This window comes from Bubalus bubalis, chromosome 3 (genome assembly GCF_019923935.1).
Source record: "Bubalus bubalis isolate 160015118507 breed Murrah chromosome 3, NDDB_SH_1, whole genome shotgun sequence".
NCBI lineage: Eukaryota > Metazoa > Chordata > Mammalia > Artiodactyla > Bovidae > Bubalus > Bubalus bubalis.
The window spans coordinates 144,009,792-144,574,863 of NC_059159.1; the positions used below are offsets into that span (position 1 = coordinate 144,009,792).

Below are 565,072 nucleotides of genomic sequence, written 5' to 3' on the forward strand. Positions count from 1 at the left end.
AAAGTCCTATTTTAGATAGACTGCATTAGGAAAGAAGCTCACATACACTGTTGTTGCTAAGTCACTTCAGTCGTGTCCGACTCTGTGCAACCCCAAAGACGGCAGCCCACCAGGCTCCCCCATCCCTGGGGTTCTCCAGGCAAGAACACTGGAGTGGGTTGCCATTTCCTTCTCCAATGCATGAAAGTGAAAAGTGAAAAGGAAGTCGGTCAGTCGTGTCCGACTCTTCGCGACCTCATGGACTGCAGCCCACCAGGCTCCTCCGTCTGTGGGATTTTCCAGGCAAGAGTACTGGAGTGGGGTCCCATTGCCTTCTCCAATACACTAACCTGAGTAGTAATAACACTTCAGTTTTCCTCGGTGTTTACTGTGATCACACACTGCTCAGTCCTGCCTATGCATGTACAATGGGCCCCTGCAACAACTTTTCAAGGTGGGTATTAGGATTATTACTCCAATTTCACAGGTGGGTAAACTGAAAATGTGGTAAGTTTCAGAGTCATGTAGCGGGTAAAGGAGGTATGAACCTGGAGGGCTGATGCTGAAGCCTCTTTGTTCCACCACCACCCATTGCACCCCACATCTACCACCACCACACACACAGTGCCATCTGATGAGCAAAGGGAGTCTGGTCGGTTGTGAAATAAACATGAATAACAATTTTAGGAAACACCATGTGTCAACTACTGTTCTACCTATTAACTCATTTAACACTGGCAATGACCTTGTGAGAGGGGTACAATTATTATCCTCATTTTACAGATGAGAAAACAGAGACAGAGAAGTTAGCCGTTTGCCCGGAGGCCATGTAGCTAATAAGTGGCAAATTTGGGATAGAAACCAGACAGGCTGGCTCCAGAGACCTTGCTCTTAACAACCCTGCTCGGCAATCTCCCAGGAACCCTGGGACGAAGATAGATGTTCAGACAGGATCCAAAGCTGTGGGAGCATGAAGAATTGGAGGTTCTCAGGGACCATCCCCAAGGCCCACCAGAAAGCCCATCAGCTCCTCTCAAGCTCCCCTAAAGACGCATAACCTCTAGGTAAAAACAATACTCTTACAAGGCAAAATCAGGCTTCATGAGATGCAGTCCAGAGGACCACCCCTGTTTCTTCTAAAAAAACATTCTGGGACTCTCAGAAGGCTCTGTTCTCAAGGGTCCTGCTATTGCCTGGATCAATGCAATCACTGTTTCCTCCAACTTCCCCCATGAGCATCATCTTCTTCTAGTATACGTAGCTTCCCTCTCCCTTCTAGCATCTGTTTATCACACCCCAAACTTTCCTTATAACCCTCACTTAGCAGGACCCCTGGTGGCCTCCTTTACCTGTCAACTTGATTCTGTCTGATGACTCTCTGTTTACTTCTCCACTTCAAGCACAGCTACCAATCATTTTATTCCTTTAGCTTTTTCTGACTCACTTTTTTTTGGAAGGAAGGCACTGATAAGTCTCGTTCATCTTTTCAAATAAGATGGCACAGGTTGCTGGCCAACCTATAAACTTACTGTCCTTGGCCCAGGTATGAGGACTTTGAGCTTTGGGGAGACAGATGGGGACAAGAGGGTAGTGGGCAGGGCAAAGACACATGGGGAAAGAAATGGCCACCTAAGGCTGCCTCTTCATCAAGGACCGAGGGCAAGGTGGTCCCTTTTGAAAAAGCTACAAATATGGAAGCCACAGTGATGGATGTGGTGGGTAAAATACCGTAGACTTAACAGTTTCTCTGTTGCACATATAACCGATTTACTCCAGATCCAAGAAATCTTACTCTATAACTAGAGGCAGAGGGTGTTCCTACTGGTTAATATCTGAAAAACTAACGATTCAGTCAGGTCCCAGCAGAAAACAGATGGCAAAGGCAGGCAGGATAAGTAGAGAGAGTTCAGTGAAAGAACTATTTACAAAGTAGTGAGTGGGCAGCGTATAGAGAAGCCAACAAAAGATGGTGATGCACTGGGGGGCCATGACCATCTCTAGCCCTAAAGGGCAGGGTAGGGAGTGGTCACTGGAGCCCAGAGACAGCTGTACCATCACTGTGTCTGTGTCTGCAGGAGATGGCCACCCAACAGCCCCATGGCTTTGGGGAAAGGAATACAGTCTCTGCTCACCTGTGACTCAGAAGGAAAGGAGCCAGGAAACTCAACACCCACCACCCTCCTCCGCCTGCTCTTTGATCTACTGCCAGGGCCTCGCTCCGGCTGCACCACGCTGGAGCCAGAGGGCAGAGAGGCCCACATGAAGATTCTGTGGTGTCTCCCAGGGCACACAGAGCATGTGGAGAAGGTGGAAGGGGTGCAGGAGGGGCGGGAGAAGACACTCAGCACAGTGATCTCCTTGTCCTAAGGCCCTTGTTGTCCTGAGGTAACCGCACTGACGTGGTGCCTAAGAAAGTAGTGTATTCCTTGCTTGTTACATTTCACATATTTTCAAGGAAATCAGACTGTTAGCATACCACATCCTGGAGCTTCAAGTATGTTTTCCTGGGATCTCATGAGAATTTCCACTTCAGTGGAGAGTAGTTGAATATTCCCATAACACCAAAAAGGAACAGATGTGGGAGAGAGAGGGACACAACAGACCTCCAAGGACTCATCGTTCAGCTGAAGCCATGTGGTAGGGCTGGCAGTGAGGCCCGTGAGCTAGGGACAGGCGGGCATGTCCACACCTCAGGGGATGGCAGGATATGACCACCATGGCAAATGTCAGGCGACCAGAACATAAGGTGCAATCTAGGAGAGAGAAATGGGAGACAGAAAATGCTCAAAGGGATTTATTCTGAATTTATTAAGGTTAAACTTCTGCCATGTGGTAGAATAACCCTTAATGTAAAAAAAAAAAAATTTCACACTTGCCCCTGGGAGCGGCATATTCTCTCCCCACAGCAAATACTATGGTTGCTGTTTTGAGTGGAGAATAGCGTTTAAGCCGAGAACGACAGCACAACTCCCATATCTGCGTTTTCCTTAGGATAGAACTGTTCCCAGAGGAGGAGTTTGTCCTGAGTTAAAAGGTGTTAATTGATGTAAGTGTTCAAGTCTATAAAAAGTCGATGATAGAATAAGATATGGCACTCAGTGAAAGTCGCTTCATTATTTCATCTTTGAAGGCCCAAATGAAGGCATGTTTAGATAAAAAATACCTCCCAGGGAGTTAAAAATGTACTGGCCTCAAGTATATCTCTTTCCCATCACTCATGCACGTTCACACAAAGAGGAAACCACTAAGGGAGGCTTGATGTTTAGTTGTTCTAGAAGTTGGTGGGAGGCAGGAAGGTTGAAGGTCCTGGCATGCGCCTCTAATTTATTTCCTTCTACTTTCCCAAGAGTGGGAGAAAAAATATTTGTGAACTTCATATTATTAAAAAGTTAGTGCTGTCTGCTTAGCCCTTACCTATAAGCCTTTCACTTCTCTAGGCCAAGAATGAGCTTCGATCTCCAGATTAATTCACTTAGTAGACTCTGATTTTGTGTGGTTCCCCAAAAGGTAAGCATGAGTACTTTTTTTTTTTTTTTTTTGCAAAAAGCCTCTTTGAACATTCTGCTGTGTCTTTTACGTCTTCTTCCTGCAGCATTAGCCATTCCACACATGATTGCCCAAGGGCAAAGTCACATTTTGAAATAGCCTTTCTACTTCTCAAGCACACACTTGCATGCTCACTCTTTCCCTTTTAATCTCTTTGTCTCTTCCCAACACACAATTAATACTTAACAGGTGATGGCTGGTGTTTCCCTAACAAAATTGAGGACTCCAAGCCTTCATCCCCTACTTAAGATGAATGGTGATAGCACACATGACAATCCTCCTGGGTAAGAACCTCACTTTGGGCATCTGAGCATTCCTCTCCTAAAGAAATTACGATACTCTCCTTTCTTCCCTGTAGCTCAAATGGTCAAGAGTCTGCCTGTAATGCAGGAGACCTGGGTTCGATCCCTGGGTCGGACAGATCCTCTGGAGAAGGGAATGGCAATCCACTCCAGTATTCTTGCCTGGTGAATGCCATGGACAGAAAAGCCTGGAGGGCTATAGTTTGTGGGGTTGCAAAGAATCAGACACAACTGAACTACTTAACACTTCATTTCCCTTCCTTTCTTCAGCTATCCTTGGACAGTGATTTTCATACTGCAGGTCCTAAAATCAATGCAATGGCTCATGACTAGCATTAAACAAACAAAAAACAGTGAAATAGAATTTAAAATATCAAAATATGCTGCATACATTAAAACAAATATGAGAGTGTTGTTTAGTCATGCCTACTTGTATACACTTGTGTTGGGTTACAATGTTAAAATACATTTCTTATTATGGATCACCTTAAAGTTCTGAAGTCATTGAACTCAGGTTATTGAGAGGCAAATTCTTCAATTCACGGCCACATTTTTGAAGGCTTGGCCTTGTGGTTTGGTTGACCAGGTGCTCTGTTAGACTTGAAGGTCCTTGCCTATCCATGTTTCCAATTTCTTAAAAACATTTCCATTCCTAATTCAGTGCTCCCAAGTGCTGCTCTCCTCCCACCAGGTAATCCTTCTTCCAAGTGACATTCCAGGGCTCAGAAAGGGATTACCTAGAGAGCCATTCTAGAGAGCCTAGCCATTACCTAGAGAGCCTAGACTTTGGATTCTGCTATCTAGGAAACTGTTCAGGGGTGAACCTGGGACTGATCTCATAGAAAGACTTCTGTTCTTTCCTTTCCCTCTGGCACACCCTTTCATACCTCCAGTTCTAGACCCACCAAGCCATGGCTAGGAGATCTTGGAAATGGCAGCTGTGAGGGGATTATTACTGCAGTCCCAGGGCAGAGAACTCTCCAGAGGATTTTTGTAATCTCTTCCTTTCTGTCTACTGACTTTTTGAAAAGTGCATGACATCCCATCATTTCAAGCCCAAGAAATAATTTAAACTTAAAAGTATCAGTGATTCAACAAAATTCCACCAAATAATCAAACATTCTCTCAACATTTCTTGAGCAACAGTTTTCTGTGTCAGACACTCCAGCAGGAGGCAGGCACTAGGCTGGATATACCATAGGAAAGAAAACACTTACAACCTCAGAACCTCAACTCTACGGCAAAAGATAGCTATCCTAAGAAATCATTATGATACTTGTTTTCATAGACATGGGAATAAAATACTGTCATTTCTCAGAGCAAGGAAGTGTCACTTGATCTGGGGAAAGAGGGGAAAGGTTTTACAAAGGAGGAGATGGTTGAACTGAGTCTTGAGGACCTGGGGGCATGGAGCTGGCTTCAGAGGGGACTGCGTGCATGCATGCTCAGTCACTCAGTTGTGTCTAACTGTTTGCATCGCCATGAACTGTAGCCCACCAGGTTCCTCTGCTGATGGGATTTCCCAGGCAAGAACACTGGAGTGGGTTGCCATTTCCTTCTCCAGGGGATCTTCCCGACCCAGGGACCGAACCCGCATCTTCTTCAGCTCCTGCATTGGCCAGATTCTTTACCACTTAACCACCTGGGAAGCCCTAGGGCTGGGTTGTAAAGAGCTTCACATGCCATATTTAAGAGGATGTATTATCCCAAGGGCAACAGGGAGCCAATAATAGTTTTAAAGCATATGATTCATATGATTTAACTTATAAACAAAAGTGTTTAATCCAACTCTGTTTGAAATAACAAACATTAGAAAAAATCAATTGTTTGTAATTAGAGGGTGTGTTCAGTAAATCATTGACTATCTATACAATAAAATAACATATGCCTCCTGTCCCACAAAAAATATGATGATGCTTTTGATATTCATTAGCATAAAAAGAGTGCTTGTTGCAATTTTATTGAACTTTTTTAACATTTACTACTGTAATACTTTCTCTTAAACTCTGATTTTAAATTGACTTTGAATATTTTTAAAGATTGCCTAATAAAAGTCCTGTGCAAAATAAGAGTCTAAAATAAATGGAATAATAGGGAATCACCAGATTCAAATATTCTAAGTCCATACGAAGGGTCATTCTTTGAGTCTTATATTGATGGTAATAAAAAGATACAACTTTTCCTTCCTGTCCCAAATTTCAGCCCTAGGTGATTTCCCTGAGATTTGTGTCTGTATTGCCATCCCATTGTCATTCCTTTGCTTTTCAGTGTTCAGTATTCTGCCCCTTGCTCGCAGAAACCCTGCTTCCCACCCCTAGATGCTTACAGGAGGCTGATGCAGCTGACAGCCAGGCATCTCTGTCACCAGAGCAACTCCTGCCTATTCAGACGAACACGGTAACAAGGAAGGAAGAGTTCCTCTTCTCTTACCTGGCAAACCAGCTATTCTTTTCCAGCCATGAGTTTCATCATTTTTCTAGGGGTTAGATTCTATTATATGCTAGATTATTTATCATTCACGATGAACATATTCTCTTCACAGGTTGGACTAGAGAAACTGAAATAATGATGAGAATTTCTGTTTTATTCCAAGTGGTAAGAACCAGTACAAAGATAGAACAGAATATAAACCTCAGAATGAGATTCTAGAATATTTAAGAATTTGATACACCCTAGGAAAAATAATATGTAAATAATGTATCTACAAATGAAGTACCCTCCCAAAGGTTATGCAAATATATATCCCAGGCTGTACATTTAATAAATCTTGCAGAATGATACAAATTTTACTATAGATTTTCTTAAAGAGCTTCATCTTTCAAAAACTTCCCAAAGATCTTCTCTAGAAGTATTTCCCCTTCCCAAAGTTCAAAGCTCATAGTAGCTACCAAATATCTCTCCTCTCTGTCAGCCACACAGATTCCTCATTGCGTCTATGCTCTCTCCTTCAGCGTCTCTCTTCCCTTCTACCCTGTACCATAATGGACCACATCAGTGGTCACTAGGACTTCTGACCTGCCCCCCATCCTAGACCTAGAATTTCTACACTTTCTTATCATCCCTTGCTCCCCATGGACAAAACACATTGCAATTCTTTGGAAATGGAGACTTTTTCTCACATCAGTGAAAAATTCATGGGCATTTGGGGAAATAAAATTCTCTACCTTGTTGACAAATCAGTAAAGATGGGGATTATTCCGTAATTGATGGCTGACACTGCTGAAGCTGAAGTGCCAATACTTTGGCCACCTGATGCAAAGAGCTGACTCATTGGAAAAGACTCTGATGCTGGGAAAGATTGAAGGCAGGAGGAGAAGGGGATGACAGAGAATGAGATGGTTGGATGGTATCACCGACTCAATGGACATGAGTTTGAGCATACTCTGGGAGATGATGAAGGACAGGGAAGCCTGGTGCACTGCAGTCCATGGGGGTCACAAAGAGTCAGACACAACTGAGCCACTGAACAGCAACAACTACTACTAGCTAACTATGTGGAAAACTGTTAAATTTTCTACCTCACACCAAAATACATTCCAGATGGTTTGAAAAGGTAAATTTGTAAAATAAAAACCTAAATGAACTAGAAAAATACAGGTGGATGTTCAACTGGTCCCATACAAATAGTAACACTAAAGACGTTGGCTACCACTTCATAAAAATACAAAATTCTGCATGTCATAAAATGCTACAGAAATGTTTAGAAATGAAAAGCTAAAAGAATATTTGCAACAGTTATGACGGATCAGTGTTTCTTCTTGCTAACTTCTAAAAAAAAAAAAAAAAAAAAAAACCCTTTACAAGTTAACATGAAGAAACAAGCATGTCACCAGCAAATTGACAAAAAATGGTAAGCAGACTTAGACAATTCACAAATATCTGGAAAGCCAATAAATACTGAAAAAAAAAAGATGCCCAGCCTTCATGAAGCTAACATCCCTTTGAAGGGATGGTCTTGCTCTGGGAGAAGGGGTGGACCAAGGAGGTCAGGAAAACTGGCTTGTGGCCAGTGGGTGATAGCAAAATCTGTCCTGCTGACACTGGGTGCCGACTTGGACCTGACATGTGAGGACAGGATTTGAGAGGTGTATCCTTGCAGGATTTTTTCTTGTGAGGCTTTGGAAGTTGAGTATGTGGTAGAACAATCACCTCAACCATTACAACTGCTGTAAAACGCCTCTGCTTGCTCGCTCCAAGCAGCTCCTCCAAACTTCTCTGACTCAAGCCTTCAGGAGCTGCCTCGTCAGCACAGGCATCTCCTCCCCGCTCTATCCCACAGCTTCTGTGGGACAAAGTCTACTGTGGCCTCGTGTCTCAGCTCTCTAGTCCTCAGACAAGCACTGGCACAGGACTCCTGGCCTGCCTCACTGCCAGCAGCTGCCCACCTTTGCAGCCTCTCGGTTCTGCTGGAGCCCCTTTAATTGTGCCTGAGTAACAGCAGTCCACCCCTCCTCCCCACAAAAATCACCAGTCTTGATAGAAACAAGGCAGTGGGATACCCATTAGGGCTCTGACCAGTATTAGCTCCCTGGACATGCCTTGTGGGCCAGCTGTGCCCATCCAGTGCCCTTCCCTGCACTCCGCCTTTTCCCACACAACCTCCTACATGTGAAGTGAGGGGACATGGAGAATGGTGCTGGTCTTGGATCTCCAGCCACTCCCAGGATGCTCCAGCTTTCAAGGTGAGTGGGTGACATTAGTTGAACCTCAAACACTACAGAGATTTCCCCCACATTATCTCGTCTCAATTAATAAGGAACTGAAATTGGCATCATATGTGGCATTCAGAGCCATTTGGTTCTTGTAAAGGAAAAGCTCTACTGTTTTCCTTTATGCTATGCATAATACTCTGAAGAATTCTATATTCCAAATGTGTGTGGTTTTACCCTACACCAAGCAATTCTTCAATATTAGCTGGGTGTCCTACCATTTAATTCCATTCTGACACACTCTATCTGGAGAGAACATCAGATTACACAGGTTAAGGGCTCAGTCCCACCAGCCAGACCTCGTCCCCTTCAGATACTAATCCCAAGGCTAGGCAGTCATCTGTGCTTCTGACTGACTGGCTATAAAGGTCAGAGGTTCCCATGACCCTCTTCTTGGGTTTCATTAATTTGCTAGAGCAGCTCACAGAACTCAGGAAAATATTAACTAGATTATTGGTATATTATAGGCAGCTAGTGAAGAGAAACTAAAAAGCCTCTTGATGAAAGTGAAAGTGGAGAGTGAAAAAGTTGGCTTAAAGCTCAACATTCAGAAAACGAAGATCATGACGTCCGGTCCCATCACTTCATGGGAAATAGATGGGGAAACAGTGGAAACAGTGTCAGACTTTATTTTTGGGGGCTCCAAAATCACTGCAGATGGTGACTCCAGCCATGAAATTAAAAGACGCTTACTCCTTGGAAGAAAAGTTATGATCAACCTAGATAGCATATTCAAAAGCAGAGACATTACTTTGCCAACAAAGGTTCATCTAGTCAAGGCTACGGTTTTTCCTGTGGTCATGTATGGATGTAAGAGTTGGACTGTGAAGAAGGCTGAGCACTGAGGATTGATGCTTTTGAACTGTGATATTGGAGAAGACTCTTGAGAGTCCCTTGGACTGCAAGGAGATCCAACCAGTCCACTCTGAAGGAGATCAGCTCTGGGATTTCTTTGGAAGGAATGATGCTAAAGCTGAAACTCCATTACTTTGGCCACGTCATGCGAAGAGTTGACTCATTGGAAAAGACCCTGATGCTGGGAGGGATTGGGGGCAAGAGGAGAAGGGGACGACAGAGGATGAGATGGCTGGATGGCATCACTTACTCGATGGACATGAGTCTGAGTGAACTCCGGGAGTTGGTGATGGACAGGGAGGCCTGGCGTGCTGCGATTCATGGGGTCGCAGAGTCGGACACGACTGAGCGACTGATCTGATCTAATCTGATAGGCAGCTATAACTCAGGAACAGTCAGATGCAAGAGGTGCATAAAGATGTGGGAAAGGATACAAAACTTCCTTGCCCTCTCTGGGATACCACTCTCCAGAATTTCTATGCGTTCACCAACCCAGCAGTTCTTTGAATTTGGGGTTTTTTTAATGGAGGCATGATTGATTAAAGCATTGGTTACTGGTGGTTGAATTTAACCTCTAGCCCCTCCCGCCACCCTGGAGGTAGAAATCCTCTAATGATTGTTGCTTCCCCTGGCAGCCAGACCCCATCCTTAGGTTACCCAGGCCCTTTGCAGAAGTCACCTCATCAACAAACTTGGATGTGGTTGAGAGGGGTCTATGAGTAACTGGACACCCCTTTCACCATTACTAGTTTGAAGCAACTTCAGGAACTGAGGACAGAAGTTCAAATATTGAAGCAAAAGATGCTCCAATTGCTCGATCTCTTAGGAAATTTGAAGAGTTTGAGGAACTGTGAGCCAGGAAGGGGACAAAGATCAAATATATATTTCTTAGTATAAATCACAGTATCACAGTTCTGTGAATGAACTTCTGTGTGTGTGTGTGTGCGAGTTTGTGTGTGTGTGTTTCCTAACAACTAATATGATGCTGAAGTTCACATTTATTTGTTCAAACCTTCTATGTAGACTGTTTTTTTCCCTTATAGCTAACTATAGATGGATTTGAGCAGTTTCTAGAATGATAAGGAAGTGTGAATTCATGGAATATGTTCAGTCTTTCAGACATCTACAAATTAAAGTCAAATGTCAGACTTGCTACCCATGAAAGTTGCTTCTACATCAACAGGTATTTTTTGCCAGCTAAATCCTCTTATAGTAATTCAGCTCTATCCACTAGGCTGCATTTTAATCCTTATATTGCTATTAGCACAAATGGTAGTCATTCTAGCTTTGGGTCCATATCCTAGAAGATTCTTGCCATTGTCCACAGCAAATGAAGTGATGCTTTCCCCTTTCATTAGCCATGAAAAGAAAATACATGTTGTTTCTAATAAAACAGATGTTGAAGCTATATAAATTGAAAATGCTTGTAGCAATTTAGGATAAAACCGTTTTAGCTCTAGTTACAAAATGATCTTGAATTGAATCTATAAAGGCCAAATATGGCAACAATTCCTTTGGGTTTTTTCCTTTGAAAATTCCTTCTGGTTTTTCTCAAAAATCTCCTTGGCTGTAGGTTGAAACTGGCCCTTGGATGAACCAAACCTTCCCAAAGGCTAGAGGTACCCCAAGAGGTGCTCATTTCGGGCTTTTACGTTACTGACTATGAGGTTTGACCTGATGCTCTTGGTGTCTCACTGGTAACTCACATTCCCTTCGCACTGTTTCTCCACTGCACCCATGGTACCTGTGGCTCTGCCTGTGAGCTTTCTCAGCTGCAAGAAAGTGCTCTTTGTGTACTGCAACCCATGTGATGTCTCGTAGCTGCTGCTGCTAAGTTGCTTCAGTTGTGTCCGACTCTGTGCGACCCCATAGACGGCAGCCCATCAGGCGCCCCCGTCCCTGGGATTCTCCAGGCAAGAACACTGGAGTGGGTTGCCATTTCCTTCTCCGATGCATGAAAGTGAAAAGTGAAAGTGAAGTCACTCAGTCGTGTCCAACTCTAAGCGACCCCATGGACTGCAGCCCACCAGGCTCCTCCGTCCATGGGATTTTCCAGGCAAGAGTTCTGGAGTGGGGTGCCATTGCCTTCTCTGGTGATGTCTCTTAGGTTAACCTAAATTTCTTGGTCTATCAAATATACAGGTGACTTTCAGTTCCATGTGAGTGTGCAGGAAGATTTCATAATTATAGCTAGTTTTAGATCCTTGCAACTAACAGAGCTGAATTAGGTAAACATGAAGGAAACAGCCATTGTCACCACCAAGGCAGGACTCTGACATGACCTCCTGAACTCTTGCCTCTTCCCCTACAAAAATCTCTGCTCCCTACCTCCCCTCCCCGAGCTTCCCCATCTCAGTAAAGAGCAATTTACTCAATGCTCATAGCACAAGCTTAGTCATCTCCCAAGACTCTTTCTTTCCTTCACACGCTCTGTGGGATTTATCAATGAGTCCTGCAGCCTCCACCATCAAAATACATCAGCAGTCCAACCACTTCTCATCACTGTCTCTGCTGAACTCTGGTTGAAGTCACCATCATCTCTACCTGGATCATTGCAAGAGCCTCCTACTGGCCTCCCTACTTGCCCCCTCAGCCCTCTGTGGTCTAAGCCAGGCACTGGCAAACTTTCTTCTGTAAAGAGCCAGATAACAGATATTTTAGGATTTACCAGTCATACAGTTCCAATCACAATTACAGGACCAGATTTGGCCCACAGGTTGGTTGACCTGCTGTAATCTAATCATGTAACTACATCCTTCCTCAGTAACTAGCCTTCTTTGTCCTTCTCACCTCCCTGAGCTCAAAAACAGAAGCCTGTCCCTGTCACTGGCACAAAGCCATCAGACTCTACTCCTTCCCCATCACCCTTCCTTGCCTCTTCCCCACCTGTCACTTCTCTCCACCCATGCGGACACCCTCTCAGTTCTCAGGCACCCTGAGAATGCTCCGACCTCAGAGTTGAGCACTTTCAGGTTGGCCTCTGAATTCCCTTTCCCAAAGATCTCATGCATCCCCACCTCCACTCCCTTGAGCCTCTGCCCAGGTGTCACCCCTGCCCCGTCCCAGCCACTGTATTTAAACAAGCACATGCATGCTAAGTCGCTTCAGTCGTGACCAACTCTTTGCAACCCCATGGACTGTAACGCACAAGGCTCCTCTGTCCACGGGATTCTCCAGGTAAGAATACCAGAGTGGGTTGCCATGCCTTCCTCCAGAGGATCTCCCCGACCTAGGGATCAAACCTGTGTTTCTGGTGTCTCCTGCTTTGCAAGAAGATTCTTTACCCACTGAGCCATCAGGAAAGCCCCTTAAACAAGCACACCAACTCCTATTCCAGGTGGCATCCTTGTCCCCTTTCTTGTTATGCTTGTCCCCCACGGCACTTGTCACCTCTTGACCTACTGTGTATTTTTCGTGTTTCTTAATTGTCTGATTTCCTGCACCACTCCCCCCAAAACTAGAATAGAAGTTCTATGAGGCTAGAGATTTTATGCCCCTCCCCCAACTTCAGAAAAGTATCTGATATGGAGACACTTCATATGGTAAATGAGTGAATAAGTGAATGAATGAGTGAACTGATCCCCATCTTCTGTTATCCTTTGATTGGAAATGAGTACATGCACTGTTGAATGTCTCAGTAGGAACAGCATAGAAATGTTCAATTCGGCCAGTTAATTCCAGTAACTGGAATTAACCCCAGTTAACTCCACTGGGGTTCAGAATCATCCGAGACCTGAAGGAGCACACTGGCCATTCCCCGTGATCTGTTCTTCCAGGTGTGAACTTAGTCATGGCAATCAAGAGAAATAAACCTCGTCTCACCATCAGTGGTGTCTTTGACTCTAGGAGCAGGCCTAGTTATTGAATAATCTCCTCTGCACACGAATATCATTTTCTACAGTAATAATCATTCATAATCCAGGTTTTCTTAATTTATCCTTTTGTTCTAAAACAATTATTTTTTAAAAAATCGATTTCAGTTTCAAGGTATGATTCATATTCAGTAAACTATTTCCTGTATGAAGTAAAATCTACAGTTAATGAAGACATTACTCCTCACAGTTTGCGCAAGGAATTTTAACTCTGAAACACAAAAACTTCAAGGGATCCCCTGGAGTAACATAGTTAAAGTACAAGTCGGTCTCTTCATCTTTATAATCACAGGGCTACCACTGTTTGCTCCACGTCTGCTCCTTATATACAGGAATATGGAATAATGTGGGGGCCACAAACATGGGGTCCTCTGGACAGGATCCTGCCCAAAGGAACATGAAGGAAAGCTGAAGGCTGAGCCCACATGTGTTGGAGGTCTGCTGTGTAACTGGGAGTGCTCCAAAGCGACCTCATGTACAATATAATGTTATCAAAGGATAAGTGCTAAAAATGTGCTGATTTGAAGCTTTCATCTATATTATTAAAGTTCAATGGAATTCACAGCAATTGCTTAGAAAGACCTTCAAGTTCCTCCCTCTCCCCACTATCCCAGGAGGAGTATTTTATCACTGGTGATGTTTGGAATGCTAGCACATGGTGAAAATAAAAAGCGGACCAGATCTGTGGTGGGTTTCCTGGTTGTTTTTAACTTCTCTCAAACAATCTATCCCATTGTATGCTGGACTGGACCACTCCCACCATCCCACCCGTGATATGCTACCACTTATCATTTCTCCCCATTTGGATAAAAAATCTCTAATCCTCGGTAGTCACAAGCAGCTGCCAAATGCACACAGCGTGTTCCTTCATGCCTCAGCTTCAAACTGCAGAACCGATTCATTTAGTAAGTTAGAACTGAAAAGGACTGCGAGAGTCTACTTAAAACCTCTCATTTTATAATAAAAGAAATGTATTTAGGTGATCTTTAAAAATTTTTTCCAAATGGCTTCAGCTATTTTGTTTCTCAATGAAACCTTTCAAGTGGGCAGCATAAGCATTATTGCCTACTTGGAAGAGGGACATTTGGGACCCCAGAAGTTAAATGACAAGACCAAGGTTACACAATCTAGTAAATCACAAAGCTTGGTCTTAAACCCTCAAGGGCTTGTAAGGCCTATATTTGCTTATCATAATTATGTTGAATTCAAGGCCACTTATTTACACAATGAGGATTAAAAATATTACTTTTAGGGAACTCAGAGCTACAGTTTCAAAATCTACAGTGCATCTGAGGAAATTGCAGATTTTTGCAGTGAGCAGCTAGGTTTGATTCATCTTTGTCTTTCTGGGGCACTGGGTACGTGTTTGTTTCACGGAGGAATGAAATGTTAGGAAAACCTCAATATCCAGTGCTAACCAGTCCACACTGAACCGTAGTGGGGTTGGTGGTCGTGATAGAATGACTCCAAGACCATGTCAACAAAAAGAAGTTTAAAGACCTTTTAAAGAAGAAAAACCTGAAAATAGCCTCTAAAGATAACCATAATAGTAATAATTGCCATTTTTGAGTACCTCCCACAGACAGGCAATTTCTCTACCACACTGTGGAAAACCCTGCCAAGTTCTGATCAACCTGTACAAACGTGTTCCATCTACAACTGAGGTTTTGTGTGCACAGCTACGATAATGTCCAGAGGTCAGGATGCTAAGCAAAAGGGTTGGTCAGTTAAGGGGAGCATGGGGGACACTGACCATGTGCGTTACAGGATGAGGTGCAGGGTGAAGCTGTGCCAAGGAAAGCACTGTGTTTACTGACACCCATCGAGAGGATGAGTGTATAAGACAATGCTATCAAGGCTAGTGAGCAGCTCTGCTCGGATGCCAACACGATAGGGTGGGCGGCCAAGGGAAGAATATATTAATAATGAAAAGTTATTTTTCCAGCTTTCCAAATTATGTCCTTTTTAAAAATGCTGCCAACCTGTTAATCCTTTTGGATGTGCCAAAAATATTACGGTCTTCCCAGATGTGCTGCAAATAAAGACAGGTTGAAAATGATCATGCTGGGTATTTCGCACACACAATTTGTAACTCTCACAATGATTCTACAGATAAGAACTCTCATGGGGTTTAAGAGCTCACCCTAGTTCACGATGTGGGTGGGTGGGAATTGTATTCAGTTTAGGTAAGTTTGCAAAACCCCTGTGCTTCCCTCCTTGCCTGCTCCCTCACACCTGACGGCCTTTCGTCTTGGGAAGAAGAAAGTGGGAGCATTCTGAATGGCAAAACTTGAACCGGGGTGGAGCTTCAGGGAAGCAGATCTACAGGCAAACCTAAGGAAAGAATGTCCGGACAAGCAGAGCTGCCCGCGAGTGACCTGGGCGGCCAAGGATGGTTGCAAGATCCTGAGTGGGAGGTTCCAAGCAGAGGCTCGGAATCCGGCTTGGTCAGGATCTCCCCGAAAAGGGTATGCAGAGAATCTGTCAGCCTGCCTTGGGATGGACAGCCCAGACCTTACACAGAGATGGGCCAGGCCACTACCAAGGTCGGGCCACAAGCCACATGCTGCTCACACGTGGGCTAAGTCAGCTGTCCCTAAGGAGAATTCCAGGCACACAGTATGGGGGCCCAATGAATATCAGGCCAATGACATGGACCGCAAGGTGGGGACTCTTTATTGGCCTACCTGGTGACGCAAGTCATGAAACAGAAAAGCGAGGCAGGGAATGTTGGACAATGAAGACAAGGCTAGAGACAGCCATGGGAACTGCAGGGGGAGGGGTGTAGAGTCAGAGAGACCACAGGTCGCCTTGGGCTGAGATATCACAGCCTCACCAGCCTGTCAGCTGCGGAAGGCTGCAGCAGCGTTTCAGCACTTGGCAATAGGAACAGAAGCATCCACATCAAAAAGGCTGGGTTGAAAACTGGCTCTACAGTGGAACCCCCAGCAAGTCCTTTAAGCTCTCAGTTTCCTTGTGCATGGAAAGTGTTCTGCCTCCTTCAGGACAATCAAGAGGGAATGTGTGCAACATGCTTAACACAGCATCTGCCTCCTACTGCTGAGTCGCTTCAGTCGTGTCCGACTCTGTGTGACCCCGTAGACGGCAGCCTACCAGGCTCCCCCGTCCTTGGGATTCTCCAGGCAAGAAGACTGGAGTGGAATCACTAAATGGTAGCTGTTACTATTTTCATTATTGCTGTTTTGAGTTTAGGACTTTCAAAAGCCTATTCTAAAAATCCCATTATCCAAATACTTTCCAACTCGTCAACTCATTTTTGGAATCAGGGAATGAGAAAGGATTTTTAGTCAGAGAACATTCTGGAAAGTTCTTTGGGAAACAGTCTTTCTTGTTCAGGCTGAGATCCTCCATTTGTGAAAACTGGCATGATAAAATATTTTAACACAGTTTTTCTGTCCCAAAGAAAAATCCTCAAAAATGTTAGTGATTATCTTCACTATTTTAACTAATCACATCATTATCATAGCTCCTTTTTGAATTTTGGAGTGTGAAGTTAGTTTTGTTTTGTTTTTCAAATGTATTATCAAGAATTGCCTGGTTTCTGGCTTACTCACTGATTGCCATTTTTCCTGATGAGAAAATCTAATCAAAATTTGGTAGCTTTATTAATAAATATTTCTGAGGGTCTATTTGACACTGCATTAGTATTGTTAAAGCTCTCCTGTGCTATTATGGTAGTTCATGCTTGGCTCTTCAGTCTTTTTACATTTATTATAAACTTGAACACAGTGGGTCTTCACTGGGAATGGTTTTGCTCCCAAGCCATGTCTGGAGGCAGTTCTGTTTGTTACAACTGAAGTTGGGATTGTTACTGGCATCTCATGGGTAAAGGTCAGGAATGCTGTTAAATATCCTAAAAGACACAGGATAGCCCCCCACAACAGAAATATCCAGCTCCAAATGTCAATTGTGCTGAGGCTGAGAAACCGGGTGTGACATCTATCTTTCCTACCTTCTGTGCTTGAGAAATACCAAGAGGATAAGGGGCACAGGACTCCATAGTCCATTGCATGAGGCACTGTCTTTGAGAAAAATTGTGTGGACTTGCAAAGCATTTTTTTTTTTTTAAGCAAGGCACTAAGAGCATGTCCTCCTGCTGGCTGGGTGTCCCTCTTGGTTTCTGTGCCCTGGGCATGGTGTGAGCATCGCCTCAGCCGAGCCACGTTTTCAGAGCAAATCAAACCTCCTAAGGAATTCACGGAACATGAGCACTCTGGACTGTTTGCCCAAGACTAAAAGAGGGAAGGGATTGTGTTTGGGGGGCTGATGATGCTGAACTTTCAACCCTCCTTAGCAATGTTTGCTGGCCAAAAAGCAAAGCCAGCTGTATTTGGACAGCACTTTACACAAACAGACAACACAGACTGTTATCTCCTAAATTGGAGGCTTTCTACAATGTCTTCTCGTGTGGGCACTGGACTCCGGCAGGAAGACCACCCACAGGCAAGCACACAGCACCTCCCAGGGAGGCCCTCTAATCACCCACCGTTCTGGCCACCTGTTCTGGGCTGTGTTATCAGATGTGAAGGAGCCAGCTAATAACCCTTTATAAGCTATAAATGGAAGTGGCCATGGTAGGGAGTTGATAAACATTTGGGGGGCAAATTATTTGTATAGCTGACTTTCATTTGCACCCCTCTCAACTTCTTGAAAGGACATGTTTCAAGTTACAGGATGTCCAAATAGCTGTTTGCAAGGAGGGTGCCTGTTGCCGAGCAGTGTCTGTGGTCTCATTCCAGGCTGCAGTTAATGACAACAGCTCTGGATATTTTCAGCCTTCCTAGGCACCAGATCTTTTTCCTTAATCCTGTTTGGGGGCGAAAAGGAAATCCCAAAGCTAGAACTCCCTAAGGTATCTCATGTGCTTTGAAATCTCAAATCTCAGTTTGGGGTTGAAAAGGGTGGACAGAGTTGTTTAAGAAGTGAGCTTTTATACGCTTCATTAGTTTGGGTTAGGTTTTATTTTGTTTCTACTAAAAGAACGTGAGGATGGGAATGCTATGTATAAATGGACATCTGACTGTCTGAGGCAATTATAGCTCCTGGATTGCGTAGGTTGGGCTAAGCACAAAAGAAGTGTTTCGCTGATGCAGTTCAATCACAGCTGAGCCATGCTTTGGGTTGATGCCTTGGTGGCTATCGGATTAAAGACTGAAGGGGGAGTTTTGGAAATGAAAATGGCATGAAGAACAGGGAAGAAGGGCCCTGGACGTTTAAATAAAAAAGTGACACCTGTTTTTTCACCCGAGGAATGGGAGAGTGGGCAGAGCTTGCTGCCCAAGCCCAGTTTCTGCTTTTGTCTTCCCAGGGAAGCCAGTCGTGCACAGACCAGAGTGTGCATATGAGCAGCTTCCAGAGGCTCTGAGCCACTTGTGCAGGGCCTGGGGATAACTCATGCTGTGCTTATTTCATAAAGGGTGCCAGGTGGGTGCCTGAAGAGCTAGGTTCCAGACCCCTCAGCTCTTGGGGGGCTGGGGACCTCACCTTCTCCACATCCCTGTCTTTATCTGCCACAGATAATGTGTATGGCTGAAGGTGCTGCTGGAAGCTACAGAAGTCAGACTAAAAACTATCATCTGGAATCCATAATTCTATCATCATGGAATCCATAATTGGGTTGGAGAGAAGACCTCTCACCGATGAGATTGTCAACAGTCCAAGACCGTAGAGAACTGGCAGCAGTGTCTGAGGGAAAAGGAGAGCAGGGAGAATCTAAGGAGGAGGTCTGGCCATCCACTGGCCTCCACGGTGGTCAGGTTTGGGCGAGGACCCAGGGAGGGAATGCCAAGGTCAGAGGCAGGCACTGTACTATCCTTCAATCGGCCCCAAAGGAACAGAAAGGAGCCTCGCAGGTTGGCATTAGAGAAGCAGATCAGGGCCACGTTGTGAAGGCAGAGGTGAGTTTTCCTGGGAACACCGGCACAGCAAGGGCTGGAAAGCAGCGATCTGAGGTGCATGGGTCGGGTGAAAAGGTGAAATGCTGAGAGGGAGAGAGCGCCAGCCCAGTATCAGGGCTGGGTGGCTCACCGGCCGCCGGAATAGAAAGGGCCCACGAGACTCAAGGGGAGAATCAGCAAGACCCTGCTGGGGGTGAGTCCCTGCCTGAGTCATGAAGAGGGTGAAATACCTTCCACAGAAACTAGCATGTCCTGAAGACTGAAAGAGAGCTTTGTTTCCTACATTTTGAATCTGGGGGCAAAGCATCCAAGCAGAAACACCCCACGGGTAGTTGGAAATACAGAACTGGGGTTGGAAAGGGTGCCTTGGCTTCTTTAGATCCTAACTTGATTTTTTTCATCACTCCAAGGTGAGCAGTGCCATCCCAGGACAGTAGACGTTATGTTGAGCAACAACTATGTACTAAATTATTAGCTGAAGACATGCTCTCGTCAGCTCACAGCCCTACCAAAGTGGGATTATGACTCTTGCAATAGTCAGAAACTGAGTTCAGAGAAGTTAAGATATTTATCCAAGATCACATAGCTTGCAAGTGGCTGGACTGGGATTCAGACTCAGGTCTGGCTGATGGCAATGGCCACACTCTCTCCCATTCTCACTCATGACTCCCTTGACTTCTTAACGTAGGAATTCTTTCAGGTGAAACTTCTGTGTCTCTACAACTAATGCAATACCATGAGCGCAATGGTTAGTTTTTTTATATGTGTTAAATATTTATCCTTCTTTCTGTTACCACATTCCTTACACATAAATATCAGATTTTTATTAGTCTGCTATTTTGAAAAAATAAAACAAAAACAAGAACAAATAATCCTGTCCTCTTCCTGTTAAAAGCATCCAGTTTAGAGACAGCAAATCAATTATAGTTATTTGCTGAGTTAGAAATTATATTTCCTTTTTTGCAAAGTGATGGAAATTTCTGAAAGGCAAAGGAAACAATATAAGTGTATTCCTTATCTTTATTACAGAGAATTTTGTCTAGAAGATTTTGTTAATAGAATTCTTTGACAAATTTTTTGTAATTTTCTAAAAGTAAAACTTACATGCATCTCTTCCATGTAGCTCTCAGGCCAAATTCATCCATATCCATGCTAAAATATCATTTTATATTTAGGGAAGGAAAGTACATAGATTGTGCAAGGTCTCCCAGTAACTAGAAGTAAAAATTTAAGATTAGTATTTACCACTTCTACTCTTAAAGTCACGCCAGAGTCAGGCTACCTCCCATATAGTTTCAAGGGAAAATGAAATCAGAAACCTAGCTATGGTGATTTTTACTGCGTTGAAGTTTTTGCCAAATTTGAGTTCTTAAAGGAATTTCTCTCCAGGGTGTTTTGGCAGAGACCTTGCATTTTTTTTTTTTTTTTTCAACTTTCACCTGGAGCATTTAGCTGGGATCCTCTTCTGCACAGTTTGCCCCAACTCTTTCTGCCTTCTTCTTTAATTTAAATCAGAGTAAACAGTGTATGAGAGTATGCTACAATATATCTTTGCTGCTGACTACAAGTTACTTCTTCCATAACCCACTGACAGGCAGGAAATGGACAGTCTTCATTAATTTCCTGGAGAATTACCATTTTCTGTCAAGTAGCATTGCTATTTTACTCAAGGGATTTCTGCACATTAGGGAGATACCCTAGGCAAAGTGGCCCATGGGTGGCTTGGTGAAACCATTGTTTCTGTATTAATGATCGTATAATTCCATGAACCCAATCATAAAAATCAGTATGTCCACAAAGATCTAAAGCAAATTAAGTTAAACCATAGAGATATGGAAAGACATTACTTTTTTATTTAGTTTTTTATTTAATTTTTAAATCAAAATCATTGTACTTTTAATATGGTTGTTACAGACAAGGCTTTATACCTTTGTGGGCCAGGAAGAAAAAACGGACAAGAAAAAAACAAGAAAAAATGTTGGTTTGGATAATACAAATTTTGCAACCCAGGGAGAAAGTTGCAGGGCTTCATTTTATTTTTCAGCCTGTATATTAATATTAAGCTACAGGAGCCCGTTGCAGAAGCAATATTCACTTTTCCTTAGACAAAGAAAAATTAATAATTGATTTTGATGCTGAAATCTGCTTTGCAATCCTCAATCCAGGAATGGTAGCAAAACCAAAAAACTGAGCATGTGCAGGCCAACATCCCCACACTGCCCTCTGGTGGTAACCCACCTCTTGGCATCTTTGCATTGATACTAGGGGTCAGGCAGCTGGGAGCCTTGTGGACAGCTGAGGTTTGACTGCCTCGAAGGAGAGCATTGCACATAGTTTTATCCTTTTATATGCACCTCACCTTTATCACATGTCCTGGTTTTCAGTCATCTCCTGCTCACATCCCCAGTGGCCTGATAGCTACTTGGGGACAGGACCCTGTCATCTGCATCTTGTACACCTGCTTAATAGAACCCAGTGCCTGTTGGATGCATGTCAGATGTGTGAAGAAAGGGATGCCTCAGTAAACTAGAATGTCACTGAATGATTGTCCCCACCTCCCCCCTATAAGGGGATTGTGTGGTTCTTAGGTTGTATGTATCATGTGCCCACAGAACTGAGCTTAAGTGAGTGTACCTGATTAGTGGGGACATGGCATGTGGGCACCTGCATCTTGGGCCCCACTTTAGATTCAGCTTCAGCCTCTGGTCTGGCTATGTAGCTGACAACTCTTTCCATCACTGATACAGCTGATGTGACTGAGCCATCAGGGCTCAGACACAATATTTGGGAAAGTGAAAACACCAATTTTTGCTTCTCATTTCAAATCCAGGGATGCTAAATTGCAAAAGTGGAAAACACATAACAACTGTTAGCAACAGTTTGGACCTCCATAGCCTATTCACAGTGTTGCCAACCTCTTAGAAATAATACTTCCTGATGAAATAACTTAGTCCATTTTTTTTCTTTCAGAGTTCTTCTTGCCCAAGGGCAAGTCATTTCAAAGGACCTCATCTCTGAAATTAGAGCATTGATTACCTAGAATTTTCCAGCTCAGATATTTCTTGACCTTAAATCTAGTCTTGTGTAAATTATTTGTATTTTATTTGAATTCATTTAAATTTGAAAAGTAATAACTTAGACATGTTCATCCCCTTGTAGAGAGCCCCCTACTCTGTACTGCTGGTCTCTTTTCCCCAGCAGAGTCTCTAACCAGTCCATTTTTGACACTTGCCTTCACTCAAGATGGCCTTTGCAAAGATGGGCTTCTGCTTTTTAGACCTTTCAAAGGAAGCTCATGTGTATAACAATGTTCATAGCAGCATTGTTCATAGTCACCCAAAGCTGGAACCAACCTGGATGTTATTAATAACTGTAGTATGGTCCTATTCTGGAGTACTACACGGCCATGAAAATGAGTGGGCCACACAGAAGCAGGTGAATGTGGTGTGATGACATGCCTGCTCAAACACCCAGGACTGGGGGATTAAACAAAACATATGACAACAAGAAAACGGGGCAAATACTTTACATTTTAGATTTTCATTTTTTCTTGAATGGGAAATTTCATGGAAGCACACATGAGAGGAATCTGAACTGATATCTCAGAGCAGAGCTTTTCACAGTATGATTGCAAAGCCCGTCAGGATCATCCAAGGAGCTTGTGAAAACCAAAGCTGCCTGGGTCCATATTGGCTCCCCTGCATCAGAATCTTCAGGTGGGAGAGGAAAATCATAATAGAGCCCCCAGATGATGCTTATGCATTATAAACTATGAAAACTTGTTCTACAGCTTGGTTAAATCTCAAGGAGGATGGTTCTTTGTTAACCGCCTAGGTTTCTTATTGTGTCAGACATCATCGATGTCCCCTGATGGTCCAAGGCAAGGACCAAACCCTGTAACATTCAAAACTGAGGGGGACACATGCCTCCCCCATTTTCATGGGCTGTTTGAGAATCAGATTTATGGAGACCAGTTGGCCAAAGAGAGAATGCCAAGCAGCTGAAGACCCCTGAGCAGATTTTAGCCAAGATTTTTTTGGGTCAGAGAGAGGCCAAGAATGCCACTCTTAAAGAAAAAGCCAGTAAGCCAGGGAATGTGGCTGCATATTTGTGAAGAGCTTAATACGTGCTGAGCAAAAGACAAATAACAATAATCAAGCTAAGCTGTAGTGCTTTTTTCCCCTCCCTTTAAAGACATTGAAGCTCAACCCAAAAGCTGACCTCCAAGTTCCTATTTTATTATTCTAAGCCATATCGTTAGCTACAGGAAATAATCCTGTTGGTTGGAGGAAATACTTAAGAAGCAGTTTTCATTAGCCTTTGCCAAGTATACAGTGTGGATCAGAAACTGAATGTAAAGTACATTTTATGTTCACCTGGTATTAACATGTGAGATAGTTGATTCATCCTTTTGGAAATGGAGACATCTTCTGGATCAAGGTAATAAAATGAGTGACTAGATCTATGGCCAATGACAAGAGCGGGAAGGGGTTGAGGCATAAACTGGGTAACTTTAGATAAAGAGGAAATAGCTTTATTTTCCCTACCATCCCTATGGTTTTGGTGTCGACCCATTCTGTTTTCGTCACTATGAAAAGAAATTCATTTCAGAGTATCTCCCAGAATGTGATTAACTGATGAATTGAGTTGTCCTTGGTTTCTGTTCATTGCTTTACATAGCAGTTGAGAGTGTGGACTTTGGAGTCCACTGACCAGGATCAAATCCCAGTTCTGCTGCTTATTAGTGGGATGATCTGGATTGGGTAAACCGACTGTGCTGGTTTGCCGGCGACCAAGAGGTTCGCTGGGATAATGGCACAGTCGGTGCTGAAACCAGGCAGGTCCCAAGCAAACTGGGACAAGATAGCCCTCCTACACCTGGAGCAAGTTATGTCACTTCTCTATGTTTCAGTTTCCTCATCTGAGAAGTGGGGTGCTAGCCTAGCAGCCTACCCTGGGGAGTGGGGTTGGGAGAGTCCAGGAGGCAATCAGCATTGGGATCTGAGCCTGGTGCCCAGCAAGCACCAGTGTGTTTGGTCTCTTACACACTAAACACAGTCTGCTCACCCCTCCTGGCACAGAGAGGGGTGTGATGACGGATCTAGACCAGGACATCACTTAGGGATATTGTGAACCTTCCTTTGCTGTGTGGTTGGCTGAGATGCTCACAAAACAGGTGTTTGGTATGTTCCATGAAACAACAGTCATGACATGTGGGTGGTATGTTCCATGAAACAACAGTCATGACATGTGGGGCCGGAATATCCTCTACACTTCTCTGGGTGGTTGTGAGTCCACTGTCAGTAGGGTTGTGTGACCACACGCTCACCTATGAGCCATGGAAGCAGAAGGCCATGGCTCATTTCAGGAAGCTGGTAAGATGGTCACTGCCTCTGGGTGTGGACTGAGATGGGAGGAGAAAAGGGGTGGGGCTGGAGAGAGGGGAGGTCAGGGCAGACTTGGGACCTTGAGGGGTCAGAGATCTTAAAGACCACCTGAATGCAGAAGTCACATCAGAGAAGGAAAGATGATCAGGTCTGTTCTCTGATTTCTTCAAAAGTTCATGGGAAAAAAGAAAAGAATGGCAGGAAGGGCAATCAATAAGGAAAAGTAGGTTGTGGCAACACATACCTGCATGGGCCAGTTTGCAGTAAATAGTCTCTTCATTCATTCAACACATTCAACAAGTCAACACATATTTACTGAACACCTACTATGTGCCAGGTGCGGTGTGCCACCTGCACTGGAAGTGTACCTCCTTGAACACAAGAGGCAGCAGCCTTCTATTCTAGTGGGGCCACCTCTTCAGTCAACATATGGTTACTGTTGTTGTTCAGCCACTGTCATGTCCTACTCTGCAGCCTCACAAAGTGCATCATGCCAGGCTTCTCTGTCCTTCACTATCTCCTGGAGCTTGCTCAAACTTATGTCCATTGAATCGATGATGCCATCCAACCATCTCGTGCGGTTACTGAGGCTTCCAGGCACCTGCCTTGTGATATTCACAGACTAATAAACAAATACATACATAGGAAAACATCAGGATGATGAGAGAAAATAATAATAGCTAATATTAAACAGAGAATTAACCCCCCGGGAGGTCAACAGAGCTGAGACTGAGAAGCTCTGCTCTAGACAGCCTGAGCAGAGCATGATGTCAGGCAGGGATCACTGAAGGCCTCTGTGATCTGTCTTTGAGCTGAATCCATGATCAGAAGGCACTGGCCATGCACACACCTGGGAATGGCACATGTAAAGGCCCTGAGAAGGACAGGCCCAGGCTGTACAACAAAGCCAATGTGGTGGGAATGAGGTGGTGAGAAGATGAGGGCAGAGCAGGTAGCAAGTCCAGCTGAAGTAAGGAGGCTGGAATTTACACTAGACACAGCCAGAAGCCACTGGAAGACTGAAAATCATGAGATTACATGAGCCTTTTTAATCTTCTTTTTGCTTATCTGTGTTTTAAGACTGTTACGGGTTGACATGTGACCCCTCCCCTCAAATTCACACGTTGGCGTCCAAACCCCAGGACCACAGAATGTGCCTATATTTGGAGATGAGGTCTTTTGAGAGGTGATTAAGTTAAAATGAGGTCATAGGGTGGGCCCCAATCCAGTATGACTGCTGTCCTTATAAGAAGAGGAATTTTGGACACAGACATTCATGTAGAGGGAAGACCTTGAGAGGACACAGGATGAGACAGTCACCCCCAAGCCAAGGAAGGTGGCCTCAGAAGAACCCAGTCCTGCTGACACCTTGATCTCGGACTTCTAGCCTCCAGACCCGTGTGAAACAAATTCCTGTTGCTTAAGCCGCCCAGTCTGTGGTACTCTGCTATGGCAGCCCTGGTAAACTAACGCAGTGACTGTGCTCCAACAAGAGAAAAACGTGTACACAAACACATAATTAAAGAATAGCTGAAGGAGACATTATCAACATGTTTGAGATTCCAAGTAGAAATAAAAGATTTTTTCAAAAAGCAGCTATAAGGAAAAGAGGAGAAATAATTTTAGAGAAACATGGGTACCTCAAAAAGAATCAAAGTAGGAGGTGTCAGCAGCATTCTGCCCAAAAAGGCCAGATGCCTTCATCTTGTGGTAGAGGCTGCACAGCCTCCGGACACCCAGCCTTCAAGGGATTCAGTCTGGTGAGAATCACACAGGCTGTTGGGAATGCATCATGCCCGCCACCTGCCTCCCTCTGATGAGTTTTGTAACACTGCTTTGCAAAAGTCAGTTGCAGAGTCAGTTTACAAAAAGCATTGCTGGCATCATAGTGGGAAAAGGAAGTAAAGGAGGGAGGAAGGGAGGAGAAAGGGAAGGAAGGAGGGAGAGGGGAGGGAGGAGGGAGGAAGGGAGAGAGGGAGGAGGGAGGGAGGGAGAGAAGCAGGGAGGAGGGAAGGAGAGAAGCAGGGAGGAGGGAGGGAGAGAGGGAGGGAGGAGAGAGGGAGAGAAGCAGGGAGGAGGGAGAGAGGGAGAGAAGCAGGGAGGAGGGAGGGAGGGAGGCAAGTGTTTAACAGAGTTTCAAAATGGGCACGATGGTTCAATGCCAAAACTGAAAAAGAGAGTTTTAAAGAGAATACATGGTAAAATATGTCAAATACACAAAGGAGGAGGGGCGAAGGAGGTGTATATTAGCACATCTTACTTTTCACCTGGATGCATTCGGAATCGCATTAGTTTGTAGACCATGGACATGACACCATGCACTGTCTCTGTGTGTTCCCATTATGAATGGACCCCAGACCTGTCAACTGTGGAATTGCCTTATTCGGATCTCAGAAGGAAAACACAGTTGTATCTTCTTTGCAATGTAGTTTAATTTGCATAGACAAGGCTGGAGCAGGGCTGTTTGAATATTCTTTATTTAGAATCTCCGTTATCACCATTTATCTGAGAGCTTGTGAGAAGCTGTCCTCTCAGCAAATGCCCCAGAGCAGTAAACACTGGCCCACTCCAGGGCCTTACTTCTCAGTTTGACATATGCTTCCTATTCCACATCCCCTGTGTGGAAACATCCCTTCCCCAAGTCTCAGTGGGTTTGGTGGGTGTTGGGTCTGCCTGGGGTCAGGAGGTTCGAAATGGAGTTGAAAATGGATGAATAAGAACATGAATGAGAACATGGAACAACGGACTGGTTCAAAATCAGGAAAAGAGTACGTCGAGGCTGTATATTGTCACCCTGCTCATTTAACTTCTATGCAGAGTACATCATGTGAAGTGCTAGGCTGGATGAAGTACTAGCTGGAATCAAGTTTGCCAGGAGAAATATTAATAACCACAGATATGCAGATGATACCAGCCTTATGGCTGAAAGCAAAGAGGAACTAAAGAGCTTCTTGATTAAGGTGGAAAAGGAGAGGGAAAAAGCTGGCTTAAAACTCAACATTCAAAAACTAAGATCATGGCATCCGCTCCCATCATTTCATGGCAAATAGATGGGGAAACAATGGAAACACTGACAGACTTTATTTTCTTGGGCTCCAAAATCACCACAGACTGTGACTGCAGCCATGAAATTAAAAGATGTTTGCTCCTTGGAAGAAGAGCTATAACCAACCTAGACAGCATATTAAAAAGCAGAGACATTCCTTTGCCAACAAAGGTCCATCTAGTCAAAGCTATGATTTTTCCAGTAGTCTTGTATGGATGTGAGAGTTGGACTATAAAGAAAGCTGAGTACCAAAGAATTGATGCTTTTGAACTGTGATGTTTGAGAAGACTCTTGAGAGTCCCTTGGACTGCAAGGAGATCCAACCAGTCCATCCTAAAGGAAATCAGTCCTGAATATTCATTGGAAGGACTGATGATGAAGCTGAAACTCCAGTACTTTGGCCACCTGATGCGAAGAGCTGACTCACTGGAAGACCCTGATGCTGGGAAAGATTGAAGGCAGGAGGAGAAGGGGACGACAGAGGATGAGATGGTTGTATGGCATCACCAGCTCAATGGGCATGAGTTTGAGTAAGCTCCAGGAGTTGGTGATGGACAGGGAAGCCTGCCATGGGGTAGTCCATGGGGTAGCAAAGAGTTGGACACGACTGAGTGACTGAACTGAACTGAACTGAAATTCATATTGCTGCATCTACGGCAAGATTTTGAATGATAAATTCTCTGTGATTCCATAGAAGATGTACACTTTGGGCAGTGATGTTCCTTTTATCCCACTGAGAGGACTCACCAAAATGCCAGTTGTGTTTTCAACTGTGCCACTTTATAATCTCTAAAACCCAAAGTCCAAGGGTCCTGTTTGCCTCAGTCTGCCCAGTGTCTTTAAGATAGTGACACTTTTTTTTGTGACCTGGGTTTTGTGACCAAGTGACCAATTCTTTGTTTCTCAGTCAGATATATAAAGGTGAGGGATGAGGTGGTTGCTTTAGCACAAAGTATGAGCAGTGAAAACGTCTATTTACCTCAATAAGTATTGCTAGCATAAAATACAGTACCTTTCTACTCTGCCCCAGCAGGCCATGGCAGCCAAAGCCCCATGCAGGCCTCTGTGAACGACAGTAAAGGGCAAAGCGCCGCAGAAAGCTGCATTGGCGGTTCTTTGCTCTGGGGAGCTGCGTGGTGTGTGGTCCAGAAGCTCTCCAATTACCCAGCCCCACTCCCATTCCGACAAGTCCCCAGGGGGCACATGCTTTGTAAAGCTTCCTGGGGAATCCCCTACGACCGCACCCCCCCACCCCCACTTGAGGCTGAGAATCAAAGCTCTGAATTGCTTTCCTGGTGAGAAGTCTCATCTCCCAGGACCTCGTCAGATGAAGCACTGAATGAACTTAATCTACAAATGCTTTATCTACAAAAAGAAAATATTTTCATGATTATCTAAGTCAGTAATATGTTTATTACAGATTAAAAAACACCAGCAGGTATAAAGAAGAAAAAAAACCTGTGTATATCCTTGCTGTATCATCACCTGGGTTCTTGTCAGCAATGCCCCACTCCAGACCTCCTGAGTCAGACTCGGCATTCTTACCAGATTCCCCTCCCCCAGTGGGTTCTGTGCTTATTCAAGTTTGAGAAGCCCAGAGCTTGCTAATCCCGGAACAATATTTGAATGTATTTCCTTGTAGTTCTATACATTTATTAAAGTTGGGGTAAATATTAGATTACCAGTATTGGAATTGCCAGCTTTTAAAAGGTTATTTTGAATTTATTTTAATATTATTCAGAGGTTCAGTTTGTGTCCTGATTTTCTCCTTTAATTGCCTACACTATCCACCATCACTTCTACTTGTTTTTGAGGCTTTCTTAAAACCCAGTTTCTTCATTCTAGGGTGAAGAATAGAATGAGTGGCACATGAAGGGTTAATGTCTACCCACTGCTCTAATAGCCACCTAAAAACCCCAGGCCCCCGCCTGCCAAGCCCAGATTTTGCAATGTTTGCCATGCGCTTGCTTCATGTTGAAAGATGAACAGAATGGAGATTTCTTTTTGTCTGCGCGTATTTATGTGTGTGTGTGGTGCATGTGTATGTGTGTTTCTCTGTGCAGTCTCCGTGTGTGGCCTCCTCTGGGTGAAAGCGCAGTGTTCCCACTGTTGCTTATCCTGAAGGCTTTCCAAACCTCCCTCTGTGCAGACAGCCAGGGGAAAACACCTCTGAAGAGAGAAAGAGCAGTGAGCAGCCTGGATTTCTCAGTCTGTTCCTGCTCAAGGAAGGCAGGTGAGGGACACCCCCCCCCACCCCCCACCCCTTCTTAAAGGCCTCTTTTAAACCTGTTTCCTTTCGGAAACATAGTTTTGGAAGGTGTCTGTCTGCCCCATCCTCTGCTTCTCCAACAGCCCTAGGCGAACAGAAGAGGTGGCTGCTGCTGCTTGCATGGAGGGTCGATGGGCTGAGCAATCCTGGGGCATCTGCAGCCCAGAAGGCAGTGGGGGGTTGAGAGGGGAGCCGGGTGGGGGTGGTGCTTTGCAGTGGCCGAAAGGCAGCGACAGACCCCCTCAGTCACAAGGAAGGCAAGGGGAGAAGCGAAGCACTGTCCACCCTGGTCTTTCTGTTCTGTCTTGCCCCTTTCCTTTCTCTGTAACAGGACTCTGATTTTACGAGGGCTGTTTGGCGGGCTTAGGCTGTCACGTTTCCATGTTTCCCAGTGGGTGCAGAAAGCAGGTCAGCCATGCTGAGCCACTGCTCTGAGAACAGCCCCACACCTCTCACCACCGCTGTCTCCCCATGGGGCTAACCTCCTCCCACTCCCCTTCCCCCAGGTCCCTGTGAGCCGCTGGGCTCTCTCTGTTCCCAGCAGACTTGCTTGTCACCACAAGCATCTCAGTCATCCTGAGCATTGGCCCCGCTTGACTTCTCCAGCAGGCCCAGGCCACAAAGCCTTTTGTTTACAGACTTGTCATCCTCCCCACATTCCCACCAGCCCGTGGTCCAGGGAAAACACCCAGTACAAAAACACCCTGTTTGCATCTGGTAAATTTTCCACTAAAAAGTTCAGCACCCAGGTGAATGGGTTCTGGATCTGACCTTCTAAACACTGAGAAATAAAAGAGGGTGTTTTATGTGCATTTGGCACTCGCGGAAGGCAGCACCCTGTGGCACCCAGCTCATGCCCCCACTGGCGTCACCACGCGCAGCCCGCCTACTCCGCTGGTTTTCCTTACCTTGATCTCAGTCACCTACCTTGTTGTCTGAGGAGAAGGGCGAGCTGTAGATTGCTCAGAGCTCAAGATGGTTTTTCAGATGACTTGGGCCAACTCCTGAAACTACCTAAAAAATGTACACAGGTTGGCCACCTAAGGAAAAGCCATTGATGGCATTTACCCCAACCTCAGCTGAATTCAAACCACTAAACGCTTGTGTTTTCTACAACTTTCCTAGTTTAACAGGACTGGATGGATGCCTCTGAAAAAATAACATTTCAAAATAATATTTTAAAACCGAGCATTATTTGTTTTTCCCTCTGTAAAGGCTAGTCTATCGTCATTTCTGCATGGTGTGTTTCAGGAGAGGGGTGGCCGATGAATGGAAGGGATGTGACATGGTAATTAGGAAGAGCATGAGACACGAAGGAAGCAAAAATCCTGTGTTCAGATGTATTCAGCCACCTACCAGCGCAGTCCCGATCTTTCTGGGTCTCAATTTCCTCTTCTGGAGAATAGGAAGAAGAATAGTTTCAGTTACCTTAAAAAATGATGTGATGAATGATATGATGGCCCAGATGGTAAAGAATCTGCCTGCAGTTCAGGAGACCCGGCTTCAATCCCTGGGTCAGGAAGATCCCCTGGAGAATGGAATGGCTACTCACTCTAGTATTCTTGCCTGGAGAATTCCATGGACAGAGGAGCCTGGTGGGTTCCAATCCATGGGTCACAAAGAGTCAGATATGACCAAGCAACTAACACTTTCACTTTTTCAACTTACAGAATGATTTTATGAATCATCTGAGCTAATGCTTATAAAAGCATTTATTCACCATTAAGTGCTACACAAATGTGAGCTATTGTGCTTGAAAAAAATAACTTGAAAGGGACTCCCCTGGTGGTCCAGTGGTTAAGAATTCTCCTTACAATGCAAGGGTTGCAGGTTTGATCCCTGGTCAGGGAACTTAGATCCCACATGCCATAGAGCAGCTAACCCCATTACTGCAACTACTGAAGCCCGCACACTCTGGAGACCACATGCACAGCTAGAGAGTCAATCTGCTGCAACGAAAGATCCCACACGACACAATGAAGATCCTGCTTGCCACACTAAGACCTGATACAACCAAATAAATAATAAGTATTTTTTAAAAAATAAATAACTTGAAAGAAGTATTAAGAGTTTCTGGAAGCCTAGATATCCAGAATTGTGGGTCATTCTCTGATGGCAAATGGTGGTCTGCCCCATGATCTGTGCCATGTGCCCCTGTAGCTTTCTCAAGGGTTCAGGTTTTGGGGGGACTTCTGCTTGCTGCAGATATGAACAATAAAAGCTCCAGGAACTCCTTCTACACTTACATGTTTCTTTGTCTTAAACCATCATCTTTAGCTCAATGGTTAAGGATGCATGTGGCATTTGGGCAAGACTGAGGTAGCTTCTTTGAGTTTGGCTCTGCCACTTAATTTGTCTAAGGCAAGTTATTTAGCTTCTCTGAGCCCAGTTTCCTCATGTAAAATGGGAATAACAATAACAACAATAATAATGCTATTATTATTATAATACATGGCTTACAGAGTTCTTGTGAGATTAAAAGTGCATCAAATTGCCAACTAGTACATTATCTAGCACATTGATTAAATGAATGTGTGATGATGATGGTGATTATTTTAAAGAATCTGAAGGAGAAAGCTTCCATTAACTGGTTCTTTTGCTTTGAGTGGTAGAACTTTCTATTGGTCATGAACTCATTCGACAAACATTTGCTGAAAACTTTCTATGAGACCAAGCATAACTTTTGGTTCAGTTTAATGAAGAGCTACCAGCCTGACCAAATACTACCAGTACTCTAGCACTGAGAACTCCAAATACAGTGCACAAAAGGGGAAGCTAAGTTTTGGTGGAGGGTCCTGGAGGAGGGCCTCTTGCGAGCAGAGTTTTGGCATTTGGGGTAGGTTGCAAACATGGTACAAATGACCAGGAACAGTGCTGCATTAGGATAAGGATAGATAGCAATAGCAAATAGATGCAAATATAGTGCCTAAACCGAGATAGAAGCTTATTTCTCTCTTACTCAAGGACTGGGTAGGCAATCCAGAACTGCAGGGGTGACCTGATGGCTTCAGGGAGCCAGGCTCCCTCCCTCTTGTTATTCTGCCTTCTCCTAGGGTGTTAATCTGGTCCATTTGGCTCCCTGACATGATGATGGCTTTGCATTCCAGCTAGCAGGAGGAAGAAAAGGGAAGGCAAAGCCACTGCCTTTAAGAACATGACCTGGACATTACACATATCCCTAGCATAACTTAGTCAGGTGATCACAAATAGCAAGGGAGACTGGGAAATGTAGTCCTAATGCTAGGTCGCCATGTGACCAGCTAATATGTGGGGGTTCTATTACTACAAGAAGGAGAGGATAGCAATACAGTAAACTACAAAGCAGATGAACATTTTTGCCAAATAAGGGAGAGTAGGTCATAAGAAGGCAGAAGCAATGGCTGCCGGCAGGGGTGGGAGGGTGGGGGCGGTGGGCAACTGAACCACTGACCACTGAGGATCCTGTGGACTGTGTGGTTGTAAAGAAGGCAGCGTGGGAGAAGGTGGAGCGTTAGTGCAGGCAGCTGCCATATGATGGGCACACTGACCACGTGGAATTCCAGAAGAAAGGATGATTTGAGACTTGCCCATCATCACTTAAATGCCTTTTCTGGGACAGCCTGATTCTGTTTGGGATTTTTCTCTGCTACTTGAGTTATTTGCTTGTTCATTATGGAGTCACTTCACGACTTTTCACTCAAGTTTCTACTTTCTTATATGAGCTCTATCCACTAATCACTGCTGCCTACGGTAGTGGTTGTATATAATGGCACCAACAAGGAAAGAGGTAGGATTAGACTAAGGACTTTCTGAAGTGGTTCAGATGCTCTCTTACCTGGGATGAGAAGGATGGATGTGATCCCTTTCATGATCTTCTCCAAATTTGTGATCCTGAGAGGTTCACTTGAGCTGCTGAAGACTCAGTCTAAGAAGTCAGACAGATTTGAACTTGTATTGAACAACGTAGGAAAGGCATATCAGTGTATATGATTTTAATTTTAAAGTCCTTGTCTCCATCCTCATTTTTCACAGCACAATAGCACCGAGCTAAAAGTGATCCTTATAAACATATACTTCTTGTGGCTTGGATTTTTGTGCCAAAGATACCTATGACTGTGCTGCCATTCTTTCAAGCTGAATGCATGTGAACACATGTTCTTACATTTTCATCTGTTTCTCTGTGGAGAAGTCATGTACTGAACCAAATAGCACATTCAGAGCATCATCTCATGACTGTAAAAGCTTCTGTCTACAAGCCACCAAACAGGCATCCGTGGTGGGTATTTTGTGCTCTCAGCTTAGAAACGTGGTTCCTCAACTCAGACATGGATGGTATGCCCAGGGTACCCAGAGGGTTGCTAGAGCCTCTGAGACTTGGAGAAAGAGAAACATGCTAAATGCATCTCTGCAAACTTCACTTGTATCTGCCAAGAAGCAATATAGCTTGTGGTATTCTAGGAGAATGTGGGCCTGTCATATTGATCCACAGGCACTGACTTTTCAAAAAATCGCCAGGAGCAATGGATGTGAAATCACCTGGGTTCTGGTCTTGTCACTCTGAAAACTCTGGTAGTTCATTGTGGCTCCAAGTGCCAGACCCTTGTCTGTTTGGTGAGGATAAAGGGCTGGATATGATAGACCTGTAAACACATAAGTACGATATGCTGTGTGAATTGTAGATTGAAGTCTATAGGGCTCTAATCAAATTAGGGCACCAAAGGCAGGATTTGGTGCCCAAGAGCAAAGCTGTCTACATTCTGACATTTCAGGATACAAAAGAAAAAAGGCAGGCTCCTCTCACTCAAAAGTGAGCCTGTCTATCAAAGCATGTACATGGCACTTGAAATTGATGTTGACAATGGAAACATAACAAATAATAGAGATTGAGATGAGAGAGGGACAAGAAAGAAGTGGAAAGACTTGGAGGTAGGTGGGCTGATGACTTCATCTTACAAAGCAGGGAGACAAGAGATTTCATCTTTAATTGATGGAAAAAAGAAATAATTGTATTTAAAAATACAAATAATAAAAAAAAACAAAATAACAATGTACCTTTATTGACTGGAAGAAGGAAGAAGTGGAAGAGGGCCTCAAGTGAGGTGAAGTCAATAGACAGAGTCTAAATGGATAAATAGAGAAAGAAAAATAGAAAGATTATTCATAATTGTAGAAGTTACCACTTAAGAGCGTACCTCTGGGGAGCTCAGCTGGGGCTGAGGAAGCATTAGGATGTATCACTTGCTTTTCATTATAAGCCTTTCTGTCTTGTTTGATTTTTAAGTCTTGTCTTGTTTATTAGAATTAGGTTTAGTTTCAAGTGACAGAGTGTTAATGACAACAAGGTTTATGCTAATGTGGCTCTGCTCCATGGAGTCTTCAGGACCATAGACTTCATCCAGCTCATGGCTCCACAATGCCATCCCCAGAGGCAGTCCTTAGACTCATGGTCCCGGCAGTGAAATGTAAGTAATGATGAATGGGAGGGCATGCTGGGTGTAGAGACTACCTCTTAGAGGTCCTGGAAACTGTCACATGACAGTTTGTATTATATTTTATTGATCAGAACTTAGCCACATAGTTGCTCCTAGCTGCAAAGGAAATTAGGAAACATAATCTTTGTGTTAAATTTTCATATACATATTTTAAATTTCTATTACAATGAGAAAAGGGAATATGTTAATACACTGTGGGACATTTAGCTGACACATCTGCACTTACCTTGATATAAGTAACAACAAAAGTCATGAGCATTTAACCAAAAAAGCTATATTTCCATTTTAAAATTCTGGAAATAAAAATATAAATAAAAATAGAATGGATTGATGGAAAGAGAGAGGAATGGGTAGATAGATTGATGTGTGATAAAGCGAATACAGCAGAATGATCATTCTAAAATCTAGGTAGTAGGTGTGTTCACCATATACATTTCAATTTCTCTATATATTTGAAATCTTTTATAACAAAATGTTGGGGAAAGTAGGGTTAGGCAATAAAAAAGACCAATTTTTTTTTAAACTATTTTTGAAATTCACAGTATGTCTGACCTGAGAATTTCATTTCTCCCATCCCTCCACTCAATTCCACAAGTTTTATACAGAACTCCTCTAATTCTTTATATTGTAACTTATTGCCCCTTACCCCCAACCCCTTTCTTCCCCCATCTGTCATTTCCTTACTTTCTGTTTTTCTCTAGGTCTGTGGCTTTGTCTTAATATTGGCTTCTGGTGTCTCGGGTTTGAATTGCCTGCTTGGGCCTCTTGCCATAGGCTCTGGTCTGATCTGATTATAAATAAGAGATAGTCCTGGTCCCTCATGGACCAGCTCACTAGACTTACTACTGGGGTGGGCTCCCCAAGCACTTCCCTACCCTGGGGAATTGAACCCAGTATTTTGTTCAATGACTTGAAAAAATATCCTCCCCCTAAGTCTGTCTCCCACTTTTTCTTCTTTTTTTATTTTGTGCCAATTTGCATATAGCAGTTATATTATATTTTAGAGAATGATGAAAGAAGACAGTTTAATTTCTAAGATATATACTTTCTAGAACAATCAGCATAAGTGAGAACATGAGATTAAATCTCATGTAGTCACAGTTGAGGTTGTGGTCACTCATTCATTCATTCAATAAATATTAAAGGCCTACTGTGAGCCAGACACCATATGGCTCTGGTCAGTGATTCATCCTAAACACCAGTCATTTGGGAGGCAACTTAGCTTCCAAATGAAAGCAGTAATAGGGCCTTGCTGTTACACCATCCTTGAGGTTGCACCACAGCTGACCTTTTAGAAGAGGCTGCCCGATCAGGAGCCATTTTGGTAATTCAGTAACGAGGCACCTTGGACGGGGGCCAGGAGGGCCTGGGCTGGAAGCCCTCTCCCCTGTGTGATTTACACTGAGAGCGGCTTACCATTACCACCTGCCCCGACCCACCACACAAGCCCCACACGATTTGACCTTGCAGGTGTGTTTCATGCTTGGCAAAATCTGAAGCAAGTAAGTAAACTGCACAGACTTTCTCTCAGTGTGTCTTTCTTCTCAGATGGACGCATAAATAGCTCATTTATTTATTCCATGTCAACAATCGTCTATTGCTTCTTCCTACTCTCTGTTATATGATGCGGATAACATGTCACTGCCCAGATGGGCTTTTCATTCTGTTGAGACTCACTTGCCCTGCTAATGTTTCCTTTATATTTGGCCTTTGAATGCATCAGTTATGAATATATTTAGTGTGAGGCCTTTGTGCAATGTTCTCTGCCAACTTCTTCATTTCTGTAGAATTTGGCAAGGAGTGAAGAAGATAGATAATAAGGAATGAAAGGGTCAAACAAAGCCAATTGTTCAGCTGCAAAACAAAACGTCCTGCAATCTCCTTAGCTAATTCAACCCATTGGGAACAAAACATCTTAACTTGTTCATGTTGTTTTGACTTTCTGGATTACAGTGGGTAAAAGTGGTGAGTGCCCTCCGGCAAGCTTACTCCACATTTCTGCCCTCTGTCCAGCCTAAGTGGCAAAGTCTTCTTTCTGCCTAAAAATTTTATAATCAGGAAAACTTAATGTGAATCAGGATGGATCCATTCCCCTGATGTCTCTTTGTAGTAAAAAAAAAAAAAAGGACAGAATTAATCATCATCATCATCATAATCGTGGGTTTCCTTTGTGGCTAAGACAATAAAGAATCTGCCTACAATGCAGGAGACCCAGGTTCGATCCCTGGGTCAGGAAGATCCCTGGAAAAGGGAATGGCTACCCCCTCCAATATTCTTGCCTGGAGAACTCCATGGACAGAGGAGTCTGAGGCTACAGTCCACGGGGTCTCAAAGAGTCAGACCCAACTGAGTGACTAACACACACGATAATAATTGCAGTTAATCTTCCCCCGGTTCCTTGAGAACTCATCTGTTTGGGAGGGCCAAGGGGATAACCCCTCCCTCATCCACCCAGAGTAAGAGAGCTGGGTTGTGGCCCTTCTGTTAATGCCTTTGGTACCAACCAGTGAGACATATGAGAAGGAGCCCCTTTAAATGCATGCAGGTGGCTTCTTGCCTCGGGTAACAAGTCTCATTGTCCTTTTGTGTCCTCACATTCAGTAAGTCTCTCGCAAAGCAATAAGTGACACTGTAGAAAAGGCAGGAGGACAAATAGGGATCCCTAAACAAAGAAGGTAGTCTGGGAGGAGGAAAAAAAGAAGAAAGAAAGAAAATCCCTTAAAACATCGTAAAAGCAGCCAAGTCTAAGCATGATCATATGAAAGAGCCGTTCTTTCTCTTTTATTTCACCAGGTCGAGTTGAATTTACTTTTGGGCTTTTTTTAAAAAAGAGATTCTGTGGCACAGATGGAGCTCCTCCAGAAACCAAGACAATGGGCACTTCCAATGACCCACTGAAAGGGATAATCCAATTCAAACAGACTTTTCAGACAATATTTGCGTAATACAGGCTATATAATAAAAGCAAGAAGAGTAGTAGTCAAACAATGCTTTGGGTGGAAAAGCACCTTTCTTCAAGGAGCTCACGGTGATTTATGTGTTGTTAATTCAGAGGCAAGCACCTTGTTCAGCTGACCAAACAAGCAGCAATGACTGCCCTTCTGTGCAGGTGGGGAACCAAGGACCCAAGTGATGCCCTCAAGCACTTTGTCCTGAATGTGCAGGAGTGTTAAAGGCCAGGCTGATCTTGCTCAGTCTTCACACAAGCTGAGAGGGCCACAGCGTCACTGTCCAGCTGCTGGCCAGTGCCCCATGGAGGCCACCACTCCTGGCAGGAGCAGATTAGTGTTAGACTCCATTGCCCCTAATCATCCTCCATTTCTCAACTCCATATGCATGTATGCATGCTCAGTCACTTCAGTCATATCCAGCTCTTTGTGACCCTGTGGAGTGTAGCCCTCCAGGCTCCTCTGTCCATAGGATTCTCCAGGCAAGAATACTTGAGTGGGTTGCCATGCTGTCCTCCAGGGGAGCTTCCTGACCCTGGAATTGAACCCACGTCTCCTGTGTTTTCTGCATTGCAAGTGGATTCTTTATCCACTAAGTCACCTGGGAAGCCCTTCTCAACTCCACAGTTGCCACCAAATCTAGCTTTGTGACTTTACCTTGTTAACTAATCTCCTGAAACCCTGGTTTTTAAATTATTAAACTGGAGCAATAAGGCACACTTCTCAAGATGATTATAAGAACTTGAAAAAAAATATGTAAAGCACATAGCACTGTGTCTCCCATATAGGAGATGCAAGGAAATGTTGATTTTATATATTTTTAATATTTTATTACTAGGTAGAATTGGTGCTCTGCTGCTTTGCAAATATCACACAAACTTCCCTTTGAGAGAAGTTTTAACAATTACCTTTAATGTAAGTTTAAGCTGATTTTACCTAATAAGGGAAAAATGTGATTATACCTTACTCCCTTAACACACGTACATTTGTACTAAGTCACTTCAGTTGTGTCCGACTCTTTGGGAGCCTATGGACTCCAGACTTCTAGGTTCCTCTGTCCATGGGATTCTCCAGGCAAGAATACTGGAGTGGGTTGCCACAATCCTCCAGGGGATCTTCCTGACCCAGGGATTGAACCCGCATCTCCTGCAACTCTTGCATTGCAGGCATATTCTTTACTGCTGAGCCACTAGGGAAGCCCCACACACATGTATACACAGACATCATATCTCTCCAAGGAGAGCTTGGTTATACTTTTTTCAATTTGTACTAAGTCCAACCATTAAAAAAAAAAAAAGAAGATGTTCTATATAGCAATGCACAAATTTTAGCAGTCATGTGGTTTACAACTTCATGAAGGAAGCTGGCAAGCACGGGTTCACTTTTGAATAGAAAAGGTTTCAGCCTGAATCTCTCCCAACAACTGGCAGATCATCTTTATAGGAAGCCAGTAGACTTTAAGATTAGTATAGGCTCTGGAGTCAGGCAGACTTGGGCATTAGCTCCCCCAATTCGGTGTTCTCACCTGTAAAATCAGGGCTGATAGCAATACCTGGCTCACAGCTCAGTGTAAGAATGGAACTAATGCAGGAGAAATGCTTAACACTGTTTCTGGGCACTACTTGGTAAATGAAAGGAAGCTGTAATAGTTCACAACCATTGTGCAAAAGGTGAGAAAATTTTGCAAATTCAATACAGCTGAAATTTTCCTCTAAGCCTGATATTATAGAGCTTTTAGCCACTACTCTTGAATGTACACCATGATCAGGCTTCTTGAGGAAAGGAAACTTAAACAGCTAATTAGAGAGAAAAGAGAGACACATGGAACATACATGGTAATCACGGGTGGATGGAACTGTTAGAACATTTTAAAACAGCTGCTGGAATTTAGGTTTCAGGGCTTCACCTTACTTTTTTTTCTTTTTAACTTTAAAGAGTTTTGTGGGGACTGAAAACATTTCAGGATAAATGTCTACATGCAAGGCTTTTGGCAGAGACAGAAAAATTGTCATTGTGAATCCAGGTTTGACTTGGACAGGGAGCGACTTAAAAAAACATCAGGAAGACAGAAATTTATGAAAATTGTATTTACTCAAGGCTGAGGACAAGGTTTCTGTCTAGTCTAAAAGTGATGTCATGCAAATTAAGAAAGGAAATGCTGAGGGGATACATTGGACAGTGTTTCCCAAAGTGTGTTCCATAGAACCCAAGTCTTGAGATGATTGGTGACAAAGAAGTTCTGTGGTCAGAGAAGTTTGGAAAACTGCATATTCACTCTTCCTCAGGAGATAAACTTTGCATATTTACATATAAAAGCTTTCAGAAGTCCCCATCTATGGGGTCGCACAGAGTCGGACACGACTGAAGCGACTTAGCAGCAGCAGCAGCAGCAGAGTAAGGAAATCGCTCATGGTGGACCCCATAAGTAGCGTCCAAATAGCTAATCCTCCTTTTTTTCTTTTTTGTCATCAGAACTGTGATTTTGTTCAAAAGATAATGGCCCAACCCCAGGGAATGAATCATCAATATTTATATGACAACTACAGGATCTGTGATCTTCTTTGCCAAGTATGCACATGTAACTCAGTTCTTCTGATCAATGAAACCTCCTTTGGTGACTCTTGAAATTAAAAAAAAATACAGGGAGAATGTGCTTTCTTTTTGACATTTCCTTGCTTTCTGCTTGTGCGTGAGGTTGTGTGCCAGAAAAGGACTCCTGGAGCCATGACCACCATCCCGTGACCATGAGACGCGGGCCCTTAGAATACAGACAGGAGATGCCAATCTAGTGCCTGTTACTGAAGAGCAACCAAGCTTAACCCAGATCTGCCCACCAACATACTTGCTAATGTCAACAACTGTCCTCATGGTTTGAGCCTCTCCTGGTTGGGAATGGAATGCAGCTTACAGAAGCCACCTTTTCCTTTTGTTTACTCCAGCATTTCCCAATGTGTGGCAGACTTCATTAGTAGCTTCTAAATAGCCCTTCCTCTTTTTTTCCATGAAGGTGCTCTGTTTATCCCAAGAGGAAGCATAACTGTGCAGCCATTTGACCACAGGGTCTGGTTTGTAGAACAGCTCTCTCCACCACTCACCAGCAGTTCATACTCCATGGAGCACACTCCGGGAAATGCTGGCAGGAAGGGAGCAGGAGAGAGAAGCAGACAGCGGGTCCCAGACCCCACTCGCCTACTAATTCAGCCCTTTGTGTATCAGCTATACCATCTGGTCTCCATCACCTCTCCCCTCCGCCTGCAGCTCTGAGCACTTAGCATGCCTGAGCTCAGGCCCCGGGCATCGCACCACACACTGGAGGCCGGGCAGTTGCCACCCACCTACCTTGCCATTCATTCCCAAGGTTGTAACTGTGTGTGCTCCTTACATAAGATGACAGCGGCACTGAAAATCCACTTAGGGGATCAACTGATTCTTTTACTTTATATTTTCAAGTGTTCCTTCCCTTGTCCTCCCCATTGCCCTTCGGTGAGAGCCAGGGGCCCTGGCCAGGGCCTTTGGAACGGTGCTGGGCTCACCACGCTGGGGCTGCGCGTAGGGCTGGGGAGGCGTAATGTGACCCGAGCCTTAGAGCTGCGGGGGTCTCCGGTTCAGCCCGCTCCCAGGTCGGTAGTTACCCGGCCTGTGTGAAAATCCCACAGCAGAACTCGATAGCACACCCGGTTTTAGGTTTCCCTGGCTGCCTCACGGCCAAGCGGGCTCAGCTGCCAGGCTGGGCTCCCGGGGGCGGGTGAGGTGGGGGTGCCTCTCCTCCAGGGCGGCTCCGGGGAAAGCTGACAGTCACTGCTGGCTGAGGCTGCGGGCTTAGGAAGCCGGCGTGGTGTATCAGCTGTGCCTTCAGCCGGCTCCAGAGGTTGAAGTTCTGTTGCCCGTTTTCCTACAAACACAGCCTCTTCACCCCACGGCAACCCCTGCTTCCGATCCAGAAAGCAGCAACAGCGAAATGATCAGGCGTTCTCTGCCCTGTCTTTATGTGCAGAGCGGGGAGAAGAGGGAAGCAAAGCACCGTGAAAAGAAATTCGTTCCCCTTATTTTTTCTGTTATCCTAAAAACCCGAGGATTTTAGGGTTTTACTGCCCTGCTTCTTAGAGATGTGGAAACTGAGAATCCAAAAGACTGAGAAGCCTGTCCGAGGACACAGGTGAGAAGCGACAGAGCTGGGGTTCTGACTCAGGCCTGCCTGTTTGTGGTAGCTGCTCTAAACCCTCTGGCATTGCCTCTCTTCAGGACAGGCCTCTTTCGTAGGGAAAATCCCCCAGAGCTTGTACTAGGTTCGTGTGCAGCTTTCAGAGTTATGGAAGGACCAAGAGGTTTATAAAGATGTTCATGTTTAATTTGCTCAGCTGCTCCACAGTTTGGTTTGCAGAAGTTCTGCAGCTTTCATCAGAGGAGGTAAGGGGAGGGAGTGGGGTGGAAGAGACCAATTGTCTTGGAATGCCCACAGTGTAGACAGTTAGGGCCCCTGGGCTGGTCCAATCTGCCACCCTTGGACTACCTGGACTATCTAGAGGCAGATTACAGCTGCAAGGTGGCTTTCCATGCTGTGCCACAGCGCCTGGGGAACAAATGACATCATTGGCTGAGGCCATCCGTTTGGCACTTTCTGAGGAATGCTGGGATAATTTTAAAAGATGGCCAGGAGGAGGCAAGGGTGAGAGAGGACTCCCCTTTTGGAATCCTGTGTTGACAGCCATCTCTGACATCTAAGATGGGAACTGGCTTCTGCAGAAATTGTATTTTTAATATTAAAGGAAGAATCGGCAAGCTTGTGTGGGCCTAAATGAATTTCCAATGGATCAGCAGAAAAATCAACAAAAGGTTGTGTTTCTTGTTCTAATCCCTTCACTTATTCCCCCAAATGGTTGTCAGATGTTCAACCACACTGAAAGTCAAGGAAAGCCCACACCAGAGGCTAAACTTTTGGCTGCAGTGAGGTGTTTTAAAAACAGCGGTGTTACCTATGGTTCTGGAACCAGTTGAAAAGCCCCGAAGAAGAGCTTACCCTGTGTGCTTTCAGATGACTAGGGATAAGGCCAGAGGAAGGTGAAAGAAAAGGTCTGCTCATGGCTGGAATACAAAGAGTCAGTATGAAATCCCAGGTTCTTTAAGCAAAGCTTTTAGTCCAGAGACTTTTCTCTCTGCGTTGGAGAAGCGCTGGTGTCCTTCGGAAGGACTTTTGGAGTCTTTCCTCCAGAAGAAACCTTCTGATAAGAAACGGATGTAAGACTCTCGATTGCTGATGCTCATCAAATTTCTGTTTGTAAATAGTCGCCCATCCCAGATCAATTGGTAGTGGTTTTATGGAGCACTGTGTTGAGAAGGCTTCTGAGGCCTTGTCTGGGCTCAGGAGGAGGAAGTGGGATGATCAGTCAGTGATGCCTACCATGGGTCCCCATAGCAGAGAGAGGCAGCACCCAGGCCAGACTTGGGACTTCTCATTTGAGCAGTCTCTTCCGAGGTAAGTGGGTAATTTAGTCTTTCATATTTCGTCTTCCCACCTTGCTCTTCCACAGGAGGTACTGAGTGTGTGGGAATGGAGGTAGCAGTGGCTGTGACCTTGTGGCTGAGGGGAGGAGTCTCAGGTCAGGAGCTGCCCTGCGATTCTGGTGCTGCCACTTGCATCAGGCTGTGTCGTCCGGCCCTCGAGCTCCTCAAGCTGCCATCCTGGAGTTCTGCGGGCTCACCTATAGCTTGTTCTCCTGCCTGGGTTGAAACCCCATGGGCCCGCTTGACTGGGTCTCTTCTTGACTTTTGCTGGTGATCCAGACTCTTCTGAACTTCAGCCTCGTCTTCCATCTGGCTTCTGGCTAGGATGCCTGGCTTGCAGTCTCTGAGGCAGTGTTACTGCATCAGTTAAGATTATAGAGCTTCAAGTAACAACACAGAACTGTAATTCATACTGCTTGGAGCAATAAGAAAATGCATAATCTTACATCATGAGAGCAGAGGTAGGCTGGACTTCTGGTACATGGGACTCACAAAGTGAGTTATTTTCCCTTTCTCTGCTCCTCATCTAGAAGCTGTTCCACACCCTCAGACCCTGTCACATAGCTCTCAGTGGCAGTTGGTATGGCTTACTTTCTCACTAATGGCCACAGACAACCATAACCTCTTCCCATGCAAAGATGATAAGTTCCAGGTTTTCATTCTGGTGGGCTCTTCCTGTGGCTTTACTTCCCTAGGGCAATGCAAAGTGGTCTTCCCTACACTGTGGAAGAGACTGTATACTCTCAGCCCACCAGGTGTGGCCCCTGCTTTTGGAGCTATAAATTCATTGGTTTATTATTCCTCTAATATTATCACTTCTCATCTGCAAACTGAGGGTGATAATGGCATCTAACTCATGAGATTGCTATGAGGATATGATGAGATAATTTATATAAAGCTGCTTAGTATAGCTCCTGGCATATGGAAATGTTCAATAAATGTTAGCTTTTTCTTTTAACTCTTTTGTTAATTTTTCCTTTTGGCAAAAAATAAATATCAGCATTCTGAAATAAGTTTTAGAAAGATGATGTTCCAAAGTAGAATCAATTTGTCCCATTTTAAAATAATAATGTATCAGTAAGTGTATTGATATTTCATGAGAATATTTCATGATTCTAATCTTTGAAGAGCATGTACAACAGGTTCACAAGTTTGCTAGGTTCTTGATTCTTCCTTGAGCCAGTTTCAATGAAGAAAATCCACTGGAGCCACAGACGCCAAGGTTGATTTACAACTAAAGGTATGAGGGTGTCACCAAAGGGAACGATAATGTCCACCACACAGAACTCTGTTGCCATCCTGCTGGCTTTTTTGTTCATACTCTCTATTTCCTCCACAAAAACTTGTGTCTCTTATGTGTGGACCCACCTACCACTCAACCGTGACTTACCATCTCTAACTCCATTGTGTTGGCTTCTTATAATAAAAATGGGGTAACCAGCTGTCCCCACGTTGCTGGGTCTTTCCTGGATTTAGTACTGAAAATCCCATGTCTTAGACCTCCTCAATCTCAGATAAACCCGGTGGGTTTGTAGCACTATAGGTAAACCCCCTCCATCTGCTAGCCTGAGAAGCAGCTTCTAGGAATCCTAGAAAATTAAAGTTTCTCCATCTCATCTTAAAAAGAAGTTTGGAGGGGTTCTGAAAACTATGAAAAATTACTAAAGGATTTTGAAGGAGCTAAAACATATAATGAAAACTGCATTTTAGAGAGATCTCTGCAAGTCAAAACCACAATGAGATATCCTTTTAGATCCACTAGGATGGATGGCCATAATCAAAAAGACAGAGAATAACAAATGTTGACAAGGATGTGGAGAAATTGAAATTCTTATTTACCCCTGGGCTGCTATAGAAAATAGTCTGGAAGTTCCTCAAAAAGTCAAGCAGAGATCCATACAATCCAGCAATTCCACTCCTAAGTACTTATCCCAACGAATTGAAAACAGGTGTTCAAACAAAAACTTTTGTATCAACATTTTTAACAGCACTATTCATAATAGCCAAAAGGTAGAAACAACCCTAGTGTCCATTGACTGATGAATATTTATGGCAAAATGTGGTACAACCATACGATAAAATATTGTTGTTGTTCAGTCACCCAGTCATGTCCGAGTCTTTGTGACCCCATGGACTGCAGCATATCAGTGAAATATTATTCAGAGGTAAAAATAAGTAAATCTACTTTATGTTGTACTGACCAGGCTACAATCTGGGTGAACCTTGAAAACATGCTAAATGAAAGAAGCTAGTCACAAAGGACTGCATGTTATATGGTTCCATTTATATTAAATATAAGCAAACTTATGAGCTTCCCAGGTGGTTCAGTGGGTAAAGAATCCACCTGCAGTGCAGGAGATGCAGGTGACACAGGTTCAATCCCTGGGTTGGGAAGATCCCCTGGCGGATGGCATGGCTATCCACTCCAGTATTCTTGCCTGGACAGAGGCAAGGACCTGGACAGAGGAGGCTGGTGGGCTACCGTCCATAGGGTCACAGTGTCTGACGTGACTGAAGCGACTGAGAATGCATGCATGCAAACAAATTTATAGACATAGGAAGTATGTTAGTGGTTACCTTGGGCTTCGGGAGATGCAAGCATTTGTGGGGGAGTGATCCTAAAGGAGATCAGTCCTGGATGTTCATTGGAGGGACTGATGTTGAAGCTGAAACTCCAATACTTTGGCCACCTGATGCGAAGAGCTGACTCATGTGAAAAGACCCTGATGCTGGGAAAGATTGAGGGCAGGAGGAAAAGGGGACAACAGAGGATGAGATGGCTGGATGGCATCACCAACTCAATGGACATGGGTTTGGGTGGGCTCCAGGAGTGGATGATGGACAGGGAGGCCTGGCGTGCTGTGATTCATGGGGTCGCAAAGAGTCAGACACGACTGAGCGACTGAACTGACTGACTGACTGAACTGATGACTAAGGGGTGCAGGGTATCTTTGGTATAATGAAGATGTTCTAAAATCTATTGTGATGATAGTTGCACTCAAAGCCATTGAATGGTTCACTTTATTTAAGAGAATTTTATGGTTTGTGAATTATATCTCAGTAAACGAAGATCATGGCATCTGGTCCCATTACTTCATGGGAAATAGATGGGGAAACAGTGAAAACAGTGTCAGACTTTATTTTTTTGGGCTCCAAAATCACTGCAGATGATGATTGCAGCCATGAAATTAAAAGACGCTTACTCCTTGGAAGGAAAGTTATGACCAACCTAGATAGCATATTCAAAAGCAGAGACATTACTTTGCCAGCAAAGATCCGTCTAGTCAAGGCTATGGTTTTTCCAGTGGTCATGTATGGATGTGAGAGTTGGACTATGAAGAAGGCTGAGCGCCGAAGCATTGATGCTTTTGAACTGTGGTGTTGGAGAAGACTCTTGAGAGTCCCTTGGACTGCAAGGAGATCCATCCAGTCCATTCTGAAGGAGATCAGTCCTGGGATTTCTTTGGAAGGAATGATGCTAAAGCTGAAACTCCAGTACTTTGGCCACCTCATGCAAAGAGTTGACTCATTGGAAAAGACTCTGATGCTGGGAGGGATTGGGGGCAAGAGGAGAAGGGGACGACAGAGGATGAGATGGCTGGATGGCATCACTGACTCGATGGACCTGAGTCTGAGTGAACTCCGGGAGTTGGTGATGGACAGGGAGGCCTGGCGTGCTGCGATTCATGGGGTCGCAAAGAGTCGGACACGACTGAGCAACTGATCTGATCTAATCTGATCTGATCCTAAAAGAGATCAGTCCTGGGTGTTCATTGGAGGGACTAATGTTGAAGCTGGAACTCCAATACTTTGGCCACCCTATGCGAAGAGCTGAATCATTGGAAAAGACCCTGATACTGGGAAAGATTGAGGGCAGGAGGAGAAGGGGATGACAGAGGATGAGATGGTTGGATGGCATCACCAACTCAATGGACATGAGTTTGAGTGGACTCTGGGAGTGCGTGATGGACAGGGAGACCTGGCGTGATGTGATTCATGGGGTCACAAAGAGTCAGACACGACTGAGCAACTGAACTGACTGACTGACTGAACTGATGACTAAGGAGTGCAGAGTATCTTTTGGTATAATGAAAATGTTCTAAAATTTATTGTGATGATAGTTGCACTCAAAGCCATTGAATGATTTACTTTATTTAAGAGAATTTTATGGTTTGTGAATTATATCTCAGTAAAGGTGTAAAGAGAAATACCTCTGACAATGTGTGCAGAATGAATTTCGTGGAAATAGGGTTGAAAGCAAGAAATACAATTAGAGGCCTCTAGTAAAAATCCAGGTAAAATGTCATAAAGATGAATCACAATAGTGGCCAGGCATTGAGAGACAAGAGCTAGTTTTGTGAGCTAATGAGAGCCCCGTTCTACAGAACTTAAGATTCAGGTCAGTTCCGTTCAGTCGCTCAGTTGTGTCCGACTCTTTGCGACCTCATGAACTGTAGCACGCCAGGCCTCCCTGTCCATCACCAACTCCTGGAGTCCACCCAAACCCATGTCCATCAAGTAGGTGATGCCATCCAACCATCTCATCCTCTGTCGTCCCCTCTCCTCCTGCCCTCAATCTTTCCCAACATCAGGGTCTTTTCAAATAATTCAGCTCTTCACATCAGGTGGCCAAAGTATTGGAATTTCAGCTTCAACATCAGTCCTTCCAATGAACACCCAGGACTGATCTCCTTTCGGAGGGACTGGTTGGATCTCCTTGCAGTCCAAGGGACTCTCAAGAGTCTTCTCCAACACCACAGGTCAAAAGCATCAATTCTTCGGCACTCAGCTTTCTTTATAGTCCAACTCTCACATCCATACATGACCACTGGAAAAACCATAGCCTTGACTAAACGGACCTTTGTTGGCAAAGTAATGTCTCTGCTTTTTTACATGCTATCTAGGTTGGTCATAACTTTCCTTCCAAGGAGTAAGTGTCCTTTAATTTCATGGTTGAAATCACCATCTTCAGTGATTTTGGAGCCCTAAAAAATAAAGTCAGCCACTGTTTCCTTGTTTCTCCATCTATTTCCCATGAAGTGATGGGACCAGATGCCATGATCTTAGTTTTCTGAATGTTGAGCTTTAAGCCAACTTTTTCACTCTCCTCTTTCACTTTCATCAAGAGGCTCTTTAGTTCTTCTTCACTTTCTGCCATAAGGGTGGTGTCATCTGCATATCTGAGGTTATTGATATTTCTCCTGGCGATATTGATTCCAGCTTGTGCTTCATCCAGTCCAGCATTGCTCATGATCACAATCACGATGGTGTGATCACTCACCTAGAGCCAGATATCCTGGAATGTGAAGTCAAGTGTGCCTTAGGAAGCATCACTATGAACAAAGCTAGTAGAGGTGATGAAATTCCAGTTGAGCTATTTCAAATCCTGAAAGATGACACTGTGAAAGTGTTGCACTCAATATGCCTGCAAATTTGAAAAACTCAGCAGTGGCCACAGGACTGGAAAAGGTCAGTTTTCATTCTAATCCCAAAGAAAGGCAATGCCAAAGAATGCTTAAACTACTGCACAATTGTACTCATCTCACACGCTAGTAAAGTAATGCTCAAAATTCTCCAAGCCAGGCTTCAGCAATATGTGAACCGTGAACTTCCAGATATTCAAGCTGGTTTTCGAAAAGGCAGAGGAACCAGAGATCAAATTGCCAACATCCACTGGATCATGGAAAAAGCAAGAGAGTTCCAGAAAAACATTTATTTCTGTTTTATTGACCATGCCAAAGCCTTTGACTGTGTGGATCACAATAAACTGTGGAAAATTCTGAAAGAGATGGGAATACCTGACCATCTGACCTGCTTCTTGAGAAACCTGTATGCAGTCAGGAAACAACAGTTAGAACTGGACATGGAACAACAGACTGGTTCCAAATAGGAGAAGGAGTACATCAAGGCTGTATATTGTCACCCTGCTTATTTAACTTATATGCAGAGTACATCATGAGAAACACTGGACTGGAAGAAACACAAGCTGGATTCAAGATTGCCGGGAGAAATATAAGTAACCTCAGATATGCAGATGACACCACCCTTAGGCAGAAAGTGAAGAAGAACTGAAGAATTTAAGATCGGTTGGCATCTAAAACTGGGGAGATGAAGGGAATTTCATCATTGAGCCTCTCATGATGCCATTCCCCAAGATGAGGCAATTCAGGAAGGGACGTCTTAGAAGGTAAAAATGTTGAGTCCTATTTGGACTGGTCCATCGGAACGTGGTTGATTTCAGGAGTCCTTGAGTCATTCAACTGACATACCATCTGTGCCACTGTTTATAGAAATCTAGAAAAGGGAAGGCATTGTAGGCTGGATAAACTTGGGATGGATGGTATTATCTAGAGCTATAATGTCCATGATATAGCTGCTAATAATAAGAGACTATTAAGTTTAATAAGCTAAAATTAAAGTTTCAAGGACTTCCCTTGTGGCTCAGATGGTAAAGTATTTGCCTACAATGTGGGAGACACAGGTTCAATCCCTGGGTCAGGAAGATCTCCTGGAGAAGGAAATGGCAACCCACTCCAGTATTCTTGCCTGGAAAATCCCATGAACGGAAGAGCCTGGTCGGCTACAGTCCATGGGGTCGCAAAGAGTCAGACATGACAGAGCGACTTCACTTCAGTTTCAAATTCAGACAATCGGTTGCACTTTCCACATTTCAAGTATAGCCAGAGACTATCATTTTGGACAGCACACATACAGAACATTTCCATCATTGCAGAAATTCCTTTGGGGCAGTGCTCATCAAGGGAATATTGTTCAGTGAAAAGAGAACTTTATTAGTAAGAAGATCATCCAAGGTCTTGGGAAGAGTGGAATAGTGGGGCCAGACTCCAAAACTGACAAGGAGTTAGGAACTAGAGCTGATGAGCGTGGACAGTCTTTTAAACAAAGTTTGCTGTGTAAATAAATGTGAGAGTAACATCGTATCTGAGACATACTAAGCATGTAATAAATGGCTGAATCTGAAGAGCCCCTGACAAGGTGGCTTGTGTTTCAGTGTTTCCTGTGGGCTTGGAGACCTTGTTGAATACCACCTGAGAGTGGTCATTTGGCAGGATAGCCATAAGTAGCCATGCAGGCCCACACCTTACTTGTTTCTCTAATGTTGCTTGGGCACTGGGAGAGTCTAATTCATGAAACCTTCATGTGTGGGTCTGGTTGACCAGAAGATTTTTTGCCCCCCATCTTGGGCAGCAATAAAATGAAAGGAATTCAGCTGATTTTTTGACTTGAAATGGAAAGGAATACCTCACTGCTGGGAAGATGAAAAGTTATTATTTCTTCTTATTTTCCCCTTACATTAAAGAAATAATTTTAGTGTTTTATTTCACATTACAAAAGAAATACCTTTTATGCAAAATAAATCAGGACACTCATATAAGCAAAAAACAAAGAAATTAAAATTATCCATGATATGTATTTGTGGATTTTAGCTCCAGAAAAGAAATCCTGACAATAAATATCATTATTTCCTGACATAACAAGAAGTCCAGGATAGGGTAGGTTTCAGGGCTGGTTTACTCATTGACCCATTGATGTCATTAAAAATCCAGATTCCTTGGGAATTTCCCAGGTGGTCCAGAGGCTAACACTTCACTCTCCCAATGCAGGGGGCCCGGATTTGATCCCTGGGCAAGGAACTAGATCCCACATGCCACAGCTAAGGGTTCGCAAGCCACAAGTAATACCCGGTGCAGCCAAATAAATAATAATAAACCATTTTAAAGGACATACCTTAAAAAAAATCCAGATTCCTTCATTATGTTGTTTGCATGAAACTAACAATATGTTCGATGTTAATTTCACCTCATTTTTTAAAAAAAGGAATCCAGATTCTTTTTCTCTCTATGATCTGCCATCTTCAGTGTGGATTAATCATCAATCTTACGGCAAGATGATGGCAACAGGAGCTCAGGGTATCACATTCAGACATAACTACATGGAAAGAGAGAGTCTTCCTCATCTCTTTTAAAAATGAGAAAACTTCTTGTAAAGTTTCTTACTGGGCTCCTCCACAAACCCTGTTTGCCAGAACTGAGGGACAATCTCACTCCTTAATCACTGCTTACAAGGGGCACAGCATTCCTTTCTGAGCCTTTGAAGCTGTGTGGGTGGTTAGTTGTCCCTGAGACACATAAATAAATGGAACTTGGGGAGATATTTTTTTAAAGCAGCAAGCTATTCCGAAGAAAATTAGGGGAAATGGATAATGGGGAGGCAATCAGCATTATCCATTGTTAGTAATCTGTAGATTTAACCTTCAGTAACATTTTGCTAAATATTATGTATGTGCATGCTAACACTGTATTCTGTGATAATGTGTTTTTCCCTCCTCAACAATACATCATGAATATCCTTCCATGACATAAATAATTCTCTATAGCATCATTTTAATGGCCATAGATATTTCATTTTTTAAGGATATGGCATAAAGTATTTACCAAAGATAAATTTAAAATAAATATTCCTGAGTCTGATGCAGAAATTTAAATTCCTATCTACTGTAGGCTACAATGGTATTAAGAAGCTAAGGTCTTGCTTTTCTGAAGGTAAGTAATAAATCAGGAGCCCCACAGTGGCAGTGCTAGTGGTGAAGAAGCCGTGGGTTAGATTTCTGGGTCAGGAAGGAGGAGGGCACAGCAGCCCGCTCCAGTATTCTTGCCTGGAGAATCCCATGGGCCGAGGAGCCTCATGGACTACACAGTCCATAGGGTCACAAAGAGTCAGACAGGACCGAAGCAACTGAGCATGCACACACAATAAATCAGGAAGGAAGTTTATGTTGACATTTAGTTTAATAAATTATGTTTTAAATTAAAACATGACTATTTCTTAGCTCCCTAACAAAAACTCCTAGAATAACCTTCCTCACACCTCAAATGAGTCCTTGATGTGTGGTTTGCCAGATTTCTTTAATAATGTGGTAAAGATAACAGTAAAATATTTGTCATTTCTGATAGCTTTAGGCCCTCATCTGTAAGTAAGCTGGAAGACTAAGACACTTACTTTACATTTCTTATGGATATTAATAATATTTCAGTTGCAAGACAAAGTAGCTCATCTTTCTTAGAAGAATTTGCTTTTAGAGAAATTACTTCTCCCATATGGATTACCTGAAAAACAGCAAGAAAAGCCATGCTGTCACAGGTTAAATAAAATTAGGGGTAAAGCACTGCTTTTTCAGACTAATAATATATTTTCTTCTATTTAAAAATATTTTAGAAAAAGAACATAGAGCCTCAATTTTGTCCACTTAATGAGTCTACAAAGATCTCAGTGGGAAGATGCAAGGTAAATCAGGTAGTCTGCTAGTTTTTTACATTTCACATTATGATGAATTTATACTGTTTCCTTTAAGGCTTGCATTTAGTGAGACATCCCATTCCTAAAAGTCTTGCCAACTACTTCCTGCTTTTGAACTTGATTAGGTGAGGATACCAACATACCTCCTGGTGGTGCTTTTTTCTCTATCCCAGACTTTTATTTGAGCTACATTTTCTACCCACAGACTGTTTCATATGCAGAAATTCCCTGCTAGTTTAGCTTATTGCTTGTTAAGGAGATGGCCAACCCTTGATCATTCAGAAACTTAAAATCCAGCCAGTGTTTCTTTCAAACTTTGTTCATGTTTGGTTAGCAATTCCAGCTCAGGAACAGCAAGGCATATTTTGTACAGTAGAAAAGGAAAGGACCAACCATCCAAAATATCAATTATATCTTTAGTCTATAATATTATAAACACCAGAAAAAATAATGCAGTCAGCATTACTTAATTTCAGTACTTATATAGCTTTTGTAGCTCACCAGAAAAATGAAATGTTATGCAAATTTACCTCTCTCATCTTTATTCCCCTTCCCCAGTAAAAACACTGAAAATTGTTAAAAGTCTTCTGGTGACTTGTCATATTTGGCCCCAGTTTCATTGGTTTTGGCAACTGTATTAGTGACTCACAGGAGAATACTTTTGGTCTCTTTACTAACAGATGCCTGTGCTAAAAGCAATGACAACAATGTCACGTGGCCCTAAAATTGCAGGACTTTGCCGCTGGTGGTCCAGTAAAAACAGAATTATATGAAAAGAGAGTCAGAAGATAAGACCTAAAATGTACATTGTTATAAATGTTTAGTCAGAAAAAGAGCATATCTTTTGTCATTTATTTAAATGACCTGTTGAAATGGGAATCTGCATGAGGTACCATAGGAACCACTAACATTTTGAACCCAGTGTGTTTGTAATCATATTTCACTTGAACCAGTGTTCTCATTTCTTGTTCAGGGAAGCGTCTCTATCACCAGAAAATTCAGGTGACATCCTATTCATGTTTTGCTTCTCTAAAAAATTCCTTTTTGAACACTGATGTGTTATATTTGTGGGTCCTTAAAATTATTATCATTTCCCCATGTATCATCTTATTTGATGGTCATTATATGAGAGGTACTGTCTTTGAAACACAACAATATTTAGGCAACAAGTATGCCTTGTTTGAATGCCTGTTTGTCTACCACAAACTCTGCCAAGTACTGGAGAAAGAACTCTGAACAAGTTCCTAGCCTCAATGAACTCACCAGTCCAAAGTCAGAAGAAGCAAAAAAAAATCACTTGTGCTTATTAAGAGCTAGCAGAAGTCCCATATGCTATGCTAGTGTTGCAGAGACAAGATTCCTTGCTGTGAGGGATTCCCAGACTCCTCTCTATTCCAGACCCAAAGAGAACTGTGGTCTTGTTCAGCTTTGCCTCCTTCCCATACTATAGGGAGATTCTGTATTTGACAACCCTGATTATGGATTTTGTGCTTCAGAATCCAAGAGGATAAAAAAAAAAAAAGAATCCAAGAGGATAGATAGAGATAGGACTTCTCTGGCAGTCCAGTGGTTAAGATTGCCTGTGCTTCCACTGCAGAGGGCACAGGTTTGATCCCTTAAAAAAAAAGAAGATGCCAATGTAGGCTGAGTGAGGGGCTCGGCTGAAAATCATTAGAGAGAGAGAGAGAGAGAGAGAGAATGGACAGAGAGAAAAGGTGTGAGGAAAAAGAGGGCAATTATTTTTTATAAGATTACTTCTTGGGCTTTACCATTATTAAAAAATCCTCATGGTGAGGAAAGAAGAAAAGACATTTAAGAAGGAAGTTGAAAGACTAAGTCATTACATATAAAATCAGATAAATGAGTTGCAGAGGGCCACTTAGCTCCAATCAAAAAACATGGCCATAACCAATTTCCTTTGATCTAGGATCCAGGCCCATGCCTCCAATCCCAGAAACCAGAAAGGAGTCTTTTTCTCTTCATCCAAGCTCTTGCTCATCTGTGACCCAGACAGGCAGTCACAGTAAACAATGATGCATTTCCCAGAGTTTGGAACACCACCAGATGTAGGCATCAGCATAACGTCAATAAATCCTCCAAACTGATATACAGATTCTGCACAACCTTTATCAGAATCCCAGTTGGCTTTTTTGTAGAAATTGACAAACTGAACTTAAAAAGCATCTGGAAATAAAAATTCCTGTGGGAATAAATTCTATTTATGTGAAATATTCAGAATAGGAAAATCTATATAGAAAGTCGTTTAGTGGTTAGCCAGGGCTAATGACAAGATTGGCAGGTGATAGTTGAAAGATAAGGAGTTGATGAAAATGTTCTGAAGACCACTGTGGTGATGGGTGCACAGCTCTGAAAGTATACTAAAATCCATTGAATTGTGCACGTTACATGGGTGAGATGTGTTCTACATAAATTATATTTCAATAAAGCTATTACAAAAAGCTACATACTTTTAATGTTTTTCTTAGATGACTATTCAATTCAGCCAAGTTTTTAATGACTTTGAAAAAAAAAAAGGCAATGACTAACATCCTCCAGAAAGATTGTATTCAACGTGTATTCAACTCACATCCTCAACAGCAGCGTATGAAGACACCCTCCCCCTTGACTGCTATTCAGCTGGCAAGCACCAGAGGAACACACACTATTTTATGGCTGGCATCAGTTCTGAGAGGTTAGTGTCTTGTACTATACTGGTTGTTAAGATATTTGGAATATGTTTCCTAGAAGCTCCCTATACGCTGGTTTACCTTGGGAATCATAAAATTTTCGCATTTTTGCAAGATTGATAAATTGAAAATAATTTGATTGAATTTCTTTAATTCTGAGTGGGGTTTGAGTATGATTTCATTTTTAAGCATTAATGTTTTCTTTTTATCAAGGTAGTCTGCACAGTGAATATTTAATGAAACCATAAGAATTTAAAATGAAAAGCATCAGTCCCTAGCACTATCTCAGTCCTGTTCCCCAAGACAACCAAGTTACTCTTGTAACATTTTCTGATTTTAGTTGTGTGATTCTCAGAATCTTTAAATCTACTCAATACCTAGTAAATAATATACGTAAATCCTTATTTCTTGAAAGTGAAAGTGAAATCACTCGGTTGTGTCCGAGTCTTTGCAACCCCATGGACAGTAGCCTACCAGGCTCCGCCTTCCATGGGATTTTCCAGGCAAGAATACTGGAATGAGCTGTCATTTCCTACTCCAGGGGATCTTCCCGATCCAGGGATCAAACCCAGGTCTCCTGCATAGATGTGTCCCTTAAAAAAACCATTTTTTAACTTTCTGTCACTGTATTGTACTCATGAGTACATGGGTACTCAAAGATATTTGTTAAGGGTTAGTTTATAAAATGGAAGAGCATGTCTAAGGAAAGAAGTTCAACTCGGCTTCATAGGTATTTCCATCTACTTCTGCACTTTCCCATTTGTTTCATTTAAATATGATAGATCATCTTCTATCTTTCATATAGTCATGTCATTCTTTTTATCTTTATCAGTTGCTTTTGTAACTTTCAATAATATACTTACAATATGAGCCTAAGATTCTTACTAAAATAAGAATCTTAGGCGCATGGTCTTATGCTCTTCTGTCCTTTTTCCCTTTCCACTTGCCATGTTCTATCATCTATACTCAACAACTTCCACATTGTCAAGACTCATGTTATTTATCATTTATATTCTGCTCTGAAATGGTACATGCATCTGAGCTGTGTCAATACTTTAATTCTAAAAGCTAAAACTCAATAAAATCCTTATATTATTATGACCGTTTAAAAACTTCACTGTAGATCCAAGTAATGGTCTAAGTTTATATCTCCCTTTATTGTTCCTTCTGGAGCTTCTAATTGCTTATTTATTCTGGCATTGTTGGTTTTATTGCAACTTTATATTTTTTTCCCATTCTCCAAAGAATACTAGGAAATGTATGAAACTTCCTTTTCCAAGATGCCTCCTTCTTGGACAGTTAGCTCCCTAACAGTGACTGTTTTCTAGGTTGCTGCATTAGCTGCATTCTGGAACTTCCCTTTGTCATTCTCCTGGTTTCAGTTCACTGTGTCTCAGATCCTGATATCACTCATCTCTAAATATAACTGCCTGAGAAAGGCCTTAGGAGAGAGAAACTACTTGGTCTGAAAATATTTTTGTTACATTTAATTTATAATTAGACTGAGCACAGAATTTCCAGATAATAGTATTAGAATATTTTTGTTGTGAGTGGCAGAAAACTTGGTGTACAAAGAGACGTGTAGGGGGTTTCTGGTGAAACTAACCAAAAAGTCTAGAGCTGAATTGTCTTCAGGTATGGTTCAATCCAGAGGTTCATAGAGTTTTACCGGCTTTGGCTCTGCTTTTTTTTTAAGTGATTCTCCCCTTTCCCCCACCCACTGCATTGTGATCAGGAAATATGATCTGCATTTTAAAAAATAATTTTTGACATTAATTGATATATACATGCTCAATTTATATCAAAGAAGTCTTATTATTTTCCCAGATTCTATAAATACATTTATATTATATTTCAAAAGCCCGGCTTGTTTTTGTTTTCCTTAGCATTTTTCTGATCTATCTTTCTCCCTTTATTTGCTCTATTCCCACAGCCCCCTATTGGGCTCCAGTAGTTGTGATGGAGACCATTTTAAACTCAAAGCATTACTTGGACTATGTGTGGTATAGAATCTCTATTAACCTACACCTAGGAGTCTGGTGCATGGGTACTCAAAGATATTTGTTAAAAGGGTTAGTTTATAAAACGGAAGAGCATGTCTAAGGAAAGAAGTTCAACTCTGCTTCATAGGTATTTCCATCTACTTCTGCACTTTCCCATTTGTTTCATTAAAAAAAATTCTCTTTAGCTATTTGAAATCAGTATCTAGTTTTTAGTGGGGAATATCTCAGGGACAGAAGAAATACATCACTGACCATGTTTTTGCCTACTGTTTTTACCCACCCAAATTCTCCCTATTCATTTTCTAAGAGTGCAGAAAACCTGTGGAAAAAAGATTCTTATTCACAACTAAAGTAAAGGAACTCACAGAGTGTCCGTTTTCTCAGACTCCCAGAATCCTAACGACAGTCACCTGGAGCAGCCCATCTGTGCTCACAAACAGGGTGGCGTTGCTCAGGAGTCAGCCTGAGGCCTGTCTCCTACAGACACTTCCAGGTACAGAGTGAGGGGATGCAAAGGGATGGCAGAGGTTCAGGGGCGCCAGGTCTGCTCCCCTTAGAAACATCGTCAAAGGGCCTGACCCCATGGAAATTTGTCTGCTTGATTTATGGAGCAAGTCTAGCCTCACCCAGAAAAATTTCTCTTTCCCCCAAAATGAACCTTCTGTATTCAGACTTTTTTTTTTTTTCTTTTTAAAGACACAACTCTTCCCAACTCCAGTGAGTTAGGCATAATTTGAATTTGTCATATGGTGCTGATATACAGAAGGTTTTGTCTGGCTGTTAATACTGACAAAAGGAATTGAGGTTTTCCCAGTAGAATGAACATTCTGTATTTAATGAAAGCAAGATTCTAAAAATTGGCTTCTACAACATGTAGGTCTTATAAAATTGTACATGGCTCAGGGACCATTTAAATGATATACAGGCGTGAGCTATTTTATCCAAAGACATCTTCTTAGTGATTCCAGTTGAGATCCAGGGCTAAGGACTTCACATAAATCTCATCTGAGACAGACCCCAGGTAGATTTTCCCTTCAGTCAGCACTCCTGTGTTCTGTGTGGCTCATTTCATTTTTTGACAGAGTAATAATCACAAAGTTGTGATCAGGTATCAATTTTTAAATGGTCATATTTCTTAATGAACTCACTCCACAGTCTGCTGGGTGGGAGATGCTACTCACTCGATAGCTTATTCTGTTTTATTCTGGAATGAGAAAAACATTATTTTGGATCTCATTCTAGGCATATCTTCAAGAAAAGCACCTCCACACTTGAATTTGAAACAAATCAAAGCATCTGGGCCAGTACACTGAGTGTCACTGATGTTTTCGGGTTTTATTCTTTCTAACCGAAGCAAAATTAGAAAGCTTTCCTTCCTCTAAATTGTAGGCAACATAAAAGATTAGAATAGACTGAAAAAGAAAACTTAGTTTCTAAAAAATTCTACTTCTAGGAATTTAATTAGCTATTACACACACACACACATATACACATATATGCTGCCAAGTCACTTAAGTCGTGTCCAACTCTGTGCGACCCCATAGACGGCAACCCACCAGGCTCCCCTGTGCCTGGGATTCTCCAGGCAAGAACACTGGAGTGGGTTGTCATTTCCTTCTCCAATGCATGAAAGTGAAAAGTCAAAGTGAAGTCGCTCAGTCGTGTCCGACCCTTAGCATGGACTGCAGCCTACCAGGCTCTTCCGTCCATGGGATTTTCCAGGCAAGAGTACTGGAGTGGGGTGCCATTGCCTTCTCCGACATATATATATGTATATTTTAAAAGTCTAGCTATGAAAAGATCTTCAGTCAGCTTTTTCTTTAATTAAAAAACACCCTGGAAACTACTTAAATCCAAGTAATAAAGGGCTACATACATGCTAAGTTGCTTAAGTCGTGTCTGACTCTTTGCAATCTCATGGACTGTAGCCTGCCAGGCTCCTCTGTCTATGGGATTCTCCGGGCAAGTATCCTGGAGTGGGTTGCCATGCCTTCCTCCAGGGGACCTTCCCGACCCAGGGATCAAACCTGCATCTCTTATGTCTCCTGCATTGGCAGGTGGATTCTTTACCACTAGCGCTAACTGGGAAGCCCAATAAAGGGCTACTGAAAAATATTGTAGAATATATTGCATATATATAGCCTCTGACAGAACCGGATTCTTTGCAGTTGTTAAAAGAAATGAAACTGACCTATTTGCGTTAACAGAGGACGTTCTTCAAGACATCTCACGTGAAAACAAGGCAGGTGAAGTACTATGGGTATTAATTGTGTGATCCTTTCTGTGAAAAAAATTTATATATGTGCATGTGTGTGTGTGCATGTTTTGTGCAATGCATGCTTTGATATATGAGCAAAATGTTTTCTGAAAGAACTGTAGGAAACTACCAATAACAGGGTAAGAATGATCAAACAAAGAAGGAGAATATTACTTTTCATGTTACAACTTTCTGTAATACTTGAATTATGTACCTGAATTAATTTTTTAAAAACATGTTATCAGAGGTTATCTATGGGTAGGTTTATAGAACATTAGTAATATCTTCTTTATAGTTTATACATTAAAGAAAATCAGCAAACATTATTTTAAAAACCTAACAACAACAAGTAAGACGGTTAAATTTCAAAGTTTAATTGTTTCTTTAATACAACTTATAAATTCAAGCCTTTCCAATCTAACAGAAATGATGCTTGTGCAAGAAAACTTTTGCTCTGGTATGTGAAATAGGCTTGAGAAGAGAAAGTTGTTTTAAAGTGTAATAATCTTAAATCAGGGTTTTCAAAAAATACATTTTTTTTTGCAAAAATATCAATGCATAATGATTTCAAGAAAAATACATGAAATGAATCAACTGCAGACAAAATGCATTTCTGAGTGCTTTTCTTTAGTTGCACACATGTTGGTCAGAAAAAAAAAAGTTAAATTTAAAGATTTTTCTCAAACATACCATAGTTTGGCACAGTCCTTAAGAAATACCATCAAATGAGGACACTGAAACAGACACTGCATGTTTTCGTTTCATGAAGCAGTTAAGTCATTGTGCATTTCTTTCCCTCTACCTGATAGTTTCAATTCTGTGTTTAAAATTTCTTGAATCCAGCCCTGATCATTCACTTAAGACACAGTAACACTGTTCCCCAGTATCCGTACAGAGCAGCAGAGAGAACACAAAGCATTCACACTCCCCTCAGACTCGCTGATTAATTGATTGATTAAAAAGTGACACGGAAGTTGATTCTGGTATATATCACTCCCATAAAATTAATGATCACCTCAAGAGTGGTTTTAGTCCACATTCAACAGGACCTGGGCAGTGATTTTCATTCTATTTCATGTTTTTCTCTGATTAAAAATAGACTTATCTCTTCCTCTAAGTTGAATTTTAAAGTCCAGTTGCTGTGATTGTTCGGTAAGAAAGGTGTGAATCATATTTGCATCTGTGACTTATGAAGAATTTTAATTTCTGATGGTAAATGAAAAGGGGAAAGCGAGATGTGCTTTGGCTAGACACAGAGCTTCCAGGAAGCCTAGAGGTCTGTACCTTTGCTCAGAGTTCTACAGAGTCCTAGGAGATTTAAAAGCATTCTCTTCTCACTAAGCAATGCCTCAGAGGGTGCCAAGTCTCACCATATTTTTTCAGATTGCTTAATATGAGTAGTCAAATTTAGGACAAAAGTCTCTGTTATTTCCAGGGAGAATATTTTAACAATGTTTTGTAGGAGTTGACTTGCTACAAATGCATTTCATTAAATATGAAATGGGCTTCCCTTGTGGCTCAACTGGTAAAGAATCTGCTTGCAATGTGGGAGACCTGGATTCAATCCATGTTGGGAAGATCCCCTGGAGAAGGGAAAGGCTACCCACTCCAGGGTTCTGGCCTGGAGAATTCCATGGACTGTACAGTCCATGGGGTCACAAAGAGATGAAACACCAAATAATTCCTGATGAAATACCTGCTCAGGTCATAGTTGGGAGTCTCAGGATAGACCCTAAGTCCACTGCTAGTCACATCACTGAATGTTTTCTTCATTGCATCAGAGTGGCAACTCATTAAACTTCATGTATTTTTCAGAAAAAAGTTTTTCTCATTCTGGTTCTTAGTGGTCTCCCAAACCACTTCAGTATTCTTGCCTTGAGAACCCCATGAACAGTATGAAAAGGTAAAATGATAGGATACTGAAAGAGGAACTCCCCAGGTCAGTAGGTGCCCAATATACTACTGGAGATCAGTGGAGAAATAACTCCAGAAAGAATGAAAGGATGGAGCCAAAGAAAAAACAATACCCAGTTGTGGATGTGACTGGTGATAGGAGCAAGGTCCGATGCTGTAAAGAGCAATATTGCATAGGAACCTGTATGTTAGGTCCATGAATCAAACCAAATTAGAAGTGGTCAAATAGGAGATGGCAAGAGTGAACGTCAAGATTCTAGGAATCAGTGAACTAAAATGGACTGGAATGGGTGAATTTAACTCAGATGACCATTATATCTACTACTGTGGGCAGGAATCCCTTAGAAGAAATGAAGTAGCCATCATGGTCAACAAAAGAGTCTGAAATGCAGTACTTGGATGCAATCTCAAAAACAACAGGATGATCTCTGTTCATTTCCAAGGCAAACCATTCAATATCATAGTAATCCAAGTCTATGCCCCAACCAGTAACGCTGAAGAAGCTGAAGTTGAACGGTTCTATGAAGACCTACAAGACCTTTTAGAAGTAACACCCAAAAAAGATGTCCTTTTCATTATAGGGGACTGGAATGCAAAAGTAGGAAGTCAAGAAACACCTGGAGTAACAGGCAAATTTGGCCTTGGATTACAAAATGAAGCAGGGCAAAGGCTAATAGAATTTTGCCAAGAGAATGCACTGGTCATAACAAACACCCTCTTCCAACAACACAAGAGAAGGCTCTACACATGGATATCACCAGATGGTCAACACCGAAATCAGATTGATTATATTCTTTGCAGCCAAAGATGGAGAAGCTCTATACAGTCAGCAAAAACAAGACTGGGAGCTGACTGTGGCTCAGATCATGAGCTCATTATTGCCAAATTCAGACTTAAATTGAAGAAAGTAGGGAAAACCACTAGACCATTCAGGTATGACCTAAATCAAATCCCTCATGATTATACAGTGGAAGTGAGAAATAGATTTAAGGGACTAGATCTGATAGATAGAGTGCCTGATGAACTGTGGTCTGAGGTTCGTGCCATTGTACAGGAAACAGGGATCAAGACCATCCCCATGGAAAAGAAATGCAAAAAAGCAAAATGGCTGTCTGGAGAGGCCTTACAAATAGCTGTGAAAAGCCTCAGAGAAGTGAAAAGCAAAGGAAAAAAGGAAAGATAAAAGCATCTGAATGCAGAGTTCTAAAGAATAGCAAGAAGAGATAAGAAAGCCTTCCTCAGCCATCAGTGCAAAGAAATAGAGGAAAACAACAGAATGGGAAAGACTAGAGATCTCTTCAAGAAAATTAGAGATACCAAGGGAACATTTCATGCAAAGATGGGCTCGATAAAGGACAGAAATGGTATGAACCTAACAGAAGCAGAAGAGATTAAGAGGTGGCAAGAATACACAGAAGAACTGTATAAAAAAGATCTTCACGACCAAGATAATAATGATGGTATGATCACTCACCTAGAGCCAGACATCCTGGAATGTGAAGTCAAGTGAGCCTTAGGAAGCATCACTATGAACAAAGCTAGTGGAGGTGATGGCATTGCAGTTGAGCTATTTCCAATCCTGAAAGATGATGCCGTGAAAGTGCTGCACTCAATATGCCAGCAAATTTAGAAAACTCAGCAGTGGCCACAGGACTGGAAAAGGTCAGTTTTCATTCCAATCCCAAAGAAAGGCAATGCCAAAAAATGCTCAAACTACCGCACAATTGCACTCATCTCACACGCTAGTAAAGTAATGCTCAAAATTCTCCAAGCCAGGCTTCAGCAATACATGAACCATAAACTTCCAGATGTTCAAGCTGGTTTTAGAAAAGGCAGAGGAACCAGAGGTCAAATTGCCAACATCTGCTGGATCATGGAAAAAGCAAGAGAGCTCCAGAAAAACATCTATTTCTGCTTTATTGACCTATGCCAAAGCCTTAGGACTGTGTGAATCATAATAAACTGTGGAAAATTCTGAAAGAGATGGGAATACCAGACCACCTGACCTGCCTCTTGAGAAACCTATATGCAGGTCGGGAAGCAACGGTTAGAACTGCACATGGAACAACAGACTGGTTCCCAATAGGAAAAGGAGTACGTCAAGACTGTATATTGTCACCCTGCTTATTTAATTTCTGTGCAGTGTACATCATGAGAAACGCTGGGCTGGAAGAAGCACAAGCTGGAATCAAGATTGCCGGGAGAAATATCAATAACCTCAGAGATGCAGATGACACCACCACCCTTATGGCAGAAAGTGAAGAGGAACTAAAAAGCCTGTTGATGAAAGTGAAAGAGGAGAGTGAAAAAGTTGGCTTAAAGCTCAACATTCAGAAAACGAAGATCATGGCCTCTGGTCCCACCACTTCATGGGAAATAGATGGGGAAACAGTGGAAACAGTGTCAGACTTTATTTTGGGGGGCTCCAAAATCGCTGCAGATGGTGACTGCAGCCATGAAATTAAAAGACGCTTATTCCTTGGAAGGAAAGTTATGACCAACCTAGATAGCATATTGAAAAGCAGAGACATTACTTTGCCAACAAAGGTCCATCTAGTCAAGGCTATGGTTTTTCCAGTGGTCATGTATGGATGTGAGAGTTGGACTGTGAAGAAAGCTGAGCACCGAAGAATTGATGCTTTTGAACTGTGGTGTTGGAGAAGACTCTTGAGAGTCCCTTGGACTGCAAGGAGATCCAACCAGTCCATCCTAAAGGAGATCAGTCCTGGGTGTTCATTGGAAGGACTGATGCTGAAGCTGAAACTCCAATGCTTTGGCCACCTTATGCGAAAAGTTGACTCATTGGAAAAGACCCTGATGCTGGGAGGGATTGGGGGCAGGAGGAGAAGGGGATGACAGAGGATGAGATGGCTGGATGGCATCACCGACTCGATGGACGTGACTTTTAATGAATTCCAGCAGTTGGTGATGGACAGGGAGGCCTGGTGTGCTGCGATTCATGGGTTTGCAAAGAGTCGGACACGACTGAGCGACTGAACTGAACTGAACTGAACTGTAACCTTGCTTCTGACCTTGATCCTCTCCTCAATGACACTCAATTTTAAATCTAGTTCAGTCACATTTGAAGTACTGTTCTAGGCCTTAACCCTGTGTTGCCTATCTTGGTTGTGATAAACTTAACATTACTTCATTTTGACCCAACCCCTGCCCCAGTCCTATTTCCATCTGCCACAAGATGTTGTGAATCTGCATCCAAAGTGGGAGTTTGCTTGGACCATTTGTGTCTCTTTAAAGGTCTTGAAAGTAAGTATGTTTATTATCTTTGACTTTGAAGACACCAGGCTTGCTTACCTCCCATGACATTTTGTCCCTGTATATCCTTGTATGTGAACAGTTTTGCAGCAGCTAAACTCCATCTCTCAAGTACCTTGGCAGCAGGGCAGTGAGTAATGGTTTTCAGAGAAAAATCTCTTTCTGAACTCATTTTGCTTCCCATCTCCTGGCCCCCGAACGACTGTTACTAACAACAATCAGACATCATTTCTTCTCCTGCAAATGATCTTGTTTTTAGATGAACATCTTCAATAGAACAAGTTGACAGATAATTTGCCCTCATCTTTCAATTATCTCCATTGTTTGTTATCACCAAGTATAGTGTTAGTTGCTTGGACATGTCTGACTCTTTGCAGTCCCATGGACTGTAGCCCGCCAGGCTCCACTATTCATGCAATTCTCCAGGCAAGAATACTGGAGTGGGTTGTTGGGGTTGTGGTTGTTCAGTTGCTCAGTAGTGTCTGACTCTTTGCAGCCCCACTGACTGCAGCATGCCAGGCTTCCCTGTCCTTCACCATCTCCCAGAGCTTGCTCAAACTCATGTTCATTGAGTTGGTGTTGCCATCCAACCATCTCTCTGTCATCCTCTTCTCCTGCCTTCAGTATTTCCCAGCATCAAGATCTTTTCGAATGAATCGGCTCTTTGCATCAAATAGCCAAAGTATTGGAGCTTCAGCTTCAGCATCAACCCTTCCAATGAATATTCAGGATTGATTTCCTTTAAGTTTGACTGGTTTGATCTCCTTGCAGTCCAAGGGACTCTCAAGAGTCTTCTCCAACACCGCAGTTAAAAAGCATCAATTCCTCAGTACTCAGCTGTCTTTATTGTCCAACTCTCGCATCTATACATCACTACTGGAAAAACCATAGCTTTGGCTATATTGACCTTTGTCAGCAAAGTGATGTCTCTGCTTTTTAATACACTGGAGTGGGTAGCCATTCCCTTCACAAGGAATCTTCCTGACCCAGGTATTGGACCTGGGTCTCCTGCATTGCAGACAGATTCTTTACTGTGTAAACCACCATGCTGCTGCTGCTGCTGCTAAGTAGCTTCAGTCGTGTCCGACTCTATGCAACCCCATAGATGGCAGCCCACCAGGCTCCCCCTTCCCTGGGATTCTCCAGGTGAGAACACTGGAGTGGGTTACCATTTCCTTTTCCAATGCATAAAAGTGAAAGTGAAGTTGCTCAGTCGTGTCCAACTCTTCGTGACCCCATAGACTGCAGCCCACCAGGCTCCTCCGTCCATGGGATTTTCCAGGCAAGAGTACTGGAGTGGGGTGCCATTGCCTTCAGACTCTCATTTCCTCATGTCTTTGAAGGTGTGTCTCTATCTTTTAGCCTTCTTTCAGAAGAAGCTTTTTCTACCTTCTTGCTTCAGCTAGTTTTTGACCTAGATTCCTCTACTCTCCCAAAAGCCAATACCCCAACCCCATCCCAAATCCTCAGGAAAGGAGCACAAGTAGGTTTCTGCCTCCAAACAGCATAATATGGAGAGAAGCGGTCCACTGATCTCCACTCTTCTACCCACCTACCCTCCAACACATGCCCCCACAGCTGTATGGCAGACCACATCCTAGCAGAGCCTGGCATGGATTCTAGAGGGAAAGGAGCTGGGCTCAGGGTCAAGATGAAACCTGAAGATACTATTTCTCTGAGCATAACGGGCCCTTTATGGTGGATGCATTTGCACAGTCTGGGGATAGTCTCTTTGTCCAGGAGCAGACCTGAATTTAGAGGAGAAGTCTAGAATGGAGCAAGTAACACTTCTCTGCTATTCCAGTTACCAATTTGCATTCCCAATGTAAGTAAGCAGAAATTGCTTGCTAATCACTTAGAGACCAGGAATTGCAGACCTGATGCATGCAAATCAACCACAGTATTATTTTCTAGCACAGTTTCTTTAAAAAAATCATTTGAATTTAAATGCCTTCTCCAGTTTACCTTAGCCTGGAGATAACACTTGCTGATCCTCAAGTGTTTTGAGTTTACACTTGCTTGGACTTCAGTTTAGTTCAGTTCAGTCACTCAGTTGTCTCCGACTCTTTGCGACCCCATGAACTGCACCATGCCAGGCTTCCCTGTCCATCACCACCTCCTGGAGCTTGCTCAAACTCATGTCCATCAAGTTGGTGATACCATCCAACCATCTTACCTTCTGTTGTCTGTCCCCTTCTCCTCCTGCCCCCAATCCCTCCCAGCATCAGGGTCTTTTCCAATGAGTCAGTTCTTCACATCAGGTGGCCAAAGTATTAGAGTTTCAGCTTCAGCATCAGTCCTTCCAATGAATATTCAGGGTTGATTTCCTTTAGGATTGACTGATTTGATCTCCTTGCAGTCCAAGAGACTCTCAAGAGTCTTCTCCAACACCACAGTTCAAAAGTATCAATTCTTAGGTGCTTAGCTTTCTTCATAGTCCAACACTCACATCCATTCATCACTACTAGAAAAATCATAGACGGACCTTTGTTGGCAAAGGAATGTCTCTGCTTCTTAATATGCTGTCTAGGTTGGTCATAGCTTTTCTTTCAAGGAGCAAGCATCTTTTAATTTCATGGCTGCAGTCACCATCTGCAGTGATTTTGGAGCCCAAGAAAATAAAGTCTATTACTATTTCCATTGTTTCCCCATCTTTTGCCATGAAGTGATGGAACTGGATGCCCTGATCTTTGTTTTTTGAATGTTGAGTTTTAAGCCAACTTTTTCACTCTCCTCTTTCACTTTCATCAAGAGGCTCTTTGGTTTTTCTTTGCTTTTTGCCATTAGGGTGGTATCATCTGCAGATCTGAGGTTATTGATATAACCCATGGACTTAACAAGCATATTAATTGAGGAACTTTTGAGTTCTCAGCTCTGCATTAGGCATTACAGAGATGCCTTAGACAGACGAGGCAAAGGCCACAAACTTCTTCATAGTAAAATTTCCTTGGACTTAGACTCTCAAAAGGGGCTTCCCTGGGGCTTGGATGGTAAAGAATCTGCCTGCAATGCAGAAGACCTAGGTTTGATCCCTGGGTTAGGAATATTCCCTGTGATGGGAATGACTATTCACTCCAGTGAGTAACCATATTCCTGCCTGGAAAGTTCCATGGACAGAGGAACCTGGTGGGCTATAGTCCACGGAGTCACAAAGAGTCAGACACAAATGGAGACTAACACTTTCACTTTTCACTTTAGGATCTCAAGAAGACAAAGCAGGAAATATATTAGTGACAAAGTTAAGGGAATTTGAACCAAGGGGTCAATGTTGGCCAACAGAGCTGGGGAGGCATCTTCATATATGAGGAAAGGATTGTTGAAGGGTAAGGAGGGATTGTGAATAGAGAAAGGCAATCAAAGATTCATGAGCCAAGATATAAATCTGTGGGCAGGTCCTTGGGGGTTTAAGATGAGGAGAGCCTTGTCTGAGTAGCAGGGTTTGTATGAAGGAGTTTCAGGAGTTGCAGATTCTTTTCACATCGATGGTGGTTCTTGTCTCCTTTTAATACTCTCGTATTCAGTATTTAGATGATGTGATTTTTTCTAACTGCACTGCCAAGCATCCCTCCTCCAGACCACATCAACCAAAGCAAGACTTTAGATTTACTTTTCTGTGGTATTCTCCCATTATAATCCTCTGGCTTTTCACACCCAGGAGGCCTTTCCACAGCCATGCTATCAGGCACATGAAAGACTTTACTGTAGAGCCTGAGCCATATATGAGTCTGCCCAAGGCCAAATCTAACAGAAGAGACAATGTGAATGCCAAATGAATATCTGGAATAGTCAATTCAGGTTTACATCATATACCATACACTGAATTTCTAAGGCAGGATAACTTATTTTTATGCTCAATCATTGCACTAATGTGTTGTTAATCACATTTATCTCAGGTATGATTATTTAACAGTTAATTGTTGGAACATTTAACCAGCAATACGAAGAGGCATCATTCACTTTCTTAGCCTTTAGGCTAATTTGGCTGTTCACAGTTATGAGGTTCCTTTGAAAAATACTGGTAGCTTCTAGTAGTTATAGGTCTATGTCCTCTCCCTTATCCAACTCACCACCAGGATGCTTTTGAACTGTGGTGTTGAAGAAGACTCTTGAGAGTCACTTGGACTGCAAGGAGATCAAACAAGTCTATCCTAAAGGAAATCAACCCTGAATATTCATTGGAGGGACTGATGCTGAGGCTGAAGTCCAATACTTTGGCCACTTGGTGCAAAGCATCGACTCATTAGAAAAGACCCTGATGCTGGAAGAGATTGAAGGCAGGAGGAGAAGGGGACAACAGAGGATGAGATGGTTGAATGGCATCACTGACTCAATGAACATGAGTTGGAACAAGCTCCAGGAGATGGTGAGGGATAGGGAGGCCTGGTGTGGTGCAGTCAATGGGGGTCACAAAGAGTCAGACATGACTGAATGACTGAACAACAACAACAACAACAGGTGAGAAAAGGCCAGGGCACAATTTTTGAAAGAATGACAAGCCCAAGGACACAACATAAATGGATTAGAATGAAATGGGTCAAAGATGGCAGACAAGTCAACTTAACTAGACCTCGATCCTCAATCCGAAAGCAAAATGACATACCCAGAGGCACCATGATAGTTTTAAGGCCAACTGTTAAAAGATCAAAAAGTGGGTGATGGCCCAATTCTTGGAAATCTCCACCCTCTCCCCAAAATTGTTGGAATAATCCTCCCACTCATTAACCTATGAAATTACCCAGTCCATAAAATGGCTACCCTGGTAACTCAGATGATAAAGAATCTGCCTGCAATGCAGGAGACCTGGGTTCAATCCCTGGGTGGGGAAGATGCCCTGGAGAAGGAAATGCAACCCACTCCAGTATTCTTGCCTGGAGGATTCTAAGGGCAGAAGAGCCTGGTGGGCTACATACAGCCCATAGGGTCACAAAGAGTCAGGCAAGACTCACACAAAAGCTAACCATGCCACCTTTCTAGGCTGCACTCATCCTCTGTGATGGCCCGCACTCTGTGGAGTGTATTTCTCTCTGAATAAATCCACTTCTTACCTACCACTTTGTCTCTCACTGAATTCTTTCTGTAATGAGACATCAAAAACCTGAGCTTCATTACACCTGAAACCAGGTCTGTGATCTCAGTCGGAAGACTGTGGGTTTTGGCTGGGTTCAAATCCCAGGCATGTGGGTTCAAGTCCCAATTTGAGGAAAATAGTTTCAAAAGCACATCTAAGATCAAATTCTGCCACATCAGTTCAGTTCAGTCACCCAGTCATGTCCGACTTTTTTCGACCCCATGCACTGCACCACGCCAGGCCTCCCTGTCCATTACCAACTCCCAGAGTTTACTCAAACTCATGTCCTTTGAGTTGGTGATGACATCCAACCATCTCATCCTCTGTCGTCCCCTTCTCCCACCTTCAATCTTTCCCAGCATCAGAGTCTTTTCAAATGAGTCAGCTCTTCACATCCGGTGGCCAAAGTATTGGAGTTTCAGCTTCAACATCAGTCCTTCCAATGAACATTCAGGACTGATTTCCTTTAGGATGGACTGGTTGGATCTCCTTGCAGTCCAAGGGACTCTGAAGAGTCTTCTCCAACACCACAGTTCAAAAGCATCAATTCTATGGCTCTCAGCTTTCTTTATAGTCCAACTCTCACATCCATACATGACTACTGGAAAAACCATAGCCTTAACTAGACAGACCTTTGTTGGCAAAGTAATGTCTCTGCTTTTTAACATGCTGTCTAGATTGGTCATAACTTTTCTTCCAAAGAGTAAGCGTCTTTTAATTTCATGGCTGCAGTCACCATCTGCAGTGATTTTGGAGCCCCCCAAAATAAAGTCTGACACTGTTTCCAATGTTTCCCCATCTATCTGCCATTAAGTGATGGGACCAGATGCCATGATCTTAGTTTTCTGAATGTTGAGCTTTAAGCCAACTTTTTCACTCTCCTGTTTCACTTTCATCAAGAGGCTCTTTAGTTCCTCTTCACTTTCTGCCTTTAAAGGTGGTGTCATCTGTTAGCATCTGTATATCTGAGGTTATTGATTTTTCTCCCATTGATAGTGTCTTATACTGATAATGTTTCCTGTGGAGGTACGGGTTGGCAGTGGTCTGCCACAGGGACAGGGGCTCTGGGTGTGGGTATGGCATAAGTCCTCTTGTAGGAGGTCGCCATTAACCCCACTATAGAGCTGCCAGAACTTACACAGGACTGGGAAGTAGACTCTTGGAGGGCAACATGCCTTAACACTACTCATTTCTCCAGTGAAAATTTACTTCTAACACTCCCCATGATAAATAATAAACTCTCTGAGGCAGATGGAGATATGATTTGAAGCCCTTGCCTTGGGCTCTTATGAAGCCTAAATTCTTGATAAGAGTTCTTTATATGTTAATCAACAACTGTTGACAAATCACCCTAAGGCATAGATGAAAGTTAAGAATAAACATAGATATCATCTGGTTTGCCTGTATTCTAGGTACTCCCTCCCTTTAATCCCTAACAGCTGTCCTAAAGCAACCTCCAGGAAAAATATAACCTAAGTCAAATAGCATGCTTGCTATCTATTTATGTGCAGCCTTCATGCACATCCTCTAGCACTTCCCAACCACTCTGTCATCCTAATGAGACTGATACTGTTGAATTTCTACTATAAAGAAATACAAAAACACCACTGCTGGAATCCAAATCCAAATGATTGATTTCACAGGGATCCAGAGACAAGCTACTTGGATCCATATGTAGCAGATGTGTTGATACATTGTTCAGATCCCCCTTTGGCAATAAAAGACTTGTTCCCTGAGTTGCTGGGAGTTCTGCTGGAAGCAGGCCTTTCAGCAACACCTCCACTCCCACCCCACTTCCCTGGGAATCGCCTAGGCTGAAGACAGCTCCTTCATCCAAGATTACTTCCCAAGGTTACAAGTTCCTGGGGCAATTTGTATCTGAAGACTGATCAATAATAGGTCGTGAAGGGCTGGCCCCCTTGCCTCAGATGCTTTTGATGATGAGTCCCAGATCCAGAACTCCCAACTTGTCTGCCTACCCAATCCTGCTTCCCCCTCTTTGCCCACAGTAATCCCAAGACCACTCCCCAATAAACCTCCTACACACTAATCTTCATTTCAGAGTCTTGCTCTTTTGAAACAATTTACTCTTAAATCATAGGTTTGCAAGGTGCCCATGCATCTTTGCGGCATGTGTAGCATATGAAAGGAGCTGTAAGCATCCTGAAGTGGAAGGACCTAAAGTATAATATTAAACAGGCCTAAAATCCTTGGGCTCCACACCATCTGCATGGTCTATTCTGGGTGGGGAGAGGGGGCTCCATTCTGACTCAGGACCTCAGTTTCTAGCTTTCAATGACTAATTCAATTGTTCAAAAGATGATCTTTAAGCACTATCTTTAATTTATATTTGTAAAAAGTTACGCGTGTGCCTGGCTGAAAGAATCAAAAGTTCTACAAAGCTTTTTTGACAGAGGTGCTGGTAGAGCTGGATCATGGAAAAAGGAAGAGAGTTCCAGAAAAACATCTATTTCTGCTTTATTGACTATGCCAAAGCCTTTGACTGTGTGGATCACAATCAACTGTGGAAAATTCTGAAAGAGATGGGAATACCAGAGCACCTGACCTGCCTCTTGAGAAACCTGTATGCAGGTCGGAAGCAACAGTTAGAACTGGGCATGGAACAACAGACAGGTTCCAAATAGGAAAAGGAGTATGTCAAGGCTGTATATTGTCACCCTGCGTATTTAACTTCTATGCAGAGTACATCATGAGAAACGCTGGGCTGGAAGAAGCACAAGCTGGAATCAAGATTGCCGGGAGAAATATCAATAACCTCAGATATGCAGATGACACCACCCTTATGGCAGAAAGTGAAGAGGAACTCAAAAGCCTCTTGATGAAAGTGAAAGAGGAGAGTGAAAAAGTTGGCTTAAAGCTCAACATTCAGAAAACGAAGATCATGTCATCTGGTCCCATCACTTCATGGGAAATAGATGGGGAAATAGTGGAAACAGTGTCAGACTTTATTTTTGGGGGCTCCAAAATCACTGCAGATGGTGACTGCGGCCATGAAACTAAAAGACGCTTACTCCTTGGAAGAAAAGTTATGACCAACCTAGATAGCATATTCAAAAGCAGGGACATTACTTTGCCAACAAAGGTCCATCTAGTCAAGGCTATGGTTTTTCCTGGGGTCAAATATGGATGTGAGAGTTGGACTGTGAAGAAAGCTGAGTGCTGAAGAATTGATGCTTTTGAACTGTGGTGTTGGAGAAGACTCTTGAGAGTCCTTTGGACTGCAAGGAGATCCAAACAGTCCATTCTAAAGGAGATCAGTCCTGGGTGTTCATTGGAAGGGCTGATGCTGAAGCTGAAACTCCAGTACTTTGGCCACCTCATGCAAAGAGTTGACTCATTGGAAAAGACCCTGATGCTGGGAGGGATTGGGGGCAGGAGGAGAAGGGGACGACAGAGGATGAGATGGTTGGATGGCATCACCAACTCGATGGACATGAGTTTGGGCGAACTCTGGGAGTTGGTGATGGACAGGGAGGCCTGGCGTGCTGCAATTCATGGGGTCGCAAAGAGTCGAACACAACTGAGTGACTGAACTGAACTGAACTGAACTGGTAGAGCACTGACATCAGTTCTCACCTTCTTTAATGATAGGACTTCTAAGTTTTTGCTGAGCACATGACAACAGCCTTCCCTGCAGCTTGGTCAGGCTATGTGCCCACCATCTGGTCAATAGCTGTGTGCTATTTCTGGGCCTGTTCCTGCCAGGGTATGTACATGAATTCCCTTGAAATATTCCCCCTTCCCACTGGCTGGGATGACAAAAACTCGAATGGCTGCCTTTCTCCCAGAGATGAAAGCTAGACTTTGAGGGTTATAAAGCCAACCTTCCAACCCACATTGTTTCTCTCTGGATCATATCAAAAAAGGCACAAATACCTATCTTATTTAATTAAGCCTCTGTATTTTGAGGTCTTCTTGTTAAAGCAACCTATCCTGCATGTTCATCCAAATAGGTATTTTTTTAAAGGACAATCTTGCCCATCCGCTTTTCTTTTTTCCAGAAGCAACTACAACATGTTTAACATACTTCTATCTGATATTTCATCCCTGGGCATTATTAATTGAGTTTCCAGTCTGGAAGATGAATATTCTACTCTTTTTCTCCTTCCCCCCACCCTCACAATACCAAGTGCACACTTGATATCCACTCTTCCATCTTCCAAGGATATAATGGTTATGTTGTCATTTTGGATAGATAAGATATTTCAGCTCAGTTCATTTCGGTCACTCAGTCATGTCCGACTCTTTGTGACCCCATGGACTGCAGCACTCCAGGCTTCCCTGTCCATCACCAACTCCCAGAGCTTGCTCAAACTCGTGTCCATCGAGTCAATGATGCCATCAAACTATCTCATCCTCTGTTGTCCCCTCCTCCTCCTGCCTTCAGTCTTTCCCAACATTAGGGTCTTTTCAAGTGAGTCAGTTCTTCGCATTAGGTTGCCAAAGTGTTGGAGTTTCAGCTTTGGCATCAGTCCTTCCAATGAATATTCAGGTCTGATTTCCTTTAGGATTGACTGGTTTGATCTCCTTGCAGTCCAAACGCAAATGGTATATAAAACTGACCTCTGCAATGCACTATGCATGCTTTATCCTTTCTTTGGTAACATTTTGTTTTTCCCTGGAGATGATATTTAATTTTTTAAAATTTTCTTAGCTTCCTATTGACTTTTCATTAATTCAAACCTAAACACTGTTGCATGATCTCCTCTAAATACATTCAAAAGTAATTGGGATGCAATCAGTTTCATTTATTTGAAGAAATATTCCTGGAGCTTTCTGACTGGCTCCATCTGGACTTATTGTTTGCTAAGTCTGATGTGTGTGTTTGACCTGCCATCTTTAATTGTACTTTGGGGCCGGTTTTGTAACTTTGGATTGCTAAGCAAGTCTTAATCCCCTGCAAGGGCTGCTAGCTATGTGACACAGCAAGTTTCCTTAGGAGAAGGCCCCCCATGTAAGTATTCTTGTTGGAAGCTTTGTCCTGAGAACATTTACCAATTTTCTGCACAACGAAGAGATTGCAAGTCTCTCAGCTGGATCAATGTCTTCTTTCTTGGAGTTCAGATCTGAAACTCTTCCTGCATTAGGCAGAAAAAAATGAATGCCAATTAACAGCTTCCTACCAAAAAAAAAAAACAAAACCCTTCAACTCAAGATACCACTCTTTAATCATTTTAAACCATTCTGCACATGGATATTGGCCAACCTTAAATTTGACAGAATTCTCAAATATTTGGGGTATAGTATTAATACATAATCTTTTGGTCTTTGTCCAAGTTCAAGTTTAGGTATAACTCTTACTGAGAATGCCTGGAATCTGAACAGCCAAGTTTAGAGCTTAAACAACTTCCCCTTCCTCAATGTCTGTTTAACTGCCAACGGGGCCAGATACCCCCATGCCATACCTACCCACCCCCTACAACTCTCAGGGAATTCTAGGAAGACAGCTCACTTTGGTATATTTTATTACAAGATTAAACCATGCAGGAAGGCTGGGAGAAAAGTTAAAGGGCAGACACGGTCAACAATTGTCAGGTTCATTCTTATTTCAGTTATCTTTCCCAAACTCCAGTATGATTTTGGATGTTTTAATAACCAGTGTGATCTGATAAAAGCTTATCAACTGAGAGCAGCCATAGAGAAGGGAATGAAGTGACTATTTCCCACTAGTGTCTGAAGTGAAGCTAAACCACTCAAATGTATGCGCACGCCTACACAAACACACACTAACAATAAAAATACGAATACACAAAAAAGCAGTACACAGACTCAATGCCTGAAAATTTTCATCTGGCTATTAATAAAAATTTTGGAAAAGTTTGGGAGGAAATTATTTTGAGTTGAATTTCAGGTGAATTTAAGAAGGCCTTTCTAACTGGATATATCTTTGAAATGAGAGCTTCTAGATTTGCAATCATCACTACACATTTTGAACATCTTCTGTAGGATCAAAGCCAAGGGCTGGCTGCCACGTACACAGATGACTAATGACAAAGCAATGTGAAACGCATTAAATAGCCAACAAAAAGATAAGGAGGGGACGTAGAGAGGTGGGGACTTTATTCATACCTCCAAGAAAGGACAGAGTGTATACCAATAAGAAGGAGGATGCAAGCCATCTGTGTAACGGGGAGAGTATGAATATGGAGTACAGAGCTAGAGATGGGCCTGCCATGTATCTGGCATGTTCAGAGAGCAACAAATGGCTTAGAACACAGGATTCAGGTATGGAATAATAAAAGACAACTGCGAATGGGGTATGTATATTCATTCTAAACTGTGTGTTTGAGGTGAAATGCCAACTGAAGGCATTTGAACATCTTGAAGGCATTAGGAAACCACAGAAGTTCCTGTTGTTATTTAGGGGTGTGGGTTTGGTTAGGGGAGGGGAGAAAATGTGATATATACATGCACTGCTTTGGGATAATTCATCTGACCATGAAGTATGACTGATCAGAATGGAGAAGAAATGAGGCTTGGGAGCTAGGGGCTGCGGCAGACTCAGGGTGAGGAAATGAGAGCCTGGCCTAAGGCTACCAGTTATTAAGCACCTTGCAATCTATGTCACAGGCTTTGTGAGCTCCACGCCTTATCTCAGGTAAGCTTCACGACACCCTGTGGAGTAGGGAAGTAACTGAGATCAGGAAACTGACTAAGAGGTTCAAGGTCACACAACAAGCAAATGACTCAGGTGGGATTTGAATTAATATTTTTTCTGATGTCCATGTTCTTTCTACTATGACACATCAGCCTCCTGTTTTTAATAATGGCTCATCATAGCAGTGATAAGAGGACATGCAGGGGACCCTACTTAGGACTAGGTTATCCTTGCAACCTCAGTATCTTTATGTTGTACCATGATTTTGTGAGTCACTCAATATCCTCTTCTTTCCAATTGAAATTTGCGGAGGAAAAAACCATTCCATGCTGCAGCGTCTCCCCAAAGGCCCAGTCCTGTGATCGCCCTGACATGGAAAGTGAGTAGCGAAACATGTTTCAGGTTTGTGGGAAATTGCGAAGGACAAGACAGAAATCATAAAGGCACAATTGAATTACTTTGTGCCGTGGCCCCTGGGATAACAGCTGTTTTCCAGGTCTACAGTGGTTCTCATTAGGAAATTAAAAACTCAAAACTCCGCATCCGCAGCCTTGCACAGCTCCGGCCGCGTGGTGACAGGAAGCTCTGTGTTTGCACAGGTGGGGGATCCAGCAGCCTCACAAAGTGGGTGGCTGGAATCCCTGCCCTGACCACAGGTGGGCTATTGGACGAAAGGCAAACCCAGGAAGAGGCTCAAGTGTTCTGGTGCTGTCAGCCCCCCTCCACGGAGGGATGAGGGCCCCCGCAGTCCTCGCCACCTCGACAGGTCATTTTAGGGCCATAAACAACTACTGGTTGAGAGCTCTGTCCACTCAACCTAGTGCAGAAGGATCTGGTCTGGCGTAAGGTCAAGTCTCCAAACATTACTTACAATTTAATACCTTTGTGCACCACTAAGAAAAACCCAAACAAGTTGTGCTTTTGACAACACATATAGGAATGTCATACATTTCAAAAAAGAAATGTGTTTAACAACAAAGGGAGGATACAACACAAGACTTAGGGCAATGAGTAGCTACTGAAGGTTTGGGGTTTGGGAAGGCAAGGGGCCAGGAAGGGCAGGACCACCTGGACGCCTAGGGTGTTGTCAGTGTTCTAGTTTCTGAGTCAGGTGGTGAGTTCATGGGAATTGGATAAAATTATTAAAACCAAAGAATCCACATGAAAACCACAGAGGATCATGTGTAGACCAATGATGAGAGTACATCAAGAACCTAAGATTATAATTAATACATTTCTGTTCCCCTGAGGTCCAAAATGGACAAGAAAACAAAAGATGAGATGTTGCCAGAACTCTGCCAAAGTACCCCTATTCTAAAATACCTAGGCTTTGAACATTCTTACCTTTGAACATCTTACCTTGCTGGAGGCTTCAGTGTACAGCCTGATAACCTGGCACCTGCCATCTGCTGCCTTCTCGGTACACAGGACCACTGGTAGCTCACATCTAGAGAAAGCATAGGTGTTGACTAAAAACTGGGAAGTGAGCAATGGTAGAAAACTTCATTGAAAATGAACAAGGAGAATGACAGTAATACCAGACTACGTTGGAAATTTTCATGTCAACAATCATTCCTTCAATTAAAAGACATTTAATATCAAAGAGAAAGTCAGAAAACATGTAACTAGTCTTATAGTCTCAAGAAATTAATTCCTCCTCAGGAGCCAGAAAAAATTAAGTATACCTCTTACAGCTCCTCCCTTGCCCTCCTCTCTTCATTTTTTAGCCGCTAACCTGAGACATTCATTCCACCCAGAAAGAGCACAAAATGTTAATGAGTTGGGCTAGCTGATATCAAAGGCACCTATGGGCTCTGAGGTCCATGCTGCTGTGTGAGTTGTGGCCAGGCCATGGACCAGCAGTCAGGTCCCAAGGCAGTTGCATTTCCCCCAGCTGAGATTGTCCAGTTCAGGGTGAATTGGGGGATTATCTTGATTTCAGACTTATCTTATTTCTCTCTCTGAAGTCAGAAAATTAATTTCAACTTTGCATACCTTGAATGTTTCAAGCATAGAACTAGAGTCACTGAAAATCAGAGAAAGGGAAAAGAAAGAGGGAGAAAGGCAGATGAAGATGAATGGGAATATGTGGCAGTCTGAGAAAAGCCAGGGGACCACAATTAAAGCAAAGCAGCGCATCCCTAAATGTTTTGTCTAAACTCTTCTTACAACCAAGTTCATAGGATTAAGATGTGCTGGTGAGGTAGGCAACTTTCATTGTATTACTGAGGAACGTGTTAACTCAACAGAAATGAACTGAGATATAGCTGTGTGCCAGGAAGTGTGTTAGGTCCCAGAGATAAATTACCAACCCAGGTAATGTCCCATCCCTGGGAAGAACTTCTACAGGGACAAGAACCAATTGCACTCAAGTAAATCTACAGCATAACACTGGGCAGAGGTGCAGACTCTGAAGGAATGCTTTGGAGTCTGGGGAGAGGTGACAGTGAAGACGTGATGATCAGAGAAGGCTTCTCTGCTGGGGAGACTCGAGAGAAGGAGCAGCCAAGTAAACCTCTCACAAGTGAGCTTTCTCAGAAGAAGGAAGGAGCAGCCACTGGCCAATTCCTGAGGCAGGAGTGGCTGTGTGTCAGGCCAGTTTGAAGACAGGAGGAGGCTTGTATGGCTGGAGTCAGAGCCTGCCACATGATATCAGGGCCCAGTGCAAAATGAAAATGCAAGACCTTTGGTTCAAAACTTATTAAAACCTTCAAAACAGCATCAGTAGAGCACTGAACCAAGTGCAAGGCCCTTCTAAGCTCAGGATCTGGACAAGAGCAGGCCTGATTGGCTCTAAGGTAGGAAATGAGATCTGAGAAATATTTATGACTGATCATGCTTGGCCTTGTAAGATGTTTCAAGGAGCTTAGATTTTACTCCACGTGCAATAGGAATGCATTATGGGTTCTAAGTAAGTAAGTATGTGGCCTGACATGGTGCTAAAAAGAGCTCTGACTCCTGTGCAGATGAGCCTGGGAAAACCAGGAATGACAATAGGGAGGCCAGCGAGGTTGCTAAAGAATTGTAACAATGACAATGAAGAAATAACTCAGTGTGGTCTTCTTTCATCATAGTTGGATACAATATTGGCCTCACCACCCCTCACGTTTGAAATACTCTGTGTTCTTCAGCTCTGAGAATGAGTGAACCTGCTCTGGATGCTGGAGCAGATGTGGGTAACAAGCTTGGGTAAAGAACCTGGGCAGAAGGAGAAGCCAGGCTGAAAGTGTACTTTAAAAGCAAGGACATCAGACCAGTCAATCCTAAAGGAAATCAACCCTGAATATTCATTGGAAGGACCAATGCTGAAGTTGAAACTCCAATACTATGGCCATCTGAGGCAAAGAGCCGAGAAAGAGCCAACTCATTGGCAAAGACCCTGATGCTGGGAAAGATTGAGGGCAAAAGAAGAGGGAGACAGAGGATGAGATGGTTGGATGGCATCACAGACTCAATGGACATGAGTTTGGGCAAACTCTGGGAGACAGTGAAGGACAGGGAAGCCTGGCGTGCTGCAGTTCATGGGGTCAAAAAGAGTCAGACACGACTTTGCAACCGACAAACAATAACCTTCTCAGTTCACCTCTCCCTCAACTAATTCGACACCAGGCAGGGATAGGAAGTAGAAAGAATAGAGCATACTTCAGAAAGATTCTGTCCTGTGGGTCTCTGATCTGGAATTCCATTTCATTTTATTTGGGGGAGAATGGATACATGTATATGATGGCTGAGTCCCTTCGCTGTTCACCTGAAGCTACCTCAATATTGTTAATTGGCTGTACCCCAATATGAAATAAAATGTTTAAAGTTAGAGGGAAGAAAAAGGAAAAGGAAATTCCTGAGAGCTGAAAGTCTTTCAGTGGCTCCTACAGGAGTCACAAGAGGGGAGATTTGAAATTCTAACCAAACCCGGGACACGGGTGGGCGCTTAGGCATGGTTGAGTAGTAGAGTGGGTGAGCTCTGCAAGGTGCAACTTCTGTGAGCATGTCACCATGTCCTTCCTCAGCCACTGAAGGGCGACCAGGAGCTTCTACTTTCTGGATAATGGCTTCAAGAACAGATTTTGATGGAATTATGGGAGGGAGATTGAGGATGCTCCTGCCTGAGAAAGGAGGTAAATGTAGTTAAGAAAAAAGGAGGCTTAAAACCAGCCAATCGTTCATGAACACCTATGCACTCTAATGTGGATTTGTGTGTTGTGGCAACCTTAAGATTGATCATGATCTAAGTTTGAAAAGTAAAGAAAGAAAAAAGAGCCTAAGGTCACCCATTTAGAAATGAAGGAATCAGGACTCAAAGCCAAGCTTATATTTTTTCCATCTTGCCAAAACCATAACAGTGGCGATTTTAAAAAATGACAACATATCCTTGGACCCTCCTCTCATTGTCCCCTCCCGTTGAATCTGTGTGGGCTCATGAGTGCTTTAAACCATGAGTGTGGCAGAAGTGATGCTGTGTAGTTTCCAAGAAGGTCAGAAAAGGCCAGACAGCTTCCATCTGGTTCTCTTGGAACCCTTGTTCTTGGAATGTTCCCTCTTGTATTCTATCAGCCACACTATGAGAAGCCCAAGGCACACAGAGAGACCACATATAGGTGCTCTGGTTAAAATCCCCACTGAGCCCAGCTTGGAGCAGCCCAGCTCAGGAGCCAGACATGTGAGTGAAGAAGCCATGTTGGGAGTGAATCCTTCAGGCTCAGCTATCCAACCTTTTCAGGTGAGGCCACACACACCACAGAGTAGAGACAAGCCAGTTCTACTGTGCCCTTTCCAAATTCTTGACCCACAGTCTGATAGTTGCTGTTCTATGTCACTAAACTTGGGAGAGTTAGTTATGCAGCAATAGGCGATGAGACTAATAATTTTGACTTGGACTGACTTATGGTGTGAATGGGTCTGAGAGCAAATGTGTCATAGAAACAAACAATATGTGCCATGGTTTTGCATTATCTTGACTGTAGAGACAAGTTGATACTTGATTGCTATAACCTTGGTCTGGTATGTAGTCTCTTAAATGTCATATATTCTCTTACATCCAGTAATTTAAATGACAGGTGTCTGTCTGAAACAAGATGTTCTTGGGCCAACAATTGATATATCTTTCACATAAATTTTAAATCAAGCCTTTTTGGCTTATGTAAGATCATTAAAGTCTCCTTTTAAATCAATAAGTCCATGCTCTGTAGGCTGCAAAGTCATTACATGGCAAATGACATTTCTAAGTCAATGGCTGCTGGAAGCAATTTTAAATCAAAGCATTTGAATAGCTTCACTTTTTTTTTCAGAAGTAATATGTTTTAGGTTATATTTCATATACAAGAAGGTTTGGTCAAATTTATGTTTTTTCAGATAGCCAAACCATATCCAGATTACACTTGAACCTTTCTTTGAGAGCTCTGTGTAGTATTCAATTGCTTATGACAAGCATGATACCCTGTAAAATATATGGCTTTCCTCTGAAAACCCCCTTCAGCTAAAAATACATTGTATGAAAAATAAATGTTTGTATCATCTAAATTTAACTCTCTGTAGCACTTTGTAAACTTTCATGACCATAGAGAATGAGCTCTTAAACCTGATTTCAGGGTGTCTAAAACAAGATTTGGGACTTCCCTGGTGGCTCAGACGGTAAAGCGTCTGTCTACAATGCGGGAGACCCGGGTTCGATCCCTGGGTCGGGAAGATCCCCTGGAGAAGGAAATGGCAATCTACTCCAGTAGTATTGCCTGGAAAATCCCATGGACAGAGGAGCTTGGTAGGCTACAGTCCATGGGGCCGCAAAGAGTCGGACATGACTGAGCAACTTCACTAAAACAAGATTTGAGTGTGAAGACATGGGGGCCCTGCCCTCTGGCCAGAGAGCCAGGCGACCCATTCAGACCCTCCTTTCCAGGTTTTCAGTGCAACGATGTGGGACACAGCAGCTTTGATTTCTTGGGTGGGATGTTGGCAGAGTGGGGAAATGATAATTCTTGAGGAACAACTTTTGAGGGGGGAAACTGAGGCTTTTTGAATAAAGCAAGGGAAAGTATCTGGGCAGAACCAGGAGAAAGGAGAATATATAGCTGATATATTTGTTTGGCAGAAGCTAAGAATGAGAACAGGAGAAAAGGTAAGAGTGAGAGCAAGCAGTGGGTGTGAAGTGACACCGAGAACTCTGAACACCCCTGTCACCAACACGACCGTCTTCATAAAGCCTGTCGGCGGAGGCTGCATGCTTCTCCCGGCAGCCATTCTGGCTCAAGGGACCTGTTCAGGCACAAATCTGTGTTCATGTGCTGTGCTGTACCCATGAATGCTGTACCCAAGTGGACACTTGTGTGTCCACAGTCAGATAGTCAGAAACCCACATGAGAGACTTGGGTTACAACAGTGATAAATCTTCTGGAAGATTAAATGACTCTGATAGCTTCCATGCTGCCATCTGGACTGTGGTCATTTTGAAGGCTGACTCTTCACTTGTTTTAATTGATGTGGCCAGCACTGCTTGTGTTGTTAGACTGAAAATAAAACTAGGGAAACCCACCTTACCACCACAAAGGTTATGGCCTTAATACAGCTACAGGTCTGCTTGTGAGCTTGTCAGGAATGACTCATCAAGACACTTGAGCCAAAGGCTCCAGTAAATCTAAACATTTGATAATTCTTGTTTTTGTTTAACTGAATGAAGTAAGGCCAAATAGTCAAACCAACTGCTATGCAAAAGGCAGGCAATTTTTATAAAAACAGAAGGATTGTCCTCAAGATTCCAAGAATGTCTATGTAATCATGCTATTTCTAAGCCCATTGGAGGTTTATCTTCCAATGACAAATACATACACAGCTTCAAATTAAGTTCAACTTTGTTGAAAATGTCTTGAAAATTGTTACTGCATTTTACACATTTCATATTCCCCACTTAGTAGACACTCATGTAAAGTCAGATTCTCCAGAAACTACTCTCTAGGATGAAGATTTATGTGTGAGGGATTTACTAAGGAAGTACTGAGTCATGAGACCACTCAAGAGTAATGGAAGCAGAGCAGTAAGTGCAAAGAGCTAGGGTAGGGGTGGGTACCTGGAGAAAGAGAACCAGGCTTGTTTGACAAAAGGGAAGCTATTTCTAGCCTAAGGCATTTTGTGATCTAAGTTCAGTTCAGTTCAGTGACTCAGTCACGTCTGACTCTATGCGACCCCATGAACCGCAGCATGCCAGGCCTCCCTGTCCATCACCAACACTCAGAGTTGACCCAAACTCATGTCCACTGAGTTGGTGAGGCCATCCACCCATCAAAACCTCTGTCGTCCCCTTCTTCTCCTGCCCTCAATCTTTCCCCACATCAGGGTCTTTTCCAATGAGTCAGCTCTTCGCATCAGGTGGCCAAAGTATTGAAGTTTCAGCTTCAACATCAGTCCTTCCAATGAACACCCAGGACTGATCTCCTTTAGGATGGACTGGTTGGATCTCCTTGCAGTCCAAGGGACTCTCAAGAGTCTTCTCCAACACCACAGTTCAAAAGCATCAATTCTTTTGCGCTCAGCTTTCTTTATAGTCCAACTCTCACATCCATACATGACCACTGGAAAAACCATAGCCTTGACTAGACAGACCTTTGTTGGCAAAGTAATGTCTCTGCTTTTCAATATGCTTTCTAGGTTGGTCATAACTTTCCTCCCAAGGAGTAATCGGCTTTTAATTTCATGGCTGCAGGCACCATCTGCAGTGATTTTGGAGCCCAGAAAAATAAAGTCAGCCATTGTTTCCACTGTTTCCTCATCTATTTGCCATAAAGTGACGGGACCAGATGACATGATCTTCGTTTTCTGAATGTTGAGCTTTAAGCCAACTTTTTCACTCTCCTCTTTTACTTTCATCAAGAGGCTTTTTAGTTCCTCTTCACTTTCTGCCATAAGGGTGGTGTCATCTGCATATCTGAGGTTATTGATATTTCTCCCAGCAGTCTTGATTCCAGCTTGTGCTTCTTCCAGCCCAGCGTTTCTCATGATGTACTCTGCATAGAAGTCAAATAAGCACAGTGACAATATACAGCTTTGACATACTCCTTTTCCTGTTTGGAACCAGTCTGTTGTTTCATGTCCAGTTCTAACTGTTGCTTCCTGACCTGCATTCAAGTTTCACAAGTGGTAGGTCAGGTGGTCTGGTATTCCCATCTTTTTCAGGATTTTCCACAGTTTATTGTGATCCACACAGTCAAAGGCTTTGGCATAGTCAATAAAGCAGAAATAGATATTTTTCTGGAACTCTCTTGCTTTTTTGATGATCCAGCATATGTTGGCAATTTGATCCCTGGTTCCTCTGCCTTTTCTAAAACCAGCTTGAACATCTGGAAGTTCACGGTTCATGTATTGCTGAAGCCTAGCTTGGAGAATTTTGAGCATTACTTTACTAGTGTGTGAGATGAGTGCAATTGTGGGGTAGTTTGAGCATTCTTTGGCATTGCCTTTCTTTGGGATTGGAATGAAAACTGACCTTTTCCAGTGCTGTGGCTACAGCTGAGTTTCCAAATTTGTTTACATTTTGAGTGCAGCACTTTCACAGCATCATCTTTTAGGATTTGAAATAGGTCAACTGGAATTCCATCACCTCCACTAGCTTTGTTCGTAGTGATGCTTCCTAAGGCTCACTTGACTTCACATTCCAGGATGTTTGGCTCTAGGTGAGTGATCACACCATTGTGATTATCTGGGTCATTTTTGTACAGTTCTTCTGTGTATTCTTGCCACCTCTTATTATCTTCTACTTCTATTAGGTCCATATAATTTCTGAACTTTATTGAGCCCATCTTTGCATGAAATGTTCCCTTGGCATTTCTAATTTTCTTGAAGAGATGTCTAGTCTTTCCCATTCTATTGTCTTCCTCTGTTCTTTGCATTGATCGCTGAAGAAGTCTTTATTGTCTCTCCTTGCTGTTCTTTGGAACTCTGCATTCTAATGGGTATATCTTTCCTTTTCTCCTTTGCTTTTCGCTTCTCTTCTTCTCACAGCTATTTGTAAGGCCTCCTCAGACAGCCATTTTGCTTTTTTGCATTTCTTTTTCTTGGGGATGGTCTTGATCCCTGTCTCCTGTACAATGTCATGAACCTCCATCCATAGTTCATCAGGCACTCTGTCTATCAGATCTAGTCCCTTAAATCTATTTCTCACTTCCACTGTATAATCATTAGGGATTTGATTTAGGTCATACCTGAATGGTCTAGTGGTTTCCCCCACTTTCTTCAATTTAAGTCTGAATTTGGCAATGAGTTCATGATCTGAGCCACAGTCAGCTCCTGGTCTTGTTTTTACTGACTGTATAGAACTTCTCTATCTTTGGCTGCAAAGAATATAATCAATTTGATTTTGGTGTTGACCATCTGGTGATGTCCATGTGTAGAGCCTTCTCTTGTGTTGTTGTGTTGATCTAAGCCTGACCACAATACTAGTCCAAGCACAGGTTTCAGTAATAAATGATTTAAGGAAACAAAAGAATACAGAAACAAATAACTGTTATCAGGCAAGAGAAGTAAGAATAGCAAAGATAATGTATCAGTTGTAAAGATTCCTGGTTTTGTTTCAATTTTAAAGTTAGCGTGAAGTACTTAGATCAGCTGGAACCTAAGGGAGGATGATGTTGACCTTTTCTGATCCCTGAGACTTCAGTCAACTAAAGCTTAAACGCTGGACCACCCAAGTCCCTTCATGAATATGCGCGTAACCCTTAACTTAAATTTTCTCCATTTTGCTGTTCAAGGAGACACTGCTTTGGGAAAGATCCCTGGAGTTCTTACCTGCTGCCAGTAAATAAATCCTCCTCCCTATCTTTGGCTTGGTTGTGTTGTGGCTCGACACCCACTAAAAGGCGAATCCAGTTTTTTGGGTAACATGAGGGAGGAAGCCAAACAAAGATGCTATCTCAGGCTGAGTCCTGGGATGGTGGCAACAGCCTGATCTTGCAAGGGTACTCAGGAGTGTATGTTACATCTCAGAGTTTGTCCCACCTGGCAGCAAAGGAGCTGAGCTTTCCCTATTCTCTAAGCACCCAGCCCCTGGGAAATAAGAACAATAAAAATTCACTAGTATAAATATCATGTAGGTGGGACTAAAGATTTAGAAAAGGATTTCTGAGCTCATTCTTCACCAGATGCTATATAAATGTTCAAATGCGGTAAAGTGTGAGTGAGTTTCTCAGCTCCAATTAGGAGTCAGTGATTCCAAATGCCCAAGGCCTTCCATTTTGCTCTTCTCTCGGCAATCTTTTAGTTAAGGAGCTCTGTACAAGACCAGACTGAGAAGGTTGGACATGTCCTAATTATCTGAGAAAATGATGCGTTTTATTTTATTTGCACTTATTTTTGTTACTTTCCATCACGACAATTCTCTCCTCTATGGTACAAGGAAATCAGAAAGAATAAGTTGGATCCCATCTATATTGATGGTTTCCCTAATGGCTCAGTGGTAAAGAATCCACCTGCCAATGCAGAGGACAAGAGTTTGATCCCTGGAGAAGGAAAACAGCAACCCAGTCCAATTTCCATTTATTCATCTATCTGTTCAACAAATACTATTGTGTGCCTTCTCTGGCCCAGGCACAGAAGCTTTGGAGATACAAAGCAAAAAAAGGTATAGTCTGTAAATGAGTTGACAATCTTGAAACAAAGGCTGGGAAAGATGGAAGGAGACTTGAGACTGAAAAGATAGGCAGGAGCTATATTGAAGAGCTTCCTGAAAACTATGCTAAGTATAATGAATTTTCATTGCTTATGTTTTCTGGAGCAGTATGCTTTTAAAAATATTATCAATTTCCCAGTTTTTTCCTCATTCTCGAAACTGAGACCTCAAGATGCAAACACATTCAGACACCTTCCCCTCCAGCTCCAAATCAAAATTTCCATGTAAACCATCCCTCAAGGGTATGGATTTTACAGCGTGTAGATGCTTATTTTTTTTTTAATCTATATTGTCTGCTTTTTTTTGGCCTTTTCCTTAGTTTTTGCTTCTGGGAACATGACTCTCACATAAAACATATTATTTTTTTAAATTGAAACTGAGCAGGACCTTGTGGGCCTACTGTGTCCCCTGTTCTTTGTTTATAGGGAACAGACTCCAGACTCCATGACCTTTCCAGAGTTGAAAAGGACAGATTTGAACAGTTGCTAACCAAGGAAAGGAGGGGATAGGGAGACAAGGGAGGAGAAGCCAAGAAATGATACTGCACCCTTGTGGAAAATTCTGAAAGAGATGGGAATACCAGACCACCTGACCTGCCTCTTAAGAAACCTGTATTCAGGTCAGGAAGCAACAGTTAGAACTGGACATGGAACAACAGACTGGTTCCAAATCAGGAAAGGAGTATTCAAGGCTGTATATTGTCACCCTGCTTATTTAACTTCTATGCAGAGTACATCATGAGAACACTGGGCTGGATGAAGCACAAGCTGGAATCAAGATTGCCGGGAGAAATATCAATAACCTCATATATGCAGATGACACCACCCTTATGGCAGAAAGTGAAGAAGAACTAAAGAGCCTGTTGATGAAAGTGAAAGAGAAGAGTGAAAAAGTTGGGTTAAAACTCAGCATTCAGAAAACAAAGATCATATCTTCTGGTCCCATCACTACATGGCAAATATGGGAAACAGTGGAAACAGTGACAGACTTTATTTTTTTGGACTCCAAAATCACTGCAGATGGTGACTATGGCCATGAAATTAAAAGACTCCTTGGAAGAAAAGCTATGAACATCCTAGATAGCATATTAAAAAGCAGAGACATTCCTTTGCCAACAAAGTTCCATCTAGTCAAAGCTATGGTTTTTCCAGTGGTCATGTCTGGATGTGAGAGTTGGACTATAAAGAAAGCTGAGCACCGAAGAGTTGATGCTTTTGAACTGTGGTGTTGGAGAAGACTCCCTTAACAGAGTATAGAGTCCCTTGGGCAGCAAGGAGATCCAACCAGTCCATCCTAAAAGAAATCATTGGAAGGACTGATGCTGAAGCTGAAACTCCAATACTTTGGCCTCCCGATTGGAAGAACTGACTCATTTGAAAAGACCCTGATGCTGGGAAAGATTAAAGGCAGGAGGAGAAGGGGACAACAGAGGATGAAATAGTTGATGGCATCACTAACTCAATGAGCATGAGTTTGAGTAAACCCCGGGCATTGGGGATGGACAGGGAGGCCTGGCATGCTACAGTCCATGGGGTCACAAAAGAGTCGGATAGGACTGAGTGACTGAACTGAACTGAACCTTGGGGCAGGGTTCTGGCTCTGCCTCAAGGGATGCCCAATAATATCTTTGAGCTCTTTACAGAATTAAAACCACCAACAAATGGAGTTGGCATTTTTTATTCCAGAAAAGATTACCTGAGGCCTGATTAAATGATTTCAGTCCCTGATACACCCTGATCTTATCAGCAACCCCACCTTTGAACTGCTGTTATAAAAGTGCTCACCAAATCCTCCCTAGCTGCCACGCAGTTTTTGAGGGTAAGGAGCCCACTGTTTCTCCCTTTGCCTGGCAAAGTAATAAAACTATTCTTTCCTATTTCACTCAAAAACTTTGTCTCTGGGATTTGATTCGGTACTAGTGCCCAGAAGCCAGGTTTTCAAAATCAGCAATATTTTAGGAATCTTCCCTCTTTCCTAGCTTCAATTATTGCATGTTAATTTTTATTATTGGCAGAGGAATTCTTAAACTTCTTAATTGACTACTACCAGGGTGTTTATTTTTGATATTACAAAATAAGTATTTTGTAATCCCCAAAGTGCAATCCCCCAAAAGAGAGATACAAGCTGTAACAATGATATATTAATTCAGAGTCTCTACTTAGGTTCAGCATTGTAGAGTTTATTTTAATTTATTGAAATATTTTTTCTTTATAATTTTATGTTTTACATATATATATATCTTCTTTTTCAGATTATTTTCTCTTGTAGGTTATTACAAAATATTAAGTGTAGTTCCCTGTGCAATTCAGTAGATCTTTGTTGGTTATCTATTTTATATATAGTAGAGTATATATAATAATCCTGAAATGTAGGTTCTTTCAGGCTGCTTATCATTTTACATTTCTAACTGACTGATTTCATAAATAATAATTCCTTTGTAAAGTGATTCTTTGCTGCATATATATATATATTCTTTAACAGATTTGTTTCCACTATATGTAATTATTATAAGATATTGAATATATTCCCTATGCTATACAGTAGGTCTTTGTGTTTTTTCTATCTTATATATGTGTATATGTTAATCCCATACTCCCATTTTATCCCTTATTTCCTTTTTTTTTTTTTTTGATGGCTTTTAATTTTCTGGTTCAGACTAACATCCATCAGATCTCTTGGTGAGGCCAGAACTATGGAAAAAGCCAGTGGCATAGCTCAGCCATGTGCTTTTTACTTTCAAAATTACCCCGCCAGGCTCACACTGCTCCACCTGCCACGGTTGCCTCATCCTCAGTTCAGTTCAGTTCAGTCACTCAGTCGTGTCCGACTCTTTGTGACCCCATGAATCACAGCACGTCAGGCCTCACTGTCCATCACCAACTCCCGGAGTTTACTCATACTCATGTCCATTGAGTCGGTGATGCCATCCAGCCATCTCATCCTCTGTTGTCCCCTTCTCCTCCTGCCCCAAACCCCTCCCAGCATCAGGGTCTTTTCCGATGAGTCAGCTCTTCACATGAGGTGGCCAAAGTATTGGAGTTTCAGCTTTAGCATCATTCTTTCCAATGAACACCCAGGACCAATCTCCTAAGGACTGGTTGGATCTCCTTTCAGTCCAAGGGACTCTCAAGAGTCTTCTCCAACACCGCAGTTCAAAAGCATCAATTCTTCAGCACTCAGCTTTCTTCACAGTCCAACTCTCACATCCATGCATGACCACTGGAAAAACCATAGCCTTGACTAGACCGACCTTTGTTGGCAACGTCATATCTCTGCTTTTTAATATATCTAGGTTGGTCAGTTTAAGTCTGAATTTGGCAATAAGGAGTTCATGATCTGAGCCACAGTCAGCTCCTGGTATTATTTTTGCTGACTGTATAGAGCTTCTCCATCTTTGGCTGCAAAGAATATAATCAATCTGATTTCGGTGTTGACCATCTGGTGATGTCCATGTGTAGAGTCTTCTCTTGTGTTGTTGGAAGAGGGTGTTTGTTATGACCAGTGCATTTTCTTGGCAAAACTCTATTAGTCTTTGCCCTGCTTCATTCCGTTTTCCAAGGCCAAATTTGCCTGTTACTCCAGGTGTTTCTTGACTTCCTCCTTTTGCATTCCAGTCCCCTATAATGAAAAGGACATCTTTTTGGGTGTTAGTTCTAAAAGGTCTTGTAGGTCTTCATAGAACCGTTCAACTTCAGCTTCTTCAGCGTTACTGGTTGGGGCATAGATTTGGATTACTGTGATATTGAATGGTTTGCCTTGGAAACGAACAGAGATCATTCTGTTGTTTTTGAGATTGCATCCAAGTACTGCATTTCAGACTCTTTTGTTGACCATGATGGCCACTCCATTTCTTCTGAGGGATTCCTGCCCGCAGTAGTAGATATAATGGTCATCTGAGTTAAATTCACCCATTCCAGTCCATTTTAGTTCCCTGATTCCTAGAATGTCAACGTTCACTCTTGCCATCTCTTGTTTGACCACTTCCAATTTGCCTTGATTCATGGACATAACATTCCAGGTTCCTATGCAATATTGCTCTTTATAGCATCGGACCTTGCTTCTATCACCAGTCACATCCACATCTGGGTATTGTTTTAGCTTTGGCTCCATCCCTTCATTCTTTCTGGAGTTATTTCTCCACTGATCTCCAGTAGCATATTGGGCACCTACCAACCTGGGGAGTCCACTTTCAGTATCCTATCATTTTGCCTTTTCATACTGCTCATGGGGTTCTCAAGGCAAGAAAGTAGGGAAAACCACTAGACCATTCAGGTATGACCTAAATCAAATCCCTCATGATTATACAGTGGAAGTGAGAAATAGATTTAAGGGACTAGATCTGATAGATAGAGTGCCTGATGAACTGTGGATGGAGGTTTGTGACATTGTACGGGAGACAGGGATCAAGACCATCCCCATGGAAAAGAAATGCAAAAAAAGCAAAATGGCTGTCTGGGGAGGCCTTACAAATAGCTGTGAAAAGAAGAGAAGTGAAAAGCAAAGGAGAAAAGGAAAAATATAAGCATCTGAATGCAGAGTTCCAAAGAATAGCAAGAAGAGATAAGAAAGCCTTCCTCAGCGATCAATGCGAAGAAATAGAGAAAAACAACAGAATGGGAAAGACTAGAGATCTCTTCAAGAAAATTAGGGATACCAAGGAAACATTTCATGCAAAGATGGGCTCGATAAAGGACAGAGATGGTACGGACCTAACAGAAGCAGAAGATATTAAGAAGAGGTGGCAAGAATACACAGAAGAACTATACAAAAAAATCTTCACAACCAATTAATCACGATGGTGTGATCACTCACCTAGAGCCAGATATCCTGGAATGTTAAATCAAGTGGGCCTTAGAAAGGCAATGACAAAGAATGCTCAAACTACTGCACAATTGCACTCATCTCACATGCTAGTAAAGTAATGCTCAAAATTCTCCAAGCCAGGCTTCAGCAACACATTAACCGTAAACTTTCCGATGTTCAAGCTGGTTTTAGAAAAGGCAGAGGAACCAGAGACCAAATTGCCAACATCTGCTGGATCATGGAAAAAGCAAGAGAGTTCCAGAAAAACATCTATTTCTGCTTTATTGACTATGCCAAAGCCTTTGACTGTGTATCACAATAAAGTGTGGAAAATTCTTCAAGAGATGTGAATATTAGACCACCTGACCTGCCTCTTGAGAAACCTGTATGCAGGTCAGGAAGCAACAGTTAGAACTGGACATGAAACAACAGACTGGTTCCAAATAGGAAAAGGAGTACATCAAGGCTGTATATTGTCACCCTGCTTATTTAACTTCTATGCAGAGTACGCTGGGCTGGAAGAAGCACAAGCTGGAATCAAGATTGCCGGGAGAAATATCAATCACCTCAGATATGCAGATGACACCACCCTTATGGCAGAAAGTGAAGAGGAACTAAAAAGCCTCTTGATGAAAGTGAAAGAAGAGAGTGAAAAAGTTGGCTTAAAGCTCAACATTCAGAAAATGAAGATCATAGCATCCGGTCCCATCACTTCATGGCAAATAGATGGAGAAACAGTGGAAACATTTTCAGACTTTTCTGGGGCTCCCAATTCACTGCAGATGTTGATTGCAGCAATGAAATTGAAATATGCTTACTCCTTGGAAGGAAAGTTATGACCAACCTAGATAGCATATTCAAATACAGAGACATTACTTTGCCAACAAAGGTCCGTCTAGTCAAGGCTATGGTTTTTCCTGTGGTCAGGTATGGATGTGAGAGTTGGACTGTGAAGAAGGCTGAGTGCCAAAGAATTGATGCTTTTGAACTGTGGTGTTGGAGAAGACTCTTGAGAGTCCCTTGGACTGCAAGGAGGTCCGACCAGTCCATTGTAAAGGAGATTGGTCCTGGGATTTCTTTGGAAGGAATGATGCTAAAGCTGAAACTCCACTACTTTGGCCACTTCATGCGAAGAGTTGACTCATTGGAAAAGACTCTGATGCTGGGAGGGATTAGGGGCAGGAGGAGAAGGGAACAACAGAGGATGAGATGGCTGGATGGCATCACCGACTCAATGGACATGAGTTTGAGTGAACTCCGGGAGTTGGTGATGGACAGGGAGGCCTGGCATGCTGCAATTCATGGGATCACAAAGAGTCAGATATGACTGAGCGACTGAACTGAACTGAGCTGATCTAGGTTGGTCATAACTTTCCTTCCAAGGAGTAAGCGCCTTTTAATTTCATGGCTGCAATCACCATCTGCAGTGATTTGGGAGCCCCCAAAAATAAACTCTGACACTGTTTCCACTGTTTCCCCATGTATTTGCCATGAAGTGATGGGACCAGATGCCATGATCTTCGTTTTCTGAATGCTGAACTTTAGGCCAACTTTTTCACTCTCTTCTTTCACTTTCATCAAGAGGCTTTTTAGTTCCTCTTCACTTTCTGCCATAAGGGTGGTGTCATCTGCATATCTGAGGTTATTGATATTTTTCCCAGCAATCTTGATTCCAGTTTGCGCTTCTTCCTCCCCAGCATTTCTCATGATATACTCTGCATATAAGTTACTGTAAATGCTCACCTGAGCTCCTCATAGGAGCTCTTCAGACTCCTCACTCATCTTCCTGCTTCTACTTCTGCCAGAATGATTATATTAGAAAAAAATATTAGATTAAATTACTGTTTTGCTCCATACCCTCCACTGAGTTTCTTCTGCACATAAAATTCAAGTATAAAAAACCCCAAATCCTTATCAGTAGCTTCCATAGTTGCTCGTTCTCTGGCTCCACTTGCCCCTCTGGGCTAACCTCCTGTCATCATTGGTCAATCAAGACCAGAATCATGGATGAGGTCAGCTCTGGGTGCAGGCAAGAAGGAGATGTATTGGCCACCGAAAAATACAAAACCATAGTAAATCCCACTTAGTCTGCTTTTTATTACCAACCTGAATCAGCAATTCCAAACTATGTCAGTGATAAAAATACTTTCTTGAAAAAAAGCATTTGTTGGTCTAAATTCTGAACAACTGCCAAAAATCTGTAGAGTTTTAATAATATATAGGTAAGTTAAATGAGCACATTTTTATTCTTTATCTTTTAATAAACATTGTATTTAACATGGAAGTTAAGTCAGAGTTCTCCCAGGTACTGCAGGCAAATTTTCTTTTTTAATTGCTAGGTATTCTACAACATAAGAGTGAATACAAATGATTGTTATGGATTGCTACACAATTATTATGGAAAATAATTTTGTCATGTAGGGGAGCATGGAGAAGGCAATGGCACCCCACTCCAGTACTCTTGCCCGGAAAATCCCATGGATGGAGGAGCCTGATAGGCTGCAGTCCATGGGGTCGCTAAGAGTCGGACACGACTGAGCAACTTCCCTTTCACTTTTCACTTTCATGCATTGGAGAAGGCAATGGCAACCCACTCCAGTGTTCTTGCCTGGAGAATCCCAAGGACGGGGGAGCCTGGTGGGCTTCAGTCAATGGGGTCACACAGAGTCGGACATGACTGAAGCAACTTAGCAGCAGCAGCAGCAGCAGGGGAGCAAGTGTTAAAAATGCCTCCTGACCTTGGTTCAGTTCACTGGACATCTCAAGCCTAATTGTGACTCTGAGCCTTTACTCTAGCACAGTGATTCTTAAACAAGTTTTGCCCCACAGGAAACATTCAACAAAGTTTGGAGACGTTTTGATTGTCACAGGTGGGGGTAGAGTGAGGGAGCTGCTAATGATATTTAGTAGGTAGCACCCAGAAATGCTGCTAAGTAGCATCCAGCAATGCACAGGACCTTTGCCCAAAAGAAAGAATTATCTGATCCAAAATGTCAACCCACCTGTTCTCTGCTCCTAGAATGCTCTTCCATCAGTGCTTTTCATGGCTAGTTCCTTGACATTCAGTTCTCAGAATAAAAGTTACTTCCTTGTATAGGCTTTTTCTGACTGTATCAGTGTACCCCACCTAGTCATTTGCCATTATATCATCTTATTTTATTTTCTTCATTACACTTTTTGCCACCTGAGATTAACTTTTTCACTTAAGTGTTCACTGGTTCCTCTTGTACGAATGGAAGCACAATGAAAGCAGGGATCTTGTTCACCTTTATGCCCCCAGTGCTAAGAGAAATGACTGACACTTAACAGGAGCTCATAACTATGTGTACAATGAATGAATGGATAAGGATAAGGCACCGGGTACTTCCTAAATTCCTACACTAGTGTGAAATAGTTCATTACTGGTTTTCCCTATTCATTAGGGGCTTGTTACTTTGCTTTATCTATTGGCCATTCACATACCTGGAGATCAGAATCATACTTTTTTTCTTAATTTTGGCCAATTGGCTTTTGGGATCCCTGACTAGGGACTGAACTGGACCATGGCAGTGAAAGCACTGAATCCTTACTGGGAAGGATTCACCAGGGACCTCCCAAGAACTGCACTTCTGATTGTCCCAGTTGAGGATGGAAAATATTCCTTTTTACATATAGATCACAATTTTTTTTTAATATCAATATTCCAATTAGTTCTTTCTTGACCACATTCAACTTTTCCCCCACTCCTTTTGGGCATATAGTTTCAAATCTGAGCAAGAACAATACATTTTAAACATCATTAATCTCTCAGGCATAATCTCATGATTATGCCTATGGTTATGTTTGCTTTTTAAATGATGCTTATATGTTATTAAAGCAGGTTACATTGTTTCTCACTGTGATAAACTTATTTCGGTGGTTGGAGAGGAAGAACTACACACAATCATTTCCTTTTAAACATTTTAAAGAATGTCAATATACTTGCAGCAGGTGGATACAAGATGCCTTACTAGCCCTGGACTATATAGGTACAGAGAAGTCAGACAAGCCCCTGGGGGGATCTTCCAGGAATTGACAAGTTTGTTACAGGGAAAATAACAGGTACATCAGTCAGCTATATAAGTAATCCATTCTTCAGGTGTGGAATAGATGAAATGCTCCTGAAGTCTGACTGTTAGATTGGTAAATCAGAGAAGACTCCATGGAGGAGACGGCACTGAGTTGGGCCTTAAAGGCTGGAATGGATTTGGATGTGGGGGGATGGAGGGAGGGGGGAAGGAGCAAAGTAACCTGAGGGAATTTCATGAGCAGCGGCATGAAAAGATGCTGCACATGGTATAAAACAAAGTAGTAAGTATTTTGGTTTGACCAGAGTAGAGAGAAGGAAAGGGAATAGCAGAAAACAAAGTTAAAATTGTGATGGGATCAGGTTCTGGACACACCTGAACTTACTACTAAGGCGTGGGGCCTCATTGGATTGTAGGTGGGAAACCATTGGGGGCTTTGAAACATGAACATGAGATGAGTAGCTTCAGGAAGTGCAGTCTTGAGACATTGCTTAAGAAGAATCAGAGCAGGCAGGCTGAAAGCCATAACAATAGTCTGATGGGAGGCTGTAAGGACCAGAGCCAGAGATGAGGCCGTGAGGACCAGAGCCAGAGATGAGGCCGTGAGGACCAGAGCCAGAGATGAGGCCGTGAGGACCAGAGCCAGAGATGAGGCCGTGAGGACCAGAGCCAGAGATGCCTGGTAGTGCCAGGGTTGAGGGGAAAGTGGGGAGAGATCACACCATCATTTGTCACTTCCCAAATGTTGATAGTTTTCTATAATTGCCCTTCAACATTTACTTGAAAATTCCCTATAAGAGGGATGTGGATGAAGCAATGTGGCTGTAGATGAAGCTATGTGGATGAAGACTAAAGGAGGTGTGATGGTGCCAGAGCCAGAGTTCTTTAGGTAAAGCCTATGCCATTTTAGAAGGCAAATTACTGGCCATCTCTTTCCTTGTGAGATAACACTCGAGTGGGCCTCCCCCACACACCCCACCTTCTGGCCACATGTCACACTCTCCTTGAGGAGCTCTGGGAAGTACACTTGTACATCCTGTGCATTTCCAAGTGTATTTCAGTGTCCCTATCATTGGCACTTTGCCCAACTGTTCAGGAGCCCCACCCTTTGATCTGGATCTGGAATGGGTAGATGAAATCCTGCAGAATAGTCTGCTTCCACGCCTAACATATACTTGCCCTTCTTGGACGTTATTTAAAGTTAGTCAGTTAAGGTCAAATCATGCAGAAACTGCAGTACAATAGAAACAGAAAAGAAGAACATGGATTTGACATGGTAAGGTTTATATCCATATTTCTTCTACTTGATGCTGGAGATGTGGCTCTTGAGCAACTTACTTTTCAGTAAAAGAATTAATATCTGATAGGAAGAATGTGTTTGGTTTGGTAGGCTGCAGAGATCTCTCTCTGAATCACCCTAGTGGATCCATTCCTTGATGGCAAAAAGCAAAATCTTGCTCACATCAGTTATAACCACCCTGCCTAAGGGTAAAGTACGGTGATTATACCAGTCACTTTGCAGAATGCTCCACTCAAAGGCCACTGGCATCAGCATTGCCTACTCTCCTGCTCAGCCTCACTGTGGCTATGTCTTCCTGCTACCAATGCCCAGAGCGGCAGCTATGCCACTGAAGCCACTACAGACACAGCACTAATGACACAGAGACCTTCTGCACTGGGTGGCTGATTCATGTCTCCTATCAACACCCTGCTGTGGCCAACATCGAGAAATTCATTTCCTACTGCAGCTAAAACTGATGCTACCATCTTCAGTGTCTGCAGAAGCCAGCAACGGGCATCTCTTCCTTGCTACCAGTGCCATCTCTTGATGCTGCCATGCCACTGGGACTAAAGCTGCTGATACTCACAGAGGCTTTAGTTGAACAGCTTTTTGTTTTCATGTCCTTTTTTGCTATTGCATCTGATTTTTATAACTCAAGCCTGAGCCCATGGGAACTGATTGGAGGAAAACCCAGGAAACAGACACTATAGTGTACTTGCGATTGTCGCTGTTGCTAACCCCAGGTTTGCTCAGCTCCATCTGCTCCCTAGTCTCAGATCCTTGCTGGAGGGAGAGCCCCAAGCATCCTCACTTCTTCTTTTATACCAGCAACCAGCTACATGGCAAAATTTAAATTTCCACAAGAGGTGGAAAGATGGAATACCTGGGAATAAATTTGACCAAGGAAGTAAAAGACCTGTACACTATAAAACTATAAGACCTTGATGAAAGAAATTGAAGACAACACAAATAAATGAAAAGATATTTGGTAATCACAGATTGGAAGAATCAATATTGTTAAAAATATTCAGACTACTCACAGCAATCTACAGATTCAATACAATTCCTATCAAAGTGGAATGTTTCACAGAAATACAACGAACAATCTTAAAATTTGTGTGGAACCACAAAAGAACTCAAACAGCCAATGGAATCTTGACAAACAAACAAACAAAACAAAAAAAAACAAAACAAAAACCAAAGCTGAAGGCACCATGCCTCCTGATTTCAAACTATGCTACAAAGCTGTAGGAATCAAAACAGTATGGTATTGGCATAGAAATAGACACTTAAATCAGTGGTACAGCATAGAAAGCCCAGAAATAAACCTATGCATATACAGTCAATTAATTTATGGCAAAGTAGGCAAGAATATACAATGAGGAAAGGATAGTCTTCAATAAATGGTGCTGGGAGAACTGCACAGCCAAATGTAAAAATATGAAACTGGGCCACTATTTTACACCATACACAAAAATTAACTCAAAGTGGATTAAAGGCTTGAAAGTAAGATCTGAAACCATAAAATTCCTAGAACCCATAAGCAGTAAGTTCCTTTGCAGTGATTTTTTGGCAATAATTTTTTGGATTTGACACCAAAAGCAAAGGCAACAAAAGCAAAAATAAGCAAATAAGGGTTATATCAAAGTAAAAAGCTTCTGCACAGCAAAGGAAACCATCAACAAAATGAAAAGGCAACCTACCAGAAAAGATTTGCAGGTTGTATATCTAATAAGGGGTTAATATCTAAAACATATAAAGAACTCAATAGCAAAAAAAGAACTAATCTGATTAAAAAATGGGCAGAGAGTCTGAATAAACATTTTTCCAAAGAAGATAGACAGGTGGCCCATAGGTAGATGAAAAGATGCATAATTTCACTAATCGAAACTACAATGAAATGTATCACCTCCCTCCAGTTAGAATGGCTATTATCAAAAAGACAAGAAATAACAGATGTTGGTGAGGATGTGGAGAAAAGGTAACCCTTGTGCACTGTTGGTAGAATGTAAATTGGTGCAGTAACTATGGAAAACAATATGGAGCTCCTTCAGAAAATTAAAAATAGAACTATCACATGATTCAGCAATTACACTGGTGAGTATCCAAAGAAAACAAAAACTCTAACTTGAAAAGATATATACAACTCTGTGCTCATTGCCACATTATTTACAATAACCAAGATATAAAAACAACCCAAGTGTCCACTGATAGATGAATGGATAAAGAAAGTGTAATACATAAACACACACATGTACAAACACGCACACAATGGAATATTATTCAGCCATAAAAAAGAAGGAAATCTTGCCAACATGGATGGACCTTGAAAGCAGGATCCTAAGAGAAATAAGTCAGACAGAGAAGGACAAATGCCTTATGACCTCACTTATATGTGGAATGTAAAAAACAAATAAAAACCAAAAAATAGAACAGCCTTCAAAGATACAGGGAACATATTGATGATTGCCAGAGGCAGGAGTTTGGGAAGCAGGCAAAACTGAAACATATTTCTAGTTTTAAAATAAATAAATCATAGGGATGCAATGTATAGCATGGTGACTATAGTCAATAATACTGTATTGCATATTTGAAGGTTGATAGGAGAGTAGATCTTAGATGTTATCATCACATGAAAAAAGTTGTTAACTATGTATGGTGACAGATGTTAAGTAGACTTATTTGATCATTCCACAATATATACAGATATTGAATCATTATGGTATATGCCTGAAACTAATATAGTGTTATGTATCAATTGTACCTCAATAAAAAATTGATTTAATTTTACAAAGAGGTAGAAGGAAAGGAGCCAGCAGATAAATTCCTTACCATAAATAAAACCTTTCTCTTCCCTTCTCTACCTCTATCAACAGACTTTTTAAAAGGCACAGAGGTTCCGATCTGGAAGAAATCTATATATCTTACTGTGCAGATGTAGTCATTTCAGTAAGGTTTCACTTTTTATATAGTTCTAGTTTTCCTCATCTTTTTTTTCTTCCTCCTGCTGCCTGGAACTGTACCTTCAATAAAGCTCTATTTGAGGATAACCCAGATAAAACCCTTTCTCTCTGACCTGGATCCAATGTCCTTTTTTTCCTTTCTGAGGCTAAGTGCTTTCTTAAAAGTTCATTGAGTCTTCAGAGGAATAGACACCTCCACACTCTATCAGGCCACTAGATTTGGCTGAGTTCTCATATGAACCCAGCTTAGGCTGTGGGTGGGAATCATATAAATTGGAGCCTACTCAGGAAAACAATGGCTTCCCTGGTGGCTCAGGAGTAAAGAATCCGCCTGCAATGCAGGAGATGCAGGTTCCATCCCTGCATCGGGAAGATCCCTTGGAGGAGGGCATGGCAACCCACTCCAGTACTCTTGCCTGGAGAATCTCAAGGACAAAGTAGCCTGGCAGGCTGCAGTCCACACCACAGAGTTGCTAAGAGTCTGACACAACTGAAGCAACTTAGCAAGCAGGAAAACAATAACCACGCCAAGGGGTTCAATCAGAGTTTTATAGAAAACAAGGAGCTCAACAGAGAGAATAAAATGCTGGTTACAAAGGTATTTGGAGAATTGAAAGGATACAGAAGACACAGAGGAAAAGTCAGACATTAGCAACACTGCTGCTGCTGCTGTTAAGTCGCTCCAGTCGTGTCCGACTCTGTGCGACCCCATTGACTGAAGCCCACCAGGCTCCCCCGTCCCTGGGACTCTCCAGGCAAGAACACTGGAGTGGGTTGCCATTTCCTTCTCCAATGCATGAAAGTGAAAAGTGAAAGTGAAGTCGTTCAGTCATGTCCGACTCTTAGCGACCCCATGGACTAGTAAGCTGTTATTGCCCCCAACGAAGGAAGGACATAGGAAGGAGGTGGTGTTACCAGACTTTCAACAGAGGGGGATACACCGCTAGAAGCAGAGCCCAGTATATGGAACCAGGTGGGGGCACAGAGGAAATGCAGCCCAAGCAGAGAGGAAGGAGGAGCAGTATTCTGTTATTTTCCTTCTTCCTGCCCTCCTATCTCCAACCAATGTCTCTCACTGCCCAAATTCAAAAGGCAACTCTTTGGTAAGGGAGCTTTTGGGAAAGGAAGCTTATGGGGATCAGCTTTCAGTGAAAGAAAATAAAGTTGGGAAAGAGTGAGGAATGGAATTGAAAGAAATTAGGCAAATGAACAGCACAGGATCCAGTGTTCCATAAATTAGGGTGTCCCTTTATGACCAGGACTCTCAGAAATATTATTTAATCTAAAGTACCTTGTTCATCATGAGATTTCAATGAGTATTGCCTAATGCTATAGGTGAGTAAGGATTTTTTTTAATTGAATTTTATGATTGGGGTGATGGAGAGAGGCATCTATGTTTCCCTAGGTATATTATTGCCCATTCTGAGCATCAGTTTGTGGTAGTCACTTGGATGTGTCCGACTCTTTATGACCCCATGGACTATAGTCTACCAGGCTCCCTTGTCCATAGAATTCTCCAGGCAAGGATACTGGAGTGGGTTGCCATCTCCTTCTCCAGGGGATCTTCCTGACCCAGGGATTGAACGTAGGTCTCCTGCATTGCAGGCAGATTCTTTACCACCTGGGCCATCAGGGAAGCCTTGGTGTGTCAGTTTAACACATGGTATATTAAAATGGAAGGTGGGACAGCAATATTGACATAGATATCACACTGAAAAAATAATTTTCTATTTCCCATGTCAAGTATAAACTTCTGTGAATGAGAAAAAAATGCTTGTTAATTATATCTATTTAGGATTAAATATGCAATTTATTAATATTAAAATATCAAAATGGACCAATCCTTGTAAGGAATTATTATTATACTAATTATAAATATTATTAAGAGGGGTTAATCTACGTAAAAAATTAATATAAAACAAAAAGTCAAATATAAGCTTGACTTTTAATCAGACACAAATTAAGATTTTACTTTTCACATCTAAAGCTTGTTCTTATTTAATTCTGATTCAAGACCAAATATCACTCTTGTATATTTGTGCTTAATCACTCAGTCACTCAGACTCTTTGTGACCCCATGGACTGTAGCCCACCAGGCTCCTTTGTCCATGGGGATTCTCCAGGCAAGAATACTGGAATGGGTTGCCATGCCCTCCTCCAGGGGATCTTCCCAACCCAGGGATCAAACCCAGGTCTCCCGCCTTGCAGGCAGATTCTTTACTATCTGAACCATCAGGGAAGCCCATGAATACTGGAGCGGGCAGCCTATCCCTTCTCTAGAGGATCTTTCCGACCCAGGAATCAAACCAGGGTCTCCTGCGTTGCAGGCAGATTCTTCTTCCGTAAAATTAACTCTGTCTGTTGTGCCAACTAATGTTTTCTTAGGTTGCCTACACATCCAAACACCTTGAATATTTTTGCTAATTATAAGATAAAACATAATTTATAACAGAATTATGTAGATTTTTTTATTGGGTAGGTTTAACTGGATAACTGTAAAGTATTCAATCAACTCTATGCTAGGTTGACACAAGAGATGCCTTGGCTTAGGCAGAAGAATTCCTACTAGCAGCCAATATAAAAAAGGGAAATACATGTTTTATGGTCTTCATTGTCTAACAAAGGAAGAGAAGCAATCTCCTAGAGCTATATCTCTAAATCAAATTTGTCACAAAGATACAGATACAAAGGATATTTGAGCAACATCACAGATATCTTTAAAAGAATTAAAGAGTCAGAAACAAATGAATGTGCTTAATTTTCCACCACCCTGCTGTCAGCAATACCAACTGAGGCCAAGGAACAACACAGAACATTTCTATGAGATTATGTGGTCTTGAAAGAGAAATTTTTAAAATTCTCACTTGGTAAACAGATAGGGCTTTGAAGGGGCTTCCCTGATAGCTCAGGTGGTAAAGAATCTGCTTGCATTGCAGGAGACCCCTGTTCAATTTCTGGGTAGTGAAGTTACCCTGGAGAAGGCATAGGTACCACTCCAGTATTCTTGGACTTCTCTGTGGCTCAGACATAAAGAATCTGCCTGCAATGTGGGAGACCTGGTTTCGATCCCTGGGTTGGGAAGACCCCCAAAAGGAGGGCCTGGAAACCCACTCCAGTATTTTTATCTGGAGAATTCCATTGAAAGAGGAACCTGGCAGCCTGCAGTCCAGCCCTATGGAGCCTGGCAGGCTGGGGTCTAGCTTCAGACCCCAGAGGAGCCTGGCAGGCTGTAATTCATAGGGAGAATTTTTAAAATTCTCACTTGGAAAGATAGAACTTTGAAGACATAGAGAAGTGAGAAGTTAGCATGTGTCATAGAAATTGTTTCTTCAAACAGAAATGGTCTCAGGCAGATCTAGGCAGGGGCTGCTGAGCTGCCAGTTCTTGTTCCTTCTCAATGCCAAATTGTGTGAGAGTGAGGAGTTAGTGTGGTTGCCTGGGTAAAGATTCCTACATCTTTGTTGCTGTTCAGTCACTAAGTCCCATCTGACTCTTTGAGATCTCATGGACTGCAGCACCCTAGGCTTCCCTGTCCATCACTATCTCCTGGAGTTTGTCAAACTCATGGCCATTGAATCTGTGATGCCATCCAATTATCTCATCCTCTGTCATCCCCTTCTCCTCCTGCTCTCAATTTTTCCCAGCATCAGGGTATTTTCCAATGAGTCGACTCTTCACATCAGGTGGCCAAAGTATTGGAACTTGAGCTTCAGCATCAGTCCTTCCAATGAATATTCAGGACTGATCTCCTTTAGGATTGACTGGTTTGATCTCCTTGCAGTCCAAGGGACTCTCAAGAGTATTCTCCAACACCACAGTTCAAAAGTATCAATTCTTCAGTGCTCAGCCTTTTTATGGTCCAACTCTCATATGCACACATGTCTACTGGAAAAACCATATCTTTGACTAGATGGACCTTAGTTGGCAAAGTGATCTTTGCTTTTTAATACACTAGGATGTCATAGTTTTTCTTCCAAGGAGCAAGTATCTTTTAATTTCATGGCTGTAGTCACCGTCCACAGTGATTTTGGAGCCCAAGAAAGTAAAATTTGTCACTCTTTCCACTTTTTTTCCCCATCTATTTGCCATGAAGTGATGGGACCGAATGTCATAATCTTAGTTTTTGAATGTTGAGTTTTAAGCCAGCTTCTTCACTCTCCTGTTTCACCTTCATCAGGAGGCTCTTGAGTTCCTCTTCACTTTCTGCCATTACAGTGGTATCATCTGTATATCTGAAGATGTTGATATTTCTCCCAGCAATTTTGATTCCACCTTATGATTCATCCAGCCCCAAATTTCTCATAATGTACTCTGCATAGAAGCTAAATAAGCAGGGCTACAACATACAGTCTTGCTGTACTCCTGTCCCAATTTTGAACCAGTCAGTTGTTTCTTGTAAGGTTCTAACTGTTGCTTCTTGACCTGCATATGGTTTCTCAGAACATAGGTGAGGTGGTCTGGTATTCCCATCTCCTTATGACTTTCCTGGTAGCTCAGCTGGTAAAGAATCTGCCTGAAATGCTGGAGACCCCAGCTCAGTTCTTGGGTCAGGAATATCTGCTGGAGAAGGGATAGGCTACCCACTCCTGTATTCTCGGGCTTCACTGGTGGTTCAGACAGTAAAGAATCTGCCTGCAATGTGGGAGACCTGGGTTTGATCCCTGGGTTGGGATCCTCTGGAGAAGGGACTGGCTACCCACTCCAGTATTCCTGCTTGGAGAATTCCATGGACAGAGGACCCTGGCAGGCTACAGTCTATGGGATGGTAAAGAGTAGAACACAACTGAGTGACTTTCACTCACTAAGAATTTTCCAGTTTGTTGTGATCCACACAGTCAAAGGCTTTAGCATAGTCAATGAAGCAGAAGTAGATGTTTTCTGGAATTCTCTTGGTTTTTCTATGAGTCAACTGATATTGGCAAATTTTGATCTCTGATTCCTCTGCTTTTTCTAAATCCAAGTTGTACATCTGGAAGTTCTTGGTTCATGTACTGTTGAAGACTAGCTTGAAAATTTTTGAGCACTACTTTGCTAGCATGTGAAATGAGTGCAATTGTACAGTAGTTTGAACATTCTTTGGCATCTAGGGCTTCTCTGGTGGCTCAGATAGTAAATAATCTCCCTATAATGTGGGAGACCCAGGTTCAATTCCTAGGTTGGGAAGATCCCCTGGAGAAGGGAATGGCAATCTACTCCACCATTCTTGCCTGGAAAATCCCATGGTCATAGGAGACTGGTGAACTATAGTACATAGGGTCACAAAGAGTCAGGCACAACTGAGCGATTAACACTTTGACTTTCCAATACCTTACAGGTTGTATGTGTGGACTGTCACACTGATTAATTGTTTGAAAATTTAAACAACTTGACTTACCATTTTTTTTTCCGCCTAGAGGGCCATTCAGCTTCCAGCCATTAATGGACTTGCAAACATTCATTTATTCATTCCTTCACCCACTCAAACAATTGATATTGTTGATCAAATACTACATGGTAGACATTGAGAAAAGAATGAACTTGAGCAGACCAAGTGAAGGGAAATCTGGCAGAACTGGAGTCAAAGTGTTAGCCAGGGGTCATTCGATGCCAGTCCTGTGAGTGATAGCAAGAATTTAATTGGGATTTTATCTCCTAAGAATGATGCAATATACTGTTATTTTCCTTCTTTCTGCCCTCTTATCTCTAACCAGTGTCTCTCATTGCCCAAATCATAAAGGAAACTCTTTGGTAGGAAGCTTTTGGGAAAGGAAGCTTATGGGGATCAGCTTTCGGTGAAAGAAAATAAAGTTGGGAAAGAGTGAGGGAAGGAACTGAAATAAATTAGGCAAATGAGCAGCACAGGATCCAGTGTTCCATAAATGAGGGCATCCCTTTATGACCAGGACCCTCAGAAATATTATTTAATCTAAAGTACCTTGTTCTTCATGAGGTTTCAATCAGTTCAGTCACTCAGTCGTGTCCAACTCTTTGCAACCCCATGGACTGCAGCACGCAAGGCCTCCCTGTCCATCACTATCTCCATTGAGTCGGTGATGCCATCCAACCATCTCATCCTCTGTCGTCCCCTTCTCCTCCTGTTTTCAATCTTTCCCAGCATCAGGGTCTTTTCAAATGAGTCAACTCTTCGCATCAGGTGGCCAAAGTATTGGAGTTTCAGCTTCAACATCAGTCCTTCCAATGAATATTCAGGACTGATTTCCTTTAGAAAGGACTGGTTGGATCTCCTTGCAGTCCAAGGGACTCTCAAGGGTCTTCTTCATCACCATAGTTCAAAAGCATCAATTATTCGGCACTCAGCTTTCTTTATAGTCCAACTCTCACATCCATACCTGACCACTGGAAAAACCATAGCCTTGACTAGATGGACCTTTGTTGGCAAAGGAATGTCTCTGCTTTTTAATATGCTGTCTAGGTTGGTCATAACTTTTCTCCCAAGGAGTAAGTGTCTTTGAATTTCATGGCTGCAATGATTTTGGAGCCCCTCAAAATAAAGTCAGCCACTGTTTTCACTGTTTCCCCATCTATTTGCCATGAAGTGATAGGACCAGATGCCATGATCTTTGTTTTCTGAATGTTGAGCTTTAAGCCAACTTTTTCACTCTCCTGTTTCACTTTCATCAAGAGGCTCTTTAGTTCTTCTTCACTTTCTGCTAAAAGGGTGGTGCCATCCGCATATCTGAGGTTATTGATATTTCTCCCAGCAATCTGAATTCCAGCTCGTGCTTCATCCAGCCCAGCATTTCTCATATACTCTTCACATAAGTTACATAAGCACGGTGAGGTTTCAATGAGTAGTGCTTAATGTTATAGGCAATGTTATCCCAACCTAGGGATCGAACCCAGGTCTCCCGCATTGCAGGCAGATTCCTTACTAGCTGAGCCACTTGGGAAGCCCAAGAATATTGGAGTGGGTAGCCTATCCCCTTTCCCGTGTATCCTCCTGAACCAGGAATCGAACCAGGTCTTCTGCATTGCAGGCGGATTCTTTACCAGCTGAGCTACAAGGGAAGTCCCATATTTGGAGATAGTGTCTTTAAAAAGAGATTGTTGTTGTTCAGTCCTGAAGTCGTGTCTGACACTTTGCGACCCTATGGGCTACAGCACAGCAAGCTTCCCCATCCTTCACTATCTCCTGGAGTTTGCTAAAATTCATGTCCTTAAAAAAGGTAAAGCAAGATAAAACAAGGTCATTAGGGTGGGATGTAATCCAATACAACTGATGTCTTTAACTGGAGAAGAAGGTTATCTACAAGCCAAGGGGAGGGCCTCAGGAAAAATGAATCCCTCTGGCCCCTTGATCTCTGACTTGTAGCCTCCAGAACTGAGGATATTAATTTCTGTTCAAGCCATCCAGTCTATTGTACTTTGTTATTCTAGCTCTAGCTTTAGCAAACTAATGCACTCACCTTGGGCATTAAAACAAAATCTGTATTTTTTGCTATCTGATCTTTTTAAGGATAATAATAGCCTGTTGGAATTGAATTCTTCCCCCTCAAAAACAAACAAACAAAAATTAGCTTGCTCACTGGAATTCTTTACACTTCTGTCTGAATGTTAAAGGCTCTACTATTATAACAATAATTTCTCCCTACTTCTAATATTGAGCAATTTCCACAATAACACTTATCCACCAAATTCAATGTTTCTTATCCTAACTACTGGGTTGTATTATTAAAAACTATGGCATTGGCATGTTGTATCATTATATAGATTTAAGCATAATAGAATGGGGAACTAGGGCAGTGTCCTATTTTATATCACTTAGAATTGAAATCTGATTTTTATTATTTTGTTTTGCATGCTTCTATTTGTGGTTTTACACAGGCTTTGACAGAATATTTGTATTCTGGAATCTTCTGAGATCATATGGCTTAGTCTGTGGGATCAGATTAATAAATACTAAAAAACATTTCAACTATCTTCTCAGTAAGAAAAAGCTGAGTATAGAGAAGGTCTACAGGAAACTTGTCACGAAATGAAGTCCACTAGTCCACTCAAGCCTCATACAAAGTATTGGATGCAAACACATACAGCTTTGCGTGTGGAGATGCTGAATTGTGTGTGATTGAGGAAGACAGAGAAAATATGATTGAGTCCATCTTGAAGGAGTGATACCTGCTCCTTCATTATAGTAAGTAGTTATTAAAGATCAAGATCAATAGAAGAATTTAAATAGTTCCAGAAGTATAAAGATCTTTACTGCCATTTTCCAAATTATTACTAATAATATTCATACTGAGGTTGTATTGAGAGGAGTTACCCAACTCTAACCATGAAAACTGAGTCTCACATGAGATCCCTATCATGCAACACGGTGTCCCCAAGTCTTCATTCATTGGTGGCCTATGTGACTGTCTCCTGCTGAGATTCAATTTACTTACATTTTTTAAAAGCTAGTTTATTTTCAAAATTAAGTGGACTTCTGTTTGTTTTTGAGAGTTTTAAGATGTGGACTTTCTCACTTAGCCAGACTTTGTTCCAGCCATGTCTATTAAATCAGTGAGGAGTTGGCCAGGCATGGGGTAGTCCAGTTTATTTTAAACTGTCTATTAAACTGCTCATTAACATGGCTATCAAGTAAGCTGCTCCCACAAATAGCCAAACTGAGGTCCATGAATTCTTTGCTCCAGCAAGTAAGTTTTATGAACTTGATGACACCCTCACAAAGTTTCATTAAACTTTGTATTTACTCTACATATATGATATATGATTAGCTCGGCTTAGGAGTCTAAAGCTCAAAGAGATTTTAAGAAGTAATTGATGGTCTTGCAGCCCAGTTTATTGACTAATTATAAGTAATCCCTAAATCTGATCCATTGATGAGAGGTGACGGCAAGTCTCCTTGCCCTTCTCTGTCAATGAACAATATAACTGTGATTACATGTGAATTTGAACAAATGTTTTCTTCTTTGACCCCTCCTTTTCTGATTCCTAACTCAGTTTTTCCATTTAGCTTATTTATTGGTAGAACATTAGCAGAATCATCATCCAAATTAGTTAGGTTTAGAAGATTGTTTATCCAGAATGCCTCCAATCTGGAATATTCAGCATGATGTTTCTAGTTTCAGTATCTTCACTCCAAGAAGACACAACAATGAATAATAGTCATTAACTTCAAATTGTCATTGAAAGATATGTTACAGATAATTTTATAAAAATCTGCTAACTTGCAATTGCTATCCAGGCAGGAGGTAAGATTAAAATGTATTCTTTGAAGTCTGCTATCATTTCAACTTTTTTTCTTTTAGGCTTACTGGAGGAGTGAGGTAAGAAAAATGCATGTCTCCAGTAGTAATAAGCAAAGAGTAACATTTTTTTGTTTGTTTGGGAAGAACCAACAGTTTTATTTATCAAGAAAATCCAAGGCCTGAGGAATCACAGTTGAGACATGCATTTTTCTTACCTCACTCCAGAAAAATGGTTGGCTGGGAAACTCCAGTCAGTTGGCTAGTTTTACTCAAAATTGTAAAGTTTGTGGATTTTGTCTTTTATGTTCCCTCATTTCCCTGCCCCCTCAAAATGCAAAAGAATACCACGTCTACAATTGACTACAAATGCTTGTGCAGAGTCAGGTACTATCAACTGCTCTAACCAAGAACCCATAACCTAAGATGGAAAGGCACATTAGTCAGAAGCTATTCATGGACCAACACCTGGGGATTTTCTAAGTAGCATATTGAATGTTGAAAACAGGTTTTTATTGTTGAAAATAGGGCCTGTTGACTATATGGTAAATGCTATACATGAACTCTAAATGTTGAAGTTAAAGGTATTTAAGATGCATGAATACAAGAAGTTTTTAATTTTTTAAAACTCCTCCCCACCAACCTTGAATGTAAGGCATATGAGAATCTAATGAGTAGCCTGTCTTTTGTCATAATGTCTAAACTTGATCCCTAAGCAGTCTTGTGTCCAGTCGTTAATTAAGGTATTGATGAACAAACTAATAAGGGTAACAAAATCTTGCTTCTGGGACATTGTTCCATTTTCTTTCTAGTGAGCCTTCCTTGCAATGTAGTGGTCAGAGCACTAAGAGGGTAAGAAGCTGGGACTTTTTGGAGCCTGTAAAACAGATGATAAGAAGTGTTTGGGGTCTGCCTACCTGAGAATTTGTGTTTGATAAATGTCTGTAAGGTAGCAGAATTTGATGAGACTTGCTTCTATAATAACCTGCTAGTAAGGTCATGATTAAGCCACTAATCCTTATCCACATGTTCCTCAGCTGCTGTTACCTAAGACCAAAGGGAACTGAACAGTGGTGTGTGGCCAAATGGGCTTTGGGTCCTTCTAGAGTACACACCTACACCAGGTCCATGGTCTGTTTCTTCTTTTCCTAGTGCCCTTCCTTTTATCCTCTCTCCACGTATCTTTTTCAAACGTACAGACCTTCCAAGGATCCTATGCCTTCAGGATGTCTTCTCCTCTCCTCCACCTTCTTGCCTCACTCACACACCCAAGTGTGAACTGTTACCTTACTGTTAAGCCTCAGTTGCGCTTATGGTCTCCATGGGATTCTATATTAAGCCCTCCACATGAAGTTAAAACTATAGAATTTCAGGCATCAGAAAGAATAAGAAAGGTATTTTAGGATTCAGTTCATTTCAGTTAGTTCAGTCGCTCAGTCGTGTTCGACTCTTTGCGACCCCATGAATCACAGCACGCCAGGCCTCCCTGTCCATCATCAACTCATCAACTCTCGGAGTTCACTCAGACTCATGTCCATTGAGTCAATGATGCCATCCAGCCATCTCATCTTCTGTCATCCCCTTCTCCTCCTGCCCCCAATCCCTCCCAGCATCAGAGTTTTTTCCAATGAGTCAACTCCTTGCATGAGGTGGCCAGAGTACTGGAGTTTCAGCTTTAGCACCATTCCTTCCAAAGAAATCCCAGGGCTGATCTCCTTCAGAATGGACTGGTTGGATCTCCTTGCAATCCAAGGGACTCTCAAGAGTCTTCTCTAACATCACATTTCAAAAGCATCAATTCTTCCGCCCTCAGCTTTCTTCACAGTTCAACTCTCACATCCATACATGACCACTGGAAAAACCATAGCCTTGACTAGATGGACCTATGTTGGCAAAGTAATGTCCCTGCTTTTCAATATGCTATCTAGGTTGGTCATAACTTTTCTTCCAAGGAGTAAGCGTCTTTTAATTTCATGGCTGAAGTCACCATCTGCAGTGATTTTGGAGCCCCCCAAAATAAAGTCTGACACTGTTTCCACTGTTTCCCCATCTATTTCCCATGAAGTGATGGGACCAGATACCATGATCTTCATTTTCTGAATGTTGAGCTTTAAGCCAACTTTTTCACTCTCCTCTTTCACTTTCATCAAGAGGCTTTTTAGTTCCTCTTCACTTTCTGCCATAAGGGTGGTGTCATCTGCATATCTGAGGTTATTGATATTTCTCCCGGCAATCTTGATTCCAGCTTGTGCTTCTTCCAGCCCAGCGTTTCTCATGATGTATTCTGCAAGAAGTTAAATAAGCAGGGTGACAATATACAGCCTTGACGTACTCTTTTCCCTATTTGGAACCAGTCTGTTGTTCCATGTCCAGTTCTAACTGTTGCTTCCTGACCTGCATACAGGTTTCTCAAGAGGCAGGTCAGGTGGTCTGGTATTCCCATCTCTTTCAGAATTTTCCACAGTTTATTGTGATCCACACAGTCAAAGGCTTTGGCATAGTCAATAAAGCAGAAATAGATGTTTTTCTGGAACTCTCTTGCTTTTTCCATGATCCAGCAGATGTTGGCAATTTGGTCTCTGGTTCCTCTGCCTTTTCTAAAACCAGCTTGAACAACTGGAAGTTCACAGTTCACATATTGCTGAAGCCTGGCTTGGAGAATTTTGAGCATTACTTTACTAGCGTGTGAGATGAGTGCAATTGTGCAGTAGTTTGAGCATTCTTTGGCATTGCCTTTCTTTGGGATTGGAATGAAAACTGACCTTTTCCAGTCCTGTGGCCACTGCTGAGTTTTCCAAATTTGCTGGCATATTGAGTGCAGCACTTTCACAGCATCATCTTTCAGGATTTGAAAGAACTTAACTGGAATTCCATCACTTCCACTAGCTTTGTTTGTAGTGATGCTTTCTAAGGCCCACTTGACTTCACATTCCAGGATGTCTGGCTCTAGGTCAGTGATCATACCATCATGATTATCTGGGTCATGAAGATCTTTTTTGTACAGTTCTTCTGTGTCTTCTTGCCACCTCTTCTTAATATCTTCTGCTTCTCTTAGGTCCATACCATTTCTGCCCTTTATCAAGCCCATCTTTGCATGAAATGTTCCCTTGGTATCTCTAATTTTCTTGAAGAGATCTCTAGTCTTTCCCATTCTGTTGTTTTCCTCTATTTCTTTGTATTGATTGCTGAGGAAGGCTTTCTTATCTCTTGTTATTCTTTGGAACTCTGCATTCAGATGCTTATATCTTTCCTTTTTTCCTTTGCTTTTCACTTCTCTGCTTTTCACAGCTATTTGTAAGGCCTCCCCAGACAGCCATTTTGCTTTTTTGCATTGCTTTCTCCTGGGGATGGTCTTGATCCCTGTCTCCTGTACAATGTTATGAACCTCAGTCCATAGTTCATCAGGCACTCTATCTATCAGATCTAGGCCCTTAAATCTATTTCTCACTTCCACTGTATAATCATAAGGGATTCGATTTAGGTCATACCTGAATGGTCTAGTGGTTTTCCCTACTTTCTTCAATTTAAGTCCGAATTTGGCAATAAGGAATTCATGATCTGAGCCACAGTCAGCTCCCAGTCTTGTTTTTGCTGACTGTACAGAGCTTCTCCATCTTTGGCTGCAAAGAATATAATCAATCTGATTTCGGTGTTGACCATCTGGTGATGTCCATGTGTAGAGTCTTCTCTTGTGTTGTTGGAAGAGGGTGTTTGTTATGACCAGTGCATTTTTGGGCAAAACTCTATTAGTCTTTGCCCTGCTTCATTCCGTATTCCAAAGCCAAATTTGCCTGTTACTCCAGGTGTTTCTTGACTTCCTCCTTTTGCATTCCAGTCCCCTATAATGAAAAGGACATCTTTTTTGGGTGTTAGTTCTAAAAGGTCTTGTAGGTCTTCATAGAACCGTTCAACTTCAGCTTCTTCAGCATTACTGGTTGGGGCATAGACTTGGATTACTGTAATATTGAATGGTTTGCCTTGGAAATGAACTGAGATCATTCTGTTGTTTTTGAGATTGCATCCAAGTACTGCATTTCAGACTCTTTTGTTGACCATGATGGCTACTCCATTTCTTCTAAGGGATTCCTGCCCGCAGTAGTAGATATAATGGTCATCTGAGTTAAATTCACCCATTCCAGTCCATTTTAGTTTGCTGATTCCTAGAGTGTTGACGTTCACTCTTGCCATCTCTTGTTTGACCACTTCCAGTTTGCCTTGATTCATGGGCCTGGCATTCCAGGTTCTTATGCAATATTGCTCTTTACAGCTTTGGACCTTGCTTCTATCACCAGTCACATCCACAACTGGGTATTGTTTTTGCTTTGGCTCCATCTGTTCATTCTTTCTGGAGTTATTTCTCCACTGATCTCCAGTAGCATATTGGGCACCTACTGACCTGGGGAGTTCCTCTTTCAGTATCCTATCATTTTGCCTTTTCATACTGTTCATGGGGTTCTCAAGGCAATCCTATTTTAGGGTTAGTTGCCTCCAAATGACTTTAATACTAAAGGCCATTCCCTGGCAGTGTTACCCAATTAACAGGAAGGCAAACAGAGACAGGGACACTGGGCAAATCTGGGGACAGAGTGCCATTTGTTTTATGATTTCTCCATCCTGCACTGCCTTGTCCTCACCCAGCATTCCAGGCTCTGAACTCTTTCTGACCTTCTACTGTAAAACCTCCTTTTACTGTCCATTTCCTAAGCATTCGGTAATATGACAAATCATCATTGCAAGGATATCAGTGAAATTTTTGAATTCATGTATTATGATTCATCACCAGGACTTTTCACATTCCAAACCCACAGAGGGAACCAGTAGAGGAAATATTTGTAACCAGAATAGTCCAGAGAAGGTAATTTAAGTAGAGGTTTTTGCCTATGCCCCAAATTGCATACAATTGTTCCTGTCAACTTCAACTTCATAGACTGCTGGTCACAAGCAGTGACATTCTATTTATGAAAAAAAATTAACTAGACTTTCTGCTAACAGAATTTTTTTTTATTCCTCTTGTTTTCTAGATTGATGGGTTATATTATTCATTATTATTTTATGATGATAATAATACAGAGAGTGAAAGTCTTGCTTTTTATCAAGTACTTTCTATAAAAGAATATAATTATATATACAGTATATGTCATATATATTTATTTACATTAGAATATTTCCATTAAGTCAATGTGAGATGAGATGATAGATGTAATTTTATTTTATAGTCAAAGAAATTGTAGCAGATGCTGTTGTGCCCCATCCATAGAGGGTCTTATCACTTAGGTGCTGGCCTGCCACCTTCCTGCTACCCAGAGCTGTATCTCTTTGCTAAAATTAGGCAAGGCTACTCTTCCCCACTCACTGGAGACAGAAATATAAAGGGGAATCACCACCCCCACCCCACATCTTTTACAATGAATGATTGCAATTGGTGTATAAATACCCCAGCTCCCTCTGCCCTCAGCAGTGTTACACATATGCAGTGTGTTACATCTTTGCAGTATGCCCTGTTATATTTCCCACAGCTTTTCCATAGAATTAAGTTCCAGTTTAATTTTAGGAGCAACAGACTTAATAATGTGTCTTTACCCCGTTTTGCTACTTCACTCTGCTACTGTATTTCTTCTACCCATGTTGTGCTGGTAAACTGGTGCTCAAAGCACAAAGAAAAAACAAAAACAAAACAAAAACAGCCTTGATATGTAACACCTGCTGATTTCCTGGTGTGAGTACTGCCAAAAGGCCTGACTTCTCTCCATTCATTGCTTTGCTGCATCAGTTTCACTAGCCCTGTCTGTTTTCATGTTTGCTCATGGAATTAGCAAGATTAATTTTGCCTAGAAAGAATAAGAACCATAACATAGTCATTGTATTCTTCAGTAGAACAGAAATAAGTTAATCAGTCTTGAGCTTTTCCTTTGAAAAAAAAGTTGCTGAAACATGTTTAGAACCTCATAACTTCTGAGCACATTGCCTTAAAGTCACCTCTAACCCTAATAAAGAAGTAGATCTACTCAAAAGCAGATACTGAGTCTACTTATGTAAGTTGAGAGAATAAATTGTAAACTAGGCTATCAAACTGTTTAGGTCTGGGGAGAGATATGGATCATTTAGTTTACTCAAAAAGCCTTTTATCAAAGGTCTGCTTTGTATTGGGAACTGGATGTGCTAAGAGTAATCCAGTGGAATATGGAGAAGTTAACATCACTGTTGTTTTTTTAACCTTGGTCAATGTTTTGCTTGTATCTCTCTCATAATATCTTTATTACCATGTCTTACATTTATTGATTTGTATATTCCTCTTACCCCCTTCATTAGATTTTAAACACTTTCAAGACAGACACTTGGTCTCATTTATATACCATTTATGTGTCTCATAGATACTTGAGAAAAAGTGTTAAACTAAATTGAGACGTGAACACCTTTTAAAACTGAATTGAGAGGTGAATGCCTTTTTTTTCAGTCCTGTGCTTAAGCTAGCAACAGAATTTAGGATTCCTGGCTTTATATTCTCAGCTGCTTTGCTCTCTATTTACGACATGTAACATAATTTGTGACATAAATGTCTTTTGTGTCCAAAGAGTTTAATTAATGGGACCCCTTGAATGATTGATATGGCAACATTTATAAATGCCTATTTGGATAATATTTTTAAGTGTTAGATTTTATTCTGACTCAGCATATTGATTCTTTCACTGACTTCTATAAATGTGGCCCAAATTTGTGGGTGGCAAAAATGCAGCCTGTGGACCACATGTGTTCTCTAGGGTATATTCAAAACACGAAGAGTTCTTGAATTCCAGATGAAACCCAGGCTTCCAGTACAAATTGCTTAAGAGAACCCATGTCTAAGAGATTCTGAGCCAGTGATGGGGCTGGTCCCAGAAAAATATATGACCCACCCTTACCCTCCTCACAGTGTTTAAAGCCTACGACTTACTTCCCAAGCTTCAGCCTGCTTTTAATTGAATACTTGGAAATCCACAAGAAATCTTTTGCACACACTTTGCTGTTTGCCACTCCAACTTGATTCTGTCAGCTTTTGCCCTTGTGCCTTCTTCACTTGCTATTCTTTGGAACTCTGCATTCAGATGCTTATATCTTTCCTTTTCTCCTTTGCTTTTCACTTCTCTGCTTTGCACAGCTATTTGTAAGGCCTCCCCAGACAGCCATTTTGCTTTTTTGCATTTCTTTTCCATGGAGATGGTCTTGATCCCTGTCTCCTGTACAATGTCACAAACCTCATTCCATAGCTCATCAGGCACTCTATCTATCAGATCTAGGCCCTTAAATCTATTTCTCACTTCCACTGTATAATCATAAGGGATTCGATTTAGGTCATACCTGAATGGTCTAGTGGTTTTCCCTACTTTCTTCAATTTAAGTCCGAATTTGGCAATAAGGAGTTCATGATCTGAGCCACGGTCAGCTCCCAGTCTTGTTTTTGCTGACTGTACAGAGCTTCTCCATCTTTGGCTGCAAAGAATATAATCAATCTGATTTCGGTGTTGACCATCTGGTGATGTCCATGTGTAGAGTCTTCTCTTGTGTTGTTGGAAGAGGGTGTTTGTTATGACCAGTGCATTTTCTTGGCAAAACTCTATTAGTCTTTGCCCTGCTTCATTCCGTATTCCAAAGCCAAATTTGCCTGTTACTCCAGGTGTTTCTTGACTTCCTCCTTTTGCATTCCAGTCCCCTATAATGAAAAGGACATCTTTTTTGGGTGTTAGTTCTAAAAGGTCTTGTAGGTCTTCATAGAACCGTTCAACTTCAGCTTCTTCAGCATTACTGGTTGGGGCATAGACTTGGATTACTGTGATATTGAATGGTTTGCCTTGGAAATGAACTGAGATCATTCTGTCATTTTTGAGATTGCATCCAAGTACTGCATTTCGGACTCTTTTGTTGACCATGATGGCTACTCCATTTCTTCTAAGGGATTCCTGCCCGCAGTAGTAGATATAATGGTCATCTGAGTTAAATTCACCCATTCCAGTCCATTTTAGTTCGCTGATTCCTAGAATGTCGACATTCACTCTTGCCATCTCTTGTTTGACCACTTCCAATTTGCCTTGATTCATGGACCTGACATTCCAGGTTCCTATGCAATATTGCTCTTTATAGCATCGGACCTTGCTTCTATCACCAGTCACATCCACAACTGGGTATTGTTTTTGCTTTGGCTCCATCCCTTCATTCTTCCTGGAGTTATTAGAGATAAGAAAGCCTTCTTCAGTGATCAATGCAAAGAAATAAAAGAAAACAACAGAATGGGAAAGACTAGAGATCTCTTCAAGAAAATTAGAGATACCAAGGACGTTTCATGCAAAGATGGGCTCAATAAAGGACAGAAATGGTATGGACCTAACAGAAGCAGAAGATATTAAGAAGAGGTGGCAAGAATACACAGAAGAATTGTACAAAAAAGATCTTCACAACCCAGATAATCACGATGGTGTGATCACTGACCTAGAGCCAGACATCCTGGATTGTGAAGTCAAGCGGGCCTTAGAAAGCATCACTATGAACAAAGCTAGTGGAAGTGATGGAATTCCAGTTGAGCTCTTTCAAATCCTGAAAGATGATGCTGTGAAAGTGCTGCACTCAATATTCCAGCAAATTTGGAAAACTCAGCAGTGGCCACAGGACTGGAAAAGGTCAGTTTTCATTCCAATCCCAAAGAAAGGCAATGCCAAAGAATGCTCAAACTACCGCACAATTGCACTCATCTCACACACTAGTAAAGTAATGCTCAAAATTCTCCAAGCCAGGCTTCAGCAATATGTGAACTGTGAACTTCCAGTTGTTCAAGCTGGTTTTAGAAAAGGCAGAGGAACCAGAGACCAAATTGCCAACATCCTCTGGATCATCAAAAAAGCAAGAGAGTTCCAGAAAAACATCTATTTCTGCTTTATTGGCTATGCCAAAGCCTTTGACTGTGTGGATCACAGTAAACTGTGGAAAATTCTGAAAGAGATGGGAATACCAGACCACTTGACCTGCCTCTTGAGAAACCTGTATGCAGGTCAGAAAGCAACAGTTAGAACTGGACATGGAACAACAGACTAGTTCCAAATAGGGAAAGGAGTACGTCACCCTATATATCATCACCCTGCTTATTTAACTTCTATGTAGAGTACATCATGAAAAATGCTGGAGTGGAAGAAGCACAAGCTGGAATCAAGATTGCCAGGAGAAATGTCAATAACCTCAGATATGCAGATGACACCACCCTCATGGCAGAAAGTGAAGAGGAACTAAAATACCTCTTGATGAAAGTGAAAGTGGAGAGTGAAAACATTGGCTTAAAGCTCAACATTCAGAAAACGAAGATCATGGCATCTGGTCCCATCACTTCATGGGAAATAGACGGGGAAACAATGGAAACAGTGTCAGACTTTATTTTTTTGGGCTCCAAAATCATTGCAGATGGTGACTGCAGTCATGAAATTAAAAGACGCTTACTCCTTGGAAGGAAAGTTATGACCAACATAGATAACATATTCAAAAGCAGAAACATTACTTTGCCAACAAAGGTCCGGCTAGTCAAGGCTATGGTTTTTCCAGTGGTCATGTATGGATGTGAGAGTTGGACTGTGAAGAAGGCTGAGCGCCGAAGAATTGATGCTTTTGAACTGTGGTGTTGGAGAAGACTCTTGAGAGTCCCTTGGACTGCAAGGAGATCCAACCATCCATTCTAAAGGAGATCAGCCCTGGGATTTCTTTGGAAGGAATGATGCTAAAGCTGAAACTCCAGTACTTTGGCCACCTCATGTGAAGAGTTGACTCATTGGAAAGGACTCTGATGCTGGGAGGGATTGGGGGCAGGAGGAGAAGGGGACGACAGAGGATGAGATGGCTGGATGGCATCACTGACTCGATGGACGTGAGTATGGGTGAACTCCGGGAGTTGGTGATGGACAGGGAGGCCTCGCGTGCTGCGATTCATGGGGTCGCAAAGAGTCGGACACGACTGAGCGACTGACCTGAACTGAACTTCTTCACTTTATTCTAGTCCTCTCCTCTTTTCCTCCATCTCCTTACCCCACACTTCTCCCCACCCCATTCCCCAAAAAGAAAACTTGACATCCTGGCTAGGCCACATTGACTTAACTTTTGCTGAGGCCTTATACGAAAGAAATAGAATTCTGTGATATGAATGAATCTCAAGTGTGAGAGTGAGATTGTACTCTAAACAAGGACAAGATTAAAACCAGTCAACCCTGTGGATGATGACTGCGGGGCTTGTGCTGTCAGTGGTCCTCCTGTACCTAAGCTGTGCATTATCACTCTATTCCAGATCACTGTTCCACTGAGGTTGGCTATGACTCAAGAATCCTTCTTAACACTGAGTTTCCAGTATCTACCAGCTTCAACTTTTTTTATTGTGTAATAAGTGTAATTGTTTTATAATGTTGTGTTAGTTCACGCTGTACAACAGTGTGAATCAGCTATAGCGAAAGTGAAGTGAAGTCGCTCAGTCGTGGCCGACTCTTTGAGACCCCATGGACTGTAGCCTACCAGGCTCCTCCCCCCATGGGATTCTCCAGGCAAGAGTACTGGAGTGGGGTGGCATTTCCTTCTCCAGGGGATCTTCCCGACCCAGGGATCGAACCCGGGTCTCCTGCATTCCAGGCAGACGCTTTAACCTCTGAGCCACCAGGGAAGCCCAATCAGCTATATGTATACATACATCCCCTCACTCTTGAGTCTTCCTCCCACCCTCCCCATCCCACCATTCTAGGGCATCACAGAGCACCAAGCTAAGCTCCCAGCTATCCAGCAGCTTCCCACTATCTATTTCACACATGGTGGTATATGTATGTCATTGCTACTTTTTTAATTTGTCCCACCTCTCCTCCCCTCCTCGTGCCCACAAGTCCATTCTCTACCTCTGTCTCTAGTTCTGCCCTGTAAATAGGTTCACTAGTACCATTTTTCTAGATTCCATATATATATGTTAATATTCGTAATTTGTTTTTCTCTTTCTGACTTATTTCACTCTGTATGATAGATTCTAGGTTCATCCACATCACTACAAATGGCCCAGTTTCATTTCTTTCTATGGTTAGTGCTGCAGTGAACATTGGGGTACATATGTCTTTTTTTTTTTTTTTTTTACTTTACAATATTGTATTGGTTTTGCCATATGTCTTTTTGAATTGTGGTTTTCTCAGGGTATATGCCCAGTAGTGGGATTGCTGGGTCATATGGTAGTTTTATTTTTAGTTTTTTAAGGAACCTCCCAATGTTCTCCACAGTGGTTGGATTAAAAAAAAAAAAAAGTTGAGTGAGAATTATGCAACTTTTAAAAAATCTTCTTTTGAACTTCTCTTTTTGCATGGGAAAAACTAGTCTTTAAAGGAGAGGTTTCTTTAAGTGTAGTTTCTAGGCCAGCAGCAAGAGCATCACTGGGGAACTTGTTAGAAATGTAAATTCTCTGGTTTCAATCCAGATCTATAGAGTCAGAGATTCTGGGGATAGGACCCAGGAATCTGTGGGGTATTTGTGTGTGTGTGACAAAATATACCTGAGATAATACACGTTTTAAACCATTTGTATGGTGTTCAGTTAAATAGTGTTAAGCACATTAATATGGTTTTGTAACCATCACCAATATCTATTTCGAGAACTTCTTCAATCATTAAAAAAAAAAAACCTCTAGACTCATTAAATACCAACTCGCCATTTCCTCCACCCTACTCCCCAGTCTTGCTATACCACTTTCTCTCTCTATGAATTTGCCTACCTCACAATAGTATTTGTCTTTTCTGTGTCTGGCTTATTTCACTTTGTTGTTCAGTCACTAAGTCCTTACTGACTCTTTGTGACCACCAGGGACTACAGCTCACTAGGCTTCCCTGTCCTTCAGTAACTCCTGGAGTTTGCTCAAACTCAAATGCATTGAGTTAGTGACGTCATCCAACCATCTAATCCTCTGTTGCTCCCTTCTCCTCCTGTTCTCAATCTCTCCCAGCATCAGTGTCTTTTCCAGTGAGTCAGCTCTTGGCATCAGGTGGCCAAAGTATTGGAGTTTCAGCTTCAGCATCAGTCCTTCCAATGAATATTCAGAGTTGATTTGCTTTAGGGTTGACTGGTTTGACCTCCTTACTGTCCAAGGACTCTCAAGAGTCTTCTCCAGCACCACAATTCAAAACCATCAATTCTTTAGTGGTCAGTCTTCTTTATGGTCCAACTCTCACACCTGTACATGACTACTGGAAAAGCAGACCTTTGTTGGCAAAGTCATATCTCAGCTTTTTAATATGCTCCCTAGGCTTGTCATAGCTTTTCTTCCAAGGAGAAAGTGTTTTTTTTTTTTTTAATTTCATGGCTGCAGTAACTGTCTGCAGTGATTTTGGAGGCCAAGAAAATAAAATTTGTCACTGTTTCCACTCTTTCTCCATCTATTTGCCTTGAAGTGATGGGACCAGATGCCAGGATACTAGTGTTTTGAATATTGAATTTTAAACCAGCTCTTTCACTCCTCTTTCACCCTCATCAAAAGGTTCTTTAGTTTCTCCTCATTTTCTACCTTTACAGTGGTATCATCTGCATATCTGAGTTTGTTGATATTTCTCCCAGAAATCTTGATTCTAGCTGGTAATTCATCCAGCCCAGTATTTCTAATGATGTACTCTGCATAGAAGTTAAATAAGCAGGATGACAACATACAGCCTTATAGTACTCCTTTCCCAATTTTGAACCAGTTCGTTGTTCCATGTCTGGTTCTAACTGTTGCTTCTTGGCCTGCATACAGGTTTCTCAGGAGGTAAGTAAGGTGGTCTGTTATTCCCATCTCTTTAAGAATTTTCCATAGTTTGTTGTGATCCACACAGTCAAAGGCTTTAGTGTAGTCAATGAAGCACAAGTTGATATTTTTCTAGAATCCTCTTGCTTTTACTATGATCCAGCAAATGTTGGCAATTTGATCTCTGGTTCTTCTGCCTTTTCTAAATCCAGCTTGTACATGTGGAAGTTCTTGGTTCATGTATTGTTGAAGCCTAGCTTGGAGGATTTTGAGAATGACCTTGCTAGCATGTGAAATGAGTGCAATTGTGCAGTAGTTTGAAACTTCTTTGGCATTGCCCTTCTTTGGGATTGGAATAAAACCTGACCTTTTCCAGTACTGTGGCCATGGAGAGTGAAGTGAAAGTTGCTCAGTTGTATCCAACTCTTTGCGACCCCATGAACTATGCATTCCATGGAGATTCCCCAGGCAAGAATACTGGAGTGGGTTGCCATGTCCTCCTCCAGGGGATCTTCCCAACCCAGGGATCAAACCCAGGTCTCCCACATTGCACACAGATTCTTTATCAGTTGAGCCATAAGGGAAGCCATGGGCATGGATAAGTTGTCCAGATTTGCTGGCATATTGAGTGTGTAGTTTAACAGCATCATCTTTTAGGATTTGAAATAACTCAGCTAGAATTCCATCACCTCAACTAGCTTTGTTTATAGTGATGCTTCCTAAGGCCCACTTAACTTTGCACTCCAGGATGTCTGGCTCTAGGTGAGTGATTATACTATCATGGTTATCCAGGTCACTAAGACCTTTTTTGTATAGTTCTTCTGTGTATTCTTGCCACCTCTTCTTAATATCTTCTGTTTCTGTTAGGTGCTTAACGTTTCTGTCTTTTATTGTGCCCATTTCACATGAAATGTTCCCTTGGTATCTCTAATTTTCTTGATGGGATCTCTAGTCTTTCCCATTCCATTGTTTTCCTCTGTTTCTTTGCATTGTTCATGTAGGAAGGCTTTCTTATCTCTCCTTGATATTGTTTGAAACTCTGCAATCAGATGGGTATACCTTTCCTTTTCTCCTTTGCCTTTTACTTCTCTTCATTTCTCAGCTATTTGTAAGGCCTCCTCAGACAACCATTTTGCCTTTTTGCATTTCTTTTTTCTTGGGGATGGTTTTGATCTCTGCCTCCTGTACAATGTCACTAACCTCCATCCATAGTTCTTCAGGCACTCTATCAGATCTAATCCCTTTAATTTACTTGTCACTACCACTCACAATAAACTGTGGAAAATTCTGAAAGAGATGGGAATACCAGACCACCTGACCTGCCTCTTGAGAAACCTATATGCAGGTCAGGAAGCAACAGTTAGAACTGGACATGGAACAACAGACTGGTTCCAAATAGGGAAAGGAGTACATCAAGGCTGTATATTGTCACCCTGCTTATTTAACTTCTATGCAGAGTACATCATGAGAAATGCTGGGCTGGAAGAAGCACAAGCTGGAATCAAGATTGCCAGGAGAAATATCAATAACCTCAGATATGCAGATGACACCACCCTTATGGCAGAAAGTGAAGAGGAACTAAAAAGCCTCTTGATGAAAGTGAAAGAGGAGAGTGAAAACATTGGCTTAAAGCTCAACATTCAGAAAACGAAGATCAGGGCATCTGGTCCCATCACTTCATGGGAAATAGATGGGAAACAGTGGAAACAGTGTCAGACTTTATTTTTCTGGGCTCCAAAATCACTGCAGATGGTGATTGCAGCCACAAAATTAAAAGACGCTTACTCCCTGGAAGGAAAGTTATGACCAACCTAGATAGCATATTCAAAAGCAGAGACATTCCTTTGCCAACAAAGGTCCGTCTAGTCAAGGCTATGGTTTTTCCTGGGGTCATGTATGGATGTGAGAGTTGGACTGTGAAGAAAGCTGAGCGCCGAATTGATGCTTTTGAACTGTGGTGTTGGAGAAGACTCCTGAGAGTCCCTTGGACTGCAAGGAGATCCAACTGGTCCATTCTAAAGGAGATCAGTCCTGGGTGTTCATTGGAAGGACTGACGCTAAAGCTGAAACTCCAGTACTTTGGCCACCTGATGCGAAGAGTTGACTCATTGGAAAAGACTCTGAAGCTGGGAGGGATTGGGGGCAGGAGGAGAAGGGAATGACAGAGGATGAGATGGCTGGATGGCATCACCGACTCAATGGACATGAGTTTGAGTGAACTCTGGAAGTTGGTGATGGACAGGAAGACCTGGTGTGCTGCGATTCATGGTGTCGCAAAGAGTTGGACATGACTGAGCGAGTGAACTGAACTGAACTGAACTGAACCACTCTAAAATCATAAAGAATTTGATTTAGGTTATACCTGAATGGCCTAGTGGTTTGCCTTGGAAATAAACCAAGATCATTCAGTTGTTTTTGAGATTGCACCCAAGTACTTCATTTTAGACCCTTTTGTTGACTATGAAAGTTACAAACTCTAAGGAATTCTTGCCCTCAGTAGTAGATATAATGGTCATCTGAATTAAATTCACCCATTCCCGTTCATTTCAGTTCATTAATTCCTAAAATGGTGATGTTCACTCTTGCCATCTCCTGCTTGACCATGTCCAAGTTACCTTGATTCATGGGCCTAGCATTCCAGGTTCCTATGCAATAGTGTTCTTTACAGCATTGGACTTTACTTTCACCACCAGACACATACACAACTAGGGGATGTTTCTCCTTTGGCCCAGTCTCTTCATTCTTTCTGGAGCTATTTCTCTGCTGTTCCCCAGTAGCATATAGGACACCTACTGACCTGGGGGTGCTCATCTTCCAGTATAATATCTTTTTGCCTTTTTTACTGTTCATGGAATTCTCGAAGTAAGAATACTGGAGTGGTTTGCCATTTCCTTTTCCAGTGGACCACGTTTTGTTAAAATGCTCCATCATAATGTTTTAAAAGTTCATCTATGTTGGTTGGACCATGTATCTAAACTTCATTCTTTTTACAGCTGAATAATATTCCATTATATGTATAGAAAACCTTTTGTTTAGCTATTTATCTACTGATGGATATTTGGGTGGTTTTAATCTTTTGGCTATTGTGGATAATGCTGCTGTGAACATTAGTGTATGGTATATGGGTCTCTGCTTTCAATTCTTGTGAGTATATACTGAGAAGTGGAATTGCAGGATCATATGGTAATTCTATATCTCTTTGAAGAACTGCCAGATTGTTTTCTACAGTGGTTGCACCATTTTACATTTTCACCAGCAATGTACACAGGTTCTAATTTATCCACATCCTTATTAATACTTGCTATTTAATAATTTTTTAAAAAATTAGTAGCCATCCTAGTGGGTGTGAATCAGTATTTCACTGTGATTTTGATAAGCATTTCCCTAGTAACCAGTAACATAAGCTTCTTTTAATGTGCATATTGGTCCTTTGTATATCTCCTTTGGAGAAATATCTATTTAAATCCTTTGCTCATTTTTTGAATTGGGGTGTTAATTTTTTGCTGTTGAATTTTAAGAGTTCTCTATATATTCTTTGTTAAAAAATGTTTACTCCCCCCACTCTCCTCTATATTCTTGATAGTAATCTTTTATCAGACATATGATAATCTTTTATCAGTAATATTTTATCAGATACATTTTCTACCATTCTGCAAGTTATCTTTTTACTCTCTTGAACCATCATTCAATGCACAAACATGTTAAATTTTCATGAAGCTCAATTGTCTACTTTTTCTTTTGTTTCTTGTGCTTTTGGTGTCATGTCCAAGAAATCATCGCCAAATCCAATGTTGTGAAATTTTCCACTTAGTTTTTTTAAGAGCTTCATAGTTCTGGTTCCAAATAGGGAAAGGAGTATATCAAGGCTGTATATTGTCACCCTGCTTATTTAACTTATATGCAGAGTATCATGAGCAATGCTGGACTGGATGAAGCACAAGCTGGAATCAAGATTGCCAGGAGAAATATCAATAACCTCAGATACGTAGATGACACCACCCTTATGGCAGAAAGCAAAGAAGAACTAAAGAGCCTCTTGATGAAAATGAAAGAGGAGAGTGAAAAAGTTGGCTTAAAGCTCAACATTCAGAAAACTAAGGTCATGGCATCTGGTCCCATCACCTAATGGCAAATAGATGGGGAAACAATGGAAACAGTGTCAGACTTTATTTTTGGGGGCTCCAAAATCACTGCAGATGGTGACTGAAATTAAAAGATGCTTGCTCCTTGGAAGCAAAGCTATGACCAACCTAGACAGCATATTAAAAAGCAGAGACCTTCCTTTGCCAACAAAGGTCCATCTGGTCAAAGCTATGATTTTTCCAGTAGTCATGTATGGATATGAGAGTTGGACCATAAAGAAAACTAAGCACTGAAGAAGTGATGCTTTTGAACTGTGGTGTTGGAGAAGACTCTTGAGAGTCCCTTGGACCTCAAGGAGTTCCAACCAGTCAATCCTAAAGGAGATCAGTCCTGAATATTCATTGGAAGGACTGACGCTGAAGCTGAAACTCCAATACTTTAGCCACCTGATGCGAAGAACTGACTTTTGGAAAAGACCCAGATGCTGGGAAAGATTGAAGGCAGGAGGAGGAGATAACAGAGAATGAGATAGTTTGATGGCATCACCAACTTGATGGACATGAATTTGAGCAAGCTCTGGGAGATGATGATGGACAGGGAAGCCTAGCATGCTGCAGTCCACAGGGTCGCAAAGAGTTGGACACAACTGAGTGACTGAACTGAGCTGAACTCTAAAGCAAAGTCTTTCTAATTGTGCTTTATCCATTATCTTACACTTAACCAACCTGAGATTGGAACAGTCATAAACTAGTCTTCCCAATACACAGAAAGCACTTTATCTCTAATTTCACTGCAATAATCTTAATAGGAATCCTAGACAATGAGAGAGCTAATGTTACCAACTTAAATCCATACTTGTTATGATCGGGAAGTGATCCATTGATTTTCTCTCATTGCTCTATTACAATTAATCATAAGGAAAAAATCCATGACATTTAGTTAATTGGGCTCTAGAAATACAGCTTTCTAGTAGACACTCAAAAAAGACATACAGTCTTTAGAAGATTTTTACCAAACTTGATCTTAAACTTGTTTATGTTCAGCAATATGCAGCTCAACTTTAGTGTAGTGAGTTAACAAGACTAAAATTTTAAAAATCTTTGCACAATTTTGTACTTAAGCCTGGTTTAAACCATGCTAACTTGGTAGTTAGCTTTCATGTATTAGTGAAAAAAGAATCTAACATGTCATAAATAAATCTTAAAAGACTACTTGTATATAGTAAAGCTAAATCAGCCACATGTAAGTATGGCAATGATAGGTATGTCCAAGCTTTGTAGCAATACATAGAAGTTTATCTTTAACTCAGCCCTGGAAGAGGAGTTACATCAAATATTTCAAAATTCAGTGACATAGACTGATTTCTACTTATTATTTAGATAGCCAGGCTTATTTAACTGACAAATTGGACTTAATACCATAGTTACCTATATCTTTCAAAGGCTGGTCATCATCCAACCCTGAAATAAATGTTAGCTGATTAAAGTAGTAATGATTAAAACATTTAAACCACATGCTTTAGATGTAAAAAATAAGGTTGATATGTGTAAAGGGGAGATTTATTAGAGGATTTGTGAAATATGGCCCAAACAAACTAATTCATCAGTTTAGGCAAAGGTCTGCCTATGAATTCAAGAATATTTTCAAAAAGAAAAACATCTGTTGCAATTTAAGTTTCTGTTTATAAGTGAATATTATGGATTATTTTCTGAAAAAGGATACAGCTATTTACATAAATGTTTGAAAGTTAACTTGAAATTACTCTTGTGTCTTTGAGGGGGATTTGTACTATTACTGAACTTACCATCCCTTCCTGGTGGTAGAAGGGAATTTGAACCTCATGGAACTGAAAGATATTACAACAAATTATGATGCCAACTTTCCAGGAAGAAATCACTGTCTAGGCCTTCGCCTATTTGTGTTGGGTTTAATAAAAGATGCATTCACTGGGAAATTTAAAGGTATTTCCAAAGATATACATATATCTCATCACTTATACATACAATGTATAACATTACACATTTACTCAGAACCTGACTTTCAAATTAGAAGAAACTTCACTGTATTGTGAGCTATGTAAGGCAAGAGCTATGTAATTTAAAGAAAGCAAGAGTAGCTATATTAATTTCAGGCAGAACAGATATTAAAGCAAAGAAAATAATCAGGAATTAAGAAGAGCTTTCCATAATGGTGGTGGTTTAGTCATTAAGTCATGTCTGACTCTTGCGACCCCATGGACTGTAGCCTGCCAGGCTCCTCTGTCCATGGGATTCTCCAGTCAAGAATACTAGAGTGAGTTGCCATTTCCTTCTCCAGGGGATCTTCCCAAACCAGGAATCAAACCCAGGTCTCCTGAATTGCAGGCAGATTCTTTACCAATTGTACTACAAGGGAAGCACTCCATAATGATAAAGGGTCAACTCTTCAAGAAGTTACAACAATCCTTCACATGTATGTACTTAACAATAGAGCTGCAAATACATGGATGCAAAAGCTGGTAGAAATACAAGAAGAAATCAGTGAGTCCTTTATTATATATTTAGAGATTCAACATTACTCTAACAAAAAGCAACAGACCTAGCAGGCAGGAAATTAAAAAGGACATAGCTTAAGTCAGTACGACCACTCATCAAACATAACTAACATCTATAAACTACCACATCCAACAACAATAAATGTTCCAGCTCACAAGGTACATTCACCAAAACAGACCAAAACAGATATTATAGCACATAAACAGACACTTTAACAAGTTTAAAGAAGAGAAATCATATAATGTCTGCTCTCAGACCACAATAGAATTAAACTCGAAATCAATAATAGAAAGGTAGATGGAAAATCCCCAAATAATTGGAAATTTAACAACACATTACTACATAAAACACAGGTCAAAGAAGAACTCTCAGGAGAAATTTAAAAATAATTGTAACTAAATGAAAATACAACTTATCAAATTTTGTGGGATTCACAAAAGCAGTGTTTAGAAGGAAGTTTATAGCATTGAATACATATGTTAGAAAAGATCTAAAGTCAATAATTTAAACTTCCATCATAAGAAACTAGAAAAGGAAGAGCAAATTAAATCCAAATTAGCAGAAGAAAATAAATAAAAATTAGAGCACAAATGAATAAAATTTAAGTAGGAAATCAATAGAGAAAATCAATGAAACCAGAATCTGGTATTTTTGAAAATATTAGTGAATTTAATAAGCTTCTACTTGAGCTAACTAAGAAAAAAGACAGAAATACAAAGTACTAATATCAGAAATGAAAAGAGGACAGCACTACTGATTCCATGGAAATTTAAAGAATAATAAATATTATAAACAACTCAATGCTCACAAACTTGATAACCTAAATGATATGAACTATTTCCTTGGAAAATGCAATCTGTCAAAATGTACAGAGGAGAAATAGACTATCTAAATATGTCTATGCTTATTAAATAAGTTTAGTTAATAATAACCTTTCAAGTTGGAAGCACCAGGCCCAGATGGACTCACTGGTAAATTCTACTAAAGATTTAAGAGAAAAAAAAATATCAATTTTCTACAATCTTTTCCAGAATGTAGAAGCAGAGGAATTACTCCCAAACTTATTTTATGAGGTTAGTATTGCACTAACACCAAAAGCAGATAAAAAGGCATTACCAGAAAAGGAAACTACAGACTAACATCCCTTATAAACCTAGATGCAAATATCCTCAACAAATTATTAGCAAATCAAATACAACAATAAATGAAAAGAATTATATACCACAATTAAGTGGGATTTATCCCAGGTATTCAAGTTCCAACATTCAAAAAGTGATTAATGTAATCCATCACATCAACAGAGTAAAGAAGAAAAATCACATAATCATATCATTAAATACAGAAAAACATTTAACAAAATCCAATACCCATTCATGATTAAAAAAAAAAAACAACTCAGAAAACTATAGGAATAGAGGGGAACTTCCTCAACTTGATAAAGATTATCTAAAAAAAGTCTATAGGCAACATCATGCTGCTGCTGCTAAGTTGCTTCAGTCATGTCCGACTCTGTGTGACCCCATAGACGGCAGCCCACCAGCCTCCCCCGTCCCTGGGATTCTCCAGGCAAGAACACTGGAGTGGGTTGCCATTTCCTTCTCCAATGCATGAAAGTGAAAGTGAAAGTGAAGTCGCTCAGTCGTGTCCGACTCCTAGCGACCCCATGGACTGCAGCCTACCAGGCTCCTCTGTCCATGGGATTCTCCAGGCAAGAGTACTGAAGTGGGGTGCCATTGCCTTCTCCAGGCAACATCATACTTAGCAGCAAAAAACTAAAAACTCCTGCTGAGATTAGTTCCTTTCACCACTCCTTTTCAACATTGTTCTGGAAGTACCAGCTGATACAATGAGAAAGAAAAGGAATATAAAGTATTGTGATTGGGAAGGAAGAAATCAAATTGTCTTTATTTACAGATGACAAGATCATTTATATAGAAAATATGAGGGAATGGATAAAAATACTCCAGCAACTAATAAGTAATTATAGCAAGGTTGCAGGATAGTTACAAGGATAATATAAAGTCAACCACTTTTCTATACACCAGCAATAAACAAATAGAATTTGAAATTAAAAACATAATATCATTTAAATTAGAACTCTTAAGAAGAAATGTGTTCATGAGTCATGAGCTCAGTTATGTCAAACTCTTTGTGACACTATGGACTGTAGCCCTCCAGGCTCCTTTGTCCATGGGGATTCTCCAGGCAAGAATACTGGGGTAGGTTGCCATTTCCTCCTCCAGAGGATCTTCCTGACCCAGGGATCAAACCATATCTCTGGTGTCTCCTGCGCTGGCAGGCAGAGTCTTTAGCACTGAGCAACCTGGGAAGCCCCTTAAGAAAAAATACTTAAGCATAAATCTAATGTACTGCGTGTGCTTAGTTGTTCAGTCATGTCTGACTCTTTGCAATCCCTTGGACTGTAGTCCACCAGGCTCTTCTGTCCATGGAGATTCTCCAGGCAAGAATACTGGAATGGGTTGCCATGCCCTCCTCCAGGGGATCTTCCCAACCCAGGGATTGAATCCAGTTCTCCCACATTGCAGGCAGATTCTTTATTGTCTGAGCCACCAGGGAGACCATACAGATGTCCAAATATATATGAGGAGAGCTACAAAACTCTAGTGAAAGAAATCAATGAATTAAATAAATGGAGAGATCCTCCATGTTTATGGATAGGAAGATTCAATATCATTAAGATGTCAACTCTTTCCAATTCAATCAATAGATTCAGTACCAAAGTTTTAGAAAATTATTTTGTGGATATCTACAAAGGGATTTAAAAGCTTTTATTAGAGGCAAAGCACCCAGAATAGCCAACACAATATTGAAGATGAAGAAATTTACAGGACTGACCCTACATGACTTTAAAATTTACTAAAAGCTATAGACTCATTGGAAAAGACTTGATGCTGGGAAAGATTGAAGGTAGGAGGAGAAGTGGGTGTCAGGATGAGATGGTGGTATGGCATCACTGACTCAATGGACATGAGTTTGAGCAAACTCTGGGATATACTGAAAGACAGAGAAGACTGGCGTGCTGCAGTCCATGGGGTCGCAAAGAATTGGACACGACTTAGTGACTGAACAACAATAGTAATCACGTGTGGTTTTGGTGAAAAGACAAATATAACAGACAAATAGATTAATAGAACAGAACAGAAACCCCCGAGATAGTCCCACACAAATATAATCAGCTGATCTTTGACAAAGGAGCAAAGTCAATGCAATGGAGAAAATATAGTCTTTTTAATCAGTGGTACTAGAACATGTACCACATGAAAATAAATGTATCAGGACACAGACTTTACACCATTTACAAAAATTAGCTCAAACTGAATCATAGCACTAAATTTAAAATGCAAAAATATAAAATTCCTAAAAGATAAAGCAGTAGAAAACCTAGGTGAACTTGAGTTCTGCAATGACCTCCCATAAACAACACCAAAGTCACAATCCATCAGAGAAAGAATTGATAAGATGGATTTCATAAAAATTAGAAACTTCTGTTCTGCAAAAGTCACTCTTAAGAGAAGGAGGAGATAAGCATAGATTTTGAAAAAGTATTTGCAAAGGAAGCATCTGATAACATTTGGATAACATCTGTTATTCAAAATATACAAAGAACTCTCAAAACGTAACAGTGAAAAAACAAGCAACTAGGTTAAAAAATGGGCCCAAGATCTGAATAGCCAGTTTACCAAAGAAGATATGTGTGTGTGTGTTCAGTCTTTTAGTCGTGTCTGACTCTTTTTGGCCCAACAGACTGTAACTCACCACGCTCCTCTGTCCATGGAATTTTTCAGGCAAGAATACTGGAGTGGGTTGCCTTTTCCTACTCCAGGTGATCTTTCCAACCCAGGGACTGAACCCACATCTCCTGCATTGACAGGTGGATTCTCTACCACTAGCATCACCGGAGAAGCCAAAGATATACAGATGACAAATAAGCATATGAAAAGGTAGTCCACACCATAAGCCATTAGGAAAATGCAAAATAAGACAACAATGATATACCACTACACATCTATTAGAATGACCCATATTCCTAACACTGACAGAACCAAATGTTGGTGAGGATGTAAGGCAATAGGAACTCTCATTCATTGCTGGTAGGAATGGTACAGTTATTTTGGAAGATAATTGGTAAACTCTTACAAAACTAAATATACTCTTAGCAAATAATCCAGCTATTGTACTCAGTATGTACCCAAAGAAGTTGAAAATCTATCTCCACACAAAAACCTGCACAAGGATGTTTATAGCAACTCTGCCCATAATTCCCCAAAATCAGCAGTAACCAAGATGTCTTTCAGTAGGTCAATGGATAAATAAACTGTGGTACTTCCAGACAATGGGATATTATTCAGTGCTAAAAAGAAAACAGCCACCAAGCCATGAAAAAATATGGAGGAAATAAATGCAAAGGTTATATACTGTATAATTCCAATCATATGACATTCTGGAAAAGGCAAAAGTAAGAAGATAATAGAATCATCAGTGGTTGCTAGGTATTAGGGAGGAAGGAGAGGAATAAGCAGACATAAAGGATTTTCAGGACAGTGGAACTATTCTGTATGCCATTGCAATGGTAGATGCATGCCGTTATACACACATTAAAATCCATAGAATGTACAACACCGAGAGTAAACCTTAGTGTAAACTATGGACTTGGGGTGATAATGATGTGTCAGTATAGGTTCATGGATTGTAACAAATGTACAACCCCAGGCGAAGATGTTGATAGTGGAAAGGCTATGCATATTGCCAGGTAGGGGGGATGTAGACAGGAGGTATTTGGGAATTCTCTATACCTTCTGCTCGATTTTACTGTGAATCTAAAGCTGCTATGAAAAATAAAGTGTAATAAAACAAAACAAATAACACACATATGCACATCAAAAAACATATGTTATAACATTCAAAGCAGCAGAATAGAAACATAAGTGGTGGCAACTGCCCACAATGCAATACTATGTGACAATGAAAAAGAACAAACCTTAGCTGCATGCAACAGAATCTATGAGTCTCACATAAAAGACGTAAGAGAGGTGCCTGAATGGGCGGAGCCATGGAGAAAGACTGGCCAAAGAGGCCTTCTGATCGCCAGCTCCAAGAGGCTCAAAAAAAATTCTGATAGGGCCATAACTCCTGCTGTGGAGCCAGCCTGTGTCCCTGAACACTCGGCACTGCCAGGATATCCGCAAGTCAAGCAGCTGTGCCACCTTCACGCTCAACTCTCACTGGGGCAGAGCTGCAACAGGCAAAAAAAAAAGTCTGTTTATGTGCGCAGGGTCACTTCGGCCCTGTCCAACTCTTTGCAACCCTGTGGACTGTGGCCCGCCAGGCTTCTCTGTCAGAGAGGGGGTTCTCCAGGCAAGAATACTGGAGTGTATTGGCCAATACTGGTTGCCATACCCGTCTAGAGCACTATATTTCCTACTACCCTAGCCGCCAACCCCACTGAGTACCTGGTGCTGCCAGAACCCCAGTGACGCAAGCAGCTGCACCGCTTCCACACCTGGCCCTCACAGGGGCAAACCCAAGCCCTCCAGGACAGCCTCAGGAGCTAAACCCCAGTGGATGACCCACATGTAGAGGTGGAAATAAAACCACAATTGAAACCCAGGGGCGGTGTGCCTAAGGAGAAAGACCCCAAAACTCCCCACCACCTGTACAAGCTGCAGATTAAATTTACACGAGCAACTAAGCAGACTCTGTGTCTATGGAATATATAAAAGGCCATTGAGAGCTCCCACAAAAGAAAACGCACTAGCACCAATAGGTTGTGGGCATTGGAGACAAGAACACACAGGAGTAGGACCAGATTAGAATCTGAGCAGCCCCCACAGCAGGTCCAGAGATCAGTACAGCATTGGAAGGCATCCTAGGGAGGTAAGGTGGACTGTGATTCCCAGTGTGGGAAAGGACTCTGACAGCAATGACTCAAGAAAAACAATTATTATTCTTATTTTTTTGACTTGTTCTGTAGATTCTTTTGGATTTTTTTCTTTTTTTCCCTTCCCCACCCCCCTCTTGTAGTTGTTGATTTTATAGGCACTAAGAAATCCAATTAAGCTTTTGAGCTTTTTTTTAATCCTTTATCCTCACATTTTTTATTGTTGTCATAAACCTCTGCCTCTACGTTGGGCTATTGCAGTTCTGTGGAGTTTTCCTCTTTTTTATATACTTTTTTTCATTAAAATTTTTTTTAACCTGTTATTATTTTTTCTATATTTATTCCTTTGTTTGCTTTTCCTATTCTTTTCCCCTTGCAGTTAATCTTTAACATATATAAATCTTCTTTATCTACCTCCATTTAACTTTGCATATCTATTCTTTCTTTCTTTTCTTTCTCTTCTTTCCTCTCAACATATTTGTTAGTTTTGTTTTCATTACTTTATTCCCCAATTGGAACCTTGCTCTAGTATTGTTTTCCAGTTTGTGCTTTAATTAGTTTTTTTTCTGGTAGATATAAATTTGGTTTCCTTTGTTCGCTGGGTTAATCTATTGTACTTAATTTTTGTTGGACTGTTTTGATTTTGCTTATGGGTGTATAAGTGTATGTATATATTCAGTCACACTTTCTATTGTTGTTATAAACTTCGGCCTCTACATTGGGCTTTTGCAGTTCTGTGGAGTTTTCCTTTTTTCCCCCTTTCTTCTTTCTTCTTTAATTTTTTTCTCTTTTCCCTTTTTTATAATTTTTAATTTTTTTTAACCTATTATCTTTTTTCTACATTATTCCTTTGTTTGCCCTTCCTACTGTTCTTTTCCCCTTGCAGTTAATCTTTAATGCATATAAATCTTCTTCATCTACCTCTATTTAACTTTGCATATCTATTCTTTCTTTCTTTTCTTTTTTTCCTTTCCTCTCAACATATTTGTAGGTTTTGTTTTCAGTGCTTTATTCCCCACTTGGTATCTTGCTTTAGTTTTGTTTTCTAGTTTGTGCTTCAGTTCAGTCCAGTTCAGTCGCTCAGTTGTGTCCAACTCCTTGTGACCCCATGAATTGCAGCACGCGAGGCCTTCCTGTCCATCACCAACTCCCGGAGTTCATTAAAACTCACGTCCTTCGAGTCGGTGATGCCATCCAGCAATCTCATCCTCTGTTGTCCCCTTCTCCTTCTGCCCCCAACCCCTCTCAGCATCAGAGTCTTTTCCAATGAGTCAACTCTTCGCATGAGGTGGCCAAAGTATTGGAGTTTCAGCTTTAGCATCATTCCCTCCAAAGAACACCCAGGACTGATCTCCTTTAGAATGGACTGGTTGGATCTCCTTGCAATCCAAGGGACTCTCAAGAGTCTTCTCCAACACCACAGTTCAAAAGCGTCAATTCTTAAGCACTCAGCTTTCTTCACAGTCAACTCTCACATCCATACATGACTACTGGAAAAACCATAGCCTTGACTAGACGGACCTTTCTTGGCAAAGTAATATCTCTGCTTTTCAATATGCTATATAGGTTGGTCATAACTTTCCTTCCAAGGACTAAGCGTCTTTTAATTTCATGGCTGCAATCACCATCTGCAGTGATTTTGGAGCCCCCCAAAATAAAGTCTGACACTGTTTCCACTGTTTCCCCATCTATTTCCCATGAAGTGATGAGACCAGATGCCATGATCTTCGTTTTCTGAATGTTGAGCTTTAAGCCAACTTTTTCACTCTCCTCTGTCACTTTCATCAAGAGGCTTTTTAGTTCCTCTTCACTTTCTGCCATGAGGGTGGTGTCATCTGCATATATGAGGTTATTGATATTTCTCCCGGCAATCTTGATTATAGCTTGTGCTTCTTCCAGCCCAGCGTTTATCATGATGTACTCTGCATAGAAGTTAAATAAGCAGGGTGACAATATACAGCCTTGACGTACTCCTTTTCCTATTTGGAACCAGTCTGTTGTTCCATGTCCAGTTTTAACTGTTGCTTCCTGACCTGTATACAGGTTTCTCAAGAGACAGGTCAGGTGGTCTGGTATTCCCATCTCTTTCAGAATTTTCCACAGTTTATTGTGATCCACACAGTCAAAGGCTTTGGCATAGTCAATAAAGCAGAAACAGATGTTTTTCTGGAACTCTCTTGCTTTTTTGATGATCCAGCAGATGTTTGCAATTTGATCTCTAGTTCCTCTGCCTTTTCTAAAACCAGCTTGAACATCAGGAAGTTCACGGTTCACGTATTGCTGAAGCCTGGCTTGGAGAATTTTGAGCATTACTTTACTAGTGTGTGAGATGAGTGCAATTGCTCAGTAGTTTGAGGATTCTTTGGCATTTGCCTTTCTTTGGGATTGGAATGAAAACTGACCTTTTTCAATCCTGTGGCCACTGCTGAGTTTTCCAAATTTGCTGGCATATTGAGTGGAACACTTTCACAGCATCATCTTTCAGGATTTGAAATGGCTTAACTGGAATTCCATCACCTCCACTAGCTTTGTTCATAGTGATGCTTCCTAAGGCCTACTTGACTTCGCATTCCAGGATGTCTGGCTCTAGGTGAGGGATCACACCCATTGTGATTATCTTGGTCGTGAAGATCTTTTTTATACAGTTCTTCTGTGTATTCTTGCCACCTCTTAATCTCTTCTGCTTCTGTTAGGTTCACACCATTTCTGTCCTTTATCGAGCCCATCTTTGCATGAAATGCTCCCTTGGTATCTCTAATTTTCTTGAAGAGATCTCTAGTCTTCCCCATTCTGTTGTTTTCCTCTATTTCTTTGCATTGATTGCTGAGGAAGGCTTTCTTATCTCTCCTTGCTATTCTTTGGAACTCTGCATTCAGATGTTTATATCTTTCCTTTTCTCCTTTGCTTTTTGCTTCTCTTCTTTTCACAGCTATTTGTAAGGCCTCCCCAGACAGCCATTTTGCTTTCTTGCATTTCTTTTCTATGGGGATGGTCTTGATCCCTGTTTCCTGTACAATGTCACAAACCTCTGTCCATAGTTCATCAGGCACTCTATCAGTTCTAGTCCCTTAAATCTATTTCTCACTTCCACTGTATAATCATAAGGTATTTGATTTAGGTCATACCTGAATAGTCTAGTGGTTTTCCCTACCTTCTTCAAAAAATTTGAACTTAAATTAAAAAATCTTTGAACTTATGTTAACTTTGCTTAAGTTAGTTTTGTTCTTAACTGGTAAATATAATTTTTTATTTCTTTTGTTCACCAGATCAATCTACTGGACTTTATTTTTGTTGGACTGTTTCCACTTTGCTCACAGGTGTATATGTGTATGTTCCATTTTGCCTGATTTTGTAACTGTCATTTGCCTAGGGTTCATCTTTCGTTTCTCATTTTTGGATATTTGTTTACTCTCTCTTAATGGCATAACAAACCACTTTTGGAATCTTTGCCCCTGACCAGAGATCAAACCCTGTGCCTTTGGAGTGGGAGCAGTGACTCCAAGACCCTAGACTACCAGAGAACTAACCCTAGGGAATATCATATAGTAAGAACTCACACAAAGGAAACCACTTGAATACAAGACCCGGCATCACCCAACCACCAGTAGCATGCTGTGCAGGATGCCTCATCTAAACAACAAACAAAACAAAAATACAATCATTAGCAGACAGGAGTACCACCTCACTCAGCCTTGCACATCAGAGGAAAAACAAACAAACAAAAACTCAGCACAAATTTCACCCTATATGAAGCTCACACAAACCACTAAACCAAACTTACGAGGGCAGAAACCAAAAGGAAGAAAGAATTCAACCTTCTTCAAGGAAAGAATTCAACTTTCCTTGAAGCCTGGGAAAAAGAGACCTCAAACACAATAACTCAAAAAAAAAAAAAAAAAAAAAAGAAAGAAAGAAAGAAAAAGGCAGAGAAATACTGCACAAATAAAGGAACAAACTATAAAGTGAGAAGTCCAAATAAATAAAGAGGAAATAGGAAAAATACCTGAAAAAGATTTCAGAATAATGATAGTAAAGATGATCAAAAATCTTGAAAACAAAATGGAGAAAATGCAAGAATCAATTAACAAAGACCTAGAAGAATTGAAGAATAAGCATACAGAGATAAACAACACAGTTACTGAAATTAAAAATACTCTAGAAGGAATCAATAGCAGAATACCTGAAGCAAAAGAACAAATCAGTGAGCTTGAAGATAAAATGGTGGAAATAACTTCTGAAGAGCAGAATAAAGTAAAAAGAATGAAAAGAGCTGAGGACAGTCTCAGAGACCTTTGGGATAATATCAGATGAACCAACATTTGAATTATAGGGGTCCCAGAAGAAGAAGAGAAAAAGAAAGGGTATGAGAAAATTTTTGAAGAGATTATAGTTGAAAATTTCCCCAACATGGAAAAGGAAATAGCCAATCAAGTTCAAGAGGCACAAAGAGTCCCATACAGGATAAATAAAAGGAGAAACATGCCAAGACACACACTAATCAAACTAACAAAGACTAAACACAAAGAAAGAACATTAAAAGCAGCAAGGGAGAAGCAACAAATAACATACAAGGGAAACCCCATATGCTTAACAGTTGATCTTTCAGCAGAAACTCTGCAGGTCAGAAAGGAATGTCAGGATATATTTAAAGAACTGAAAGGGAAAAATCTACAACCAAGATTACTGTACTGAGAAAGGATCTCATTCAAAATTGATGGTGAAATAAAAAGCTTTTCAGACAAGCAAAAGTTAAGAGAATTCAGTACCACTAAACCAGTTTTACAACAAATGTAAAATGGACTTATGTAGTCAAGAAATACAAGAGAAGAAAAAAGATCTACAAAATCAACCCCAAACAATTAGGAAATGGCAATAGGAACATCTATATCAATAATTACTTTAAATATAAATGGATTAAATGCTTCAACAAAAAGATACAGACTGGCTGAATGGATACAAAAACAAGACCCATATACATGCTGTCTACAAGAAACCGACTTCAGACCTCAAGACACATATAGACTGGAAGTCAGAGGATGGAAAAATATATTCCATGAAAACGAGAAGCAAAAGAAAGCTGGAGTAGCAATCCTCATATCAGACAAAATAGACCTTAAAATAAAAAAAATCACAAGAGATAAGGAAGGACACTACATAATGATCAAAGGATCAATCCAAGAGGAAGACATAACAATTGTAAATATCTCTGCACCCAACATAGGAACACCTCAATACATAAGACAAACACTAACAGACATAAAAGGAGAAATTGACAGTAACACAATAATAGTAGGAGAATTTAACACCCCATTCACACCAAAGGACAGACCATCAAAACAGAAAATTAATAAGGAAACACAAGTCTTAAATGATACATTAGATAAGATGGATCTCATTGATATCTTCAGGACATTTCATCCAAATGCAGAAGAATACACCTTCTTCCCAAGTGCACATGGAACATTCTCCAGGATAGACCACATCTTAGGTCACAAATCAAACCTCAGTAAATTTTTAAAAATTGAAATTGTACCAAGCATCTTCTCCAACCACAACACTATGAGACTAGATATCAATTACAAGGGAAAAAAAACTGTAAGAAACACAAACACATGGAGATTTAAACAACACGTTTCTAAATAACCAACAGGTTACTGAAAAAATCAAAAGGGAAATCGAAAGATTTCTAGAAACAAATGACAATGAAAACATGGCAACTCAAAACCTATGGGATGCAGCAAAAGCAGTTCTAAGAGGGAAGTTTACAGCAACACAATCCTATCTTAAGAAACAAGAAAAACATCAAATAGACAACCTAACTTTACACCTAAAGCAACTGGAAAAGAAGAAGAGAAAACTCCCAAGATTAGTAGAAGGAAAGAAATTATAAAGATCCAATCAGAAATAAATGAAAGAAACAATAGTAAAGATTAATAAAACTAAAAGCTGGTTCTTTGAGAAGATAAACAAAATTAACAAACCCTTAGCCAGACTCATCAAGAAAAAAAGAGAGAAAAATCAAATCAGCAAAATTAGTAATGAAAAAGGAGAGGTTACAACAGACAATGCAGAAATACAAAGGACCTTTAGAGACTATTGTGGACAACTACATGGCAATAAAATAGACAACCTGGAAGAAACGGATAGATCCTTTGAAAAGTTCAGTCTTCCAAGATTGAACCAGGAAGAAATAGAAATAATGAACAACCCAACTACAAGCACTGAAATTGAAGCTGTGATCAAAAATCTCCCCCAAAAACAAAAGCCCAGGACCCGATGGCTTCACAGGAGAATTCTATCAAACATTTAGAGAAGAGCTAATGCCTAGCTTTCCCTGGTGGCTCAGACGGTAAAGCATCTGCCTGCAATGCGGGAGACTGGGTTCAATCCCTGGGTTGGGAAGATCCCCTTGAGAAGGAAGTGGCAACCCACTCCAGTACTCTTGCCTGGAAAATTCCATGGACTGAGGAGCCTGGTAGGCTACAGCTCATGGGGTCACAAAGAGTTGGACATGACTGAGTGACTTCACTTTCCTGACTTTCATGAATGCCTAGCCTTATAAAACTCTTTCAAAAAACTGCAGAGGAAAAAACACTTCCAAATTCATTCTACGAGGCCACCATCACCCTGATACCAAAACCAGACAAAGACAACACAAAAAAAGAAAACTACAGGCCAATATCACTGATGAACATAGATGCAAAAATCCTCAACAAAATTTTAGAAAACAGAATTCAGCAACACATCAAAAAGCTCATACACCATGATCAATTTGGGTTTATTCCAGGGATGCAAGGATTCTTCAATATATGGAAATCAATCAATGTGATACACCAAAGTAACAAATTGAAAGATAAAAACCATATGATCATCAACAGATGCAGAAAAAGCCTTAACAAAATTCAACACCTATTTATGATTAAAACTCTTCAAAAATGGGCATAGAAGGAACCTACCTCAACATACTAAAGGTCATATATGGTAAGCTTATAGCAAACATTATTCTCAATGGTGAAAAACTGAAAGCATTCCCCCTAAGATCAGGAACAAGACAAGGGTGTCCACTTTCACCATTATTATTCAACATAGTTCTGGAAGTCCTAGCTACAGCAATCAGAGAAGAAAAAGAAATAAAAGGAATCCAGATTGGAAAAAAAGAAGTAAAGCTCTCACTGTTTGCAGGTGACATGATACTGTACATAGAAAACCCTAAAGATAGTATCATACAATTACTAGAGCTAATCAGTGAATTTAGCAAAGTTGCAGGATACAAAATCAATACACAGAAATCACTTGCATTTCTATATACTAACAATGAAAAATCAGAAAGAGCAATTAAGGAATCAATCCCATTCACCATTGCAATAAAAATAATTAATATCTAGGAATAAACTTACCTAAAGTGATGAAAGAACTATACAGAGAAAATTATAAGACACTAATGAAAGAAATCAAAGATGACATAAGCAGATGAGAGATATTCCAGTTCCTGGGTAGGAAGAATCAATATTGTGAAATGAGTATGCTACCAAATGCAAAGATTTAATGCAATCCCTATCAAATTACCAATGGCACTTTTCACAGAACTAGAACAAAAAATTTCACAATTCATATGGAAACACAAAAGACTCCAAATAGCCAAAGCAGTCTTGAGAAAGAATGGAGCTGGAGGAATCAAGCTTCTTGACTTCAGGCTATACTACAAAGCTACAGTCATCAAGACAGTATGGTATAGGCACAAAAACAGAAATATAGACAAATGGAACAAGATAGAAAGCCCAGAAACAAAACCATGCACCTATGGGTATCTTATTTTTGACAAAGGAGGCAAGAATATACAATGAGGCAAAGACAGCCCCTTCAGTAAATGTTGCTGGGAAAACTGGACAGCTACGTGTAAAAGAATGAAATTAGAACATTTCCTAACATCATACACAAAGATAAACTCAAAATGGATTAAAGACCTAAATGTAAGACCAGAAAGTATAAAACTCTTAAAGGAAAACATAAGCAGAACACTCAATGGCACAAGTCAAAGCAAGATCCTCTATGACCCACCTCCTAGAGTAACGGAAAAAAAAAACAAAAGTAAACAAGTGGTACCTGATTAAACTTAAAAGCTTTTACACAGCAAAGGAAACAATAAGCAAGGTGAAAAGACAACCCTCAGAGTGGGAGAAATTAATAGCAAATGAAACAACTGACAAAGGATTAATTTCCAAAATATAAAAGCAGCTCATACAACTCAATACTCAACTCATATGAACTCAAAAACAAACAACCCTTTCAAAAAGTGGGAAAAAGACCTAAACAGACATTTCTCCAAAGAAGACATATGGATGGCTAACAAACACATGAAAAGATGCTCAATATTGCTCATTATTAGAGAAATGCAAATCAAAACTACAATAAGATATCACCTCACACCAGTCAGAATGGCCCTCATCAAAAAGTCTGCAATCAAAAAATGCTGGAAAGGGTGTGGAGAAAAGGAAACACTCTTGCATGGCTGGTGGGAATGTAAATTGATACAGCCACTATGGAAGATGGTATGGAGATACCTTAAAAACCTAGGAATAAAATCACCATATTACCCAGCAATCCCACTCCTAGGCATGTACGCTGAGGAAACCAAATTGAAAGAGACACATGTATCCCATTGTTCATTGCAGCACAATTTACAATACCTAGAACACGGAAGCAACCTAGGTTTCCATCAACAGATGAATGGATAAAGAAGTTGTGGTATATATACAAAATGGAATATTACTCAGTCATAAAAAGAACACATGAGTCAGTTCTAATGAGGTGGATGAATCTAGAACCTATTATACAGAGTACAGTGAGTCAGGAAGAGAAAGATAAATACCATATTCTAACACATATATATGGAATCTAGAAAAATGGTGCTGAATAATTTATTTACAGGGCAAGAATGGAGAAACAGACAGAGAATAGACTTATGGACATGGGGAGAGGGGAGGAGAGGGCGAGATGTATTGAAAGAGTAACATGGAAACTTACATTACCATATGTAAAACAGATAGCCAATGGGAATTTGCTGTATGGCTCAGGAAACTCAAAACAGGGGCTCTGTATCAATGTGGAGGGGTGGGATGGGGAGGGAGATGGGAGGGAGGTTCAAAAGGGAGGGGATATATGTATACCTATGGCTGGTTCATGTTGAGGTTTGACAGAAAACAGCAAAATTCTATAAAGCAATTATCCTTCAATAAAAAATAAATTTTAAAAAGACACAAGAGAATATATATTTTATTATTCCATTTATATCAAGTTTAAGAACATGATAGAAATCAATATCATAATTACCTTTGGTTGTGGGGAGGTTTGAAATAAGAGGAAGCATGAGAAAATCGTCTCTGGAGTGCTGAAAATATTCTGTATTTTGATCTGGGCAGTATTTCCACAGATTTATTGATACATAAAATTTATTGGACTGTACACTTAATATTTGAAGAAGGGAATGGCTACCCACTCAAGCACTCTTTCCTGGAGAATACCATGGACAGAGGAGCCTGGTGGGCTATAGTCCATGGGGTCACAAAGAGTCAAACACGACTGAGTGACTAACACACACATATACATACTTAAGATTTGTGCACTTTGATGTACAGCATGGATTCTTTCCCTCAGATTGTCCTTCAGCCTGGTTCTCATATTCTTTTGGCCTGAGTCCAGGATGAAGAATATATGGAGCTCATGAGCTGAAACCCTATAGGACACTGAGAGACCAAGGTGCAAGCTGATTTGCTAATAACAGAAGGTAGCACTGCCAGCAGTGATGGAGAGGGCCTTCTGTGTAGACAGCAGTGTCCTCACCTTCAGGCTTTTACAGCTGTGGTTCCTACATGGGCAGCAGGAGCAGCACCATTAGTTAAAGCCGCTGTGACAGTGGAGGGATCACAGCTGTTTTTGATATACACAAGCACTGAAGATTTCCCTACAGAGGTGGAGGAGAAAGATGAAGGCTACTTTGCGGGGGGCCAAGAAAACCAGTTCATGGAGCCCACTGCTTCTGAAGACTGCTGTCCACAAGAAGGTCAATGTGTTTATGCCCTTTTCAACTAGACTTTTGAACCATTTGAGATAAAAAAAAACTGGAACCAGACAGATAGAATGCAAATGTTAGCCTCATTATTGATAGATCAATGGGAGAAGAAGGTATAGAAACATGAGAAGAATTAGATTCCCAATACTTAACCTCAGAATTAGAGGCAGTGCTAGAAAACCACAGCCCCCTGCTCCATTGTAAAGGCAAAGACTTTATCACTTACTTCATGATCAAGAGCAGCCTAAAACATGTGCCTTCTGCAGGCAAGCATACACCAGTAATAAAGAAAGAGGAAGGAGCTAAGCTATAAGTTCATTATCTGAAGCTCCCTTCTCAGATAAGGTACTCCCTTTGAGAGGAGGACAGAGTGAGGCAGCACTGTGCCACACAAATGGTTGTGCTCTACCTGGAAACCTCAGGAGTGGGAGATGAGTGCCTTCCAACTGGAGGAATATGAGCAGATAGAGGGTTGTCATTATCACTATGGTCTGTTTTTAGTCAGATGATTGTATGGTCTTGGAATTATGCTGCAAAAAAAAAAAAGACAACAGGCACACCCTGAATGTAGGACATGCTGCAATGACATGTGGTGGTCATCACATTATGTCAGGGTCCTGAGAGGGTATGAGGAGACAACAGGAAAAAAAAGGTTTGTTTTTTTTTTTTGTCTATTTATGAGAAGAAAATAAAACAGCAGCCTTGTATTTGGATCAGAATGTAATTTTCACAATTCTAGGCGAATCTTGCCCCAAGGTGACTGACTGTAAAGAGTAGTCCTTCTTCCTTTGAGGCAGGTCTGTGTAGAAAGAGAAGATACATACTCAGGGAATCAAACATCTGGACAGCTAGATCCCCCATGAAAAGTCAAACCCAGCCTGTCTCTTGTCTAAAATGGGAGAAGAGTGCTATTCAGATCTTCTGGGGTAGGGCTCCAGTTATGAAGCAGGAAAAAATCTCAATGTGCTCACAAAGGTGCATGCTTTCATAGAGAAAATAAAGGCTTAGGTCATTTCAAGCTGCAATAGAGTGAACTAAATTGCTGTCAAGTTTTAAAGAAAGGATTGCCATAATCATGTGAACAATGTGTGAAAAGTACCAAGTTTTAATGTTAAAGTACCAAGCTTTAATGTTAGTCACTCAGTCATGTCCAACTCTTTGCGACCCCATGGACTGTAGCCCGCTAGGCTCCTCTGTTCATGGAATTCTCCAAGCAAGAATACTGGAGTGGGCTGCAATTCCCTTCTCCAGGGGATCTTCCCAACCCAGGTATCAAACTCGGGTCTCCTGCATTGCAGGCAGATTCTTTACCGTCTGAGCCACCAGGGAAGCACACACCAAACTTTAGGTATTTTACAAATATTGTACTTGAGACATCTTATCTTAGGTTATTGGGTGATATTTTCTTAATGTTTTAGAAATAATTAACATTTTTGAGAATGATTCATATTTTTATCTATAACAGTTCATTTAAATGTGTGATTTTAACAGCTGTTGCATTAACAGCTTTATCCATTAGTTCTTTATCCAATTAATTCTAGGAAAATATATCTTTAATTTTATAATGATCATCAACAACCACATCACAAAATTGAATTCACTTGAAAGATATGCCTTACTATTTTAAAATCAAAATTCATGTAGTCTATTAGCAACCATGTGATGAAATACAAATGGAGGGTCTCACACCCTCTGTGGGATAGATTATCAAGCCACTTAGTACACACTTGAGAGCACACAGATATTCCAGTGACGGAATCATAAAGAAAGTGACCAGAAGGGATACCAGTGAGGGAGGGACAAGGTCTATAGGAGCAAACACAAGGAAGAAGGAAAGATTGTTACAAACTGCCCCTATTTAACAATTTTGCAAAAGACTTGGATCTAAATGTCTAGCAAATTGAGATGATAATTTATAAAAGCATAATTATACACTTAATGTAATTCTTAAAGTTTTACTTTAATCTTTGGTGTAACTTCTTCTATTCTCTGGATTGTTGCCATGATAAGGATTAGCAAAGAGACATTCTTCATAGAAACAAGAAGAGACGATTCCCTTTTATACTGGCACTGGCTTTTTTTTCCCTGATTTATTCATTCATGGGCTCTTCAGCTGTCCTTAGTCTATGGGAAAGGATGTTTTCCTGTTTGTCACTGAATGCCTATTTTTCCCTTCCTTGCACTACTGATTAAGAGAAGGAAACTTTTACTTCTCAAAAGTCCATTTTAGATGTTCCTTGTATGACTCAACTGACATGTTCACTGGTGACAAGCAACCTCACTATGACTAACCAACTTCTACTTTTGATATCTTTCAATAGAAGAAATGAGTAGGAGTTTCCTTTCAGGTGGCCTTAACCTCAACAACAAACAACTAATCAAATCTATAAAGGAAAACTTTCTCTTCGTGAGATCAGAAAGTTTTATTAATGCAAATTGCTTACTGCTGCCAAGTTCTACCTTTCAAAATGATGGTAGAAGACAACTTTATGTTGCTCTAGGGATTTTTAAAAGAATTTTTTACCTGGCACCTAAGAGTAAAACTTTCTTTTCAGAAAAATGTAAGAACGCTCTTCCTAAGAAGCTGTCATCTGTATGTAGCTGACTGAAATACGGGATTTTGCACACGAGGTGAAAATCTACATTCAGCCGAAGGTAATTTGAAAGCTAATATTTAATATTAGGTTGCCATAAGCTCCAGATCCTATCTGCCTAACCATCCTGAAGAACCTTGTATATTATCCATGGTGGACTTTGGAGCAGACTTGGATCATCATGGCATTTGAGAAGGGGTTAAAAGTTATGGGAGCTCTAGAATAAGATGAAGTTTCAGTTCTGGGTTTGAAAATATGTTGGAGGGCCCATAATTTAGTGCTTATTGATGTTTCCAGGGCTTGTTGGAAATCATAAGATATCATGACAGATTTTCAACACATGTATTAAAGTGAAGGGGAAAAGAGAGGGGAAGAGAAAGGTATCCTGGATGGTAGAATAAAAGATAACTAGAAAAAAAAATTGAATATTAATTGCAGAATGATAGCAAGGATAATTAAAACTCTTTAACATTAATTATTTAATTTTAGCTTTTTCATGTTAATTTAGGTCATAGAATATGACATAACTGATGCATAAACCTTATGATTATCTTTACACTTTTGTCAAAAGACCCTGAATTAGTAAGAAATATAACCTTGATCACATTACTTACTATTGTACAAACAAATGTCAATGCCAGATACCAAAGGAGTAATTTTTATCACCATAGCACAAAACTAACAGATATTTCTTCAGCTCAATATTTCATTTTTATGTTTAACAGATAAATCAATTTGCTACAAAGTTTGTTTCTCCAGCTTGGACTGTAAAAACACAGCATTTTCTGGGAAGCTTTGCAATTAATACAGTATTATAGAGATGCCAAGACACAACTTCAGTGAGGTCCATACTTATACAGGTAAATTCATGTGCTATGTTAGTTAAATTGTAAACTATTTACTTAGTCATTTTGCTTACAAAAATTGTTAGATTTTATATTAAGTCAGAATTTCATCAATCTCTTAATTAAAACCTTGGCAAAGATGGATGTCTATGGTACTGGAAATAATTAAAAATATACTGATATCTATGAGTTTCAAGTTGTATAATGCTTGTAGCCATTAGCATCCATATTTATCCAGAGAACATGCATAATGTTTAGAAATACAGATAATTGGTATTGTGACTTCAACTGCCTATATCTTAAGGATGATTACCATTATTTTCTTGGCACTTATTTAGTAATGGGTTAATGGCATTCTTTGTAAACAGTGCTGGTTCATTTTTGAGCTCAGCTCTGTATCTTTAATAGAGAATTCCTTTAGATTGTTTTCTCAGAATTCTAACAGTTCTGTCTTTTATAAATGTTTAAATAATTTTTGTTTTTCCAACTTTTTACTATGAATGTTTTTCAAGCATATAGAAAATCTGGAAGAAAAACACAACAAACACTCGTATCACTCATACATGTACCATCTAGATTCAGCTATTGTTAACTATTTTGCTTTATAAGCTTGTGTGTGTGTGTGTTTGCTGAATCCATTTCAATGTTAAGTGGAGATTTCACGATCAAAAAAATGTTAGTCACTCATTCATGTTCGACTCTTTGTGACCTCACAGACTATAGCCCACCAGGTTCCTCTGTCCATGGGATTCTTCAGGCAAGAATACTGAAGTGGGTAGCCATTCTCATCTCCAGGAGATGTTCCAAATCCTGGGATCAAACCTGGGTCTCGTACATTGCAGGCAGATTCTTTACTGACTGAGCCACCAGGGAAGCTCTATAGACTTCATGATATTCTTCCCTAAATATTTCAGTTGTATCCTCTAAAAACAGGACATTCCACTACAGGATCATATCATTAACGCATCCAAGAAAATGAATTCTATATTATTTAATACCCAGATCACATGCAAATTTCTTCATTTGTTCTCCAAATATATTTTTATGTGATATTTTGTACAGCTGGGGTTTTGTATATCTCCTTAGTGTCTTTTAATTAAACAGTGCTCTCCCCAGTACTCTCTATCCTGCATCACACACACATGCATTTTCTTTTCTATGGCACTGAACTTTTAAACAAAGTTCTATCTAGTCAAAGCTATGGTTTTTCCAGCAGTCATGTATGGATGTGAGAGTTGGACTATAAAGAAAGCTGAGCACTGAAGAATTGATGCTTTTGAACTGTGGTGTTGGAGAAGACTCTTGAGAGTCTCTTGGACTGCAAAGAGATCCAACCAGTCCATCCTAAAGGAAATCAGTCCTGAATGTTCATTGGAAGGACTGATGCTGAAGCTGAAACTCCAATACTTTGGCCAGCTGATGTGAAGAACTGAGTCATATGAAAAGACCCTGATGCTGGGAAAGATTGAGGGTGGGAGGAGAAGGGGATGACAGAGGATGAGATAGTTGGATGGCATTACCGCCATGATGGGCACAAGTTTGAGTAGGCTCCGGGAGTTGGTGATGGACAGGGAAGCCTGGCATGCTGCAGTCTTTGCTCTATGGGGTCACAAAGAGTCAGACACAACTGAGCGACTGAACTGAACAGCTTTTGTGTGGGTGTAATTCTTTTTACATATAATATCATCTGCAAACAGATAATTTTACTTTTCTTTCCAAGTTGAATGTCTTTTATTTCTTTTTCTTGCCTAATTACTCTGACTAGAGCTTCTAATAGTATTTTGAACAGAAGTGGTAAAAGTTGGCATCCTTGCCTTGATCCTAATTAATCTTTGAGGAAAAGTGTTCAGTTTTGGAAAAAAGTGTTCAGTATATGAAAAAAAAGTTTTCCATATATGTTCATTATGTTGAAGTAATTTTCCTTCTATTTTAGTTTGTTGAGTGTTTTATCATGAAAGGATATCAAATAACTTTCTGCATTGAGTCGATCATGTGGGTTTTTATCCTTCATTTTATTCATGTGGCATATTACATTAATCAAATTTTGTATGTTGAATCATCTTTGCATTCTAAGAATACATTCTGTTTATCATGGTGTAAATTCTTTTAAATGCTGCTACATTCTGTTTGCTAGTATTTTGTTGATTTTTGTATCAGTGTTCATAGGGATTTGGCATATAATTTTTTCTCATAATGTCTTTACCTGGCTTTGGTATTAAGGTATGCTGGCCTCAAATAAATTCAAATAAACTAGGAAGTGTTCTTTCCTCTTCAACTTTTAATACAAGTTAGAAGTATTGGTATTGGTTCCTCTTTAACTGTTTGACAGAATTCAAAAATGAAACACGTGGGTCCAGGTTTTCTCTGTTGGCAGATTTTTGATTACTGATTCAATCTCATTACTGGTTATAGGTCTACTTAGATTTTCTATTCCTCTGGGATTTAGTTTTGGTTAGTTTTACGTTTCTAGGAAATTTGTCCATTTCATCTGTGTTACCCAATTTTTTGGCATACAATTGTTCATCATATTCTCATAATCTTTTTGATTTCTGTAAAAAATATAGTAGTGTCCCTACTTTTCTTATTTTAGTAATTTTGAGTCTTCTCTCTTTTTTCTTAGTTCATCTAGCTAATGGTCTGTCAGTTTTGTTACTCTTTTCTAAAAATTCATGTTTTAAAATTGATTTTCTCTATTGTTTTTCTATTTTGTATTTCATTTGTCTCTGCTCTTATTTTTATTATTTCCTTCTGCTAGCTTTTGGTTTAGGTTTTTCTTTCTCTAGTTCCTTATGAGTTTCCCTGGTGGCTCAAATGGTAAAGAGTCCGCCTGCAATGCAGACTTGGGTTCGATCCCTGGGTTGGGAAGATCCCCAGGAGAAGGGAATGGCAACCTAATCCAGTATTCTTGCCTAGAGAATCCCCATGGACAGAGGACCCTTGCAGGTTACAGCCCCTGGGGCTGCAAGGAGTCGGACATGACTGGGTGATTCACTTTCACTGTAATTTCTCTAATTCCTTAAATTGTAAAGTTGTTGATTTGGGAGCTTTTTTCTTTTTAAATTTCCTGCTTAGCACTGCTTCTGCTTTATCCCATAAATTTTGGTACATCATGTTTTTGTTTTCATTAGTCTCTAAGTATTTTCTAATTTACCTTGTTTTTCTTCTTTGAGCTATAGTTGCTTAAAATTGTATTGTTTAATTTCCACAATTGTATGAATTTTCCAGTTTTACTTTTGTTTTTATTTTCTAATTTCATCCCATTGTAGTCAGAGAAGATACTTTTTACTTTATATGTTTTGTATACTTTTAAATCTGTAAGGCTTGATTTCTGGTCTAAAATGTGGTCTATCCTGGAAAATGTCTCATCTGCACTTGAGAAGAATATGTGTGCTATTGTTGGGTAAACTGTTCTGTAAATGTCAGACACGACTTAGCAACTGAACAACAAGATGTTCTGTATATCTATTAGATCTAGTTGGTTTATTGTATTAAACTTTCTATTTCTTTACTTACCTTCAGTTTCGTTCTATCTATTATTGGAGTATTGAAGTCTCCAACTATTGTTATGGAATTGCTTTTCCCTTCAATTCTGTCAGCTTTTGCTTTGGATTTTGCTAGTGTGTCATTAGGTGCGAAAAGGGCTTCCCTGGTGGCTCAGCTGGTAAAGAATCTTGCCTGCAATGCAGGAGACCCTGGTTTGATTCCTGGGTTGGGAAGATCTCCTAGAGAAGGGGTAGGCTACCCACTCCAGTATTCTTGGGCTTCCCTGGTGGCTCAGCTAGGAAGGAATCCTGCAATGTGGGAGACCCAGGTTCAATCCCTGGATTGGGAAGATCCCCTCAGTTCAGTTCAGCTCAGTTCAGTCGCTCAGTCATGTCCGACTCTTTGCGACCCCATGAATTGCAGCACACCAGGCCTCCCTGTCCATCACCAACTCCCGGAGTTCACCCAAACTCATGTGCATAGAGTCGGTGATGCCATCCAGCCATCTCATCCTCTGTCGTCCCCTTCTCCACCTGCCCCCAATCCCTCCCAGCATCATTTTCCAATGAGTCAACTCTTCGCATGAGGTGGCCAAAGTATTGGAGTTTCAGCCTCAGCATCAGTCCTTCCAATGAACACTCAGGACTGGTCTCCTTTAGGATGGACTGGTTGGATCTCCTTGCAGTCCAAGGGACTCTCAAGAGTCTTCTCCAACACCGCAGTTCAAAAGCATCAATTCTTCGGTGCTCAGCTTTCTTCACTGGAAGTGCATAAATGTTTATAATTGTTATATATCTTCTTCCTGTGCATGCATGCATGCATACTGAGTCACTTTAGTCATGTCCAACTCTTTGCAACACTATGGGTTATAGCCTGCCAGGCTCCTCTGTCCATGGGATTCTCCAGGTAAGGCTACTGGAGTGGGTTGCCATTCCCTTCTTTGGGGATCTTCCTCTTATATAATGTCCTTCCTTATCACTTATAACTTACTTGATTTAAACTGTACCTTGCCTGATACTAGCATAGCTTCTCCCAATCTCTTTTGTTTACTCTTTGCATGAAATGTCTTTTTCCATTCTTTCCTTTTTAACTGTTTGTGTCTTTGGATTTCATATGAGTCTCTTGTGGACAGCATGTAGTTGGTTCATGTGGTTTTCTCCGTTCTGTCATTCTCTTTCTCCAATTTTGATTGGAGAGTTTTAACCCATTTACATTTAAAGCAATTACTGACAAGAAAGGACTTCTTTTATTGTGCTATTTGTTTTCTATATGCGCTATAGCTATTTTGTCCTTCATTTCCTGCATTACTATCTTCTTTTGTGTTTTAATGATTTTTTTCTAGTGAAATGTTTAATTTCTTTCTCATTTTTTTGGTGTATATTCTACAGCTATTTTCTTTGTGGTTACCATGGTAATTACATTTAACATCCTAATGTTATAAACATTTAATTTGAATTTAGATGAGCTTAATTTCATAATATAAAAAAACTCTGCTCCTTTGTCCCCACCAATTTCAGTTTCTGATGTTAGAAAATTACATGTGCATCCACTGTATGACCACCAACATGGAAAACTAATAATAATAATTAGTCTCGTAAATTAGGCTGAAAACAACATTCGGACTTACAAAGCAAAGTTACAGTAAGGGGAAAAAGTAGGGATAATTACTTCTTTTCTATGACTTATGCTTCTGTCTTCCTCTCCTACTTATTAGGTTGCTCTTGACTTTTGCAGAAGTGTTTGGGTAAAGGGAAAGATTAAGAAACAAGAACGGACATTTTAAGTAGTACTTCCATGAGTCTGCATAGACCTTCCTTGGATGTCTCCCATATGGTGCTTTTCTGTGTTCTTCAGAGTCACTATTTTACCCCTGTGTATCCAGTTGTTCCAGGATCCCTTTTGGGGTCACCTTGAAATCTCTACTGGCTTTCTGTCACCTAAGGCCCACATCTTGAAGAGATGTGCATCCTTTTGTCACAATAACTCTGGGAGTGAGGTGGCCCCAAATACATTAACATTTCTTACTTGACTTGAGGGCAATTCGCCAGCCACGGTAGTTGCCCTTCAGATTCTTAAGGTTCGAGCCAAATAGTCCATCGTGTTCCACAAATTCCAAGGAAAGCATATTAAACATTCCATGTGATTCCTCTGAATCTCCTTTTGCTTGTCTTGAGGTATGGAACTTAGCTCTGCAATAGTTCTATCAAAAACATTTTCTTCTCTTTCTCTAACCTCCCATCCCTATCCTCCAATCCCTTCCATCCAACACTTTCATATACTCAATGGAGATGAGAAATTAGGATCATAAAATCTGTTGATGGTTTCCTTTGGGTATCTTACATGGAAGACTATCTTACATTAAATTTGAAGTTTGTCATTTTAGGGCCTCAGTTGAAAATATCTTGTAACTTTTTTCCTTTAACTGTTGTTGTTTAGTCACTAGGTCATGTCTGACTCTTTGCAACCCCATGGACTATAGCCTGCCAGGCTTCTCTGTCCGTTGGATTTCTCAGGCAAGAATACTGGATTGGGGTGCCATTTCCTTTTCCAGAAGATATATCCAACCCAGGGATTGAACCCAGGTCTCCTGCATTGGCAGGTGGATTCTTGACTGCTGAACCATCAGGGAAACCCGTAGTCTCTTTGGTACAACTATGCCTTTTATCATTTCTCTGGCTAATTTCTTTGTCCTTACCGCTTTTCACATTAAAGTTTATATTGTCTGATGTTAATATTCTGAGTTATTCTATTTTTTTTTCCTTTGTGTGTGTGTGCTTAGTTGTGTCCAACTCTTTGCAACCCCATGGATTGTAGCCCATTAGGCTGCTCTGTCCATGGAATTTTTCAAGCCAAGAATATTGGAGTGGGTTGCCACTTCCTACTTCAGGGGATCTACCCAACCCAGGGATTAACCTGCCTCTCTTGCATCTCCTACATTGGCAGGTGGATTATTTACTGCTGAGCCACCAGGGAAGCCATGTATTATCTGATATTAATATTCTGAGCTTCTCTGATAGTTTTTCCCCCTTTACTATTTTCCTATTTTATGACTTAGATGGTAAAGAATACCAGAGACCTGGGTTTGATCTGGGTTTGACCCAGGTTTTTATATATTCAAATTACATTATTATCATTACTATGGTTTTACACAGTAAATGGTTGTTTGCTAATTTTGTTAGGCTAATCATTCTTCTAATATTTCAGATGTTTTATGAGTTCAAAATCCTTAAAAAGTTTTTGTAGTGAGAGTCCACTGGTTCTATGCTTTTGTCTGAAAATATTCTTATTTTGCTCTCATTACAGTGTAGCAGACTATAAAATTCTAGGTTGAAAGTTATTTTCTTTGTACTATTCCATTGTCTTCTGGCTTCTTACTCTTCTCTTTACTACAGAGAAGTCTATTGCTATCAGTTAAATTGTCATTCTTTTCTATATAGGTAATCTGTCTTTTCTAATGGTTGCTTTCAAGATTCTTTGTTACTATCTTCTGTAATTTTACTTCAGTGTGTCTAACTTTTTGCATATATATCTTTATATTGCACTCAATTCATTGTGCTTCCTGAATCTGAGGATTTTAGCTATCATTTCTTTGAAAATTTTTGTTCTTCAATCTCACCTTTCAATACTTCTGAAAATCCAATTCTAACCTCCATTTTTCTTAAGCTTTCTTTTATACTTTACATCTACTTGACATTTTGTCCTCCATTTGGGTCATTTCTTTAGATCTTACAGTTCATGAATTTTCTATTATGGCTTTTTTCTTCTTTCTGGATATGGCCACTCTGCTTTTTAAAATTTTTATTTCAAAATATTTTTGAAGTATATTTGATTTAAAATGTTTCAGGTGTATAGTAAAGTGATTCAGGTCAAATTCTTTCCTATTATAGACTATTAAAAGATACTGAATATAGTTCCCTGTGCTATATTATGGTGTGTTTAATCTGATATTTAACTTAGTAGTAAGTTTTTAATGTCAATAAGTAAAATTTTCACTTCCAGAAGTTCTAGTCCTCTAAAAAAATCTACTTGCTGTTTTTGACAGTATCTTTTTTCTTTCTCATGTTTTCAGTTTCATTTTTTTAAATATCAGTAAAATTTTTAATCTATACACACATATATTTTTTTTGCAATACTTCTAATAACTGAAATTACTAAGGGTCTATCTTTGTTGTATGTTTCCCTACTGAATTTTGCCCATGGAAGTTCATTTCTGTGTTTTTCAGTTTGGGGATTATGAACTGTTTTATAGGACTTAATCTCTGAGAATTTTCAGATTTAAAATGTTTTCTTTGAGAGAGGATATGCTATTTTCCTTCTACCAATCTGGATGTAATGAACCTGGCACTACATTATGCTATTACTGCATCTTGGGGTTTCCTAGATCATGCAGATTATGTGAATTCAAATCATAATCCATTTGGGGGATGATTATGGTTTCAAAATGTCAGGGGACACACACACACACCTGTCTGGAGTCTGTGCCAAAAAACAATGACTTCTTCATCCTCCCTGTTTTTTGCTCTCCAGTTCTCTTCTACTCTACCATTTCCTTGAGGATGTTACCTTTCAAGGTTTCAGATTTCAAATGAGAGTTTCAGTTCCATTTGGGGGCCTTGGCTTCTGTTGCCACAAGACCATTAAAACTCAGACTTTTTGGTAACTGAGATGGGTGAATGCCTCCATGACAACAGTGGCATAAGTGCCAGCTTAACAAGCTAGTTTTCACCTCCCTCCTTATTTTTGGCCTATAAGTATTTTACATATTTTTTGCAAGGTCAGCTATGCATTTTGAGTATTTTTTATAAAGTTATTTCAACCGGAAGTTCCTCGTGTTTTGTTGCAGATTTGTTAGGCTTACTATGTGACATGTAATATAATATATTATATGAAATTGCATCACAGGATTTAATTTTTCAAATCTAAAAATATCTTCTGTGAAAATTTTTATATACTTATTATACTGGAATAAATATCAAGAAACATATTCTCATCCTGATTTTGTTATTTCTATTTGTGACCTGGAACAAATATTCTAACTATTTTGTCTTTAAATTAGAGTGTAGGATCATGGAATCCATAAGATTTCTTCAAGTTCTATGAGTCCATGAAGTAAAAACAGCATTGGTAAGGTTCAAGAAGTTATACTCATCACCTTCCTAACACTAACCCTCCATTCACTATGTATCCTTCATTATACCTGACTTAAAAATCAAACTGTCCTTCTGCTGACCCAAGTTTTTTGTTTTGCCTTTTAATGATAGCATATAAAAAAAAAAGACCTATCACATAAAATTTAACTTCTTCACCCATTTTAAAGTGTACAATTCGTGTTAAGTATAATCATACAGTTGCATAATACTGATTTGTAAACTTAAACGTTTAGGTTACTTACTGGCAAGTTCCAATGCTGTAAAGCAAGGTCTGATGCGGTAAGAGCAATATTGCATAGAAACTGGGAATGTTAGGTCCATGAATCAAGGCAAATTGGAAGTGATCAAATAGGAGATGAAAAGAGTAAACGTCGACATTTTAGGAATCAGTGAACTAAAATGGACTGCAATGGGTGAATTTAACTCAGATGATGATTATATCAACTACTGTGGGCAAAAATCCCTTAGGAGAAATGCAGTAGCCATCCCAGTCAATAAGAGTCCGAAATACAGTACTTGGAAGCACTCTCAAAAACGACAGAATGATCTCTGCTCGTTTCCAAGGCAAACCATTCAATATCACAGTAATCCAAGTCTATGCCCTGACCAGTAACGCTGAAGAAGCTGAAGTTGAACGGTTCTATGAAGACTTACAAGACCTTCTAGAATTAATACCCAAAAAAGATGTCCTTTTCGTTATAGGGGACTGGAATGCAAAGTAGAAGTCAAGAAACACCTGGAGTAACAGGCAAATTTGGCCTTGGAGTACAGAATGAAGCAGGGCAAAGGCTAATAGAGTTTTGCCAAGAGAATGCACTGGTCATAGCAAACACCTTCTTCCAACAATACAAGAGAAGACTCTACACAAGGACATCACCAGATGGTCAATACTGAAATCAGACTAATTATATTCTTTGCAGCCAAAGATGAACAAGCTCTATACAGTCAGCAAAAACAAGACCGGGAGCTGACTGTGGCCCAGATCATGAACTCCTTATTTCCAAATTCAGACTTAAATTGAAGAAAGTAGGGAAAATCACTAAACCATTCAGGTACGACCTAAATCAAATCCCTAATGATTATACAGTAGAAATGAGAAACAGATTTAAGGGACTAGATCTGATAGAATGCCTGATGAACTATGGATGGAGGTTCATGACATTGTACAGGAGGCAGTGATCAAGATAATCCCCAAGAAAAAGAAATGCAAAAAAACAAAATGGCTATCTGAGGAGGCCTTACAAATAGCTGTGAAAAGAAGAGAAGCCAAAAGCAAAGGGAAAAAGGAAAGATATATCCATCTGAATGCAGAGTTCCAAAGAATAGCAAGCAGAGATAAGAAAGTCTTCCTCGGTGATCACTGCAAAGAAATAGAGGAAAACAATAGAATGGCAAAGACTAGAGATATCTTCAAGAAATTAGAGATACCAAGGGAATTTACATGTAAAGATGGGCTCAATAAAGGACAGAAATGGTATGGACCTAACAGAAGCAGAAGATATTAAGAAGAGGTGGCAAGAATACACAGAAGAACTGTACAAAACAGGGCTTCATGACCCAGATAATCACGATGGTGTGATCACTCACCTAGAGCCAGACATCCTGGAATGTGAACTCAAGTGGGCCTTAGGAAGCACCACTACGAACAAAGCTAGTGGAGGTGATGGAATTCCAGTTGAGCTATTCCAAATCCTGAAAGATGATGCTGTGAAAGTGCTGCACTCAATATGCCAGCAAATTTGGAAAACTCAGCAGTGGCCACAGGACTGGAAAAGGTCAGTTTTCATTCCAATCCCAAAGAAAGGCAATGCCAAAGAATGCTCAAACTACCGCACAATTGCACTCATCTCACACGCTAGAAAAGTAACGCTCAAAATTCTCCAAGCCAGGCTTCAACAATACGTGAACCGTGAACTGAACTGAACTGAAAATCAACTAACTAAAACCCCTGAGACTCAATTTCTTGCATTGTCTTATATTTTCATACTGCTATGGTGAATGTGTGTCCCCTCAAAATTCAAATGTTGAAATTCTAATGCCCAGTGTGAGGTCTTTGGGAGATGAGTAGGTCATGAGATGGAGTCCTCATTAATAGGATACAGTTCAGTTCAGTTCAGTTGCTCAGTCATGTCCGACTCTGCGACCCCATGAATCACAGCACACCAGGCCTCCCTGTCCATCACCAACTCCCGGAGTTCACTCAGACTCATCCATCGAGTTGGTGATGCCATTCAGCCATCTCATCCTCTGTCGTCCCCTTCTCCTCCTGCCCCCAATCCCTCCCAGCATCAGAGTCTTTTCCAATGAGTCAACTCTTCGCATGAGGTGGCCAAAGTATCAGAGTTTCAGCTTCAGCATCAGTCCTTCCAATGAACACCCAGGACTGATCTCCTTTAGAATGGACCGGTTGGATCTCCTTGCAGTCCAAGGGACTCTCAAGAGTCTTCTCCAACATCACAGTTCAAAAGCATCAATTCTTCGATGCTCAGCTTTCTTCACAGTCCAACTCTCACATCCATACATGACCACTGGAAAAACCATAGCCCTGACTAGATGGACCTTTGTTGGCAAAGTAATGTCTCTGCTTTTGAATATGCTACCTAGGTTGGTCATAACTTTCCTTCCAAGGAGTAAGTGTCTTTTAATTTCATCACCATCTGCAGTTATTTTGGGGCCCCAAAAAATAAAGTCTGATACTGTTTCCACTGTTTCCCCATCTGTTTCCCATGATGTGATGGGACCGGTTGCCATGATCTTCGTTTTCTGAATGTTGAGCTTTAGGCCAACTTTTTCACTCTCCACTTTCACTTTCATCAAGAGGCTTTTTAGTTCCTCTTCACTTTCTGCCATAAAGGTGGTGTCATCTGCATTAATAGGATTAGTGCTCTTGAAAAAGAGATACCACAGAGCTCTGTAGTCCATTCCACCATGTGAGGACACAGGAAGAAGGGGCCAGCTATGAGTGAAAGGGGGCCTTCACCAGAATAGAACCATGCCGACACCTTGATCTTGGGCTTCCCAGCCTCCAGAACTGTGAGAAATAAATGTCTGCTGTTTATAAGCTATCTAGTCTGTAGAATTTTGTCATAGCAACCAAAATGGACTAAAACATATACCTATTTTTTTCTTGAGCCTTTTTGCTAGATTAACTCACAATTTAGAGGTCACAATTTTGACTCCTTCAGTGGGAACATAAAGAAAGACTACTTTTTTGTAAAACATTAAAAGGTTTAATCATCTTTCTCAGGGGTCTCTTTGATAGTCAAGTAATATTCTTTTGAAATGTCTATGCTACCATCATCTGTGTTTTTTCTCTTTTTGTAGTTTTTACATGCTTAATTTTTTTTTATTTATTTATTTTTTTATTTTATTTTTTTTTAATTTTATTTTATTTTTAAACATTACATAACTGTATTAGTTTTGCCAAATATCAAAATGAATCCGCCACAGGTATACATGTGTTCCCCATCCTGAACCCTCCTCCCTCCTCCCTCCCCATTCCATCCCTCTGGGTCGTCCCAGTACATGCTTAATTTTGCTAGATACTACTTTGCCAACAGTTTTTACATGTGATGTAGTTATCCAATATCATTTATATTGACTTCAGGAATTCCTGAATGTTTTGCAAGTCTTTTAACTTCACTTTGGAGTGTACTATTACAGTGTTGGATGTTTACAATATTACCACCTAGACAAAGACATCACTGTAATGGGCTGAGACAAACACTAATTAAATGGGGAAAGGAATGTTTGAGGATGTCTAATTTTGTGAGGCATCTAATTCACTAAAACATATTTTTATGTCCTGATTATTTCTACTCCACCATGTATCATAACAATGGTGGTGAGATTAAATAAGAACTATTCAGAAACTGAGGTTCCCTCTGCTTCCATTGGTGAGCGACAGGGAGGCCTGGCATACTACAGTCCATGGGGTCGCAAAGAGCTGGACATGACTGAGCAACTGAACAACAAAAACAACTGCTTTTGTTAGTCACAAGAGTATTCCATCAACCAGATGATCCCTTTCATTTAAATCAATATTTATTTCTAAAATTTTTGTTAAATCAGTGGACCTCTGGAAAAATACGACATTACATAACTAGTCATTTCAGTGGAGGGAAAAATCAAATGTCTTCTCTAATAGGTGTAGGACAAAAAAATAAACTAGATTGTCCAATTGCTATTGACTTTAGGGACAAAATTTACAGAATTTAAGTAAAACAGATATATTTCATCAAGTCCAAGATTTTTTTTCTATATTTTAAAATTTCTAATATCAAGATGCATGTAATGAAAGTATGTTTTGTTCAGCCGCACCTAGAAAATGTGTCTTACAATCCGTGCTCTTTAAGTTAGAACCTAGTCTAAAATTCTAAGTAATGATGCATTATCAACTATTGGCCAAAATATTAAACTGAAGCAATTGCTATGCAGAATGCAACTTTCAAGTGGACAAATTCCATTGATAACAACAGTATATTGCAATACTATTCCTTACTAAATTCTTACTATGAGTAGGTATTGTTTTAGGTGTTGTATTTATTTTATTTAATTCTTACAATAATCCTTTTTAATGTGAACGTGAAGTCGCTCAGTCATGTCCGACTCTTTGCAACCCCATGGACTGTAGCCTACCAGGCTCCTCTGTCCATGGGATTTTCCAGGCAATAGTACTGGAGTGGATTGCCATTTCTTTCTCCAAGGGATCTTCCCAACCCAGGAATCGAACCTGGGTCTCCCGCACTGTAGACAGACGCTTTACCGTCTGAGCCACCAGGGAAGTCCAATCTTTTTTAGGTGGATCACTATTATGAGTCTGTCATGGGTGAGGCCTTGGAAGCAGTGAGGATAAATGTCTAATCTCTGAACCATATCTGAGGCCCAACATGTAACACATAGTTAATGGATGAATTAGATGTTTCTCTTCAATACAAAATTTCTACCTGCTGATAAACAGAAACAAGTGCTATTCTAGATGAAGCATTTTATGAAAACATGCTGATTTTTAGTATCTGTCAAAAAATATATATCTATTTGCAGAGGAAACAGCCATAGTTTTCCTCATTAAGACGCTGGGGTAGGCAGAATAATGATCTCCAAAGATGTTCATATCTTAATCCTTAGAATCCATGAATATTTTATATGGCAGAGGAATCTTACTGATGTGCTTGAGGGTATAGATCTTGATAAGGGAGAGTATCCTGGATTACTGGAGGACCCAATTTTATCAATGTGAGCCCTTAAAACCAAATAATCTTTCCCAGCTGCACTTAGAGGGAGACGTGACTATGGATCATCCCCTGGAGAAGGACATGGCAACCCACTCCAATATTCTTGCTTTGAGAATCCCATGGACAAAGGAGGGCGGGGACGATGGTCTCCTGCTAGGCCGTCACCTTTCTTACCGGTCCTTAAAAGACCCTCAGCAGGTCCACGCCCACGGCCACCTTTCAGCCTCTCTCTGCAGCCACAACAGCCGCACAAGGTAGGCAAGCGATACCAAACCGCGCGCTACTTGCAACTATCGCGGATCTTTGTGTTGCACGCTTTCTAGAGGAAAGACGGCCGGAAGATCGCTCCGCCCATGTAAACCAAGATTTTGTTATCGTGAGATCCCGAGGACCGTAACGGAGCCAGTTCTCGCGGGATTTTCCGAGTTCGGTGTGGAAGCTACGCTGGGCTGCAGAGGGAGGCCCAACAGTGAGAGGCAGGAGGGTAAAGGGTCGAATAGGCAGCCTGTTGTCCACCCTCGCCGGCGGAGCTCCAGGCTAGTAGGTGAGCGCTGCCTTGCCAGCTACCATAGCGTCCTCCGGCTCTGCCGCTGTCGCAGAGGCCACCGTCCCTTCTCCCTGGACCCCATCAGGCTCCACCTTTGCTCCCTCCGTGCCGTGACGTCGAGCTCCAGGGGAGGGCGATGTACGGAGGGTGGCGGAAGGTGGAGTTTGCCACCCTCCGCCTGCCTACCTCCTCCTGGCGGTCCTCTGCCGCCTGTGGGGTGTTAAATGCAACCTGGCTGCCAAGCCCTTCCCCCTGGCCAGATGGATCAGTCTACCCCGAAGCCCCACGCGGAAACCAACAGCAAAGGTATAAGCTCCGAGCTCGCCTCCCTGCCCAGACACCTGTCTTGACTGTGTAGGATTGGGCCTGTTCATGCCAGTTCCCTTGGGGTCGGGGTTTTACCCTGTGACCTCTGTGAGTGACAGCTGGAGATAGTGTACCCCCTCTAGAGCGGGGACTAGTTCTTTGTGATTCAGTGTTGAGAAACTCGGAAGTCAGACTGCCCTTGGATCTAGTGCTGGCCCTGACAGTCATTTGCTGAGCAACTTTGGGTAGTTTGCTCGTCTGTAAAATTGAAATCATTATTGATTGAGTTCTTTTGACTATTAATTGAGATGGTGTCATGCAAAGCACTTAACGTGACCCAGTGTCTGGCTCATAGTAAACATTAAGTAAATGTTGGGTATTTTTATTCTCTGTTGTAGGCCTCAGTCCTTAGTGAATGGTAGGTTCATTATTAAGTAGGTGAATATAGATTGAGATTAGTCCAGTTTATTACACAAAGAGCTTTATATGTGATGTATTGAGTCAGGGTCACCTTTAATGGGTCACTAAGGGTGGTTTAGGGAGAACATGGTTATCTGCCACAAGTCATCTGGGATGTCTTGGGAGAACATGGTTATCTGCCACAAGTCATCTGGGATGTCCTCTTGCCCCCCACATTAATAGTTTTCATTATTAATAGTGATAAAGCAAAAACTTACAGATATTGAATGCTTGTTCTGTGCCTAGAAATATGCTGATTGTTTACATGTTTTATTTTGAGGAAGATATTGATCTGATTAAATAGATGAGGGATATAGAACCAAACTTCAGAGACTTTTAAGTAACACACTTCAGCTCTGAAGACTAGAAATTGATGACACTATCACTCAGGGACCACAAATACAAATACCTTTAGAAACCTGGCAGGTAAAATAAGTAGATGAAGCTGCTGAGTGGAGATTATAGTAACTGGGATGTTCATATCTCATTTAAAAGGGGGCAGGGCACTCATACTTCAGCCCCCTGATGTGAAGAACTGAATCATTGGAAAAGACCCTGATGCTGGGAAAGGTGGAGGGCAGGAGGAAAAGGGGATGACAGAGATGGTTGGATGGCATCACTGACTTGATGGACATAAGTTTGAGCAATCTCCAGGAGTTAGTGATGGACAGAGAAGCCTGGCATGCTGCAGTCCATGGAGTCACAGAGAGTCGGACACAATTGAACTGAACTGAGGGCTACTCAGTTCCAAGGAATTGTTCATTCATGTGTGTACTGGTACAGCATGGTAGCTACAAGTTCAAATAGCTTGATTCACATCCAGGCTCTGACACTTTCTAGCTGTGTGACTGTGGTTAATCTTTATCTGTTTCACCATTTATAAAAGGGAACTAATAATAGTATTTACATGAAGTAGTGAACAGGTTGTTGTAAGGCTTAAATGAACTACTATGTATAAATTGCATGTGTGGCACACATAAACCTCAAAATGTTAGCTCTATATAAATATTTGTTAATCTGACAAGTATTTGAGTTTCAAACATTGTCCTCAGTGTCCAGAATTTGGCAGTGAACACAAATTGTCTCTACCCCGGGGAACTGAAGGAGATAACCAATAACAGATATTTCAATTTTTTTTCTGAAAATGAAATCAAGCAGGGTAAATGAAGAGAGAGTGGCAGGGAGTGCTATGTTAGATTGAGTGATCAGAGAAGATACCTCTGAGGAGATGCCATTTGAGCAGAAGCCTGAATGAAGTGAGAGAATCAGTCATGTTGGGATTTAGGGAGAGGGTTGGTGGGAGGAACAGAAATCTCAGGGACCGAAGATGGGAGTATGCTTGTCATGGTTGAAGAACATCTAGAAGGCAAGTTTGGGATGAAATCAGGAGAAAGGGAGGAAATGAAGTTAAAGTGGACACAGGGACCAGATTGTAAGGAGCCTTACCCCCCATTCAGTCCAAAAGGAAATCGTCCTAATTTAAACTATTTGTTCTGGACTTTGAATGCTGAGAGATACTGCCCTAGATCAAACTTAACTGAATCTCCTTAGTTCTACAAGTTACCCAAACTCAGAAACCAAATATTAATAGATTTCTATAGATTGTGTGTGAAGCCCATGAGGTTTTTGCACCTGCTATATGTACCCCCCAACTGACATTCTTTGCTTAGATTTTCTTCCTTTTTAAACTGTTTCTTTAGTCCCTCTTTCTTACAGCACTCTTAAAGCAACAATTTCACATGTGTGAACTTTTTAGTATTTGTCTCTCTCACTAGATATCAAGGTTCTATGAGATTCGGAATGTGTTTTTGCTAATATATTCAGCATGTTTATTGAGTGCCTACTGTGTGCTGGCCCTGGGGATAAAATTTTGAACAATACAGACCTTTTCTTGGAAAAGATGCTATTCTCTAGTGAGAGAGGCAGATTTTTAAAAAGTAAACATGATAATTAAACATTGTGATATGTGCTATACAGGCAGTAAAATACTCAGGTACAGAATAGTGGGATACTTTAAATAAGATGATCAGAAACAAAATCTATGAGGTGATGACATAACAATAAGTGAGAGAAGACCTGCCTAGTATGCTTGAGTCAAGGGGAATATTGATAGATTTTAAGTTGGAGAGGTAAGTAGGGGAAAATGATACAGGGTCACGTAGACCATAGTAAGAAGCTTGGAGTTTATTCTTTCTGCAGTGGATAGTTATTAAAAGATTTTAAATTAAAGATTTACTAATAAATATTTTTAAGTAGCTGATATTGCAGCTATGTGGAAAATGGACTGTATTGGGGAGATAATGTCAGTGGAGAGAATGGGTAGAGAATGGAGTCCAAAGCAGTAATTTAGGAGAAAGCCAGACGTTGGCACATTACAGTCAGAACCAAATTCAGCCCAACATTTATTTTATAGGTAAAGTTGTATTGGAGCATAGCCAGATCCATTTGATTATGTGTCTGTAGCTACTTTTGTGTTACAAAGGCAAGCAACAGTATAACCTGCAAAATCTAAAATAATAAATAGCTAAAATCTGACTCTACAGAAAAAGTTTGCCCATAGTTATTTTGAAGAGTTGGTGGCATGGAGGAAAGGGATAGCTTTTTTTTTTTTTTTTAAGTAGGACCACCAGGACATTCTGATGGATTGAATGTAGGGAGTAATATCAGAAGAGGAATAAGGCTGACTAAAGGTTTTCTACATTGAAAAGTTGGCTGGACAGTGATTCTTTTTAATGAAATTGGGAAAAACTAGTTTCAAACAGAGTCGGACACGACTGAGTGACTTCACTTTGACTTTTCACTTTCATGCATTGGAGGAGGAAATGGCAACCCACTCCAGTGTTCTTGCCTGGAGAATCCCATGGACAGAGGAGCCTGGTGGGCTGCTGTCTATGGGGTCGCACACGACTGAAGCGACTTAGCAGCAGTTTCAAGCAAGGTTTAATGACTATCATTTTTGACATTTTTCTTCTTCATTTTTATACTCATAGTGTGGTACAGTATCTGGTGAATAGCTGGTATTAAATCATATACATTGATAATAAATAAGTTAATGAATTAAACCTCTAAAAAATTACAAGGCATATGCTGGATAGGCAGACAAATCATATGAAACAAGTAATGTGTTAAGACTTACCTTAAGGTTTAACATAGGTTTTAAGGTTCAGATAGTACTGTTATGAAAATAGGGCCCATTGACTTATCTCTGTATAGTGAATCAGAGTGTTATTTTCACATTAGAACATTTTTAGAAGAGTGTAATAATTCTCAGACAGTTTGAAAGCAAAATTAGAGTGGGAGAATAAATTTTTTTTTTGCTGTGCTTCTGATTGTTATATAAAAACAACTTTATCAAAGTTAGAATAATGGTTTTACTTTTGAGGAACAACTGATGAGGAATAGCATAATGAGCTATTCTTACTGAAGAGAATATAGACATACTAGTTATGATCATGAATGTTATAAAAGCCTAATTCAGAATCATTAGAAAGACCCTGGGGAACTACCAATGATCATATGATCTCTGCGAGAAAATTGTGAAAAAAATAATTCCTAGTATTCTTACAATTGTAGCCATGCAATTCCTCTGGAGTTCTTGTTATATGACATTCCATTAGGAAAATTATTTTTACTTAATTTCCTCTATCTGGCACATTTTAATTGTACCAATATTATACTCTGTAGAGGCTTCCCTCCCTACTCCATAGTACTGTATTTTCTGAATACAAAATAAAATAGCTGTACAGTTAAGTACAGAATGAATTCATACATAGAGAGAAGTCAGACTTTTCAAAGGATAATGAAATGATAGCAGAAAGAGATCGTAGAATTCATCTCATTTTTAAGAACCTCAGCTTTTCAAAACCTTGATGGAAAAAGCTATGACAGAGCTGGTACATGTCACTCTGCTGTTGAACTGGAGATTCCCTTGATTAGTTGTATACAAATTCAGGGAACGTTTTAGAAACAGCAGTATTGACAGTGAGAAGAAATAGCTTTGTTCAGAAAAAGAAGATGGAATAACTAAAAAAGCAGACAGAAGAGTCACAAAAATACAGCTGTTCAGAGGATTTTAGCTTACCTATTACCAAGTCCTATTCACAGTTATTCTGCCATATTATGAATGTTATACATAATGTTCATGAGTCATCATGAATATTTAACTAAGTGGTTCTTAATCCTGGCTGTGCATCAGAATCACCTTTTGAATTGAGCAATAACAACCAACCACAATAATAAAACCAAATGCCCATGACCCATATCCACCTAATCAGAATAAATATATTAAGCATGTATGGGGAGATTATGACACATAGTCAGGGTGAGAAAAACTGGAAATATATACCCTTTATTATGATAATATACTTTAGGAAAATACCTATAATTTGTCTTGTTTCAGATTTTGGGAAGGGTATTTATGTGAGGAGTATTTTTTTCTCATAGAAGTGGATAAATGAGGTGTTACTTTGAAAGTTAGATTTGGAAAGTTTATTTTCTCCTTTATTATTATAGATATATGGCATCCAGGAGAACGATGTCTTGCCCCTTCTCCAGATAATGAAAAACTTTGTGAAGCAAGCATAAAATCTATCACAGTGGATGAAAATGGAAAGTCATTTGCAGTCATCTTATATTCAGATTTTCAAGAAAGGAGAGTACCTCTTAAGAGACTTCAAGAAGTGAAATCTGTTAAAGATTGCTCCAGGAATTTTATATTTGATGATGAAGATTTGGAAAAACCTTATTTCCCAGACCGAAAATTTCCATCGTCAGCTGTTCCTTTTCAATTATCTGAAAATGGAGACTCTATTCCTTATACTATCAATAGGTATTTAAGAGACTACCAAAGGGAGGGAGCCCAGTTTCTCTATGGACACTTCATCCAAGGAAGAGGGTGTATTCTTGGTGATGACATGGGACTTGGAAAAACTGTACAGGTATTTACTTACTTTATAATTAAAATGTAATAAAGTCATACATATTATGTCATGTATTACATACATGAATGGATACCATCTGCAAATTTCTGTTTGTATCCCAGAACTTATTATAGTTATTTTGTGTGTGTGTGTCGCACACAGTACTTAAGTTTAGTCAATTTTTTAACCTCAGTACTTATTTAGTACTATGAAATATGTTATTTACAGTAATGTTTTAGTATAATTTGACTTGTTTTTACCTTTGATAATGTTAATACTAAGATAATAGTTATATTTAGATTAATTTAACTTTCTTAATGATACCTTATGGAAGGAAAGTATTCTGACATTTGTTAAGCTACACAGCATTGTTAAATTTTCTATAGGCCTTTTGTCATATTGTTTGGAGTTTATCATAGCAGAAGTTTCTTAGTCTAGGATCTCTGGGCCACTAGGAATTCAGTTGGTGGACTTTAGAGAGGCCTCTTGTTTCTCTAAAATGTGTGCCAGAATTAGCACATGTATATACTTTTCTTCAGATAGGCTTATGTTAGGTATCTATTGCTGTATAAAAAATTATTCCAAGATATAGCAGCTTGAAACAATACACATTTATCATGTTACAGTTCTGTGGATCAGGAATCTGGGTACCATTTAGCTGGGTCTTCTGGCTGAGTTTCTCTTAAGGCTGCAGTTATTTCAAAGTTAGACTAGGGAGGATTCACTTCCTATCTCGTGTGGTTGTTGCAGGGTTCAGTTCCTTGTGTGTTGTTAGACTGAGGCCACTGTTTCTGCATGAGCTATTAGCAAAGCCCTCCCTTGGTTGCTTGCCACCTGGGCCATAGTGGGCATGAAATATAGTTGTGGATACCAAGAGGTGGGAATTTTTGGGAGCCTTGTCAGAAGCTGTATACCACAAAGGTTTGTAATTCAGAAGGATTAGAGTTCTGAATCTAGACTTTATACTAAACAATCACTCTGCATTTTCAGGAGTGTTTGTCTAGTGTGTGATTAAGTCTTTTTGTGTTTCCTTCTTTACAACTGAATTTAAGCTATTGTTTTTTCATGACAGTTCCATTGTTAGTGGAGTTCAGAGGTAAGTGAAAAATTAAATTCACTTTTATTTTCAAATCAACAGTTGAAAATAGCCAAATAATGGCTATGTTTTAAGTTCTGGTGTAAAAAGTTAGGGTAAAATTAAGTCCCTCAGTAATCATAGTGTATTACTTTTAGCCATACTCTATTTTCCTTTAGTCTCAGGCAATGCACATAGTTTGAGACTTGCACTTTGAAGGTGTTAAGTAATTGCTTGTGGAATAAATGAATTTACTTTCTCAGGAGAATAGGTTCAAAGAATAAAGAAAAGAGCCTTTGGGAAACTACCAGCTGTGACCGAGATAGGCACGTGACTACTAGAGGAAAATAAATAATAAAGCCCTCTGTGACTGTCTTTACATATACTTTTACTGTTTTTTCCATGATAGAATGTTCTTTCCAACATGATTTTGACTAGTCAATGCCTGATCATCTTCAATATCAGAAACATGAGGTGCCACATCTGCTATGTGAAGATGGTATTATGCCTTCGAGCAGCAAAGGAAAGATAACATTTTTCAAACTGTAAAAATTGTCTTTGAATCTTTGATTTTATATTCATTGATATCATAAAAAATGTCATTACTATACATTTTTAAAATATAGGTATAGGAAACCTCAACCCTGCGACAAATGGTGGGATTGCTGATAATTACAGCTTTCTTTGGTTATGATAAATACCATTTTTTGCATAATATGATCTTTAGTTGATTCAAAAGCTATACAAAAATTTGAAACTTCTTTAGATCATAAGTCATGTTGTTCCTTCAGGAATATAGTAATGAAGAAAATAATCATATTTTCTTTATTTTCATTCATGGAGAAAATGCCATAATACCCAATGTGAAAGGTTAATTAACCTCCAGAGCCACAAAGCTTTTAAAGCAGAAACAAGTGTCCTAGCATTTTGAAGGTAAATTGCTTTTCTCATTTCAGCATGTATTAATAGTCCAGATTTTAGGAATAGAACTTTGTAAGGATAAATGGGCTAGGTTCCCTTTCAAAATAACACATTGTTGTTTCTGTTGTTATTTAAACCAAGCAAAAATCATTGTACTTTGTTTGATTCCAAAATACTCTCTTACCTTTTTATCTCCCAGGAAGATGAAAAATAAGGAATGTAGGTTTTTTAAAAAAATTACATAAGAAATAGACAATTTTTGCTATGCCTTCTGTTGGTCTGAGAGAATGTTGCCTTATTGGCCCATCTCTGATTTATGCTGTGTATCATGAGTGTGTGTGAGAAAAAATAGACTATAAAAACGTTTGCCTGACAGAGTTTCAGAGGAATGTCTGTAAAAACAAAGCTTTTCCAGAGTGATGCATCATTTCTGAAATGCAGTTTTTGCCCTTTTTCTATTTTGTAGGTGGCTGATTAGTTTTTTGTTCTTTTCATCTTTAACCATAACTTTAGAACTACTGTATTCCACATTAAAGCAGATTCTCTTTTTTTTTTTTCAGATTAGTTTTGTAAACTAGCATTGTAAATATGTTGTTCACTTCTGTGACTTAAGGTTTTGATAGACCTCTACTGTGCTAGTATGAGTGATAGAGAGGGCTGCTAAGCTGCTAAGTCGCTTCAGTCGTGTCCGACTCTGTGCAACCCCATAGATGGCAGCCCACCAGGCTCCGCTGTCCCTGGGATTCTCCAGGCAAGAACACTGGAGTGGGTTGCCATTTCCTTCTCCAATAGAGAGGGCTAGATCTACACAAAATTATGTATTCCCTTTGCTCTCTTGGAGTTGTGATCAAATGACAAAGTTTCCCAGTTTCCTATTCCCAGTCCCAAATGACTGGTTTCCCAGTTCCCCTTTCTTCTCTTGGGCTTGTCAACAAAGATGAGGGTCGAAGTAATTAGTGCTCTTTACACTGCTGGTTGGAGAAGGCAACGGCAACCCTCTCCAGTACTCTTGCCTGGAAAACCCCATGGATGGAGAAGCCTGGTGGGCTATAGTCCATGGGGTCGCTGAGGGTCGGACACGACTGAGCGACTTCACTTTCACTTTTCACTTTCATGCATTGGAGAAGGAAATGGCAACCCACTCCAGTGTTCTTGCCTGGAGAATCCCAGGGACGGGGGAGCCTGGTGGGCTGCCGTCTGTGGGGTCGCACAGAGTCGGACACGACTGAAGCGACTTAGCAGCAGCAACAGCAGCACACTGCTGGTACATAAACTCCACCTGTGCTGTTCTTCCCATTCTCCCTATGTCTATCTGCTTTTTGGATGTCAACACATTGCTGCTACATTACCTTAAAATAATGAGGTAAAAGTTTGTCAGTGATTTTACGTTAACTCCTCTAGTTAGTGTGTATTCTCAAATAAATTCAAATTTATTTTCATTTCAGGTCACTTTTGGGGGGTAGGTAACTAATCTGTTAGGAAGGAGTGTGGATTATTTAAAAGGAATGCAAAGGTTTTTCTTTAAAATTTTTAATGTATTTAGTGAATGAAGTATGGGAATTCCCTGTGGTTAGAATTCCATGCTTTCACTGCCAAGGGCCTGGGCTCAGTCTCTGGTCAGGGAACTAAGATCCCATAAGTAGCATGGCATGGCCAATAAATAAATTAAAGGGATGTAAAGATTTTTTTTAAAATCACTAATCTATTTAGTGAATTAAGTAAAGCTAATCCATAATTAGAGCTTACAAATTTAATCACTTTTATGGAACTTCTTCTAAAGATGAGATTCTTCAATAAAATAGGCATTTTATATATCTTTGTTTCATGGAATTTGACAAGTTAGAGCTAATATTTTATATCATGTTAGATGAGCAGATTGAGTTACGAATTATCATGGTTAGAAATATATAGGAATACCTCAGAGATATTGTGGGTTCATTTCCAGATCACTGTAGTAAAGTGACAGCATAATAAGGCAAGTCACAAGAATTTTTTGGTTTCCTAGTATACATGAAAGTTATATTTACACTGTGTTATATGACCAACCTAGATAGCATATTCAAAAGCAGAGACATTACTTTGCCAACAAAGGTCCATCCAGTCAAGGCTATGGTTTTTCCTGTGGTCATGTATGGATGTGAGAGTTGGACTATAAAGAAAGCTGAGTGCCGAAGAATTGATGCTTTTGAACTGTGGTGTTGGAGAAGACTCTTGAGAGTCACTTGGACTGAAAGGAGACCCAACCAGTCCATCCTAAAGGAGATCAGTCCAGGGTGTTCACTGGAAGGACTGATGCTGAAGCTGAAACTCCAATACTTTGGCCACCTGATGTGAAGAGCTGACTTATTTGAAAAGACCCTGATGTTGGGAAAGATTGAGGGCAGGAGGAGAGGGGACGACAAAGGATGAGATGGTTGGATGGCATCACCGACTTGATGGACAAGAGTTTGAGTGAACTCCGGGAGTTGGTGATAGACAGGGAGGCCTGGCGTGCTGCAATTCATGGGGTCACAAAGAGTCAGACATGACTGAGCGACTGAACTGAACTGATAGCCTACTAAGCATGCAATAAATAGCACTGTGTCTAAAAAAATGATGTATATACCTTAATTTAAAAAATACTCTGCCACTGCTTTTGTTGTTGTTCAGTTGCTAAGCTGTGGCCTGCTAAGCCTTCTCCTCCTGTCCTGAATCTTTCCCAGCATCAGGGTCTTTCCCAGTGAATCACCTCTTTGCATCAGGTGGCCACACTGTTGGAGCTTCAGCCTCAATCCTTCCAGTGAATATTCAGGACTGATTTCCTATAAGATCAACTGATTTGATCTCTTTGCAATCTAATGGACTCTTGAGAGTCTTCTCCAGCATCACAGTTCAAAAGCATCAGTTCTTAGGTGCTCAGCCTACTTTATGGTCCAACTCTCACATTCATACGTGACTACTGGAAAAGCCATAGCTTTGACTATATAGACCTTTGTCAGCAAAGTAATGTCTCTGTGTTTTAATATGCTAAGTTTGTCATAGCTTTCATTCCAAGGAGCAAGCATCTTTTAATTTCATGGCTGCAGTCACTGTCCACAGTGATTTTGGAGCTCAGGAAAAGAAAATCTGTCACTGTTTCCACTTCTTCCCCATCTGTTTGCCATGAAGAGATGGGACCTGATACCATGATCTTTGTTTTCTGAATGTTGAGTTTAAGCCAGCTTTTTCACTCTCCTCTTTCATCCTCATCAACAGGCTCTTTAGTTCTTCTTCACTTTCTGCCTTTAGAGTGGTATCATCTGTATGTCTGAGGTTGATATTTCTCCTAGCAGTCATGATTCCAGCTTGTGATTCATCCAGCCCAGCATCCTTTTAATATTTTAAATCTTTTGCTGTCATTTCAACAATCTTCACAGTACCTTCCCCCAAATTAGATTCCATCTCAAGAAATCACTTTCTTTACATAAGTAATATGAAGCACCTCCTCATCCTTTGTGGTTTTCTCATGATATTGTAGCAATTCAGTTACGTCATCAGGCTCTAACTCTAGTTCTTTTGGTATTTGCACCACATCTGTAGTGACTTCCTCCACTGAAGTCTTGAACCATACAAGAATCATCCATGAGGATTGTAATCAACTTCTAAATTCTTGTTAATGTTGCTATTTTGACCTCTTTCCATGAATCATGAATGTCCTTAATGGCATTCAGAATAATAAGACCTTTCCAGAAGGTTTTCAATTTACTTTGCCCAGGTCCGTGAGAGGACTCACTATCTATGGCAGCTATAACCTCATGTAGTATATTTCTTAAATAGACTTGAAAATTGAAATGATTTCTGATCTGTGGGCTTGAGAATAGATTTTGTGTTAGCAGATATAAAAGCAACACTGATTTTATTGTACATCTCCACTAGAACTTATGGGTTAACAAGTACATTGTCGATAAGCACTAATATTTTGAAAGGAAACTTTTTTTTTCTGAGTGGTAGATCTCAACAGTGGGCTTAAAGTACTTAGTCAGCTATGTTGTGAACAGATGTGCTGTCATCCAGGCTTTGTTATTTTATCACTAGAGCATAGGTAGAATAGATTTGGGCTTCCCAGGTGGCACTAGTGGTAAAAAACCCACCTACCAATGCAGGAGACTTAAGAGACACAGGTTCAATCCCTGGGTTGGGAAGATCCCCTGGAGGAGGACATGGCAACCCACTCCAGTATTCTTCCCTGAAGAATTCCATGGACAGAGGAGCCTGGCAGGCTACAGTCCATAGAGTTGCAAAGAGTCAGAGATGACTGAGGTGACTTAGCACACATGCGCGCAGAATAGATTTATCATCATTCTTAAGGACCCCAGAGTTTTCAGAATGGTAAATGAGCATTGGCTTCAACTTTAAGTTACCAGCTGCATTAGCCCCTAAGAGGCTCAGCCATTCCTTTGAAGTTTTGAAGCCTGGCATTGACTTCTCCTCTCTAGCTATGAAAGTCTTAGATGGCATCTTCTAATATACAGCTATTTTGCCTATATTAAAAATCTGTCATTTAATATAGCCACCATCATTAATTAGTTAGCTAGATCTAGGTATTTTGCTGTAGTTTGTGCATTAGCACTTGCTGCTTCTACCTTGCAGTTTTACGTTATGGAGATGGCTTACTCTGAAGCATCCTCCCTTCTCTCAGCCTTCATAGAATTGAAGAGAGCCTTGCTCTAGATTAGGCTTTGGCTTTAAGGGAGTATTGTGGCTTGTTTGATCTTCTATTCAGGTCAATCAAACTTTCTTCTGAATATCAGCTGTAAGGCTGTTTCATTTTCTTGTCATTCATGTGTTCACTGGACTAGCACTTTTCATTACCTTCAAGAACTTTTCCTTTGCATTCACAACTTGGCTGTTTGGTGGGTTTCTTGTTGTTGGTGGCTTTTGACATGCATTCCTCACTGAGCTTAATCATTTTTGTATTTTGATTTAAAGTGAGAGATGAGTGACTCTCCCTGTCACTTGAACCCTTAGAGATAATTATAGGGTATTAACAGGCCTAATTTCAATATTATGTCTTGGAAATGACCAGGCAAAAACTGTTAAAGCTTGGCTGAGAAGTTCTGATTCATCTGCTGTCTTCACCAGACATTGCACCTTCAGATTTCCATTTATTTTAGACTATACAAAATTTTCTTAATTGAAAAAAAATTCAGTTCTCTGTAAGACTAAAAAAGACACCTGCAATAGTTCATTGCTTCAAAAGGTAAAAAGTTTTGGGAAGATGAATTAAGTTGCCTGAAAAATGGCAGAAGGTAGTGGAACAAAATGGTGAATTCATTTTTCAACAAAGTTCTTGGTGAAAATGAAAAAATATGTCTTTTCTTTTTACTTAAAAACTGAAGGAACTTTTGGACAACCTAATATATATATATATAACAGAAACACAGTCTGAGTCATGGAAAATAAACTTATAGTAACCAAAGGGAAATGAGAACAAGGAGGGACAAAATAGCAATATGGGATTAACAGATACAAACTACTATACATAAAATGGGTTTCTCAGGTGGCACTCATAGTAAAGTACCTGCCTGTCAATGTAGGAGACATAAGACACAGGGGTTCGATCACTGGATCAGGAAGATCCTCTGGAGGAGGGCATGCTAACCGATTCGCGTATTCTTGCCTAGAGAATCTCATAGACAGAGGAGCCTGGCAGACTATAGTCCACCGGGTTGCAAAGAGTCGGACATGACTGAAGCGACTTGCATGCATGCAAACATACATACATAAAGCAACAAGGATTTACTGTTTAGCACAGAGAAGTCAAGAAATACCTGGAGTAACAGGCAAATTTGGCCTTGGAGTACAGAATGCAGCAGGGCAAAGGCTAACAGAGTTTTGCCAAGAGAACGCAGGGGTCATAGCAAATACCCTCTTCCAATGACACAAGAGAAGACTCTACACATGGACATCACCAGATGGTCAATACTGAAATCAAATTAATTATATTCTTTGCAGCCAAAGATGGAGAAGCTCTGTACAGTCAGCAAAAACAAGACCGGGAACTGACTGTGGTTCAGATCGTGAACTCCTTATTGCCAAATTCAGCTTTAATTGAAGAAAGTAGGGAAAACCACTAGACCATTCAGTTATGACCTAAATCAAATTGCTTGCAATTATACAGTGGAAGTGAGAAATAGATTTAAGGGACTAGATCTGATAGACAGAGTACCTGATGAACTATGGAATGAGGTTTGTGACATTATACAGGAGACAGGGATCAAGACCATCGCCATGGAAAAGATGCAAAAAAGCAAAATGGCTGTCTGGGGAGGCCTTACAAATAGCTGTGAAAAGAAGAAAAGCGAAAAGCAAAGGAAAAAAGGAAAGATATAAGCATCTGAATGCAGAGTTCCAAAGAATAGCCAGGAGAGATAAGAACGCCTTCCTCAGCAATCAATGCAAAGAAATAGAGGAAAACAACAGAATGGGGAAGACTAGAGATCTCTTCAAGAAAACTAGAGATACCAAGGGAACATTTCATGCAAAGATGGGCTTGATAAAGGACAGAGATGGTATGGACCTAACAGAAGCAGAAGATATTAAGAAGAGGTGGCAAGAATACACAGAAGAGCTGTACAAAAAAGATCTTCACAACCAAGATAATCACGATGGTATGATCACTTACCTAGAGCCAGATATCCTGGAATGTGAAGTCAAGTGGTCCTTAGGAAGCATCACTATGAACAAAGCTAGTGGAGGTGATGGAATTCCAGTTGAGCTATTCCAAATCTTGAAAGATGATGCTGTGAAAGTGCTGCACTCAATATGTCAGCAAATTTGGAAAACTCAGCAGTGGCCTCAGGACTGGAAAAGGTCAATTTTCATTCCAATCCCAAAGAAAGGCAATGCCAAAGAATGCTCAAACTACCGCACAATTGCACTCATCTCACACACTAGAAAGGAACGCTCAAAATTCTCCAAGCCAGGCTTCAGCAATACGTGAGCCATGAACTTCCAGATGTTCAAGCTGGTTTGATAAAAGGCAGAGGAACCAGAGATCAAATTGCCAATATCTGCTGGATCATCAATAAAGCAAGAGAGTTCTAGAAAAACATCTATTTCTGCTTTATTGACTATGCCAAAGCCTTTGACTGTGTGGATCCCAATAAACTGTGGAAAATTCTGAAAGAGATAGGAATACCAGAGCACCTGACCTGTCTCTTGAGAAACTTATATGCAGGTCAGGAAGCAACAGTTAGAACTGGACATGGAACAACAGACTGGTTCCAAATAGGAAAAGGAGTATGTTAAGGCTGTATATTGTCACCCTGCTTATTTAACTTCTATGCAGAGTACATCATGAGAAATGCTGGGCTGGAAGAAGCACAATCTGGAATCAAGATTGTCGGGAGAAATATCAATAACCTCACATATGCAGATGACACCACCCTTACATCAGAAAGTGAAGAGGAACTAAAATCCTGTTGATGAAAGTGAAAGGGGAGAGTGAAAAAGTTGGCTTAAAGCTCAACATTCAGAAAACTAAGATCTTGGCATCTGGTCCCATCACTTCATGGGAAATAGATGGGGAAACAGTGGAAACAGTGTCAGACCTATTTTTGGGGGCTCCAAAATCACTGTAGTTGGTGACTGCAGCCATGAAATTAAAAGACGCTTAGTCCTTGGAAGGAAAGTTATGACCAACCTAGATAGCATATTGAAAAGCAGAGACCTTACTTTGCCAAGTAAGGTCTTGGCAAAGTACTTGCCATAGTCAAGGCTATGGTTTTTCCAGTGGTCATGTATGGATGTGAGAGTTGGACCGTGAAGAAAGCTGAGCGCCGAAGAATTGATGCTTTTGCACTGTGGTGTTGGAGAAGACTCTTGAGAGTCCCTTGGACTGCAAGGAGATCCAACTAGTCCATTCTAAAGGAGATCAGCCCTGGGGATTTCTTTGGAAGGAGTGATGCTAAAGCTGAAACTCCAGTACTTTGGCCACCTCATGCGAAGAGTTGACTCATTGGAAAAGACCCTGATGCTGGGAGGGATTGGGAGCTGGAGGAGAAGGGGATGACAGGATGAGATGGCTGGATGGCATCACCAACTAGATGGACATGAGTTTGAGTGAACTCCGGGAGTTGGTGATAGACAGGGAGGCCTGGTGTGCTGCGATTCATGGGTCACAAAGAGTCAGACACAACTGAGCGACTGAACTGAACTGAATAGTTATTTGAGTATGTAAAATTTCTGTTTCTTGTTTCATTGTTGGTAAGTTCTGGTTTTCCATTTCACCTAAAATTTCACAGGTATTAACATAACATTGTTTATTTTGTACTATACATATTTTTTTGTGTGTTTGCCTGTTCTCTTAGTGTCTCTTTTTCCTTTTATCAATTTTCTAGGGAGTTATCACTTTAAAAAATCTTTTCATAGTATGATCATTTGGCTTTGTCAGTCCTTTTTATTTTATGCTTTTTCATGTTTTATAATTCTATTTTTGTATATTTAAGTTTTCTTAAAATTTAAATAAAATTTTCATTGAAATAAATTCTGTTATTTTTATAAATTTTTCAGATCTATGGTTAGGTATTTTATTAACAGCTCCTCTTATGTCCTAATGTTTTCCGTATGCATTTAAGTCCATAAGGCATGTATTTAAGTGTATTTCATAAGTTTAATATGTGATTATTATACACTGTTATTCATCTTAAATATTTTCTAATTTCCGTTGTGAATTCTAGTTTAAAATATATTCCTTACTTTTCAAATATTTGGGTATTTTCTGTTTATATTTTTTAATTTCTTATACTGTGACCAAAGAACATAATCTGTATGATTTTTGTCTATTGGACGGATTAAGATTTGTTCTATGACTTTCCATATCAATTTTGGTAAATATTTTATGTGTACTTTAAGTATAAAGTATGTTTTGCTATAGTTTACCATCGTCTTTCAGATTTATATTAGGTCAAGTTTGTTTATCATTTTACTAATACATTCTATATCTTTACTGATTATTTTATCTTATTAAGTTATTTCAAAATATACCACTGGGCTTATAAATTTGTCTACTTATTTTGTTTCAGTAGATTTTTTTCTTTAATAATTTACACTTCTTATAACTTGCAAGTGAAATAATTTTTATCACTATCGTGTCCCTCTGTAATTTAGTAATGCTTGGTGGCTCAGAGGTTAAAGCATCTGCCTGGAATGCGGGAGACCTGGGTTCAATCCCTGGGTTCGATCCCTGGGTCGGGAAGATCCCCTGGAGAAGGAAATGGCACCCCACTCCAGTACTCTTGCCTGGAGAATCCCATGGAGGGAGGAGCCTGGTAGGCTACAGTCGATGGGGTCGCAAAGAGTTGGACACGACTGAGTGACTTCACTTATCTGATATTAATATAACTATATTAACTTTCTTTGGTTTTTGTTTGCATGATCTATCTTTTTTCATTTTTTCACTTACTATTTTCTCTATGGCTTAGGTTTTTTGTGTGTAAAGCACACATGTTTTATGTTTCTGAAAATCTTTTGTCTTTTAATTAAACTATTTAGTCTATTTCCATGTAATTCACTTTCTAATATATTTAGATTTATTTATTATAAAATTTTTATTTGATATTGGAGTACAGTTGATTTACGATGTGTTAGTTTCAGATGTACAGAAAAGTGGTTCAATTATACATTTACATATATCCATCTAAATATAGTTAGATTTAAACCTACTGTTTTACTATATGCTTTTTAATTATTGCATGTCATCTATTCATTTTCGTCCTCTTTTTGTATAGATTGTTCATATTATTCTATTATTCTTCCCACAGTAGATTAGTAGTTACACACTGTTGTATTTTTCTCTAGTGATTACCTTAGGTATTGTAATATGCATCCTTGAGTTACCTATATTTATTGGATACAGAAAAATAGACAAACTTAATAACCAAATATTATTCCCTTAAGGAGTTTGTTTTCTACAAGGAAAAAGGAATGTACATAGTTTATTGTAATAGCCAATAATGAGATAGATTCCATGAATAGAAATACATAAGAAAATATCTCAGCTAATGAGACTGAGAAAGAATTCGTAGAGTGCACAACATTGTAAGTCAACTGTACTTCAGCAAAATGTATCTATTTAAAGAATTATCGTGGAAGAGATGGCACTGTGAGGACTTTTGTTTTACTGCATTCAGTGGTAACTTTTATATTATATGTTTATTAATGCAAATAAAGAAAACCAATATTAGTGGTTCATATTGTTTTTCTTCCTAGCAAATCTATTTGCACACACTCATATTTTCCCTAATTGAGTAGCTATTCATGTGAGTCATAAAATTTCGTCCATCACAATACACAGTGATTAAAACTGTTGGATTTTTTCCTCCCTAGGTTATTTCATTCTTAGCTGCAGTTTTGGGTAAAAAGGGAACTCGTGAAGATATTGAAAATAACATGCCAGAGTTTTTACTGAGAAATATGAAAAAGGATCCCCCTTCTACAGCAAAAAAGGTAAGATATCTAGAAATGTAAACTTTATGAAGCTGGTATTGCAAAGGTGTATAGAAACCTTGAAACATTAACACATTATAGTATAAATTTAAAACGAATTTATAGACACTAAATGTTTGTTTTATAAACCTAATTTCTGAAGGATTACCAGTTTCATCCTTAAATTAGATTTGATTTACTCTCAAAATAGTAAAATATAATTTGTTTGAATTTTGGGGAAGCTTTCAATCTTTTGCTTGTCAAGATTTTCAGTTAATTTGATTAATTTGTTAAATTTCTATGAATGTGTATGTGAAGTTAATTGAAGTCCATTGTATTGTTTTATTTATTTGAGAATGAAAAACAGACAGTTGTAGATATTTCTATCAAAGTTATGTCCTGATGAAGTTGCTTAGCAAAATAACCACCTCCTGAAAATATGAAACAAATCTTCCTTGAACAAGGGCCATTGAAGTTGGAGTCAGAAAAGCTAAGATCTAGGCTTGTCTGTCCGTGACCATGTGACTGTTAATGCTATTCATAACCATTCTTAAGCTTTCTCCTTTGTAAATATACATTTATGAATATCTTATACATAATTCTTATAAAAAAATAAAAGATTTCTTTAAAAAAAAATGAAATCCACAAAAAAGGTGTATTGTAGGTATGTGTGCGGTTTCCTGGGTGGCTCAGTGGTAAAGAATCCACCTGCCAGTGCAGGAGACAGGGGAGATGCGGGTTCAATCCTTGGATCAGGAAGATCCCCTGGAGTAGGAAATGGCAACCTGCTCCAGTATTTTTGCCTGGAAAACTCTATGGACAGAGGAGCTCAATGGGCTATAGTCCACAGAGTCGCAAAGAGTTGAACATGACTGTGCAACTGAGCTTGTGAGCGTGCATGCGCACGCACACACACACAAACGCAGAGGTATGTGTCTGACTTTTGTCCTCAGCATCCAGGAAACTGGATAAAAATAAAGTTGAAGTGATTTCATGAAATCCTTATCATATTATGGTAATAAACTACTTTCTACAAGTTGTAAAACCATATCTTTTATATAATTCTCATACATAGAATTTCTGAGAAGGTCTTGTCTATAGACTCTTGTCTATAATTTGGGGCATTTCAGTGTAAAATTTTGAGAAGCATTGGCCTAAGGTATTATTAGTAATAATTATAGTTACTTTAAATTTCCTATTATTTTCAGTAGTATAAACACATTCTTAGTGTCAAATTTAATTTGACCCTAATGAAACATTATAATTCTTAATGTGTTTTAAGTTTTCAAGAGTTCAAGTACTGTTTTTCACTTCGTCTTCATATTGATTTGAGTATGTTGAACCATCCTTGTATCCCTGGAATAAATCGCACTTGATGGTGTATGATCCTTTTAATGTATTGTTGAATTTAGTTTGCTAATACTTCATTGAAGATTTTTTGCATTTACGTTCATTGGGCATATTAGCCTGTTTTCCTTTCTTGTGGTATCCTTACCTGGTTTTGGTATCAGGATAATGCTGGCTTTGTGAATGAGTTTGGAAGCATCATCTCCTTTTTGTTGTTGTTGTTGGAAGAATTTGCAAAGAACTGGTTTTATTTGGTAGAATTTACCAGCGAAGGTGTTTGGTCCTAGATTTTTGTTGTTTGGAGGTATTGGTTACTGATTGAATCTTCATACCAGTAATTCTTCTGTTCAGATTTTCTGTTTCTTCATGATTCAGTCTTGGTAGGTTGTATGTTTATAGGAATTTATTTCTACCTACCATTTATTCTGGCTTATCTGATTTGTTGGTATATGATTATGCAGAGTAATTTTTATTATTCTTTATTTCTGCGTTATTATTTGTAATGTGCCCTTCATTCTAATTATATTTATTTGAATCTTCTCTCTTTTTCTTAGTCTAAAGGTGTCAGTTTTGTGTATCTTTAAAAAAAAAAAAGCAGCCCTTAGTTTTATTCATCTTTTCTATTGTCTATTCTCTATTTCATTTATACTTTCTGATTTTTTGTTATTTCTTCCCCTTTACTAACTTTGAGCTTAATTTGTTCTTTTTCTAAATTCTTGAGGTGTAAATTTTAGTTGTTTATATGATATCTTTGTGTGTGTATGTGTAGGCACTTATCACTGTATACTTCCCTCTCATAACTCCTTTGGCTGTGTCCCATATGTTTTGGTATGTTCTATTTCAGTTTTCATTTGTCTTAGGTATTTTTAAATTCATTTTTTATTTCTTCTTCAACCCACTGGTTGTTGAGGAGCATTTTATTTAATCTCCACTTATTTGTGAATTTTTTAGTTTTCCCCTTTGATTAATTTTATACCATTGAGGTCAGATAAGATGTTTGATATGATTTTAGTCTTCTAAAGTTTATTAAGATTTGTCTTGTGTTCTAACATTTTGTCTGTCCTGGAGAATGTTCCATATGTGCTTGAGAAGAATATGTATTCTGCTATTATTAGATGCATCTTGTGTGTGTCACTGGGTCAGTCTGATCCAAGCATAGTTTAAGTTCAGTGCTCCTCTCTGAGTGATCCATAGTTGAAGGTGAAGTGTTGAAGTCGCTTATTGCTGACCTTTTTTTTCTCTTCAGGGCTGTTAATAATTTGCTTTATATGTTTAGATATTCTGATATTGGGTGTATAAATATAGTTGTTCAGTTCAGTCACTCAGTCGTGTCCGACTGTTTGCAACCCCATGAATCGCAGCACGCCAGGCCTCCCTGTCCATCACCAACTCCCGGAGTTCACTCAAACTCACGTCCATCGAGTCAGTGATGCCATCCAGCCATCTCATCCTCTGCCGTCCCTTTTTCTCCTGCCCCCAATCCCTCCCTGCATCAGAGTCTTTTCCAGTGAGTCAACTCTTCACATAAGGTGGCCAAAGCACTGGAGTTTCAGCTTTAGCATCATTCCTTCCAAAGAACACCCAGGGCTGATCTCCTTTAGAATGGACTGGTTGGATCTCCTTGTAGTCCAAGGGACTCTCAAGAATCTTCTCCAACACCACAGTTCAAAAGCATCAATTTTTCGGCGCTCAGCTTTCTTCACAGTCCAACTCTCACATCCATACATGACCTCTGGAAAAACCATAGCCTTGACTAGATGGACCTTTGTTGGCAAAGTAATGTCTCTGCTTTTTAATATGCTATCTAGGTTGGTCATAAGTTTTATTCCAAGGAGTTAAGCGTCTTTTAATTTCATGGCTGCAGTCACCATCTGCAGTGATTTGGAGCACAAAAAAATAGGTCTGACACTGTTTCCACTGTTTCCCCATCTATTTGCCATGAAGTGATGGGACCAGATGCCATGATCTTCGTTTTCTGAATGTTGAGCTTTAAGCTATCTTTTTCACTTTCATCAAGAGGCTTTTTAGTTCCTCTTTACTTTCTACCATACGGGTGGTGTCATCTGCATATCTGAGGTTGTTGATATTTATCCCTGCAGTCTTGATTCCAGCTGGTGCTTCTTCCAGCCCAGCATTTCTCATGATGTACTCTGCATATAAGTTAAATAAGCAGGGTGACAGTATACAGCCCTGATGTAATCCTTTTCCTTTTTGGAACCAGTCTGTTGTTCCATGTCTGGTTCTAACTGTTGTTTCCTGACCTGCATAGAGGTTTCTCAAGAGGCAGGTCAGGTGGTCTGGTATGCCCATCTCTTGAAGAATTTTCCACAGTTTATTGTGATCCACACAGTCAAAGGCTTTGGCATAGTCAATAAAGCAGAAATAGATGTTTTTCTGGAACTCTCTTGCTTTTTTGATGATCCAGCGGATGTTGGCAATTTGATCTCTGGTTCCTCTGCCTTTTCTAAAACCAACTTGAACATCTGGAAGTTCACAGTTCACGTATTGCTGAAGCCTGGCTTGGAGAATTTTGAGCATTACTTTACTAGCGTGTGAGATGAGTGCAATTGTGTGGTAGTTTGAGCATTCTTTGGCATTGCCTTTCTTTGGGATTGAAATGAAAACTGACCTTTTCCAGTCCTGGGGCCACTGCTGAGTTTTCCAAATTTGCTGGCATATTGAGCACAGCACTTTCATAGCATCATCTTTCATTACAGAGCTTGGGTTAAAGCCTATTTTGTATGACATAAAAGAGCTATGCCTGCTTTTTTTTGGTTCCCATTTGCATGGAATATCATTTTCCATTCACTCATCTTCAGTCTATATGTGTCTTTAAAGCTGAAGTGAATCTCTTGTAGGTAGTATATATTTGGTCTTTTTTTTTTTTTCTTAATCTAATCAACCACACTCTTTTAGTTGAATAATTTAATCTATTTACATTTAACATGCCATTACTTTGCATGACCCAGTCCTTCCAACTGCCTGTTCTTTGTTGAGCTTGTATTATTGTTTTATCTTGTTGGTTGTTGTTGTATTTAGGTTTCTTCTAGGAAAATACACTTTATGGGGTTTTTTGGGGGGTAGGGAAGAGTTTTCTTTTACATAGGTAAAGGATGAATTCCTCAGGTCCTCAAATATGTCTTCAAAAATGTTATGAAGGGTATTTTCTAGTGCCCTTCCAAGCATTTTACCACTATTAGATATATATTTTTATATTCTTTTGTTTTAATGACATCAATAAATGAATTTAGTTGGTCATTAGAACTGGAATTCTATAAAGAAGGGTTTTGATGAGATTACCAGTGATATCCTACAATATCCCTCCGAAGCCTGTGTGAACTTGATTGATTTAAAACTGTGCATTTTTAAAAGATAGTCTATGAAATAGCTGGAAGAGAAATAAATTTCCTTGTATTTATTATGCTCATGCCAAAATTGCAGTGGAATCCTGAAAAATTAATGTTAGAACCACTTTAAAATATCCTTTTAATGAATCTAAATGTTATCAGTTAAGGAGTGATGATGAGTTTGAGTTATGTGTGTGTGTTACATGATACATCTTACATATATTTTTAACATTTTCAGGGGTGAATAAATCATCTAAGAATGTGTAAAATAAAGGTTTTGTGCCAAGAATAAATTCCTAGAGGAAAAGATACAAACTTTGCATTTCAAATACTAATTCTTGGAATGATTATTTAGATTTGGGCTGTTAAGATTGAAACTCAGTCTTTATGAAGATGAATCAAATATTACTATCTTGTTTGGCAAAACTTTAATAATACCACAATCTTGTATGATAGAACTTTAGTCATTCTATATACAATTCATTATCAGATTAAGGCAGAGAAAGATGATTTTTCTAGCAATCATAATACCAGAATCAGCTGCAATTTCATTGGTAATTAGACAAAAAAGTTTCCAGTATTTTGCTTACAATACACTATTTTTTTAGTCTATTGTCTTGCAAATGATGCTAATTGTTTGATTTTCTGCTGTTGCAGTCTTCATATACTTTGGATATTAACCCCTTGTTATATATGTGATCTGCAAATATTTTCTTCCATTCAGTAGGTTTCATTTTCATTTTGTTGATTTCCTTTGCTGGGCAGCTTTTTAGTTTGATGTAGTCCTGCTTTTTTGTTCTTGCTTTTGGTGTTAATTCAAAAAAATCATTGTCAAGATGTTAAAGAGCTTACAGCCTGTGTTTTCCTCAGAAGTTCTATGGTTTCAGGTCTTAGTTTCAAATCTTCAATCCATTTTGAGTTCATTTTTGTGTGTGGTATAAGATAGTAGCCCAGTTTCATTCTTTTGCATGTGGTATCCAGTTTTTTCAGCAGCATTTATTGATTTCTTAACTATTTATTCATCCATGAGCATGGATTTTCTTTCCACTTATCTATGACATTAAAAATTTTTTAATCAAGATCTCTTCGTTTTCAATGTACAAGTCTTTTATTTCTTTGTTTAAATTTTTCCTAGTTTTATTCTTTTTGATACAATTATAAATGGGATTGTTTGATTAATTTCTCTTTCTAATAGTTTGTTGTTAGTATATAAAAATACAACAAGTTTTTTGTATTAGATTGAATATCCTGTAACTTTGCTCAGTTTTTCTATCAGTTTTTTCAGTTTTCTGGTGGAGTGGTTAGGGTTTTTACATATTTCTATGTTTGGGAAATAGCGACAATTTACTTCCTTTCTAGTTTGGATTTTTTCCCCCTCTTGCTAGGACTTTCAGTGCTATGGGAATAAAAGCTGTGAAGTGGGCATCCCTGTTTCTTTGCCTTGTCTTACATGCCAAATTTTCAATTCTCACCATTCAGTATGATCTTGCCTGTGTGCTGGTTATTGCTGTTGCTAAGTCACTTCAGTCGTGTCCAACTCTGCTTGACCCCATAGACGGCAGCCCACCAGGCTTCCCCATCCCTGGGATTCTCCAGGCAAGAATACTGGAGTGGGTTGCCATTTCCTTCTCCAATGCATGAAAGTGAAAAGTGAAAGTGAAGTCGCTCAGTCATGTCCGACCCTCAGCGACCCCATGGACTGCAGCCTTCCAGGCTCCATCCATGGGATTTTCCAGGCAAGAGTACTGGAGTGGGCTGCCATTGCCTTCTCCGAGTGCTGGTTATATATAGCCTTTACTGATGCATGTTCCCTTTATACCAAATTTGTTGAGTTTTTATCATAAACAGATGTTGAATTTCTTGAAATGCTTTTTCTGCTCCATTGAGATGACTATATGATTTTTATTCTTCATTTTGTCACTATGGTGTATCATGTGATTGATATGCATATGTTGAATCATCCTTGTATCCCTGGGATAAATCTCACTTGTCCAAAGTGTAAGGTCATTTTAATGTACTGTTGGATTCAGTTTGCTAATATCTCACTGAGGATTTTTGTATTTATGTTCATCAGGGAGATAGCCTATAATTTTCCTTTCTTGTGGTATCCTGATCTGATTTTGGTATCAGACCTCATAAAGTAAGTTTGAAAGCATGTCAGGCTCTTGCATTTTTTTGAAGAGTTTGACAAGAATTAGCGTTAATTCTTCATTGAAAGTTTGGTAGATTTTACCAGTGAAGCTGTCTGTTCCTGAACTTTTATTTGGAGGTTTTTGGTTACTGATTCAATTTCCTTACTTGGAGCTGTTGTGTTCATGTTTTCTATTTCTTAGAAATAAAAAAATAGAAAACTGAATCACTAAGACTGTGATTCAGTCTTAGTAGGTTGTATGTTTCTAAGAGTGATACATGATAAATTTCATCTAGTTGTCCAGTTTGTTGGTATAAAATGATTCATAGTAGTCTCTTATGATCCTTTTTATATCTGTGGTATCTGCTTTATTAAGAAGAGGTGGCAAGAATACACAGAAGAACTATACAAAAAACATCTTCACAACCCAAATAGTTACAATGGTGTGATCACTCACGTAAAGCCAGACATCCTGGAATGTGAAGTCAGGTGTGCCTTAGGAAGCATCACTATGAACAAAGCTAAGTGGAAGTGATGGAATTCCAGTTGAGCTATTGCAAATCCTAAAAGATGATGCTGTGAAAGTGCTGCACTCAATATGTCAGCAAATTTGGAAAACTCAGCAGTGGCCATAGGACTGGAAAAGGTCAGTTTTCATTCCAATCCCAAAGAATGCTCAAACTACCACACAGTTGCACTCATCTCACACACTAGTAAAGTAATGCTCAAAATTCTCCAAGCCAGGCTTCAGCAATACGTGAACCGTGAACTTCCAGATGTTCAAGCTGGGTTCAGAAAAGGCAGAGGAACCAAAGATCAAATTGCCAACATTCACTGGATCATGGAAAAAGCAAGAGAGTTCCAGAAAAACATTTATTCTGCTTTATTGACTATGCCAAAGCCTTTGACTGTTGGATCACAATAAACTGTGGACAATTCTGAAAGAGATGGGAATACCAGACCACCTGACCTGCCTCTTGAGAAACCTTTATGCAAGTCGGGAAGCAACAGTTAGAACCGGACATGGAACAACAGACTGGTTCTAAATAGGAAAAGGAGTACGTCAAGGCTATATATTGTCACCCTGTTTATTTAACTTATATGCAGAGTACATCATGAGAAACGCTGGGTTGGAGGAAGCACAAACTGGAATCAAGATTTCCAGGAGAAATATCAATAACCTCATATATGCAGATGACACCACCCTTATGGCAGAAAGTAAAGAACTAAAGAGCCTCTTGATGGAAGTGAAAGAGGAGAGTGAAGAAGTTGGCTTAAAGCTCAACATTCAGAAAACGAACATCATGGCATCCGGTCCCATCACTTCATGGCAAATAGATGGGGAAACAGTGGAAATAGTGGCTGACTTTATTTTGGGGGGCTCCAAAATCACTGCAGATGGTGACTGCAGCCATGAAATTAAAAGACGCTTACTCTTTGGAAGAAAAGTTATGACCAACCTAGATAGCATATTAAAAAGCAGAGACATTCCTTTGTCAACAAAGTTCCGTCTAGTCAAGGCTATGGTTTTTCCTGTGGTCATGTATGGATGTGAGAGTTGGACTGTGAAGAAAGCTGAGCGCCGAAGAATTGATGCTTTTGAACTGTGGTGTTGGAGAAGACTCTTGAGAGTCCCTTGGACTGCAAGGAGATCCAACCAGTCCATTCTAAAGGAGATCAGCCCTGGGTGTTCTTCGGAAGGAATGATGCTAAAGCTGAAACTCCAGTACTTTGGCCACCTCATGCGAAGAGTTGACTCATTGGAAAAGACTCTGATGCTGGGAGGGATTGGGGGCAGGAGAAAAAGGGGACGACAGAGGGTGAGATGGCTGGATGGCATCACCAACTCAATGGGCGTGAGTTTGAGTGAACTCCGGGAGTTGGTGATGGACAGGGAGGCCTGGTGTGCTGCGATTCATGGAGTCGCAAAGAGTCAGACACGACTGAGCAACTAAACTGAACTAAACTGAATGTCCATAAGGAATGTCTTAATTTATAAACATCTATTGGAATCTTAAAGCTGGTTCTAGAAATCTTTATATTCATTGACACCTTTGGTGAATGACCCCTCAAGTGGAAAACTGCTCAAAGTGCTCAGATAGTGTTTGGGTAATATTGAAAAGAGGGTAGGAGCAGGAGCTTTTTACTTGTAGCCCCAATATTTTATTGAAGGAGAAAAATGGAGTTCATAGAGTGAATTCCAAGTAGAAGACAAGACTATTTGAGAATTAATTTTCTGTTCTTTTCTTTTTTCTGTTTCTAAAAGAAAGTCACAGACTTGATATCTTACATCTGATAAATGAAGCCAGCTGAAATGCTTCATAGAAGAGAGTGTAGGATTTAGAGTAATGTTGTATTATTTTATTTTTTGTTAAACTGAAAATTTTCAGTGTATTTAATTAGTTCATCTTTATCAGTAAGTGAGTGAGTGAAGTCGCTCAGTCATGTCTGACTCTCTGCGACCCCGTGGACTGTAGCCCACCAGGCTCCTCCGTCCATGGGATTCTCCAAGCAAGAATACTGGAGTGCGTTGCCATTTCCTTCTCCAGGGGAATCTTCCCAACCCAGGGATCGAACCCAGGTCTCCCGCATTCCAGGCAGACGCTTTACCCTCTGAGCCACCAGGGAAGCCCTGGTGGCTTTATCTTTATCAGTAGGACCGAGTATAAAATTTTAGAAAAGAAACTTACTTAAACCCTGTTAAAGATAATAGCTCAGGAACAGTGGTAACAGTAAGAGATAAAAACATTAGAAATTAAAATGGTTGATGATAGCAGGATTTTGGATTGGTATAGAAAAGGTCAATGAAACCCCAAACATTTATTTGAAGACTAAACAGATATATGTTGTTAATCTCAATGGGTTAGGACTTACATGAGTTAAGAGAGAACAGGAAGAGAGTAAGTAAAGACAGTAAGTACTGAAAACTCCTGAGGATCTTTGCTTTATAAGTAATGGGTGATAGTTTGAGAGAGAGATAGGTTTAATAGCTTGAGAGAAATGTAGGAAGAATTGTTTTTTAATTTGTTTTATTGAGAATGATAAATTTGATTTATTTATTGAGAAATATTAGAACATGTTTGTTTGTGTTTATATGTGTTGTGTTAAAAAGCAAAATATAATCATGAGGGGCAGATTGGGGACAGTTTCTTCAGCGTTGACCTCAGGTTGCCAGGAAGTAATGGGAGCCACTATGTAGGTTCAGAGTTTGTCTTTCAATAACATGGACAGTACACCCGTGGTAATAGATGGGAGGGCAGAATGTATGGAAGTAAATATAGATAGGTTATTGATCCTAACCTACCTAAGGTAAGAGAAGAGGAGGTTTTCTTCTAATTGCTTTAATTTTCCATCAACTGATAGTATCTGAAAGAGGGGGGAAAGAAATGGACTAGGAAAGTGAAATGGAAAGAGAGCTCTGGAAGACCAAACATTTCAAGAAAAAAAACCTGGCCTGCTTTGCATATTTCTATTTACCAGTGTGGCCCTTGAAGTTAATATTGGGATAATGATTATACTCTTTTCTGTTTCAGAGAACTGTTTTTTTCTTATTCCTCAACTCCTTTTGAGGGGAAAATAAAAAAATAGCTGTTACTTTGGACAGGGCTGAGTTTTTTTCTTAAGAATAGCAATAAAGTAATGTTTGATGGTCTTCTAAGTTAGATATATTCAGTTGCTCAGTTGTATTTGTACTTATTAACTACAGTGGCAAAAAACAAAAAATAGGATAGTTGATATTCTGTTTTAACTTTGGGGTTCTTTTTCATTTAAAAAATTATATCATACATTTTTCTTCTTCTTCTTATAGATGTTCTTAATAGTTGCTCCTCTTTCTGTCCTCTACAACTGGAAGGATGAGCTGGACACCTGGGGATATTTCAGAGTCACTATTTTACATGGTAACAAAAAGGATAGTGAACTGATTCGTGTGAAACAGAGGAAATGTGAAATTGCTCTAACAACTTATGAAACACTGCGCTTATGTCTGGATGAACTTAACAGGTAATCAGAATAATGGGAGTGATTGTATTAGTATTCTGCTTACGGTTGTATCGATCCCTTTGTATTGTGGGGCTTCTCAGGCAGCTCAGTGGTAAAGAATCTGTGGAGATGAGACACAGGTTTGACCCGTGGGTTGGGAAGAAACCCTGGAGGAAGAAATGGCAACCCACCCAGTATTCTTGCCAGGATAATCCCAAGGACAGAGGAGCCTGGTGGGCTATAGTCTATGGGGTCACAAAGAGTCGGACATGACTGAGCAACTGAACACTTTATATTGTAATTTTTTTTAAGCTCTAAATATTGTTTAGCATTATTTAATTTGATTTCAAAGTTATTGAAATAGACAGTTTATAGTAATTAACTCATTTTCTAAGAAGGAAAACCTGAGTCAGGGTTTCTACAGTTCCTTATTTTATTTCCTCTATTACCTCTCCAAGCAGTGCCTGTTAATGAATAAGACTTGTCCTAAATCTTATGTACAGTGTTTTGTGTGTTTGACGCCTTTAGACTAAAATAGTGAGTTTCATGAATGATTTTACTTATGGGAGTCTGTTGTTAATGTAGAGTGGCAAAAAATACATATACATATTGAGAACCACTATTCCAAGACTACAGGTACCCAAAAGAAATGAACTACATTTTAAGATTTTAGTGGGGAATCTAGATACAGTCAATTATGAAGTCATGTGTGTGCTATGATATGGAATAGAGAATGTTATGGGAGCACATGAGGAGCCTGACTGCTGCAGAGTGAGGAGAGTAGTCAGAGAGCTTCCCAGAGAAGATGACCTATGAGCTTACTGAGGACTGAAAGATGAGTAGGAGTAGGGAAGAGTAGGAGAATCAAGCAAGAGGGAACAAACAACATTTGCAGGGGCCTCCTGACAACAAAGATCACAGCACTTTTTAGTAAATGAAAGCAGTTCTAATGCTTTGTGCATGTAATGACTATACCTAGAATGTAAAAGGGAAGTGGCCAGGAGACACTGGTGTGGTAAGGAAGGAATAGATCATAAGACTATTTAAAGCTTCTTAGAGGATTTTGATCTTTATCCTTAGAACAATAGAGTCTCTCTGAAGTGTTTTCAGGGGATTACTATTAGGATAAAAAATTATCAGATTTGCATTTTACAAGTCATCATGTTGCTGTTTGTGCAGAGTAGAGCCAAGTTGAATGGTGAAAGTCCAATTAGGAGGCTTGCTATGTCCAAATTGATGTGTTCCAGTCCCAACCCCAAGGACCTTGGAATGTAACTAAAGGTAATTAAGTTAAAATGAAACATTAAGGTGGGGACTGAGGCCAGTCTGACTGATTGCCCTTGGAAGAAGAGAAGGAGATGCCAGGAGCTCCTATACACAGAGGAAACGATTCAGGAAGATATAGCAAGAGGGCAGTAGTCTGTAAGCATAGGAGTGAAAAGAATGTCAGACTCTTTGTGACCCCCATGGACTATATAGTCCATGGAATTCTCCAGGCTAGAATATTGGAGTGGGTAGTTGTTGCCTTCTTCAGGGGATCTTCCCAACCCAGGGATTGAACCCAGGTCTCCTGGATTGAAGGCAGATTCTTTACCAGCTGAGCCACCAGGGAAGCCCAAGCATAGGAGAGAGACCTCAATGGAAACCAAACCTGCCAACAGTTTGATTTTGGAATTCAAGCCCCCAGAAATGTTGTGTCTGGCATCTTTTGCTCATCATCATGTTTTTGAGAATCTCCTGTGTTATTGAATGTATCAGTGATCATTCTGTTTAATGCTGAATTGTATTGCATTTTATAAATATATCACACTTTGTTACATATTCATTTGAGGATAGTTATTTGGGTTTTCTGGTTTTGGTTATTAAAAGTAAACATTTAAGTAATATTTATGTGTAAGACTTCTTTGACATACATTGTAATTTCTCTTGGATAAATTCCTGTGAATGGAATTTCTGGATTATATGATAAGTATAAGTTTAAATCTGAAGAAACTGAGAAATCATTTTTCCAGAGTGGGTGTACTATTTTACTCCAACTAGCAACCTATTAGAGTTCATTTGCTTCGTATACTCACCAATATTTGGTATAATCTGTCTTTTTGTTTTTAGTGTGTATAGTGGTATCCCATTACAATGTAATTTGTCTTTATCTGATCTATGTACACTTGAAAAAAGTGTTTGTTCTATAATTGTTGGGTATAGTGTTCTATAAATATCAGTAAAGTCAGTTTGGTCAGGTGTTGTTCAGGCATTCTCTGTCTTTACTGATTTTCTTCCCAGTTGGTTTACAGTTTCTGAGAGAGGAATATTGAAATCTTCAATTACAATTATAGATTTGTTTATTTCTCTTTTTATTTCAGTCAGTCTTCAATTCATATATTTTGAAACTCTGTACTTAGGTACACACATATCGATGATTAGTATTTTTTCCTTATGAATTGACCCTTTTATCATTAAAAATGCTCCTTTTATGTCTGTAATCGTGTAATTTTCTCTGATGTTAATATAGACAAAACAGTCTTATCCTAACTGTATGTTTATCATTTTCCAGCTTTTAATTTTTATCTGTTCTTTAAGGTGAGTCTCTTGTGGTTAGCATATTATCAGGTCTTGCATTTTTATTTATTTGGATATCTGTGCCTTTTTATTTGGAGTGTTTAGTTCATTTATACTTAATGTGGTGATTTAGAGCAACCATTTTTGTAAGCTCTAGACTTTTATTTTACTCCATTTACGAACTCATAAGTTTGCCTGTTAGTATATCCTATATGCAGTCAGAAGACAGGAACAATCTGAGGCATGAAGTTAAGTAACTTGCACAAGCCTGCAGCAAGTAAGTCAGGGTGAACAAGAGGTTTAAACCTTGACTTTGAATTTAGTATGTAAGAGATACTCTACAGTTAGATAAATGTAATAAGTTTATTTATCTTAGCACCAGTCATATTTTAATTTTTGTATGACTGTCTACCCCTTTAGACTGTGAGGTCTTTGATACAGGATAATTTCTATGTTTCAGTGCTTATTATACTTCCAGGCATATAATTGTGTTAGATAGTTATTTTCTGTGTATGTTACAAATATTAAGTAAGAATTCCAAAGTAGAGTTATGTAAATATAAATCAAATTTCTGTGTAAAATAAGAAAATTAAAGTGTTTCAGTTTTTGTGGTATTCAGCTTTCCTTTGTTTGAATAGTTTTATTTGACAAATATTCAAAATAATTTATATTCAATCTGAGTAAATACTAAGTAATTTTTGTGAGACTGTTCTAAATGATAGACCAGGATTTATCATAGACAATATACAGAGTAGATAAACACTGTAGGAGTGCAGCTGTATCTCTTTTTGTTATTACTGTTAATGTTTTACTTTATTTTTATCAAAGTTATATACGCATATTATTTCAAGAGCCAAATATGCACACAGTTCATTCCTGTCTGCCACAACCATTGCATTTTCTTCAGAGCCAGTCACCTTCAGTTCTTTTACTTATCTTTTTAGTGTTTACTTTCATATCTCAAAGATCACATTCATGCTGCAACTTAAAACTTATTTCAGTTTTCAGCATCACTTGTTAATTTACTATAATGAAAAATGATGATTTTGTTGTATTTTTCCCTTCTATTGTTTGCTTTACAGTGTCCTGGCTGGGATAGTTTGTGTGATAGGGAATAGTGTATAGGAGATCCAACAACTTCTTAAACAGACTGTTGAACATTTTGTGGTTGTTCAGTCACTAAGTCATGTCCTACTCTTTGCAACCCCGTGCACTAGAGTGTTCCAGGCTTCCCTGTCCTTCAGTGTCTTCCAGAGTTTGCTGAAATTCACGTCCTGGGAATCAGTGATCCTGTCTGACCATCTCATCCTCTGCTGCCCCTTTTCCTTTTGCCATCAGTCTTTTCCAGCATCAGGGTCTTTTCCAGTGAGTCAGCTCTTCCCATCAGGTGGCCAAAATATTGGAGCTTCAGCATCATTCCTTCAAATGAATATTCAGAATTAATTTCCTTTAGTATTGACTGGTTTGATTTCCTTGCTATCCAAGGGAATCTCAAGAGTCTTCTCCAGCACCTCGATTTGAAAGCATCAATTCTTCAGTGCTCAGCCTTCGTTATGGTCCAGCTCTGACATAGGTACATGACTAATGGAAAAACCATAGCTTTGAATATGGACCTTTGCTGGCAAAGTGATGTCTCTGGTTGTAAATATACTGTCTAGGTGTGTCATAGCTTTCCTCCCAAGAAGCAAGTGTCTTTTAATTCATGGCTGTAGTCACCGTCCACAGTGATTTTGGAGCCCAAGAAAATAAAATCTGTCACCTTTTCCTCATCTGTTTGCCATGAAGTGATGGGGCCAGAAGCCATGATTTTAGTTTATTGAATGTTTAGTTTCAACCCAGCTTTTTCACTTTCCTCTTTCACCCTCATCAAAAGGCTTTTTGCTTCCTCACCACTTTCTGCCATTAGAATGGTTTCATTTGCATATCTAAGGTTATTAATATTTCTCCTAGCAATCTTGATTCCATCTTGTGATTCATCCAGCCCAGCATTTTGCGTGATGTACTCTGCATAGAAGTTAAATAAGTGATACCATACAGCCTTGTCATACTCTTTTCCCAATTTTGAGCCATTCTGTTGTTCTGTCTCCAGTTCCAACGGTTGATTATTGACCTGCATAAAGGTTTCTCTGGACACAGGTAAGGTCTGGTTTTCTCATCTCTTTAAGAATTTTCCACAATTTGTTGAGATCCACACAGCAAGGTCTTTAGCATAGTCAATGAAGCAGAAGTAGATGTTTTTCTGGAATTCTCTTCCTTTCTTTTTGATCCAACAAATGTTAGCAATTTGATCTCTGGTTCCTCTGACTTTTCTAAACCCATCTTATTCATCTGAAAGTTCTCGGTTCATGTACTGCTGATGCCTCACCTGAAGGATTTTGAGCACTACCTTGATAGCATGTGAAATGAGTGCAATTGTATAATAGTTTGAATATTCTTTGGCATTGCCCTTCTTTGGGATTGGAATGAAAACTGACGTTTTCCAGTCTGGTAGCCATTGCTGAGTTTTCTAAATTTGCTGACAGACTGAGTGCAGCACTTTAAAAGCATCATCTTTTAGGATTTGAAATACTTCAGCTGAAATTCTATCACTTCCTCTAGCTTTGTTTGTAGTAAGCTTCCTAAGGCCTACTTGACTTCACACTCTAGGATGTCTGGCTCTAAGTGAGTGAACGCACCAATGTGGTTATACCAGTCTTTAAGACCTTTTTTGTATAGTTCTTGCCACGTCTTCTTAATCTCTTTTACTTTTGTTAGTTCCTTACCGTTTCTTTACTTTATCTTGCTCATCCTTGCATGAAATGTTCCCTTAGTATATCATTTACTTGGCAAGATCTCTAGTCTTTTACATTCTATTCTTTTCCTCTCTTTCTCTGCATTGTTCACTTAAGAAGGCTTTCTTATCTCTGCTTGCTGTTCTCTGGAACTCTGCATTCAGTTGGGTATATATTTCCCTTTCTCCTTTGCCTTTCACTTCTCTTCTTTTTTCAGCTATTTGTAAAGCTTGCTCAGACAACCACTTTGCCTTTTTGCATTTTTTTTTCTTGTTGTGATTTTGGTCACTGCCTCCCATACAATGTTATGAACCTCTGTCCATAGTTCTTCAGGTACTCTACCAGATCTAATCCCTGAATGTTTTTATCACCTCTACTGTATAATCATAAGGGATTTGATTAAGGTCATACCTGAATGCCTAGTGGTTTTCCCTACTTTCTTCAATTTAAGCCTGATTTTGCAATATGGCAATGGCACCCCACTCCAGTACTCTTGCCTGGAAAATCCCATGGACGGAGGAGCCTGGTAGGCTGCAGTCCATGGGGTCGCAAAGAGTCGGACACGACTGAGTGACTTCCCTTTCACTTTTCACTTTCATGCATTGGAGAAGGAAATGGCAACCCACTCCACTGTTCTTGCCTGGAGAATCCCAGGGACGGGGGAGCCTGGTGGGTTGCCGTCTATGGGGTCGCACAGAGTCAGACATGACTGAAGTGACTTACCTTACCTTTGCAATATGGAGCTGATGATATTGATATTGATGATATTGAGCCATAGTCAGTTCCCAGTCTTGTTTTTGCTGACTGTATAGAGCTTCTCCATCTTTGGCTGCAAAGACTATAATCGATCTGATTTCAGTATTGACCATCTGGTGATGTCCATGTGTAGAGCTGTCTCTTGTGTTGTTGGAAGAGGGTGTTTGCTATGACCAGCGTGTTCTTTTGGCAAAACGCTATTAATCTTTGTCCTGCTTCATTTTGTACTCAAGGCCAAACTTGCCTTTTACTCCAGGTATCTCTTGACTTCCTGCTTTTTTTCATTCCAATCCCCTAAGATGAAAAAGACATCATTTTTTTGCTGTTAGTTCTAGAAGGTCTTTTAGGTCTTCACAGAACCATTTGGCATTAGTGATTAGGGCATAGACTTGGATTACTATGATGTTGAAATGGTTTTCCTTGGAAACAGCCAAGATCTGTCGTTTTTGTGATTGCACCCAAGTGTTGCATTTCAGACTTTTGTTGACTATGAGGGTTACTCCATTTCTTCTAAGGGATTCTTAACCACAGTAGCAGATATAATGATAACCTGAATTGGAATCAAGATTGCCGGGAGAAATATAAATAACCTCAGATATGCAGATGACACCACCCTTATGGCAGAAAGTGAAGAAGAACTAAAGAGCCTCTTGATGAAAGTGAAAGAGGAGAGTGAAAAAGTTGGCTTAAAACTCAACATTCAGAAAACTAAGATCATGGCATCCTGTCCCCTCATTTCATGGCAAATAGATGGGGAAACAGTGGCTGACTTTATTTTTTTGGGCTCCAAAATCACTGTAGATGGTGACTGCAGCCATGAAATTAAAAGACGCTTACTCCTTGGAAGGAAAGTTATGACCAAGATAGCATATTAAAAAGGAAAGTTATGACCTAGATAGCATATTAAAAAGCAGAGACATTACTTTGTCAACAAAGGTCTATCTAGTCAAGGCTATGGTTTTTCCAGTGGTCATGTATGGGTGTGAGAGTTGGACTGTGAAGAAAGCTGAGCGCCGAAGAATTGATGCTTTTGAACTGTGGTGTTGGAGAAGACTCTGAGAGTCCCTTGAACTGCAAGGAGGTCCAACCAGTACATCCTAAAGGAGATCAGTCCTGGGTGTTCACTGGAAGGACTGATGTTGAAGCTGAAACTCCAGTACTTTGGCCACCTGACGCTAAGAGCTGACTTGTTTGAAAAGACCCTGATGCTGGGAGGGATTGAGGGCAGGAGGAGAAGGGGACAACAGAGGATGAGTTGGTTGGATGGTATCACCGACTCAACGGACATGGGTTTGGGTAAACTCCGGGAGTTGGTGACGGACAGGGAGGCCTGGCGTGCTGCGGTTCATGGGGTTGCAAAGAGTCAGATACGACTGAGCGACTGAACTGAACTGAACTGAATTAGATTTGCCCATTCCCGTCCATTTTAGTTCACTGATTCCTAAGATGTCGATGTTCAGTTTTGCCATCTCCTGCTTGAGCACATCCAATTTACCTGATTCATGGACCTAACATTCCAGGTTCCTATGCAATATTGTTCTTTACAACATCGGACTTTACTTTCAGCACCAGACACAACCGCAACTGAGCATCATTTCTACTTTGGCCCAGCCTCTTCATTCTCTGGAGCTGTTAGTAATTGCCCTCTTCCCTAGTAGCATATTGGACACCTTCTGACCTGGGGGGCTCATCTTCCAGCATCATATCTTTTTGCCTTTCATACTGTTCATGGGTTTCTTGCAACAAGAATACTGGAGGGGTTTGACATTCCCTCCTCCAGTGAACCACATTTTGTCAGTGTTGAACATTTACCTAATCCAGTTTCCATAGGCATCTGGTCGTTTAAGAATTCAATAACATTAATTAAAAACTCAATAACATTAATTAGATTGTTTCTTGGCTTTCTCTGCTACTGGCACGGGATACTCCTTCCTCTGTTTCGTAAGTTGTTTTGTTCATCTTCTTCCCTGCCTTTAAAATCTTGTGATTGTTTTTCCTCCTTTCCTTTGTTCTTAATCTCTTGTTCTTTATTCAACTTCACATTAAGAAAATGATCAAACCTATAGAAAAATTGAAGTAATAGTACATGAATATCTATATACTCAATCCCTATATTCACTGGTTTTATGTGTGCTTTTTTTTTGGCAAGATATAAGTTAATGTGTGTGTTGACTATTAAACCCGTTTAGTCTCTTCTAATGTAGAACATTCCCTCAACTGTAATTTTTTAATGTAAGACATTTTGAGGAGACCAGGTCAGTTGTCTCTTAGGGTGTCTCACAAATTTATCTGATTACTTTTTCAAAGAGTTGTGTATTCCTCTACCATATGTATTTTGGTAAGCTGATTTTGATCTAAAGGCTTAATTAGATTCAGATCTGACATTTTTGACTAGAATGCTTCATAAATGATACTGTGGACTTCATATTATGTTACATCAGGAAATGTTAATGTCATGTTGTTCTACTATTAAGGTTGCAAAGTTTGTCCCATAGGCTAAGGAGATGGTCATCAGATCTCTTCATTTTAAAGATATGTTTCTCCCTTTACAGGGAGAAGTAAATTGTGGGGTTATACTTTTCTGCTAGCTAAATATTCTGGTCCTTCAGTCCTTTTGCTTAGTGGTATTAACATTCGGAAATTATTGTTGTCTGAATCAGTTATTTTATTGTGTTTTCAAAATAATGTTTTCCTAAATTTATCATTTCTTTTACACTTATTAACAGCATTCTCCTACAATTAGGAATTAACCACAGTTTCAACTGACATAGCAAGGTGAATGCTTGATTCTTTTGCTGCTATTTCCAATTTTCAAACTAATACATTGGTACGGTGGTCATCCACAAAGTTTCTCTCCCATTCCCCAACCCCCTTTTTTTGACTATCAGTGTGGACTCAGATTATTGAGGTGCAATTTATATGCCATAGAATGTACCCATTTTAAGTATAGAATGGTTTCTAGTAAATTTATAAAGCTGTGCAGTTATCACCCAACCCAGTTTAAGAACATTTTCATCACCTCAAACAGCTTTTTGTTTTCAGTCAGTCTTTCATCCCATCTCCAGTTCTAGGCAACCACTAATCTGCTTTCTGTCTCTATAGAATTGCCTTTTCTGGAGATTTCATGTAAATTTCATACAGTATGTAGTCTTTTGTATCAGCCTTCTTTTGCTTAACATTTTTGAGGTTCCTCCTATAACATGTTTCAGTAGTTTATTCCTTTTTATTGTTGAACAGTACTGTTGTATATACCTCATTTTGTTTATCTAATGGATGGACCTTTAGATTGTTTTCAGTTTGGGGCTATTATGAATAATGCTGCTGTGAACATTCATGTACAAATCTTTGAGTAAATGTAAATTTTTTATTTCTAGGGGAAAGATATCTAGGAATGAATTGCTGAGTGGTGTAAGGAGTTTTAACATTTTAAGAAACAGCCAGTGTTTTAGAAAAATGTCTGTACTTTGCCAAAGCAGTGTGGCTAGTTTTCCTTGCAAACAATTAATTTTGTCAGTCTTTCCTGATTGCCAGTCAAATAGGTTTGTGGTGGTATCTCTCTCTCTCTCTCTTTTTTTTTTTTTTCTAATTATGAACTTTTTATGTGCTTATTGGCCTTTATATATCTTCTTTGGTGAAGTGTCTATTAAAATATTTTATCATCTTTTAAATTGGATTGTTTTAACTTCTGTTGAGTTGTAGTAGCTCTTTATATAATTTTGTGTGCAAATTCTTTTATCAGATTATGATTTGCAAATATTTTCTCAGTAGCATGTCTGTATCATGTCTTTTCATTTTCTTAATGATGTCTGGAAGAGCAAGTTTTTTTTTAACTTTGATGCAGTTCAGGTTATCAAGTTTTTTTTTATTGACTATGCTTTTGGTGTCACTGATCTAAGAAATTTTTCTTTAACCCAAAGTCACAAGAGTTTTTCCTGAATTTTATAACTTTTAAAATTTAGCTCTTTTTTTAGGTCTACAATGTATTTTGAGTTAATTTTTATATATGGCATGAGATAAGAGTCTAAAGTGAATTTTTGATACAACCCTTGGATTTTTATATATTCAATGTTTTACACTACCCTATAGTCATTATTTCTAATGATGCTTTAATTTTCTAATTAGGTTTGGTCCTTTGTTCTTTGGACATGTCCCCATTTGTCTTTGAAAGCATCTGTGCTTTCTCAATCTCCAGTATTTCCCTTGCTGCATACCTGAAACCAACTATTTCTCCTTGGGATCCTGCTTCCTTTTAGTGGATTGACCACTGTGGTTGTTCATTGCTATTGGGGTAATAATCAATCCTGAACCTTTTTAGCAGGCAGAGCTATGTAGTGCAACTTTGTAGAAATCATGAGATTATATTGATATTTTTCATTCATAATTAGCATTATAAGTTTTGCTTATTTTATATTTATTTTTCTTTTTTATTACTTTTAAAAGATTCCTTTTGTGATTTTAGTCATGGTTAAATGAGTTATTTCTTTTAATTGTCCCTAAACAGAATCTCTGCCCTTTTGTCTCCCTACACATTTTACTTTCATGGGTTGTCCAAACTTGCGATCATTTAAACAACTAAGTGAAAATTCTGTGGAATCATCAGAGAGTAGAGAAGAAAAACTCCAAAACTTTGGTAGAGAAAACTGGCTAAAATTATATAGACTAAGAAAGGGACGTTTTTTCAACCTTTTTTCCTTTTTGTCTCACTTTGTAGTTTGGAATGGTCAGCTATCATTGTAGATGAAGCTCATAGAATCAAGAATCCAAAGGCTAGAGTAACAGAAATTATGAAAGCTTTAAAATGTAATGTCCGAATTGGCCTCACTGGAACCATTCTTCAGAACAACATGAAAGAATTGTGGTGTGTTATGGACTGGTGAGTTTGGAAAATTATTTTCTACTTTCTTAACCTTTTTTTCGTAATTATTTGTTTCTGAAAAAAATTAGTTGTCTGTTTACAGAGGTGTTTTATCCCAAACATAGTATGCAGAGTAAAGAGTCCCAGGAAAACCCAGCTTTACATATTACTCCTGGTCCCTGAAATAAATATCTGAAGTAATTTACCAGTCCTATCATCTTCTTATAGTTGTTCACTGAAATTGTCATAAAGAACATTCTGCTTTCTTGCCTTTTGTTACTGTTATCCTTAATAAACACGTGACTTAGTGTATTTCTTAAGAGCAAAAAGAAGTCTGTTTCTTATTAGTTTAATAAAGCCTTAACATTTTTCTTATTGCCTTTATAAAGGGCTGTGCCAGGACTATTAGGTAGCAGGATCCACTTCAAGAAGCAGTTTTCTGACCCAGTAGAACATGGTCAGAGACACACAGCAACAAAAAGGGAACTAGCTACTGGCCGAAAGGCCATGCAGAGGCTCGCAAGAAAGATGTCTGGGTGGTTTCTCAGACGAACCAAGACTCTAATCAAGGATCAATTGCCTAAGAAGGAAGATCGGGTGAGAACTGCTTTTGTGTGTATTAGGAATTCCTTATCATGTTTTATTTATTCTGAAAATACTTCTTTTGAAGAGGAAATCTATCTCCTGTGGTGTTTTATGAATACAGTTTTTTAGCATTTTACTCAGTGTGAAAAAAATTGTTACGTGCAGAATTTCATAAAATATTAATTGAGCCTGAGAAATCTTCCTCACTAACTTAACTAGCATTTTATCTAACAGATCTATTATTAGTATACATTAAACTCATTTCTCTTATTTTAGAACACGAAGGCCTTGATACAATTCTTCCTCAACGAAGAAAGAACTTCTTGCCCTAATGTGTTTTCTGTTCATATTTTGCCCATCTTATACTGTCTGCCGTCTGTAATCCAGCATGTAGTGTGCTGTGCTTAGTCACTGTCGTGTCTGACTCTTTGCCACCCCATGGACTGTAGCCCGTCAGGCTCTTCTGTCCATGGGGACTCTCTAGCCAAGAATACTGGAGTGGGTTGCCATGCCTTCCTCCAGAGGATCTTCCCAACCCAGGGATCAAAGCCAGGTCTCCTGCATTGTAAGAGGATTCTTTACCATCTGAGCCACCAGGGAAGCCCAAGAATACTGGAGAGGGTAGCTTATCTCTTCTCCAGGGAGTCTTCCTGACCCAGGAATCAAACCGGGTCAGTGCAGTCTCCTGCATTGCAGGCAGATTCTTTACCAGCTAAGCTACCCAGGAAGCCCATAACCCAGTATGAAAAGTGAAGGTGAAAGTCGCTCAGTCATGTCTGACTCTTTGTGACCCCATGGACCATACAGTCCATGGAATTCTCCAGGCCAGAATACTGGAGTGGGTAGCCTTTCCTTCTCCAGGTGATCTTCCCAACCCAGGGATTTAACTCAGGTCTCCTGCATTGCAGGCAGGTTCTTTACCAGCTCAGTCACAAGGGAAGCCCATAACCCAGTATATTCTTTGGTATTTTAATTCTCACTACAGAACAAAGTAGTTAAAAGCTTCTTTTTAATAGTTACATTTCCTGTAGAATGCAATGTATATTTGCACAACTAATTTTAAGAGTTTGCATGAACATTACAATTAAATTCTGTTAATTGTGTAAGAAAATTTGAAGACTTGACTTTAAGAGGATCTTTTTTATTTTTTTTCAAATGTTAAACCTTTTATTTTGTATGGGAATATAGCTGATTTGAGCATCTTTTCATGTGTTTATTAGCCATGTATATGTCTTCTTTGGCAAAATATCTATTCAGGTCTTGTGCCCAGTTTTTGATTGGATTGTTTGTTTTTCTGGTATTGAGCTACATGAACTGATTGATATTTTGGAGATTAATTCTTTGTCAGTTGTTTCATTTACTATTATTTTCTCCCATTTTAGGGTTGTCTTTTCACATTGTTTATAGTTTCCTTTGCTGTGCAAAAGCTTTTAAGTTTAATTAGGTCCCGTTTGTTTATTTTTATTTCCTTTACTCTAGGATGTGGTTCACAGAGGGTCTCACTATGATTAATGTCAAGGACTGTAGTGTTTGTGTTTTCCTCTAAGAGATCTACAGTTTCTGGCCTTACATTTAACTCTTAAATCCATTTTGAGTTTATTTTTGTATATAATTTAGGAGGTGTTCTAGTTTCATTCTTTTTCATGTAACTGTCCAGTTTTCCCAGCACCACTCATAGAAGAGACTGTCTTTTCTCCACTGTATATTCCTACCTCCTTTGTCAAAGATAAGGTACCCATAGGTGTGTGGTTTTATCTCTGGGCTTTCTGTATTGTTCCATTGGTCTCTATTTCTATTTTTGTGCCAGAACCATACTGTCTTGATGACTGTAGCTTTATAATATAGTCTCAAGTCAGGAAGGTTGATTCTTCCAGCTCCACTGTTCTTTCTTAAGATAGCTTTGGCTGTTCGAGGTCTTTTGTGTTTCCATACACATTGTGAAAATTATTGTTTTGACAGTATTTTTGTCCTTTGCATTTCTTCATTGTCTGTTGTAACCTCCTTTTTCATTTCTAGTTTTCTTGATTTGATTCTTCTCCTTTTTATTTTTTTTTGGTAGGACTTCCCTGTAGCTCAAAGGGTAAAAAATCTGCCTGCAATGCAGGAGACCAGGGTTTGATCCCTGAGTCAGGAAGATCCTCTGGAGAAGGGAATAGCAATCCACTCCAGTATTCTTGCCTGGAGAATCCCGGAGACGCCTGGTGGGCTACAGTCCGTGGGGTTGCAAAGAGTCGGACATGACTGAGCGACTAACATTTCACTTCACTTCCCTTTTTTTCCTTGATGAGTCTGACTAATGAATTATCAATTATATTTTCTCAAAGAACCAGCATTTAGTTTTATTGATCTTTGATATTATCTCCTTCATTTCATTTATTTCTACTTCAGTCTTTATGATTTCTTTCCTTCTACTAACTTCAGGGGCTTTTTTTTCCGCTCGTCTTTTTCTAGTTGCTTTAGGTGTAGAGTTAGGTTGTTTATTTGATGTTTCTCCTGTTTCTTGAAGTAGGATTGTATTGCTGTAAACTTGCCTCTTATGGTGCTGCTTTTCCTACATCCCAGATTTTGAATTGTCCTGTTTTCATTGTTGTTTGCTTCTAGGTATTTTTTGATTTCCTCTTTAATTTCTTCAGTGACCTCTTAGTTACTCAGAAGCATATTGTTTATCCTCCATGTGTTTGTAGTTTATTTTATAGCTTTTTTCCTGTAGTTGTTATCTAATCTTACAGTGTTGTAGTCAGCAAAGATGCTTGAAATGACCTCCCCTTTTTAAAATTTACCAAGGCTTGATTTATGACCTAAGGTGTGGTCTATTCTGGGGAATGTTCTATGTGCATTTGAGAAATAAGTGAAATCTACTGTTTTTAAATGAAATCCCCTGTACATATCTATTAGGTCCAACTGTTTGAATGTATCGCCTAAAGCTTGTTTCTCCTTATTAATTTTTTGTTTGCATGATCTGTCCCTTGGTGTCAATGGGGTGTTAAAGTACCCCACTATTATTGTGTTTCTGTCCATTTTCCCTTTAATAGTTGTTAGAATTTGCCTCGTGTATTGAGGTGCTCCAATGTTGGGTGCATATATATTTATGATTCTTGTATCTTCTTATAATTGATTCCTCAGTCACTATATAGTGTCCTTCATTGTCTCTTATAATGGTCTTTAACATCTGTTTTGCCTCATGTAAGTATTGGTACTCCCATTTTCTTTTCATTTCCATTTGCGTGGGATATCTTTTTCCAGCCCCTCACTTTCATTCTGTAGGTGTTGTATATCTGAGGTGGTTCTCTTTTAGACAGCATATGTAGGGGTCTTGTTTATGTATCGGTTGAACCAATCTTTTGGTTGGAGCATTTAATCCATTTACATTTAAGGTAATTATTGATATGTATGATCCTATTACCATTTACTTAATTGTTTTGGGTTTGTTTTTTAGGCCTTTTCTTTCACTTATGTTTCTTGTCTAGAAAAGTACCTTTAGTATTTGTTATAAAGCTGGTTTGGTGTTGCTGAATTCTCTTAACTTTGCTTGTCTGTGAAGCTTTTGATGTCTCCTCTGAATCTGAATGAAATCCTTGCTGGCTAGAGTAATCTTGGTTGTACCTTTTTCATCACTTTAAGTATTCTGCCACTCCCTTCTAGCCTGCAGTTTCTCTTGAAAAATCAGCTGTTAGCCTTATAAGGATCCCCTTGTATGTTATTTGTTGGTTTTCTTTTGCTGCTTTTAATATTTGTTCCTTGTGTTTAATTTTTGTTAGTTTGATTAATATGTGTCTTGGCATCTTTCTCCTTGGGTTTATCCTATATGGAACTCTCTGGGCTTCCTGGACTTGGGTGGCTATTTCCTTTTCCATGTCTGGGAAATTTTTGACTATAATCTCCTCAAATATTTTCTCATACCCTTACCTTTTTTCTTCTTCTGGGAGCCCTATAATTTGGATGTTGGTGCACTTAGTGTTGTCCCAGAGGCCTCTGAGGCTCTCCTCATTCCTTTTTAGTCTTTACTCTGCTCTGCTTCGATTATTTCTACCATTCTGTCTTTCAGCTCACATATACACTCTTCTGCCTCAGTTATTCTGCTGTTGGTTCCCTCTAGTTTAATTTTAATCTCAGTTATTGTGTTGTTCATTGTTGAGTGTCTATTCTTTATTCCTTCTAGGTTCTTGTTAAACATTTCTTGTATCTTCTCAGTCACCCCCTCCATTATATTTATCTGTGCCTCCATCTTATTTCCAAGATGTGGATCATCATTACAGTCATTATTCTGCATTCATTTTCAGGTAGACTGAATATTTCCTCTTTATTTGTTTGGTCTTGCGAGTTTTTACCATGTTCCTTCAACTGCTGCATGTTTATCTGTCTTTTCGTTTCACTTAATTTACTGTGTTTGGGGTCTCCTTTCTGCAGACTGGAAGGTCATAGTTTCTCATAATTGTGGAGTCTGCCCCCATGGGTGAGGTTGGACCAGTGATTGTGAAGGCTTCCTAGTTTGGGGGACTTGGGCCTCTGTTCTGGTTGATGGAGCTGGGTCTTGTTTCTCTGAAGGGCAGCGCCATATCCAGTAGTGTGCTGGGGTGTCTGTTGGCTTGGTATGGCTTTGGGCAGCATGTCTGCTAGTGGACAGAATTGAGTTCCTATTTTGCTAAAGTTTTGACCTGAGATGTGCGGCTCTGACGCTTGCTGGCCTTTGTGGGGGGCTTGGTCTTAGCATTGAGATAGAGGCCTTTGGGAGTGCTCTTGTTGATTAATGTTCCATGGGTTTGTGAGTTCTCTGGTGATCCAGAGTCCTGGACTCAGGTCTCCCACCTAGGGAGTTCAGGTCCAACTCCTTACTATAGCATCAGGACTTCACAGGTCACGCAGCACAGAAAACAAAACCCCAAGAATAATGATGAAAGCAACACTCAACAGGCCAGAGCACCCAAAGAAACTCACATACTTACAAAAGAGAAAGAAGAGAGAAAAAAGAGAAGAGAAGAAACAGAAAGGATAAAAACAGGAGTTAAAAAAGAGAGTAGTCAAACCAATAGGTAAACTTATAAATGAAAATGAATGCTAAAAACTAGACTAGCAAAAACACAAAATCAAAAACATGGGAAAATACAATATAACTAAAGAATACTGTAAAAGTAGGAAAATAAAATGAATGTATTTAAAAATAAGATGTTTCAAAAATAGGAAAAAGTATATTATAAAAAAGAAAAATTAAAAGAGTAATGAAGAAAATACTTTGGCCACCTGATGTGAAGAACTGACTCCTTGGAAGTCAGGAGGAAGCATCCTCCTGATGCTGGGAAAGACTGAAGGCAGGAGGAGAAGGGGACGACAGAGGATGAGATGGTTGGATGGCATCACCAACTGGATGGACTTGAGTTTGAGCAAGCTCTGGGAGTTGGTGATGGACAGGGAAGCCTGGTGTGCTGCAGTCCATGGCGTCGCAAAGTCAGATACAACTGAGCAACTGAACTGAACTGAATGAAGAAAATCAACATTAGAACAATATGGAAAAGAAAACAAAAATAGAATGATATTAAGAAGAATGTCCTCATAATTTCTCCATTGACTTCTCCACACAGTGTGCTCTAGTCAATCTGCCTTCTCAGAAAGTCCTCCAATATTTCTAGGAAAATCTCTGGATCTGTTATTGGCAGTATGAGGTTGGCTCAGATTCAGATCTTCCCTTACTCCAGTTTATACTTGCTCCCCAAAGCCACAATTGCCCCTAGAGTTCACAGTCTCAGGCTTATTGTGGGCATTTAATCCATTGCATCTGCAGCTGCAGGAGTGATTTCCCCTTTTCTCCTTTGCTCGCAGAGCTCCTGGTGTTCCACTTTGATTCTGGCCCTGTCTCTGCTTGCAGGCTGCCCTCTGGTGTCTGTTCCCTGCCCAGACAGGAGGGGGCGAAAGTAGCAGCTTATTGGGGCTCAGTTGCTCGGTTGGGCTGGGGAGAGGGCGGGTAGGGAAGACACAGTTGGGGTGTGTGGGGAGTGCCCGCTGTGACTGAGACCTGCAGGAAATCCCAGAAGTCTGAGGTGAATAGTGTGCTTCCCCAACACAGGGGGTTGGCCCTGCATTTGTGGGTCGCTCAGTAGAACCAAGCTGCTAGGGCTCCCAGGAAGGTATGGTCAGTGACCCATGCTCACTCACAGCATGGTGGCAGCTGTGACCTCTGGAGTCGAAACCATAGTGGCCTCCTGTCTTCTGCCTTTGCCATTCACACCTGCTTTTCTTCTTCTGTGGTCACAGACTGCAGCTGGCTTATCCCACCTATGGCACTTGTGAAGATGGGGTCCTGCATTCTACGTGTGCAGAGTTAGAGCATTCCCACGGCAATAGTCTCTTGCCTCTCTGGTGGGCCCAGGCTTTTCTCTGTACTCCCTCAGTTGTGTTTTACTAGTTCCCCTCAGAATACCTTCATGACAGCCAATGCCAGTCCTTTCCCTGGGGTCTGACCCCGGAAGCCTGAGCGCTGAGCCTGCACTCACTGCTGTGGGCATGTAAGCCACTTCTTGCCTGAGGAGTGCTGTTTGGTTACAGTCTCTGTGGGGAATTCTCTCCATTTTGCCTTCCCAGCACCTGTTGCTGTGTTCCCCTCTGAGGTTCCAAAGCTCCTCCTAGACTCTGCCTGCGAGAAGGTTTCTCTTCCGCCTTCACAACTCCCTCCCCTATGGCACAGGTCCTGGTCCTGAAATCCTTTGTCTCTTTTTTTATCCTTATCTTCTGCCCTGGGGATTGACTTGCCTTTTTGGAAATCCCCAGGGTCTTCTGCCAACATCCAGAATGTGTTCTGTAAGAGTTGTTCCACATGCATATGAATTTTTGATGTATTTGTGGAGGGGAAGGTAATCTCCCTGTCTTATTCCTCCATCATCTTAAAAGTCCCTGCCTCTGAGAATAAATGTTAAATGTTCTCACCATACACACAAAAAGTAGTTATGTGATGTGATGAATGTGTTAACTAGCCATATTGCTGTGCTTATAATTTTACAATAAAATCACATATCAAATGATAATGTTGTACACTGTAAACTTATATGTTAATTATATCTTAATAAACTTGGGGTAAAATAATAATTCAGAATTTCCCCCTGTACCTTAATCTTTGACCCTATCTTCAATATTCTCTTTTTATTCTTATATCCACAATTTGTCTTCTTTTTGCAGTAATGTTCTGTTGTAATGATACACACATATAAATATTTTAAAATAGATGGCTTTCCCTCTTATTCACATGCCTCAAAGTCCTACTATGTATATATTCAGTTTTATGATCCTGGTTACATACAGCTGTATCTTGAAGAACTTTACCAATTTCCAGACTACCAGAAATATAAGGCAATTACTTACTGGCATTATTTTCTTGTGTTTTCTTCTTTTCTTGAATTTGGGCACAAGGTGGCAATTTTACAAGTTTTGCCTTCATGTGTATTTGTTTAATTCTTATATTTACTAATTTTGGGAATTTATAGCAAAAATACTTTATCCTATCTTCAATAATAAGGAAGTTTTAAATTTTTTTCCCAAATTTTCAAGTAATTCACTAAGTATTATCTGTGTCATTGTTCTAAAAATCTTTCCTTTTCTAGTTTTTTTATTTGATCTAAACTTTAATCACTTATTTGCATGATGGGCTAATAATGTGGAACGCTGAAAAGACCCACAATAATATGTTGAGAAATTTATAAGGAAATCACATACTTAGCTTTTTCATATTTTGAGTTTTTAAAATTAAAGAACAAACTGTGAGATTTATTAGAAAAGTATAATTTGTATAGTTTAGGTAAGGTTATAGCATAGAATTAGGAGAAATTTTCTTGTGTTTTTCTATTATGCAGTGATGTGCATGCATATGTGCTAAGTTGCCTCAGTAGTGTCTAACTCTTTGTGAATCTATGGACCATAGCCCCCCAGGCTCCTCAGTCTATGGGATTCTCCAGGCAAAAATACTGGAGTAGGTTGCCATGCCCTTCAGGGGATCTTCCCAACTCCAGGATCGAATCCACGTCTCCTGCATTGGCAGGCAGGTTCTTTACCACGAGTGCCACCTGGGAAGCCCATATAATGGTTACATGGGCTAATCACGTAAGAAAAATTACAGTTTATGAGCAATTTCCACTCTTATTGTCTGTGAAACCTGATGTGCATTGTAATTATCATTGCTATAAAAATACTAATAACTACCTTCTATTTTATCTTGACAGATGGTATATTGTTCTCTGACAGATTTTCAAAAAGCTGTCTATCAAACAGTATTAGAAACCGAAGATGTGTCTTTGATACTTCAATCTTCTGAGCCTTGTACCTGCAGCAGTGGCCGGAAAAGGAGGAATTGTTGTTATAAGGTAAGTATTTCAGTATGGTATGTTTTCCTGGTAGTTCAGATGATAGAGAATCCTCCTGCAATGCAGGAGACCTGGGTTCACTCTCTGTGTTGGGAAGATCCCCTGGAGGAGAGCATGGCAATGCCTCTAGTATTCTTACTGGAGAATCCCCATGGACAGAGGAGCCTGATGGGCTACAATCCACGGGGTTGCAGAGTCGGACACAACTGAGTGACTAAGCACATTACATGATATCTTTACTGTCTTGTTTTTGATTACAAAGTACTCAATTCTAGTATCAGAGTAAGTAGCAGGTAATATAACTTTTCCTCATGTGGTTTTTTATCTGTAGAAGCTGTGTCACCACGTATACTTCCTGGAATGAGGACTTTCTCTACTCTTTTATTAAAAACATCATTGTGTTATGGTTCACCAAAAGTACAATTCCACATTAGTGATTCATGGATATTTTGTGTATCATTTGACCATTATTTTCTCATAATGTATTGTGCTGATAACCGGATAATATTGTGCTGATAGTAACCGGGTAATAAATATTATTGTAAGTGATATATTTTTGGTGTAATTAGTTACATAGCCATGTTAGTCCCTTGCTTATTTTTATTTTCTGTACTTTTATGGTTACAGACCAATTCACAGGGCGAAACAGTGAAAACCTTGTATTTCAGTTACCTTGCAGTCCTTCAGAAGGTAGCTAACCATGTGGCATTACTGCAGACTGCTAGCACCTCTAGACAACAGGTTTGGGTTGGCTTTTTAAATTTCTTTGTGATACTATTTAGTATATTTGGTATAAAATTTCTTAGCCAAATATCCTTAAGTTATCTTTGTATGAAATTTAAGAGGTAACTGACTTGCTTGTTTTTTCATTTAGATGTCAGAGACGTTTATGCATTTAAATTTTTAATCAAAGTGAGAAAAGTTAACCTTAAATCTTTTGTATGCCTCTGATATGTTCATATTATTTTCATTTTCCTAATAACTTTTGATATATTACCAACTAAAGATATTTGATGAGTCCTTTGTAATTCCACTAATAATGTATCTAATTATGTTTATCTAATCTATTATATTAAAATGAGGCTTTATAATAATCTGTGTATTAAATATTTAGTAAAAATCAGTAATTTCAAAATTTAGACACACATGGAATCATTGGCTTTAGTCATGTCAGTTGTGTCTAAAGCACAATGTAAATAAAAAGATCTTTTTAAAAGCTTTTTGTATACTTTTCATATTTTGCTTTTGTGTGATAGGCTTGAGGCTGTTAAAATGTAATTTTAAAAGACTACTCTTTGAGAAGTATTCAGTTACTTATTTTGAAAATCTTAAAAAAGTAACAGTAAAATTAGTAACCATATCACTATCTCAGAACTCCTCAAAGCCTTACATGTTTAACATATCACTTTAAGGTATTTTGAATTAAAGAAGGCAAAACTTTCAACCTAATACATTCCTTCTAAATATATTTTTTATAAATATTTTCAAATTATACAGGTTTAAAAGTGCTGAGATTTCTTTTCTTCTTCCTTTTCCCCTTAAGGAAACACTTATCAAAAGGATATGTGATCAGGTATTTTCCAGATTCCCAGATTTTGTGCAAAAAAGCAAAGATGCAGCCTTTGAAACACTTTCTGACCCAAAATACAGTGGAAAAATGAAGGTAAGTTGTTGTTCTTTCAGTTTGCATACATGCAAGGATGATGTATTTTAAAGTTTAAATATTTATGCAAGGAGATCCAACCAGTCCATCCTAAAGGAGATCAGTCCTGGGTGTTCATTGAAAGGACTGATGTTGAAGCTGAAACTCCAATACTTGGGCCACCTGATGCGAAGAGCTGACTCATTTGAAAAGACCCTGATGCTGGGAAAGATTGAGGGCAGGAGGAGAAGGGCATGACAGGATGAAATGGTTGGATGGCATCACCGACTCGATGGACGTGGGTTTGGGTGGACTCTGGAAATTGGTGAGGGACAAGGAGGCCTGGCGTGCTGCGGTTCATGGGGTCACAAAGAGTCGGACATGAATGAGTGACTGAACTGAACTGAGCTGAAATAAAATGGGTTGTCTTTATTATATAGTTCAGAAAAATATGCTTAGTACATAAAATTTCTTTTCTTTCCTTTGTGGTTTTCTTTTCCACAGTGTTTGGAGCTGTCATTGCCAGATGTGTAAGTGCCTGTTTTAAAAATAACAGTATTACTACTATTACACAGGCTTTGGATTATTTGCTTCCTCTCTAATGGGGGCAAGTTATTGGCATTTTGGCGTCAAAATCAAATCTGGAATTCAGGACTTACTGTAATAGAGAAACAGAGGGGATAAAATGAGAAGAGGTATATATCTGACTGATTATTGTAGAAAATAAATATCAGAGTTTTTAGAACCTAGGTGTAATTAAACACATTTTATTACATATACTTAAAGAAAATTTGAATACTTACTAGAAGAAATTTGTTATTGTTCAGTCTCTAAGTTATGTCCTACTCTTTGCAACAGCATGGACCTGTAGCAGTCCATGCTCCTCTGCCATCCATTATCTCCTGGAGTTGGCTCGAATTCATGTCCATTGAGTTGGTGATGCTATCCAACTATCTCATTCTCTGTCACCTTCTCATTTTGCCTTCAGTCTTTGCCAGCATCAGGGTCTTTTCCAATGACTCGGCTCTTCGCATCAGATGGCCAAAGCTTCAGCTTCAGCATCATTCCTTCCAATGAACATTCATGATCAATTTCCTTTAGGATTGACTGATTGGATCTCCTTGCAGTCCAAGGGACTCTCAAAAGTCTTCTTTCTCTAGCACTACGATTCAGAAACATCAATTCTTCAGCACTCAGCCTCTTTATGGTCCAACTCTCACAACTGTACATGACTACTGGAAAAACCATAGCTTTGTAGGCACAGTGATGTCTCTGCTTTCTAGCATGCAATCTAGGCTTGTCATAGCTTTACTTTCAAGGAGCAAGTGCCTTCTGATTTCATGGCTGCAGTCACTGCAGTGATTTTGCAGCCCAAGAAAAGAAAATCTATCACTACTTTCACTTTTTACCTTTCATTTTGCCATGAAGTGATGGGACTGGATGCCATGATCTTGTGTATGTGTGTGTGAGTTGTTCAGTCGTGTCCAACTCTTTACGACCCCATGGGGTGTATGTAGCCCGCCAGTCTCTTTTGTCCATGGGATTCTCCAGACATAGGACTGTAGACTACCAGGCTCCTCCATCCATGGGATTTCCCAGGCAAGAATACTGGAGTGGGTTGCCATTTCCTTCCCCAGGGGATCTTCCCAACCCAGGGATCGAACTCAGGTCTCCCACATTGCAGGCAGATGCTGTACCCTCTGAGCCAACCAGGGAAGCCCCAACTAAGCCATGATCTTAGTTTTTATTAATGTTGAGTTTCAAGCCAGCTTTTTCACTCTCCTCTTCACTCTCATCAAGAGGCTCTTTGGTTCCTCTTCACTTTACGCCATTAGAATGGTACAATATGTATATCTGAGGTTGTTGATATTTCTCCCGGCAATCTTGATTCCAGCTTGGGCTTCATCTAGCCCAGCATTTCGCATGATATACTCTGCACAGAAGTTAAATAAGCAGTGTAACAATATACAGCCTTGTCTTACACCTTTCTCAATACTGAATCAGTCGATTGTTCCATGTCTTGTTCTGCCTATTACATCTTGAACCACATACAGGTTTCTCAGGAGGCAGATAAGGTGGTATGGTACTCCCATCTCCTTAAGAATTTTCTATAGTTTCTACTGATCCACTGAGTCAAAGGCCTTAGCCTAGTCAATGAGGCAGAAGTAGATGTTTTTCTGGAACTCCCTTGCTTTTTCCATGATCCAACAACTGTTGGCAATTTGATTTCTACTTCCTCTGCCTCTTTGAAACCCAGCTTGTACATGTGGTTTATGTAGTGCTGAAGCCTAGCTTGTAGGAATTTGAGCATCACCTTGCTAGTACGTGAAATGAGCACAATTGTATGGTAGTTTGAACATTTTTTGGCACTGTCCTTCTTTGGGATTAGAATGAAAGCTGACCTTTTCCAGTCTTGTGCCACTGCTGAGTATTCCAAATTTGCTGACATATTGAGTACAGCACTTTAACAGCATTGTCTTTTAGGATTATAAATAACTCAGCTGCAGTTCTGTTACCTCCACTAGCTTTATTCCTAGTAATTAGTAATGCGTCCTAAGGCTCACTTGACTTAACACTCCAGGGTGTCTGGCTCTAGGTAAGTGTCTGCACCATTGTGGTTATCTGGGTCATTAAGACCTTTTTTTGTACAGTCCTTCTGTGTACACCTTTTCTTAATCTCTTCGGCTTCTGTTAGGTCCATACCATTTCTGTCCTTCATTGTGCCCATCCTTCATGAAATGTTCCCTTGATATCTCTAGTTTTCTTGATATTAGATGGATATCTAGGCCCAAGTCCTAAAAGAAATACTGTTCTGTAATTTAGTTTCTGAACATACTGTAAGTATAAAAAAGTGTTTTTGGAAATTAAATTAATCCATTTAAATGCATCTCATAATCTAAAATGCTTCCTTTTTATTAATCCAGATGAGATGAACTAAGTCCTTGAGCAATTTAATTTACCTCATTTTTAATAATATGATGATGAATTTCATGTAATATCTAATACTTTAAACTTGGAAAAAATGAAGGGAATTATCAAAGATTACTCAGATTATATTGTATAAAATAATTTTTAAAAAAATTCTTAAGTGATGTTTATGTATATAAAGTATACTTTTTATTGAAACTGGTTCACTGGTGTTCTTGTGGTTCTCTTCCAGGTTCTTCAGCAGCTTTTAAATCATTGCAGGAAAAACAAAGATAAAGTTCTTCTTTTCTCCTTTTCCACCAAGGTGAGTTTTGTCTGAAGCATATTTTTGATTGACTCAGTCTAGTTCCTGAGGCTTAAAAGTCTATAAAGAGATCTCTGTATCTTAAAGAGGTAAAAAAAGCATCCAGCCACATTTACTACTTATGTATCTTCTGTCAATTCAGTTCAGTTCAGTTTACTCACTCAGTCGTGTCCAACTCTTTCTGACCCCATGGACTGCAGCATGCCAGGCTGCACCATCACCAACTCCTGGAGCTTACTCAAGCTCCTGTCCATTGAGTTGGTGATGCCATCCAACCATCTCATCCTCTGTCATCCCCTTCTCCTCCCACCTTCAAACATTCCCAGCATCAGAGTCTCTTCAAATGAGTAAGTTCTTTGCATCAGGTGGCCAGAATATTGGAGTTTCAGCTTCAGCATCAGTCCTTCCAGTGAATACTCAGGACTGATTTCCTTTAGGATGGACTGGTTGGATCTCCTTGCTGTCCAAGAGACTCTCAACAATCTTCTCCAACATCACAGTTCAAAAGAATCAGTTCTTTGGCGCTCAGCTTTCTTTATAGTCCAACTCTCACATCCATACATGACTACTGGAAAAACCATAGCTTAGACTAGATGGACCTTTGTTGGCCAAGTAATGTCTCTGCTTTTAAATATGCTGTCTAGGTTGCTTATAACTTATCTTGCAAGGAGCAAGCCTCTTTTAATTTCATGACTGTGGTCACCATCTGCAGTGATTTTGGAGTCCAAAAAATAAAGTCTGTCACTGTTTCCCCATCTATTTCCCATGAAGCGATAGGACCAGATGCCATGATCTTTGTTTTCTGAATGTTGAGCTTTAAGCTAACTTTTTCACTCTCCTCTTTCACTTTCATCAAGGGGCTCTTTAGTTCTTCTTCACTTTTTGCCATAAGGGTGGTGTCATCTGCATATCTAAGGTTATTGATATTTCTCCCAGCAGTCTTGATTCCAGCTTTTGCTTCGTCCAGTCCAGCATTTCTCTTGATGTACTCTGCATATAAGTTAAATAAGCAGGGTGACAATATACAGCCTTGATGTCCTCCTTTTCCTTATTTGGAACCAGTCTGTGGTTCCATGTCCATTTCTGACTGTTGCCTCTTGACCTGCATACTGATTTCTCAGGAGGCAGGTCAGGTGGTCTGGTGTTTCCATCTCTTTAAGAAATTTCTACAGTTTGTTGTGATCCACACAGGCAAAGGCTTTGACATAGTCAGTAAAGCAGAAATAGATGTTTTTCTGGAGTTCTCTTGCTTTTTCGATGATCCAGCGGATGTTGGCAATTTGATCTCTGGTTCCTCTGCCTTTTCTAAATCCATCTTGAACATCTGGAAGTTCACAGTTCACATATTGCTGAAGCCTGGCTTGGAGAATTTTGTGTATTATTTTGTCAGCATGTGAGATGAGTGCAATTGCGCAGTAGTTTGAGCATTCTTTGGCATTGCCTTTCTTTGGGATTGGAATGAAAACTGACTGTTTTCAGTCCTGTGGCCACTGCTGAGTTTTCCAAATTTGCTGGCATATTGAGTGCAGCACTTTCACAGCATCATCTTTTAGGATTTGAAATAGCTCAACTGGAATTCCATCATCTCCACTAGCTTTGTTCGTAGTGATGCTTCTTAAGACCCACTTGACTTCACATTCCAGGATGTCTGGCTCTATGTGACTGATCATACTATCGTGATTATCTGGGTCATGAAGAACTTTTGTATAGTTCTTCTGTATATTCTTACCACCTCTTCCTAGTATCTTCTGCTTCTTAATAATTTCTGTAGGAAATGGTAATGAGGTAAACAACTTTTAAAACAAATATTTAAATCTCCATTGCCTTCTCCGATATCAGAATTACTTACTATGAAATAGCAAACATAAAGATAGATTTCTAATTCTCTACTTAGATGTTTTTGTTAATAATTAATGTTTTCTTTAAGATATTTTAGAATGTGGACTACAGCAAAAATAATGAATATAATTAGATAAATGAGTTGGCCAATACTTTTCTTTTTATTCCTTTTTTTTTATTTGGTTTAGAAAGCTAAAGATTGGGTTTTTTCCCTTGAAAGATTGATTTTTCTTTTTTTAACACAAAGGTTGCCAAATGTTAAAGTCAGTTTCAGTATAATAGTAGGAAGATGTATGAGTCAGAAATTAGAAAAATATTTGTTGCCCTTGTAATTATAAGAAAGAAATTGTGAACAGAGATATTAATACTTAGTAAAGCTCATCTGTATAATGGTATGACACTTGTTAAACCATGAGTTTATCTTTGCATGTCTCTGTATCTTTCCTCTAGTTGCTTGATGTGCTGCAGCAATACTGTATGGCATCTGGACTGGATTACCGACGACTTGATGGAAGTACAAAATCAGAGGAAAGAATCAAGATTGTGAAAGAATTCAACAGTACTCAAGATGTAAACATTTGCCTTGTCTCTACAATGTAAGAAAATAAAATTTTATAGCTTGATTTCTATCTAATTGCTCTTAAGATTTAAGATAATCCTTAACCTATTACTGGATTTTCAGTGATTATGCTTCTATTGCTGTGTTTCATTTAGCTTTAAGGAGAAGCAACAGAAATGCTATTAATTTTGACTGGGATAACAATATTGAGTTTTATCTAAACTTCTCTGTCAGTTCCATTATTTTCATCCTCTTTATATGTCTGGCTTTATTTTTTTAAATATCCGAAAAGTGGATGCTTCTTCATTGAAATATTCTGTAGTTTTTTGACTTGTGTGTTGTGGTTACAGCAGTCAGACTTAATTGAATAATCAAGTTATTAATTGAATAGTTGAGAGTCACATGTGTCAGTGATTTTCAAACTGTGGTCAAGGAACCCTTGAGAACCCATAAAGAAGGCTTAATGGACCAGGAGTTTCCCTCCTCTGTCTCTACCTGGTCTCAAGGAGAGCAGCTGAACATTTATAGGTTTTATAAAGCTAAATCAATTCTAACACCTGTTTATGAATCTCAGTGAACTTTTTAAGATATACACGTACTTTAGAGAAAAATTTAAGTTGATATAAACACCTGAGAGGATTAGTCTCTTTTGGCAGGGGTGACAAATCTGTAACTTTTTAACATCTAATATAATAAGTATTTTATAGATACACTCCCACTGTCTTTCAAAAAGAATTTCAAAGGATGTTTGTTTATTTATTTATTTATTCAAGATTGTAGTATAGTTGACTTACAATGTCATGTAAGTTTCAGGTATACAGCAGAAAGATTCAATAACCTATATTATTTTTCAGGTTCTTTTCCCTTTTATGTTACTGCAAAATACTGAGTCTAGTTCTCTATGCTATACAGTAGGTTCTTGTTGGTTATCTGTCTTCTTTATAGTAGTGTATATATGTTAATCCCATCCTCCTAACATATCCCTCCCCTCCCTTGATCTGTGAGTCTTTTTCTGTTTTAAATATGAGTTCATTTGTATCTTTTTTTAAATTCCACGTATAAGCGATATCATATGATATTTATCTTTATCTGGCTTACTTTACTTAGTAAGATAACCTCAAAGTCCATTCATGTTGCTGCATTGTATATATATGAATTTATCCATTCATCTGTGGATGGACATTTAAGTTACTTCCATGTCTTGGCTCTTATAGATAGTCCTGCAGTGAACACTGGGATGGATGTACCTTTTCCAATAATAGTTTTCTCCAGATATATGCCCAGGAGTGGAATTGTAGGATCATATGGTAGTTATACTGTTTTTCATCGTGGTTATACCAGTTTACATTCCCACCAACAGTGTAGGAGGGTTCCCTTTTCTCTCTCCAGCATTTATTATTTGTAGACTTTTTGATGAGGGCCATTCTGAATGGAGTAAAGTGGTATATACCTCATTGTAGTTTTGATTTGCATTTATCTAATAATTAGTGATTTTACACATTTTTTTACGTGCCTGTTGGCCATCTGTATGTCTTCTTTGAAGAAATGTCTGTTTAGGTCTTCTGCCCATTTTTTTGATTGAATTGTTTGTTGTTGTTCTTGATATTGAGCTTTATGAGCTGTTTGTATACTTTTGAAATTAATCTCAAGGGACTTTTAAAAAAACATAAAATACAAAGAGGGAAAAAGTAAGTAAAAAAATAAAATTGCTTTGGAAATTCCCTGGAGGTCCTGTAATTAGGACTTAGTGCTTTTACTGCGGTGGGATATGTTCAGTCCCCAGTAAAGGAACTAAGATAGCACAAGTTATACAGCATGGCCAAAAAACAGAAAAATTACAGTGAGAAATCAAATATATGTGATGAGTGAGCTACTTAACTGCTGAGGACTAAAATTATTCTTGAATTCTTACAGCTAAGGCCTGAGAAGCTCTAGATTTCCATTTACCTGTGAATGAATTCAAGAGGAATTTCACACACGAGTCCTTAAATACTCAGTATTAAATGACATAGAACACTGTCTTCAGCTAAGTTTTATCAAACACATATAAGCATTTTTAGTTTTTAAATAATGTTTTAAAGGTAATAAATACCTTCAACAACAATTCAAATAGTACAGAATTTATCATGACAACCAATTATCTTTCATTCCTGTTCTGCTCACCTGTAGTCTAATTTGATAAGCTCTGCCATAAAGTTCCTAATTATCACTTCAGCTATATTGCAAATTGCTATTTAATCTGTCCATTGAATTTTTAATTTTAAAATCTATTTTTTGTGTTTAGAAGTCCTGTCAGCTGATTTTTCAGCAAAACTTTATAGGACAGGAGGGAGTAACATTTTTTATATTTAAAGTACTGAAATGAAAAAAAAAATTATGGCCAAGAATACTTTACCAGCAAGGCTATCATTCAGAATTGAAGGAGAGAAGAAGTTTGCCACACAAGCAGAAGCTAAAAGTTCATCATCACAAAATGGATCCTATAACAAATGTGAAAGGATCTTCTTCAAGTGAAAGGAAAAGGCCATAACCAGAAATAACAAAATATATGAAAGAAAAAAACTCACTAATAAAGGCAATATATAGTAAAGGCAGCAGTTCAAACCCTTATAAAGGAGTAGAATGAAGATTAAAAGACAGAAGTTGCAGAACTATCTTCAATATTTAAAATGAAAAAGAATCTGAAAAACAATATAACTGAATAACTTTACTATACTTCAGAAACTAACACACCATTCTGAATCAAATATGCTTCGATTTTTTTAAAAAGGAAAAGTTGTAAAAATAACTACAACTACATTAAGTAGTTAGGTGATACAAAAAATAGAAAGATATAAAACATGGTATTCAAAACATAAAACATGGGGTGGGGGAGTAAAAATGTAGTGCTTAAAAGCATTCGAACTTAAGCAACTGTCATTTTAAAACAGATTTATATAATATGTGTGTGTGTGTGTGTGTGTGTATATAATTGTGTATATAAATATATATGTAAGTATACATATATGTATGTGTGTATATATTGAGCTGGACCATAAATAAGGCAGAATGCCAAAGAATTGATGCCTTTGAATTATGGTATAGGAGAAGACTCTTGGAAGTCCCATGGACAGCAAAGAGATCAAACCAGTCAATCTTAAGGGAAATCAACCCTGAATACTCATTAGAAAGACTGATGCTGAAGCTGAAGCTCCAGTATTTTGGTCATCTCATGCAAACAGCTGACTCAGATTGGAAAAGTCCCTGATGCTGGGAAAGATTGAGGGCAAAAGGAGAAGAGGGCATCTGAGGATGAGATGGCTGGATAGCATCACCAATGCAATGGATACGAACTTGGGCAAATTTTGAGAGATGATATGGGACAGAGAGGTGGTGTGCTGTAGTCTGTGGGGTCTCAAAGATTCAGATAAGACTGGGTGACTGAAAAACAAAAACAGCATGTGTGTGTGTGTGTGTATATATATGTATGTGTGTATGTATATATACACACACATGTCAATATATATGAACCTCATGGTAATCATAAACCAAAAATTTGCAATAGATACAGAAAAATAAAAGGGAAAGGAACCCAAACATAATACTAAAGAAAGTTATCATACCACAAGGGAAGAGACTAAAAGAAGAGCAAAAAAATATTACAAAAGCAAGCAAACAGTTAACAAAATGTCAGTGTCGGTAAGTATATGCCTATAGTAGTATTAAACAATCTTCGAACTATCTGACAGTTGCACTCATCTCCCATGCTATGCTAGTAAGGCCCTAATTAAACTCTTTCATGGTAGGCTTCAGCATTACATGAGCCAAGAACTTCCAGATGTTCAAGCTGGGCTTAGAAAAGGCAGAAGAGCCAGAGATCAGGTTGCCAACATTCGCTGGATCATAGAGAAAGCAAGGGAATATCAGAAAAATATCTACCTCTGTTTCATTGACTGTGCTAAAGCCTTTGACTATGTGGATCATAACAAACTGTGAAAAGTTCTTAAAGAGGTGGGAGTACCAGACCATCTTACCTCTCTCTTGAGAAACCCGTATGTGGGTCAGGAAGCAACAGTTAGAACCCTGTATGGAACAATTGGTTCAGGATTGAGAAAGGAATACCACAGGGCTGTCCGCTCTCACGCTGTTTATTTAAACTATAAACTGAGCACACCATGAGAAATACCAGAGTGGATGAGTTAAGCTAGAATCAAGATACGCAGGAGACATCAACAACCTCAGATATACAGATGATATCTCACTAATGGCAGAAAATGAAGAGGAACTAAAGAGCCTCTTGAGGAGAGTGAAGGTGGAGAGTGAAAAATCTGGCTTAAAACTAAATATTAAAAAAGCTAAGATCATGGTATCTGGCTCCATTACTTCATGGCAAATAGAAGGGAAAAGGTGGAAGCAGTGACAGATTTCCTCTTCTTGGGCTCTAAAATCACTGCAGATGGTGACGCAGCCATGAAATCAGAAGACGATTGCTTCTTTTCAGGAAAGCTATGACAAACCTAGACAGTGTGTTGAAAAGCAGAGACATTACTCAGCCGACAAAGGTCCCTATAGTCAAGTCTATGGTCTTCCCAGTGGTCACATACACTTGTAAGAACTGGACCAAAAAGGCAGAATGCCAAAGAATTGATGGCTTTGAACTGTGGTGCTGGAGAAGACTCCTGCCATTGGACAACAAAGAGATCAAACCAGTCAATCATAAAGGAAATCAACCCCGAATACTCATTGGAAGGGCTGATGCTGAAGTTGATGCTGCAGTATTTTGGTCACCTGATGCTAATAGCTCGCTCATTGGAAAAGTCCCTGATGCTGGGAAAGATTGAGGGCAGAAGGAGAAGAGGGTGTCAGAGGATAAGATGGCTGCATGGCATCAACAATGCAATGGACAGAAACTTGGGCAAACTTCGGGAGATAGTGAGGGACAGGGAAGCCTGGCATGCTGCAATCCATGGGTTCACAAAGAGTCAGACACAGCTGGGCAACTGAACAGCAGCATATACCTATCAATAAAATCAGAGATAAAAGAGAAGTTACAACCAATATCACAGAAATACAAACACTCATAAGAAACTGCTGTAGACAATTATGTGCCAACAGATTGGACAACCTGGAAAAAAATGTGTAAATTCCTAGAAACATACAGTCTTCAAAGACTGAATCAGGAAGAAATAAAATATCTGAACTGACTGATTGCTATAATGAAATTGAATCAGTAGTCAAAAAACTCTTAACAAACAAAAGTCCAGAATCAGATGGCTTCACAGAGGAATTCTATCAAGTATTTAAAGAACCGGTTGGGATTTTCCTGGATGTCCAGTGGTTAGGACTTCATGCTTCCACCACAGGGGGCCCAGGTTTGATCTCTGGTTGGGGAACTAAGATCCCATAAGTGGCTTGGCCAAACAAAGAACAGATAATCCCTAGTCTTGTCCAACTATTCCAAAAATATTGAAGCAAAAGAAACACTTTCAAACTCATTTTACAAGGCCAGCATTAACCCTGATACCAAAACCAGACAAAGGTATCACACAAAAAAGAAAATCACAAGGCAGTGATACCCGATGAGATCTAAAAATCTTCAACAAATATTAACACATGAAATTCAATAATAGTTGAAAGGATTAAACACCGTGATGAAGTAAGATTTATCCCAGGGATGCAAGTAGGAGTCAATACCCACAAATCAATCAGTGTGATAGATCACATTAACACATTGAAGAAGAAAAATCGTATGATCAACTCAATAGATGCAGAAAAAGATTTTGACAAAATTCAATGTCTGTTTATCATAAAAACCTTCAATAAAGTGGTTATAGAGGGAACATAACATAATAAAGGCCATATATGAAAAACCAACAGCCAATAATATACTCAGTGGTAAAAAGCTTAAAACTTTTCCTCTAAGGTCAGGAACAAAACAAGGACACCCACTCTTACCAGTTGTATTCAACATGGTACAGTGATTCCTGGCCACAGTAATCAGGTAAGAAAAATAAATAAAAGGCATCCAAATAGGAAGAGAAGAAGCAAAACTGTCACTATTTGCAGATATCATGATTCTATATATAGAAAACCCTGAAGAGGCTACCGGAAAACTATAAGAACTAATAAATGAATTCAGTAAAGTTGCAGGATGCTTCCCTGGTGGCTCAGAGATAAAGAATCTGCCTGCCAAGCGGGAGATGCAGGTTGGATCCCTGGGTTGAGAAAATCCCCTGATGGAAGAAATGGCAACCCACTCCAGTATTCTTGCCTGGAAAATCCCATGCACAGAGGAGCCCGGTGAGCTTATAGTCCATGGGGTTGCAAAGAGTTGGACGTGACTTAGAAACTAAACAACAACAACAAGGTTGCAGGAGACAGTATTATCACACAGAAGTCTGCTGCATTTCTATACACAAATAATGTGCTACCAGAGAAATTAAGTAAACAATTTCTTTTACAACTACATCAGAAGGAATAAAATAGTTGCTGCTGCTGCTGCTAAGTCGCTTCAGTCGTGTCTGACTCTGTGCGACCCCATAGACGGCAGCCCACCAGGCTCCTCCGTCCCTGGGATTCTCCAGGCAAGAACACTGGAGTGGGTTGCCATTTCCGTCTCCAATGCATGAAAGTGAAAAGTGAAAGTGAAGTTGCTCAGTCATGTCCAACTCTTAGCGACCCCATGGACTGCAACCCACCAGGTTCCTCTGTCCATGGGATTTTCTAGGCAAGAGTACTGGAGTGGGGTGCCATTGCCTTCTCCGGAATAAAATGGTTAGGAATAATTTAACCAAGGAGGTAAATGACATATTCACTGAAAACTATAACACAAATATAAAAGAAATTGAACACTAATAAATGGAAAGATACACCATGGTAATGAAAGAATTAACATTGTTAAAATGTCCATATAGCCCAAAGTAATCTTCATATTTAGTACAATCACTATCAAAATACCCATTGCATTTTTCACAGAACAGATAGTCCCAAAATTTGTGTGGAACCACAGAAGACCCCAGATAGCCAAAGAGAGCTTGAGAATGTACAAGGCTAGAGTTGTCTTGCTTCCTGATTTCAAAATCAAATTTGTGTGGTATACAAAGCTATAATAGTCAAAACAGTATGGCACTGGTACAAAACCAGACACATGGATCAGTGGAATAGAATATAGAGCCCATAAATAAACCCACATTTATATGCTCAACTAATCTATCATAAAGCAGCCAAGAATATTCAGATCAGATCAGATCAGTCACTCAGTCATGTCTGACTCTTTGTGACCCCATGAATTGCAGCACACCAGGCCTCCCTATCCATCACCAACTCCTGGAGTTCACTGAGACTCACGTCCATCGAGTCAGTGATGCCATCCAGCCATCTCATCCTCTGTCGTCCCTTTCTCCTCTTGCCCCCAATCCCTCCCAGCATCAGAGTCTTTTCCAGTGAGTCAACTCTTCGCATGAGGTGGCCAAAGTACTGGAGTTTCAGCTTCAGCATCATTCCTTCCAAAGATTTCCCAGGGCTGATCTCCTTCAGAATGGACTGGTTGGATCTCCTTGCAGTCCAAGGGATTCTCAAGAGCCTTCTCCAACACCACAGTTCAAAAGCATCAATTCTTCGGTGCTCAGCCTTCTTCACAGTCCAACTGTCACATCCACACATGACCACTGGAAAAACCATAGCCTTGGCTAGACGGACCTTTGTTGGAAAGTAATGTCTCTGCTTTTGAATATGCTATCTAGGTTGGTCATAACTTTCCTTCCAAGGAGTAAGTGTCTTTTAATTTCATGGCTGTAGTCACCATCTGTAGTGATTTTGGAGCCCAGAAAAATAAGGTCTGACACTGTTTCCATTGTTTCCCCATCTATTTCCCATGAAGTGATGGGACCGGATGCCATGATCTTCATTTTGTTGAGCTTTAAGCGAACTTTTTCACTCTCCACTTTCACTTTCATCAAGAGGCTTTTGAGTTCCTCTTCACTTTCTGCCATAAGGGTGGTGTCATCTGCATATCTGAGGTTATTGATGTTCCTCCTGGCAATCTTGATTCCAGCTTGTGTTTCTTCCAGTCCAGCGTTTCTCATGATGTACTCTGCATATAAGTTAAATAAACAGGGTGACAATATACAGCCTTGACAAACTCCCTTTCCTATTTGGAACCAGTCTGTTGTTCCATGTCCAGTTCTAACTGTTGCTTCCTGACCTGCATACAGATTTCTCAAGAGGCAGGTCAGGTGGTCTGGTATTACCAACTCTTTCAGAATTTTCCACAGTTTATTGTGATCCACACAGTCAAAGGATTTGGCATAGTCAATAAAGCAGAAATAGATGTTTTTCTGTAACTCTCTTGCTTTTTCCATGATCCAGCGGATGTTGGCAATTTGGTCTCTGGTTCCTCTGCCTTTTCTAAAACCAGCTTGAACATCAGGAAGTTCAGGGTTCACATATTGCTGAAGCCTGGCTTGGAGAATTTTGAGTATTACTTTACTAGCATGTGAGATGAGTGCCATTGTGCGGTAGTTTGAGCATTCTTTGGCATTGCCTTTCTTTGGGATTGGAATGAAAACTGACCTTTTCCAGTCCTGTGGCCACTGCTGAGTTTTCCAAATTTGCTGGCATATTGAGTGCAGCACTTTCACAGCATCATCTTTCAGGATTGGGAATAGCTCAACTGGAATTCCTTCACCTCCACTAGCTTTGTTCGTAGTGATGCTTTCTAAGGCCCACTTGACTTCACATTCCAGGATGTCTGGCTCTAGGTGAGTGATCACACCATTGTGATTATCTGGGTCGTGAAGATCTTTTTTGTGCATTTCTTCTGTGTATTCTTGCCATCTCTTCTTAATATCTTCTGCTTCTGTTAGGTCCATACCATTTCTGTCCTTTATCAAGCCCATCTTTGCATGAAATGTTCCTTTGGTATCTCTAATTTTCTTGAAGAGATCTCTAGTCTTTCCCATTCTGTTGTTTTCCTTTATTTCTTTGCACTGATCGCTGAAGAAGGCTTTCTTATCTCTTCTTGCTCTTCTTTGGAACTCTGCATTCAGATGTTTATATCTTTCCTTTTCTCCTTTGCTTTTCGCTTCTCTTCTTTTCACAGCTATTTGTAAGGCCTCCCCAGACAGCCATTTTGCTTTTTTGCATTTCTTTTCCATGGCGATGGTCTTGATCCCTGTTTCCTGTACAATGTCACGAACCTCAGTCCATAGTTCATCAGGCACTCTACCTATCAGATCTAGGCCCTTAAATCCATTTCTCACTTCCACTGTATAATCATAAGGGATTTGATTTAGGTCATACCTGAATGGTCTAGTGGTTTTCCCCACTTTCTTCAATTTAAGTCTGAATTTGGCAATAAGGAGTTCATGGTCTGAGCCACAGTCAGCTCCTGGTCTTGTTTTTGCTGACTGTATAGAGCTTCTGCATCTTTGGCTGCAAAGAATATAATCAATCTGATTTTGGTGTTGACCATCTGGTGATGTCCATGACCATGTCTTCTCTTGTGTTGTTGGAAGAGGGTGTTTGCTATGACCATTGCATTTTCTTGGCAAAACTCTATCAGTCTTTGCCCTGCTTCATTCTGCATTCCAAGGCCAAATTTGCCTGTTACTCCAGATTTTTCTTGACTTCCTACTTTTGCATTCCAGTCCCCTATAATGAAAAGGACATCTTTTTTGGGTGTTAGTTCTAAAAGGTCTTGTAGGTCTTCATAGAACCGTTCAACTTCAGCTTCTTCAGCGTTACTGGTTGGGGCATAGACTTGGATTACTGTGATATTGAATGGTTTGCCTTGGAAACGACCAGAGATCATTCTGTCGTTTTTGAGATTGCATCCAAGTACTGCATTTCGGACTCTTTTGTTGACCATGATGGCCACTCCATTTCTTCTGAGGGATTCCTGCCCGCAGTAGTAGATATAATGGTCATCTGAGTTAAATTCACCCATTCCAGTCCATTTCAGTTCGCTGATTCCTAGAATGTCGACATTCACTCTTGCCATCTCTTGTTTGACCACTTCCAATTTGCCTTGATTTATGGACCTGACATTCCAGGTTCCTACGCAATATTGCTCTTTACAGCATCGGACCTTGCTTCTATCACCAGTCACATCCACAACTGGGTATTGTTTTTGCTTTGGCTCCATCTGTTCATTCTTTCTGGAGTTATTTCTCCACTGATCTCCAGTAGCATACTGGGCACCTACTGACCTGGGGAGTTTCTCTTTCAGTATCCTATCATTTTGCCTTTTCATACTGTTCATGGAGTTCTCAAGGCAAGAATACTGAAGTGGTTTGCCATTCCCTCCTCCAGTGGACCACATTCTGTCAGATCTCTCCACCATGACCCGCCCATCTTGGGTTGCCCCACGGGCATGTCTTAGTTTCATTGAGTTAGACAAAGCTGTGGTCCTAGTGTGATTAGACTGACTAGTTTTCTGTGAGTATGATTTCAGTGTGTTTGCCCTCTGATGCCCTCTTGCAACACCTACCGTCTTACTTGGGTTTCTCTTACCTTGGGCGTGGGGTATCTCTTCACGGCTGCTCCAGCAAAGCACAGCCATTGCTCCTTACCTTGGACAAGGGGTATCTCCTCACCGCTGCCCTTCCTGACCTTCAACGTGGGATAGCTCCTCTAGGCCCTCCTGCGCACGCATAGCCATGGCTCCTTGGACGTGGGGTTGGTCCTCCCGGCCACCACCCCTGGCCTTGGGCGTGGGGCCGTGGGGTAGCTCCTCCTGCCCACTGCCCCTGGCCTCAGACGCGGGGCAACTCCTCTAGTCGCCACCCCTGACCTAGGACGCTGGAAAACGTCTTTTCAATAAGTGATGTTAGCAAAATCAGACAGATAGATGTAAGAGAGTGAAAGTAGACTCTTTTCTAATGCCAGATACAAAAATAAATGCAAAGTGGATTAAACATTTAATGTTAGAACTAAAACCATAAAACTCCTAGAAGAAAATATAAGCAGTGAGCTCTTTGGCATTGATCTTTGTAATGTTTTTTGAATCTTTCTGGGCAAGGACAGTAAGAACAAAAATAAACATGTAACTAGGTCAAACTAAAGAGCTTTGGCACAGTGGAGGAAACTATCAACAAAAGACAAAGGCAGCCTACTGAATGGGAGAAGATACTGTAAATGATATGTCCAATAAGGGGTTAATATCCAAAATATATATAAGGAAATCATAAAACTCAATATAAAAAAGCCAAATAACCTTAAGAAATCAGCAGAGGTCCCAAATAGATATATTTCCAAAGAAGACATACAGATGGCCAACAGGCCCATGATGAGGTGCTCAACATGACTGATCATCAGGGAAATGCAGATCAAACCAGAAAGATAGCACCTCACACTTGTCAGGGTAACTTTTACCAAAAGAACAAAACACAGATAACAGGTGTTGTTGAGGATATGGGGAAAAGGCAACCATTGTGCACTGTTGGTGGGAATCTAAGCTAATACAGTCACTATGAAAACCAGTATGGAGGTTCCTCAAAAAATTAAAAGTACATCTGTCATACAATCTAGCAATTTCACTTTTGGTCATTTATCTGAAGAAAATGAAAAACACTAATTTGAATAGATACATGTATGTTCACTGCAGCAGTATATATGATAACTATGACACAGAAGCAACCTAAGTGTCTATTGGTAAATGGATAATGATTATACACATACATAGATATATGTACTTTATGTATATATACATATATATGTATACAACGGAATATTACTTAGCCATAAAAAGGATGAAATCTTGCCCTTTGTGACATGGGTGAATCTACAGTGTATAAGTGAAATAAATCTAAGTGAGAAAGACAAGTACTATATGATTTCACTTACATATAGTATCTAAAAAATAAAAGGACAAACATAGCAAAACAGACTCAGATACAGAGAACAGGCTAGTGGTTGCCCAAAGGGAAGGAGTAGGGAGAAGGGGTTAAAAGGTACAGGGGATTGAGAGGGTCAAAATAAAGAAGTCATGTGGATACAGTGTACAGCATAGGAATATACTCAAATTTTTAAAAAGGTCTTCCTTATATTTTTCAAATCTAGCTGATCATTTATATATATTTTTTGTTTTTTATGGTTTCTAGCTTTTATTTGTTTAGTAGTTTTAGTCATTTTTAAAATATCTATTTGGAATGGCATTTTTACTCTATTTAACTTCTATTTTGGGTGGATGCTAATCCTTCTATTTGTTCTTCCCTCTGGCTCTTGCTCGTGGTAGATGGTTTCTTCACACATTTTGTAATTTTTTATTTTGAGCTTATCTTCATTTGGGCTTTTTTTCCCCTCTGTTAATCCTTAGGAGACTGGTTGTAGGAGTTCTCCATTACTGTGGTTTTACTTTGACTTCTCTGTTAGGTGTCCCACCCAGGGCACAAGAAGTTTTGGATTCTTGTTTTCCTGTGACTGAATTCAAAGAATGATTTATTACCTAAATCCTTACATTTGTTACGTAAAGAACTTTACAAAATATAGTAAATACATTCATCAGCTGTATTTTTCAAAAGAGATATACTCAGTTTTTGTTTTGTTTTTCTCATTTTGCAAAAATTTATATTTAATTTCCAGGTGTTGAAACAAAAGACTTTCAAACTGGCTCAGTTCATTATTTTTGCCAGAATCCTAATTCTTCATTATCTTTTAGTTTATCAACAGCTTGGACTTTGTGTTATGTTAAAGGGAAATTTAGTTTTCTTTTACTCCCCCCTCCCCATTTTTCCGGAGAAGGCAATGGCACCCCACTCCAATACTCTTGCCTGGAAAATCCCATGAACAGAGGAGCCTGGTAGGCTGCAGTCCATGGGATCACCAAGAGTCGGACACAACTGAGCAACTTAACTTTCACTTTTCACTTTCTTGCATTGGAGAAGGAAATGGCAACCCACTCCAGTGTTCTTGCCTGGAGAATCCCAGGGATGGGGGAGCCTGGTGGGCTGCCGTCTGTGGGGTCGCACAGAGTCGGACACGACTGAAGTGACTTAGCAGCAGCCCAATTTTCCATGTAGTCTTTACTCTTTTTATTTTTTGTCTATTAATTAATTTTTAGCCTTAAATAATATACTTTAATCTTTGATTTTTAGTCCAGCAACTTTCTACAGTACCTTCTAAGTACTTGTAATGTGTGGTATTAACATTAGCACACATCCACTGTTTTCTTCTACTTTTGTCATCTGTCTATATTATCTGTCAGCTATTTTAACAAATAACTTTGTATGCCAGAATATATAGAAAATAAATTTTATGTATTTTTGAATATCATAAAATGTCTTTTATGTGATCTCTCATGTAATTGCTTTGGCCAACTGTAGAGAATTTCTTTTCAGATCTCTGTAGGTATTCAGTTCAGTTCAGTTCAGTTGCTCAGTCATGTCCAACTCTTTGTGACTCCATGAACCAAAGCATGCCAGGCCTCCCTGTCCATCACCAACTCCCAGAGTTCACCCAAACTCATGTCCATTGAGTCGGTGATGCCATCTAACCATCTCATCCTCTGTCGTCCCCTTCTCCTCCTGCCTTGAATCTTTCCCAGCATGAGGGTCTTTTCAAATGAGTCAGCTCTTCACATCAGATGGTCAAAATATTGGAGTTTCAGCTTCAATATCAGTCCTTCCAATGAATATTCAGGACTGATTTCCTTTAGGATGGACTGGTTGGATCTCCTTGCAGTCCAAGGGACTCTCAAGAGTCTTCTCTAACACCACAGTTCAAAAGCATCAATTCTTAAGCGCTCAGCTTTCTTCACAGTCCAACTCTCACATCCATACATGACTACTGGAAAAACCATAGCCTTGACTAGACGGACCTTTGTTGACGAAGTAATGTCTCTGCTCTTTAATATGCTGTCTAGGTTGGTCATAACTTTCCTTCCAAGGAGTAAGCGTCTTTTAATTTCATGGCTGCAATCACCATCTGCAGTGATTTTGGAGCCCCAAAAAATAAAGTCCGACACTGTTTCCACAGTTTCCCCATCTATTTCCCATGAAGTGATGGGATCGGATGCCATGATCTTCGTTTTCTGAATGTTGAGCTTTAAGCCAACTTTTTCACTCTCTTCTTTCACTTTCATCAAGAGCTCTTTGGTTCCTCAACATTGTTTTCTGGTATTTCTTATTTCTGAAATTTTGTCTAATGCCAATCAACCAGTTGTAATCTGAAATTTCACAGTGGTATCTGAGTCTTTTACAAATAAATTTAAAATTAAATTAATTAATTATTTTTGCTTGTGCTGGGTCTTTTGGTTGCTGCATGGGCCTTCTCTAGTTGCAGCATGAGAAGCTACTCTTCATTGTGGTACATGGGCTTCTCATTACAGTGGCTTCTTTTGTTGTGGAGCACAAACTCTAGGCACATGGGCTTCAGTAGTTTCAGCACACAGGCTCCATAGTTGCAGTGTTGCAGACTCCAGGGTGCACAGGCTTCAGAGTTGTGGAGTGTGGCTCAGTAGTTGTGATGCATGGGCTTAGTTGCTCTGCAGCACGTGAAATCTTCCCAGACGAGGGATTGAACCCATGTCCCCTGGATTGACAGGCAGATTCTTACCTACTGTACCACCAGGGAAGTCCGATATTTGAGTCTTGATGTGAGTTTTTGTTCATTTATTTTGCTGGGTGTAATCTGAAGGCTTGTATTTCTGAACTCTGGATAATTCTCTTTGATTATTTCTTTGACAATGGCTTCTCTTCAGTTTTTTCTAGTGTCTCTTCTGGTCACTAGGTTATCTGATTTTAGTGTTCCTACAGTGATTCTTTTTTGGGGGAGGACAGAGTTGCACTGCGTAGCTTGCAGAATCTTAGTTCCCCAACCAGGGATAAACACAGGCCCTTAGCAGTGAAAGCTTGGAGTCCTAACCACTGGACCACCAGGGCATTCCCCTAGAATGATTCTTTAAACCTGTGAACTTTGATCTCTTACTTTGTATTTTTATCTTTCTTGGCTCTATTTCTGAAAAAAAAATGGCATTTTCCAATCTTATTATTTTATTTTAAATAACTAATTTTTTGTCTTTTAAATTATGTATTTATTTTTTTGAACTCTCATTCTGTGAATCTTTATTCTGGAATGTCAATACCTTAAAGCTTAGCTTTACATAATCATCTCATTCAGTTCATCAGAGGAGAGTTTTCTGGCATTTTTCTTGGGTTGGAATTTTTATTGGAATCACTGAATTTATAAACAACTTTGTTGAAAAATGACATTTTAACGCTTTTGAACCTTCCTATCTATGAGCATGGTATTGGTTAAATATATTTGGGCTTCTCGGTAAGTGAATAGTTTATTTGACCTTTTAAAATAAATATTTATTTGGCTGTGCCAGGTCTTTGTTGTGGCATGCAGTATCTTCGATCTTCATTATGGCATGCAGGATTTTTATAATAGTTAATACGTAACAATAAAATTTAATTCATTGATGGCATTTTTTGTGTAACATTAAGATACGGTTAAATATAATTTTTATATATTTTTGATACAAAATAGAATGTGAAAGACCTAAGGAATGAATAGCCTGCATGTTGATTATTTGTCTTAATACCATTTCTCAGGTTGAAAAGAGCTGTATTCTTTTTGTATTTTATTGCCTAAGGAGTAAACTTTTGCGCTTAGCCATATGAGAGGAGTGACAGGTGTGAAAAGTTTGCAGTTCTGAATTGTATTATCATCAAATAGAGAATCATCTCGTCTCTAGAGATAGAGTTTCGAGGTTATTTTTTTCTTTAAAAGAAATATTGCCTCTGAATTAACTTGGACAGTCTTCAAAGTATCTTTGAAGATTGTTACCTCAACTAGTGGTGACCTTCCTGTGGCTTATTTAGGACATCGGAGGTAAATTCATGTCACAACTTACTGAACAGTTGACTAGACTTATTTTTGGTGTTAAGTGTTAGAAAATATTTCTTACTCTCCAATTTTATTTTAACCATAACTAGTTGATTTTTCACACAATAGTCTAATTATGTAATCTTACGAACCTTGATTTTTCAAAAATTTCCCCATCACGATAGTAGACAGGTAAACTTCTAACTTTTCTTCTAGTTGTTTGTTATGTAAATCACCTACTCCCCTAATTTACTTATTTTTAGAATTTTTTCCAAACCTTACTGTTTATCTCACCTCATTCCTTTCTTTGAGTTTAAGTCTCCGTGATACCTTTTTGCTATTGCCTCTAATAAGTTATTTTCCAAAGGAGCTAATTCAATTTCTATTGAATATTTAACCTTAAGTCAGGATACCTGGGTTTAAATCCAGACACTAGCCACTTCAATGACTTTTAAGCAAGTAAATTAATATTCCTGATTCTCAATTTCCTCACCTGGAAAAATGAGAATAATAGCTCATAGAACTGTGTTGAGGATGAAAGTATAGGATATATGAAAATTTCTAGCACCATTCCTGGCATATAGTAGATGCTGTATAAATATTAATTTCTTTCTATTTTGATAGAAACTGCATAAGAGAAGACTGTTAACATTTTCTCTCCCTGGATGAATAGTATCTAGTATAAAGATTCTGAAAAGGGAAAAACAGCAAGAGAAAACCTCAGTGAAAGGCTTTGAAAGTTGAGATTAGAAAAGTGTAGAATATACAGAAAACTCATTTTATTCTTGGATTTTAAGTTTTACTTTTTAAAAATACAAAATTTATGATCATTATATAATAATTGCTAAATGTAGGGTATTTAGACACAGAAAGTTCAAAATATGAGAGGATAACAGTTATTATTTGGTAAAATCTAAAAAGCTGTGTAGGCAGCTGAAATCTTTAAATCAGTAGACAAACGTTTTATTATTCAGTTTTGCTATATATTTAGAAAAAAAACTTTATAAATAACTTCATTCCAAAATGAATTATTTGTCTTCTGATATGTTTTGGCTGGTAGAAAAATGAATTTGTCATATCCATTAAACAATTTCTTATTTTTAAAACTGTCAAAATATGCATATATCTTTCGTGGCTTTTTTTCACTGTATATTTTAACCAGAGGTCAAATTAAATGAAGACAGAACTTTGACTCTCCAAAGAATTGACAAGTTTTAAATAGAGGAGTGGCATACTTAGTTTTCTCTGCGTGTGTGCTCAGTAGCTCAGTCATGTCCAGCTCTTTGTGACCCCACGGACTGTAGCCCACTAGGCTCCTCTGTCCATGGGATTTTTCCAGGCAAGAATACTAGAGTGGGTTGTCATTTCTTCCTCCAGGGGATCTTCTTGATCCAGGGATCAAACCTGCATTTCCAGTGTCTCCTGGAAAGCCCCTAGTTTTCTATATTCTGTACTTAAAATTATTTTATGTAATGTGGGAATGGATCTGAGGTCAAAGGTAAGGGAAGACTGGAGGCCACTGAAGTAATACATACAGGTATGATATCAAGGTTTGAAATAGGGGAAGGGAAAATAGAAATGAAGAAGGGACTCATGATAAAAAAAAAACTTTTTTGAGGTAAATTTGATAGGACTGGATATTGGTTGGCTTTTTTAGTTGTTTTATCTTGCTTCTAAGTCTGTTGGTGACAAATTCTATTAATTTTCCTTAGTCTGACAATATCATGATTTCCCTTTTATTCCTGAAGGGTATTTTTACTGTATATAGAATTTTGTGTTGAAAATTCTTTTAGCACTTGAAAAATGTACTGCTTCCTCCTGACCACCTTGGTTTCTAATGAGAAATCTACTGTTATTTGAATTTATGTTCCCTTAAAAGTAATATGTTGATACAATTTCTCTCTGACTGCTTTTAAGAGTTTGTCTTCTGTTTGCGGAAGTTTAATAACTGCAGATATCCAGATGACACCACCCTTATGGCAGAAAGTGAAGAGGAACTAAAGAGCCTCTTGATGAAAGTGAAAGAGGAGAGTGAAAAAGTTGGCTTAAAGCTCAACATTCAGAAAACGAAGATCATGGCATCTGGTCCCATTACTTCATGTGAAATAGATGGGGAAACTGTGGAAACAGTGTCAGACCTATTTTTTGGGGCTCCAAAATCACTGCAGATGGTGATTGTAGCCATGAAATTAAAACATGCTTACTCCTTGGAAGGAAAGTTATGACCAGCCTAGATAGCATATTCAAAAGCAGAGACATTACTTTGCCAACAAAGGTCCATCTAGTCAAGGCTATGGTTTTTCCAGTGGTCATGTATGGATGTGAGAGTTGGACTGTGAAGAAAGCTGAGCACCGAAGAATTGATGCTTTTGAACTGTGGTGTTGGAGAAGACTCTTGAGAGTCCCTTGGACTGCAAGGAAATCCAACCAGTCCATCCTAAAGGAGATCAGTCCTGGGTGTTCTTTGGAAGGACTGATGCTAAAGCTGAAACTCCAATACTCTGGCCACTTCATGTGAAGAGTTAATTCATTGGAAAAGACCTTATGCTGGGAGGGATTGAGGGCAGGAGGAGAAGGGGACGACAGAGGATGAGATGGCTGGATGGCATCACTGACTCAATGGACATGAGTCTGAGTGAACTCCGGGAGTTGGTGATGGACAGGGAGGCCTGGCGTGCTGCGATTCATGGGGTCGCAAAGAGTCGGACACAACTGAGCGACTGAACTGAACTGAATTACACTATATCTAAACATAGTTTTCTTTGGGTTTATCATTTTGGAGTTCATGCAGTTTTTGCATTCTATAGGTTTATCTTTTCCCCCAAATTTGGGAAGTTTTCAGCTGTATTTCTTTCAGTACCTTTTCATTCAATGTCACTCTCTCTTCTCTTGGTACAAGTATTAGTTCTTTTATTTCTGTCTCTCAGGCCTCTAAGACTTTTTTTTTTTTTCTAGACATTTTCTTTCTGTTGTGTAGATTGGGCAAATAATATTGACCTGCTCCTATGTTTATTGATTCTGTTGTCTATCATCTCCACTGTAGTATCAAATCCAACCAGCAAGTTTTGTTATTCAGTTATTTTTCAGTTCTAAAATTTTTTTTGGTATCCTCTCTTTCTTTGCTAAGACCTAATATTTTTATTTGTTTCAAGCATATTTCAAGCATTTTTATTGTGGCTGCGTTTAAATCCTTGTCAGATAATTCGAACATCTGATTCTTTGCAGTGTTATCCATGTTAATTGTCTTTTCTCATAGAAATTGAGATTTTCCTAGATCTTGATAAGAGTAGTAATTTTTTATTGTATACTCTATGTTTTGAGTATTATGTTTTGAGACTATGTGTCTTATGTAAAACTTCTATTTTAGCCATACACCATGCCAGACACATGAGGTAGAAATCCATGTCTCTTGCTTGGCCTGTGTTGATATCCTGAGATTGAGGCACTTTATTGCTACTTCTGCATGGCTTTCCCCACACTACAGAGGGGACCTTGGTTATAGCTTGGCAGAAGTCAAAAGTTCCAGCTCCTTTATCAGTCTTCCCGGACACCACCTGAATGAGAATGAGAGGCACCTCTTTACTGTCAGGCAAAGATGGAAATTTAGTCTCCCCACTCATGAGGTCTTGGATGACCAAGTTAGGGTTAGGGCCACAGATTTTTTTTTTTCTATGGTGTTTGCAATAATAGGCTGGTTATTGTCTTCATTTTTCTGTCTTAAAACTCTATGCCTTTCCTGGTTCTTTGCCTAAAGGAAGAGGCTTTTCTTAGGTTTCTTTCTTTCTTTTTTTTTTTTTTTTTTTTGGTCTGTGACTGTTTTCTCTTGGCATTTCCAGTTCACTGGCTTCTCCCAAGGAACTTCTCAGGTGACTCAGACAGTAAAGAATCTGCCTGCAAGGCAAGAGACCCAGGTTCGATCCCTGGGTTGAGAAGATTTCCCTGGAGAAGGGCATGGAAACCCACTCTGGTATTCCAATCTGGGATATATTAGGCAAAAATACAGCCAGGAAACTCCCTGCCATGTCGTTCCTCTTGTGGTCTGTAACCAATCTGTGTTCCCTCCAGCTTTCATAATCTTGTGTTTCATTTTATATATAATGTCCAGGGTTTTCAGCTGCACTTAGAGGAATAAAGACAAGTACATTTTTTAAGTGTGTATATTTATTTAGCTAGAGTATATTAGCAGTTTTTAAAAGTTACGTTAGGAAAATCCTAGATAATAGTATTTGAGTATCCAAAAAATGTAAAAACCAGCACAGCCTACTTAAATGAGCTCTAATGCTCCAATTTCTTAGAGATATTCTGTTACTCTTGTTGTTCAGTCACTAAGTCATGTCCAACTCTTTGCAACCCCATGGACTGCAGCACGCCAGGCTCTCCTGTCCTTCACTGTCTCCCAGAGTTTGCTAAGATGCATGTGTATTGAGTCAGTGATGGTCTCTAAACATCTCATCCTCTGCTTCCTGCTTCTTTTGCCTTCAATCTTTCCCAGAATCAGGATCTTTACCAATGAGTCATCTCTTTGCATCAAGTGGCCAAAGTATTGGAGCTTCTACTTCAGAATAAGTCCTTCCAATGAATATTCAGGACTGATTTCCTTTAGGATTGACTGGTCAGATCTTCTTGCAGTCCAAGGACTCTCAAGAATCTTCTCAGTGCCACAATTCGAAAGCATCAGTTCTTTGGTGCTCGGCCTTCTTTATGCTCCAGCTCTCGTATCTGTACATGACTACTGGAAAAACTATAGCTTTGACTATACGGACCTTTGCTGGCAAAGGGATTTTGTTGCTTTTTAATATACTGTCTGAGTCTGTTATAGCTTTCCTTCCAAGGAGCGAGCGTCTTCTAATTTCATGGTTGCAGTCACTGGCTGTAGTGATTTTGGAGCCCAAGAAAAGAAAATTTGTCACTGCTTCCACTTTTTCCCCTTCTGTTTGCTATGAAGTGATGGGACCATATGCTGTGATCTTAGTATTTGAATGATGAGTTTTAAGCCAGATTTTTCACTCTCCTCTTTCACCCTCAAAAAGAGGCTCTTTAGTTCCACTTCACTTTATGCCATTAGAGTGGTATCATCTGCATATGTGAGGTTGTTGATGTTTCTCCTGGCAGTCTTGATTCCACCTTGAGCTTCATCCAGCCCAGCATTTCATATGAGGTGATCTGCATAGAAGTTAAGTAAGCAGGGTGAGAATACAGAGCTTTGTCATACTCCTTTCCCAGTCTTGAACCAGTCCGTTGTTCCATGGCTGGTTCTAACTGTTCTTCTTGACATGCATACAGGTTTCTCAGGAGATAGGTAAGGTGGTCTGGTATTCCCATCTCTAAGAATTTCCATTGTTTGCTGTGATCCACACAGTCAAAGGCTTTAGCATAGTCATTGAAGCACAGATTGATGTTTTTCTGGATTTCCCTTACTTTCTCTATGATCCAACAAATGTTAGCAATTTGGTCTCTGGTTCCTCTGCCTTTTCTAAACCCAGCTTGTACATCCAGAAGTTCTCATTTCATATACTGCTGAAGCCTAGCTTGTAGGATTTTGAGCATAAGCTTGCTAGCATGTGAACTGAGTGCAGTTATATGGTAGTTTGAACATTCTTTGGCATTGCCCTTCTTTGAGATTGAAATGAAACCTGACCTTTTCCAGTCCTGTGGGCACTACCGAGTATTCCAAATTTGCTAACATATTGAGTGTAGCATTTTAACACCATCATTTTAACACCAAATAACACCATATTATAGGATTTGAAATAGCTCAGCTATAATTCCATTACCTCCACTAGCTTTGTTCTTAGTAATGCTTCCTAAGGCCCACTGGACTCCACACTCCAGGATGTCTGGCTCTAGGTGAGTGACCATACCTTCATGGTTTTCTGGGTCATTAAGATCTTTTTTGAGTAGTTCTCTGTGTTCTTGCCACCTATTCTTAAACTCTTCTGAAATAGTAAGTCAGGTCCTTACTATTTCTGTCCTTTATCCTGTCCATTCTTGCATGAAATGTTCCCTTGGTATCTCCAGTTTTCTTGAAGAGATCTCTAATCTTTCCCATTCTTTGTTTTCTTCTATTTGTTTGCATTGTCCATTTGAGAAGGCCTTCTTATCTCTCCTTGCTCTTCTCTGGAACTCTGCATTCACTTGAGTATATCTTTCCTCCTTTGCCTTTCCCTTCTCTTCTTTTCTCATCTATTTGTAAAGCCTCCTCAGACAACCATTTTACCTTCTTGTATTACTTTTTCTTTGGGATGGTTTTGATCACTGCCTCCTATACAATGTTATTATCCTCTGTCCATAGTTCTTCAGGAATATTCTAGAGTGGTACCAAAAAAAAAAAAAAAAAATGTTCCATAGCAATTTTCCTTGTGGCATATTTGTGTTTTAATTACCTTACTTTTATAATGTTAATGTAATACTGTATTTATTTTGTTATAGAAACTTGGCATCATTGAGTTACAGAGCAAAATTTATTTTTACTGTTTTAATGTGCTATTTTTTTTAATTTACTCCAGGGCTGGTGGACTAGGCCTTAATTTTGTTGGTGCCAATGTGGTTGTATTATTTGATCCTACGTGGAATCCAGCCAATGATCTTCAAGCAATTGACAGGTAATGGTGACAGAATTTGATGTGACCTGTAAATGCTTTAATCTAAAAATGCTCCTGAAATTTTTAGGTTGCCTGTAATGTGACTGTGATTAGAAGATAAGGAAAACATTGTAAAAATTTTTTAAATTTTTATTTAAGATAACCCTGAACTTTTAAATCCAAATGGCAGGCTATTAGTCATTTATTTCCCCTCCATCTCAAAATCTCATTATTGTGACAAGATTAATTTAGAAGAGAGAATAAATCCCTACTCCTGGAGGAAAGTTGAAAAGGCCACTACTAGTAGATCAGAAGTTTTAAGAAACTCATGAAAGGATTTTTATGATGAAGGGACCAGCAGAGAAAGGCCACAATCCAGAGTCAACAGGAGAGCATAGAGAATTTTCCAGCATGGGATCAGCAACTTCAGGACATGCGAGTAGACCAGAGTACATCATTGCAGGAAATTAATGTGCTGACTCTAAAACTGATTCCTGCCCCATACTTTGTACACAAAGAGGGACTGACCTATAACATGTGCTCCTGGATCAAAACTGAACAAATCATTTCATAAATTTTATAAGTAAGTGGGAAATCAGACTGGCAAAATATTCTTACAGCGGTTGTTTGCACCAGATCATAAAGCATGGAAACCCAGCTTTCTTAAACAGTCCATTTCATCATTGTCTGAAGGTTTTCTGAATACAATTCTTTTACCTCCTTAGTTAAATTTATTTTAGATATTTTATTCTTTTTGATACGATTGTAAATGGGATTTTATTATTTCTCTAATAGAGCATTGTTAATGTATAGAATGCAACAGACTTCTGTATATTTATTTTGTATTCTGCAGCTTTACCAGGTTCATTGATGAGCTCTAATATTTTTTTTTCTTGCATCTTTAGGATTTTCTGTATATAGTGTCATCATCTAGAAACACTGAGCTTTACTTCTTCCCCTTTAACTTGGGTATGAGTATATTGTTAGCTGTGGGCTTATCATATATGGCCTTTTTTATGTTGGGGCATGTTCCCTCTATTTTCAGTTTATTGAGTTTTTTTTATCATAAATGGATATTAAATTTTATTGAAAGCTTTTTCCACATTTATTAAGATAATAATATAATTTTTATTCTTCTGTGTGTTAACATGGTATATCACATCAGTTGATTTGCAGATATTGAATCCCTTGCATCCCTGGGATAAATCTCACTTGATCATGACGTATGATCCTTTTAACGTGTTGTTGAATTCAGTTTGCTACATTTTGTTGAGGATTTTTGCTTCTGTGTTCATCAGTGATATTACCTGTGATTTTTATGATATTGTTGTCTGGTTTTGGTATCAGGGCTATGCTGACCTCATAGAATGAGTTCAAAATGTGAGTAGTTTGAGAAAGATAGTGTTAACTCTTCTTTGAATGTTGAATTCATCTGTGAAGCTGTCTGGTCCTAGACTTCTTTGTTGTTGGTAGTTTTTTGATTACCAATTCAATATTGTTACTACTAATTAGTCTGCTCAAATTTTCTATTTGTTCATGGTTCAGTCTTGAGATTCATTTCTACTAATTTGTTTATTCATTAGCTATTCACTTTATTGGTGTATAATTGTGAGTAATCTTTTATGATCCTTTGTATTTCTGTGATGTCAGTTATGACTTCTCCATATTCATTTCTGATTTTATTGATTTTAGTTTTCTCTCTTTTTTTCCTTGAAGAATCTGGCTAAATCAATTCTTGTTACCTTTTGAAGAACCAGCTCCTAGTTTCATTGATTTGTTCAAATTTTTTAGTCTCTGTGTCATTTATTTCTGCTCTGATGTTCATTTCTTTCCTTCACTAACTTTCAGTTTTGTTCTTTCTCTAGTTCCTTGAGGTGAAAGTTAAGTTTAGGTTGTTCATTTGGGTTTTTTGCTTGTGTCTCTTGTTTCTTGAGGGAGGCTTGTAATGGTATAAGCCATGAAACTGCTCTTACTGAGTCCCATAAATTTTGGATCATTGTGTTTCCATTTTCATTTGTCTGCAGGTATATTTTTATTTGTTCATTGATTTCTTCAGTGATTCATTGTTTTTTAATAATGTATTGTTTAAACTCACATGTTTGTGTTTTTGCAGATTTGTTTTTAACTGGTTGATTTCTCGTCTCTATAGTTATGGTCAGAAAAAGATGCTTGATATGATTCCAATCTTAAATTTACTAAATTTACTTGTTTTGTTGCCTAACATATGGTCTGTCCTGGACAGTGTTCCATGCAAACTTGAAAAAAAGGTCATTCTTCTGCTTTTGGATGAAATATTTTATCTTTATCTATTTAGTCCATCTGGTATAATATGTTAAGACCAGTGTTTCCTAAAATTCATTTTCTCTCTGGATGTTCACTAACCCCAGGAATGTCAGTGGGATGTTCAAGTTCCTACTATTAATGGTGTTACTATCAGTCTCTCCTTTTCTGTCTGTTAATATTTGCTTTATATATGTAGGTGCTCCTTTGCCAGATGAATATGTATTTACAATTGTTATACATCCTTCTTGAATTGATCCTTCGATCACTATGTAATGTCTTTGTCACTCCTTCAATCTTTGTTTTATTTATTTTTTTTTAATTTTATTTTATTTTTAAACTTTACATAACTGTATTAGTTTTGCCAAATATCAAAATGAATCCGCCACAGGTATACATGTGTTCCCCCCCAATCTTTGTTTTAAAGTCTGTTTTTTTCTGGTGTGTGTTGCTATCCCAGTTTTCTTTTCCTTTGCATTTGGAAGGAGTATCTTTTCCCATCTCCTCAGTTTCAGTCTGCGTGTCTATAACTCAAGAGTGAGCCTCTTGTAGGTAGCATATAGATGGCTCTTGTTTTTGTATCTGTTCAGCCACTCTGTGTCTTTTGATTGCAGCATTTAGTCCATGTACTTTTAATGTAGTTACTGATAGATATGTTCTCCTTTACATTTTCTTGTTTTGTGGTTGTTTCTGTAGTTCTTTTTTATTCCTTTCTTCTTTTGTTATCTTCTTTGTGATTTGATAGGTATATTTTGTGTTATGTTGGTATTCCTTTCTCTTTTTTCCATATGTTTAGATTTTTGGTTTGTGGCTACTATAAGATTTAATGGAGCACTCTATTTACGGGGCTTCCCTGATGGCTCAGTGGTAAAGAATTCACCTGCCAAGGCAGAAGACACGGGTTCGATCCCTGGGTCAAGAAGATTCCTTGGAAGAGGAAATGGCAACCCGCTGCAGTATTCTTGCCCAGGAAATCCCATGGAGAGAGGGGAGGCTGGTAGGCTACAGTCAGAGTCAGACATGACTTAGCGACTAAACAACTGTCTATGTACATGATTATTTTAAGTTGCTGATCTTTTAAGTTCACACACACTCAACTACCCTAAATTTTTACTCTCCCCCCCAGAATGTTTATTATTTTTTACATCTTATTTTATATCTTTTTGTTTTGTGTATCCCTTAACTACTATTATGGATATACATAATTTTACTACTTTTGTCTTTTAACCTTCCTACTAGCCTTATACATGGTTGATTTACTACCTTTACTGTATATTTGCCTTTACCAGAGAGATTTTTTCCTTCCGTAATTTTCATGTATCTAGTTGTGACCTTTTCTTTTTCACAGAGAAAAGTCTCTGTAACATTTCTTAGAATTTGGTTTGGTGGCACAGAACTCTTAGCTTCTACTTACCTGTGAAACTTTTGATCTCTCCAGATCTATATGAAACTTTGCTGATTAGAATATTCTTGCTTGTAGGCTTTTCCTTTTCGTCACTTTAGGTATGTTGTGTCACTCCCTTCTGGCCTGCACGGTTTCTCCACATAGCTCATAGCATTGTGGATTTGCCTTTGTATATGACTTGTTGCTTTTCCTTTTTCTCTTTCTCTTTAATTTTTGACATTTTAATTACAGCGTTTCTTGGTGTGCTCCTGTTTGGGTTGGTCTTGTTTGAACTTTTTGTACTTTCTGGACCTGAATATCTTTCCTTTTCCAAGTTAGGGAAGTTTTCGGCTATTAAATCTTCAAATATGGCCTCTGCCCCTTTGTCTGGGACCCCTATAATGTGAATGTTAGTATGTTTCATGTAGTTTCAGAGGTCTCACTGTCCTTCTTACTTTTTATTCTTTTTCTTTTTTCTGTTCAGCTTCAGTGATTTCCACAGCTGTGTCTGCCAGCTCATTGATCCATTCTTCTGTGTCATATGATCAACTGTTAATTCATTTTAGTGTATTTTAAAGTTGTATTTTTTATTTTTATTATTGCAGTGTAACTGACATATAACTTTATAGTGTTTTATAAACAAAGTATTGTTGATTTACAGTATTATATTCGTTTTGGGTATACAGATAGTGATTCAATATTTTTCCAGATTATACTTCATTGAAAGTTATTACAAGATAATGGCTATAATTCCCTGCACTATGCAATATCTTCTTGTTGCTAATCTGTTTCATATACAGTAGTTTGTTTCTTAATCCCATTACCCTATCTTGTCCCTATCCCCTTCCCTGACCCCACTGGTAAACACTTGTTTGTTTTCTATTTCTGTAATTGTGTTTCTGTTTTCCTATATATGTATTCATTTGTTTTATTTCTTAGGTTCCACATCTAAGTGATATCATATAGTATTTATTTTTCTCTGATTTAATTCACTAAGCATAATGTTCTCTAGGTTCATCCATGATGCTGTAATTGGCAGAATTTCATTATTTTTTATGGCTGAGAAATAATCCATAGGAAAGCTATGACAGATCTAGACAGTGTGTTGAAAAGCAGAGACATTACTCTGCCTGCCCTGTATAGTCAGGGCTGTGGTCTTCCCAGTGGTCATGTACGGTTGTGAGAGTTGGACCATAAAGAAGGCAGAGCACCAAAGAATTGATGCCTTCAAACTATGGTGGAGAAGACTCCTGAAAGTCCCTTGGACAGCAGGGAGATCAAACCAGTCAATCGTAAGGGAAATCAACCTTGAATATTTGTTGGAAGGACTAATACTGAAGCTGAAGCTCCAGTATTTTGGTCATCTAATGCGAACAGCCAACTCATACGAAAGGTCCCTGGTACTGGGAAAGATTGAGGGCAGAAGAAGAAAGGGCATCAGAGGATGCCTGGATGGCATCACTGATGCAATGGACATGAACTTGGCAAACTTCAGGAGATAGTGAGGGACAGGGAGGCCTGGTGTGCTGCAGTCCATGGGGTCACAAAGAGTCGGATATGACTGGGTGTCTGAACAACAACGATAATCTATTCTTATATGTATACCACATCTTTATCCATTTGTATGTTGATGGACACTGGATTGCTTCCATATCTTGGCTATTGTAGTTAATACTAATATGGACATTGGAGTGCGTGAATCTATTCAAATTAGTGTTTTCATTTTTTTTAGATATATACACAAAAGTGGGATTGCTGGATCATATCATAGTTCTATTTTTAGTTTTTGGAGGAATCTCCCTGCTGTTTGCCATAGTAGCTGCACCGATTTACATTCCTGCCAGTAGTGTACAAGGATTCCTTTTTCACGCCATTCTTGGCAACAGTTGCTTGTGGTCTTGTGATGACAGCCATTCTAAGAGGTCATAGCTGACAGCTCATTGTGGCTTTGATTTGCATTTCCCTAATAATTAGTGACACTGACCATCTTTTCAGGTTCCTGTTAGCTTCTTAGGGAGATTTCTCTTCAGGTTGTCTGCCCCATTTTTGATTGGGTTGTTTGGTTTTTTTTTGACATTGTTTTCTTGATACTGAGTTGTATGAGCTATTTATATTTTTTGGATAATAACCCCATTGTCATATCATTTGGGAATATTTTCTCCCACTCCTTAGGTCATTGTCTTCATTTTGTCAATGGTTTCCTTTGCTGTGCAAAACCTTGTAAGTTTAAGTTTCATTTGTTTATATTTGCTGTTATTTCCCTTGCCTTAGGAAACTGATCTAAAAACAGTTGATACAGTTTATGTCATAGATTGTTCTCTAGGAGTTTTATGATTTCAGTACTTACATTTAGGTCTTTAATCCATTTTGATTATTTTTGTTGTTGGTGAGGAAATGTTCTGTTCTCATTGTTTTACATGTGGCTGTCCACTTTTCCAAGAACCACTTGTTGAAGAGACTGTTTTGTCCATTATATATTCTTGCCATCTTTATCATAGATTAATTGTCTACAGGTGCATGAGTTTATTTCTGGGCTCTTTATTCTGTTCTATTGATATGTAAAGGGTCTGGGAGAGAGTTTCAATTTCAGATGAAGGGACTCTGGTAACTCAAAGTCATATTGTTGTTCAGTCCTTCAGTCCTGTCCAGCTGTTTGCAACCTCATGGACTACAGCACGCCAGGCTTCCCTGTCTTTCACTATATACCAGAGTTTGCTCAAACTCGTGTCCACTGAGTTGATGATGCCATTCAACCATCTTATCCTCTGTCACTCCCTTTTCCTATTGCCCTCAATCTTTCCCAGCATCAGGGTCTTTTCCAGTGAGTCAGCTCTTCACATCACGTGACCAGTGTATTGGAGCTTCAGCCTCAGCATCAGTCCTTCCAATGAATATTCAGGGTTGATTTCCTTTAGGATTGACTAATTTGATCTCCTTGCAAGAGTCTTCTCCAGTACCACAGTTCAAAAGCATCAATTCTTTGGTGTTCAGCCATCTTTATGGTCCAACTCTCACATCAGTATGTAACTGATAAAACCATAGCTTTGACCATATGGATTTTGTTGGCAAAGTGATGTCTCTGCTTTTTAATATGCTGTCTAGGTTGGTCATAGCTTTCTTCCAAGAAGCAAGCATCTTTTAATTTTTATGGCTGCAGTCACTGTTTATGTGATTTTGGAGCCCAAGAAAATAAAGTCTGTTATTGTTTCTATTTTTTCCACATCTGTTTGTCAAGAAGTGATGGGACTGGATGGCATGGTCTTAGTTTTTTAATGTTGAGCTTTAAGCCAGCTTTTTCCCTTACCTCTTTCACTTTCATCAAGAGGTTCTTTAGTTCCTCTTCACTTTCTGCCATTAGGGTGGTATCATCTGCATATCTGAGATCATTGATATTTCCCACAGCGCTCTTGATTACAGCTTGAGCTTCCTCCAGCCCAGCATTTCATGTGATGTACTCTACATAGACGTCAGATAAGCAAGGTGACAATATACAACCTTGACATACTCCTTTCCCAATTTTGAACCAGTTCATTGTTCCATGTCTGGTTTTAACTGTTGCTTCTTGACCTGTGTACACGTTTCTCTGGAGGCAGGAAAGGTGATCTAGTATTCCCATCTCTTGAAGAATTTTCCATAGCTTGTTTTGATCCACACAGTCAAAACCTTTAATGTAGTCAATGAAGCAGAAGTAGATTTCTTTTGAAATTCCCTTGCTTTTTCTGTGATCTAACAGATGTTGGCAATTTGATCTCTGGTTCTTCTGCCTTTCGTAAATTTAACTTGTACATCTGGAAGTTCTCGGTTCATGCACTGTTAAAGCCTAGACTGAAGGATTTTGAGCATTCTCTTACTAGCATGGTGGGCTTCCCTTGTGGCTCAGCTGGTAAAGAATCCGCTTGCAATGTGGGAGGCCTGGGTTTGATCCCTAGGTTGGGAAGATCCCCTGAAGAAGGGAAAGCCTACCCACTCCAGTATTCTGGCCTAGAGAATTCCAGGGACTGTATAGTCCGTGGGGTTGCAGAGTCAGACACAACTAAGCGACTGTCACTTTACTAGCATTGTAGATGAGTGCGATTGTGCTATAGTTTGAACATTCTTTGGCATTACCCTTCTTTGAGATTGGAATGAAACCTGACCTTTTCCAGTCCTGTGGCTGAGTTTTCTAAATTCGCTGGCATATTGAGTGTAGCACTTTAACAGCATCATCTTTTAGGATCTGAAATAGCTCAACTGAAATTCATCACCCTCACTAGCTTTGTTTGTAGTAATGCTTCCTAAGGTCCACTTGATTTCACACTCCTGGATGTCTGCCTCTAGGTAAGTGATCACACTATCATGGTTATCTGGATCATTATGACCTTTTTTGTACGATTCATCTGTGTATTCCTGCCTCCTCTTCTTAATGTCTTCTGCTTCTGTTGGGTCCATTCCGTTTCTGTCCTTTATTATACCCATCTTTGCATGAGATGTTCCCTTGGTATCTCTAATTTTCTTGAAGAGATCTCTAGTCTTCCCCATTCTGTTGTTTGCCGCTGTTTCTTTCCATTGTTCACTTAAGATGGCTCTCTCGTCTCTCCTTGCTCTTCTTTGGAACTCTGCATTCAGATGGGTATATCTATCCTTTTATCCTTTGTGTTTCACTTCGCTTCTTTTCTTAGCTGTTTGTAAGGCCTCCTCAGACAACCATTTTGCCTTTTTGCATTTCTTTTTCTTGGGGATGGTTTTGATTACTGCCTCCTGTACAGTATTAGGAATCTCCATCCATAGTTCTTCATACATTCTGTCTGTCAGATCTAATCCCTTGAATCTATTTGTCACTTCCAGTGTATAATCATAGCATTTGATTTAGGTCCTACCTAAATGGCCTCGTGGTTTTCCCTACTTTCTTCAATTTAAGTCTGAATTTGGCAATAAGGAGTTTATGCTCTGATCCTTAGTCAACTCCCAGTCTTGTTTTTCTGACTGTATAGAGTTTCTCCGTCTTCGACTGCAAAGAATATAGTCAATCTGGTTTCAGTATTGAGCATCTGGTGATGGGCAGAGTCTTCTCTTATGTTGTTGAAAGAGGGTGTTTGGTATGACCAGTATGTTCTCTTGGCAAAACTCTATTAGCCTTTGCCCTGCTTCATTCTGTACTCCAAGGCCAAACTTGCCTGTTACTCCAGATACCTCTTCACTCCCTGTTTTTGCATTCCAGTCCACAGTGATGAAAAGGACATCTTTTTTTGGTGATAGTTTTAGAAGGTCTTATAGATCTTGATAGAGCCATTCATCTTCAGCTTCTTCAGCATTGGTGGTTGGTGCATAGACTTGGATTACTGTGATATTGAATGATTTGCCTTGGAAACAAACCGAGATCATTCTGTTGTTTTTGAGACTGTACCCAAGTACTGAGTTTCAGACTCTTGTGTACTGCATTTTGGACTCTTGTGTAATGCAAGGGCTACTCCATTTCTGATAAGGGATTCTTGCCCACAGTAGAGATATAATAGTCATCTGAATTAAATTCACCCATTCCAATTGATACATAGACAAATATCAAAATCAGTATTTTAACTTTGAGTTATAATTCTTCTTGTTTTCTATACAATTTTAAAAGACAAGAGCATAAAAATAATTATAACTGTTCTGCTAATGAATACATGGCATATAAAGATATAATTTATAACATCAATAAAATAAAGGGTGATAGCAGAGCTGTAAAGGTGGTTTAATGCAATTGAAATTAAGTTGGTATCAGCTTAAGATAGGATAAATTTGAACCCATGCAGTCTGACTTGCAGAACCTAGACTTTCAACCAGCCTCTTCCCAGTGACAGGTGCTCAGGAAAAATGGTCAAATGAAAACCACAGAAAAATTTCCATTTCCTTTTGACTTAACAACACTTGTTGTAATTTTGTTCTTTTTCATCTAGGCCATCAGGACCTATCTTATTTATCCCAGTCGTCCCTCAAAATACAGTTAGTTCATTCTGCTTTGGCATTCAGTGAAAGTTAGTTGATGATAAAACTAAATGAATGGGATTCTTCTTCTTCTCCCTCTCCTTCTGTTGACTCTGATTGGAGGAAACAAGAAAAGTGAAGATACTGACCTCCACACTGTATAACAGTTTCTTGACACTCATCTTTATGTGATTAAAGACCTTTTACATATTTGTACTTTATAGACTTTGAAACTGATGACGCATGGGTCCAGTATAACATGTTACAAGGTTTTATCTGTAAAGATTAAAGAGTAAATGTTCTAACACAGTCTGTCACTCAGCAAACGGTTGACTTATACCAAAGGACATTTCCTTAGATCCATTTGTATTTATCCGTAGACCCAGGTGCCTTGGGGGAGAGAAAGGGATTATGAGCCCCTGTCTATCCAGGCTGCAGGATGCAAGTGACAATGCAGTAACTTATCCCTGGCTTTGCTGTGTCACAAGAGTACTCATTCTTTTCTGGGAATGCAAGATTTTCAGTACCCCAATGTGTCCTCTAGTAAAAGCCCTTCTCTGGGAGGAGGAATGGGCAAAGGAGGCAGAGGAAGCACCAAATATAACAACATAGTGTGACTTTATAAGGTCAAAAGTAAATTTACCCCAATTTATAACATTTTCAAGCATGAGGCAGTATGGCCTTGCTCATGATCCCCCATGGCTGTAACAGGTATTTAGAAGCAGGTGATCTCACTCAGAACATCCCATAAAACCTCCACCTGGGAGAAGCTACAGGGATTGTACCTATAGTTCACCAGTGTGGTGAGTCAGGTTAGAGTTTTAATTAGCACTACAGTCCATATCAAAACACCTGGGGTACTAATCAACTGAGCGATCCAGTCAGACAGACTGTGTGGAAATCGCAGTAGATGAAGGGTATAAATCTGCGTTTCTGTAGGCTTGCCAGTTGATTAACTGCTTTCCCTCAGGGTTGTTGTTTTTTTTTTTAACAGTTTATTGAAGTATAATTAACATACAATAAACTGCACATACTTCAAGTGTACAGTTGATAAGTCTTGATATAAGAATATAGCATGAACCCATAACCACAATCAAAATAGCAAACATATCCATCACCCTTCAAATTTTCTTTGTGCCACTTTGTAATCCATCCCTCTTTCCTCTCCTGAGGCCCCTATTCCCAGGCAACCACTGATCTGCTTACTGTCACTATGGATTAGTTTGCGTTTTTGAGAGGTTTTATATAAATGGAGTCCTTCATAAGCTTAAGACTGCCATAAAAGAAAAATCTGAATTTAGGAAAAGTTTGGCACAGTAGAAAGTAATGTTTATAACAGAAATTAAGTTGATATATATATGTTTTCTACTCCTTTTTATATGAATTTCTGTTTTTACATTATTATTAAATAATACAGCCTATCTAAACATGGACAGCGGAGCCTGGCAGGCTACAGTTCATGGGATTGCAAAGAGTCGGACACGATTGAGTGACTAAGCACAAAGCATTGCTGCTGCTAAGTCACTTCAGTCGTGTCCGACTCCGTGTGACCACATAGACGGCAGCCCACCAGGCTCCCCCGTCCCTGGGGTTCTCCAGACAAGAACACTGGAGTGGGTTGCCATTTCTTTCTCCAATGCATGAAAGTGAAAAGTGAAAGTAAAGTTGCTCAGTCATGTCCGACTCTTAGCAACCCCATGGACTGCAGCCCACCAGGCTCTTCCATCCATGGGATTTTCCAGGCAAGAGTACTGGAGTGGGGTGCCATTGCCTTCTCTGAAGCACAAAGCATAGCACATACCTAAACATAAGATTTTTTTTCAATTAAAATTTTAGTAACGTTTCATTTTTATATCCATAAAGCTGCCTCCTGAACTTGAAGTTGTTTCACTTGATCTTGGTCTCCTTTTGTTTTTAATTTTTCTGCAGAGCATATAGGATCGGGCAGTGCAGAGATGTCAAAGTGCTTAGGCTGATATCCTTGGGAACTGTGGAGGAAATCATGTATTTACGACAAGTATATAAGCAGGTGAATGTATTTCCCTTTTTCTATTTAAAAGTTAATATTTGTCCGTTTTAAGAAATTAATAATAAATTTGTATACAAATATATTTTTATTTCATTCTAGCTATAATAATGAATTTAATAAGATGATGAAATATACTCTAGAATACACTTCTATAAAACTAATTCTTAGGTTCATTGAATTTTAGAGCTGAAGTTTTCTTACAGCAATACTTTACCGTACACACAAAATCATCTTGGGATCTTTAAAATACTGATTCTCATTTAGTAGTACCGGGTAGAGCCCAAGATTCTGCATTTTAAATAAGCTCCCGGAAGTGCTAGCACTGCTAGTCTAGAGACCACAGTTTGAGTAGCAAGGTCACAGCTAAGTGTAAGCCACAGATGTGGTACCGGTGCACCCGGACAGCCTGCGCTCTCTGGACAGCAAGATTGCCTAAGCCAGGTTCCGTCCTTGAGTAGCCTCTTCTCAGAGTAGATATTCACATGTTACCATTTTCTGTATGTGCCATAACATGAAGAAGACTGGAGAGGAATACCATAGAGATATCTAATACAAACGTTTCAGGTTGTATATAATGAAACCAGGACCCAGGATGCCCCAGTAAATGGAATCATAGGAATAGAACTCAAGTGCAGTTAACTACTGTGCTGGTGTTTTTAATATTCATCTAAAATTGCATTAACTCTGTGCTATCCTTAGGGTATCAATTACTGCTCCATTTATGCCTCTAAACAAAGTTTATTTAGTCTATAACTGCCCACTTGAGAAGATCTGGAATGAGGTTCAAGTTTAATTATAAATGTTAAATTTGAATTACTCCCTATATATTTAGTTGGAATCTGTTTAAGAGCAAACATCTGCTACATGTGGTGGTAGTTAACCTAAGAATGATGCAACCGTAAATTTATGCTATTTTCTTAATTCTAAAAGTAGAATTGTACACAGAAATTTTTATTTTTCTTAAAGCATTTAGCTCTGTAAGAAACTTTTAATTTTTTTGTTCTTTGGTATAGCACAATGCCTGAAAATTATCTTTTCAGACATATTTAAGTAATCTTGGGAAAAAGTAGAATATCATTTTTTGCATCCTTGGAGCAGCTCTTTAAAATACTATCTTTGACTTGTCACAAGTAAGGCTCTTTTCTCAATCCCATTATTTCCTTTTGCCTGTTTGGCCTGTTATGTAATAATATGTAATAAAAAGTCTTCAGAACATGAAAGTAATTAAAGTTGTTAGAAGTTTGTATGATCTAATTGCTTATTAAAATAAACCTTAGGGAACATTCAGCCATACAACTTGGTAGGCACAAATAAAGATAAGATGGCCATCATGTGAGAAATGGCATAAATGTGACTTAAAAGATTGATTGGATTTTGAACCAAGGGTGCAAATGACAAACACACTCTAGCCTCACACGTGTTCTCAGATCTCTTGGAGCAGGGGCAGGGAATCTAAAATGATGTTTAAAAAAAAAAACCTGTAAAAATATTGGAAAGCAAAAGAGTTCTCTCTGTGGGCTAGAAATGATAAGGAACCCTGAAAGACAAAGGGCAGCTGAGATCAGATTGAAGGAAGAAATCAGTCATGAGAAGATTACTGGAAAAGGTAGGTGCAACTTACGAATATTCCAAGCTTAGAGTCATAGATACTAAAAAAAGAAAGGAGACTTGGGTTAAGTATAATGCCCCCTCTTTGGGGTATTATTAATAATCTAACATGATCTTTCCCCCATTTTACCAAACTACAGCCAATGGAAATGTTTGCTCTCTACTAGGAACAAAACATAGAAATACTGGAAGGAAAGAAGCAAAGCTCCAAATTTTTGCTGAAATAGAGAAGAAAGTCCAAAATAATAAATGCCTGGAAACCCCTCCACCTGCTCCCTGCTTTAAATAATTATTGCAGTTGGCCTAGATGAGCATGTAAGACATTTGAAGTCAGATGAAACACGCCCCTCCCCCCCAAATAGTTAGTATGAAACAGTTTTGGAAAATAAACACTATGAAAGTGTCCCTCAGAGATACCAGGTCCTAATCTCTGGAACCTGTAAATGTTACTTTATATGGAAAAAAGGATCTTTGCAGATGTGATTAAGGATTTTTTGAGATGGGGAGATTAGCCTTGATTGTTCAGGTGGGCCCTAAGTCGTGATTTATAAATAAGAAGCAAAGGGAAATCTGACACAGACAGAAGAGAAGGCAGTGCCACAGGGCAGAGATTAGAGCTAGGTAGTCACAAACCAAGGAATGCTGACAGCCACCAGAAGTGAGAAGAGGCAAGGAATGGATCCTACCCTAGAGCTTGTCAAGAGAACATGGCTCTGCAAAACTTGATTTTATTCCATTGATACTGATATCAGACTTATAGCCTCCTGTAAGAGAATAAATTTCTATTGTTCTAAGCCATCAAGTTTATGATAATTTGTTACAAGAGATATAGGAACTAACATGTGCGTGTGTGCTCAGTTGTGTTTGACTCTCTTCAACCCCATGGATTGTAGCCTGCCAGACTCCTCTCTCCATGGAATTTTTCAGGCAAGCATTCTGGAATGGACTGTCATTTCTTCCTCCAGTGGATCTTCCCGACCCAGAGACTAAACCCATGTCTCTGATATCTCCTGCATTGGCAGGCAGATTCTTCATCACTGTTCTACCTGGGAATCCCCTAGGAACTATTATAGGCACTGAAAAAATAACATCAGAGAAAACAAAAGTAATAGAAAAGAGTAGAAGATTTTTTAAAAACTATAAATATTCAAAAGGTAAGTGAGGTTGTAGGATCCTGGAAATAAGAAAAGACTACTGGGAAAATATCCATTCGAGATCCAGAAATGAAAAACTCCAGCAATAGGCTGAATATCAAAGAGCAAAGTTTCATCTAAAAGAACGAGCCACACAGTTCTTCTAGATTACAGAGCAAAAAGACAGAGACAGAATGAATACATGTAAGAACAGTTAGGAGGAGTGAAGGTTAGATCTAGGACTTCCAATGTCAGTCTTATAGTTGAAGAAGTTAACAGAAGGAAGAAGCCCCAAATAAAGGATGAAACTTTTAAGTAGTAGAAAATAAGAGTCCACAGATTATTATATGAGCCTACTGAGTGCTAAATAGGATAAATGAGAATAGATCCACACTTAGATTGTCTTTTTATAGTTGTAAAATACCAAGGATAAAAAGATAAATCCTTAAAATTCCCAGAGATAAACTTTATGGAGAGGAAAAAAAAATTATAAAAGTACCAGAATTAGGTAGATATCTAATTGTTATTAGCAATATCGGCTATCTAGGAGCAGTAACTTAAAATGAGGGGAAATTATAGCTCTGTATTATCAGAGAAAGTGAATGAATTTTTAATTCAAAAGTTTTCCGCAGTGGTGGAAACTTTTCCTTCAGTGGTGAATTATACCAAACATTTAATATTCTTCTTGAGAACAGAGAAGGGAACAATTCCAGCCTACTTTAGAAAGATAGAAGAACACTGAAACCAAAATTGGCAAAGAAAATTATAGACAAATATGTCTCATGAACATAAACGTAAAACTCTTTAACAAAGCCTCTGTTAGAAGTTGAATTGTTCCCCCAACACACACACACACACACCACAAAAAAGTGAAATAAAAAACTTGGTGAAGTCCATAACCTCTGGTAGCTGTGAATGGGATCTTACTTGGAAGTAAGATCTTTGCTAATGTAATCAAGTTAAATGATGTTATACTCTATTAGCTGCTGCTGCTGCTGCCAAGTCGCCTCAGTCGTGTCTGCCTCTGTGCGACCCCATAGACAGCAGCCCACCAGGCTCCCCCGTCCCTGGGATTCTGTGGGCAAGGACACTGGAGTGAGTTGTCATTTCCTTCTCCAATATACTCTATTAGAGTGGGCCGTAATTCTGGTATGACTGATATTCTTACAAAAGGGAAATTTGGATGCAGACAAACACAGAAGGAGGATGCCATGTGATGATAGAGGCAAAGACTGGCATGATGAAGTTGTGAACCAAGGAATGCGTAGGATTTCCAGCAACTACCAGAAACTAGGAAAAAGAAAGGAAGTATTTTCCTTCCCTTAGAACTTTCAGAGAGAGTATGGCCCTGCCAATATCTTGATTTCAGACTTAGCCTCCAGAACTGAGAAAGAATAAATTTCTATTGTTTTATACCACGTGGTTTATGGTACTTTGTTACAGCAGCCTTAGGAAACTGATGCAGTCTCTAAGGCAGATGTTGTAAATTTGACTGCATTTTTATATGAAACTTCTGTATGACAAAGGAAGTACAAGCCAAATTAAAGGACAGACAGGAGGAAATATTTGCCATAAATATAATAAACAAAGGAGTAGCATCTATAATATATAAAGAACTCCTACAAATCAATAAAAAGACTATGATTAGACATTTTAGTGAAGAAAAAATACTAATGTACACATAATGCATACGAAAAGATGCCTAACCACACTTATAATCGAGAAATACAAAATAAAATAAGATTGCGTTCTACATGTTCTACAAAATACTTTTTGTTCCGTGGGGTATTTTTTAGGGAGCTGGGGAGATTAATGTTGCTCATTATTGGTGGAGATACTTTTAAAGAGATGCTCATTTAGTGTTTTTGGAATACAGTGAGCACTTATTTTAGAAGTTAATTTAACAGCATTTTTAAATGCATTTTCTCCCTATTTACCTTGTAGAAATATTCTCACATATGCACAGTCAAGAATGACAAGGATTTCTGTTCAGAATTGTTAGTATTTGTTTGAAAAATGGAAAAAAAGAATAGCCTAAATGTCCAACAGTAACATAATAACATAAATTCTGATATACCACATTATGGAATACCTTGCAACAGCAAAAAATTTTTTTAAAGATTATAGAGCAAATGTACCTATGTGACACAATCTTTAAGACATTTTAAGTGGGGCAAAAAAAGTAACTTGCAGAACATGTATACCAATTGTGTTCGTTTATAAAACTATTTATGTATATAAAATTTACATAAATATACATAAAAATTATGTATCTAAAAATAGCTCTAACTGCATTGAAAAATCTCTATGAAGGATAAACCTAAATATTACAGTATTGGTTAGATTGATAAGGGATAATCTGTATCGTTCAGGGAGACTTGCCCTTTGATATTTTTGTTTACGTTTGTTTATGATAAAAGTCTTCAGGTATTTTATACTTTAAAAAAAATACTTATACAATGATACAGTGACTGTGCTCCTTCTGGTTTGGAGCACTGCATATAATCTAGTTTGACATTCAGAAATTCATCTTTCACGTATATATAATTTATTTAGAAGTAAATATGTATTTACAAAAGAGTTGCAAGAACAGCACAGAGACCTCCCAATTAACTTCACCTAACTTCTCCAGTTGTTAACATTTTACCACATTTGCTTTTTCCTTCTCTCACTCAGCCATGATCTTTATTATTTTTCTGAACTATTTGAAAGTTGTAAACTTATCACCTCTACATTCTCTGTATTTCTCTCTGTTTAAATGTACATATAAAAATAGCTTTATGCATTATAAACACTCAGTTTTACATATTTCTCTGCAGCTTACTTCTCCTTCATCCCCTACTCTTTTCTCAAAAATGTAGGTATCCAAATCAAGAAACTAACACTTACTTATAATTCATAGAACCCATGCAGATTTCATCAGCTTTCCTGGCAACGTTTCCTTTCTCCTTCTGGCTCAAAATCCAATCCAGGATCATAATTACATTTCTTTTTGTGTCTCCTAAGTTTTCTTCAGCCTTAAGTTGCGCAGGCTTTCCTGGTCTTTCATGACCTTGACAGTTTTAAAAAGTAAAGCCTTTCCTTGTATATACTTTCTCTCAGTGTGTCCATTTGATGTTTCCTCATGTCCTAACTCAAGCAGCTTTCAGAAGAATGGCACAGAAAGAATGCTGTGCTCTTCTGATCACATTGTCAGAAGGCGCCTAGTGCCTAGAGGACCTGACCCGCCAGTGATATTAATCTTGATCACCTGTCAAGTTTGTGTCTACCAGCTTTCTCCACTGCAGAGTTACCACTTTTTTCATTTGTAAGTTGATATATATATATATTATGAGAAGATCATCAGAGACCATGCCAATACAGTCAGCCCTCTGTTTCCATGGTTCTTCTTTCACAGATTCAAACAACTGTGGATTAAAGTGACACTTGAATTTTCTCTGTGCTAGCTATTTGTATACCATTTATGTTCAGTTCAGTTTAGTCACTCAGTTGTGTCTGACTCTTTGTGACCCCATGGACTGCACCAAGCTTCCCTGTCCATTGTATTTACATGTATTTATACAGAGTTTGGGCTTCCCTAGTAGCTCAGCTGGTAAAGAATCTGCCTGCAATGCAGCAGACCCCGGTTTGATTCCTGGATCAGGAAGCTCCCCTGGAGAATGGATGGGCTACCCACTCCAGTATTCTTGGGCTTCCCTGGTGGCTCAGATGGTAAAGAAACCACCTGCAGTGTGGGAGACCTGAGTTCGATCCCTGGGTTGGGAACATCCCAGAAGGAGGGCATGGCAACCCACTCCAGTATTCTTGCCTGGAGAATCCCCATGGACAGAGGAGCCTGGCAGGCTACAGTCCATGGGGTTGCAAAGAATCAGACACCACTGAACGACTCAGCACAGCACAGCACACAGAGTTTCCATTGTATTAGGTGTTATAAGTAATCTAGAGATGATTTAAAGCATATAGGAAGGTAATGCTTAGCTTATATGCAGATACTATGCCATTTCATAAAAGCAGCTTGAGCATGCATGGTTCTGAAATACATGGAGGTCCTGGAACCATACCAAGGGATGAGGGACAACTGTACCCTGTTCCTCATCAGCTTTAGTGTTCATTGATGATTCCTACCTGAATCAGCTACCACTGTGATGGTTTGTCAGATGGTAATTTTTCTATTTCCATTATTACTTTGATATTTGTTGGCATTCTACCAAAAAGAGAGCTTTCCTTTCTCTTCCATTGATTTAATCTGTGTGGACTCATAGGCTAGTATTTTAGTAACAAATTTTAGGAACACACTGAATATCATGAATTGTTTTTAATGTTCAAACTCTCATTTTTTGACCAGTGAGAACCCCTTCAAGGGGCCTTCTGTCTCATTTTGGCAAGCTCTCATAATGCTTATTGCACCTCCTTACTGTGGTGGGCTGAGTAATCAGATCAGTCGCTCAGTCATGTCCGACTCTTTGCGACCCCATGAATCGCAGCACGCCAGGCCTCCCTGTCCATCACCAACTCCCGGAGTTCACCCAGACTCACGTCCATCGAGTCAGTGATGCCATCCAGCCATCTCATCCTTTGTCGTCCCCTTCTCCTCTTGCCCCCAATCCCTCCCAGCATCAGAGACTTTTCCAATGAGTCAACTCTTCGCATGAGGTGGCCAAAGTACTGGAGTTTCAGCTTTAGCATCATTCCTTCCAAAGAAATCCCAGGGCTGATCTCCTTCAGAATGGACTGGTTGGATCTCTTGCAGTCCAAGGGACTCTCAAGAGTCTTCTCCAACACCACAGTTCAAAAGCATCAATTCTTCGGCGCTCAGCCTTCTTCACAGTCCAACTCTCACATCCATACATGACCACAGGAGAAACCATGTAGTCCTCCACATATACCTGCATCCTAATTCCCTGAACACACCTGGATTATGTGGGTGAGCCCAGTGTAATCACAAGGGTCCTTGTAAAGGGAGGGGGTAGCAGTAGGGTCAGAAAAAGGAAAGAAGAAGGTAACATAACCACAGAAGCAGAGATTTAGAGAGAATGATGTGAAGATGCCTCATTACTGGCCTTGAAGATGGAGGATGGGGTCATGTACTCTTAACACGGTGAATATTCCTTTTTTACTTCTTGCATATCTTGTATATTGTGAGGAAATCTAAGCATTTCGTAGCCTTGCATGGGTTTTTTCTTAAGCTAGAAACTACATTTTCCAAATACTGATATTTTCCCCCTTAGCCTCTTGATTTGTAACAATGGTTTTGTTATAGTTACCCTAAAGATGGATGCATCTGGCCTTCAGTTTTACTTGGGCCACTTTGGAAAACTTAAATTTTAAGTACAAAATAATGTGTCTTTAATAAATTTTGTGATAAAGCTTTGGTAGGAGACAAAGATTCAGATGAATGCTTACAAATTACTTTGGTGATTATATTTAATGCAACAGTCTGACAATATAGACTTTAAGGAAGTGTTTAAGGAATACCGTGTTTAAGGAAGTGTCAGTAGCAAGGGTAAAATCATCAGTAACTGGGCCATCAAGTAAATCAGTTGCTGTTGTGATTATGTATTTCCAGGACTATAACCTGTATTTTGGGGACACATATAAAACTAATCAAATCAGTGTATTGATCCATAACTTATTCAAATTTAGGTCCCAAGGGTCTTGTTTTAAGAGGAACATCTGGCGATGAGAAATTGATAAAAGTATAAATTTTGTGTTCAGCCAAACTCAGGAATAAATTCTACAAATGATGCTTCCTAGTGGGGCAGCTGTGAGAAAGACACTTAATTTCTCTAAATTTAAGTTCTTTTATTTCTATAAGGGAGAAGATAATATAGGATTGTAGGAATTAAATGAGAATATAAACATGCTACACATATATCCAATAAATAGAAGCTGTTGTTAGTAAGAATAATTTTAGTCACCTAAAGCAATTTTTGCTGTTGTCGTTCAGTCTCTGACTCTTTTATGACCCACTGGGCTCTAGCCCACTGGGCTCCTCTGTGCATGGGATTTCTCAGGCAAGAGTACTGGTTGTTGTTGTTCAGTTGCTAAGTTATGTCCAACTCTTTGTGACTCCATAAACTGTAGCTGGCCAGGCTCCTCTGTCCATGGAATTCTCCAGGCAAGAGTACTGAAGTCAGTTGCCATTTCCTCCTCCAGGGGATCTTCCCAACCCAGGGATCAAAACCTGAGTCTCCTGCATTTCCTGCATTGGCAGGTGAATTCTTTACCATTCAGCCACTGGGGAAGCTCCAAGGATGCTGGAATGGGTAGTTATTCCCTTCTCCAGGGGATCTTCCCAACCCAAGAATCGAACCCAGGTCTCTTACATTGCAGGCAGATTCTTTACTGTCTGAGCCACCAGGGAATACCAAGAATACTGGAGTTGGGTTGCTATTTCCGTCTCCAGGTTAACTTTTAATTCAGGGAACAAACCCGCATCTCCTGCCTTGGCAGGTGAATTCTTCACCCTGAGTCACCAAGGAAGCCCCTAAAACAATGAATTATAGTGCCTGGTGTGCTGCGGTTCATGGGGTCACAAAGAGTTGGACACGACTGAGCGACTGAACTGAACTGAACTGATAGTACAAATCAGCCTGGTGAAAATCACAAAATATCACTTCTTACTAATCTTTCCATCAGCAATAGATTGAGGTTATTTTTCACGCTTTGTTTCTTTTAAGAAATGTTAGAGTGTACATGGGATTAATCAAAGTGTACTTAGTTAATATACAGTAAAATATCTAATCAGTTAGGAGACACATTAAGTTGATACTAAAGTGGTATATGTCCTTAAGGGTTCCATGTCAGTGTTCTTGCTGAATTCACAATTGTTTCAGGGATGCAATGTGTCTAAACAGTGGTTGGATTTTTGCTGTTAGTTGACAGTGTAACCATGGCCACAATTAGTTTGATACCAATGTGGTTATTGTATAACTACTTTAGATTATAATTTAACTTTGGTGATGTAAGGACTATTTCTTCCAGTTTTAGTAGTTTCCATTGAACTAAGAGTCTAGAAAGGAGAAAAGTGTTTTCAAATGTGTGCCTTTTACATTTTACATCAGGTGGCTAGGCCATAGAGAGATATGATCTTGAGTCAGTTGTTAGAAAACAGATAAAATAGGAAATGTAAGATTTTGTTCTTTAATAAGACTGGACAGATTATTTCACCATAATGGCAACATCTGCCAGGGAAATTAAAATAAAATTTCCTCCCTACGGAGATTCTGCCTGCTCGAGCTAAAGCTGTGTATATACAGGGAATGCCAGGAAATTCTGACATATTGTTGGAGCAAACACTTCAAAAATATCTTGTGTTTTTTCTGTTATAGCAACTTCACTGTGTGGTGGTTGGAAGTGAAAATGCCAAGCGATATTTTGAAGCAGTTCAAGGATCAAAAGAGCATCAAGGAGAACTTTTTGGAGTCTATAATCTCTTCAAACTGAGATCCCAAGGGTCTTGTCTTACAAGGGACATCCTGGAGGTGTGAAATTTTTCTTTGATCTTTTCAGTATTTTCAGTATGGTTTTCTACCTCAAGAAAATTGCTGGTACCTTTTCAGAGAAATTTTTGGTTTTCTGCATAAATAAGTCCTATATTTAGAATTTCTACTTTTAGAGAAATTGGAAATGAATTATTATACCTCTAATCTAAGATTTTCCCCATGCATAGTTAAATTCAGATACATATACAAGATAGTATGACCTTCCAAGGCCATTTTCAGACTGGTAAAGAGAAATTTATCATTTGGAAAACAGCTGTTGAAGTCAGGAACTAAAAAAATAGACTTTCCTAAGTAAACAAAAATATAAAATGTGTTTTGATTAAAAGTTACCAAATACTCCCTGAAATGCGCTCTCATGTCTTGTGGGGACTTTCTTTTTCTGTTCCCAATAAAAATTACACACCAGTATTTCAGACTCTCCCAGTTGTGTTCATCCTCAGGATACAGATGTTTCTTATTCTTAACAGGATATTTATATCCTTTAAAAAAAAAACTTTTAAATTCTTTAGTATACTAGAATACTAAGAATATTAGCCTATTTTTAGTTAACATTGATATGAGTATCATGCAATCTTGGACTGTCATTTTTTTTCAATCCCTTCATCATAAAGCTGAGGAAACTGAGTCTTGAAAAACTTAAGGATATTTCCTTAACTTCCAGGACTTTGTAGTAAAACCTTAATGTACTTCATTTATTTAATAGTACCATAGAAACTGTTCAAGGAGCAATTAGTCTCTGTCCTTAAAGAATTTAGACCATGTTTATGGGATATGAAAGAGAACATTTATATAATGTACATGTAACATTGGCAAGCATATGTTAAGTAAGTTCGGTAGTGGTTCAAATGTGATCACCAATGGATGGAGGAGAAGAAGATATATATTATTTGTATGTCGTGAATATTACAGCTGTTATACAATGTCTGATGTATACTGCTGAGTTTTATTTTATAGTAATTATTCGATTCTGAATTGAGTGGCTCATTTAAGGTTCCCCTTTTTCTTGTTTTGTATATGCTGGTTCTTTCATGGACTTGTACTTTCCCATTCCTTTTCTCTAATCAGTAACCTTGTCTGTCCTTCAGGCCCCCCTCAGATCATACCTCCATCACAGAATACTGCGCAACATACTAATGTATATTCGGGTTTCTAATTTGGGATCATTATCTGTAAAATATATTAGTATTATATTACTTTTCCTGTTTTCTGTTGTTCAGTCGCTAAGTCCTGCCTGGCTCTGCAACTCCATGGACTGCAGCATGCCAGGCTTCCCTGTCCTTCACTCAGTTCAGTTCACTCTCTCAGTCATGTCTGACTCTTTGCGACCCCATGGACTGCAGCATGCCAGGCCTCCCTGTCTATCACCAACTCACAGAGTTTACTCAGACTCATGCCCATTGAGTCAGTGATGCCATCCAACCATTTCATCCTCTGTCGTCCCTTTCTCCTCCCGCCTTCAGTCTTTCCCAGCATCAGGATCTTTTCCAATGAGTCAGTTCTTCATATTAGGTGACCAAAGTATTAGAGTTTCAGCTTCAGCATCAGTCCTTCCAATGAATATTCACAACTGATTTCCTTTAGGATAGACTGGTTGGATCTCTTTGCTGTCCAAGGGACTCTCAAGAGTCTTCTCCAACACCACAGTTCAAAAGCATCAATTCTTCGGCACTCAGCTTTCTTTATAGTCCAACTCTCACATCCATACATGACTACTGGAAAAACCATAGCTTTGACTAGATGGACCTTTGTTGGCAAAATAATGTCTCTGCTTTTTAATATGCTGTCTAGGTTGGTCATAAGTTTTCTTCCAAGGAGCAAGCATCTTTTAATTTCATGGCTGCAGTCACCATCTACAGTGATTTTGGAGCCTCCCAAAATAAAGGCTCTTGCTATTTCCCCATCTGTTTGCCATGAAATGATGGGACCAGATGCCATGATCTTGGTTTTCTGAATGTTGAGTTTTAAGCCAACTGTTTCACTCTCCTCTTTCACTTTCATCAAGAGGCTCTTTAGTTCTTCTTCACTTTCTGCCATAATGGTGATGTCATCTGCATATCTAAGGTTATTAATACTGATTATTGAGGATATTGATATTGCCAGGTTATCCTCCTGGCAATCTTGATTCCAGCTTGTGCTTCTTCCAGCCCAGCATTTCTCATGATGTACTCTGCCTATAAATTAAATAAACAAGGTGACAAAATACAGCTTTGTCATACTCCTTTCCCAAGTTGGAACCAGTCCATTGTTCCATGTCCAGTTCTAACTGTTGCTTCTTGACCTGCATACAGATTTCTCAAGAGGCAGGTCAGGTGGTCTGGTATTCCCATCTCTTTCAGAATTTTCCACAGTTTATTGTGATCCACACAGGCAAAAGCTTTGGCATTGTCAATAAAACAGAAGTAGATGTTTTTCTGGAACTTTCTTTTCTGATGGTCCATTGGATTTTCGCAATTTGATCTCTGGTTCCTCTACCTTTTCTAAAACCAGCTTGAATATCTGGAAGTTCACGGTTCATATTACTGTTGAAGCCTGGCTTGGAGAATTTTAAGCATTACTTTGCTAGCATGTGAGATGAGTGCAGTTATGTGGTAGTTTGAGCATTCTTTGGCATTACCTTTCTTTGGGATTAGAATGAAAACTGACCTCTTCCATACTGTGGCCACTGCTGAGTTTTCCAAATTTGCTGACATATTGAGTACAGCACTTTCACAGCATCATCTTTTACTAGCCTTCGTTTATCTTTTACTATCCTTCACGATCTCCTGAAATTTGCTCAAATCATGTCCATTGAATTGGTCGTGCCATCTCATCTTCTGCCGTCCCCTTCTCCTCTTGCCCTCAGTCTTTCCCCGCATCAAGGTCTTTTCCAGTGAGTTGGCTCTTCACGTCAGATGGACAGAGTATTGGAGATTCAGCTTCAGCATCAGTCCTTCCAATGAATGTTCAGGGTTGATTTTCTTTAGCATTGACTGATTGGATCTCCTTGCTGTCCAAGGAACTCTCAAGAGTCTTTTCCAGCACTACAGTTATAAAACATCAATTCTTTGTGCTTAGCCTTCCTGTTTTCTGCCATATATCAAATACTTTTGTTCTCTGTTTTTAGTCAGAATAGCCACTGTTCCTCTGTTAAATAAGTGTTATGTAAGACATTGCATTTGACAGGTTATTAGACAGAAAGTTCTCTTATTCTCTGGTTGTCCTCAATATATGTTGTTTTTCCTCCAAGATTGTTTATTAATGCCAGGACCCTCCATAATCTTATATTTTGTTTATGGCAGAATATGCTTAACTTCTCGCTAGGAACATCATTGGCATTCAATTATTAAATTAAATTTTGAATTAAAATTGCTGATTTCTTATCAGTCAGAATTTAGTAGATTCATGTTGTGCTTTTGGCCAAATTATGTTTTAAAATATTATTAGTCCAAGCCCTATATAAGGGAAGCATTTTTCATAAAGTAAAAGAAGTGTTTTACTTCCTGTGATACATTTTTAATTTTTCAAGGTTGTAGAAAAATCCCTTTTTAAATTTTTAAGATATAGAAATTTGAATTTATAGAGCGCTTTTAATATGATTTCTGGGCATTTTAGTTCTATTTTACATTGACTTTCTTTTAATAGTTTCCCTTTAGAATATATATATTGAGAACTAATTTCACAAATATTGAGTATGTGCTAAATGTCCAATATTATACATCATAGAGCTAGGCATACAGAAATTAATAAAATAGATTAAAAGTCCTACCTACAAAAATTTACATTCTATTTGGGAGAAACAAATAATAAAGAGAAAAAATAACTGAATTTAGTATATCATGATGACAGATTCTAAAGGTAAATATAGAGCAAGTAGAAGATGAATAAATTCTAGAGATCTAATACACAGCATAGTGAGTATTGTCAACAATACTAGGTTACATACCCCAAAACTGCCTAAGGACCAGATCTTAAGTGTTCTCACCACATAAAAGAAATGATAATTATATGATACATTAGAGGTGTTAGCCAAAGCTATGATGATAATCATATTACAATATATGTGCATGTGTGCTCAGTCATGTCTGACTCTGTGGCTCAGTCGACTGTAGCCCACCAAGGCTCCTTTGTCCCTGGGTTGCCATTTCCTACTCCAGGGGATCTTCCTGACCCAAGATCAAACCCATGTCTCTTGCGTTTCCTGCGTTGCTAGGTGAATTCTTTACCACTGAGCCACTTGAAAAGCCCCCCATTACAATATATAAACATATGAAATTAATACTTTGTAGACCTTAAATGTACATGCTGTAATATGTAAAGTATATCTCAAAAAAAAAAAAAAAATAGAGCCAGGAAACAAAATAGGGAGACTGTCAAGGAAAGAGCATTACAATTTTAGATGGAGTAGCCAAGGAAGCATGCACTGTGAGATTGCATTTGACTCTTTGAAGAGACAAGGAAGAAGTGTTTTAGACAGAAAAACAATGCAAAAGACCTCAGAGAGGAGCATGCTCAGCATGATTTCTAAATGGCAAGGAAGCCAAAGTGGCCAGAGTGTAGTAAACAAGAGAGCCAAAGATGGGGCCAGTGAGATGATAGGAAGCCAGATCCTGCAGGAACTTTGGCATTGACTTTGAGTGAGAACAAAAGCAATTGGAGTTCTGAATAGCAGAATGAATAGTGTAATCTATACTATTTATTCTAAAGATTAAGAATTGGACTATAGAAGTACAAGAGCAGAAGCAAGAAGCCAGGTAGGGAGATACTGCAACAATTTAGCCAAGAGTTGGTGGTTTGGGCCAGAGGATAGTGGTGTGTACCCTGAGGCAGTGACAGGATCTGCTGATGGAGTAGATATAAGGTATGTAGAAAAAGCAATTAAGGATGACTCTCTACAGTTAGCAAAAACAAGACCGGGAGCTGACTCTGGCTCAGATCATGAACTCCTTATTGCCAAAATCAGACTTCAATTGAAGAGAGTGGGGAAAACCACTAGACCATTCAGGTATGACCTAAATCAAATCCCTTATGATTATACAGTAGAACTGAGAAATAGATTTCAGGGACTAGATCTGATAGAGTGCCTGGTGAACTATGGATGGAGGTTTGTGACATTGTACAGGAGATTCCTGTACAGGAGACAGGGATCAAGACCATCCCCAAGGAAAAGAAATGCAAAAAAGCAAAATGGCTGTCTGAGGAGGCCTTACAAATAGCTGTGAAAAGAAGTGAAAAGCAAAGGAGAAAAGGAAAGATATAAGCATCTGAATGCAGAGTTCCAAAGAACAGCAAGGAGAGTTAAGAAAGCCTTCCTCAGCGATCAATGCAAAGAAATAGAGGAAAACAACAGAATGGGAAAGACTAGAGATTCTTCAAAAAACTAGAGATACCAAGGGAACATTTCATGCACAGATGGGCTCGATAAAGGACAGAAATGGTATGGACCTAACAGAAGCAGAAGATATTAAGAAGAGATGGCAAGAATACACAGAAGAACTATACAAAAAAGATCTTCACGACCCAGATAATCACGATGGTGTGATCACTGATCTAGAGCCAGACATCCTGGAATGTGAAGTCAAGTGGGCCTTAGAAAGCATCACTACGAACAAAGCTAGTGGAGGTGATGGAATTCCAGTTGAGCTATTCCCAATCCTGAAAGATGATGCTGTGAAAGTGCTGCACTCAATATGCCAGCAAATTTGGAAAACTCAGCAGTGGCCACAGGACTGGAAAAGGTCAGTTTTCATTCCAATCCCAAAGAAAGGCAATGCCAAAGAATGCTCAAACTACCGTACAATTGCACTCATCTCACACACTAGTAAAGTGATGCTCAAAATTCTCCAAGCCACACTTCAGCAATATGTGAACCGTGAACTTCCAGATGTTCCGGCTGGTTTTAGAAGAGGCAGAGGAACCAGAGATCAAATTGCAAAAATCCAATGGATCATCAGAAAAGCAAGAAAGTTCCAGAAAAACATCTATTTCTGCTTTATTGACTATGCCAAAGCCTTTGCACTGTGTGGATCACAATAAAGTGTGGAAAATTCTGAAAGAGATGGGAATACCAGACCACCTGACCTGCCTCTTGAGAAAACTGTATGCAGGTCAGGAAGCAACAGTTAGAACTGGACATGGAACAACAGACTGGTTCCAAATAGGAAAAGGAGTACGTCAAGGCTGTATATTGTCACCCTGCTTCTTTAACTTATATGCAGAGTACATCATGAGAAACGCTGGGCTGGAAGAAGCACAAGCTGGAATCAAGATTGCCAGGAGAAATATCAATCACCTCAGATATGCAGATGACATCACCCTTATGGCAGAAAATGAAGAAGAACTAAAAAGCCTCCTGATGAAAGTGACAGAGGAGAGTGAAAAAGTTGGTTTAAAGCTCAACATTCAGAAAACAAAGATCATGGCATCTGGTCCCATCACTTCATGGGAAATAGATGGGGAAACAGTGGAAACAGTGTCAGACTTTATTTTTGGGGGCTCCAAAATCACTGCAGATGGTGACTGCAGCCATGAAATTAAAAGACGCTTACTCCTTGAAAGGAAAGTTATGACCAACCTAGATAGCATATTGAAATGCAGAGACACTACTTTGCCAACAAAGGTCCATCTAGTCAAGGCTATGGTTTTTCCAGTGGTCATGTATGGATGTGAGAGTTGGACTATGAAGAAAGCTGAGCGTGGAAGAATTGATGCTTTTGAACTGTGGTGTTGGAGAAGACTCTTGAGAGTCCCTTGGACTGCAAGGAGATCCAACCAGTCCATCATTTTAAAGGAGATCAGTCCTGGGTGTTCATTGGAAGGACTGATGCTAAAGCTGAAACTCCAGTACTTTGGCTACCTCATGCAAAGAGTTGACTCATTTGAAAAGACCCTGATGCTGGGTGGGATTGGGGGCAGGAGGAGAAGGGGACGACGGAGGATGAGATGGCTGGATGGCATCACCGACGCGATGCACGTGAGTCTGAGTGAACTCTGGGAGTTGGTGATGGACAGGGAGGCCTGGCGTGCTGCGATTCATGGGGTTGCAAAGAGTCGGACACGCCTGAGCAACTGAACTGAACTGAACCAGGGTAGTTATGGGCTTCCCATGTGACCCTGGTACTAAAGAATCCGCCTGTCAATTCAGTAGACGCCAAGAGATGCAGGTTCGATCCCTGGGTCAGGAAGATCCCCTGGAGGAGGGCATGGCAGTCCACTCCAGTATTTTGCCTGCAGAAGCTCTTGGACAGAGAAGCCTGGTGGGCTACGGCCCATAGGGTCCCAAAGAGTCAGACATGACTGAAGTGACTTAACACGCATGCACACCAGGGTGTTTGGACTGAGCAACAGAAGACTGGAGTTGCCATATACCTGTCACTGAGGGGTTCTGACAGCTTGAAGAACTCTGGTGCTGCCAGTTTACACCTATTATATTTGACTTCTGTTGAAGAGAAAAAAAGGAGTACTAGGAAGGAGGTGCCTCACTCCCTTAACGTGATAGCCTCTGGGCATTGGTAGAAAAGATCTTATTCTGGAGCTCTTCATCATTCTTTTAAATTCACTAGGGGAAATTCTCACTTCTTGCCCTGGGTACCAGGTAACCAGAACCATCTCTTTGGTATATTATGAACACTGGTGTATTCATAAATTGGATATTTGTAACTCTGGTAATGATAATGTTATTTCCCCTTGTCTATCAACAGATAGACTTGATAAGAGAAATAAATGTATTTCCTTTTGAAGAAGAATTTAGTATTCTAGAATCTAGGCCATTAAATATCTCTGCTAAATGATATACCAAAAGCTGTAAAAGCATACTTTTCCTAAAAGATGTAGCTAGCCTCTTAGAATATTAAGATTTTTTTAGTTTTATATAAGATGGACATTTTCATTTTCATATCTGCTTCACTGAAGAAATCAATATACATATTTTAATGAATACAAAATATAAGCACACTAGCAACATAAGCTAAAATATCAAGTTCCCAATACCCAGTATTTTCTATGATAATGTATCCTTAGAGTTATTGCAATGTTATATAATATTTATATTATATAAATATTATTTAATTTATATTATATAAATTATTTATATTATATAAATATTTATATAATTTATATAATATAAATTTATATTTATATTATATAAATATTATATTACATACCAAGTTATATAGTTATCATATAGACATGGTTATTATGGGCTATCACTACTGGGTAAATTTTTAACATTTTTTTCACTCTCCCTCCGTACTAGGGCTTTTAGTAGAGTTTGCTGAAAAATGGTATTAATTTTCTATCTGAAAAAGTAAGCTTATGATAAGAATGAGTTTTTTATGGGCCCAGCAGATTTCCACAGTGCCTCTATATTATCTAAGAATTATAAGCATTTTAAAATATATATATATATATGAATTCCTTAATTAGCAAATTGAAAAAACAGCATTTGAGAGTTAAAGCAAGCTGTACTCAGTTTACTTATTTATTTGTTTTTTTGCCACCCCATGTGGTTTGAGGGATCTTAGTTTCCCAGACAGGGATTGAACCCAGGCCCACAGCAGTGAAATTGCAGAGTCATAACCACTAAGAAAGTGAAGGTGAAAGAAAGTGGAAGTTGCTCAGTCATGTCAGACTCTCTGCGAACCCACAGACTGTAGCCCGCTTCTCGCTCCTCTGTCCGTGGAATTCTTCAGGCAAGAATACTGGAGTGGGTAGCCGTTCCCTTCTCCACTGAACTGCCAGGGAATTCCCTATGTTCACTTTTCCTAACTCTTAAGTTTTATCATGCCATTGCTGTTGTTTATCTGGTTGTTTCTACTTTATATATTTTATACAGTGATTTGCATTTTTTGTAGAGAGAAGGCAAGGTGGAAGCTGGGATCATGACAGCTACAACGTGGTTGAAAGAGGAACCTCCAGTACACAAACTAGAAACAGTAAGCAATTTTTGAATCTAGAGCTCCTGGGAAACATGTACATGATGATTTTAACTTCCTTTTCTTTTTCCTTCATTTTTAAATGTGTAAAGAAAATGGATTTTTTAAAAAGTCAGGGACACAAAGTCAGAGGACTGTCAGTAAAATTAATAATTTAGGCTAATATTTCATATCATTAAAAAAATTCAGGAGCAATCTTCAGGTGTTTACATCCAAACTGGAATTTTAACTATACCAAACTATAAATTCAGAAATAAATGCACTGTGTAGGTGACCAATCTGACATAAGCAACAAATTAAATGGAAAAATCGCAATCAGTACATATTTAATACTATTAAATCCAGACATCAGACTCATTCTCTGACTTAAGCAGATATTTGAGTCCTTTGTCTTGTGACAGTTTTAGTAGTTTGTCATCTCACATTCTACAAAAATTTATGTTGTCATCATAAAGCCTTTTTAAAAGTAAAGAATATGTGTAAAATTTTAATTGCTGTTGCTATTTTTGTCTTTTTTTTTAAGAATTTAACTCTAAATTTATAGTAGCCCAAAGATATAATGGGCTATATGATAACTATATGTTATGATATAATATACATATGATGCAGCTGTGTATTATATAACTATGATAACTATATGCAGTGATAACTATTAATTTGTACCACCCCTAGAAATTTATATCACCCATTATGTGGTGAATATTTTTTAAATTTATAAAAATACATGAATATCAAATGTTGGCAGAAATATTACCAGATTACCGGATAATACTTTCCCCAAATCTTTCACTAATAAAGCCTCAGTTTTCAGAAACTGAAGAATATATTTAGCTCTAATTGATGTGAAAAAAATAAATATTAGGCTTAAATTTGTAATAAATTTTACTTCAAAATGGCTTCAATATTTTATTTATTTATTGTGGTCAAGATCCTGTCCAATCTTATTTTTAATGAACTAGAAATATTTTCTAGTTGGGAATTCTTTAACTCCTGCAAATTTGTTTTGTTTTTAAAGCATGGTTGAAACTATCAGCTGGACTGCAGTAAGCAACAGATTATGTGCTTTTCACTTTGAGGCCAGATTCAATCTCTGCATCTTAGAAGCTAACAGTTCTGCTCTGTGTTTTCCTTGTGAATAATTTGATCACTTTATATTCTAGTTTTAACTTTTATTTATTCAGAAAGTTATAACTTGAAAAGAGTATACCAGACTGTAATATTAAATCCTTTATATTTGTTTACCACATGTTTTAGAAAAAACCAAGTGATATACTTGTATATAAATTATCTGCCAAAATTTAATTCCCTTCCAGTGTAATAGATTTGATATCATTTATTTGATATTTTCTAATGTTTCTGTCATTGCCTCTTCTATAGGCTAGGGAGCCTGACTGTCAGGAACACAGAGGTCCAGAACAACTAGCAGAAGCAGCATGTGATCTCTGCAGTGATTTTAGTGAAGATGAAACAGCAAGCAACTCAGTAACAAAGACTGCTAAAAACAAAGCATCTGACTCAAGTAGAGCTTCAGTTTCTCCTGGGCAGCTTAGCTTACTCCAGTGTGGTTTCTCTAAATTGTTTGAGACAAAATGTGAAACAGTTGAGGATGGTGATGAAAATATTGCCTCTGACAATGAAAGTTCTGATGAGCAGCCCACATGCTTTTCAACAGAAGCCAAAAATGCTGGTTGTCAGAAGAGTCAAGACTCTCTTGGTACTTTGAAACATCAGAAATTAGCTAATGTCCTAAATCCAAATGAAAAATGTGTTTTTGATAAAAGTGAGAAAATTTTAAAAGAGAATATTCCTTCTGAGTCTGATGATGAGAAAAACTTTAAAAACACAGTTGACCACCATCGCATTTTACATAATGTCACAGAATCAGAAGACAGTGATATCATCTTTCCCACACAGTATACAACTCAGAGATTCCTTAAGAAGAATATAAGGTTTAAGCCACCTGTGGATGGATCTGAAGATTCTGAATCAGAAAATCCTGTAAATATAAAAAATAATGGTGATGATACAAAGACCAATGTCAGAGGAAATGGGCTAATTTCAAAACAATTAAATCTTGAGATTGAGACCCTGAAATCTAATACAAAAAGAAAAGGTAGTAGTGATATTAGTGATGAATCTGATGACATTGAAGTTTTCTGCAAGTCAAGAGTAAGAAAGCAAAGAACTACTAGTTCTCTGAGGTTTAAGCGAAAAAAGGAAAATAAAAGGGAATACACTTTTCCAAAAACAATGAAGAAAGCAAACCAACAGTGTGCAACAGATGAAGATTGTAACTCTCAGACTATTGATGATTTTTCATCCTCAGATGATAATTTATCTGTTGGCCACATCAGTTTCTCTAAACAGAACCATAGACCAAAAACTATAAAAGATAAAATCAGTGTCTCTTCAAAATTAACTAACCATAAAAGAAATAGCACTTTCATACCAAGAAAACCAATGAAATTTTCAAATGAGAGCATTGTCAATCAAAATCGGATATGTGAATCAATGGATAAATTTTTAGGTAACTGCAAATCCATTCTGAAAACTTTTCTTTACATATTTATTGTATGCAATCAAATAGCCCTTAAGGGATGCTTGAATTAGTTTGAATTAACTTGCAATCGAGATGCTATATTGAGATACAAATGAGGAAGTGGGTAGTGGCAGGATAAAGGGAAGACCTAGATCAGGATAGAGAAGTTGGTCATGTATACCAGAACCCCTTCTATGTAGCCCATCTGAATCACTATAAACTAGTTATTTTAACTTTTTTGCATTTTTATGGTTTTATCAAATACACATGTATACATTTGATGCAATGTATAACCCTTAACATTATAGTTTAGTCTCATTAAAAAATTTTGTATAGTTTATAAGATTCTTCCTCCATCCCTTTCATTTCTTTACAGTTTATATGATTTTTTTCTTTTTTTTTTCCCTCTTCATATGATTTTTTTGTTGAAGAAACCAGGCCAGTTATTTTCTGCAGTTTGCATCTTGCTGATTATGTGCTGTTGGTGCAGGTGAACATATCCCTCAACCCTCTGTTTCCTGAAAATGAGCAGTTGGCTTCTGACACTGTATCAAATTCAGGTTCAGTCCCTTTGGCAAGACAAGAATTCAGTTCAGTCTCTCAGTCGTGTCCAACTCTTTGCGACCCCATGAACCGCAGCACACCAGGCCTCCACCGACTCTTGGAGCCCACCCAAACCCATGTCCATTGAGTCGGTGTTGCCATCCAACCATCTCATCCTCTGTTGTCCCCTTCTCCTCCTGTCCTCAGTCTTTCCCAGCATCAGGGTCTTTTCAAATGAGTCAGCTCATCGCATCAGGTGGCCAAAGTACTGGAGTTTCAGCTTCAACATGAGTCCCTCCAATGAACACTCAGGACTGATCTCCTTTAGGATGGACTGGTTGGATCTCCTTGCAGTCCAAGGGACTCTCAAGTCTTCTCCAACACCACAGTTCAAAAGCATCAATTCTTCTGTGCTCAGCTTTCTTTATAGTCCAACTCTCACATCCATACATGATCACTGGAAAAACCATAGCCTTGACTAGACGGACCTTTGTTGGCAAAGTAATGTCTCCGCTTTTTAATATGCTATCTAGGTTGATCATAACTTTCCTTCCAAGGAGTAAGTGTCTTTTCATTTCATCGCTGCAGTCACCATCTACAGTGGTTTTGGAGCCCAAAAAAATAAAGTCTGCCACTGTTTCCATTGTTTCCCCATCTATTTGCCATGAAGTGATGGGACCAGATGCCATGATCTTAGTTTTCTGAATGTTAGTGTTTGACAAAATGTTTGCTGGTTTGTCTCCTTATGATCTTAGCAGCCATTCTCACTCAGAGTAGCACAATGATGGTTTCTACTTCTCATTTCTTTTTCATTTGTTAGAATGCTTTTGTGAGGCAGTACTTCCCCTCATCTACTATTACTTACCCAGTGGTACAGTTCATCTAGATAAGGTAGTAAAAAATCATTTCTTTACCAACTTTTAGTCATCCTTCAATTTCTTTTCTTAAAATCATTGTGAATTAATTGATTCAAGCACATTTAATGAGTCTAAATTCATTTCAATTAGTACCATTATTGAGGCTCAATTTTCCCATCTTTGGACAGTGGGAGCCTTTAAACATGAGCATTTTGATTCCTTAGATCTTTGACGTGATGCTAATCATCTTTGATAGCGATCTTGTATTACACAATACTCCAGGATCATCTCATGCATTTTCTGCCTCAGACCTAAAATCAGTCATTTCTCTAAGAAGTCTTGGTTTCTTTTAGTGACAAAGTGTGTTTCAAGACCACAATCTGGTGCTAGAAATGATCATTGCTACTACTTGCTTAGTTATTATTTCTGGGTCTTTTCAGTGGATAAATTGTGTTTATTATGAATTGTGTGTGCATGTATATATATGTATATGTGAGTTTATATATGTGTGACATGTATGTATTTTTATATATGAGATAAAATACAATACTTCATGAGTTCATTTTCATGCTTCCATATTTATTCTTTATTTGGGGGTATAGAGAAGGGATAGGCTACCCACTCCAGTATTCTTGGGCTTCCCTCGTGGCTTAGATGGTAGAGAATCTGCCTGCAATGTGGGAGACCTGGGTTTGATCCCTGGCTTGGGAAGATCCCCTGGAGGAGGGCATGGCAACTCACTCCAATATTCTTGCCTGGAAAATCCCCATGGACAGAGAGGAGCCTGGTGGGCTACATGAGGTCGCAAATAGTTGGATACAGCTGAGTGACTGAGTACACCTAGAGCTTTTACTTAACCTCTTCTCTATCATATTTACATACTTTTTCTTCTCTACTGATAATCCTGGTTCTTAAGCACACAGGGAATGATTTAATTATAATGTCCCATAATTACTCATTCTGTATCCATATTACACAAAAGTCAAATAATAAAACTATCGATACTATTGTAGTGTGATTCCTGGAAACATTAATGTTTGGGGCCGACTATCCATATGCTCTCCCATTTTTGCCTGTTTTTAAAATGGGTATGTTATGTGTTCGTTGTCAGAATACACAGTTACTGCATTATACGCTCTCCTCTTAGACTTTTATTCTTGGTTTGCAGGTAACTATAAATTTAATGCTTCTCATTAGTCTTCATGTCAGTGTCTCTCTAGTCATTTTGATTGTCTGAAGCTTATATTCTAATAGATCTCTTATTTCTAGTAGATCCCAGAAAGTACTCATAAGAGTAATATTCTCAGATTCTTGTTAATAACAGTTTGTGCCCTTTGTAGTTAAAAGTCTGATTTGTATTGCTGATCCCTATGTTTTACCATTTTCTTGAAATCTTTTACCTAATTTTGAAATTAGTTACAATTTTGTTTTGTAAGCTTGTCTTTCTGGCATTTAGGGATGTTATTCTGCTGCTTATTCTCTTTTCCATTATAATTTTTATGAGATTTGACCCTTTGCTCATTTTTATACAAATTCTTTCCCCTGAATTTTTAAAAATGAGGCAGAATTTAGGAAATCTTTTCTAATTTCACAGAGATTCATATTTGTAATTTTTGCATAGTGTTCAAAACAGTATTGGGATTTATTGTTTCTAACCATTTCCCCTGCTTTGCTCTCGACCATCTCTTTTCCTCATTCCTGTTCTTCCTATTCTGTTCACGTTTACTTCACCCTAGCAGTTTTTCCTTCTTATTTGACCCTGGCCTGGGAGCCCTAGGGGGTCAGTTTGGGGAGTTCCTTAGGGCTAGCCTACCCTAGCCCCTTAGGCAAGCCCCATGTACTCTGTACTCAGCTTTAGAGAATGGAACATCTTCCCAAATACAGCTGCTGATCTCCAGGTAGCCTATTGTGCTAGAGTCCTCTGTTTTCAGATCCATCAGATGCCACCCTGCCCCTTCCTTTCTCCTTCACACAGGCCCTGATGCCTACAGAGTATGTAGCTACTAGTGAGCTGAGCCTAGCTTCTTGTTATTTTAGAGCTAGTAGGAATATCTTGTCATCTAATTTTGTTGTAAGCGTTGTCCTTGGCTTTTGGTTTTGCAGTCTGGTTACTCTCATGTTTTAGAGAGCTGGAAAAACTGCTTCCCCTTACCATCATCTGCTGACAATCAGATTAGTGATTTTTGAGTTAGCTTTGCTTTCAGAAGTGTCTTGATTTATTCCCCCAAAAAATTACCAGAAAGAATCTGATATTTTGATGTACAAACTTTAATAATTGTGTTTGACAAAACAAGCTTTCTCTTGTGGTTTTTAGTAGTCTTCATTTAAAAGTTCACTATGATACATACGTATTTTGCCCTGCTAGGGAAAAGTAGGGCCGCCTTATGTAATTTTTCATAAACTGAAATGGCGTAAAGCAAAGAAACAATTACCTTAGGATAAATCTTGTTAATGGTCGCACGAGGTAAATCCAGGTAAAGCACAGATACTCACCAACACAATTCAAAGTTCTGATGGCTTAACGCTGAGATCCTGAGTGTTTTTCCTGGTAAAGGAGCTTCGCAGGGCCATGCTTGCTCCTGAGGAGTATGCTGCCTCTTTAAGGTCTGGCTACAAACAAACACTGTTTTGCTTTTTGCCCTTTTTCATAAAAGTGAAAATCTTCTTTGGATTTCTTTCTGTTAGAGTGAAAACAGGTACTAATGTAAGTCTTTCAGAAAAGCTAAGTGGTAAAAAGCAAACGTTCAAGAAGTAGGGGATACCAATACTAGACTATCCTTTGGTTTGTGTGCAACATAGATTTTAGGTTTGAAGAATTATTGCATGAACTTTTGTTTTAAAGAGCAGCCAAGTTGGGTGTTTTTTTTTTTTTTTTTTTCTTTTTTTTTTTTTACTATGTAAAAGATGTAATAGTTTGTGTGGAACCTATTTTGAATGTATAAAATGTGTCATTAAAATTAAGAATACTATCTGAGTCAATTTTTTACCAGAAGAATTCTTTGGATGGTTTTAAACTGTTGCTATATACACCCTAACTGATATTTCAGAATTTAAGGAGAAAATTATCTTGGTTGCTTTTTTAGTCATTTAACAACATCTTGTTTTCTCATGATTGGCAATTCTGACTGAGAGAGTTTCAGGGCTAAAAAAGCACAAGCCGTTGAAGGGCATAATTGAGGGTTACTGTCAGAGGTGTTTGAGGGAGTTTTATAGACTTCAATTCTAGCCTTGTCTTTTAATGACAACAATTTAAAAGTAAATTATAGGTGCCTAGCAGCAAAGCAATAAAAAAAAAAAGTAGCCATTTTTAAACTTCTTTTAGATAAAAGCTGTAAGTTAATTTTTTTCATTTCCTAAAAACCTCCAAATCTTGACAATCTCTGGGCATATGTACAAAAAAGACAATTTACAAACAATAAAACTGAACAAAGCTGACCAAACAAAACTCCCTGGTCATAAACCCCATGCTCCTACTTTATAACTGTAATCAAGTACTTGTTTAAAGGAACAGATGAGGTTAGCACTACTTTTAAATTAGTAAACATTTTTTTTACATCAACAGAGATGACAAATTCATAGAAACAACCTTCGACAATGACTTTCCTCATTTCACGCTTAAATCTAAAAATTGTTACCTGATATAAAAAATTCGTATATGAGAGGGCAAAGTCATTTCTAAGTTAACCTAGGAGTTTAAAAATATATTTGAACTCTTTTCAATTTTTTAAAAAGAATATTGAGATATTGACATATAAACTCTGTTTTTCTTGAGGATTAAAAATAAAATAAGCATTACCTGTTTTAAATGTGTTGCTGATAATTTTTAAAGTATATCTTGAACTATATTGTTTCATCATAAGACATCAGTTAATAAACATCAATTATTTCTTAGATGGTGTTCAGGAAGTGGCTTACATTCACTCAAACCAGAATGTGATTGGATCAAGCAAAGCTGAAAATCACATGAGTCGATGGGCAGCACGTGATGTATTTGAACTGAAGCAGTTTTCTCAGCTTCCTGCTAACATAGCTGTTTGCACTTCTAAGGTAAGAAGATAATATACTTCTAGTTTTTATATCATTTTCACAGAAGTTCCTCGATAGGATCTTCTCTAAGTACCCCCTCAAAAGTACCAATAAGATTATAAACGACTTATAAATAAGTGTAAAAAGCAAAATACTATTTGGGGCACTGTATTCACAAAATGTTTTATATTAAAAGACAAATCTGTATCTAAATGCCTAATAATGTTGAGTTGCTTAATAGTTTCTTTAGTGAATGTTTGCCAAAAATGAGGACTCTGAGGGAATTAGTTTAATCAGAACCAAAACTACTACTGCTCATATGGAAAAAGGAAAGTGTATCATTAGATTTCTTCTGTAATTTTTCATCTAAAATGAAGACACATATAAAAACAGAATTTGTATTTTTAACAAAAGGATTTTTTTAATTAATTTATTTTTTATTGAAGGATAATTGCTTTATAGAATTTTGCTGTTTTCTGTCAAACCTCAACATGAATCAGCCATCAGTTCAGTTCAGTCGCTCACTCATGTCAGCCGTAGGTATACATATATTGCCTCCCTTTTGAACCTCCCTCCCATCTCCTTCCCCATCCCACCCCTCTAGGTTGATACAGAGCCCCTGTTTGAGTTTCCTGAGCCAAGGGCTCTTCTCATTTAAATTGCTGTTTTATAGAAATATGACTTATATGAAAGTGATACTTTATTTACACACTTATATCAAAAGTTTTAAAAAGTATCTTCTTCTCTTTGGCTTATTCAGTTCAGTCATTCAGTTGTGTCCAACTCTTTGAAACCCCATGGACTGCAGCACGCCAGGCTTCCCTGGCCATCACCATCTCCCATAGCCTACTCAAACTCATGTCCATTGAGTCGGTGATGCCATCCAATCACTTCATCCTCTGTTGTCCCCTTCTCCTCCCACCTTCAATCTTTCCCAGCATCAGAGTCTTTTCCAGTGAGTCAGCTCTTTGCATCAGGTGGCCAAAGTATTGGAGTTTCAGCTTTAGCATCTATCAGTCCTGCCAATGAATACTCAGGATTAATCTCTTTTAGGATAGACTGGTTGGATCTCCTTGCTGTTCAAGGGACTCTCAAGAGTCTTCTCCAATACCACAGTTCAAAAGCATCAGTTCTTCAGCTCTCAGCTTGCTTTATAATCCAACTCTCACATCCATACATGATCACTGGAAAAACCATAGCTTTGACTAGATGGACCTTTGTTAGCAAAGTAATGTCTCTGCTTTTTAACATGCTGTCTAGGTTGGTCATAACTTTTCTTCCAAGGAGCAAGCATCTTTTAATTTCACGGCTGCAATCACCATCTGCAGTGATTTTGGAGCCCCAAAAAATAAAGTCAGCCACTGTTTCCACTGTTTCCCCATCTATTTGCCATGAAGTGATGGGACCAGATGCCATGATCTTCATTTTCTGAATGTTGAGCTTTAAGCCAACTTTTTCACTCCCTTCTTTCACTTTCATCAAGAGGCTCTTTAGTTCTTCACTTTCTGCCATAAGGGTGGTGTCATCTGCATATCTGAGGTTATTGATATTTCTCCCAGCAGTCTTGATTCCAGCTTGTGCTTCCTCCAGCCTGGCATTTCGCACGATGTACTCTGCATGTAAGTTTAATAAGCACGGTGACAAAATACAGCCTTGATATACTCCTTTCCCGATTTGGAATCAGTCTGTTGTTCCATGTCCAGTTCTAACTGTTGCTTCTTGACCTTTGGCTTATTATTCTTTCTTAATTCCTGAGAGCTAAATGTCTGAAGAGTAGTTTTTCTACCACCTTAGGTGTACAAGTGAAAAATTGGTATTGTATATAACAGTGACACTCTGTTTCAAGTTACTGCTACTTTTGGAATGAAGTGGGGAAAATACCTCTGAACTGTCAAGCTGTCTTCATTTATTTGTACCCCATCTGGTTTGGGGGCTTTCCAGGTGGCACAGTCATATAGAATCTGCCTGCCAATGCAGAAGATGTGGGTTCGATCCCTGGGTTGGAAAGATCACCTGGAGAAGGAAATGGCAGCCCACTCCAATATTCCTGCCTGGAAAATTCCGTGGACAGAGGAGCCTGGCAGGCTACAGTCCATGGGGTCACAGAGAATTGGACATGACTGAGCACAGGAACACATCTGGTTTGACAAAGATTTTGGATCGTTTTAATTAAGTCAGAATAAAAATTCATGACCAAGGAAAATAGAAATTAAAATAGAAGTTCAAGGCTGGGAGGAAGTTAGAATGCAGATATATAAGATTAGAATGCAGGTATGTAAGATATACTATACTTACTCAGATACATTTTTTAATGGCAAATTTGATTGAGTCTCCTGGTAGACAAAACAAAGGAAGTGAACAATGTATTTAGTATTTTCTTAACTAATCCATTTGGAAATGTGGACAGCTTGGGTGGTCACGATGACAAAGTGCCTGACTGGCATTAAAGTCTGGAGGCAGGGCTGTCATGGGGTGCGGGAAGGCCCAGGAGGGTAGGTGGGGAAGCATCCCACATGCCAAGAATTGTTCTGTCCAAAATGCCATAACACCCTGCTGAGAAATGCTGAGCTAAATGTCCTTAAAGGAAAAAAAAAAAAAAAAATGAAAACAAACACACAAAAACAGTTCTTCTGAAAAGGAGCAATGCTTTTCCTAGTGCTTAATTTGAAAGAATTGTCACGTGGCATTTTGAATGGGGACCACTGCATGACAACAGTCAGTTGTCGTATAATTTCCTTGGTGGCTCAATGGTAAAGAATCCGCCTGCAGTGCAGGAAACGCAGGAGATACAATCCCTGGGTCAGGAAGATCTCCTGGAGGAGGGCGTGGCCACCCACTCTAGCATTGTTACCTGGACAACCCCATGGACAGAGGAGCCTGGCAGCATATGGTCCATGGAGTCGCAAAGAGTCAGACACAACTCAAGCGACTGAGCACATTGTCTTGTAGTATTCTTAGAGTTATTATAATACTGGGCTTTGAAAGGCTGTGCTTTAGCGTTTTTTGATGTAATCCAAAGGCCTAGTTCCAAAATGCAAATCATATAAAAGCACTTTCATGACCCAAGTATGCTACTTTTTTATATTCTCACTTTACCTAGGAGTATACCATATCTCAAGCAGTACTGTAGATAGCATTTCTACAGTTGTACTACCTTGTAGAAGCTATATGAAAAAGGCAGAAATGTGCTGGGTTTGCCATAAATTTGCTATATTAAAATGAGGAGTATATCAGAATCTTTTAAACAGACAGCTAATTTTTTATTAGGTTTTTTTTTTTCTTTTAAACCATGTCTTTTATTAAAACCATGTTCTTTTCCAAACAGACTTTAATGTGAAAGGTCAGAAAACTTGGCAAATTCTGTAGTACATGTTAATACAGTAATTTAACTGGGTATTGATCACTAGCTTATTTAAATATTTCTCAGAGAAGGAATTTATAGCCATATAATTAATACCTCCCAAAATGGACCAAGAAGCAGTAAAAAGTCCCTTTGGAACCTTCATAAGGAAAGTTGTAAAATGGAACATGATAGAAATATTTTTTGTTGTTTGCTGTTTAGTTAAGTCATGTCCGACCTTTTTGCGACCCCATGGACTGTAGCTTGCCAGGCTCCTCTCTCCATGGGATTTTCCAGTCAAATATATTGGAGTCAGTTGCCATTTCCTTCTCCAGGGGATCTTTCCAACCCAGGGACTGAACCCGTGTCTCCTGCATTGCAGGTAGATTCTTTACCACTGAGCCACAGGGAAACCACTGATGGAAGTATACTTTGCTTTTAATTGGGAATGGTGTGAAGGGAGATTCATCTTTACATTAGCAATACAAATAGTTTTCAACCTTTTTTAGCCTGAACATTCCTGAGATGGACAGTACAATCTCATCAGAAACCTTGTTTCTTCACAATGATGTTCAGAGTGAGGGACATTTCTTGCCAGGAGAAACAAATTGGAATACCCTGCCCCTGGAGTTTCTGATATGCCTTTTGAGGCCATATATCTCCCTCATCACACATAGACCAATTTAGCAGAACTTTTTCAAGGAATACGAAGAAATCTGGTGTTTAATGACTGAATCATGGTAGGTATAAAAAATATTCAGGGAAGTTTTAAAGCCATTAAGCTGGAAGGCCAATCCCATGCCACCAATGCTAGCAGGGCAAAAATGGTCTATATAAACATACTCATTTCATCAGCTGCTGCTGCTGCTGCTAAGTCGCTTCAGTCATGTCCGACTCTGTGCAACCCCATAGACGGCAGCCCACCAGGCTCCCCTGTCCCTGGGATTCTCCAGGCAAGAATTCTGGAGTGGGTTGCCATTTCCTCCTCCAATGCACGAAAGTGAAAAGTGAAAGGGAAGTTGCTCAGTCGTGTCTGATTTGTAGCGACCCCATGGACAGCAGCCCACCAGGCTCCTCCGTCCATGGGATTTTCCAGGCAAGAGTACCGGAGTGGGGTGCCATTGCCTTCTCCAATTTCATCAGCTAACTTCTTTAAATCAATACTTGATACAATAAAATTCTGACAATAAGATTTACTCCCTCAGATTTGACCTATATCATTTAATACATCAAGTTAATAGTATCATTGTACCTCAGCATCTTGAAAGCTGTATTGTATTATTTATGTACAACAACCACTTGAGGACAGTATAAACTTATCAAAAAAGAAAGATCTTGGGTATATACTGCTATATATAAAATAGATAACTAATTAGGACCTAGTGTATAGCACAGGGAACTTTTCTCAGTACTCCGTAATGACTTATATGGGATAAGAATCTAAAAAAGAAGGGATATGTGTATATGTATAATTAATGACATCAGCAGTGAATTTTGCTGTACATCTGAAACTAACACAGCATTATGAATCAACTATACTGCAATAAAAATGTAAATAAATGAATAGATAGATTCATAAAAAGAAAGGTCTTGGCATATGAAAATCAGTTTTCAAAATAGATAGTGATCATACGTACTTAGGATGTTCTTAGTTTCTCACCAATGTCGAAAACTAAACCTGTTGTATTTTTTACATAAAACTCAGCCCCTGGACGTACCTCATGCTTTTCCCCTTTCAGTTTATTTAGAAGTAAATAAAAGAATTCATATAATGAGACATCTTCCATTTGTTGAGCTCTGTAATCTTCTCAAGGCAGAGGAATTTTGATGGTTATAATTGGTCTATGGCGTGGAATCTATTCAGATGTCTGTCTGAATTAGAACTCTACCTGATACATACTTCCTTTGTGACCATGAAAAAGTTACTTACCTTCTCTGCCTCAGTTTTCTTGTGCTTAAAATGCAGGTAATTATACTTCTTACTTCAAAAGGTTCTTGTGAAGACTAAATGAGGTAATGCCTATAAAATGCTTTGAACAGTATCTGACAGAAAGTAAGCAGTTAATGAATAGTAAGTATAGTCATTGCAACCAATGGATAAGACTGATGTCAGGTCTTTAACTTCCCTAGAAGGTGAAAATCAACAAGGACAAATAATCTATAAACAGTCTTGCGTGCCCAGTCGCTTCAGTCATGTATGACTCTTTGCAGCCTCATGGACTGCAGCCCGCCAGGCTCCTCAGTGCAGGGGATTGTCCAGGCAAGAATAGTGGAGTGGGTTGCCATGCCCTCCTCTAGGGGATCTCCCTGACCCAGGGATCAAACCTGCATCTCCTGCATTGCAGGCAGATTCTTTACCACTGAGCCACCGAGGAAGCCCTGCAATCATATTTAACTATAAGTAAAAGAATGGGTGGTGCTAGTCTGTCTGGGGCTTTGAACTTCCTTTTAAATAAAAAACTAAAAATGCTTATGCTATTAATATAGTATTTTTCAAATTTTTATATGTGACTAAGTTTTTGTTTATGAAAACAAAGTCACTCGGTGCTTTATAATTTATATTAATTTTATTTTAGGCTTTTCTGTATTAGAGTGAAAACTATGAGTGACTTTTCTGTTTAGAGCTGATAGATCTAGTTTCTGCTTAGGTTCATCACTTTAAGTGATTGCTTCTAACTCATGATATCCCCATGGCTGCCAACATTCATTCAAATGAGTGAGACTGCACTCTGCCATCAAACTAGTTGTTTTGCATCTCAATACGTAGTACTCTGGGTTTTCTTCATTATAATTCTTCTGGAGACTAGAAACTAATAAAGTCAGTGAGATGGAATGATGGTAGTATCATGTTTCTCTTTACTAAAACTATTTGTAAAGATGATTTGAAATATTGATGACATTTCAAAGTCATTCACAGAATTTCTAAGGAAAAAACTGTTCACAGCCACTGATTTTTATCATATCTGGTTGATGATACTTCAACACCTTTAATGAGTAAATCACTGAAACACACCACCATCTTTGGTTAGAGATGTGTATGTCACTCACTGAGAGGTTTTGCAGCTCGCTGTGTGGTGATAGGTGGCAATGATGGAGTTGCAGTCTAGAAAAAAACTTTTAAACCATTATGGAAGGAAAAGAGAATAAACTAAAGGTAAATAAAAAAGATGAAGGCAAAAAGGCTCAGCCATAGTATTAGAAATGTTGACAACCCTCTTCTTTCTGAAATCTCCAAATATCCCAGGACCTCCCAGCTCCAGTACAGTATCTTTCTTCTAGGGTTTACATCCAGAATCTTTTGATTTACTGAGAGTTCTTTTGAGCGCTTCATGTCTGTCATCAAAGATTTATTAGAGACCTTTGTGTTTGAAAAGAGTTTGTGTGTGTGTGTGTGTGATGTCCGTGTGTGGTCTTCGGTGTATGTGTTTGCGTCTGCAGCCAGATGCAGATGTGCTGCCTCAGTTCCTAAGAAAACACAATAAGTCCTATTTATTTGTATGAAGGCAACACAAGATTAACAGCGGCCACAATATGCAAGTATTTTACTTCCCAAGGAATACTGTAATTGAGTCTAAGTGAGAGCCTTTAACTAAATTGCAAAGGAATATACTAAATGAAAAACTTACAAAGGAGAAATAATGTACACTGCAATCATAAATAACATATTGTAGTCTTTCAGAGTTTCTCAGTCCTTTGATGTAATTATTAGAAACCAAAATGGCAAAAGCTATGAATCAAATCAAATTCAACCATATATTAGGAAAATTTTTAAAATATACTGTCTTTCCCATATTTCTTTTGGTTTCTTACAGTATATACTTTTATAAATTAATTTCTACTTACAGAACATATTTGATAGATATGTTGAATTAAAACCTTAAATTTCTAATTATGCCTGTTTAGTTTAGCAGTACAAAACTATGTAAAAGAAGAACTTGCTTTACATTCAGTTGTGCTTAGATATTTCAGAACCATTTCTGAGAACAGCTTATTTTAAAAGATAAGATGTTTGATAAGAGGGAAAACCTGTGTGATTCAGGCTTAAGCTTAGACCAAACAGGAATGTTTAAGCACTGGAAGAAATGGATAATACCTTTATAAAAGTTAACTTGTTCTTTTACTATATGGAAGTTTGTCATAAAACTACTATACCTGTGTGATGTGGTACCTCATTTTTTCAGTCAACTGTTATGTTTTCAACTTAAGCTTACTTAAAGTTTTCTGAAAAGATTATACAAAGACAGCATTCAATTAAGGATTAATCACTATGGCAACTGAGATGTGGTGACTGAAAGGGGGAGGATGTATTCTCCCCTCAGTTTCCTGCCAGCTGTCATAGTCAACCTCTGTTGCCTGAATCCAAGCCAAAATATAGACTGTGACCAACTCGAAGAAACTATATCTGTATTTTTATAAATTGGTACAAGTATCAGACTATAAAAGAAGACTTAATCCCCTAAATGGGATGACAGACACTTGGCACTCTTGCCAGTGTTTGACAGAGAAATAACGGGTCGCTTTGTAGTAAAACCTGGATTAATAGTAAACCCTTCTTTATGTTACTGCAGCGTGGTGTAAATGAGAGAACTAAGCATGCTGTCAGCCTGGGGGCGGAGGTGGCATGGGGGAGAGTCTTTTATATAACCAGTGCAGGTTTAAGCACTGTTCAGAATACTGTAAATACAAAATGTTGTCTTAGTAAGAACTTCTCTTTCTCGTATTTGTATTAGATTGGCATTTTGTAGGTTACTTAAAGAAAGGATTTTTAGGAGCTATGGTGGATTTGATTGTAGTATGTTTATACAGCTTTTGGAGTCAGCAAGGAGAGATGGGCTATTTACAGTAAGCAGACTTTGGGGAGATACAGCATTCCATTAGCCGATTTTTCAGGATAGTGAATGGCATGATGGTTTAAAGTGATTGTTCACAAACGACTGGTTTATGAAGTAGTCCAGTAAGTAAAGTGTATGGTTTCACCATGCAGTGGAATTAACTCTTGCTGGGTGGGATTTTTCATGGTCTTATCATTTTTCTGTCTTGAGATGTTAATTTTGTAGTATTTGCATCAGAAAGTTTTTCTTCCAAGTGATTTTAGTAAAGATCAGATTTTTAAAGTTGTATGTGTATATGTATAAAATTATGGAACCAGTGTTGGCATGAAGAAGACTTTTGTATTTCTATCCTTAGAACTAGGATTGATTCAGAGAGATAGACAGTGGCATTTGTGAAAATCATCTGTTACCTAGGCACAGGAATGAGAGTCTGGTGTTACCTGTAAATACGTATTCCACTTCTAGCTCTTGGCGATGAGGAGCTGGGGCATCCTTCCTCACAGTGAGGTCACTAAGTACACACATGCTGGAGTAATGTCACTAATGAGCCAATGGGGACAAAACCACATTCAGTTCTTGCCAGAAAGGCATCAGTTCAGTTCAGTCGCTCAGTCGTGTCTGACTCTTTGCGACCCCACGAACCACAGCACGCCAGGCCTCCCTGTCCATCACCAACTCCCAGAGTCCACCCAAACCCATGTCCATCGAGTTGGTGATGCCATCCAACCATCTCATCCTCTGTTGTCCCCTTCTCCTCCTGCCCTCAATCTTTCCCAGCATAAGGGTCTTTTCAAATGAGTCAGCTCTTCGCATCAGGTGGCCAAAGTATTGGAGTTTCAGCTTCAATATCAGTCCTTCCAATGAACACCCAGGACTGATCTCCTTTAGGATGGACTGATTGGATCTCCTTGCAATCCAAGGGACTTTCAAGGGTCTTCTCCAACACCACAGTTCAAAAGCATCAATTCTTCAGTGCTCACCTTTCTTTATAGTCCAACTCTCACATCCATAATGACTACTGGAAAAACCATAGCCTTGACTAGATGGACCTTTGTTGGCAAAGTAATGTCTCTGCTTTTTAATATGCTGTCTGCTGCTGCTAAGTCACTTCAGTCATGTCCGACTCTGTGTGACCCCATAGACGGCAGCCCACCAGGCCCCTGCCAGTCCCTGGGATTCTCCAGGCAAGAACACTGGAGTGTGTTGCCATTTCCTTCTCCAATGCATTAAAGTGGAAAGTGAAAGTGAAGTCGCTCAGTCGTGTCCGACTCTCAGCGACCCCATGGACTGCAGCCCACCAGGCTCCTCCGTCCATGGGATTTTCCAGGCAAGAGTACTGGAGCGGGGTGCCATTGCCTTCTCCGTAATATGCTGTCTAGGTTGATCATAACTTTCCTTCCAAGGAGTAAGCGTCATTTAATTTCATGGCTGCAATCACTATCTGAAGTGATTTTGGAGCCCAGAAAAATAAAGTCAGCCACTGTTTCCACTGTTTCCCCATCTATTTGCCATGAAGTGATGGGATTGGATGCCATGATCTTGATTTTCTGAATGTTGAGCTTTAAGCCAACTTTTTCACTCTTTCTTTCACTTTCATCAAGAGGCTCTTTAGTTCTTCACTTTCTGCCATAAGGGTGGTGTCATCTGCATATCTGAGGTGATTGATATTTCTCCCGGCAATCTTGATTCCAGCTTGTGCTTCTTCCAGCCCAGCATTTCTCATGATGTACTCTGCATATAAGTTAAATAAGCAGGTGACAATATACAGCCTTGACGTACTCCTTTTCCAGAAAGGCATGCTAGGCTAAGTCACTTCAGTCGTGTCCGACTCTGTGTGACCCCATAGACGGCAGCCCACCAGGCTCCGCTGTCCCTGGGATTCTCCAGGCAAGAATACTGGAGTGGGTTGCCATTTCCTTCTCCAACCAGAAAGGCATACATGTTTATTATTGTATTTATGATTATTACTTATTGCTTACTAGTAGGGGTGATGAGTAAAGCTCTTTCTCTTATTCTATGCAATGACCTGTTACTATTTTTGTTATTAGTGTGTGTGTTAGTTGCTTAGTTTTGTCCGACTCTTTGCAACTCCATGGACCCTATAGCCTGCCAGGCTCTGTTAGTAGCACCAATAATAAAATATGTTAGAATACCATAAAAGATATCTAGTTCAGTCCTCAAATTTTATAGATAAAGGACCCACCTTGAATTGTGCCTGGTTTATCATAAAGAATACTATAGAAAAAAATTATATTTGACAGTAATTATAAGCTAATGTGACAATGGCCTGGGCTGATAAAAATATTCTTTGCTCATTAGAAAATAGATTGATTCTAACTCTTCTCCTAGCTGGTCATTGTTCCAGTTGCTTAGAAGATTGATAAGGCTTCTTTGAACAGTTTCTCTGTTTAGAGTGGTTGGAAGATTATAAATAGTTTAAAAATAGTATTTCTTCAAATAGTGCTTTCTAAAAGAATCCACCTGCCAATGTAGGAGATGCAAGAGACACTGGTTCAATTCCTGGGTCAATAAGATCCCCTAGAGGAGAAAATGGCACCCCACTCCAGTGTCCTTGCTGAGAGAATCCCATAGACAGAGGAGCCTGGTGGGCTATAATTCATGAGGTCGCAGAGTCTAACATGACTGAGCATCTGAGCATAAGTAACAATATAAAGGCTTAGAGATATAAGGCCTCATTGAGCTCTGATTGACTTTACCTAGTGACTTAACAGAATGTTAAGCACTTAATTGCCCTTTTCAAATGTATATTTTATCCCTCTGTGAAAACCATGGTATCAATTGGACATGGCCACTTAATGGAAACACCTATCATCTTATCTGAGAATCCTGCCTCTACACATATGAATTCTGAGTTTTATAGGATGAATAAAGTGAAATTATAAGGATAGGGAATCATAGTATTTCAGAACTTGAAGGATTCTTGGAGACTAATGCAAACAATACTATTTTACTGATTTTTTTTCTTTTTAATGAGATGGTATATGACTTCCCTCAGGCTCAACAGTGGCAGTCAGCTTAAATCCCTGTAGTCTTTCAATCCTTTTGGTTTCTCCTGTGCTTTCCCCCAGTTCCTTTACTTTCTATTTTGCTTTGGAGATTTTCCTTTTTTTTTCTAATTCTATTTTGCTTTTCCAATATGACAAATCAGTCTAATTTTTCAAGATAACTTGTCTATTAATAATTTCCCTCACTTTAGCAGTTAAACAAAAAATTCGGGTATTCAGTCGAATACATTCGACTGAATGTATCTTTCCCTTTAAAAATCTTTTTTTACATAGTTAAAACTATCTGGACTCAAGAAATACTGTAAGACTTGGCAGTATCTACTCAGCCTTTGTTGTCCTAACCTCCCAAATCTCCAAACCTCTCTACCTCTCAGCATGTAACTCAGATGTGTCACTCTTTGACAAAGCCTGCCCCAATTCCAACATAAGCTGTAGGTAATTCCTTCTTCGGAAAAGGCAATGGCACCCCACTCCAGTACTCTTGCCTGGAAGATCCCATGGGTGGAGCAGCCTGGTAGGCTGCAGTCCATGGGGTCACTAAGAGTCGGACACAACTGAGCGACTTCACTTTACTTTTCACTTTCATGCATTGGAGAAGGAAATGGCAACCCACTCCAGTGTTCTTGCCTGGAGAATCCCAGGGACAGGGGAGCCTGGTGGGCTGCCGTCTATGGGGTCGCACAGAGTTGGACACAACTGAAGCGACTTAGCAGCAGCAGAAGCTGTCCTTCTTACGCTTTTTCTGTTTCATGTAATAGTACTTTGGCCTAGTTATTCTAACATATGCCTTTCAAATTTTTATCAGTTAGGTAAGTATACATCTTCTCTTCTAGTAAACTCTGGACTTTAAAAATAGCAGAATATATCTCTGATTCTCATTTGATAACTCTGGAGACCTAAAATAGTGTCTTGTATATAATTGATACTTTTTGAATAATTTAGGTTTTCAGTTGTTGTCAGGGTATAATGATCCCCATCACTGTGTTCTGAAAATTAAATAGTTTAAACTATCTTTTCTATAAACAAATCTCAGAATTTTCCTAAAAATCCTCTGGCAATGACGTGGCATTGTTCAGAGCTACTGAATGTATTTATAATCAGCCAAGGGAAACAATCCCTCCTTATCTGAATTAGAAGTATTCTCAGATTTGCCTGTCATTCATGGTCTTCAATAAACTTACTCAGTCTACACCTCCAACCAAATCATCTACTGGCTGATCCTTCACTCCCAATTCAAGTTTCACTCCCTCCATAAAACCTCAGTCTTCAGAGATCACTCTATTCCAAGCTCCTTCCACACCCGTTCTCTGTGCCTATCATCACTGTAGACGTGGTGGATACCGTGTTAGTATTTGCTCTCTTCTCATGTATGTTACAAACTTCTTAAGGATCAGGACCACGGCGTACATGTCCATTAGCATCACCACTTAGCAACAGGCAATACGGAGTGGAAGTTCAGAAAACATTTGTTACTAATAATTCCTGCAAGAAATTACTACATAATGCAGATGCCCACAACAGTTTTCACTGTGAGTATAGGCTCCACATACTAATGTTAAAAGGAGTATTCTAGCAGATGATATAAAGACATAATCATTTTAAAGTGAAAAGTGAAAGTGAAGTCGCTCAGTCATGTCTGACTCTTTTGCGACCCCATGGACTGTAGCCTACCAGGCTTCTCCCTCCATGGGATTCTCCAGGCAAGAGTACTGGAGTGGGTTGCCATTTCCTTCTCCAGAGGATCTTCCCAACTTAGGGATCAAACCCAGGTCTCCCGCATTCCTCTGAGCCACCAGGGAAGAGCAGCATAAATGCTGGTATTCTTCATCTTCACTCATTATCTGTCATCTGTTGACCATAGTTCTAGCATAGGAAACCCACTCAAGGGAGAACGTGGAGAATGGTGTCAGAAAGATATCCCCATCCAAGCAGTCACTTTGGGGGAGTAATTTTTTGTGTTCCAAAGTTCTATAAAATATCTGTTTTGTTTCTTTATTCTGTGGCATGTAAGGCTTGTCTCAATTTGGTGCTAGCCTGCTTTTCCAGTCTCATTCTGAGACACTCATTCAGAATTACTGACAGTAACTTTGTGCCGGGCACTGTAGTAGACCCTGAGGGTAGCAAGCTGAACAGGTTCTTCCTAGTCATCCTTCAGTTTATGAATTAGTCTTCAAGCACACCGTGGATTTTTACCCTTCCATGTCTTTGCTCTTGTGTTTCTTTTGTTTAAAATTCCATTCTACCTGTGTCTGCCTGTTGAACTCCAACTCCTTGTATCATTAGTGACAGTTCTTCTCTGTCTTCTCCAAAGCGATGTAAATGTTTTCCTCATCTTTACTTGTGTGTGTATATGCATGTATGTATGCTATAGCACTTATTGTATTATGTGACACCTTATATATATCTGCAGAAGGGAAAGGCTACCCACTCCAGTATTCTGGCCTGGAGAATTCCATGGACTGTATGGGATCGCAAAGAGTCAGACATGACTGAGTGACTTTCACTTCATTTCACAGGATGCATTCAGTAGCATAGAATAGAATAACCATCTGAAAATAACCTATGCAATAGGCTGTTAACTAATTCACATAACAGCAAGTCTGGAGGGAAATATTTCCAGGTGTAATGCTACAGTCCAGTGACATCATAAGATATCAGCCTCTCTGATTTTCTTCTCCACTGTCCTTAGCGAGTTAATTTTTAGTTCCATGAGGCCTTTTTCCTCATGTTACAAGATGACTGCTACATCTCAAGAACCTGTTTGCTCATACAAATGTATCCAAGGACAGGAAGCTGTGCTCCTCTTCATGTGTCTCTCCCTTTGTTCTGGAGGAAAATCTTTCTGGCAGGACGTAATTGGCTTGATTAATCTCAGTTCATCTGCTAAGAACTGAGAGGGCAGTCAGCCTTTCCTGAGCACATGACCATAACCCATTCCCAATATCTAAATATTTAACAACAAATATGCTTTTTTGATGTTGTATAATTTGAATGTGTCAACATTTTGAAGATATGCATAACTGACTTGCTGTTTTCCAGATGAACAGTGAATTATATTACAAAATCATGCATAGGGAAAAAATTCAGCCAAAGTACAAAATATACCAATGAATTTTCATTTTAGTAATGTAAAAAATTCTGATGTGGTTTCAAATATTACATGAAACTAACCTTGATTGAATTTTGATAAAGTATCAAAAAAGAATATCTATAGTTATCTGAAAAGGCTATGAAAATATTCTTCCCTTTTTCAATTATATATCTATATGAAGCTGATTTTCTTCATATACTCCAACTAAGACAGTATTGTTGCAGCAGACTGAATGCAGAAGCAGATACGAGAACCCAGCTGTCTTTTATTAAGCCAGCTACTAAAGACATTTGTAAAAATGTAAAATATAGTCAGTCTTCTGGTTAGTTTTTTGTTTGTTTGCCTTGGAAAATATAAACTTTTTGTTGGTAAAAAGAGTTATTTAAGTTAACACGTAATTATTTTTATTTTTAATAAATTAATTGTTTTAAACTTGCAGTAGATATAACCCACATAAACAAAATCTCTTTGGGGTCCTCAATAATTTTTAAACTATACAACGGTCCTAAAACCAAAAAGTTTCAGAATTGCCATCTTAGACCATGTGGACAGGGTCGCTTGATTATTAAATTCAGTTCTAGTGGAACATACTTTCAGTTGGCCTTTCTCAGTGTGAACGCTTAACTTCCTCTGCTACATGGCTCATGAAAGCATATCAGAATAGAAGAGACTGAAAATGATGTGGTTATGTGAAACCTACTCTAATTCACTAAAAAGGAGAATTATTCAGTTTTCAGTACTTGATTATAAACAATAATCTGCACCCAGCTTCACAACTAGTAGCAGTGTCCCAGTGCCATTTGTGGCTCGGTGCTTGAAATGTTCTTTCCTGGACACTGGAGAGCCATCCATAGCCTTGTAACTGAATCAGCCTACATAGAAGCCTACACTTACTCTGGTTGGAGGCCTAGAGGAAGGAAGTGAGAGCCTCAGCTCCCTGTGGGAAGTGCCAGCCACTGGAAGGGCAAGCAGGGGCGGCTGCCTGCCAAGAAAGACTTGAACATTTTTCCATCAGGACCACCCTTCCGTGGTCTTTTCACTAACAAGTATTATTTAGTGTAGAACCTTCAAGTAATCTTTACAGACATTTTTATATTAACATAAATATTATATATAAAGATTTAAAATTTAGTCAGGATTATAAGATGCTAAGGACCTTATTCATTACAACTTACTGGCGATCCTAAAAAAGACTAGTAGAATTGTGAACTTTAAATATGGAAGAGACTGATGGGGGTCCCGGATCCAAATTCTTATCCCTTAGATCCTGATCTCCAAATCTCTCATTACTCCTTAGGATAATGAGGCTCAAAAAGATTTAAAAAAAAAAAGAAAAAAGACTTTTCCCAAATTTACTCAATAAATGACCAAGGAAGGCCTAGACACCAGGGCTTGTAGTGCCGAGTCCTTGCTCAGACAGCTACCCCAGAAGGCCCTAGATCTTGCTCTAGCCTTTGTGTATAGGAAGTATTAAGGGGAATCTACTGCCTGGCCATCCTCCCATGAAGGTCTGAGATTATATTAGCAGAAACTCCCCGTTGCTGGTCCGCAGGCTTTTTTGAAGGTGATTGCCACCGTCTCACCTGGCCCTTTCCTGCAGGTTGACTTCTGTGGCAGTCCCTCCAGGTTCCCAGATCCCAGGGAGACAGGGCTTCTGCATTTCTGTTCATAGTGTGTGCCCCACAGGAGTCAGCTGTACTCCAGAGGCCATCGCTTTGTTCTTTCAAATAGATGAGTTTCTTGGACAGTGAGAAATGGATGTTGTGCACCAAAAAAAAAAGGAAGCTAGGCTCAGGGCAGCCTGTCCTTTTGTGGCTCACTCTAAAAGCAAAGTACTACCAAAAAAGAAAATACATACGTATCTATATATATAAAAAACTGAATTGTAACTGTTACTCCTTCCAGGAGGAAAACAGACCCATAATTACAAACTTTAATCTCCCTTTACCACCTAAAAAAAGGGGAGGGAGGGAAGGTTTGAATTTGAATCTAAGTTTGTTTTTTCAGATTTGAATGGCATTTTTAAACATATGCAGAAAATTATACTTCACTGTATATTTGTGGTGGGTCCTCTAACCAGCTGGCTTTTCTCCAGAGTCTGAGTGAAGGCAATTCAGGGGTATCTCACAGTTGCCTTTGGTTTTTGTTGAGTATTGGAAAACTGCATTTACAGTAATATTTTCTGCCTCCAGGCAGAAATCTTGAATGATCACTTGAAGGATAAGGACTTTTTCACAATTGTGCAAAGATCCTTGAAGTTCTTTGTCATTTTGGACTCTCAGATGCCATTTGAATGAATTTATTTACATGTGCTATATGTTTTTATAGAACTCCTGATTCCCTGCTTTGCAAAGACAAGCAAGTTTATGACTTTTTTTATGTGTTTACAGGGTTTGGCCTTTACCCAAAGAGAGATTTCTTTTTTAATCTTTTGTTTGAACAGATGTGTAAACAAAAGCATTGCTGCCTCTCAGACTTAACTATTTAAGGTTTAATGAAGAAAAAAAGTGAAAGCATTTTTTAAAAAAAAAGTCTTTGTGGCAAAGTTAGTGTGATCAGACCAATGTGAGGGACTTTGGCTACACAACGTGCCCAGCTCTGACAGTGACCATAGACTGCCTTGTGAAACTCTGTGCTATTCTCAGGAACAAGTGAACCTTCCTGGAAGGGGCAGATCCTCTGGTGATTCTTAGGATCCAAACTCAGGCTTCTCGATGGGTCAGAGCCATTGGGACCTTCCATTGCCTTTGAAAATGTCCTCCCTGATTTCCATTTTCTCAATGACTAATCAAGGCTAAGGACTTCCCTGGTGGCTCAGTGGTAAAGAATCCGCCTGCTAAGCGGGAGATGCAGATTGGATCCCTGCGTTGGGAAGATCCCTTGGAGAAGGAAATGGCAACCCACTCCAGTATTCTTGCTTGGGAAATCCCATGGACAGAGGAGCCTGGTGGGCTACAGTCCATATGGTCCTAAAAGAGTCAGACATGACTTAGCAACTAAACAACAACAGCAAAAAATCAAGGCTAATCATCTGATTATGGAAAAAAATGGTGAATGTGGCTGTTAAATACACATTGGTCTTTGTTCTGATGTATGCTCTGTAATATGTTTTCTAAGGTGAGAAAAACCAGCTCAGCAGACAGATCCATTCCAAAATTGCTTAATAAAAATTTCACTACCTCCTGGTAGCCTACCACAAACAGGCTACCCATCCTATCAGGCTGTTTTTCATCATACATTATCCCCTTCGAAGCTTCCTCTACTTGTGAGGGGTACAAATGATTAGAATAGGAATCGGCATTATCTGCACCAGCTATGAATGTGTCTCCAGTAATTAGCCTCAAAGAGATTAAGAAAGATGGCACAGATTACAATAGTATTTCTCCTGCCAAAATGGAAACTAGAGGCCATTCGTGGTTGTTTTTGAAACAGTCTCCTGAATTGTAATGCTTCCTGCCCCATTTGTTGCCCACAGGTGGGTGTGTATGGGAAAACTGATCCCTATCAACTTTTCCCTTTTCCTTGCTATTCCTATCTAGATGCCCTCTATAGTTCTTTAGTAATTTGCCTCCAAAATTATTTTTTACTTCAAAGAAAGAGGGTTTTGTTTTTTTTTTCCCTTAAACATTCTCTGCACTGAGGCTTTCCTGATGAGTCAGTGGTAAAAACCCATCTGCCAGTGCAGGAGACATAGGTTTGACCCCTGATCCGAGAAGATCCCACATGCCTCGGAGTAACTAAGCTTGTGTACACCACAACTACTGAGACCGTGCTCAAGAGCCTAGGATCCGCAACTGTTGAGCCCACGTGCTGCACCTACTGAAGCCCACATGCCTAGAGCCTTTTCTCTGCAACAAGAGAACCCACCGCAGTGAGAAGGTCTCACATTGCAGCTAGAGAAAAGTTTAAGCAGCAACGAAGACCAAGCACAGACAAAAATTAATTAATAGATAAATTTTTTTTAATTTATTTTTTAAATTAAAAAAATATATATATTTAAAAGACCACATTCTCTGCACTATTCCAGTGAAGTTTTCTATTTGTTGTTGTTACTGTTGTCTAGTTGCTAAGTCGTGTCCAACTCGTTTGCTAGCCCCATGGAGTATAGCCTGCCAGGCTCCTCTGTTCATGGGATTTCCCAGGCAAGAATACTGCAGTGGGTTGCCAGTTCCTTCTCCAGGGGATCTAACCCAGGGATCCAACCTATGTCTCCTGCATTGCAGGCAGATTCTTTACCACTGAGTCACCTGGGAAGCCACCTGGGAAGTTTTCTATTATGTAAAGATAAATTTCATATGTAGCAGAGTAAATAGGAAAATGCTAATGTAGTCATATGGCTGTGAAGTAGGGGGAATATTCCCTTTTTTCCTATTCTCAATACACGGGCAACAAAGATTATTTGCAAACTTTTTCATTTTTTATTTCTTCTTACTCTTTCAATTGAAAATCTATGTATACCTTATCTTCTTTTTTCAGTTCAATTAAAATAATGCTGTTGGCTTAGGTCTCATTTCAGTTCAGTCTCTCAGTCATGTCCAGCTCTTTGCGACCCCATGACTTGCAGCACACCAGGCCTCCCTGTCCGTCACCAACTCCCGGAGTTCACTCAAACTCATGTCCATCGAGTCAGTGATGCCATCCAGCCATCTCATCCTCTGTCGTCCCTTCTCCTCCTGCCCCCAATCCCTCCCAGCATCAGAGTCTTTTCCAATGAGTCAACTCTTCGCATGAGGTGGCCAAAGAACTGGAGTTTCAGCTTTAGCATCATTCCTTCCAAAGAACACCCAGGACCGATCTCCTTTAGAATGGACTGGTTGGATCTCCTTGCAGTCCAAGTCTTCTCCAAAACCACTGTTCAAAAGCATCAATTCTTCAGCACGCAGCTTTCTTCACAGTCCAACTCTCACATCCATATATGACCACTGGAAAAACCATAGCCTTGACTAGACGGACCTTTGCTGGCAAAGTAATGTCTCTGCTTTTGAATATGCTATCTAGGTTGGTCATAACTTTCCTTCCAAGGAGTAAGCATCTTTTAATTTCATGGCTGCAATCACCATCTGCTTAGGTCTAATGCCTTGTAATACAAACAGTACACTTGGGGATTAAAAGAAAAAAGATACTTACTGTCAAAAGTCTTTTGAATGTCTCATACTATTAATCTAAAGATAAACTTTCCTCCTAGAATCAATATAAATCTAAAACTTTACAATAAGAAATAAATTGTCGAGGATTGTATATAGTTGACTAGGTCTAGTGTAAATTCATTTTGGCTACTCTAAAAGAAGAAATGCTTCCCTGTAAATGTACCCTCTTATTTGTTATAATCCTAATGTATATCTTTTACAACTTAAAATTATAGCATTTATTTTACAGAATGTATACTTTATACATGTTTCAATAGTAATTTTAATGGTGTATTTTCAAATGTATTTTATAGAGACATTAGAAAGATGAATAATGATTTTATATTTTTATCAAAATTAAGTCACAGCAGATATTCATGATATATTGTGCAGCATAGCATATTATTGTGTTTTATAATAATTTTAAATGGAGTATAATCTATAAAAAATAATGAATTACTATGTTTTATACCTAAAACTAATATAATATTGTAAATGAACTATGCTTCAGTTTTTTAAAAAGTAGATATTTATGAAGTCTTTGAAGTGAGCCATTTCCACAGTAAACACTTAATTGTGGATAGGTAAGGAGATTATTTTGGCCAAAATATATTAAAATAATTACCACTTGTAGAAATAATATATATTTAGTGTTTTTGGTTGAATTAAATAATTTTCATATTCTGAATTTTGTTTTTAATAACAAATATTTCTTTTTCTGACAATAACATTTAAATTTTTTTAATTATATAAATCAGATTAGGATTTAACACAATTAGCCATGGCCTACCTTTTACCTTTTTAGACCTGTTTAATTCTGAAGGGAGAGAATTTTTCCTCTACTTTTCAACTTTCAATTGGCTGCTCCACATAGGAAACAGCCAAAGGAGGAAGATATATTTCTACTCATAAATTGGAATTATTTCAATATTCTTTGATAGATTTAGCTTTTTTAAGTAACCCATGGAGCTTCTCTGGTAGCACAGCTGGTAAAGAATCTGCCTGCAGTGCGGGAGACCTGGGTTTTATCCCTGGTTGGGAAGATGCCCTGGAGGAGGGCATGGCAGCCCACTCCAGTATTCTTGCCTGGAGAATCCCATGGACAGAGGAGCCTGGCAGACTACAGTCCACAGGATAGCAAAGAGTTGGACATGACCAAAGTGACTTAGCACAGCACAGCACAAGTAACCCCACATTTCCATTCAGTTAATCACATCATCAAATGGATTTTTTAAACTATATATTTACATTATTTAGAAATAATTACTATACTCTTTACACTTACTGAATTTTATTTTTAATAAATATTCCATAAGTTAAATTTGATTATTTTCGTAAAAGTACCATAGTAGACATACCTAACAATATCCAATAATTTATGAAAATAATCATGAACATAGCAGTTACTGTTATAAATTAAACTCAGTGTCAAGCTTTGTAAAATACTTATTAGCAGACATATTTGTATTATACAAATACTATGCAAAGTTCTTGTCTTCATAATTTCCTCCTTGACATTATAACCACAAATCTTAAGAAGGAAACCTGCATCAGCATCATGGAGTGTAGAGATAATTCCTCAAAGCAAATCTTGGATAATTTTGAAGAAACTTTTTAGGGAAAAAAAGTTTACTATCAATTAGCGGTTTTTATGGGAACGGAGCTTTCGGCTTTCTTCATGTTAAATGATCTCAAAATTTCCTATTGAATACAGACATAGAGTTCCAACTGTTGGCCATTCTGTTCTCTGGTGGAAAGAGTGGATTTATTTTGCTTTCCTGAGCTGGCAGTCTTACCTTCTACCATAATGTTAAGAAGCAATAACATTATCTTTTAAATTCTTAATCCAGCTCATTTTGCTGAATTTTTCATTTCTTGACCTTTCATTACTGTTGCTACTTCATACTGTTGCCCCAGTGTCGTACGACTTCCCAGCTTTGACATAAGTGGTAGTAAATGAGTTTGCATCTTATTTCACATAATTTGGAATCTTTTCATCTTGGTCACAGGCCTTGTACTTTGCTTTATAATAAATTATAACTGCCCCTGGAATTGCAACTGCATTATGTCACTATTTTCCTTATATTATCTATTGTAAAAGATACTATTTTACTACAAAATAGTGACACCAACTTTTAGAGCCAGGGCATCAAAGTGTTTATTAAACAAATTAGTAAATGAAATTTTGTTTCACAGCCTTGTTTCAGTAAGTGTTAAAACTACCCTACTAAAATGGAAATCTGAACCTAGATTTTTTTTTTTAATAAAAGATGGAATATTGAGCCCATGTGAGAGAAAAATGCTTTTCTGTTTGCATTATTATCTAAAATAATCAGATTTTAAAGTGCAGAATATTTGTCATAAATTTAAAATTCACATGTCTGATAGCTATGATTGGAAAAGTTGAATTTTCCTGAAGAATATGTAAAACTAATTTAAGAAAAAGTGTATCTGGGGTTTGAAATATGAGTTTTATAATACTTCCAGCGTCAGAAAGACCCAGAGTAATCATGTAAATAATTGAAGATTGCCATTGCTTGGCATGATTTCTCCATAACTTCAGAAATTACGGTATATGAGGAGGGCATGTTCCTGGTTGGCCCAGTTCCTTCTCTTTTGGCTTATTCCCTTTATCCCCACATAGACATTACCATCCCTCCTTATAATAATGGACAATTATTTCTTGGGAATCATCAAAGCCTTTTTATTAGGAACTTTTAAAATTCATCTTATTTTCTTGTGATGTGAAATAAATGCATCAAATCTCTTTCAAATTTATCTTTAGTGATGAAAATTTTTCTCTCTTTATTAATAATGTTTTAAAATTTAGGAAATGATGTCTTTGAGGCAAGTACTTTCAGCATTACTGACTGATGCAAAGCCCTAGTTCAAACTGACAACCTGGCATTTTGTGATGCCCATCTGAATCACAGTAGATTTCGAAGAAGTCTGTTTCTTTTCATTAGGAATGGTGTGCTTTAAAAAAAAAAAAATACAATTATGTCTCTTGTTCAGTTTATTTCAATGAAATGAATATAAATTAAAGAGATAAATGATTTAATTTTAAAAAGGAATAAACTAAATGTGCCATCTTAAAAAGGGAGGGGTAACTCAGCATTTTTAAGTCCCTTAAGAGTACAAGCCTCTTTCTGTATGTAAATATTTTGGTTCTCAACTACATTGCATAGTGGCAGGAACATAATAGGTGCTTTGTAAGTATATGTGGAATGAAAGCCATCCCCCAGCCACATTCAATGATATGTACTACTTCAATCCCACTGAACACCTATAAAAGAAAGAATAGTCATCTTACTGAGAATTACTAATCTGTTTTTTGCAGCATTTGTATGCCTGCAGATTTCTTAAATGGTAGTTTAACTGGGTGTAGAATTCTAGGTTGGTAGGTTTTTTCCCCCCTGCATGTTGAAGATGACCTCCCTGTCTTCTGGTGGCAGTGATGGTGATACCAGGAGAAGTAATGAGAAGTCTGCCTTTAGTTTGATTATTATTTCTTTGTGGAATAGCTTATCTTTTTTCTCTGTTTATAAGATATTCTCTCTTCTGTGATATAACAAGGTACAGATTTACTTTCATTTTTCACACTAGAGATTCTCCTTCTTTAGTTTGAAGATTCGTGCCTTCTTCTTCTCTGCCATTATATCTTTGGCATTATCTCTTCTATTTTCTCTATTCTATCCTTCTAATATTTTATAAATATGGTTTATCTTCTGACAGGTCTTCTGTCTCTTAATTTTTCTTTCTTGTTTGTCTTTTTTAATCTCTGCACAGCATTCTGAGTAATTTATTCTACCAGTTTATAAACTATCATTGTAAGGCTATTTAGCCTGCTTCTTAACACATATTTTAAGTTTGTTTCTATATCCTTTTTTTCCAAACCTATATTTCCCTTCTAGAGTTTGTATTTGGTTCTTTCTCAGATCTGGTGTTTTATAATACCTAGTACTTCCCTTATTTTTCTGGACATGCTAATGATTTAAAGTCTCTTTCACATTGCTTTGTAATCTATAATTCCTCAGATACAGATTCTCACATTTATTGTATCTGCCCACTTTCATGTTAGTGGGTTTTGTATGTTCTTTATAATTTTACCTGAGCTCTTCCCCCTGTGCTCCCCCTTAGAATCACAAGCATTCCCTAAACTTAAAAAGTGTTCCTACGTTATGTTTTTGTATTTACCCCTCATTGAGATCTATGGTTTTCACTGATTCTGGGCTAGTTTTTTATGTTGGTTTTTAGCTTAGATTTTCCTTACAATGCAAGTGTGTTCCACAAATCACACAGGCTGGACATGTTTTCACCAGTGATTCTATCAAGACCAAAAAAGTAGCCTGTGTCTATCCTGTGCCCCAGTTTGGGCTTTCCTAGCTTTAATTTGAAAATTGGATATCCTTTTAATTTTTGCTGTGTTTTTGGTTTGTTGATTGTTTAACTCAGAGAGTTAAATCTTTTTCATTTTCCGTCTACACATGGAGTCCTGCAGTCCAGAACTTAGGACCCATCCTTGGGGGCTGCTGAGCTTCAGCTCCCACCTGCTGCTGTGTTACTTTAATTTGGGCATCTAGAGATTTTCCTTTCTTATTTTTGAGCTCAAATATAACTTTATTGTTGTTGTCAAATTGCATCCAATATTTCCCAGGTGGCTCAGTGGTAAAGAATCCACCTGCCAATACAGGAGAGGCCAGAGACCCAGGTTCAATCCCTGGGTCTGGAAGATCCCCTGGAGAAGGGAATGGCTACCCACTCTAGTATTCTTGCCTGGAGAATTCCACAGACAGAGGTGCCTGGCAGGCTACAGTCCATGGGGTCACAAAAGAGTCCACGACTGAACGACTGAGCATGCACACATTTCTCTTTTTTGAAATGAGATGGGGACTTTCCACATATTCACCATATCATTTTATCAGGGAAATTGGAATCATACAGTTTAAAATTATTTTTTCTTGACTCAATATTTTTAACAATTTGTGTTAAGCAAGAAACCCTTAGTCTATAAAATAAATATGATTCTCTCTGTAATTTCAATGCCCTGTGGTAAACATCTTAACAATTACTTCTTGTAACTCAGTAGAGATTGAAGTAGGATTTATGAAAATAGTTTATTTCATTATCATATAAAGATTGTTATTTTTAAAAGTTTGACTACTTATATAAGATTAAATAACTGAAAGTCTGCTTAGTAATATTGAGAAAAATTACTAAATTAAAAGTTTTTAAATATCTCATTTTATACCATTATTTGCATCACTAATTTGTATCCTTATTTAGGAAAGTAGATGCCAGCATGTGTATCAGTATACCCACAGTCTTGACAGTAGAAATATCATATTACCATTACCTTTAGTATATCTTTAAGAAAGATAGATCTTTAGCATATATCTTAATGAAAATAGAAGCATCACATTACTGCTAAATGTAGTATCTTTTTAAAGATCTAAGAAGATCTGTTAATGATTATCACTTGGAGAATATGATATGGTTTGTTGGTTTAGTTGCTAAGTTGTGTCTGACTCTTGCAACCCCATGGGCTGTACCTTGCCAGGCTCCTCTGTCCATGGGATTCTCCAGGCAATAATACTGGAGTGGGTTGCTATTTCCTTCTCCAGGGGATCTTCCCACCCCAGGAATCAAACCCAGGTCTCCTGCATTGCAGGCAGATTCTTTACCGACAGAGCTACGAGGGAAGCCCATGAATATGATATACAGGCTTGTAAAGAATATTGGGAAAAAGTAAGACAGACTCCTTATTTGACTAAAAATGAATATTTTTTCAGTTTTTGCTCTCATCCCTTGTTTCAGACACATAAGGAAAAAATGAAGGGCGATATATCAACACGTACAAAGGAATGCCAACCACCAAGTGAAGGCAGCATTTCATTTCCTCTTTACATTTCACACCCTGTAAGCCAGAAGAAGAAAAAAGTCTGCCGAATAGACCAGACCACCTTCATAATTGGAGAAACACCAAAGGGGATCCGCAGGTATGTCATCTATAATAACACCTGGCTTTGTGAATAGTTCTCAAAAGAAATATAGCTACCTAGTTAAATACACAAATTATTTGAATTTTAACTATGCTTAGCATCTGAATATTTCAAAAAAATCTGAATTTGTACACTTTAAAAAATAAATCCCCAAATTCCCTCGTAATCCAGTGGTTAGAACTCGGCACTTGCACTGTGGTGGCCCAGGTTCAATCACTGGTTGAGGAACTAAGATTCCACAAGCTTTGCAGCATGGCAAAAAAAAATCTGAAATGTTTCAGTGTTTTAAGAAGGTTAATCCCTGAATTGATAAAAGATGAAAATGAAGGTAAATGAAATAGGTAAATTTTATATAGGTAAATGAAATACTTAAGTGCTTCTATTCATTTAGTCGTTGAATATTTATTGAGCACCTGATACGCACTCAGGCGTTGTGCTAAATGCTGAATATACAGTGTCAAAAAAGACAAAGAGCTTACAGTACAGTGAGATGAGGTTTGGCATCAAACCATAAAATTTTCAAAAATAAAAAAACTTATAAATAATTATGAAATAGTGTGTTATAGGAAAGAAATGGACAGCTTCCTTTATAAAGAATAGTGGGATCAGGAGGGGCACCCTTCCTTTCTAGGGGGTAGTCAGGGAAGAGCTCTCTACACAAGTGACATGTGAGTTAAGACTTGAAGGATAATCAGGCAAAGAACAGAGTGAAAACTTTCTGAAGAGGGAGGGGCTTTTGAGAGAAGGCTAGTGTACTTAGTGCAGAATAAATCAAGGAGAGAATGGCATGAGATGAAGGGAGAGACATAAATGAGGCTGGAGCATGCAAAGCCTTGTAGACTGTAGAAAAGAATTTGGATTTTGTTCCAACCACAGTAGAAATTGCTGAAGCATGACATGATTTGATGTATTAATGTTTCTAAAAGGTTTTTCCAGCTTCTGCCTGGAAGAGGGCAGAGCAGACTAGGGGAAACTATAAGGAACTAGGTGGTGGTGGTTTGCTAGAGTAGAGTAGTTGCCGGGGAGACAGAGCCAATTGGATAAATTCAGTTCGGTGTTGAACTGGTTGTTGGGAAAGGGAGAAGACAAGTTTACTCCCAATTTTCTGCCTTAAACAACAGATTGGACTCACTGAATAGGGAAAACTAGGAGAGACAAAAGGTTGGAGTGAAAAAAAAAATCAAGCGTTCTCTTTCACTCATATTAAATTTGAGGATGTGGGGAAATGTCACATAGGCACTGGATAATGCTACCCTGAGATTTTGGGACTGGAGATCTAAATTTGGAAGTTATCAGCATAGAGATTAGAAATAGATTACAAATGGTCTTTACAGCCATAGACTGTGTGAGCAGCCTAGGAACAGAACAGAGAGGAGGGAGAAGCCCCAGGACTGAGCCTGGAAGGTGACTGTGTACTCCTGCTGGGTAGGAGGCCCTGTGTGAGACCCTGAAGTCCAAGAGAAGTGAAGGTTTCAGAAAGGAGGGAACACTGACTTTATTGACTACTGCTGAGGACCAGAAGCAGAAGGGGGAAAGTCCCTGGAGCTAAAGGACTCTGGTTGCCTTCACGTGAGCACTCTAAGTAGGCAGATGCCAAGGTGAGGTGGGCAGGCAGTGAAAGGGCAAGCCCCTGGGACTCCTCCTTAAATCTGGATGGGGAAACTGGCAGTAGCTGAAGGGCACTGTGGGATCCAGGGTAGTTTGTTTTTAAGTTGAGAAGATAATATTGGGTTGGCCAAAAAGTTCATTCAGGTTTTTCTGTAAGATTGCCAACCCACGAGAACCTGTATGTGTATCAAGGAAAAAGACCAATAGGGGAAAAAGAGATTATGCCAGGGAGGTGACAACAGAAAGAGTGAAGTCCTGAAGGCAGAAGAAGGTGGGATCCAGACCACAGGTGAAGGCCTAGCCTTTGAGAAGTACTAAGAGAAAGGGACAACCTAAACAGCATAGTAAAAAGCAGAGACATTACAATGGAGATGGTGTTATGACTAAGTCGGTAGAGTCAAAGCTATGGTTTTTCTAGTAGTCACATATGGATGTGAGAGTTGGACCATAAAGAAGGGTGGGTGCTGAAGAATTGATGCTTTTGAACTGTGGTGTTGGAGAAGACTCCTGAGAGTCCCTTGGACTGCAAGGAGATCCCACCAGTCAATCCTAAAAGAAATCAACCCTGAATATTCATGGGAAGGACTGATGCTGAAGCTAAAGCTTCAGTACTTTGGTCACCTGATTCAGAGAGCCAACTCATTGGAAAATAAGACCCGGATGCTGGGAAAGATTGAAGGCAGGAGGAGAAGGGGACGACAGAGGATGAGATGATTGGATGGCATCACCAACTCAATGGACACGAGTTTGAGCAAGCTTTGGGATATGGTGAAGGACAGGAAAAACTGGCGTGCTGCAGTCCATGGAGTTACAAAGAGTGGGATATGACTGAGCAACTGAACAACAAGAGAAAGGCGTAAAGAAAGGCACAGATACAATGGGTATTTCCTTAATTAACTGAGAATTAAAGCATCAGTATTGGGGGAGAAAAATTGGAGGAAAGAGAAATTATGAAAGAAGTAATTTATAAAGTAGTAAAGCAAGCTTATGGGGCTAGAATTCCTGAGTGATGTTAAGTCCCTCTTTGAGAGTCATTACAGTAAAACTATCTGTGCAGTTCTACAGACTGCATTCAAGTTTCAGTTGCTCATTGCAGACACAGAATAGGGAAACAGCTGAGTTTTACAAGGAGAAGGAGAAGAAAGGAAGATGAAGGATGTTTGCAAAGAAGTGATTATAAAGTTGAACCTAAACTCAACAAAGGGATGTTGATGATAGTGAAGAAAGCAGAAGAGTCAGCAAATTGGAGGACTTGATGAGATGAAAAGTACAATCCAACATAGCTGTCATGGGGATAATTGAGTAGTTGAACTGGAGCATATGATTGAATTCAGGAATTTGGAAGTTGTGCAGTTAATGGTAATGACATTAGTGGTATGATCTTGGCAATAGGGACCTGACATGAAATTGAGTCTTTGGAAGTGAGGTAAAGAAACTAATGGGCCAGGAGTTGGGTGGGACATCCACACGGATACTGATGTTACCAAGAATGATGGCAGAAGATGGGAAAGGAAGCAACGTTAATCCAGGATCTTGAGTGTCAGTCTCCAGCAGGGAGCAACTAGGAAGTCAGTTAATAAGATGGGGTGGGAGTGAGAATGGTTAAGCTGGATAGCATGAACCTTAAAGATTGGGAGGAGTTTTTAAGAAAAAATAATATGGAAACAGCAGTGGGAATCTTGAACTCTGAGGCTTAAGGATGGGAGGTATAAGAATTTTGACTTGTGAAAGCTGCATAGGAGGAGGCAGTTATCAGGAGCAGACAGAGGGACTCCTTGGGTAGAAGACACAGGAGAGATGGTAGATCATAGCCTGATTCCAGGGGCACCAAGGAATGGTCTGGAAGGATGAGGGATTGGATTAGATCAAGGCTGTAGAGGCCAGGAGGAGGATGAGAAGCCAGTGGTCAGGGTAACTGTGGCGTAGTGACTGAGGTAAGCAGGGAGAGGAGGCAAGCTCCAGTTGGTCCTGATGGCTTCTACAGACAATAGGAAAGTGCTGGTTGCTCTGTATTTTCCAGATGCTTCCCTCAGGGTTTTGGCAACTCCCAGGCAACTGGCCCCTTAGCTCCTCAGGTCCTGGTGTGGCAGATTGGATCACACCCCTGAGCTGCCCACCATTGCCCAGAAAGCTGAACATCCCACACTGCTGCAGCATTGCAGCTCCTCACAGACATATTTACAGCAGTGATTTGGAATAAAGTTGGGGCAGTTTTGTATGGGCAATTATTTAGTTAGAAGGCCAACTATATACATTTTTACCAGTCTTTGAGAAACAAAAGCATCTTATCCCCTTTGGCACTGTACATAAAAATAAAAGTATTGGGACTGCCCTGGTAGTCTAGTGGTTAAGACTCCACACTTGCATTGCAGAAGGCCTGGGTTCAAACCCTGGTGGGGGAACTAAGATCCTGTATGCCTCGCCGCAACATGGCCAAAAAATTAAAAGAAAGGAAGGAAGGAAGAAAGAAAGAATTAACAATGATTATTTTTTTACCTGTTTTTTTTTTTCTCTATCTTAGCCTCAGGATAAATGTCTCATGCTAAATAAAAAGGTGAAGGGTGTCTAATATTAGAATGCCAACATCTGAGCTAGGGATCAGTGCCCAAACTGCTAGCACCTCTTTTCTGTTAACCATCCTACTCTATGTGAGTCAAGAATTTATACCATGATGCAGTCCCGTGGATCATCTGAATGAAGTTTCAGTCCTACCTTCACTTCAGAAAGTTCAGGCAGAAACAGCATGGTTTTTAGCTGTGTTTCCACCCCTTCTCCTTCAGTTCCTCAAGAACAAGGGAGAGGAATTGAATTTTTCCACAGCTACTTACTCTTCATCTACTTGCTGAAAGACAAAGATACTCAACTTTGATTTGTTCCCCCACCCACACCCCTTTCCCTACGTGGCTTATGAGTGTCTACAAAATTTTCATCACAAAGTGGCTAGCTTATATCCCCTGGTTGTACCTTGTAGTCATTAAATATTTAAAGAAAACTCTTTTAAAAGACCAAGAATTATGAAAGCAAGTTTAGAAAGCGAAAATAAAATGAACTGTAATCATAACTCATCCTGTAAAGGGTAATCACACAGCCCGGTATCCTGGTGTAACACACAGACAGAATAAGGTCAGAAGCACCTCTCCTCCCAGAGCTGACAGAAGCACAGGGTCACAGGTGAGGTCAGCACAACAAAGGGGAACGTACTTTGGCAACTGCTGATACACCACCAAGTCTCGGATAAACAAAAGACATTAGCCTGTGACTTTGCCAATAACTTAATCTTCACAGCACAGATATTTCTTAGAAAGGCCATGAAAATGGATTCAGAAGCGATTAATAAACAAAATAATGATACATCATTATTACTTCCTGTGAGGTTGAGACTGGAACCTCTTGAGAACGTACTTGATGCTTTACAACAGGGACATTGGCCATACCCAGGACAGAAATTTGGAAACTTGTTTTTGTGTTATTGTAAATATTCTCTTGGCAATGAGAGTGACTGTTGATCAGGCATAGCTAGTACCTGGATTTGGAAACAAGTAACAGGACCAGTGTGGTGAGGACTAGAAGCCAGGGTGCTCATCTGAAACTACAAAAGAAAGTCCTGAGTATATGGTATAGATTGCCGCTAAAATCAAAGGAAACACAAACTTTATACACCCTGGTCTCAGTGGCAAAAATAAGAGTGGCTTTAAGTAAAGCTCCTGTTTATGTACATTTAAAAAATCACTTTTTTTTACCCTCAGGATTCTCTGTTGTGTACAGAATGAAATTCAAACTTCTGAAATTGGCATATAGACCCCTCATGATTTTCATCCTCTTCCTTGTCAGTTCCTCCTGCCCCTCTGTCCACCACGTCTTCTTGGAACTGGGCCTGTGCATGTGCCCTCTCTCTGCAGGAGGCTTCTTGGCTCATCTTTACCTGACTGGCTTGAGGTGACAGCCGCAAAGCCGTCCCTGCTATCCAGCCCACTACCAGTCACTGGCTTAGACACCCCTTTTGTGGGTGCCAACAGGGTATCATATTTACCTTCATCATAGGATTTATCCCTCCCTTCTGGTTTGATCTTCATGTATCTGTCTCTGCCAACCAGACTATAAACTCCTTGAAAACAGGGAACTGGGATATGTTGACTGTTGTATAGTTTCTCTTACAGTGCCTTGCAGATAAGAGAGCTCTATAAATATTTTTTCAGTCAATAAATCGAAGTTTTAAGGAAATATTATATAAAAATAGATGTAGTCTTCAATTTGGGGACTTTTAATCATTTGCTGCAGCATCATCTGTAGCTTTTGTTTATAAAAACATTTATAAACAGTGAGCTTTCCTGATTCATGGCCTAAACTCAGCATCAGCAAAGGAAAACCTACTTCGTCTGCCTGGGCTGAATACCACAGGCTGCAGCTTAAAAGACAGAAATGTTTCTCACAGTACTGAAGCCTGGGAAGTCCCGAGATCAGGGTGCCAGCTGATTGGATTCCTGGTAAGAGCTTTCTTCCTGGCTTACAGATGGCCACCTTCTCACTGTGTCCTCCTATGGCAGAGAGAGAGCTCACTGGTGATTTTTTCCCCCTAAAATTTCATTTATTTATTAATTTTTGGCCGTACTGAGCCTTTGTTGCTTCGTGCAGGCTTTCTCTAGTTGCGGTGCACGGGCTTCTCCTCGCGGGGGCGTCTCTTGTGGCGTGGCACAGGCTCTGGAGCACGCCTCAGTAGTTATGGCACGCAGGTTTAGTTGCTCCCCGGCATGTGGAATCTTCCCAGACCAGGGATTGAGCCTGTGACTCCTGCATTGGAAGCTGATTCTTTACCAGTGGACCACCAGAGAAGTCTTCTGGTGACTTTTTATGACCTCTTTTAACCTTAATTACCTCCTAAAGGCCCCCATCTCCAAATACAGTCACATTGGGGTTTAGGGCTTCAACATATGGATTTGGGGTGGGTGGCGCAGTTCAGTCTACAGAACCCTTACCTGGGGAAAGGAGCAGAGTCTAGTGCCCAGGGTTCCTAAACAAGCTTTCCACTTCCATCTTTATTAGGGTTTCAGAAGACGCAGTTCTTCAACGGCTTTTATTAATATCTGATGCTAACTCTGAAACTCATTTCTTCAAATACCATCTGACATTAGGTACCTATACTGAAGGGCAGATCCATCAGATCAAAACTGAGAAAGAATCTAGACTTATCAGTTTAGAACTTTCCTTTGTGTGTGTGTGTGTGTGTGTGTATGTGTATGTTATTCGCTCAGTCGTGCCCGACTCTTGTGACCCCATGGACTGTGGCCTGCCAGGCTTCTCTGTCTATGGGATTCTCCAGGCAAGAATACTGGAGTGGATTGCCATTCCCTTCTCCAGAGGAACTTCCCAACCCAGGGATCAAACCCTGGTCTCCTAGAACTTCCCTTTAGGCTCATCAAAAAGGCATGTGAAATTTCTATATTGTATTTGTGGTAGAAAGAGAAAAAAGGATATAGAAGAGAGAAATTCTTAAAAACTATTAATTTTTGAGCATTTTCTCTTTTCTATTTATTGATACCCTCTTTGACAATTTTATTTCATGTATCTTGTGTGCAATATAGATTTTCAAACACAGATTATATAAATTATAATTCTGCTGTAAGTCATAAATTGTCTGATTGGAAGAGTAGCATGCTGGGATCATACAATTCCCAGGAAATACCTGATAATAAAAGTCAGAATAACTTAAAAAGTTGGTAATTTCATGAACTAAAATACTTTTTTTCAGTAGTGTAAGGGAAGAGTTCACATTCTCTTAAGTACAAAATGTATGTTCATTGTGATATTAAGATAATATATGCTAATGAATACATTTACATAGCTTTGTTGCTACATAGCATAACACTGATGACAAATTCTTTACAAATAAAATATAGTAAAAATAACCATTGGATTTGTTCATTAAATCTTCAGAAAACAATTTGAAGAAATGGCTTCTTATTTTAAGTTGTCTTCTGTAAAGGAATTTGCTAAACATGTAACTAATGCCACATCAGAAGAACGACAGAAAATGCTAAGAGACTTTTATACTTCTCAGTATCCAGAGGTAAGAGAATTTTTTGTGGATTCTCCCTCAGAATGCACTAAGTCTGCCTATGAGAAAGGAGAGAGAGTCGAGAATAAGTCTGAAAAAAGAGAATCTCTTATGAAAGAGCAGCTTTCAGATTCTGAAACTTTGTCATTTAAAAATTCTACCAAAAAAATTTCTCCAATTTTCAGCCCCAACATATGTAAAAAAAAATCAATTAAGTTTCAAAATCACAGTTCCTGTAAAGAAAAGGTGCTTTCCAATGATGTGGAAACTAAGAAATTACCTATAAGCTGTACCCAAGAGACTGACAGTGGGGAACGCAGCCAAGCATCCAAAGATACTGCAGCATCCTGTTCCCTGAACAGTAAGTCTGGAGCAGATGAATTGGGAAAGTTGGAAAATGCTGGGAAAGGCCAACAGGATCTCACTGGTTTGGGTATTTCAAGAAATGGACCCATCTTCAAAGTGGAAAAGAAAACAATAGAAAATCCAGTGTTAGAAGGCACTTCCGTGGTAGGCTTACTTGGTGACGCCTCTATTCTTGACGACCTCTTTAAAAGTCGTGAGAATAGCCCCACACAGCTGCCAAAGAAGGCTCTTCCTGGGTCCATAGAAAAAGCGAAACAGAGACCAAAAGATTTCTGGGACATCTTGAATGACCAAAATGACGACAGTCTTAGTAAACTCACCGACTTGGCAGTAATAGAGACCCTCTGTGAAAAAGTGCCTTTTGCTGCATCTTCCAAAAGGAAGGAGGATCTCGAAGCTTCTCTTTGGAAATCAAATGAGAAATTTTTGTGGAAAAAATTTAACTCAAGTGATACAGATGAAAGCACAGCTAATACACAAGAGTGATACATAAACATATAGACGAATTACTACAACCAATGAATTTCTGCTATCAATGTTTAGAACTCTGTATTCCACACTAATTATGTTACAAAGTTGTCAATATATATTTTTAATAAACCCTTGCTCTGGATTTTTTTTTTAAGTCTCAAATGTTACCATGTGTTTGTTTTCCTTGATAGCTGATTTGATCTTTAAAAAATATATATGATAGTATTATAATATAAACCTCTATTATGAAATGGAAAAGATCCTATATTTCTTACTAGGAAACCTGGGGCATCTCTCATTGTATAATTATGTGACTTTAGATAAGTCATTTAGGCTAGTGTGCAGCCATTTCCTTGTAATGAAAGATGAAGGGCTTGAAATTAATAAACATGAGTATCTTCCAGTTTAAAAATACTTTGTTTCATTCTCCTAGATTCCATTAAGTCATAGAACCAAATTATGCTTCCCCCCCCCCCCAAATCAAGTGTACATTAATGAGTTTCTTTCTTACTAGCATTTGGAAGATTATTAACTGTTTTCCTTTTCCCTCAGTATCATGTGCTACCATTATGAAATTATTTATACAAAAGTAATAATGAGTACTAAATACACGATGTATATTAAAATAGTCAGCTCATAACTGCTCAAAAGCAAACAGTTAATGTTGTATAACTTTACTGTCAATATATGATGTATGATGCTAAAGTAATATAATTATTATCATTAGCCACAGAACACCAGTGCCTCAACTTTTTATACAAGTATAGAAAACTTGGTATAGTACTTTTGTATTTCTCTTTGGTATGAATAAATGAGTAAACATTTGATTTTATTTAAAACGTTTATATTTTGTTGAATTTAACATGTTTTATAACCAATGAAATGTGCTTGTTGTTGAATTCACTTGTTTGGAAACATTCACTCAGCCCCTGTGTGTACTGTGCTGTGAGCACTGGATGTACAGGTGAGGCACTGCTACCAGTAAAACAAAGGAAACCATATCTATGAAGAGTCATGTCTGTAAAGCCCCTGGCACATGGGAGCAGATCCGAGCCTTCTACTGACCCACGCACAGATGCTCTGTGGCAACTTTCCATCAGTTGAACTTGCAGGGCTATGATGGGAGGAAGTGTCCAGGAAATAGCAGTGAACCAGAAAATGGTGGTGCTCAGAGAACACTGAGTTGTTACTGTATTGGGGGGAGAGGCCCTTCGGAGTACCCAGCCATTGTAGTGTCAAGCTATTGCTCAGAAATGACAAAAAGAAAAAAAGAAAAATCTTTTCTCAGGGGACCGAATGGCCATTGAATGGCCTGACTCTCTAGGGCAGTGTTGAGAGCTATGAAATATATTTTACTTCATGACCCAGTACATATGTGTTATATATATATGAGTGAAATAAAATGTTTATGAAATATTTACCCTTAAGGCATGCAACATACTTTGATATTTTCTCTTCTCTTGTAATTTTGGTCTTGTATATGTATGTTTTTTTAATGTTTTCATAACCCACTAAATTGATTTCATGATCACTAATGATTGGTAACCACAGTTTAAAAATTCAGTTTTAGGTTATATAGACTTAGTTGGGTTTTTTTCTTTTTTCTTTTTTGCTACTTGCAGCAGAATTGTATCCAGACTTAATAGATGCTACATTTCACCACCAAGAGCTTGCTGCAAAATGAATGTGCTGTGCAGTCTGTGGTAGACTTAATATATAAATATTGGTAGACTGATGTGGGATCAGCTCTACCAGGACCTCAGAAAGAAAATAGCTACCTCTTCAATTCAGCTTATATATCAGACAGTAGAGTATATATCAGTCATTTTAATAAAAATATATTTTTCATAAAATCAGGGACTTTTTAATTTTTTTATAGACTTGACCTTAGAAACATAAAATGATGTTCATACAAATATTAGCTCTGTACTCTTCAAATATAGTGAAATGCTATTAAACGAGATTTTTATCAATCATGGTCAAAATGGGAGTAAAAATACAGACTTGGAGTTAAGAAATGAGTTTCCAACAGTTGTCAGTGAAATGTTTTGTCATAATTATCATGTAGGAATGGTATGCCAAGCAGAGGATGAGGTTCAGTGTGGAAAGGAGCCAGTCAGAACATTCCAGAAGGGTAACTGTAAAGGCTGACTCTCCTTGCCATGGAGCAGTGAGAAAATTTGGTTCAACCATTGATGAGTATGGGAACAGACACTATAACAACAGTCCTTCCTTCCTACTCCACTGGTGGTGTGCTACCAAGTTCTGCCAACTAAGTAGGGGACCACAGGCAAATCCCAGGGCTTCTTTCAGCCTCTTTAAATTGGAGATGGACTGAATCAGTGGTGGGTCAAGCATTTTTTTTAAGCAATTGAAGTCCACTGTAAGTAGAAGACAATTACAACAATTACACATTATAACATCAATTATAACAATTAAAATGGAGGTCCATTGATTCAAGGAGCACTGCTGTGGCTCCATGGAGTATTCGTTTGAAAAGGAATAAGATCATTGCTAAAAACCTTCCAACTTCAAGTTTCCATGATTCTATTTGCCACAATCTGTATTTTTTTACTTTTCTTGAAAGCAATGACAGTTTCTGGCTGCTAGCACTCAACACACAGTTGTCATTATTGGAAACTGAGTCAAGATACTGTGAAATATTTGCACTTGAATTCCTCAGAGGTCCCTTCAAGCCCTGAAACCGCTTAGTTGGGTAAATTAACGTCCTCTACAAGCAGTGAAGCTGCCCCTATGTGTTCAAGGTGACGGAACCTTAGTTTGCAGAGATGAGTTGGTGATAAACTTTTCATCAATCCATAGAATATGAGAAAGCCAAGGGAAGTATATAGTTGTTTTTAACATTGATAATGCAGTTTTAAGATTCTGAAGTTATTCTTCCTTTATGATACAAAATAATCTTACAAAATGATACAGTTTTTCACCTATTTCATTGTCTTTACTTGATGTAAAAGTTGCTAACCATATGTCAGTTCCCCAAAATTTTGACATTTACTGATCTTCAAAATCTGAAAGAATGGATTCAATGCCTTCCTCGAAGGTCGCTTTTCACGTGTGAGGCACTGAGCTCCACAGTCGCTATGTCATAAATCCAGTTAACAGTGGATTGGGGATCTACTGAAGATGTCAGTGAACCTGAGATACTGTAAGATGCATCTGCTATCAAGCCCAGAGTGCAACGCACTTTTTAGGCTCCTCACCTAATTCTGATTTAATCATCATTGATGTGAACTTTCCCAGTTCTATCCCCACCTTCTTTTGCAAAACATGCTTTACCCAGAACTTTCTGAAAGGCCTTAAAGGAAAGGCTCGTAAGCTCAGGAACCGGCCTTAGCCCTGGTGACACTGCATCTGCCCTGGGTGACAGCCCCATACACTGCCCTTGCCCACCCCTCTCCCTTGCTGGCTCCACATGGTGTTTGTGGCAGGTGGAAAGGGCACTGCACTTTTTCTCTGTTAAAGATCTTACAGGATCTTGCAGAGTGTTAAGTGATTGAAGCCATAAAATTAAGACACTTAATTCTTGGGAGGAAAGTTATGACCAACCTAGACAGCATATTAAAAAGCAGAGACATTACTTTGCCAACAAAAGTCCATCTAGTCAAGACTATGGTTTTTCCAGTGGTCATGTATGGATGTGAGAATTGGACTATAAAGAAAGCTGAGCGCCAAAGAATTGATGCTTTTGAACTGTGGTGTTGGAGATGACTCTTGAGAGTCCCTTGGACTGCAAGGAGATCCAACCAGTCCATCCTAAAGAAAATCAGTCCTAGATGTTCATTGGAAGGACTGATGCTGAAGCTCAAACTCCAATACTTTGGCCACCTGATGTGAAGAGCTGACTTATTTGAAAAGACCCTGATGTTGGGAAAGATTGAAGGCAGGAGAAGTGGACGACAGAGGATGAGATGGTTAGATGGCATCACCGACTCAATGGACATGAGTTTGGGTAAACTCTGGGAGTTGGTGATAGACAGGGAGGCCTAGCGTGCTGCGATTCATGGGGTCGCAAAGAGTCGGACACAACTGAGTGACTGAACTGAACTGACATCTTTTAAACTTTGGATTTTTCTTTAGTTTATGTAAAGTGAGACGTTCCTCTGGACTGAAAGATGGACTTCAAAAGAGGCCTCATTAAGCTATTCTGTATATATTTTCCTTTTTCCTAAAACTATTACAAAAGTATTGATAAAAACAACAGAAAAAATCTTAATTTCTCAAAACAAATGTCAACATGTAGTCATGGGAACTTCTGATCTTACATGATCAGAGTCCACCCGCGTTGCTCACCTGCCAGTGCCCTCACTGTGCTTGCCACACTCAACTGTCTCACTGGAGGCGCACTCACTGCCTTGCAGACCCAGCGCCAGTGCCCTAAATGGTCTCCCTTTAGCACTGCCTAGCAACACCCCAGGGTTTTCCCAGGTCAGTTCCTACCTGCCCCCACCAAGCATCCTGTTCACCAGTATCAGTGGAGCCCCCAGTGCCCTGCCCAGCAACCTAATATCTTCCCCTCCTCAATCAGTTGTCCTCAGTCACCCCAAACACTTCATCCAACTGCATCTCAGGCTTCTTAACTCGCCAGTTTCCCTGGTTAGTTCACATATTGGGAAATGCCACCAGTGAATGAGCTCTGAATGTCATACTCGGGAGACTGCAGAGGTCATATCACCAGGCAAGTCATACCCAGAGGCAGCAATTCACTGACCAGCAGCAAAAAGGCAAAACTGACCAGTTAGTGGGGCCTTTGCAGAGGTGCCATTTCCTGCCTGAAATGTCCCAGAGCTGCCACATTGCCCTGAAAGGCATAACAACTCCTGTAGTCCTAAAAGACCCCACAGGGCTCAGCCTGTGTGTGGGAAATGTCTGGGGGGTGGCAGGCAGGTCTCAGGAACCTTGCAGTGTCCCCTAGGAAAGTGTGTGAGTAAGGGAAGAAGACCCACCAAGAAACTCAAGCACAAATGAAGGGTGCTCTCTTGAGTGGTGGAAAAGGTAAGATTCCTAAGTGCAAAACAGGGAAGAAGCATGTGTTGGGCTGGAGTGATAACAACAGATCACCCCCCATATTCTGGGATCAGGTTGGTGGCCAGGCCTGAAAAAACTGGAAGGCCAAAACATCATCTCTTCCCTTGGCCTTTAAAACCTCAAATGAGCAGGAATGGTGGGACTAGGACAGAAGTTGGAGCTTTGGATTGCCAAACATAAAAATGCTTTTGACCACTAACCTAACCTCAAAAATATGCAAAAAGGCTGGGTGGGGGACAAGGGAGAGACTGAGAGTTGAGTGTCAATGACTGGAAGTCCTGAATGTCAGAGAACTGGCAGCACCACGCAGGGACTTCCCTCTCTGGGTAAGGGGGTTGCTGTTGGGCTTTCCCCCCTCGCCTGTTACTCGGTGGATGGTGTCGGCACCAGCAGCCCGAGCTGCGGGACAGGACAGCTATCGCGCTCTGCTAGGACCCCTGCCCCCACCCCGCCACCGCCCCCGCCCCGGCTTCTCGGGCGCTGCACGCCTTTTCCCCCAGAGCGCCATCGGGGAATCCACCTCGCTCCCGGTTCCGCCTTCCTCTCTCTCGTGGCAGGCATGTATTAGACACTTGGGAGAAATCGCTCCAAGTAAAGTAAAGCTCATCTGAATTTTCCTCAGCGAGTTTCCAGGCCACCCGCCGCTGCTAAGGGTCGTCAGTAGAAGCCCCTGCTGCGATGCCACACAACCCGAGCGAGGATTCACCACCCCCAAGAAGGGGGTGTCATCCGCCAAATTAGGTTTACCTTCTCCATTTGGGGAAAAAAAGAATTATGTTTTGGCTGTATTGATGGAAAACATGAAAAGCAAACTCCGGGGCCTCGTGCCTCGAGGGCACTTGATCTCCCGTTAGCTGCAAACAAGAAAGTCCGCGAGCCCCTCTGTGAGCAGCAAGCATTGGGTTGCCGATCTCCACCGGGCCCTGGAATCTCGTCCACCGTGAAACGTGAGGCAAGGAAGGTGGAGGCGGTGCTCTTTGGAGTGGTGGTGGGGGTATCCTGCTTCCCCTCGAGATTCTGGGCGCCGCGAGCTCGTGATAATACCCAACCTTAGTTTGGGGAACCCGCAGGGGCTTGCGATCCAGCAGGGGACAGTCGGAGGTGGGGGTCCCCTGGGTGCGCACAGCCCGCGACCGCCCCTCAAGCAGACATTGCTTGGCTCAGAACACACACCTACGGGCTCAGAACTCGGTGAGTAGTGAAAGGTTAGACACCCGCCCACCCGTGGGCCGCGCGGAGACTGGGGGAATCGAGCCGAGAGGGGGGGCCTCTTCCCTCCGCCCTCGCGCGTCCCGCCCTGGCCGTGGAGGGCGCGAGGCCGCCGGGTGTGAACGGCGAAGGTTTCTGCGGTCTGGCCGGCGGCCGGCTGGAAAACCAGCCTCAATTTGATCCCCAGCGCCTCTAACGGGACGTCACGGGAAGCAGGAGGACGGGGGCGCCGGGTAGGTGGGCGGAATGCGAGCTCTGTCTGAGGACCGCGAGGTACGGAGGTCGCTAGGAAGGAAGCCAGCCGGCCAGATGGAACTCCTCTTGGCGGGTTCCGAGCTCGGTGCCTGCGAGCGCCCCTGGGCGGCATGGCGGGGCACACCCGACGGCGGCGGAGCCGACGGTCCGGAGAGGAAATCGGGTTTAGCACCTCCTCGCACAGCACCTAGATCCCGGCCAGCTGCGCCGGGAAGCGGGCCCCCCACGTGCAAAACTGCTCCACCTCCTACCCTAATTCCACCGCGGCACTCACAGCCGCCTCTGCGCCTGCAACTTCTGTCTCCAGTCCCAGACCGCACGTGTCGCACCCCCGCACCTCCCACCCCCCCGCCCAAGATCTTCCCTGCTGCTGCGCTCCCCTCCCTTCCATCTTCCTCCCGCCATCCAAGCCCGGGCCTTGGCCAAGGGCCCGTTCCCAGCCTAGAGTCCTAGAGAAATTTTCTCCGAAATAATGTCTCTCACTGCCAAGGGTCCGAGGTCCCGCCCCTCCACCTTCCATCTGGATGCCTGCAGACTTCTCTTTGGATTTCTAGTCTTGCTTCTCCTCCCTCCCTAATCCATTTTCCAAACTGCTTCCAAGAGCGCGTTGAAACCCAAGGGGACCCCGGTGGTGGTAAACCTCGTATTTCCTCTGTTAAACAAGCTTAAGGGTGCTTGGGCTGAGAAATGAAGGTTCTGAGGGCTTCGGTTCTCATTCACTGAGCACTTACTATGTCAATTCGTTAAGCATTTCAAGTGCATATTCTCATTTGAATGTCCAAGAACCCTTCTGGGTAGGAATTATTAAGTATTATTATCTATTATTATGAAGGAAGAAACTGCAACAGAGGATCGCACAGCTTGTGGGTAGCAGAGGCACTTGGAGCCAGGCGGTCCTGCACCGCCCCCACCCCCACCCCACCGCTGCCCCCAGTCTTTTCCTCCACCACTGCAGAAAGCCCTGACCCTCCTAACAGGGATGGAGTGACCCTCAGCACCAGCTGTGTCCTAGAGGCTGGGTGGCAGCAGTACTAAGTGGATAGGGCAGGCAGATGTTAGTGGCTTAGGGGTCTGAGTTTCTGGAAGAAACTCAGTTTCTCAGAGGAGTCTCCACTTTTGACTCCTCTTCCTCACACTCACCTACCATCCTTAGGCTGCTCCTCTTACCTGGCAGCATGCTGGAGACAACACAGGTGTCTAATCCAATCCCCAAAGCAGACTTCTGCCATTCTCCTCACTGTCCACAAACACAGGCTCGAGAACCCTCCAACATACACCCCTCCACCTCACAACCTGCTTCACACCCCCATCTTCCACCCTCCACCCCCTCTCATCCCAGCCTAGGCAAGCATCAGCCTCTGGCCAGTTCCTTTGCACAGTGAATGACACCAGCTCTGGGAATCTGAAAGTGGCTCAATTGTGTAGAATTCTTTGCAGCCCCATGGACTGTAGCCCTGCCAGGCTTCTCTGTCTGAGGAATTCTCCAGGCAAGAATACTGGTTGGGACGACCCAGAGGGATAGTACGGGGAGGGAGGAGGGAGGAGGGTTCAGGATGGGGAACACGTGTATACCTGTGGTGGATTCATGTTGATATATGGCAAAACCAATACAATATTGTAAAGTTAAAAAATAAATAAAATAAATTATAAAAAAAATTAAAAAAAAAAAAAGAGTTGGTTGTGCTGCCCTTCTCCAGGGGATCTTCACAACCTAGAGATCAAACCCAGGTCTCCCGCATTGCAGGTAGATTCTTGACCGTCTGAGCCACCAGGGAAGCCCTTTGTCCTGGGAGAGGGTGGGAATCTATCATTAATCAGTGGCCGGGAAAACAAGTGTCAGCACCACTTCCCTTTCCAAGAGCCACAGAGCACCACAAGTGTCCCAAGCCTCCACTTCTTATCTAGAAATTAAGGTGATTCCTCCCCACCGGACCTTCTATAACCTAGATAAGATGGACAGACATTCGGAGACAGTAAACAGGGGCCATCTGATTAGCATTTGCTCATGTGAATCCCCGATTTTAATTTCTGTGAACTTGCCTGTTATGTAATACTTTTGCTTTCTTTTGGGAAATATATGTATTCCAATTTCTGTATTACATGTCCTACTAATGGCTTTATTGCTTTTTTATATAATTTTAAATTATTTTTTCTGTATAGATTCATAATATAAAATTAAAAGGGTAAAAAAGAGCAATTTCTCTCATCACCCAGGGGCAAGCTCTGCCGTCTTCACTGTTACCTGCAGAGTTGCCACTATTGTGGGTCTCTTTTGGAAATCGTCCACACATTTATAAACACGCCTCGTTTCTTTTTACCTGGATACCTCTGTGTTTGCACCTAAAGAGAAAGTGAAGTCGCTCAGTCGTATCCGACTCTTTGCAACCCCACGGACTGTAGCCTATCAGGCTTCTCCATCCATGGGATTTTCCAGGCAAGAATACTGGAGTGGGTTGCCATTTCCTTCTCCAGGAGATCTTCCCGATCCAGGGATTGAACCCAGGTCTTCCGCATTGTAGGCAGACACTTTACCGTCTGAGCCACAACATATAGTAATTGATGCTTTGAAAAAAAAAATCAGCAGAGTTTCAGAATGAAGGGCTGAGATTCTCAACATGCCCATGGTTCAAACTATTAATCAAATGGCAAATGACAAGAATGAGGAGGCATCTCCCTCAGATAGAGACTGAAAGATTTCCCTAATAACCTCTGGTTGCAGAACAAGAAATGCAGGAGAATGTGAAATGTGCAAGATTAGATGGGAGGAGTTGCTGGGTGCTAGAATCTATCACTGCAGTAACCACGTGTTCGAAGAAACTGGCTGTTGATGAGATGAAGGAGTAACCAGGCAACATAACCGAGCAAGAGTGGCCTTCTCTTTCTCAAGATAGGGTTAAAATTTTTTCTGGGGAGGGGTGTTTTAATATCAGTTCTATCTGCCATAGACTATCTGAGTCTCAGGTGTCCTGAGCACTAATTGCTTCCCAGAAATGAACTGGGGCAACCACCTATAAAGTCGCTAACTATTGCTGCAGTAACCAGTCTGATTCAGCTCCTCTAGTCCAGTGACTTCATAAAGAGAGGCCATGCAGCATACCTCATGCCATCCCAAAGATTTGCATTCCCTGGTCAAGGTCCCTGTCTCGTTACTTTTTCCTCCATCCTTTGGGGGAGGCAGTGGTGATCAGGAAGAGGAAAAGGTGTAACCAGAGTGGATGAAGGGAAGTCAGGGACTCAGATTGTTTAAAATCTGCCTGATCAGTCCCAATGTCATTAGGAAAGTACACATTTTGCTTTCCTAGATGGGACAAGGTGGCATGACATCACGCAGCAGAGCTCCCTTAACTTGAAGGCTGTGCCCCTGGATGTCCTGTACCTCTCTATCAATCTCTTCTTAGTCTCCTTGGTAGGCTCCCACTTCTCAGCTGCCCTTGTGCTTCCCAGGATGCTGCCTTCAGGGTAGGGTTAGTCTCACACCACACAATCCCCATTCATTTTTAGGCTTCTAATTAATCTATTTGGAGGTGATTGTAAGTCTTCAGCACAACTCCGACTTCTCTTCTGAGTTTCAGACTCACATCCAATTGCTTTGGTGTAAGCACACTGCCTTGGGTGATCTATGGGCACCTCACACACATATCCAGAGTGAAATTCTTTAACGCTCTACTCGTTCTTCTCCCAAATCAATGATCGTACTTGACCTTGACCTTATTACCCACATTGCACCATCTTTTTCACTGGATGTGTCCATTTCTCTCACTCACTGTTTATTCAGTAATCAAGTCTTCCAAAGTTTACCTCTTAAATATTTCTTGTATTCCTTCTTAAGGTTTGTTTTTAATTTAAATTTTGATAGATGCTATCTTCCAATGGTTCAAGTGGGCCATAGAAAGCATCACTACAAACAAAGCTAGTGGAGGTGATGGAATTCCAGTTGAGCATTCCAAATCCTGAAAGATGATGCTGTTAAAGTGCTGCACTCAATATGCCAGCAAATTTGGAAAACTCAGCAGTGGCCACAGGACTGGAAAAGGTCAGTTTTCATTCCAATCCCAAAGAAAGGCAATGCCAAAGAATGCTCAAACTACTGCACAATTGCACTCATCTCACACGCTAGTAAAGTAATGCTCAAAATTCTCCAAGCCAGGCTTCAGCAATACATGAACCTTGAACCTTGAACTTCCTGATGTTCAAGCTGGTTTTAGAAAAGGCAGAGGAACCAGAGACCAAATTGCCAACATCCGCTGGATCATCGAAAAAGCAAGAGAGTTCCAGAAAAACATCTATTTCTGCTTTATTGACTATGCCAAAGTCTTTGACTGTGTGGATCACAGTAAACTGTGGAAAATTCTTCAAGAGATGGGAATACCAGAACACCTGACCTGCCTCTTGAGAAATTTGTATGCAGGTCAGGAAGCAACAGTTAGAACTGGACATGGAACAACAGACTGGTTCCAAATAGGAAAAGGAGTACATCAAGGCTGTATATTGTCACCCTGTTTATTTAACTTCTATGCAGAGTACATCATGAGAAACGCTGGACTGGAAGAAACACAAGTTGGAATCAAGATTGCCGGGAGAAATATCAATCACCTCAGATATGCAGATGACACCACCCTTATGGCAGAAAGTGAAGAGGAACTCAAAAGCCTCTTGATGAAAGTGAAAGAGGAGAGTGAAAAAGTTGGCTTAAAGCTCAACATTCAGAAAACGAAGATCATGGCATCTGGTCCCATCACTTCGTGGGAAATAGATGGGGAAACAGTGGAAACAGTGTCAGACTTTATTTTTCTGGGCTCCAAAATCACTACAGATGGTGACTGCAGCCATGAAATTAAAAGACGCTTACTCCTTGAAAGGAAAGTTATGACCATCCTAGATAGCATATTCAAAAGCAGAGACATTACTTTGCCAACAAAGGTTCGTCTAGTCAAGGCTATGGTTTTTCCTGTGGTCATGTATGGATGTGAGAGTTGGACTGAGCGCCGAAGAATTGATGCTTTTGAACTGTGGTGTTGGAGAAGACTCTTGAGAGTCCCTTGGACTGCAAGGAGATCCAACCAGTCCATTCTGAAGGAGATCAGCCCTGGGATTTCTTTGGAAGGAATGATGCTAAAGCTGAAACTCCAGTACTTTGGCCACCTCATGCGAAGAGTTGACTCATTGGCAAAGACTCTGATGCTGGGAGGGATTGGGGCAGGAGGAGAAGGGGACGACAGAGGATGAGATGGCTGGATGGCATCACTGACTCGATGGACGTGAGTCTGAGTGAACTCTGGGAGTTGGTGATGGACAGGGAGGCCTGGCGTGCTTCGATTCATGGGGTTGCAAAGAGTCGGACATGACTGAGCAACTGATCTGATCTGATCTGATCTTCCAGTGGTTCTAATACCAAAAATACGAAAGAGCACACACTGAACAGTCTTAATTCTCATCACTTCCTTTTCCTGGTAATTCATTTCGGCACCATATGGATTGAATTATTTACATCCTTCTAGAAAAGCGTTTCTCAACCTTTTTTTTTTTTTTAATCACCACTCTCCTAAGAAGTCTTTGGAGACATTTTTTCTGATTATTGGCTCCCCTTTTAATTTGCATACCCAAGTATATTGTGTATCTCCTTTTGTACTGTGTATCTCCTTTTATGTATAGAAATATGTTCTATACATAAAATTTAAGATTCCTCCCACCCCAAACCAAGTTTTACCCCTTTGGGTGTGATATTACCCCAATGAAAATGCATATTTCAGAGGTATTTTATGCAAATAGAAATAAATACAAATGCATTTTATTTCCTTCTCCTTTTACACAGGTGGTACCATACTATATACATACTAACCTTTGCTTTTTTTATTCAAAATATCTCATGGTAATTTTTTATAATATTATATTAAATATATCCTCATTATGTTTAATGGGTGCATAGTATTTAATTTTATAAATTTAAATTAATGTACTTAAGATAATTTAAATAGCCATCATCAAAAAAAAAATCTACAAAAAATAAATTCCAGAGAATATGTGGAGAAAAGGGAACCCTGGTGCATTATTGGTGGGAATGTGAATTGATGCAACCACTATGAAGAACAGTATGAAGTTTCCTTAAAAAGCTAGGAATAAAACTACCATGTAACCCAGCAATCCCACTACTGGGCATATACCCTGAGAAAACAATTCAAAAAGACACATGCACCCCAATGTTCATTGTGACTATATTTACAATAGCCAGGACATGAAAGCAACTGAGATATCCATTGACAGATGAATAGATAAAGAAGTTGTGGTACATCTACACTATGGAATATTACCCAGCCATAAAAAGGGACAAATCTGAGTCAGTGGAACTGAGGTGAGTGAACTTAGAACCTGTTATACAGAGAAAGCCTATTTTCAGGGCAAGACCAGAGATCCAGATGTAGAAAATGGACTTGTGGACACAGCGAGGGAAGGAGAGGGTGGGACAAACTGAGAGAGTAGCATTGAAATATATCCATTACCATGTGCAAAATAAATAGCTAGTGGGAAGTTTCTGTGTAACACAGGGGGCTCAGCCCAGTGCTCTATGATGACCTACACGGGTGAGATGGGGGAGTGCGAGGTTGGAGGGAGGTTTAACAGGAAGGGGACATATGTATACTCATGGCTGATTCACATTGCTGTACAGCAGAAACCAACACAACATTGTAAAACAGAGTTGTTCTTGTTGAGTCGTTAAGTCATGACCAACTCTTTGCGATCCCATGGACTATAACCAGTCAGCACACCCCACCCCCGCATCCATAGGATTTTATAGGCAAGAATATTGGAGTGGGTTGCCACTTCCTTCTCCAGGGATCTTCCCAACCCAGGGATTGAATTCATTTCTTCCTGGATTGGTGGATTGGAAGGTGGATTCTTTACCATTGAGCCACCTGGGAAACCCATAAAGCAATTATCCTCTAATTAAAAATAAATTTAATTCAGTGTAACTCACTGCATCCAACAGAGAGGGAGGTAACACTGGAGTAGGTTTTTTAAGGTAATTAGGAAACTGGATTATTTAGGGCATTAGAAGATATATGGAATATGTTAATAATGATTCTAAGATCTCAGCCATTGAAAGCTTTTAGTCAAGCCATCATATGATCACATTTGCAATTGTAAAAGACCACATTGGCTTCTGGGTGAAAATAGATTCAAGGAGGAAAGAATTGAGCCCACATGCAATGGTGTGGACATCCAGTTCTGTCCATATAACTTCTGCTGCTGCTTAGTCGCTTTAGTCATGTCCAACTCTGTGCGACCCTGTGTGACCCTGTGGACTATATCCTGCCAGCCTCCTCTGCCCATGGGATTCTCCAGGCAAGAGTACTGCAGTGGGTTGCCATGCCTTCCTCCAGGGTATCTTCCCAACCCAGGGATGGAACACAGACCTCCTGCATTGCAGACAGATTCTTTACCACTGAGCCACCAGGGAAGCCCGCATATAACTTCTAGCTCCACCAAATACATATCCCTTGGCCATCCCTCAGGTCTAGGAGTCCATACCATGTATCAGGGGTACACTCCAGGAAAGAGACCTGCCTGAACCTTGGCAATAGTGGAGTATTTTTATCATTTCAGTTTTTCTCTCTTCTTGGGGAAAAGCTGAACTTGTTTTGTTTTCCTTTCTACTTCCCTTGTTTTGCTTCCCTAAACATTTTAGCATGCATACTCTACAGATTAAATCTGTGGGTAATCAATATTTTTACCCTCCTTCTAAACAATTCAAGGACTTTAGAACATTTTGACTTTGAGTCTCCCTCCCCAAATTATGTACTTTTAAAATTAGGTTTTATCTCTTAAAAAAAAAAAACCCATAGAACATTACTGTTGTTTTGATTTGATACAGGTAATTCTGCTTACATTTATGCCCATATTTTTATTTCCTTTGTTCATCAATCCTTATTGCTTCTTTGTCCCTCAGGGACCTTTTTCCCTCTATCTGAAGTGCATCAGAGAATTTCCTTTAATTAACATCTGTTGGAGAAAAAACTCTATATTTTTCTGAAAAGTGCTGATTTCAGCACTTTATTAGTTCTTTCATATCCTAAAGGGCTTTTGAATAGCCTTTGTATCATCTGGTAAAGGTGGTAAAGAAACTGAGAAGTTGATGGCTTCTCAATAAATGGAAGAGAAGGCAATGCTAAATCAACCAGCTTTTCTTTGGATGATCCTTTGTGCAAAGACATAAAAAAATATATAGCTTTGAGAAAAATGTGCCTACAAAAGAGAAAATGATTCATGCACTACAAGATACTCACCAGAAATTTCTATCCTTATCTAAGCCTCCTCAAATTTGTTTATACCCTCTAGTTCTGTTTTATCATTTTCTACTCACTCTTAATTCACCTTTGTTTGGCTTCCAGCCTCATAATTCTATCTAAACATCCTTCACCAATGACCACTGTGTCAATTCAGGTCCTTCTATTAATAGAAGCAGACTCTAAGAGTTAGAGGTGCAGGAGCTTCATTAGGGGTGACCCCTGTGAAAGATAAAGCAGTGAGGAGACTATGATGCGGATCTGACTGCTGTAAAGAAAAGAGGGCAGGAAAAGGAGAGGGTAGGAAGGACACTGGGCTTCGGGCAGTCTGGAGCAGCCCCTATGGAGCTGTAGCGTGAAGTTTAACTACATTGGCCAGAAATGTGAGCCCTAGCATGACCAGTCTGCTGATTCACTGGCTGAGGGCTGCCCTGAAGAAACGTGGTCTTGCTCCAACACTGAGGCAGATCCTGAGCACACAGAGCTAGGGGCCGTCAGAAACTTCACTCCTTGTGGACTTCCCTGGTTAAGTGATCCAGTGGTTAAGACACTGTACTTCCAATGCAGGGAGCGCAAGTTTGATCCCTAGTCAGGGAACTAAGATACTACATGTGGTGCAGCCAAAAAAAGAAAAAAGAGAAAGAAACTGCACTCCTTGGGCCAGGTCCTCTCTGGCAGGGAGATCTGAGTGATGCAATGCCATACGGCCATGGCCACTGCTCCAACAAACCCAGCGTCATCCTCTAGCTTTGGTCTCACCTGACTTCTCTGAACATTGAGACTGTTGACTGGACCCTTCTCCTAAGACATAATCTTGTGTTGGCTTCTGTATCTCAGGATTTTCCTGGTTTCCCTCAGATGTTGCTGGATGTTCTTTCTGACAGTTTTTTGCGGGTTCATCTTCATCCATGTGGCCTTTATGCATGAGTATTGTCCAAGTCTTACTCTTAGGCCTTCTGCTCCACATTCTCCCAGGTGATCCCATCCACAACCATGGCTTAAATCACAAACACAATCTAGAACCAAGTCTTAAATTGGCATCTACCAGAGAGTCGATTGGAGAAGGCAATGGCACCCCACTCCAGTACTCTTGCCTGGAAAATCCCATGGATGGAGGAGCCTGGTGGGCTGCAGTCCATGGCGTCGCTGGGAGTCGGACACAACTGAGCAACTTCACTTTCACTTTTCACTTTCATGCATTGGAGAAGGAAATGGCAACCCACTCCAGTGTTCTTGCCTGGAGAATCCCAGGGACAGGGGAGCCTGGTGGGCTGCCGTCTATGGGGTCACACAGAGTCGGACATGACTGAAGTGACTTAGCATAGCATAGCATAGAGAGTCGATGGATAGCCTGATTCAATGTTGCACATCTGAAATCCTCCTCTGTCCCTCTGACCTTCAGCTTTCTAAGAGCACATTGGGCTAATAACTTCCACCCTCAGAGGTGACAGGGGTAATGTACTTGAAGATACTTTGCAGACTGCAAAAGTCACATAATATTGTTAGTGTAAGACTTGCCAGACTGTTATTCCTGAAGTTTAACACTGATCATCTATTTCCAAAGTTCCCTATTTTCTGGGGGGGGGGGACCCCAAATCCCTGACTTTGCATTAAAAATTCAGCCCAAGGTGTATTTTCCACTACCCCCTTTCATTCACACTCTGCTCTTTCCCAAAGCTGTCTTCCTTGGAACACAGCTTACAATAGAAGTTGATGCTCCATGAAAAAAAGTCAAGTTTGGAAAACGCTGTTCTCCTGGAAAGTTAAAATATATTTTTTTATATTAAAGGTCCTGAGAAGTATAACCTTTTTTTTTTTTAACCAGTTTTTCAGCTACCTAAGCCACCAGTTTTGTTTTGTTTTGTTTTTCAATGTCACTTATAAAATTCCTGTGAGCCGCTAGTGTTTACACAACAGATAAGCAACCCTGCTCTATGCAGGTGGGGCAACTTAACTTGCTGTTCCACCTTAAAAGGTCATCTACAAGTTGTGGGCACCAAGATCCCCTAGTAGGGGGAGCCTTGATTCACATCCTTTTCAAAGCCTGGCTGTTCCCGTTCTTCCTTTTATAGTATTCTGTGAGCTCCTTAGAATGGTTCCAATAAATCTGCCTTCTGAACCAATTTGTCCACAGTAAGTTCTATTGGTAACAGTTCTATTGACTGACACACGAGTGGGCAAAAAAATCAACGGAGGGGCCAGAGACCCAAACTGGAAGCTTCCCAAATGCTCCTTACATTTGAATGGATAAGTAAATTGTGGTGTATCCACACACAATGGGATACCTTATAGTGATGAGAATGGACTGTTTTCCACAAGGGCAATAATATATATGAATTTCACAAATATAATTAGAAAAAAAAAGTGAAGCTCCATATTAATCCATTTATATGAAGGTAAAAATGGGCAAAACTAACCTATGCTATTAGAGGTCAAGACGGTGGTCACCACAGGAAATGAACAGGGTACAAGAGGGCTGACTTCCTGGGTGTGTTCAGTTTGTGAATATTCATGAATCAGACCTTATGTTAGATGCAATCCTCTGTATGTATGTTATACTCCAATAAATTGTTTTAGAGGGCTGGTGTCAGAAAAGATCATTTCCCACTGACAATCCCATTAGCAAAACCACCCGGGGGAAATACGCTGATTACAGGACTAATAGAAATGGAATGCTAGCTCCACCTGTCCTAGCTCACTCTAAGTGTGTTTGGTCATCACATTTGTCTAAACGTCTATACCCACAACTTTTACATTTCTATGCATGTCAAAGAGTCATTCTGCATTAATCACGTTTTTTATTTCCTATATTTTATGATACTTTGACATCTAGGGACTTTGGGGACCCAGTGAAGGACTGCCCCTCCCAGGGTTAGCTAATATCTCCAGGCAGCAAATGACTTTCCTGCGTGTCTTTCATATGCAGACACATCCAGAGACTACACTCCAAACCACCTCCTCTATCTAGTTTTTACACTCTTAGAGGCAATACGAGTGTAATAACCAACTACTGCCTTAATAACCAACTACCACACAATAAGGGACCACCCTAGAGCCCAGAGCTGTGGAAATTATTCAAACCAGCCAATCTTGAGCCTGTTCAGCTGTTCACTCAGATTCATCCATCCCTTCCCACAGAAGTCACAATAAAGCCTTTTGGCCTGTGCTTTACTCTCTTTCTGCCTCCTGGTGGGCCCTTGTGCTTCCCCACAGGGCCTTGCATGGTATGCTGTGCCTTCGGTTTCCAGGGATCTGTGAGTATAGACTTCTTCTTCAACGGCAATCATTTCTGCATAGTTTTACCAACCTGATAAAAACAAATCTTGTGTGCTTTTTAAAGCACCTTCATTCATCTCACAATTTTTTTAAGCACCTACTGTATTTCAGGAGCAGTTTTACATGCCAAGGATAGATCAGAGATCATACAAACAAGATCCGTTCTCTCACAGAGCTCATGTCTAATAGGACAGAGACAATAAACAAGCAAAGAAATAAATATTTCCAGATAGAGTTAAGGTGGTATGAATGAAATAGGCCAGGATGAGTCATTTTATGTTGTTTGGGGTTTTTTGGTTTGTTTTGTAGTAAGACTGGTCAGAAAAGTTCTCCTTAAGGAGGTGACATTTGACCCAGGCAAATGGGTCAAACATTTGGCCTCAATAGTTGCTTATACACCAAGGGTACCCTTGGAGGTTGGTGTTGGGTGCCCGAAGGCATCTAGAATAACCAGAATGACGTATCTCCTGCCAATACTCATCCAGAACAAACGTTCTCCCTTTCTCAACAAGCAAAGGAGGGCTTGACTCCAAGAGAAAATTATTTCCCCACATCAGCAAAGTCCAGAGCCTGCTCCAATCAAGTTGCCTTCCAAATGCTGTAAAGTGGAGGCGCCCAAGTGCCAGGACCCAGGGGATGGATTGGTTACATGCCAGATCCCCCAAGGCAGCAACCAGCCTGTGTATGTGTTTACATAACTGTTTGCAAATAAAAAGTAAGTGTGTGGCGTCCGGAGCCCTCTTCGCCCCCAGTTACTGAGGACCCACTGCCTGGTTCAGCTCAGCAGCAACAGAAGGTTTCCCTGGTCACCGCAGACCTAACTGCCTCTCTGCCTGCCCCCTGCCCCAGACCCACCCCAGGAAGGGCACGCTAGCCATCCTCCATCCACATTAAAAGCACACAACATTCCACCTTTTTTTTTAAAGAGTCAACTTACTTTGGACAATCAAAGTAGGTTTCAATCAAATAAGGGTAGAAAAAGTAAATCTCAGGCGCTCAACTCATGAGTGGCATGGTAAAACAGATCATCGACAAGGCGCAGGTCTGTCTGGAGGCCTGCGGCTGAGGGGTGTACATGCCTGAGGGCGGAGGGGGCTGGCAGCTCCCACATTCCCCTTCCTCAGAGCTCTTGGGCTGGGCCTGGGCCCTTCTGCACTTGGGATCCTTCCGCACATGCCCTGGGTCCCAAGACCAGTGCTCCATACACCTGCCTCCATCAAAGAAGGACTGGGCACTGGGAGCAGAGCATGGCTCCCCCTGGAGCCTCCAGGGAAGAGCAGGTCCATTTCACTTGGGGCCACGGGAGCTGGGCCAAGCGAGGCCTGCTGTGTGGAAGCTACACATAGCATCTTAGGCTCTCTTTCCACAGCCTCTCTCCTCGGGGGTCTGCGCCAGCAACAGCTCCTCACAGAACATTCCCTAGGAACCCGGTGGTGCTCTGGCTCTGTCGCTGCAACTGGCTTGTTTATCTTTGCCTCAGATTCCAAGCGTTTGTCTCTCGTTATATATCTCCCTAGAGGGTTTGTTTGGGTATTTATACAAACACAGCCCTTCAGCTTTGATAGCTGTCCCGTGGGAGCCTTTTTATCTGTCAGTAATATCATGCTTCAGAGCTATGAAAACTCTAAAGGACCTTCTTATACCTTGCAGCAATTTAAAACCAGCAGAGACCTCATGGAAGCCCAGGACTAGCAGAGCCCAAAAGAGCTTCTGTGTGGCCAAGAAATAATGCTGGCCATCTCTAAAATGTCATTGTCCTCCACAAACTCTGCCAGGCACTTGATGGCCTGTGAAAATGTCCATTCCCTTGTATGTAGGTCAAGTCTCAAGGTTCCCAGCTGGCTTAAAATTCAACTTAGCATCTTTTTACTTATCAAGCATCCTGTATTTCTCTATTTAAGCAGAAAGCCTGCAGAGGCATGGGCCCTGCCTCCTGTTTAATCTAAGAACCAGGCTTCAAGGGTCACAAGTTGGCTATTTAGCAACCTGCATGCATAGGTGCCTTTTGGATAAATCAAAGCTTCCATGGAAAGTGCCTAAATCCTATAAAAGTAATTTATTTGCTTACCCACCAAATTATAATATTCATTTTGTTTGTGTAAACCTGCCAGAGACCAGTCATTAATATGAACCACAAAAAACCGTTTCAAGCAGGATTTCATCCCAGACATAGTTTCCAGTTTGAATCTGACATATTATACCCGAGAGGATTGCAGGAAACCATAAATAATTCCTAATTTCTACATTGGGTCTACATATAATAATGATTTTTTTTTTTTTTTTAATTCCCCACCCACAAGAGGAGGCTGGGAACCAGGTAGCTGGGAAGGAAGTCTGGCCAGGACAGCGCTGCCCCTCCTTGAAGTCATCTTGAAATAAGAGATGCCTGTAGTGGTCATTTGGGCAGATTGTACAAATGTATTTGGAGGTTTGGGCACGTGATATGAATCCAGGTGCCCCAAGCAGGATGTGGGCCATCGCTGGCAGAAAGTAGGGTTCCACCCCGCCGACCCCTCAGGATGGGGCTGGGAGGTCAAGGCCACTCACTGCAGGACCACAGGCAGGAAGCAGCCTTGGAAGGGCCTGCTGTCCACACAGCCCAGCTGCTGGGTTAGGGCGCCAGCTCTGTCTGGCTGCTCCCCGCTCACTGGGAAGCACGTCAGAGACCTGGCCTGAAGTCTCTCTTTCTTGTCCCAAGTTGAAAGGAGAGACAGCAACCTTTGGGGGCCTGAGAGGCCCAGGGGACTCTGTGCTGCCTGCCTTCTCCATGTGTGCAGAGTGGCAACAGGGCGAGTCCTGGCTTGGGGTCCCCTAGATGTTCACACCCTCAGGGCCCCTTTGTCTGACACCATCCCACCAGCTGTGAAGAAACTGATTTGCTAAAGTATCTGGAGGAGGAAACAGACACAGAAACACATAGCAAGTGGCGGAGGACCCTCCAGGCATCACTTGAGGAGTGCAAAGCAGCAGCTTCCCTCCTATGGCACATCAGAGTGCCTGACCTCTTACTTTCCAGCTTCTCATATTTGTGTCCATGCCAAGGAAGCTCATTTTCCCATGGTTAATCATACTCCTAGTGGTTTCCTAGACTTTCAGAGAAGGCTTTTGGGAAAAGATGATTTTTTACAGATGAGCCAGTTAGGTGGGTGGGACACAGGGGCAAAGGTATTACAAGCAAAAGGGTAGCCAGTACCCCACCAGGAGATTCAGAGGCCCTGGGGATGCTCTGAGATCCATCCGCAAGCAAGGAGCCATGAGGCTGCGCAGGGGCACAGTCTGGAGCTCAGAGGAATGTCAGCTGAGGAGTTGGAAGGTTTTCTCAAAGCAAGCAAAAAGCAACTAAGAACTTTTCCCATGACAGATAAGAAGTGAGAGTTGCCTTTTAGAAAGATTACTGTGGCCACAGGGTGAGAAGTGGATTGGAGAGGGGTGAGACAGTGCAGGCAGGCAAGCCAGTAGGATTGGTCAGGAGCCTGACCCGAGGCAGAGCTTACAAAAGCATATGTAGTGTGCAGTGAAGGACCCATTTTGTTTCCAATACTCCTTGGGCAGATACTTTTGTAAAACATGTTATCAGAAAAAAAAAAGAAAATTTAAAAGAACATACAAAATGTAAGTCCAATTTTTTATCAAAGTTGTTTTAAAATTGGGACCAGATGTCATTGTTGTTCAGTCACCAAGGCATGTCCGACTCTTTGCGACCCCTTGGTCTGCCAGGCTTCACTGTCCCTCACCATCTCCCAGAGTTTGCCCAAATTCATGTCCATTTAGGTCAGTGATGCCATCTAACCATCTCATCCTTTGTCACCCGCTTCTCCTTCTGCCTTCAATCTTTCCTAACATCAGGATCTTTTTCAATGAGTTGATTCTTCTAATCAAGTGGCCAAAGTATTGGAGCTCCAACTTCAGCATCAGTTCTTCCAATGAATATTCAGGGTTGAGTTCCTTTAAGATTGACTAGTTTGATTTCTTTGCAGTCCAAGGGACTCTCAAGAGTCTTCTCAACACCACAATTCAAAAGCATCAATTCCTCAGCACTCATTCTTCTTTATGGTCCCACAACCATATATGACTACTAGAAAGACCATAGCCTTGACTATATGAACTTTCATCGGCAAAGTAATGACTCTGCTTTTTAACACACTGTCTAGGTTTCTCATAGCTTTCCTTCCAAGAAGTAATGGTCTTCTAATTTCATGGCTGCAGTCACAATCCACAGTGATTTTAGAGCCCAAGAAGAGAAAATCTGTCACTGCTTCCACCTCTTCCCTTTCTTTTTGCCATGAAGTGATGGGGCCAGGTGCCATGATCTTAGTTTTTTGAACGCTGAGTTTTAAGCTGGCTTTTTCACTCTCGTCCTTCACTCCCATCAAGAGGTTCTTTAGTTCCTCTGTGCTTTCTGCTATTACAGTGGTATCATCTGCATATCTGAAGTTGTTGATGTTTCTCTTGGCAATCTTGATTCCAGCTTGTAATTCATCCAGCCCAGCATTTCTCATGATGTGCTTTGCATATAAGTTCAATAAACAGGGTGACAATGAACAGCCTTGTCGTACTCCTTTATCAATCCTAAACCAGTCGGTTGTTCCACACAGGGTTCTAACTGTTGCTTCTTGACTGACATACAGGTTTCTCAGGAGACAGGTAAGATGGTCTGGTATTCCCATCGCTTTAAGAGTTTTCCACAGTTTGTTATGATCCACACAGTCAAAGGCTTTAGCATAGCTTTAGAAACAGAGGTAGATGTTTTCCTGGAATTCCCTTGCTTTCTCTGTGATTCAGTGAATGTTGGTAATTTGCTCTCTGGTTCCTCTGCCTTTTCTAAATGCAGCTTGGACATCAGGAAATTCTCGATTCACGTAATGCTGAAGCCTAGCTTGAAGGATTTTGAGCGTAACCTTACTAGCATGGGAGATGAGTGCAATTGCCCAGTGGTTTGAACATTCTTTAGTACTACCCTTCTTGGGGTTTGGAATGAGGATTGACCTTTCCCAGTCCTGTGGCCACTGCTGAGTCATCCAGATTTGCTGACATATTGAGTGCAGCACTTTGATAGCACCATCTTTTGGAATTTTAAATAGCTCTGCTGGAGTTCCATCACCTCCACTAGCTTCGACAGCAGTGTTTCCTAAGGCCCAATCGACTTCACACTCCAGAATGTCTGGCTCTGGGTGACTGACCACACCATCGTAGTTACCCGGTTCATTAAACTCTTTTTTGTACACTTCTTCTGTACATTCTCTTCTTGATCTCTTCTGCTTCTATTAGGTCTTTACCATTTCTGTCCTTTATTTTGCCTATCTTTGGATATTTGACATCCACAGTTATTGTGCCCATCCTTTGATATTTCCAATTTTCTTGAAGAGATCTCTAGTCTTTCCCCTTCTGTTGTTTTCCTCTATTTCTTTGCACTGTTCATTGAAGGCCTCCTTGTCTCCCCTTATGGCTCTCTGAAACTCTGTGTTTAGTTAGGTGTACCTTTCCCTTTCCCCCTTGCTTTTTGCTTCTCTTCTTTCTTCAGCTATTTGTAAGGCCTCCTCATACAACCATTTTGCCTTCTTGCTTTTCTTTTTCTTTGGGATGGTTTTGTTTGCTGCCTACTGTACAATATTATGGACCTCTGTCCATAGTTCTTCAGGCACTCTGTTCACTAGATCTAATCCCTTGAATCTATTCATCACCTCCATTGTATATTCATAAGGGATTTGATTTAAGTCATACCTGGCTGGCCTCATGGTTTTCCCCACCTTCTTTAGTTTAAGCCTGAATTTTGCTATGAGAAAGCTCTTGGTCTGAACCACAGTCAGCTTCAGATCTTGTTTTTTCTGACTGTATACAGCTTCTCCATCTTCGGCTACAAAGAATGTAATCAATCTGATTTCAGTATTGACCATTTGGTGATGTTCATGTGTAAAGTCATCTCTTGTGTTGTTGAAAAAGGGTGTTTGCTAAGAGTGTGTTCTTTTGGCAGAATTCTGTTAGCCTTTGCCCTGCTTCATTTTGTACTCCAAAGCCAAACTTGCCTGTTACTCTAGGGATCTCTTGACTTCCTACTTTTGCATTCCAATCCCCTAAGATGAATAGGACATCTTTTTTTGGTGTTAGTTCTAGGAGGTCTTCTAGGTCTAATTTTTTATCAAAATAGTTTTTAAAATTGGGATCAAATGTACATAATATAAAATTTACCATCCTAACCATTTTTTATCATGTACAGTTCAGTAGTGTTAAGTACAATCACACTGCTATGTAACCAATCTCCAGAACTTTTCCATCTTGCAAAACTGAAACTAACCATTAAACAAATATCTATTCTCTCTTGCCTCATTCCCTGGCAACCACCCTTCTACTTTCTGTCTCTGAACTCCACTTCTCTAGGAATCGAATTCAAGTGGGATGATACTGTATCTGTCCTTTTGTGTGTGACCTGGCTTATTTCACCCAGCATAATGCCCTCAGGAAGGCAGAATTTCCTTCCTTTTTCAGACTGAATAATATTCCACATTTTGTTTATCCTTCCATCCTGCAATGGGCACTTGTGTTTCATCCATCTTTTAGCTAATGAATAATGATGCTATGAATGCATGTGGGCTAAGTTGCCACAGTTGTGTCTGACTTTTTGTGACCCCCATGGACTAGATAGTCTGCCAGGCTCCTCTGTCCATGGTATTCTCCAAGAATACGGGAGTAGGTTGCCATGCCCTCCTCTAGGGTAATTTTCCTGACCCAGGGATCGAACCTGCATCTTTTATGTCTCATGCATTGCCAGGCAGGTTCTTTACCACGACTGCCACCTGGGAAGTCCATGCTATGAATATGGGTGTACAAATATCTGTTTAACTCCCTGCTTTCAGTTCTTTGGGGTTTATACCCAGAAGTAGAATTGCCAATCATATGGTAATTTAAAAAAATTTTTTAGGAACTGCAATGCTCTTGCACAGTGCTGGCACCATTTACACTCCCATCAGCAGTACACAGTGTTCCGGTGTCTCCACATCCTCGCCAGCAGTTGTTATCTTCTGGTCTTCTGGCCACACATCCTTATAAGTGTGAGGAGAAGCCCTTTTTTTCTCTTTAGATTCAATCAGTATAAAATTACCCATCAGACCCTGTAACGGTTTAGAATGCTTCAGGGTTATAATTTAAAAGAGTTTAAACTGCTTACTCTCAACTTCTGAATTTATCCCATTGCAAACCAATGACAGATATTTCCCAGACTGGCCCCAGTCTGTGGGCCAGAACTTGAGTAGCTCTGCCTGAGCCATGTCTGTCCTGGGGATGAACAGCAGCGATGGTCAGAGCCAACTTTCCCTGAGCTCTTACTCTCTGGCACTACTTGTATCATCACGAAGCCAGCACAAGTAAATATTGTTATTATGCCCAATTTGCTGATGAGGAAGCAGAGGCTCATGCCAGTAGGAAAGGAGGTGGCCAAGATAGCTGTGAAGGCAAGCTGAGCTGTCCTGGAGGCTCAGATGGTAAAGAATCCACCTGCAATGCGGGAGATCTGGGTTCATTCCCTGGGTTGGGAAGATGCCCTGGAGGAGGGCACAGCAACCCATTCCAGTATTCTTGCCTGGAGAATCCCATGGACAGAGGAGCCTAGCAGGCTACAGTCCATGGGGTTGCAAAGAGTCAGACATGACTGAGCGACTAAGCACATTTTTGTTATTATTGTTGTTTTATTTCCCAAGATTACTTAATAGATTGGTGATATGTATGTAAGATGGACGGCTTCTAGGTCCTGATTTGAGTGGCTAGGGATACCAAGTTTGGGAGGAAATGTGATCAGACTAGACATGACCGTGTCAAGGTTAAGTTTTGCATGTGACATGCAGGGGGAGCAGGGCCACGGGCAATAACTGTGAGCTGCTTAACAAGGACAGGGCTGGACGTGCAGCTGCAGAAAGCCAGGGCGAGTAATATGAGTTGGTGAGATTCCTCAGAAAGACCAAGAACACGCTAGGAAGAAGTAGGGGAGCCAGACGGGCTGAGGAGACAAACAGGAATGAGGAGAGAGTGTTGAAGGGAAGGAGGTATTGACAGAGAGTCCAGGGCTACAGGGAGTCACACAAGACCAGATAATCTGTGGAGCCAGCTGTGTGGTAACCCCTAGAGTATCGAGGAAGCCAGGGAGGGGAGGCTAGGCTGCCAAAGATTGAGAGCTGGCTGGTGGTGGTAGGGTAGAAGAAGAGCCCAAGAATGCAGACCACTCATTCTAGAAGCTCAGCTTTGAAGTGGAGGAGACACAAGACCATCCATGAAAGATAGCTGTGGGTGTCTTGTGTGGCCGACGATGGATTGTTATTTTGTTTTGCCTTAAAGTAAAAAGCTGGAACAAACATGAGTTTGCTCTTAGTTTGGGGGTCAGAGGGGGACACGGGAACCCACCAGAAAGGTGAAAGATTAAGAGGAACCTGTGCTGATTGCTAGAGGAATAGGGGATTGAATCAGAGAAAATAAAGCTTGAATAAAGGAGAGAAGCCCCCTTTGCCCTAAGAAGGGAGGGAAAGTAGTCTATGACACAAAGTCATTTGGAGAGGGGAGAAGTGCTGCCATCAGTGAAGCTGGAGGCAGCTGCCTGCGACCGTGTGTGGTGTGTGCGTCCAGAGGAGGCACAGAGGAGGGAGGTGAACTCTGGTTGTGCCACCAAGAAGCAGCAGTGAGAGTCGCCTAGGGCCACAGAGAAGATGCACCAGAAGCAGGAAGAAAACACATCTGCCTAAACCCTGTTGCCCATTTGTGGGATTTTCTCCATCAGGGCTCAGTTACCCATTTGCAGAGGAGAAGGTGGATGACAAAACTGGTTCCAGTTAAGATTTCACAACTTGGCTCTCACTGTAGTCAAGTGGACAGGAAAGTTCTGACAAATCATGGTCCACTGGAGAAGGGAATGGCAAACCACTTAAGTATTCTTGCCTTGAGAATCCCATGAACAGTATGAAAAGGCAGAAAGATGGAACACTGAGAGAGGAGCTCCCCAGGTCAGTAGGTGCTCAATATACTACTGGAGATCAGTGGAGAAATAACTCCCGAAAGAATGAAGAGATGGAGCCAAAGCAAAAACAACACCCAGTTGTGGATGTGACTGGTGATGGAAGTAAGGTCCAATGCTGTAAAGAGCACTATTGCATAAGAACCTGGAATGTTAGGTCCATGATTCAAGTTGAATTGGAAGTGGTCAAACAGGAGATGGCAAGAGTGAACATCGACATTCTAGGAATCAGCAAACTAAAATGGACTGGAATGGGTGCATTTAACTCAGATGACCATTATATCTACTACTGTGGGCAGGAATCCCTTAGAGGAAATGGAGTAGCCATTACAGTAAACAAAAGAGTCTAAAATGCAGTACTTGGATGCAATCTCAAAAAGGACAGGATGATCTCTGTTCATTTCCAAGGCAAACCATTCAATATCACAGTAATCCAAGTCTATGCCCTGACCAGTAATGCTAAAGAAGCTGAAGTTAAATGATTCTATGAAGACCTACAAGACCTTTTAGAACTAACACCCCAAAAAGATGTCCTTTTCATTATAGGCGACTGGAATGCAAAAATAGAAAATCAAGAGATACCTGGAGTAACAGGCAAATTTGGCCTTGGAGTACAAAACAAAGCAGGTCAAAGGCAAACTCTTGGCAGAGTTTTGCCAAGAGAACACACTGGTCATAGCAAACACCCTCTTGCAACAACACAAGAGATGACTCTACACGTGGACATCACCAGATGGTCAACACCGAAATCAGATTGATTATATTCTTTGCAGCCCAAGATGGAGAAGCTCTATACAGTCAGCAAAAATAAGACCAGAAGCTGACTGTGGCTCAGATCATGAACTCCTTATTGCCAAATTCATACTTAAATTTAAGAAAGTAGGGAAAACCACTAGACCATTCAGGTATGACCTAAATCAAATCACTTATGATTATACAATGGAAGTGACAAATAGATTCAAGGGATTACATCTGATAGACAGAGTACCTGAAGAACTATGGATGGAGGTTTGTGACATTGTACAGGAGGCAGGGATCAAGACCATCCCCAAGAAAAGGAAATGCAAAAAGGGAAAATGGTTGTCCAAGGAGGCCTAAATAGCTGAATATACAGAAGAATACAAAAAAGATCTTTATGACCCAGATAACCATGATGGTGTGATCACTTACCTAGAGCCAGACATCCTGGAATGCAAAGTCAAGTGGGCCTTAGCAAGCATTACTATGAACAAAACTAATGGAGGTGATGAAATTCTAGCTGAGCTATTTCAAATCCTAAAAGATGATGCTGTGAAAGTGCTGCACTCAATATGCCAGCAAATTTGGAAAACTCAGCAGTGGCCACAGGACTGGAAAAGGTCAGTTTTCATTCCAATCCCAAAGAAAGGCAGTGCCAAAAAGAATGTTCAAACTACCACATCACCACACTCATCTCACATGCTAGCAAAGTAATGCTCAAAATTCTCCAAGCCAGGCTTCAATAGTGCATGAACCATGAACTTCCAGATTTTCAAGCTGGATTTAGAAAAGGCAGAGGAACCAGAGATCAAATTGCCAACATCCATTGGATTATCAAAAAAGCAAGAGAGTTCCAGAAAAACATCTACTTCTGCTTTATTGATTGCACCAAAGCCTTTGACTGTGTGGGTCACAACACCCGGGAAGATTCTTAAAGAGATGGGAATACCAGACCACCTTACCTGCCTCCTGAGAAAACTGTATGCAGGTCAGGAAGCAACAGTTAGAACTGGACATGGAACAACAGACTGGTTCCAAATAAAAGGAAAAGAGTACATCAAGGTTGTATATTGTCATCCTGCTTATTTAATTTTTATGCAGAGAACATCATGTGAAATGCCAGGCTGTATGAAGCACAAACTGGAATCAAGATTGTCAGGAGAAATATCAAGAACCTCTGATATGCAGATGACACCACCCTTATGGCAGAAAGCAAAGTAGAACTAAAAAGCCTCTTGATGAAAGTGAAAGAGGAGAGTGAGAAAGTTGGCTTAAAACTCAACATTCAGAACACAAAGATTATGGCATCTGGTCCCATCACTTCAGGGCAAATAGATGGGGAAACAGTGGAAACAAAAACAGACTTTATGTTTTGTGGCTCCAAAATCACTACAGATGGTGACTGCAGCCATGAAATTAAAAGACACTTGCTCCTTGGAAGAAAAGCTATGACCAACATAGACAGCATATTAAAAAGCAGAGACATTTCTTTGCCAACAAAGGTCCATCTAGTCAAAGCTATAGTTTTTCCAGTAGTCATGTATGTATGTGAGAGTTGGACTATAAAGAGAGCTGAGCGCCGAAGAATTGATGCTTTTGAACTGTGGTGTTGAAGAAGACTCTTCAGATTCCCTTGGACAGCAAGGAGCTCCCACCAGTCAATCCTAAAGGAAATCAGTCCAGAATATTCATTGGAAGGACTGATGCTGAAGGTGAAACTCCAATACTTTGGCCCCTGGTGTGAAGAACTGACTTATTGGAAAAGACCCTAATGCTGGGAAAGATTGAAGGCAGGAGGAGAAGGGGACAGCAGAGGATGAGATGGTCGGATGGCATCACCGACACAATGGACATGAGTTTGAGTAGGCTCTGGGAGTTGGTGATGGCCAGGGAAGCCTGGCGTGCTGCAGTCCATAGGGTTGCAAAGAGTCAGACATGACTGAGCGACTGAACTGAACTGAAGATTTCACAAGTTGGCTCTGACAGTAGTCAAGTGGGCAGGAAATTGGAGTGATTGCTGTCATTAAAGTAAAAGAATGAAGGATGTTGTGGTGGTTATTTTAAGTGTCCACATATTCCTGACACTCCTCTCTTCAAATGGTTGAGTCTAATTCCCCTAACTCAGACTGTGGGCTGGATTGGCAACTTTCTTCTAAGCAATAGAAAATAGCAGAAGTGCCAGTGACAGTGTGTAATGTCTGAATCCAGGTCACAGGAGACTGGAGTCTTCTCCTTTGCTCTTTCTCCTTCTTAGATCACTTGTTTTTGGGGAAGCCAGCTGTCAGACCCTGAGGATGCTCAAGCAACCTGATGAAGAGGCCCTATGGCAAGGAGCTGAGGCCTCCTGTCAAATAGCTATGCATGGAGCCCTTGGAGACAAACCCTCCAGCACCAGTCCAGCCTTTAGGTGGCTGCAGCCCTGGCCAACATCTTCATTGCAACCTCCTGAGGGGCCCTGAATCACAGCCACCCAGCTCAGCCCACAGAAACCAAATGAAGAAAAATAAATGTTTGCTGTTTTAAGCCATTAAGCTTTGGAGTAATTTCTTATGAACAACTGATAACCAATATACTGCCCAAATGTGAGCACAGAGAAGGCAAACAGTGGGACTGATCCAGGGTCAGGTTTGGCAGGTGGACCCTGGCAGAGGTCAGAGAAGCCAGGGGATAGGGTGATTGGTGACATGAGAAGAGAATGAAGTAGGGCCAGGAGGCACCTTGCAGGTGAGAAGGTGATGGAGAGGGCACAGGCCTGGACCAAAGAGCATATGCATGGGAGTGGGGTGAGTGGGTGACGTGTAGGGGAGTCAGATAGTGTTTCTTGTTTGAGGGGAACATGTTTGGGTAAACAGGGCTCAGGGCAGTCAGGGTGAAGGTTAAGGGAAGTTGAGGTGTTGAGGTCAGTGGCATTAAGGTTCATGAACAGTCAAGGCAGCCAGGACAGAGGTGAGGCTTAGTTTGGAGAGAAGGACCTACCTTCAGATATCAAAGGTCTTAATATGTATCGGTAAGTGTCAGCCAAAAGGTGACAGGATAAAGGCGGCATCTATGGGTAGCTTGAGGCTTCAGGGAGGTTTTTCCAAAGAGTGGAGCCCTAACAGCCTGTGCATAGCCAAGGATGCCCCAGGCTCAAGAGGGCTGCAGGGATGGTAATGTGGCCAGGACAGAGCAGATGGGCATGGAGTCAAGCCCAGTGTCAATCCCACCCTCTGTGGGATGCCAGGGACATCCTAGTTAAGACATGTCCTAACTAGAGGAGAAACAGACAGCAAAGGGAGAAAAACAAAGATTGGGGATTGAGTTTCTGAGAAACAAAGTCCTGCCAGCCCCTCCTGGCCAGTCTCCCTCCTATTCCTATGTCACATGTACTGTGTTGGGAGGAGGGGCCTCTTCATCCATCCAGCCAGCCAGCCAGCCATCCTCCACTCTCACTTTCTGAGACAGGATCCTGTTACTCCTCATCTCCTGTTTCCTCCCCTGACACAGTGTTTCTTTTCCCCCTGGGTGCCTCCCACCCCAACCCCATGTGCCGCGGCCACTGTGGTTCTTCCTACTCCTGTCCATACATCACTTTTCTGAGGGTTGCTGTGTTCCCCAGGCACAACTTCCTGCTGAGAGTCTGTGCTACTGCATCACCAGGTAGGACCTAGGGCCACTCCTATCTCTGGAGCCTGCTTGTCTGCTAGATTATATATTCACTGACATGAGTCTTTCCCAGGAGGTCCTGCAGTTTCTCCTGTGAGTAAACCTCAGCAAGGCCCTGCCACCAGTGCCAACAAGTCTGAACCCCAGAAGGAGGCTGAGGTCATTGCCAAGCTTTGACCCCCACTAGAGCTTTGTAATGGAGAAGGCAATGGCACCCCACTCTAGTACTCTTGCCTGGAAAATCCCATGGACGGAGAAGCCTGGAAGGCTGCAGTCCATGGGGTCGCTGAGGGTCAGACACGACTGAGCGACTTCACTTTCATTTTCCCTTTCATGCATTGGAGAAGGAAATGGCAACCCACTCCAGTGTTCTTGCCTGGAGAATCCCAGGGACGGCAGAGCCTGGTGGGCTGCCATCTACGTGGTTGCACAGAGTCAGACATGACTAAAGTGACTTAGCAGCAGTAGCAGCAGAGCTCTGTACATTTGCCCTGAAATCCTAACACCTTGTCTCTATATTGTTAAACTCAGTAAGGTTCCCAAGTCCGGGTTTGTCCACCAGGCCAAATGCCTTTGAAAGGACCATGGTATACTTCAGGTGGTCCCCTTGCCCCTTCCTGTCGTCTATACACATTTGGTCCACAGCCACACTTTCCCTGTGGAGTGTCACAAACAGCAGCATTTGCAGAAGAGTGAATGTCGCAACACAACAAAGCCAGAAACCCCTTCTGCAAAAACTACTAGGAGTAAAAAGGACAGGCTTGTCATGGCCTTGGACACCAGTTCTTATCCTTCTGCTTTTGCAGTTGTTTAATGTTGAAACAAGTCAACTTGAAACTGTATAATAAATGAATTCCAGCTTGAGTCTTGGCAGGATTTGTTTTGTTTAAGGGAAGTTGTTTATGCTAACGGGTCCCCCCACTCCACCCCGCCGCACCCCCACCCCACCCCCACCCCCACCACATAGTTTGATTTATGTTATACAGAGTCTTGTCCATCAACTGGATGCTGCTGTAAACAAGATAATCTTTGTCTACCAGGAATAAGCGCAATGCCAATAACTTTAAATAAACACAAGCACCAGTTTCGTATTTACATTGTCTGAGGTAACCACTGGCAAGAGTTTTTAATGGCGCCATTGGCTCCTCCCTGGTTAAGGTAGTGTCGGCTTTCCAGACTGACCTTGTTTGCGGAGGGCTCACTGGGGGGAAAGATCTCATACTTGGCAGCTGAGCTACACCCAGGCCTACATTCTTTTGTGTGGTTTTGGCATTTTCAGTTCCATCAAGTTCGCGTTGCCTCTTTTTGTACTGGATGAAGCAGGACAGGGGTGGGGATGAGTGCGAACCTCAGATGTGTAAAGTGAAATTCTGACCTGGAGCTACTGAAACCATCAAGGCAAGGCTCGAGTGAAAATGGGTTCCAAGAATTGTGTTATGCATAAGACCTGCTCTCCGGAAGACATCCATGCATTCGGTTGCATTCCATGCAGAAAGTAATTGGAATTTTGCTGAAGTCTGAGTGTCTGTTGCAATTCTAAACCAAGAAATCAACAGAAACATACAACTCTTCAAATAGTGATAAATTGTCCCTATGGAACAGTGGAAAAAATAGTAATTCGCCCTGCTAATCTCTCTACCAAGAAAGCAAGAACTGTAGTGGTGTGTGTGAGTCATACTCTAGGCCGCTTTAGGAACAGACCAAAAGTGTCTTTTGCAGTAGCACTATTTGGTTAATATTCCAGATTAATAATAATACAGGACATAAAGAAATTAGTTTCTAAGAGCTAAACAGGCTTCTTGTGAAGTATCATTCTGCTGATGGATGGTGTGGAAGAGGGGTGGGAAAGAGACCATGAATGACTGTGTGGCAAACATAATGGGAAAGAGATGTTTATGTTCCCTTGTTTGAGTTCAGGTTTGAAAATCTCTCAGGCAAGTTATCTAATTCATCTGTGACTCCATTTCCTCTTCTGTTTGATAGGAGTGATGGAGAAGACTAAGGTAACTTTGGTGCAGCACATTGCAAGTCATTCTAGTACTTCTCTGACCGACTCCTTGCCTAGTACAATGTGGACTCAGAGCAGACGCTCGAGATGGATGTAAGCAGTAGAAGAGCAGTATCAGTGGGGGCTCAGTTGCAGAGAAGAGAAGCCATTATAGCTGGTGTAAGTGGGTTGAGCTTAACAGAACCAGGGGAAGGGCTGAAAGCTACCTCTATGGGGAGCTTTCAGGGGTGATTCTCAAAGCCACACTTCAGAATGGAGCTATCAAAGAGCTGCTGCCTCTTGTGTAATCGAGAAACAGCCACTACGGCTAGAGGCTGTAGAAGTCACACCCGCTGGCTATCACCCCTCCCACCTAAATGGAAGGCTCCCACACCTCCACCTCCTGATGTCCACAAGCCTGTGCAGAAACCACAGACACCAGCTTTGCCTCATTCTTATCTTCCGAGCCTGTCATAGATGTATCTGAGTGGCTAACTTCATCAAATTCATATGCAAATGCTCAGGTACAAGAGAGTTTGGTACAGTTGTTTAGTCTTCCACCCCAGCAGATCAGGAGCGTGAGCAGCAGGTGGGACACGGGCTGAGCCCCAGCCACCATGCTACTGCAGGGCTCATGAGATAAATGCCTAAGGACTGGGAGAAGGGAAATCGGACTCGTGTCTCCAACTCTGCCTGCCTTCATCATCCTTGGGTTCCTTGGCCATGGATGAATCCCAGTGTGGTTCTAAAAGCTGCCAGTGCAGGGGACTCAGGTTTGATCCCTGGTCGGGGAAGAGCCCATAGGCCACAGAACAACTAAACCTGTGCACCACAACTACTGAGCCTGTGCTCATCAACAAGAGGAGCCACGTCAACGAGAAGCCCGCACATCGCATCTAGAGAGTAGCCCCTACTCATTGCAACTAGACAAAGCTGGCTGACTGCAATGAAGACCCAGTGCAGCTAAAAATAATGAATGAATTAAGACTTTTAAAAAAGAAAACACTTAGAAATGTCTCTACATGAAAATTTTTAAAAAGAAAGACAGTTTCAAGGAATTTCTAGGAGAGAGGAAAAATGGAAACTATGCATGGAATCAAAGCAGATAGACATCTAGAAATATTGGAGGGTAAATATAAATTTTGTAATAATTAGAAAATCCTACAAGCAAAGTCTTCTGTTGTTCAGCTAAAGTCATTTGTCTGCACTGGTAGGATTCTGTGGAGTAGCAATACAGTATGCAAATCACTTTATTCTTGCTGGTTAAAAAAGAAACAACAGAGGGAACACAATAAAATGTCAGCAGTGTTCTGGGGCATGGGATTAAGAGTGGCTATTATTTTCAGCCTTATACAATCCCTTCATATATCCATCAATATCTCTATATTAATTTTCCTATCTGTAAAAAAAAAGCCATTTATATGATTTTTAAGGTAATCAAACAAAACCAAATGTTTTCGCTCCTTTTTTTTTCTTTTTATTCTTTCAAATCATTTGCTGATATTTTAAAAGTTCTCACCAGTAGGTAAATCCTTACCTGTGGAATAGGTTATTAAACATTTTCAAAATATTATAAACACACAACAGTTGAACCAAATTCATCTGCTTGCCAATAGCTGAATTTTATTTCATCTCTTGAGTAAATTTGTCTATCAACATCTTGAAACTTGAAATGCTGATTTAGAAGTTATTTTAAAGTTGTCTGGTTTAACTTGCTTTTCTAAAAACAAATGACAATGGCAAAAACCAAGAAACAGATTTTGTTAAAGATTACAATTATTGCACGTGCATGCGTGTTCAGTCACTTCAGTCATGTCTGACTCTTTGTGACCCTATGGACTGTAGCCCACCAGGCTCCTCTGTCCTTGGGATTCTCCAGGCAAGAATACTAGAGTGGACTGCCGTGCCTGCCTCCAGGGGATCTTCCCAACCCAGAGATCGAACCCAGGTCTCCTGCATCACAGGTGGATTCTTTACCACTGAGCCACTGGGGAAGCCCTACAGTTATTACTAACCCTCAGAAATATTGAGTCCTCTTTACTAGGTAAGGTAAAAACTGGTATTTGTTTTATTTGCTTAAATCCGCCTGCAATGCTGGAGACCTGGATCAAATCGGACACAACTGAGCAACTAAACACACACACATAGTATAAGTGTGTGGGCCACACAAAGCTCCTCTCATGCGGGATCTCATTTGGCCTCATAAGGCCCTTGAGGAAGGTATTGTGGCTCTTTATTTAACTGACAATGAAGAAACAGTCTCAGAGAAGTTGAGTGGCTTCTTCAGAGGGCTTCAACCCAGCCCTCTTATTACATCCATGGAACCACATTTGCCTTAGACAAATGCATGTACACACCCCCCTTGCTGCACCTGTCAGTTAAGGATTGTGACACATTACATCAGCCTGCCTCCTGTAGCTGTCCCTGCCCTCCCCCTGCTCAGCGCAGTGTGAGTACTAATCAGGGAGTCATCTGAATGAGAGGGTAAGCTCCTCATCGACTCCCTTACCTCTCCTGATTCTCAGCTGAGGTTGCCAGTCTCTGGCTGCCAAGCTGGTGATGCTCTGGGAGATCATGTCCACGGGACTATTTGGCCCAAAGCATTGTTTCCAACAGGCATCCCTGGTAACTCAGCTGGTAAAGAATTTGCCTGCAATGCAGGACATCCCAGTTTGATTCCTGGGTTGGGAAGATTCCCCCTGGAGAAGGAATAGGCTACCCACTCCAGTATTCTTGGGCTTCAAATGGCAAACGGTTCAAATGGTAAAAAAAATCTGCCAGCAATGTGGGAGACGTGGTTCAATCCCTGAGTTGGGAAGATCCCTTGAAGGAAGGCATGGCAACCCACTCCAGTATTCTTGCCTGGAGAATCCCATGGACAGAGGAACCTGGCGGGCTGCAGTCCATGGGGTCAGAGAGTCTGAAACGACTTAGCACACACAGCACATTGTTTCCCACAGGTTGTATCTTCATGGACCGGGAAGATATCAGTTTGCTAAATTTTATTTTTTACTCAAAAGGACATTTCATACTATTTAACACCCCTCTCCCAGATTGCAAAGGCATATGTTAAGAATTATAACTTTAAAAAAAAATAGCTTCATAGGAAGATCACTACATTGTTATTTTACTCACTTTGCTGTGGACCAGTGCGTTAGGTATAATCAGATCAGATCAGTCGCTCAGTAGTGTCCGACTCTTTGCGACCCCAGGAATCACAGCATGCCAGGCCTCCCTGTCCATCACCAACTCCCAGAGTTCACTCAGACTCATGTCCATCAAGTCAGTGATGCCATCCAGCCATCTCATCCTCTGTCGTCCCCTTCTCCTCCTACCCCAATCCCTCCCAGCATCAGAGTCTTTTCCAAAGAGTCAACTCTTCGAATGAGGTGGCCAAAGTACTGAAGTTTCAGCTTTAGCATCATTCCTTCCAAAGAACACCCAGGACTGATCTCCTTCAGAATGGACTGGTTGGATCTCCTTGCAGTCCAAGGGACTCTCAAGAGTCTTCTCCAACACCACAGTTCAAAAGCATCAATTCTTCGGCGCTCAGCCTTCTTCACAGTCCAACTCTCACATCCATACATGACCACAGGAAAAACCATAGCCTTGACTAGATGAACCTTTGTTGGCAAAGTAATGTCTGTGCTTTTGAATATGCTATCAAGGTTGGTCATAACTTTCCTTCCAAGGAGTAAGCGTCTTTTAATTTCATAGCTGCAGTCACCATCTGTAGTGATTTTGGAGCCCAGGAAAATAAAGTCTGACACTGTTTCCACTGTTTCCCCATCTATTTCCCACGAAGTGATGGGACCAGATCCCATGATCTTCGTTTTCTGAATGCTGAGCTTTAACCCAACTTTTTCACTCTCCACTTTCACTTTCATCAAGAGGCTTTTGAGTTCCTCTTCACTTTCTGCCATAAGGGTGGTGTCATTTGCATATCTGAGGTGATTGATATTTCTCCCAGCAATCTTGATTCCAACTTGTGTTTCTTCCAGTCCAGCGTTTCTCATGATGTACTCTGCATAGAAGTTAAATAAACAGGGTGACAATATACAGCCTTGACGAACTCCTTTTCCTATTTGGAACCAGTCTGTTGTTCCATGTCCAGTTCTAACTGTTGCTTCCTGACCTGCATACAAATTTCTCAAGAGGCAGGTCAGGTGGTCTGGTATTCCCATCTCTTTCAGAATTTTCCACAGTTTATTGTGATCCACACAGTCAAAGGCTTTGGCATAGTCAATAAAGCAGAAATAGATGTTTTTCTGGAACTCTCTTGCTTTTTCGATGATCCAGCGGATGTTGACAATTTGGTCTCTGGTTCCTCTGCCTCTTCCTAAACCAGCTTGAACATCAGGAAGTTCACGGTTCACATATTGCTAAAGCCTGGCTTGGAGAAATTTGAGCATTACTTTACTAGCGTGTGAGATGAGTGCAATTGTGCAGTAGTTTGAGCATTCTTTGGCATTGCCTTTCTTTGGGATTGGAATGAAAACTGACCTTTTCCAGTCCTGTGGCCACTGCTGAGTTTTCCAAATTTGCTGGCATATTGAGTGCAGCACTTTCACAGCATCATCTTTCAGGATTTGGAATAGCTCAACTGGAATTCCATCACCTCCACTAGCTTTGTTCATAGTGATGCTTTCTAAGGCCCACTTGACTTCACATTCCAGGATGTCTGGCTGTAGGTCAGTGATCACACCATCATGATTATCTGGGTCATGAAGATCTTTTTTGTACAGTTCTTCTGTGTATTCTTGCCATCTCTTCTTAATATCTTCTGCTTCTGTTAGGTCCATACCATTTCTGTCCTTTATCGAGCTCATCTTTGCATGAAATGTTCCTTTGGTATCTCTGATTTTCTTGAAGAGATCCCTAGTCTTTCCCATTCTGTTGTTTTCCTCTATTTCTTTGCATTGATCGCTGAAGAAGGCTTTCTTATCTCTCCTTGCTATTCTTTGGAACTCTGCATTCAGATACTTATATCTTTCTTTTTCTCCTTTGCTTTTTGCTTCTCTTCTTTTCACAGCTATTTGTAAAGCCTCCCCAGACAGTCATTTTGCTTTTTTGCATTTCTTTTCCATGGGAATGGTCTTGATCCCTGTCTCCTGTACAATGTCACGAACCTTATTCCATAGTTCATCAGGCACTCTATATATCAGACCTAAGCCCTTAAATCTATTTCTCACTTCCACTGTATGATCATAAGGGATTTGATTTAGGTCATACCTGAATGGTCTAGTGGTTTTCCCTATTTTCTTCAATTTAAGTCTGAATTTGGCAATAAGGAGTTCATGGTCTGAGCCACAGTCAGCTCCTGGTCTTGTTTTTGCTGACTGTATAGAGCTTCTCCATCTTGGGCTGCAAAGAATATAATCAAACTGATTTCGGTGTTGACCATCTGGTGATGTCCATGTATAGAGTCTTCTCTTGTGTTGTTGGAAGAGGGTGTTTGTTATGACCAGTGCATTTTCTTGGCAAAACTCTATCAGTCTTTGCCCTGCTTCATTCCGTATTCCAAGGCCAAATTTGCCTGTTACTCCAGGTGTTTCTTGACTTCCTACTTTTGCATTCCAGTCCCCTATAATGAAAAGGACATCTTTTTTGGGTGTTAGTTCTAAAAGGTCTTGTAGGTCTTCATAGAACCGTTCAACTTCAGCTTCTTCAGCATTACTGGTTGGGGCATAGACTTGGATTACTGTGATATTGAATGGTTTGCCTTGGAAACGACCAGAGATCATTCTGTCGTTTTTGAGATTGCATCCAAGTACTGCATTTCGGACTCTTTTGTTGACCATGATGGCCACTCCATTTCTTCTGAGGGATTCCTGCCCGCAGTAGTAGATATAATGGTCATCTGAGTTAAATTCACCCATTCCAGTCCATTTCAGTTCGCTGATTCCTAGAATGTCAACATTCACTCTTGCCATCTTTTGTTTGACCACTTCCAATTTGCCTTGATTTATGGACCTGACATTCCAGGTTCCTATGCAATATTGCTCTTTACAGCATCGGACCTTGCTTCTATCACCAGTCACATCCACAGCTGGGTATTGTTTTTGATTTGGCTCCATCTGTTCATTCTTTCTGGAGTTATTTCTCCGCTGATCTCCAGTAGCATACTGGACACCTACTGACCTGGGGAGTTTCTCTTTCAATATCCTATCATTTTGCCTTTTCATGCTGTTCATGGGCTTCTCAAGGCAAGAATACTGAAGTGGTTTGCCATTCCCTTCTCCAGTGGACCACATTCTGTCAAACCTCTCCACCATGACCCGCCCGTCTTGGGTTGCCCCATGGGCATGGCTTAGTTTCATTGAGTTAGACAAGGCTGTGGTCCTAGTGTGATTAGATTGACTAGTTTTCTGTGAGTATGGTTTCAGTGTGTTTGCCCTCTGATGTCCTCTTGCAACACCTACCGTCTTAGTTGGGTTTCTCTTACCTTGGGCGTGGGGTATCTCTTCATGGCTGCTCCAGCAAAGCACAGCCATTGCTCCTTACCTTGGACGAGGGGTATCTCCTCACTGCCGCCCTTCCTGACCTTCAATGTGGGATAGCTCCTCTAGGCTCTCCTGCTACCTCCTAATCCCTGGACCCAGTGAATGTATTACTTTAAATGGCAGAAGGGAATTCAGGTAGCAGATAGGATTAAGGTTGTTCACAAACAGATCTTAAAATGAGGAGGTTGTCTTGGATTATCCACGTGGGCCCAATACAGTCACAAGTCCAAGGTAATCTTAAATGGAAGGAGGCAGAAGAGGACGTCGGAGTGATGCCATAGGCAGAAGCCCTCCACCCACCTCTGGCTGTGACGATGGAGGAGGGGGCGGTCAGCCGAGGCAGGAGGGTAGCCTCTTTAAGCTGGAAAGGCAAGAGAAGGGATTCTCCTCCAGAGCCTCCAGGAAAGAATGCAGACCATCTGACAACTGGATTTTAACCCAGTGAAACCTGGAACCTTCCAGAACAGGAAGATGTATTCGTGTTGTTTTCAACCACTGAGTTTATGGTAATTTGTTACAGCAGTGATACAAGACTAGCTCAACCAGTGGCACTTCACTGTGGCCTGATTGAGGTCTGGGGGCCCCTAACTTTAGGAGCCCACCCGAAGAAGAGCCTGCCAGGACTTCCCATTCTACAGAGGGACATTTTGTGTAACAGGTAAGATGATGTACAGGAGCAGTCTCCCCAGAGCCCAGCTTGTGAAGCCATTCAAGAGCAGGTAAAACCCAGGCCCCACCTACATATTGTTTCTGTGGTCACAGCCTCAAGTGAGGGACACAGAGCCCCAAGAGCAAGTCATGGAGTTCCCTGTGGAACCCGAATTTGGGTTAAAGTCCCAGATCCTCCGTGTGCCATTAGTCAGGATAAGTAGAAGTGATTGCAATAACAAACAATCCCCCAACATCAGTGATTTAACACAAGAAAAGTTTGTTGTTGTTTTTTTTGTTGTTGTTACATCTCGGTCCAGTGTAGAAGGCAATGGCAACCCACTCCAGTATTCTTGCCTGGAAAATCCCATGGACGGAGGGGCCTGGTAGGCTGCAGTCCATGGGGTCGTGAAGAGTCAGACACGACTGAGCAACTTTACTTTCACTTTTCACTTTCATGCATTGGAGAAGGAAATGGCCACCCACTCCAGTGTTGTTGCCTGGAGAATCCCAGGGACGGGGGAGCCTGGTGGGCTGCGTCTATGGGGTCGCACAGAGTCGGACACGACTAAAGCAACTTAGCAGCAGCAGCATCAGCAGCAGTCCAGTTTGGGAGGTTGAGGGAACAACGTTACTGTACGTGGCCATTCAGGGACACTTTTGGGGCTTGATCCTCTATATTCATCCATCCAGTGAATGTGGGAAAGATAGCAAAGATCATATATCTTAAGGATATTTGGGAGGCAGGAATCAAACTTGTTATTTTAAGACAATTGTAAATTTACATAAAGTTGTAAGAAGTAAAACAGAAAGAGTCCATGGACACTTCATCCAGTTTTCTCCAATGGTAACATTACAAATCTCTAGTTCAGTATATCACAGCCCATGCTGACATCAGTACTGTCAAGTTAGAGAACAGTTCCATCACACAAGGATCCTTCATGCTACCCTTTTACAACCACACCTGCTTCCCTCCTACCTCCATTCCCTCCTTGATCCCTGGCAAGCCAACCTGCTCTCCAGTTCTATAATTTTATTTCAATCATATTGTACATGTGAAATCACACAGTATATATGTAACCTTTGAGACTGGATTTTTTTCACTCACCATAATGCCTGAGAGAGTCTTCCAGGTTGTTATACATAAGCAATAGTCCATTCTTTTTATTGCTGGACTAGTGTGCCATGGTATGGATATGTCACAATTTGCTAACTCTTCACCCACTGGAAGAGATATGGGTTGTTTCCAGTTTTGGGCTACTATGAATAAAGCTGTTGTAAACATTTGCATAGTGGTTTGTATGTGAACATAAGTACAAAAGGCTTCATTTTTTTGCTATAAAATGCTCATGGGTCTAATCACTGGAGTAGACAATATTTGGAACTGCCAAACTGTTTTCCAGTATGGTTATTTCATTGTCATTTGAATTTGTATTTCCATAATGGCTAGTGATACTGAGCATCTTTCATGTGCTTATCTGTTTCTATATGTCCTTTTCAGTGAAATATCTCTTCATGTTCTCTGCCTATTTTCTTTGTTTACATTTATTTTTCTGCCATTTTATAATTAGATTGTTTGCTTTTAAACTACTGAGTTTTGAGAGCTTTGTCTGTATCCTAGATATACGTGTATATGATTTACAGATATTTTCTCCCAGTCTGTAGCTTGTCTTCTTAGAGTCTTTCTCTGAACAAAGGTGTTCATTTTGATGAAGCCCAACTTAGGAAGTTTAAAGAATTTTTTCCCTTTTATGGACTGTAATTTTAGTCAAGCTTAAGAACTCTTTGCTTAGCCCTGGATTCCAAAGATTTTCTGTTTTGTTTTGTTTTATTTTTTATTCTAAAGTTTTTATCATTCAATTCAGTTCAGTTGCTCAGTCATGTCCGACTCTTTGTGACCCCATGAATTGCAGCACGCCAGGCCTCCCTGTCCATCACCAACTCCTGGAGTTCACTCAAACTCACGTCCATCGAGTTGGGGATGCCATCCAGCCATCTCAACCTCTGTCGTCCCCTTCTCCTCCTGCCCCCAATCCCTCCCAGCATCAGAGTCTTTGCTAATGAGTCAACTCTTCACATGAGGTGGCCAAAGTACTGGAGCTTCAGCTTTAGCATTATTCCTTCCAAAGAAATCCCGGGGCTGATCTCCTTCAGAATGGACTGGTTGGATCTCCTTGCAGTCCAAGGGACTCTCAAGAGTCTTCTCCAACACCGCATTTCAAAAGCATCAATTCTTCGGCACTCAGCTTTCTTCACAGTCCAACTTTCATATCCATACATGACCACTAGAAAAACCATAACCTCGACTAGACGGACCTTTGTTGTCTCTGCTTTTGAATATGCTATCTAGGTTGGTCATAACTTTCCTTCCAAGGAGTAAGCGCCTTTAAATTTCATGGCTGCAGTCACCATCTGCAGTGATTTTGGAGCCCAAAATAATAAAGTCTGACACTGTTTCCACTGTTTCCCCATCTATTTCCTATGAAGTGATGGAACCAGATGCCATGATCTTCGTTTTCTGAATGTTGAGCTTTAAGCCAACTTTTTCACTCTCCACTTTCACTTTCATCCAGAAGCTTTTATAGTTTTATGTTTAAGTCTATGACGCATTTTGTGTTCATTTTTGTAAAGTGTGGGAGGTTCTTAGGGCTGGACCTGGGCGTGGCACACATTTCATTGGCTAGGACCCAGTCACATGGCTGCAAGGTGGGAGCCTTGCTGGCTGCAAGGGCGGCTGGGACAGGATTCCAGGAGCAAGGGCAGCGGGGAGAGAGGTATGAGGTACTGGCGAGCTGTTGGCAATTGGCAATTAACTGTTATACCTAGTTATAATGTCTGAAAAAGTTACTTCTTGTTTTGTTAATGTGCTCCAAAATATTTATGAAATAACTGGAAACTGGCAATGTTTCTGGACCTGGAGTGTAATAGGTACTTGATAAATATTTGTTGACTTTAAAAAAGGGGGAATCTTACTTTATCTTCACATCATCCTGGAAGATTCAGGTCATGATCTCTATTTTACTGCTTGAGGAAGCCGTGTTTTTCTGCCCCTCCTAGGAGACCTGTGGAGGAGGGTTGACCTAGGTGTGACCCCCCCCCCCCCAGGCCACACATGAGACACTGGGACATGTGAAGGAGGAGGATATGTGGATGCTACCTCCCCACCTCTCCATTTACCTGGTGTCCCAGGGGCAGGAGCAGCAGGATTGAGAGAGGTAAATGTGCAGGAATAGAGATGCCAGGGAGCAGAAGGTTGGCCATCTATTTAGCAAGGCAGCAAGTTCATGGATTCCCAAGGGTACAGGGCAGAAGGATTAAAGATCAGCTCTTGAGTTAGAATATGAGTTATTATGGGAGGTGCCACCATCATCTGAAGTGGTAACTAGCTCCATCAACCCAGGATGGAGGGAGGAAACCTTCCTGGATGAGAAGTGACCACTCAGCCAGGAACCTTTGGCCCTTGTTCCATCTCTGCAGTTCATGCTCTGGGCTAGGGAAGCTGAGGTCAATGATTTCACCAGCATGGTCACAGACTAAGAGGAAGCTTCAGGAAAACCCCAAGAAAACTCAAAAGAGAGAACTCATCCTCCTGACCATCTGCACTACTTGAGGTTAAGAATTTGTGTGCCCCATTGAGACATCCTGGAACTGTGTGGTTCGCGTTCCAAACCAAACCAGAATCCCTTGGCTTCTAACTTTGTATTTATTCTTGGCAAAATCATCTTCTCATTTCAAAAAATGTGAGTGTAAAAAGAAAGAAGGCACACAAGTTTTCTCTCCAGGTTGCTCTCCTTCAAGCATCCTAGTGGAAGGCAAGTGGAGACATCCTTAGAAGGTGCTGGCAATCTGCCTCCCCCAAACCTCTCCAGGGTCAACCATTCCACTGTGCCAGGGATGAGGGGGAAGGGGAGGAGAGGTTGTGAATGGGGAAGGAAAAACGAAAACCATGAAAAATTGTTGCAGTCTTTGCCAAGTTAGATGTGACAGTGATGTCTGCCTGCTCCTAAGCTTTGGGAGATACACCCCTTTGATAAGGACTAGGAGGGAAGAGGGGCTGTGGGGGCTGGGGCTGCCTCCCTTACCCTGCCCGCCTGTGCCCCCAACCCACATATTTATCCCAGTTCACTGAAGCGCCATAAATATTTCTTGAGTGTAACTGCTCAATCTCCCTGGATACACTGGAACCTACATTTAAATAAAAGTTCAAAAGGGAAAAAAAAAAGCCTAAATCTTCTAAATTTCAAACAGGGCATCAGTCAGATTCAGTTCACACTGCATGAAATTTGCAGTCAATGACAGGAAAACAGCAAGGAGACAATATATAATTTTGCCCCAAAGTCTCCTAGAAGAAACATATTCCTAGAGTCCTGATAATCTCATCTGGGGGCACCCACATTTCAGGGAGTGGGACCAGGGTAGGGGTAGGTGCATCCTCTGGACTTGCTGAACTCAGGGCAAGTCTCCAAAAATGGGCCTCATTCCAAGGGAAAACTTGGATGTTTCATGCGTCCCCAATCAAAAGTGATTTCAACAATTTTTGTTCAGCTCCGTTGTTTTTGCTAACAGCTCTGGCTCTGGCTTTTGTGTGAGCTCTCTTTAGGATGGGGTGCACACACTGCAGTAATCCATTTTTTCATCAGCTTGTTGCTCACAAAGGGCTGCCCGAGCCCAGGACACCCCCACAGCCTTCATGTGGACACCAGTGAGCTTTCTTGCTGTTAGTCAGGGCCGTCTGTCAGGGTGAGGAGAGGGAGTGAGTCTGTGTGTGTGTGTGTGTGTGTGTGTGTGTGTGATGCGAAGGGGCAGGCAGGCAGCCCCAGTTCAGAACCGGCTCTGTGTGTGGTCCAAGGCTACTCCTCATTTCGTGAAATCCATGCTTCATTCTTGGCTCCGCTCAAACTTGCACGTCACTGAATGAGTCCCTTGTCCACTTTCCCAAACGCTGCTGAGGCTTGAAATGGCTCTGTGGGTAGACCGTTACTATCAGCGAAAGAAAACAAGCTGACGGCACATTTAGGCAAGCATTTTCGAATATTTAAACATAATAACCTTCAGCTCGTCGTGCACAGTTTTGGCCAACAAGAAGGCAGGAGGGGGAAAGCTGCAAATGTTCCTTCCTCCCGGTGACCCTGTTGTTCCTCGGAAGGGCCAGCCTGGGCAGCCCAGCTTCTTCCTCGCTGGGGGCTGGGCTGCTGGTGCCAGGAACAGGAAATGAGGGCCTGTCTGGCCTCCAAGGCGGAGAGAGCCCACGGGCAGTTTGGGTGGCAGCTTGTGTGGAATTCACTCTCAGCCCCTTCATGATCAGATGTGGTTAGAGCCCAAGGTAAGGTTCTGTTTCCACCCTTGGGAAAATAAAAGGTTCTGGGAAGCCCCTCCTTGTGTAAAAACAAAACAAAACAAGACTATCAGCTAGCAGCATAAATGAAATACTAGGATGGGGTCCCAAGCAGGTACAGCAAATATTGTCCCTAGAGATGTGGCCAGGCCCCCTCTGGGGTGCTTTTGGCCCTAGAATCTCTTTCCCTGTGGCCAACAGAGACCACAGTCCCACCAGCCTGCTACCCTCCCACAGCAGGCTAGCCTCAGACACCCTCCCACCAGGGCCCTTTCCACCAGCTGGAAGTGGCTTTCTGATTTATGGGCAGGATGGAACCATAAAGCCAGTCTTTCTCATCAGCCAGAATAAAGTCAGCACCCTCCCACCTCAAGCCAAAAGAGGCTTCCAGAGGCCCCTGCCATTCCTTGCCCCCCGCCCCTGAGAACTAGACGTGGGGTCCAGGCTCCCAAGCCAGACTCGGTCGGTGCCACCCCAGGGCTCTGAATGGGCTCCCTGTCTGCCAGAACAAACACAGTCCCTGTGGTTGGGGCAGAGGTTACGAGGGACATGGAGGAGGACAGGGGACTTTTTCTCTCTGGATGTTCCATTAAGGAAAGCCTGCCAAGGGGTTTGCCAAGAGATTTGCCAAAGAGGCCAATCTGCTCCAGTGTTATGGATTCACCAATAAATAGCCCCATTCAAGGAAGACAAGGCCCAAAGGGCTCTTTAATGCCATTGCTTCCCGCACCCTAGCCAGGGCCACCTCCCATCCACCCCAGGCTGCCACCCAGGTTTCCCCACGTCAGGCTCACAGTTTGTCTGCCTGGCTTATATGCGCTTCATGTTCTGGGAGACACAGTTGACTAACTTGAACTTCTGTTTTGCTATTTTAAAAATGTGACTATTGTTACATGACTTACAGGGCTATTGTGGGTTTAGAAAAGGGCCCAGCTTAGATAGTGCCTGGCCTCAGCAACTGCCCAGTGAATGGCTGCCTCATTCAGACTTTGAAGCAATTGGGGGGGGTCCCATAGACTTGCTGACAGGCCAGATTTTGATGGCAGCAAGGGGCCTAGGGCTGTGCTACTTGCTGTTGATTCACTCCTCAGAGCCCGTTTCCCACAGAGACTGGTGGGGTGGGTGGTGGGGACAGGGCTTGGGTGTCTGGCTTCTCACTGCATACACCTCCTCCTTCAGTCTCCAGCCCTGCAGATCCTAGCATGCTGTCTTCACCCTGCCCCAGGGACCTTTCAGGTCCCTCCCCTCTAAGCCTTCTGTGGCCTGAGCCCTGGTGCAGCCTCCAGCCTCCCAGCCTGGGACACACTTGGCATTGAAGCTCAGAGTGCAGCCTGGAGAAGCCTGGGCTCACTGCACTGGCTGGAGACACATGAAGGCAGGGAGGACCCACTTCACCGCCAGCCCCCCTCTTCAAACCCCTTTTACTATATTATATGCCAGGAGGGCATCCTGTGACTTCTCCCCAAGGAGACCTTGAGAAGGTAGACATTTTGCTGTTGTTGTTAATTGAAATACAGTTTATTTACAATGTTGTGTTAATTTTAGGTGTACAACAAAGTGATTCAGGTATATGTATATATATACTATACGTACAACTTTTTCATATTCTTTTCAATTATGATTTCTTATAGGATATAGAATATAATTCCCTGTGCTATACAGTAGGTCTTTGTTGTTTATCTATTTTCCGTATAGTAGTTTGTATCTGCTAATCTCAATCTCCTACTTTATCCCTCACCCACCCCCTTTCTCCTTTGGTAACCATAAATTTGTCTTCTATGTCTGTGAGTCTTTTTCTTTCTTATTTTACTTAGTATGGTAATCTCTAGTCCATCCATGTTGCTTTATGGCTGAGTAATAATCTATTATATATATTATGTGTGTGTATATACATATATATACATATATATATATATATATATATATATATATATATGCTGCTGCTAAGTCACTTCAGTCGTGTCCGACTCTGTGCGACCCTATAGACGGCAGTCCACCAGGCTCCCCCGTTTCTGGGATTCTCCAGGCAATAACACTGGAATGGGTTGCCATTTCCTTCTCCAATGCATGAAAGTGAAAACTGAAAGTGAAGTCGCTCAGTCATGTCGGACCCTCAGCGACCCCATGGACTACAGCCTGCCAGGCTCCTCCATCCATGGGATTTTCCAGGCAAGAGTACTGGAGTGGAGTGCCATTGCCTTCTCCAATATATATATATATATATATATATATATATATATATATATATAGCTTCTGTCTTGGCTGTTTTATTACAGTGCCGCAGTGAACACTGGGGTGCATGTATGTTTTGGAATTTGAGTTTTCTCCAGACATAAAGGAATCTCTATACTGCTTTTCATTGTGGCTGCACCAATTTATATTCCCGCCAACAGTGTAAGAGGGTTCCCTTTTCTCCACACCCTCTCCTGCATTTCTTATTTGTAGACATTTTAATTATGGCCATTCTGACCAGTGTGGAGTGGTACCTCATAGTTTTGATTTGCATTTCTCTGATAATTAGCAATGTTGAGTACCAAGAAGGCAGACTTCTTGAGTCTGTGGTCCAAGGGGCATGATTTGAGACCATATAATCATTTAGACAACTTTGCTTCCTATTTGGAAACATATAGAATAAAGAGAAAAAGAAATATTCTGTAAAGAACAGGTGCTCAGTAAAAACTTATTGGTCTTGTTCAGTTTATCCTGAAAGGAGAGGGCAGGAAAAATGGGGAAAGAGTGGCAAAAAGGAGAGCAAGTGAGGGTGGGAAGGAAAAAGTTCAAACTCAGAATTATTAGAGACGTGGCCCTGGCATTTGCCACTAGGACAAGAATAGTGTTGACCTAGGGCAGGAGACTTAGCACTGATGCTTCAGTCCCCTCACCCACATACCTACCCCTGTAATGAGCAGGAGGGGCCATGGCCTGTGCGCAGTGACTGGCTCTGAGTCAGAGCACAGTGAACTGTTGGTCCATGCCCCCTAAACTTCTTACTCTTGTGTAGAGGGAGGACCAGAGCCCATGGCATGGGCTCCCAGAGAATGTTCTCCCTGCTCACTCTGGAGATGTTGTGTAATGGTGCCCCAATTTAGGACCCTGGAGCCCAGGGTCCTACATCTTTTATTTCGTAGTATAAGTATACTACATATTTCTTTTTCCTACATCTCTTTAGCATGCAGTGCCTGGGTCCCTCCTGTGATGGGGCCTTGCTGCAGGAGGGGGCATCTCTGAGAGTCCATGGGCTCAGCCCCTGGATGGTAGACTCCTTAATCAGGAGCAATGTGCCAGTGACCACCAGGGCTCACATTCCTGTCAGAGACTTCAGCCATTGAAGCTGCCACGTGAAAAACTGCAAACCACCAAAACAATGATCAACAAAAAACTGATTAAATAAATTAGAAATGACCATATGATGGAATACAATCCAGCCATTATAAGGAATGACCCTGAGCACAGCCCTGGCCACCAGATCAAGACTGTTTTTCCCACAGCCAGTCTCTCCCATCAGGAAGCTTGCACAAGCCTCTTATCCACATCCATCAGAGGGCAGAAAGGATGAAAACCACAATCATAGAAAACTAACCAAAATGATCACATGGATCATAGCTCTGTGTCACTCTTTGAAACTACGAGCCATATTGTGTAGGGCAGCCCAAGAGGGACAGGTCATGGTGGAGAGTTCTAACAAAACGTGGCCCACTGGAGAAGGGAATGATATAGAACTTGTGCAGTCTTCTGCCTTGAGAACCCCATGAACAGTATGAAAAGATGAAAAGATATGACACTGAAAGATGAACCCCACCCCCAGATTGGCAGGTGTCCAGTATGTTACTGGAGAACTGCAGAGAAATAGCTTCAAAAGGAATGGATGTGGTTTAAAAAAAACAAACAAACCAATATTTCATAGGAACCTGGAATGCTAGGTCCAAGAATCAAGGTAAATTGGAAGTGGTCAAACAGGAGGTGGCAAGAGTGAACGTCAACATTCTAGGCATCAGTGAACTAAAATGCAAAGGAGTGGGTGAATTAATTCAGATGACATTATATCTATTACTGTGGGCAAGAATCCCTCAGAAGAAATATAGTAACCCTCATAGTCAACAAAAGAGTCTGAAATGCAGTACTTGAATGCAATCTCAAAAACAACAGAATGATCTCTGTTCATTTCCAAGGCAAACCAGTCAATATCACAATAATCCAAGACTATGCCCCAACCATTAACGCCAAAGAAGCTGAAGTAGGTTCTGTGAAGACCTACAAGACCTCCTAGAACTAACACACAAAAAAAGATGTCCTTTTCATCATAGGGGCCTGGAATGCAAAAGTAGGAAGTCAAGAAATACCTAGAGTAACAGGCAAGTTTGGCCTTGGAGTACAAAATGAAGCAGGTCAAAGGCTAACAGAGTTTTGCCAAGAGAACACACTGGTCATAGCAAACACCCTCTTCCAACAATACAAGAGAAGACTCTACACATGGACATCACCAGATGGTCAATACCGAAATCAGATTGATTATATTCTTTGTAGCCAAAGATGGAGAAGCTCTACACAGTCAGCAAAAACAAGACCAGGAGCTGACTGTGGCTCAGATCATGAACTTATTGCAATATTCAGTCTTAAATTGAAGAAAGTAGGAAAAACCTCTAGACCATTCAGGTATGCCCTAAATCAAATCCCTTAGGATTATACAGTGGAAGTGATAAATAGATTCAAGGGATTAGATCTGATAGACAGAGTGCCTGAAGAACTATGGATGGAGGTTCATAACATTGTACAGGAGGTGGTGAACAAAACCATCCCCAAGAAAAAGAAATGCAAAAAGGCAAAACTGTTGTCTGAGGGGGCCTTACAAATAGCTGATGAAAGAAGAGAAGTGAAAGGCAAAGGAGAAAAGGAAAGAGATACCTGTCTAAATGTAAAGTTCCAAAGAACAGCATGGAGAGATAAGAAAGCCTTTTTAAGTGAAAAATGCAAAGAAATAGAGGAAAACAATGGAATGGGAAAGACTAGAGATCTCTTGAAGAAAATAAGAGATACCAAGGAAACATTTCAAGCAAAGATGGGCACAACAAAGGACAGAAACGGTATGGACCCAACAGAAGCAGAAGATATTAAGAAGAGGTTGCAAGAATACCCATCTTAATGACTCAGATAACTATGATGGTGATCATTTACCTAGAACCAGATATCCTTGAGTAGGCCTTAAGAAGCATTACTTTGAACAAAACTAAAGGAGGTGATGGAGTTCCAGCTGAGCTATTTCAAATCCTAAAAGATGATGCTGTGAAAGTGCTGCACTCAATATGCCTGCAAATCTGGAAAACTCAGCAGTGGCCACATGACTGGAAAAGGTCAGGTTTCATTCCATTCCCAAAGAAAGGCAATGCCAAAGAATGTTCAAATTACTGCACAATTGCATTCATTTCACATGTTAGCAAGGTAATATTAAAACTCCTGCAAGCTAGGCTTCAACATGATGTGACCTTAGAACTTCTAGATGTTCAAGCTGGATTTAGAAAAGGCAGATGAACCAGAGATCAAATTGCGAACATCCTCCGGACCTTGGAAAAAGCAAATAATTCCAGAAAAACATCTAATTCTGCTTCATTGACTATTATGCTAAATCCTTTGACTATTTGGATCACAACATACTGTGAAAATTCTTAAAGAAATTGGAATACCAGACCACCTTACCTGTCTCCTGAGAAACCTGTATGCAGGACAAGAAGCAACAGTCAGAACTGAACATGGAACAACAGACTGGTTCCAAATTGGGAAAAGAGTACCTCAAGGCTGAATATTGTCACTGTTCTTATTTAACTTATTTGCACAGTACATTATGTGAAATGCCTGGATGAAATGCGCTGGATGAAGCTCAAGCTGGAATCAAGATTGCTGGGAGATATATCAATAACCTCAGATATGCAAATGATACCAACCTAATGGCAGAAAGTGAAGAGGAACTAAAGAGTCTTTTGATGAAGCCGAAAAGGAAAGTGAAAAAGCTGGCTTAAAACTCAACATTAAAAACTAAGATCATGGCATCCAGTCCTATCACTTTATGGCTAATCAGTTCAGTTCATTTCAGTCGCTCAGTCATGTCCAACTCTTTATGACCCCATGGACTGCAGCATGCCAGGCTTCCCTGTTCGTCACTAGCTCCTGGAGCTTGCTCAAACTCATGTCCATTGACTTGGTGATGCCATCCAATCATCTCATCCTCCGTCATCACCTTCTCCTCCTGCCTTCAATCTTTCCCAGCATCAGGGTCTCTTCTAAGGAGTCAGCTCTTGCATCAGGTGGCCAAAGTGTTGGAGCTTCAGCATCAGCCCTTCCAATGAATATTCAGGACTGATTTCCTTTAGGATCAACTGGTTGTAACTCCTTGCAGTCCAAGGGACTCTCAAGAGTCTTCTCCAACACTACAGTTCAAAAGCGTCAGTGCTTTGGTTCTCAGCTTTCTTTGTAGTCCAACTCTCACATCCATACATGACTACTAGAAAAACCATAGCTCTGACTAGATGGACCTTTATTGGCAAAGCTATGTCTCTGCTCTTTAATATGCTGTCTAGGTTGGTCATAGCTTTTCTTCCAAGGAGCAAATAGATAGGGAAATAGAGAAAAACTGAAAACAGTGACAGACTTTATTTCCCTGGGCTCCAAAATCACTGTGGACAGTGACTGCTACCATAAAATTAAAAGACTCTTGCTCCTTGGAAGAAAACCTATGACAAGCCTAGACAGTATATTAAAAAGCAGAGATATCCCTTTGCTGACAAAGGTGCATCTAGTCAAGGCTATGGTTTTTCCATAGTCATATATGGATGTGAGAGTTGGACTATAAAGAAGACTGAGCACTGAAGAACTGATGCTTTCAAACTGTGGTGCTGGAGAAGCCTCTTTGAGAGTCTCTCAGACTGCAAGGAGATCAAACCAGTTGATCCTAAAGGAAATCAACCCTGAATACTCATTTGAAGGACTGATGCTGAAGCTCTAATACTTTGGCCACCTGATGTGAAGAGCCAACTCACTGGAAAAGACCCTGATGCTGGCAATGATTGAGGGCAGGAGGAGAAGCAGGCAACAGAGCATTAGATGGTTGGATGGCATCACTGACTCACTGGAAATGAGTCTGAGCAAACTCCAGGTAATGGTGAAGGACAGGGAAGCCTGGTTCACTGCAGTCCATGGAGCTGCAAAGAGTCGGACAGGACAGAGCCACTAAACGACTGAACAATAGCAACTGTTATAAGGAAGGAACTAGAGTGATCACATCTGAAAAGATCTCTAATGTGTAGAAAGTAAAATCCAGTAGAAAGCAAGGAGTAGAGTTGTGAATGTAGAGAAAATCCTTTTATATAAATAAAAAGTACATAAGCTTTCTTGGTGTAGTAGCTGCATTTTTCTGTAAATGGCCAATCTCTAAAAGTTTCTTTTGAGGGGAGCACCTGGAATTTTATTGTACATTTCTCTGTACTGTTTTTGTCTTTTTTTTTTTTTTTTTAGCTCTGTGTACCTACTGCTTTTAGTTTTTTTTTTTTCTTTTTTTTAAATTTTATTTTATTTTTAAACTTTACAATATTGTACTGGTTCTGCCATATATCGAAATGAATCCGCCACAGGCATACACGTGTTCCCCATCCTGAACCCTCCTCCCTCCTCCCTCCCCATACCATCCCTCTGGGTCATATGATGAATTTATATGTGTTGGTTACCTGAGATTAAGGACACTTGGGGGGAGTTTTGTTTAAAATAAAGCAAGAGTTGATTGGTGGGAAGGAGAGAAGAAATCCTGATGGAGTTCAGCAAGTTTGTGACAGCAAAGGCAGTTTCAGCTCGAGTTGTTTCTGATTAATCTCGTGCCCTCCCGATGAATGGGACGTAAACCATAGACCAATCAAACCAATAAGAATGCCAAGGAGGAAACTCTTTCTTCTATCTATCCACTCAGTCATCTGCCCACCTACTCACAGGACTGTCATGTCTACCCACTGCCCTCCTTAAAAAGGGGGAAAGGAAAGGAAGCTGTCCTTCTACTAATAAAATATCCCTGTGAACAAATCCACTCTGTTTCTGGCCTTGCTCTCCTCAGTGCTGCAGCCCACAGTTCAGCAGAGGGAGATTTAAAAGATGCAAGGGAGCTGCTTGCTCACATATTAAAAAACCACAGTTGGCAATGAAAAGAATCATTTTGCCTGGCCCTGAAACAGAACGCATGCAGCAGAGCCCCTGAGAGCTGATGGCGTGCTTAAAGGTAAACAGCTATTGTGAAATGTATGAAATGCACCCCCTGGAAAGGCTCCACTGGAAAGTGTGGGCTGTTTTTCCGGATGAGCTCCAACCTCTTTCCTGCCCTCTGAAAGAAATGACGAGTAAACCCACATTTCCTGAGTACTTCCCATGTCCAGCTCTGCCCCATCTCATGGGGTCAGAAAGTAACCATAACTATCACACAGCTGGCTGCACCCAGCAACAAGGCCAGCTCTGTCATCTGATAGTGTCTACTCTGGGTCAGGACACCTGGATTTAATTCCTGGGGTAATGATCACTAGCTGGAGTAATCCCCTAATTTGGGGAGTCATTTTTTCCTCTTTTGATCTGTTTTTTTTCTACCACAGCATGTGGGGCAGCTTGAAGCAAGTATATTTTGCATATGTACATAGGTATACATGTGTTTATCTGGGAAGAGGTAGTTTTTGGGACAATGGGGAAAACCCATGTCTACCAAATCCAGGTAGGTAAGAACAGGAGGTAAAAGAGAGGGCTGACTGGGTGGAAAGATAAAATGTTAATGACGAAAAAGGAGCATGGTGGGTACAAGGAGAAGGGAAGGAGCTCAGAGACCTACGCCTCATGCTGATAAGAAGATGGATCTGGAAGTTTAAAGTGTATGGGGAGAAGGTATGGAAAAAGAGGATCAATAAGATCCTCAAAATCCAGAATCTCTCAGACCTGAGGAAGAGAGAAGGACCCAAGATCTGGGCAGAACACTGAATTGGCACTGTAAGAGCACTTTGTTTTGGGAGATGCAGAGCTGGAGACCCTCCTCTCCAGCTTCTGAATGCCACGGGTCTCTCATGCTCTTTTGGCCCCTAGACAGATGAATTATAATAAATGTCACCAAACAAACATCCAGATTTATGCTCTGATCCTGAGCTCCACAAGTCAGCCAAGCTGTGTCTCCAGCTGATTTTCGGAATTCAGAGATCACAGTGGGGTAGAATCCATAGAGAGGATGACAGAGTGGATGGCAGAGTCTTGGAAAAAGTTCAGGGCAATGTTTTCATGCTCCAGGGCTCTTCAAGCTTGCAAAATCTTTCTGCTCTGTGAAAATCTGTTATTAAACAGCAAACTTACTGAAGAGACAAATGAGGGAGGAAAACTGGGGTTCAGGATCAATGGAATCTTATTATCAGGGAAGGCAGCATATCCCCGAAGGGGTTATAGAGTCTGGTCTAAAAATATTAGCCAACATTATGTAACCAGCCTGACAACCCACTCCAGTATTCTTGCCTGGAGAATCCCATGAACAAAGAGGAGCCTGGCAGGCTACAGTCCATGGGGTCACAAAGTACTGGACACAACTGAGCAGCTAACACTTGATGTAATCAGCCACCTCTATGACAGATGCTGTATTAGGCATGTTTCAGTTCACCCATTTTATCCTTACTGCAGCCCTACAGAGCAGAAGTGTGTAATTATTATCTTAATTCCAGTTTTAAAGATGAGGAAACTAAGACATAAATTGAGTAACTTCTCTGCAGATACACAGATAGAAAGTTTACCATTATCTTTTGTTGGCTAACAAATTACCACAAAGTTAGTGACTTAAAACAATTCTCATTTATTATCTCACAGCTTCTATGGGTCAGGAACACAGGCATAGTTTAGCTGAATGATCCGGCTCAAGGTCTCTTATGAGGCTGCAATCAAGTTGTCACCCGGCTGGGATTTCATCTGGAGACTTGACTGGGGAAGGATTTCCTTCCACGCTCACAGAGTTGTTGGATGTGGCAGATTCTTGAGTACTGTTATAGTCAAATCTTCAGTTCCCTATTGACTGTTGGCCAAAGACCACCTCATTTCTTTGCCTCATGGGCCTCTTTTTATGATGATTCACAGCACAGTAGCTTGCATCGTCAAAGCTGCTGGGAGAGGGTCTACTAGAAAAGAAGTTACAAACTAAAGCAACAGAATCACAGAAATGATACCTTATCACCTTTATCATATTCTATTGGTTAGAAGCAGTCACATGTTACCACACTAAAAGGGAGGGATCGCACAGGGGCAGAATGCAGGAGCCAGGGTCAGTGGAGGCCACCTTCAAGTGAGCGCTGTGCTGTATTTGAATGCAGGCAGCATGGCACCGGAGCTTTTACACCTGACCGCTATCATCTTCTCCCGCTGATAACTTTGCCATTTTTGTCTAGCACCTAGATCCTTGATGGTCTTCCCTATTTTGTGTCTACATCTTTAATTCACAGAGCCCTTGAAAAAAATAGCAAAGCTTCCACTGGCTTCTAGCCACCAGTGCAATCTATTATCAAAGGATTCCTGAGCCCTCCAGACTTTATCAGGCAGGGCCCCAATAGGAAAGAGAAGGTACACTCAAATTACAATACTTAGAATAGGGATTCTTTAAATTACCAAGGGGCTACTTATAAGGTGTAGGCTAGGGCAGAGGAGTTGTTAGAACCATCAAACCCAATGAGATAAGGAAGGGGAAAAAGTTAAGGGATGAAGAAGGAAAGAGTTGTGAGGAGGATGCCTTCTCAAAAGGTGACTTTGTAGGGAGGAAGCCAGAGCAATGGATACCCTGGCCTCCATCTTCCCCCTCCTTCTGATCTCCTGTTAGGGCCTCCATTGGCCAAGCCCACCCAGAAGCCTGAGGACCTCGAAGCTGTAGAATGCAGTCCATGCATGCCAGACTCTTGGTTCAGGGGCGTGTCAGGAAGGTGATGGTGGATGGCAGGAGGCAGAAGGCAGCACACAGGATGCCTTACACTTGGACCAATCCTTTAGGAGGTTCCCCTGGAAGGTTTAAGTGTTTGCCTAACCTTAGCCTCTTGGAGGAACTTGAAACTAAAATTTTAACAGCAGAGAAAATTGAACACCAATCAGAAAGGAAAATATAACCATTTTCAGAACCATTTTCAAGTTTCAGCATGAATGTATGGTTTAATTTACTAAACATTTATTTTGTCCCAATCTTTTTGGAGCCATTTTTTTTAATGGCTAAAGTGGAACACACTATTGCTTTGTGTAGTTCTAAATCTTCTATAGGTTCTTGCTATGGACCCAAAGTCTAGAACTTAATTTATAATTAAAATGCTATTATTTTTGTGCTATCATTATATTTAAATAGCAATTTGATATCTCACAGATGACTTTAAATGCATTATCTCACTTGAAATTGAAGTCACTCAGTCGTGTCCAACTCTTTGCGGCCCTGTGGATTCTCCATCCATGGGATTCTCCAGGCAAGAATACTAGAATGAGTTGCTATTTCCTTCTCCAGGAGATCTTCCCAACCCAGGGATCAAACCCGGGTCTCCTGCATTGCAGGCAGACTCTTTACCCTCTGAACCACCGATATTATCTATTCTAAAGAAGCCATGAATTTCACTGAAGCTTAAGCGAACCATCAGAAATAAAGAATACTTACACAGGATTCAGTGTTTACTCAGTATGGGATCACTATTTTCCCTGGTCTTCCTTTTTATGAACCCTTATTTCTTTAAGAAAAGTTGGGAGATAGAAGATGAATGTCTAACAGATATCCTTATTCTGGCTGTGCTCAGGAGAGTCAAAAATGTGCTGCTCTGATTATAATTATTAATCTAATATACTACCCACTAGAAGGCTGTGAACCATCCACAGGATAGAATACTAAACAAGCACTAAAAATGATGTATATGATGCAAATAAACTTATTTATAAAACAGAACCAGACTTACAGACACACAAAACAAGCTTAGGCTTGCCGAAGGGGAAAGGGCAGGGGGAGATAATTGGGAGTTTGAGATTAGCATATATAAACTACTTTATATAAAATGGATAAACAACAGAGTTTTATGGTATAGCAGAGAGAACAATATTCTATATCCTATAATAAGCTATAGTGGAAAAGAATATGTAAAAGTATAAATATATATGTTTACATATATATAATATATAATTGAATCGCTTTGTTCTATACCAGAAACTAACACAACATTGTAAATCAATTAATTAATCAATCAACCCATTAATTAATTTTTAACTTCAATTAAAAAATGATGTTGTGAAAGATGCCAGTTGATATGGGAAAATATTCATCATGTGGAGATGAGAAGATATATATTCCTTATATACAGTTGAGTGGAAAAAAAACCTACAGTTAAACTCAATTTTTGAAGAAATTATATGTGCCTCTGTATGTGTGTGTGTGTATAAGTGAGTATGTATTTTTAAGTCATAGAGAGTAGATGTGAAAATATTCTCAAAAGCTATCAGGTGGAATGCCAGTCACTATCACTATTTTTTTTAATTTCTTGCACTGTTTAAATCAGCATATAATTAATGTGAAAGAAAATTGTTAAGGTATAAGAAATATCCTGCTTACAACACCTTGGGGACAGACCAAATTCCTAGGGTCCCCTCAGGGCACAGGTCTAGGAACTCTTGTCGTATTGTGACCTCCACACCCTGTGCTAAGGGGGACCCTTAGAGTCTTCATTCCAGCTCTTGGCTACCTGGTATTAAAAACACGTATTGTTTTAGGCAAGAGAAAAAAGGTTGGCCTCAGTGTCCCAACAGGGAAAGCCAAAGTGAGCCACTCTAGACATGATGGTCCAGTCTAAGCTAAGCCTTATCTCTATGCCTTTTACCTTTTTCCTCCCATGGCCTCTGGAATCAGGGACTAGTGGTTATAGTGCTGATATGGACTCTGGAATTCTGATAGGACAACTTAAAGCTGACATGGGTCCCTACCTTCTTTATGTTTGCAAAATGGTGATGCTGTTTTCTCATCTAGGAAAGAGGTCCTTCTAGATGTCCTTGGACTCCTTCCTGCACCCCCATCCTGTTCCAGCTGGGCTCCAGATGAGAAATATTAAGCAACACTTCCTCTGTCTAAAATCTTTGCCAGTGATGCTTTCATTAAAGATATTCCCAGATGATATAAGGTCTTCTTGGTTCCCAGCAAAGCACCTGAAGTGACCTCATTCTGGAGATGTATTACCTGAGCTCTCCTCACATCCCTCTTCCATGTGAAAACACTCTTTGGGGATGTCTCCTTTCCCCAGTATTTCTCTCCTGAAGGCAATGATCTTCGCTTCTTTTCAGTTGCTTTTCCAGGTCCAGATTCTATTATGTTCCCTAGTGAGTCTGTAAAATATCCCTTTTTGGAAATATTTCAGGTTGACGAAGGTTTGTAAAGCCATGGAACTACTGATTACAAATGGATTCCTTCTCAACATGTTTTTTTACCTCACTTCAAAGGGATGGAAGTCTAGAGAACATATGAAGGCTAAAGGCCCAAGTATTGAGGAATTGAGCCCTTGTCTTTTTCTTCCCAGGGACTATTTCCCTACTTCTGGAATTTTTTTCCTTGCTTCACTAGACTGTTTCACACCTTGGCTTCAACTTTTGTATTTTCAAATCAAAACCCAAAAAGTGAAGCAGAGTCAAAGGCCAGTGTCAATGGGAGGCAGGGAGTGCAAAGGGATGCCCCCATCTCCTATAGACTGAGTTTAATCACTGCCCTTCACCAGGTCTCTTACTGTTTCAAGTTATCATGAGCCACTGCCACCAGCCTAGGGGGAATGTTCCTGAGCGATAGAATGTCCAACAAAAGCAAAAAAGGAGGAGAAACAAAAGACATGGACAGGGATACAGCGCAAGTCTGAGGACCTCAGGCAGCAGCTGCTTTAAAAGGCACCATACTCTTATATGTAGGACACAGGGCCTAGGGTGACGCCTCAACTCACCTCAGTTCATTAGTTAAGGGAATAAGTCACATAAAAGTCTTCAAGCATTAAAATGTTGTGGTCCTGACATAAGTATAAATTTGCAGATCAAAGGAATAGAATTGAAAGTTCAGAAACAAATCAATATATCTATGTTCAATTGATTTTGGACAAAGATGCCAAGACAATTCAATGGGGGAAAGAATTGTCTTTTCAACAAACAGTGCTGAGACAAAAGCTTGATAACTTGAAACAGTAAGAGACTGGTGAAGGGCAGTGATAAAACTCATCGTCTACCGGAGACAGGGGAGTGCGGGTTCCTCTGCACTTCTTGTCTCCCACTGACACTGGTCTTCGGGTGTTGACTCTGTTTCACTTTTTTGGTTCTGATTTGAAAATACCAAAGTTGAGGCCAAGATGTGAAGCAGTCTAAAGAAGCATGAAAAAGATATTCTAGAAGTAGGGAAATAATCACCACATGGAAATGAACCTACACTACAGGCAAAAATTAACTCAAAATGGATCAAAGATCTAAATGTAAGAGCTAAACCTGTAAAACTCTTAGAAGACAACAGAGGGCTAAATCTTTGTGATTCTGGATTGGCAATAGATTCTTAGATATAGCATCAAGAGCTTAAGCAACAAAAGAAAAAAGTATATATACATATATATATATATAATTATATGTAAATGAAACATCAACAAAATTCTACACTTTTGTGCTGATCACCAAGAAATAAAAAGATAATCCATGGACTATAAGAAAATATTTCAAAATCACATATCTGATAAGGAACTTGGATCCAGAATATATGAGTAGTTCTTATAACTGAATAATAAAAATAACTTAATTTTAAAATGAGCAAATAATCTGAATAGACATTTCTCCAAGGAAAATATACAAATGGCCAATAACACATGAAAAGATGCTCAACATCATTACTGATCAGGAAGATGCAAATCAAAACAAGTTACCACTTTATACCCACTAAGATCACTATAATGAAAAAGTCAGATAATAACAGATGTTGGCAAGGATGTGGAATAATTGGAACCCTTGTCCACTGCTGGCAGGAATAGAAGATATTACAGCCACTTTGGAAAGCAGTCTGGCAGTTTATCAAAGGTTTAAGCATACAGTTACTCTATGATCCAGCAATGCTACGCTTAGGTAGCAAGAGAAATAAAAATAAGTGTTCAAATAAAAACTTGGACATAAATATTCATAGCAGCAAAAATAATAGCCCATAGTTGGAAACAACCAAAATGTCCATCAAGGGATTAATGAGTAAAGAAAATGTGGTCTCTCCATACAATTGAATGCTATTACTTCCCTGGTGACTCAGATGGTAAAGCATCTGCCTGCAATGCCGGAGACCTGGGTTCAGTCCCTGGGTTGGGAAGATCTCCTGGAAAAGGAAATGGCAACCCACTCCAGTATTCTTGCCTGGAAAATCCCATGGACAAAGAAAGCTGTTAGGCTACAGTCCATGGGGTTGCAAAGAGTTGGACACGACTGAGCAACTTCACTTCAGAACAATAAAAAGAAATTATAGAGGTTATGTGTGATTTGGGGGAAATGTAGGAAAGAGATGACCAAAAGAGGGAGTAACACACAAGCTTTCTTGGGCAGCATTTGGACAGGGTTCTATAGGAGGGGAAGTTCTTACAACATGAGATGGTGCACAGGCTTAAGATAACCCCAAAGGGGAGGAAGGCAAGGAAATCCCAGAGAAGGGGGGCCAGAATAAGAGCATATGTGTCTAGGTGACCTTGCTTAGAAGCACAGCAATGAGTCTTTGAGTTGGAGAGCTCTGAAGAGCAATAGCACCGTGGGATCTTAAAACCACAAGGCTCTATCTTGTCAATGGCCGGCAAAGGCTGGGTGTCGTTTCCTCAGGATATGCAAAACAGGCAGATCCTATATGGCTAAAAGTCTGCTTGTTTGGGCTACTCTTAAAACAATTAGATGTGTAAAATTTTGAGTGTGGCACCTGCAGACTTTTGAGGTAAGAGGTCTCAGCCTGCGGTGAAGAAATAAACAAGCTAAGGTCATCATGGCTCATTTGTACAATAGGAATGAAGTGCTGATAAACACTGCGACATGGATGAACCTTGAAAACATTACGCTAAGTGAAAGAGGCCAGTCACGAAAGACTACGTATTATATAATTCCATATGAAATGCACCAACTAGGTAAATCAGTAGAGTCAGAAAGCAGATTAGTGGCTGCCCCTGCCGAGTGAAGGTTGAGGAGATGGGGTGATAGACAAGATAGATGTAAGGGGTTTTTCCTGGGGGAGATGACAGTGTTCCAAAACTGACTGTGATGATAGCTGCACAACTGTAAAGATGCTAAAGGCCTTGAATTGTACACTTTAAATTCATGGATTATACATACATGGATTCTATCTCATCATTAAGTGTTCCAAAAAGAAAGAGAAAAGACTCCACCTGCAGGCTGCCTTCTTCACCTCTAATGTTCCGTTATCAAAAGACGGGCCCTTCCAATCAGCATATTACCACTAAAACAATTATTAATAAATCAGCCTCACTATTAGTGAAGATATACTCCTGCTCCCCAACTTAACAAAGTCACGAGGTCTGAACTTTCCAATGACATGAAGTTGTACCAAGGTTGATAATTAAAGCACATATTCTATGTTCTTTTGTAACTCAAACTTACAGAAATCTTAGAGAAGATTCGCAGGAATAGTATAAAGAACTCCCATATAACCTTCACCAGATTCATTTTGCCAAATTTACTTTATCTCTCGATAGCTATATTTGTATCTACTGCCAGCATTTTTTTAGAACTAGTTGAGATATCCTTTTAAACATTGCAGATGGTGACTGCAGCCATGAAATTGAAAGACGCTTACTCCTTGGAAGGAAAGTTATGACCAACCTAGATAGTGTATTCAAAAGCAGAGACATTACTTTGCCAACAAAGGTCTGTCTAGTCAAGGCTATGTTTTTTCCTGTGGTCAGGTATGGATGTGAGAGTTGGACTGTGAAGAAGGCTGAGTGCCAAAGAATTGATGCTTTTGAACTGTGGTGTTGGAGAAGACTCTTGAGAGTCCCTTGGACTGCAAGGAGATCCAACCAGTCCGTTCTGTAGGAGATCAGCCCTGGCATTTCTTTGGAAGGAATGATGCTAGGGCTGAAACTCCAGTACTTTGGCCACCTCATATGAAAAGTTGACTCATTGGAAAAGACTCTGATGCTGGGAGGGATTGGGGGCAGGAGGAGAAGGGGACGACAGAGGATGACATGGCTGGATGGCATCACTGACTCGATGGACATGAGTCTGAGTGAATTCCGGGAGTTGGTGATGGACAGAGAGGCCTGGTCTGCTGAGATTCATGGGGTCGCAAAGAGTCGGACACAGTTGAACGACTGAACTGAACTGAACTATTCAGATTCATCATTGATTGGGTTTTACCCTTGTCTTTTCTTTGCATTCCTGACAGAAAGGGTGGGGATGCCTCTACCTCTAGAATGAAGTTCTTGATGGAATTATGTATGCTTTTCCTCTGTAAGTACTGTTACAACAAATTGGCATAGCTGAGAGCCAGTAGAGGTTTATACACAAGAATAGGCCTTGGAAAAGACAGTGGCTCCCCACTCCAGTACTCTTGCCTGGAAAATCCCATGGACGGAGGAGCCTGGTAGGCTGCAGTCCACGGGGTTGTTAAGAGTCGGACACGACTGAGCGACTTCACTTTCACTTTTCACTTTCATGCATTGGAGAAGGAAATGGCAACCCACTCCAGTATTCTTGCCTAGAGAATCTCAGGGTTGGGGGAGCCGCGTGGGCTGCCATCTATGGGGTCACACAGAGTCAGACACAACTGAAGCGACTTAGCAGCAGCAGTAGAAGCAGACTTGATTTGTGGGCTCTACAGTGTCCTCTTGTTAATACACCAGGGACTGCTGCTCCCCCATCCCTGGGATTCTCCAGGCAAGAACACTGGAGTGGGTTGCCATTTCCTTCTCCAATGCATGAAAGTGAAAAGTGAAAGTGAAGTCACTCAGTCATGTCCGACCCTCAGCGACCCCATGGACTGCAGCCTACCAGGCTCCTCCGTCCATGGGATTTTCCAGGCAGGAGTACTGGAGTGGGGTGCCATCGCCTTCTCCAACACCAGGGACTAGAGGGGGACATTCCTGCCTGGACTCCCATTCCTTCCTCACACTGCACCTGGCATTCTGCCTACAGTGTGCCAGACACCTTCCTCACACTGGGAAACCTTCCACTGGGCAGTTCCTCTGCAATCCTGTTTCCTGGAGGATTCTGAGTCCTTCAGACACCTGTCTCTCATGGAGGCTTAAGTCCTTTTCAGTGGGATCTCAGTAAAACCAACAGAGCTAGCTGGATACTAGTTTATGAGATCTTGAGAATTTGGTCACAATTAAGGTGGCTCCAATACTTTGGCTGCCTGATGCAAACAGCCGACTCATTGGAAAAGACCCTGATGCTGGAAAGATTTAAGACAGAAGGAGAAGAGGGCAACAGAGGATGAGATAGTTGGATGGCATCACTGTTGTGATGGACATGAACTTGGGCAAACTCTGGGGGTGATGGACAGGGAGGCCTGGCATGCTGCAGCCCATGATGTTGTAAAGAGTCAGACACAGTGACTGAACAACAACAACAAAGTCATTTTTTCTGCCCTGAACAAACAGAAGCCCACTGGGAACCAACACCCAATTCCACACTCCACCAAGTCTGTTTCAAATCACCAAGACACCCGAACCTCATGAAAAACAAGGAGCTTTGCTCCATTGTATGCCAAGACTCTGCAGCTCTACATACCCATGGTTTTCTCTCAGTAACTAGGAGAAACAGCTAAAGGATTAGAAAAGATCTTTGCTGAATAACTAATGCAGTGAGAAGAAAGTCATAAAGCCATCCTGGCTGAATCATAAATTCTAAATTTGTAAGCTTAACATATCGCAAGATTGATTTGCTCCCAGTAGTCAGACCTGGACCAGTTGTGCCTGAAGCGAGAGTACTACAGGGCCTGGAAGAAGGACTGTAAAGCCATGTGATTCTGCGACTCCATGGGCAAACGTGTTCACAGCTCACTCAGAACATTCTTTTCCTGTTTCACTGGGCCAGGACTCAGATGACACCCAGGGCTTTCTCCACCCATGATAATGTTGTACAACTAACATATCCACACTCAGGAGCCATCAAATATGGTTTCTTATTACACACATGTTAAAGTGTCTGACATTTAAATACTCAGACTCCATACAGCCTGCTAAGTGGCAAGAACACTTTCTGACCCCTCTCTGTCCCAAAGGATATTGCAGACCAGGAAACACAAGGAAATTATCCCCTATCTGATAACTTTTTTCTCTTGTCACATCTTCTTGTCTCTATTCAGAGGCTTCCTGCTAGCTGCCAGCTGTGTTTGTTTTCGTTAGGAATATTCAATACAAAACTTGAAAAATTTAAACATGGAAACTGACTGTATCACTTCTCTATTGCTGGAAAGGAAACCACCCCAAAACTTAGTGGCTTAGAACAACAATGTATTATTTCTTTAGATTCTGAATGTAGGTTTCTCTTTCTGCTGACTCACTTAGACTCACTCACATGGCTGCATGTAGCTGGAAGGTCGCCTGGGTCAGAAGGTTAAAAAGGGACTCACTTGTGAGTCTGGCAGATGCCACAGGCTCATAGCCAGGTGCTTCAGCTCTCCTCCACCTGGCTTTTCACTCCCCAGGAAGCTGGGCTGGCTTCCTTACTTGGTGGCCTCGGAGCAGTGCTCCAAAAGGCAAAAGCAGAAGCTGCAAGGCCTTTTAAGGCCTAGCCTAGGAGGTCACATAACCCACCTCTGGTGTACTCTGTTCATCTAAGTAAGTCAAGTGTCATGCCCAAATTTAAGGGAAAGGGAAACAGACTTTGCCTGTTGATGGAAGGAGCAGCAGAGTCCCATTGCAAGAGACCACGGTTGCTGCAGCATCTTTGAAAAACATCTGGAGTAGCAATGCAGGTGTGAAGTGCTCCTGAACAGTCCCTGTCTTATGGGAGAGGCCATGTGGGGAAGGCTTACATCCCTCTCTAGACAAAGGCCTTCTTTGTTGATGAAAAGGCAAGAGTGCTCTGAAGTCTTTGGTTTAGGGCTCAGAGTTGAGCTTCTGCCTCTCCCAGTTAGAAGTATCTAAGTTGTAATTGACAGAAACCTCATTCAAAGTAGCTTTGGCCAAAAGGAGAAATGTCACAGAGATGATGGATCCTACATAAGAAGGTGATGGCTCTTGGGAACATTAAGAACCAGAGACTTAGTGTTCTAGGACTGCTGGCCTCTCCGTCCCATTTCTCTGAGGGCCTGGCTTCCTTCCTCCCTCTGGTTGCAGGGAGCTTTCTCCTTGCAGTGGTAGATGGGGTTGCCAATAGCTCATGGATTTTATAGTTATTTGAGAGAAATAGATCTGTTGCTGCTGCTAAGTTGCTTCAGTCGTGTCCGACTCTGTGCGACCCCATAGACGGCAGCCCACCAGGCTCCCCCGTCTCTGGGATTCTCCAGGCAAGAACACTGGAGTGGGTTGCCATTTCCTTCTCCAATGCATGAAAGTGAAAAGCGAAAGTGAAGTCGCTCAGTCGTGTCCGACTCTTAGCAACCCCATGGACTGCAGCTCCCCCAGGCTCCTCCGTCCATGGGATTTTCCAGGCAAGAGTACTGGAGTGGGGTGCCATTGCCTTAAAATAGACCTGACTTCTTACTAATTTCAAGGTCAAAACCACTGGGGGAAAGAAGTCATAAATCGATGAATCAGGGGCACATTCATAGTTCAATGAACTGAGGTTGGGGACAAGACCAGGTTCGATGCACAATGCTGGATGCTTGGGGCTGGTGCACTGGGACGACCCAGAGGGATGGTACGGGGAGGGAGGAGGGTTCAGGATGGGGAACACATGTATTCCTGTGGTGGATTCATGTTGATATATGGCAAAAACAATACAATATTGTAAAGTTAAAAAAAAAAAAGATCATAGGAGAACATAAACCATGTTAATGGAATCAGCCAGGGCATCCAGAAGGAAGGAGTAGGGTGCTGGGCAAGCAAAACCACAACATCAACTCTATGACCCCTAGACACAGGGCAGGGTGGTGGGCAGGGGGGACAAGATCCACAAGCAGACTGCCTGGGCTGGGCTCCTAATTCCACCGCTCATTAGATGAGTTTCTAAGTAAGATATTAAAACCTCTGTGCCTCCATTTCCTCATCTGTGAAATGTGCATAGCTGTTCCTACACCTTTGTGAAAGCAAAAAGGGGGTAATAAATGTAACCCCCTTTAGATACTGCCTGATTCCATATTGTGTGCTTGGTGTTAATTATCATCAATAGGAAGAACAGATTTTATTGAATTGATTGTTTCAAACTGTGGTGTTGGAGAAAACCTTTGAGAGTTCCTTGGACAGCAGGGAGATCAAACCAGTCCATCCTAAGGGAAATCAACCCTGAATATTCATTGGAAGGACTGATGCTGAAGCTCCAATACTTTGGCCACCTGATGCGAAGAGCCAACTCATTGGAAAAGACCCTGATACTGGGAAAGATTGACGATAGGAGGAGAAGGGGACGACAGAGGATGAGATGGTTGGGTGGCATCACTGAATCAGTGGACATGAGTTTGAGCAAACTCCAGGAGTTGGTGATGGACAGGGAAGCCTGGCATGCTGCAGTTCATGGGGTCACAAAGAGTTGGACATGACTGAGTGACTGAACAACAAAAACAATATGATATGAGATGGCAAAGAGAAAGTCAGATAGATAGTTATTTGTTTTCTGAGAACTGAAATGATTAATTTGGGGCAGAATGTGTATTAAGGGTCTTTTGTCTACTTCAGAAACGTTTCCTGGAAGTTTACAGGGGAGACATTTACCCTTTCTCTTGTTCAACAAATATTTGGAGTGCCTGCCTCCTGTGCCAGCCACTCAGGGCATGAAGCCAACCCCATTGGGGAGGGCGGAAAAATGCCTGCCCTCATGGACCTGGCATCCAGCAGTGAAGCATACACCTTGTTTAACACAGAAATGTGGTTTTCTAGAAAAGCAAAGTTCTATCAGGCCAAAGACAGTTGTGTCAAACCATAGATATTTCCAAAATTCCCACAGAGGAGGGCCTACACCGGATTCTGGGCTGCACACCACAAATAACACTCTATTCTGGTCCCTTCAGGAACAGTGATTGTCCCCAATTTCCCCCAATCCCCCCAACCTCCATTCCCAAACAACTCCCCCAAATACCCCAAATTAACCCAGTCCATTGTGCTATGGGTCACAGGGAGGGAGAGCAAGTCCCTGAGTAATCCCTGAGCCAAATATCACAAAGTTCAAGCTGCCCTGGGGTATGCGTTTCACAGGGAATTGGATCCCTTGACTTTTCCCTAATCCATACATAGTTCGCGTCCATTTCTCCCTGCAGTACCAAAATAAATTGTTCTTGAACTATCCTGGGGGGCAATAATCTGCATCTCTGAAAAGGATAGCTCTTTACCTGGCTACCATGTTTCATCATCTTCACTGGGTCAGAGAGGCCTCGGAAGGGGCTGGGGGCAGGTCCAAACATACTAGGACCCACACAGAGCCACTTCAGTCCCTTGAGAGAGACAGCTGAATGAGGTCGGGTGTTCATCCCTTCAGAAAAATATTTGAACACAGCTGTTACCCTCCTTCCTGCCACCCATGTGGTTGTGTTTTTAAATATGGCTTGAACTTGAAGCAGTTTCCATTTATAAAAATTCTTTAGCAAAATGCTCTTTCCAATAACAATATTCCCATGTGTGCCTTTTGCCTCTGATACTTTCCTTATAAACGATTCTGCTAAAACAGAGTCCTCTTGTCCTTTGGTTTCTTCTGTCCACAAACAATATTGCCCCCACCATGTGGTTCTGAGACCTCCTGTTTTGGCACAAGAACCCACAAAGTCAGGCTGCCCTCTTTTCAATTCCAGGAGCTTATCTTACACAATTAAGACAGCCCATATGTGCGGCGTGCGGCAGGCTGGTGCGTGGCAGCAGCCACCCAGGCAGGGCCACTGGCGCCCTGCAGGAGTGCCTAGGCCTGAGGTCTTCTAGCATCAGTGCACTTTCCCTGTGCCGTTTCTTTCCAGGACTTTCCACTCCAAGAGAAGAGACAGGTTGAAGGCAAGTCATCTTGATAGTTTCTGTCCCCAGATACCGACTATCTCTCGGCCAGTGACCTCAGTACAGTGGCTTCCAACCTTGACTGGCCTTCACACACCAGTCAGGGAAGACTGCAGGGAGCACCCTGACAGGAGGAAGTTTGGAAGCTCCTCGGGTGATTCCAGGGTCCAAGGTTCAGAACTGCTGCCCTAGGTGTCACCTCACAGCACCTCACTTGCCACAATGTAGGGTATCAGACTGAGGCACAAAGTGGAATGGGCGTTTGCCAACTACTGTTTCCATAAAACTGATTATGCCTGTGGAGGTTTGGCTGCCAGGGTAGGCTTCTCACCAGGCAGATGTTTTCTGTCTGCTGCATGGGGATTTGGGTCAACTTAACTCCAAATGGTCTTATCATTAGAACTGTCCAATATTGCTCACTTCCAGAGGGTGACTCCCTCCCAGGCTTAGAGATGAGGAGATCATGGGACACTCTTCTTTTGGTCACTACAAACTTCTGCACATTCATTGAGTTGTGAAATCTAGAGCCATAAACCAGTTAATGTTTTTGTTTCTTTGTTAATGCTGCATTTCTTTCTCGTATGAAGAAAAGAGGGACACAAACAGAAATATATATATATATATACACACAAACACACACATATGTATACATGGCTATGTGTTTACATATTTTATGTGTATAATATATACTGTACATACATATATGAGTATATATACATCTATACATATACACAAACATACTATACACACATATGTGTATGTATAAACACACATGCCTAGAAAAGATTCCAGAATTATAGTGGACGGGTTCTAATTTTGGAATGAGAGACTGGGTAGTCAACATTCCCTCCCAGAAGCAAAGAGAATCCTCAGTGGCAATGCTGGGATTTTTAAGCCAAGGCAAACTATAGTAAGATAGGTTAAGCCCAAAGAAAATTACCTGCAGTTAAACAATGATCAAAAAGCCTTTTTTTAAAAAATCTAAAATGTTCTATAGGGGCTTCCCAGGTGGCTCAGTGGAAAGAACCCACCTGCCAATAGAGGAGACGCATGTTCAATCCCTGGGTTAGGAAAATCCCCTGGAGAAGGGAATGGCTACCCACTCCAATATTCTTGTCTGGGGAATCTCTTGGACAGAGGAGCCTGGCAGGCTATAGTCCATGAGTCGCAAAAGTGTTGGACATGATTAGCTACTAAACAACAACAAAAAATGTTTTATAATAGTGGAACTTGATGAAGTGGACAGAAGCTGTCATTTCAGAGATGGAAATTAAATCTGAAAATGTGAGCCCAAGAACAGGGTGCACAGCCTGGTACCCCTCAGCCTTCCTAGCACTGACAGCACCCAGTGGGAGGAAGTTCTCTCTGCTGGGGGGGAGTGGACCCCAAGTGCCCTGCAGATCTGGTCCTCCTCTTCATCTCGTTCTCATCATCCAGCAAGTGCCCACATCAAACCAGATGCACACTCAATATTAGCTGGAAAAATAAATAAATGAACCAAACACTTTCAAATGTTCATAACTAAAATTATGAATGAGGTTTTAGGTTTAGAAGAAGGTTTCAAAACATTAAGTGTTACTTGCCCCCTCACTTTTCCACACTTCCCCTAACCAATTAAACTATTTTCCTTTCTCATTCTTTCCTCCTAAAGAGCTATTATGACAAACACCTTGATTTATAAGGTCAAAAACTAATCTGAAAAAAGAGTAACCGTGAACTACCTTATATTGGGTTCCACCATTAAGGAGTGTGAAGGTATTTTTTTCTAGAGGTCTGAGTCTCTCCATAAAACAGTTGCCCAACTGGCTGCTTCCTACCTATAAGGTGGGCATTGCAGGGAAACGGGAAAGCTATATGCCCATGCATTTATAGAGGAAAGATATTTTAAATGATTTTCGACCAATAATATTGTAAAAGTGCCCAGGAGACTTGTGATGTGGAGCCAGAAGGAGTCTATGAGGTGAGGTTATGTCTGCCCTAGTCCCCTTTGAAGCACTTAGAAATGTTGCAAATATAGAATAAACCAAATAATCTGGAAAGGTGGAAAAGGCAAGGGTCTTTGCTCTCGGTGACTTGGGTTTGCTTTGTCTTTTGAAGGGAAAGCAGAGTATGTATCTAAGAAAGAAACATTTTAGCATTTTAAGGCAGGCAAGATTTTAAGTGCTAGAGAGGTTTTAAGTTGTTTGGAATCCTAACATTTCCTAGTGACATAGGAATACCAAAGATGTTGCATACTAGATTAATTATTCTTTTTTACATTCTACTGAAACCCCTTATCTCTTGAGAAGCCTCGAGTGACCTGCTTGTTAGTCAGGGATGCGTAGGCCTGATGGAGGCATGGCAGTCTCCTCGTTCTGAGCTAGGACTGAAAAACCAACAGACAGAATTGAAGAGACTTTATTTCTTGCACAGAAATGTTCAGGTTTTTTAATGCGCTGCCTACATTTATAGACCTACTTAGGCCACCCGTAACTTGCAAATAAGACATGCTCAGAAGTTTATAAACAGGTTGTTTGGAACTTGGAAAGCATGCTAGGTCTTATATCCTCTGGCCATAACCTACTTTAAGCCTAGCTGACTCTCCCCTTTGTATTTTATACTCCAGTATCATTGAATTTGCCATTCTTCTAACTGGCTTTCTCTTTCATGCCTCTATGCCTTTGCCCATGCTGTTACCTCTGCCTGGAATTCCCTTCCTCCACTTCTCCAATAAGTGAAAACTTAGTCTCTTTAAAAGCCTGGTGTCACCTTTACTATGAAGCCTTCCTCATTTTTCCTGCTCAGACACTGCCTCACACTTTAGCTTTGAGAGTGTGTAAGTGCACTGAAGTATTATTACTCATCTTTCTACGTGTCTGTCTCCATCACTAGGCTGTGAAACACTTTAGGACAGGAATTATATTTCATTCATCTCTGTCTGTCTGGTGCCTAGTTGGGTACCTCTTTGGTTACTAAAGTAGAAGTAATTAGTAGGAAAGTTCTAGCAAAATGTGGAATAAATGAAGAAAGAAGATATGGGACCGTGGAAACAATGCCTCCAACTCACAAGAGTGGGATGGCAAGTCCAAGGATGGCAGTAGAGCAGCAGATCTTGAGATAAAACAGTAGACGATGAGACCAAGGAACAGAAAGTCTAGGGAGAAAGGACTTTGTGATGCAGAAAAAAAGAGAGCATACCAGAAATGATGGAGACTCAAGGGCAGGGTGGGGGTGGAGAAAAAAGATGAGCTTATAATAATGGCAGATGGTACCAAAAATAAAGGCTGCTTAAAACTCTAGGAAAGAACAAATCCTTGATAAGAGATGGTCTTTATAAGAATAGAAATGGTTCGTTTCTTGTAGCTGCAGTAAATCATAAAAATAGAAAGTTTGATTATTATTAATAATAGAAATAGTGATATATCTATATCAGGACAGACGTGGAGAGGAGATGTAGCTAAGTTAGGGCCAATGAAATCTGAGCCTAAGCTGTTGGTAGGACTTATGGAAAAGCTCCTTAAAAGGTCAGAGAACATGTGGGGGCATTCCTGTCTTCCTTTCCCTTGTCTCCTTTCCAGCCAGATATAGTCTGGGATTTCTACAGTGGCTCTGTAATCATTTGGAATCCAAGTTCTTTCTGTCTTTCTGCTCCCTGTGCCTGGTTTCTCCTATGTGAGAGATAAACAAATCTTTATCTTGTTTAAACAGATTTTGCTGGATCTCTGTACTGGCAGCTGAACACAATCCCTATCTGATACAAAAAAAAAAAAAAACCCACAGTGTTTTATTTAGAGATATACAACTAAGCAATCAAAGAAGCCCTTCCCTCTCCAGCTGTGTTAAACAACTTGGGACATGCAGGCGTTGAGGGGAGTGTGTGGGAGGCGTGTGCATACTATTGTCCACTTATGCACCCCCATGTCGAGAGGTGATGAGTGAGCACATGGGGAGCCAAGTCAAGCCCACAGGCCAAGTCAAGGGCTGTGTCCTCACAGCGGCAGCTTTGCTAATTCCTAATAAGATGCATATGTCTGGCTAGTGATTTAAAATGCAAGTTGAATTATGGAATCACTCTTTGGATGAACCTGGGCTGGATGCTGCCTATTAAACTCCAGAGCTGATGTCCTTCCTACCCCTTCAGCCCCACTCCTCTTCCAGTTACGTGTCTCAGCTGCCACAAACTTCTGCATCCCTGCTTTTCAACTCATGCACTAAACTAGTCCCCAACTTAAAATACATATATATATATGTATATATATATATATATATGTATGTATACATATATATATATATGTCTTTATTTATTTGGCTGCACTGGGTCTTAGTTAGCACGCAGATTTTTTGCTGCAGCACACATACTTTTTAGCTGTGGTGAGCAGGCTTAGTTGCTCCACCGCATGTGGGATCTTAGTCCCCTGCATTACAAGGCAGATTCTTAACCATAGGACCACTAGGAAAGTCCAACTTTTTTTTTTTTAACTTGAGAGGGGGTGCCTTTTTTGAAATCATGGAAAATTACTGTATGGACTAGTGGCCCCTATCTCTCATTGCCCTTAAAATCACCTGCCATGGCCAAAGGTGGCCTCCACGGCCTGTCCCCACCATTTCACTGATCTCAAAGGGACTACTCCATGAACTCCATGAACACTCCTGGTGTTCATGTCCCCCAGCCACAGCACACTTCTCTCTTCCACACCTTCCTGAAGCCCATTTCCACCTCAAAACACTTGCACTTGTCCTCCTCTCCCTGGGATATAGCCGCTCACTGATCAGTCACTGGATGAGGGCTGCCTGCCAAAAGGGGATGTGATCTTGAGGGAGGCAGCTCTCTGCCTCTGAGCAACAGCCCCCAGGGGACCTGACAGCTGAGAGCCATCTGCAGGCAACGCTTCCAGCAGCTTCCTTCTGTAAGAGGAACTGGTGGCACCTCCCAGTAGCCACCACATCTATCTTGTTCATCACTGCATACCAAGTGCCCTTAACAGCACGTGGTCCATGGGAAGTACTCAGTAAGTTTTTGACAGATAGATGAATGTTTCATACAGGTGTTAGTGGCTTCAGAGTCAGCTCATCTCCTTCAAGTCACCATTACATATTACTACTTCAAACCACTTTGCTTAATCTTGAATTTCAGTCCCGACAGGACACGCTTTCTTCATTAATTTTGGAGCAGATCAGGGACAAATCTTCACTACCCCAAGTGCCTTACTGCCACACCTGAGAGCCTGACAGAGACGCACATTATCAAATTCTCCATGGCCCCATTCCCCCAGAGGTACACTGTCTGCTCTCACAGCAACTCCATGTAGCAAGCAGGCTCTCCCTGAGCTCTGCTGTGGCATTGGCTTTGGACCTGCTCTTGCATAACGCAAAGCAAAGGTTCTTCTATTCAAGGAATTCCCTTTGGCAAGTCTTGCTCAACCATGTCAGCCTCTCACTCTAACACCTCTGCCTCCCCGAGAATATTCTATTCTAACAAGGTCTTTCATTCAGCATAGAAGATGACTCATCATAGAACACAACGCAGGCCTTCTTCATGTACTATAGCGTCTTTATTCACAGATACGAAAATAAACTCAGGTGAAGAGTAACTTTAAATGTTAAACTTGGGAATTTGAAGGGCATTTTACTAGGAAATTAAAAAAAAGATGGTCAGGAACTTTGATGTTAGATATGATCACGTGACTTGTTCTAGCTATGAGTGGAAGAAATGTGTGTCATTTCTGGACAGAAGCTTTGAGAATCAGTGTAAAATATTCTACAAGTACCCTTTGTCCTGTCTTGATGATGGTAACAAAAGTCAAGATGGAGCTCCCATCAACCTAGGTCCCCAAGTGACTATGATACCAACATGCAACAGAGAAGCAGTTCAGCAAGAAGCAGACCTTTGTTGTTTCAACCACAGGGATGTGGAAACTGTGTTGCTGAAGCAGACCCTCAGCCATCCTGAGCAGTCAGCACTCTCTGTCTTCCTTGGGCTTCTTTTTCACTCCAATCCTTTGTAAATTCAGATTGACTGGGCTTTCAATGTGTCTCCCACGTTTTATTGCTTATTCCACTTTTCCTGGTCTCTCTCCCCGGCCATCCCAGTGATGATCTCTTTTTCTTTAAGAGCTCCCACGTTTCTGCAATTTGTCTGCCTCCACCAGGTATTCAAACACTGGCCCTAGCTTCCCATGCCCGCCTCTTAGTGCTGACCTCTCACAGCAATGCTGCTTCTGGAAACAGCCCAGAAAGAGGAGAGGGCTCATTGGAGCAACTTCCCACCAGTTTCCCCCATCTGATCTCTCACACTCCACCTCCCTTCCTCTCATTAATCTCAGAGGTAATATATTTTCCAGGATAGAGACAGATCCATCTGTCTTGTTTTAAAATTCACATTTGTGACTAGATCATTCCTTTTCCCAGGTTCCTGTCCCCACTCCTAACTTCAGGGCATGGTTCTAACTTCCTTTAAAATATGACTCCAAACTCTCTTTGTTCAGGAATCATTTCAGGACTGATTTCACATGAATTGGGTCATTCCTTTGCTTGTTGCCCCCCATCCCCGGAACTTAGCTAATCCTGAGGGCTGTGTTAACATTCTCTTGTTGGTGAGCTCTTTTGTAAATGTGTTCTTTGGATTTCTATGCTGCCTTTTCAGACTAGATTTTACATGTAGGATTAGCAAAAAGAGTTCAGAGCTGAAATACAAGGAGATAAATTAATCTTTCACTTAGAAATATTAAAACAGCTTACTTTAGAAACAATAAAGAAGTCATTTAATTGGAATCTTCTCAGAGGCCAAATCTTCTGTTTAATCAGGAAGTGTGCCAAATTTACAAATCTGTACATCTTAGGCATTCAACAAACATGTTTAACTGGCTTAGGAGACGAATTTTCTGAAGCAATATTTTCAGTTGTTTTTAGTGAGTTACTTTCACAGAAAAATTTTGACACAAGCATTTCATTTCACAACATGGTTGATGCCTGATGCTGTTACTCATCTGTTTGCTTGTTAATTCAATCATTAAAAAGCACTCAATAAACATTTCCTGGGTACATGGCACTCTGTGGGTAAGGCAAGGTACACAAAAGAAAGTAGAAGCCATGGTGCCTGTTTTTGTGGAGCTTGAAATTTATTCATCCAAACAAGAGGAGGAGGGAAAAGAGAAGCAGCTCCAAGGTGCCAGTTGCCTTGCTTCTGGCTAGCTGGCAGACCAGCCAATTTGGACACTGAATTTTACCCAGCGCAACATGTGGCTTCCCACTCTTGATGCCTTTAGATACAGAATAGGGATCAAAGTTCAAAGCCAAGGCAGAGGCCATGTTGGGTTTCCCAGGTGGTGCTGGTGGTAAAGAATCTGCCTGCCAATGCAGGAGATGAAGGACATGTGGGTTCCATCCCTCGGTGGGGAAGATCCCCTGGAGTAGGAAATGGCAACCCGTTCCAGTATTCTTGCCTGGAAAATTCTATGGGCAGAGGAGCCTGGCAGCCTACAGTCCATGGGACCACAGAGAGTCAGACATGACTAAGTGACTAAGCACAACACACACAGGGGCCATGTTATTAAACCAAGTAAAGAGTGTTCATTGGAAAGACTGATGCTGAAGCTGAAGCTCCAATACTTTGGCCACCTGATGTGAAGAGCTGATTCATAGGAAAAGACCTTTATGCTCAGAAAGATTGAAGGCAGGAAGAGAAGGGGACGACAGAGGATGAGATGGTTGGATGGCATCACCGACTCAATGGACTTGAGTTTGGGCAAGCTCTGGGGGATGGTGAAGGAGAGGGGAGGCTGGTGTGCTGCAGTCCATGGAGTTGCTAAGAGTCAGACATGACTTAGCAACTGAACAATCAACAACAACAACAACAACAAAAATTTAAGCTATGGTTGGTCTCCTTTGCTTTCTTCACTGCATTTGCTAGTACCATTTAATAAGTTCCATTTTTTTGAATATCATAGACACAGTTTGGGATGACTGCCTGGACAACAATGATTTCCTCGGTCCCTCTTTTGAAAGGTGAGCATGTGATCCAGAGGAGGGCACTCCAGGTAAGTCAGGTCCCTGAGCTCAGTGAGGAGCATAGGTGAGGACACAATCTGAATGGAACTCTCCAGAGACCTTCTTGGAATTTGTTGAATTGGGACCAGGAGAGAGAAACCCTGTTTTTCTCTCTACTTGTGCAATGTCAACATATGTATCAGGAGCTACTGGCAGTCACAGTGACAGGTTTGTGAGACAGCTAGAGTGGGACATGAGGAACCCAACGAACCGAGGAATCAGGGGTCCTCACTGCACTCCCACTCCCCTCACCCTCCACCCCCCGCCCCGTCCTCCTCCTGGCTTGGTTACACAAACCAGCCAAGCAACCTCCCCTTCTTTTTTTTCTTTCATAAATAAGTTCAAACTGGGCTTCTATCACTTTCAACCTAACCATCTTGGTTTTTGTTTTGGCCTCACAATTCAGCTTTCAGGATCTTATTTCCCCAATGAGAGATTTGAAACTAGGCTCCCAGCAGTGAAAGCGCAAGAGTCCTAAGCCTTGTACCACCAGAAAATTCCCTCAAACTAACAGTTTTGATTAACTGTACAGACTAAGATGTGGTCAACACTTTACATAGTCTCACTTAATCCTCACAAAAAACCTAGGGGATAGTAATTGTTAATTCCATTTTAAATTAGATGAAGAGACAAAAATTCCAGGAGATTATACCTCACTATAAAAGCACCTTCCCTGCTTTTTAAAAAAAATTTTAATTGATATGATTTTGTTAAATTTGATTTGGTTTTTTAAAATTTAGTTGACTTACAATGTGTTAATTACTGCTGCTGCTGCTGCTGCTGCTAAGTCACTTCAGTCGTGTCCGACTCTGTGCGACCCCATAGACGACAGCCCACCAGGCTTCCCCGTCCCTGGGATTCTCCAGGCAAGAACACTGGAGTGTGTTGCCATTTCCTCTTCCAATGCATGAAAGTGAAAAGTGAAAGTGAAGTCGCTCAGGCGTGTCTGACTCTTAGCGACCCGATGGACTGCAGCCTTCCGGGCTCCTCCATCCATGGGATTTTCCAGGCAAGAGTACTGGAGTGGGGTGCCATTGCCAATTACTGGTGTACAGCAAAGTGATTCAATTGTATGTATCTATATTCCTTTCTAGTATGGTTTATTATGAGATATTGAATATATAGTATGTGCTATACAGTAAGACTTTGTTTAGGTCCTTTAGTAGGATCTGTTTTATATGTAGTACTATTGTATATCTGCTGATCTCAAGCTGTTAATTTATTCCTCCCTGAAATCCTGTTCCCCTTTTGTAACCATACGTTTGTTTTCTGTTTTTGTAAGTAAGTTCATTTGTATCATATTTTAGAATCCACAGATAAGTGATATAAAATGATATTTGTCTTTCTCTTTCTGACTTACTTCACTTAGTATGATAATTTCTAGGTCCATCCATGTTGCTGCAAATGGCATTATTTCATTATTCTTTATGACTGAGTAACATTCCATTGTATATATACCTGTGGGGAGAGAGAGCAAATTAGCCAAGATGGTTTGTTCAGTCTCTCTCACCCCATGTTTCATAAATAATGACCATGTAGCAGCTGAGATCATTTGTAGCACTGTTCATGCACATCACTAGGTACTCGCTTGTCACAAGCTACTTTGTGCTGTAGGGATATATGAGCTCCACCTAGAAAGCAGCAGCATTACTGCTTCATCAGGGCTGTGTCTATTGCATCAGCCAGGAGAGGAGATAATATAGCATGTCTGCTGCCATGACTGCTGCGCCAGCCAGGAGAGAGGCTGTGTTCTGGCTGTTGTGCCAGCCAGGAGAGAATAAACGTGTCTGCAGTTCCTACTGCTCCTCGAGTCTCCTTCCAGCCTCTTAGCTCATGCCTTGCCTACCCTGGGTTCAACAAACAATATGCACAGTGAGATATAGCAAGACAATTGGCGTCAAGAGCAGGATCAGCAATACAATACCACATCTTTTTATTCATTCATCTGTCAATAAACATTTAGGTTGCTTCCATGTCTTGGCTATTGTACATAGTGTTGCTATGAATGTTGAGGAGCATGTATCTTTTCGAATTAGAATTTCTTCTGGATACATGCCCAAGAGTAGAATTGCCATATCATAGGGTAACTCTGTTTTGAGCTTTTGAGGAATCTCCATACTGGTTTCCATACTGGTTTCATACATTCCCACCAACGGTGTAGGAACACCTTCCCCGCTTTTTACTAAACAGCCTCTATTTTATTGAATTTTTCAAGTTACATTCCTTCATTTAAAGGTGCCTAAATGGCCTCTTATGCCCTCTATCATTTCTTTTTTAATTTCCCCTGTTTATTCATGAGATACTTCCTTTAACTTTTGTCTCATTCAAAACAACATATATTGAGCAATTACAATGAACCAACTGCTGTGCTAGATTCTGTGGGCACCATAGTGAGACGAGGGACACACTTGGCATCTGCTCAAAGCCGAACATCCAAAGGAGAAGAGAGATAGCCATGCAGCCATAGTCTAGGTTGCTGTAAAGGGTGATGGAAGCCCACGTGAGGGGCATTTGTTCTAGAAGGTCAGGAAGGGATTTCCAGAGAAGGAAAGCTCCAAAGCAACAACTGAAAGATATCTCTTTCTTTTTGTTCCTTACTGTTTATCTCTAATTACTATTTTTCATCACCTTTATTTCACTTGGCATTTGGTATTTTTTCTTATACATGTTCTTCCATTTGTATCTTTTAGACCTGAATCCAATAAACATTTATGGAGCATCTGCTGTGGGTTAGAGGCTGCCCTAGGGCAAATTAATAGACTAATAGGGGAGATAGTGGTACAGAACATGTCAGTGACTCCCGACCTTCTGATGAAAATTGTTCAGGATGCTGGCAAAGCACAGACAAAGGATCCTTCCTCCCTGTGATGCTCTGCTCTGCACAGCCCTTTCTCTGTGGCTCCTTCATCTCCTTTCTCTCTTTCCCGGTCCATCTCTGCTGCGTTTCCCAGTTTATTCCCACCCTTGTTAACGCTCTTCGTTTTCACATTTATAGAGCTCACCACTCTGCTCATTTCCTAATCCTTTCATTTTTTCAAGTGAGGAATATAAAAATAAAGCAGTCAATTTTATTCTATTTTTCATCAGGTATGAAAAACATACTTAGGCCAAAAGGCATAAAATATGCCACTCTGAGATTTGATTTTGTTGAACTGCAAGAAAGTGTTCGTTCGTCTAACCCCTCTGTCAGTTTCACGCCTTAGTTTGCCTCCTCTGTGTTTCCCCCATTCATTTAATTCATGCTGTTGCTTTTATTCTTTAAAGTTCTGTTTTCTCTTAATCTCTTCTGAAAGTGAACAAATGAATGAATGATTACTGAAAAGGATATTTGGGGTATGCAAGAAGGGATAAAGAGGATATGGGATCGACTTTGCCCTACTTAGTCTATGGTTCGTTTATTTTTCTCTGTCCTTGGTTTCTGTTAGTTTGGCTCCTCCCTGGTCTCTATTGTTTAATTAAGGTTCCTTGCCTCTTCCCACAGGCTCCTGCTTGCACTGCGTTGCTTAAGTTTGTTTCTGAGACAAGAGCTGCTGACTCCAAATCTGCAACATAACTGATGAGGAAGAAAGAACAGCTCGTTTTAATGAAGTTCATGTCATCTATGTAACTTTGGTGTCTCCATAAAATTCTTCCTGGTATTTAAAAGAGTTGATAGCTGAGATAAGATTTTTTAAATATCAGTATTAACAAAACCCAGGCCTCAATGCAGCATAATCCAATGGAAATTATATGCAAAGCAACAGCCCCACCAGGGTTCACAAGCCACAGCTGAAATGTTATTATTGTGCAATGAAAATCTACAGCTTCCTCACTATGGAATCAGGACATGAACTTTAACAAAGTCACACTCTGCTCTTCTACAACCCCAAGGACAGCCTAATCAGACCACAATACATAAGAACTCTCTTTTCTTTCCTTTCTTTTCTTTTACTTTCTTCTCTCTTATGAAAATAAAACTTTAAACTCAAAATTGACAGCAAAAAAATTAAAAAAAAATTTTTTTTTAATTTCGTTTCCTTTAAGAGAAAATCATTGTCTTTACTATGCCACCAACGGCTGAGTGTGAAGTGGTGTTAAATCTCACTTACAGCTTCTAAGTCAGGGCATTTGCTTTGTATCCTACTGGAATTAAATTATACCAGCGTCCAGAAATCTAAGCAGGGAATGTGGAGGAAGAGGGGGTAGAGGAAGGAGGCAGGAAGGAGAAAGAAGGAAGCAGAGAGAGGAGAGAAAGCAAGAGGGAGAAGAATTTCTTAAGAAAAGGAACTTCTTAAGCCATCAGGACTGCAAAGGGGGATTCAGTTGGTTTGAAAACTATTCAGAAATGTTTTACCTCCAGGTCAGATGGAGCAGCTGCTATTTTGGGCAAAGGAAATTGTGGTCACTTAATTGACATGATAGAATCACATGATAAATCACTTAGTTATCGTCTTACAATCTGATAGCTCAGCTGGTAAAGAATCCACCTGCAATGCGGGAGACCTGGTTTCTATCCCTGGATTGGAAAAATCCCCTGGAGAAGGGAAAGGCTACCCACTCCAGTATTCTGGCCTGGAGAATTCCATAGACTGTATATAGTCCATGGGGTCGCAAAGAGTTGGACACAACTGAGTGGCTTTCACTTTCACTTTCACTTACAATCTGAGTTGGAAGGGGTGGGGAAGGTCTTTGAGCCCCACTGGCCATCTCATCTTGAAATCTTTCTCCTCCCATCCTCATCAAGAACTAGAATTTTAATCATTTTGTTCACTTCTTTTTTCAGTTTTTGGAACTCAATTCTTAATCTCTTCTAGGATTTATTCTTTCCTAGATATTCACGACAACTTTGCTCTCCTATTTCTAGGATATTTGGTGTTAGCTATTTTTCCTGACTCCTACTTTTCCTGGAGTTTTTCAAGTGATGTGCTCACCTCTCCAGGTTGTCACCCTCTTCCTTTTTAGGTGACTTGCTCTGAGCCCAGTCACCCACATTTTCCAGAATCCTGGAAAGCACAGTCATTCTTGCTTGTAATCATGGAAATGACTACCCTCTAGAGATGAGCACCCTGGTTCTCACCTTGTATTCAGAAGATAATGCCAAGGTAAATCATTCCTAAATGATAACTAGTCATGGGGATTACCCTGGCCATGATGCTGGAGAGATGCCTGGAAGACTTACCTCAAGCTCACTTGGATAAACAATCATTTACCTTTCTGCACATCTCATATCATTGGGAAGCCAAGAATTTCACTGGCCAACATTTCCAAGATATTAATCAGTGTCATCTAAGTATTTAAGGAAAATGCTCAGGGTAATGCACTGACCGTGTAGGACATAAGGAAATCAAGAGCAGAAGTGAATCTGCCCACCCTTCTGTGGTTATATAGGTCAAGGCATAAGCCTTGAGAGGGTCTCCCTTGACAACAGCATGGCAAGGTGGTTAGTCAGCCTCTGAGCTTAGACTGCTTTGGTTTAGATCCAAGTTCTGCTGCTGACTATCAAGATGACCTAGACAAGTTACTCAAACTCCCAGAGCTTCCATTACATCATATGTAAAATGCTTCAAAGAGTGTCTGATACATCGTAGGTGATTAATTCATGCTTGCTATTTTAATCATTGCCACTTTCATCACCTTTGGATCAGTTTTTGAGCTTTGTTAATGAATAATTAAATAAACTGCACATTCATTTGTACCAAATAGCAGTTATCAAAATAACTAATTCACCTTTGCAGAGTACCAGCTATGTGCCCACCAGCTGAAAACTGTGATAAGGGCCCGGCAGGCACCAGTATTTAATGTTTTCAATGATGTTAAGAAGTAGGGGATAGAATTACCATCTTTCTACATGGAGGGAATGGAGAGTCAGGGATAGTAATCAACTACCCAAGGCCATTCACTAGTGTCAAAAAAGGCTGTTTATTTGTACCCAGCTCTCCAGTGCCATAGCCCATGCTCACACCACTATGAGTTCCTGTCTTCCTATACATCAGCTCACAGGCAAAGCTGAGCTCCATACATTGGGCATTATTGAAATTTAGCAAGGACCAAATTGTTTGTGGATCTGTGTCTGTTGTGTGTGTTTGCTTAAATCAGATTTATCAATTAAGAAAAACACCTTAAGCATTTCTTTTTCAGACAATGGATCAAGCCTATAAGACAGATGCCTAGAGAGCCCTTTACAAAACTCTGCACTAGCAAAATTACGCCCAGAGTGAAAGGGGGCTCCCACCCTGAGTCTCCACCCCCTTGTTCATCCTTGCTGGCTCTTGCACTTGGCTCTCATACTCAAGATTAATTTGTTCTGATTGTTAGCATAGCTACTGCATCTGTTCTCAAATAACAAATTCCACCTCAATTCTTCACTTTTCTCCTGGGTTGTTCAGAACACCATTGGTATCAAATCACGGGGGGACTGAGAGTTTGTGTGAGGAGAAACAATGCTTTTTTCAAAGTGAGGTTAACACATGGAAAGACCATTTCATGAGTGATGAGTGTACTTGTTTCCTGCTGCTGCTGTTATAAGTTACCACAGACTTAGATGCTTAAAACAACACAAATTTATTATCTTATAGTTTTGGACACCAGCAGTCCAAAATGGGTCTCCTGGGCTGAAATCAAGGTGTCGGCAGGGCTGCGTTCCTTCCGGAGGCTCCAGGGGAGAATTCATTTCCTTGTTTTTCCATCTTCTAGAAGCTGTCACGTTCCTTGGCTCTTGGCCTTTTCCTGCCAGAAATTGCATCTCTCCAACCTCTGCTTCCATTGTCAGATCTCCTTCTATGACTTCTCCCTCTTTAACTTATGAGTCCATTGGCCCACGAGGATAAACTCCCCATCTCAAGCTCCTTAACTTTGTCACACCTGCAGAGCCTGCTTTGTCATGTGAGGTAACATATTCACAGTTTCTGGGGAACTTCTCTGGGGGTCATTATTCTACCCACTGCAGTGGGTATTCCATCTGTTCAGGGTCTGGGGACTCTCACTATAACCACTGTGAAGGTGCCTGTACTGTGGGACCTTCCCTCATGCTGGGAAGGAGCTTATAGGACTCTTCCCTCCCTGTAAGGCCCAATGTAAGCATTGGGTCCATATGCCTTTCCTGAAAGGCCTTGCTGAATGCCTTAAAGTTGGGAATGAGGGATCCACATGGAGCCTCCATCAAAGCAGTTGTATCAAGGAGGAACAAAATATTTCTGCCTGTTTGCTCTCTCTGCTTCCGTGGGCTCAGAAGAAGGGAGCGCTGAAGGCAGGGTCTCACCACCATTTTTACAGTGTGACTCAATGGCCTATCTCCCAGGTGTCTCAGAAGGCCCAAAGCCCTGACTGAAGACAGAATACAACAACTCGTGCACCTGTCTGCCAGGGGGCTATGTTAGTCAGGAAGATCGAGCCTATGACCTGACCCCCTTGATGACCACACTGAGGCCTTCCCTGGTGACTGGTCTGGGGAAATGCAGAGCACCAGCCTTTCTGGGAAACATCAGAATGGTCTTTTCCCAGCCAGTCTGTTATTTACCTGCCCTGTACTAGTAAACAGGGCTTCCCTGGTAGCTCAGATGGTAAAGAATCTTCCTGGAATACAGGAGACCTGGGTTTGATCCCTGGGTCAGGAAGATCCCCTGGAGAAGGGAATGGCAACCCATTCCAGTATTCTTGCCTGGAGAATCCCATGGTCAGAGGAGCCCGGAGGGCTACAGTTCATGGGGTCACAAAGAGTCAGACATGACTGAGAGGCTAACACTTTCACTTGACTTTGCTTTTGTACTAGTAAACTATCCTGAGGCTGTTTCAACAATTTTGCTTTTTAAATGAGTGAGACCTCTGTTCATGATGTGTTGTGGTTGTCATATCACTGGCGTACGGATGATCCTAACTGGGAATGAAATTGTCATCTACTTACCCATCTGTCATAGGACTTAGAGCTTAAGAAATGGACATACAGGCTAAATCCCACTGTCATGAATAGAGTTACAGCAAGTCTCAGTGGACCCAAAATATTTCGAAAAACTTGTGTCCCCTTGGAACTTTCTGCATGTGTTTTATCTGTAAGCTTAGCACATCCATGGTCAGAGACCAGCTTCAAGCTCTGCATAAATAAATAAATAGATTCTCACTCCTGCCCTGGAAACTGCTTGGCTGCATCTGGGATTCTATTACTATCTGTCTGGGCTTCTGCAGCCTCTGTTTGGTGTTGGTCACACAGCCCTGCCCTGTGGCGGCTCTGTTCTTGCTAGGAGGTTGCGTTTGTTGGAGGCAGGCTGCTGGACCACACAAGAACTGTGAATAAACTGTTTATTCCACACTGGTATTCAGGCCGGTACACCCACTGTGGTCCAAACTCCACCTTAATGAGCGGATCTCTGCAGCTAACACCCCCTAATCAGGTACCTCAAAACCGGCTGGAGTTTCTTTCTTTTGTCTGGCAAGTGCTTTCCTTTTCATCCTGTACCCTTACATCCTAACTGCTCATCCTTCCTGAATTTTCCGTTCAGTCATTCTGAAAAAGCAAAGAAATTCAAATGCTGGACCCACCAAGTAGCTTTAAGTAGTTTCTTTCATTTCTGTATCAAAGGCACCCAAGACTGTGTTCTAAGCAACCCGCTGAATATGAGACGCTACTCTGAGGGAAAAGCCAATTATTATTTCTCAGGTAGGGCAATGCTAAGGGGCCATGAACCAACAGCAAAGGGAAGCCAGCCACCATTTTCCTTTCTAGAAGGTGTTTGATCACATCTACTTTGTCACTCACAAGTGCCAGGAAACTTCTTCAGAAACAGAGTATGAGGCCAAGCCCCCTGGCCAGTGAGAAAGAAAGACCTCTGTGGCTTGCCCCCTTGGGAGAAGAAAACTGAGATCTAGAGCCATCAGGCCCCCGCTGACACCCCACCCCCGCCTCCCTTAGTGCCTCCCTCAGCCATTTCAGGGATGCTGACAGCCATAAGAAATCAGGCCTGTTAGCAACAGGAAAGATCACAGGCCTCGATTCCTGTTGAGCTCCTCCAATAACAGCTGGCATCTGGCTCACCATCCCAGACGAATGCAGGCCCTGATTTATGGGGCGGCTCGGGTCAGGGAGTGGGCCATGCGCATTGCCCTTTCCCCCACAAACACTCCAGTGGGCCAGGGCCTGGGAGAGGGCTATTGCAGGTCATCAGCAAATCCTGGGGGTAAAACAATGCAGAGGTTATTAAAGGGAGCCGAGAGGGGACCAATGTGAACTATTCCAAGCATGGTTATCTTCTTCTGCACAGTTCAAAGTGTATATACCCTAATGCATTTCAGCAGCTAATAAAAGTACTGGAGGGGCTGTTTTTCTTCTCTTTTTTGGAAACCATAGTGCTTATAAATTATAGGATAGAGTAGTGTGAAAGATACATAGTGGCTTTGAAACAGCGCTGACAACCTTAAACTAATTGATCATAAAAGGAAGTCAACTGCAATAGATGATGAACCATTTATCTAACCAAAAATAGATGGTTCCCCTCTGAGGATAAGAAGAAAGAAAAACCTAAAATCAGGGGTGAGCATGGAGGAATAAATGTAACATTTTTAATGCTTTGGTTGCAGGCTCCCAAACCAGAGGCACTGCAGATGTGGAAGACCAGGATGGCAGGGCCACTCCTATAAACACAGAGTAAGTCCAGACTACCACATCAGCCCACAGGCAAGCTGATCAAAAGCTTTATCTCATCTTTCCCCAGATGAAAATTTCACCAGAACCCTCACTTGCTAGCCATTAAGGCCCTTTAGCTTTTATTGTGCTAAAATGGAATTGGCTGGAGATGGTAATTAAATTGCACTGATATAGGCTAATGGGGTGTGTGTGTGAGAAGAACATAGACAAAGACTTAGGGAACTGATGATGTTGTACAATAAATGTTAAAAGATGCAGCCACGTGGTCATGTAGCTTCCACACTTAGCAGTAAACATATTCATGGAAAACAGTATTGCTGGAGACTCTCTGGAGAATGTGCTTTAATAAACAGGCAAGGTCCTCGGTACATCATATGGGGCTTTCACCCAAGAAATTGATAAAGCATTAGAAAATGGTTTACTCTTTCAAATAAACACTTCTCAAGCCATCTTGTGCTCTGCTGTGCTTAGTTGCTCAGTCGTGTCCGACTCTTTGCGACTCCATGAACTATAGCCCGCCAGACATCTCTGTCCATGGAGATTCTCCATGAAAAGAATATTGCCAAACCCTCCTCCAGGGGATCTTCCCAACCCAAGTCTCCCGCAATGCAGGCAGATTTTTTACCATCTGAGCCACCAGGGAAGCCCAAGGATACTGGAGTGGGTAGCCTATTCCTTCTCCAGGGGATCTTCCCAACCCAGGAATCAAACCAGGGTTTCCTGCATTGCAGGCAGATTCTTTACCAGCTGAGCTACCAGGGAAGCCCAAGCCATCTTGTAAATTTGTTTAAAGGCAATCACTTTTTCAAAAAAGGAATAACAAAAGGGAAGCTCTAGTCTGGTGTTTGAAATCCAGTTACTTCACTTTATCAGAACTTTACTAGATGCAGGTTTGTATGAGGGCAGGTTGGAAAAGCATTCAAAAGGGGTGTGACCCAGGCTTCTCACTATTTCCCTTTCTCCCCACCCCGCCCAACCCCTCCAAACCCTCTGAGCTTCAAACCTGACCATGAGAGTTTATCATCCATTGGTTACTATAGCACTCCTCTGCTATGACGTGCCTCCAGCAGGCTCCTCACTGACAGCTTGATCAAGACCACAGCACAGGATACAGCATCCAAGGCCCTTCTTTGTGCCCTTGGCCTCACTGCATTGCTGGGAGGGGTCGTGTTCTCACTGCTATGCAGCCATATTGCTAGACAGTGGTCATTCATGCCCTGCCATACCTCCCTGACTCCCCACCTGGAGACCGTGTGTCCTGGATGCAGCCCAGCAGTGGCCAGTTCTCACTCTGGGTCCTCAGCAGATTTCACCATCACGTGGGACTATGGTGCTTTGCTCACAGTTTAATGCCCCATCTCGAGTGCATGACCTGGCTGCCCTCATCTTTGGCCCCCCAAAATGAGCCCCCCCCAGGGGTCATCTCATCTAGAGAACAGTAAACAGTGTTTCCTCCGTGTAGGAGAAAGAGGCGGAGTGAATGAATGAAGAGGGAGCTGGGTCCAGGTCACTCAGCTAACGACCTGGAGATTCAGGGCAGTTTTTCTGCCTCAAGCCCAGCCTTGCCTCACAATGTGCAGTCATTTATTTTCACTAGACCTGGTAGACAGCCTGTTCCCCTATACCAAAATACAGTCTGGCTCAAGAGCTCCTCTAAGAGGCAGGTTTTCTGAGTTTGAGTTTAGGTTCTGCCGGATATGAACAGGGAACTGGGAATAGTAAGAATACCCATCCCAGGAGGTTGCTGCAAGAGTTAAATGACATAATATATGCAAAGTTAGTAATCTGGCACAGAGTAAGAGCTCAATAAATGTTAGCTACATATATGTTATTAGCTACTAATTACTTGTACCATTGCTCATATGCAAAATAAGCTGTTTTCCCATTCAGCCACGGTACATAAATCTTACAAATAAGGATCCTGTCCCCAGAATGACAAATCTCGTTCCTTCATATTTCCTTATTTCTAATGTTCTTCCCACATGTATTTTACCCCCACGTAATAAGGAATTTGCTATAGAGTCCTTCTCATCACAGAAACTGCATCTCCCAGACTATTTCTTTCACCGAGAAATGGAGCCCATAAAAAAGTGTTTCAGTTTAGATACTTTTTCACGCCTGAAAACTTTGACCACTGTATACCCTGATGGCCTTCCAGCTCACTGAGGTCACGGTAGGGTGGGAGGAAGTATCCCCATCCCTCATCCACCTCGGTGACCCCTAACCAACAACCCTGTCCTCCTGGGCTGTGAGGTCAGGTCCTGAGAGCAGAGCCTGTGCACATCTCAGGGCCTGTGTGTTCCCCGGAGGCTGGAAAAGCACCCAGTCATGTAGACACTTAATGAACACTTGAATGAATGAGTTGAATGACCAAACATTGTTCAAAGCAGACCCGCCTGCCCCTGGCACATACACACGGAGATACTCTGTGGCAGGGAAGGTGGCAGGTGGGCTGAGAGAAATCCCCATCTCTTTCTCCCCCCAGAATCCCTCAAGCAGACCCTTGAAGAAGTACGTTGTCCCCACGGAGGCTCCCCTCCCCTTGAGGTTCCCGTCAGAAAGCCTGGTCCTGAGGTTTTAATGCTGGGAATTGTTTGGTGTGTGCAGTACTGCCAGAATTCAGATTTCAAAATTCTCCACCATCAACTCCAGCCAATGTCAGATTGGGAGATTTACCAATGGGTGTCTTTTCGCTGTACAGCAAGAAGGACTGTTTACATTGCTGAACTGAATGCTCTTTGGTGTCCATGGTGAAAAAAGACCCAGGGCTTGGGAGTGGGGCTGGGAGGGTAGAAGGATCTCCTGTCAGGTAGAGGGTCCACGTGGCTCTGGGGACTTCTGGAGCCGAGGGGGGCCTCATCTGCCTGCTCCAGACCGAGCACGTCTCCCCTGGGACTGAGGCTTCTCGCCTCTTCCTTCCTCTTTTCCTTTGTCTTCCCTTCTCATCCCTTCCCTTGACTTCTCTGACCTGGAACCCGATAAAAGCTGCAGGAAATATTTGGAAACCAACCCTCCCCAGGTGTTCATCGTATGCAAAAGATTGTTCTGTCTGGCACAGCTGCTGCCAGTGCGGCTTCTCCTGGCCAACTGAAGACTGTGATTTATCATCCTAGGCATACACAGTAGTAAATAAATGACAAAAAAGCCTTTTTCCCCTGGCAACCACTCAGCCTCAAGATAATTGACTTGTTCTTTTCTCCTCCCTCTTCTTACCAACCACAAAGCAGTGACATTCTCTGATAAATGAGCTGCCATGACTGTCTTGCTGACAGGTGTTTCACATAAAAGATGAGCTATCCCATGAAGACGTAAGGCAGATGTTGAAAACTGGAAGCTCAAGGGTCAATTTGCCCGATGCAACATGACTATAAAGGTCAAGCTCACACTGAAAAAGCAGAGACTTCACATGAAAATTCATAGTTTGCTCTTTTGGAAATTGAGAGGTCTTCTGGAGAGGGTGGATCTACCATTTCACCTGGCAGTAGCTGCCTGGGCATGCCTGCCCCAAAAGTTGTGGGTCTCACACTTCCTTTTATGTCTCTGAGACCAAGGGTGAATGTCAGTTGCCATTTATCATTGTGTTTGCTGCTTTTCCAACAGCATAGACAGATTGAAGATGGCTGCAAATTCATTATCATTCTGCCCATGGAAAAGTGAAGTAGATTTCCCCTCCTCTTGAATCAGGCTGTCCTGTGACTTGCTCTGTCCAATAGAATGTGGTAGAAGTGAGGCCATATAACTTCAGAAACTGGACCTTCAGATAACCAGTCTCTGCTTGCACATACTTGGAACACTCCCTCTTAGAACTCAGCTCTCACACTGTGAGAAGCTCACACCACTCATAGAGACTGTCTGGAAAGAACTGGAACATTCCATTCCACAACACCAGCTGAGCTCCCTGCCAAGAGCCAGCCCAACTGTTAGCCATGTAAAAGTGAGCAATCTTGGACACTCCTGCCTACTTAAGCCTCCAGATGACCCCTGCCCTGGCTGACACCATATGGAGCCAAATAAATGCCCAGCAGAGTCCAGTCCACTCACAGAATTGTTAGACAGTAAATGGCTGTGGTTATTTTATGCCTCCAAGTTTTGGGATGTTTGTTCTGCAGCAGTAGTTAAAAAAAATACCTTATCATTATCAAAGTTTGGAGGAAATAAGGTAAGTCAGAAGGCTACACGTCCCAAGAAAAAGAAAGTAATTCTTTTTGAAACTGAAGAGTCTTCCTTGTATGCAAATTCCCAGCTTGCCTCACAGATTCACACTAGCCACTCTCCAAAGCACTTTGGTTGAGGACTTAGGCTCTAAGGGAAATTGTGTTCATAGATACAAGAATACAGAGCCTGCAGATCAGGGCCTAGTCTCTGCTGCTCACCAGTTCTCTAATGGCCTTCAGCCAATTCCCTGGCCTTCAGTTTTCCCATCTATGAAAATGGAATAAAAGTATCTGCTCTCTTAACCTTATTTGTTGTGCTCAGTCTCTCAGTCATGTCTGATTCTTTGGAACCCCATGGTTCCTCTGTCCATGGAGTTTTTCAGGCAAGAATACTGGAGCAGGTTGCCATTTCCTACTCCAAGGGATCTTCATGACCCAGGGATTGAACCCAGATCTCATGTGTCTCCTGCTTTGGCAGGTGGATTCTTTACCACTGTGCCACCTGGGAAGCCCTCTTAACCTTGTATGAATGTTTTATAAATTTTAAAAGACTTTGTAAATGAAAAGTGCTGTTATTTGCATTATGTACCCAATACATTTTTATTGCTACAACACTTTGGAACTCCAAAAGTATAATATATTTTTGTTTGATATGCTGAGAGTTATTTATATTGGAGTTTTTCTATCCAACTAACTTTGAAGTCTATGTATTTGGACCAGAGATGGGGGTGATAAAGAGGTTTCAGGTCATATGGTAAGTCCAGTTGTGTTAACTCCCTGGAGAACTGTGTTGAGAATGATTCTGAGGCCACATCTGGGAAGGGAGAGGAGTATATGCAAGCCATGAATTTACCCTCCCAGCAATCTATTTTTGACAATCTATTTTTTAAGGGCTTTTGTTTTGTTGTAAGAGATTTCCATTGAGATAAACTATGAGTTAGAAGACTCAAGAGTTGGATTTGAGCTGTGTGACTGTGATCCTAGACCACATATAACTTCTCTGATCTCTAGTTATGTCAACTGAAAGAGATGATGATGATGATGGTGCTGCATTTAACACTGGCTCTGTGGTTGATATGTACTATTTCATTCGATCTTCACAGCTTCTTGGAGACAGAAGCACACATAAAGACTCTTGATCAAGTCATCCAGCTAGTAAATCAAGAAACCAGGATTTGAGCCTTCATAGTCTAGATAAGTGTTGCCAGACTTTCCAATAAAGGATCAAATAGTAGATATTTTAGACTTTGTGGGCCACATAGTCCCTCATGCAACAGCTCAACTTTGCTGTTGTTGCTCAAAAGCAGTCAGTATGCTTTTCTGAGCATCTCAGGATGTTCTGAGCATCTCAGGATGTTTGTCTGAGCCATTATACGTATGAGTTTGTTACAGCATCTCTTGTGACCTTGGTCAATACTCTGTACCCCACTAATTCCAATTCTAGGAATAATAGCACAAGTGCACTAATTTTTATCGAAAGCACCCCAGATGTCCATTAGTAAAAAAATGGGTAAATAAATTTGATGTAGTCACATGAAGAAATATTATGCAACAGTCAGAATGAATGATTAGATTTACATGTCCCAACATGAATGGAGCTAGAAAAAAATCTAGAGTGGAGAAAGCTAGCTGCAGAATGTTAATACAATCTGATGCCATTTACGTGGTATGCTTTACAACCTACAAAATAAATCTCTTTATTAGGTACAGATGCATACAAATGTAAATTTTGATTCATGGGCTGGAATGATACCATAGCAATTGCTGTTGGGGAGAAGGACTGGGAGGGGGGACTTCACAGACTTCAAAATATGTACAATATTTTACTTAAAAAAAAAAGGGTCAGAAGTAAATATATCTGAATAACATCTGCTCGTTTAATACAGCTGATTCTTGGATACCTGTTTATTATCATCTCTACTTTTCTGCTTTTCTTTTTCAACAACAAAAATATCCAAGTAGAGAAAATTCCTGCCTGCTTCTCCAGGATCTGGAAGAAGAGAATTCTCCAGAGTAATAAATGCAGTTCCCTGTTGGGTATCACTTCATGGGGTCCTCAGAGGCTTCCTTTCCTCTCACATGGGGACATTTTCTGCTAAATATAGAAAAGAACAACCTTTATTTGGCCCACAATCTCTTCTCTTCCAGTTTTCCCTTTTCCATTTCTTTTGGCTGAAAGTATCATCACCACTGCAGATAAGATTATTCTTCCACTGTTTTCCCACAGTTGAGATTCCAGCTAAAGAAATTCTAAGTTCAAATAGCAAGTTAATTCCCATGAGTGATAAACTTCTGATAAAGGAGCCGGGAGCACAGGATACAAACGTGCACCAACAAATAGAAGAAAAGGCATAATTGCAAACATGTAAAGCGTTTACAAAGTTCAACGTGGGCTTCCCTTTTCACACAAAATAAACATTGGCGATTCCAGTGACATGGAATTTCAGATGTGCTGAGGATCTACTGGGATCATCAGAGTCTGCTATTAGTAGAAAACCCCATTACAAACAGTCATGTCACTTAACTTTACATTTCTAATTGATGAATACTTGCATTGCACTAAAGTCATTAAAAACAAGGACAAAAACCTACACGATATTAGGTACAACCCAGGGCTACCTTTTTTCAGCAAAGACCATATCTTTCTAGAATTCTCAGAGTTAAGCTCACAAGTTTTTTATGAATCGGGTTGGGATTATTATTACTTTAGAAGGCAGAAACAGTTTTAAGAAGATACTCTGGGTTATAGAAGTTACTGGGTCCAGAAAGACACATACGCCTTCCCTAAATCCCATCATTATCTGTCTACTAGTACTATTGTTAGAGAAATTATCACCATAAATTAAACAGACAGAACTACCAGAAGGCCAATCTCAGAATGTAAATTTCTCAAACAGGGCTACTATATGGCTTATTGCCATCTTACCTTCTAACCTCTCTTTCTCCCCAGGAAAGGTGCCAGACTTAGAAATCATGAGTGTGAGAGGCTTGACTTGCAGTCAAACACATCCTAGTTGATAAAGATCCTGCATCTAGAGAGATGGAGACATGCAGAGAGCAACATGAGGTCTGCTTTGCTAAGATCTGTGGATTACATCTGAGTCCAATGGAAAGAAAGCAAAATGCTTTTTAATGACATGTTTGAGATAGAATACTTCAGTTGAATAGTTGATGAGAGTAAACAGAAGCTGGAATGAAGTTATTGTAGCCCTGCTGGGTTGAGCTGTACGTATGTGATGGTACTTAGAGTGCAGTAGTCCAGACTTCAGGGACTGTTCTGTCTGAGAATTATGAAGTTCTTATTGGGACCATGGGTTAATGCCACACCCTGTGGGTGGTTCTGTAGGGAATAGATGTCGTCACATCCCTGGGAAAATGAACAGGGACTCTGGAAGTGGACCTTTGAGATGACATTATATATTTTCTCCTTCGCAATTGTTAGGGTCATTTTGGACAGAGTGTGAAGAACAGAGATACTCAGAGCATTTTTGATGGCATGAGGAGGAAGCAGCCTGATAAAGAATCCTCGAAGGTCCCCAGCCTGTGCATTCACTGGAAGCCCTCCTCCTTGTTGTGTTCCATCTTACTTTTCTCAAACTTCAGTAAATTCTCATAAAAGATACAGTCTATTCTCTTCTGTGTATGGGGAATTAAGGGGAAGGGCTGGTTGGTGGTTCAGAGGAGAACCTTGGCCCTCCCTTCGGCCACCACTGGGAACAGCTATGCCTATAGGTCAGTATTCCGAGGGCCACCGGCAGCAGCAGTGGTGGGAGAACACGGGCCTCGGCTGCTAAAGGACCGGCACTCAGCCCTGTGTGGACGAATTTCTCCGGCCTCTATAGGAATCCACCCAAGTTCCTGCTGCTCAGGGAAGACCGAGGACCCAGAGCTGAAACATCTTTGAGGACATCAACAAATCAAGGAAGCCGTTACAGGAGGTTCTGGATTTCTGGTGAATTCCGTCAACTGGGCTTGGAGTTGATCTAGATGAAGTATTGTGTTTCTCAGTATCCATTCTCCCCTTCTGTTTTTAATGATGGAATCTCTGAAATTTAGCTTGGTGGGGGCCTCCCTTGTGGCCAAAAGCTTGAGCCTGAGCATTATTCGTGTATAGACACACAGTTAGCACGGTAGGCCTAGTAAAAAATGGGCCCCCAAAATATGACAACTTAAACCAACTCAAGTTTGTAGCTCCCTCATGGAATAAGTAGGAAAATTACTAGTGTGAATTGATATAGTGGCTCCATCCATTAAGATGAGGAACACGGTATATATGGAAAGGCATAAGCCAAAATGAGTTCAGAGTGAGAGATAAACAGATGCATGACGTGTGCTGGGTAAAGTAACCCACACTGCAGACCTGAGTGGACTTCCCTCTCCAAGTCTCCCACAGCACATGGGGGTGAAAGTGGGGGATCTTGCTTAGAGCATAGGAAATGCTCCAAACAGAATCAGCCCACGAATAAATCAGTGGAATATCCAAACCCCAAATCTAGGTTTTGCATGCATGGTCTCCATCAGGAACGGCAATGAGACACGCTAATACTCCAAATTCAAACTTATTCATATTTAAAATAGTGAGGCACAGACTCATTGTCCAAAAGCAGGGTGATTTGTTCTCAAGCTCCTTAGTGAGGTTAGGGGAGGGGGTATGCTGGTGGCCTCTGCAGGGAGAACAAGAAGTATGTTTGAGTCCAAATGTGTTTGAGGTTTGTCAATTATTTAGTGCAATAACAGCTGGGTATTTGTTTATTACATTGAAGTGGATCTTTTTATATTTGAATCAAAAGCACACATAAAAGCCTATTGTAGAAACTCAGACTCTATTACAACATAAATGTGCATTATATAAAACAAAAGAAAAGGGAAAAAGGATTTTAAAATTACAAACAAACCATGGAGCTTATAAACTGTGGGAGATTTGAAGGTAATGGGAAGGATCCAAGATGACTCTTCTGTTCTTTGCCTGACCAGATTCTCCATTACCACAACCAGCTCTTGCTAAGAACACAGCGCAGTCAGAAAAATGGGAAATGAAATGGTTCTTCCTTCCCCAGTCCTCAGAAAGATGACTATCCCAGTTCCATTGATTGTCTGCTTCAGCTTTTATGGAGCTTAATGGAGGAAGAATAATAGAATAGGAGGAAAACAATAAGAAGGTAGGTGGAGCACCCCAATGCATTTTGCACATATTCAGTAATACAAAGTGTAACAAAACAGCCCCCTCTTCTATCTTCAGCAGTGTGTGCTAAGTCACTTCAGTTGTATCTGACTCTTGGCAACCCTATGGACTGTAGCCCATCAGGTTTCTCTGTCTATGGGATTCTCCAGGCAAGAGTACTTGAGTGAGTTGTCATGCCCTCCACCAGGGATCTTCCTGACTCAGGGATCGAACCTGCTTCTCTTACGTCTCCTGTATTGGTAGGTGGGTTCTTTACAACTAGCACCATCTGCAAAGCCCAGCATCAGCAGTAGTCTAGTTTATAGGGATTTCCTAGGTGGTTGCCCTGCATTGGTCTGCCTTTATTGTAATGTTAATTGCTCAGTTGTGTCCAGCTCTTTGAGACCCCATGGACTGTAGCTCATCTATCCATAGAATTCTCCAGGCAAGAATACTGGAGTGGGTTGCCATTTCCTTCTCCAGGGGATCTTCCTAACCCAAGGATCAAATCTGGGTCTCCTGCATTGCAGGCAGATTCTTTACCATCTGAGCCACCAGGGAAGCCCAGGGGGTGGATTAAATTGATGGAGTTCTGGTGCTGGGCTAATCTTTCACTCTGGGTAATTAAGAATTAGCTCACATACAATCCCATTTAAAGTATAAAATTCAAAAGTATTTTCACAGGTAAGTGCAACCATCACCGCAATCAATTTTAGAACATTTCCATCAACTCAAAAAGAAGCCTAGTACCTCCTACCTGCCAGCCCCACTTCCCCACCTCTGTTGATGTGCCGTTTAATCCCTAAGTCGTGCCTGACTCTTTGCAACTCCATGTACTGCAGCATGCCAGGCTTCCCTGTCCTTCACTAGGTCCCTGGGTTTCCTCAAACTCATGTCCATTGAGTCAATGATGCCATCTAACCATCTCATCCTCTGCTGCTCCCTCTTCCTCCTGCTCTCGATCTTTCCCAGCATCAAGGTATTTTCCAGTGAGTCAGCTCTTTGCATCAGGTGGCTAAAGTACTGGAGCTTCAGCTTCAGCATCAGTCTTTCCAATGAACATTCAGGGTTGATTTCCTTTAGAATTGACTGGTTTAAACTTACTGTCCAAGGGACTCTCCAGGGTCCTTGTCCAGGAGTCTTCTCCATCACCACAGTTCAAAGCATCAATTCTTCAGCACTTAGCCTTCTTTATGATCAGATTCTCACATTTGTACATGACTACCGGAAAGACCCCATAGCTTTGACTACATGGACCTTTGTTGGTCCATGCTCTTTATACGCTCTCTAGTTTGTCATAGCCTTCTTTCCAAGAAGCAAGCATCGTCTAATTTCATGTCTGCAGTCACCATCCACAGTGATTTTGGAGCCCAAGAAAATAAAATCTGTCACTGTTTCATTGTTTCCTCATCTATTTGCCATGAAGTGATGGGATCGGATGCCATGATCTTCAATTTTTGAATGTGAGTTTTAGGCCAGCTTTTTCACTCTCCTCTTTCACCTTCATCAGGAGGCTCCTTAGTTCCTCTTCGCTTTCTACCACGTGGTATCATCTGAATATCTGAGGTTGTTGATATTGCTCCTGGTAATCTTGATTCCAACTTATAACTCATCCAGCCCAGCATTTTGCATGATGTACTCTGCATATAAGTTAAATAAACAGGGTAACAATATACAGCTTTGTCATACTCCTTTCCCAATTTTGAACCAGTCAGTTGTTAACCCCTAGGCAATCATTAATCTACTTTCTGTCTCTATAAATTTTCTTCTGGACATTTCATAAAAATAAAATAATATAATATGAGATCTTTTGTGACTTCCTTCACTTAGCATAATGTTTTCGAGATTTGTCCATGTTGTAGCAGGTGTCTGTACTTCATTTCTTTTTATGGCTGAATAATATTCTGTTGCATTGTTATATCACATTCTGTTTATTCATTTGTCATTGACAGACATTTGGGTTGTTGTCTCCATTTGGCTATTATGAATAATACTGCTATGAACATTCATGTACAAATGTCTTTGTGATTATATGACTTTGTTTCTCTTGGGTATATATTAATACCTAAGAGTGGGATTACTGGGATATATGGTAACTCTGTGTTTAATCATTTGAGGAATTACCAGATTGTTTTCAAAAGTGGCGGCACCAGGACTTCCCTGGTGGTCCAGTTTTTAAGACTTCGCCTTTCAATGCAAGGGGTGCCAGTTTGATCCTTGGTCAGGGAGCTGAGACCTCACATAACTTGCAACCAAAAAACCAAAAGATAAAACAGATGTAATATGCTAACAAATTCAATAAAGACTTTAAAAATGGGACTTCCCTAGTGGTCCAGTGGCTAAAACTCTGTGCTCCTAATTCAGGGGGCCTGGGTTCTATCCCTGGTCAGGGAACTAAATTCCACATGCTGCAACTAAGAGTTCACATGCCGTAACCAAGACTTGGCCCAGCCAGATAAATAAATAAAAAGAAACTTAGAAAAAAAAACTTTAAAAAATGATCCACATTAAAAAAAACAAAACTTTAAAAAAGTGGTTGCCTTTCTTTTCTCTGCCTTTTGTCTGGTAGGATGGGTGAGTATGGGTGTGTTCTTAGCAGGATTAAACTTGCTTGTCAGTGGGTGTAGAGGCTGGTCTGTTAAATACCTGATAAATCTTAGGGAAAATTATTTGGAATGTAGTTGAATTTGTGTGTTTTAGTATTTGAGCACTTAAATAGACAATGTACAAGTTATTTAAAGCCTGCTTATTCTCAGAAGAGATAGTCTAGAATACAAAGTAGGGTTTCACTGAAAATAAACATACAGATGAATTTTTTAAAAATATTAAACCTTCTGATCCACAAACATAAAATGCTTTTCCAATTATTGAGATGACATGTAATTTCTTCCACAATGTTTTGCAGTTTGCAGAGGACAGGTTATACACTTCTTTTGTTAGGTTTATTTCTAAGTTATTTTTTTAACTGGTGTAAATGGAATTTTTTTTAAATTTTCAGATTGTTCACTGCAAGTGTTGTATTGTTGCTATTTAGTCACCAAGTCATGTCTGACTCTTTTGTGACTCCATGGACTGTAGCCCACCAGGCTCCTCTGTCCTTAGAATTTCCCAGACAAGAATACAGGAATGGATTGCCATTTCCTTCTCCACGAGATCATCTCGACTCAGGGATTGAACCCACATCTCCTGAATTGGCAGGTGGGTTCTTTACCACTGGGCCATCAGGAAAGCCCTAACTGCAAGTGTATAGAAATATGATTCTTTGCAGCATATTAACCTTGCATCCTGAAAACTTACTAAACTTGTTTATTTTTTCTAAATGCTTTTTAGTGGATTCCTAGGTTTTTCTACGTACAAAATCATATCATCTGAAAATAGACATAGTTTTATTTCTTCCTTTCCAATCCATATGCCTTTTATTACTTTCTCTTGCTTAATTGCCCCAGCTAGAACTTCAAGTATAATGCTGAACAGAAGTGGCAAGAGCTAACATCTTTGCTTTGTTCCTGATAGCGGTAGAAAAGCATCCAGTCTTGCATCATTAAGTATGACGATAGCTATGAGTTTTTCACAGCCTTTCAAACCCTTTATTGGTTTGAAGAACTTTTCTATTCCGCATTTGTTCAGTCTTTTTATGAAGTGTTGTGCTGTATGCTTAATTGCTCAGTTGTGTCTGACTCTTTGCAGCCCCATGGATTACAGTCTGCCAGGCTCCTCTGTCCTTGGGGATTCTCCAGGCAAGAATACTGGAGTGGGTTGCCATGTCCTCCTCCAGGGGATCTTCCCAACCCAGGGACTGAACCAGGTCTCCTGCATTGCAGGTGGATTCTTAACCATCTGAGCCACCAGGGGAGCCCACGAAGAGTGTTGGATTTTGTCAAATGCTTGTTTCTGCGTCTATGGGATAATCATATGATATTTGTTTTTTATTCTATTGATATGACGGTTTACAGTAATTGATTACTGGATGTTAAACCAAACTTCACATTCCTTCTTTACTGTTATTTTACATTAAGTAAATATTTTGTTATGTAGCATTTTAACTTCTATACTTTTTTTCCCACTATATCTTGAAAGATTTTAGTGATTTAGATAAGATGTATATGACTTACCATATATATCTTACCTTGTCAGAATTGGCTCCTGGTTTATACTAGTTCCATTTCATTGATTTATAGAAACATTAATATAGTTATATTCCTCATTCTCTCTTTTTGTCATATGATTTTTGTACACAGTAGAGCTATTAATCGGAGAAGGCAATGGCACCCCACTCCAGTACTCTTACCTGGAAAATCCCATGAATGGAGGAGCCTGGTAGGCTGCAGTCCATGGGGTTGCTAAGAGTCGGACAAGACTCAGCGACTTCACTTTCACTTTTCACTTTCATGCACTGGAGAAGGAAATGGCAACCCACTCCAGTGCTCTTGCCTGGAGAATCCCACGGACGGGGGAGCCTCATGGGCTGCTGTCCATGGGGTCACACAGAGTCGGACACGACTGAAGCGACTTAGTAGCAGCAGCAGCAGCAGAGCTATTAATGTTACAAACCCAACAATGCATTGTTATAATTCTTACTTTACAATCTGTAGACATTTCCTTAGCCCAGTAAGGCTTTCCTCTCACCCACCTTCCTTCTTTTACTATCATTGGCAAACATATCACACATATCCTATTATTTATGTGTTCAGTTCAGTTCAGTTCAGTTGCTCAGTCGTGTCCAACTCTCTGCGACCCCATAGGCCCCCAAATATATTATATACACATTACTTTATGCTAGTGTTTTAAAATCAGTTATGAAGGAATAAAATCTGTATTTAAACTGTATCTTATAATTACACGGATACCTTTTCCTGTGGTCTTTGTTCTTCATGTTAATTTGAATTACCATTTGGAGACACTTGCTTTCAGCCTGAAAAAGTTCCTTTAGTATTTCTTATAGGATATTTGAATTTTTTATTTCTCATAAAACTATTTGTTCTATCAACAAATTCTCTCAGATTTTGTTTATCTGGGAAAGTCTTTATTTCACCTTCATTTTTAAAAGATGGTTTTGATTATAGAGACTTTTATTAATTTACAGTTTTTTCTGTTTTTTTTCATTGACTATTTTATGTCCTTCCAATACGTTCCAGCCTCCATTATCTTGGCTGGAAAGTCAGCTCCAATCTTATTGGAGTTTCTTTGTAAGTAATAAGTCAGTTTTCTTTTGCTGCTGTCAAGATTTTCTCCTTGGCTTTAACTTTCAACATTTTAACTATGATGTGTCTGTTTGTGGCTTTCTTTGCATTTATCCTACTTAAAGTTTGTTGAACTTCCTGGATGTGTAAGTTCACTGTTTTTCAATAAAACCAGGGATACTATGAACAGCTATATGGTGGTCATTTTTTTCTCCAGGGGATTTTCCCGACTCAGGGATTGAACCCACATCTCCTGCACTGCAGGTGAATCCTTTACCACTGAACCACCAGGGAAGCCCATAAATTTGACAACCTAAGTGAATCTTTCAATCCTTGAAAGACACAGTCTGCCTAAATTCACACAAGAAGAAGCAGACAATCTGAATGGGCCTGAAACAATTAAATTGATGAGTAATAACCTTCTAAAATGAGGCTTTCTAGGTGGTGCCAGTGCTAAAGTACTTGTCTGTCAATGAAGGAGATATAAAGAGACACAGGTTCAATCCCTGGGTCAGGAAGATCCTCTGGAGGAGGGCATAGCAAACCACTGCAGCATTCTTACATGGAGAATCCCTTGGACAGAGGAGCCTGGTGGGTTACAGTCTATAGGGTCGCACTACTGAAGTGATTTAGCATGCATCAGTTCAGTTCAGTTCAGTCGCTCAGTCGTGTCCGATCTTTGCGACCCCATGAGTCGCAGCACGCCAGGCCTCCCTGTCCATCACCAACTCCCAGAGTTCACTCAGACTCACGTACATCAAGTCAGTGATGCCATCCAGCCATCTCATTCTCTGTCGTCCCCTTCTCCTCCTGCCCCCAATCCCTCCCAGCATCAGAGTCTTTTCCAATGAGTCAACTCTTCGCATGAGGTGGCCAAAGTACTGGAGTTTCACCTTCAGCATCATTTCTTCCAAAGAAATCCCAGGGCTGATCTCCTTCAGAATGGACTGGTTGGATCTCCTTGCAGTCCAAGGGACTCTCAAGAGTCTTCTCCAACACCACAGTTCAAAGGCATCAATTCTTCGGTGCTCAGCCTTCTTCACAGTCCAACTCTCACATCCATACATGACCACAGGAAAAACCATAGCCTTGACTAGACGGACCTTTGTTGGCAAAGTAATGTCTCTGCTTTTGAATATGCTATCTAGGTTGGTCATAACTTTCCTTTCAAGGAGTAAGCGTCTTTTAATTTCATGGCTGCAGTCACCATCTGCAGTGATTTTGGAGCCCCAAAAATAAAGTCTGACACTGTTTCCACTGTTTCCCCATCTATTTCCCATGAAGTGATGGGACCAGATGCCATGATCTTCGTTTTCTGAGTGTTGAGCTTTAAGCCAACTTTTTCACTCTCCACTTTCACTTTCATCGAGAGGCTTTTGAGTTCCTCTTCACTTTCTGCCATAAGGGTGGTGTCCTCTGCATATCTGAGGTTATTGATATTTCTCCCAGCAATCTTGATTCCAACTTGTGTTTCTTCCAGTCCAGCGTTTCTCATGATGTACTCTGCATAGAAGTTAAATAAGCCAGGTGACAACATACAGCCTTGACGTACTCCTTTTCCTATTTGGAACCAGTCTGTTGTTCCATGTCCAGTTCTAACTGTTGCTTCCTGACCTGCATACAAATTTCTCAAGATGCATGCAACCTTCTAAAAAAGAGAGCATCAGCCCAGAGTGAGTTCACTGGTGAATTCTAACACATATTTAAAGAAGAAATTGTATCAACTTTCTAGAAGCTCTTTCAGAAGATAGAAGCAGAAGGAATGCTTCCTAACTCATTTTATGAGGCTAGCATTACCCTAGTAACAAAACTAGAAAAGACATTGCAAGAAAACCACAGACCAGTATCTCTCAACAAATTTGTGAAGTTTTCAGCCATTATTTCTTCAAATGGCCTTTCTGCTCCCTTCTCTCATTTTTTTCTGGTACTTCCACTATAAGTGTTTTGGTATACTTTTTCCCTCTCTGTTCTTCAGCTTGCATGGTTTCTACTGATTTATCTTCAAGTTTATTTATTCTCTCTTCTGCCAGTTCAAACCCACTGTTGAGTCCCTCTAATGAATTTTTTATTTCTGTTATTCCACTCTTCAACTCCAGAATTTCCATTTGGTTCTTTTTTTAATAACTTTTATCTCCTTATTGATATTCTTTATTTGATGCAACATGGTCATCATATTTTCTTTTAGCCTTATGAGCATGTTTACAATGAATCTTTTGAAGTTTTCTGATAATACAGCAGTGGTCACTCTCACAGGCAGTTTCTTTTCTGGCTTTTTCTAGCTGTATGAATCATATTTTTATATTTGTTTGCATGCCTTAAAATTTTTGTTGGAAATATTGTAGCAATTCTAGATATTGGTCTTCCTCCCATCCTCCAGGGCTTGTTGCTGTTATTTAATTGTTTATTTGTTTAGTGAATGGCTGGATTATTTTCTTGAAATCTATTTCCCCTTCCATAGTGTTCAGCCTCTGATATTCCTTCTGAAAGATGCACAGCTTTGGGTATAACCACAGTCATGCTTGGATGACAGTGATCTTGCTGGGGTTATCAGCTACTTTTTCTCTGACCACATCCAGTTGTAAAACTCTGTAAAAATAAAAAAACTGTAAAAATAAAAAAAATTAATTGTTGGCTGATTGCTATATTGATTCCAGCAATGCCCTAAAGCATAAATTGCTCTACAAACTAATCCAATGAAGTTGTGACTCCTTTGAAGGAATAGTTCCTGAGGTCAGTGTTTGATATTTGTTCTGAACCCAAGAAGACTCCTTCCTAGTGACTCATTCTGAGTTTTCTCCCACAAACGAACAGGCTTACAGTTTAGCATATATTTATTTTGAATCTCCTCCCAATTCTCTTTTACCATAACCTCCACAGTTTTTGAGAGCATCCTTAGGCTTGACTTTCAGTTCCTTTGGGAAAATATTAGAAACTATCTTTTTAAATGGCCTCCTTCTTACCCTTTTCCCAATCCCATTCTCCAGCAAAATATCTGATTCAGGACTCTGGATTTGGGGATGGGAACAATGGCAGGCTCCTCTCTGAATGATACCCCCACTGTAGGAGCTGAGTAGTTGGTGGAGAAGTAGGGCAGCCAGAGGTCCTCTGAGCTTGCATCTTCTGACTTGGAACCACCCCCTCACAAGTCAAGGAAAGAATGACTAGTTCTTTCAGCATTCTGTGCCCCAAGTAGACCCTCCAATCCACCAGAAAGGTGACCTCTTAATTGCACTCATCTGGAACTTAGTCTCAGCAATGGGGATCTGTGGACAGGATAAGAAACATTGCCAACCTGCTCCTCTGGAGAAGAAAGACTTCCATGTGCTGGGAGGGCTGGGAAAAGGAGCCCTTGTCCCTAGTTGCAGAATTCTGGAATGGAGTTTCCACCCTTGCTTAACTAAGAGTGAGTAGGAAGGAAGCAGTCTCAGTTTAAATACCATAAACTCTCACCATTCTTACCAAATTTTCATAAGTTTTCTTAAATAGCAGACTTTCCCTTTGCTATTTTTCCCCCTTAGGATCATTTCCAGAAGCCTTAAATTGTTGAGTTTTTTAACAGTTTTTCACCAGTTTCACTGAGTAAGTGGGTCAGTAGAGCTCCTCATGCTGTCATGCCAGAAGTTGATCTTACTCTGGGTAGTTTTGAGTATGTAAGTATTATTAATACTATTTTTGTGTTAATAACAAAGAACTTCTGGCATGCTCTCTTCATTGTGATATCATTGACTTAGAATGAGGTATTAAAATCCTAACCCCCAATACCTGTGAATGTGACCTCATTTGGAAAAAGGGTCTTTGCAGATATAACCAAGTTAAGACGAAAGTATACTGGATTAGTGTGTGGCTCAGACGGTAAAGCGTCTGTCTACAATGCGGGAGACCCAGGTTAGATCCCTGGGTCAGGAAGATCCCCTGGAGAAGGAAATGGCAACCCATTCCAGTATTCTTGCCTGGAGAATCCCATGGATAGAGGAGCCTGGTGGGCTGCAGTTCATGGGGTCGCAAAGAGTCAGACACAACTGAGAGACTTCACTTTCACTTTCAATCCAATGACTAAAGTCCTTATAAAAAGAGGGAAGTGTAGACACAGATGGACACAGAGTAAGAGTACATGTGATCCCATAGGACACCCAAGCCAAGGAGCACCAATGATGCTGGCACCCACAAGAAGCTGGAAGATCGAGGAAGAAGCCTCCTTAGGGCTTTCAGGGATAGCATGACCCTGTTGACACCTTGATTTCAGACTTCTAGCCTCTAGAAATGTGAAACAATACACACACAGGCCACTTGGTAGCATTGTCTAGTAGATGGCTTCTTTGAAAGGAGTTTCAAAATAACCGTCTGGAAGGGTCACTTCTATTTTGCTTCCATTTAGCATCATTCCCTTCCCTTTTTTTTTTTTTTTTTTTGTTTCATAATCTGGTTCCATGGGGAGACTGCATTTCTTTAAATTATTCTTTCAGTTACTTCTTAAATTTGGAAAATTCTTGGTTTCTAGAAAGTTGTTTTAAAAAGTACATTTTAACCAGCATACTCCCCCAAATCTACAATAACCCCATATTACTGCTTAACAAGGCAATAATTGATCCTCAAATTGGCTTTTCCCCCAAGGCCTCTATTCAGATTTTCTTCTCTTTGCTGACTGGTTATTGCCCATAAAGCAGCACAGCAGCACTAACAGTTTAAAGGAAGGGCCATCCAGAAATCTGACTAACCAACTCCTTTACCCACAGATTTGGCATATTTTTATTCTTGGAAACAGCATATAAAACACACTGCAACATTTATATTTTTCTAACACCTAATAATTTACTCTTTTATGGTGTAAAATCTGTTTCTACGGATCTTTTCTCAATTTATTTCTTATATCTTTCTGTCTCTCTACAATGCAGTTAATCCCAAAACACAGTGAAATTTAAGAGTGCCCACAGTGAGCACATAATAGTGAAGGAAAGTAATGGAGTATCTTAAATAACTCAATTTGAGTAAGAACTTGACTCTCAGTCTTAATATTTTGTATATAATGTGGCAGCTTTGATAGTTTTTTAATAACCTGGAAAGTGTGGATAAGATGGGTTGAGCTGAGGGAAACAATCTAGAAGCTGAAGGATCCCTGAGAAGCCTATTGACAGAACTGGAGACAGAAATGGTAAGAGTAGAAGCAAAGTAGGGTCAGTGGGGATGGATACTAAGGGAGATTCTGCAAAGAGGTATCCATGGGGTCTGTTGACTGATAGACTTGGGGAGCCACAGAAAGAGGGGAGCACTTATGACTTGGAGAAGTGATCCTGATTGGTCAGATGGTAAGTTCGAAAACATTCCTGGAAGCAACATGGATTGACATTTAAAAAGCACCTCAAAAGCTACCTAACCTGAGTGGGAGAATCTGAATGAGTAAGTCACACTGCCTGCCCCGCTTCCAGATTCGTCTTCACACAGTGGGAGACAGGACCCTAACTCTCATAGATTATCTGCTTTTCCTCCAAAGAGGCAGACTACCTCTGTTGTTGGGCTGCAAAACATGGCAAATGTCCTCTAATGTAGATAAAATTGAAGAAGGTGCTAGAGTGATTGCGCCTCAGCTTAATTTAATCCTTTTGTTACCAAACCAAACTTGGGTCTGCTTGCCCACAAGCAGTAAAGCCAAGCTACTGACAGCGGGTTGACGTGAAGGAAAGTGCAGTGGTTATTGCAGGGTGCCAAGCATGAAGTCCAGGAAGTTAGTGCTTAAAAGGCCCAAACTCCCCAAAGGCTTTCAGGCAATACTTTTAAAGATAGAGTGAGGGATGGGATTGTCAAAAGTATGATCAGCTCAGGGACATTCTTCTGATAAGTTGGTGGTGAGGCAATCAGGAGTCAACATCATCAGCCTTCTGCTTCAACCAGTCTGGGGTCTACATGCTTGTGGGCAGCATACAGTTAACTTCTTCCACCTGATGGGGGTTTGAGTATCTGAAGAATAGCTCAAAGGATATGGCTCAGATTATTATCTATGCCTTTGAGGAGGAATTAAGGTCCTTGACTTTGTTTAGTGGCTTAACTATTATTTTGCCTGGTTTGACGTTTTCCTTTCTGTATCTTCTCACTTCTCTGATTAAATTTACTCTTTGAAACTCCGGGAAGGCCTAGGAGGCTAAATTTTTCTACATAAAAGAGGCAGGAGGAGGACATGGAAGGTGGTGGGGCCTGTTCTGGGAAGGCCACATAGGGTCTTGCTTGGTTACACTTTTGTGTATGTGAATTCATTTAATTTGCACAACCAGGGAGGCTTGATTATCTTCAGTTTTCTGGATGAAGAAAAGATTCCAAGAGATTGAATAACTTGCTAAAACTCTCGTGCTTAGGTGCGAATGAATGAACAGGAGTTCCAACATGTTCCTGGAGGCTTTAACAGGCCAAGGGGATGCGGATGCTGGAATGAACATGGTCTGGAGTCAGGAGCCTGTTTATAGAGCAAGGAAGGTTCTACTTGAAGCACTAGGCTTGGAGAGTCATTAGTTACCTCAGACAGCCATACAAAGCACCATAGACTAGGTGGCTTAACCAACAGAAGTTTATTTTCTCATAGTTCTGGAGGCTGGAAGTTCAAAATCAGGTATCAAACAGAGTTTGTCTCCTTCTGAGGTCTCTCTCTTTAGTTTGCTTGTAAATGGTCATAATCTTCCTTTGTCTTCATAGGGTCTTTCTTCTGTGCATGTCTGTGTCCTAACCTCTTCTTACAAGGAAAGCAGTCAGATTATATTAGGCTACCTAATGACCTCATTTTAACTTATTTACCCCTTTAAAGACCGCATCTCCAAATACATTTATATTCTGATGTCTGAGGACTTCAACATATGCGTTCTGGGGATGACACAATTCAGCTCATAATAGGAGAATACCTGTCAAGGAATCCCTCCTGGAAGGAAAATGCTAGAAGAGGAAGTTAATGGAACCCTAAAAGATAATAATCACGGAGGTGTGATCACTCACCTAGAGCCAGACATCCTGGAATGTGAAATCAAGTGAGCCTTAGAAAGCATCACTATGAACAAAGCTAGTGGAGGTGATGGAATTCCAGTTGAGCTATTTCAAATTCTAAAAGGTGTTGCTGTGAAAGTGCTGCACTCAATATGCCAGCAAATTTGGAAAACTCAGCAGTGGCCACAGGACTGGAAAAAGTCAGTTTTCATTCCAATCCCAAAGAAAGGCAATGCCAAAGAATGCTCAAACTATTGCACAATTGCACTCATCTCACACACTAGTAAAGTAATGCTCAAAATTCTCCAAGCCAGGCTTCAGCAGTATGTGAACCGTGAACCTCCAGATATTCGAGCTGGTTTTAGAAAAGGCAGAGGAACCAGAGATCAAATTGCCAACATGCGCTGGATCATCGAAAAAGCAAGAGAGTTCCAGAAAAACATCTATTTCTGCTTTATTGACTATACCAAAGCCTTTGACTGTGTGGATCACAACAAACTATTGAAAATTCTTCAAGAGATGGGAATACTAGACCACCTGACCTGCCTCCTAAGAAATCTGTATGCAGGTCAACAAGCAACAGTTAGAACTGGACATGGAAAAACAGACTGGTTCCAAATAGGAAATGGAATATGTCAAGACTGTATATTGTCACCCTGCTTATTTAACTTCTATGCAGAGTACATCATGAGAAACGCTGGGCTGGAAGAAGCACAAGCTGGAATCAAGATTGCCAGGAGAAATATCAATCACCTCAGATATGCAGATGACACCACCCTTATGGCAGAAAGTGAAGAGGAACTCAAAAGCCTCTTCATGAAAGGGAAAGAGGAGAGTGAAAAAGTTGGATTAAAGCTCAACATTCAGAAAACGAAGATCATGGCATCTGGTCCCATCACTTCATGGGAAATAGATGGGGAAACAGTGGAAACAGTGGCTGAGTTTATTTGGGGGGGGGGCTCCAAAATCACTGCAAATGGTGATTGCAGCCATGAAATTAAAAGACGCTTACGCCGAAGAATTGATGCTTTTGAACTGTGGTGTTGGAGAAGACTCTTGAGAGTTCCTTGGACTGCAAGGAGATCCAACCAGTCCATTCTGAAGGAGATCAGCCCTGGGATTTCTTTGGGAGGAATGATGCTAAAGCTGAAACTCCAGTACTTTGGCCACCTCATGCGAAGAGTTGACTCATTGGAAAAGACTCTGATGCTGGGAGGGATTGGGGGCAGGAGGAGAAGGGGACGACAGAGGATGAGATGGCTGGATGGCATCACTGACTCGATGGGCTTGAGTTTGGGTGAACTCCGGGAGTTGGTGATGGACAGGGAGGCCTGGCGTGCTGCAATTCATGGGGTTGCAAAGAGTGACTGATCTGATCTGATCTGACTCCTTGGAAGAAAAGTTATGACCAACCTAGACAGTATATTGAAAAGCAAAGATATTACTTTGCCAACAAAGGTCCATCTAGTCAAGGCTATGGTTTTTCCCATAGTCATGTATGGATGTGAGAGTTGGACAGTGAAGAAAGCTGAGCGCCGAAGAATTGATGCTTTTGAACTGTGGTGTTAGAGAAGACTCTTGAGAGTCCCTTGGACTGCAAGGAGATCCAACCAGTCCATCCTAGAGGAGATCAGTCCTGGGTGTTCATTGGTAGGACTGATGTTGAAGCTGAAACTCCAATACTTTGGCCACCTGATGCGAAGAGCTGACTTATTTGAAAAGACCCTGATGCTGGGAAAGATTGAGGGCAGGAGGAGAAGGGGACAACAGAGGATGAGATAGTTGGATGGCATCATCGACTCAATGGACATGGGTTTGGGTGGACTCCGGGAGTTGGTGATGGACAAGGAGGCCTGGCGTGCTGGGGTTCACGGGGTCGCAAAGAGTCGGACATGACTGAGCGACTGAACTGAACTGAACTGAAAAGATAATTCCCAGCCTGCACTTCACAGAGCTGCTGAATGATGCCCTGGCTGCCTTCACTATCATCCAAACTGTTGGAATAATTGTTATTTAGAACCTGAGACAAGTGTGTTCCTCTTCGATTCTTAACATAACTTCTCTTCAAGTTAATTTATCCTTCAATCAAGAGTGGTTTTCCCTGTTTCATACAGCAGAGTTCTGTTCAATCTCAGCTACTAAGTTGCCAGACCTATGATGGGAAATCCATGCAGTGGGAGAGTGCTATGGATTGAATTGCATCTCCTCAAAAATCAAATGCAGATGAGATGTTATTTAGAGATTCACATCAGGTCATGAGAGTGGGACCCTTGTGATGGGATTAGTGTCTTTAAGAAAATACACCAGAGAACTTGCTGTCTCTGCCTTATGAGGACACAGTGAGGAACTGGCCATCTACAAGCTGGGAAGAGAGTCTTCACTGAAAACTGACCATGCTGGTACTTTGACCTTTAACATCCAGACTCCAGAACTGTGAGAAAATTTATTTTTGTCACTTAAGACAGCCAGTCAATGTTCTTTTGTGTGGTCACCAGAGCAGACTAAGACAGGGAGGGAGGAGGAGTTATTACACAGCCCCTGTCTCTCCCTGCCTCAGTCTCCATGGCTGTCCTTGCCCTTGCCTACACATTTCTACTACCTGTCTCTTTCTTTCCAGATCTCCCCCACTGAATTTGTTTTCAAGGGTTGTTGTGATGAATGACCACAAACCTGGTGGGATAAAACAAAGTTATTTTCTCAGAGTTCTGAGAAAGTGTAAAATCAAGGTGTCAGCAGGACCACACTCTCCCTGAAGGTTCTAGAAGAGGATTCTTCCGGCCTCTTCAGGCTTCTGGTAGTTCCTTGGCTGTGGCAGTATCCCTCCAATTTCTGCCTGCATCTCCACATGACTATATGTGTTTCAAATCTCCCTCTCCTTTCTCTTACAAGGATTCCTATCAGTCATGGGGATTTAGACTCCCTATATCCAGGATAATCTCAGCTTGAGATTTTTTAACATAGTTACACCTGTAAAGGCTCTATTTTCTAAATAAGGTCATATCCACAGGTTCTATAGGTTAAGACTTGGATATATCTTTTGAGGACCACTTTTCTGTCCACCATCCCCACATGCCTCCTCCCTACCATCGCTCACCTTCACATTCCTACTGTCCTCCTCCTCTTCTCAGGTCTTGGCCACAGTACCCTGGGCTGGATTAAAAACGAATGTTGCTAAATCAGACATTTCATCTTGTTCCTATATCAGGACCCTAAGTGCTTAGGGAGGACAACTTTTTCAGCCTCCAAGTAGAAACACAAGAGCCGTCTTATAAAGAGCCTGCTAACTGGGAAGAAAATTGCCTACCCATTACTGAGTGTGTTTATACAAAGGATATTTACCCAACTGGCAACGTCACAATTCTTCAGACAAGCCCCAACAGCCAGTTTTGGCTTGTTAAGGATTCGTTGATTTGGGGTGGCCCAGATTTCATTGTCACCTATATTATGATCAGTGTGGGCCAAATTCCAAGTGCCTTAGGCTGTGTTTAGAGCCCAAGGAAGAGGGACAGAGTTAAACAGTCCCCTACCCAAAATCTGAAGTCTTTATTCATATGGCCCAACACTACTTTTCCCCACTGAATAAAACATTCTGTACCCAGGAGCAAGCCCAGTCCCAGCTGGTACCTTTCCCAACATCCCCACAGGTCTCCTGGCAACCTCTCAGCAAAGAACCCTCAGGGTCCGCCAAGAATCCAGCTCCAGGATTCTTACTGCACCCACTCGTGGGAGTGGGGGGAGGGGGGCCATGGTTATTCTTGTGGTGCATTGTCCATGAGTCCTTGACCACTGCGCCCACCACTGGAATTCAGCAGACGGCCTGTGAAGAAACAGACACGACTCATCCAAACAGTTCATCTATGAACTTTGCATAAAGTAGAAGGGTCATTTTTGGCTCAGTAACCACCATTTCAGGCAGTTCTTATGCCAAAGGGGGACTTTCAAGTCTCTCCATCTCCCAACCCTACTTTTTCATTATAGTCAGAAACATTTTTTTTTACGCAAAGTACTAAAAAGAGCAATAGCTGTTCTTTTAGATGGGCACTGAAATGTTTCATCGTGGGAGTTTTTTCCTCATACAGCTTCATTTTAAATTTGGCAGCTTTAAGGATTAGCTTGCTGTTTTACTCCTTGATTAAATTCTAACATAGTCTTAGAGTTACTTAGACCCAGGAGTACTGTCTGATACTCTGAAAACCAGCAGGGGTTGCTTCATGCCCACCACCCCCCCCCCATTTCAATTCTGCATTGAAAGTAAGGGTCCTAGTCCTGCAGATCCTACCCACCCCTCTCCCCTGTCCCACTTAACTCCAAATAAGAGGGGAGGCCATTTCACTGGAAATGTGATGGGTAGCTAGGAGACAGTGGAATTGTCCCAAATGTGGACAAGAGACACACAGGTGGGTTGGTGTTATGGCTTTATGGAAATATATATAAGCACAAACACATTTCCTCTACTCCCTCACAATACCCCATTAAAGTAACAGAAAAGAAATTAAAAAGACATCAAAAGGCAAAGAGAACATGAAAGGAGTTAGAGCAGAAAGAGGTCAATTAAACTTCTGAAAACAGCGATCAGAGCTAGTGGTGATTAACTGAGCAGACCAGAGGAGGCAGAGAGCCAGGGCTGCAGGGGCTGGGCCAGGGGCTGAGGGCAGGTTCATACCTTAGAACCCAGGAAGTCTCAGGGAGTAGAAGCATCTGGTGATTCTCATGCAGAGGTCCCAGTGAGCTGAGAACAAGAGGATTCAATGAAAATGGACAAAAGTGTCATGAGTCCCTTTGCCCACTCCTCACAGCATGGGACCACCCCTCCCTCAACCATGAGGAGAATCACTCTTTAGAGATGATATAGCAAAGAGAGTCTAGGCCCAAGAATAAACAGAGCATGAGGCAAAAGTCAAGTCCTTATCCTTACTTGGCTTCCAACTCTAAAATTCAGGCATAGGCCCTCCCCTCCACCACATCCCACAGCAGGAAATCAGAGTGCCTCTCTGGGGAAAACACTGATGAACTGGAGCCTTGATGGAAGGTACTGACATTCGAGGGTTTCTCTCCAGAATAGCCAGCTACTCTCTGGGCAACCAGACCAAAAGCAAACCTTTCCATGCAATTTCCCTTGATGTTGTAATATTTTATCACTCTTAAATACGTAAGAACTCAAGGATTAGCAGATACTGGAGGAAAGTCTTTGTGAAGAATAATAGAAAAAAAAAAAGAAAGGAAAGGAAAGAGATAATGTAGAAATCAAGATACTTTTTAAAATCTGTAATTCATTTTTTAAATGAAGAAAAAGGAGATATTGCATCCATAAAGCATGATCAAGGTGTCATATAAAGAGGAATATATATAAATATAAATAGCCTGAATTTATAAAACTATTATAAAAGTTGAAGAAATTTATTTTTTTAATGAGGGACATATAAACAAGGGATTGAAAAATGAGAGAAAATACGAGAAACTAGTCCACCTAATTTGAGAGCTAGACTTTCTTCACTCTGAATGAAAAAAATTACCAGAGAAATAGAATTTTCCAGAACTGAAGGAACTAAGTTTCCTGAAAAGGCCCACCAACAGCTTGCCACAATAATTGAAATAACAGTAAACACGTCAAAGCAAGCCACCTTAAAATTTCAGAAAACTGGGAAAAGTGAGAAGACTCTAGTATGTTCTAGAGAGAAAACCAGGCACACACAGTGGACCAATCAGAATGACATTGGACTTTTCAGCAGCCAGAAGAGTAATGCCTTCAAAATGATTTTCAGCATAGAATCTTTAAGTTGAAAACATCGTCCCCAAACATCAATCAAAATATGAAAGTAAAATAAATACTTTTTCAGACACGCCAGTCTCAAAAAAAGAAAAAGAAAGAGAGAAAGGAACTATTAGAGGTTGTAATTAACCAAAGCAAAGAAATACACCAAGAATACGAAAGATATGGGATCCAGGTAACAGGATATCTAACACAGATGAGAATTCTTAGAGTAGTGGATGAGATCTCCAGACTGATCACAGAGACTCTACAACTGGCCTAAGAAAGTACCGATCCAGTATTGGAAGTAGAAAAAAAAAGCTCTGGGGGGAAAAAATCTATGGGAAAATAAGGACAAAGTAAAATGCTTAATAGACTGGAATAGAAATCTCTAGAAGGATGTTAACCAAGAAAAATATGAATCACATAGATTACTTGATATGTTGAAATGTTTTAGGAAGTTTATACTCCGGCAAAGAATTTGAGGATATACAATAAAGGATAGGTACATTACAAAATTGGGAAATTTGAGGGAACTATTAATTCCCAGGGAAACAAAACAGTGGCAGTAAAAGAAAATAGTTACAGTATACTACACAACACAGTTGTTTATACAATCATGATGCTGGAAAATAGAGTTTTGGTTTAATCAAAAATTAATCTATAGGATTAACTATTTTGGGAGAATGTGAGGAGGGTTACGAAAGGAATTAAACTTATGAAAGGAGTTAAACTTCACATTCTATATGTGCTGTGCTTAGTCGCTCCATCGTGTCCAACTCTTCGTGACCCCATGGACTGCAGCCCACCATTCTCCTCTGTCCATGGGGATTCTCCAGGCAAGAATACTGGAGCGGATTGCCACGTCCTCCTCCAGGGGATTCTATGGTTATAAGTTAATAAGATGGTGTCTATTATGACTGAATGTTTGTTTTCCCCCGAAACTCCTATTTTGAAACACTAACCACCATGTGATTATGTCAGGAGGTGTGGCCTTTGGGAAGTAATTAGATGAGGTCATGAAGGAAGAGCCCTCATAAATGTGATTAGTGCCCCTGAAGAGTCAGGCTTTAGCTTGCTTCTTCTCTCTGCTCTCCTCCACTCATGGACACAATGAGAAGGTGGCATTCTACAGCCCACAAAAGGATCCTTCCAGAACCCAACCATGCTGGTGACCTGGTCTCAGACTTCCAGCCTCCAGAAGTATGAGAAATAAATTTGTGTTGTTCATAAACTACCCAAACTATGATACTTTGTTATAGTAACCTGAATGGGCTGAGACAATGTCTAAAACTGTACAATAAAAAAATAGCAAGTAACCTTATTATTTTATAATGTGAAGATAAGAACCACACACACACACAAAAAAAGAACTAAAAGAGTTTAAATATTTGCCACAGGAGTAGGAATTGGGATAGGTGAGGTGGGGTGGGCAAAGACTGCTTTGATTTTTTGTTGTTGTTGTAAAACTGTTTCACTTTCAAAACTATGCACATGTATTGACAAAAATGAAAATTAAATGAAAAATGTTTGTTTACGGTCTGTGGCTCTTACAGTAAAAAAATTAAATTAGTGTAAAAAAATCCTTACTAAGTACATGCTCGTATGTAGCAAGTTTTAGCTTTCATAAAAATTATTTACACTACACTGCTCTTTAGAAAATATGCTTTTGTATACATTATCAATTTTCTTCAAAAAACCGTAACAGAGCTTCCACTGTGCTCTGTCACTGCAGTGGAGGCTGAAGGTGCAAAGACGATAAAGCTCTGTCTTCACACCTACAGGAAGACCGCACAGTCTGGCAGCATGGCCCAACCCTGCGGCACATGCCATGCTGGGAAGAAGCCCATGGCACTGTGGGAGAAGCACACATCCTGGGGCAGCCATTTAGACTTTAATGCTGCTTGTGTTTCTGAAGCCAGGGCACATTATGAACAGTCCCCTAATGAGACAGACTACTGTCCGCTTTAGTTCAATTTGTCACATTTTTTCACACCTAATACTTGTATGATCAAAGAAGTAGCAAGAAAGTTTTTTTGTGCATTAAAGCAGAGTTAGCTCCTAAAGGTGCTATTTGTCCTTCCAAATTTTCATTATGAAGAGTTCAGCAACATAAAGACCATCAAATACTGAAAGAATTGTAAGATGTGAGATTGCAATCTGGAGCTGCAGATCATTCAAAACCCAGCGTGAGAAAAGGGAGTGAGCACCAGTGAGGCTCTCTCACTGCCTCCTGGCTCTAGGCGTGGCCACGTCTGCACAGGATGCAGCCAACTTGCAACAGTGAGGATGGAAGCCAAGGCTAACTCGTGAAGGATGACAAGCAGGAAGAAAGAACCTGGGTTCTTGCTGGTATCATCTGAGCTATGAAATTAAGCAGTCCTAGAACTGTCTCACTTCTGGACTTACAGTTACATTAGAAAATACATTTCCTTATGAGTCATTCTGTTAGCTATAGCTAAAAACATCCTATATGATACTCCTAGTGCCTTGCCTCTGCCCATACTGGGTATATGATATATGTAATTTGTATATATAGCTTCACTCCAACTTCTGGAGGCTCAGTTTTAAAATTTTTAAACAGTTATTAGATACTTTATAAGAGGAAGGGTATAAATAGCACCTGAAACAAGGCAGACACAATACACAGGAGGTCATGTTATATGTACTAATATAAATACATAGGAGGTCACGTTCTATGTACTAATATTCCATCCTTCCAGGTTAGTATAAAACACACAGACATTCAATGCACTGAGCCTGAGGAAAAACAGTACTAGTACAATCTTAGACTTTGTGACCAGAAGACTGAGACATGAGGACTAAGTGCAAAAGGACACCTGCTCAGTTCATTGCACCACAGATTGTTTCACCTCTGAGTGAAATGATGATTCCTACCAAGGAATGGGGCTTCCCAGGTGGCTCAGTGGTTTAATAAAAAAAAAAAAATCTGCCTGCAATGTAGTAGACCTGGGTTCAATCCCTGGGTTAGGAAGATCCCCTGGAGAAGGAAATGGCAATCCACTCCACTATTTTTGCCTGGGAAATCCCATGAAGAGAGGAGGCTGGTGGACTATAGTCCCTGGGGTCGCAGAGTGAGACATAACTTAGAGTGTCTCCTGTGGAGGTACGGGTCAGCAGTGGACTGCTGCAGGGGCAGGGGCTCTGGGTGCAGTAGACCTGGGTATGGCATAAGCCCGCTTGGAGGAGGTCACCATTAACCCCACCATAGAGCTGCCAGAACTTAACACAGGTCTCTTGGAGGGCACAAACCAAAGCTTGTGCACACCAGGACCCAGGAGAAAGGAGCAGTGGTCCCACAAGAGACTGACCCAGACTTGCCCAAGAGTGTCCAGGAGTCTCTGGCAGAGGTGTGGGTCAGTAGTGGCCTGCTGCAGGGCTGGGGACACTGACTGACCTCCTTTTGAAGGAGGTTGCCATTATCTTCATTACCTCCACCATAGTTTGGCCTCAGGTCAAACAACAGGGAGGGAACACACCCCCACCCATCAACAGAAAATTGGATTAAACATTTACTGAGCATGGTCTCTCCCATCAGGTAACTTCCATAAGTCTCTATCCTTTTCCATTAGAGGGCAGATAGACCGAAAACCACAATCACAGAAAACTAACCAATCTGATCACATGGACCACAGCCTTGTCTACCTCAATGAAACTATGAGCCATGCCGTGTAGGGCCACCCAAGATGGACGGGTCATGGTGGAGAGTTCTGGGAAAACTTGGTCCACTGGAGGAGGGAATGGCAAACCCCTTTAGTATTCTTGCCTTGAGAACCCCATGAACAGTATGAAAAGGCAAAAAGATAAGACACTGAAAGATGAACTTCCCAGGTGGGTAGGTGCCCAATATGCTACTGGAGATCAGTGGAGAAATAACTCTAGAAAGAATGAAAAGACAGAGCCAAAGCAAAAACAACACCCAGTAGTGGATGTGACTGGTGATGGAAGCAAGGTCCGATGCTGTAAAGAGCAATATTGCATAGGAACCTGGAATGTTAGGTCCATGAATCAAGGCAAATCGGAAGTGGTCAAACAGGAGATGGCAAGAGTAAACATTGACATTTTAGGAATCAGTGAACTAAAATGGACTGGAATGGGTGAATTTAACTCAGATGACCATTTACTACTGTGGGCAAAAATCCCTTAGGAGAAATGGAGTAGCCATCATGGTCAACAAAAGAGTCCAAAATGCAGTACTTGGGTGCAATCTCAAAAAAGACAGAATGATCTCTGTTCATTTCCAAGGCAAACCATTCAGTTTCACAGAAATCCAAGTCTATGACCCGACCAATAATGCTGAAGAAGATGAAATTGAACAGTTCTATGAAGACCTACAAGACCTTTTAGAACTAATACCCAAAAAAGATGTCCTTTTCATTGTAGAGGACTGGAATGCAACAGTAGGAAGTCAAGAGATACCTAGAGTAACAGGCAAATTTGGCCTTGGAGTACAAAACGAAGCAGGTCAAAGGCTAACAGAGTTTTGCCAAGAGAACGCACTGGTCAGAGCAAACACCGTTTTCCAACAACACAAGAGACGACTCTACACATGGACATCACCAGATGGTCAACACCGAAATCAGATTGATTATATTCTTTGCAGCCAAAGATGGAGAAGATCTATACAGTCAGCAAAAACAAGACCAGGAACTGACTGTGGCTCAGATCATGAACTCCTTATTTCCAAATTCAGGCTTAACTTGAAGAAAGTAGGGAAAACCACTAGACCATTCAGGTATGACCTAAATCAAATCCCTTACAATTATACAATGGAAGTGACAAATATATTCAAGGGATTAGATCTGATAGAGTGCCTGAACAACTATGGACAGAGGTTCATGACATGGTACAGGAAGCAAGGATCAAGACCATCCTCAAGAAAAAGAAATGCAAAAAGGCAAAATGGTTGTTCCAGGAGGCCTTACAAAGAGCTGAGAAAAGACAAGACACGAAAGGCAAAGGAGAAAAGGAAAGATATGCTCATTTGAATGCAGTTCCAAAGAATAGCAAGGAGAGATAAGAAAGCCTTCCTCAGTGATCAATGCAAAGAAACAGAGGAAAACAACAGATGGCTAACAAACACATGAAAAGATGCTCAACATCACTCATTATCAGAGAAATGCAAATCAAAACCACTATGAGGTACCATTTCACACCAGTCAGAATGGCTGCGATCCAAAAGTCTACAAGTAATAAATGCTGGAGAGGGTGTGGAGAAAAGGGAACCCTCTTGCACTGTTGGTGGGAATGCAAACTAGTACAGCCACTATGGAGAACAGTGTGGAGATTCCTTAAAAAACTGGAAATAGAACTGCCTTATGATCCAGCAATCCCACTGCTGGGCATACACAGAGGAAACCAGAAGGGAAAGAGACACGTGTACCCCAATGTTCATCGCAGCACTGTTTATAATAGCCAGGACATGGAAGCAACCTAGATGTCCATCAGCAGATGAATGGATAAGAAAGCAGTGGTACATATACACAATGGAGTATTACTCAGCCATTAAAAAGAATACATTTGAATCCATTCTAATGAGGTGGATGAAACTGGAGCCTATTATACAGAGTGAAGTAAGCCAGAAAGAAAAACACCAATACAGTATACTAACGCATATATATGGAATTTAGAAAGATGGTAACAATAACCCTGTGTATGAGACAGCAAAAGAGACACTGATGTATAGAACAGTCTTATGGACTCTGTGGGAGAGGGAGAGGGTGGGAAGATTTGGGAGAATGGCACTGAAACATGTAAAATATCATGTATGAAACGAGTTGCCAGTCCAGGTTTGATGCACGATACTGGATGCTTGGGGCTGGTGCACTGGGACGACCCAGAAGTATGGAATGGGGAGGGAGGAGGGAGGAGGGTTCAGGATGGGGAACACATGTATACCTGTGGCGGATTCATTTTGATATTTGGCAAAACTAATACAATTATGTAAAGTTTAAAAAAAAAAAAAAAACAATAGAATGGGAAAGACTGGAGGTCTCTTCAAGAAAATAAGAGATACCAAGGGAACATTTCATGCAAAGATGAGCACAGTAAAGGACAGAAATGGTATGGACCTAACAGAAGCAGAAGATATTAAGAAGAGGTGGCAAGAATACACAGAAGAACTGCATAAAAAAGATCTTCACGACCCAGATAACCACAAAGGTGTGATCACTCACCTAGGGCCAGACATTCAGGAGTGTGAAGTCAAGTGGGCCTTAGAAAGCATCACTATGAACAAAGCTAGTGGAGGTGAGTTATGGAATTCCAGTTGAGTTATTTCAAATCCTAAAAGATGATGCTGTGAAAGTGCTGCACTCAATACTCCAATAAATCTGGAAAACTCAGCAGTGGCCACAGGACTGGAAAAGGTCCGTTTTCATTCCAATCCCAAAGACAATACCTAAGAATGTTCAACTGCTGCACAATTGCACTCATCTCACACGCTTGCAAAGTAATGCTCAAAATTCTCCAAGCCAGGCTTCAACAGTATGTGAACCATGAGCTTCCAGATATTCAAGCTGTTTTTAGAAAAGGTAGAGGAACCAGAGATCAAATTGCCAACATCTGTTGGCTCATCAAAAAAGCAAAAGAGTTCCAGAAAAACATCTACTTCTGCTTTATTGACTACATCAAAGCCTTTGACTGTGTGGATCACAACGAACTGTGGAAAATTCTGAAAGAGATGGGAATACCAGACCACCTGACCTGCCTCCTGAGAAATCTGTATGCAGGTCAAGAAGCAACAGTTAGAACTGGACATGGAACAACAGACTGGTTCCAAATCAGAAAAGGAGTACATCAAGGCTATATATTGGCACTCTGTTTATTTAAATTATATGCAGAGCACACCATGAGAAATGTTGGTGTGGATGAAGCACAAGCTGGAATCAAGATTATCAATAATCTTGAAATATCAGGAGAAATATCAATAACCTCAGATTTGCAGATGACACCACCCTTATGGCAGAAAATGAAGAAGAACTAAAGAGTCTCTTGATGAAAGTGAAAGAGGAGAGTGAAAAAGTTGGCTTAAAGCTTAACTTTCAGAAAACTAAGATCAGGGCATCTGGTCCCATCACTTCATGGCAAATAGATGGGGAAACAGTGGAAACAATGACATACTTTATTTTGGGGGGCTCCAATATCACTACAGATGATGACTGCAACCATGAAATTGAAAGACGCTTGCTCCTTGGAAGAAAGTCATGACCAACCTAGACTTTATATTAAAAAGCAGAGCCATTACTTTGCCAAAGGTCCATCTAGTCAAGGCTATGCTTTTCCCAGTAGTCATGTATGAATGTAAGAGTTGGACCATAAAGCTGAGTGCTGAAGAATTGATGCTTTTGAACTGTAGTGTTGGAGAAGACTCTTGAGAGTCTCTTGGACAGCAATAAGATCCAATCAGTCCACCCTAAAGGAGATGAGTCCTCAATATTCTTTGGAAGGACTGATGTTGAAGTTGAAAGTCCAATACTTTGGCCATCTGATGCAAAGAACTCACTCATTTGAAAAGACCCTGATGCTGGGAAAGATTGAAGGCTGGAGCAAAAGGGGATGACAGAGGATGAGATGCCATTGACTCTATGGACATGAGTTTAAGTAAGCTCCAGGAGTTGGTGATGGACAGGGAAGCCTGGCGTGCTGCAGTCCATGGGGTCGCGAAGAGTCGGACACAACTGAGTGAGTGAACTGAAATGAGCACACACTTACACATCAAGGAATATTCAGATTCATGCCTGCAGAATTATTCAATAATGTATTTGAAGTCTGCCATGTGTAAACACACTATTTTTTTCTTCTAGATGGCCTAGGCAGTTTTAACCCAAGTTAGAAAGGTCCCCAAAGTTGCTAATGATAATCCAGACTCTGCCCCAGGTGGAACAACCTTGCAGGCAAATCCTCTGATATAATCAGCAAATGTTACAAAGGGACCACATCTGGTTCCTTTGTATTTATTTCATCAGACAGACCAAAATTTGAATAGGAAATAGAAACCAAGCCTCCAACTCAATCTCAGAGGGTCCCCTAATTTCTGACCAAAGGATATTCATTAGAAGTTGCAGAAATATCACTACTGCTTACATCAGCCTTCTCTTAGACTGGTATATTCATCTCTGCTTTGAAGCTATTCCAAAAAAAATATAACCAACTTTAACTTTTTTTTTTTTTTACAATTTGTTTTGTGGGACTATGGACTCTTACAAGCCGTTCTACGAAAGTTCTAAAGTTTATTCGATCACTTCTCCTTTGGAACTCCATCTTCCTGCAGGCTGGTCAGAAGGGAGGGAAGCAGTCTGTCCATCATGGCCCCTCCTCCACCAAGCAGTGAACACAGGTCCCAGAAGGCTGGAGAGCCCCAGGCCCTGGACTGATCAAAGTAACTGCTTCAAGAATGAGTGAGCAGCAAAGGCTGGTTCTCCAGGACTATTCTTAGAGAGCAGAGGTTGAACACTGAAGACTCCAAGATATATTTCAATAGGCCTACATGGCATTTTAAAAAGCAGAAAATTTTATATGAAAAATCCAGATATCAGGCTTTTCTTGAAAATTGGCAGATCTGGCGACCCTGGGCTATATCCTTGAAGTAGCCATGGCTGTTGTTGGAATCTGAGTTTGTCACTGTGCCTGGCACCCTTGTCACTCAGTTATATTTCCTGTCTAGACCAGTTCCTTCTCTATAGAGCTACTGGGAGAAACTGCCCTGTCCTGGAAACCCTAGGTAAGGAAGCTGTCCAGTGAGGGCTTCTCCAAGCAGGGAGGCGAAGCCTGTGCCCGGGAGGGGAGAATGAGACAAATTCAGAGGGTAACAGATCCAAGAAGGGGAAAGAATGGACCTGGGACACTGGAGGCAAGACTGAGTAGTGCTTAGGGACTCAGCTGTTTACACCCTCATGGTCCCATCTGTGCCATGGGCCTGCCGCTTTCCAGCTGTGGATCTTGCTTCTCAACCTGTCTCTCAGAAAATGAGATGAGGAGAGAGCCTGGGCCATTGCGTGGGTGGAGGTTAGATGCCTGGGCGTGTGCATCCTCTCTTCAGGGCTCAATGCATGTTCACTTTCATTCATCTCACTGGAGTGCCTGAGCTAATCTGGAGTTCCAGCTGCAGAAGCCCAGAAATTTCCTTTGCTGCTTTGGCCAGTGTGGGGCCTTCTTTCACTCACAAGTTAGTAGCCATTACCACAACCAGAACTCTTTATTCCCAAAGAATGTTGTTTTCAGGCTTCCCAGGTAGAGGGGAAACTTGTAATCATTCCTTTGCAAAGACCCCAAAAGTCTCTGGCTTCACAGATGTGAGTAGAATCTGGGGTTCATAAAATAAGCATGAAAACCCCAAAGTCTCTGTCCCACCTTTTCTCAAGAGGGCCTGACAGATTATCAATGTGACTTAAATTTGGAGTAAATTACAAAGGCAACATGCAAATACCCTATGTTGTTTGCTTACAAGTAACCTGTGAAATGGAGTTGCTGGGACAACACCCCTTCAAAGAATGCCACCAGGCCAGTCACCAAGACTGCGTGCATCACCCGGAGGCAAACCCATGTTTTGTTTCAGGCACCACTGGTTCTGTGAATCAGGGGATCCACTCTCAGGGCACAGGCTGCTGAGAACCCTGGTGGCCTTCGGGCTTTTCTTCTATTTGGGAGGTTGTATCGGTTTGCGAGTGAGTGTGTGTGTCTGTGTGTGCGTCCCTCCTCTCCGTTGGAGAGCTGAGAGCTAAAGCACTAGGTGGGTACATTTGCAGCTTCTCAAAGGAAGTAAAGAGCCAGTAAAAGGAACCGGTGCTTTTTCTGGAGCTGTTTACAGAGAAGTAACCCCTGTGTCATTTTCTCTCGCAGGGAGGTCCTTCCCTTGATTGCTAATCGTCTGTGTACTTTAGCCATGTGTGGTGTAAGCCGTGGTCAAGGCCCTGAGAAGCAAGGTCCCTCCACCCTGCAGTTTTCTTTCAACTCCACAGAGCACAACAGGCTGGGCCACCCAGGGAGCAGCCACGGCAGAGCTCTGTGCATGCAGGAGGCCTCCCTGCATTCCCACCTCCCCTTGCCCACCCGCCCATGGCTCCCCACCAGGATGGCCAGCAGCCCTCCTGACCGCCTGCTCAGGACACCTTCTCGAGCCTTCTATCCCTCGTCAGCAGCATAGCCTCTCTACGAGCCGTTGAGCAAGCAGCCCTCTCCTAAAGGGCTCAGCAGTAGTCCAGAAAGGAAGTGGGCAGAGGAGTGTCCACCTGAAGGCATGACTGCCAGCCTTGCTGCCTCCACAGGGCACAGCCGGAGGGCAGCGCTGGCACCTCCAGGAAGGTCTCTTTTGGAGCTTCATTTGTGACCCTCGATGGCTCAGACTACCTGGGGTAACTCAAAGATATCACTTGGGGTGACTGGGAGCCAGTGTGTCTGGCTGAAGTCAAGGGAACGAGGGAGGAAGGAAGGGGAGGTCAGGGCCAAAGCACAGCTTGTCTTGTTCTAAGGACTAAGAGCGAAGGATTGACGGGAGTCTCACAGAGATCACACAGGCTCAGGATGGAGCCTGGCCAGGGGAGGGTGAATGGAAGGAAGGAGGGGGACCAGCCCAGGGCTCTCATGGTCCAGAGTAAGAGGAGAGCATGGAAGACAGGGTCAGTCTTAGCACGTTTCGGGAGCCAGCTGGGCCCTACCCTCTTAGGATTTATGTTCTAGAGGGGCTTCTGGACAACCAATCAATACATAATACAATAAAATTCCAAGTTGTGATTAATTCAGTGACTAGCACTAAGCAGAGTGAAAGTAAAGGAGAAGGCAAATGAGAAATACTGCTAAGAGGAGAGCAAAATGACTGACCCAGGACCCATTAGAAAGTGACCATGCTGACCTCCTGCCCCTGCCTTCTGCTTCCTAATCAGCGTGGGTCAGTGGCACCCAGAGTGGCCTGGTGACAGACCTTTGAACATGCAGATCCTGGGCCCCAGACTCACTCACTCAGCCATCCAGGGGTGGAGCCCAGCAACACATTCATTCAACAAATATCCCAGGTGAGTCTTATCAGATAGGTTCAGGAAATAGAGACATGAAGACTAGTTTGTGGAATCAGATAAAAACTAGAGCTTTAGTGCTGTTTATGGCACCCCACTCCAGTACTCTTGCCTGGAAAATCCCATGGATGGAGGAGCCTGGAAGGCTGCAGTCCGTGGGGTCGCTAAGAGTCGGACACGACTGAGTGACTTCACTTTCATTTTTCACTTTCATGCATTGGAGAAGGAAATGGCAACCCACTCCAGTGTTCTTGCCTGTAGAATCTCAGGGACGGGGGAGCCTGGTAGGCTGCCATCTATGGGGTCGCACAGAGTCGGACACGACTGAAGCGACATAGCAGCAGCAGCAGTTACCACTTTTCTTATAACCCTGGGCCCTCTGCTTAATCCTCCTAAGCCTCACCGACCTCATCTGTAAAATGGGAATCACAGCAGTGCTAGCGTCACAGGGTTGCTATGAAGATTCATGATAAAATGCATATCAACCTCTTTGCAGGCTGCCAGGTTCATAGTGTGGGTGATAAAATCTGAAGGAGGGACTCTACAGTATGATTTGTATACCTGATTATACTTTATCAAATCAATGAGTCTGTATTTAACTCTACTGTTTGTGTTTTATACCTTAGAACCCAAACTCCTTTCTCTTGCTCCTCAAGTTAAATCAAGTTCCAGTGATCACATCTCATGACCACGTCTCCCATCCCCATGGCCAACACCCTGGCCCAGCCATCACCACCCTTACTGCAACGGTCTCCCGCTGAGGCCTCCCTTACCACCTCCAAACCACCCAGCTCCAAGCCCCAGCCCTGCTATTGTTTTAGTTGGATTGGGTCATCCTCTCCCTGAGTTTAACAGCCTTTCTTTACTTTTCAAACAAAATTCAACATCATCACCATAGCTCACCCAGGCTTCCCCTAATCAGGTGGCTCCAGTTTCATGCTCTGGCCTCACTATGGAAACTCTAACCCTGGAGTCCTCAACTGCAACTTAAATTTATGACTTCTTCAGGAAATCTTCAGTCCCCTACTGAAATGCTTCCATAGCAACCTTTTGTAAAACTCATCAGACTTGCAATTACTGGTTTAATATCTATCTTCCCTGTGAAGATAGTAAGTATCATGAGAGCAAGGGTAGGGCTAGTCTTCCTGGAGACATGGGTTGTATTAGGATTATGAGTACCAACACATGCAATAACTCCCTAGGTCTGACTCTCAGTTCCACCAATTAATAGATACGTGACCTCACACAAATTATTTGGATTTTATGGGTGTCAGCCTCCAAGTCTACAAAATCTTTCTCATGGGTTTATTTTACAGTTAAATTAGATAACAAGCGAGAACTGCACAGAGCATTGCCTGAAAGAAGACATTTACAGAATTCTAACTGCTATTATATTTATTCATTGATCAGTATCTAGACATTATGTACTAAATAAACAATTGTTGAATGAAGAATACTCTTTACCCTGTTTAGTATTGTGGCTTACATATGCCCAACAGCTAGCACTTAGTGATACTTCCCTTCCATACCCAGGCAGAGAGTCCTGAGTAGATCAGTTCAGTTCAGTTGCTCAGTTGTGTCCAACTTTTGTGACCCCATAGACTGCAGCATGCCAGGCTTCCCTGTCCATTACCAACTCCTGGAGTTCACTCAAAATCATGTCCATCGAGTCGGTGATGCCATCCAGCCATCTCATCCTCTGTCGTCCCCTTCTCCTCCTGCCCCCAATCCCTCCCAGCATCAGAGTCTTTTCCAATGAGTCAACTCTTCGCATGAGGTGGCCAAAGTATTGGAGTTTCAGCCTCAGCATCAGTCCTTCCAATGAACACCCAGGACTGATCTCCTTTAGGATGGACTGGTTGGATCTCCTTGCAGTCCAAGGGACTCTCAAGAGTCTTCTCCAACACCACAGTTCAAAAGCATCAATTCTTCGGCTCTCAGCTTTCTTTATAGTCCAACTCCCACATCCATACATGACTACTGGAAAAACCATAGCTTTGACTGGATGGACCTTTGTTGGCAAAGTAATATCTCTGCTTTTCAATATGCTATAGGTTATATATTTGTCACAGCTTTTTTCCCAAGGAGTAAGTGTCTTTTAATTTCATGGCTGTAGTCACCAACTGCAGTGATTTTGGAGCCCAAGAAAATAAAGCCTGTCACTGTTTCTACTGTTTCTCCATCTATTTGCCTGAATAGATAATGCTTGTGTATTCTATGCAGAATTAAGAATAGATTCTCCTGAGGATAGCTTGGAGAAGAGCTCTGATTTCAGGAATAGGATGTGTGTCATCAGCTAGAATTTTCTTGATAAAGGGTGATTTTGGAGTAACATTTTCAGAAGGCTTTAGAAACATTTTGACTTTCAAGTTCTAAAATACAATTAAAATAATGGAAATACTATTGTGTGTTGGAGAAGACTCTTGAGAGTCCCTTGGACTGCAAGGAGATCAAACCAGCCAATCCTAAAGGAAATCAGACCTGAATATTCATTGGAAAGACTGATGCTGAAGCTGAAACTCCAATACTTTGGCCACCTGATGTGAAGAACTGACATTCGAAAAGATGCTGATGCTGGGAAAGATTGAAGGTGGGAGGAGAAGGGGACAATCAGAGGATGAGATGGTTGGATGGTATCACCAATTTGATGGACATGAGTTTGAGCAAGCTCCGGGGGTTGGTGATGGACATGTTGCAGTCCATGAGGTCGCAAAGAGCTGGGCACGACTGAGTGACTGAACTGAACTGAATTTAATTCCTTCCTTTTCCATAGGGATTGCTGACTGCTGGTTGAGGTCTTGGTTTTAGTGTGTAGATGCAAGCTACACAATACTGTGAGTTGGGCTCAATCAATGTCTTTAAATGGTTGAAAACATCCATGCTCTATGTCATAAGGGGTTGCCTACCTTTGCTGACACTGTCTTAAGGCAGTCTTTAAAACTCTCACACATATAATAGAAAAATACGAGAGGAATCCAGTAGGTAAGCTCTGCAGAGCTCCAAGCCACAATTTGGTGCATTTGATGTGGGATTTGGAAACGGTCTGAACTGCACCTCCTTCTGACCGCATCTGAGCAGGCAATTCTTTCTAATCATTGAGGTTTGTGGTGATATAGAGAGAGTTACCTACGTTGTTAATTACCAGGATTCAGTATGAATGACCCTTCCTCCAAAGACATGTGGAGAGAAGTGATAACAGACGTGCCCCAGCCACACGTTCAAAAAGTGGTTGACCTATAGTGCCAAGTTGCACCAATAGATTTGGGGATGGAGTGAGCCTATATCCTTTGGTGTCATGTTGCCTAGGGAGAACAGGGAGGGATATGAGTAGGTGGTGGCTGGAATTCCCATGTGCAACTGAGGTTTTTTTAATTTAAAAAGTAGGTTATAGTCATGTACAAATCACTTGTCTTCTGAAGAGACCAAAATGTTGTAGGTCACCACCCTGGTACCTACCTATTCATGTCTGTCCCCACACTGAGGCTGTTTCAATGTCTTTGCTCAAAATGAGCCACTCCTATTATCCCAGGGTAATTTAAGCCAGTCAATCTTGACTAACTGTAGGAACCCTTGGGGATCATATTAAACTATGGATTATGCACTTTGCTGTACACCTGAAACGAACCCAGTATTTACTGTAAATCAACTATAGTTCAATTTACACAAATGTAGATTGTGACTCAGGAGGGCTCCAGTGGGGCCTGAGACTCTGCATTTCAAGCAAACTCCCCAGTGATATTGATACTGTCCGTCTATGAGCAACACATGGGTTTTGGGTTACCAATTAGGGTTAGCCAGCTGGCTGCCGATGGGGTGGGGTGGGGGGACCCCAGGAAGCAACACAATCCTCGAAATGGCACACATTTTATTTATAAGACATATCCCCATTTCCTATTTCTGGGTCTCCACACCAGTTTATTCACACTCTGGGGTCAGTCACCTTCACCTCAACTGGGACTGGTAAAAATATGTTTCTGTTGTGCTCAGAATTAACTCGGTCTGCCTGCCTCTATTGTCCACCTCTGGAGATGGAAACAACGTTTCCTACTTTATTAACTTTCCACAGTCTTCCCAGACTGTTGGTTGTTGATTTTAACAGAGAAAATAAGCAAATAACTAGGAGAAAGGGAGCTGGTTTACATGGATGGCTCCGCTTCTCTGCTAACTTTAAAACTGTGATGGAATTTCTGCTTTAGCTCAAAATACCTGCCAACCTTATTCTCCTACGTCAGCATTTTAAGTGGACCCTTGGCCACAAAACCCCCACATTTGGTTCTGACAGAGTCTGATAGTCTTTTAATGTATAGAATTGTAGGCCAAGATGTTTGTGTTTATGTCCCTAGCCCAGAATAAATAAATAGCTTCATGGTATTGAAATCACCTGTCAAAATATCCACTGCAGTTCTGGGGCACAAAGAGAAGTCTCTCAGTGTGATTGGCTTCCTTGCTGGAAGAATTCAAAAGCTGTTTATCTCATTTAGTAAAAGAAAAAAAAAAAAAAAAAGACCTGTAATTACTGCATTTTGACCCCAAGGCAGGCAATTACTTCACAAAAGCTCTCCCCAGGAAACCAGACATTAGCCTGGCTAATTAGGCTGACCTCACTCACAAACCCTCTCCTTGAGATCGGTACTTGGACACCGGAGGCTGCTGCTGGGCGAGGGTCCTGCCAGTCACCCGGGACATGGTGGCACTACACTGGGCTGGGTTGTGGTTTTTACTTTCTTTTATGTGTTCCTTGAAGCTCAATCCCTTTCCCAGAGACAGGCTCTCATCAAGAAGAAGGCGCGCCCGGACAGACTGATCTCCTTTATTGCACGAGGAGGAAGCTGGAAAAAAGAAAACAGAAAAGAAAGCAACCAAGGTTGTAAATTCTTTCCCACATAGGAAATCATTCTTTGCCCTTTAGGAAAATGGTTTGTTGTTTCAGCCGTTTAGGCACATTTCCTACCCCCTTTTGTTCTCGCACATTTTGGGGGTCGACTGAGTTCTATGAGAGTGTTTTAAATGTTCCCCTTCTAAAGAATCAGCTATCTCCCAAAGGGAGCCCTGCACCTGCAAGGTGGGCTACAAAATCATCAGGGCCCTTCTAAACCCATGAAGAAAGGTGACCTGTGAACCTCTGGCTGCCCAGTCCTCAGCCATGTCTAGCAGTCAACACACTCTCACTGGGCCTTTAACTCCAGGCTGTCCCAGTGACTGAAACATTAGCAGATTCTCAGGAGCAAAAGAGGAACAGATGATTCTCTTCCAGGGATGCCAATGCACAACAGGATGACTTGAAAGAAGAGGAGATGGTGATTTGGTGTGAATGGGTCTCCAAAAGCAGCCCAAGTCAGCTTGTGTTGGCTTTGCTTAGGGTATCAGCCCTTTGAGCTCATACCCTAGTGATGGTACACAAAAAAATTTTTCTTACCCTTGTTAATAGTATTCAGGACTGAAGCAAGAGGCATCATGACTACGGCAATAAGGAAGAGACATGGGGCTCAACTCTGAATACAGCTAAGACAGCTAGGGATTTATAGCAATGGATCAGAGTGAGGAGGTCAGTGGATAGAAAAGTACTCAGCAGAGACAGCAAGGGTAGGGGGATTCTTCCTAAACCAACTTAAGGTTCTTGCTGAAGGCAGGCCAGGGTGATCAGATACCAAGGGTACTGGGATTCTCTCTAAACTGATCAGCAGGATTCTTGCTATTAATAAAACAGCCTGGGGTGGGCTGAAGACAGGCCCAAGGATGAGGCCTCATCAAGAAGAGAGTTCAGATGAATATTACCAAAGTGTGGTCAAGGAGAGTCTTCATCCATGAAAAGCTGAAAGGTAAAAGGTGCAGGCAGCACCTGGGCCTTTTGCCTAATGCTCTTAAAACAAGGACCGGAAGCGGAACAAAGCAGTGCAGGGCCAGGAGAGGCGGGTGGGTGTCCTCTGGTGTGCTCATGCTGCTGGCTTCCGGATGGCAAAGCAGCCAGTCGCCTGGCCAAATGAGATCCAGGAGGAGGAGGAAGGCATTCCAGGAGGGATGCTGAGACGGAATCTCCCTGGCCTCCTACAGATTAAAGAGTCAAGCTATTTTGTGACTACACTCTGAGAGAGAGCAGTGAGAACATCTGATGCTTCCTCTTGTGTGGCACTTTAAGATTTTCAGAGGCAAGCTCCCAGAGATGTACGGAAAAGCTAAGAGGAACACTACCTACTCATTCTTAGTCAAAGGCATCTGAGACGGGTGAATAATTATGAAATGATGAGGCCAGCATTTTGAATAACCATTTTAAAAGCAAATTATCCAGTAAAGCCCCAGTTGCATGTTTTGGCCTTTCAGTAGTTCCCAATCTGTCTTTCCCATGAAACTAAACCATTTAACCCAGGGTGAGACGGCTGAGCCAAATAGGGCCTTTGTATGTATACGCAGGGGCTTCCTAGGTGGCCCAAGTGGTGAAGAACCCACCTGCCAACGCAGGAGACACAAGAGACGCAGGTTTGATCCCTGGGAGACGCGGGTTTGATCTCTGGGTTGAGAAGATCCCCAGAGGAGAGCATGGCAACCCATTCTTGCCTGGAGAATTCCATGGACAGAGGAGCCTGGTGGGCTACAGTCCATTTGGTCACAAAGAATCAGACATGACTGAAGCAACTTGGCATGCACGCATGTATATGTAGACTACAGGGTAGGGAAGATCCCCTGGAAAAGAAAATGGCAACCCACTCCAATATTCTTGCCTGGGAAATCTCATGGACAGAGGAGCCTGGCAGCCTATAGTCTATGAGGTCACAAAAGAGTTGCACACATCTTAGCAACTAAGCAGTAACAATGTATGTGTATGTGCACACGTATGTGTGAGAGAGAACTTTTTACAGGGGGAAACCAAGACTCAAAGAACTGCAGGTGTCCCCCACTTTTCAAAAGTTCACTTTAGGTCACTCTTTTTATTAAAGACCTACTTGAGTACCTGTTTTTGCTAACTCAAAGAAATCCAAAGAGGATTTTGGCTCTTATGGGAAAAGGTGAAAAGCAAAATAGTGCTCAGTGTTTATTCCACAACAAATAGTTATAGAGGCAGTGCCAACCCCCAGGCAGCAAGAGTGGTGCCCCCAAGCTCCCTTCCCAGGAACTACACTCAGCATCTCAGCATCAAGCCCTCATAGCTCTCAGTTGTGTCAATGAGCCTCTGTGCTTTATCTAGATTTATTTCACGCATCCATTAGCAGGATCCTTCTTTTTTTTTTGCCATTTCAGCTTATGAAAGTTTTCATGAAGAATGCTCCACTTCAGATAGCAGGGGAATCCTATATATTAATAAAATGAACATGTGCCAAGGACTTTATTTAACTTATTAATTAATGAGAGACTCGGTGAGATGTTAGAACTGGTTTAAAGGAGAACCCAAAGAACCAGCATACATATAGGCCATCAAGAATACAGAAATGAATTTGCTCAAAGGATGAAAAAGTTACGTCCTCTACAGTTGGGAGGGAAACCAATGGGATCTCCACCCAAGTGCAAAATTTGTTTGCACTGCTATCAGTTATCTACAATTTTCAGAGTTCTGAAAAGTTCAAAGACAATGAGAGGAGCAGAGACCCTATGGAACCCAATAATCTAGAAGAGTGTGCCAGACAATGCCTGGTTTTCCATTTGAAGACAGTTATGTTTTTGGTCCATTTCTAAGTCTGTCAGTTTTTCCCCAATATGTAACATGTGCACATACACACAGGCTTCCCAGGTGGTGCTAGTGATAAACAACTCGCCTGCCAATGCAAGAGACATAAGAGATGCAGGTTCGATCCCTGAGAAGATCTCCTAGAGTAGGAAATGGCAACCCACTCCAGTATTCTTGCCTGGAGAGCCCCATGGACAGAGGAGTGTGGCAGGCTATAGTCCATAGGATTGCTGAGAGTCAGACACGACTGAAGCAACTTAGCACACATGCACACATAAACACACCGATTGTGTTTTCCTACCCATAAGCCGTTTATTCAAAGTATTCTTCCCTCTTGTTCCTTCCAGCTCATATATGACTTTCCCCTCCTACCTAGACCTAACAAATCAGAATCTCTGAGGGAAGACCCATAACTGCATTTTAACCAGCTTTCCCAGGCAAGACTCTGATGTGAAGCCACTGGTAGCCCCTCAGTGAGGAATGCAAGTCCAGCCTTTCAGGATTCGGAAAATATGCTGATATCACCAGAGCATGAGGAGATGGTTCATACAAGTGGTGGGTTTGGAGAAGCAAGCAGAAAGCATTCCAGGAAGGGGGAAGCCATGGAGGAAAGGGCAAGGAAGTAAGATAAGCACAGGGGTAGTGGGGGGAGGCAAGGATTCCCACCTGAGTGAAGCAGTGGGGAGGAGGGAAGCAAAGATTGGCTGAGCGTGGCAGACACAGCACGGTTAACTCAATCCAGCATTAGTGCACATTTTTAAAGCAGGGAATTAACATAAGAAAAGTAGTGTTTAAGAAAGTCTTGTGGGGACAGAGTATACAGCATAGGATCTGCTCTTCCGGAGATGGAGGCATGGTTCTTGAATGTGCCTCTTCATTTCAGTCTTGGAAAGGATTGTGTTGTTTATTCAGAGACCAAGATGTGGTCAGTTTCCCTAAGTATAACCACTGAGAGACAGAATACACAAGCAGGCAATGGCCAGACCATCTATAAAAATAGAACTCTGATCCACAATCTGCATCACCCACCTAGGATACCGACCCACAGGCAGCCTGCTATCTATAATGCTTACAGGAAGTCATACCACTATCTCTAGCCACTGGTCCAGGAAGCCAAAAAATAAACTGCAAAAGTCAGTTCAGAACAGCCAGGACTTTATTAAGAACTGACAGCTTCCCTAACTTTTGTCTCTACTTCCAGCTTAAGACCAAAGAGGTCTTAGAAGCAAAAGCCAAATTAACACCCCAACCAACTACAAAGGAAGCCCCTCTTCTAGTCACTCTTCTGGCTTCCCCAGGCCCAGGGTCTCCAGACAGGAACACCTGAAGCCTTTCCTTTTTTCTACAACTATAAAGCTTTGCAACTCTTCTGCCTGTCTTTGAATCTCTGCCAAATGTGAGTGATAGTGGCTGACCCTCTTGCTGGAGCCAGTCCTGAATAAGTAGTCTTTGTTTATTCTCTGTGGGTGGTCTTTGTTTATTTCCACATCACAAACAGTCATCTACATCTCAGCTCATTCAGCAGGAAGATGTTCTCAACCCAAAGACCTGCCAATTTGAACCATGCAAGGTTATTTCTACCATTAATTTGTTTCATCTGCATGTGGAATATCATGATTGACATTTATTATTTCTACACACATCAATAGACATACCATTAGGCAGCTCTGGTAAGTAAAAGAAAAAGTGGGAACTTAAAAGACATGGATTCTAGTCCCAACTAAGTACCCACTCTGTGAAAATTACAACACTGAATGACTTGGTGGTGAAAAAAGATGAATGATTTGGTTTGTGCCTTGAGGATCTTACATACTGATTGAAGGAATTTGAAATTTTTCCTTGTAAATCTATCTTAAAAATACAGATGCCAAAAATGGGTCCGGACAAGAAGTGTTCCAGGTGAGCAGAAGAGAGGGAGAAGTCACTGAATGAACTTGTCACAGTGAAGTTGGAATGTGAGCGAGATCTGGAGAAAGGCTATCTTTGAACAGATGGAGAAGAGAACAGAGGTCATTCTAGGAAGGATTCAGAGCCCTGTCAGACTGAACTGTTTGAGGAGGCAGGAATAGTGATTTTAAGTTGAAATGCACAGGACTGCAAATGCTATGCTGAAAACCACAGCATAATTTTTGTTTTTTCTTAATAAAAACCTTAATGAGTGTGAAGTGGTATCACAATGTGGTTTTCTAGTTGTTGCTTGGCATCATTTCAGTTTGTCATAAATCCTGTTATTTTTCTTGAGCCTGTGACAAAACACTTTTCTTGAGGACTGAAAGAAACAGAGAATGAAGGGAAAAATCTGACAAAGTTTGACTTATGCATGTGTGAGACTCTGTCTCTAGTAATACTCCTTAAAAATATTGTGTGTGCTCAGCTGTGTCCAACTCTTTATGACCCCATGGACTGTAGCCCATCAGGCTCCTCTGTCCATGGAATTTTCCGTGAAAGAAGAATGGAGAAGGTTGCCATTTCTGACTCCAAGGGATCTTCCTGACCCAAGGATTAAACCAGTGTCTCCTGCATTGGCAGACGGATTCTTTACCACTGCTGCTGCTGCTGCGTCGCTTCAGTCGTGTCCGACTCTGTGCGACCCCACATATGGCAGCCCACCAGGCTCCCCCGTCCCCGGGATTCTCCAGGCAAGAACACTGGAGTGGGTTGCCATTTCCTTCTCCAATGCATGGAAGTGAAAAGTGAAAATGAAGTCGCTCAGTCGTGTCCGACTCTTAGCGACCCCATGGACTGCAGCCTACCAGGGTCCTCCGTCCATGGGATTTTCCAGGCAAGAGTACTGGAGTGGGGTGCCATTTACCACTAGCAACACAAATTTACCATTTTAAAGTTAAGTAGTATGAAGTACATTCACATTATTGAACAACCATCCCCAACATCCGGAACTTCTCATCTTGCCAAATTGAAACTTGATACCCATTAAACAGTAATTCCCACTTCTCCTGCCCCAGCTTCTAGTAACCACTGTCCTCCTTGATGACTTTGCCTCCTCTAGGTACCTCACACAAATGGAATCATACAGTATTTGTCCTCTGTGTCCAGTTTTTTAGCATAATGTCTTCAAGATTCATCCATGTTGTAGCATATGTCAAAATTTCATTTCTTTTTAAGGCTGAATTCATTGTATGTATATACCACATTTTATTTATCTATTTACCTGTCAACAGATATTTGAATTGTTTTCATTTTTTGGCTATTGGGAATAATGCCTCTATGACCGTGGGTATACAAATACCTGTTCAGGCCCTTGCTTTTAATTCTTCGGGGTACATACCCAGAAGTGAATTTGCTGAATCATATGATAATTCTGTTTAATTTTGGCGTTTTCTTTGAACTAACCATACCATTTTTCACAGAGCCTGCACTATTTTATATTATACCAGCAAAGCACAAGTTTCCAATTTTATCTTTTGTTTTGTTTTTTCTTAATAAAAACCTTAATGAGTGTGAAGTGGTATCACAATGTGGTTTTGATTTGCATTTGATTAATGATTAGTGATGTTGAGCATCTTTTCATGTGCTTTTTGGTCATTTGCATATTTTCTTTGGTGAAATGTCTATTCAAGTTCTTTGTGCTTTTTTTTTTTTTAAAGAACTTGGTTATTAGGGGGGTTTTGCTGTTAAGTTGTAGGAGTTATTTATAGACTATGGATATTCATTCATTATCAGGTATCTAATAAACATTTTCTCCCATTCTGTGGGTTACCTTTTCACTCTGTTTTCCTTTGACACACAAAACTTTTTAACTTTGATGAAGTCCAATTTATCTATTCTTTTACTGCCTCTGGTTTTGGTGTCATAGTCAAGAAATCATTGCCAAATGAAGCTTTTCTATATGTTTTCTACTAAGAGTTTGATAATTTTAACTCTTAAACACTTAAATCTTGGATCCATTTTGAGCTAATTTTTTACATATGACATAAGGGAAGGCTCTAACTTCACCCTTTTCCATGTAGATTTCCTGAGCACCATTTGTTGAAAAGAATATACTTTCCCCATTGAGTGGTCTTGACACCCTTGTCAAAAATCATTTGACTATATGTGAGAGAGTTTATTTCTGGGCTATCTCTTCTATATAATGTTAGCCTTTTAAGGTGACTAACAATTATACTGAAGACCCAAAGATGGTGCATGCTACTCCAAAAGAGAAAAATTAAATTGCTTTCTGAGTAATTATAATGAATTTCCAATGAGAGAAAGTGCATTCCTTATATATTTATTTTTCTATTCAAGAATTTTTTTAAACTAAGTATAGGTTCATGGGAGATTGCAAAAATTGTACTGAAGTCCCCCGTGTATCCTCTACCCAACTTCACCCAATACATCTTACCTATGTGTAGTACAGTATCAAAACCAAGAAATTTACGTTTGTACAATCCCAGATCTTAGTCTGATTTCATCAGTGTTACATGCATTAATCTGCATGTATATGTAGCTCTTTACACTTGTATTATTACATGTGTAGATTTGTGTAATCACCATTACAATCATGGGCTTCCCAGGTGGCTCACTGGTAAAGAATCTGCCTGACAATGTAGGAGCCTCAGGAGATGCGGGTTTGATTCCTGAGTCAGGAAGATCCCCTGCAGAAGGAAACAGCAACCTACTCTAGTATTCTTGCCTGGAAAACCAGATGGACAGAGGAGTCTGACAGACTACAGTCCATAGGGTTGCAAGTTGTCAGACACGACTGATTGACTAAGCACACACACTATAACCACTAATCTCCTCTCCATCTCTATGATTTTTGTCATTTCAAAAATATTATATAAGTGGAATCATATAGTATGAAACACTTTGAGATTGCTTTTTTTTTTTTAACTATTAATAATGGATCTCATTATTACCTTTATATCCATCCTACTTGTTGCATGTATTAATAGTTGACTAACATTTTCACTTTGTATTCTGTGGCATCAACGACAAACTGGCACTTGCCAAGGGTGCTCGCCATGTATCCTTACAAGGATTAAATCAAACCTGCTGTCATGGCTGCTGATCTTCAACAACCCCTGCTGGGAGTTCAGGGTGGAGATCAGGAATGAGGCACTCTGTGTTCCAGAAAACTGGCAGAACAGGTCTTCAGATAGTTACATATTTTCAGGAGATACTTTTATAAGCCCAGTTCTTGCATCTCTTCATATCGAGAAAAGCACCACATTCCTTCATGGCTGCAAAAATTTGTGCTTGATTGCATGTACTCCCCCTCTCCCAAAATCACATATATACTGACCTTCCCCCTACCTCTTTGGAGCAATTTCTCAGAGCTCTCAGAAATGCTGTCTCCCGGGCTATCATCCTCATTTTGCCCCAAATAAATCTTAACTCAGAACTCTTACATTGTACATTTTTTAAGTCGGCAATGGTTTGAATATTCTAGTATGTTTACACATTTATCCATTGATGATATTTGGGTTGTTTACAATTTTTGGTTACAACAAATAAAGCTAGTATAAAGGTTCCTGTATATGTTTTTGTGTGGACATAAATTTTATTTTCTCTGAGAGAAATGCCCAGGAGTGCAATGGCTGGATTATATGGTATGTTTAGTTTTGTAAGAATTGCTAAACTATTTTTCAGAATGGCTATGCCATTTTACATTCCCATAAGTAACGTCTGAAAGACATCCAGTTTTTCTGAATTATCAACAGCATTTAATATTGTCACAGTTTTTTATACTCACTCTTCTAACAGATATGTAATTCTATTTCATTGTGATTTTTCACACATATGACTTATAATTTGCTACGTAGCAGACAACTACTCTGCATTGCTATCTTCTTCCTCTTACTCTCACATTCCCTTCCCTTTCCTTGCTTCATTAGTCCTCACGGGATTAAAAAATGTAAAAAAAAAAACAAAAACAAAAAAAACTTCTCATTTTCTCTTGGGTCATATTGTCCTAATGAAGTCTCAGTTTTATCATCCTTTATTTGCTTTAACCATTGGCTTTGTAGTCAGGAGGGAATAAAAGAAAGAAGCAGCTGGCCAGAGGGCTAAGAGGAGGAGGTTTGTTCTTTGTGCCCGTGTATATTCATTTTCTAGTCACAGCTCAAGCTGTTTTGCTTTCCACTGCTCAGGGAAAGGGAAATGGAAATGTACTCTCTGTTGTTTAAACCTCCTGGACAGTAAAACAAAGGCAGCTGTACTGCCTTTTTCCTAGATAATGTCACATAACCCCTTTGAGAGATCTTCAAAAATGATCTACACATTTCAAAAACTTTTAAAATTAGAAAGGGTGCTGGACAAGGCCCTCAATAAACATTGATTATGTGCCTACTGTATGCCCTGCTCTAAGAAAAGTCCTAGGTTAGAGATGTGAATCCTAATAAGTCAGGCTCTCCATCCAGTGTCAGCAGCTATGAGTGAGATGGGTGAAGTGCTTATGCAGAGAGGTGAGCAAGCAGCTGCTGGATTCCTAAGGGCCCAAAGTTCATTGCCTGGGAGTCAGGAAACTCAGTGAGCAACTTACCCAGAGCTTCTCAAGCCTGAGTGAGCCTGAGAATCATGTAGTGTGGCTGCTAAAAAAAAAAATTTCTGTATACTGTCCCAAACAGATCAAATTAGAACCTCTGGAGGAAAGACCCAGGAAGCTGTACTTTATAGAAACTATTCATATATGTGATGGACTGAAATGTGTCCCCCCGTCTCAAATTCATATGTTGAAGCCCTAAACCCAATGTGATGATGCATGTGTGCGTGCATGCTAAGCCACTTCATTCGTGTCCAACTCTTTGTGACCCTATGGACTGTAGCCCACCAGGCTCCTCTGTCCATGGGTATTCTCCAGGCAAAAATACTGGATTGGGTTGCCGTACCCTCCTCCAGGGGATCTTCCTGACCAAGGAATCAAACCCGCATCTCTTATGTCTTCCTGCATTGGCAGGCAGGTTCTTTATCCCTGGCACCACCTGGAAAGCCTGTGATGATGCACTGAGGTGGGCTTTTTGAAGGTAATTGGGTTTAGGTGAGGCCATGAGGGTGGGACCCACATGGTGGGATTTGTGCCCATTTAAAAAGAGACACAAGACATGCATATACACAGATAAACAACCATGTGAGGACAGAGAGAAGGTGGCTGTCTGCCAGCCAGCCAAACAGAGAGGCCTCAGAATAAACCAAACCTGCTGACATCTTGATCTCAGACTTCTTGCCCCCAGAACTGACATAGCAAGAAGTCACTGTCTGCCAGGCAGGGAGAAAGTTGCCACCGGGAACCGAATCAGCCAACACCTTGATCTTGGAATTCCAGCCTCCAGAATGATGAGAAATTAATTTCTGTTGTTTGTCACCCAGCCTATGGCATTTTTTCATGGCAACCTGAGCAAACTAATACAATAATACAATGTGATTCTTAGAGTCATCCCAATTGAGACCCATTGACCCAGTTCAGCCCTCTCATTTGACAGGTGAGGAAACTCGTTTTTTTAATTTTAAAATGAATTTATCGAAGAATGCTTTTAGGAAGGCAACAACATTTGATTCATCATTTTTAAAATGTTCTGTTTCTTTGTGTTGTATAATAAAGGTAATGTAAGAGGGTTTGGAGTTATAAACTTCTTTCTACTGAAATTCTCTGATATTATAGCACAGGGCAAAACAAATTTTTTAAAAAGTCTCTTCTATGCTTCTCTTTTAAGAGAGATGAATAACAACGATGCTATAAAAAGCTATTTTTTCCTAGTCATTCTGTAGTATTGGAGCCAGTATTTTTACCATCACAGGCTACAATTTTCACTTTATCCACTTTAATAAGTTCTGTCACCTCTCTGAATTCAACATCATACAATACAAAAGGCCTCATATTATTGCAGAATTTGTACATATTTAGGCAGGTTAAAGAATCTCATCTGGTGCCCCCACATCTAGTCAATAGCCTAAAAGTGAAAGTCGCTCAGTTATGTCCAGCTCTTTGTAATCCTATGGACCGTAGCCTGCCAGGCTCCTCTGTCCATGGAATTCTCCAGGCAAGAATACTGGAATGGGTTGCCATTCCCTTCTCTGAGGGATCTTCCCGATCCGGGGATCAAGCCCAGGTCTCCCACATTGCAGGCAGATTCTTTACCAACTGAACCATCAGGGAAGCCAGTTAATGGCCTGGTCATTAAGTCCAGGTTCTCTGGATTTTAGACCAGTGCCCATTCCACCAACTCAAAGATGACAGATAACATTATATGTATATATTGTGCATGTGTGTGAGCATGCTGAGTCACTTTACAACCCTATGGACTGTAGCCCTCCAGGCTTCTCTCTCTGTGGAATTCTCCAGGCAAGAATACTGGAGTGGACTGCCATGCCATCCTCCAGGGGATCTTCCTGACCCAGGGATTGAACCTGTGTCTCTTATGTCTCCTACATTGGTGGGTAAGTTCTTTACCACCAGCACCACCAACTCTGGTCAGTTGTTTGTGGCTGCTAAGAAGGCTGTGCCAGGATGGATTCTGAGTACAAGTCGAGGCTCAACTGATGTGGGCACCATGACTGGCAGGGGGAGCATGTGAGGAGTAAGAAGCATCATGATATTGGTGGGAAACCTGGACTTAGAGTCCAGCTACCCTGGTTGAATAAAGACTCTTGTTACTGACGCTCACTGAGAACAGAAGGCTTCAAAGTGTGGTCCACAATCAGCAGCATCAGCATCACCTGAGAGCTTGTTAGAGATGTACATTCTTGGGTCCTATCCAGACCAACTAGATCAGGAACTCTGGAAGTAGGCCCCCTGAACCTGTCCTGCTTTTGCACACTACAGTTTAAGAAGCACTGCATTAGAATATAAAGACGATAATGTCAGTGTCTCTGGATGGTGACCATGAGATGTCATAAACTACAAAGCAGTTTACAGGCGTAAACTAGCATCCCTCTTCCTAGCTGGAGTCTTGTTTCCATGGGCTTACTCTGTATGTTGTATAGATCATAGTATTTAGCATAGCACCTCTCACATCTACTCCTCTGGTTGTGGGTGGAACAAATGGAAGCCCTCAGGGACCTCCTGAGAATGTCAGGAAGCTTGATCCAGCTCTCATCCCTTATAACCAATGAAAAAATGCCAGGGTTATGCATTTTTAGTTGAGGACATCTACATTTGCCAGCCCCAAGCCCGCCTTCTAACCATGTGGCCAGCATTGTGCAACTACTACACTCCTTTATGACAAAACCTTCCATTTTCTGTTAAGTAATGTGTTTGGAAGCTTGAGTGAATCAGAGACAGTAAGCATTTGATTGCTTACATTATTTTGGTTCAAACATGGCTCACAGCCCAGGAGTAATTTATTTATTTTTATATGGTACATTTCTATTTCACTTGGGAAATTGCCACCCCCCATTCCCTCTTCCAGCTGCTCTCCATTCGCCCACCCACCCCCTCTTGCCACCCTTCTTCCCAGGCCTGCCTCTCCGGTCAGGTGGAAAGTTTGTGAAAGATGCCCCCATCAGCAGCCTCCATGCCACAGACTCTGTTCTCTGCCACTGCGGTTCGCTCGCACGTTCCTCCGCCCACCCACAGCCTCAGACCTGACAGGCAGAGACCACCTACTGCTGGCCCAACAAAGGCCCACATTTTCCACAAGCAAGTCAGCCTTCTCCGTCTGAGTGCACCGCTAACCATGTGGGTGTGGGTCTGGGCTCATTTTTCCAGGAGCCACCAAGCCCAGACACAAAGATTGTAGAAGGTTTTTGCTCAGAGTCACCCTGGGGAGGAAAGCCAGCAACCTGGACATGACAGAATCGATATCCTATGACAGGTCCCTTGAATCGAGCTGTCCCCTGCCTACCCCACCCCCATCTGCTAAAGCAGCCTGTTCTGCATATGTGATGGAAATTGTGTCCTGGCAAAACACAAAAAGTAAATATTTAAAGGGAAAAAAGCACACACAAGGAAACAAAATGCCTTGCGTTTATGTTTCCATGGTCTGCCGCCAAGTACCTCCCAGCCTCTCCCGGCTCGAGTTCAGCATGCCATATGGTTTGAGACCAGTGGATTAAACCCTCCACGGTTGTGAAAAACATCAGTCCATTTGGTCTGGCCTTTCTCTCCCTGCATTTGTTGTTCATTTGCAAGTTTCTCACATCCCTCAGCTGACTGCTGTCAGTGTGTTTACAGGTTTTAGATTTCTGATGGAATCTAAAACACCACACCACCCAGAGCCTGCTGCAGACCATCTCCAGGAGGAAGGGAGGTGGCCCTGGGGTGTTCAAATGGACATTTGCAAACAGGGCTCTGGGACATGTGTGACCCAACAAAACACACATTTTAATGTATCAATGATACTTCCCCCCTGAAACTCAGGCCAAATAAAGAGTAATATTGTGCTTTAGTCCCCACTTGGCATCCTCCTGAGACATTGCTGAACCAGGGCTGGAAGGGTAAGTCCTTGCCAGGAGTAGAAAACTGGCTGGCACTGGAGGGAAAGGTGGCTGCACCAGGATCAGCTGGAACAAAGCCTTGTCCACTTTTCACTTAGGTAAGGAACTAGACCTCTAACTCTTCACATGGAGGGTATAGCATTAAATAGTCATGAGAAATATTCTATACAACGTCTAACACTTCCCTACTACAACTGTGGGAGTGAAAGCACAGCACTGATGTGATGATTGGGAAGGACAAGCAGATATAAGGGAATGTCTTTCCTATTAAAGAAGTTCAGATAAGTGGCTAGAGCATGATATGCAAGTCTGGATCAGACTGCCCAGCCTTGTGCCCACAGCCTTTTCCTACCACCCGTCATTTTTTGCCTTCATTTCTAGAGACAGAACCATATGGAGTAAATTCCAATCTTATTTCTCACTCAATTCTATCCAATTCACATTGCGATTCTGTTTGATTCAGGCCCTGCAACACATTTAGTTGGTTGTGGGAGATTATTTAGCAAGATTCATAGGCGACTTTCAGCTGTGGATATACGGGTGGGCTAAGGGGCCAACAGATGTGTGCTCATCTTTGAAGACAGAGGAAGACATAATATAAACTCACTGCCTTTATTTTTTTGCAGCTTCTAGCCTGGGTTCACAGAGAGGCTATCACTATCCTGATTTGGAAGAATATGAACTACACTTTTTCATTGTAATAAATCATGCCCTGAAGTTGCATAATTATTGGAGCAAAAGGCTTTAGGGACCTTAAGAAGTCATTTTGCCCACCCCTGACTCCATCCTCACCTCTGTTCCTTTGAGTACTAACTTTCAGCTTGGAGTTTTATAGGACCCTTTTTTGATAAAATGCCCTAGAGTTGCTCAGATAATGAGTGCTGTTTGTGAGACCAGAGTGATTGGACATTAACACTTGGATATGCCCTGGTAGAGAGGCACAAACTCTTAGCAGGTAACTTCGTGAGCCAATACCACCAACGTTGCTACAAAAGGGTAGAACCACATGGCACAAGACAAAGTAAACCCCAGAATAGGCATAAGAGACAAGTAAAGGAAAGCACTTCAAGGAAGTGCCCTGGAAAGGCCCCCCTTCAATCAAAGCCAGAAAGCACCAATCCTCCTGAGGTCACAAAGAGACTAGCAATCTTAACTATAAGACATATAAAATAGAAATGGAGTACAACATTCTTTTGAAAAACATTAATATCTTTTGAAGACTATAAATATTGCTCAGCACACAGCCCTGACCATAATTCATAGTTTTTGATATAAAGTATCCTTCTTTTCTTTAATTTCTAGATAATTTGTCATTTTAAATTTGTCCTTTTTTTTTTTTTTCATTTTAATAGGTACCACCAAATTATTTTCCCAAAATGTGTGCCAGTCCAGGCCCCACTGGCATTATAAGACATGAGAGAGAAGTTTCCCACACCTTTACTGGCATTGAATATTACCACTAATTTTTGCCAACCTAATCGGCAAACTATTGGATCTCTTTATTGTTATATAACAGTCTGCCTGCTAGTAATGTTGGGCATATTTTCAATTGTTTGATACTTATTCATTGACCTGCTTACTGTCTTATTTTTTTCTGCTTAATAATTTATGAAGCTATCAGTAGTATTAGGGAGATTAATATTCTATCATCTGTGTTCCAAATATTTTCTCTAGTCCCATCATATTTCTGTCAATATTTTTGTATTATCTTTGGCCACACAAAAATATTGAATTTTTATGGAATTCGACTTGTCAGATTTTTCCCTTAAGACTTTTTCGTTTCCTGCCTTGCTTAAAAGGGTGACCCCTCTGAAAGGCTGAAAAACATTATCCTAAATTCCTGATTAGAACTGCATTAAATGAGGCATTAATTTAGGAAGTTTTATGTTTATGATATTTTCTTCCTCCATAGCAGGGGTCAGCAAATCACAGCCTGTGGGCTGGCTCCAACCCATTGCCAGCTTTCCTAAATAATGTTTTATTGGAACCCAGCCACATTCATTCATTTACATATTGCCTGTGTCTGCTTTTGCACTGCAATGGTAGAGTTCTGTAGTTGTAACAGAGACCCTAGAGCCTTCATAGACTAAGATATCTGTTATCCGATAGTTTATTTTAATGCTGAAACAAGAGTTGCAATAGGCGGTAAGACATAATTCTTGCCATTCTGAATTTCTTGATTACCTGTAGATTTTCTTTAAAATCATCTGCTGACTTACTAGAGTTGTTTTTCTGGACTGTAAAACTAATACAAATTCATTCTAGAAATTAAAATTAAAATCTCCCCTGACCTTCTTACCTAGAGAAACTACTATCACTCTATTGATCTGTATATAGTGTGGTTTTGTCTGTACATACTACCTGTCACATGATAACAATTCCTTGACATTTGGCTTGTAGAGATGTCACATTTCTTTTTCTAAAGCAAACTCTCATTCTTGCTGAGCCTGGTGAGATGGCCAAGGTCAGTCCCTTGGGGCCTCTGTCTTATGCCTTATAATGGGATCAACTAAGAACTCTAGGCTATTGTGCTTTTGGAGAGAAGGGCAGGCACGGTCCTTGCTTCAGGGTGGTCACTGCTGTTACTAAGAACCATCAACTAAAAGCACTAAAGTTGCCAATGGACAGAATTTCTTCACCACGGGTAGGCACCGCTGCCCCAGATAGCTCCAGGAAGGTCCTCCCCACTGACTACTACCTGAGCCCTGAAGACCCTGGCTGCTGTTCCAAAGCCACGGCTTAGTGACCAATTCTCACAGGCACCCAGGCAGCCATAAAGACTTTACTGAAAACTGTTTTCAGTAGATGAAGACAAAGGACTTTGTGATTTACTCAAGTGATTAGGTACAAAGTTCCTTCCAGGAAACATAATGTTAAAAAGCTCTTTTTCCTGAATTATATTCTGCTGTGTGCATGAAGCATAATGGTGTTATTAAACATGCTACTTTTGTACTTTTTACAACAGTTGACAGCATGGTGGATTAGTGATGAAGTCAAGTGCATTTCATCTTTATTTTGGTGCCAAGAGGTTCTGCTTCTTCCCAGCATAGTGAATCAGATTGAAGAAATATTTATGAAATGAAAAATCCATCAAGAAAAGTGTTGGGCAATTGTCTCTGACAATGGAACAAACACAGAGAAGGCTACGAGTGATTTAAGGATCACAAGCACCCCACGTTGTTCACACTCTTCAGCTGCATGTTGAAAAAGCTATTATGGCACAGAATTGCTGCCTGTAGTCACCAGGGATGGGCCCCCTTTCATCGTTCTTTTTCATCCAAAGATAAACTACATGATATAGAAGAGATTTTGGAACTGTCTTATCACGTAAATTTACAAAACGTTCTAGCGAACTAGAACAGCAGCTATTGTGTGTTCAAAGGCTACTTGTACCAAAAAACCTTGAAATTGTATCTTGCAGCATGCCAGTTCAGCATGGGTACTAATAGTGAAATGTTGCTTCCAGAGAAAGTAGTTTATTTGTGAAACATGCTGAAGAAGTAAATCACCTAATGGATTTTAAGAAGGCAAGTATTTTATTCTTGAACTTGCTTTAAGGTCCTCCTATGTTCCTACTGCTGAAAAGGTGCTGGACTTAGCAAGGGAAGCTGAGGAGCAGGTGGAAATTCCCGGATGTTAGTGTTATCTTGAAAGCCAATTACAAGTTTCCCCCACTATCCAAAAGTAGAGCATTCCTATGAAATCTTTTATAGCATGAAGCTAAGAAGTAATTACCCCAGGACATATCATGCTAATGCAGACATAGAATAACTAGAGATAAAGCACAGAGATTCACAACACAGCTCAAAGCTATAGCAACTTGAGGCTGAGATGCAGAGTGCAGTTCCCTGGGGAGGAGCGTGGCGTACCCGCCGACTATAATAACTCACTGCAAAACAAACGCTGACACCATTTTGCAGTTTTACTTTTTTCCATCAAATTGAAAATCCTCTTCAAATCTCTCTCGGTTGGCTAAAGGAGGTACTAATGTAGGTCTTCCGTAAAAGCAAAGTGGTGAAAAGTGAACTCTGGAAGAGCTGGGGATACTTACACATTGTTCCATTTTTAGATTGAACATTTAAGGACAAAATTTTCCTGAAGTCCAAGCAGAAACAAAGATGACCAAGTGAAGGCAACAGTCAAAGTTCTGCTTCTGAAATACTCAGAAACCCTCTTTAAGAAGTGCATACAGCTTTGGTTTGAGTGTTGCTTCAGTTCCCTAAGCCAAATCTTCAAGCCCAGGAGATGAAGAGGCGGAAAGACTTGACTTTAGTTGGTTATTAATGTCTAGAGCAAGTTTTCTTAACATCTGCACTATTGATATTGTAAATCAGTAATTCTTTGCTGTGAGCTGCTGGCTGTCCTGGGTACTGTAGGATGTTTACCAGCATCCCTGGCCTCTAGTCACTAGATGTCAGTAACACGTCTCCCCTGATTATTACAACCAAGATTGTCTCTAGACATTTCCTAATGTCTCCTAGTGGGTAAAACCTAAAATCACCCTGAAAACCACTGGTTTATAGGAAAGAAATCTTAATAACTGTACAGATGTTTCTAAAGGTACATGATAACCCTTCATAAAGATGCTGCCATTAATTCTCCTCAAGCCCTAGCGACTTCTTCAGAACACAGCACTGACAAAGCTGCCAAATACACCACACTCCCCACTGATTTCAGTTGGAAACAGGCTTCTGTTTTGCTCACACGTGTGAGCACTGCACCAAGGGGCCCTCTGCCGGTTGATAGTGCTGAGACATCATTGTTACTCTACTGTACTATCCAAGTTAAAAAATTTAACTCCTGGACGTCCCTGGTGGTATGGTGGTTAGGAATCTGCCTGCCATTGCAGAGGACACAGGTTCGATCCCTGGTCCAGGAAGATTCCACATGTCATGGGGCACCTAAGCAAGTGCGCCGCAACTCCTGAGCTCATGGGCTACAATTACTGAAGCCCACACACCTAGAGCCTGTGCTCCACAAGAGAAGCCACCACAGTGAGAGCCCACGCACCACAATGAAGGGTAGCCCCCGCTCTCTGTAACTAGAGAAAACCCAGCACAGCCAAATGTAATTAATTGATTTTTAAAATTAAAAAAAAAATTTAACTGCTAAAAAATTTAACTACTAAAGTTCTTAAAGTGAATATCAAAATGTTATTTTCATTTTTAAATAAAATTTCAGATGCATCTATGTAACCTGGAAGTTCTAAGATGGAGATACGTGGCCTTGACAGAATATCCATTTACAAATGTGTGCGTTCAACATTGGGTCACAATTCACAGTCAGGCCACATGTCTGAGAAGAAGCTGCCTGAAGCAGGACCAGGGCTGGAACAGCAGTGGGCACTGTGGTGGGGTGTTCAACAAATGATTCGCTTGGCCAGTCCTACGTGGGTGAGCATTGAAGTCATTTGCAGTATTTTGGTCTTAACATTACTTTGTGATGAACTTTCCTATTTAGAAAACAGTGAGGTCCTATTTAATTATCCCCTCAGAAACATTCCTGTAAGTAAAATTATGGCATCAAAAGGCCAGAACCCTTTTACGCTTTTTTATACCTATTATTGTGTCCTCCAGAGAAATCCCATTTGCACTATCAGCAGTAAGGGTCTTGGCAGACCCTAAATGTTATCATTTTTTCAAAGAACTTTATTATTATGACAGGGGAACATCATAACTTCTTTTAATTATTTCACAATTCTCTGGTTTAAGGAAAAAAAAACAAAAATTACACAGTGTTAAAATGACCATTGATTACTGTTTCTTTAATTAAGCCCCTGATGACACAGTTAAATTACAGAAAGGGCACATGAGATATGAAATGTACACAGCTTTAAACTCTAGAGTGACACTTGGCATGGTGAGACGCTTACACTGAGGGGGATGTGGGAACTGAGCTCTGTTAGGGAATAGCAGACACTTATCCCCCAAATACAAGTTCATTGAGTGAAAGAGCAAATAAACTCAGGAGATTTTCAAGCTGCCTTGTTTGAACAAGATTTTTACACAAACTGGAACTACTCATGTTATTTTAACTTATTCCACACTCTTTCTTTGCCAAGTATGAGCAGTTGAATTTGCAAAGTTCTAACTCACATGTGATATGACTGATTTGTAATACTTATTGAGTTGCTGCCATATCTCATAGATGTCAATTAATCCCATTCAGTCTTTGAAACAGTCTTGCCAGGTAGATCATCTCTATGATGTGAATAAGGGACTTGAAGTTTTAAAACTGGGCCTGAGGTTCAAGGCTATTGAGTGGCAGAGCTGGAATTCACATCCAGTTCTTCCTGATTCCAAAATGTGTATTCTTTTATTTCCCATACCATATAGTGTACCAATATCAGTCTCAAATATTCATGTTTCCTCATGAACCCTCCCTCCCTTTAAGAATGAAAAATACATGATTCTCTCCAACTTGAGTTCAGAGAGAACTATTGAACTTATTTAATTATTTTGATGACTATTATAGAAGACCATCATGTACAGATATGACAGTTGGACCATAAAGAAAGCTGAGTGCTGAAAAATTCATGCTTTTGAACTGTGGTGCTGGAGAAGACTTTTGAGAGTCCCTTGGAAAACAAGGAGATCAAACCAGGCAAGCCTAAAGGAAATCAACCCTGAATATTCATTTGGAAGGACTGATGCTGAAGCTCCAATTCTTTGGCCACCTGATGCCACAAGCCAACTCATTGGAAAAGACCCTGATGCTGGCAAAGACTGAGCACAGGAGAAGAGGGTGGCAGAGGATGAGACAGTTAAATAGCATCACCAACTCAACGGACATGAATTTGACCAAACTCCAGAAGATAGAGGCTTCTCTGGTGGCTTAGATGGTAAAGAATCTGCCCACGGTGTGGGAGACCATGGTTCTATCCCTGAGTCAGGAAGATCCCCAGAGAAGGAAATGGCAACCCACTCCAATATACTTGCCTGGAGAATTCTGTGGACAGAGGACCCTGGTAGACTACAGCCCATGAGGTCACAAAGAATCAGACAGGACTAAGCAACTAACACTTTCACTTTCCTGGAGATAGTGAAAGACAGAGCAGCTTGGTGTGCTATAGTCCATGAGGTCACAAAGAGTCAGACACAATCTAGTGACTGAACAACAATGGAACATCTGGGTCTCTTTTTGCCCCTGTTTTATAGTTGGGGGGGGGAAATAGGTAGAAATAAAAGGGGAACTGGAGAAGGCAATGGCACCCCACTCCAGTACTCTTGCCTGGAAAATCCCAGGGATGGAGGAGCCTGGTAGGCTGCAATCCATGGGGTCGCTAAGAGTTGGACACAACTGAGCGACTTCACTTTGACTTTTCACTTTCATGCACTGGAGAAGGAAATAGCACCACTCCAGGGTTCTTGCCTGGAGAATCCCTGGTGGGCTGCCATCTATGGGGTCGCACAGAGTTGGACACAACTGAAGCGACTTAGCAGCAGCAGCAGCAGCAATAGTGCAAGGAAACACAGCATATTACAACAGCAAGCACGCAGTCCCTTGTTCTCTTAAAAGCCCTCTTGTTTTCAGTTTATGTCACAGCAACATGACATGGGCAGAGCCTGGCCTAGGCTGTCATTTCACGTTTCCCCTCTGAAAACATTTGAAAAAGTGTAATCATTTGTTCCCTCCCCAATAGGACTCTTTCTGGCTGAAGGGCAGACTCGGCCTCCTGGGTGCTGTTGCTCTGATGCCATCCTTCTGTGGTTATTTCTGCTTAACCCTCACGGGCCCTTGCGACTAACGTCAGCATTACTGAATGACCCTAAAATTCAAGTCTCCAGTGAGTACTAAGAAAAGACAGGCATTTGAATTTCTGTAGTTAAGTTTTATAGAAGGGGAGGACACTGAGCATCCCGTGACATGCATTCTAATTCCAGAAAAGTCACTTTTACTCATGTGAACCTGAGGGATTTCCGTGATATTCCAGGCGGTTTACTCTTGTGAAAATCACATAGAATATACACGTCCTGGCCCATGGAAATGAAGTCGTCTCATGTAAAAGCATTTTAGTGCTACTCATAATGACACTTTTCACCATTTATTAATAATAGACTCTATATTTGACTCACTTTTGTTTCTTTTCTAGCCTGATGTTTTCTAAATTTCCCCCTCCCCCCATTTAGAATGTAAGACCCATGAAGGCTGGGATTGGGGCACTTAATTAATTATTATATCCCCAGAGCTCAGAAAAAGACCAGGCACAAAGTGCACATTTGATAAATATTTGTTGAATGAATTTATGATAATCCCTCTCGGGAATTAACAGTGTAGCCTGTAAATTTTTATTTCCTGGAAAGCTTTAAGAGAAGGGCAGGCAGGGACTTATCCAAATGAGTTTAGCAATAATACTACTTGGAAAACAAGACTAGGACCAAGGAACTCAGTTACTTAGGGTCCTGATTCTGTGGTTTTATGGCTCTTTGTCTAGTGCTGGTTTCACTGAGCCTGCCCACTCACCATGTTCAAGTCACGGGTCAAAGTTTTCCATTAAAATGTGTAAAACTCTGGCTCAGTGAATCTTAAAAACTTGTCATAGACTGATCCCCTCCTCACTTATCCCTGGGGAAAAATTGCTCTTATTGATCATACATTTAGCTACTGGCCACTCGGATACTCATGAGGCACTGATGCTGCCCAGGACTTTCCTAAACAGCCTTCAACTTGACAGACTGGCTAAGGTCTTTCCAGGATCCTAGTGACTAGCTGCCAATGGAATCCAGGGCTGCAATATTTAGTTAGCATTCAGCTTGTACATTCTGTCCCCTCCTTCTTCCCTCCAGGAAAACATATGGTGAGAGATGCTTTTTTTGGAGCAAACTCTTAAGGGAAAACAAGCTTTTCATCTTAAAAAAAGGTTCCAGGAAACCCTCCTTACTGATTTCTAAGGAAATCACTCCAGAGCTTAATTTTGCATTTCCCATCAGAGTAATCACTTCTGTTACTGGAGAAAGTGCTAACTGACAAGGATTGTGAGACAGCAGTGGGTGGGCTTTAGAGCCCACCTGCAGGTGTGTGCACACATACTTGTGTATACAAACCAGTGTACACGGTACACTTAGTGATCACTGCTCAAGAATAGTCTGTTTCCTTTTCCAAAAATGTTAAAACCATGACATTGCTGACAGCTCAGCTGGGCAAAATCTGATGAAATTCTTGGCCCTGGAAATGCCAGGTGTTGATGCCTCCAGCCTCCATCAGCACCTCTGAATATGAAAGGGTCTCAGTGTGGAGGGGCAGGGAGTGCACAAGCAGGAACAGAGGGGAAGACAAGTGTGGGTTCTGTGGGTCTTCACTTCCTTTGCTTCTCCTAACAAAGGCAGGAGTCAAATGCCAAGGCCAGAGCTGGGGGCAGCCAAGCCTAGCATCAGTCCTGAAGACAGGAATGCATTTGTAATTAGTGCAAATGTTAATTATGTTGAAACAGAATCGGGCCAAATTTGCCCTGGGTATGTGGATCATGTCCCATAGGAAAGCCCTGTTTCTCTTTTTATTTGCAGTGTTTAGCGTAGGATTTTGTTTTTCTTAAAAAGTAGATGGAAGTATAAAGAACACAGTTTTCTTTTTCTTTCCCCAGATGCCTGCAATATCAGCTCTATTAATACAAGAGCTGATACAATACAAGTGAAAGAAAGTATTCTTCACTTTCTAAGAGCTAAGACATCTCTGCCTGGGCCCAGGTGTGCCAGCTCTGAGAGGTTGCCAGGTGTCATCTCTCAGTCATTACCTGAAGAGAAGCTCAGTCCTGGTTCTCACTGGAGCCCCGAGCTGTTCAGAAGTACAGCTCTTCAGGAAGGGAGAAGCACGTATCTATCGTTGAGCAGGTAGACTCTGTAAGGCTGTGTGGAAGAAGCGGTATCAGGCGCTGCAAACTGCAGGAAATGGGGAGAAAGGCCCATGTGGAGAATTTAGCAACATGTCTTAGGAGCAAAGAAGAAGCACTGAGCATTTGACAGCTTCAGTTTTTATCAGAAGGTATTACACACTTTGGCTTTTATCATAGTTCTCCCTGAGATAAAAACCTTGATGCCTTTCCAAATAAAAAAACAGAGCCAGAAGTCAGAGAAGGGAAAGCGTGTGTCTGTGTGTGTTCTCAGCGCAGCTTTTGAGAAAACCCAGGAATATTCAGGTCTCCACTTACAGTTTTCTGCCTCAGGTGACACACAGATATCATGTGCTTCTTTATTTCCCTGTCCAGTGTTTTCTAGGTAGCTGGCTAACAGGAAACTTCAGTGAATCAAATTCAAAATCACAAACCTGTGGTGTCCCTCTGGGAGAATGAGAAAAAGTGCACCCTATGAGCAGACCCAGACCCTCACCAGAGCACACGGCTTTGCAAACAGAGCAGGCCAAAGTCTAGCCCTGCTCCTTTGGGGGCCCTTTGTATCATGCTTCAGTTGTAGACATAGGCAGAGCAACACTCACCAACTTGAAATTGGGGCTAAGAGAGGGAGAAGGTATGACTTTTCTTTCAGCTTGGGATGCTACCAGCTCGGGATGGCCCCTTCAAAGAATTCCAAAGCATGGAAAAACTGTTCTTCAGTTACCACCACAGCTGTGGTCTTCAGTTTCCTAGCTCAGTGGTCAGACTCCACCTGGCTTTCTCTTTGCCTTCTACCCATTGCTTGCAAACAGTCTTACACAGCTCTGGTATCCAAAAGATGCTCCATAAATATTTGGAGTTGGCTGATGGCCTGGCTACCAAGCACCCTCCGAGGATATAAGCATTTCCTTTGGCAAGCTTTCTTCCCACTGCTGGCTTCATTGACCCCTTTGTTTCAGAGGATTGCATGCAGGAGACGGCTCTCTGAGATGCATCCCAGGTTTCATGAAAATCCACAAATAACAACAGATGAGGTCTTAAAGTAATTAGCACAATTCATATCATTCAGACTCCCAAAGAACAGAAAAAGAATTCTACTAAAATAAGAGACCAAGAGAAATTTGAGTTTGTTTCACCCTGGCAAGACTTAAGATCAAGTTAGAAGAGAATTAAATGTCTCTAAGGCAAGAAGTCGGAGAAGGCAATGGCACCCCACTCCAGTACTCTTGCCTGGAAAATCCCATGGATGGAGGACCCTGGTGGGCCGCGGTCCATGGGGTCGCTAAGAGTCGGACATGACTGAGCGACTTTACTTTCACTTTTCACTTTCATGCATTGGAGAAGGAAATGGCAACCCACTCCAGTGTTCTTGCCTGGAGAATCCCAGGGACGGGGGAGCCTGGTGGGCTGCCATCTATGGGGTTGCAGAGTCGGACACGACTGAAGCGACTTAGCAGCAAGTAGCAGCAGCAGCAAGGCAAGAAGTGCTAGTGACCTCTCACTGGTCCTGGAGGTAATTCAGTCACAGCTCCACAAGAACCCTTCCTCCACCACAACTCCTAGCAGTTGCCTCAAGAGCCTTCAGCGCAACTATAGTAGGTATTTTTTGTGGTTTCCCCTGAAAAAAATTAAGCTCAGATATGATGGGACAAACAGCAAAGATATTTATTGGCTACAGAGAATCTTTTCCTTTTCTGCCTAGAGCAACTCCTCTAAATATTAAGTTGTTGAGAGAAATCACTTCAATAAATGTAGTTTTTAAAACAAGACCAACTCTGCAAACACAAGCTCAGACCTTGGTACTATGCCATATTAACCCCTGAGCCCACTGCTTATTATAGCTTAAAATTTTAAGCCATATTGAAATCTGGCTAATCACCTCAAGGTTATACAAAGTTATGAACATTGTTATGAATAAAGAAGCAACAAATCTACTCTTCCCTTGGGAACCAAACATTATTTTCACAGCATGTTTAAGGATTTAAGCATCAAACAGATTGATTTACTTTTTAAGATAAAAGTGGTTCAATAACCATCTCTTGATACACTGTCTAGTCTCCCCCAAATTTGCCTTCCCTCTGGTGTTAGCGTTGGTGTGTGAAGTTGTTCTCTACAATAAGTCACCTGAGAAATAAAAGTTTCCTATATATCTTTTGAGGTAGAATTCTCCCAGAGAAACACAATTAGGCTGGTGACTCTATAAAGACTGCTGCCAAGGTGATGGACAAGCACCTCTGGATGTGAGAGACTTCCTCATGGGGCACTGGGGAGAGGCAAGAGCCACAGAACCCAGGCATGCTTCCAAGAAGAGAGAGGAACTTGCTGAGACATCCAGGATGGAGGGAAAACAAGATGAAACACGAAGAAGATACAAGCATGCCCATTTCTCAGGTAGGAAGATCTACCCTCAAGGACTTGTGAACAATAGTGAGAAAGAAGGTAGGAAGGAAGGAAGGGAGGGAGGGAGACAAACAGGAAACAGGAGGTGAGTAATCCCACTTTCTCTGTCTCATGTTATCTTTATACAACCTGCATTCCAAAAGGTGATGTCTCTCTTTTTCCATCTTCCTGTTCCTAATGGAATTTTTAGATACACCTTTTTGGTGGTTCTTGAACTAAACCTTACATTATTGGATCCAAGGCCCCACCTACACAGAGTTGGGCAGATCCATTTCAAGATAAGAATTAGAAGAAATCAAGAGGCACAGCTAACTAGGAAGTCAGAGAAGAAGATAAAATGAAAAAAAAAAAAAAAATTTAGCCTTCATTGCACATAAATGGAGGCCAGAAATATAGATTTCTTGGGAAATTTGTAATGTTCTCATTATTTATTATTTTTGTTAATATTTGTCTATTCCCTATAGGTACAAGCAGTAACAAATCTTAAAACAAAATTGGCAAAAGGGTTATGGGATTTATTTTGGAGGTCAAAAAAGATATATCTTATCTCACTGCTCTTTTGTACAATCAGGAGAGAGAATCCTGAGAGGAAAGCAGATGAAAAGAGATTAGAAAGAAAGGTAACCCCTTAAATTCTCTGGGACAAAAATAAACAGAGGAAATGTAAATTCAGCTTGGGGAGAACTGTTTCTAGGGAATTAACCTTCACAATAGTCACTTTCCTCCCGATGTCAAGTCATAGAAACTTCCCAATAGATTTTGTTGAGTGCTAAGCATATGATCACTCAACTAGAGCCAGACATCCTGGAATGTGAAGTCAAGTGGGCCTTAGAAAGCATCACTACAAACAAAGCTAGTGGAGGTGATGGAATTCAGTTGAGCTATTCCAAATCCTGAAAGATGATGCTGTGAAAGTGCTACACTCAATATGCCAGCAAATTTGGAAAACTCAGCAGTGGCCACAGGACTGGAAAAGGTCAGTTTTCACTCCAATCCCAAAGAAAGGCAATGCCAAAGAATACTCAAACTACCGCACAATTGCACTCATTTCACACCCTAGTAAAGTAATGCTCAAAATTCTCCAAGCCAGGCCTCAGCAATACATGAACCCTGAACTTCCAAACGTTCAAGCTGGTTTTAGAAAAGGCGGAGAAACCAGAGATCAAATGGCCAACATCCACTGGATCATTGAAAAAGCAAGAGAGTTCCAGAAAAATACCTATTTCTGCTTTACTGACTACGCCAAAGCCTTTGACTGTGTGGATCACAATAAACTGTGGAAAATTCTTCAAGAGATGGGAATACCAGACCACCTGATCTGCCTCTTGAGAAATCTGTATGCAGGTCAGGAAGCAACAGTTAGAACTGGACATGGAACAACAGACTGGTTCCAAATAGGGAAAGGAGTATGTCAAGGCTGTATATTGTCACACTGCTTATTTAGCTTATATGCAGAGTACATCATGAGAAACGCTGGGCTGGAGGAAGCACAAGCTGGAATCAAGATTGCCGGGAGAAATGTCAATAACCTCAGATATGCAGATGACACCACCCTTATGGCAGAAAGTGAAGAAGAACTAAAGAGCCTCTTGATGAAAGTGAAAGAGGAGAGTGAAAAAGTTGGCTTAAAGCTCAACATTCAGAAAACGAAGATCATGGCATCTGGTCCCATCACTTCATGGCAAATAGATGGGGAAACAGTAGAAACAGTGCCTGAGTTTATTTGAGGGGGGGGGGGCTCCAAAATCACTGCAGATGATGACTGCAGCCATGAAATTAAAAGACGCTTACTCCTTGGAAGGAAAGTTATGACCAACCTAGACAGCATATTAAAAAGCAGAGACATTACTTTGCCAACAAAGATCCATCTAGTCAAGGCTATGGTTTTTCCCATAGTCATGTACGGATGTGAGAGTTGGAGTATAAAAAAAGCTGAGCACTGAAGAAGTGATGCTTTTGAACTGTGGTGTTGGAGAAGACTCTTGAGAGTCCCTTGGACTGCAAGGAGATCCAACCAGTCTATCCTAAAGGAGATCAGCCCTGAGTGTTCATTGGAAGGACTGATGTCAACATCAAAGCTTCAAAGCTGAAACTCCAATACTTCGGTCCTGATGCAAAGAGCTGACTCATTTGAAAAGACCTTGATGCGGGGAAAGATTGAGGACAGGAGGAGAAGGGGACAACAGAGGATGAGATGGTTGGCTGGCATCACCAACTCAATGGACATGAGTTTGGGTAAACTTTGGGAATTGGTGATGGACAGGGAGGCCTGGCGTGCTGCAATTCATGGGGTCACAAAGAGTCAGACACCACTGAGCAACTGAACTGAAGCATATGTTGGATTATGCAGAGCTGAGCTATAGTAGTTTTCCATCATACTTCAGGTTTTCGGGATAGCTTGTTAGTTATCACTGAAGTAACATCAATAATACCCAAGTTCACTGGAAGTAGAATTAATTTCCAGTGAAAAATTTCAGCGAAAATTACAAATTTCTAACTGCCACTCTCAACCAGTTTCTGTCTTTCGTTCTACATCTATCAACATTAGCTATTAAGCTCCTGCAAATGTCATCCTTATATGATAATTATAAATGTAAGGATGGTAATAACAGCAATAACAATAACATTAACATTTATTGAACATTTAATATGTGCAAGGCAGTATTTTGTGTGCTCTGCACATAGTAACTCATGCCTCACCAAATCCCCTTAAAGAAAAAAACCACTCTCATTTTACAGATGAGAAAACTGAGGCTTAAAATAACTCAGCTAGTTAGCCAGGAAGCCAGATGTGTTTGTACAACTCCTAACCTCATAAACAAAGAACATCTAAACACTAAGCATCCTCCATCAAATAGACTCTCCCAGACCACCCACACTCCTGTGGCTTTTGAAACATTTAACCCCATGCACTCCTTTCTTCAAGTAAAACCTTGCACAGAAACCCCAAGTCTACATTAAACAGATAAAATTGAGGTTTGCTGATTAAATCAGGTGGAGAAACAAAGACCATTGCCTGTCCCATCTCCACTCAGCCCTTCCTGCTGCCTCAGAACGTTCTGCAGAGCCTTGGAGCTTCTGTGAAACACAGAAAACCCTTAACAGTCTTTAGCTGATCTCCTTCCACCTGTAAAATTGCCAACTCAAGAGCTGCTTTCCAATCTGCTTTCAAAATTTCAAGGTTTTTGTTGCTTCTAGGATAAGTTTTGAAATTCTGCATTCTCATGCACCCAGACACTCCCTCTGTACCCCCATTCCATCCAGCTGGCCTGACCTCCTTGTCATCCCCTAAAAGGCATCATTCTTTGAACCATTTGAAATGACTTCTGCTTTCTCTTCCACTCTTGCAAATTCCAGCATCAGAAACTGAGTCAAGTGTGAATTCTCCATAAAATCTCTGACTGCTCTAGTCCTGTTCACCTTGTCACCATGTTTAGCGCTCACTCAGGCCCTGCCCCTTCCTGTAGTAACTAGTAGATGGGTTCCACTGCCTGAAAGAGACTAAAACAATGACTTAAGATACAAGTTTATTTCTCTTGCAAGAATTGTCTGAGATGTGCACACTGGGCTAACACAACACCCCACAGGCTGGGACCCAGGCTCCTTCCATGTTGTCACTCTGCCTGACTCTATGATGGCTCACCACTGTATCCCCATCAGAATGAGGAAAAGGGAAGGAAGGACATATTCTTTCCTTTTAAAGACTTCTCCCTCTACTTTGAGCATCATTTTTCACCTTCATGCATTGGAGAAGGAAACGGCAACCCACTCCAGTGTTCTTGCCTGCAGAGTCCCGGGGACGGCGGAGCCAGGTGGGCTGCCATCTATGGGGTCGCACAGAGTCGGACACGACTGAAGTGACTTAGCAGTAGCAGTAGCAATCTCGTCCACATTTAACTATTTCAAGGAGAAATTAGGGAAGAGCATTTTGTCTCAGCTCTCATACACTCCTGGAATAAAGGGACTTTGTCTCACACATTGCATCCCCAACAATACCTATCTAACCTGGGCATCTTAAAAGTACTCAATATTAAACGTAAATTATTAAAGAATTAATATATAGATATAGGCTTCCCTGGTGACTCAGACGGTAAAAGTGTCTGCCTGCAATGCGGGAGACCCGGGTTCGATCCCTGGGTTGGGCAGATCCCCTGGAGAAGGAAATGGCAACCCACTCCAGTATTCTTGCCTGGAAAATCCCATGGACGGAGGAGCTTGGTTGGCTACTGTCCATGGGGTCGCAATGGGGTCACGACTGAGCCACTTCATTATCACTATCACTATCACTATTAGTGCATGAGAAGACAGATGTGCAGACATTTTTGGAAACCAAAGATAATGCTGACTTTCTTTACATCAGTGATGAATTAAGTTTCTGATTACTGGGTCCTAAATCTAAAGGGGTTTTAACTTTTAGAAAAGTTACCCAAAGAGATTATTTAAATGGGTGATACTCTTCCCAACTATCTTCTTCACACACACACACACACAGACACATCCAGCTTATTAAAATACAAATTCTAGGAAACTGCTTCACTGATACTCATATTTTTTCCCCAATATAGTTAATACAAAGCCAATGAAAGGTTTGGAAAGCTAGACTTTAAAACATAAAAGTATAAAGATAAAATTACCTTTTCAGATACAAATCTATTGTGATAACATCTTAGATAATTCACTGAGCTCTTTACCAAGGGATGAAAACTTTGGCAATACTTTGAGCCAGGTGATGTTACTATATTTAGGAGTATGAGTTTCATTGTACCTCCTTTTTCAAAGACAATTTATTTTTAAGTATGTATTGAACTACAAACTATCATATTCTTTTATTTTAGGCAATAATTGGGTTTATGTGTTGATTAATTCATCTGTATATATACACATACATTACCAATACTACTAAAAATTTTAAGAAGCTTTAAAGCAAATATAGTTAAGGAACAGTGACTAACTACAGGAACCCTATTGGCCGGTTGCAAAAACACTGTGTCAGTTCAGACTTCCCCAGCCTTGAATGAAGCCTGAGAAATAACAACAGTAATAAAAGCAGCTTCCTTGTGTACCTGGTAGTTTGGGCCAGATAATGTACTAACTGTGTTGCATGAATTCTTTCCATCCTCTAACAATACTATAAGAAATTTAAGATAAGAAATCTAAGGCTCAGAAAAGTATAATGATCTTACAGAGTATTAGAAGCCCTTCAGAACTGGGTTCAAATTGAGCACATTTATTTCCAAAGACCTTTGTTTTTTCAAATGTAGATAAATCAGATTAGCAGTTGCCACTCTGCTGCTCCATGTATGCGTGGTACAGAGTTCTATGCAACTATCTACAAGACGGCGCCAGCTTGTGTCACTGCTGCTTGTTCTCATGTCTCATGGCAGGATTAAAGGGATTAGTTAGAATGTGTCCACAGATGCCCCACCAGTGAGCTCACACAGAAAAACCCCCTTGCTGGCTGGGAACCTCAGGAGACTCTGGATAGGATGGGCAAAGGCAATCTAAGCATCTGACCCAGACTAGACATAGAAGGAGGCACTTCCCTCAGAGGAGGCCCCCCTGGTCTTTCCCTTGCTCATGTAGACTAGCCCTCCCTCGATGAGGCATTCTCCCATCTGCCTTGCCCCTGAAATCCCCAGTTCTTGTGACTGGAAATCTGGGCTTCTGGCACAGCCTGAGTAAAGAAAGACCAGTCTACTTTATCCCTGGCTATCACTGCAATACAGTTACCATTAGGGGCACTGAGAGAGCTAGTTTGTGCTTTGAATACAATGTTTCCAGCAAACGAAGGCCTGATCCTCAAGGCCTCTAGGTCTAGCCACACTCAGCAGGAGTCTGGCAGCATTCCAGCTAACATATTCTTCCAGGTCCCTCAAGGAAGTAGTGGGGATTTTCACTTCCCTTCAGTACAGAAAATCATCCAATTCTCCTTCAAAAGACCTGGCTGGGAGACCCTGGCTCAGAATCACATATGCATGAAAATATTCTAGGATTTAGCTCTCCCCTGATGCTAAATTTGCAGAGTAGGACACAGGCCAGCACATCTCAAGCAGATTCGGGTGGCTTGTGTCTGCAGTGCTTTCCTCAGTGGAATGGAATCTTGCATAGACCTCCTGCATCATTTTGGCTCTCCCACATGAACCTTGTCTTCAAGTGTTTCTCAAGAAGCTCTCTTTCCCTGTTCTAGCCCAGAGTTGCTCAACAGCAGTACAACTGACATGTTAGGTTGGATAATTCTTCATCATGCAATTTTCCTGTGGATTGCAGGAAACCTAGCAAGGTCCCTGGCTTCTACCTACTAGTTGCCAGTAGCACCCACCTCCCCATCTGTGTCTCCAGACATTGCCTAATGTCGCCTGGGAAGCAAAATCACCCTGTATGAGGACCACTGGTCTAGCCAGTTGAAACCCAGCCAGTTCTGATGGTCTCACACTGCTTCTCCCCAGGGCAGCAGGCACACTCATCCCACCAGAATTTCTCAACACAATCTTCAGATACTAAAACTCTTTATGTTTGAAAACACCTGTTAAACAGATGTCCCAGAGCTTTCTAGCAATTCAAGTTTGCTCTTCCCCACTAAAGTTCAAATTATTGTAATCTGAATGCCTTTCCTGAGGAATTACAAGAATATCCTTTCCTGGGCATTTCTGCAGTCCCACTCTCCCCCAGCCCTCTCATCACTACCTTGCTGCTCCAGAATGCCACCCAGTCCAACCACAGGGCCAGGGTCTTCTCTAAGCCATAACAGAATGAGATGGTCATGCTTAATGATGTTAACCAGCAACTTTGAGAAATTACAAAGTAAAAGGGGAAACAGGCATTAGATATTAGCCCTCACAGCTCCCAAGCACCAGTGGCCATGTCTTTTGCACTGGCTCATCTCCCTCCCCCCACCCCCCACCCCCAGCCCCCAGTATCTCCTAGACCACAAGCCTAGCGCATTTCTCCCCACCCCTGCCACTCCCCACTCCAGAAGGGTCAATAATTCCTGCAGAGATGCAGCCAGCCCAGTGAAGGCCAGCATTTGCCCTTCATTACACAGAATACTGAATATTCTAGCCTGAGGTGTGAACCAACTGCATTTGGACTCTTCGTTAGGCAGGACTGCCACAGAGAAAAATGAGCAGGTGCTTCAGGTGCAGCTGCATGATCAAAGACCAAGTCTCATGCGATGAGCTGCATGAAGAAATGGTTACAAAGCCAGTCCCTCCTGCTCAGTCTTTCAGGACTTTGTTCCTTCTCAGCATCACACTAGGGACCAGAATCAATGTTGATGCACCCTTAAAACATAACTTCCCTTTTGAATCACTTCTATGATGTAGGGCTAAGAAGCCAGGAAATTTCTAGTTTTAGAACCATCCTGGTAAGGGACACTAGTCATATGAGTGGCAGTTACTCATCACCATTCCAGGAATATCCCTACTCTGCCACTTTCAAAGAGCCAAGTTAGAGTCAAAGGATTGCTAGTGGTGGTTTTCAAACTTCTCTCATTGTCAAGATCCTTCTGACACATGAGTCTGGCTAAGGCCTCAGGTGGAGCCATACTGGCTGATGTGGGATGGACCTAGAGACCCTGAACACACCTTAAGGACTGATGACCTGAAGTATGATCAGAATAAAGATGACCTGGGAATTTGGTATCTAGAAATCCGGTCTCAAAGGCTAAAGAAAATGAGGTGTGAGTCCGTGTCCCCTTTCTGCCTAAGCCAGGTCAGATTTTGTTGTCAAACAAGGAAAAGGAATGACATGTCTGGCAGGCAGAGGAAGAGCTGTGCTGGCTGGTGGACGAAGAGGAAGGAGGAGAGCCCTGCAGTCTTGCTGGGCTGTTAGCTTCCCTGTTTCCCAGGCACTAGCTTGTTAAGAGGAGGATGTTGCAGGGAGAATCCAAAGGGTTTCCCTAGGCCAGGTTTCTCAGCCCCGCACCACTGACATTTGGGGCTGGGTAGATCTGTACTCGGAGAAGGCAATGGCACCCCACTCTAGTACTCTTGCCTGGAAAATCCCATGGATGGAGGAGCCTGGTGGGCTGCAGTCCATGGGGTCGCTGAGGGTCGGACACGACTGAGCGACTTCACTTTCACTTTTCACTTTCATGCATTGGAGAAGGAAATGGCAACCCACTCCAGCGTTCTTGCCTGGAGAATCTCAGGGACGGGGGAGCCTGGTGGGCTGCTGTCTATGGTGTCGCACAGAGTCAGACATGACTGAAGTGACTTAGCAGCAGCAGCAATTCTGTACTGGGGGTGGAGGCTGTCCCGTGCACTGTTGGACGTCAGCAACATCCTTGACCTCCACCAACTAGATGTTGATAGGACCTTGTTCCCAATTTGTGCAAGTTGTAACAACCAAAAATGTCTCCAGATGCTGCTCCAGCAACATTACCCCAGCTAGAATCAATGGTATGTACACAAAGCCTACCAGGCTACGAGAAGATAAAAGGATGTAAGACATTATTCTTATCCTCCAGAAACTTAACATCCAGCTGGAAAGACAAGAAGTAACCATGCTAAATTAGTGAAATAGGTAAATAATAACAGATCAAGGTAACAAGAGATGTCACAAGATGGTATGTAATTAGAAGGATCTTAAATAACACGGTGGACTGAAAGGAGATCAAAACAGTCCATCCTAAAGGAAATCAGTCCTGAATATTCACTGGAAAGACTGATGCTGAAGCTGAAGCTCAATACTTTGGCCACCTGATGCGAAGAACTGACTCATTAGAAAAGATCCTGATGCTGGGAAAGATTGAAGGCAGGAGGAGAAGGGGACAACAGAGGACAAGATGGTTGGATGGCGTCACTGACTCAATGGGCATGAGTTTGAGCAACCTTGAGGAGATGGTGGACAGGGAAGCCTGGCGTGCTGCAGTCCATGGGGTCGCAAAGATTCAGACATGACTGAGTGACTGAACAACAAAATAATACTCTCCTAACACTTACCAAATTGTATTTTATTGAAATTATTTATCTATCTTCTTGCTGTGAAATGAAAATACCATGAGCACAGATTCTGACTCAATTTTCTTGACCACAGACATCCTCCCCCAGGGTCTGGCACATAGTAAGTGCTCAATACTTATCAGGGGCAGTCTTGTACAGGATCAGACCTGACAGAAGAAAAAGGGCATTGAAGGGGATCCTCTCCAGGTTTCACACACTACGCAAAACCAAGTGAACTGGGCCAACCTTAATGCTTGACCATCCAAAGACCTCTCTCTCTCTCTCTCTCTCTCTCTCTCTCTCTCTCTCTCTCTGTGTGTGTGTGTGTGTGTGTGTAGTTGCTGTTTAGTCGCTAAGTTGTGTCCAACTCTTCTGCAACCCCATGGACTGTAGCCTGCCAGGCCCATCTGTCCATGGGATTTCCCAGGCAAGAAAACTGGAGTGGGGTGCCATTTCCTTTTCCAAGGGATCTTCCTGACCCAGGGATTAAACTCATGTCTCCTGCATTGACAAGCCTATTCTTCACCAATCAGCCACATACTCCTATATATATATGGCCAACAAAATAAGAGGCAGAGTCTATGCTCGTGGCAGTCTTGGAAGAGACGTTTTTCTCTACCCCATAGCCCTCCCATCCCTCCATCACTGAACTTGTCTGTGGCATAATCCTCTCAAAAAGACAAGTGGATGGAAAAACCCAGTGAAAAACCCTGGGCCTTCTGCTGAGATATACTGTGAAGGGCTGGGGCAGAGGTGAACTTGTGGGAAGGAAAAAAGGAAAACACCAATCCAAATCAGCTAGCTGGCCCTCCCCCCTGCAACACCTGTTCGTTTGTAAAATGCACATTGAGCACCTGCTCAGGGCTGGACAGCCCCTGGGGCCTGAGGACCCAGCCACATAGAACAGATTAAAGTCGAGCTCGTGGACAGCCAGCAGCCAGGCTCCTTGGTTCACATGCTTGGGTGTGCATGGAGTCACCTGGATGGAGAAGCTGTAGAAAAGTTGGCTGGGCCCCTTTCCCAGCGTTTCTGATTCAGCAGGTCCGGAGCAGGGCTTGAGAACTGCATTCCTGGCCAGCTTCCAGCTGAGGCCGCGCTCCCAGACCCGGACCACCCTTTGAGCCTCCCTGGACTCCAGCTTCCGCGCAGAAGATGCTAACTGGCCGTGGGGAAGTGTCTGGGGCAGGAGGCGGGCCAGGAAGAGAACCCAAGGGAACATCTGAAAAAACAAGATTGAACGGGCCCAAGTGCCTCCCGGTGGCCCGGGACAAAGATAGAGCTTCTCTGTTTACTGGAAAGTCCAGGGGCTGCCCGCGGTCCCGCCTGCGCGGTGGGTGGCGGCGGTGGCTCCGGCCCGGGGGTGGGGCGGTGGGGGAGGGGATGGGGGTGGGGAGGCCTGCCCGGTATGGGCCGGCGGGAGAGGGCGGGGGCCGGCCAGTCCGGCCTCCGACCCGTTTATTTACTTAAACAACACAGAGCCCGCCCTCCGCGGGGCCAGGCCCGGGGCAGTTTCTGAATGGGACTGGACGCCGCGTCTTTGCAGCAGCCCACCCACGTCGCCGGAGGCGTCCTCGGCTGGGCCTCCTTCCGAGGAAATGACGGGCTGCGCTGGGGCGTCGCCGGCGGCCCGGGAACGTGGGTGAGGCCGCGCCGCCGCAGTGTCCCGGGGCGGCGTCCCCCTCCACAGAGCGCCCTTCTCCGCCCGGCTTTAAATCTCCCTTTATTTTGCTTCAGAGCTTTTCACTCTTTTCGATGGCGATAAAGAAAAGCAGATAATATTTTTTAAAGAAGAAGGGGAAAAAATGTTAAGCTGTCTCCCTCAGAAGGAAAAAAGGGGGCTGAATAAACAGAATGTCACTGAAAAGACAACAAACAAGACTGTTCCTGAAAGAACCAGATGGACTTGGAAATAGCCTTCGATTGCGGCCCCAGGGCTGCATCGGGAGCGGCCCCGGGGACAGGGGACGGCTGGGACTGGGGACGTGGGGTGAAGGGGCGGGGAGGCGGGCTGATCTAGTAATTTAGTTCGGGAATCGAAAGCCTACAGGTCTGCCTGTGAAAAAATAGCCGATTTTGGAAACCTCAAACCTCACTGAAATGAAATAAAACGAACCCTCTATTACCTTCTCTTTCTTCTGGCATGTCCAATATCATTACTTTCTTTCTGACAGATCACCTATGTCTTGAATAGGAAATTGCTGACTAGATGTTTTTCCTTATTGCAAAGTTGAGGGAGGATTTAGGTGTTTGTTTTTGTTTTTTCATTTTTCTAAAGCTTTCTCAACTTAGCTAAATGGACATGTGCAGAGTTAGATGGGCTAGTTTGGCCTTTTCTCCTTATCTATTTAACTTATCCTTTACCCACTAAATCAACTATATTTCAAAAAATGATACCAGACTGATATCCAAATTCCTGTAATAATTTCTCAGCTGCTGGATGCTGGATGGAAGGGGAAAACACTTGTTTTAAGAATCATGTTTTCATTCTCTAAGGATAAATTCAACTTTTTAAATACACTATTTTTAGAGCAATTTCAGGTTCACAGCAAAATTATGCAAAAGATACAGAGATTACTCATGTACCCCCTGTCCCCACATATCCAGAACAAGCTCTCCTTGGGTACAAAGGAAAACAAGCCAAGCAAAATGTGAAACTGTGGTGAAACCTAGTGGGTACACATGAGGTTAGAAGGCAGAAATTCTGAGCAATATATAGACTCTAGTTCCATTGCCATTTATCAACTGGATCGTGGACAGGTCACTGTCTCTCTCCAAACCTTGGTGTCCTACCTGCAAAGGGAAATAGTCACAAGGCATAGCTTGTTGTGGTGATGTAGAAAGCAAGTACCTATAAAGGTTTCTTCACTATGATGTGTATTTTCTTTTAATGAATGTTTATATAACAGACCTATTCCTTTTGTTTCTTCTTTTCCAGAAAAGGAACAGGTAGGTGAGATAAATTTTGATGAGTGCTGGAGGAGGGAGACATCTCATCAGATTTAAAATTGCTGATATAAAATAGGGAAAGCAGGAAGGGAGGGAGGGAGGAAACAAAACATAACAGGTCATGCTTTTTTAAAAGCACTGATGGAAGAGTTTTTCAGCTATAGCCTCAGTTTTCAGGTGGAGGCAATTCTAAGAAGTACTATTTTCTAGTATCAAAACTGCATTACAGGCTACAGTTAAGGACCAGCAGAAAGAGGAAAAATACTCATCAAGGCTCTTAAACTTGTTCACAGCAAAATTACAACATTATATCATGGCTAAACAATTTCAGAATTTCCTAATATGTGGCATAGCTTCAGAGGACATGGTGACATTTTACCAAAACATAAATTCTTCATCAATGTGGACTCCTTTTCTTTGGTTGGCAACCTTAATGAATTCTTTCTGAGCAGCAGTTTGTCAGGAACATTTTATGATCTTTACCACACAGGAACAAAGCCACTGAAGTCATGCCCGGCAGTGTTGCTACTTTGGCCATGTACCACCACCAGAACATTCTCCATTTTTAGGGTTACTCCAGAATCACCTGAAGGACTTATTAGGATACAGACACTGGGTACCATTCCCAGGGCTTCTGATCTAGCAGGTTATGGATGGGCCTGAGAGTTTGGGTTTCTTATAAGTGGGTAATGTTAAGGCTGCTCGTCTGGAGGCCACATTTGATATCCACTGGCATAGAATAGGGCTTCTGCATACCAGGTCCTTAATAAATGTGTGCTGGTTGGAGGAAAAGGCAGTGTCTTGGATTATTTCTGCCAGTGAAGGGTGGAGAAGGCTGAGTGCTTTGGGTTGCTTTGCAGGGTTTCTGAAATTTAGGAAGAATCTTAAAGGTCATTAGTCCAACCACACCCAAGGTAGACATTTTTGTAGGGCCAGGCTTTATTGATCAAATCTATTCAGTGCCTAAAATAAAAGCAAGAGCATCAGGATATCAGAAATCTGTTGCATTTCTTTACACTAATGATGAATTATCAGAAAGAGAAAATGGGAGGGGAGGGGAATCTCATTTAAAATTGCATCTAAGAAAAACACCCTTAGAATAAACCTAACCAAGGAGGTGAAAGACCGATACACTGAGAACTATAGGACATGGATAGAGGAAATTAAAGATGATTCAAAGAAATGGAAAGATATTCCATGCTCTTGGATTAGGAGAAGGAATATTGTTAAAATGTTCTTATTACTCAAAACAGTCTACAGATTTAATGTAATTTCTATCAAATTACCCATGACATTTTTCACAAAAGTAGAACAAATAATCCTAAAATTTATATGGAAAAACAGAAGACCCAGCATTGCCAAAGCAATCCTGAGGAAAAAAGAACAAAGCTGGAGGCATAATCCTCCCACACTTCAGATAATACTACCAAGTTATAGTAATCAAGACAGCATGGTATTGGTACAGACATATGGAACAAAGTAACTCAGAAATAAACTCACTACATTTAGTTAATCTTTGACAAAAGAGGCAAGAATGTACAATGGAGAAAAGACAGTCTCTGCAGCAGCTGGTGTTGGGAAATCGGTATAGCTAGATGCCAATCAATGAAATTAGAACATTCCCTCATACTATATTAAAAATAAACTCAAAATGGTTTAAAGACCTAAGTATAAGATATGACCCCATTTAACTCCGAGAAGAGAACATAGGCAAAACTTTCTCTGACATAAATCACAGCAATATTTTCTTAGATCAGTATCCTGAGGCAAAAGAAACAAAAGCAAAAATAAGCAAATGAACCTAATGCACAGCAAAGGAAACCATCAAAAAAAAAAAAAAAGGAAAGAAAGAAAGAAAAGACAACTCGTAGAATAGGAGAAAATATTTGCAAATGATACAATGGACAAGGGTTTTATTTCCAAAATACACACAGCTCATATAACTCAATATCTAAAAAACAAACAACCTAATAAAAAAAGTGGGCAGAAGACCTAAATAGACATTTCGCCAAAGAGGACATATAGATGGCCACCAAACACATGAGAAGACACTCAGCATTGCTAATTATCAGAGAAATGCAAATAAAAATTACAATGAGGCTATCACCTCATACCAGTCAGAATGACTATCATGAAAACATCTACAAATAATAAATGCTGGAGGAGGTATGGAGAAAATATAACCCTCCTACGCTGTTGGTGGAAATGTAAATTGGTGACATCACTATGGAAAATAGTATGGAGTTTCGTTAAAAAACCTAAAATATAAGCTACCATATGACCCAGCAATCCCACTCCTGGGCATATATCCAGAAAAAATAAAAACTCTAATTCAAAAAGATACATGGACCCCAATATTCATAGCAGCACTATTTACAATAGCCAAGAGATGGAGGCAAACTCAGTGTCCATCAACAGATGAATGGATAAAATTTTGATACCAAATATGGAGCTTCCCCATTGGCTCAGTGGTAAAGAATCTGCCTGCAACGCAGGAGACATGGGTTCAATTCCTGGTCGGAAAGATCCCCTGGAGAAGGGCATGGCAACGCACTCCAGTATTCTTGCCTGGAGAATGCCATGGACAGAGAAGCCCAGTGACCTACAGTCATAGGGTCACAAAGAGTCAGACACAATTGAAGCGACTGAGCACACACACTCATACCAAGTACAAAATGAAATATTACTCAACCATAAAGAAAAAATGAAATATTGCCAACTGCAGTGACATGGACAGACCTAGACAATATCATACTAAGTAAAATAAGTCACACAAAAACAAATATTATCTAAAAACAAATATTATCTAAAAAATAAATATTATCTAAAAATAAATATTATCTAAAAAATAATACAAACGAATTTATCTACAAAATAGAAACATACTCACAGACATAGAAAGCAAACTTATGGTTACCAAAGGGAAAAGGGAAAGGGAGGGAGGGATAAATTAGGAATACGGAATTAAAGGATACACACTGCTATATAACAGGTTAACAACAAGGACTTACTGTGTAGCAAAGGGAATTATATTCAATATCTTGTAATAACCTATAATGGAAAAAATCTTTAAAAGTATATATACTTACATCTGAATCATTCTGCTGCACACCAGAAATTAACAGTATTGTAAATCAGCTACACTTAAATGTTTTTAAAAAGCAGGAGCATCCAGTGTTTAAAACAATTTACCCCACCTTCTCCTTCCCCAGTGCTAGTTGACCCTGAGTTCTTAACCAGAATTGTCATCCTGTTGCTCTATTTCTACTACTAAGAACTACTTCTATTACCAGGCCTTATGTGTCTTCACAGACAACCTTGAATTCATTTCTGATCTTAGGCAAGTTTCTTCGGCTCCTCTTGTTTTAAGAATAAAGGGACTAAGGCAGTCAACTGAGATTTTGAGATTTATCCTAAGAACTGATTCCTCACATGGCTGTGGTAGGATTATCCGCCTCTCCCTGACCAATAGCCCTCCCAACAGTTGGCCTGATGCTCATAGGTTACATACAGGTTTGGTTACCTGATAAGCACAATTCAGCATACTCTTTTTCTTATGAAATATAGGGTGCCCCATTCAGACCTCTATGTGGTAGAGGTCCAACCATAATATTCTTCTGATTGATAAGATAGAGGTGCTATATCTCCACCTGCCCAGGCAAGATGAGAGCTGTACTATCTCTCAAGATATGTTTGTATTAAGCATATTAACCCTGATCATTGGGTTGAACCATTTCCAGTGAGGAAATAGCACTGAACTATTGATTTTCCAACCAATTCAACCTTGGTTGAATCCAGTTGTGCTTTTCAAGGAGCAAATCTTTGACACTGAGCCTGAAAGCTTTTAAGGGCAAGAGGAGAGAACAAGTGAACGTTTAATAGTAAGCCAAAGAATTGATCCTCCACCAGGCCAAAGAGAAATACTTGCAACAGCTTGGGAGGATAAAAAGGGAAAGAGGAAAAGAAAAATTAGGTTAAGTCCTATAAAATGACTACTTTTGTAGGTCAAAAGTAGTGCATTATGGGCAATTCCATGTGGTTCAACTTAATAGGTAAGAGGAGTTCTAACTTATTACCCACCTGGTATACACAGCTTCTTCCCTTTCTCAAAGTCCGGGCAGTTCTACTTTCAGCCACTTCCTTTCAGCCATGTGAACACTATTTCCTCAGTGGAATGAGAGCAAGAAGTGTAATGGCCCTGGATCAGCTAACTCAGAGCATAGGCAGGAAGCAATATATGCTAACTCCAAGCACTTTTAGCTTTCCCCTTTCCTTTGCCCTCTAAAAAATCAACTGAGGTAGACAGAACATCTCTTTTGGTTAATTCTCAAGTCACTAGCATTGTCCATTAAGATAAGCCAACTCAAAATCAGTCATGAGCTGAGCAGTAAAGTGTCCTTCATGGAATAAAGCCTGAAACTTTTGTATTTGGTAGACATTTTACACTAGCGAACTTAATATTCTACAACTATAACTGTAATAGAGTAACATGATAAGGACCCATAAAATAAGGGATTGTAGTATTGAGAACATCATTCTTTTTATGTAGACTAAGAGGAAGGGCACAAAGCTCCTTGACCAGCTTTGTGCCCTTGGGAGTCCATTTCACCTCTCTGAGCCTCAGATCCCTCAGCTATCAAAGAAGGGGTTGGGATTCAGATCATTTAAAGCTGAACCTCCCCTGTTTACTGAACCTCACTGGAGTCTATGACTTTCTGGAGCTATGGATACAGCATGACTGTCCTGAAGGACAATATTAAATAGTGAGAAGGTACATAAGGGGGTTGGGCAATAACAACATAAGTGACAACAAACCTCACCATTTAATTTATGCTGTTTCAAAATAATTAATTCCAGCCTGTATGAAGGAAACTTCCCAGACTTCCAGTTCAAGGTGCTTATCTGAAAGAAGCAAAGGCAAAAGGTAACCATCCCCATTGGGGTGACAGGTTTTCCTCTACCACACACATCCAGCGTTTGTCTGTCTGTTCTATAGGGATGATCAGTCCAATTTGGTGCAGCAGAAGATCATCAGTAGAGAGCAGAGACTGGGGACCTCAGCTGATGGGGTAAGCTGACACTGATGATAAAGGTACATGTTATGAAAAGTTTCCTTTCAAACTGGAATAACTTAGGTCTTGGCTATGATGGTAATCACCTCTTACTGACAATTGAAAACAAATGCATGGCGTGTCAAAGCTGTCTTACAATTGAAGCTAAAATGTGATAGTGAGTTTCCATGTTGTAGGCTCAGTCCCTGCATGGCTGAACGCTGTTGACAGCACAGGGCAGGGCCTAAGTCTCGGCCCTTCCTGTTTTGTTTACCACTGTGTAGCCAGCCTGAAGAGCAAATCCTCCTCAACATACACCTGTGGAATGAATGTGCTACCTATGTTTACAAGATTGTACACAGTGCACATGACTCTCCAAAGCTTTAATAAGATAACTTGAGTGGCTAGCAGAGTCAAAATCTTTCTTAACTATGAGAAGAAAATTCAACTGATACTTGAACAACACTTTCTACGCCATTTGCAGACTAAATTTTTACAATTTAAAAAATTATGTAATAGCTGAAAGTAGATTCAATTTCAAAACAAGTAAGTAGGTTGTAAGTAGGTTTGGAAAAGATGACTAGCCTATGCTTTCACTTTTGCTACCTTGTCCCAAAGGATGCAAATAATAAAGTTAAGCATTAAGTGAGGAGAAAACTTTTGGCCCTATGTTTAATATCATTTTACTGTTTTGCTTAAGTCTATTTTTAACAGAGTACTCATAAGGTTGGGGTTTTCCTAATTCCAAACTCTTTAACAGAAAACAGAAACCAGTTAAGAATAGAAGGCTCTATTTGTCCTGCTTAAGGGGAAAAAAAAAATACTTTTGAGGAAACAGATGGTATGTAGCTAACCCTAACCACGAAAGAGAAGTGTTGCCGAACCTCAGCCTTGGTTGATCAAAGTTGAATAGAGACTCGGAGACTGAGGTTTGGGTGAAGTAGAAAAGAGTCAGGAAGCAACAGTTAGAACTGGACATGGAACAACAGACTGGTTCCAAATAGGAAAAGGAGTACGTCAAGGCTGTATATTGTCACCCTGCTTATTTAGCTTATATGCAGAGTACATCATGAGAAACGCTGGACTGGAAGAAACACAAGCTGGAATCAAGATTGCCGGGAGAAATATCAATAACCTCAGATATGCAGATGACACCACCCTTATGGCAGAAAGTGAAGAGGAACTCAAAAGCCTCTTGATGAAAGTGAAAGTATAGAGTGAAAAAGTTGACTTAAAACTCAATATTCAGAAAACAAAGATCATGGCATCTGGTCCCATCACTTCATGGGAATAGATGGAGAAACAGTGGAAACAGTGTCAGACTTTATTTTTCTGGGTTCCAAAATCACTGCAGACAGTGACTGCAGCCATGAAATTAAAAGACGCTTACTCCTTGGAAGGAAAGTTATGACCAACCTAGATAGCATATTGAAAAGCAGAGACAATACTTTGCCAACAAAGGTCCGTCTAGTCAAGGCTATGGATTTTCCTGTGGTCATGTATGGATGTGAGAGTTGGACTGTGAAGAAGGCTGAGCGCTGAAGAATTGATGCTTTTGAACTGTGGTGTTGGAGAAGACTCTTGAGAGTCCCTTGGACTGCAAGAAGATCCAACCAGTCCATTCTGAAGGAGATCAGCCCTGGGATTTCTTTGGAAGGAATGATGCTAAAGCTGAAACTCCAGTACTTTGGCTACCTCATGCGAAGAGTTGACTCATTGGAAAAGACTCTGATGCTGGGAGGGATTGGGGGCAGGAAGAGAAGGGGACGACAGAGGATGAGATGGCTGGATGGCATCACTGACTCAATGGACATGAGTCTGGGTGAACTCTGGGAGTTGGTGATGGACAGGGAGGCCTGGCGTGCTGTGATTTATGGGGTCACAAAGAGTCGGACACGACTGAGGGACTGAACTGAACTGAGAGAAGAATAGCCTTCATTGCTTTGTCAGGCAAAGGGGCCACAGAAGGCTAATGCTCTCAAGACTGTGTGACCCACAGAAGGGTACTTGGAGAGGGTAGCAAGGAGTTCTATAGCGTTCAAAGAGCAGGGCGTGATCAGTTCAGGGACAATTTGGGGGTTGGTTGGCATCATGATGAAGTTTCAAGCATCATCAACCTTCCAGTTCCAACCAGTCTAGGGTCTGTGTTCTTGTGGTCAACTGTTTTCATCTGGGGGTGAGGTGGAGGTCTGCTTCCTGTAAAAACAATTTAGGAATGAGTGTCAGGTCTTTATCTGTATCTGTCAGGGAACTGGGAGTTCAGTGATTCTGCTCTGTGGCAGAATCCTGGTGTAAATTGTTACCAGTTCCCCAGCCCAACAGCTATTCTTTGTTTCTAGAGCTCGGCATTTCCCATCATTAACTCTTAAGTCAGCCTTTTGCTTCAAAACAAGGACACAGAGACTCTTACATGGTTTCAAAAAGAATCCTTGTACTTCTTGGAATTTAGAGATAACTAATTCTTTTCTAAAATTAGCAGAAAGCAGTCAGGGAAAGATTATCCAAGGACATTTGAAGATCCCAAGGGAACTTTACGAGATGAAGAGCTACAAGATTCACAGATCTACTGCATTGAAAGTGAGAGAAAGAACTAAAAAGTCTTTATTTTTAACAACATAAGAAAGGGAGGAGAAAAAGTAGTAACTCTCAAATTTTAATTTTAGATTTACACCAAAGTGCTTGTATTCCTTTACATTTTTCTCTACAATACATTATACTTTAAAAAGTTTTAAAAATTCTAAGTACTAATATTAGTAAATATTATGTTTTGATTTTAATAAGTTTCACTCGATTAAGGGAAAAAAGTTTAACTAAATAGGAAAATGCTTTATATTCTAACATCTCAGTCAGACATGACTATGGAAAGTCACTTCATTGGGTAACAAAGCTTAATGCAGAAACACCCACTCACCTGCATCAATACACACAAGAAAATAGTCTCCCTTGAGCATGTCTCATAAAACTAGGAATGATGAGAAACATCTTCTGTGCTATCAACATGGCTTTGAAATTTCCTAGTCTTCCTAGCTAAGGACATGAGTCATAATTCTGAAGGCAAATATAAAAAGTGATTCAAATGAACATCTACTGAGTTTCTGGCATTAAGTTTTACCTAATACTTATTGAATGTCTACAATATACAAGAGACTTGCTGACCATTTCCAGGGAAACAAAGATGACCAAGACATAGATCTTCATCTTCAGGGAAGTTACATGCTACCAGAAAAGAAAAATGTATGCACAAATAATATCAAACACAGAAGTATTTTCTGTAAAATACTTAAAACATAAACATTTCCCTTAAAGAAAATACTTATGTGTTCAGAGCCATTTTTTTAGTGTTCAGAAGATAAGTTTTAGATGGACAGCTCTGGGATGAAACATGGAGAAACTATCATTTAAGCTAGATTTTGAGGGGAGGAGGGCATTTAGAGAAAGAAACAATAACACAAAGCAATGGAGTTTATTGGCTGAAACTAGAAATTACAAACTGGCAGCCCATGGCCAAATTTAGCCAGCAGATGTGAGTTTTATTTTATTTTTTGGCCTGAGCAATGTCTTTAAAAATGTTTGAATCTGTTGCCAGTGTTTAAAAATTGAGATTTTACACAAAATTCTGAATTTTGCAGCTGCTCTTAAAGAAATCAGAAGATGTTAGCACTGGGCCTGCAGCCCACCTAATACAAAGAGCTTTGTGGCGGTTGCTCACTTTAGCAAGGTCACAAAGCCCACACTGTGAGCCCCCTCAGCCAGCCTCATTCTTGGTGTGTCCCACAAGTACCCTGCAGGAGATTACATCATGACTTCCAATTTAAAGTGAGCACAGGTCAGACCAGTGCTAGATATGCTAGTAAATGTTTAACAGACTCTCTAAGGGGAGGGAAAAAAAAGCCCCAACAGTAGTATTTGGCAATTTCTGTGGTATAAATACTCTTACCATGGTCAATTTCAAGCTACTAATTTTATGGCACTGAAAGCGGAGTCGGGAAGAGATGAACCCAAAGGGTTCTCCCAGGTGATGCAAACCAGCCCCAGCATGCTGCTGGGTAGAACAGATGTGAGGTGCCCTCCTGAGAAAGTTTCCTAACTCTTCCTGTGTTAACAAGGACAAACAATTGCCTGCCTTGAGGTGTCACTGTAGGTTTAATGATTTCCCCATGTCTGCCTCTCATTCATCAGCTCATGCCCAAGGTTAGCCTCCTGTTTAATCCTTATCCTTCTATGAATATCACTGTTTTTAATCTCATAATTTTCATTTGGTCCTTTTTATAAATTTTTCTGTTATTTTAAAATGAAATCTCAGGTTTGCCTTATACAGGGTTGTTACTGCTCTCATCTCCCTAAGCAAGGGGCTCAAGATGTCCTACTCTTTGCATTTTTAGGGTGTGCAATCTCTGTACATTATTGCACTGAGAGCTTGTTTTCTATGCAACTGCAAGTTTCTTATGAGGGATCATCTTCAGGAAGAGTTTTGCAGGAGAACAATTGTCTCTGTAACAATATGATACAGTTCTGCAGGTCTAGCCTACCGTTTTATATTAACTTATGGGCTCAGGATTCCCACAGTGCATGAATAATGTGGACACCCAACTGCACATGGGCAGCCTGGGATTTACATTTTTGCTGAAGGTTTTTTTATTCCCCGATGTTGAATGAGCAACCCTTCCTTGTCACAGCCCTGAGCCAAAGAGTGGAATTTTCCTCTAGCGGTGGAGGCACAATGCTTAGAGATCCCTGGCTTTGTGTAGAGGGCTCTTCTAGCTCCCCAACCCTGCCTGGACCTAAGGTCCCCTATGGGACATTCTGAGTTCCAGTCCTCTCATTGACTCTGGATTTAGCTCTTGCTCACCTCTCTGGAGTTGCTTCTAGCATCTTGGATTTCTCTTTCTGACTTTTGTGCTCACTATAAATTTTTTGTGTTACATTTGTTCCATTTTAGGCAGTGAAAAGGGACTGACTGGTTGTCTGTAAGGAGTAAATGAAATCGTGTAGGTGAGGTACCTAGGACAGCTCCCAGCACACACTAGGTGCTCCTTAACTAGGATTATCCTCATGGAGACAGGACAGGCGGCAGGACAGCTTGGTTTGCAGGAACACAGGGCCATAAAGGAAGGCCAAGGATGAGAGTGAAAGGAGGAGTTTCATCCAGATCGTGGGATGTTGGAGGTCAGAGCCCATGCTCAGGACTTCAGATGAGAGCCTCAGACAACAGGGCTCATTGAAGAGTTTCGGAAAGGAAAAGGATTTGAGTTCTGCCTTTAGAATTTGATTCCACAAGCAGAATCAAAAAGGTTAATTAAGAGGCTTTTGACACAGTGAAAGGAAGAGGCCATGGGAATCTGAGCTGGGTACTCAGTGTGGGGATGAAACTGAAGGATGGAATGCAGGATCAATACATTCCAAAGCCTGACTAGCTATGTGTTATTAACAGAAGTACATATATATAGGAGGATACAAAAGTGAGGACCTTAAAATTGACTTAGACATATTTAGCTGAAGTTGGATCTTCTTTATTCTGGATAGAAGAAAAAAGGAGGGAAACGATGCTGCTGAGGAAGCTAATACCACCTTGAGTTCACAGTGGACTTATAGATAGTAGGTGGCAGGGCTAATGGGCACGAGCCCTTCCACGTGCACCTCTAGGTCTATTCACTACCCTTACCCAACCTGTTCTGTGCCCTGAAGTTGACCAATGGCAACCATAAGATTTCCTTGCCTTTAGAGTTCTTGTTGGGTTTGGGTAACAGGGAGCCCCAGAGGGACCTGAAGGAGGCAAGGAGAGTGAGCTTTGGTGTTTATTCTCACCTTCTCCCCTTCAATCCCAAGGAGGTTGCTTCAGGCTCTCTGCTCCCCACAAAGCAGCTTCCTGTCAGGAAGGGCCCCTCATGAGCACTTTCTGGTTGGTCGTTATGGTTCCTGCCCTCAGCCATTCAGGTCTCTGTTACCAGGCTCAGATCCTGCACTGTGTCTTATGGTTTCCACATCTTTGTAAATAGTCCCCTGTAAGCTTTTCAAATAGAAAAGAGCCACAGAAATAATTTGACTAGCTTCTGAACTTTATCAAAGAGGAAACTGGAGCCAGTACAGTGACTCGCACAAAAAAGGTTGATGGCAAATGAGGAATTAAGTAGAACACAGGTGTCCTGCATCTCCATTCAGAAGTCTCCATTCTGACCGTGATCACTGGACTCCACAGTGGTGGCATCATTCTTCCAAAGCCATAGGTGAGGCCATTGTGTGTCTGCTCTTACATGCACATACACAAGACCATAGCCTTGACCATACAGACCTTCGTTGGAAAAGTGAAGTCTCTGCTTTTCAACACACTAGGTTTGTCATAGCTTTCCTGCCAAGAAGTGACTGTCTCCTGATTTCATGGCTGCAGTCACCATCCTCCGTGATTTCCTACCAAAAGGGGCCTATTCATTTAACATTCCAATTATTGAAAATCTTTTATTTCGTTTCAGGAATTCATGGCAGTATTCTGAAAAGAAATAAGTGAAATGAAAGAAATACTGTATCTATAGATTTCTGACATAGATCTCAGAAAATATTTTCAAGTGAAGTGTCAGATTTTAGACAAAACTCCAATCACACGTAGGCTGTGATAGTTGGGGTATAGGATTGGTAGGAAATGTGCCCTTAGACACAGGTGCAGGTACCTGGAGGTTCATCAGAATGCACTAAATGTTTTCAGAACAATGGACACGACAGGGAGAGCATTTAGCACACAGAATACTAGCACATCAGGGGCTTCCCTGGTGGCTCGGACAGTAAAAAGGCTGCCTGCAATACAGGAGACCCAGATTCAATCCCTGGGATGGGAAGATCCCCTGGAGAAGGAAATGGCAATCCACTCCAGTGTTCTTGCCTGGAAAAATCCCATGAAAGGAAGAGCCTGGCAGGCTACAGTCCATGGAGTTGCAAAGAGTCAGACACGACTGAGCGACTAACACACACCAACCACAGCACAGACAGCATTTATCTCAAAAGACACGTCTTTAACTAGAAGTTATAAAAATCAGTTTTCCTGTAGTCTTCCTAATGGACATGAAAAAGGAAGGGACAAAGAGGGGGATAATATTGTTGAGACCAAATGGGAAGCTGCAGAGGACATGGAACAGAAGGGACCCATAGCAGAGCACTCATTCAGCACTCACTGCTCCTGAGGGAGCACTGGAGCTCAGAGGGGAAGTACTGACAGAAGCCTCCTTTTGTGTGAAAAACCATTGTTCAGTAACATTTTCTGGCTTCTCGACTTTTTAACAAGAGACATTCCCTTCAAGCTTTCTTTATAAACCAGGGGAGCTGAGTTCACTATTTCTCCCTGAACTTAAGCTCTGTTCTAAGAGGCTTTCTTATCATCTTTCATATTCTTGTATGTGTGTGACTTATTTATACATATATCTTTTATTGGAATGTAGTTGATTTACAATGTTGTGTTAGTTTCAGGTATGCAGCAAAGTAAATCAGATATACATATTTCCATCCTTTTTTAGATTCTTTTCCCATATTGGTCATTACAAGAGTATTGAGTAGAGTTTCCTGTACTATATAGTCACCTTTCATATTCTAAAAAAAAAGAAAAAGAAATAATTGAGTTGATTTACTTGGAGATAATTTTAAAAAGAGGGGAGAAAGAGAGTGAAATTGCATTTAAGGACTGGTATCTTCTCTGAGATTGATCTTCCCAAGACTAATACCCCGGAAGCAGAGGCAACACAGCTCCCACAGTATGAGAGGGGCCTAGTAGCTTTTCCACGTCTCTAGCTGTGGGAGCTACTTATTATTTTTCCTCATTTAAGTTTTTTCTGAGGAAATGATTGGAAAAACCAGTAATGTTGTCCTCAGAATTATATCAGGAAATCCAAGTCACTTCAGTAGTACAAAGCAAAAAAACCAGACTCACCAAAGCAATGCCACTTCAGAGGTGGCCATTTTGCAAATGACTGTCACTCTGACTTGGTGCTTCATTGAAATTCTGGACCAGAGACAATCTATTAGCAGTCACCTCCCTTGAGAATCTAGCCTGTCCATTGGGTGGTTTGATGATAGAAGCCAAATTTTGTCTTGGATTTTTGGTTTCGATGTGATCAAAAGCAAGCCATGGCCTTTCTGCCGAGCTTCAGGTTCCTCCCTTGTCAGTGAAGTCATGGTTCTGAGTCCATCTCAATACACTGTAAAAAGAGACAGGGAAGAAAAATGCCTAGTATAACTCCTTACCTAGTAAGGAACTGACAGCTACTCATCCAGTGATGGTTTTCAGGCTCACTGAAGAATTGCAGAATCACTCCAAATGAGAAACTGTCCTGTATAGTTGAATCCTTCTTTTAAATCTTACTTCTGATCACCAAGTCTGTACAGTTATTGCGGGCTCACCAGCAACATGCAGATCATTGTGACAGGACTATGGGAAGTACAAAAAGAATAGAGACATAGTTGTGCCATCCCCACTTGGGTGGGGAACCTTTCCCACTCATACCTACTCATTGTTCTCAGGGTCCTTACACCCTTCTGTTTCCCACTTTCTCATACCACAACCTGCTTTCCACCAAAAGAAAAAAGGAACCCAGTGCTCATTCACAAGATTCACAAGTATTAGGGTGGAAACGACCGATAGCAGCTTAAAACCCACCAGGGAGACTTAAAATTTCCCAGGGCATAGTAATGAGGCTGCTAAAGTGAGATTTCAGCCATCACAGTGAATGCAATGTGGGTTGGAAGTTCTATTCAACATCCAGGAGCCCTACTACAGAAGGCTCTGCAAGACCAGCTCTGTCCAGTAGAAATACAATGGGAGTCACAGATATAATTTAACATTTTCTAGTAACTATATTTAAAAGATAAATAGCTGAAATTTATTTTAACAATAGAGTTTATAATTTGGCTATAAATATAGCCAAACGATCACTTCAACATGTAATCCATATAAAAAGAAATAGAAACAATATGTACATTCCTTTTTTCACACTCTGAAATCCAGTGTGTTAAACCGTTGCACCACTTGTCAATTTGCACCAGCCACGTTTCAGGGGCTCTGTAGCCACCTGTGGCCAGTGACCACTACAGTAGACAGCAGAGTCTAATGAATGACTATGAATAAGACACTCATAACTCTGAAAAACTTCATAGTAAGTAGTTGATGAAAACCATTTATCTCCCTTTCTTCCCCTGCATTCACCCACCCTGTGTCTTTTTATAACACCTGCCATTCAGTGAGTACCCACAATACATGGGATTTTAAGCCTCATAACTTCCCTGCAAGCCAGGTTAAGGTGAGGAAGGAGGCACAGAAAGTGAAACTCTAGCTAGCAGTTCCCTAGCTCAGAAGCGGGGGAGCTGGAAAAAACATGAAATGATCACAAAGGAAAGAGAAGAAAAGAGGACAAAGGCCATAGGCTGAGCCGGCTAGATCCATTTGAAGACAAATGTGTGGGTTCCAGGATGGCAGAGATGAACTTAGAAGTGTCACATCACAAAGCCTGTCTCCCCCAACCACCTGTCTGTTCTTCCCCAAAGTCAGGTAAAATGGGATCTCCAGTTTCACAGCCTGTGTGGCTCTATGCCTGCAGCCCTCTGACTTGTTAGACAACAAGTACAGAATATGGAGAAATATAGGACACAAGCCTGCCTTCCAGGGTCTTATAATCTACTTGGGCAAATAATGAAAATGCATTATATAACTCAACTCTTACAGTCAATATACAGACTCGAATTTAGAGCATTTAAGCAAGCCTTCATGGGCTGAGCTTTGGAGAACAGGAAACAGCCCTGGGAGGCTATTCCAGGCAGAGGGAACTGTTTAAGTGATGGCTTGGAGGTGAAGGAGTCAGGCTGCCACTGACAGAAGGTGAACCCCTGAATACCACAGATACCAACCAGCGGTCGGTAGGTTGTAGGACGGTCACCGGTGCTAAGACTTCCATCACAGTAGAAAAAAGGCCAGAGCTGTTCGTGACAGCCAAGCTTCATTCCCACCCACCCTGAGGAGAGCTGTGTTCCAGGACTCCCAGAAAACATCTGGACATTCCTTCTGCTTTGGTCACATGCCCACCTCTCAGTAACAAGTTCCACCCCAGGATCTGGGGCGACATTCGATCTTCGGAATCTCCTGGAGATCCAGACGAAGCTATCCCCGAAAGGGAAGAAAGAATGAATTCAACAATAGCGGGAAAGCAACCGTAAATTGTCCATGACATTGAGTCCCTTAGGTGTGCACACCTTGCCCAAGTTTTAAGGAAAAAGTATTGTGGTTTTGGTGCGGTTTCTGAAGAATTTTGTGCATAAAGGCACAGGCTGACATTGCAGTTGGGTAACAGTTTATGGGAGCTGTTTTATTCTCACGCCACTGTTTCTTCTCTTTCCAATTATTCACAACATAGTAAACCACATTAAACCTAAATGTCACGAAATAGAAGGAAGCATCTATGGCAGGATTTCTCAGTCTGGACACTTGATGTTTTCAGTCAGATAATTCTTAATCACGGAGGCTATCCTTTGAACTATGGATGCTGAGTAGCCTCCCTGGCCAGTTGCTAGTTCCAGCCATCAAAAATATCTCCAGACATTGCCTAATGTCCCCTGGGGGCAATATCACTCCTCAGCCAGAAACATTAAGTTCAAGGGCCTTCCTAACCTGGAAGTCATGGATAGGAGCTGAGGGTCAGCCAGACACGCGCTGGAGTTAGCAGCTGTGTGACCCTGGATAAGTATGTCTAGCTCCTTTTCTGTGTAGCATGGGGATATTGCAGTTCTTACCTCATGGAATGGTTATAAAAACTGCAGAAGAGGGTATTACATAGGCCTCACCCAAAGGTAGTTATCAATACTATTAGAAAATATTCCTGGCGAGACAATAAAACAGGTTTCTTTTTTTTTTCAGATGGCCCATTTCGGGAGAATATTTGCAGGGGTACAGGGAGTGTTTGCTGGTTTGTTGCTTCTTTTTTTCTTAAACTGATCTCTGCTTTAGACGAGTAGCAAAGAAAACCTCTCTGGGGATAGGTTAGGCCTCCTTGAGTATCCCCTCTTCAAAGAGAGCCACTCCTTGTCACTTACAAAGAAGTGGTCAGTGGGGGCAAAAGTCAAACAATCTGCAGGTTAGCTCAAGACTTGGGGAGGGTGAGGTGACAGAGCCAGGGGGCCACACAGTGGGGCCTGAGCCTCGCACACACACGCTCTCCTCGCTGGCGCTCCTCTGGCTTCAGAGGGTGGTCACCCTGCTGGTCAAGGGCTCTGCCCGTGTGGTCCCGGCTGCAGGTTCTGGGGGCTGTCTGTGGGCTACATGGTCCTTGTGCAAGAGAAGGGCCTTCAAGGTGGTGAATGTGCCTAAATAACTAACCTTGCTTTCCAGAAGGCACAAGTTTGCTCCAAATGTCAACCTTGGCTTTGTTTCCTTGCCCCCTGTTTTGTTTGTTTTTTTTAATTATGTTTGGTCACTCGCCACAGCTCTCAACTAAGACAGATGAAAATACCCAGTGGCACTGATCACAAACTTTTGGACTTCCCACATGACATGGAAATTTAGGAAACCGGACGTGGTGACCACCCTCTAATTTTATAACCCTACTTTATTGCCAGCACAGAAGCAATAAAGAGAAATAATAAATGAAACAGCATGTGGAGCTCAGGAGACAGCAGGCTTGCCGAATCTACCCAAGACACTTAACCTTTCAGTGCAACAGTTTCCCCTGTCCAGAAAAGGAAATGCAGACCCTTCCTCAAAAGCGAGTTCCAGGTGGCTTCATAAAAAGATAGGTCAAATCCTGTGTTTCTGGTAACCCAGTGTATAGGTCAGCAGCATTATGATGGAGCATCAAGAATGGGAAGACAAACAAAAACAGTATGGATTCTCACAATCGTGAATCACGAGAAGATTAACAATTTAAGGTCTTGGTACATAAGAACAACTAACATTCTGCTGATTTTTCTGTTATTCAGTGTCCAGAACTATTCTTTTATTTAACTCATTTGTATTAAAACCATTTGTATCTACATGTTGATGATAACCTTGTAATTCTCTAAGGGAGTACGGTAAATATGGACTCAAGAAATGACAAACCTATGTTATTAGTTTAAACTTTTTAAAATTCCATAGAGTCCTCATAGTATGGATACTTGCTAACTATTAAATTAGATAATCCCAAGTTGGGATCAGTGAACAACAGAAAATTTAGATAAAATAATAGGAATAAATGCATATGTAGATATGTGTGTATAAAATATGTTCCCCAAAGTATTCAACAGTGAGTAATGAAGTGCAAGAGAGATTAAAGGTAAAAAGAGCAAAAGTATAGCCAATGAGTTCTGGAAAGTAGAAATCTGCATTCCCATTAGTAGTTTCTACCTGTTGGCACTACCTCATTCTTGACAGAGATCTGATGGAATGACCTATGGAACTCAGGGTCTGAGACAGCACAGGCTGAATTACCTCCCGTGGTTCTTAACAGTTACCATGGGAAGAACTGTGTGGACACTGTTCACCTCTGACTTTGAGTCAGCCATTGTGCCTTTGTCCTCAGGCTCCTCACCTTTAGAAGTGAAGATACGGTTTCATGGCCAATAAGAGCCAGTTATAAAACGTAAATGAAGTAAAGGGAACCCAGTTTACCTTGTGACTAGGAATAGCCACAGGGAATCCTTATAAGAAGTTTGCCCCAGAGCAAACTAGCTCCATTCCCACTATAATTTTGCCAAAGAAATTTTTTTCTTCTGTTTTGGGGGTTTTTCTTAAGCACTCATTTATAAATTCATTTTGTGACACAGGTGAGATGGGAGAGAGGTTCAAGGCAGGGGAGGCGGGGGATACATGTATACTTATACCTGTTTCAATTCATCATACAGAAGAAACTAACATAACATTGTAAAGCAATTATATTCCAGTTTAAAGAAAAAGAAGCCAACCCAGAGGTCATCCTACCAATCCAGAGACCTGGGACCAACACAGCTTTTTCTTTTCAGAAACTTTCATTATGAAAAAAGACTATGAATCTTGATTTATTTTGTTTGGAAACAATGCCCATATTTTGTCTCAGAATGGCCTCAGTTCTCAGAATCAAGATGACACAGAAGAGAAGTAACAGGTCTTGAAGCAGCTCTGGAGTTAGTATTCTGCTGCTTTTGATTTCTGGCCAAAGGCATTAGCTTCCAAAGGTAGTTGAGGGTCTTGTAAACACAATGAACAGTTTTTTCATGGACAGTCTATGAGGAAATGATCCTAAGAAACATATACTTGAGATAATTGAGGTCCTTCCTGAGTAGCCACTGGCCATCGGGCATGTCGCTGCCCTCCCCCCAGGGACTGGTAAAACCCTCATGGCAGCCATAGTTGAAGAACCCAGCCTTCTGCCGACAGAATGCCGACAGACTCCAAGGTCTGGAGTACTGGAGTCTACCCTGCAGGCCAATCTGTCCCTGTGTGGCCATTCTTTCTTGTCCTCATATCATCCTTACTATTGCTCCTTAACAAAGTATCCCAATTCTTGAGTTCAGCTCAGTCATCCAGCCCAGCATTTCTCATGATGTACTCTGCATATAAGTTAAATAAACAGGTTGATAATATACAACCTTGACATACTCCTTTCCCGATTTGCAACCAGTCTGTTGTTTCATGTCCAGTTCTAAGTGTTGCTTGTTGACCTGCATACAGATTTCTCAGGAGGCAGGTCAGGTGGTCTGGTATTCCCATCTCTTGAAGAATTTTCCACAGTTTGTTGTGATCCACACAGTCAAAGCCTTTGGCATAGTCAATAAAGCAGAAGTAGATTTTTTCTGGAACTCTCTTCCTCTTTTGATGATCCAATGGATGTTGGCAATTTGATCTCTGGTTCCTCTAGCTCTTCTAAATCCAGCTTGAATATCTGTAAGTTCACTGTTCACATAGTATTGAAACCTGGCTTAGAGAATTTTGAGAATTACTTTGCTAACGTGTGAGATGAGTGCAATTGTGCAGTAGTTTGAGCATTTTTTGGCATTGCCCTTCTTTGGGATTGGAATGAAAATGGACCTTTTCCAGTCTTGTGGCCACTACTGAGTTTTCCAAATTTGCTGACATATTGAGTGCAGCACTTTAATAGCATCATCTTTTAAGATTTGAAATAGCTCAACTGGAATTCCATCACCTCCACTAGTTTTGTTCATAGTGATGCTGCCTAAGGCCCACTTGACTTTGCATTCCAGGATGTCTGGTTCTAGGTGAGTGATCACACCATCATGGTTCTCTAGGTCATGAAGATCTTTTTTGTATAGTTCTGTGTAATCTTCCCAAGTCATAGTGGCTTACAACAACCATCATTTTATTTTATTGCATGGTTTTATGGTTAAGAAATTTGTATAGGGTTCAGCAGATCAAGTCTTCAGTCTCATAAAGCAGCCATGAAGGTCAGTCAGTGATATTCAGCTGACAGATGAATACCAAGTGGTATCCAACTGACAGATGATTACCAAGCCCTTTACTGTCAAGCCCTGCACCTTGGCAGGGATGGTTGGAAGACTAGGCTCATCTGGAATTGTACCCATATGGCCTCTGTGGCCTAACGCTGGACTCCCCGCATGGCAGCTCATGCCTCCAAGGGTACTTTTTATGCATTGGTTTTTATGATTCAGCCTCAGAAGTCCCCCAGCAGCACTCCACCACACTCTTGGCCAAAACAGTCACAAATATGCTGAGATTCAAGGGATGCAGGCACAGACCCCACCTCTCTATGTAAGGCATGCCCCAAACCTACAGGAGGCCTAATCCGCTATTCCCGAGAGCTGCTGCCTCTGGTTTCCAGGCACTGAAAAGAATCCAGGACAACCTACCCTCTGCCTCACTTTAGGGGGTTTCTCATGGGAGTGTGCTCACCCACCCAACCATTAGCTGTAACAGCAGGTATATGTCACCAATGACTCTTCTTCAGAAGGGCAATTTGACAAAATTTGTTCAAACCTCTCCAGAGACATGTTAATAAAATGAGTCTTTTTCATTAACTTCAATGACTTCCCAGCACACTGAGAATAAAATTTAAACTCCTTATTAAAACTCTTAAAGGCCCTAGCTACCCTGACCCTGCCACCTCTCCAAGCCTTCATGTCTCATTGCCCTTCCTGTTCTGTCCTCTCCAGTCACACTGGCCTTTCTTTTTTCCACCTCATCAGACTCCCTCTTCCCTCAGGGTCTTTGTATTTCTATTGCCTCGCTGAGAATGCAGTACCTCCCATTCTTTACATGGCCTCCCCTTTGAATCTTTCAGGTCCATCACACATCATGAATTCAGGCCTCCCACCACCACCTATTTTACTTCTTATTATATCACTCTATTCTGTTGACCTCACACAAACATCTAAAATTATCTCATTAATTAATGTTAACCTACATGAGGCTGGATTGCCCATATTCCATATACCCAGATCAGTTCCTAACACATAGATGACACTTTAATATTGATTGAATGAATAAACGAAAAAATAAATGAATGTTTTTCCCCTGACTGACTTCCCAACTCCAATGGCAGGTCACAGGCTCCTTTAGGCTCGATGTGAGATTCTGCACAACTGGATCAGAGCCCAAAAATCACTTGGAGGGAGTCATCCCATCTCAGCCCTTCATGCTATGCCTGGACTCAGGCATTAGGCACTGAGCAATTTGGTAATGCCTTTCTTGGTCCCACAGAAACAAGAAGCAAATGCAGTTCCAGGAAAAGTCTGAGCTTCCAATAGCACTGCGAGGTGAATATGCAGCATAAGCTAATAGAGAACCTGGCCCTCACAGAGAACCAGGCACCAAATTTGTCAGTAGGACCCTGTCGCCAAGAGGACCGGTTAAACTGCTCAACAGTAACAAGAGGCCGTAAAGCAGAGGTGACCTCAGTTCATACCTGCTCCTCAATCTTACTCCAACCAGTTCCCAGTTTTTCAGTTTTCTCAGCTGTACATTAGTTACTGTTGACAATAACAATATAATATGAGAATCAAAACACCTGTAAAAGTCTTTAGACCATTGCATCACACCTGGGGAGTGATCATTACGTATTAACTGATTGTCAACCTGATTTTTAAAGCCTTTCACATCCCAGCCCCTATCATACACTGATAAAAATCTTCTCTCCTTCATTCAGTTTAGCTGATCCTCTGTCCAAGCTAGACTGGTCTTCTCACTGCCTGACAAAGCCCCATATGGGTTCCAACATCTATGCTTTAATCCCCTGCTGGGAATATGCCTCATGCATATCTAGGCTGACTTCTCTGCCCGGTCCATGTTTCCGAATCCCACTTTGTTTTTCTCCCTGAATCAGTTCAAACTCCAGCCCCTCAGAACTGGAAAAAGTTCTGTCCTTCCTGCAAAGCAAGATATGTACAAGTCATTGATTGATTAATCATGTGGCACCCGTTGGTTTCAAATTATTTGAATCTTTTATCATCATTCCAATTTTCATATATTGAGGTCCTGTCTTCTTGGAGAGACTAAGTCTCCTCGAGAACATTGCTGCTGGGCCTTTTCACAGTAAACCCTTAGATCATCATCCTGAAATTGCCGTGACTATTACCTGGGATCAGCCCAGCAGGTTTTAGACACAACTGGACAAATAGCCTTAGTAAAATTTAAGGTGCATTAAAACTTTCAAGTCCAATCAGAAGAGACTGTCTTTAAATAACAGCTCTTTGTTGAGCTGTTATTTAAGCTCAACAAGGAGCTTAAATAGACCCTCAACATCTATCTTTAAATAGCCAGCCTCGCAGAACTGGTCTTCAGGGTACAGAAGTGGGGGAATGTATTATATTTACAATCAATTTCTTAACTTGAGGACTTGCACTCATCTGATTTAAAAATTAAATCTAAAAGGGTTCATCTGATTTGGTGAAGCAAAATGTTTATACCACCCAACAATCTGAGCCTTTAAAAAGAAATACTAATGATATCCAAGTGGAAGTTTCAACAACTGGACAGCCAGCTGCCAACTAAGAAAGAAGTGTCAATTGAGGAATCCCTGGAGGATCACAGTCCTGCAGAGTCTGCTCTGTTAGAGAGTATCCCTCTCTTGAGGACACAGAAGCTTAATAGGCATCAGGAGTATGGTTAGAATATTCTGAGGCAAAATATGACTGGTGGAATTGGACAGTTGCCTTAGCATATAATTGGTTTTGTTTGGGTTTTTTTTAAGTGTTTTTAAAATGTTAGAACTGCTGCTAAACTTAGCGCCCTCTCCCTTTGAGCATCACTTTCCCAGCAGCACAGCAACTTACTCCAAGACAGAAAACTTTTTGAAGGTTGTTTCTGTGTGTGCTCATTAGTATTTTTGGATTGGAGAAAAATGTGCAGGGTGTCTATACAACAGAGCCCCCAGCTTGTGATCCACACAGTTGGATTCTGACCATGGATTAATTTTGACAGGAGCAAGAACTGGAAGGTTCTTGGAGGTTTCCTTTTAGTCTTTTACAGAACTTTCAGACAACAATGGCTGTCCTCTATCCAACACCACAGAAAATACTGAGGCCCCATAAATCTCTGCTGGAAAAGGGTGAATAGCCTAGACTTTCATCCCCACCAACAAGATGCCCGAGATACCCAACATTGTCACCAGGATGGTGTCAGAGAAGGCCAAGAGGCGAGCTCAAACTTTCAACCTACTGAGAGATTGAAAACCCTCCCCCTACATGCTCACACCATCTACCATGTCAGTGGGAAACCACGTAGGGAGCCTGGACTTCCACCTCTGGAACCCGCAGTAACCCTCCTCACTAGAGCAGTGTTTTGAGGCCCAATGGAGAGTCAGGGCCTTCACCACCACTCAGCAGTTAAAAGATCACAGTCCCCGGGGTCACTGCAGGCAACAAGGGGAACAGTATCAAGGCAACACTCCCCATCCCAGCTAGGATGGTATCAGTGGAAGCCTAGCAGGGGGCCTACATTTTGAAATTTAAATATAGACTCCATGGCCTCTCCATGAGCAGATAGGCCTGATGATGGGAAAGGGTAGATGGTATCCTTACCACTAGGCTACTAGAACTATTTTCTCAGTATGAGCCTGTCCCGTTGTCTTACAAGATTTCATTCCTGTGGCCAGAACAGCCTTAAACTATACCCACAACTTCAAAAATAATTCCAGTTGTAACCCGGGTTTTACGACCTGTCTGCTTTGGGAAGATGATTATCAGGGTCTTGGCCCCCTCACTTCTCCTGCTAAGTTATCAGTTTACCAAATCCAAAATCAATGCCAATCAATGCCCGTGGAGTTGGGATTTTATTTTGTGTGATGGAACTGGAAAGTTTTAAGTGGAGGCTGATAAATATGATTATGATTTTTAAACTTCTCCTTTTTGAGAGCACTGTGGATAATGGATTTGGCAGAGTGGGGAGAGATAAGCAAGAGCAGTAATCAGGTGATAATTGAAGGAGGCTTGAACAAGGCTGACAGAAACAGTGGGAAAGGACTAGATGTGAGGCATGTTTTTATGATAGAAGCAGAAGGACTTGCTGTTAGATTGAATGAAGGGTGTGAGTGAGAGTAAGGAACCAAATGTTTCTCATCAAAGCAGCTGGGTGGATGGTGAAAAATTAACTAAGCTAGGAAAGGCTAAGGCAGGAAAGGCATTGGAGATGAGGAAGGATTTGTATTTATTAGGGCTGAAATGTCTATTAAACATGCATCCTTTCACAGAAGTTAAACAACATGAGTCAGGAGTACCCTTGCCTTCCCACCATGTAATCTAGAATCTAGAAGCACCTGTGCACATCTCTCTGTTACTTCCCATGACCACGGAGAGAGCTCCAGATGTCAAAGACAAGTCCCTCCATTTCCTCTTTCCCTTACCTCTTTTCACCTACTTGGGACTTGCCTTGCAAAAGTTCTCTGCTCTCTCTCTTTGAAACACTACCCTCTCCTGGTTTTACTCAACCCCCCTAGCCATCTTTCTCAATCCATTCTGTTGACCTCTACTGTATTTCTAAACCTTTGAGATCTTGATTTCCTTCTCTTCTCCATCCAAACCCTATTCAAACTATGATATTATCTAGTTTTGTAATTTTAAATGTCACTTATACTTTGATGACTCTCAAATTTTTACCTCTATCCCCAGCCTTTCCCTGAAACTTCAGACTCACATATCCAGCTGCCCGTTTGACATCTCTTCTCTGATGATTTGAGGAAGGAGAAAGTGGAAGAGATTTGAGGCAAAAGGGAAGGTTTGAAACTGATGACTCTGGGAGTGACAAGCTCACTGAAGCTTGGGAGAATGGTCAGATATGGTGTCCCCTAGATGTTTAAAGTGAAACCAGTCATCCCTACTTTGTCATTTTCTCCAGTAGCTCAGGGATAGGAACACAGAAACCATATGATTGGGTTCAACCAAGCGTGGGATTTAAAGTAGAGTATTCCTATTTTGATTACTGGGTGAAAAATTGTCCAAAGTCCTAGTGGCTTAAAAGAACTGTGATTTTTTTTTTTTTTTTTTTTTTATGTTTCACAGTCAGAAATTCAGGCAGGGCTCAGATGAATGATTCTTCCACTCCTGAGGACATGCCAAACATCACTCAGTGGTACCCAGTTGGCAAATAGACTAGTCTGAAGTATCCAAGACCACTTCACTTGCATGTCTGGCACCTTGGAGGCTGGGTTCACAAGGACTAATGATTCAAGACCCTATACATGGTCTTTTTAGCATGGAAGTTTCTGGGTGATTGGACTCCTTACTTGGTTGGCTGACTTCCTTAGAGTGATTATCCAAAAAGAACTAGGGAGCAGCTGGATGGCCATTTCTAAGCTACTTTTGGAATTTACTCATTGTTTCTACTGCAACCTTTTAATTACAATCAGATCATGAGCCAGTCTAGATTCAAGGGCAAGGAGTCTGACTTCATCTCTCAATTGACAGTGATAAGGTCACATTGCAGGAGAGCATGTGGAAGGGCTACATGGTTTGGAAAATACAATCTGCCTTTCAGAGCATTCAAAAAGAATGCTCTCACAAACAAGGGAATGACTACACATATAAACATGGAATCTAAGCAGGTAGTGAGTTAAATGCCTATGAGCAGATGTTAGGTAGAAAGTATAGGGTGTGACAGATTGCTGCTGCTGCTGCTAAGTCACTTCAGTCGTGTCCGACTTAGCGACCCCATGGACTGCAGCCTACCAGGCTCCTCCGTCCATGGGATTTTCCAGGCAAGAGTACTGGAGTGGGTGCCATCGCCTTCTCTGGTGACAGATTAGAACTCCCATAAAGAAGGCATTTTAGCAGTGAGAACACTAAAACAATAGGGAGTGCTTGTCAGAGAATTGCATGTTTGAAAATGAGATTTGGATAAAACAACTTTTGCAAAAGATAAGATCCAGGGTGTGACCTTGGGAGCAGATGGTTAAAGTGGAAGTAAAGAAAGGCTACTTAGTAAAGTGTCAAGGACAAGTAGCCAAGGGTTTTGATGTGCCATCTATGTGGATATTGAAGTCCCTGAGAAAGAGCATGAGCTAGGCTTGGGAGGAAGATTATAGGCCCCCAACTGTACCCAGGAGGAACCAGAAGACCAGCACCAGGAATCTCAGCATAACTGTAAGAAGGACTTAGAGGGGGCACAGATCCATGTCTTGATCTTCAAAGAATCAGGGAAACTGGCAGGAGGAGGAACAGATACATTGAGAGGCAGACAGACACGGGGAATAAGGAAGCCACAGACTCCACCTCTGTCCCTGAAGGCCCAGAGTATAGGAGAAAACCTGTAGCACAGCAAGCAGGGCACCCTGCTCTCTATGGCAAGCCCCCTCACCCCCACCCCTGCAAAGGCCAGGTACCAGGACGACACTCAGAGGGGACTCGGGGTGCAGGGGCCCAGGTCATCTCAGACCAAGAGCCCCCGCAGAGTATGGGGAGAGAAGTCTTGGAGTCGTGAAAGTTGATGATGACTGAGGAGGTCGTGCTGCCCGAGGTAAACAGAATATGAGGCCTGTCCCGGGTCCCAGAGGAGGATGAGAAAATCAAACTTGTGACCCAGAATGTTTTCCTCTGAGGAAGTCTGCTTTGGGGAAGACTTTTACCCAAGGCCACACTGGAGCGGTGGGTGCAGTGGGTGTGATGGGGCTGGGGTCATCCCCTTAGGCTTCACTCCTTTCAGGAAGGCAGAACTCCTGAGCTGTTCACATTCTCTGCTCATTCTGTCTTCTTCCCTGAGAGCAGTCATCCCTCCCTTCAGGGGAAGAAGTCCCAGGCCTTGAAGCCTCTCAGAGATGGCTCTAGGTAGGGGAGCAAGCCCAGGGGAACAACCAGCAGCTTCCACTCAGCTGCAACTGGCTTGCTCTCAGAACATCCAAAAGCAAGCTTGTCATGCTTCACCAAGAATTGATGTCATTCCTAAGGTGCTCGTTTCTAATCTGTACTAAGAGATTCATGCTCCTTCAGTTAATATGATGTTGGCCATATTTCTTACAGAACCATAAGCCTGGCATAATTTTGCTAAGGAAACAACCATGCTCTCCCTGTCCTGGTTATATCACAAAGTGTCCTCATATTAACTGTCTGTTCATTCATTCAATGGGCTTCCTAGGTGTGTAAGTGGTAAAGAATCTGTTTGTCAATGTAGGAGATGCAGGAGATGCTGTTTTGATCCCTGGGTTGGGAAGATGCCTTGAAGAGGGAAATGGCAACACACTCCAATATTCTTGCCCATAAAATTCATTGAACAAAGGAACCTGGCAAGCCCCAGTCCATGGGGTCACAAAGAGTCAGACATGCCTACAAATAGTCGGACATGGGACATGCCTGAGCAACTGAACACACAAATACGCATTCATTCAACAAATGCTTAATGAGTGCCTGCTATGTGAGGCCATGTTCTGAGAACTGGGAATGCTGCAGTGAATAAAATGAGAATTAAAAAGAAAAGAAAAAAAAACAGACTAAAACAGTAACAACTTTGCCCTGTAGTTTATATTCTAATGAAGGAAGATGGGAAGTCCTATAAAATAAAACAGCAAGGAAAATATCATGTTAGCTACCTTCTTAGCTCTTTCTCCAAATGCTAAGGAGAAAAACAATGCTGAGTGGTCAGGAATATCGGTGTGGGAAGCAGAGTGGTTGGGGATGGCTTTAATGAGGGGACCTCGAGCAAAGCCTGAAGGAGGTGTCCAAACCACTTTTGTGGAACCCCTTTCTCTCCTGGCTACACCCAAGGGGAGAGCATCCACCCAGCACCTCTTGCCTTCTAGAGGGTCCTGGGCAGAGCAGCACAGGGAGTCCACTGACCTGCCTCGTCTGCTGGTCCACATCACTCTCTATCCCTGGGCCCATGACACAGCACTTGTAACTGATGTTTGAACGCAGGGTCGATACAAGGACAGAGAGGGGAAATCCTGCCTCCTCAAGACCTAAAGGTGTGGTGCGCTGAGTCATCTCCATTTGCAGTGACCTCCTCCGGCTTGCTGGACTTTCCGGCAGAGCTTCCTTCTACTACTAGCAGCCACTTTCTCATGGTTTTTCAGTGTCTCTCGTCTTCCCTTCTTTTTGTTCCTCTGCCTATTTGGTTTTCCCTTCTCCCTGTCTCTCACAGACAACTGCTTGTCGGCATAAGGGGGACAGAATGGTGACAAATACTGATCTCACTTAATCACTAACTTCCCTTCTGACATTCTGGGTAAGTCATTTCGACCTCCTTCCCTTCCACACAGCTGGAAAGCTGAAAGGATGAGCAATACTTCCCTACAGACCAGAAATAACATCAGTTCCAAGCAGAACCCTCTTGGACTAATACATTTTACCAAAAAGAAAGACCTCCAGTTGCCAAAAGAGAGCATCTTGTGTCAATCACTGACATGAAGGGACTGCCTCATGCAAAGCTGGACTAAATCTTTAGGAAGAAGGAAAATCACCAGAAAGAAATGAGAACATGTCAGAGGGAGCAAGAACAGCTCTTAGGGGAACAAGCTGAAATAAAGAGAGAATGTGCAAGAGACAAAAGAGGGAAAAGCAAAATAGCCATGAAAGCAAAAAGAAGGAAAAATGAGAGACATTAAACAACACAAGGAAATGGAAGGTAATAACAGAAGGAAGCTGAAGAAGAAAAGCTAAAAGAAAACTGGAAAATAGGTACATAACAGTTCTTTGCCTTCAGCAGCTGAAATATGTAAAAAGCAGAACAATCCACCCCCAACAGGCAGAGCAATCCACCCCCATTACTTGCTACTAGTAACATAGTTCACAGAAGAGAGTTTCCTAGTTGGGCTCATTTATTTACGGGTTTAATTTCAATCCCAAAGAATCCTGTTCAGGTAAACAATGAATGGTGCAGAACAGTGGTTATAACATGCCATCGGCTACATTCTTTAGCACACGTCTGAACATATGTATTCACATTCACACACATATGTCTCTACATGGGGGTCGTCTCTGGAAAGAGATAAAAGTAACTGAACAAAGGTTGGTTAGGGGACAGGGTTAGGAGGTGATTTACTGCTCATTGTATATACTTTTAAATAGTGCATATTTTTTATATATACATATTATCTATTAAATCACTTATAATTCAATTGAAAAAACAGACTTAAAAGAAAATGTGGGAAAAACAGTTTAAGCCCCTGAAAAAACTCATGGATATTTTCTGAGCTTCATACAAAGATTAAAATGTGTGTGTGTTGTGGGGGGCAGGTAGGGGGGAGCGCGGTGGTGGTGAAATCTACAAAGTAAGTCTCATTCAAAACCCTACATCCCCCTTGTTATCTCCAAATCTTAAAAGAATGAGCCACAAGATGAGAGAGTATGATACCACAAATGGATCAACCCCAGCCTCCTTCCTTTGATCTTCTTGAGGGCAAATCTTGGCTTGTATTATATAAAATAAAGTGATCTGCTCAATTGTGAATTTACTCAGGGTTTGGGCCCCGTCCTCTGGAATAATAAATCATTCACTGTCTACAAAAAAAAGGTATCTGTAGGAAGTACCATCGTGCCTATTTTTTTCAAAGTATCTAATTGTGGTTTTTTTCATGTCTTAAGCATCATAAAAGTTAAAATGCCCTAAACCCTCCATTTCTATAACCATTTAAGCACTTTATGATCCAGACAGAGGCCAGAGACTCCTTATTCACCCCTATACTTCTGTTTTTTGTTAGAGGCTTCAGGTCTATCCCTCAAAACTAGCATTATCTTTTAATTCCACACTAAACATGGCTTTGCACATTTAAGAGTGAATGAAGAATTATAAATTAGTGAAACTAATTAGTAGATTGATTCAAGCTAAGGGAAAAAATAGGTAAGACTTCTGCCTCTGCACAAACCTGGAATAGCTTGTTACTCATCCAGATGCTAAACAAACCACGGCAAACCACGGACACGAAGGGCAGCTGATGCACTGAGTTGAGACAAGCCTTTACAATGAAGAAAATCACTAAAAGAAAAATTCGGTGTCAGTCAACAATGTGGAAACAGACTTTAAATACATGGTGTGCAAAAGCACATGAAGGAGAGCTGGTTCTTGCTTTAGGCTTTATTCCCACCATTACTATTTTTGGTAAGTAATGTTTCATATTATTTCCTGGAGATTTTTAGTTGGCTTGGTGTAAGACTACTGGTCCCAGGATGTTTCGCCAGGTTGCCCCTGGAGAATAGTCTCCCTGAATTGCCCCGGTGGGTGCCCCCCAAAAGATTCATGGGACTCTTACAGCTCTTCCTCTGGAGGAAGTTGGCAACTTTCCGCCCTTGAAGATTTATTCAAGTACACATGGCAAGACACTCGAGTTGCTTTAACCTAAGCAATGGTGGTGGTTGTTTAGTCGCTAAATCATGTCTGACTCTTGCAATCCCATGGACTGTAGGCGCCTCTGTCTGTGGGATTCCCAGGCAAGAATACTGGAGTAGGTAGCCATTTCCTTTTCAAGAGACTCTTCCCAACTCAGAGTTCGAATTTGTGTCTCCTGCATTGCAGACAGACTCCTGCGTTACAGGCAGATTCTTTACAGCTGAGCCACCAGGGAAGCAATGTAATTTACCCCAAATCCTAGGCAAGACAGGCTGGGCAGCCAACCAAAATCATAGATGCAAAATGATCCCATAGAATCATATAAATTGGAAATACCAGCCACTCCCCCCACCCTTCTTTGGTTGGGCCGGGGGCGATGGGAAGAAGGGGTAGGACTGAGTGAGGGATTCAGAAAATAAAAAAGCAACTAGTGCAAGAGTTTTCCTCTACTTCAGACACAGGTTCTCAGATAATTTTGTGTCAGCAATCACAGATGGACCAACACCCACAACCTATTCCTTAATAGTCCCCTGTCACCTCCCCAGTCAGGCCCTTTTAAAACTCTTACCTGGATTATTGCATCACCTTCTAACTGGTCCATTGGCCTGGACTATATCTGCATCCAACCATGCCCCGGCAGTACCTTATAGGGCTGATTTAGACTGCCACCCACAATATGCAACCTTCCTATAAATTCTTGCCTGACACTTAGCCTCCCATCACCCTTTCCAGAATCACCTCCATATTTCCTTCAAGCTGCAAACTTTTTTAAAAAGTAGCTTCTGTCTTCTTTGACCTCTGACCATTTATTGTATGTGCCATTGATCTGGTATCTATGGGCTTCCCAGCTGGCTCAGTGGGTAAAGAATCCACCTGCAATGCAGGAGATACAGATTCAATCCTGGGTCGGGAAGATCCCCCGGAGAAGGAAATGGCAACCCACTCCAGTATTCTTGCCTGGAGAATTCCATGGACAGAAGAGCCTGGTGGGCTACAGTCCATAGGATCACAAAGAATCAGACGTGACTAAAGTGACTGAGTATGCACTCAATCTAGTATTACCTTGTGCCAGCTTTTATATTTTTTATTAGCTATTTTTTAATTGAAGCATAGTTAATTTACAATGTGTTGGTTTTAGGTGTTTAACAAAGTGATTCAGTTATACACATGTATGTTTATATTCTTTTTCAAATTATTTTCTATTATAGGTTATGACAAGATACTGAATTTAGTTTCCTGCGCTATATCCTTGTTGGTTATCTGTTTTGTATATAGTAGTGTGTGTATGCTAATCCCAAATTCTTAACTTCTTATCCTCCCACGCCCAACTATAAATAACCATACAGTTTTTTTGGTAACTGTAAGTTTGTTTTCTATGTCTCAGAGTCTATTTCTGTTTTGTAAATAACTTCATTTCTTTCTTTTTTTTAGATTCCACATATAAATGGTATCATATGGTATTTGTTTTTCTCTGTTGTTGCAAATGGCAATATTCCATTCTTTTTATGGATTACTATTACTCTGCTGTAGATGTGTATACCATATCTTCTCTATCCATTTGTCTGTCAGTCGACACATAGGTTGCTTCCAGGTCTTGGTTACTGTAAATAACACTGCTATAAACATGGGGGTGCATGCATCTTTTTGAATTAGAGTTCTCTCCAGATATATGCCCCCAGGTTCTTTTTAAAGAACCCCCATACTGTTCTCCATGGTGGTTGTACCAATGTACACTCCCACAAACAGTGCTGGAGGGTTCCCTTTTCTCTACACCCTCTCCAAAGTCTTCTTTTTATAGACGTTTTACTGATGGCCATTCTGAAGGTGTTTGGTTTGCATTTCTCTAACAGTTAGCAATATTGATTATCTTTTCATGAGCCTGTGGGCCATTTGTATATCTTATTTGGAGAAATGTCTATTTAGGTCTTCTGCCCATTTTTTTATTGGGTCCCTTGTTTTGTTTTGTTTTAGTATTAAGCTGAAGAGTATATTTTGGAAATTAACCCCTTGTTGGTAGCATTATTTGCAAATATTTTTCCCCAGCCTGTATGTTATCTTTTTGTTTTATGGTTTTCTTTGCTGAAAAACAAAGTTTTTCAGTATAATTAGGCCCCATTTCTCTATTTAATTTATCTATTTTATATTAAATATTTATCTATTTTATTTCCATTAATCTAGGAGATGAATCCAAAAAAAGTATTGCTATATGTCAAAAAGTCTACTGCCTATGTTTTCCTCTAGGACTTTTATAGCATCCAGTCTTGCACTAAAGTCTTTAATCCATTTTGAGTTTATTTTTGTATATGCAGTTAGAGAATTTCTAATTTTATTCCTTTACATGTAGCTATCTACTTTTCCCAGCACCACTTATCGAAGAGACTTTTTTCCATTGTATATTCTTGCCTCCTTCATCATAGATGAATTGACCATAATTGCATGGATTTATTTCTTGGCTTTCTATCCTATTATATTGATCTATGTATCTGTTTTTGTGCCTGTACCATACTGCTTTAATTACTGTAGCTTGTAATAAAGTCTGAAGTTAGAGAGCATGATTTCTGTAGCTCCATTCTTCTTTCTCAAGACTGTTTTGGCTATTTGGGGTCTTTTGTATTTCCATACAAAATTTTAAATGTTTTGTCTAGTTCTGTGAAAAATGCCATTTTCATTGAATCTGTAGGTTGTCTTGCATAATATGGTCATTTAAAAGATATTCATTCTTCTGGAATCAATATTGTGAAAATGACTGTATTACCAGACACAATCTACAAATTCAATGCAATTCCTATCAAATTATCAATGGCATTTTTCACAGAACTAGAACAAAAAATTTCACAATCCATATGGAAACACAAAAGACCCCAAATAATCAAAGTGATCTTGAGAAAGAAGAATGGAGCTGGAGGAATCAACTTACCTGATTTCAGACTATACTATAAAGCTACAGTCATTAACACAGTATGGTACTGGCATAAAAACAGAAGTATAGACCAATGGAACAAGATAGAAAACCCAGAGATAAACCCTCACACCTGTGGGTACCTTATCTTTGACAAAGAAGGCAAGAATATACAATGGGAAAAGATAGTCTCTTCAATAAGTGGTGCTGGAAGAACTGGGCAATTACATGCAAAAGGATGAAATTAGAACACTTCCTGACACCATACAAAAAGATAAACTCAAAATGGATTAAAGAGCTAAACATAAGACCAGAAAATATAAAACTCTTAGAAGAAAATATAGTCAGAATGCTGTATGACGTAAATCATAGCAAGACCCTTTATGACCCACATCCTAAAATAATGGAAATAAAAACAAAAATAAATAAATGGGACCTAATTAAACTTTAAAACTTCTACACAGTTAAGGAAACTATAAACAAGGTGAAAAGACAACCCTCAGTATGGGAGAAAATAATAGCAAAGAAAACAATTGACAAAGATTAATTTCCAAAATACACAAGCAGCTCGTACAACTCAATACCAGAAAAACAAACAACCCAATCAAAAAGTGGGGCAAAGACTTAAACAGACATTTCTCCAAAGAAGATGTATGGATGGGTAATAAATACATGAAGAGATGCTCATCATCACTCATTATTAGAGAAATGCATATATATATCACCTCACACCAGTCGAATGGCCATAATTGAAATATCCGCAAACAACAAGTGCTGGAAAGGGTGTGGAGGGAAGGGAACCCTCTTGCACTGCTGGCGGGAACATAAACTGATACAGCTACTATGGAAGACAGTATGGAGATTCCTTAAAAAACTAGGAATAAAACAACCATATGACCCACAATACCACTTCTAGGCATATACCCTGAAGAAGTCAAAACTGAAAAAGACACATATGCCATCAATGTTCATTGCAGCACTATTTACAATAGCTAGGAAAGGAAGCAACCTGGATGTCCATCAACAGATGAATGGATAAAGAAGCTGTGGTACATACATACAAGAGAATACTACTCAGCCACAAAAAGGAACACATTTGAGTCAGTTCTGAGGAGGTGGATGAGCCTAGAGCCTGTTATACAGAATGAAATAAGTCAGAAAGAGAAAAACAAGTATTGTATATTAACACATATATATGGAATCTAGAAAGATGGTACTGAGGAACCTATTCTCAGAGCAACAATGAAGATGCAGACATAGAGAACAGACTTATGGACAAGGGTTGGAGAAAAGAGAAAGAGGGTGAGATGAATGGAGAGGGTAGAATGGAATCATACACTAATATATATAAATAGATAACCAATGGAAATTTGCTGTAAGACTCAGGGAACTCAAACTGCGGCTCTGTAATAACCTAGAGGTGGGGGAAAGGGCAGGAGGTGGGAGAGAGATTCAAGAGGGAGGGGACATATGTACATCTATGGTTAATTCATGTTGATGTATGACAGAAATCAACCAATATTGTAAAGTAATCATCAATCAATTCAAAATAAATAAATATATTAAAAAATGGTAAGGGACTTCAGTCAATTAATGGAATGAAGAACGTGATGCCAGAAACACATTTTTCAGTACTGAGAATAAAGTAGAAATAGAGAAACTTCTTGGAGAAGGCAATGGCACCTCATTCCAGTACTCTTGCCTGGAAAATCCCATGGATGGAGGAGCCTGGTGGCCTGCAGTCCATAGGGTCGCCAAGAGTCGGACACGACTGAGCGACTTCACTTTCACTTTTCACTTTCCTGCATTGGAGAAGGAAATGGCAACCCACTCCAGTGTTCTTGCCTGGAGAATCCCAGGGACGGGGGAGCCTGGTGGGCTGCCGTCTGTGGGGTCGCACAGAGTCGAACAAGACTGAAGTGACTTAGCAGCAGCAGTTTAGCAGAGAAACTTTTTAACACTGCTAGACCTACACTTCCGCTATTTATTCAACTTGAGAAAATTTAGTCATCTGTGACGTCACCTTGAATCCAATTGTAACAGTTAATTTATTAAAGTAAAAGTTTAGAAATCTAAAAATATTGATTCTTCTAATCCAAGAACACATGTATCTTTCCATCTGTTCTTGTCATCTTCAATTTCTTTCATCAACGTCTTATAGTTTTCAAAGGGTAGTACTTCTGCCTCCTGAGGTAGGTTTATTTCAAGATATTTTATTCCTTTTGATGCAATGATAATTGGGATTGTTTCCTTAATTTCTCTTTATAATATTGTGCTACTAGTGTATAGAAATGCAAGAGATTTCTGTGTGTTAATTTTGTAACCAGAAACTTTACTGAATTCATTGCTGAGACTTAGTAATTTTCTAGTAGTGTCTTTAGGATTTTCCGTGTATGGCATCATGTCATCTGCAAACTGACAGTTTTTTCTTTTTCAGTTTGGATTTGTTTTATTTCTTTTTTTCTCTGATTGCTGTGGCTAGGATTTTCAAAGTTATGTTGAATAAAAGTGGTGAGAGTAGGCATTCTTGTCTTATTCCTGATCTTAGAGAAAATGCTTTCATCGTTTCTCCATTCAAGTGTTGTTATATATGGGTTTGTCATATAAGGCCTTTATTATGTTATGTTCCCTCTATGCTCACTTTCTGAAGATTTTTTAAATCATAAATGAATGTTGAATTTTATCAAAAACATTTTCTTCATCTATTGAGATTATGATCATATAGTTTTTATTCTTCAATTTGTTAATGTGGTATATCACATTGATGAATTTGCTGATATTTTTGTGACATCTTTGTCTGGTTTTGGTATCAGGATGATGGTGGGCCCATAGAATGAGTTAACTCTGCAACTTTTTGGAATAGTTACAAAAGAATAGGCATTAACTCTTTTCTAAATGTTGGTAGAATTCACCTGTGAAGCCATCTGGTCCTAGATGTTTTAAAATCACTGATTCAACTTCAGTACTGGTAATTGATCTGTTTATATTTTCTATTTCTTCCTGCTTCAGTCTTGGGAGAGTATACCTTTCTAAGAAGTTGTCCATTTCTTCTAGGTTGCTCATTTTATTGGCATATAGCTGCTCATAGTAGTCCCTTATGATCCTTTTTATTTCTTTAATGTTGGTTATAACTTCTTTTCATTGTCAAAGATTATTGATTTGGGCCCTGTCTCTTTTTTCTTGATGAGTCTGGTTAAAGATTTAAGAATTTCATCTTTTCAAAGAACAAGCTTTCAGGTTCATTGATCTTTTTGATTGCTTTCTTCATTTCTATTTCATTTAGTTCTGCTCCGATCTTTATTATTTCTTTCCTTCTACTAACTTTGAGTTTTATTAGATTTTCTTTTTGATTTCCTCTTTGATTTCTTTGTGATCCATTGATTGTTTAGTAGAATGTTGTTTAGTCTCCACACGTCTGTGGTTTTTGCAGTTTTTTTTTCCTTGTAGTTGATTTCTAGTCTCATAGCATTGTGGTCAATAAAGATGCTTGATATGGTTTCAGTTTCCTTAAATTTCCTGAGGGTTGGTTTGTAGCCCAGCATGTGATCTATACTGGAGAATGTTCCATGTGCACTTGAAAAGAATGTGTATTCTACTACTTTCAGATGGAATTCTCTATAAATATCAATTAAGTCCATCTGGTCTAATGTGCCATTTAAAGCCTGTTTCCGTATTGATTTTCTGTCTGGGTGATCTGTCCATTAATGTAAATGGGGTGTTAAATTCTCCCAGTATTATTGTGTTACTGTCCATTTCCCCTTTATGTCTATTAACAAACATTTACTTGTATACTGAGGTGTACCTATGTTGGGCACATATACATTTACAATTTTTATATCTTCTTCTTGGATTGATCTTTTGATCATTATGTAGTGTCTTTAACTCTGTAACAGTCTTTATTTTAAAGTCTATTTTGTCTTCTGTAAGTATTGCTACTCTAGCTTTCTTTTGATTCCCATTTGCATGGGATACCTTTTTCCATCCCTTCATTTTCAGTCTGTATGTATCTCTAGATCTAAAGTGAGTCTCTTGCAGGCAGCATATATACAGATCCTCTTTTTGCAGCCATTCAGCCAGTCCATGTCTTTTGGTTGGAGCATTAATCTATTTACATTTAAGGTAATTTTCAAAATATGTGTTTCTATTGCCATTTTATTAATTGTTTTGCAGATCTTTTTTCCCCCTTTCTTCTTTTGTTCCCTTCTCTTCAGTGTTATGTTTGGATTCCTTTTTTTCTTTTATGTATATATCTATTATAGATTTTTGGTTTACAGTTACCATGAAGTTTTTGTATAACAGTCTCTCTCTCTCTCTTTGTATATATATGCTGATCTCTTAATTTCAAATGCATTTTAGATACCTTGTATTTGTACTCTCCTCCCCTCATGATTACTGTTTCTCATGTTATACTTTACATGTAATTGTAAAATTTTACATCTAACTGTTTTATATATCCTTTAACTGCTTATTGTGAATACAAATTATTTTACTACTTTTGTCTTTTAACCACCCTAGCTTAATGTGTGGATGATTGCCTACCTTTATTATATATTTGCCTTTACCAGTGAGCTTTTCCATTTTGTAATTTCTTGTTTCTAGTAGTGACATTTTCTTTTCCACCTATAGAAATTCTTTTAGCATTTGTAGTAAAGCTGGTTTGGTGATGCTGAATTCTTTTAGCTTTTTTTTTTTTTTTTCTTGTCTGTAAAGCTTTTGATATCTCCTTAAAATCTGAATAAGAGCTGCACTGGGTAGAGAATTCTTGGTTGTATGTTTTTCTCTTTCATCACTTTAAATATATCTTTCCATTCCCTTCTGGCCTGCAGAGTTTCTATTGAAAAATTAGGTGATGACCTTACGGGAGTTCTGTTGTATGCTATTTGTTACTTTTCTCTTGCTGTTTTTAATATTCTCTATTTATCTCTAATTTTTTCATTTTGATTGCAATGTGTCTTGCTGTATTCCCTTTTGGGTTAAGCTAATATGTGACTCTCTGCACTTCCTGGACTTAGGTGACTATTTCCTTTGCCAGGTTAGGGAAATTTTAAGCTATGATCTCTTCAAATATTTTCTCAGGCCATTTCTTCTCTCTCTTCTCCTGGTCCCCCTACAAGATGAATATTAGTGTGTTTGATGTTGTCCCACAGGTCTCTTACACTGTCCTCATCTCTTCTCATTTTTTCTTTTTTCTGTTCAACAGCCATGATTTCCACTACTCTGTTTTCCAGCTCACTGGTTTATTCTTCTGCCTCATTGAGGGTACTATTGATTTTGCAGTATAGTTTTTATTTCAGTTATTATATTCTTCAATTCTGTTTATTCTTTATATTTTTTAATTCATTGTTAAAATTTTCTATTTTTCTCTGTCTGAGAATTCATTCTCCTGCTGAGTTCTTTGACTATCTTTATGATCATTACTCTGAATTCTTTCTCAGGTAGATTGCCTATCTCCACATCTCTTAGTTCTTCTTCTAGGGTTTTCTCTTTTTCCTTCATCTGAAACCTATTCCTCTGTTGCCTCATTTTGTCTAAATTACTATTTGCATTTTTATGTATCTGATAGTTTAGTTACATTTCTCGACCTTGGAGAAGTGACCTTTTGTAGGAGACATCCTATGTGTTCCAGCAGTGCAGTCCCCTCTCATCAGCCAAGAACCCGGGGCCAGTTGGTTCCAGGGTACTGTCTGGCCTGAGTTTGCAGACTCAGTCTTAAGACTGCAAGGCTTAAGTTCTTTTTCTTCTGGTGTCTGCCTCCTGGAGAGACTGGTCTAGAGGCTTGTGCAGGGCTCCTGGCAACAGGGGGCCAGTGCCCGCCCCTCAGTGGGTGAAGCAGAGTCTTCTCCCTCTGGTGGGCAAGACCATGTCTAGGGGCATGTCTAGAGGTGGCTGTAGACTCAGGAAATCTTTAGGCAGCCTGTTGGCTGATGGGTAAGTCTATTTCCCTGCCCAATTTGTTGTTTGGCATCCCAGGACTGAAGCCTACAGGCTGTTGGATGGAGCAGGTCTTGATGTCAAGATGTCAGCCTCCAGGAGGGTTCACACAGATGAATACTTTCTGATATATAAATCACCAGTGGCTACATCTCTAGGGTGAGCCATAGCAACCTCCTACCTCTTCAGGAAACCCTCCAAAACCAGTAGGTACATCTGGCCCAGGCTTCTATAAATTATTGCTTTTGCCCTTGGTCCTGGTACATGTGAGATTTTGGTGTACATCCTTTAAAAGTGGAGTCTCTATTTTCCCCAGTCCTATGGAGCTCCTGCAATCAACTCCACTGGCCCTCAAAGCCAAATGTTATGGAGGCTTAGACTCCTGACATGGGTCTCAGAACTCTCACTCCTGTGGGTGAACCTCTAATATATTTATCCTCCAGTTTGTGGGTCACCCACGTGACTCACAAAGTATAACATTTCATTATATTGTGAGTCTGCCTCTCCTACCAGTCTTGTTGTGGTTCTTTCTTTATGTCTTTAGGTGTAAAAGATCTTTCCTGGCACAATCTTTTTTAACAATGATCGTTCTACAGATTGTCCTGAGTTTGGCATGCTCTTGAGAGGTGATGAGTTGAGGGTCCTTTTACTCTGCCATCTTGGCTGTCTCTCCCAAGCTACAAACTTTTAAGCTAAGATGTAAATGATCAAAAATGTTGATCAAGTGAAGAGCTGGCAAGAACATTCCAGGCACTAGAGAACGTATGTGAAAAGTACCTGAAGCTAGATAGAGTTTGGGCAAGAGCAACAAACTCCAAGAAGCCAGTATTGTTGGAAAGTTGTAAAAATAAAAAGGGGAGTGGCAGCACCTCAACATGCAGTGAAGATGAGAGCCAAGGACCAGCCTGTGTGTGCCACAGAGAAGGGTTGCCTCTTCAGTCATTCTAAGAGCTCCTAGCCCAATGCTGAAATGACCTGGTTCATGTTGGAAGATCCCAATGACTGCTGCATGGAAAACAGACCTAGACAGGGTGTGGGTGGGACAGGAGCAGAAGTAAGGGCTATTGTAATGGTCTGAGTTAAAGGAATGGAGGCTCACGTGACTGGCAACCATGAAGACAAAAAGAAGTGGACAGACTTAAGATATATCTTGGAGGCAAACTGGAAAGTATTTGCTAGTGAAACAGGTGTGTGTAGGGCAAGGTAGGTTGAGGAGAGAGAAGGAGGAAATCAAGATTGACTCCCAGGTTTCTGCCTTGAGCAGAGGAAGAGGGTGGCAAGTTCTACTGAGATGATGAAAACAGGTGGAGAAATGAGTTTCAAAATAAAAAATCGTGACTTTGGTTTTCAGTGTGGGAAGTTTGAGATGCTCATAAGACATCCACGTGGAGACACCCTGAAGGCAGTTGTCCATGCAGGAGTGGAGCTGGAGTTCTATGGAAGCATCTGATGTGGAGATATATACTTAGAAGTTGTTGGTGCAGATGGGACTGAGTGGGAACAGCTTAGGGGTTCAGACACTAGTCTGATGCCCTGCCCACAACTGAGCTTGGCTCCTCTGCTGCCCTGCCAAACAGGCTCACAGAAATCCCCCTCTCCCACCCAGTCACTGAGAAATTTTATAAGCTGTCTTTTCCAACAGGCTCTAAGCTTCTTAAAGGGATGTGAAAAAAGATTGATTTTGAAATCCGAAGTACAAGAAAAGCCTAGTGATAATGGGAAGGGTTCGATCTTACAACCCCAAAATGGTTCCCAGTTGCTGGCATGATTTCCAGGCCCGTCTGCCCACACAGGAGCTGCTACAGTGGCCAACCAGCAGAGGACAAGCCAGATCCGGTCAGGGGAAAATCTGATTATCTATCTAACAGCATTTGATAGCAGCATCCAAACATCCTACCCCTCCTCCGAAAAATCTCTTCACACCCCCAAGCCCTCAGAAGAGACTCTACATTACTATTGCAAGCTAGCTAGAAAGAAGCTTTGGCTGAAAGGATGTGCTGAAAGCCAGCAGAGAGAGATTGATGTGTAGAGCTGGGCTGCCCGAGGCATGTGTTCGCCATCTGTCAGGCGGAGGGAGCCCTGCCAGCCCTACATGGTAATTCAGTATTAAAAGAGTATCTTTGAATTTGACTGACACCCTGGGCAGCCTCAGCCAAGACGGTTGGGCTCTGGGGTCCAGATGGGATGGAGGGGCTCTGCTGTCCTGAGGGAGATGCCTCCGGAGGGCTGGGCCACCCAGGGTATGCAGGCAGGCTCTCCAGGGCTGGGAGGAGAGTGTGGCTTGGCCCAGGCTGGGCAGGCCTAGGCTTGAGCTGGGAATTTTATGTGTGGCTCAGCTTCAAAGACAAGGGTGGAACTGAGAGAAAATGTTCTTCACACATTACCCCTGCTCCAAATGATCCTTGAGGGAACGGTAATGTCAGAGTTTCAGGGTGCCTCCTGCAATGGAATAATCAACTTTAGACTTTTCCTGAAAATGTATGTACATAGTTAAGTTTAGTCCAGTAATTTCAGGCCTGAGACCAAGAATGAACAGAAAGCCCCTTTTTAGTGCCAGCTCCTGATGGCTCCATGGAGTATTCTGGTCCCTTTCCCCCGCCCAACACAGAGTTCAGTTCAGTTCAGTCACTCAGTCATGTCTGACTCTTTGTGACCCCATGAACCAACTCTTTGCAACCCCGTGAACTGACTCTTTGCGACCCCATGAACCGCAGCACAGAGACTCTCCTCCAAAAAGAGTTAGATGTTCTCTTGGGTTCCCCTTATAGCTCAGTTGGTAAAGAATCTACCTGCAATGCAGGAGACCTGGGTTTGATCCCTGGGTTTGGAAGATTCCCTGGAGAAGGGAACAGCTGCCCACACCAGTATTCTGGCCTGGAAAATACCATGGACTGTATAGTCCATGGGGTAGCAAAGAGTCAGACACGACTAAGTGACTTTCACTCACTCACTCCCATAGAACACAGGAATGGTCGAGTGATCTGCCTTGGTCAATGAAACGCAAGCAGAAATGAAATGTGCCAGCTCCAGGCAGAAGCATTCAAAGCCAAATGTGGTCGACTGGATCTTTTCTCCCTCTGTCACACCAGTAAGCTCAAGACAGAAGAGTTCCTGAAGCCTGAATCCCAGAACACAGCCAACATGGAGCCGAGTGGCAGCCAACCCATAATAATATTATGATGTGGGTGAGAAATAAGTCTTTCTTTAACCACTGAGAATTGGGGTCTGATTGTGCAGCAAAACCCAGTCTATCCTGACTGATACACTCTCCAGCCTACCCCACCACCATGCCCTCACATACCTGAGAGGTATCATAAGCTTCACTTGGCAAGAGGCAAAACTCCTTTGCAGCAACAAAATTTAGAGGGAAAATTGAAGGAGGAGATTTAAAGAAAGCCTATCTCATATTGTTGTCCTAAGTCACGTCCAACTCTGTGACCCAACGGACTGCAGCATGCCAGGCTCCCTTGTCCTTCACCATCTCCCAGAATTTGCTCAAACTCCTGTCCATTGAGTTGGTGATGCCATCCAATCATTGTCCCCTTCTCCTCCTGCCTTCAATCTTTCCCAGCATCAAGGGCTTTTCCAGTGAGTTGGCTCTTTGTACCAGGTGGCCAAAGTATTGGAGCTTCAGCTTTAGCATCAGTCCTTCCAATGGGCGTTCAGAGTTAATTTCCTTTAGGATGGACTGGTTTGATCTCCTTGCAGTCCAAGAGACTCTCAAGAGTCTTCTCCAGCACCACAGCTCAAAAGCATCAATTCATCAGCACTCAGCCTTCTTTATGGTTCAACTCTCGCATTCACACATGACTCCTGGAAAAACCATAGCTTTGACTATATGGATCTTTGTCAGCAAAGTGCTGTCTCTGCTTTTTAATATGCTGTCTAGATTTGTCATAGCTTTTTTTCAACACAACTTAGGAAAGCACCAGGCCTGAAACCACAAGAGGTTGTTTTAAAAGCATTACATTTGTGACAGAAATAACTAAAAGTAGGAGACCCAGACAGAAAGGTCTCAAGTCTCCTCACCAATGATACTGTGGTGTGAAGGGTACAAGATGGCAATTCAGGCAAAAAGACACAGATGGACAAAATGTACCTGTGGATTATTTATGCATCTTGCTTTATACATGCAGGGGCTCTTTTTTTTTTTAATCTGACTATAATACTTTCATCTTGGTGTGTGATCTAACCTTTCTCGTCTAGTAAAAATCAAACTTCAACAGTAGTGCCTATTTTGGTTAATGAAGAGAAAGAATTCTGCTCCTTTGAATCAATTCCAAGTTTATTAGTGAGTCTTTCTGGTGTGAGGATTACCTGCACACCTCAGAGCCCCGGCTGAGAATATTGACTCGCTGGCAGACAGGATGCTTCCCATTTGGTTACCAGGACATTTCCAGTTCAGCTGCTAAAAACCCAAACATCTTTCTTGTGAGCTGTTCCCCTGAGATGCCTGAGCTGGCTCTCAGAACTGAACTTCACATTTTCCATTGTGCTGTCAGTTACCAAAAGGGTGGGCTTACCCCCATCTAAAAGAGGCTCTGAAAAACCTGCATCTGATTTAGTGTTCAGCTCACAACTCTGCACTTCCTACAGGTTGCAGTCATATGAATTGGGGGCACTCGTGCTGTTTACATGAACACATATGGTTACATGTGTCAAATGGCAACACTCCCTCTGCTACAAGGACAGGGCTCTTCCAATGGGTTTCGGATGCAAGCCAGTGTGTTTCAGGATACCTGGGATGTCTCCACCCCCAATGAGCATTCAGCGGCAGAGGCAAGGATGGCCCCCATGAGTGGCAAGTGACTCTGGAACAGGGAGAGGTTTGCCTTGCCACAAAACTATCATCTGGCTGCACAATTTTTTTAATTTTGCCTTTCTGGTTTTTTTCTTTTCCCTCCTTCCCAGTACTGGCGTCTGAGAGCATTGTGTGCCTTCCCACTCCCATCCTCACCCCAAACACAACCTCACACCCGCTCCAGCCTCCTCAACTTGGAACTGCCCTGTGGTCTTGTTATTTTACCCACGAATAAGCTTCAGTTTTATAGCAGAAAAAATTATGCACGTTATCAAAATCTAATGCTGTCTTTGAAACGAGTTAACAGGCATTTAAAAAGAAATATATTGTAGAGAGGAAGTGTGCGCTTTCACCACACTATGAAACACCTTAGACTGAAACACGGATAAATGAAGGAATTGAGAAGGAAAGAACTCCTGAAATACTCAGGGCAAGTACCAGAATAGAGGTAGATAGGTTTTAAAAAGTTGAAGCCTCCCACAAGTTTTGCTGTATCCCATGTTAAGATGCCACCGCTGGGACCTCCTTTGTCTCAGGCCTTAATTCTTTCCTCTGCACTCTTGGTGGTGAAAGCAGTGAAGCTTTGGGAGTTTAAAGCAAGAGTTACCGTTTCTGCCCCTCCCTTGGGATCCCTACCCTCCCTCAGGACCCTCCATTGCAGGGACAGAACCATGAATGGGGGCCAGCAGAAGGCACCCCCAAGATGGGATCTGGTTTGAGGCGTCACTTGGATTACATGCAACATGTAGCTTGTCTTGAGGTGATGCTAGGGAAACCTTTCCTTAAATCATCTAGACTTGTAAGTCTGACATTTAACCATGAAAAAGGATCATTCTTTTGAGGCTTCTGCTTTTTTATTATGCTCTTAGCACCCTCACCATGAAAACCTGTGATGAGTTGAAGGTTAAATTAAAGACCACCCCCTACCCACCTCCACCCTAAGACATAGCGTAAAGGCAGCAGTAGAGTCCAATAGTTAGGGCAGAAGATCCTAAAAACAGAAGGCCTAGCTGTGTGACCTTGGGCAAGTCACTTAATTTTTCCCTCTCTTTTAAGGAAAATGAGCACAGAAGAACCAACCTCTTGGGCTTAGAATGACAGAAAAACAACCCAAGGTGTGCCACATGCTCATCAGCAGTGCCTGGCCTGTAGAGAGGGTTGGGTGAGCTCTGAGTTTTATCCTTAGATGAGCAGATGTAACTAACTAAGCCGGGGAAGGGAGCTTTCAACTTCCTTCCCCACGGCTGGTGTAGTCAGATGGGTTTACCAGCAACCAGGAGGGGCCTTCACCCTCAGAGGGCCTCATATATTATCTCTATCCCTGGAGCTAGAGGGAATTTCACAATAGAATATCACAGAGTAAGTGTTTTTTTCGTTCATTGTGCTGGGTGCCTAGGGGATGCTTTCAGTCTAGAGCAACTAATTTAATTAATTTCAATTAATTTAAATTTACTTAGCATTGGTGGTTAACAGCTACCATGTTGGACAATGTGGCTCTAGAGATTCATCCATAAATTCTAACAAAATGTCTTTTTATTTTCTATTTCCTCTTTTGCAACTTCCATCTTTTCCTTCTTCATTGTTAACACCCTTGATCAATCCTCTTAAGTTTCTTACATTTAATGTTCTTTTTTTCTACCTCTTATTTTTTTGTGCTTCCTTTTGGGACATTTATTTCCTAGTTTAACTTTTCTGATAATACCTTTGCTTTTCTGGTTAAGTTTCAGAAGTTATTATTTCTTAAGTTCTCATCTGATTGGCTTTTCTAGTATTTCTTTTAAAAAGAATCCTATACTTGTTTATGATACATTGTATTACTTTTTTCTTAGATTCTTTTTGTGGTTTTTTTTTTCCTTAAGTTTTCTTGTGTTCTGTGCATTTTCTCCCTTTTTCCTATGTTCTTTTATTCTGCCTCTGTTATGTCAACAATATTCCTTAAATGTCTGAAGATCCAGGACTATTTCCTTATATTTAAACTGTCCTGTTCTCTGTCCTGGCTGGCACAGCAGCCATAACAGCAGACACACTATATTCTCTCCTCTCATGGCTGACCTAATGGACACAGCCATGATGCAGCAGTAAAGCATGGAGCCCCCACAGGCATACCACACAAAGTAACCCACGACCAAGTAAGTACCTTGTGACCAAGTGAGTACCTCATGACACACATGTGCAGTGTTATAAATGATCTCAGCTGTTATACAAACATTATTTGCAAAATGTGGGGCAAAAGAGCCTGAACACACCATCTTGGCTAATTTTCTCTCTCCCTACACAATTATTCTAACACTATTTATTTCTTTATTTGGGCAGTTATTCTTTAACTTGTTTCTAAAAAGTTTTCAGGTCATTTATTAAGGGGAATAAAATATAATTAACTATTATTATATAACTAGGGCTTCCCCGGTGGCTCAGATGGTAAAGAATCTGCCTGCAATGTGGGAGACGCAGGTTCAATTCCTAGATCGGGAAGATCCCCTGGAGAAGGGAATGGCTACCCACTCCAGTATTCTTGCCTGAAGAATCCCATGGACAGAGGAGTCTGCCGAGCTACACTCCATGGGGTCACAAAGAGTTGGACACGACTGAGTGACTAATACTCATACACAAATATTATAACTAACACACATTACACAAGTATAGGAAAGAAAAGGGAAAGACCAGAGTAGAGATATAAAGAGGAACCAATATAAAAGCATGTACTATTATATATTATGTTCTACACTCTTGATGGGCAGACCTTAAATTGGCTTGAGGTTTCTAGCAGGCGATACAAACAGGGAAACTATACCACTTACTCAAATATGCGCACCCATTATGACAGAATCCAGCTTGAGAAAGTTAGATTACCAGCCTCGGCCCACCACCAGCAGAATAATGACCCGTTGTGTATTCAGTTTTCATGAAGGAGACCCTGTGTCATGTAATGAACAGCACCTTCAACCATACCAACTAAGAAGACCCGAAGACAGACTCTGTGAGACTACGATGAAAGAGTCATTAAGCTTTCATGGCTAACACAGCAGAAGAAAACGATCACCTTCTTTCATGAAAGAATATTTGATACTCTTGTTGGAAACAACACTGGACCACCAGGAGAACATGTTCACTGAAGCACCAACAGTCTCCCCTGGGCAGTGCTTGCTCTCCCCTGGTTTCCTCTGAATTTCAGTTTCCTTCCTTGTTAAATGGAGATATACATCCTTGCCCATCACACAGGATTAATATGAAAATCAACTCAGTTAATATCCAATACCAATAACATTTTAAAATATCAAACAAATGCAATATACTATTATCTTCTTGTTGTCCATGATTTCTCCCGATGTCTAAATTTACCATTGCAAGAAGCTGTACTATCAAAGCCTCAGGTAGTTTAAAGATGCTGTACTCATGACACAATATAAGGTCCTTACAGCACATTGGGCTGACCTGTGTTCTAAAATACAAAACCACCTCTCACTTAGCTCTGAATTCCCTGAAGCTAGAACAGAGAACCTAACACAGAAGATGCTCGGTACAGGCAGATAGTCAAAATGGCAACAGCATAGGGCAGAGAGTGCTGGAGTCCTTCCTCATACTCCATCTCGTTATGTCTACGGCAACCCAGAGAGGTGTGCATTATTCCTCTGAATTTACAGAAAAATTAAATGAATCATTCAAAACTCAGTAAGTAGTAGGGCACTTCTGAGTTCTAAATTTTCTTGAGATCTACCACAATCTAAAATGTTTGTCCAGCCAGGGAGTATGGTGAGAAACAGGACGGACAGGGGAATTCTAAATCTTCCATTATCTATAACAGACCCATTTGTGCACACACACAGACACGCAAAACATAAAGGACCCATCATCACTCAATGGCTCCAGGAATAATTGTGACAGGCACAAAACAGTAATAACAAAATAAAACTCTCTTTCTGGAATGAGCTGAATAAGTTCTTGAAATCTGGCTTAAAGCAAGATGGAGGGAAAGATGCTTTATGGAATCTATGTTTAAAACCTTATAGTATAAATTCCTTTGTTTAGAATCTGTCTCATGCCCCAGGAAAAGAACATTTTCTTTCTTGACCTTCGTCTGAAATCCCCAGAGTGGAAGCCCCTTGGCTCTCAAACAAACCACTTACAACATCTCAGGATTGGAGGTGGAAGGAAAAGAAAGATGTCTCCCACAACTACCAGCCCTGACACATTGGTTGCCCCAAAGTACTAAGCTCTTAGGAATCACTCCATTCATAGGTCACCATGAAAGGCAGCAAGACTTGAGGATATATAGCAAAATCCGTTTGGGCAACATGATTTTGCTTCATAGCCACTTCCTGCACTGCTGATAAGAGTGCAAGACCCAGGGGTAAAAGGTGAATAGTGATAAGATCTCCAGGTGGAGTTGCTATGATTTCTGGTACTAAGCTGGCTAGTAGTTAAACCATCCCTTCCCCCACTCCAGTATTCTTGCCTGGAAAATCCCATGGACGGAGGAGCCTGGTGGGCTACAGTCCACAGGGTCACAAGGAGTAGGACACGACTGAGTGACTTCACTTTCACTTTCCCACAAGCACACTGAGAGCATCCAAAAATGCTGACGATTGTTCTATCTTTTGAAAGCATCAAAGAATTGATCATTATCAGGCCAAATCTAAATGAAACCAGAAACACAAAGAGAGCTGTGATTTGAAGCTCTTGGCCTCCGGGGCATTTGCTGAACCTGGCACATTTGAGCTCCAACTTTTACAGCTTCAGGAAGCGCTGGGGAAGATGACACCTAGAGACCACCCAACATGGGAAGTCTAGAGTAAAAGTGTGACCTGTGAGGTTGCCCCATTCCTCCCCCAGGGAACAACAAAGAAACGTTGCCTTGTGCTGAGCGGAGTCGAGGAGTAGGGTGGGTGGGGAGCAGTACAATTGTGGAGAAGTTGTACCAACAAGCCCACCCTCTGCAGCATTTGCAGCCAAATAGACAAAACATCAAGCTGTGAATTTAGTGGCTTCAGGTGGCAGAGAAAAGTACAGATCCTCTCTGAAGAAACTCCCTCATTCCAAACCTCAAAGAATTCTCACAAATAGCTTTCTTAGGGCAAGAAGTAACACAGTAAAAAAAAAAAATAATTAAAAAAGCAAGCACACCAGGACAAAGTGAAAAGTAGCAAAAACAAAGTTAGGTTCCAGGCATTCATTTAGAACCTCCAAGGCCTATTACAGAAGAACCTGATAGACCACATCTCACCACACCAAGACATTTTGCCTCAAAAAAGAACAGACCGTTAAAACAGGGAATTGTTTTCAACAACCAGATTCACATTGGTTGACCGGTAGCTTGGTTCCCTGAAATTTAAAATTGCTGGAAAATTAAAGGTGTGCTTTGGGTGGTTCTTCTGACCCATCCTTTGTTCCCCTGCTGTTTTTCACTCCTACCTAAACCATGAGCAAAACTGCCGCATATCTTATATTTCCAACTGCCAGGGTCCTCTGCTGCTCCTCAAACGATCAACCCACCTCCTAACTTTCAGGAACCTGCCAGAGAGCCTGCTCTTAGTGCCCCAAGACCTGAAGGACTGCCCACACTCAGGATACCCTCAACGTTAACCTGGCTGAAGTTCATCCCATGGAAACTAATGAGTTTTCTGGTAATCTGAACCAGTTTGGCTAATGGTGATCTAAAACCATTTTTATCTACCTCACGATCTCGACACTTTTTTCTGAATAACCATTCCTCTTCAGTAACACTGTCCAGGACCCCATGTGATCTGGTTTATAGTCCCTTCCTCTATTTTCTTGGCCCCGACAACTTTCACAAGCACTCAAGTCAACCACCCACAGCACTGCCATTCCTCTACCTCTCAGAACCAAGCATGGCTGCCTGGTGTCTTCCAGCCATCCACCTCAGCTCAGTGCCCTCTACCTCGCTGCAGCTGAAGCGACTGTGAACTCCATTATCCTGCCCCTTCATATCTCTTCATCTTTCTTCATATCCCTACCCAGCCTGAGCTCCTGACCTGGCACTGCAGCAATTCTCTGCTGGGGGAATCTGTGCTGGGTGTGTTAACCTCTCAGCTGAGACTGGAATACTAAAATCTAAGGCAGGAGGACTCGTGGCAGAACAGTAGGCAGGTACAAAGGCCCTGAGGTAGGGATAAGCTTAGCAGGTCCAAGAAACATCAAGAAGGCCAGTGCCCTGGATAGAAGTGAGTGAAGGAGGTGTGGCAGGAGAACAAGATGTAATACTAAATAGATGTAAACATGTGAATACACAGCTCGGGGATGGGCACCAGCATATGTTCAGCAAACTTGTATTTCCTTTCTTTCTGTGTTCAGTGGTATCAGGCACTTCCACGTTTCTAGTGTGGAAAGCACATTCAAATGTGGCCAGATCATGCAGGGACAAAAGACTGAGACAAAGCTTTGGACTTCACCCCAATCTCATGGAAAGCTGGTGGAGGGTTCTGAGCAAGGAAATAGCTAGTCTGAACCATATTTTTAAAAAATCATTTTGGGAGAATCCCCTGGTGGTTAGGATTCCCAGCTTTCACTGCCGGGAGCCTGTGTTTCATCTCTGGTCAGAAAACGAAGATCCTGCAAGCTGCGTGGGATGGCCAAAAACCATTTTGGCTACTGTGTAAAGAAAGATCCATGGGAGTGAGACACGTTAAGATGCTACTGCAGGGACAGAGCCTCAGTCTAGAACAGTGGCCCCGGTGGCAGTTGAAATAGAGAAGAATGAGTGAATAGGGATATACTTTGGACACAGAGCTCACGGGACTTGCTGATAAACAATGTACATCTCGCTGTCCCAGTCACATTCCTAGGGTCTCCAGCTTCCCACTGACAGTGTCTGCATCTCTGGCCTGAGCCTTTACCCCAGAACCTCAGAAGTCTCTCTGCCAGGTACCCACGGCAGGCAGGAAAGCCGAGGGAGCTAATATACCCCTGCCACTCCCACGAAGACCCTAAGTCAAATACTCTTTTTTTTTTTTTTTTTTTTTCATTTTTATTTATTTATTTATTTTTGGCTGCACTCGGTCTTCATTGCTTCACGCAGGCTTTCTCTAGTTATGGAGAGCAGGGTCACTCTCTAGTTGCAGTGGCTTCTTACTGCGGTGGCTTCTCTTGCTGCAGAGCATGGGCCCTAGGGTGCACAGGCTTAAGTAGTTGCAGCATGTGGACTTACCTGCCGCGGCATGTGGAATCCTCCCGGACCAGAGATTGAACCCATGTCTCCTGCATTGCCGGTGAATTCTTAACCACTGGATCACCAGAGAAGCCCGTAAGTCAGTTATTCTTAAGTTTGACATGTCAATCCCCCAGCTCTCTTGTGCCTTGAGCTGGCTGATTCCAAGACGTGTTTCCTACATTTCCCCATGAGACTGTGCCCCGGTCTTCCACTGTGCTAGCTGGCCTTGTGCTCACCTGCTATTAGTCATCTTTCCCTGGCATAAGGTCAACCCCACGCCCTTCTGCAGTCCTCAAGTGATGACAACCCAGGTTGTCTGAATGGCTGACTTCATTCTCCTCTCTTCTATCTGGACAGATATGCCTGTCCTGGAGGAATCAAAATGCTTCACCTACTTAAAACATCTCCACCTTCCAACACCAGATCTGAAACAACCACATCTCTATTTCAGGCAGTCTCCAAATGTCCCCAGAGGAATGAGACCAGGGTGCAGGGCCAGGGGATATGAACTCATCAGCCACAACAATCCACCACTTCCGGCTGGATTAGAGGACTGGAGGCAGAGACACAATGAAAGCAAGAAGAGTAATTACTCAACATGAAAACAGTATTGATCTTTGGAGGGCTGTGAGGGACTTTTTCCCCCCTTCTCCTTGACTATACTTTTCAAATTATCTAAAACATACAATGTATATTAAAAATAGGGTATTCCTAAGATACTTGTGAATTATGAAGGGGAAAACTATAACTTTACAACGGAGAAAACGTGCAGACTTCTTCCATGGTAATGGCGCAAGCAGACCTTTCTGCCTCCTTGGGTAGAGAGCCCTGTGAGACCATGAGAGGATGTCAGGCAACCCAAATTCAGGGGCTTCCTACCAAATAACTGGTTTATATTCTTCCAAAATGTCTAGGTCATAAAAGACAAAGCAGATTGAAGAACTACTCCAGATTAGAGGAAACTAGAGGACCAATAGCTAACCCAAGATGTGATCCAGAAAAAGACATCTCTGGGGCAATGGGGGAAATATGAATAAGGTCTATAGATGAACTATTGCTGTGCCAGTGTTAACTGCTGGATTTGATCTTTAGACTGGTCATAATTTTAGATAATACAGACTGAAGGCTTGAGAGGTAAAGGGGCATTGTATCTGCAACTCAGTCTCAAATGCTGTTACCGAGGCAATCTGGGTGAAGAGTATATGGGAATTCATTGTATAATTTTTCCACATTTTTATAAGCTCAAATTTATTTCAAAATAATAAATTAAAAAATAAAAATGTATTGAATGTTTTAAAAAAATTTAAAGAACTTTTCAGAAAGAAAGTATCTCCACATTCAGAGCCTGTGCTGTGAACCCATGGGATACATTTTTGCTGTCAGCGAAGTTCCCAACAGCCGGGGAAGAACGAGGAACAAAGGCCCCGCCCTGCCCTCCCCAGCTGTCAGAGCGCCAGACACACACACAGCTGCCTCTGAGGGGCTTTACTGAGAGATAAGTGCTGATAAGCCCTGCAGGTCATCTTCGTCAGCCACTGGCCCCCCAGCTAGCTGAGAGGAGGCCAGCCCTTCCAGAGCTCCTTCCGACATAAGCCAGAGCACAGCGAATTTCTTTCAAGTCCAAAGCTGCAGCTGGCCTCCCCCCGGGTATGAGCAGCCCCGCAGTGGGGTGCCTGCCAGAGTAGGGGTACTGCCGGCGCCCCTTCCCAGAGAGGCCAGGAGGTCACAGTCGGAGTCTCCTTCTAATTTACAGGAATGCCGTTCTGTTTGGATCTGTTTGGGAAACTGAACAAAATCCCCACATCACGCTTAGTAAAAAGATAAGCTACAAAAACTACCTAAACGTGTATCACTCTCATCAAGTCCAGTGCAGAATGGACCTGGGAGAACATTTCCTTTGCCCTCCTTTGGGCAACGCCTGCCAGGCCTGGGTGGATGCGGCAGCTCGCTCAGCGGCTGCTGACCTCCGACGCTGCTTGTTATAGGACAAAGGACCGATCGCCTGGGGACCAAATCCTCCACAACAACCATGAATGGTTTTCCAGGCCAGCCTGACCACACTGCGCTTGTCTCAAGGAAATGTTACACCAAAGCACAGTCAAATCTGTGCTTTGTAGCCCAGTAAGCAGAGGCTGGAACTGGACGTCTGGGTAGGACCCTGGACAGATAGACCCCAACTAGGTCAGTAAGAGCAAACAGAGGCTGTGCTCACAACAGATGCAAAACGCTGCTCTCCCCCACTTTAATGGGGGGAGGGGAGCTCATTATCCAGTCCACAGGTTTGGGTTTGTTTTCTTTTTAACTTCTGGAAGATGTACCAATGAATCAAACCCATTCCACCACCTTGCAGTCATCCTGAGAAAGGAGAATGGAAAGAATCCTGAGGCTGAAGAAGTCTCTAGTGCCAGAGAACTGCTTCTGAGAGGAAGCCACTGGAACGCTATCATGGAGGAACAGTGCCCTCGTGCGGCAACTCTGGGCACGACCTGCGGGGCCAGCATTCGCTCCCTTGCCCCTCACTCCTCGCCTCAGCCTTGTAAAGGTGTGGAAGATAAACTGTAACCGTAGCTTGCATGTATCACAATTAAGAATGGTGTATGGGCGATTGGTTAACCTGAAGCTGGGAAGAACAGTCCAAATCAGGAGTTAAAGCTGTAGGCTTAAGGTCTGGCTCTAGAACGGTGGGCAAAGTGCTGAAATTCTCTGTTCCCTGCAAAGGGAGGAAAATAGTTTAAAGCTGTGTTGTTTGCATCACAGGTTTGTTATAAATATTACATAAGATAATGTGTGTGATACAGGCTTTACCATTCCCTACAAACACATACAATTCACACACACAGCAAATAGTAACTGAATGGTTTCAAAGGGATTCTCAACAAAACTCTGTCCTTTGAACATCCTCCAACACAGTCCAGTCCAGCTCTCAGGCTCACCCAGAATCTCTTGGTTGTAAGGAATAGAGATCTCTCTCTGCCCACCTCAGTGAGGCCAAGGACAGAGTGGCACTGCAGCAGGGGCTGGTGGAATCCAAGGACAGAACCGGTCCTTCAGCTGTAGTGCAGGTCTAGCCTCTATGGGGTGTCCGCTGTACTGGGGTCTGTGCCACATCATGGTCTCTGCCAAGTGGCTACCACCTACAAACTGGCACTCTCCATCTACCTCTCCAAAGATTAAATTAAGAGCCTCTGCAGTTTTTGAAAAGAGTTCAGGGTGGCACTCTGCTCTGGAAAAAACTGGCAGAACAGGTCTTCAAATAGATATTTTCAGGAGACAATTTTATGAGCCCAATTTTTGCATCTCCTCATATTTAGAAAGGTGCTAAAATCTGACATGATGACATCTGCTCCCGACAGTAAACTTCACAAGACTAGCAGAAACCTTCTGCAAAAAAAAAAAAAAATATATATATATATATATGTGTGTGTGTGTGTGTGTGTGTGTGCGCGCTTGGGGACTTGCCTGGTGGTCTAGTGATTAAGAATCCACGTTGCTATGTAGGGGATGCAAGGTTGCTCGTCCCTGGTCAAGGAACTAGGATACCACATGAGCCCATGTGCTCTGGAGCCAATGCACAACAACAAAAGATACAACAAAGATCCGACATGCTGCAACTACCACCCGATGCAGCCAAATAAATAAATAAATACTTCTTAAAAATATGTGCTTGGTTGCATGTACTCCCCTTTCACCAAAATCACATGTATACTGACCTTCCTCTCTACCTCTCTGAAGCAGTTTCTCAGAGCTATCTGAGAGCAATCTGAAAGGCTATCTCCTGGATAGGACTCTGGATAGTGTCCCATTCACATTCACATCACACAATACTGCCACTAACCTAAGCCTCTCTGATTCCAATGCCCTTGATCGCGAAAGTAAAATGTGTTTAGCCCCACCTTCTTTTAGAGTGGGGTCACGGACCAGCCTACAGATGGACCACAGCTAGTACTAGAGAAATAGCGTGACTTTGGATAAATATGCTTGTGCATCTCCGCAGGGCCATGAGCCAAACGGTGGGTGATTTGGGCCAAATATTCAAGTAGAAGATGGGGAGGGTGAAGGCTGCATCCCTTTCTTGGATGCTAAAGTTGTAAGCTTTTTTCTTTGATTTTCATTGAGTCCCGGGGGCTACGAAGGCACCCTGAGAGCAAGGCTTTGTAACTATGGAAGACAAGGGTCCGCTGCACTTTGCGAAAGTTCCGTGAGCCTTGGGGAGACAAACACCTTCCTTGGAGCAGAAGCAGGAGGTCTGATAGGGGGAGTGGTGTGGGCCTGCTTTCTGGTACCCCCTAGGTGAGCAGCACCTCTGAGAACTTAGCCAGGTGCATTCTCAAAACTGTCAGGGAGGTGAGAGGACAGACCCAGTTTCTCAGTCCCCCAGAACTAGACCTGAACCCTCAGCCCCTTGCAGTTTGCATGTATTAACCCTGGAGAACTATTGATAACCTTGCTAAATCCCATTCTTTCTACATTTTGGCACATGTGCACGCGCGCGCACACACACACACGTAGAGACCAGCAAACTGTCTGTGCCCAAACAGTGGCTGATCTTTACTTCCAAACTAAATGTAAAAGAAGCACTGGAGTGGAGGCTGGCAAGGCCGTGACTGAGAATGGGGACGCTTTACACTCTGCGTCCTGGATGCCTCCCTTGCCTCACTCTATTCCCAGCCCTGCTTCTCGACCTCCTTGACTAGTGGAAATCTCCAGATGTTCACAGCACTGGGTTCTCTTCTCCAGATACTTGTCATAACTGCAATTCTACCTTCGTTTCTGGGGTGATTTGGCTGTCTCCCCTGTTGGACCATCAGCTCCAGGACAGCTTTGGTGCCTTCTTACTGCCAGGTATATATTAGATACAATAAATACTTGTTGATTAAATGAAAAAAAGAAAAACTTAGCAAGATGACAAGACCTCTGGAGTAGTCCAGAGTCACCACACTAGGAATCCCCAGAAGGCAGAGCTCCATTCAGTGATTCTAATGGCCCCCAAATGAATGTTACCCAAAATGTCCTCACCATTTTTATAGAGCAATACTGTGAGAACACAGTCTTGTGTATATAATAAAATTGAGTGGATATAATAAAATCTGCTCTTGAGAGGAAAAAAAGGCCAAACGCATAAATGTCTAGAGTAGAAAGACAAGAGGAAAGAGATGGCATTTGTTGGGTACCCGTGATGAGCCAGGTACTGGAGGCTTCACCTGCTGTATGCTTAATCACTCAGTCATGTCTGACTCTTTGTGACTCCATGGACTGTAACCCACCAGGCTCCTCTGTCCATTGGGATTCTCCCAGCAAAAATACTGGAGTGGGTTGCCTTCCTCTCCTCCAGGGGATCTTCCCAACCCAGGGATTGAACCCAACTGTCCCAAATTGCAGGCGGATTCTTGTACCAGCTCGGAGGCTTCACCTGACTGCGTTATTTCACAACCACCCAACCGCCACATCCTCTTATCTTTATTTTTCCAGGCAGCTAAGTATGAGAAATTAAATAATATTTAAAATGTACATGTACCCACCTCTAAACCTTATATTCTTTCTGCAGCATCAATATAAAAGAGGTGTCAAGTGATAAGAAGGTTCTGAGTGAGAAGAGAGAATTTGAGATAGACTTTAATGTTAGAATTTTAACTGGCATAGACGATAAGAATGAGAAGAAAACAGCGAGGTCTTAGAATAGCTCACAGCTTGTGTGGGTGTGTTGTTTCATGTGTGTGTCTTAGCCTGAGGCACTTCATTTGCCCAACCCTCTGCACCTCCTCCCAGCTGCTAAGTTCCTCGAAGAATTGCCTGGATCTGCAGTGGCCAAGGAACGTCTCAGATGGTGGAAGGCCTGCTGCTTCACGATCGCTGCAGGTGATACTGAGTCACTTAAAAACTCAGATCCTGTAATGCTGTGAAGTGGCTGGACCTTCACACATTGTTGGTGGGAATATAAGATGTGTAGTCACTTTGGAAAATAGTTTGACAGTTTCTTCAAAAATTAAGTATATACCCAGCATACAATCCAACTCTTTCATGGCCGCAGTCACCATCTGCAGTGATTTTGGAGCCCAAGAAAACAAAGTCTGTCACTGTTTCCACTCTTCCCCATCTATTTGCCATGAAGTGATGGGTCTGGATGCCATGATCTTTGTTTTTGGAATAATAAGATTGACTTACAATGATATATTTTTTCATTTACCTGTTGATGGGCATTTGGATTGTTTCCAGTTTGGGATTCTTACAGATGTAGCTGTTATGAACATTTATGTTCAAGTCTCTCTATGGATATATTTGCATTTCTCTTGGGTTAAAATCTAAAGAAGGATGAGCACTGAAGAATTGATGCTTTTGAACTGTGGTGCTCTAGAAGACTCTTGAGAGTTCCTTGGACTGCAAGGAGATCAAACTGGTCAATGTTAAAGGAAATCATTGCTGAATATTCATTCAAAGGACTGATGCTGAAGTTCCAATATTTTGGCCACCTGATATGAAGAGCTGACTTATTGGAAAGGACTTTGATTTTGGAAAGACTGAAGGCATAGGGAGAAGAGGGCAACAGAGGATGAGATGCTTGGATGGCTCAGCCTTCTTTATGGTCCAGCTCTCACATCTATACATGATTGCTGTCTAGATGATACATGATACTGTACTGTCTAGGTTTATCATAGCTTTTCTTCCAAGGAGCAAGTGTCTTTTAATTTCATGGCTGCAATCACTATCCACAGTGATTTTGGAGCCCAAGAAAATAAAGTCTGTCACTGTTTCCAATGTTTCCCCGTCTATTTACCATGAAGTGATGGGATCAGAAAAAAGATTTACTGAACATGGCCACACCCATCAGAACAAGACCCAGTTTCCCCCTCAATCAGTCTCTCCCATCAGGAAATTTCCATAAGCCTCTTATCCGTCTCCATCAGAGGGCAGACAGACTGAAAACCACAATCACAGAAAACTAACCAATCTGATCACATGGACCACAGCCTTGTCTACCTCAATGAAACTATGAGCCATGCCATGTAGAGCCACCCAAGATGGATGGGTCATGGTGGAGAGCTCTGGCAAAACTTGGTCCACTGGAGAAGGGAATGGCAAACCTCTTCAGTATTCTTGCCTTGAGAACCCCATGAACAGTACGAAAAGGCTAAAAGAGGACACTGAAAGATGAACTCCCCAGGTTGGTAGGTGCCTAATATGTTACTGGAGATCAGTGGAGAAAAAACTCCAGAGAGAATGAAGAGACAGAGCCAAAGCAAGAACAATACCCATTTGTGGATGGGACTGGTGATGGAAGCAAGGTCCAATGCTGTAAAGAGCAATAGTGCATAGAAACCTGGAATATTAGGTCCATGAATCAAGGCAAATTGGAAGTGGTCAAACAGGAGGTGGCAAGACTGAGCATCAACATTTTAGCAATCAGCGAACTAAAATGGACTGGAATGGGTGAATTTAACTCAGATGACCATTATATCTACAACTGTGGGCAAGAATCCCTTGAGAAATGGTGTAGCCATCATGGTCAACAAAAGAGGCCAAAATGCAGTATTTGGATGCAGTCTCAAAAAGGACAGAAGGATCTCTGTTCATTTCCAAGGCAAACCATTCAATATCACAAGTCTATGCCCCAAGTCTATGCCCCAACAAGTAATGCTGAAGAAGCCGAAGTTGAACGGTTCTATGAAGACCTACAAGATCTGCTAGAACTAACACCCCCCAAAAAAAAATGTCCTTTTCATTATAGGGGACTGGAATGCAAAAGTAGGAAGTCAAGAAATACCTGGAGTAACAGGCAAATTTTGCCTTGGAGTACAGAATGAAGCAGGGCAAAGGCTAATAGAGTTTTTCCAAGAGAATGCACTGGTCAGAGCAAACACCCTCTTCCAACCACACAAGAGACGACTCTACACAAGGACATCACCAGAATGGTCAATACCAAAATCAAATTGATTATATTCTTTGCAGCCAAAAATGGAAAGGCTTCATACAGTCAGCAAAAACAAGACTGGGAGCTGACTGTGGTCAGATCATGAACTTATTGCCAATTCAGGCTTAAATTGAAGAAAGTAGGGAAAAACACTAGACCATTCAGGTATGATCTAAATCAAATCCCTTTACAGTGGAAGTGAGAAATAGATTCAGGGGATTAGATCTGATAGAATGAATGCCTGAAGAACTACGGATGGAGGTTTGTGACATTGTACAGGAGGCAGGGATCAAGACCATCCCCAAGAAAAAGAAATGCAAAAAGGCAAATGGTTGTCTGAGGAGGCCTTACAAATAGCTGAAAAAGAAGAGAAGTGAAAGGAAAAGGAGGAAAGGAAAGGTAAACCCATTCAAATGCAGAGTTCCAAAGAATAGCAAGGAGAGAGAAAAAAGACTTCCTACGTGATCAGCACAAAGAAAGAGGAAAACAATAGAATGGGAAAGACTAGAGATCTCTTCAAGAAAATTAGAGATACCAAAGGAACATTTCATGCAAAGATGGGCACAATAAAGGACAGAAATGGTAGGGACCTAACAGAAGCAGAAGATATTAGGAGGAGGTGGCAACAATACACAGAACAGTTCAGTTCAGTCGCTCAGTCGTGTCTGACTCTTTGTGACCCCATGAATTGCAACACGCCAGGCCTCCCTGTCCATCACCAACTCCCGGAGTTCACTCAGACTCACGTCCATCGAGTCAGTGATGCCATCCAGCCATCTCATCCTCTGTCGTCCCCTTCTCCTCCTGCCCCCAATCCCTCCCAGCATCAGAGTCTTTTCCAATGAGTCAACTCTTCGCATGAGGTGGCCAAAGTACTGGAGTTTCAGCTTCAGCATCATTCCTTCCAAAGAAATCCCAGGGCTGATGTTCTTAAGAATGGACTGGTTGGATCTCCTTGCAGTCCAAGGGACTCTCAAGAGTCTTCTCCAACACCACAGTTCAAAGGCATCAATTCTTCGGCGCTCAGCCTTCTTCACAGTCCAACAATACACAGAATAACTATACAAAAAAGATCTTCATGACCCAGATAACCATGTTGGTGTGATCACTCACCTAGAACCAGACATCCTGGAATCTGATGTCAAGTGGGCCTTAGAAAGCATCACTACGAACAAAGCTAGTGGAAGTGATGGAATTCCAGTAGAGCTATTTCAAATCCTAAAAGATGATGTTGTGAAAGTGCTGCATTCAATATGCCAGCAAATTTGGAAAACAGCAGTGGCCACAGGACTTGGAAAGGTCAGTTTTTATTCCAATCCCAAAGAAAGGTAATGCCAAACAATTCTCAAACTACCGCATGATTGCCGTCATCTTACACGTTAGCAAAGTAATGCTCAAAATTCTCCAAGCCAGGCTTCAGCAGAACATGATTTGTAAACTTCCAGATGTTCAAGCTGGATTTAGAAAAGCCAGGGGAACCAGGGATCAAATTGCCAACATCTGCTGGATCATCAAAAAAGCAAGAGAGTTCCAGAAAAACATCTACTTCTGCTTTACTAACTATGCCAAAGCCTTTCACTGTGTGGTCCACAGCAAACTGTGGAAAATTCTTCAAGAGATGAGAATACCAGACCACCTGAACTGCTTCTTGAGAAATCTGTATGCTAGTCAGGAAGTAACAGAACTGGACATGGAACAGCAGACTGGTTCCAAATAGGGAAAGGAGTACATCACCCTATATATTGTCACCCTGCTTATTTAACTTCTATGCAGAGTACATCATGAGAAACACTGGCTGGATGAAGCACAAGCTGGAATCAAGATTGCCGGGAGAAATATCAATAACCTCAGATATGCAGATGACACCATCCTTGTGACAGAAAGTGAAGAAGAACTAAAGAGCCTCTTGATGAAAGTAAAAGAGGAGAGTGAAAAAGTTGGCTTAAAACTCAACATTCAGAAAACTAAGATCATGGCATCCGGTCCCATCACTTCTGCAAATAGATGGGGAAACAGTGGAAACAGTGACAGACTTTATCTTTTTGGGCTCCAAAATTACTGCAGATGGTGATTGCAGCCATGAAATTAAAAGATGCTTGCTCCTTGGAAGAAAAGTTATAACCAACCTAGACAGCATACTAAAAAGCAGAGACATTACTTTGCCAACAAAGGTCCATCTAGTCAAGGCTATGGTTTTTCCAATAGTCATGTATGGATGTGAGAGTTGGACTATAAAGAAAGCTGAGCGCCGAAGAATTGATGCTTTAGAACTGTGGTGTTGGAGAAGACTCTTCAGAGTCCCTTGGACTGCAAGGAGACACAACCAGTCCATCCTAAAGGAAATCAGTCCTGAATATTCATTGGAAGGACTGATGCTGAAGCTGAAACTCTAATACTTTGGCCATCTGATGCAAAGAACTGACTCATTCAAAAAGACCCTGATGCTGGGAAAGATTGAAGGCGGGAGGAGAAGGGGATGACAGAGGATGAGATGGTTGGATGGCATCACCAACTCGATGGACAAGAGTTTGAGCAGGCTCCAAGAGTTGGTGATAGACAGGGAAGCCTGGCATACTGCAGTCCATGGGGTCACAGAGTCAGACATGACTGAGTGACTGAACTGAACTGATGGGATCAGATGCCATGATCTTAGTTTTTTTAACATTGAGTTTTAAGCCATCTTTTTCACTCTCCTCTTTCACCTTCATCAAGAGGCTCTTTAGTTCCTCTTTGCTTAATGCCATAAGGGTGACATCATCTGAATATCTAAGATTATTGATATTTCTCCCAACAATCTTTATTCCAGCTTGTGCTTCATCCAGCCCAACATTTTGCCTGATGTACTCTGCATATAAGTTAAATAAACAAGGTGAAAACATACAGCCTTAACATACTCTTTTCCCGATTTGGAAGTAGTCTGTTGTTCCATGTCTGGTTCTGACTGTTGCTTCTTGACCTGAATACAGGTTTCTCAGGAGGCAGGTAAGGTGGTCTGGTAGTCCCATCTCTTTAAGAATTTTCCACATTTGTTGTGATCCACACAGTCAAAGGCTTTAGCATAGTCAAAAAAGCACAAGTAGATGATTTTCTGGAATTCTCTTGCTTTTCCTATGATCCAACAGATGTTAGAAAATTTGATCTCCAGTTCCTCTGCCTTTTCCTAATCCGACTTGAACATCTAAAAATTCTCAGTTAATGTACTATTGAAGCCTAGCCTGGAGAATTTTGAGCATTTTGCTAGCATGTGAGATGAGTGCACTTGTGCAGTAGTTTGAACATTTTTGGGCATTGCCCTTCTTTGGGATTGGAATGAAAATTGACTTTTTCCAGTCCTGTGGCCACTGCTGTTTTCCAAATTTGCTGGCATATTGAGTGCAGCACTTTCACAGCATCATTTTTAGGATTTTAAATAGCTCAGCTGGAATTTTATCGCCTCCACCAACTTTATTCATAGTGATGCTTCCTAAAGCCCATTTGGCTTTACACTCTAGGATGTCTAGCTCTAGGTGAGTGATCACACCATTGTGGTTATCTGGGTCATAAAGATCTTTTTTGTAGAGTTATTCTGTGTATTATTGCCACCTCTTCCTAATATCTTCTGCTTCTGTTAGGTCCCTACCATTTCTGTCCTTTATTGTGCCCATCTTTGCATGAAATGTTCCTTTGGTATCTCTAATTTTCTTGAAGAGATCTCTAGTCTTTCCCATTCTATTGTTTTCCTCTATTTCTTTGCACTGATCACTTAAGAAGGCTCTCTTATCTCTCCTTGCTACTATTTGGATACATATTAGTCAAACTAACAAAAACTAAAGTAGGGGAAAAAATATTAAAAGTGAAAAAGAAAAAGCAACAAGTAACATCCAAGAGAATCTCCATAGGGTTAACAGAAGATCTTTCAGAAGAATCTCTGTAAGCCAGAGGAAGTAGCAAGATATATTTAAAGTGATGAAAGGGAAAACCTACAACCAAGATTACCCAGCAAGTATCTCATTCAGATTTGATGGAGAAATCAAAAGCTTTACAGACAAGCAAAGATTAAAAGAATTCAGCACCACCAAATCAGCTTTACAACAAATGCTAAAGGAACTTCTCTAGGCAGGAAACACAAAAGAAGGAAATGACTTACAAAAACAAGTCCAAAACAATTAAGAAAATGGTAATATACTGAGCACTGAAGAATTGATGCTTTTGAATTGTGGTGCTGGAGAAGACTCTTGAGAGTCCCTTGGACTGCAAGATCAAACCAGTTAACCCTAAAGGAATTCAGCCCTGAATATTCATTGGACGAACTAATGCTGAAGTTGAAGTTCCAATAATTGGCCACCTAATGTAAAGAGATGCAGAGAAGGCAATGGCACCCCACTCCAGTACTCTTGCCTGGAAAATCCCATGGACGGATCAGCCTGGTAGGGTTAGGGGTCACTAAGAGTCGGGCGCGACTGAGCGACTTCACTTTTAATTTTCACTTTCATGCATTGGAAAAGGAAATGGCAACCCACTCCAGTGTTCTTGCCTGGAGAATCCCAGGGACAGAGGAGCCTAGTGGGCTGCCGTCTATGGGGTCGCACAGAGTCAGACACAACTAAAGCGACTTAGCAGCAGCAGCAGCAGCAATGTAAAGAGATGACTCATTGGAAAAGACCCTGATGCTGGGAAAGATTGAAGGCAAAAGGAGAAGGGGGAGGCAGAGGATGAGATGGTTAGATAGCATCACTGACTCAGTGGACATGAATCTGAGCAAACTCTGGGAGACAGTGAAAGACAGGGGAGCCTGGCATACTGGAGTCCACGGGGTAGCAAAGTGTCAAATGACTTAGTGACTAAAGACAATAAATAGGACATTCCATCCAAAAGCTGCAGAATATTCTTTTTAAAACAATTTTTTCTCAAGTTCACATGGAACAATTCTCCAAGATAGATAAAATCTTGAGTCATAAAACAAGCCTCGATAAATTTAAGAAAATTGAAATCATACCAACCTTTTTTCAAACCACAACACTATAAGATTAGATATCAATTACAAGGGGAAAAACTGTAGAAAACACAAACAGATGGAGGCAAAACAATATGCTATTAAATAACCAAGAGATCATTGAAGAAATCAAAGAAGAAATTAAAAAATACCTAGAAACAAAGACAATGAAAACACAGTGACCCAAAACCTATGCAGTGCAGCAGAAGCAGTTCTTAGAGGGAAGTTTATAGCAATACAGTCCCACCTTAACAAACAAGAAAGTCTCAAATAAAAAACCTAACCTTAAACCTAGAACAATTAGAGAAAGAATAACAACAACAAACCAAAGTTAGTAGAAAGAAATCATAAAGATCAGAGCAGAAAAAAAATGAAAAAGAAATGAAGAAAACAATAACAAAGATCACTAAAACTGGCTGATTCTTCTAGAAGAAAAACAAAGTTGATAAACCATTAGCCAGATCCATCAAGAAAAAAAAGGGGGGAGGGAGGAATCAAATCAGTAAAATTAGAAATGAAAGAAGAGAAGTTACAATTCATACTGCAGAAATGCATAGAATCATAAGGGACCACTACAAACCATATGCCAATAAAATGAACAACCTGGAAGAAATGGACAAATTCTTAGAACAGTACAACTTTCCTAGACTGAATTAGGAATAAATAGAAAATATGAAGAGGCCAACCACAAGCACTGAATTTGAAACTGTGATTAAAAATCTTCCAACAAATGAAAACTCAAGGCCAGATGGCTTCAGGTGAATTCTATCAAACATTTAGAGAAAAGCTAACACCTATCTTTCTCAACAGAGAAGGCAATGGCACCCCACTCCAGTACTCTTACCTGGAAAATCCCATGGACGGAGGAGCCTGGTAGGCTGCAGTCCACGGGGTCGCTAAGAGTTGGACACGACTGAGCAACTTCACTTTCACTTTTCACTTTCATGCATTGGAGAAGGAAATGGCAACCCACTCCAGTGTTCTTGCCTTGAGAATCCCAGGGACGGGGGAGCCTGGTGGGCTGCCGTCTATGGTGTCGCACAGAGTCGGACACGACTGAAGCGACTTGGCAGCAGCAGCAGCATCCTTCTCAAACTCTTCCCAAAAATTGCAGAGGGAGGAACACTCCTAAACTCATTTTCCAATGTCACCATCACTCTGTTACTAAACAGACAAAGATATCACACAGGCCAAATCACTGATAAATGTAGATGCAAAAATCCTCAACAAAATACAACAAACAGAATTAAAAGGATAGTATGTCATGATCAAGTGGGGTTTATCTCAGGGATGCAAGGTTTCTTCAATATATACAAATCAATTAGTGTGATATGTACCATACTAACAAATACCTACATTACCAATATCAAATTACCAACTGCATTTTTCACAGAACTAACACAAAAAAGTTTCACAATCTGTATGGAAAAAGAAAAGACCCCAAATAGCCAAAGCTATCTTGAAAAAGAAAAACAGGTCGAGGTACCAACATTTCTGACTTTAAACTATACTACAAAGCTACAGTAATCAAGACAGTATGGTGCTGACACAAAAACAGAAATATGGATATGGTATATTGTTATATACATAGTACCAACACAAAAACAGAAATACCGTATGTTAGTATAATAGTGCCATACTAACAAATAGAAGGACAAATACCATATGATCATCTCAATAGATATATTTAATAGAAAAAGCTTTTGACAAAATTTAACACCCACTTATGAAAAATCTCTCCAATAAGTGGGCATAGAGGGGACATAACTCAACATAATAAAGACCATATCTAGCAAATCCACAGTAAACATTATTCTCAATGGTGAAAAACTGAATTTCCTCTAAAATCAGGAACAATACAAAAGTGTCCACTCTCACCATTATTATTCAGCATAGTCCTGGGAATTCTAGCCATAGCAATCAGAGAAGAAAATGAAATGAAAGAATCTGAAGAGGAAAAAAAGTAAAATTGTCACTGTTTGCAGATGACATGATACTATACATAGAAAACTCTAAAGATACCACCAGAAAACTAGTCGAGCTAATTAATGAATTAGTAAATTTGCAGGATACAAAATTAATACACAGAAATCTCTTGCATTCCTATATACTAACAATGAAATATCAGAAAGAGAAATCAAGAAAACAATTGCGTTTAGCACTGCAACAAAAAGAATAAAATACCTAGGAATAAACCTACTTAAGGAGACAGAGGTCCTGTATGCAGAAAACTATAAGACACTGATAAAAGAAATCAATGATGGCACAAACAGATTGAGAGATATACCATATTCTTGAATTGGAAGAATCAATACTGTGAAAGGGACTATACTAACTCAAAGCAGTCTACAGATCAAATGCAATCCCTATCAAATACCAATGACATTTTTCACAGAACTAGCACAAAAAATTTCACAATCTGTATGGGAAAGGAAAAGACCCCAAATAGCCAAAGCAATCTTGAGAAAGAAAAACAGCTCCAAGTATCAACATTTCTGACTTCAAAATATACTACAAAGCTACAGTACTCAAGACAGTATGGTACTTACACAAAAACAAAAATACAGATCAATGGAACAGGATAGAAAGCCCAGAAATAAACCCACGTAACTATGGTCACCTCATCTTTGATGAAGGAGGCAAGGATATACAATGGAGAAAAGATAGCCTCTTCAATAAGTGGTTCTGGGAAAACTAGACAGTTACATGTAAAAGAATGAAATTAGAACACTTTCTAACACCATACACACAAATAAATTCAAAATGGGTTAAAGACCTGAATGTAAGGCCATATACTACAAAATGTTGAGAGGAAAACATGGCTAGAGCACACTTGGACATAAATTGCAGCAAGATCCTTTTTGACCCACCTTCTAGAGTAATGAAAATAAAAACTAAAATAAACAAATGGGACCTAATTAAACTTAGAAGCTTTTGCATAGCAAAGGATACCATAAAAAAATGAAAAGACAACCCTCAGAATGGAAGAAAATATTTGCAAATGAAGCAAGTAACAAAGAATTAATCTCCAAAATATACAAGCAGCTCAATATTAAAAAAAACAAACAATCCAATCAAAAAATGGGGAAAGATCTTAATAAAGTGTTTTGCCAAAAAAGACACATACAAATGGCTAACACATGAAAGGATGCTCAACATCTCTCATTATTACAGAAATACATATCAAGACTACAATGAGATATCACCTCACATTAGTTAGAACGGCTATCTTCAAAAAATCTACAAACAATGAATGCTGGTGAGGACATGGAGAAAAGGGAACTCTCTTGCACTGTTGGTGGGAACATAAATGGATACAGACACTATGGAGAACAATATGGAGGTTCCTTAAAATACTAACAATAGAATTACCATATGCTAACCTCCTGGACATATGCCCTGAGAAAACCATAAGTCAAAAAGACACATTTACCCCAGTGTTCACTGCAGCACTATTTACAATAGCCAGGACATGGGAGCAACCTAGATATCCATCAACAGATGAATGGATAAAGAAGATATGGTACTTATACAATGGACCATTAATCAGACATGAAAAGGAACATAATTAGGTCATTTGTAGGGATGCAGATAAACCTAGAATCTGTTATACAAAGTGAAATGAGTCAAAATGAGAAAAGCAAATATTGTATAGTAATGCACACACACACACATATATATATACATATGGAATCTAGAAAAAATGGTACAGATGAACCTATTTGCAGGGCAGGAATAGGGACATAGACATAGAGAATGAACATGTGATTACAGGGGAAAGGGTGAGTGGTACGAATTGAGAGAGTAGTATTGACATGTATATACTTCCATGTATAAAATAGATAACTAGTTGGAAGCTGATGTATATCTCAGGGAGCTCAGCTTGGTGCTCTGTGATGACCTATAGGGGTAGGACAGGTGGTGGGTGGGAGGGAGATTCAAGAGGGAGGGGATATATGTATACACATAGCTAATTCACTTTGTCATACAGCAGAAACAAACACACATTGTAAAGCAATTATACTCCTATAAAGAAAAATTCCATGGGATGCATTTAAACAATAATAATGGGCAAAATTATGATGAGAAGTAACAGGCTATTTGCATAGTCTCAAAGTATTTTTCTACAAGATAATTATTAACTACAATGATAAAAATAGTGCCTTTATGATTACCATCTTAACCAGTGTTCAAACTTAACATCACCTATCATGAGATATTGTGAGTCTTCTGAATGCTGTCCCGAAAGCAAATATTTCTGTGGTTATTGATATTCAGTTGCTAGGTCATGTCCAAGTCTGCAACCCCATGGACTGCAGCACACCAGGCTTCCCTGTCCTTCACTATCTCCCAGGAGTTTGCTAAAATTCATGTCCGTTGAGTTGGTGATGTGATCCAACCATCTCATCCTCTGATGCCCTCTTTTCCTTTTGTCTTCAATCTTTCCCAACATCTGTACGTGACTACTGGAAAAACCATAGCTTTGATTATACAGACCTCAGCTGGCAAAGTGATATCTTTGCTTTTTAACATGCTGTCTAGGTTTGTCATAGCTTTTCTTCCAAGAAGAAAGTGTCTTTTAATTTCAGGGCTGCAGTCATTTTGGAACCCAAGAAAAGAAAATCTGTCACTGCTTCCACTTTTTACCCTTCTATTTGCCATGAAATGATGGGACCAGATGACATGATCTTTGTTCTTTGAATGTTGAGTTTTAAGCCAGCTTTTTCACTCTCCTCTTTCACCCTCCTCAAGAGGCTTTCATCACTTTCTGCCATCAGAGTGATATCATCTGCATATCTGAGGTTATTAATATTTCTCCCAGCATCCTTGATTCCAGCTTGTGATTCATCCAGCCTGGGATTTCACTCGATGTACTCTTTATGTAAGTTAAATAAATAGGATGAAAATATACAGCCTTGTTGTACTCCTTTCCCAATTTTGAACCAGTCAGTTGTCGCAGATCCAGTTATAATTGTTCCTTCTTGACCTGCATACTGGTTTCTCAGGAGATAGGTAAGGTGGTCTGATATCCATATCTCTTTAAGAATTTTCCACAGTTTGCTGTGATCAACACAATCAAACACTTTAGTGTAGTCAAAGAAGCAGAAGTAGATGCTTTTTTCTGGAGTTCCCTTGCTTTCTCTATGATCCAACAAATGTTGGTGACTTGACCTCTGGTCCTCTGCCTTTTCTAAACCCAGCTTGGACATCTGGAAGTTCTCACTTCACATACTGCTGAACCCTAGCTTGAATGGTTTTGAGCATAACCTTACTAGCATGAGAAATGTGCACAATAGTCTGGTAGTTTGAACATTCTTTGGCACTTCTTCTCTTTGAGATTGGAATGAAAACTGACCTTTACAGTCCAAGGTCTGCTGCTGAGTTTTCCAAATTTGCTGATATATTGAGTGCAGCATTTTAATATAGCAAGGAGAGATAAGAAAGCCTTCTTCAATGGACAATGCAAAGAAGTAGAGGAAAACAGTAGAATGGGGAAGACTAGAAATCTTGTTAAGAAAACTGGAGATATCAAGGGAACATTTCATCTAAGGATCAGCATGATAAAGGCCAGAAACTGTAAGGACCTAACAGAAGCAGAAGAGATTAAGAAAAAGTGGCAAGAATACACAGAAGAACTATCTTAAAATGTCTTAATGACCAGGATAACAAAGATGGTGTGGCCACTCATCTAGAGCCAGACATCCTGGAGTTTGAACTCAAGTGGGCCTTAGGAAGCATTACGACAAACAAAGCTAGTGGAGGTGATGGAATTCCAGTTAAGCTTTTTAAAATTCTAGTAGACGATAAACCACTAGCTAATCCCACAAAAAGGATGGCCAAAAAAGTCCATAAAAATATATTCACTATCAGCTACTTGTAAAAAACACAGTAACTCTTAACTAGGTCAAAAAACGGTGCATTTTCTACAAATTCACTAGAACACTCTTTTGAAACCCTAAGTTACCAAGCAAGATCTCTGTGCTGTGAGGAGGCTCAAGCCACATGGATAGGCTTCAACTGACAGCCCTAGCTAAGGTCCCAGCCAATAGCTCACATCAATTGTCAGATACTGTCACTTCCATCCATCACACCTTCCAGGTGAAGATGAGGCTTCATGCGTCTTGAAGCAGATACAAGTCTTTCCCATTATTTTGTTATTGTTCAGTCACCAAGTCATGTCCAACTCTTTGTGACCCCATGGATTGCAGCATGCCACACCTCCCTGTCCCCCCACACCATCTCCCAGAGTTTGCCAAAGTTCATGTCCATTGCATCAGTAATGCCATCCAACCATCTCATCCTTTGTCTTTCCCACTATATCCTATCTGAATTCAAAACCTGCAAAAGCCACAAGCATAATAAAATAATTTCTTTAAGCTGTTAAATTTGGGTGTTCATTACACAACAACAGTAACCAGAGCAAACAGGTACTCTTAGTTCTCTCTGAAAAACATTGACTACAAATCAGGGACTATGCTAACTAAACATTTATTACCAAGTATATATGCTCCTCTCTGTTATCTACCCTTTCATTTCTTCTCACCAAAAGAATTTAGTGCTTATGAAGAGAATTGTGTTATTCCTGTTTTTATCTGTTGCATTTATCATTATAATTATTCAATGAATTAAAAATTATATAAACCAACAAAATCTTGTTATGAAAAAAAAGATGATTCAGTTCAGTTCAGTCACTCAGTCATGTCCGACTCTTTGCGACCCCATGAATTGCAGCACGCCAGGCCTCGCTGTCCATCACCATCTCCCGGAGTTCACTCAAACTCACGTCTATCGAGTCAGTGATGCCATCCAGCCATCTCATCCTCTGTCTTCCCCTTTTCCTCCTGCCACCAATGCCTCCCAGCATCAGAGTCTTTTCCAATGAGTCAACTCTTCGCATGAGGTGGCCAAAGTTCTGGAGTTTCAGTTATAGCATCATTCCCTCCAAAGAACACCCAGGGCTGATCTCCTTTAGAATGGACTGGTTGGATCTCCTTGCAGTCCAAGGGACTCTCAAGAGTCTTCTTCAACACCATAGTTCAAAAGCATCAATTCTTCGGTGCTCAGCTTTCTTCAGAGTCTAACTCTCACATCCATACATGACCACTGGAAAAAAAAAGCCTTGACTAGACGGACCTTTGTTGGCAAAGTAGTGTCTCTGCTTTTGAATATGCTATCTAGGTTGGTCATAACTTTCCTTCCAAGGAGTAAACGTCTTTTAATTTCATGGCTGCAGTCACCATCTGCAGTGATTTTGGAGCCCCCTCAAAATAAACTCAGCCACTGTTTCCACTCTTTCCCCATCTATTTCCCATGAAGTGATGAGACCAGATGCCATGATCTTTGTTTTTGAATGTTGAGCTTTAAGCCAACTTTTTCACTCTCCACTTTCACTTTCATCAAGAGGCTTTTGAGTTCCTCTTCACTTTCTGCCATAAGGGTGGTGTCCTCTGCATATCTGAGGTTATTGATATTTCTCCCAGCAATCTTGACTCCAGCTTGTGCTTCTTCCAGCCCAGTGTTTCTCATGATGTACTCTACATATAAGTTAAATAAGCAGGGTGACAATATACAGCCTTGACGTACTCCTTTTCCTATTTGGAACCAGTCTGTTGTTCCATGTCCAGTTCTAAGGCCTAACAGAAGCAGAAGATATTAAGAAGAGGTGGCAAGAATACACAGAAGAACTGTACAAAAAAGATCTTCACTACCAAGATAATCACGATGGTATGATCACTCACCTAGAGCCAGACATCCTGGAATGTGAAGTCAAGTGGGCCTTAGGAAGCATCACTAAGAACAAAGCTAGTGGAGGTGATAGAATTCCAGTGGAGCTATTTCAAATCCTGAAAGATAATGCTGTGAAAATGCTGCACTCAATATGCCAGAAAATTTGGAAAACTCAGCAGTGGCCACAGGACTGGAAAAGGTCAGTTTTCATTCCAATCCCAAAGAAAGGCAATGCCAAAGAATGCTCAAACTACCACACAATTGCACTCATCTCACATGCTAGTAAAGTAATGCTCAAAATTCTTCAAGCCAGGCTTCAGCAATACATGAACCATGAACTTCCAGATGTTCAAGCTGGTTTTAGAAAAGGCAGAGGAACCAGAGATCAAATTGCCAACATCTGCTGGATCATCGAAAAAGGAAGAGAGTTCCAGAAAAACATCTATTTGTGCTTTATTGACTCTGCCAAAGCCTTTGACTGTGTGGATCACAATAAACTGTGGAAAATTCTGAAAGAGATGGGAATACCAGACCACCTGACCTGCCTCTTGAGAAACCTGTATGCAGGTCAGGAAGCAACAGTTAGAACTGGACATGGAACAACAGACTGGTTCCAAATAGGAAAAGGAGTACATCAAGATGATTATTATTATTAATATTAGGAAAACTAAAGTTAGTTCTTTGGCAAGACTCAATAATGGGAAATCAATAAAAAATTATCACAGTAGAATTAGATGTGGACAAAACAACTGTGAAATATTGTTGGGGGCATTTTGAAACTTCAAAATGATTCTGCATTCAGATTGCTTCTAAATGTCAAGTTCTCATTCCCCTTTAAAGAAATAAAATCTATATGCTGTAACTGATGCATTATATGAGTGTGATTTATGTAAGAAAGACAAGTTGCAATTCCAATCAGTGGGACCATATTTAAAAGAAAGGACTTGGCCCTATGTCAAAAGATTGCCAAAGAAATACACTTTTTCAAGTGTATTGGAAAACCAAATGTCCATCAGGAAAAGAATGGATAAACAAAATGTGATATGTTCCTACATGAAATAATATCCAAATTGGAAAGGAATGATTGAAAAAACATAGGTGAAACTCACAGACATGATACTGAGTAATCAGCTGCAGAAGAACCAAGACTATATGACTCATTTATATAAAATTCTAGCACAGGCAAAACTAATCTATACTGATGGAATTCAGAAAATTTTCTGGGGTAATGAAAATGTTTGATAACTTGATAAGATCATGGATCACACCTGTCATTTTCAAAATTGTATAGTTAAGATTTGTATATTTTAATGTATGTAAATTTAACCTAAAGAAAATGGAATTTAAAAATTCAAGTGGAGGCTTGGAAGAAGATGAAGTTATAGATGAAGCAAGAAGAGCAAAATGTTGATCATTGTTGAAAAGTATAATGAGGGTGGCTTAAACTGCTGTGATTCCTTTGTTTGTGTTTGGAATTTTCCATAATAATTTTTTAAGTTAAAATGTTTAGCATATGTGTTAGCCTTCTTGATTCCCAGGTTTAGCCAATGTTTCTGATGAGCTTCCCAACTCACTGTCCCACTTGGCGGTCTTTGTCACAGATTCCTGTGAGCTCTCTTCAAAGGGTGAGTCACAGCTCTGGCATGAAGTTGGCACATGAGAGCTTATAAGACCACAGCTAGAACGGGGGGCCCACTGCTCCCTGACACATATTCAAACACTTTAAAAATACCTGCCTTGTTTTATAATTGATTCATGTCTCGGTATCTCATTAAACCTTTAAACGAAATGTGATGTGATATAATAGAAATAACATGAATTTTATTATCAGAGAGAGCTAGGGTCAAATCTCAGGTCTGGCATGTCCCTGAGGTTCCATGTCCATCTCTAAAAGGAGAGCAAAAACTAGCACAGACTGCTGTTCTCTCCCCATTTCTGTTATCCTTTTTTTCACATAATAGAAGTCTTGAGATTTGCATGTGTTGTCACAGAATGTCATTCTCTTGCAGCTAGTTTCTACCCATGGGAAATCAAAGAATATAGCTTTTACTATGTAATAGGAATACAACTTCTATTATATAAAAGGAATATTTCTTAAAATAAAACTGGCATACTCTCTTTGTTCCATTTTTGTCATCCCTTTCTTCCATTTTGCTACCAAAATGCAGATAGCATTTAAATGTGTGAGATTCAGCCACCAACTTGATACCTTAGGAACAGAGTAGTAATAAGCTGGCAGGAACCTGGGTACATTGAGATAGACACTGTGGGGAAATTAACAAGACGGAGCCAGTTAGGCTCTCTTGCCCTATGTTCTGTAAACAATGACTTTGCGTGGCTATGTAACAGCTGAGATCACTTACAGCATTGCGCATGCCCATCGTGAGGTACTCTATTGGTCATGAGCTACCCTGTGCATCATGCCTGTATGAGCTCCACCATGAAAGCCCTGGCTGCTGCTGCATTGGAGCTACACTGGAGCGACACCATGGTTATGTTGTGTGAGGTTATGTTGTGGCGGCTACCACAGCTGCTGCGTCAGCCAAGAAAGAAGCTGTGTTACGGCTGCCATGCCAGCCAGGAAAGAATAAACATATCTGCAGTTCCTATGGCTTCTCGCGTCTTCTTCCAGCCTCTTAGCTCCAGTCTTGCCTAACCTGGATTCAGTGAACAGTGCAGACAGTATGAACAGCAAGACAGTTGGCTATAACTGTGCACTGTAGGATGCTTAGAAGCACACTTGGCTTCTATTCATAAGAAATGCCAGTGGTATCCTCCTTCCCTGAGTTCAGGTAACCAAAAATATCTCCAAACATTGAAAAATGTCCCTCGGGAGAGAAAATCACAACCATGATTGAGGACCACTGCTAAAGATGGAGGTATAAATTTATGCAACTTTTCTGGAAACAATTGGTAATAAGCATTAGGAGTTTGTTTTTTGTTGTTGTTGTTGTTTTAATGTTTAGACCTTTCCCTCCAGAAATCCTACTTCAAAAAAAATAATCAGTAATGTAAATTCATACACACGTGAGATGCAAAGAGCTGACTCACTGGAAAAGACTCTGATGCTGGGAAAGATAGAAGGCAGAAGGAGAAGGGGATGACAGAGGATGAGATGCTTGGATGGCATCACTGACTCAATGGATATGAGTTTGAGCAAGCTCTGAGAGATAGTGAAGGACAGAGAAGCTTGGCGTGCTACAGTCCATGAGGTCGCAAAGAGTCGGACATGACTGAGCGACTGAATAACAACAACATTTAAAAATGAGCAAAATATCTGAGTAAACATTTCTCCAAAGAAAATAAAGAAATGGCCAATAAACACTTAAAAACTGCTTGACATGATTAGCCACCAAGGAAATGGAAATCAAAACCACAGTGAGATATCATTTTAAATCCACTAGATGGTTATAGTTACAAAGATAGATAATAACAAGCACTGCTGAGGATGTGCTTCTGCTTCTGCTAAGTCGCTTCAGTCGTGTCCAACTCTGTGCGACCCCATGGACTGCAGCCCACCAGGCTTCTCCATCCATGGGATTCTCCAAGCAAGAACACTGGAGTGGGTTGCCGTTTCCTTCTCCAATGCATGAAAGTGGAAAGTGAAAGTGAAGTCACTCAGTCATGTCTGACTCTTAGCGACCCCATGGACTGCAGCCCACCAGGCTCCTCTGTCCATGGGATTTTCCAGGCAAGAGTACTGGAGTGGGGTGCCATTGCCTTCTCCTGGTGAGGATGTGGAGGGCCCTTAATACTTAAACCCTTAAACACTGCTGGTGGTAATGTAAAAATGGTATCATCACTTTGGAAAACAGTCTGGCAGTTCTTCAAAAGGTCAAATGTAGAGTTAACATATCACCCAGCAATTCCACTCCCAGGTATATACCTAAGAGAAATGAAAACACAGAAATTTGTACAAAATGATCATACTACCATTATTTATAACAGCTAAAAAGTAGAAATAACCTAAATGTCCATCAAATGAGCTGACAAATAAAAGGTGATATTATTCACAAAATAGAATATTATTCAGCAATAAAAAGGAATGAGATACTGATATCTGCCACAAGATGGATAAACTTTGAAAACATTATGCTAAGTGAAAGAAGCCAATGAAAAACCTACGTTTTATATGACTCCAGTTACACCAAAGTCTAAAGTAGGTAAATCCATAGAGACAAAAAGTAGATTAGTGGTTGCCTAGGGCTGGGGAGGGGGCATGTGGATTAGAGAGCTAATGGGTATGGAATTCCTATGTGGGGTGATGAAATGTTCTAAAATTATTCTAAAATTAATTGTCAGTCGCTGCTCAGCTGTGTGAACAATTTACAGTCTAATAAATACCATCTTATGGAAAATCCCAGATGAACCTTTTGGCCAATCTAATATATTGTTATAAGTTATTTATAAAATTTTAAAAATCAGAAAATATCTAAATGCAAAGCAAAAAAAATTATACAATAAATATGTTTAGTCATATTAAGTAACCATTGTAAATCATCTTTTGAATACTGATTAACACAAGGAAATTCCATGCTATAATCTTAAAGGGAGATGCAGAATGTAAAGCCTGTGTCTCAAACACACACAGAGAGAAAATGTAGAAAAGAAAATCCTTAATCAGTAAAGAGTGGTTAATACTGGGTGATGGGATAAACGGTGGCCTTTATTTTCTTCTCTTTCTTCTATAGTTTCTATATTTCCTACACTGCATGTATTGTACAGTAAGGAAAATTATCTTTTAAAGATTGAGAAAAAAGTTTATTTTCAAAACTTACTTGAGATGTATAGACTATAAGGGCTGAATAGGAAATTATTGATCATATAATAAGATCTTTCTAATTTTACTATTGAAGTAATTTTACTGAAAAGGCTAAGTGCCTTAGCCCAGCGGTCTCCAGACCCTGGGCGGGTGGACTGCTACCAGTCCTAGGCCTCTTAGGAACCTGGGTCCACAGGAGATGAGCAGTCCTAGGCCTCTTAGGAACCTGGGCCCTAAGCAGGAGATGAGCAGCAGGCAAGCGAGTGAAGCTTCATCTACCACTCGCATTACCTCTCGCAATGCATCACTCGCATTACAGCCTGAACCACCCCCTTCACCCTCCTTCTCTCCCCTCTGCCCTCTCTTTCCCTCTTGATGACACCCTACACAGATACACAAGCACATGCACTCACAAAAGCAGCTCAAAAAATGAATTGAGGGCTAGACCTTGAGGGCATTATGCTAAGACAAACGTCAGATAGAAAAGACAAATACAATATGATCTCATCTATATGTGGAATCTTTTTTCAAAAACCCACTTTCATAGATACAGAGAGCAGATTGATGATTGGCAGAGGCAGGGTGCAGTGGGGGAATGGGTGGGGGAGGGTGGTCAAAAGGTGAAAACATCCAGTTATGACGTTATCATATCCCCAGATAAGCAAGTCCTGGGGATGTAACGTGAAGCATGGCAACTGAAGCTAACAGTGTGCACGCAGGCTTCAGTCGTGTCCAACTCTATGCGACCATACAGACTGCAGCCCCTGAGGCTCCTCTGTCCATGGGATTCTCCAGGCAAGAATGCTGGAGTGGGTTGCCATGCCCTCAGGTTTGAAGGATTGAACCTGCCACCCTTACATCTCCTGCATTGACAGGCAGGTTCTTTACCACCTGAGGAGCCCAAAGGTGACAATACTATGTTGTATATTTGAAAGGGGCTAAGAGACTAGATCTAAAAAGTTCCCATTGCTAGAAAAAAAATGTTTGTGACCATGTGTGATGATGAATGTTAATGAAACTTATTGTGGTGAGGATTTTGCAATATATACATGTATTGAATTATGTTGTACACTTGAAATATAATGTTATTTCAAATATTTTTTCATAATATAATGTGATATGTCAGTTATGTGTGTGCATGCTAAGTCGTGTCTGACTCTTCACGACCCTATGGACTGTAGCCTGCTGGGCTCTGTCCATGGGGATTCTTCAGGCAAGAATACTGACGTGTGTTGCCATGCCCTCCTCCAGGGGATCTTCCCCACCCCATCTCTTATGTCTCCTGCACTGGCAGGCAGGTTCTTTACCACTAGCACCACCTTGGAAGCCCCATAGGTCAATTATACCTCAATTTTTTAAAAAAAGAACTAAAAATAATCTGAGAGATTCCTTTCCCCAAATTGGATTCTGTTCTGAAACTCCTATAGGATTATGGAGAAAAACCCAACAGTGCCTGTCCTAGACCATTAGAGGGCAGTCACAAGTTAAAACAGACTGAGTCCTAAGTGCAGTGGATAAGCTACAATGAGAATAATCATAATTTTTTTGGCATCGGAAGCAGACAAACATGATTAAAATCATGACCTCGGGATGACCGTCTTCAGCTTTCTTTGGCAAGCACCGGCTAAAAAATCTTTTTGAAGTAGGGCATTCTGGTTCCCATCCCACAAGAACAAGGAATGGATGATGCCTGAGGGAACTGCCCCAGCGACAGCTCCCAACGTTTTCAGAGCAGCAGCCCATAATCACCTCATTTTCCTGCTCCAAGTGTTGTCAGGGAGATTCTTCCGCCTTTGGCATCTAGGGAGGTAATACAGATGGAAGGCTGGAGGGACGACCAGCTGCTAATGCTGTTCCTTGGGGTCCTAAGCCCTCCAAACAAAAAGAAACAAGAGTCCAGTTCTACTCAGCGGAAACAAAAGTTCCATGAAATTTGGCAAGCCTCCCTGTTCCCAAATGATTCCCAGATGATGGTAAATTTGGAAAATGGTCAGTGTTGAAATCAAGACACGTGGGCCTGGTTGCAAAGCCTGATTCCGCCTCTCTCTCTATGACATGTGAAAGTGAAAAATACAGAGTTGGGGGCAATAGTGTTCACTCCTTGCTATTAATTCTAGTTAAAGAATCTTATCCAGGCAGGTAGGGCTGTACTGTAGTGCTTTAGCCTACAGACACTGGATGAGGACCCATTTCAAATCCCAGCTTTGTTACTCACTGGTCAGGTGAACCTATACAGCTTACTCAACTTTTCTGTGGCTCACTTCACTGTGGCTCACAATTAACTTTCCTCATCTGTACAATGAAGGTAATGATAATGTGATTTCTTACCTATTTCCTAAGTTACTACATAAGAAGAATTTACATAGTCCTGACACATTATGGCATCTGGTCCCATCACTTCATGGCAAATAGATGGGGAAACAATGGAAACAGTGACAGACTATATCTTTTTGGGCCCCAAAATCACTGCAGATGGTGACTGCAGCCATGAAATTAAAACATGCTTGCTCATTGGAAGGAAAGTTATGACCAACCTAGACAGCATATTAAAAAGCACAGACATTACTTTGCCAAAAAAGGTCCATCTAGTCAAGGCTATCGTTTTTCCAGTAGTCATGTATGGATGTGAGAGTTGGACCATAAAGAAAGCTGAGTGCCGGAGAATTGATGCTTTTGAACTGTGGTGTTGGAGAAGATTTTTCAGAGTCCCTTGGACTGCAAGGAGATCTAACCAGTCCATCCTAAAGGAGATCAGTCCTGAATGTTCATTGGAAGGACTGATGCTGAAGCTGAAACTCCAATACTTTGGCCACCTGATGCAAAGAACTGACTCATCCGAAAAAACCCTGATGCTGGGAAAGATTGAAGGCTGGAGAAAAAGGGGACAACAGAGGATGAGATGGTTGGATGGCATCATCGACTCATTGGACATGTGTTTGAGTATACTCTGGGAGTTGGTGATAGACAGGGAGGCCTGGCATACTGCAGTCCATGGGTCACAAAGAGTCAGACATGACTGAGCGACTGAGTGACTAATCATGACACATGATTAGTACTCAACAAGTTATTATCTAGTGCTAGTGGTGATGGGAATAAAGATCTTAAAATATAGAATTTTTCTACCCTCATTTCATCCAGTCCAACATCTTAAGACTTTCCTATGAGGAAAATTCTCTCTTAAAAACCCTCAAAAATCTCATTAGATAATCAGTCCTTCAAATCAACCCAGGATTAACACACCAGAAAAACCCCTATTTCACACAGGTAAAAATTACATCTAAAATCTGGCTCTGGTTTTATCAGCTGAACTGCATTCCTTTTATCACCTAAGATACTGGTTGTATAAGTTCTTCTCCAAAGGCAAATTTACCAGGGATTGAAATAAAGGTTTAGAAACACAATGTCTACACTTTTAAAAGTTGTTCCATTGATAGTTGAAATGCAGTTATTTTCCATAATTGATACAGGCCAGGACAAACTTACAGTAAGATTAATTAGTGTGGCTCATTTTCCAAAGATGTTCACAACAATATTTCCTATTACATGTGATACTTCTCTGATCAAGAGATGGAGTTTGTGTTTCCTCCCATTGAATCTGAGATGGCTTTCAAATAATGCTGTGTGACTTCCAAGGTTAAGTCCTATAAGACACTGTGGCTCCCTCCTAGTTTTCTTTGGGATGCGCATTCATAGGACCCAGCCACCATGCTGTGAGGAAGACCAAGTAGCATTTAGAGAAGCCATGTAGGCATTTCCATCCCACAGCCCCATCCGGGGTCCCAGGTAACAACTTCCATCAATTGTCAGACATGTAACCAAGCAACCCTTCCAATGATGCCATCTCCAGATGGCATTTCCAGTCATTGAGTCTTTCCAGCTGAGCTCCCAGACAATATGGAGCAAAATGAACCTTCTCATTGTGCCTTTTCTGACCCCCAAAATCCATAAGCACAAGAAGATGGTTGTCAGTTTATGCCACTAAGTTGGGAAGTCAGTTATTACATAGCAGTAATAACTAGTACAGCTAGCAAGAGAGATTGTCTCACATTTAAGCAGATGAGCATTTAATGTCTATAAAATACCTCCCACTTTGTTGATATCATAAATTTCACTTCATGAGATACATAGTCTTTTGGCTTAAAGTTTTACCCCCTGTGAAACACAGAGTGAAGCAAAGTAAGAAAGAAGTTTAATGTCCCAGTCTAGGTGCTAGGAACTATTAATGGTATGACTTTGGGAAATCTCTTAATATGTGGGACATATATTGCAACCCTTTCCTCCAGATCCAGTCTCTACCCTTCCCCCTCCCCACCCACACCTTGGTATCTAAGGAGATTGATCTTAGATACCAAGGTGTGGGTATCTAATACATCAATGAGTTTCCAGTTGGATATGTCCAGTGGTAGGCACCAGCTGGAGATTCAGAAGAGAATAATGTTTGGATATCATTCCAGTAAAGGAAAAACATCCCTGTTTTTCCATTCATTCTTCTCACTACGCTCAAGTAATTTTGGTCATCAGCTGTGTGGGGAGATTTTCCCACACCAGGCAATTCTTGGACACCTGCTGGATGTCCTACAATTCAACTCAATTAGATCTGACAGGTTCAGGGCTCAGTCCCTCAAGACTGTTCCCACTTCATATGGGAATTGAACTTCCGACTGTTACCTGGGCTTCTGACCAACTGGTTATAAATCAGGAGTTCCTACAACCCCCTCCTCAGGTGTGATCGTTTTCTAGACTAGGTCACAGTTAAAAGGAAAATAGATTACTTACTAAATTACCAGTTTATATACAAAGGAACACAACTCAGGATCAGCCAGATGAAAGAGATGCATAAGTCAAAGTATGTGGGAAGGCATGCGGAGCTTCCATGCCCACTGTGGGCACGATACCCTCCCAGTACCTGCACGTGTTCACCAACCTGGAAGTTCTCAAAACCCCATAATTGTAGTTCATATTTTGTGGAGGCTTCATTGCATAGTCATGACTGATTAAATCTTTGGTCATTGGTGATTGAACTCAATCTCCACCACTCATCTCTCCCCAAAATTTAGGGAGTGGGGCTAAAAGTTCCAACTCTAGTCGCATGGTTGGTCCCTTGGCAACCAATTATCATCTTTAGGGGCTTTCTAAAAGCAACCTCATTAACTTAAACTCAAGTGCAGCTGAAAGGGGCTAACTATGAATAACAGTTTACATATTTATAGATTTTAACATTTAGGAAATTCCAAAGAATGGGAATGAAAATGAAATATATGTTTCTTACTGTAAACCACAATGTTGCAATCCGCCTCTCCCTCTCTATGGTGTGGCCACAGCCTAGTAGCATCTTTCAGTCGAAGGTCACAGCTCCTCTGAGGCAGTGCTTCTTATACAATGCCCCTTTCTCTCTGCCTCCCTCCTTCCCAATCTTCCTAACATTTCCTCCTTTCCTAGCCCTTTCAGACCTTGGGGTAGTAAAAGCACCCCTCAATAACTAGCTCGGGTGACTTATCTAACACTCTCCCCACACATTTGCAATTAATCCCTCACATTTCTCAATCATGCCTTCTGTTTCCTCTTGGGATACTGGCTGATAAGGAGATTTTATTCTTCATCATAAAAAAGAGATTCCACACAACCAGCCTGCCTCATAGATAGCAAGATAATCAATGTGACAAATTAGGTCAGGTCCAGTCACAGGCTTCCCTGATAGCTCAGTTGGTAAAGAATCCACCTGCAATGCAGGAGACCCCAGTTCGATTCCTGGGTCAGGAAGATCTGCTGGAGAAGGGTTAGGTTACCCACTCTAGTATTCTTGGGCTTCCCTCTCGGCTCAACTGGTAAAGATCTGCCTGCAGTGTGGGAGACCTGGGTTCGATCCCTGGGTTGGGAAGATCCCTTGGAGAAGGGAACTGAGCTACCCACTCCAGTATTCTGACCTGGAGAATTCCATGGAATGTATAGTTCATGGAGTGGCAAACAGTCGGACAGGACTGAGAGACATTCATTTTCAGTCACAGTTATGTCTAGTCACAAAACACAAAAACACTGTTTCAAACAGAGAATTTAAGAGAGGGAATTGGTAACACCAAAGCTGAAAGAGCCAAAAGAGGATACAAAGTAAATCAAATATCAGTAATTGCAAAGCTGGTGGGACCAAAAGGAAGAGGTGATGTTTCTGAGAACTGGATGCTCAGAGGGGGACCCTTGCAGGGGCTCAGATTCCTAAAGGGCTTTGTGGGGCTAGTGCTCACATCCTTACAGGCTGCCCCTTGGTTGATGCTGAATCTGGCTAAAGCTGTTTTCTCTACAGAGTGATGGAAACAGAAGTGCAAACAGGAAGAAGTTTCCTTAGCCCCTTCTATCTTTTTCACTCTTCCAAATTTGCTTCCCCTAGGCAGAATCTAACACAAAGCCAGCTGGTGTGAGCATCTTAAGACCCAAGTTTGAAGCTTTCCCAGAGCATCATCATTGATTAGAGTATAAAAGGTGGAGCTTAGGATTGAAAGACCCCAGGTTAATAATCAGTACATTAAAATGTTCTGTTTATAATTATTACTGTTACCCATAACTGAGAAAATACAGGTGGATATCTGCCAGGAGCAGGAGCTCCACCCGTGGCAAAGGTCATGAGGAAGGAGGCTCAGCATATGCAAAGGCGGGATCGAGCCTCAAGAGTCGCCCTGGAAATTCTCAAACATCTACCCCCAAAACCAGAGTCTGCCTACTTTCTGCTTTGTGCTCTCACCTACACCTCTGACTTTATGGGGTGCTGTCTCCCACCACCTCTCTCTGAAAAAAAGAGGTAACTTACAGCTCCAGTTAATAATTCCTGGGTGTGACAGTGTTTCAACCTACAAACTCCTTTGGAAGTCCTCTAGCCTGCCTGAATAGGTTTTTCCGGTCACATATGATTGTTCAGAGCCTCCCAACTGTGAGAGGCATGAGATGTTCTAAACTGTCTGAATACAGATTCCTTTGAGCAGTTAAAAGATTGATTAGAAATTGTAATGGTGAAGGGTTTTTCACTTGTTGAGCCAATGTTTGCTGCTAAGTCTCCATATCCCTTACCTACTGTGTCCCTGGCAGTGTATTGATTAATATAATTGGTGTAAGTAGTACCTTTAATGTTTGTAACCTGAACCCTTGAGTTAATTCTTTTTCTTGTTATAGCCCACCACACCTTTGCCCTGTAGGAATGCAACTTTATCTAATGCTTGGAGTGTGGCGCTTGACCAATCACCTTTAGAGAAAAATAAGTTTTCTGAAGAAAGGGTCTTAAAATGTTAACAGGCCTCTGGGCCAGAAGATGATGCAAATCACCTAAACTTTTGCATATGATAAGTTTGCAGGAAGAAAGCCTGGCTTACTGTATGACTCTACCCCTTCCCCCATTATCCTCTATGCATAACTTAAGGTATAAAAACTCCTTTGGAAAATAAAGTGCAGGCCTTGTTCACTGAAACTTGGTCTCCCCATGTCGTTCTTTCTCTCACCTTCTGGCTGAATTATTCAGCCTCTTTCCTCCACTAAATTTTCTCACTGAGCTATCCTTATTTAACCACTCTTTATATCTTTAATTAACATTTAAGTAAGCTGTTGTTTCCTGATCGCCGAAGCCGTCTCCCCTTCGAATTCCCTGGATCCACCGGGGCTGGTCCCCAGCAGATATCTATACTTTCAAATGAATAAACTTTCCCAGTCTTTTCCTCAGAGCAGATTTATAGTTCACTTTCTAAGTTTACCAAGGTGTTAAATGTTCTATCCTCTGCTTTTCTCCAAAACACCTAAATGTGCCATAAATTCCAACCAAATCTCCAAGACTCCTTTTATAACCAGAGAAGCAGCACATAATCTTTGCTCACACCACAAATGCAAATGATAGTCTCAGAAGAGATAGATGCCACCAAGCACTGCCAGTTCTTGGAGCATGATGATGTCTAAGGGG

General features: G+C 41.0%; 1 protein-coding gene, 1 long non-coding RNA gene and 1 other non-coding gene across 6 annotated transcripts; 1 reads left to right on the forward strand and 2 right to left on the reverse strand.

Moving 5' to 3' along the window:
* Window positions 1-74,941: 74,941 nt before the first annotated feature.
* LOC123332917 lies at window positions 74,942-162,797 on the reverse strand. Its single transcript, XR_006550085.2, has 3 exons — window positions 162,678-162,797; window positions 78,303-78,390; window positions 74,942-75,423 (listed from the first exon to the last, which is right to left on the reverse strand). It is a non-coding gene; the product is annotated as an uncharacterized LOC123332917 (long non-coding RNA).
* On the reverse strand, window positions 120,456-120,527 carry TRNAS-GGA. The gene has a single exon. It is a non-coding gene; the product is annotated as a tRNA-Ser (tRNA).
* Window positions 162,798-162,940: 143 nt separating the features above from the next.
* Window positions 162,941-315,604, forward strand: ERCC6L2 (ERCC excision repair 6 like 2). Of its 4 annotated transcripts, XM_006063073.4 has the most exons (19): window positions 162,941-163,356; window positions 168,328-168,752; window positions 181,078-181,197; window positions 191,810-192,003; window positions 202,777-202,938; window positions 203,310-203,517; window positions 211,707-211,847; window positions 212,475-212,588; window positions 213,391-213,510; window positions 216,650-216,721; window positions 219,011-219,156; window positions 241,433-241,528; window positions 253,044-253,143; window positions 263,216-263,368; window positions 272,218-272,298; window positions 273,676-274,825; window positions 280,130-280,284; window positions 305,496-305,677; window positions 313,220-315,604. In XM_006063073.4, exons 1-19 carry the CDS (start codon window positions 163,275-163,277, stop codon window positions 314,190-314,192), a joined length of 4,674 nt encoding a protein of 1,557 aa, XP_006063135.3. In that variant the 5' UTR covers window positions 162,941-163,274; the 3' UTR covers window positions 314,193-315,604. The 4 variants fall into 4 exon arrangements, with proteins under 4 accessions (XP_006063135.3, XP_006063136.3, XP_025137792.3 ...); XM_006063074.4 differs by lacking the exons at window positions 162,941-163,356; window positions 168,328-168,752 and adding an exon at window positions 169,851-170,742; XM_025282007.3 differs by lacking the exons at window positions 162,941-163,356; window positions 168,328-168,752; window positions 191,810-192,003.
* Window positions 315,605-565,072: the final 249,468 nt, after the last annotated feature.

Excerpts from the sequence above, each read along its gene's own strand:
- ERCC6L2 (XM_006063073.4), top strand. The coding sequence starts at position 163,275 with ATGCAACCTGGCTGCCAAGCCCTTCCCCCTGGCCAGATGGATCAGTCT. Across the intron at positions 202,939-203,309 it reads TTGTGGTGTGTTATGGACTG|GGCTGTGCCAGGACTATTAG; the intron begins GTGAGTTTGGAA and ends GCCTTTATAAAG. Across the intron at positions 280,285-305,495 it reads TAGCTGTTTGCACTTCTAAG|ACACATAAGGAAAAAATGAA; the intron begins GTAAGAAGATAA and ends CCCTTGTTTCAG.